The 567886-nt window shown below is 42.1% G+C and overlaps 11 protein-coding genes, 2 long non-coding RNA genes, 1 other non-coding gene and 2 pseudogenes across 64 annotated transcripts; 9 read left to right on the top strand and 7 right to left on the bottom strand.

The window, feature by feature from the left end:
- The first annotated feature begins 18663 nt into the window (after positions 1–18663).
- MORN3 (MORN repeat containing 3) lies at positions 18664–29114 on the top strand. Of its 2 annotated transcripts, XM_057491487.1 has the most exons (7): positions 18664–19020; positions 20238–20393; positions 23625–23782; positions 25244–25403; positions 28062–28246; positions 28480–28566; positions 28980–29114. In XM_057491487.1, the coding sequence occupies exons 1-6, from the start codon at positions 18867–18869 to the stop codon at positions 28558–28560; spliced, it is 894 nt and encodes a 297-aa protein (XP_057347470.1). In that variant the 5' UTR covers positions 18664–18866; the 3' UTR covers positions 28561–28566; positions 28980–29114. The 2 variants fall into 2 exon arrangements, 1 of the variants encoding a protein (XP_057347470.1); XR_005033327.2 differs by having other exon boundaries at positions 28062–28566.
- Positions 29115–33452: 4338 nt separating this feature from the next.
- Positions 33453–45643, bottom strand: ORAI1 (ORAI calcium release-activated calcium modulator 1). 2 transcript variants are annotated; one of them, XR_008993756.1, is made up of 3 exons: positions 45131–45643; positions 33855–34813; positions 33453–33470 (listed from the first exon to the last, which is right to left on the bottom strand). XR_008993756.1 is itself a non-coding variant. In XM_036929297.2 (2 exons), exons 1-2 carry the CDS (start codon positions 45431–45433, stop codon positions 34211–34213), a joined length of 906 nt encoding a protein of 301 aa, XP_036785192.1. In that variant the 5' UTR covers positions 45434–45643; the 3' UTR covers positions 33818–34210. The 2 variants fall into 2 exon arrangements, 1 of the variants encoding a protein (XP_036785192.1); XM_036929297.2 differs by lacking the exon at positions 33453–33470 and having other exon boundaries at positions 33818–34813.
- A 133-nt stretch (positions 45644–45776) lies between these two features.
- On the top strand, positions 45777–48319 carry LOC130680703 (uncharacterized). The gene is made up of 2 exons (XR_008993760.1): positions 45777–46028; positions 47831–48319. It is a non-coding gene; the product is annotated as an uncharacterized LOC130680703 (long non-coding RNA).
- A 7158-nt stretch (positions 48320–55477) lies between these two features.
- On the top strand, positions 55478–55583 carry LOC118934234 (U6 spliceosomal RNA). Its single transcript, XR_005033400.2, has one exon. It is a non-coding gene; the product is annotated as a U6 spliceosomal RNA (small nuclear RNA).
- An 11819-nt stretch (positions 55584–67402) lies between these two features.
- KDM2B (lysine demethylase 2B) lies at positions 67403–176977 on the top strand. Of its 10 annotated transcripts, none has more exons than XM_057491855.1 (23): positions 67403–67625; positions 68682–68826; positions 71782–71860; positions 73102–73148; positions 94567–94745; positions 94949–95055; positions 105014–105107; positions 106117–106270; positions 112488–112603; positions 118131–118257; positions 120269–120750; positions 133369–133455; positions 158266–158490; positions 163719–163862; positions 165001–165088; positions 165253–165521; positions 165706–165819; positions 166438–166476; positions 166597–167276; positions 167908–168071; positions 168158–168319; positions 168994–169212; positions 175682–176977. In XM_057491855.1, the coding sequence occupies exons 1-23, from the start codon at positions 67593–67595 to the stop codon at positions 175861–175863; spliced, it is 3936 nt and encodes a 1311-aa protein (XP_057347838.1). In that variant the 5' UTR covers positions 67403–67592; the 3' UTR covers positions 175864–176977. The 10 variants fall into 10 exon arrangements, with proteins under 10 accessions (XP_057347838.1, XP_036785127.1, XP_057347839.1 ...); XM_036929232.2 differs by having other exon boundaries at positions 67410–67625; positions 165001–165087; positions 165261–165521; XM_057491856.1 differs by lacking the exon at positions 67403–67625 and adding an exon at positions 67985–68022.
- A 3024-nt stretch (positions 176978–180001) lies between these two features.
- RNF34 (ring finger protein 34) lies at positions 180002–212814 on the bottom strand. Of its 2 annotated transcripts, none has more exons than XM_057491868.1 (6): positions 212665–212814; positions 189277–189495; positions 187760–188167; positions 183143–183232; positions 182675–182876; positions 180002–180719 (listed from the first exon to the last, which is right to left on the bottom strand). In XM_057491868.1, the coding sequence occupies exons 1-6, from the start codon at positions 212668–212670 to the stop codon at positions 180529–180531; spliced, it is 1116 nt and encodes a 371-aa protein (XP_057347851.1). In that variant the 5' UTR covers positions 212671–212814; the 3' UTR covers positions 180002–180528. The 2 variants fall into 2 exon arrangements, with proteins under 2 accessions (XP_057347851.1, XP_057347852.1); XM_057491869.1 differs by lacking the exon at positions 212665–212814 and adding an exon at positions 211894–212038.
- Positions 212815–212993: 179 nt separating this feature from the next.
- ANAPC5 (anaphase promoting complex subunit 5) lies at positions 212994–297006 on the top strand. Of its 11 annotated transcripts, none has more exons than XM_036929249.2 (18): positions 212994–213410; positions 261935–262014; positions 262480–262589; positions 266886–267078; positions 273108–273230; positions 273846–273912; positions 275807–275908; positions 276899–277089; positions 279833–279914; positions 280581–280670; positions 283269–283450; positions 284519–284654; positions 288299–288373; positions 290181–290302; positions 290724–290831; positions 290915–291062; positions 296100–296262; positions 296675–297006. In XM_036929249.2, exons 3-18 carry the CDS (start codon positions 262490–262492, stop codon positions 296884–296886), a joined length of 2094 nt encoding a protein of 697 aa, XP_036785144.1. In that variant the 5' UTR covers positions 212994–213410; positions 261935–262014; positions 262480–262489; the 3' UTR covers positions 296887–297006. The 11 variants fall into 11 exon arrangements, with proteins under 11 accessions (XP_036785144.1, XP_036785146.1, XP_057347846.1 ...); XM_057491863.1 differs by having other exon boundaries at positions 213035–213053; XM_036929245.2 differs by lacking the exon at positions 212994–213410 and adding an exon at positions 258859–259187 and having other exon boundaries at positions 296770–297006.
- LOC118934080 (transcription initiation factor TFIID subunit 9-like) lies at positions 257576–258367 on the top strand (annotated as a pseudogene).
- Positions 281216–281879, bottom strand: LOC118934110 (peptidyl-prolyl cis-trans isomerase FKBP3-like; annotated as a pseudogene).
- A 6159-nt stretch (positions 297007–303165) lies between the features above and the next one.
- On the top strand, positions 303166–367809 carry CAMKK2 (calcium/calmodulin dependent protein kinase kinase 2). 17 transcript variants are annotated; one of them, XM_036929272.2, is made up of 18 exons: positions 303186–303282; positions 307500–307559; positions 319551–320046; positions 322730–322777; positions 323474–323527; positions 324248–324299; positions 333907–334040; positions 336172–336340; positions 339013–339034; positions 339158–339246; positions 340398–340597; positions 341165–341218; positions 343229–343302; positions 343388–343475; positions 344616–344744; positions 349143–349243; positions 349771–349813; positions 350604–351467. In XM_036929272.2, exons 3-18 carry the CDS (start codon positions 319615–319617, stop codon positions 350907–350909), a joined length of 1995 nt encoding a protein of 664 aa, XP_036785167.2. In that variant the 5' UTR covers positions 303186–303282; positions 307500–307559; positions 319551–319614; the 3' UTR covers positions 350910–351467. The 17 variants fall into 17 exon arrangements, with proteins under 17 accessions (XP_036785164.2, XP_036785168.2, XP_036785171.2 ...); XM_036929269.2 differs by lacking the exon at positions 307500–307559 and having other exon boundaries at positions 303166–303282; XM_036929273.2 differs by lacking the exons at positions 307500–307559; positions 350604–351467 and adding an exon at positions 367134–367809 and having other exon boundaries at positions 303167–303282.
- On the bottom strand, positions 346995–372322 carry P2RX4 (purinergic receptor P2X 4). 4 transcript variants are annotated; one of them, XM_036929290.2, is made up of 12 exons: positions 372183–372322; positions 368294–368441; positions 365675–365746; positions 365491–365563; positions 364955–365051; positions 361872–361952; positions 361625–361766; positions 361403–361539; positions 359144–359237; positions 358925–358990; positions 358539–358634; positions 346995–347290 (listed from the first exon to the last, which is right to left on the bottom strand). In XM_036929290.2, the coding sequence occupies exons 1-12, from the start codon at positions 372314–372316 to the stop codon at positions 347258–347260; spliced, it is 1173 nt and encodes a 390-aa protein (XP_036785185.1). In that variant the 5' UTR covers positions 372317–372322; the 3' UTR covers positions 346995–347257. The 4 variants fall into 4 exon arrangements, with proteins under 4 accessions (XP_036785185.1, XP_036785184.1, XP_036785189.1 ...); XM_036929289.2 differs by lacking the exon at positions 346995–347290 and adding an exon at positions 352038–352225; XM_036929294.2 differs by lacking the exon at positions 346995–347290 and adding an exon at positions 352038–352225 and having other exon boundaries at positions 372063–372319.
- On the top strand, positions 372322–565249 carry IFT81 (intraflagellar transport 81). Of its 9 annotated transcripts, none has more exons than XM_036929255.2 (21): positions 372350–372508; positions 373275–373363; positions 449641–449758; positions 462064–462228; positions 462733–462836; positions 463343–463523; positions 469240–469329; positions 471676–471741; positions 472906–473016; positions 474018–474102; positions 485485–485648; positions 486960–487055; positions 493905–494051; positions 524913–525062; positions 530141–530269; positions 535713–535802; positions 548291–548377; positions 549383–549454; positions 549539–549624; positions 553312–553357; positions 564461–565249. In XM_036929255.2, exons 3-21 carry the CDS (start codon positions 449717–449719, stop codon positions 564641–564643), a joined length of 2094 nt encoding a protein of 697 aa, XP_036785150.2. In that variant the 5' UTR covers positions 372350–372508; positions 373275–373363; positions 449641–449716; the 3' UTR covers positions 564644–565249. The 9 variants fall into 9 exon arrangements, with proteins under 9 accessions (XP_036785159.2, XP_036785150.2, XP_036785154.2 ...); XM_036929259.2 differs by lacking the exon at positions 449641–449758 and adding an exon at positions 373911–374064 and having other exon boundaries at positions 373275–373367; XM_036929264.2 differs by lacking the exon at positions 449641–449758 and having other exon boundaries at positions 372322–372459.
- On the bottom strand, positions 383449–394473 carry LOC130680704 (uncharacterized). The gene is made up of 3 exons (XR_008993761.1): positions 393470–394473; positions 385682–391648; positions 383449–383811 (listed from the first exon to the last, which is right to left on the bottom strand). It is a non-coding gene; the product is annotated as an uncharacterized LOC130680704 (long non-coding RNA).
- LOC118934109 (60S ribosomal protein L6-like) lies at positions 399418–400341 on the bottom strand. The gene has a single exon (XM_036929298.2). It carries the CDS (start codon positions 400319–400321, stop codon positions 399455–399457), a length of 867 nt encoding a protein of 288 aa, XP_036785193.2. The 5' UTR covers positions 400322–400341; the 3' UTR covers positions 399418–399454.
- On the bottom strand, positions 402277–432356 carry P2RX7 (purinergic receptor P2X 7). Of its 2 annotated transcripts, XM_036929286.2 has the most exons (13): positions 430822–432356; positions 425998–426166; positions 424807–424875; positions 423770–423842; positions 421455–421551; positions 418008–418088; positions 417249–417378; positions 415110–415246; positions 409761–409851; positions 408419–408484; positions 408182–408331; positions 406323–406424; positions 402277–404702 (listed from the first exon to the last, which is right to left on the bottom strand). In XM_036929286.2, the coding sequence occupies exons 1-13, from the start codon at positions 430944–430946 to the stop codon at positions 404205–404207; spliced, it is 1788 nt and encodes a 595-aa protein (XP_036785181.2). In that variant the 5' UTR covers positions 430947–432356; the 3' UTR covers positions 402277–404204. The 2 variants fall into 2 exon arrangements, with proteins under 2 accessions (XP_036785181.2, XP_036785183.2); XM_036929288.2 differs by lacking the exon at positions 425998–426166 and having other exon boundaries at positions 430822–430905.
- Positions 551711–552044, top strand: LOC118934185 (NADH dehydrogenase [ubiquinone] 1 beta subcomplex subunit 1-like). Its single transcript, XM_036929476.2, has one exon. The coding sequence runs from the start codon at positions 551754–551756 to the stop codon at positions 552042–552044; it is 291 nt and encodes a 96-aa protein (XP_036785371.1). The 5' UTR covers positions 551711–551753.
- Positions 565250–567886: the final 2637 nt, after the last annotated feature.

Below are 567886 nucleotides of genomic sequence, written 5' to 3'. Positions count from 1 at the left end.
TTCAGATGGCCAACAGACACATGAAAAGATGCTCCACATCACTAATCATCAGGGAAATGCAAATTAAAACCACAATGAGATATCACCTCACACCAGTAAGGATGGCCAGCATCGAAAAGACTAAGAACAACAAATGCTGGCGAGGATGCGGAGAAAGGGGAACCCTCCTACACTGCTGGTGGGAATGTAAGCTAGTTCAACCACTGTGGAAAGCAATATGGAGGTTCCTCAAAAAACTAAAAATAGAAATACCATTTGACCCGGGAATCTCACTCCTTGGAATTTACCCAAAGAATACAACTTCTCAGATTCAAAAAGACATGTGCACCCCTATGTTTATCACAGCACTTTTTACAATAGCCAAGATATGGAAGCAACCTAAGTGTCCATTAGTAGATGAATGGATAAAGAAGAGGTGGTACATATACACAATGGAATACTATATTCAGCCATAAGAAAGAAACAAATCCTACCATTTGCAACAACGTGGATGGACTAGAGGACATTATGCTCAGTGAAATAAGCCAGGGGGAGAAAGACAAGTACCAAATGATTTCCCTCATTTGTGGAGTATAACAACAAAGCAAAACTGAAGGAACAAAATAGAGCAGACTCAGAGACTCCAAGAAGGAACTAGTAGTTACCAAAGGGGAAGGATGTGGGAGGGCAGGTGGGGAGGGAGGGAGAAAGGGATTGAGGGGTATTATGTTTAGTACACATGGTGTGGGGGATCACGGGGAAAACAGTGTAGCGCAGAGAAGGTAAATAGTGAACCTGTGGCATCTTACTACACCGATGGACAGTGCCTGCATTGGGGTATGGGTGGGGACTTGATAATATAGGTAAATGTAGTAACCACATTGTTTTTTCATGTGAAACCTTCATAAGAGTGTATATCAATCATACCTTAATTTAAAAAAAGATCATCTACTGCAGAGGTTCTCAACTTGGGGAGTTCATAGACCCCTCTGAGAACTCTGAATGGGGAATATGCAAATAAGCACACAGAGAAATAGTTCCAATTCTTAATTGAGGCCTGAAGAACAGTATGATTTACTCAAGATTACCAGCTAATTAATGACCAACTTTTAATTAATGAGCCTCATCTCTAGAGGTTAGGATTTCAACATAATATTTTTGGGAGACACAATTCAACTCATAACCACACTGCTCAAAAGAGATGAAAGGAGGCTTGTTTACATGCCTGGTTATTATGGACTGGATATGTGTGAATTCCACCTTTTTGGTTGGTTCCCTTCCTCGTCCCCCTCCTCTATTCTTCTCCTTGCTCCCCACTCTCTCTCTCCCTTCTCCTCCCCTCTCTTCTTCTTTTACATTTTAGTATTCCTAAAAAATATTCTTGAGCTTTATATTGGATGCATTTAAGTGACTTGGAAGCAATTTGATCCTGTTGAATCTTGCTTTTAACATTTACCTGGGACCAAAACAGGACTCAGTCTAGAGCTGATTTTTCCCCACTGCTGAGGCAAGACTAGTGGCCCATGAACCACAGGGTTTTTCAGTCTGGCTGGTGGAACTGGCACTACTCCTGGTCCTCTGTGCGTGCCATATGCTCTTACCTCCATTATGTTAGGTGCCCTTGTGTACACATGCTGACCAGTGCTCAGTTCACCACTGGAGGATATTCTGCAGGCCTCTGGAGTCACCATGCACAGCTGTGTCATCTCTAGGATCCCAACCTCCTTGGTTCCCCTGGACTCTCAGCTGTCTTCTCAGCCAGAGCATCTGCGAGTCTGTACTGGAGCCCACTGTCCCCACACCATGGCCTACAAACCTCTCAAGACAATAAGCTGGGCAGTTGTAAACTAACTCCATGTTCTTCCTGTCTCTCAGGGATCATTATCCTGTTGACTGATGTCCAGTGTCTTAAATGAAAAACATTTCATAAATATTTTCTCCATTTTCTAGTTTCAGGTGAGAAGGTAAATCTGGTCCAAGTTACTGTATCTTGGCTGGCAGAAATCAACATAATGCACTTGCCATTCAGACGAGTACTGTGGGTGTCAGTAATTCATGCCCTTTCTTTCTTTTTGCTGAGTGTATTGCACTGTATGGATGGATCAGTTTGCTTATCCATTCTTTGTCCATGCACGGCTTGAAGAACCTTTGGCTTGTTTCCAGTTTAGGTTGATTATGAATTAAATCACTATAAACATTTATGTAAATATTTTTAAATAAAGAAAAAGACAATTTTACATAAAAATCCAGACTTTACTTTCTCTTGAAAAATGGAAAGATCTCGTCACACTGGGCTAACATTCTTGCAGGACAATGGGCTGGAACAGAGTAAAAGATGTCCCCTTCCCATGGAGCTTGCCAGTTGACACAGTCCCCACAATGCTCAGATGTACTGCCCCAGGCTTACTTCATGTATTTGCATAACCTGTAACCCTTGGCAACAAATGATTTTGAGACTCAAGATAAAATGTCATCTTTATGCAAACTGTATGTATCACTCAAATGGTGGAAGACAAAGAAAGTGATTTATTTAACTGGGGTTGCAGAATCAAAAAGGAAACACAAAGCCTTGAAGGATGAGTAAAATGTCACCAAGCAGAGGATTTGGGAAGATGTCCCTCACTTCTGCTTGCAGCTGCTCAATTCAAGTGGGTCCTTCCACCCCAGGCTGCCCATGGGCAGAGAGAGAGGCCGGTGCTACCCCTGGGGAAAGCTGGGCAGGTGCACCTTATTGGTAGATGGCTAGAGTCAGGTTGCAAATCTAAGGGCCTGTTCTCTCTGTGGGGGCAGGACTCCATGTGCATTATTTACGAGCCCTTCTGCAGATGGCACAGGCTGGCCACCCCTTTGGTGTAGCCACTCAGGTGCCAGAGCTATCACATCTTACCTGACTGTCACCCTGTCCAGGTTTCTACCCAGAGCACTTTCAGACTACCTTTTGAAGTGAAAATTCCAGGGACTTTTCCTTCATCTGCTTTCCACAAATGCCCTTGCTCAAAGTAGTCCCAAACATTATAACATGCAATCTGTGCAAATATGTTTATAGCAGCATTCTTCAGAACAGCCACACACTGCAAGCATCCCAATGCCCCACAACAGAGAAACTGTTAAGCAAGCTACAGTCTATTTCATGTAATACCGATATGGCTGTTAAAATGATCATGATGGGAATTAACGGATGCTTGTAAACACACTTAATGAATCATGTTAAGTAAAAAACTAGAGCCCAAAATAATGTGTATATACTGATTAAAGTTATATGATAATTCATGTACCCTGAAAAAGATTGGGTGAAATGAGTATAACAGAAATAGTCCATCATGTAAATTGATGGCATTTTTTTTTCCTGAAATGTTCGAGTGTTTGATAGAAATTTAAAATCCTACTCCTGTGAAAGGAAGAAAGGGCAGGGGAGGGGAGGGGAGAGGTGGAGAGATAGGGGAGGGGAGGGAAGGAAAAAGGAAAGGAGAAAGGAAGAAGAAAAAAAGAAAAAAATGAAATTAATTTTAAGCCCCTATCTGTTCACAGGTTCATACTGTAAACAGCAAGTATTATCTATTAAATTTCATTTATTTAATGTTTACTCTTCAAGTATCAAAATGTCCTTTAAATCTTTATTCATTTGCATATCCAGTTATTTGCATTACTGGACCTACCTGGGGCTGTAAAGTACGGGCTGGCTGACTGTATTTTGTCCTAACAGACCTGAGTTCAAATTCCACTTGCTGGGTATGTGACCCTGAGTACTAATGCACCTTCTCCATAAACTGGGACTTGCTCTCATTAGAGTATTGTGAAGATCACATGTTATGATGTAGCTAAAGTGTCTGACACCATGCAAGACTAGAAAGCACTGACTTTATATATTTGGGTTTACAAAAACCAAACATTTTATTTTGGGGTACTTGTAGATTTACAAACAAAACTGCAAACTTAGTTCGGAGAGTTCCCACTCTTCACCCAGTTTCCCCTAATGTTGACAATCTGCATAATTATGGCACCTTTATCAAAACTGAGAAATTAACATAGGATTATTACTAGAAACAAAACCCCAGGCTTTATTTAGATTTCACTAGTTTCTCCACTAATACCCTTTTTTTTGTTCCAGGATTCCATCTGACATTGCATTTAGGCATCATGTCCCCAGTCTCCCTGGTCTGTGATTGTATGTCTTGCCTGTTTTCCATGACCTTAATAGCTTTATTAAGATACTGTGATGAGATGATTTTATGTGTCAACTTGGCTAGGCCACAGGATGCCCAGACATCTGGTTAAACATTATTCTGGGTGTGACTGTGAGGGTGTTTCGAGATGAGATTATTTGAATCATAGATTGAGTAAAGCAGATTGTCTTCCCCAAGCAGTGGGGGCAGCTCATGCAAAAAGTTTGAGGGTCTGAACCGAACAAAAAGATAAAGGAGAAAATTCTCTCTGCCTGACTATAAGCTGGGACATTGGCCTTTTCCTGCCCTCAGACTAGACAGGATTCATACCATCAGCGTGCCTGCTACTCAAGCCTTTGGACTTGGACTAGAGCTCACACCATCAGCTCTCCTGGTTCTCAGGCAGGCCTCAGACTCAGATGGGCACCACATGTTTAACCATTCTTCAGTTGATGGAAATTTGGGTTTTTCCACTTTTTGGCTCTTATAAAATAATGCTATGAATATTCATGTACCAGTTTTTGTGTGGACACAGGTTTCATTTCTCTTGGTATTACACTTAGGAGTGGAATTGCTGTGTCAGACAGTAACTCTGTCTGTAACATTTTGAAGAATTGCCAAACTGTTTTCCAAAGTGGCTACACCATTCTACATCTTCATTAGCAATCTTTGAAGGCTCTGATTTCTCCGCATGCTTATTATTGTCCATGTTTTCCATTTTAGCCATCACTGTGATTTTGTGTGAAGTGTATCTTACTGTGGTTTTGATTTTGCACTTTCCTAATGGCTAAGAATGTTGACTGTCTTTTCATGTGCTTATTGGACCATTTGTATATCTTCTTTTGGAGAAATGTCTATTCGAATCCTTCACTCATTTTTAAATTGGGCCATTTTTCTTTGTTGAGTTGTGGGGTTCTTTATATTTTCCAGATAGAAGTTCCTTATTATAAGATTGGCAAATACTTTCTCCCATTCTGTGAGTTGATTAAATACACACACACACACACACATTTTTAAGCTTATTCAACAATCTCAAACTTAAGGAAAAGATGGAAGTACAGTACAAATAATTTATTTTTGGACCCATTTGAGCATAGACTGCTGGTGTGCTTCACCCCATCATTCCTGAATACATTACCTACAATCAAGAACATTCTCCTGATCAGCCAAAGTACAATCATCAGAATCAAGAAAGTAACAATGATACATAACTGCCCTCAGATCCTCAGACTCCCATTCAAGTTTTCCAGGTGTGCCAATAAGCATCCTTTATAGCAAAAGATCTCATCCAGGATCACCTGCTATGCTGAGCTATCACGTCTTTTAGTCTCTTATGTATGGAATGATTCCTTGATTTTTCCATCTTCCCCATCTTGACATTTCTGAAGACAACATGACAGTTATTTTGTTGAATTTCCCTCAATTAGGGTTTGCCTAATATTATTAGATTAAGATTAGATAATTCTTGTTAAGACTTGCACAGCAATGATGCTGTGCTTCTTATGCAGCTCACCAGGTGGTACAGAATTTCAGTGTGTCTCACTCCCAATGATGTTCACTTGGCTTGATTAAGGTACTGTTTCCCTGGCTTCTCCACTGTAAAGTTGCTCTTATCCCCTTTGTAATTTGTAAGCATTTTATGGGAGGCACTCTGTGTAAATACTCTGCTTTTCATCAAACTTTCCATTTATTTATATTAGTATGAACTCATATTTTCTATTTTAGTCAATTAGTTATAATCTGTAATTATTTTGATGCTCAAGCTGTCACAGACTTGGTCATTGAGGTCCACTTTTAGCTGCCTTCTGTGTCCTTTTGATAGGTCCTCATCATTCTTTGAGCATTTCCTTACTTTTTGACACAAAAAGATGTTTCAAGCACATCCAATACTTTCCCTGCTCCAATTCTGGAGTCAGTTATTTCTCCAAGTATTCCCAGTTCCTTTTAGTGGAGAATGGTATCTGGAAGCCAAGTTCTGGGTACTAGATGAGTGTTCAACAGCACAGGATGCCACTACTGCCAACCCTATCAGGGGACAGCTCTAGGAATTATATTTATGTTTGTCCATGTATATTTGTACACACACCTGAATCTATAACTCCATCTATAACTCCATCTATAAATACTGAAAACCATGACTTCACACCAATATACAATTCCAATCCACAGGTCTTCTGCTTTTTTCCCTTTTCTGTATTTTTAACTCCCTTCTCCAAGAGTGAGAAACCTGGCTCCCACTATCCCTGGTATATTTACTTATCTGATCATTCCTCCTCACATGTAACCAGTCTCCCACCGCCACCACCATCCTCATCCAGTCCTGATGCCATCCTTGCACGCAGATCTATCTTGATTAAAAGGAGGATGAGCATGTTTTTTTTTGGCTTGGTGTCCAGACTGAAATATCTTTTTTTTAAATAATGAAAATGTCTCCAACCCCCAATGGTTGTTATCAACCAGATATGAATGGGAAGAAGTGCTCAATAAAGGTTTAGAAACTGAACACTTTCTAATTCACTCAAAAGCCATCTAAGAATATTTGAGGGATGTGTTTATTCCTAAACACCTTTGCTGTCCTCATTTGTAGCAGACACAAAAAGCCCTATACCTTGGTTCCTGCCAACCCTATTATTTTGAAGGCCCTCTGTGAAACAACAGGGAGGAAAGTCGAGGGTCTGTTTTTCTCTTTGTTCGCTACCATCTGAAGAATTAGGCCTGACAGTTCCCCAGTGAAGCCCTATCTACCAGGTCCTTTTGTATGATGGCAGATACTGGAGGAAGACTGTAGGTAGTGAGAACTGACAAAATTTTTTCCAATGACCAAGTGAAATGTTGGCTGCTTTTTGTTGTTTTGGTTTGCTTTTGGGCCACAAGATTAAATCTTGTTTCACTGCGCCACCTGCCGGCAACTCCTGAAATTTTCTGTTCTTTCCAACAAAAGGCAAAGGCTTGATCAACAGATTTACTCACAAATATTTTTTTTTCTCCTACCTGAAAAACAACCATTCATAGAGCTCGGATGGTAGAAATACGTTAATGCTCTTCATCCTTAATAAGTAAAACAAAACAATGATTTCCAGATTTTCATTACCCACTAATGTAACCTCTATCCTGAGTTTTGAGATGATCATATGAGCATGTACTACTTTTTTTTTTTTTCATTTTGATATCGTTAATGTACAATTACTTGAACAACATTATGGTTACTAGACTCCCCCTATTATCAAGTCCCCCCCACATACCCCATTACAGTCACTGTTCATCAGCGTAGTAAGATGTTATAGAATCATTACTTGTCTTCTCTGTATATGAGCATGTACTACTTTTATAACCAGAAAAAACTGAAGTATTAATTTTAAGATGCACCAACAAAAAAATTTTGGTGTAGCTATTTACTCTGGAAATGTTCATGGCTACTCCCGAATTTAACAAATATATATTGAATTCAATATTATTAATCATTAGGGAATACAAATCAAATCATGGTGAGATACCACTTTAGGTCCACTAGGTTGGCTAAAGTTAAAAAGACAATAAATGTTGATGAAGACTGGGAAAAATTAAAGCCCTCATGCATTACTGGTGGGAATGTAAAATTGTGCAGACACTTTGGAAGAAACAGTTGACAGTTTCTCAAAATTTAAACATAAAGTTACCACCTGACCCAGAAGCTCCACTTCTAGGTATAGTAAAAAGAGAAAAGAAAACCTATGCCTACACACAGGAAATTGGTCTCAGATCTCACAGCAGTATTATTCATACGGCCAAAAAGTGTAAGCAACCCAAGCGTCTGTCAACTGATGAATGCATAAACAAAATATGATATGCCATACATGGAAAATTATTTATGAAATGGAATGAAGCACTGACATGTGCTACCACATCGAAGAACCTTGAAAGCCTGATGCTAAGTGAAAGAAGTCAGTCACAAAAGACCACATATTGTATGATTCCATTTCTATGAAATGGCCCTAATAGTCAAATCCATGGAGACAGGAAGTAGATTAGTGGTTGTCAGGGAACAGTATGAGGGGGAAGGGAGAGTGACCACTAATGGTAGGGAGTTTCTTCTTGGGATGATGAAAATATTCTGGAATTAGATTGTAGTGATGGTTGTACAACTCTGCAAATATACTAAAAAATCAGTGAATTGTATAGTTTAAAAAATGAATTTTAGGGTAGGTGACATATCTTAATAAAGCTGTTATAAATAATATATGTTTCTGAGTGCCTACTATGTGCAAGCACTGTGCAAGGTACTGGGATTACAATGAACAAAGCTAGACAGGGCTCTGATTGGCATGTAGCAAATGTCATGCTAAATATCACATCACACAAACTATATTGAAAGATCTTTCCAAGGGAAGGCAATATCCATTAATAACACAAGACTTCCCAATGATTTCTGCCTAGCAGACTTTTGTTACGATGAAACAATGTGCCAAACCTCATTTCTCAGCAAAAGGAATTAGAGGCTGATGCCTGCCCCCTTGCACCCCACCACAGGGGTAACTAACAAGTGAAATATATAGCATGCAAAAGATGAGAGCATAACATTACTACATATATGCTTAATTTTTTTCTACATTTTATTTTGGGAAATTTCAAAAGAAAGATATAAAGAAGGCAGGAAGGGGAATTTTTATTTGTGAAATATGTACACAGAAAAATGCAAATAACATTATGTACAGCATAACAAAGCTGTCAGGTGAACACCTATGTAGCCACCATCCAGGTCAAAAAATAGACTATTGCCTTCCAGTTACAAAATAAATGAATAATAGTGATGTAATGTACAGCATAGGCAATGGAGTCAGTAATTCTGTAATAGCTTTGATGACAGGTGATAACTAGACATATGGGGGATGATTTTGTAATGTATAAAAATATTGAAATCACTATGATGTACATCTGAAACTAATAGGACATCATGTCAATTATATTTCAATTAAAAAAACAGAACACCACCAACTCACTGAAGCCTTGCATATGCTGATTCCCAATGACAGCCCAGAGGTAACCACAATCCTAGTTAGTAAAATAATTTATTTGCTTTTCCCTGTAGTTTTACTACTTATCTTTTGCATTCCTACATGACATAGATATGTTTTACCTAGTTGGGACTTTAGTGAGATTATACTTTATTTGCTTGTTTATTTTTATACTAATCTTCTTGAGCACAGTATTATTTTTAAGACTCAGGAGTGTTGCATGAAACTATAATCTGCTTTCACTGCTGTGAAATATGTACGCATGTTCTATGGCACGAATAGTATGCAGGTGCTTATCACTAATAAACATCCAGGTCATTTCCCATTGGATTTGAAGAACAATGCCACAGTGGGCATTCATGTACATTTATCCTGGTACATAACCAGGAGTGAATTGCCAGATGTAAGGCTGCTGATATCCTCCCCTTTACCAGATAACGACAAACTGTCCTCCAAAGTGGTATATGTTCCCTAAAAGAGTTCAAACCTCCTACTTTTTCAAATTACCTTCGAAGAGTGTATTTCATATGGCTGGTAGTTCAAAAAGTAAATCTCGGGGTTTTCATGAAAGCTACTATCGGGCTATTTGAAATGGGGAGATAAGTGCCACTTGCTACAAAAAGCACTTGAATTTACCAACTGCTTGGTGTCTGATGATTGACAACAGTACAAACATCACCATTTATACATTTTTTCACACACCTTCAATGTGAACAGTTGTTAACTGTTTACCATATGCTTTTACAAACATTATTTCATTTAATCTTCCTAACAATCCTGCAAGGTAAATGTTATTATGGTGTATTTTAGAGATGAGGAAACTGGGTTTCAGAGAGTCACAACTGTCCAGATTACCCAGTAAAATACAGTGCAGGGGCTCACACCTCACTTTATTCTTTTCATCCACCAAAACTAGGAACCTGAAATGGTATCTTGTGGCATAGGAAATTTTGTTGTAAAGGACTCATTGTTACCATATCAACAGAGCACTGTATATTCCCTAGGCAGAGTGTACTTCCTACTTCTTCATTTAGGATTTGGTCATGTAGCTTGTTTTGGCTACAGTTACCAAAGATCTTAAAAGCACTTGAAGGAATAGACTTGCTCTCTTGTACTTCTGCACCAAGGAGAGTATTCCTGAGTTACCCACTGACCCAAGAAGGAGGCTGAGACCCTTGGTAAGAGCTGTCATAGGCAAGGCCAGCCTAGACCAGCCGACAGCAACTGCATGAGCTACAGGAATGTTTATCGCCATATGGCCCCCAAGAAGAGGCAGCTGTTTTGTTTTACTGCAAAAGCTAACTGATACAGTCTGGGATATGGGAATGGATTTGTCACAAATAACCCTTCTTTGGAATGGTACCTAAGATCACAAGATTTTATTTATATTCAGGGTCTGTTATGTTGCCCCCCAAGATTCACACATGTTGGAATCCTAACCCACCATGTGATGGTATTATGAGGGGGTCATTTGGGAGGTGATTAGGTCATGAGAGGGGAGCCCTTATGAATAGCATTAGTGTTTTTATAAGAGACCCCACAAAGCCCTCTCACTCCTTCTGCTTTGTGAGGATGCAATAAGAAGTCAGCAACCCTGCTGAGGTCCCTCACACAACCACGATGGTACTCCAGCCTCCCAACCGTGAGAAATAAGTGTTGGTGGTTATAAGCCATCCAGTCTGGTATTTTGTTACAGCAGCCTGAATGAACTAAGATAGAGCCTAACATTTTGAGTAATGAATGAGATCCTTATTACTTGCTACACAATTTCAATTTCATTCAACATTTTAGAAGTGCAGTTACTATTGCCAGAAAATATTTACTATCTTTACAGAAAGGTTTGCCCAGTTGTAATTCATCTTTTGGCTCAGGGTGGGGGAGTGGGGGTCACTTTCCCTGGATGAAAAGGAAGCTAACACATTTGGAGATCTGCCATCAAGGAGGCAGGGCAGGGGCTGAATTTCTCTGGCAACCAATAGTGTCCGTGACAGGGGACCAGAGCCACCCACTCTACCTGCCCGAATTACCATGACCCAGGACAAACGTGAGACACAAGACAAAGTCAGTATCAAATACAGTGATTATTTCACAGCAGAAAATGAAAGTAGGTCGGGGAAATGGCCTGTTTTTCAACCATTCACAGTTGAAAGGTTGGCCAAAGTTACTATCTTGGTAAGTCTTTTGTCATCTTCTGAAGAGTCAGAGACAATAAAATTATCCTTTTTCATCCATCCATGTATTCACCAAGTGTTTATTAAGTACCTACTGGGAACTATATTCATTTCCTAGTGCTGCTGTGACAAAGTGCCACAAATTGGGGGGCTTAAACAACAGTCTCAGTTCTCACAATTCTGGAGGCTAGAAATCTGAAAATAAGGTATCAGCAGGGCCGGTTCCTTGTGGAAGATCTGAGGGAGAATCTGCTCCAGGCCTCTCCCAGGTCCTGGTTAACCCACAACAGGAACATATTTTGAGGCTTAACAAGGCCACAGCACACTTAGACTCATCCTCAAAGGAGTGGAAAGAAGCCAAGGAAGGAAAAGAGGAAGAGGGGAAAATAGAAAAGGGGAGGAGGGAGAAAGAGAAGAGTAGGCCTAAGAAAGAAAGAGGGAAGAAAAGTTGGAGGGAGGCAGGACCAACTACATAATCTATGGGGCCCTGCACAAAATGAAAATGTGGGATCCTTTGTTAAAAAGTTAAGTTTCTCAAAATATTGTAACAACTTTGTCTGGTGATAGCTGGTAGCTAGAATTATCATGTATATAAATGTTGAATCACTGTGTTGTACACCTGAAACTAATGTAATACTGTGTGTCAACTACCCTTCAATAAAAAATAATTATCTACAAAAAAAAAAAAATTAAGAATTTCAAAATGGTGACAGCAAAACATTAAGCCAAGCACAAGGCCCTTCTGAGCATCAGGTCCTATGTGACTGCCCTGTGTGGAAGATGTACTAACTGTATTTTTAGTCCATTTAAGATTTCCTTGTTTGCTTTTTTTCTGTATTCTTTGTGAAGTGCCTATGGAGCAGTTTATCTACAGCAGGTCTATTCTTGGCTTAGGACCCTTCTAAGATCCTATCTCTCAAGGAGAAAATAGTTTAGGGAGATGGTGGCTATCCAAAAGGGAAAAGCTCTTCTCCCTAGCCCCACAGAATGTCTGCATAACTCCCTCAGGACATCCCAAAATTACCTTTCCTTTCCTTTCCTTTCAGTTGTTTGGATTCTTAACTAGGATCCATAACGCCAGGCATGGAAGTTTCACTGCCTGCCAGCTTAAGACTTTTTACTTTAGGCAGTTTTATCAGCTTCTCCCTGTTTAACCAGGTCACTGTGGTCCACAAGACACCTGCTTCACCCTGTCACCAAAGCAAGTTCAAGAAAACACAGTGGTTCCAGACCACTGGATTTGGATCCAACTTCCTCAGCTGGGCATCCAGACCTCCTTTACCCCACAATGTTCACAGGACACAAGCTCCCACGTTCTTTGAGGTCATCCTTCCGTTTTTGTCAAGACAGTCTTGAGTCACTTTACACTACCTCCAAGACACCGGCCCAGGCTCTTCCTACACCAGGACCCACACTCCTCCCTCTGTGAGTGTGAACTCTTTGAGGGCAGGGGCTAATTATACTCATCGTTGACTCTCCAATATCCAGCACAAGGCACATATACAAAACATACTGTGCTTTCACAAATGTTTAAGGAATAAAGTTGACGAACTGACACAAGGGATTTCCAAAGCATTTATAATTTAAATGCACATAATCACTTACCTCTAGGCAAACTTGTTTCTTTTCTGGCTCTTGGTTAACATTTCTTTCTAAGGAATTTCAGGACGTAGGTTTATGTGGCCGAGAACCTGTCCTTTTCCTTTTCCTTTTTTAAAAATAGTTATTTTCAAACAGCACATAGGAGGCATCCAAATGTTTCTTTACTGGGTCCTGAAGTCTTCTAGAAATGTAAGAATTCATGGGTAAAAAGAAAACCCAGGGAAAATCCTCCCTCTCCCTACAAATTTTATTTAACACAACACATGTAAACAAGAATAATCTTGTAAAACATTTTTTAAATCGTAAAGTAAGTCCTCTGTGCTCATATTCTGGTCTTTACATTTCTGGGTTCAGAAGTTCCGCAGCAGTGCATCTGAGACAGTCCCCAAACTCAGCCTTCTGTTTAGACTCTCCGCCCTTTGACGCTTTGGAACACGATCCCGCCCCCTTCCGGCCGCGGTGTCCAAAGCGCAGGAGCAACTCCGGGAGCCATTCATCAACAGCCCGGTCTCGTGCTAATGTTTGCGCATGTGCAGAAAAGGACAGGCTGCGCGGGAGACTGCAGGGCTGAGACGACTTCAAGATTCAGTCAGCGCACGCGCACTGAGTGGAGGAACGTGACGGAGGGTGAGCGAGCCTTCACGCATGCTCATTTAAATAAGCCAAGACGTTTTTCACCTCAGCTCCACAGCCCGCCTCCTTTCTCTAGTAACCCTTTCTCTTTTAAAGGGCCAGAGTCCCTTTTCACCAAATTACTTTTGTGAAAACTAAGCGTTTATTGAAAGCCTACTACGTTTCTGAACCCAGAAATGTAAACTTCCCAACTTACATTGCCTCCTGTATGCATATTTCAATTTTTCCGTTTGTAGTAATTGTAATAATTACGTTGATATGGAGGTTTTTGCATAAATTTCTTCGCCCCAATTGCACAATTCCCTTGGAGGCAGTTCTCTGAAAATGGGAGGCGATATGATGTTCTGGGCAGGTCTTCTTAGGTCAAGAGGTCTGAGCTTGAATCCTGGCTTGGCCACCTCTGTCCTCTTTTACTCTGGATATCTTACCTAACTTCTGGAACCTGAGTTTTCTGAGTTTTAAAATGAAGATAAGGATTCCTATTTACTCATAGAATTATTGTGAAAAGTACACTTTTTAAAAAAAGTAAGTCTCACACCAGCTATCCGTTAAATAAATAAATATGTAATAGTCATTAAGTGGCATTACTCAGTCAGAAAATAGTTTTATAGTTTTCTAACATAATTCCAAATGGTTCTTCAGGAGGATTTACATAATTCTAGGATGGCTAGCAGTATATAATGGTGCCTCTTTCCCTACAGCACTACCTATATCACAGTTCATCATTTTTACATATTTTTCCTAGTTGAGACAGTATGTACTGGTATGGCCGGATTATTTTAACTTTCATTTCTTTAATTGCTGGTGAAGCTGTGCATTTTTCTTTGTGATGATTTATTAGCTGTATTTCTTTGCCTGACAACTATTTTCAAACCTTGTAATTTCTACTGGCTTATTCCTGCAGACATTACGTTAGGTTCTGACAGAACATTTTGCTGACCGATTTAAAAAACAAGAAAGAAACAGGGTTGAGGGGAGAGAAAGAAGTAAAAGAAAATTTACCAATGAAGCAATAGAGGGTAGAGGGCAGAGTTCATCCCGAAAGCAACACTGTCTAGCAGAACTTTCTATGATAAAGGAAATGTTTTGCATCTGCACTGTCCCATGTGGTAGCCAGTTGCCACATAGGCCTACTGAATACTTGGAATGTAGCTAGTGTGACTTAGGAACTGAATATTTATTTTTATTTAACTTCAATTTCATTATAAATAACCACCTCATTGATGGCATAATACTAGAGATTAGGAAAGGAAAGGAGGGGAAAAAATGGGCCCTACAGAGTCACTCAGAAGTGGCTTCAGATATATGAAGGGACTCAAATTTAGACTTTTGGCATTGTTCCCAAGAAAGAGTCCTGGAGACAGTCTTAACAAGGTTTGTCTTGACAAATGTTCATTTTGCAGAAAACTATCATGCAGTTCACCGATATTTTCACTTTTCTACATGTATTTTACACGTCAATAAAAAGTTAAACGTTTGCCACACTGTGTGTTACCTTCCTTAGGCATTTCTTTGATTTTTAATCTAGCTAAAATCTTAAAAATATAGAAGTGGCATGTGACTTGTTCTGGACACCTAAGGGCCCCTAGAGGGCACTCACCCTCCATGGGATACGTTTTTTAAACAGCTTTATTGAGAGAATTCACATACCACACAATTCTCTCATTTAATGTGTACAATTCAGTGGTTTTCAGTATGTTCAGAGTTGTGCAGCCATCACCAGTCAGTTTCAGAATATTTTTAACATTGCAAAAGACTCCCCCTTGGCCCTTTATCACCCTCCCATCTCCCCATTCCCCCCACCCCCAAGTAACCACTGATTTACTGCTGTCTAGATTGGCCTATTTTGGACATTTCATATGGGTGGAAATATATAATGTATGATCATTTGTGACTGGCTTTTTTCACTTAGCATCGTGTTTTCATGGCTCATCCTTGTCATAGCATGTCTCATCTCATTCATTTTTCATGGCTGAATAATAGTCTACTATATGGATGGAGCACATTTCATTTATCCATTCATCTTTTAATGCCCATTTGGGTTCTCTCCATCTTTTGTCTATTACGTACGTTGGACACTTTTCCGGTCCTGACAGTTGGGTCCTTCCTGCCACTTCTGGGAAGGGTGAGACTCAGGTTGCTCAGCTCCAGAAGGCCCATTCTCATTTAAGACAGACAGTATTCTCAGGAGTGTGAATGATGCCCCCTGGAGTTGAGACAACTCAGCAATTGTTGGAGGAAATCTGGGGAATCTCTTCCCAGTGGGGAGAATCCAGGCTTCCCACTGAAGCTCTGTGCCCAGGGAAGTGTACATAGGACCATGCTTCCCAAGAAAATGTTTATCTGTGGGTATGTAAAGGAGTCCTTCTCAACCCCAGACTACACAGGAGAACTGCCTTCACCCAAGCTGTAAACAAGGTCCTTGAGAGGAGACCAGCTAAGTGGTAGCTTTCAAGTCTGGTAAGTAAGTATTATAGGGTATTTGGGACAAGAGTCCTCAAGCTTGATGCTCCTGGCACTTCAGTACTGGAGAGTGGCAAGCCCATAATACCTACTCAGGAGTTTGCAAATAATGCAACCAGATTCTAACCCCATACAGAGAATAATCTCATGGATTTGTAACCTTCCCATCCAGCTGGCCTGTGGGTGCAAAAAACCTTAACCTACCCCAGATTCTTCTTTAGGGGACAATCCTAGCTTCTCCTGAGCTAGGGTCTGATTAGGGGCTGTGAAAAGGCTCCTTGTAGGTGAGGACTGAGGCATAGGGCTGTATCTTAGCATGCCATAGGGAGAGAGGAGATTCTAGATCATGGATAGCTCTGGACAAAGCAACAAACCAAAGTACAGTGTGTACCAGGACAAAGCCTGCTGGGACTGCTGGCCAGGCACCTGAGGAGAGGAGAATGTCGTGATGAGTACCACAGTGTCAGCAACATGACTGACCAGAGACAGACTCTGGACTTTAGCTGGGCCAATTATGAATTTAGAATTGGGGTCTGGAAAGGGCCAATTTCTGTGTGTGATTGGAAACAATGTGACATAAGGGACAGCTATTTTCATCATGAGCATGAGAAAGCTGAAGGAGACACACAGAGGGATGTGGAGAGAGTAGCTTTGCAGTTGACAATTTTCCAACACCCTTGTATCCTTGATAAATTTCCTTTATTGGGTAGTACTAGATGGTGTCTCTACTTGCAACCGAAAGAAAGGTGAATAAGGCAAGAAGACACATTGTGCAGATTCTGTGTCTATCAATTACTGTCTACTGAGAGAGAAAGACATACACTCAACAAATTAGATATAAACAATATGTTAAGTGTGGAAATCAGAGCCAAATTCCCATTCCAATGGGAGTGAAGAGCAAAGCAATGAAGGAGAACCCACTGGTAATCAAAGAAAAGCCTATCAAAGCAAGATTTTTTTTTATATGAGATTGGTAAAAAAGCCTTAAAAACAATAATACTCCATGTGGGCAAAGGACAAACATGAGAAAAGCCAGACACTCTATTTTGCAGATGGAACTGGTACAATCATTTTGGAGGGCAATTTGGCACTATATACAAAGAACTCAAAAATGCTCATACCCTTTACCCATAATTCTGCCTCTAGGAATCTGTCCTAAGAAAATAAGCAGTGATGTGCTCCACAGGTATGTGGAAAGACATTCATCAGATCAACATGTATAGAAGTGATCTGGCCAGAGGCCAGACAAACACAGCCAGCAGGAGGCGGCTCCCCTGACAAACAGCACAGCAGGGGAAGGGCAGAGAATGGATCTGAGAAGAAAATGGCTGATGAGCAGCACACTTGCCCTTCTTTCATTCAACAAAATGTGCCAAGTGCATATTATATACCAGGACTGTGTTAGATATTGGGAGTGTGGCCTGGAATAAGTAGCACAGAGAGAGAACAGAATTTGGAACAAGATAGAAGTGCTTCTGTACATCAAAAGGAAGCCTGTGCTCCAAGAAGGCTGCCTGTAGCCCATACTATATTTTTGTGCAAATTAGAAAATTAGTCCCTCCAGGAGGGTACAGACCCTTGGGCACACAGCTTGGCAAGTAGCTGGGCCAAGCTGCATATTCCCAGGCAGGATACTATTTCCACTGACAGGCCTGGAGTCTGCTCAGTCTGTCTTACCCTGAGGACCAAAGACTCTTGAGCAGAAACCCCTGAAAACACATCATTCATTCATTCATTCATTCATATGACAAATATTTATTGAGTGACTATGAAGTGCCAAGCATTTTCTTCAAGATCCTTGGGAGACAGCAATGAAAAAAACATAGAAAATTCTCTGACTTCAAAAATGGTAACATGCCGGTAACAGTTGAATATAGGCAGAGGTTATAACAGGTATTCATTGTCCTTTATTAGTTAGGTTTTTCTGTGTGTTTGAAATTTTTCACTTAAAAGTTGGAAGAAAAAAACCTTTACTTTCAAAGAGACAGAAAATAAGTGTGTGTATATGTATATATGTATATATATAGTATGTGTATATATGTTGATAGATATAGTGATGCTAGGTGCTAAAGACAACATGCAATAAGACTGAGGCTGGGAAAACAGGTTAGGACATACATATGGAAATCACAATTTTAAATAAAGTGATCCAGAAACTCCTTACTAAGAAGGCTATGTTTGAATGAGACCCTGGAGGAGAGGAAGGAATGACCCAGGCTGCTGTCTGGAAGAAGAGATGTCCTGGCACAGAGCACAGAAGAGACAAAGGCCCTGAGCAGGAACATGACTAACTTCTTCCAGGAACAGCAAGGAAGCAAGTGTGTAGCTGGAACAGAGTGACATTGGGTGCTCAGATTAGGGCACAAGGTCAGAAAAGAAAAGGGAAGGAAGTGAGCATATGGCACAGGGCTTTGAAGGCTACTGGAGGGACTGTGGCTTTTTCTCTGAGTGACAAGGGGAGCCACTGTGAGGATGTGAGCTTAGGAGCTAGGACTGACATGGGCCATGGGACAACTCTCTATGTAAAATACATGCATCTTCCAGGGATGGAAGGTCTATGCAGCTTCCCTCAGACTCTCAAAGGAGTCTTGCAGAACTCCACAAGACTAAGAACTGGTGCGATGTTGGTTTCCCTTCAAATTGTGCTGCTTTGTCCTCGCAACTGGCGGAAAAGCCTTTAACCCTTTCCTGTCTGCTTTGGGCGTTGTATTTGCCCGGGGATCCCCAGACCGGAGGAGGGGACATCAGCTCTCTGGGTATACAGTGACCCACGACCCGTGGATACCAGGTCTCCCGGCTCGCCCACCAGCCTTTGGCCACCAGGCCAGGGTACCAGCAGACACTCGACCTCTCCAGACCCAAAGATGTCCTTCCCGGGACGCCGGACCCGCAGGAAGGGGCGGGCACTGCAGAATGGCCTCGCGGGGCCCCGCGTTGTCATAGCAATCCACGCCGGCGCCCGGACGCCGGAGTGCTTGCAGCCCGCGACCCCAAGCCTCTCCCCGCAGGGAAGCAAAGGTTAGCGGGCCCTGTGGGACCCGGTGGAGCTCCAGATGGAACCCCCGACGCCCCAGGCCATCTGGGCCCCGCCCCTCCACCTTCCGTGTTGGTACTGAGTGGTGTTTAGCACCAAAACAACCCGGGCAGAATCCGCGCTGCAAGGCTTTCTTTTCCTATAAGTAGCTTCTGTATTAAGACTGCTACCTCCTCTTGAATAGACCCTATTTTCCCCAAAGTGTTGGACAGAGATGACTTTATATTACAATGATGAGGCATTAAATAACACACAGTGACATCATAAGGAAGCTAGATTAGTTCCTAGGTTCCCTTACAATTCTGAATAAGCCAAGGAGTAAGTGTCAGTTTGGGGCTATAGAGCATTAACACGTTCCTGAACATTTGCTAATCTCAACCGTAAGCCACAATGCGAGCTAAGACTTAGATTGCTTTCTTATGAGTATATTAAATTTTTTACCTTCCCCTTACAGTACCTGATGCTAGCTTTCTACTTATAGTAATGATATGTAAGCTAGGAAACACCTCAGTCCTGGGCAAACTGGGATAGCTGGTCACCCTAGAAGCAGTATCTGTACTTGGTGCGCTCTCCTGACAGTTGGCAAACTGCTGCAAAGCTAGCCCCTGGACTTTTTCACCATCCTATCCACCAGACAGATGAGTTTGGACCAAAGAGCTAAAGTTCTGGGTGTTGGGCAGGGATTGGATTGGGGGTATGGGGGATGTGTCCCTGTGGGCTGTTGTGGAGCAGTAGTCCACCAGTCCAGAGCAACCTGGCTACCCCCACTCCCCTGGAGTGGACCCCAGTGCTCATCACTGGGGGCTCCAGGCCAAGTTCCAGCTTTAGGGCCAGCATCCACTTAGTTGGCCATACTGGTCATTAAATATATGACTGCTACCCCCTGCTCAGAGCAGGTTCATCCTGATGCCATCATAAACCCCCTCCTCAACTGGTTTCCCTGGATTCCCAAGCAATTGTGCCATCAGACATCCCCCAAGGGGGCCCCTGGAGAAGCAAGAGAGGGGAAAGCCAAGGGTCAGTCCAGCACAAGACCCCCTCAAGGGCTGCTCATCTGCCCTGGGGACTCAGAACACACATGACGCACCCAATCTGAGCTTAGGCAGGTGCCTCCCTGGAAGCCCCAGGATCCTGGCATTACTCCAGGTGCACTGAGCCCCTGAGGCCCCTAACCCTTTGCTAGCACTTTCTGGCCCCACAGAGGCAGCCAACATGCCTATCTCCAAGTGCCCACAAAAGTCAGAGCCCCTGTGGAAGGAGTGGGACCAAAAAGCCCAGAAGAATGGTCTGAGGCACCAGGTGTATGCTGTCAATGGTGACTGCTACGTGGGTGAGTGGAAGGACAACATGAAACACGGTGAGTGAGGCCCCTCGGGGCTCAGGCGGTGAGTGTGCGGTCTGGGCCACGGCAGGCTACCAGGTCCAAGGCAGCTTGCAGAACTCACTGGGAACATAAGATGTGTCCTTGAGGCTTCCCCAAGGTGTGAATGCTGACCTGGACAAGCCAGGGGCTTCCATATGCTGGGGCTCTGGAACCCAACTCAGTCCTGACTTCAGCTGAGCAAAGGTCTCAGGGACCAGCAGAGGACAAAGTCGCCTTGAGACAGCAGCCACACCCTGGGTTCTAGGGTCTCCAGATTGGTCCCTTAACTTTGGGACCTGGGATAAGCATGGGGCTGGCAAGCAGGAGGAAAGGGCCGCTCCCAGAAACCAGCTTGCAACTGGGATTCTGGTCTTCAAACCCCCTGACAAGGGGTCTGACCAGCAGGGAGTGAGGGAGGACACCACCCACCTCCAAGAAGTAGCTGGGGCTTCAACTTTAATTGGGATGGGCTCCTATTATACCAGCCTGGGACATGGGGGTCCCTGTGATACAAACTAAGCCCTGAAAGGGAGAAAAAAAAAAGGGTTTTATTAAAAAAATGTGGTATGGTTTCTCACTCCAGTCTTACAATTCCAGATTTTATGCTCTTAACTACAATTCTATCCTGCCTTCCAGCAGTAAGATCTTTGGAGTCCATAACCCTGTGTCAGGATCTCTGCTCCCCCAACTATGACCTTGAGTGATTCACTACAACACTCTGAGCCTCAGTTTCCCATCTTTAAAGTTGGAGTAATACCTGTCTGTAAAGATAAGAGATTATATCTATCAAGCGTTTAGACCAATGTCTGTGCCGAAGAGAACTTCTGGAATGTTCTCTGAGGGCTGAGCATGGCAGGGGTCACTACTCAGAGCCTTCCTTGTCCAAGCTGCCCTCCAAAGCTGACCCCACCCAGTGTGTGACACAGCACCCACCCTCAGCACTGGCTTAAAGGCCAGGCTTTACAAGGCTGCTGGGAGGTCTGTGCATAGTTAAAGATGCTTGAATGTGTGCTTCAGTCCTTGTGCTCAGCATATGGGGGGGACAGAGCCCTGAGCCCTGAAGTTCTGAGACTGGCTCTACCACTGAGTGGCTGTGTGACTTTAGGTAAGTCATTTCCCATTGTCTCAATTGTGGCTGCCCTATGAAATGGTGTTGTGGGCTGATGTGGACCTCTTGAGCCCTCCTTCTGTGAGTCCTGCCTCCCCTCAGACCCTGGAGGCATAGAGCTAATGGGGTTGGGGCTGAAGAAAGCAGACCTGTCAAATAATCCAGGCTTAGCTCCTTCTCTCTTCAAGACATGCCTTTTGACTAAGCTGAAGTGGGTTGCTGTGGTATAAGCAGATTGGAAGTGGTCCAGATAGTGGTTGTGCAGGGCAAGGATAGGGTTGCCTGGTGGTTCCCTGGACTGCTATAAATTCACTCCATTAACGTGTTGCACTCCTGGTCCTGGGCGTCTGGCATAATCCCAACCCTCAGGGTGCTTCTGGTCATAGAGAACCTGCACAAGAAGTAATTTCACAGATGAGGAAGCTGGGGTTCAGAGAGAGGCAATGACTTACTCAAGGTCACACATCTAAAAGGGGGGGGTACCAGAGAGGAGATGTGAAAGGGGCCATGAGAACATAGACAGTCAGAGAGTTAATGTCTCAGCTGAGCCCAGAGGGATGAGAATGATTAGCCAGGCAAGGGAGCACTTCTTCTAGATAGTGGAATCAAACAGAGGGATGCTTTGGCTTATGCCTTGTTTAAGGAACAGACTTGTTCAAGGAATAAGCCAGTGTGGTTAGAGCAGAAAGGGTGAGAGGGCAAGAGAGCTGGAAGTTCTGGAAGGAGGAGTGTCAACCACCCAGCACCTCTTAGGCCAGGGTAAGTTTTGCCTTTATCCCGGAGGCATACAATCTTATTGGACCAGTATGGGCCACATGCCCTTCACTGAACCAATCACAGTGGCCTGGGTGGGTAGAATACACTGATTCGCTAGGCTTACCAGAGGAGGCGTCATCCCGTTACAAACTTCAGAGGTTGAGCGTGCTGGAGGGCTGGTTCCCCAAAGGAAAGAAAAGTAGGAGAAAGATGTATGCAAATAACCCAATGTTCCCTATAATGTGATGGGGCCATAACTCAAGGGCAAAAGTAATTGTTGCCCTCTTTCCTATTTGTAGGCAATGTTATAAATGTTCTGCATATATTAATGAATTTAGTGATTAGAACAACCCCATAACCCCATGAGATATTCTTATCCCCATTTTTCAGGTGAGGAACCTGAGGCCCAGAGAATTTACATTACTTGCCCCAGATCCAAAAAGCTCACAGGGACTATGTTGGATGTGTTCCTGAGCTACCAAGGAGCCAGACATGACTTGGCCCATATTGGTACCCCACAGATATTTTGTTCATCCTTTCATTCAACAGATGTCTTTGTTCAACAAATATTGGTCACCTACAACGTGCCAAGCACATGGTTTTTTCGGTGCTGGGAATGGAGCAATGAACAAGAGCAGACAAAGTCTGTGCCCTCCCAGAATGCACATTCAACTGGAAGAGACAAAAAATAAATAATAAATATGTGAATTCTTTATTATGCTAGGAGTTGATAAGTGATATGGGAGCAGCGAGGGGTAGGACATGCTTGTAAGCTTAAATGGGAGGTCATGGTAGGCCTCCCGAAGAAGATAAAGATTCGAGCAAAGACTTGCAGGAGGCAGGGAGTGAGTGAACAGCTGGTAAAGAGTGTTTGGGTCAAGGGACAAGCAGGTACAAAGGTGGAAGCATATCTGGTGGGTTCCAGGAATGGTGTGAAGGCCAGAGTGGTTGGAGGGCAGATGGAGGACTCAGAAAGAGCTGGAGTAGTAGGAGGTGGGCCTCCATGTATGTTCAGGAGACCTGAAGAAATACACAAAGCTTTCTAGAAACCCTTGTCACCTGGTATATCCATTCAGTATTATTAAGAGATGAAGCTGAAGGGGCAAATTTCTGCTTGGGGTTTGCTATATCAGTCTGGCTTCACAACAAAGGGCTGGAGAGCTACTGCTTGTAGAAATTTAATTTTTTAAAGGGTTTTCCTAGGTGATAGAGGTCCAGAGATGAGGCACAGACCCTGTCCCAGCCCTCAAGAGAACTGTCGAGTCTAGGAGCCCTGAAGCCCAGGCAGACACAGTACCTGGCCCTGCACCCTCACCCCCATGACAGCCATGTCTGTAGTGTTGGCCCATCTATGTCATCAGGAAAAGGAAAACAGATCTGGAAGAAGAACGGAGCCATCTATGAAGGGGACTGGAAGTTTGGGAAGCGAGATGGTTATGGCACGCTCAGCCTTCCTGACCAAGAGATGGGAAAGTACAAGAGAGTATACTTGGGCTGGTGGAAAAAGGATAAAAAAGCCGTAAGTGGCTCCCATGATGCCCTGGGGCTTAGGCCAGGCTTGGGACTGGAGCTGGGGTGGGTATTGAGGGGAGGAGGACAGAGGGACCACATAGGTAGGAGAAGGAAGGGGTGGGGGAGTCCTCAAGGTTTCTCAGAACAAAACCCAGGAAACAGGAAGCTGGAGGAGAGAGCCCAGGGAGGAGCCCATGAAACCCTGTGGCTACAAGAAGCCAGCCAGGCTATGTGGGGGCCAAGTCTCCACCTCCTGCCCCCATTCATTTCCTGGCTTTCTTTTCCCTGGGCAACTCTTTCTCAGAATCCCCCTTCTGTTGGGCAAGGATAAGAGACAAGTAGGAAACGTAGGAGCAAGGAAACAGAGGCCACACCCTTGGCCAAAGGATGAGAGAGGAAGGTCCTGGTGGTAAAAGCCACCCAGACACATGGCCTCAACCCTTAAACACCTGAATCCTAACCATAGACCATGGGGACAGATAACAATACAGTACTGCTATTGAACAACTGCTATTGCAATCCTGGCACAGATATCTGGTACTTCAACTACTCTCACAACGTCATTATTATCGCTATCATTATTATCATTCCCATTTTATTGATGAAGAAGCAAGCTCAGAGAGGTGAACTGTCTTGCCTACCGTCACACTCCAGGCAAGTAGTAGAGCCCAGGATTTCATAATCTCTGCTAGCAAAGTGTTTATTGGCCATTGAGGAGAGAGATCCCAAAGTAAACAATTTATATTTAATATGGTGTTAAGATAGAGGTTTTCACAGGGAGCTCAGAGGAAGATAATTGAGCATTCAGGGCCGGTTTCCTGTAAGAGGTGATACCAAAAGATACAAAGAGTTGACCAGTGAGGGAAAAAGGAGAAGGGGAAGTAGGTAAAGAGGCAGCAGTTGCAAAGGATATGTCAATCAGCAAGGTGTGGAGCTCACAGGGTTGGTGGGGGAGGGGAGGAGGGAACCTTGGAGGTTATGTGGGGAATCAGGATTTTGTGGGGTGGACTTGGGTTTAACCCAACCTCCTAGGTTCGATCTATGCTGAGGCATGAGTCTCTGTGGTTGTACACTAAGTGTGGTGGTGTTCCTTTTTCTGAGAGAAAGTCCAGAGCTTTGATCTGATTCCCAAGGACATGGGCGATGTTTAAATAGGGTCAGATGAGAGTTGTGAAGATGGGGCAAACATGATCAGGTGGGCAATGTAAAGATCCTTCTAGCTGCCGTGTGGAGGACGCATGGGGCAGGGAGAATGGGAGAGTGGAAGAGGCAGATCAGTGAGGAGGGGAGAAACGGTGGGCTGCATGAAGGCGGTGGCAGAGGCTAGAAGGAAATGGACAGCCTGGGGGCTTTTACAATACACGACCATCAGCTTGGAGGTAGGAAGAAGGCCAGGTGTGTGGCTTAGGTGCTGGGGAGGATGGTGGAGCTTTCCTGGTGGTGGACAGGGACACTTTTGTGCTTTTAGGGTTATGGGATCCAGTTTTTCGGACCCAGGAAGTATTACGAGGGTGAGTGGTGTGGCAGCAAGCGCAGCGGGTGGGGCCGCATGTACCACAGCAATGGTGACATCTACGAGGGCCAGTGGCGGAATGACAAGCCTGACGGGAAGGGCATGTTGCGCCTGGGTAAGTGCCCCGCCCCACCCCACAGCCCCGCCCCCAAGGCCCTGCAAAGCCCCGCCCCGCGTGGCCACGCCCCTGCAAAGCCTGCTCCAGCGTGGGTTAAGGTGGATAACATGCCCAGATCGCTGCCCTCAGCGCGCTTATACTCTAACAATAAACATCAACAATCAAGGCATTTTGTTGTGGTCATAATCATCATAGCCCACATTTACACAGCATTAAACTCATTTAATCCTCACTACCATCCTGTAAAATAGGTCCTCTTATCTCCACTTCACAAATGCACTGAACACGAGGAGGTTAAGTCACTCACTCGAGGGCAACACGGCCTGTTAGTTGTAGATTCATAAGTACTACGGAATTCTTGAAAATAGGAAGGTGTGTTGGAGAGTGACAAAGGTGTTGGGGACAGGGACTAGACTGACTTCGAGTCAGAGCGCTTCCCTGAAGGGATGATGTTTGAATGGGGTCCTGAGGTAAGAGAAAGAGCAGATAACCTTTTTGAGCGAGGGAAGAACATTCCTAGGCAGAGGGAAGAGCAGCCAGAAAACCTCATGAAGGTCAGGGCCTAATCCACTCTCTACACAGCAACAAGAGTGAGCTTTTTGTAGTTTGGACCCACCTTCTCACTGCCCTGCCTCCGATCTTTCCATAGCTCCCTATTGCCCTCGTACCCAGTTCAGAGCCTGTCGTTCCTGCAGTCTGTGGGGCCCAGTCCTCGCCCCTCCAGTTCTGCCTCCACCCCTTCCCCTGGGTTCCATGGGTTTTGGTAATACAACTTCCTTTGTTTCTCCCACACTCCCCTTGCGCTGCTGTCCTTCTTCCAGATCTCTGCACTGTGCCCTCCTCAGATAAGCCTTTCCTGTCCACTCCAAGTAAAGCACATCCTCCTCATTCTACTCAGCACCTGCTCCCTTTTGCTTTCAGCACTCGGTATGCAAACTTGGGTGAGGTATTTTGCCACTGTGCCCCAATTTCCTCACTTGTAAAATGGGAATCACAGTAGACCCACTTCATAGGGCTGTGGTGAGGATTAGAGGGTCTGTATAAGGTGCTTGGAAGAGGGCCTGGCCCCATTGCAGGATGTCTATAACGCTGGTATCATTGTCCTTCCAGACAGTGAGCTGTATAAGGACTGGGACTGTGTCTGTTTTATTCCATGGCACTGCTTCCCATTGCCTGGCACATAGTAGGTGCTCTGGGTGAGGACAGAAACCGGAGCCCAGTCTCCTGAAAATCAAGACTCCAACTTCAATGCAGTTTGGCCAAACTAAGGCACTGGGACAGCTGTGGAGTGTTTTGGCTAGCAACTTCTGCCTGTCATTCTCAATCCCTTTTGCACCCAGCTCTGTGTCTGCTCTCAGAGAGCATCTACTGGTAATAGCCTGTATTTAGTGAGCACTTGCTATGGGGCTCTAAGTGTATCATTTTTAATGGCTTGGACTCTGGAACCAGGCTATGTTGGTTTAAATCCTGGTTCATGCTCTTACTAGCTATGTGACCTGGGATGATTTGCTTAAACACTGTGAGTCAATTTTTGCACCTGTTAATTAAGGATTAAAAAACTTAACTAGGGTTATTATGAAGGTGTAATGTTTATATTTGTAAAGTGCTTAGCATGGTGCCTGACACGTGATAGTAAATGTTCAATGATATTACTAGCTCACACTTACATGTAGCAGATGTAAGCAAACTATGGCTCTTGGACCAAATCCAAATCCAGCCCAACATGTACTTTTTATAAATAAAGTTTTATTGACACACTGACTTGCTCTCATTTACATATCATCCATGGCTGCTCTCACGCTGCAGTGGCATTATTGAGAATCTGCAACAGAGATCCTATGGTCCACAAAGCTGAAAATGCTAACTGCCCCTGTACAGGAAAAGTTTGCTGACCTCTGATCTAGACACCCACTACTCTTCTAAGTCCTTTTCACATATGGACTCTTCACAACAATTGTATGAGGTAGATGCTACTCCTATCCCATTTTACAGATGAGGAAACAAGACAAAATGGTTAAGTGACTTACCCAAGGTCACACAGCTAGTAAGTGTCTGAGCTGAAAAGTGTTAGCTTTATTATTATTTTTTTACACCACCATCACCACCAGAGGATAAGCAGAATTGATTTGGGATCAAGAACATGGGCTCCTGGGATGAACAGGCCTTGGTTTCAAATCCTGCCTTTGCCACTTCCTAGCTCTGTGACCTTGAGCATGTCAATCAAACTCCCTGCAAGCTTCATCTGTAAAATGAGTCCATCATCCTTCATAGAACTGTATTTCTGAAGAGTGAGGTCACAAATACAGCAAAGTACCAGGCACAGAGTAAGTGCTGAGAAAACATTGCCTATTCATATTATCAGCTATATTTTTTACAAACAGAAAATAATGTTCATCCAAGTTCAGGTAAGTCATGGAGGCAAAATGTGAACTAGGTCTGATTCTAGAAGTCATGGACACCCAGGAATAGGTCTGTCATCCCAGACCCCACTCCACCCAGCTCAGTGGTGAACCTGGATTCCTTCTGGCTTTCTGGTGGGCAATGATGTCCAGCCTGGAGGTGGTAGAGGGTCCAGCCCATGAGGTGGAGGGACTGGCCTGGTAGTCTGGCCTGGTTTGGTGTACCCCACCAACACCTTCCTGTCCTTCCCCCCAGAGAACGGAAACCGCTACGAAGGCCACTGGCAGAGAGGCATGAAGAATGGGTCTGGGCGTTTCTTCCACCTGGACCATGGTCAGCTATTTGAAGGCTTCTGGGTGGACGACGTGGCCAAGTGTGGCACACTGATTGACTTTGGCCGCGATGAGGCTCCTGAGCCTACCCAGTTCCCCATTCCTGAGGTGGGCAGCTCTTACCAAGGCTCTATGGCCACACCCAGGGAGAGACAGCAAACAGCATCCCCAGCTGCACCCAGCCTGGCCTGGCCCAGCCCAGCCAGGGAACAGACAAGGTTTTGTTTCAGTCAGGGCATCCCCAAGGAAGCAGGCAGTACCCCAAAGCAGGCAGCACCCACCAGGCAGGCAGCCTGCACCTTCCACACTCCCCAGTCCAACCCATTATTGTTTTCCTCCAGGTCAAAATTCTAGACCCTGATGGTGTGCTGGAGGAAGCCTTAGCCTTGTTAAGGAAGTCAGAGGATGAAGAAGGAAACTGATGCCAGGTGAGGGACAGGTACCAATCCACCCTCTGATGTGGCTGAGGCAGCTCCTGGGGTCTCCTGTGGCCACAGGGCTCAGGGACAGGACCAGAAAGGGTAGGCTTCTTGCCTCCTACAGTCCAACTGGTCAGTTTTGGTCCCTCTCCAAAACTCATTTCCTGGAAGACAAGTTCACTCCAGTTCCATCCAGATCCTCCCATTTGCACCCTGGGCTTGCTGGGAGGAACACTGGATTGGAGTTGGGTGGCCTGCTCACCTTGAATGCCCCTGACGGTGGTTTGCCCCAGGCCTCTAACTGCACATCTGTCCAGTAGGCTCTCATCCAGTCCTCACCCCTCCTGCTGTGGGTGCAAGAGGGGTGTAAGAAAGGGGTGCAGCTTTGAAACATCAGCTCCCACCACCCCTTGTTCCTGCAGAGAGAACACCAGAGCTTCAGGGGAAATTCAAACCCATGCCACCCAACTGCTTGGACTGGAGCTGCTTCCACTGAAGGGAAGCATGATGGCTCAGGCACATACTCAGCACCCTCAGAGAGCATCTCAACCTCCCGGCACCAGGCCATCCTTTGCTAGTAGGGGGCCAGTGTTTCTCTCCCCAGCTGGCCTCAGGGACCCTCTTGTTTAAGCCTTCATACTGGGCCCCGACCCCCGAGCCTGTGAGAATGAAGAACCTGTGGGCATTGGTCCAGGACCTATGGTGTATGGTGGGGCGTGGAGGGTGGGGCGGCAGGGGAGCCTCGGGTGGATTTCAGCTAGAGAAGAGGGAAGATGTGCCCATAGGCTGCATGGATTTACTCTGGGAGAGGAAAAGGTGGTGTCTCCAGGTCTTGACCTCTGAGCAACTCCAGAGAGGAGAAAGAGCCTGCATCTGATCACACTGATCACTAAGATACGGGGTTAAAACCTGACGTGGCTTTTCAACGCAGGAGCTCAGCCTTGAAATCCCGTGGGAGATAAAAGCTACGGATGCTCATGTCCCACACTTAAGAGATACTCCTGTCTGGGGTGAGGCCTGGGCCTTCAAAAGTTCCCCAGATGATTCTGTTGTGCAGCTGGGGCAGAGAACCCCGGACTTAACTGGCTTTGTGAACCTAAGCAAGAAAGTTCAGTTGCCCCATCTGCAAAATGGGACTTAAGAGATCTCATAGGGGTGTTTTGAGGATTTGCTTACAGATGTAATAACAACGAATAACATGTATTGAGGTTAATGGTGATGAGGTTAATGGTGAAGCAGGTATCTGGTAAGGGCTTTGCATAATTCTAGACAGCATTCCTGAGGTCAGGACTCTTACATAATGGTTAGGAATAGGAGCTCTGCAGTCAGACCATCTGCCTGCAAGTCCCAGTGGTGATTTATTAGCTGTGTGTTCTTGGGTATGTCACCCACCCTCTCTGTTCTCCAGGTTTCCTCCCCTCTAATATGGGACAGTAACGGTCCTTACCATGCAGGGTTACTGTGGTTACCATGAGGATGAAATGTGGTGTGGTTCTAATCCAAGAGTGATCTTTGTCTCCCTCCCTCCCTGGGGACATTTGGAGCTATCTGGAGATATTGTGGTTGTTACAACTGGCAGTAAAGAGTGCTCCTGGGCCTAGCAGGTAGAGGCTGGAAATACTGCTAAACATGCTATGGCGTAGACACTCTACAAAAGAATTTTTCAGTCCAACTCAGTAATGTAACCCCGATGTTTGTAAAGTGTCCTCATTAAGTGCCTGGCACATAGTAAAGCCTGTATAAATGCTGATACAACAGAGGTTCTCTCTGCTCTCTAAATCATAAGTGGGATGGTCTGACTCCAGGCATACTTCTGTCTGCACCTCTGATACCAGGAAGCTGAGCATGACCAACTTGGGACACAAGAATTAACCAAAAAGATAGCATTCACTCATGCCAGGCCCCTCAGGTGGCCTCTCCCAGGACCCCTCAACAACCTGAGGTGTCTGGCTGTTATTAGTGCCATTGAGAAGAGACTGAGGTTCATGCCACCAAGCTAGAAAGTGATTGTACTCAAATTTAGGTCTATCAGCTCTCATGAGGTAGAAGAGTGGCAGTATGAATACAGGCTACCATTTGTTAGAAAGAGGGTGTGTATGTGCTTGTTTATGTATATCTCTCTCTAGATGGGAACACAATTAACTGGCAAAAATGACTGAGTCTGGGGAGAACTGGGAACCTGGGAACAGGGTGGGAGAGCAACTTTTCACTGTTGTATTTGGAACCTGTGAATGTATTATCTATTCAAAATATAAATAAAACTAAAATGAGAGAAACTGAGTCTTTAACTACCAGTGTTTCCTAAATTGCCTGGATTTGAGAGTACCTAGGGTGCTAGTTAAATATAGATTGCAGAGACATACCCATACTAACTTGAATCTGAAACTCCAGGGGTAGGGCTTGAATACCTGCATTTTTCAAGTCAATCTGGTGATTCTTGAGTTCATGCAAATTTAGGAGGTTCATATCACCAAGCTAGGGATTATTCGTTGGATCCCAGTCTCTGCAGAAGCAGGAGCTATCTTAGGGGGTGCACAAAGACGCCCAGGTCTTCTCTGGGATGCAGTGGGGGGTTTCACACAGGGGCCTGCCCTGTCTTACTTGGTACAGGCAGAGGGCCATCCAGGGAGACAGGAGAGGGGGTTGTCCTGGTGCATGTAATGTGGCTCCAATAGGAAAAAGGAGGGCCCCAGCCCCATTCAGCCCACAAAACTCTGTTAGCATGTCTACGTCTGCAGAGATGGAGAAGAGCTTAAGGCCACGTTTTCCCCCAACCAACTTCCACTTCAGCCAGAGCACTTTGTTTGTAGAAAACCACTTTGTATACTGGATCACTGGGACAGACAGAGGTCTCAAATTCAAAGGCACATGGGGGCCAGGCTAGTAGTATAAAGGAAGCTGGCCTAGCATTGCAAAAGGGAGCAGTGGGGACTGTGGCAAACACATTTCTGAGGAAGAGGGTTGCAGTAACTCAGCCCCTGCTCATTGTTGCTCTGCAAGAAGGGAGGCCCACTGCTCCTGCTGCTGGGTCTTCCAATTTTTAAAAAAACTTTAACTGCTATTTATTTAGGGTCTTCCAATTTTTTAAGCAAAGCCAGAATCAGCCCATGCAAGATTTTTATGAATGCCTACGTTCTGAGCCAGACTTCGCAGGTTTGAGTTCTGGCCAATTACATAACCTGGGCATCAATTCCTGTCATCTGCAAAATGGAGATGAATATTCCTGCCAAAATGTACCATCTGATTGAAATAATGAGCAAATATCAAGGAAACCAGACTTAGGCAGCATTCTACAAAACCAGGGGCCTGAACTCTTCCAAACTGTCAATGTTACAAAGGACAAAAAGAAAGACTGTTCCTAATTAAAGGTGCCTAAAGGGACGATACAACTCAATGCGACACGTGACCCTGGATGGAAAAAACACTGGTAAGGACATGATGGGGACAAGTGGGAAATTGAACATGTTATATTATAGTATTGGCAGCACTTATTAAGCCTGGTTTTCCCTAAAGTTGAGGCCCAGAGCCTCCTTTCTGAAAAGTGTAGGTTATTAATCAAGTAGCATCTTATTTATCTACATCTGTTATTACAGTGAATAGGCAGAGTGCCTCCTTTCACATTCTTCAAAAACCAAACTGAGGTGAGGAGGGAACATGCAAAGCAGTTCCTAAGATACCTAAGAAAACAGGGGGATAAAATCTGCTTTCCAGTGATGAAGTTCTTCCATGTCATGGGAAAGTTTCTGGATAAAGCGAAGAGGAACAGAGGCTATCTGGAGCACCAGCTTGGCTATCAGAAGGAATTAGGAAAGCTGTCCCAGTGAGACCACCTGTTTGAAAAGATAATAATAGTGTACCAGTGTCAAACTTCCTGAATTTGATTATGGAATAAGGTTATGTAGGGGAATGTCCTTTGTTTTAGGAGGAAGTATTTAGGCATAAAGGGTGATATATGCAACTAATGCACAAGTCTAGGGAGAAACATGGTTGAAGCTCATTCACGGTTTTAGTATTTGCAAATTTGCCTACTTGCTGAAGTTGAACGAGGCAACACTCTGCCTTCTTGTTCCATCTCTCATACTGTATAAACAAGTGTCCTCTGCACAGTCTATTTACAGCCACATTTTTCACATTTGGTGCTTTTTGTTGATGATTTTAGTTTACAAAAAAGGGCCTTCCAGAGAAAATACCTATGTTAAATAAGCTTCAAGCAGTCATGAGCTATAGTGCTACTGGCCATGAATCCAATGTTAATGAATCAACAATTTGTATTAAAGGTGTCTTTAAACAGAAACACATAAAACAAGGTTACATACTGACTGACTGGCAAACATATGATCAGAGACTCACAGGAACCAAACCCCGTACTTCTGCTACGAACAATGGTTCAAGTGTTCCACTAATTCAGTGTTCAGTGAGTTATAGAACATGACTGCTGTGAATAGCAAGAATTGAATGTATATGTATTTCAGTTACTACTCTTGGAACTTTTTTGTAGGTTTGAAATTTCTCAAATTAAAGGTCAAAAAAATTTTACTTAGAGGCTCACCTGATTGGGGCACTGGGAGATATACCAGGCAGTCCAGACCAACAAATACAGACACAAGAGGATATGTCCCTTTTGAGTATATTTATGTGTACACACACACACACACACACACACACACACACACACACACACACACACACACACTACTCGATGCTGAATGGGGAGGCGATCACACACACACACACACACACACACACACACACTACTCGATGCTGAATGGGGAGGCGATCACACACACACACACACACACACACTACTCGATGCTGAATGGGGAGGCGATCACACACACACACACACACACACACTACTCGATGCTGAATGGGGAGGCGATCACACACACACACACACACACACACACACACTACTCGATGCTGAATGGGGAGGCGATCAAAATGCAAAGGACAGGAAGCATCCAGGTGGCACTGGGAGATATACCAGGCAGTCCAGACCAACAAATACAGACACAAGAGGATATGTCCCTTTTGAGTATATTTATGTGTACACACACACACACACACACACACACACACACACACACACACACACACACACACACTACTCGATGCTGAATGGGGAGGCGATCAAAATGCAAAGGACAGGAAGCATCCAGGTGGCACTGGGAGATATACCAGGCAGTCCAGACCAACAAATACAGACACAAGAGGATATGTCCCTTTTGAGTATATTTATGTGTACACACACACACACACACACACACACACACACACACACACACACACACACACACACACTACTCGATGCTGAATGGGGAGGCGATCAAAATGCAAAGGACAGGAAGCATCCAGGTGGCACTGGCACAAGGGAGGAGGAAGGACAAAGGGAGCATTTGTCCCTGCTCTGGCTCCCGCTGGTGGCCTCCAAAGAGGAGGTGAACCCAGAGCTGGAAAAACAGGAAGTGCTTATTGTCTTAGGGGAAAGTTTCAAAGTGCAGTAATTTCTCTTTAAAAAAAACATCTTCCCTCCACATTTGGCCCCCTGATGAAAGCCCAGCCCCCTTGGCAGGCTGTCCTTGAGGCCAGGCAGGGCAGAGTCGTGGGGGAGGGGATAAGGCCAAAGCTCTGAGGCGCCCAGGCCTGGGAGGGCTTAGGCATAGTGGCTCCCGGGTGTTGGGGGATGGTCCCCTCTGTGGTCCAGCTGGTCCTGCAAGCGGGCGAACTCAGCCAGCTCGTTGAGCTCCTGGAACTGTCGGTCCGTTTTATGGCTGACCAGTGAGCGATAGAAGTGGACAGCAAAGACGATGAAGACCAGGCCAAAGGGGACCATGATGGTGGTGGAGGCGATGGCAGCAGCTTGGCCTGGGGTGATGGTATCACTGCTGACATTGGCGGCCACACCACCAGCTGGGGGCTTGCTGGTGGGCCGCAGCTGCCCTGGCTGCTTCTTGAGGGGCAAGAACTTGACCCAGCAGAGCAGCACAACCTCGGCCAGGAAAAGCAGTGTACCGATGACAGTGGAGAATGCCCAGGCCAGCTCGATGTGGCGGTGCATGCGCTCGTGGGGCGACTCCTTGACTGAGTTGAGATTGTGCACGTTGCTCACCGCCTCAATGTTGGGCAGGATGCAGGTGCTGATCATGAGCGCAAACAGGTGCACGGCCACCAGCACCGTGGTGCAGGCGCTGAAGGCAATGAGCAGCCCCGGCGGATAGTCGTGGTCAGCGTCCAGCTGTACCTCCACCATGGCCACCTGAGGGGCAGGGGAGAGGTGGGCTGAGTGCCAGGCTGACCACAGCCCAGAGAGCTGCACTGAAATCCTCCTCCAATCAAGCTCTGGGACCCTGGGCAAGTCGTTTTGCCTCTCTGACCCTTGGTTTCTCTATCTGTATAATGGGGATAATAAGACCCACACACTTAGGGTTGAGAAGTGGCAGTAAAGTACTGGTGAAGAAAACAGGTTTGGAGCCCATGTGGCCAGGATTTGAATCCCAGGTCTGGTCTGCTACCCACTAGCTGCATGTCCTTAGTAAGTCATTGAACTTCTCTGAGCTTCAACTTTCCTAGTTGTAAAACAGGGATATCATTATTAGTTCACAGGATTATTTTAACAATGAGAGCCCGTGGTACATGGTAAGAATTCCCAAATACTAACCACTCTCATTACCATCCAGCCAGGTAAAAACCAAACATCACAAATGGTTAAAATGGCAAGTTTTATGTATAGTTTCTATGATAAAGTTTGCATTAAAAAACAAGAATAAAAAAAGCAACTGCCAACAACGTTCCCCGTTGGCCCCACTTGCATTCTGAAGCAGAGGCTTCTCCTTCATGTCCTGTTCTGGGGACATGGAGAGCAATGGGGGTAGAGATGAAGGCCCTCCAGGTCATGCCCATGGCCCCTTGTGAGAATAAAACACACCTTCCCGCTGGGAACCAAGAGACTTCCTAGAAGAGACTGGCTCTAGCCTGGTACTGGGGTGTGGTCAGCAAGCCCCAGGCTGTCCCCTCCGCCAGCCCTGGCTCCAGGCCCCAGGGCTGACACACTAACTGCTCCCCAGTTCCTGGAGACCTGCAGATCTGGGGTCACCACAGGCACACTCCAGTCTGCCCACTGCTGCTTCTCACCTGGGCCTTGCAAATCACCCCCAAGTGAAGGAGCCAGCTCATCAGATCTGGGCCTGGAACAGTGGGCAGTGGGCACACTGCCAGGGCTGAAGGCACTGGGGCAGCAAGTGCCAATGGCAATACCATTAAGGACAGTGACCCTTCATGGAGTGTTCGCTACATATGTGCCAGGATTAGAGAGGGCGAGGTCTTAGACTGAAATGTACCCACGAGCCCCACACCAGTCTGCCCTGATGCCTCCCTACTCCTGGAGAGGAGGGTGGGCTCCTTCCTTCCCCACCAGAAATGCCTGGCCCTGCTGGTTTTCACATCTTGTACCACTGCAACTTTCCTACAGCCGGAAAAGGCAGTCAGTGTGGAACAGTGGTTATGAGCACAGGCTCTGGAGCCAGGCTGCTTGACTTCAAACCCTGACTCATCTGCCCTTTAGTAGGCTGTGTGACTGGCAAGTTCCTTCAACTTTCTGGGCCTCAGTTTCCTTATCTATAAAATGGGAATAATGGTACATGACTCAGAGGGTCATCATGAGGACTGAGTTAATCCCATGTAAAACATTAAGTGCTACCTTCCTGCTGCAGGGGTGGGTACACCTGGGCTGAGCGAACCCTAGGGCCGCACCGGCAGGCCTGGGTCCTGGCTCCAGAAACGGCCCTGCTGCCCTGTGTGACCTTGGTCAAGACCTTCCCTTCTGTATCTATCAAAGGAGGGAACATGACTAAGATCACAGTGTAGCACTGGTTTGGGGTCCACTACAAACTTTGAGAATCTGGTAGAGATCATGGACACCCTCCTTAGAACACCAAGTATATATATTCACAGAACTTTTCAGACAATTTCAATAGAATTCACAGACTTTTGCCATAGAATTCCCACAACTGATAACTAGTATGAACTTTTCAGCCCAGGAGTTTACAAAATGTTTCAAACTCATATAAAACTGGGACAGTGTCATAGAATTTCAGCTGTTTTTAGGATCTTTGGTGGCCTAGTGCCAACCCCAAGAATTCTCAACACATGCAATGTTGAGGGGCATGGCATTAGCCTCAGTCTGTCCCCAGGCCTGCCCACACTGAAAAGGGGGGTACCCCATCAGTGTGTGCCTCCTGCCACCTCCCCACTCCCAGCACTTCCTCTTCCTGTTTTGGCCTACTGCCTCAGAACCTGAAACCAGAGATGGGACAAGCAAGAGAGCCGCGCTACTTGGTTGCCCCAGATCCCCAGGCTATTTATTCATTCACTGGAAATGTCTGGACCCATTAGGTGCATCAGGCCCTGCGCTGGGCACTGGAGGTGTATACAAGGTAGCATACAAAGGTAACCAATCTGTTCCCTTACCTGGTATCTCCCCCTCTGTAGGGCCATTAGGAGTGAACTGGCTCTTCCATTTACAAAGCTGGTGACCTTGGACAAGTATTTCAACCTCTCTGTGACACATCTATAAAATGGGGGCCTACTTCTTATGATTGTTATGGGGATTCAATTATTTAATTAATATAAAGCTCTCAGAACAAGATCTGGCATATAGTAAGCTTCATAAAGTGTCAATGATTATTAGCAACATCAGTTTATTCTTTTACAAATGAGGAAACTGAGGTGCAGAGAGGTGATGTCAGCTGTCCCAAGGGTTATACAGCTATTGAGTGGGGGATCGAGGCTCAAGTCCACTTGGCTCTAAAGGCCATGTGCAAAAGGGGTAACAGTGTTTTCCCACATGGTTACTACTATGGAGGGAACATCTGTGTCTCCTCTGGAATCCTAACCCCTGATGTGATAGTGTTAGGAGGTGGGGCCTCTGGGAAGGGTTTAGGTCATGAGGGGTGGAGCCTCAGGATGGATCAGAGCCCTTATAAAGAGATGCCAGAGACCCCCCCCTCGCTCCTCCTGCCATGGGACAACACAGCGAGTAAATAGCATCTAGGTACCAGGAAGCCAGCCCCTCATCAGACACCCAATCTTCTGGCATCTTGATCTTGGACACCCAGTCTCCAGAACTGTGAGGAAATAACCATCTGCAGTTTAGGAACCACCCAGTCTACGGTATTCTGTTATAGCAGCCCAGATGGACCAAGACAGTTGCTGAGGAGATTAAATGAGGCCTTGACATGTAAGAACTTAACACAGGGCCAGCCCACAGGAGGTGCTCAATAAAGCTTATGCAGAAAAACAAAGGGCTTGGAGTGGAAGCAAAATGGCCCCCGGGTGCCTTCTGCTCAGGCTGGAGGAAGCTGATCCAGTGAGTCAAGGGTTCTACCCTTTGTGGGGGGGTGAGGGGCTTAGACCCACTACTTGACAGCCCTGTCTGCCCCATCTCCAAACCCTGGGCACAAGGAGAGTATGTGTACCCAAACACATCTGGCCAGGTAGTGACCTCAGCAGGACAGAGACCACCCATCCCACACCATTTGTCACATCCACAGGATCCAGGGTCAGAAATTGTGGTTGTTGGGACATACCTGGCCTGGGGACATTAGAACTGGTCAGCCTTCCCTGAGGTGGGTGGCTCAGCCTGTGACAACGGGCCCTCCAAAGAAGAGGAAGGAGCCTGCTGTGGAGCTCCGGAAGAAACCCCATCACCCTGGAGGGACCCTACACTTCCTGGAACTTTGACCACGTGGGCTGGCTGTAGGTACTGTTCCCACATGAGGGACTAAATTCAGTGCCATGGGGTCACGCAAAAAATGATTCAGAGTGAGGAGGGAATGGATGGCACAAATCTTGGATCTTGATGAAAACTGTTCACAGGGATTTAAAAGCCACTACTTTTTTCAGAACGCTGCTTGCTCAGGATGTCTCCCTTCTCAGGGGGGCCTCGTGGAATCTGGCAGGCGACTCCCAGGGCCCCAGCTGAGTCCCAGAGAACAGATCAGATTGCAAGCAGCTTCGCAAGGTAAATATAGACGCAGTGCTAGGCCCTTTAACCTAAAATAAACAGCTCCCAGCCAGCCACGGGCCTGCTTGAACCTGGCCACACTCCTAAAGGGACAGGAGGGGTAAGAGACCGCCAGCCCTACCTCACACTGGTCCGTGGACCCCCGCAGAGGATGTTGGGACACCAATTTCCAATCATGAGCCAAGAGGACCATGTGATTCTGCCAAGTGCAGGGCCTGGCTGCCTTTGTCAGGCTTTTGCCCACTATGTCCAAATGCCAACCACTTCTTCTCACTCCTTCAAGGCTCCATGGGGACCCCGTCACCTGGTAGCCCAGGCCCTTCTGAGGCAGCCCTCCTGGCCTGGCCTGACTCCAGCACTCACAGCCAGGAGATACAACTCTCCTTTCTCAAGCCTGGGCTTCTTCTGTTTCCTCTGTTAGGAGATTGGGTGGCTACAACCTGAAACACGAAGGCTGCCAAGCCACAGTCACCCAGGATCACCCAGAGCTGTCTGAGCCTGAGGGCCCCACCCCAAATGCAAACTATCTGTTAAGATAGGACTGAGGCCTTGTCCAGTGGTTTACAAACTTTTCTGACCACTATGGTCCAGTACTCCAAATATTTCTATAAATAGACACATACATATATATAACAGAGACAAGTTTTCCCAAACAATGGTTATCCCTAGAGTATGCTAATATAGCCTCTTCTTACAACATGCGATGCTTGCTGCTTTCTATTTCATTCTATTCTTATTCCAATAAAAAATAAATTGCTGGTTGCAATTCACTACATCTATGTCATAAGCCACTAACAGGTTGAACCTGCAGATTTGTGGGGACAGAACAGTCATTGGCTTTCTCTTCATCTGGCTAATTTGTAATCCTTTAGGTTTTATCTTCTGAGTTACCTTGTTCATAGCCTCTCAGGTGAGGATGAGTTGTTCATTCATTCATGGAAAATATTTAATGAGAATGTGCTTTATGCCTGGAGGACTGTATGGCTCTACTGGACAGAGAGCAGGAATTAAGATGGCAAACTAAACCCTGTCCCAGGGAGATGATAGGCACTAACTATTTAGGCCAAAGAGTATTTTGAGACTGTGTTTAGTGTCCCTCAGGCAATGCTCCTCCACCTTCATACTTTTCTATTTCTCTTTGTTTCCCCAACATCCAGCCTGGGCCTCATTCCTCCAGGGGCATCAGTAAAAGATCCTTGAAGGAATAAATGAAGGTAAGGCCAGCTCTTGTGCTATTTTAGCCCAATGTCTCTGAAGTGTCTGGTGGAGAATCCTAGGTGATCCATCAGTAATTGGAAGACCATATTAGAACTTCTACTGACATTCATTTAGTATTTAGCTCACCCTTTCAAATTCCCAATTTTGAACTTTTACATATGTTTATAATATAAAAGATGTTTTAGTAAATATACATCTCCTTTGTGAGCATACAAATACTGAGGCTATAGCGCTAACATTTTTTTGTGGGGTAGGCACACAAAAGTTTGGAGACCACTGCTTGGACCAGAGATTGGCAAATTGTGGTCTGTGGGCTGTAGTTTTTGTAAATAAAGTTTTATTGGTGCATAGCTATGCCCATTCATTTATCTATTGTCTAGCTGCTTTTGAACCAGAATGGCAGAACTAAGTAGTTACCACGGAGACCATGTGGCCTGCAAAGTGGAAAATATTCACTATCTAACCCCTGACAGAAAAAGCTGGTTGATTCCCAGGTTAGACCAATGCTCTAACTAAAAGGGCTAACTAAAGAGGGCTGTCAAATCACAGTCTCTCTAGATTCTTTGTTGAAGAAAAGAGTCTGTGGTCCTATCAGTTTGTGACATCCTTCCTGGGGAGCATAATAAAGGCCTCCCAGAAGTCCCATCAGAGAGAACCTGCTGGCTTTTGTTTAAATTTTCTGTTTTATTTCTCCAAGGGAACTTCTCCTCACCAACTCTGATTGCCATGGTGCCACCTTGGGAAGCTTCAGAGTTCTCCTTTTCACCAGCCCTGGACTGGGCAAAGAGCAGAGCTCAATACAGATCCTGGCAGAAAATTCCAGAGAAGTGCCACAGGCACTTGTAAAATTTTACAAAAGGCTTTCTCAGCTGGGAAGGAAATGCCCTCCCCCTGATCATTCAGCAAGATTCCACATCTATACAGCCCACAGTACAGACCACACACTTGGTTACTAACTAGTTACAGAGGATGCAGTGAGAAGGTGGTTGAGTAGAAAAACTCCAAGTTAGACAGATCAGGGCTTGAATTCTACTAGGTGGGTGAGCTTAACCTCTTGGAGCCTTAGTTTTCTCTCTATAGTACATATTTTTAAGAACTATTCTGAGAATTAAGTAAGAATGAAAGAAAAGGGTTCAGGCTCACACCTAGTGTTCATTTAATAATAATATTAGCAACATTATTCTAGAATTCATCATGTCACTCCTCCACTCCAAAACCTTCCCCGTTGCATGTATAAGAATTCACATCTAAACAGCCAGTTGAGGTGCGGCCCCATCTCACCAGCTAGATTCATTACACTACTCCTTACACACCCTCAACTCCAGCAACACCAGCCCCTCTGCCTTTCTCCAAGACTATCATTTCTCATCTTTGTAATTTTGTTCCTGACACTTCTGATCAGAGGGACTCTTCTCCAAGCCGTAATTATCATTCTTCAGGCTTAGGTGAAATCACATTCTTCTAAATCAGCTAACCCTTATATAAAAAGTCCCAATACCAGGGAACAAGGATGAGTGAGATTCCTGGATGCTGGGCCAGGTATATTCTACATGCTTTGCAAATACTAATCAATGAATCCTCATGCCAACCCTGTGAGGTACTACTGTGACCCCCTTTTTACAGATGAGGAACTGAGGCCCAGAGACATTGACTTCCCCAGGATCTCACAATTCTAGTGGCAAGGCTGGGATTTGAATCCAAGTTTTCTGGCTCCAAGTTCCTGTTCTTACTTTGCCCCACCACACTAGAGCCTCCCAGCTCTGTCCTAGGCCACTCATTCTCTCTGATGCTCTCTCTCTCCCATAGCGATGGGGCTATACCATAGTCACAAGGCTCTGTAGCTTACAGGCAGTAACCTTGGACAAGTAATTCATCTGGGATAAGCACTTACCCTCACTAGGTTGCATGGAGATCTCAAGAGATATTACAAGTGGAACCCTTAGCCCGTCTAGCCAATTGCAAGAGCCCAGTCAACAATAGCTAAGGACCATTAGTAATTAGCACTATGAGTAGTAATGGTAATTGCTGATTTATCTCCATGCCCTGAGCTCTGAACACATCACAGCGGCCTAGTAATGTCTTATGATTTCAGCTCTTCCTTCCAACTCATTTTCATAGAAATTCTAAACAACTTCTAAACTTGCCCTGGAACTTAGGAACAAAAGGGTGCTGGTAGGCAGAGAATTTGAGGAGGCAGATAATCCAAAAATAATTGATCCTGGATTGTGGAAAGCATTTTGTTTACGGCAGCAGACTGACTTTCCCAATTATCTTATGCTTAGGCTAACGTTACAGCCTGGCCTCCCACAGACGAAGACTGCCACGTGTGCTCACCACAGTCCTTCAGGGCACAGGGTCAGGCTAAGGCTGGCTGTCTCTCACAAGAGGAAAACTGAGGCAAGGATGGCCTAAATCACAGCCCACAAGGGTACCTTTGGAGTACCTGTAGGATGCTGATAATGTGCTACTTCCAGGGCCCCTGGTTTTGGAGTTTGGATGTTAAGCCCAGACAAGACCTGTTATTTCTAGAAATGCTGTCAGGGCTTTTTGTCTGCAGACTAGAGTGTAGAGCTGAGGTGTACATAATCAGATCCGGAAAATTCCTGAACATTTCATGGGCCAAATCAGGTTTCATAATGCATCCTCATGTAAGTCCACTGGAGAGCAGGATATATTCTCCATTTGAACAAGAGAAAACTGGTAACAAAGAGTAAAGCCACCTGTCTGTGGTCCATGGCATATCTCCCCAGCACATTAGGGTACGTGGCCAGAGGCTTTCCCCCGCGAGGGGGGAGTCTCTCAATCCCCTCCAGGCTCTTGGGAGACCCTTTCTCAATCTCACCTGGTCAGGTGAACCTGGCATTCTCACCAACTCTCCACCCCCTAAGATCAAAGGTCACATATGCCCCTCTGGTTTTCCAGGTTCTAGGAAGGAAGCCCTCCGGGGCAGGAAGTTGGTTGTGCTGACTCACAGGCCAAGGGAGAGTAGTCCAGCAAAACTTGCTCACTCTGTTTCCATGGCACTGGGCACCCCTTTCCCTTGGAGGCACACTTGTAAGGCTGGGTGTCCCTGGTGAGGGTGAGGTGTGGGCAGACCTACCTTGCTGAGCCCCCTCCTCACCTCAACCCCATCTCTCTCCCATAGATTTTAAGACTTGGGCCAAATGCAGTTCTTACCCTCTTGCAACTGCCTCCCTGGAATGGAGGCTGTTGTGAAGTTCAGCCCTTCTCTGTCAGAAGAATTTGGGGGATCCCATCAGCAGAGGCAGGAAGCCTTCTCCACCCCAACTGAGGGGAATAAAAGTCCTCAAGAGATGTCTGGGTGAGCCAAGGCCCACCCACTGCCACCGGCTGCCACTGCCTCCTGACTTCCCTACACTGTTTTTAGCAGGAGGAAGAGGGAGGTAACATTTGATTAGAAGGCCTGGTTTCTTCTCACTTCTCTTGGAATGGGATAAGACCCGGGAAGCAATGAATTTATGACCCCAAGAGAAAGGGGAACAGGTACCCCACCATCTTAAACCCAGAGCACTGCTCTGAAGAGCTTACAATCTCTGGTGTCACTCCCTTCCCCCAAACTGTAACATTTCATCTTGCTTAAAAGAAATTTTGCTATAATATTGTATATCAACTATATTTCAAAAAAAAACCTTTCCTAGTTCTCATTCCCTAGAAGTCCTGGTCCTAAGGTCCTAACATGTGCCCTGTCAGGCACTGATCACAGCTCCATACACCACAAACAGTGAAAGAACCCAGGAAACTTCTGGATACCAGCAGAACTGGGTTCAAATCGCATTCCAGCAGACTAGCTGTGTGGCCTTGGGAAAGTCCCATGACAAAGTTACTTCAAAGGGTGGTTGAGGAGTTGGTATGAGGTTTGGGGAACCTACACAATACCTAGTACATGGTGACTGATTGGTAAATGCCAGCTATTCTTGGAGATTCTTCAGGCAAAGGCAGAGACTGGTCTCCCAGGATTTGAGACTGGTGTACAGAATTCCATCATATCCAACCTAAACTAAAAGCTAATGTGCTCCTCCCTGACACACATACATTCTCTCAATGCCCCTAAATGGCTCCCTCAAATTTATTCTCAAAGTCAGAGGAACTTCTGAGCAGATTCCTCTATTGACTCAATTCAAGGTCCAAAAATGGATTTGTCCCACATCACACAGAAGCAAGTGGCAGAGCTAGAAGAGCTCTTTTTCCAGCGTGGCCCAGTGTGCTTTGGGTCTGCTCAGGGCTTCTAAAAAGTTCAGTTTCCACTTCATCCATCCACTTGTTTGTACAACACAGGGAGAGAATCAGACAGACTCTCTTCCCAAGAAAACAGGGAGGATGCGGCCACTCCCTCCTTCAAGCCCAAGCGCCAAGTTCACTCACTAGGAAGGCAGGCGCCTCTGGGCTAGAACCGTGTGTGCATGTGTGTGTGTCTGGGAAGTGTGTGTGAGGGGGTGACCAGACCCCATTCAAGCAGGCTGATGTCACCTAAATGATAATCCTGAACTATTATGCAGTGCCCTTTCCTGGGAGACTCCCAAGATTCCAGGCTTGAAGGCATCCCCAGGGCAACTTCTTGGCCCAAACAGCAGCCTTCCACCCCTCCAGGCTCTTCTCACTGCAACACCTCCCTGCAAGGGGAGGGGAAACTATGTCTTCCCCCTAAATCAAGAAAGAGGCCACTCAACAGGAACATGTCCCACCCTCCTCCCCCACACCCAGTGACTCAGTGGCAAGTTTTTGGAGAAGAAACTGAGGGTGGGGAGTGGTTGTCAAACCCCTAGGCTGAGTCTCTCGGAAAATGCGGTGGAACAAAGGATGTCAGGAAATCCTCTCTACTAGGTGGTAAAACAACACGGTGACTACCTCTGGCTCCAAGTATGGGGGCGCAGGAGACAGCTCAAGGGTCCATCTCCTCCTCCCCTCCTCCTGACACCTGCTCCCAAGATCAGCCCTTCTATGTCCTTTTCCCCTTAATATATGTGGAACTGTGTTCTTATGGATCTACTTCGAGGATCTAGAGTGTGTTCTACCACTGTTGTTTCCTCTTTGCTGCATCAAGCTAGCCCACCTGAAGGCACCTGAGCCCCCAACACTGGACATTTGTATGAACCTCATCTCCCACATCGGGGTCACTTGTTGTCCATCTCTCCTCACGTCCAGCACTTCTAGCCCCCTCCAGCATCCACGACAGCCTTCTTCCCAGCTCTTTCCTCACCCCCCAACCCCGGGCCGGGCCCCCGCCCAGCCTGCTCCCCTGTGGGCCCCGTAGGGGATGCGGGCGGGAGCCGCCAGGACAGGAGAAGGGGGCAGGGCAGGACGGCCCGAGCTCACCATGGCGAAGCCGGAGAGGAGAGCTGAGGTCCGGCTGGAGGCTTTGAGCTTGGCGCGGCTCAAGTACAGCTTGCGCCAGGACAGCGCCTGCATCGAGTGCTCGTTGAGGCTCATCACCTCGGAGTAACTCTGGCCGATCCAGTCCGGATAGGTAACGGCGGGCGGCGGCAGCGGCGACGACCCTGGGGGCTCCCCGTCCCCGCTGTGGCGGCGACTCCTGCGGCTGCCACTTGTGGTGCTACCGCCGCTGAGGGGAAGCTCGGGGCTGTAGCTGCTTGGGGGCGGGGCGGGCTCCGGATGCATGGAGCACGCTGCGAAGTCGCGGGCCGGCCGGGGCGCTTGCGAAGGCGGCGGCTCTCAGCCTCCGCCGCGCCGCCGGCTCCGCCGGAGGCAGCTGTCGCCTGCCCCCCGCGCGAGCCCGGCCTCACCCGGCCGGCCGCAAAGAACTAGGAGGAAGTCTGGGAAGTGACTATAGTCGCAGCTCGCAGGCCGGCCGCGCCGCTTGCAAAAGCTCGGGCGGCAGCAAAGCGAGCCTGTGCGCGAGCCAGCGTCCCGGATCCCCCGGCAGGACCCTCAGCGCGCGCCGCGATTGGCGTCCGCTGCAAGTTGATTTGCATGCTCCCCACCCGCTCCGACGCCCCGCCCACAACTCGGTGGGCGGTGCCGGCGCGGGTCAGGTGACTTGTCCCCTCGGACGGCTCCGCCCACAGTCCTTGGCGCAGCAGCGCCCCTTCCCGGAAGCGTCCCGGGCCACCGGCCCTCGCCGCACTCCAGCTTCCCGTACTTCCACTCCCGCAGCACCTCCATCTCCCGAGCTCGGACTCTTGGGTCGGGCTGCCTGAGATACCTCTCGACATCTCCTGAGGCCTGTTTCCCTCTTGGAACCAGGTGGCTCAAGGTCAGCAGTAAAAAGAGCAGGCTGAGGTCTAGAGTACATTCAGTCTGTACGCAATGAGCACTTAATGGGTGTCAACAACTGTTCCAGGATCTGAGGGTGGTTGGTGAACAAGATGGGCAAAATCCCCGGCATTCGTGGAGCTTACATTCTAGTAGGGGAGACAACACTGAGGAGAAAATTATAATACTTTAGGTGATAAATTTATAGAAAAACTAAAGGAGGTTTGTAAAAAGGGTGGTTAGTACCGGGGCTGCAATTTTAATTTTAGAATGCTCTGGGCAGAGATTTTTTTTTAGGGCAGGGATTTTTGGTCTGTTTTGTTCAGTTGGTTCACTTACAGTTCCCGGCAAATATTTTATGAGTGAATGAATGAATATTCAAAGCCATTCAGCAAGTTTAATGAGCACCTTATTTAAGTACAAGGCTGAGGGTTTCCAGGAAAATGGTAACCTTCATGGAATCTTACATTTTGGTGGGGAGAATAGGCAATAAATAAGCAAATAAGATAAGTCCACTCCTTTCTGACTTGGTCACATTTGAGCCGAGGCCTGAACCAGCAATGCAAAGAGCCAGGGACGTGCTTCCCATGTCCCCGGCACAGCAAGGGCAAAGATTCCGTAGCAGCAGTATCTGGATGTTGGAGCGTTAGCAGCCCAATTTAGTTGCAGAATAGTGGCGGGCAGAGGTGAGGTCGAGGACTGGGATAGGAACTGTCCCCCTAGGATGTGAGCTCCAGGAAGGCAGGGGGAGCTTTTCCTGTCGGTTTCACAACTCTCACCACAGCATCTACAATATCGCTTGGCACATTTGCGGTGCTTAGTAATGTCTGTTGGATGAGTAAGTGTGGGAGAGACAGGAATGAGTGAAGCTCACAATTAGCCGAGTCAAGTCACAAGCATGTGGCATTCTAGGTCAGCGATGGTGAAATTTAACTCTTCTCACCACTAGAGCGCGCCCCTCCCCTCCTCCACTCTGGGATAAAATTGAAGGCCCCCTCCTCCCCAAAGCCTCGGGATTTCCGAGGCCTTTCTTGTGTTTTTATGAAGGCTAGGGAACTTGGAACTGTCAACTCACTGGGCCCATTTCCTTGGTGGCCTTTGCCCTTGTTAACTCTTTCCACTTACCATCTATGTCTCAGCTCAGATACCACCTCCAAAGCGAGACCTTCTTTCTGGCTAAAGTAGCTCTCGTTTCATATTGTTTCCTCACCCTGTTTTATTTCCTTCATAGTTTTGATCACTACAGTATCTGAAATCACTAGCGTATTTAAATATTGACCTGTCGGGTCCCCATCCTAGCAGATCAGCCTTCTGAGAGCATATTTTGTGTCCTTTTGAATCACCTGGCCATCTTCCTGGTTTAGGCACACCTGAGACCTCCAATAGAAACGTGTCCAATGAATAAGATAATGAAATGTTCCTGGTTCCGAGAAACCCCCCGTTCGGAATTAGGCACACAACACTGGGGCCGGGGAAGGCCAGAAGGTTTGGAAGGGGAAGAGGCTGGAAGCTGGAAGGAGAGTTGCTGATACAGATGGAACAATGGGACCAGGGAGACGCAACTCAGCAGGGGGCCTTGGGGCAGGGATGGGGCGAGGTTTTCTTCTGGTTTACATCTGCCCTTCCCCAACTCTGTAGTTCTCTGGGTTTTCAATCCCACAATCTGCACAGAGCAGAAAAAAATAAAAATACTAACCAGACTTAGATGGGAGGTGTCTGGGCAATCTGTGCTTCCCGTCCTAGGGTCCTAGAGCCCTGAAGGGCCTGTGCTTAGTAACTTTTCCCCACCCTTGTTGGAGCCAGCTGGAACCAAGAGATGCCCCAACCCCACGCCAAATAAATGCCTGCTTAACCGGCGGAGAAACTGAGGTCTCGGAGAGAAAGCACCTTGCCAGAGAACGCCACACAAACCAGTGGAGAATCGGGATTGGAACCCAGGCTGCCCACCGCTGCTGCGCTCCAGGCATGTGTGACGCCCCCTAGTGGCCAGGAAGGTGTGCTCTCAGCCTTTTGGGGTTTACATCCGCAAAAGCCAAATGGAATTTTTTCAGTCAACTCTGTGTCTTAGGGTGTATAGATCCAACTTAGAGTTTCTGTAACCGGCCAATAGGCACAGCCCAGGGATGACCAAAGATAGCAGCAAGCGCTTCATCACATGGGGTGAAAAAAAAGTTAAACTTTAGTACTCAACAAAGACAGGCACTACTCTTAAGTCCTTTATTATTATTTATATATTTATTGTAAATATCTATATAATATAAAATATATAATTTATTAAATATTTGAATTATATACCAATGTTATATTAGTTTCATTGTTTACTATTACTACATATACTATTCTTTTATTACAATGAGTATGTTAAACTCAGGAATTCCTTACAGCAACCTTTGGTATTAAAAGCACTATTTTACAAATGATAAAAATGTCCAGAGAGCTAATAAGTATGTAGAAGTACAGACATTAAATCCAGTTTGTGGGTCTCCAGAGTCTGGAGCTTAACGGTCACTAAAGTCTGCCCTGTCCCTGCATCAGAATCTCCAGAGGAATTTTGCTTAAAAGCAAGTACTAGAAATCACCCAAGCAGTTTAGTTTTACCAAGTTTTTCAGATAAGTTTGAGAACCACTGAACTAGATGAGCTTGAGTATTTAAGTACTTTTTAAATGCTTTTAGGCTTTTATAGTGGCTAATGTTGGCTATCTTGTGCAGGCAAATTTTTAGGAAGGGTAAATCTGATGCCCTGCTGACGAGGAACCCCTTGCCCCTTCCTGACCAAAAAGGCCTCAAAGAATCCCCCACTTTCATTTCAGTTTAAAAATAACTTTATTGGAAATGATTTCCCTCATTTGTGGAGTATAACAATGAGGCAAAACTGAACGAACAAAATGGCAGCAGACTCAGAGACTCCAAGAATGAACTAGTGGTTACCAAAGGGGAGGGGTGTGGGAGGGTGGGTGGGGAGGGAGGGAGAAGGGGACTGAGGAGTATTATGTTTAGTACATATGGTGTGGGGGATCACGGGGAGAACAGTGTATCACAGAGAAGGGACATAGTGGATCTCTGGCAACTTGCTGCACTGATGGACAGTGACTGCATTGGGGTATGGGTGGAGACTTGATAATATGGGTAAATGTAGTAACCACATTGTTTTTTCATGTGAAACCTTCATAAGAGTGTGTATCAATCATACCTTAATAAAAAAAAGACATAATAAATATTGGCAAAGATAAAAGAAAAAAAAAAGAACTTTGTTGGAGCCCATCATCTTGCCTTTGTTTACTTCCTTCACCTCTGACTGCTCTAAAGCCTGAATCCCCTAAATTAATAATAACAGAGCCACTATTTCTTGAGCTTTTGCCTTTACAGAATAATGCTTGTATATCTCTGGTGATGAGAAGCTCACTCCTTCCAGAAGACTTGTGTTTCTGTACCGGTTATTTCTAACAGTTCAAAAGTATTCCTTCTATGGAGCTGGCACAGGCCTCCCTGTGACTCCTTCTTTGTGTCACACAGAATGTGTGAAATACTCTGCTGCCCAGCCCTGGTGCTAACTCTGTAAAGGCCTTGAGAGTCAAAGAAGGGGTGTAGAAAGCTGGAAACAAGTTAGATAATGTAGGGACTGGTTGCAAAATTTAGATTTAGGATTTGTGGACTCTGGTGTTGATCCCCAAATGATTGTTAGGTCTGGAGCTAAGGAATCATATACAGGGAAGCCCCTGCTCAGCTTCCCTGCTGCCCAGTTCCTGGGCCTGTAGGGCTCACTCCTCCCACCACCAGAGGCCATTGCTGGGTCTATCATAAGGATAATGTGCTTATCCTTAAGCCTTTTATGTTTTAGTGCATGTGTCCTGGGTAAGAAACATGGTCAGCTTCAAGGTCATGAAGATATTCACCTGTTTTAAAACCTTAAAACATAGATAAAAAAAAAAATCTTTAGAGCTTTTGTTTTAGTTGTATGTTTCATCTCAAACCAATTTTTTTAGTGAAATTTTCCCTGTTGAAACACGCAGACATTTTTGTCAAAAATCAAATGATGATACATGAGGGTGTTTCTGACCTCTCTTCTATTCCGTTGCTCTACCTGTCTATTCTTATGTCAATACATACTGTCTTGATTACTCTAGTTTAAAATAAGTCTTTAAGTCAAATTAAATCTTTCAATTTTGTTCTCCTTTTTCAAAATTGGTTTGGCTATACGAGTGCTTTACATCTCTATTTTGGAGTAAAACGGGATAAATTTTGTTGATGCACACATGATTTGGGAATCATTGCATCTCTTAAAGGGGTAGGGTATCACCAGGATTAAACATCTTCCTAGAAGATCTAGCATCCTCTATTAGCAACACAGGAGCAACTAAGCCACACTCTAGAGAATGAGCACCTGAGATGAGGGAGGATTGTCATAGGTTGAATTGTGTCCCCCACAAAAGATATGTTGAAGTCCTAACTCCCAGTACTTCCCAATATCATCTTATTTGAAGATAAGGTCTTTATAGAGGCAGTCAAGTTAAAATAGGGTCATTACGGTGGGCCCTAATCCAGTATGACTGGAGTCCTTACAAAAGAGAAATTTGGAGACAGAGACACACCCAGAGGGAAGCTGTGAAGAGACACAGGGAGAAGATGGTCATTACAAGCCAAGGAATGCCTGAGGCTACCAGAAGCTAGGAGAGGCTTGGAACAGAGCCTTCCCTAGAGCATGGCCTGCTGACTCCTTGATCTCAGACTTAAGGCCTTCAACCGTAAAATAATAAATTTCTGTTGTTCTCCGTCACTCACTTTGCAATAGAAGCTGTACCCAAAGTGGGTCTATCTGGTGGGAGGTGGAGAAAGAAAATTCAGCTGCTGCTGAGATATTACCTGAGGCAGAGAGAGGGGGAGAAATACCCTGGCTTCTTTCCTCCTAGCCACCTGGCTCCTGTTACTGCCTCCCATTGGTCAGTCCATACAGGAAGCCAGCTGATTTGGCAGCTTGCTGGAGTTGACCTCCTGTTACAGAGCAAAGTAGAGGACGGGCAAGGAATGGATTTGAGGGCAAACAAGCCCAGGCCCAACACTAAGAAGTTGGGGTTACATTTAACTTCTCTGAGCCTGATTCCCCATCTAGAAAATGGGGACAGTGGTAGTTTCTATGCATAGAATAGTTGCGTGCACAAACCAAGACAACATATATTAAGTTTAACTCAGTGCCTGGTGCACAGTAGGGAGAACCCTGTAAATGTGAGTGACTGATCTAGTTAGTTGTTTTCTGCTCAGTGGATGAAAGGAGGATGCAGGATAGAGACCTGGGAGTAAACTCAAGTACAGAAGCAGAGTACTGGTGCTAGTGGTATTTTTATTTCGTAAACATGCTCATCTGTCCTCTCCATTCTAAGATGGTGACTCTGTCTATCTCCTTTTAGAAATCTTGAGTCAGAGCTGATCACAGCAAGTTCAGGATAGTTGGGAGTTTGGTCTCCACACTCCTTCCAAATAATTTCAAATCCACTTGATTTTTACTTGGTGTTCCTGCCTCCAACTGCTGCCAAATTTTCCTTGCCTCCCCCAGCCTGGGGTTGAGCCGTCTCCAGGATCTCTTTGTATAATTAAAAAGAAAAACAGAACAGCTGATGTTGCCAAACATGTATTTAAAGTGACACTCTAAATTCAGGGAGTGAAAAATAAAAACGTTTAAGGTTTAGATTAAAAGTCTCCATGTTCAGCTGTCTCCTGACCCTGGAATTTCTCCTCAGCCTGGCTGCCTTTAATCCCCAGCTCTGGCTTGTAAAAGCCTTTCAGGCTTGAAGGCATTTTTGTCCCCGAGAACTGCTCCAGCCTAATATAAAAACACACGTGTCCCATGAACAGTCTGTGGAGTGCAGTGTGGTTCTGTGAGCCCCAGGGAAGGTGGGGAAATTGGGTGCTGAGTCCTTGCTTTCCTTACCATGCCCTTCACCTACCACATTTAAACCATCAGAAAACCCAATCAACTATAGCCCTTAAATGTTTTCTTAAAATCGGAGCTCTTCTCTCCCACCTCACAGCTTCCATCGTATCCAGGCCATCATAATTCTGCACTCAGAAGTGTGCAGTAACTGCTCCTCAGGGTCTCTGCTTCTACTCTTGATCCTCCTAAAGCCATTCTGTAGCAGCAACCATGAGTCTTTCTGGAGCAAATTGGATCCTGCCCCTTCTCTGGCTGTATTAGCTTCCCGTTGCTGCTCTAACAGATTACCGCAAATTTAGTAGCTGAAAACAGTACATACTTGTTCTTAAATTCTGGAGATTAGAAGTCCAAAATGAATCACAAGAGGCTAAGATTAAGGTCATGGCAGGGCTGGTTCCTTCCAGAAGCCCAGAGGGGAAATCCATTTCCTTTCCTGTTTCTGCTTTTAGTGGCCACCTATATTCCTTGGCTTGTGGCCCCATTCTCCTTCAAAGCACATCAGTCCGATCTCTGCTTCTGTTCTCACACCTCCTCTCTTTGACCCTCCTGTCTACCCCTTATAATGACCCTTGTGTTTACACTGGGCCCTCCTGGATAATCCAGGATAATCTCCCCAACTCAAGAGCCTTGACTTGATCACATCTGCAAAGCCCCTTCTGCCACATGAGGTCACATATCCACAGATGACAGGGATTAGGACATGGATATCTTTAGGGGCCCAATATTCAGCCCAGCACACTGCTTAAAGACCTCCAGTGGCTTTGCACCTGAATTAGAATGAAACCCAAGCTCCTTATGCATGATGGGAATGCCTTCTCTGATCTAGTGCCTTCCTGTGCTCTGATGCTGTGCTCCCACCCTCCCCTTCACTGACTCGCAGAGGAACCTACTTGATTCTCACTGTTCATTCCGCAGGCCAAGTTCACTCTTACCTCAAGGTCTCTGTACATGCTGTTCTCTGCCTACATGGTTTTCCCCCAGATCTTCCCATGGCTGGCTGCTTCTTCCCTTTTAGATTTTAGCTCAACTGTCACCTTCTCAGAGGTCTACCCTTGATTAATCTCTCACACCCACCACCACTCTCTGCAGCCCCTCACATTACCTGGGCTTACTTATTGTCAACATAAGCACTGGTTATGTGGTTTTTAAAAAAAAAATTGTTTACTTATTTGTTTTCTGTCCCCCTCAGTAGACTATGAACAAATGAGAGAGAAAACCCTTCCTTGATAAATGCCTGTTGAGTGGATGGATGAATGGATGATGGTCTGGATGTGCAATTTGGTGTCTGGCCTTCACTGTCCAGGATTCAGACTCAGTATGGAGGTAGGTCAGAAAGGCAGGAGGGTGGAACATGTAATGAGTACTTCCTGTGTGCCAGGCCCTGTGCTAACCTTTCCTTCACACCAGTCAACATTTGTGAAACACCTGTGTGCCAGGCCTGGTGCAAATTATGTATTCATGCGTTATTTTCTCAATTTAAGGAACATTTTTTGAGTGCCTACTGAATGCCAGGCAATGTCCATTTATCAAGCATCTTCTGTATACCAGCTATCTCAAATCAGTGCCTGGGTACCCAGTAGTTCAGTAAATGCCTGAATCAATGAATGTCCTCAAGGAGCCTCCAGTCTTCCTGCTAAAAAGGCCTGTGAATAAATAACTATAACACACAAAGATAAAGCTATGATGTGGGTGTGTTCAGAGTGCAGAGGGCCCTTTATCACCTTATACTGCCAGGTACCTTTCCCAGAGTCTTATCTTCTCACCTGGAAACTAGCTCTTTGAAGGTCAGGTAGACTTGCCCTCACTTACCTGCCTGTCCATCCCCTGGGCACCCAGGAAGGACCTTGCCTGCAGCATGTGCTCCATTAGTGCCTGTTGTTTGATAGCTGCTGTGTTCCCTACTGGCAGATGTTTGTTCATAAACTGGACAAGGGGGCGGCCACCTGGCCAGCACCCTGGTGCTACTGGTGGTGAGCCAGGAAGCCCCGATAGGCTGTTCACCCTCCCATTCAGCCTGACTTTGCCAGCCATAAATGAAGGCTTCATTTCTCTCTCCTTGGTATAACTCTTGCCTGGACTTCTATATAATTTGTTGTAAAGATTCAGGCAATGCCGAGAAACTGTTAAAGATTCAAATCCTCACCAGTCATGAGGCATTGCCTGGTCTGACACTTTCCTTCCCTTCTACTTTTTTATTTTTAATTGTGGCAAAATACATATAACATAAAATTTACCATTTTAACCATTTAAAAGTGTACAGTTGTGTGGCATTAGGTACACTCACACTATTATGAACCATCAGCACCTTCCTTCCCTTCTTTTTTTAATAATAAAAAAATCATTTACTTATTTTCTTCTATTGGAGTCTTATATTTAATTATCAGGTCATTTAGAATATTTACAATGATAACTTTACTAATGTACTGATCATTTTGGTAAGAAAAATGGCTAATACAGAGTTTGTTAGAGTAAAACTGAGTCATTAAATTTTTGGAGTTACTGTCATGTAAAATAATAAAGAATATTATGCAGTTCTAAGCTTAAAAAGTAGGAAAACATATACATATGTATATGGTTTAAGAAATAATATATATTATTATCACCATCAACATAAGAAAAAAAAGTTCACCAATTTCATAGAAGCATTATTCACAATAGCTAAAAGGTAGAAACAACCCAAATGTCCATTAGCAGATGAATGGAAAAACAAAATGTGCTATTTACATATTATGGATTATGAGTCAGCCTTAAAAAAAGGAAGGAAATTCTGTACATGCTACAATATGGATGAAACTTAAAGACATTATACTAAGTGAAATAGGCCAGACTCAAAAGGACAAAATTTATGATTCCACTTACATGAAATACCTAGAGTAGTCAAATTCATAGAGACAGAAAATAGAAAGGTGCTGCCAGGGGCTGGGGAAGGGGAAGATTGGGGAGTTACTTACTCAGGTGCAGAGTTTCTGTTTGGGATTGTTATGGGCTGAAGGTTTGTGTCTTCCCAAAATGTGGAAGCCCTACCCCTCAGTGTGATAGCATTTGGAGGTACAGCCTTTGGGAGGTGATATGGGTTAGACGAGGTCATGAGAGTGGACTGTATGATGGGGGACGGTCATGATGGGATTAGTGCCCTTGTAAGTAGAGGAGGGGAGAGAGAGCACTGTCTCTCCACACATGCACCAAGGAAAGGCCATGTGAGCACACAGGGAGAAGGAAGTTGTGCATAAACTAAGTGGGCTCTCACCAGGAAATTAATCTGCTGGCACCTTGACCTTGGACTTTCAGTCTGCAGAACTGTGAGAAATAAATGTCTGTTTAAGCCACCCAGTCAGTCTATGGTACTTTATTATAGTAGCCCAAGCTAAAACAGGGATGATGAAAAAGTTCTAGAACTGCATGGTGGTGATGGTTGCACAACACTGTGAATATACTTAACACCACTGACCTGTTACTCTTAAAAATGGTTAAAATTATAACTCCTGCATTTTATGTATTTTGCCACAATTAAAAAATGAAGAATAGTATGCACTTCAGCAATACAATATACTAAAATTGGAACAATACAGTGAAGATTAGCATGACCCCTGCACAAGGACATGTAAATTTGTGAATAATTCCATATTAACAATAACAAAAATTCCAACATTATTAGCATCTTTGAAATTCTGCATGGCCCCATCCAATCTCCCTATCGCGTAACTCCCCAGAAGTAACTAATAGTCTCAGTTTTGGGTTTATCCCTTACGGTTCCATTGCTTTTCTATATATACTGTTTACTATGGCCTGTTTTTGAACTTTATATGAGTGAATTTTATTGTGTGCATACTTCTGCAATGTGCCTTCATCAGAGACATTTTTTGGTCAGAGTCATCCATGTGCATACAGGAACTACAGCCTATTACTTTTCACTTCTGTATAGTACTCTGCCTTACACTGTACATGTCACAGGCCTCCTCCTTTCTGCCTCCTCTTCTCAGGTCACCTCTGTTGGCCACTTGTTCTATCTTGACTGTTGTTTTGGTAACCGATTCTGTGTGCTTTGACCAACTGACCTCTGCCTGCGGGTTCTCTGCGTGGCTGAGGTGTGCAAAACTGAGGGACCTCCCAGGTGCCCACTCAGGGGTAATCCTGCAGTAGAGGGAAGTTTACATCCCATGAGGCAAACCTCTGACCAGGAGCCAGTAGATAATTCATCTTCTTTCTTCCTCCCCCAGAGGTGACCTGAGATGCTGTGGTAAATATGGCCTCTCCTTGGTACCCTCACTGACTTAGACCCTCTTTCCCTGCCTGACCCTCCACCTTTTACTCACTCTTGCTTGCTTGGGATTGCACTCCCCAATAAAGTAGTACCATACGAACTTTCAAGTCAAACTGCTTTGTGAGGAACCCAAGAAAAACATATTCTACAATTTGTCCACTCTCCTGTTGATAAACATTTGGGTTGTTTCAAGTTTCTTGAGACTGCATATAATGAGGCTAGGGCTAACATCTTTGTTCTTGCTTTCTGGTGGACTTTTTTCTGTTTCTCTAGAATGTTCCTAGCAATTGAACTGTGGGATCATAGGCTGAACACTCAGCTTTGCCAGATATTGCCCAATTAATTCCCAAAATGCCTCCTTATTTTTCAGTTCACTTCACCCCCTCTTCGCTCCCCTCAGCTCACTACATTTGGGTCATGTGGGCCTTGTTGCAGTTCCCTTAGTACATGTGCTCCCCCATCACGAGGCCTCTCATCTGCTATGTTTTCTGCTGAGAACACTTCTCCACTCTCAGCCTTGATAAAACCTCCTCTTTCCACAGAGCTCAACTCTATGCCTCACTTCCTTGGAACAGCTCTGACTTCTTCCTCAACCCCAGATCAGGGGAATATTATCTGTCTTCTAGCCTCATATACTTCTGTTGTGATCCACTTATGAATTGCAGTGCTCTGTCTACCTGTGCAACTATTGGAACAAAGTCTATTTACTCTGCTAAGTTTCACTAGCCTGTGAGCACAATGTTTGCATAAGCTTACTCACTGCCTTATCTCCAGTACCCAACACCATGCCTGGCACATAGGAGGCAATTTGTGTTATTAGTCTGATAGCTATTCTATGTTCTCCTCCATATTTGAGTCCACTGTGTAATTTTGCCAGTATGTTTTAGCATTAATTAGCATCCACTAGGGGCCAAGATCATGACAATGTAAACATAATCCTCTTCATTGAGGAACTCACAGATAAAGATCAATACACATTAATTGAGCTTGCTGAACCCTGACCTATTTTAAGTGCTCAGCAGCTCCTTAATTGACTCAGAAGTCATCTCTAGCCTGAATATTACTATGAGTAATGATGGTCATTGTTTATTGGGGACTTGTTATGTGCCAGGAATTCTGTTAAGTGCTTTATATCTACCATCTCATCCTATCTTCCATTTTACAGATGAAAAAACTGAGCCTTAGAAAGGTGAAGTCACTTGTTCCAGACCACACAGCTCATAAATCATGAAGACAGGATTTCTCAGCCAGAACTCCCAACCTATCATAATGCTAAATTTCCTCTGCCCCAATTACACTGCTTTCAGTTAGGTTCCAGAGACTGTGTTCTTAATCACAATGGTAAGTTAATGATAGCTACTATTATGGGGAAAGAATTAATCACTTTACATCCATCCATTCATTTATTCAACAAATACTTAGAATCTCCCATGTGCCAAGCTCTGTTGGAGAGGTGGGGGGTTCAGAGGTATACCAAACAGAATAAAATCCATGCTGTGTGGTTGACATCCTAGTGGGAGGAGTAAAAAAATTAAGCAAAATAAAATATATGATAGATGGAGATCAATACTGCAGAGAAACTGAAAGCAGAAAAGGGAAATACAGAGCGTGAAGACTGAGGTTTCCATGACCTCATTTCATCTAACAATCTATTATTTTTCCCATTTTACAATGATGAGATTCACACTGGTGAAGTCACTTTCCCACCTGCACACAACTCACAGGCTGGGAAGTCAGGACTTTGGAAAGACTGAGCATCCTATCCTGCCAATCATCCTTTGCTGCACCCCTACCGAGTACCTAGGACTGTGGTTTAGACAAAACCTTCTACCAAGAGTTTAAGATTGGGCAGGCAGGACTGTTTGCAATAGGCAAGATACAGAAACAACCTAAGTGTCCATCAACAGATGAATGGATAAAGAAGATATGGTACACATACACAATGGAGTATTATTCAGCCACATACACAACAAAAATCCTGCCACTTGCAGCAGCATGGATGGATTATGCTCAGTGAAATAAGCCAGGTAGAGAAAGACAAATACCATATGATTTCACTTAGTTGTGGAATATAAAAACAAAACAGAAGGAACAAAACAGCACTAGACTCACAGACACTGAGAAGTGACTAGTGGTTACCACGGGGGAGGGGAGGGGGACTGTTGAACCACTGTGATGTACATTTGATAATCATAATAAAAAAATCTGTTAGGCATTTAAGTACCCAGGTGGGAGGAGGACTGACAAAACTGATGTGTCTTTGCTGTGTCCTGGGCAGACATTAAGCGTGATCTCCTATGAGAGATGCAGGCACAGAAGCAGGAGCGCTTAGGCTAACCAATCAATTCCAGAGATGAGGGAAAGAAGACTAAAGCTGCTATGTCAATCTGGGGCTACTGGTGACTCAGAAGCCCACCAATCTCTGCCTGGCCCTGACAGCGGGCTCAAGGCCCACCCCTTTCCGCCCCTGTTCTCCACCCTGCAGGCCATCACACAGGGAGATCAGAAAGTGGCTAGTGACCTATTGATAAGCCCCGCCTTGCCCTGGGGAAGCCACACTCATGCAAATAGCGGCCTCCCCTCCCCTTCACCCAGCATCACTAGTTCGTGGGGCCTCCCAAACAGCAGACTGGAAGGATGACTTGGGGTGCATGCTTGCAGGCCTTAGCAGCAGGAGATGACAGGTGGTCCTCTGCCACCAGGTGGTGGCCCTGCTATTCAGTTTGTGGCCAACAGATCTCATCTGGAATAGAGTGGAGAACCGAGGTTTTGGAGCTAGAAAGGTGTAGAGGACTATCACCCACCAGGCATACCATCTTGTCTGCTGCTCTTAAAGAGGGATCCTTAGACCCTCAGTCATGTTCTTCAAAGAGGTACATTTTAAGGCTTAGTTGATCAAGTTGAAAACAGGCATATTTTGGAGTTCGAGGAATTCATTCAAAAAAAGTTGTTGAGTGTATTTTATGAGCCGGGCCCTAGGGGCTGAAGATAAAGGGTGAACAAGATGAAGGTCAGTCTCCTCGGGGACTGTTCCTTTTAATGAGAAAGACTTTTTAGATAGTTAACACAGGAGTATTTTAATATGATTCCAAGAAGTATTCTGATTAGGTAAGGGTTTTGTGCTGGGGCAAACTCACCTGCTCTCTCTGTGCTAGGGGTGGTCTCAGGGATTTTTATCTTGAGGTTGCGGACAGGAGCCAACTGTTCATCTCTTTTCAGAGCATCTTAGCTTCACTGGATGAAACGTTTTCTCTTTTGCATGAATCAGTTCTTTGGGTTGCAGAGGAGTATTTACTATAAAGGCTGTTCTGCCTATGAATGTAGGAGGCAATAAATAATTGGTGAGTTAATAAATATCATTTCAAGGAGGGTTAAAAAGCCTCTGACTCCATCTGCAAAGGGTGTTATAATAAGGCTAGCTAGGAAAAGAAAATCTCAGTACTGTTATCCTAGATTTCTGGAAGGTTGAGGGATTTGGGGACTAGGGGAGGCATGATAGGGCTACTGGACTTACGAGATTTATATGTTTTCAAGTAGGTATGGGCACTATGCTAGATGGAAGATACATCGATGAATGAGGCAGACAAGGTCCCTGCTGTCCCGGGGCTTACACAATGGTGAGGGCATAGGTAACAATAAGGTAAGGTGACAAGCATTTTGAGGCGGGTAAGAGTGAGCTATGGCAAGGAGGAGGGCTGGCCGGAGACTGCTCTGTGTGGAGGGATCAACCTATGCAAAGGTCTGGAGGAGAGAAAAAAGGTTTACTAGAAGAACTCAAAATAGTTCAGCTTGTTCAAGCTTTGAAGGAGACCTGATGGGGACAGAAAGGCTGTTAGAGAGAAAAGCAGGGCTGCTCCACTCCACCCCTCCCAGACAGCTTTTCCACATTGCCTTCCCCTCAGGGGAAAACTAAATTTCCCCAATCCATAACTAGTTAGGGTCTTGAAGTCCATCCAGGAGGCCGATTTCATTTGAATGAAGTCACGCCATTTACTGCCTACCTTGTTATAGAACATTGATTCAATCCTCATATAACTCATACATTTCATATTACAACCCCCACTTTACAGATGGGATAACTGAGGTTCAGCTTAGCCACCTTGTCTAAAGTTCTGTACATAGTACATTATATTTGGGGATTTAGAATGTTCCTTTATGTAAATTTTTTTTACATTAGGTAATGCATGTAAAAGCTTTTTTGTAACAGAGCCATGTAAACATGAGGCATTATTAGTAGTTTTGCCCGACTTCTGGCTCCATCTACATCAGCCTACAGCACTCGGCAAGCCCAGGAAGGGGCAGTAATGAAAGCCAAAAGGCCCAATGGCCTCTCTTAAAATTCCCCCTGGTCTATTCTGGTTCCCTCTCTGGGGCACCTCCAGATATTATCTTCTGCCAAATAGTTTGTTTCCCAGAAGTTGCAAGATGTGGGAGGTTAAAAAAAATTCAGCAGCATCAACAACTACAAAAACCCCTGCAGCAGCCTAAACACAAAGAATTCGAGTTTTGAACAAAGAGCAGGGTGAGACCCGAAAGTAAATGCTGACACATCCTCTCTCCAGCTGTGAACTGGGGGTTTGAGGGCTGCTGCAAAGGTCATCTGTCTCTACATCTATGGGCAGGAAATGCAATTCAATCCTCTCAGTGACTGATCGCTCTGCAAGATTAATGGAATCGTTCCAACCCTGGTTTCTGTTCTGACAGCACAAAAAGTGAATCAAACTTCTCTCCTCCCCTCTCATCTTACTAAAGCAAGGTCAGCTGATTCCCCGTTTGAAAAGTTCAAAACTTTTCTCCAGCAAATTCTTCCCCGGGTCTTCTTTTTTGGGGCGAAACTGCCTTCTGGGGTGAGACCCAAAGGTGGAACTTGAAAGTCTGGGGAGTTTCTAGGCTTTTCATCCATTCCCTACTTCATATTTCAAAATAAAATTAAAGTGCATCATCGTCAGTGAAAGGGTTAACTGCCAGCCCGGCTACCCGGTACTGTAGGATTGGCAACCAATAACAGTTTGGCACGATGAAGTAATGCTTGTATCTTAATTTTCACTGGCTAACACACTTGTCCATCAGTCCGAAGATGCAAGTTTTGAAAGTATCTTTGAACTTTTATGACTCTCTTCCTGACGTTAACCCCTTAATTAACTCACCTGTTATTTTCAAGATTCCTTCCCATCCGCTTACAGGATGAGAGCGATTAGAAAATGCATGTGAATTTAAATCTTCCAAGGCCTGACATCCAGGCTATATGTATGTAATTCTGCTCTTTCTTACTCTGATGCTACAATCTACAAGGAACTGAGAGGTAAAAAAAACAATAACAAAAGGTCTTGGGAACTCCAGTCACTTTAACAGAAAGTTGGTCTGTTGACACCCAAAGTATTTTTCAAGTGCCAAAGTAACACAAAACATGGCAAAACTCTAGGGTCTGGCAAATCTAACTGCTGGATACAAAAGTCCTTGCTATATTTATTTAGTTTTTTTTTATTAAGGTATTATTGATACACACTCTTATGAAGGTTTCACATGAAAAAACGAAGTGGTTACTACATTTACCCGTATTATCAAGTCCCCATCCATACCCCAATGCAGTCACTGTCCATCAGTGAAGATGCCACAGATTAATTATTTGTCTTCTCTGTGCTATACTGTTCTCCCTGTGATCCCCCACACCATGTGTACTAGACATAATACCCCTCAATCCCCTTCTCCCTCCTTCCCCATCCGCCCTCCCCTTTGGTAACCACTAGTTCCTTCTTGGAGTCTCTGAGTCTGCTGCTATTTTGTTCCTTCAGTTTTGCTTTGTTGTTATACTCCACAAATGAGGGAAATCATTTGGCACTTGTCTTTCTCTGCCTGGCTTATTTCACTGAGCATAATATCCTCCAGCTCCATCCATGTTTTGCAAATGGTAGGATTTGTTTCTTTCTTATGGCTGAATAGTATTCCATTGTGTATATGTACCACATCTTCTTTCTTGCTATATTTATTTGTTATATTTCTTTTCTACGCCTTCCTTTATGTTTGAAATATTTGATAAATTTAAAAGGGCAAAATGGTTGTTTAAAATGCAAATAATATACAAATACAGTCTCTATATAACCCCTCAAATTCTTCTCCCCTCAGAAGTGATCAAACAATGGTTTGCTGCTCTATTCAAGTTTTGGGAAAAAAATAGGGTGGTAACCTACACATTATTCTGTGACTTCTTTGTTTCTAAACTGATCTTGAACTTTTTCTGAATCATGACATTCAGATTTACCTTATCCTTAAGTAATATTTTAGAATGAGGCAGTTCTACAGAAAGTATATGCCAAGATCTCTAAGATCATGTTAAGTAAAGAAGGAAGGAATAGGGCAATGTATGTATTTGTGTGACATAATAATAAAAGAAAATATATGTAGATGTTTGAAAATGCATAAACTGTTTCTGAGAGGAATACCAAGTGCCTTACTAACAAGTTTTTTGGGGATGGCAGTGTGGAGGGAAGAAACTGGGTGGGAGGGGATGGGGGAAGAAAGACCCACCAGCAATTTAAAAGTTGTGGAATATTTCATAAATACAATAGAATTTGTAAAAATTTTAAGTGCATTTTTAAGAATTACACTCAGGTGCCCACCATGTATATTAAGCATCAGAAAGTCACCAGTACCTCTTGCTGTTCATATTCCCTGCCCGAATTCAGTGTTTTCTTACATTTTGTGTTTATGCTGTACCACTTACATATCTATACCTAAACAATATTTGATTTAGGTTTGATTTTGAAACTTGCTCTCAAAAAAGATGATTAAAATGAATTCATGTTTGAGTAGGTAATAGGTGTACACAGGATAAAATTCAAAAGGTACTAAAGCATAAAAAATAAAATTTAAACTATAAGGTCCAAAGTCAGGCAACACCAATGCATTCATGTTGGCAAAAAGTCACACTGTACTGAAGAATGTTTTCTTCTCTTTTCCTAATTTTCCCCATTTTGGTATTGTATTTCTTACCAAAGAAAATTTTGTACATATAAAGGAATATATGTAGAAATAGATATGTCCCCTTTCGTCTATGTAAGCAGTCAGCACAATTTAGTGTAATTCCATACCTTTTCTTTCGATTTAAGGATACCATTAAATCATTCCACATCAGTTTATATAGAATTACCCTATATTTTTTAATGATTTGATAATACTACATTAGGCAGACAAATGGTCTAAGAATTATTTAATCAGTTCCCCAACTTTTAGATTGTTTTCAATTGCAAACAGGGCTTACTTAGCACAAAGGATTGCAGTCTTTGTGTCTGAGGCTATGAGCAGAATATGTATCAGGAAGTGGCCATCCATTTCTAAGGCTTCCTGCCCTACCACCAATTATCTGTCCTTGGGAAGTTCTGTGTCAGATCTGGGCAGGTGGGACAATCTTCTATCCAACTAGTGTATCCAGGTGCCCATGACAGTGCCCCATATTCTTGGCAGGCACTCAAGAGTGAGTGGTTTAAGGGCTAACCCTCTGAATATTCACATTGCACCAGATGGCCCCTTCTAGAACCCCTGCAGGAGACTTGGCCCCCTTCCCCCACTCATCACTACAATGCTTCATTTTCACTGGTACCCTTCAATCATTTCACAGATGTTTCTAGAAGGTTGATTATGAGGACCCAAATCAATGCCAAATCAAACTGTGTGGTATATATAGCCTGGCAGATGAATTAAGACAATTTCTGGAAAACACTAAGGTTGCACTGTCTAATAAGGTAGAAACTAACTACATATAGCTATTTAAATTTAATTAAGATTAAATAAAATTCAACATTCAATTCCTTAATCTCACTACCCACTTATTCAAGTGCTCAACAGTTACACGTGGCTAAAGGCTACTGTATATGCAGTGCACACACTGAACATTTCCATCAAGTTCTGCAGGACAACCCTCCAGGGAGGAATCACGGCACAGCCTGTGAGCTCTGGATTCAAATCCTGTGTTAAAGAACAGCTGTAAAATTTGGGGAAGTAACTTGACCTCTCTTGGAGTATCAGTTTATAAAAGCGGGGAATTACAGATTCTTCCTCTAGCTTTGGTGAGGATTCAAAGAGAGAGCAAATGTGAATGGTTTTGCTCAAAGACCTAGCAAGCTATTAAAAATCAGGAGCTATTGTAATTATAATTATGTATAAATATGAGAACAGCTTCGGTTCCTAACAGTTCGAAAATCGAGGATTCTGGATGCCGAGTGTTCGATGCTGTGTCATCCTAATTTTCTTGGTCCAGTCTGGAGTATGTCTACAATCAGAGCTGGTTCCTCTATCCCTTCTGTCTTAAAGCACGGAGATGCTTAATCAACCTTTGAAGAATGAAGAAATTATTGAATAGGGCCAACACAGCCAGTATTTGACCGGGCATTTTGCAAGAATGAGCAGGAGGATCCAGGAAGTCATTATTATGTTTCAAATATAACTGGCCTGGTCTTTTTTTTTTACCTCAAGAAGTAACTTTGTTGGGGAAGCACCTTAATCTTCCTTGTCAATCTCACCTACTGCCCACTCCTCTGGGATAATTAGTCAACACCAGAAGCACAAGGGTCTTCGCCCTTCCCCCTTTGGCCCAAAGTAGCCTCCTCCCCCACTTGGAGCAAATGCCTGGAATTCTTTCAACTGGAGGACAAAGCCTTTCATCTGCCAATTACTGATAAAGGGAAAATGCAAATATGCTGGGGAAGGTGATCCATCAAGGGCCCAACAGTTACTGAGTGACCACTGAGGATCAGGCCGCAGGGTAGGCATTCTGGGGGAGTCCAAGGGGAACAAACCCTTGGCTGGCCCATTCTTTCTGGTCTGTGGTTTCCTCGTGGTTTGTAAAGGGAGGGGATTAAATTAGGTGACTGTTCAACCCCTTCCCACTCTGACAGGCCAGGAACTCTCCATTGGGGTGATATACGGACTTGTGTTTTTACACTTAAGATAACTGCCATTGGATCTTTTCCTGACACCAGCTTTTGGGGACACCATGAGGCCACAGAGAGAGTCTCTGGAAGGAAAGGAGAATTAGGACCAAGAGTGCTGTTTCATAGTTTTGCTTTATTTCACTCAACTCACATTTCATGACCCTCTAGCCCAGATGCCCCTATTCGAACATGTTTATTTCATTAAGTGGGAGCAGTGAGGACAGTCAATACCCAAAAGCATGTGGGAGCAGTCAGGCTCCAGTTTGAGCCCTAGAAATCCCACTTGCAAGCTGTGTGATCTTGGGTGAGTGGCTTTGCTTTTCTGAGTAGCAGTTTCCTCATTTGCAAAATAAGGAATAACCAGACTATTTCCCTTAAAGGGTTTTTGTGAAAGAAACACATAAAATAGTACCTAGTTACAGAGGCTGACGGCAAAAGTCCTTCTCCCACTAAACTAAGGTGAGCAGTTTCAGTCTGGAAACAAATTCTGATGTTTGCCAGCTAGTAGACTCGATTAAAACAAACATCAAAGAGTAGTGTTTGGAGGGTGGGTGGAAAAGAATGCAGAATGATAGGACAGGAAACTTTACGGTGAGGGAGAAGCTGTCTCTTGGTGTGATCAATACGTGACTGATGGTCCACATTCGATCTCTGATCTGATGTGGAAGCCACTTCCTCCCCACCTATGTTTGGTCCGGATGTTGACATGGGGATCAGATCAGGGCACAGCAATCATCCAGATTCATAACTTCTCCCAGCTTGTTTCCTAATTTGCAAAATTTCCTGCTTAAACTATCCCACAGGGTTAACGGCAGAAATAAAAACATGGTGTTTTTTGGGAAAGCTATGAGCATGTATAACGTTCCTTTATTGTAGCCTTGGTGCGTGACATCTCACCATGATCTTTACCCCTAAGATCAGGCCTAGTTGGGCTGCAGGAAGGGTTAGGGCCAGCTTTTCTCACAACCAAAGTCAACCTGACTTGTTCGTGATGTAATTACAGGACAATACATTTAGAATTCCAGTTTTGGGGGTTGTCACAGCCAACTAGGTATGTGGTCAGGGACGCATAGTCAGATTTAATAATACTTCATATATCTCTACACGGAGTGCCAATACCTCCGCCAAGAAACTCCACAGGATTAACCACTGGGGCGCCCAAAGTTCCCCGCGCTCCATCCCGGAGCTCCTTGTACCTTTCCCCCGACTTTTCTCCTATAAATGGCCAACAAGGGCTTACCCTCCGCCTGTTTGCCAGCTGCGTTAGGAGGCGCCAGATCCAATTTTCTCAGTATTTCACTCCCGAGCTTCTATTTCCTCCTCTTGGTGAGCGCAGGGACCTTTAAAAAGATGTCCAACTTCTATTCCGGAGCTCGTCGCCTAGTAAAGTACTCCACAGACGCGGGCAGAATGAATGAATGAAAGGCAACATCCTCCGGTCAGCTTGGGTCTGCGAAGGCTGTGTGGTCCGGCTTTTTGCCTATACCTGTGTGCGTGTGTGTAGGTCCTTATCTTTGAGTCCTGGAGTTTTAAAGTTATGCAGTCCGTACAGATACGGAGCTGCGCTAATTTATCCCTGAGCTCCAAATGCTCCAAATAGCAAGCAGGTCCGCAAATGGGGGTCTGTAAAGGACTCCTCCCCTACCAAAAAAAAAAAAAAAGGCATGCTTCAGAAAAAAAATTATATGTGCAAAATGATTTGAATTTGGGTCGGCCACGTAGGTAATGGGGTGAGGTGGATGAAGGAAGAGGAAATGGGGGCCGGGGGCAATGGGGGCAGGGATTGAGGTGGGGGGGTTGTTTTTGGGGGTGCCAGGCCCCGGGGGCTTTCATGCCAGCAAGCGCGGCTTGCATTTCCGCGCCTCCCGCTGAGGCCAGCCGTGCAAATCTGCACCTCCCTCCCCACCCCCTCCTTCTTCCCTCCCTCCCTGCCCCGCCATCTCCGGGATGCGCCCGCCGCCAGCAACTCAGCCCTCCAAAAGTCAGCTCTGCATACAACTCCCGGGCGGCGGCGGCGCCTGCGTGCAGAGGCGTACTCGTGACCCAACAACAAAACAGCGATGCCAGGGCGCTAACGGCGCCCGGTGCCTCCCGGGCGCCCTCCCCGCCCTACACCTCCTCGGGCCGCCGCCCCCGCCCTCGCCCAGTCCCGGGCCGAGTGCCCCCTCCACTAGCCGGGCCGCGGGCTCTGAGCGCGATCAGCAACAATGTTTACGTTCCGGGGATTATGACGTCGACGCCTCCCCCCCCACAACTGCTGAAAATGGTTTCCTAGGACTTTGCAAACGGATCTGCTTAAGTGTTGGTGCAAAACTTTGTAGATCTCGGCTCTGGCTTGCTTTATTTATTTATTTTTTGGTTTGTTTTCTTTGGTCTCCCCTCCTTCCCCCCTCCGCCAAAATGCAGGGGGCAGGAGTGTTGACAATTAATTGGTGAACTCTCCTAAAAAAATGGAGGCAGAGAAAGACTCTGGAAGAAGATTGGTGTGTAGCTTTTTTTTTTTTTCCAAATCTGTATCTGGTATATGATAGATTTATTTTTATTTTTTTTTGGTTGTTGTTGTTTCTTGCTGCCTTTTCTTTCCTTTTCTGTATTTTGCGAGAGGACCGGAAAAAAAAATAATAAATTGCATGCAAAAGGAAGCAAGCAGCTTACTCCTTCAGTCCCTTGTGAGGCTCAGAGTCTCAGACACTGAAGTGGGGAGGTGGTAGCGGGGAAAGGCATGGAGAGGGGCTGAGCGGGCTCGGGGTTCGCCTGGAATCTGGGGGGCTGCGGGGCCCGGCGGTGGAGGGAGGAGGCAGGGGATGCGGGGAGTGGTGGGGGAGTCTCCTTAGGAAGTGAGTGTGCGCGCGCGCTTGTGGGGAGATGAGGCAGCTGCTGGTGCGTTTTGGGGTCTCCGATGGGAGCTTTGTGGCGGGCCGTCTGCCTCTACCCCTCCCAAGCCCCGAACCTCCCCCTCCCTTCTTCTTGCACTGGTGGTTGGGCGGCGGGGGCGGCTGGGGTCTCGGCCCTTCCATTTCGCTTTCCAGCTTCCCCGGTAGCTCGGGGGCGGCTCCAGTGTTAGAAACGCCGCCGGCCCCCGGTTCCGGCTTTCCGGCTCTGCCGCCGCGCCGCCTGGGCTGCTGTTAGCGCCGAGCCGGGCGCGGCGGCGGCTTCTCCCGGGGCCTACAAATGCCCCGCCTGCCCGTGCGCGGAGCCCCCTTGGCGGGTTACATAACCCGGCTCCCGGCCGACTCGGCAAAACTAAACACCTCTCGGAGGTGAGGGGTAAGGGAGAGACCCCCCGATGTCCCTTTCACGACCTCCAAAAATGCAGGAGGGAAGCGCCCTGTATAGGGCACAGCCAGACCCGGGGGGTGCGGGCCCCTCTTGATATCCTGATTTTCAGCATCTTTGGCGTTTGCGCAAAGTTGCTCAGGTCGCAGAGGTGGGGTACAGGGGGCGCGCGGCTCCTGCACCTGTTCGAGCTGGGCCCAGAGTGAGAGGTGACCCCAGTTCCCCCAATAATGTCCTGGGCTCTTTGGTTTGGGTCCCCACAGCGCCCGATTGACCGCCAGAGATACGACGAGAACGAGGACTTGTCGGACGTGGAGGAGATTGTCAGCGTCCGCGGCTTCAGCCTGGAGGAGAAGCTGCGCAGCCAGCTATACCAGGGAGACTTTGTGCGCGCCATGGAGGGCAAAGGTGAGGCGCCCCCTCTTCGGGCCGCCTTCTGTGCCGCGGGTCGAGCGCACGTGGGGAGGGAACTGCCAGTGGCTGGGTTTGTATTTCGCGCCCGCGTCCCCCATTCCAGGGGATCCGGTGACGAAACAAGGCTGAGCACTGGGGGTGGGGGGGTGGGGTGGCGATTGAGGAGGGCAGGCGGGAACGGGGGCCGGGCATGGAACTCGACCTGGTCCGCGCCCACCACCAGCCTCAGGGTGGGCAGAGCCAGGGGACCAGCGGCCAGAGGGACCTGGGGACAGACGGGTGGACCAAGGGAGGGCGGGTGCGCTGCATTCTACCCCTCCAGGAGCTGGCCCAGCTCCTTGTGGTGCAGCGGCTGCCTGGAGAGAGAGAGAGACAGAGAGAGACAGAGAGCGGTTGAGGGGGTGGGATGGGCTGTGGTGTCCCTGGGGCATTAGGATGAGGGACCTACCCCCATGCTTGAAACCTTCCAAACCCCGTGCCATTTTGGGTCATGACAGGAGCTGAAACTGAGGATGCCCCTCTCGCTGAGTGACACCTCAGGCCTGGGGTCTTAGGAATCCCAACATCTGGCGGTCTCTGCAAGATTGTAGCAGGGTGGGTGGCTTCTAGTTTGTTGGAGCGAGCCCCTACTTAAGCCTGCGGCCTGTAGCCCTGAAACTTTGACAGCTGAAGTGGGGACAAGGGTAAGGTTTTACCCTCTCTGGCTTAAGGCTGAGATCCCTGTCCCTTGCAGTTTGAAGTGAAAAGTTGGGACACCCTTCTGGGCAATGGTCTCTCCCCAGGCCTGAAACCTTGCCAGCTCTGACTCTTTTGTGGGCCCTGTCATTTTAGAGCAGGAGTTGGGGATGCTTCTGGGGTTTTGGGGTACTGCTCCCCCTGAGGCCTTCAGGGCCTGAGTTTCTTTCTGACCCTGGTACAAGGGAGGGGTCCTCCTCCCCACTTCGGGTGAAGCTCTGATCTGAGGCCTCCAAAGGCCTCGCTGGCCCCTCGTTCCACCTGAGGGGGTTGGGCTTTTGGAGATGCCCTACCTAGCCATATCTCCCTGAGTCCCTCTGGGGTTTGTTAATTTTTTTTTTCTCCTCAGATAGTTTCCTTTATATTACTCCGTTTCCATTTTGTTGACTCCCCACCCCCCTTGGAAAACCCTCCTACCCTCAGTGCACTGATAACAGGAAGCACCTCCCCCTCCAGGTTCTGGTTCAGTGGCTGTGGGGTTTAGCTCCTGGAAGACACTCTCCTGGGCTTTGCATTTTTGAAGTTTCTATTTTGTGCCCACTGCTACCTGGGGCACTCAGCTCCCTCGGTAGTGGATGGTTGTAAGTGGCAGAGGATAGTTGTCAGGGAAGGTAAGAAGAAATTTCTTCCAGCCTGCTAGGTCTTAAGAGTTGGACAGTCCAGGGGGCTGGTCTCAACTGCATTTAATGTCCTTGGCACAAGTGAGATTTTAATTCTTCTCTTTTCTTCCCAGTTAAGAGTTTATTGAGTTGTTTGGTGGATCTTAGGAGAAAACAATATGCAAAGTCTTCCCAGTCATTTGTGAGGAATTCTCAGCCCAGGATCTCCGGGTGTTTTCTCAAGCTCATTTGAGGAAGTCGGAGGCTGACCCGGGGGGTGGGCTTTAAGGGGTGTGTGTGTTAAGGGGGGGAGGAGTGGGATTCCAGCAGAGGAGATTCCTTAAATCTGCTGTCCAGGCTCCTTTCAAAGGAGAGGGCCCTAGGGTTTTGGTAGTTAATTCAGACCTGGCCCCAAAACTCGAGGGAGGAGCTGAGAAACAGAAGGAGCCCTTAGCTTGGATTCAAAATAGAAGCTTCTTAAACTTCTCTGCCTTTAAATCCTTAGGAATCCCCATTCACTGTGAGCCCCTGGGGATCTGAGCTGCTAAGGTCAGGGCTTTCCCCAGTGCTGGTTTTGTTCTCTCACTTTCCTCTGAGAGGAGTTGCTGTGGCTGCCTCCCCCTCAAGCTGCCCTGTTGAGCCGTTCCCCGGGGCAGGGCCTTCGGTGGCTGAGAGCTTTTCCATCTCCCTTCTGACCAGCCAGGGTGGCCTGTGCCCTTGGGGATTGCTTTAGTTCCCTGAGGATTTGGGGATGTGAGGATTTATCTCAGCCCCCCTCCCTCCCACATTTATGGGTGTGGTAGGGTCAAATGCCCTGGTTTTAGAAATGAGGAAGATTGAAACTAAAGCCTCTTCCATTCTCCAGGGTTTCCAGTAAGGATTTTGGAGTCTACAATAGACCAGTCCCAGATGGAATCTACCTTGTGAATTCTTGGGGGTCTCTCTCTGCCCCCTTTGGGCAGCCTCCACCTGGGGAACAGCCCTCTAGGGACTCAGTTCGAGCAAGTATTGTGGTGGCTGCTGCAGAATTTCACTATTAAGACAACAAAGCTGTGCCCAGTTCCCTAGTTATTTTGGCACCAAATACACAGTTTCCAGGGAAACCAGCTTTCCCCCCTCCCCTTCACTATGCAGGATATTACAATAAGATCTTCCCTGATGCTCAGCTACAATGAGAACCCTCCTCCCAGCCTCCTCTCTGGGGCTTCAGATCCTCCCAGGTGGCATTTTTCAATTTTGCAGCCCCTTTACTTTCTGAGCTCAGCTTGGGATGTGATTCTGTCCTTTCTCAATGATAGCTGGAGCTCTTTCTATGTAGGGCTCTTTCAGGCATCTCCCTCCCCAACCCTCTCTGGCCTTGGGCTGTTCAGTGACAAGTTCTGACCCGTGGGGCATGCGGGGAATGACTGAGTAGGCAGAGGAGCTGATAGTTGGCATGGCTTCTCTTGGGCTTTGCCTAATCCATTTCCTTGGCATTTTCCAAGGAGCTTTCCTCTTCGTGTCTGCCTCTAGGGTGATCCCTTTCCCTTCCTCCATCATTTTTCCCCTGATTGATCAATGTTTATTTGCTCCTTCATGACTTAACCAACTTGTTTTAATTCCAATACCCAAACAGATTTCAACTATGAGTATGTGCAGAGAGAAGCTCTCAGGGTTCCCCTGATATTTCGAGAAAAGGATGGACTTGGTATTAAGTAAGTTGTTGAAAGTAATTGTCTCTTCCCTCCTCCCTCCTTAACACAGTTGATAGCTTGGGATGAATTTGCTTTGCCCTTTTTCCACCTCTCATCACAGAGAAGGAGCTTTCTTCATTACCTGGGTATAGTTTCTCCTTGTTCAAGTCTTGACAAAGGGGGAAAACTCTCCAAAGATCTGTCTTTTTCAGAGAATTTAGGCAGAAAGGACATGGGGTACTTAAATTTTTGACTTTTTTCCCTAATCCATCCCAGTTACGTGCAGGGACTTCCTATAGAGAATTGTACTCCCTCCCAAAGTTAAGAAACTGAGGCAGGGCCTGAGCTGTGAAGGGCTTGGCCAGCCTCTGAGTCTAGAGGCAGGGCACCTAAGTACGTATTTCCTACTCAGACTCCCCCTGTGCGGGAGATTGTTCCTTTTCCATGGAGGATGTGTTACCTGAGATGTAGGCCCATGCCTCCCCTCCTCTGCCTGCCCCATCACCTGCTTCTTCACTGTGTCCTTTTTGGTCTACCTTCTCTTAGAGATCTGTCAGAGCTCCAGGTGGGGTTGGGGAGAGATCCGCCAGGCAGGCTGGAATAACAGGTTTCCACCCCTCCGGCAGGGGTGGGAGGAGGCCAGGGTGCCTTCTTCTCCAGTATCTACTAACAGACTTGCTTAAGAATATCATTCCTATGGGTAGAAGTTCAGCCTTTGTCACCATTGTTAATTAATAGCAAGTGTCACCACAGTCCTTCTAGCTAACGTTACCAATCCCTGGAATTGATTTGATGTATGGCTTTTTTGCCTTTGTACTTAAGGGGTCCCTCCCACCCTCAGTACAACTCTTAACGGAGAGTATCTGCTAGAGCAAGAGTCACAGAGAGGGCTACCCACCCTGAAAGGAAACAGGTGTTGGAATGCCCTGGTCCTTACCCTTAATGCCACGTTTCAGTCTATCCTGGGTACTGGGGTGGACGGTGGAGGTTCGATCCTTCTGTAGGAGTGCTGAGTTCTGATGTTGGGGAGAGTGAAAGGGTTTGGTTTGCCTATTGGGGTGAGGAAGGGGCTCAGTGGTTCAGGGATGACCCTCCCTTGAGGTACCAACTGGTCTGTCACCCTCTGGGTCATCTCATTTTGGGTTCTCAAAGTGAGAGTGAGGGAACCTTCTCGGAAAAATGGCTTCCCCTTACCTGCAGAGTTTGGTCTAAGTCAGTTGTTTCTGGATTCTCACCAAATGTCTGTGTTCCTTTTTTCCCAGGATGCCTGACCCTGATTTCACAGTCCGAGATGTCAAACTCCTAGTGGGTAAGTTGCTTGCTGTGTGTGCAGCTCAGAGATGCTGAAGTGGGAGGAGAGGGAGGGGAAGGAAGCCTTCCCCACCTGCCTGTTTGGATTTTTAACTGTCTCTGGAAAGAAAGTCCCTGTGGGAGGTGGCAGGAGCAGGTGTGAGCCTCAACCGTCTCATTCTGGAGAACAGGTCAGGTTGCAAAGTCATACAAGTTGTCCTGGAGGGTGTTTGCCGGTGCACAGTTTTATGATGCCGATTTGAACCCTAGCCTCCAGCTTGGGTGTCAGCCACACAATCTCAGATCTTTCCTTTGAGTTTGTTTGTGGGTTGCTTGGTAAACACTGGGTTCTTTGTGGCCCCTGAAAGATTTACCGATTTTCTAGGGGGCAGGAATCATTCTCCTTGCTTCCTCAGGGTTCTAGACAGGCCCAGGGCAGAACTTAACTCCCTGAGCACCTGCAGAGTGTGGTTGACCACTAGGTGCTCTGGACTCTTGACCGGGTAGCAAGTGGCATTTCCAATTTTATAGGAAGTCTTTCATAAATTGTTCTTTCCTGAAGTGTTTCTCAGGTAGCTCCTACAGGACAGGCAAGTTCAGAGCTGTGAACATGGCAGCTTGTTTGGAGCCACAGGCAACAAGGAAGCAGACCGTATTTAAAAATATGTGTCTTTTTGGAGGGTGATAAAGGCTGTGGAGAAATGAAGCAGGGTGATGGGATGGGGCGTGATTGAGCTGTGTTTTAGGTGGGGTGGTCAGGGAGGGCCTGAGGGTGGCAAGTGAAGACCCTGGTACGGAGACCTGACTGATGAGAAGCCAGCTATGGGAAAGAACATTCCAGACTGAGGGATGAGCCAGGTCAAAGGTGGGGAGGTTTGGGCAGTAGTGGAATGAGTGAGGGGGAAGGTAGGAGAGGGGAGAGGTTGGGGTGAGACCCATGTAGGGCCTTATAGGGCCTGGTAGGGAATTTGGCATTAGTGCAGTGGGAGGCCACTGGAGAGTTTTAAAGTTGGTGAAGGGGTAGCTATGTGATTTGATTATTTTTTTGGAGTGGGGGGTAAACATTTCTTTTTTTATTTGAGATAAAATTCATACTCCATAAAATTCACCACTTAACCATTTTAGAGTGTACAATTCAGTGGTTTTTGGAGTACTCACAATGTTGTGCAACTATCACTGCTAATTCAGAACATGTCTGTCACCTACAGTCAATGCCGTACCTCCCAGTTTTCCTCTCCCTCCTCCTTGGCAACCACTGACCTGCCTTCTGCCTCTGTGGGTTTGTTTGTTCTGGACATTTTATATAAGTGGAATCATAATATGTAGCCCTCTGTGTCTGGCTTCTTTCACGGAGCATCATGTAGTTGGGGGTCATCCGTTTTGGAGCATGTGTCAGTGCTTCATTCCTTTTTATGGCTGATTAAGAGTCCCTGTGTGGATAGACCACAATTTGTTTATCCGTTTGTCAACCGATGACCTTTCGATTGTTTCTACTTTACTTATTGATAATAATGGTGCTATGAATATTCGTGTACAAGGTTTTGTGTGAACATACACATTCATTTCTCTTTGGTCTATACCTAGGTAACTGGGTTTTACGGTAACTATATCTCACCTCCTGAGGAATTGCCAGACTGTTTTTCAAAGCAGCTGTGCCATTTTACATTCCCTTTAGTGATGCGTGAGGTTCCGTTTCCTCCACATTTTCACCAACACTTGTTAGTGTCTTTCTGATGGTAGCCATCTGAGCAGGTGTGAAGTGGTGGGATCTAAGTTTTATAAAGGCCAACTCTGGTGGTTCTGTGGATGAAGACAGCTAGCCAGTGGGTGGGTCTGATAATCCAGTTTAAATAACTGACCCAGAAGTGTGTTAACAGAAGGGAGGACCCACTGGCTGTGAGGAGGTGGTTCTGAATGATGGGTGGAAGGATCTCAGATAACTGGTGAGGGCTTGCTCAGAGGATAGAGTTTTTATTTTTAAGCTGATTCTAGAAATGCTTAAGGAAGGGAATGTTAGAGCAGAAGGAGGCAAACATTCCAAGAGTGGGCAGAAGATGGGACATTGGACCCCATTAGTCAAGTCTTGGCACAGGCCACTCTGATGCCTCAACCAGCCCCTGCCTTTGTTATGCAACAACCCTAGTTGGAGGCCTAATTCTGCTAGTTGACTGAATGCTTTTTGGGCATGCTACTTAACCTGAATGAGCCTCAGTTTTCTCATCTGCAAACTGGAGCTAATAGAAGAATCTGCCTCACAGAAGAATTCTTTAAGAGAACGAATGAGTACTTAGTAACCTGCTGGCCTCCATCATTATTTATTAGAACAGCAGGACATGGGTCTGAAGAGATTCTCCTAATGAGCAAGGATTAAAGTCAGATTCTAAGATCTGGGGTTCAGGCAACTTTCACAGTCTCAATAATGTTGCTTTGTCCCTTTTGGGGAATTTTTTAGCCCTTTGCAATTTTATTGCACCCTGCTTGTGTCCAGGCTGTCCTTTCCTTGAGCCTTATTGTCAAAGCAAGAGGATCCAGTTAGATGGTGCTAGTGTCTTTGCCAGCTCTTGAAAAGTCTAGGATGGCAGAGAAAGTGGAAGAGTAATGCCTGCAGTCTATCTTTCTTGACATTTCTGTGATGATCAAATGGATTGAAGACTAGTGAAGAGTTTTGTAAAGGTGAAGTGTGCACTGATGTTGTGAGGCATGCCTGTGATTGCAGTTAGCATGGGCTATTATGCCTATTTTGGTCTCTTGAGAATGTGCACAGGCTTCCAGAGAGTGGTGATAGGGCACATACTACATAGTGATGTAAGTGACAGGTGTAACTCAAGCTGGCTTCAGCAAAATGGAATTCATTGGCTTACATGATAAGTTTGGGATGTGACCTCCAGGCACACCAGTTTAGGTGCCTCAAGATCTCAAGCAGCTGGTTATTGTTTTTGCTTTCTGCTTCTGCCTATTGCTTCTCCTTTCTGTATCATTCTTGGACGAGCTCCTTCCTATGTGGCAGAAATGGGGCCAGGCCTCCAACTCATCAGCTCAGGGCCCTTCCCATCCCCACAGTTATCCCACCAGATGTCTCTGGATTGGCTCTGAAAGGCTTAGCAAACCCCACCCTCTGCACTGGGCATGATTCTCCAGGGTTGCTGGGTAACATAAATGTATCCCTAACATAAAGGGGAGTGCTGCCTTGTAGTACAGTGTATGGAGAGGCTGGACAACCTTTCTAGTCAAGGTGGGATCCCAGCCTCTGTTTTCCAACCCTTTGCCCCCTCCTCAGGCCCTGTGTCCTGGGAGGCGATTGCTCCAGAAGGGGGTTGGTACATGGCCATCTACCGAGGACACCGCTCACGGCTGCAGCTTCTTCTCTAATCCTGAAATCGGGCCTTTCTTTATCAGCCCTAGGCTGATAAGACAGGCACCTAGCCTCTGTCCCTAGCTCCTCACCTTTAAAAAAAAAAAGGCACTTTCTAATTTAGGATACTTTACACTTAAAATAAAAACTTGTTCTTAAAGTACAATATACATACAGAACAGTCCCTGTGTGGTAATTATATAGCTCGATGGTTTTTAAGAAATTGGACACAGCAGGGTAACTAGCACCCTGGAACTAGCCATCTGTGTCCCCATCTTCTGTCATCCTAACTTCTGGTAACGTGGATGAATTGTGCCTGTGTTCATACTTCGTGTCAGTGGAGTCATGGAATGTGCTCTAGGTTTCAGCTTCTTTCACTCAACTATTTGTTTATGAGTCTCATCCATGTTGTTGCATGTAGTTATAGATGGGTTTTTTCATTGCTGTATAGTTTTCCATTGCACGACAATTTCATTATTTATTTTTTAATTCTACCACTAATGGGTACTTGAGTACCTGCCAGTTTAAGTATGTGCTGTGAACATTCTAGAACATGACTTGTGGTGAACAGGTGGGTCATTTCTATTGGGCATATATGTAAGAGTGGAGTCACTTGTATCATTAGAGGATGTACAATTCAGTCCATAACATAAATGTTCTAGCTATATTCTGGATCCTATGCATACATGTTTGGTTTTAGTAGATGCTGTCAAGTAATTGTCCAGAGGGCTTGTTCTAATTCTGATTGCTCTACATCCTCACCAAGGATTGGTGTTTTCATCCTTTCCATATTACTCTTGCTTTCATGCCGGTGGGAGTGTGGTTATATCTCACTGTGGTTAAGGGTTGCATTTCTCCAATGACTAATGAATTGAGTTCTGTTTCATATGTGTATTTGGTATTTGGGTATCCTCTTCTGTGAAATGTTGGAACAATTCTTTTCTCCATATTTGAAAGAGTTGACATACTACAATTTTACTGACTGTAAGGTGTATTCATTTGCTAGGGCCACCATAACAAAGAACCACAGATGGGGTGAGTTAAATAACAGAAATCTGTTTTCCCATAATTCTGGAGCTAGAAGTTGAAGATCAAGGTGTCTAGAGGTTTTTTTTTTTTTTTTTTTTTTTTTTTTTATGGAATCTCTCTCCTTGGTTTGGAGATGGCTGTCTTCTTGTGTCTTACATGTTCTTCCCTCTGCATGTGTCTGTGTCCTGCTAATCTTGTCATCTTAAAAGGACACCAGTCTTATTAGATAAGGACCACCCTAAAGACTTCATTTTAACTTAAATCTTTATACAGGCTTATCCCCAAATGTGGCTGCATTTTGGGGTTCTGAGGGTAGGACTTCAACATATAAATTTTGGGGATGTACAATTCAATCCATAACATGAATGTTCTAGCTATATTCTGGATATGAGTACATATTCTGTGATCACATTCTACTTTGTGGGCTGCCTTTTCACTCTCAGAGGTATATTTGAATGAACTGATGTTCTTAGTTCCCACATAGACCATTTAGATCTTCTTTGCCCATTACTCCTTTTTGTGTCTAAAGAAATTTTTGCATACTCCAAGGTTGTGAAGATGTCCATACATTTTTCTCAAAAAACTTAATTTTTTTGAACTCTCACATTTAGATCCATAGTTCATCTGGAATTGATTACTCTGTTTGATACAAAGCAGGGGTCCAGATCCTTTCTTTTTCCTGTATGGATATCCATTTGTTCCTGTACCATTATTGAAAAACTCCCTCTCCCCACAGCATTGATGTGTTGTCTTTGTCGTAAATGAGGTGAATGTATTTGTGTGGGTCTGTTTCTGGATGCTTTAATCTGTGTGCCCCCAAGGCCCACGCCCCCAATCAAGGATCTCTATCCCAGACAGTTCATGTAAGAAGACTGTGATATTTTCACAGCTGTGGGGTTGGGAGTTGAGGGGATAGGAGGACTGGGGAAGAGATTATCCTAGTTGCCTCCTAAGATACTTTGAATCCTCTGAGAAACTGTACCCATAGTGCTCGGTCCCTACCCACTCTTATCTACTCCTGTCACAGATTGGGGATGGTCCATGGGGTCCTGCATATTATGTCTTTGTTCTGTTTCTCTCTAGTGAGGATACTCAAGTTAACAATTGCTTTCTTTGGGCCCTTTTCTTGACAAATCTTCATGACAAATCACCTCGATTAGTGTATTTATTCATCTAATTATAGTAATAATCACCTATCTTTTACTGTATGTTTACTGTATGACCTCATTTCAACCTCACCGAAAATCATGTAAATTGTCAGTGTTATTTGGGGGTCTGAAGCTCAGCAGGAACAGGCACATGTCTAGTGGGCAGTGGAGTCAGGACCTGAGCCCCGTCTGGGGCTTTCCCTTGTTTTTGCTTTACGACTTCCTCTCTTTCTGTTCATTCTTCTCTCACCAGTTTACTGGTGTCTGTGTTATGTCTGGGTAAGGAGGCTCATAAGACATGAGCACTGCCCTTGACAGGCTGTGCTTATGGAAAAGACTAGGTTCTTACTCCTTAGAAATCACAGGTAGCTTTCTCCCCAGACCTTTTTCACGTTGCCTTAAAATTGTAGACTTAAAGTATTTTATACTCTGGAAGAGTTGTGTGAACTCTTCTAGTCTTGCTTTCCCATTTCACAGGGGGGGAAAAACTGAGGTTTGGAGAGAAGTGACCTGCAAGTTGCCCAAATAATAGGTGGCACGCCAGATTCAAATGTAGGTTTGAATTTCAATGATTGGGAGAAGATGGTGCTTGTTACAGAACCCAGAGCAAAAGTAGACTTGTGTGTGGGATGTAGATGAGCTAAGTTCTGGCCACAGTGAATTTGAGCTCAGGAGAGAAATGAGGGTTGGACAGACAGGAGGGGGAGGCATGCAGCTGGCAGAATAGGTGGAAGGGCAAGGAGGGAAGTCAGGCGAGCCGGGGACCTGGGCCCTGAGGGAGGAGGGTTTTGGAGGGGTTCTCTTAACATTTTCACGTATGTTTTCTGTTTAAGATGAACATCCACCTCACTGATTTGTTTCCCTTTTCCTGGAAAGCTAGAGTTCTGAAATCAAAACCCAGATCACTCTAGGGGCCTAGGGGAACTGTACTTGCTTCTGCCCACTGTTTACCTAACAGGAATTGCTCCCCTCTGGAGTAACTCCTTAGAATAGAAATAATAGCATTAGCCATTGAGTTTTTATTATAAGCAGGGACCTCTCCTATACTATTTTGTCTGATCCACATAATACTGTATTTTTACTGTCCCTATTTTATAGGTGTCAAAACTGAGACTCAGAGTGACTTGTCCATGGTCAAATAGGTAGGATGTGGAAGAGGTGACATCTCTGCTCATCTCTGTCCAACCACAGGGCTGTTTAACTTCTGTGCATGCAGCGGCTGGGTCTCCTGGCTTGTAATCCAGAGGTCTTTCTTGTCACTGACTTGGGCGTCTTTTTGGATTTTCTTGGCTGATTGGGTTTAGCCCTGTTTTGTAGCCTGGGTTTGTGTCTTATGCCCATGTGTCTGTGAGACTCAGGGTCTTGAGCCCAGGGCACAGGGGACACAGCCTGCCACAGGATCTGTCCTGGGGATAATTTTTAAAAGGTGCAAAGGTGAGGAGCCAGAAGATATTAGTGTTTAGGGAAACCTGGGGACCCTTGTAAGCATCCTCTTAATGCACAGTGAGAAAACTCAGGCCTAGATCTGGGAAGAGGTTTGTCCCAAGTTGTGCTGAGACTCCCAGCCCCATGTCCTTTTCTTTTCTACACCCTGCATCACTTGGGGACAGTGTCCTCAGTAGGACCTCTGTTTCTAAGTTTCAAAGTGCTCTCAATAATTGTGTCAGGTAACCAGGCAGGTCCTATTATCCTAACTTTACGGGTGAGGAAACTGAGGCCCAGAGAGGTTCAGGGGTATACCTGAGGCCTCTCTGCCTGGCAATAGCAGAGTGGGATTTGAAATGTGGCCAGTGCTCTTGCTAATAAATGGTCTCTGTAAGATGGATGAGGAGATACTCCCAAGGAGCAGAATAAAAAGCTAGTCCAGAAAGTTGAGGATGATGGAGAAGGCTCCGGTATGATGGGGCAGGATGGTTGTGTATACTCTCTGAAGAGCGGGCCCAGAGGAAACTTGGGGTCAGTGCCCTTGTATGCTCTATATTAGTGTCCAAGGTGACTTTCAGCAGCCTCTTCCTGGCTCTGAGCCTGTGGAGCTGACTGATGGAACTTCAAAGCAAGGGCCGTGGGGCCATGGATTAATTTCTGCAGCTGGAATTTGCTGGATGTGTGTGTAGCCTGTGAGCCCAGAGAACCATTGAAACTGGGGGTGGGGGTAAGGGGAGGAGAGAGAGGAAGGGAGGGGGCTGAGCTCCTGGCCTACTTAGGAACACCAGGCCCTGGTCCAATGTGGAAAATTTCTCCTGTAACCCATTGACTCCAGGGGCCTGAGAGTTCCAGCCCTGTGTGTCCCTTGCAGGCTCCAAAGGGCAGTTTGTGCCTGAAGCTTGGAGGACCACATTGCATTTGTAGCACTGGTCCCTTCCGTGCCATTGGGCCCTGGCCCCCTCCCCGTGCTGAGCTTCCTGCTCAGGGGCCTGACGCTGGCTCTCCTTTGCCACCAGTGGCAGACCACCTGGGGATCTGGGAAGATGGAGGGTAATTCTTAATCTCCCAGCTTAGGCTGAAAGGGACTGGCAGGCCCCAGAATCCCCAGTGACTCCTCAGGTGGGCCTCTGGGGCTGTCCCCCCTTTTACCCCTCCAGTTAATGTTTAAGGGATTCGATATGAGTATCTATAACAAGTGTATTGTTTTAGATGAGGCTAAAAACAAGTGTATTGATCTTGGAAGAGGACCTAAAAATGACCTAATGCAGTGGTTTTCAAAGGGAATTCCCAGGAATCTGGGTCTGAATTCTGAGCACCCCAACCCTTCCATTTCAGCCTGAGCTGCTTGTTTTTATTTATGCATTTGGCTTTTGTAAAAGCTTCTGTTTGAAGAGAGTTATGTGGCAACGGAAAAAAAAGAGTATAAAGGTCAACTTCCTGTCTTTACCCTGAGGCAGCTGACGCATAGGGCAGGCTTGGTCAGGGCTGCTGGGACCAGAGCTCAGCCCAGGGCCCTTGGGGCCCCTGCCGCTCATCCCATAACCTCCTGGGGCCCTTCCGACTGAGGCGCAAACAAGTCAGGCACCTGTGCCTCCAGTGAGGTTCTTCAAGTGAGAATAAAAGAGCCTGCAGAGGGCTGTGGCTTCAGGGCTAAAATCAGGTGCCTGACAGGTCCACAGAGCTCCCTTTCCCTTTCTGTCTCAAGGGGACACCTCCTCATTTCATGTTCAGAGCCATGTGCCAGACATCATGTTAGGCTCTCTCAGACCAATGGGCCCATTTTACAAATAAAGAGCCTTCCTTAAGCGAGTCCCCTGAAGCCACAGAGGCAGTAACAGAGCTGGGATTTATACAAACACTTTTTATTGGAGAGAATTTTAAAAAGCGAGAGTAGACAGAGTAATGAACTCCCATGTGACTGTTACCCAGTCTGTGGTTCTGCCCCTTCCACCCCTCCATCTGCTCTGTCCTTTTGCCTGTACAGCATTTGAGGCGTATCTGGACATCATTCCACTTCATAAAGCTTTCGGTATAGAGTTTTGAATGAGAAGGGATTAAAAAAAAAAAACAATCACGGTGCATTATCACACCTAATCTTTTAAAAACATTAATTCCTTAAGCTGAGTAAAACCCACGTTCATTGTTCAAATTTCCGGTTGTTTCATTGATAGCATATATGTTACTGTGTTTTTTTGGACAGCTGAATAAATCTGAATGTAAATAAGGTCCTTACATTGTGATTGGTTGAGATGCCTTTTAATTTCTCCAATCTTTGGGCGCTCTCTCCAGTTCCCTCCAGTCTAAAGAAGTTGGAGTGTGTCCCCTGTAGAGTTTTCTGTTATCTGGATTTTGCGATAGCTTCCCCTTGGGGTAATTTAACATGCTTCTCCGTCCTCTGTAGTTCCTGAAAATTGGTAGTCTGTCTCTCCACACAAAAACGAAAACTGATCAATTCATTCATTTTTCCTGGCAAGACTACTTCATAGATGGTGTTCTATTCTTCTACCAGGAGGCCATACTGTCAAGTCACCTCTCTATCTCTCTCTTTATGATGTTAGCAGCCATTGAAGTCTGATGTCAACTCCACTATTTTATTAGATGCTGCAAAGTGGTGATGGACCGATTCTATCATCCTTTGTCATTTATCGGCTGGAATACATCTGTGGAGAGAAATTTCCCCACCTGCTATTTGGGTCAGAGCTGGCATATCTCTGGCATATCTCAGATGCATCAGACTCTTATGCCTACAGCCACTTCTACCAATATCATTCTGCCTCCCCAGGAAGGGTGCTGTCATCTCCCTACTTCTTGCTGCCCACTGGGGACTGGAACCCAGCAGGGCTGAATTTCCCAGTCAGTGGTGCATTTGTGTTTCCCTGAGGGTTTATGATTATGAAGCCCGTGCACCTAGAGAACTGACTTCTCATCCTCCTCCTCTGTTGCCACTCTGGCCCCGCCTGCAGACTGTGGCTTCCAGGACACCTGGGGAGCTGGATGGAGCTTCCTACACATAAGGGGAGCTATTCTTAGAAGCAAGTGTCCCAGCCTTCTGCCCCAGATGACTAGTCATGTGGCTTCTCCCACCCTAGGCCTCTTCCCTGCACACCTCCCTCCTCTCTGAGCCCCAGTTGCTCCGCACCGCCCTGACTACTGCAAGTCCTGACTTCCCTTTTTGTGCAAGAGTGGAGCAGGCTGCCCGAGGGGTCAACCAGGGCCCTGCATCTGGCCAAGAGCTGAGGGAAGTGAGGGTGCATAGGGAGCCCTGGGGATTGTGATGGGCAGGGGCCTGGAGGCCTGATTAGTGCTCAAAAAAGGAAACGCAGGCCTTTCCCATTTATATCCCTCTGTGTTCATTGATGGGTGTCCCAAGGTTGGGCTCCTCATTGCTCAGGACTTATACATGTTTTCCAGGTTGGGGTCACGGTCCTCTTTTCTGGTGTTAGGTAGGGTTATACCTACCCACCTCCCAGAAGTCCTAGGTCATTTCTTCAGCTCTGCTGTCATTTATATGTAAAATCTTGGGTCATGTGCTGGTTAGGACAAAAAAGCAAATAACACCCAGCATTTATTTATTCATCCCACCAGTGTTTATTGAGCTCCTGCTATGTACCAGGTTCTCTATTCTAGATATTTGGGGTAGAATAGTGAGTAAGACAGATAAGACTGGTTCTCATGACACTTGCAGAGTAGTGGGGGAGAAAGACAAGAAGCAAGTGGGCAAAGAAATAATATTTAGGATGAAATGGTAGGATGTCTTCCACAGCTGACATTTTTTGCTTTGCAACTCTATTAATTAAACCACAGTGTAGGTACACAGTGTGCCTGTCCTGTGACACCTTGTACCAGGCAGAAGAGCGCCCCTGCTTCCTTTGTGTTTGATATTTATAGAGCCATGTAGGTTTACCTAGTAATTTTCTCATTGGCTCTTGTATGAGTTTCCTGGGCACAAAAAGTACCACAAACTGGGGAGCTTAAAACCACAGAAGTTTATTATTTCACAGTTCTGGAGGCCAAATGACCAAAATGAAGGTGTTAGCAGAGCTGTGCACTCTTCAAAGGTGTGGAGAATTCTGTGCCCGCTCCACAGAATTCTGGTGGGTGCTGGCTTCCTCGGCTTGTGGCTGCATTACTCCTATCTCTGCCCCCATCTTACACCAATATTGGCTGTGTTCCCTCTGTGAGTCTCTGTCCAATTTCTCTTGTCTTATAGGGATGTCAGTCATAGGCTAAGGCCCCACCCTAATCCAGTATGATTTCATTTTAGTTTGATCATATCTGCAAAGACCCTGTTTCCAAATAAGGTCATATTCACAGGTATCAGGGGTTAGGACTTGATTGTCTCTTTTTTGGGGCATGCAATTCAACTACAGTAACCCTTAAGGTAAGTCTCTTAGCAGGATGGGGGAACTGAAGCTAGGCCCAGGAGAGGAGGGAGCTAACTTCTGGGTCATATGTCTTATATGGGTCATCTCAGTTAATCCCACAACTGTTTTAAAATTTAAATAAAAAATTTTATTTATTTGTTTTTAAAATTGTTCTTACATTTTATTCCCAAGATAGGTTTTATTTTATTAAGTACCTTGAAACATGCAAGGTAAATAACATTTTCAGGGTGTTAAGGTACCATTTTGCAGATTAATGCATCTGACTAATTAAATGACACTATTAAACTAGATTATTATGAAGCAGTGTCTCTTTTTCACAGAATAAGATTTGTCATTCATTCTTGCATTTGCCAAATGATAACGAATCTGAGATGCTCTTTATTTTGTCCACATTTGGACTAAGAATGAAGGTGATGATTGATAGATTAATATATATGAGGCTGTGTGGGTTGGTATATATATAAGGGATTAAACGAGAGTTTACATGTGTTGCATAAAATACCTTACAAGAGGCAAGTATCATGGTATATGCAAGGTATATACATATTTGAAAACATATTTGTATCCAACATATCAGTCATTTGTACATTGCTATGTACCAACCATGAATAATTGGATGTATTACTTTGAATATATTTCAATTTATAAATTAGATTAAACGTAATCTAATTGAAGATATTCTAATTTATTTTAAAGAGTTTTTCTGAATGTGCATATGCACGTACATCTATGTTAATGTTTATGTGATATTTATACACACATACATTATATATCATATGTATATATGTGTAGATATATATCTATTAGATATAGATATTACCCAGTTTTAGGAGGACATTTTAGAATTAGATTTTGGCTGTCATTTTTTTGGAAATATTTTTATTATAGTCTTTGATTTGGGGTGCATGTAAGTTGGCATCATACACTGAAATGATGATGTACCATTTTGGGGTTGGCAGAATTGTATATTTATTATGTATTAGTTTTATTGTGCAAGTTTGGGAAGCAAGTTGGTGAGCCAGAAGTACTGAAAGAAGTACTGAAAGAAGTACAGAAAGTACTGTTTTAGATTAGCAGGGACAGGAAGCTATGGCTTGCATACAAATCTTTAACTTCTATGCAGTGAGATGCTATGGCATGTTTGGTACACTAAAAGGCCTTTCACTTGCCTCCTGTATTAATTATCTGGATTAAAAACGTTTTTTTTCACAACTGTGTTTTGAGGTAGGTGGTCTTTATTTACATGTGGCAGATGCGGTCACTTGGTACCTTGCCAAAAAATTTATGCTGTGAAGACTAGAGCTTGAAACATCTCAGTCCTTGGCCCCATTTTTGGGCCAAGGGGGGAGGGTATATGTGAAATGTATTATATATGCTGAAAATTTTAAGGAGAAGTTATAAAATGAATACCTGCCACCCAGGTGAAGAAGCTCCAAACTTCTTAGAAGCTCTCATGTGACCTTCCCTTGCCCACAGGTGACCACTGTCTGGGAAACATTTCCTGGGGCTGCCATAACAAAGTGCCACAAACTGAGTGCCTCAGAGAAATAAATTCTCTCATAGTTTGGAGGCCAGAAGTCCAAATTCAAGGTGTTGGCAGCACTGGTTCCTTCTGGAGCCTCTGAGGGAGAATCCTTCCTTGCCTCTTCCAGCTGTTGGCAACCCAGAGACATATTCCTTGGCTTGTAGATAGACATGTTGCTCAGATCTCTGCCTCTGTCTTCACATGACCTTCTTATAAGGACACCACTAGTCATTTAATTTAGGGCCCACCCTAAACCCAGGATGATTTCATCCTCCAGGAGCTTTATGCTAATTATCTCTGCAAAAACTCTTTCCAAATAAGGTCCTGTTTGTAGGTTCTGGCCAGATAAATCTTTTGGGAGGTCACCATGCCACACTTCCATTCCACTTTGGTCCTGAACTGTGTTGATCATTTCCTGGCTTTCTTCAGTTTTTCTTACCTGTACCCACATCCCCAAGCCCTAAGGTAAGTTGTAAAAAATGGAGCCCAAGCACATGCTTCCGGGGAGGTGCTGGGGAGGGCACCGCGGCCAGTTTGTGCAGGCTCCGTGAACAGACAGCTGAAGGGTCCCTGGCCCAGGTTCTTGAGCCCCAAGGAGGGGAGAGACTCATAGCAAGAACAACTAGGTAAGATAAGAAATCAGAAGGAAGTTCTTGTTCTTATCATTGTGGAGTGAGATTTAAAATAATTTCTTACATTGCTTTTTTTTGTGTGTTTGTTTATTTTTATTTTTTTATTTTGGTGTCATTAATCTACAATTACATGAAGAACATTATGTTTACTAGGCTACCCCCTTCACCAAGTCCCCCCCACATACCCCTTCACAGTCACTGTCCATCTGTGTAGTAAGATGCTGTAAAATCACTATTTGTCTTCTCTGTGTTGCACAGCCCTCCCCGTGCCCCCCCAACACTATACATGCTAATCGTAATGCCCCCTTTCTTTTTCCCCGCCCTTGTCCCTCCCTTCCCGCCCATCCTCCCCAGTCCCTTTCCCTTTGGTAAACTGTTAGTCCATTCTTGGGTTCTGTGATTCTGCTGCTGTTTTGTTCCTTCAGTTTTCCTTTGTTCTTATACTCCACATATGAGTGAAATCATTTGATACTTGTCTTTCTCTGCCTGGCTTATTTCACTGAGCATAATACCCTCTAGCTCCATCCATGTTGTTGCGAATGGTAGGATGTTTTTTCTTATGGCTGAGTAATATTCCATTGTGTATATGTACCACCTCTTCTTTATCCATTCATCTACTGATGGACATTTAGGTTGCTTCCATATCTTGGCTATTATAAATAGTGCATAGGGGTGCATCTGTCTTTTTCAAAGTGGAGTGCTGCATTCTTAGGGTAAATTCCTAGAAGTGGAATTCCTGGGTCAAATGGTATTTCTATTTTGAGCATTTTGAGGAACCTCCATACTGCTTTCCACAGTGGTTGAACTAATTTACATTCCCACCAGCAGTATAGGAGGGTTCCCCTTTCTCCACAACCTCGCCAACATTTGTTGTTGATTGTCTTTTCAATGATGGTGATCCTTACTGGTGTGAGGTGATATCTCATTGTGGTTTTAATTTGCATTTCTCTGATGACAAGCGATGTGGAGCATCTTTTCATGTGTCTGTTGGCCATCTGGATTTCTTCTTTAGAGAACTGTCTATTCAGCTCCTCTGCCCATTTTTTCATTGGATTATTTGCTTTTTGTTTGTTGAGGTGTGTGAGCTCTTTATATATTTTGGATGTCAGCCCTTTATTGGATCTGTCATTTATGAATATATTTTCCCATACTGTAGGATACCTTTTTGTTCTATTGATGGTGTCCTTTGCTGTAGAGAAGCTTTTTAGCTTGATATAGTCCCACTTGTTCATTTTTGCTTTTGTTTCCCTTGCCCGGGGAGATATGTTCATGAAGAAGTCACTCATGTTTATGTCCATGAGATTTTTGCCTGTGTTTTTTTCTAAGAGTTTTATGATTTCATGACTTACATTCAGGTCTTTAATCCATTTCAAATTTACTTTTGTGTATGGGGTTAGACAGTGATCCAGTTTCATTCTCTTACATGTAGCTGTCCACTTTTGCCAACACCAGCTGTTGAAGAGGCTGTCATTTCCTCATTGTATGACCATGGCTCCTTTATCGTATATTAATTGACCATATATGTTTGGGTTAATGTCTGGAGTCTCTATTCTGTTCCACTGGTCTGTGACTCTGTTCTTGTGCCAGTTCCAAATTGTCTTGATTACTATGGCTTTGTAGTAGAGCTTGAAGTTGGGAAGCGAGATCCCCCCTGCTTTATTCTTCCTTCTCAGGATTGCTGGCTATTTGGGGTCTTCGGTGGTTCCATATGAATTTTAGAACTATTTGTTCCAGTTCATTGAAGAATGCTGTTGGTATTTTAATAGGGATTCCATTGAATCTGTAGATTGCTTTGGGCAGGATGGCCATTTTGACAATATTAATTCTTCCTAGCCAAGAGCATGGGATGAGTTTCCATTTGTTAGTGTCCTCTTTAATTTCTCTTAAGAGCGTCTTGTAGTTTTCAGGGTATAGGTCTTTCACTTCCTTGGTTAAGTTTATTCCTAGGTATTTTATTCTTTTTGATGCAATTGTGAATGGAATTATTTTCCTGATTTTTCTTTCTCCTAGTTCATCATTAGTGTATAGGAAAGCAACAGATTTCTGTGTGTTAATTTTGTACCCTGCAACTTTGCTGAATTCAGATATTTGTTCTAGTAGTTTTGGAGTGGAGTCTTTAAGGTTTTTTATGTACAATATCATGTCATCTGCAAATAATGACAGTTTGACTTCTTCTTTACCTATCTGGATGCCTTGTATTTCTTTGTTTTGTCTGATTGCCATGGCTAGGACCTCCAGTACTATGTTGAATAACAGTGGGGAGAGTGGGCATCCCTGTCTTGTTCCTGATCTTAGAGGAAAAGCTTTCAGCTTCTTCCTGTTAAGTATGGTGTTGGCTGTGGGTTTCTCATATATGGCCTTTATTATGTTGAGGTACTTGCCCGCTATACCCATTTTGTTGAGAGTTTTTATCATGAATGGATGTTGAATTTTGTCGAATGCTTTTTCAGCATCTATGGAGATGATCATGTGGTTTTAGTCCTTCTTTTTGTTGATGTGGATGATGTTGATGGATTTTTGAATGTTGTACCATCCTTGCATCCCTGAGATGAATCCCACTTGATCATGGTGTATGATCCTCTTGATGTATTTTTGAATTCAGTTTGCTAATATTTTGTTGAGTATTTTTGCATCTATGTTCATCAGGGATATTGGTCTGTAATTTTCTTTTTTTGTGGTGTCTTTGCCTGGTTTTGGTATGTCGGTCCCTTCCTTGTCTCTGACCTGCAGATGAGGGAAGAGACCCGATGAGTCGTCGAAGACCTCAAAGGACCAGCCAGGGGATCCAAGGCGTGACAGTGTGAGTGGTGCTGAGAGGGCACCTCTCATATTTATTAATTAAGTGGTTGTTAACAACAATAAGATTCTGTATAGGGGACTCCATGCACAATCACTAATCAAGTCCAACTCTTCAACAGTTTCCAACCTTTAATGAACAAGTTCTCATGGTGAACAAGTTCTTACGTAGGAAACAATGCAAGAGCACTGGTATCACAGAAACTGTTTCTGTTGTGACTACTGTTTCTGTCTTGACTACCAATCATGAACTATAAACAATCAAGGCAAATATGAGTACACATATGATTTTTATACTTTAGATTTTTATACTTTATATGTGAATTCCCACATGGTATTAGAGTGATGCTGGCTTCATAGAATGAGTTTGGAAGTATTCCCTCCTCTTCTATTTTTTGGAATACTTTAAGGAGGATGGGTATTATGTCTCTCTATATGTCTAATAAAATTCAGCAGTGATTCCATGCGGCCCGGCGGTTTTGTTCTTGGGTAGTTTTCTGATTACCGATTCAATTTCATTGCTGGTAATTGGTCTGTCTGGATTTTCTGTTTCTTCCTTGGTTAGCCTTGGAAGGTTGTATTTTTCTAGAAAGTTGTCCATTTCTTCTAGGTTTTCCAGCTTGTTAGCATATAGATTCTCATAGTTGAATAACATTTCTTTTTAAGTGTTTTTTAAGTTTGATAGAAGACTTTGGAAAGAAAAAAATGGTTTTAGGAAAACCAACTTTCTAGTCACTTAGTGCTTGAAGGTTTTTTTAAACACCAGCTTATTGAAATAGAATTCACTCACTGAAGAGTTCCCCCATTTAAAGTGTACAGTTCAGTGCTTTTCTTTTCTGTTCACAGAGGTGTGTAACCATCACCACAGTCATAGAACTTTTTCACCCCTCTGCCCCATAAAAACCCCACACCCAGTAGCTGTCCTGATTACCTTTTAGGATGTTAAAGCTGTCAGACCATTGGACTGACTGGCAGAGATTTAACTGGCTCTGACTTCTACCGCCTCACTTTCTCCATGGATAATTGTAGATGAAATTAATTGCAGATTAAATTAGTTAATCAGGTAACACTACCTACCTGCAGGCATTTTACAGAAGTGTTGCATGTGCATTATCTTAAGTCTCAGGATACCCCATGGGCTGACTACCATTTTTGTCCCCATATTACGGATAGGATACTGATAGAGAAGTTAAGAGGCCTGTGGCCCAGCTGGGATTTGAACCCATGAAGTCTTAGCTTAACCACTAAGTTGTGCTAACGGGCTGCTGTGCTCCAGGCCTTTTCTCCTGACTTGTTCTAGATCTAGGGCTGAGATTCCATCTCGTACCTGCCCAGCAAACCCCCTTCCACAGGTGACTGAGCAGAAGTAACCTTGAGCAAGGGGAGGTAGGAGGTTGGCAGAGAGGGGGCCCTGTTCTCCTCCCATCTTCCCCACTGTAATAGCAGCTTCTCTTACAAATGGGATTCCCAGAAAAGCGTTGCTGAGCCCACCTGTTCCAGGAGCCCTGGTAAGGAAGGAGCCCAGCACTGGTGAGAGGAGGCCAGAATTTCCAGCAAAGTTCAGGGATGCCCCCTGGTGGATCTGCAGTCCTGACGCAAAAACAAGCTGTTTCCCAGGCTCCCCAGGCTCCTTGGGGTTAGGAGCCACCACTGGAGGTGGGCATCATTTCTGAACCTTAGCCTCTGATCCAGATTCAGTGTCACTTCAGGCGGGGGTGTGGGATAAGAGCCTGGGCTCTGTCATTAGACTGAATAGGCTTCATATCCCAGCTCTGGCACTCACTGGGCATTTTGGGGCAGGTTAGTTGTCCAAGTCTTAGTTTCTCATCCATCAACTGGGGATATAATTGAAGTTCTACCACATTGAATTGTTACAATTAATTTAAGATAGCCTGTGTAGAGTGTTTGCTTGTGCTGAAGTGCTTAGTAAATGTTAAGTATTCTGACTCAACAGCATCTTACTACGCTATAGACAGTGATTGCAATGGAGGGGGTGAGGTCTTCATAATATGGGTGAATGTTGAACCACTGTTTTATGTGTGTGAAACCATACGATTGTATTATCAATGATACTTTAGTTAAAACTAAATAAGTAAATAAAATAAATGCCCCCAATAGTAAACACATATCCCTCATCAAAGTGATTTCTAATACAGTATAGAAAGAATGCAAGAATCAAAACTCACTTCTTACACTACAAAGCTCTCCTCAGGCATCCCAGGGCTCGTAGAGTTTAATGCTGCCCTTTTTTTTTTTTTATGAAAGAAAAAATTGTTAAAGTGTATTTCATTAAAATTAAAAACTGCCCTGTGAAAGACACTCTTTTTTTTTACATGAGGAACATTATGTTTATTAGACTCCCCCCATCACTAAGTTCCCCCCCACATACCCCATTACAGTCACTGTCCATCAGCGTAGTAAGATGCTGTAGAGTCACTACTTATCTTCTCTGTGTTGTACAGCCCTCCCCGTGCCCCTCCACATTATACATGCTAATCATAATGCCCCCTTTCTCCCCCCCTTATCTCTCCCTTCCCACCCATCCTCCCTAGTCCCTTTCCCTTTGGTAACTGTTAGTCCATTCTTGGGTTCTGTGAGTGTGCTGTTATTTTGCTCTTTCAGTTTTTTCTTTGTTCTTATACTCCACAGATGAGTGAAATCATTTGGTACTTGTCTTTCTCCGCCTGGCTTATTTCACTGAGCATTATACCCTCTAGCTCCATCCATGTTGTTGCAAATGGTAGGATTTGTTTTCTTCTTATGGCTGAATAATATTCCATTGTGTATATGTACCACATCTTCTTTATCCATTCATCTACTGATGGACATTTAGGTTGCTTCCATTTCTTGGTTACTGTAAACAGTGCTACGATAAACATAGGGGTGCATATGTCTTTTTCAAACTGGGCTGCTGCATTCTAACTCTGCCCTTTTACTGGGACTGGTGAGATGACACCTTTCATGCACATCCTGTCACATCCATCTCAACTAGTTTCTCCTTTGGTTGCATTTCCATTAAAAAGCCAATGCCAGTAAGATAGGAAATTCACCAGCCTATGTAAGACTAGGGGTCTTCTGTAAGACTCCTGGAAAAATTTTTTTTTAAACTATTCTAATTGGCACAGAGTATGTTCTGGAGGACTTGAGCCAATCACATCATCTCTAGATATTGGTCTTCTCCTTTGTAAGATGGGAACAATCTTACCTAGGTTTTGGGGTGGTTGTGGAAATTAAATACTGAACCCCAAAGATTGTGACACCCAAGTCCTTTTGCGCACTTAAGGGATAGCTCTTACTGTTGAGGTCCTACTTTGTGAAAGGCACTCTGTATTTATTCACAGTAATATTTGGCAGGCTCTGTACACAGAGCTGGGCATGCAGCAGCAAATGGAATGGGATTGTCACTCACATCAGGTGTAAGTGCTGTGAGGGTTTGGTGTAGTTCAAGGGACAGCAGACTTTCTCTGTAAAGATCTAGAGAGTAAATATTTCAGGCTTTTCTGGATGTTCAGTCTCTGTGAGCTACTCAGCTTGGCTGTAGGAGCCTGGAAGCAGCCAGAGAGTATATGTGAAGTAGTGAGTGTGGCTGTGTGCTCATAAAACTTCATGGACCTGGAATTTGAGTTTCATGTTATTTTCACATCACAAAATATTTTTCTTTTGATCCTCCCATCCCCGTTTAAAAATATAAAAACCATCCTTGGTTCATGGGCCAGGCAAAGGCAGGCAGTGGGCCTGACGTGGCCCTGGGGCTGCCATCTGCTGGCCTCTGTTCAGTTTCCTCTTCATCTTGGAGTGGCCTTGAACATGATGATCACCTGCTGCTTTCCTTTTTTCTGTTTTACACTTTTCTAAGTCTCCGTGGACCATGTATTTGTCACTGAGCTTATGGGGAATTGGGGTCTTTCCTTAACAGCTGGTGGGCTTCTCGTTCCAGTCATGATGCTTATTTTGAGTCTTAGCAGATGCGGGTAACCAGCTTCCATTGTAAATCCCTGTGAATTTGGCAATATGCTTTGTGACTGGTTTCTTCCCTTTGAAAGTTCTGGTTGCTTTGTCCACCTTGGCTGAACTTCTGGGGCATTGCTATTCCCATTTACAGCCTGATTTCCTTGAGAGCTTGGTAACCATCCCTAGAGGTTCCTGCCTCCCTAACCTCTCTGCATCTTGTCTCTCTGGAAGCTGAGATCCAGGCATTTCTGTAGAGGATTGCTCACTCTCTTTAGTTCAGCAGACATCATATGAGAAGTCACATGTCACATGCTATTGAGGACAGCCAACATTCATCATTTATTTGTTCCATAAATATTTGCTGAGCTCCCACAATGTTCCAGGCTCTGTTCTAGATACTTGGGGTACAAGTAATGGGCAAGACAGACTAGACTTCTGCCCTGGCGGTGATTACAGAGTCTCAGGGAAGAAGGATGACCAAGTAGACAAACATATTTAGAAATAGTGCTTAGTGCCAGGGAGTAGTTGGGGTGGAGGCCTGCATTCATGAACCAGACGCTGTGTCCAGTGCTTCTGTAATCATTGGTTTCAGTCCTTACAACTTGCCTGTGAGAAGGTGACAAGATGAAGACACAGGTTCAGAGATGTCAGGTAACTCTCCTGGCCTCACAGACTAGGGAGGGAGACTGTTAAACAACTAGTCAGATCTATCTATCTATCTATCTATCTATCTATCTATCTATCTATCTATCTATCTATCTATCTATCTATCTATCCAGACTTAATCTATACTAATGCTGTGCATAAACAGAAAGAACTAAGAGGTTCTTCAGTTGGCAGTGGGGAGCCATGGAAGGTTTTAAGCAGAGAGAGGAGTGTCCATGGTCAGGTCTCTATTTTGGAAAGCTTGCACTGGCAGCAGTGTGGAGGGTGGGTAGGGGGCAATCTGGAGACCGCTTAGGAAGCTCTTGAGGTCACCTTGGAGGACAGTAATGGTGGCTGCACTAGAAGCAGGTGGGTTGGAGAGAGATTTGGTAAGAAAAGCCAACAAGTGTGGTAGCTGAGCAGTTGTGGTGTGGGGTTAGGCAGATGGGGAACCCTACAGGTAGGGCGGGTTTTGCTTTGTGGGGGCTCCCAATTAAGATCTGGACCCCGAGCCAGCAAGAGCCACCAGCATGTGGATTCTGCCCCCAGGTAGCCGGCGGCTGGTGGACGTGATGGATGTGAACACCCAGAAGGGCACAGAGATGAGCATGTCCCAGTTTGTGCGGTACTACGAGACGCCTGAGGCTCAGCGGGACAAGCTGTACAATGTCATCAGCCTTGAGTTCAGCCACACCAAGCTGGAGCACTTGGTCAAGCGTCCGACTGTGGTAGGCCCTGGCCTGTCCCTGCCTGACACCTTCCCCCTAGTCTCCTTGCCCTGTCTCCCTTGCTGCCCAGGCTCAAGGCCGGCCTGTGGCAGCCCCAGGGGAGGGCGGGAGGGACACTGGGAACAGGGGAAGGGTGGAGGTAGTGAGGGGCTGGCTTTAGGGCAGCACCGAGGCAGGCGGTGCTGATGGTGGCTGACTTTCAGGTAGACCTGGTGGACTGGGTGGACAACATGTGGCCCCAGCACTTGAAGGAGAAGCAGACGGAAGCGACCAATGCCATTGCAGAGATGAAGTATCCAAAAGTGAAGAAGTAAGACTGCCTGGCTGGTGGGGGGGTTGGGAGGGGGTGTCTCCCAGCCTTGGTGGGGGCTGGGAGTGAGACCACAGCCCCGCAGGGGCCCTGCTGAGATGTTAAGGGGGGCTTGTTACGGGCAGGTTCGTGTCTTGCTTCCCTGGGATGCAGGGGCTCTGCTCTCTCCTCTGGGGCTGCAGTCTCCATCCAGATGGGCCTCTGGCCTCCCTGCCAACCCTCCCTGGGGGACGTGATCTGAGGGAGAAGAAAGAGCAGAGGGAACCATCTTTGTGCATCTGTGTGTGTGTGTGTGTGTGTATGTGTGTGTACTTGTTGAACCTATGTCTGTTTCCTCCAAGTGATGGTGTGTCCTGGGAGCGGGTGTTGTCAGGGAGTCCCTCTCACCACGCACATTTTGCTTTTGCTGAGGGATGGGGAGAGGTTTTGTGTTCATTTGCTCCTTGCTGTTAAGACCCGGGGCCTCTGATCCAGGAGAATCTTTCGTGAACAAAGCCCAGGACTACTTACTCACCAGCTGTTCCTTAGATAGTGACCCTCTAAGCTGGAGGCTGGCACTGGGCTGGGAAGGTGGTCACTTCTAATTGCAGGGACACCACTGCATGCAGTGGGACCAGCATGTCCCAAGACCAATTGTTTAAAACTGGCAGAGGCACCCGTGAGACCATTCTGTTCTAGAATTTGGGTAACAGACCCCTGGGAGGAGGAAGTCAGCTTGGGGCTCTCCCCAGCTCAGGCTATCTATGTTTCCATCTTCCAAATGGGAAGGTATCGCTGGCTGTCCCAGGCAGGACTATTGCTCTGGGCTTCCTAGAAGAGTTTCCGCTGCCAGCTCTGGATCCATTAACATCTCTCTGCTCAGCCCTGCTGCCAGGAGTGCCACCAGGAGCTTAAAGGTCGTGAGCTTTTCATTCACTCAGCTCTTCATTCAGGGTGTAGTGAATGCAGACTCTGCCAAGCTTTGTAAGGGTCGCCAGCACACTGGCCCTAGGCTTCTCAAGGTTTTGCTTTCAAGGTCTTTCTTTCTTTAATTAAACATTTCCCCTGTCTCAAAACTGGAACTCCTTATACCCCTTGGATCTGGGGGCTGCATCAGTGGCAAAGACTGGGGTCAAGGTGGGGAGGGTAGAAGGGTTTTCAATTCAAATCTGTTCTGCCCCTACCCTCTGGAGATCGTGCCATCTGACATGATGCAGAAGGTGCCCCTCTCATCCTGGGCAGAGGGAAACAGGTGTAGGGGAGGGGAGGGGAACAGGGAGGGGAGGAATCCTTGACTGGTGACATCCAGGAAATCCTCTGGAAGAGGACGTTGGACCTGACTTTAAAGACAGAGGAGATGGGCTGGGGATTAGGGAAGGATGGAGGTAGGGAAGTACCAGTGGCTTTGAAGAAATCATGAGGGCAAAGGTCAAGGAAAGAGTGTGGGACACAGAGATTAGTTGGACGAAGACCATGGCTCTCACTGATGGATTGATTGATTGGTTGATGGGTTCAGCATTTGTATTGAACATCTGATTGGTGCTGGGCACTGAAAATACAGTGGGGAGAAAGCCAGTTGAGCTCCTTGCTCTCAGAGCTTACAGTCTGTTTAGGAGACAGATATTAATCCAATAATCAGAGAAACAGATGGAAATTTGCAGCTGTAATGAGGCCACAAGATAGACCCATGTGTTATGGAAGTATGTACCAGGAGACTTGCCAGGTCAGGGAGGGCAGGGCAGGTGTCCCTGAGCTGCGGGGTGAAGGAGAGAGGGTTACTTAGGTGAAGAGGCCTGGGAAGAGGTTTCCTGGCTGTGTGCAGAGGGCAGAGAGCCCGGGATAGTGGGGAGGGGGGCAGGAGGACCTGTGGAAGGAAGGCCAGTGGGCTGGAGCAGAGTCAGGGAGGGGTGGGGTGGGATGGGGGGCCAGGCTAAGCAGGCCTGACGCCATAATGAGGGGTCTATATTTCTCCTAAGGGCAGTCAGAAACCTCTCTAACACTTAATGCAAAAAGGGATGTGTTCAGATTTGCATTCTCCAAATTCTCCTGCTGCCACGTGGACTGAAGGAGATGGGGCATAGTCCCATGAGGGCGAATGATGAGGCAGGGAGGGGAGAGCAGAAGGCAAGTGGACATGGATTTAAGAAGGTAAAACAGCCTTATCTGACACAGATTTCTGTTACTTGAGGTCTACCTTAGATAAATTGAGGTCTACCTTAGATATTCAGTATATTCTTCATTTGATGAAAGGTTCCTCTAAATAGTAAGCTCTATTAATACACTGAGAAACCTCTTTAATTATGAAAAAAAGGCTTGCACACAGCTTTCTGGGACCACATGTCTTTGACATATTGGTTGGATCATGTGGCAGATAGGTTTACACACCCTGCCAGTGGTTGTAAAGACTTGTTTACAGGGTTTGAACTTTGTTAGGAAGGAGACGGTCACCTTGGAAATTGTTGGGCTGAAGAGAATGTTGATTTCAGTTAATAAGCAAGGTAAAAAAATCCCATGATGATGAAATCCTCTGGGACCATTGGCTGGTTTTGTGGAATTTAATTAAAATGACGCTGTTTCTAGAAATCCTGTAGCTTCCATGCTGGAGGTGCCTGGAGAGTGGAGACAGCTAACGGCCCACCTGAACTGAAGGTTTGCCGGAGGGAAGAGGGAAGTGTTACAGACCCATTACTGTCTCCTCCCAGGCTCCAGGAGGTATGGCATTTGGTAATGGTGAGGGAGGTTAGGCATTATGGGTTTTGGCTGAGATGCTTCAGGCAAGGGGTGCTGACAGTTGGCAAGGGGGTAGCCACAAGTTTGTGAGAGACAAAGGATTTATAAAGAGTATGTTGGTGTATTAGTTATTCACTGCTGCATTTACTGAGTGCCTATTATGTACAAGATGCTATTCTAAGTAGTTGGTAGATTACGGTGAATAAAGTAAGTCTACACTCTCTGGTGAGGAGAAGAGGCAGGCAAGCAAACTTGTGAATAATACAGTTTAGGTGGTGGTAAGTGTTGTGAAGAAACAGAAGGCAGGATAGAAGGAAAATGGGATGACAGGGTGGGCTGAGTGATATCAGCCATTCTGTGCATTTCTACCATTGCCTTCCCTTCCATGTTTACCTTGTAGAGATTTTGGCTATACAGAATTTTTGTCTTGGAAAATACTGTATAATCATATAAACAGTGGTAATTATTTGGAGGTATCCCTTTATTAGTTTATTGATATGTAATCTAAAGCTTACCCTAAAATGTCACAACTTAAAAAAAAAAATCTTAGCAACTTAAAACCACAATTACCTCACAGTTCTGTAGCTCAGGAATCTAGGAGTGGCTTAGCTGGGCTGTTCTGGCTTAGGGTCCCTCATGAGCCAGTGTCAAGACAGGACTGGGCTGCAACCATCTGAAGCCTGGAAAGGCACTGGAGGAGCCACTTCTAAGGTGGCACCCTCACACGGCTGGTGACCGGAGGCCCCGTGCTTCACCATGTGGGCCTCTCCACAGGCTGCTTGAGTGTCCTCATGACATGGCAGCCCGTGCCCTTGTGCAAGTGGTTTGAGAAAGAGCAAGGAGGAATCACAGTGCTTTTTATGACCTAATTTTGGAAGTCACATACTGTTCACTTCTGCCATATTCTGTTAAGTAAAAGCGAGTCACTAAGTCTAGCTCATACTGAAGGGGAAGGGAATTTGGCTCTGCTTATGCCTCAAAGACTTTGGACATTCTCAAGCCTCTACAATCTCCTAGGTTTATTACATGGTAGTACCTTTTTCACTTAGAATCATTGGGTATTATAATGCATTCCAGAAAGAAATTAGCTGGTCTTTTCCCTCCTTATGTGCTCCTGTGGCACACAGGGCTTGCAGAAATGAGGTCTGCAGCTTAATAGAGATAGGCTATGTACTGACAAGCAGTGAAAGAGCTCAAAAGCCCAGAAAAAAACATGCTTGGCCTGCATAATTGAGGGTTGATAGCATTTTTCTCCCCATGTATTTTCTGGGGGTGGCAGGAAGAACTGGGGGAGAATTTGGGGGTACAAAACAAACTCAGAGATGATGAAAACGGGCACTGGGATGAGCAAGTTTTGGCAGGCTGCCTCTGTCACTCTAGTGGCCATGGCATATCTTCTCTCTCTGTGACTCAGTTTCCACTTCTACAAAGTGGCGGTCCTGTTATCCCTGCCCTGCCTCCCTCTCATGCTGTGTGGGGAGGATGGAGCCTTTGATGGATTAGAATGTGGATGGGACAAGATGGTTGTCCATGTGGCCTTGGTATACACACAGAGGCTCCAGTTGCAATTGGAACCCTGGCATCCTCTGTTTTTCAGTTTCCTTCACATTGGCACAGGGTTTTTATCTGTACAACCCACATTTACCTTTAAGCTATCATCAACCGTGTTTGCTGGCATCATAAGCGATCATTCCTAGGTACAGTGAACTGACCTAGAGGGGCTTCTAGAGTCACACAGGTAGGAAGCTGTGGACCATGCACCAGGCCCCAGGCCTCTGGATACGTGGCTTTTCCTCTCTACTTTTAAAAGAGGAACAGAGAAAGCCAGACTTTGTATGGAGCTAGGTGCTGTTAGACACTTAAGCACACATATCTCAACACTACTGGAAACAGTGGTTATGTCTCCATTTTACAAACAAGGAAACTAAAGTTCATAGTGCTTCCATGCAGGTAATGGCTGTAGTAGCTGGGTGTAACAGTAGGGGCTGGTGTGGCTTGTGGATAACTGGAGAGGTAGGCCTTCAAAAATTATTTATTTTTTTAAATAGTGCTGGTCAAATTACACACCTTTATTTATCATGAGGGCCACCAGTTAGAGGCCCTGACTAGTTCTACAAATGGGGATATTGAATTCTAGTAGGTAGATTTAGTCCAGGGTCACACAGCTGATGAGAATAATTATAGGCTGTCGCTGGGTGCTTCACTTGCATAGATGAATCTGATGTGGTCCTGCCATCCAGGTGCTGAGGCATTTGTAATAAAAATGTAATAATTCTCCCATGTAGACAGCCTGATTAGGTTCAGGGCCTTTCATCTCTCTTAGATAATTTAACTTAACCTCTGTTTTGTGTGTATCAAAGCCCTTGCTCAAGGACCTCCTGTCAAAGACTTGTGCCCAAATCCAATATTTCTTTTAATATTTTTTCTTGTGAATAAGCAAAACATACATATTGTAACAAATTTAACCAGTTTCGAAGAGTTCACAGTCTACTTCATGACAGAACATTTGGGAAGTACTAATGGTCAGGCCATCCCATTAACCAGACCAAAAAGCAATACCTGGGCCCAAGGCATTGGCCATTTAGAAATGGCTTCATTGTTTTTTTCCCTAAAATGGAGATTATAGGGTTGTTTTATTACTAGCACTTGATAATTAGAACACCTTAGTTAATATTGGTGGTAGTCCCAGTGAATAGGGTTTGGCCAAAGAATGGAGAAGCTTGATTTCTACCCCTGCAGAGGCTATACCACCGTCTCCTGCCCCCTTGTGGTTTGTAGGGAAGGGTATGGGAACGGAATAAGAAGAGGGCGTCGCTCGGCGGAAATTGCCCTGAAGGGTGTTGTACTTCTGATTTGAGCTGGACGGACTCCAGCAGCTGGAAGCTGTTGGTGGAGATTTGACTGTAACCTGTAGACTCTGCTTCTTGAGTCGCAGGATTTTCCAGGTAGACTTGGGAAGAAGGGCTGAGAATCTCCCAGATAGGCTGCTTGGGTGCACATCACCTCTGACTAGGGTAGTGACCAGGGTGAGTCATTACCTCTGAACCACTGCTTTCTCATCTGTAAAATGGGGACAGTCCTGGAAATGACCTCATAGGTTGGTTGTGAAAATTGGATTAAGTAATCGAAGTATCATAGTGTCGGGTACTATGTTAACATGTACTTATCTCAGAGAATTCCCACAATAATTCTGTGTTGTAGGTTACACTGCTACTAAGAGGGACGGAAGGTATAGGGCAGTAAAGGAGCATTGTAGAATGCAGAACTGAAGTTCAGGCCACCCGCCCTGCCAGTAGGACGGGAAAACCGGCTCAGAGAGGGGAAGTAAGTTGCCCAAAGTCACACAGCTAGCCTATTTTAGGGTTGAGCCACAGGCATCCCTGGTCTCTGAGCCGCCATACACCGTATCTGACACTCCCTCTAACCCCTAGCACCCGTCCTTTCTTTAGCTGTACTCCGATGGGCACATTTAAGGAAGGTGGCTTTGCTGGGTCGTCACCTCCAGCAGCAGGACGGCGTGCACGCTCCCTGAAAACAGGGACATGGGGGTAGCTGAGCGCGTGTTCACAGAACGGGGTTGCGGAGGGCAACCCTCGTGCTCCCACCCAGCTGGGGCGAGGGAGAGGCCGTGGGCGGCGGCGGCTTCCTCGGGCGCTGGCGGTTGCTCTACCCTGTCGCTGCCGTGGCCTCCCTCCGCCTCCCTGGCGGCCGCCGCGTCGCGCTGGTGTTCAGTTTCAGCGCGGGGATGAGCGCACGCTGCGCCCGGCTCCCCGAGGAAGGAAGGAAGCGAGCAAGTGCTCCACGGTCCTCGGCTGGGGCCTGGCCGCGCCGTGGAGGGAGCTCGACTCTGGCTGCAGGGGCCGGGAGCGCGTCGAACCTCTGCCGCGCGGAAGGGGACGCCCGGGAGCCGGGCCGCCGCTGAGGGTAACCGCGGGCGCGCCGGGCGGGGCTGGGAGGTGTCCCGGCGCTGCGCTTGCGGCCCGGGGCTGCCCGGTGTCCGTGCTCCTCGGGGCGGGGTGGGAGTCGCCTCACGCCTGCGGGCTACACGGCAGGCGTCGCGGAGCCGCTCTTTGTGTCTCCCGGGGCTGCGTGTAGGTGTGGAGTGTGCGTGCGCGCCCGGCGCCTCCAGCCTCGTCACCGGGTGCCAGTTTTCTGGTCCTCCCGCCAGCCCTTCGCCTGAGGGGACGCCGCCTGGGCTGCTGGGGAGTTTCGCTAAGTTGGAGGGAAAAGGGCGGGGTCGGACCGCCCCGCCTCCCCAGACCCCAGGCAGCGCCCTAAAGTTGGTGCTGCAGGTGCAGCGCCCCTTCCTTCCACGCTCCTCCCCCGCCCGCCCCGGCCTTGGGAGGCGGGAACACCCCACAGGCTCAGCTCTGGGGCTCGGGATTTTCAGCCCCCAACTTGGAGGGTGCCCTCCTGCCCAGAAGCCACCCGGGCCCGTGGGGTGGGGTCGCAGTGCAGCCAGGCTTTCCGGGCAGGGGGCGGCCGTGGCGGAAGCCGGGTGGCTGGCGGGCCGCGGGGAGAGCTTAGCGGCTGTGGCACCGAGCCGGGGTGCCCATGTGACTGCGGTGTGCTTTGGAAGAGGAAGCTGTAGAGGTCAGTGCAAAGGCGTCACGCCAGAGCGAGGGCAGGAGTGAGGGGGGAGACCGGAGCGCGAGCGCAGGGCGGCCGGGAAGGCGGGCAAGGTGGCGGCTGCAAGGGCCCGGACAAAGCTGCTCTGTCACAGGCCCCCAGGCTGCCCCAATACAGTTAATTGCCTGGCCGGACAGGCGGCCAGGCCTGAAGGCCAGGAAATGAGGGACGTGGGAGGAGGGGCCTCTCGGGAGAGGCGGGTCTGGAAGTGGCACCCCCAACCTCCGAGAGGCCTCAGAAGATGCTGGAGGGTGACTGCGAGGGCAGCCGAGACCCAAGTTCAACTTGGAGAACTTTGCTTGCACACAGCAGCCGCAGCTCGCGGGGATGCTGTGTTTCCCACGTGCTGGGGAGGTTGGGCCTGGGGCAGGGAGGTTCAGGGCAGGTGTGGGGGGTAGTTTGCCCAGGGTGGCCTGGGGCCTGGAGCACAAGGGCCAGGCTGGCCTGGCCCTCTTTCCTTCGCCGTGGGCACCTGGGTGGGTGTCTCCTCCCTCCACCCCACAAACACTTAAATTGTTTTCCCTAGAGTGTGTTCTGTCGAGGCCTGGAGGGGGTGGAAGCCAAGGTTAGATTAAAAAAAGAAAAGAAAAAAACCCAGACGAAGAAGTGGTTTTAAGAAAATGAGGACTAATATTTTGAAGTGGCGCTTGGAGAGAAGAGGCCGGTGTGGCCCGTGGGGGTGGGGTGGGTTACGCCTCAGGCTCCCCCCCACCCCGCCCCTCCCAACGCAGTTCCTTGGAGAACGGAGGATAACCCCGGCCTTCGGAGTGGAGACCCTGCTGGGCAGGCGAGCGGAGGCAGAGGCAGAGGCTTAGGCGGTGCGGAGCCAGCGGAGCTGGGACTTCAACCACCCCAGCGCCAGCACCGCAGCCCGCGCCTGTCTTCGTGACAGGGCTCGTCCTGTGCTGTCAACTACACCCCTCCGATGGGGTTGCTAGGCAGCCGGGCTCTGATGTGCGGGAAGGCCTTCTGATTTGTCAGCCTCCTGCAGACACATGGTTAAATCTCCTTCCAGCCTATCCGGAGGAGGGACGCGGGGCACGCTGCCTGCATACTGCCGAGCCCTGGGTCCACCTGAATGTGAGGTGCAAAAAGCAACTAGAGGGAGGGGGCACCTGGAGCCCTCCAGCTTCCTAACCAGCTCAGCCCCACGCCCCCCATTATCTCCACCCGGGCTTGCTGCTGGTTCTTCCCTGCCTGTCCCACCCCATCCCTCCCCTCTTCCCCAAACCAAGGAAAAGCAAAGTGCAGCGGGGAAAAGAGGTCAGTGGGGTAAGCATGTGTGTGCGGGCCGCTGGAGGTGCCAAGGTGCATGAGCATGAGCCGTGGGGTGCCCCCCCCAACACCCGAGCTGCTGTTGGCTCCTCTGGGAAGGGATGTGTCTCGGGGAGGTGTCTCTGGTACTGCTCTCTGCCAGGCCTAGACTTGGAAGCCTGCTCTGTCTCCCCTCCTTAATCTCTGCCCACCCTAGGAGGGCAGGATGTTGAGAAAGGAGGGAGGAGGTTGGTGAGTTCCTGTAAGGAAGGGTGGATTATCTGGCTCTTTCTAGAGGTGTCAGAAGGGGGTGCTGCTGGCTCACTTCTTCTCCCAAATGCACTCCGCTCATCTCTAAGGCCCAGGCTCTCCCTTCCTCCCTCCTTCTGTCCGTCACCCATCCCCAGGGATTTATCTTAATCCCTTAACTGCGCCCCCCTGCCTGCTTTACTGAGATATATTTCACGTATCAGTCATCTGCTTGAAGTGTATAATTCAGTGGCTTTTAGTATGTTTAGAGTTGTGCAACCACAATCAATTTTGGAACATTTTTATCACTCCCAAACAAAACCCTGTACCCATTAGCAGTCACTCCCCGTTTTCTTCCAACCTCCCCCCTAGCTCCTACTAATCCCTTCCCTGTCTGTAGCTTTGCTTACTCGGGTGGTTCACATATGTGGTCTTTTGTGGCTGGTACCCCAGTACTTTCAGCTGTATTGTTTACTTCGCTGACAATTGCAACAATTGCAATAACTTCCTGGGCGGTGCTCCATTAAGAGTGCCCCATCCTTAGGGCAGGGGTCTTAAGTATTCTTATGCATTTCTCTAAGTGCTCTGCCTAGCTCTGGGCTGGACCACTGGTTGGCTCTCAGTAAATGATTTGTTATGAATGAATGAAAGGAGATGAATAGGGACTGGTAATTGGCAAGCTTTGCAGGTGATTTACAACTGAATTACAGGGGACCCAGCTCCTGCAAAGGGGGCTGAGAGCTTGGGAGAGCTGCAGGTATAGGAGCCCTGAAGGGGTAGAAAAGAAACCTCTGACTTGGGTAAGAGCTGGGGTGGGCAAGGGTAAAAACAGTCTGGAGGGAGGAACCAAGTGGCCCGTGGGCAGCGAGCTCTGTCGCAGGAACCTGAAAACAAAAATGCTTCCCCCAGCTGTGGGGGCAGGTGGCCGATTCGTCACCTGATCATAGGGGCTTCCCCCTTGGGGAACTCCGATTTGATTTGAGTTTAAAAGAAAGGAAAATGCCCCAATGTCAGCGTTTTAAAAAGCACAGCAGGTCAAGCATCTCTGAAGCGTTTGCTCACCTCCTGTGATTCAGGCATTTGAACTGTTTTCTGCTTCCCTGCTTCTGTGTGGCAGGTACTGTCTGATGAGCGTGAAGGGTTGTTTCACTGACTTCCACATCGACTTCGGAGGCACTTCCGTTTGGTACCATGTTTTCCGTGGTGGGAAGGTGAGTTGAGTCTTTCAACCTGCTGTAGGTCTCCAGCTGTTGGTGCCTGGAGAGGCCTGCTCACCTTTCCCCTTCCTTCCCCACCTCCTCCAGCCAGACCCTGCCCTGGAGTACTCTCAGGGCCACTTGGTCCCCCTGGGGCCAGCTCCTCACTCTCTGTCTTCTTCTGGAGGGAAAGATCAAGGTCAGCTCTTTTGCATCACACCTGCTCCTCCAGTGCAATGTTCTAAGCACCTTAGGCAAGATTAAAAGTCCAGATTTGGCTCCCAGAACCACTAGCATTCATTTTCCTGGCTGTAGTTTCAGCACCAACCCTGAGACCTTCTAACTTAAAAGTCTAGTTGCCAGCACCACCTGTCTCCAGGAACATTTTACATTAGGAACAGACTTCATCCAGAGGAAGGAGGTGAGGTGTGCATTCAGGATGCCCCTGCTACGTTTGCCTCTGCATGGATGTTCTTGGGGGGTGGAGGGGTCCCCGCACTGTGTGGGTGCCCCTTGACAATACGTGTGTGCCGCCCTGCTCATCTGGATCTGTGTTTGTTTTAACCAAGCGTGTTGGAAGAAATTCTGGGTAAGAGGTCATCCCGCTTGGTTCCAGATGTTTTTCCTCCTTCTCCAGAGTAAGCACAAGCTGGTTTATTTATTGGGCCATTTTATCATACAACTTAGGAAATTCCCCTTCCTCTCCTTCCCCCACCTCCCTGACAAACCCATGGCTCAGGAGAAAGAATGTTTTACCCAGTCCAGGAAGTCTTCCCACCCTCGTGTTTCAGCTGGAATGGAGATACCCTAAAAGCGGGCAGGGGGCATCCCAGAAGGGTGGCATAGCCCTCCCTGGCAGAGTCCCTTTGGGCCCAGTCCTGGAGGGGTTCCCCAGGGATGGCTCCTCCCTCAGACTCCCTGCTCCCAGGCAGGTGGGACTGTCTCCTTGGGTCATCCAGCAGCCTGGAAGAAATTGGAGTCTTTGGCCTGGATCTTCAGTTGATTGTTTCCTTTTCCTCCCCAGATCTTTTGGCTGATTCCTCCAACCCTGCACAATTTGGCACTGTATGAGGAGTGGGTGCTGTCAGGCAAACAGAGTGACATCTTCCTGGGAGACCGTGTGGAGCGATGCCAAAGAATTGAGCTGAAACAGGGGTACACGTTTTTCATCCCTTCTGGTAGGTTTTGGTGGGGCTGCCGCTAGGCTTGCACTCGGCCAGCAGCTCTCCAAGCCCTGGGATCAGTCTCCTGTGTCCCGGTGGCCTCTGCCTGGGTTTTGGCAACGGGACAGGGTCTCCCTGGGTTTCCTGGCCATCGGCAGTCCTTGAGAGGAAGGACCAGGCCTTGAGCTGTAGGGAAGAACAGCCTAGTTTCCCTCTCCCTGCCTGTGGGCAAGAATTCTCTCCTGGGAAAAAGCCTTCCTCAGGGGAAGTTTGAATACCTTTCCAGGACTTCCTGTGGAGATTTGATGGCCTCTTGTGGGGAGGGGTGGGGTAGGTTTATCCGGAGGACTTGGGAGGCAGGTCTATGAGTAGGGAAGACCCCAGGGGCTGGAGTTTTACAAGGGTGCCTGAAAGCCTGGGGCCGGGCAGAGGGCAATGTTGGGGAAGGGCTCAACACGGCAGCTTCCTTCCTTCAGAATGGGCTCATCTTCATCTCATGCACTTGGACTCCCCCTTCCAAAAAACAACAACAAAAATTCACAACTACAGCAGAGAGCAATTAGAAATACTGGCCCCAGAGCCAGACTGTCCTCCCTTAGTTTGAATTCCAGCTCTTCTGTTTATATAAACTGTGACTTCACAGAAGTGACTTAATCGCTCTGTGTCTCAGTGTTCTCATCTGTAAAATGGGAGCAGGACTTCCCAGAGTGTTTGTGAGGACAGAGTGAGCTAAGACCTGCTTGCCTCCAGCACTTTGGTAATGGACTGAGGGTTTTTGGCTGGTTACAGGCTGAGTCACTGGTGGGTATGACAGATGACCCAGAGGTCAGTGAGTATGGTCTTAGGCTGCATTAAAGGCACTATTTCACCTAGGAGTTGACAATCAGTTGGGGGGCTCAGGGGGACAAGCCACATGTACGAAGGAGGTACACTGTGGGTGTGGGAGGATTGGCCCTGGTGGATTCAAAGGAATTCTGGAATGATCTTGGCCTTGCTGCTGACTCTCTTTGTGAGGTGGAGCTGGTTTCTTTCCCTCTCTGTGCCTCAACTATCCCATCGCTGCAATGGGGGTGGCACAAGGGCTGTGGGATCCTCAAGATCTCTCCCAACTGGAGCCCCTAAGCTCAGGCCTCCTAACCTCTCTGGGAGGCTGGGCCTTCTAACGAGGACCTTATGCAGAACCAGGAGTGGCTCATTGCTTTGCCCAACTTGGGCTGGGAGGGGTGTTCATTTTGGTGACTTACGGAAGTTGGAAAAGGTCTTGAGAAGCAGCACCTGAGCTGTAGGGGTGTGACTGTCTGCTGGGGGCAGGGAGAGGATTTGAATTGCAGCAAGCAGTTGAGTTAGACCCCAGCAGCCCAATGGGTCATTGGTGAGATACCAGGATTTTTTTCAGGATTTTTGGGAGGTGAAAAGGAACTGTTAAGATTTGTCACCTTCTCAGAGGCAGGGGGTACATGTAGTTCCCAGGCACTGGTTTCAGGGACCAGTGAAATTTTTTTAAAAGTTGGTGACTGCTACAGGGTTAGTAACTTGTGGTTTTGCTAAAGATGGGGATTAATTTAAAAGAACAACCTGGCATCTCCTATTGCTGATGTTTCATGAAAGATGATTAGACACTAAAAAAGTTGGAAGTACAAATTTCAGATTACAAGATAGTACTTGAAATTTCAAAGTTTTGCATTTCAAAAATCTATACCATTTTCATTTTTCTCACTTTGTTGCCAACCAGCGAAAACTGAAGAGTTTTGGAGTCACTGGGCTAGTTGGCCATCTGGGATCCTCATGCAGGCCTGGGGATTCTTTCCAGCATCCACTCCCAGAGCTGTGGACAGACACAGAGCCCAGATTTTTGGTAGCTGGGGCATGGCTTTGGGTGAAGGGCAAATTTCTTCAAGTTGGGCAACTCCGAGAAATAGTAATCTTGAATATACAGACCCCTGCTTGTGAGTTTTTCTGAGTTGGAGGTGGAAAACCTAATTCTGGAATTTCCCGCCTCCCGACTTGGGTTTTCATCCTCACAGTGTGACCTTAGACATGTGTCCTACCTCATGCTGTCCTCAAGTGTCCCCATGGATCATTTGGCAAGTTATTTTCAGCTCTGAAAGCTCATAAGATGTTAATGGGACAGGAAGGTTTTAAATGTCATAATATCTTGGTGAGATGCAGTTTTTTTCTTCTTGTGTCTGAGGGTGAAGGGGGTGGGTACTGGCTGGGCTTCAGGGATGGTGGTTCTTCAGACCTTCCTGGCAAGTCCAGGAAAGCTGCCTGGAGGAGGAAGACTGTTGAGGGTGACTGAGGAGTGGTATGACCTAGAGAAAGAGCTCAGGTTTGTCTTGCTGAGCCCTCAACAAGGCAGAGGTGGTGGGAATACCGAGGCCTTGCCAGGCCACACAGGCTCCGGAGTAGCCAGGGAGTCACCAAGATTCAGCCTAACCGTGAGGATTAAGGAAAGCTTACTTTCCTTGAAAGTCATCCCCAAGGACTGGGATGTCAGATGGGCCTGGTGACATATGTTTCCTTCACCTGACCTGACCTATGGCCAGTGCCCTGACTGTATTCTTGGGCTCTGCACCAGCCCAGGTGAACTATAGCTAGTAGTAATGACAACTCCCATTACTGAGCAAGGAATGTTTTACGCAATTACTTATCTTCCTTGTGAGCATGTAAGGAAAAACTTACTAAAACTTACTCCCCTACCTTTTCCTGCCTTTTTTTTTTCTTTCTTTTAATAAAGAAGGTTCCCAAGGTCCAGATAGGTAAACAGAGTTGCCCAAGGTCAGAAAGTTAATAAGCAACCGGATGGGGTGAGAACCCAGATGTATCTAGTTTCAGAGCCCACCTCGTTCCCTGTTAGCCTGGGAGTCAGCAGGCTTGGGATCAAGGCCTCCTTCTTGACCATGTGACTTCGAGAGAATTATTTGCTCATTTACCAAACTTTCTTAAGGGTCCATTTCACAGTTTGGAAGGTGCTGGGACGTACGTAAGACTGATTCCCTACATCTTGAATGCATGTCCAGCTAAGTAGTAGCCAGGATGGTGGAGTCAAGTATAGGGATCTGGGAAGGACCTGGGGTCAGTGGCTTGGGCTGACCTGGAAATATTTCCCATCCTTGCCTTGTAGTAAGACTACCCAAGACCCCAAATTCATAGTAGCTCTAGGTATTTCTTCAAGTTGGGGAACTCCAGGAAATAGTAACCTCTAGTTACTTAACAGTGTAATGTGACTTGGACTTCAGACGACACATCTATAAAATGGGTACAGAGCAGGGACAGGGTGGCAGTGAAGCAGGATGGACATGAGGCAGAGGGTGGAGGGGCTTCGGGAAACAGGGCAATTGCTGCTCAGCTCCAACCAGTTAGGGCCAGGCTGGACTGGGCCTGGTGAGTCCATCTTCCCATTTTTCTAGGGAAGGAACAAATTAAGATTGTCTTGTGACATTTCCCCATTTTTCTAACACAGGTGGGTCAAACTAAACATGTTCCTGGGTCCAGTGTAGCCCGTGTCCTGCCACTTTGGGCCCTTAGTACCAGCTCTGCGGTACTAGAGAGAGAGGCCATCCTTGCTGCTGCTTGGCAGCTATAGTGTGGCCCATGAGACACCATCGGGAGGGTGGGTACGGATGGGCCCATGTGAACACTGGTTCCCCTCCCTGGTTCTTCCTGAGGGAAATGTTTAAGTAGTGGAGCAGATGTGAGGAGGGCTGGGGGCAAGGACGCTAAATTCAGGGGAGGCTGCTTGACCCACCTGTGAAACTTTGGCTTGGGGCAGAGAGGACAGTGGGTTAAAGCTTCTAGAACTCCTCGAGTGCCTGGGTGTACAGGTTCTCAGCCCTGCTACTTGCAGCAGCACCTCCCTTGTTTCCTTTGCTCACACATCAGGGTAACAGGTGTTAAGTCAAGTGTGTCTGCATTTCCACTTGTAGGCGAGAAGGGAGAGTACAAGGCTGATAAACGTGGATGTACGTGGGCACCGTTCTCTCCAAAGCCCTCGTGATGGATGAGACCACCACAAGTATCAGTTGCAGTTGCTTATGTGAACTTGAGTTTTTGCTCACCAAGTTCCCCACAAGGGAGGCAGTGGTCTCCCCATTTCACACAGGCAAGTGGAGGCCAGGATGGAGGGTAGTCAAGTGCCCTGTCACATGGTGAGCCAGCACTGTGGGGACCATCTTGGACCCTGGGCCCCAGACTGGGTTTTCTGTTTTTCAGCAGGTGAGCACGCGAGGAACATAGGAACAGGAATCCTTGCCCCGTTAAGGCTTCACCCACCACACACATCTGCCTGCATGGGGTGGGCTAGGTCCCAGTCTTGGGAGATGTTGCTTATGTAACCCTGATGGTGGTAACAGCATAATAACAGGAGGCTTGGTAGAAATACAAAAACGTACAGTTGAGAAATCAGCTGGTACACAGCTGAGGCAGAGAAGCTGAGCAGAGTGGAAACCAAGATTTTAATAGTGCAGCCATCCTTATCCTGCACAGGGCTGCTGAAGTTGGTAGGGGAGGTGCCCAGGTAACTCGGCAAAGGCACACCTGGCCAGCAGAGATGTGGGGGCTAACTCAGAACCAGGTTCCATTAAGCCTTTGTGCCTGTGCTCTTGGCTGGTGGTTTCCCCTTCCCTTTCCTGAGGACTGCCAGCTTGTCCCTCCCACTGTCCCCAGCAGAGGGACAGCCAGCCATCAGAGTGGCACAGATGCCAGCAGTGGCCTCCCAGCCTCCCAGCTTTCTTCCCAGGTGGCTCCTTTGCTCATGGTGCCTGTGGCCTATTGCCCCTCACTGGAGCAAAGAGGCTGTCTCAGGCTGGGGGCAGAGGGCTCTCTGATTTGCTCTGAGTGAACAAATTAGGTGCACAGGAGGGAGAAGAGGGCAGGCCATCACCAAGCTTGGATTTTGGGGTTTAGGTTGCTCCCATCTGTGCCCCCTTTCCCTCTGCTGATGCTCTTTCACTGTGATTCTGTGCCTCCATCTGTCTGTGTCTTTGCCACCAAGGCTCTTGTTTCTCTCTGCATTTCTCTTTTTGCCTCCTTCATGGTTGCAGACCTGTCTCCTGGGACTTGCAGTCCTGTGCTAAGTACGCCTCTGATGCAGTGGCAGTGCAGTGTAGTGATTAACACTGTCACTTATCAGCTGTGGCTTCATTCAGCGAGTGATTTACCATCTCTTAGTCTGGGCTTCAGCATCTGGAAATGGTGGTGGGTCGTGATACCCGTCCCTTAGCTCCACGCTGTCCATTGGGAGCCAGGAGCTGCAGGTAGATTTATCGAGTGTTTGAAGTAGTCAGTCTGAGATGTGCTCGTGACTCATTGAGGAATTTGATGGCTTGATTTGCCTTCATGGACCAAGAGAGGTTAATTCCCCAGGTTCCAATCCTTGTAAGTGACTTCATTTTCCTGGGCCTTAGTCTCCCTATCTGTAAATTGGGGATAAATATAGTATATACCTTTCAGGAGTCTTGTGAGAATTAAATGAGATAAGCCCTTAGATCAGTGCCTGGCACAAGGAAAGCCCTTGATGGTTACTCTGATGATTATTGGGCCAGGTTTGGTGCTGGGAGCTCAGGGAGATGAAAAAGTAGGGCCCTGAGCTGTTGAGAAGCTGCAGTCGGCAAGAGGGAGACTTTTCAGCAGCTGGAGGGCAGAACAGAAGCAGATTAGGGGTTGCAGGTGTTGGGTGGCCATGGAGACCCCCTGGAAATGGGACTTGGAGGATTTTGATGGCAGGAGGTGGCCTCAGGCAGGAAAGCATCTGGGTCCTCAGTTCTGGCAAGATGTCACTCCTTAGCTGTGGCCCTGAGCAATCCTCTGTGCCCCCCTCCTGAGATTAGTGGTTGCTGGGATGATAAGCAAAAGGCTCAAGACATATGAGCAGCCTGAGTGAGGGGCTTCTAGCTCCCTGGCCAGCACGGGATGGGTCAGGGCCTGCCTCTCTGTGGTTTGCTGTAGCCATGTCCTCAGCAACATGAGGCCTTTGTCATCTGAGCCCTCGAGATGGGGCTGGTCTGCTGCTGCCCACGACTCGCGCTACAGGAGTCACTGCCTGCTTCAGTCCACCAGGGCTGCGGGTCGAGTCCTCTAGGCTAACTGGGCCTCAGCCCCCTGTGTAGGGCAGCCTGAGCCTCCTCACTCCCGGCCTGGTGCTCACCTCGGCCTCCCACGCCCTCCTGCACGCCGGCATAGGTGAGGGACCCCAAGGGGCCAGTGGCTCACCTCCCTGTGCCCTCCCCCCCAGGTTGGATCCATGCCGTCTACACCCCGGTAGACTCTCTGGTATTCGGTGGAAACATCCTGCACAGCTTCAACGTGCCCATGCAGCTGCGGATCTACGAGATAGAGGACAGAACTCGGGTAAGGCGGCTTTCTTCTCTCCTCGCCAGCGTGCCGGCCCCTCAGCTCTGCCTGGTGCTACAGGTGCATCATTCCCAAGTCCTACGTGATCCTCCTCCCTCCTGCTCCCTGCCTCAAGCAGGGCCTTGGTCCCGGTTCCACAGGGCAGGGGGTGCCCGCAGAGCCTTACTCAGAGGCCCGGGAGTTTCTCTTCACCTCCAGGCCAGTGGCAGCCAAAACTCCCTTATTGAAGAGGAAGTATCTCTTGAGAAAGCACCGTGAGACGTCAGGAACCCTGGAAAGCCCTGCCTCTTTCTTCTTCTCACATGTGGAAAGGGATTGGAGGGCATGGGGGGAATTCTGTGGCAGCTGTCACTGTGTTTAGGAGGGGTTGGTGCCCTGGAGAGGAGGTCAGTTCTTGGCCATGTGTTCCCCAGGGGCGCCAAGTATGATGTAGGCCCTGAGGGAGTCCGTGTCTGTTGAGTCCCCAGGTATTGGCTCCAAGCTCTGTCTCTGTCTGTTTGGGGGGGCCCTTTTCTCCTTGACTGATGTTAATGGTTTCTCATTGAGTCTGCCCTCCCGCATGCCCCAGGACCCAGGGCCGAGGCTCAGGCACCTGACCTGTGCCCTCTGCTCTGCTCCATGAGATTCCTCTGAAAACCACTGGCTGCTTGGAACTTGCCCCCCTCTTTCCCATGCCAGAACTTGACCAGGGGTCCGCAAGCATTTCAGGTCTGAGGGTGAAAAACTGGGGCCAACAGGGTCCATTTCTTCTTTATTCTTAAGTTACTCTTTTCTTTTTTTTATTGAGATATAATCCACATACCATAAAACTCACCATTTAAGGTGTCCAGTTCAGTGACATTTAGTACATCCACATGCTGTGAAGCCACCGTGTCTAATTCCAGGACATTTTCATCCCCACAAAGGAAACCCTCTACCCCTTAGCAGTCACTCCCCGACCCCCTCTGCCAGTCTTTGGTAACCACTTACCTGGTTTCTGTCTCTGGATTTGCCTATTCTGGATACTTCATATAAGTGCAATCATATAATATATGTCCTTCTGTTTCTGGCTTCTTTCACTTAGCATGATAACTTCAAGGTTCATCCATATTGTGGCATGTGTCAGTGCTTCATTCCTTTTTATGGCTGACTCATATTCCACTGTGTTTGGCCTTTACCTCTGAGGTGACTTTCTTTTCCCTCAGAGAGGTGTTGTCATGCCCAGACCCTAAAGAAGTGCCTCTCTGTGGCAGGTGCCCTGCGCCCGGGGTCCTTGCCTCGCTTGGTCTGGTTTTCAGGCCTTGGTCTGTATGGAACCACACACATGAGTCATAGTCTTAGCCAGCATGTGTCTATCTGACCTTTTTAACAGTCCCGTTATTGAGGGACCTCGCCCAGGAGTTTTCCTGGGCACCAGTTTGAGCCATGTTCAGTGGTCAGGTGTGCTATGAGGGCAAATGGGCATCTTCAGATCAGTGGGATTGCTGCTGGGATGCCCAAATCTGCAGAGACTGGGCCTCATTTTGTGCATTTCGTGCCTGTCTTCTCTGTCACCCATCCACCATCCCTTTCCCTGTCCAGGGAAGCCAGTCCCAGCCCTGGCTTGGCAGACGCTGCCCCATGGTGTTCTGGAGAGAGGCACCATTTGAGTATGAGTGGTCATCTCATAGTCTGGGTCAAGTGCTTTCTGGGGCTCTGGCCAGCTGTTCTTTGGCCAGCCCTGAAGAATGGACCAGTTTGTTTGTGAGCAGACTAGGAGGTGTGGGATAGAGAAGGAGAGATGTTGAAGAAGGCCCATGACTTTCCAGACAATTCCCAAAAGCCAGAGGCAGACTGGGCTTTCTAAAGGCTTCAGCAACTTGCTTGGTAGCCGTTCCCCTCCCCCAGGGCATCTGGACAGGTATCTCAGTGGATTTGGGCCCCATCATTCCATTGGAGCCCAGTTCCTCACCTGCCTCCGTCAGCAGCAGGAAGGAGGTAATGGGTAATGGAGTAGAACTCCAGAGGTGCACGGAGCTCCTGTGGAATATTGCTCTCACATCGAGACAAGCGTGGCAAGGTGCCCTCCCCTAAGGCCCTGTTCCTGCCTTCTGAGTGCACACCCCATCTGGTCTCCATGAAGCAGGTTGATGGGGGAGAGGGTGGCAGGCAGACTCGGCTGGAACTAGCAGCAAAATGTTTAATCTGTTTTGATTTCTGGTCTTTGGAGAGGGCTTGGCTACCAGGCCCAGTTTATGTCTTAGGAGCCACAGCAGACAAAAGATGCCAGAGAAAGAGCATTGGGAGCCTGATAAAATGCCAGGTTCTTGGTCAGCCTGCTACAGCCTCATTCTTTACTTACGTTCCCTTGAGCTTTCTTAAAGAAGGTTATGGCCGTATAAAAATAGTTTTCAGGAATCCTAAAACATGCCTTGGAAACCAAATGCAGGTGGTGGGACAGGGGAAACCGTTATTCTCTAAGCCCCATGGTATGTGTTTGAGAAAAAGAATTTACCTTTGTGGCTCAAGGTGGGGGGCCCCCCCATCCAGACTTAGGGGAGCCCTCAGGCTTTCCTGTGTTAGGTAGTATGTCTTGCTCTGACAGTTTCGACTTTTTGGGGATGGGGTGGTGAGTGACTTGGCCCTGTTTCCTCACATGGCAAGCGCAAGCAGGCGCAAGCGTACTGGGGTGGGTGGGTTTCTATTTCCTGCCCCCTCCTGTAGATGAAATCTTTCCCCTCTAGAAACAGAAGGGTGGAGGAACTCCACCAAAGAGTGGATGGTGTTGCATGTTTATTATTGAAGATAACATCTCAATGGCTATCACTATCTAGTTAGGTTGGTAAGGGCTAGGGAAGGTCCAGTGGATCGTTCATTAAACTGCCGTCTCTCTTACACTTATCTTTTTTTCCCCCTGATGGCTCTAGTGAAAGCAGCCTTCTCAGGAAAGGTAATGCCAGCACGCCCCATCCCCTCTCAGCCAGTGAATCTATTTGGAAATTGCAAATAATTTTCCCTCCCTCTCACTTCCCCTGCCATTGGATTTTTTTTTTTCCAGGAGAAAAACAAATTTTAAGACACTTCCACCCACCCTCATATTTCAGTTTTTCCAAGTCCTTGAGACTCAGAGGGCTAAATGCATCGAAATGGCTTTGGTTCTGATCTCTTGAGGTCACCTAGCTCTAAGAGGTTGGGTTAAGGCCAGGTGCCACTCTAATGGACCTTTGGGAACTCAAACTGACCCCTTGAGACCTGCTGATAGATTGATTATCCCCCCAGACTGGGAGCATTGCATGCTTTCTGACTGCCTTGCCTTTCGGGGAACAACTCAATTTTGGTGAGGCTCCGAATTTGTCAACAAATAATGTTGAGCAATCGTGTGTTTAATGTTCCCAGGCATGTGGCTGAAACCTTTTGAAGGCGAAGGGTGGAAGGCGACAACCTGTTTGTAAGTCAATTCTTTGCAAATTTTGTTTCCTGCTCTCTTGGAAAAAAAAAATAAAAAAAGTAAAAGAAAAAATTTGAATTCCTTCATCAGCATTTGTTCTCACCCAGCTGGTTTCCCTTGGGTTCAGCAACAATTAGGGGAGACTTATCTTCCTCTCCTGAAATACAGCCAAAAAAAATTTTTCCCCTCCAATCTAGAAGGATTCTTGGGTGCCATGGTGCCCATTGATGCAGAGTAGCTTGGACGGTTTCCCAAAATTTAAAAAGTCAAAAGCAACTTCAGAGTTTCACCAATTGAATCTAAAGTCAGGAGATGTGTGTGAGGGTCTGAGGATATCCTGCTCTGTGGGTACTGGCCATTTGTTTCAAAAGCACTCAGCCCTTACTCTGGAGAGGGGGCAGGGCTGAGAGCTCCAAACCCTTCTTCACAGGAGGTCAAGGACTGCCTCTGGCTGAAGTGTCCTCTCTTTAAACTCCAGAGGGCACCAGTCCAGTGACTGTGAAAAAAGATGAACACTATCCCAGTAATAAAAATGGGCTTCTCGGGGAAAGTAGCTGGAGCCAAGGAAACCGCTAGATGATGTTCTCAACTCCATGCATCCTCCCAGGAGCTCAAAAAGCATGTGGCGGCCAGGATTCCATTCCAAAGCACACCATCCACCAGAGGCAGGCAGTCGGATGGATCCAGTATATACAGATAGGGGAAGTGAGGCCCCCAAGGTGGGAAGAGGGCCTTGCAGCTAGAAACTGAGTCAGCAGGGGCTAGAGTGGACGGGGAACTGAGAGCCTGGGCTCTCAAAGGGAGTAGAGTGGGGCTTTCTCCAGGTGGGCTCTGTGTGAGGCATGCAGAATGTTTTAGGGCAAATGGAGGACCTAGGCCTTCGTCCACATGTAGGGCACCTGCTTATTGTCAGCAGTGAGGGAGGGTAGGATAGTGTGCTTGCTTCACATTCAACTCACTGAATTCCTGGAAAATGGGAGAGGTGAAGAGGGGTCTTTAGCCCCTGTAAACATCCCTCAGGGCAGACATACCCTTGGCAAGAGAGCAGGCCAGGTGGGCGTGTGGGTGTGCAAGGTGTGTGTGCAGCCTTGGAGAAGAGGCCTGGCATGGGAAGACGGACCACCCTCATTTTCCCTTGCCCACTTGGGATGGAGTTTCTGGGGGAATCCATCTGTGTCAGGGCCATCAGCAGTATTGCTTCCTTTCCATCTTTCACTGCCATCTCATCTGTATAGACCCCACGCTGCCACCCATTGGAACCCCCACTCTGCCCTCAGCACCCCCCATCCTGGGCCCAAGCCTTTCTGCAATTGTGATACACAACGCTATCTGCACTTATACCTTCTCCCCTATAAGAACAACCAAAAGGGGATCTCCATCTGCCCTGCTCAGACTTGGGCATGTGCCCCCTGTGTTAGGTCGGCCCCAGATCACACATGGGGTACTTGTGTCGGAGGAAGTCCTCTGGGAATACAGAGTGGATTGGACAGTGCAAGGTTGGTAGGAGCAGGAGGTGGGGCCTGTTGAGGCCCCGCCCCTGGAGGCAGGAGAGGCCACACCCCTCCATCCTCATTGGTTCACCTGATGTGGTCTTCCCAGAGCACAGATAGTGTTCGCGTGTCTACATGCGTAAGGTTTGAGGGAGTGATTTCTGCTTCTCAGGGGAAGGGAGGCATAGTGGAGTCTGTGCAAGAATTTTTGAGAACAAGGAGGAGCCGTTGTCTGTTCTAACTAGAATCAGGCAGTGACTCGCATCTGAGGTCCTCCATCAGCAGGTCAGGGGACACCTCTGTTCTTCGCATCTCTTGGAAGCACAAAGCGGACCCCATCTGCCTTCCCCACTGGCCAGCAGCCCAGGGAGCTTTGAAATGATGCTCTCACCTAGGCCTCTTCCTCCTCTCCATTTGTGCATGCTACTGGTATCTTGCCCTTGCAGCGTCTCCCTGCCTTCCAGCCCACCCCTCCCGTCCCCTCATTTTTTCCCTCACACCATTTGTGCTCTTTATAAGATGATGAGAATACCTCCTGCCTCTCCCCCTAATGTCCCCCACCATTCTCTCCTTCCTTTCCCCTTCACCTTCCAGAAATTGACCTCTGCCCCTGGGTCTTTACTTGCAGGTGCAACCCAAATTCCGTTACCCCTTCTACTATGAGATGTGCTGGTATGTCTTGGAGAGATACATGTACTGTGTGACCCAGCGGTCCCACCTCACGCAGGAATACCAGAGAGAATCAATGGTTATTGGTGAGTGAACAGCACTGCCCACCACCTCAGCTACTCAGCTGGGGCAGAAATAATGTTTGCAGTGGGGCCCTCCAGAGTCCCTGGGTTCCCGGACTTCCTTTCAGCTGGAGTATTGGGCAGATTGCTGTAGACCCCCTAGGAGGGGGCGCCATCCGGTCAGCTTCCATTTGGAATGCAGTATCAAGAAAATGAAATCCTGACCCCAACGCAGTGATGTTGGTGGCCTCCAGGTCTTACTGGGGACTATGAGATGTGGGGAGGGGCCAGGCCCTTGTGTGGTTGCTGAAACAGGCTCCCCACGGAACAAAAAATTCTACTTTTCATTCCTCCCTGGTCACCAGCTGATTTTTACCCCTCTGCCCCCTGTGGTTGAGTTTTTATCTATGGAGGAGCTGGCCCATGAGATGCAACCTGTCCCCCAAATCCCAGATTAGCTCTGAGTAAGAGGGAGGGATGACCAGGGCTGGAGGCACAAGCTTGGCAGAGCAGTGGGTGACTCTGACAGAGGTAGGGAGAGCATCTATAGCCGCAGCTGCAGCCATCACTTAAAGGGACCTCATCCCTCCAAAATGGCTCAGCCCTTAATCTTGACTCACAGCTGCCTGCCTAGAAGTTGCCTCTAGCTGTGACAGTGAGTCCTGAGGAGCAGCGGTCTGTAGGAGGGATGCGCTTTCTCCCCTCTTCCTCTGAGCTGTCCCTGCCGAGGGCTTTCCTGGATGCGAGTCCACAGCCCCGGAAAGAAAAACACCACTGGGCTGTCTCCTTTGGGGCCCATCAATTCCTGCTGCAGACTCTAGGATTTTTAGATTTTGTTTTCTGTTGGCCTTCTTCCTTCCCTTGATTCTTATCTTTAGTGGCATGTAGGGGTTTTGAGCCGGACATACAATGGGGATCCAGCGTGTTTGCTGGGGTCTTCACTGGGAGTGCTCATTTGCCTCCTGGGAATTCGATTTTCTGTCATGAGTCTCCTTCCTGTGAGATGTTGGGATATTCAGGTGTTAAAAAATACCAGGACCCCACAACCTGCTCTTTGGAAGCTCCCAGCCTGCAGCGGGTGGGAAGTGGCTCCAAGATAGTGTGATAACCTCCGTGATTGCAGTAGCTACACCTTGTGGGGACCAGAGGCTTGAGTGGGTGGCAGGACCAGGAAATAGAAGGTCATTTCTCTCATTTTGGATATTTAGAGCTGTAGGAGAACATTCGTGATTTTGTTCTCAGGCACGAGAGGAAACCTTGAAGCAGTGTTTGGGGCATTGGCACCCGCTTTCTTTAATTTTCTTGTCTCCATTTATCCCCACCTCTCTGGTCCATTGGTCAAAAACGGGGAGAAGTCAGGGGGATACACCGCATGTTAAATGCTAGTTGTGTACCAGGAACTGTGCTGGGTGAGGCCTTATTTAATCCTTACAACAAGCCGTCTGAGAAAGCAGTTTTTGCCTTACAATTTTTAAGCAGCATTATTGGGAAGTAATCCACATATCACACAATTCACCCATTTAATGTGTAGAGGTCAGTGGTTTCTACTGTATTCCCAGAGTTGTGCAGCCATCAGCACAGTCAACTTTGGAGTCATCTTCTTTCCCCCCAGAAAGAAACCTGTACCCTCAAGCTACCATCTCCTTATGTCCCTACTCCTCCCCCAACACTAATTGAATCTCTATAGATTTCCCCCTGTTCTGGAAATTTCATATGAATGGAATCACACAGGATATATGATCTTTTTGCCTTAGTTTTATACATTGCAAAAATGCCAGGTGTGTTCAGAGAGGTGAAGCAACCTGCCTGGGTATGCACAGTTGGAAAGAAGCAGAGCTGGGATTTAAACCTGTGTCTGCCTGACCCCACTCTTCCTATAGGCTGAGGGAGTCATAGATCATTAAAACTGTCAAAAGTAGCTCCATCTGCAGAGTACAGGGATCACTGGGGCCAGAGAGTGACGGACCCAGGGACATTCCCCCAGGGAATTTGAGTGTTCATCTCAGCCTTTCTTGTGATCCCCTGCCTCCTGTAGATGCCCCAAGAAAGCCCAGCATAGACGGCTTCTCATCTGATTCCTGGCTGGAGATGGAGGAGGAGTCCTGTGAGCAGCAGCCCCAGGAGGAGGAGAAGGAGGAAGAGGAGGAGGAAGAGGAGGAAGGTGTAGATAAGGCACCCAAGCCACTTGCTGATGGCCCTGTCTCACCCACCAGCACCCCCTCTGAGGACCAGGAGGCCTCTGGGAAGAAGCCCAAAGCACCTGCCATGCGGTTCCTCAAAAGGACTTTGTCTAATGAGTCGGAGGACAGCGTGAAGTCTTCGGCCGTGCCCGTAGACTACCCCAAGACGCCCACCGGCTCCCCTGCCACAGAGGTTTCTGCCAAATGGACCCACCTCACTGAGTTTGAACTGAAGGGCCTGAAGGCTCTGGTGGAGAAACTGGAATCCCTCCCGGAAAACAAGAAGTGTGTCCCCGAGGGCATCGAGGACCCCCAGGCACTCCTGGAGGGCGTGAAGGTGGGCAGGGGTCGCGTCTGGGGCTGGGCAGCTGAGGAGAACCAGGCAGGTCTGTTCATTATGCAGGCTTCCCAGGGCAGCTCAGCTCAGGTGACTTGGTGCAGATTGTCCTGGGGGTTCATCCATTTGTGGAGAGGGGGCCTCTGGTCCAAGAAAGCTCATCTGGGGTTTCTGAGCAAAGGCCACCTTTGAGAGCTGCGTGGGATCTCTTGGTGGAAGCTGGCTCTGGTTGACGATGAACTCTTCCTTAGCACTTGTTGAAAATCTGAGGCTTCACTGGCGTTAGGCATTATGGGTGTGCTAACGGTGCCATTGTTGGGTTTGGGGACAGACTCCTCCATCCTGATCAGGAAGACTTGGTGTTCTGGGTTTCCCTGGAGCCTGCATCTGTTTCATATGAGCAGGTTGTACATTTGGACCCTCTGAATTGCAAGCTAAGGTGGGCCCTGTGGTTACCCTGAGGTTCAGAGGTCTCTAAGTAAAACCAATTCATTGAGCACACACTCACCGAGCACCAGCTATGCTGGCCTTTCGGGGAACAGAAGGCAGAGAGGCACAGTTACTGTCCTTGGGTAGCTCAACAGTTAGCAGGAAAGCAGGCAGGTGAAGGTCAGGGGACGGGGAACCAATGCCTAATGTGTAGCGTGCAATAGGGCACATCTTCCCCGGGCATGGAAGTGGGATGAGGGGATGCTCATCAGTCATACCAGGAGCCAGGGCTCTTGAGTTTTGCAAAGGGTATTTGACCCAGGCCTTAGAGGCTGCATAGGAGTTCTCCGGATGGGGGAAGGCTGTTATAGACACAGTGTAAATGTACAGTGTATCTATTTCCCAGGAAATACACTGTGAGGCCTTGTTCTGTAGTGATTGTAATCATAACATCTGTTGAAAATTTACTCCCTGCCAGGTACCAGTGCTAGGGAAGGTGTCCTAATTATCTGCACTTACCTGATAATGAAGTAGGTTCAGAGAGGTTGAAGGGGACAAGCCTGAGGGAACAGAGAAGGTAAATAGAGGGTGCTGGAATGAGGATCTAGGAGTGGCTCCAGAGCTGCCTCTTGTCTCAGCATAGGTAGGCTTTTTGGTGTGAGGCCTCAGAGGTATTTGGGCTTCCTTCTCTAATGTCTGATTACCAGCTATATCCAGTTGCCTGCTGGGGCTGGAAACTGAATTTAAGTCTCTTCTTTGGCTGAAAACTCTACATAGGACTTGTTAATTCATTCGTGTGTTCATTTATTCATTTAGGACACATGGTGTCTGGCCCTTGGGATATAGAAGTGTTAAGAGTGTCCTGCTCTCAAGGTGCTCAGCAAAGGGGCTGAACTTGGGGTCTGTCAGAGGTGAGACCTGGGCCCACATTGGGTAGCCTGACTGCAGAGGGGACCGCAGAGGGAACCAGTGTACAAAATCATTAATCCAGATATATTTCACCTTTCATAGCAGGTGTGTCCCCTCCAGGTGCTGTGAAACAAAAATCTTATAATGGGGAAATTGCCAGATGAAAGAACTCTGTGGTAGATATTCCCATAAAGCAAATCTTTACTTGCTATGAGTCTTTTTCACTGATTCCAGACTTTTTTAGAGGTTGTTGACCTCTTGAGAGTTTTATGAAAACACACTTATACACAAAACGTCTTGTATGCAGTGTTCCTAGACCCCTTAGCCTGTTCCTGGACCCCAGGTTAAAAGCCCCTAATCTTGTGGTATGGATTTTTGTATATTGGGTTTCCTAAAGAAAACCTTAGAATTCTGTCATGTGGCTACTTTTTTCTTCTGAGGTCCTGTAAAATAAAAACAAAGTATTGTCATCAATAATAAAACCATTAATACTATTAGGGTCCCAAAATGATGTAAATGAGTTTAAAGCACATTCAGCTTAAGAGCTTGTTCTGTGCTTGTGGAAAGCCTTTTTTATTTTAAAGTATCTTTGTATCTCTGATCTGTGCATGGGCAGTGTTCCTGGTTCCTGGTTGGCTGGATGTCTTTCTTGGGCTGGGACTTGGTCCCCCCTGTCTCTCACCTGCACCCACTGATAGGCCTCCGAGGCTGCTGTGGGGGAGGCCTTAGGTGGGGGCTTAGACACATTTCAAGGAGCCTGGTTCTCTTGCTCTGTGCCCACCGGGGTTCAGTGGCATCTCATGATAATGTGTAGTAATGCATCTCAGTTACTCTGTGCTGTTGTGTTTTCCACATATAAACTCATTTAAGCCTCTCAACAACCCTCTATGATACTTTTGCTCTCCCATTTTGCAGATGAGAAAATCAGGTACAGATAAGTAACTTGCCCAAGGCCACACATGGTGCTCAGTGGAGGCGTGCCTGTGTGCACCTGCCTTACCGTGCTGCTTCGTTTGGCCTCTGTGGGGAACGTGATTTCTTCCATCCCAGAGGCCATTCCACATTTAGGGGGAAGGTAGTAAGGGGGTTGCTTGGGCTTTCTTCACAGACCAAGCAATGGATTTGGTCCTGGAACAGAGTTGCAAATCAGTGGTCCTGGGCCAAAACCAGCCTGTAGGCATTGTGCTTGGCATGCATGGTATTAAACATATTTTTGTAATCAGTTGCCGTTAAAAAAAAAATTAAAAAATCAGAAGGGTCATAAAAAATATGTTGGTTATCCTGGTCTGTGTTCCTGTTTGGCTATAAGCAGTGGGAGGTGAGTAGCAGCTGACCTCATACACTGCAGTCCCCACCTTTTCCTGCTGTCTCCCTGCATGTGTATTTACCATTAGGTTCACACATCTTTTTTTTTTTTTTTTTTTAAATAATCTGGCCACTTAGGTCATTTACTGAACTTGACTGTCTTTAGAGATATTTATGTTCCTGAGACTCATCTGAGGAGGCCCTTTACAGGTTAAAGAGCTTATAAATTGGATAGGCAGGTCTTAGAGCCCCAGGGAAACTGGGGCCTCTGATAGCATCTCTAACTGCCATGCCGCCAGGAGCCTGTGTGGGGGAAGTGGACCACGTGTCTCTTCTGGAAAAGGGGAGTTCCTGGTTGTCCAGCCAGGCCATCAACCCCCTCAGAGTCCTTGGAGACCCCAAGAAGATTTTGAACCCAGGATTGACTCTCTACTAGAGTGCAGCTACTTCTTGGCTGCACACCTAGGTCCATTTGTTCAGATACTGGGGTTTTGTTTACACTGGCTGAGAAATAAAAAACAGGTTAGGACTATGGGTCTGAGAAAATTTTTAGCCAATGCTCCCTGCTCCCACTGCGACTGAGTGTAATTACTGTTTCTGGCCAGTGATGTTTCCTCCTCCAGTTTAGAATCTTGAAGAGAGAAACATTTTTTAACTATTTAAAAGTGTATAGAGTTCGTTGGCATGAAGTACATTTACAGTGTTGTGCAACCACTCCCTTCTGTCTAGTTTAGAAGTTTTTCATCACACCAAACAGAACCCTGTACCCAACCTGCTTTCTGTGTTTGCGAATTTACCTATGCTGGATTTACCAAGTTTTAAGTGTAATAGTGTTACATAAACAGTGTGAAAGAAATTAAGCATTTATAGGTTAAAATAGAGAATAACATCCCCTCCTCAGTTCTCACAATCTGGAGGTAATGCCTTTTAATCATCTGGTGAGTATACTTCTGGAATTTTCCCCTCACTGTTGTATACTATACATCACTAAAAAAAAAAATTGGATCGCACTGTTCTGCAAGGAACAGTCCTTACAGCTTTCTTTTGTCCTTTAAAGATTACTTTTAAAAAAAACTTATTTTTTTTGTGGGCAGAAGTTGTGAAAGTTGAGTTTGTCCTTCCAGCCTTGCTGACAAGAGTGCCTCTGTAATCCTAAAGTTTCAGCAGGTCTGAGAGCTCATTTGCACCTGAAAACTTGCTTTGAGGAGTGTGAATTTAAAGTCAAACCAAAATGACCACCCTACTTAATTTGTTCTGTGACATGAAAGGAGATACCAGCACCCTATAAAAATCTGAGAAAGCTATTTCCTTCCCCACCTTTGTGAAATCCTTTGTATTTTGGCATTGAGGTGCTTTCAGTGACTCCTGTCTTTGAGGACATTTATTCTGCTGGAAGTGCAGGACACTGGCTTGTATGCAATGGAAAGAACAAGATACTAGGACAGAGACCCTTGAGTTCAGCTACTTGCCGTGTCGCGTTGGGCAAGTCTCTCCCCCTTTCTGTTTACCTGTATGTAAAACAAGGATATTGGACAAGATGTGCTTTGTCCTGCTGAGGACCAGATCCTTTAGTTCCTTGGCCATTCACAAGTGCCTAACGGATTAAAACCTAGTGTCCTCCCTGTGAAATGAGGGTAACAACAGGGACCAATGTCACTGAATTACTTTGAGGCACATGAAGTAATGAACACCTAATGCTCCTAGTGAGCCCATGGAGAAAAATTAGGTATTCTAGGTAACAATCCAAGGAAAGTGTGACTGGCTTTGGCTGGCTAACCATCCCTCTTCAGGTTAATGAGTGCCATCTGGATTAGCTCCCAGCACTGCCATAGCAAAGAACCGCAAACTGGCCTAAAACAACACATTTAGTCTCTCACAGTTCTGGGCGCCAGAAGTCTGAAATCCAGGCCCTGCTCACTCTGACGGCTGTAGTGGAGAGGACCCTTCCTTGCCTCTTCCAGCTCCTCGTGGCAGCCAGCAGTCTTGGACATTCCTTTGATTGTAGCAACATCCCTCCCATTCCGCCCCGATCATCACATGGCTGTCATCTCTGTGTGTCTCTGTGTCCTCTCCTTCTCTGATAAGGACATCAGTCATTGCATTAGGGCCCACCCTGATCCAGTTTGATCTCTTAACATGAGACCATCGGTAGAGACCCCATCTCCCAACAAGGTCACATTCTGAGGTTTTGGATGCAGATGACTTTTGAGGGGCATGCTGTGCAACCTGATACCTCATCTTCTCCCTCTTCCTTGGATTGGCAATCGTTAATCCTGTGGACAGAGCAGTTCACTGTCAGATGGGAGTTGCTCTGTGTGCTGTCTCTCCTAGAAGATCTATACTTTCCACTAGAACTCAAGGAGAGAGCTGTGGCTCCTGATGGGAGGGAAGGAGGACATGTAGCTATTTGGGGGCAGGTCTAGTCCTCAAATCAATTGTAAATAATTGAAAATAACCAGGTGCACTGCAAGGTTGTGAAGGGCTTGGGCCTCAGTAGATACTGAGCACCAAGGTGGGAGATGGGAGGGTCTTTGTCAGATACACCTTTGCAAGATCATTTGGCAGCTGTCATTGTTTAGATAATTCCAGGCTCTCTTCCCCACAATACCATGTTCCCCTGGCTGCCAGAGTGTCAACTGGGGATGGAAATGCCATCTCACTTCAGATAACCAACCACCTTTCTTAGTGCATGAAATTATGGGGCTGCCTGGAATTATGGAGTCATGTGGAATTGTGGGACCTCATTGAATTGTGGGGTTGCATGGAATTATGGTGCCACACAGAATTGTAGGATTGCATGAAATTATGGGATCCTGTGGAATTGTGGGGCCACATGGAATCAAGGGGCTGGAGGAGCCAGTGAGGGTACATTGTTTTCAGGTATTTTTTTTAACACTAAAAAAAGAGGTCAATTGCATTGTTCTTTCATCAAAACTCAAATGTAATATGGAAGAAAATAATCCTAGATTGAGAGTACATTACCCAGACAGGTGTTCTCTTTTAAGACCAGAGGTTCTGGAGTCAGGCTGAATCCCCTGCGCCAACCAGTGGAGTGCTTGCTCTTGGGAAACACAATAGAATAGGGATACAAAGAATCCGTTCCTCATCGAATTCAGCGCAGTGACCCATGCAAAGCCTTAGTACAGGGCCTTTAAGTGCTCAGAAGCTACGGCTGATTATTATTATTATTTCAGGCTCAGTGAAAACAGGCCCATTGAGGGTCAAGTGCAAGAGTCTGTGAAACCCGTGACTGTGGAAGATGTGCACAGCTTTTCTCTCTCAGGGTCATCAGAACCTGACCGGGAACACACCTGCTCCCTTACGCTGACCCTCCTGGGTCTTGCTGTTTTTGTGAGACAGTGAGGTACGGAGCCCAGACCTCTAGCACTCTCGCCTTTCTAAGCCGTCACACCCCTTGCCTGCTTCAGAGGAGCCGCAACGTGGGAAGCCAGTGGGAGGGCTGCAGCCTGGCTTGCTCATACCCCAAAGATGACCTGTGGACAACAGGGCACAGCCAGATTCAGCCCAGTCAGGGGTCAGGCCTCCAGTAGCTGCTGAGGCTGTCCTGCTTGGGGCTGGGTATAAAACAGAGCCTTGTGTTTGGTGTTTCTGTTGGGCAGTGAGGGGATAGAAGGTGGATGCAGGAATGACTGAGCAGGCCTCTCACCTAAGGAGCACCTGTATGACTACGAGCCATGTGTACTCCAAGTTCTCTGCCTGACCCACCTCAGGAGCAGGAAGGAGAGCAGCAAGGGGCCAGAGATCTGTGTCCTGGACATCCCACAAACACTAGACCTGAAAAATAGGCTGATCCATGCCATTTGGGTTTTTTTGGGGGCCTAAAATTAATTTCTGGGCCCCTGAATCACATTATTATCCCTGCTGATTATGCAGCTAAATCAGCTCTTCCTTGTGCTAGAACTTGTTAAGGATGAATTCTGCAAACAGAGGATGGGGCAATGTGTTTCAAGAAGAAATATGGTATAAGCCAAAACGTGTTGAGCCAAGTTACTTCCATGCATTCTGATCGTCACCACAACCTGCCGTGGTGGAGACTGTTATTATCCCATTTCTGAGACAGGAAACTGAGACACAGGAAGATGTGTTGACTCGCCCAAATCATGTGGCTGATAAGCTTTTAACTATGATGTACCTGTGAAGGCAAGTGTGGTGTGTTAGTTTCCTGTGATTCTGTAACAAATGACCACAGACTTGGTGACTTAAAACAACAGAAACTTATTCTCTTATAGTCCCAGAGGCCAGAAGTGTGAAATCCAGGTGTTGGCAAGGCTGTGATTCCTGGGAAGGCCCTAGGGGAGAATCCTCGCTGCTCCACCTTCTGGTGGCTCCGGGTGTTCTTTGGCTTGTCACGCCTCCCTCCCGTCTCTGCCTCTGTCTTCCCATGGACACCTTCCTTGTGTCTCTGTTCAAAGCTTCCTCTCCTTCTATAAAGACACCAAATATTGGATTTAGGACCCATCCTTAAGATGATTATTTCATCTCAATATCCTTAAATGGTGACATCTGCAAGGACCTGGAGAGTTCACTTCCACATTATCCGGGTTAGGACTTGAACCTATCTGTTTGAGTGATACAATTCAACTAAGTACAGATGGGTTTTTACAGGCAGGCCCAAGATGGTTGGGCTGGTGTGGAGAGGAGGGACCTTGGGAGACCCAAGGTGTTTTGATGCCCAGTTGCAGGGGCCCTTACCTGTGGCAAGGGGGCACTGCTGAGGCTGCTGGGCTCCCCGGAGCCAGCAGTCTGGGCTACTCTATTACCAGTTGGTGTGGTTGGTGGCTGGTGACTCTTCCCTGATGCTTGCCTCTGCTTTGTTGTCACAGTGGTGGCATTTTTAGTCACAGTACAGATGGAGTTTCCAGTTATTAATGCCCCACCCCAGGGATCAGGGCCTGTATCCACTGTTAACTAATTAAGCTATTTGAGAAAAGTTGGCAGAAGGGGGGAGCACATGCATTGTCTGTGGTTATCTTAAGTCCAAAGCAGGGCAGTTTCCAGTAGGAAAGGCATGGTGGTCTCAGTCTTTTTTAGAAAGCTTGCCCTAGGCTTCTCTACTCTGAAGACTCAGGGTGTAACCTGAAGGGCACTGGGCTGGTACAGGCTCTCAGGCTGGATAGTCTCTGTGTCTGAGAGCCCCAGGGAGAGTGTAAATTCTGGCAGAGCCTGGGGAAGCCAGTTACATGATTCCCTTCAGCACGGACTATTTCTCAGAGAGAAAATGACCAATTAGAATAGCCTTTTCCTGCAGCCTGTCACATACAAATGAAAGAAAATACTTCCCTCAGGGACAGAACCCAGAACTCCCCCTGGTGGCCACTGAGACCATGTGAAGGGGGACTTGGCTTCCTGCAGGGAGTATGTGGACAAGATCCCCAACTGAAGGGCACTCAGGGAGTCTCTTTATTAATTTTAAATGATCATTTATCACTGTTAATGTATTAATTCTTAATAATACTTACACCTTCTGTAATACCTTTTTGCAACCAGACATTCTCTAAAGAAGCCCTAGGTCATTGCTTGTGAATTACTGACTCCAGCTCTGATATTAAAAGGACAGGAAATCTTGGGACAATTCAGAAGGAAACTGAAAGAAAACCAAGGCAAGTGGGCTTTATTTTCAGTCATATGCAGAGTAGTGTTTATAAATTGGTGGCCCGTGGCCCAAACCAGCCCACATGTTTGGCTCACAGTGTTTTTTTTTTTTTAATAAATTTTTTATATCAGTTGTCAACATTTAAAATTGGAGAGATTCCAGATAAAATCCTGGATCTTTGATTTGTCTGAAAAATCAGAGATTTGGTTGGGCTTTCGTTCCCACCGGAGGTTAGTAAGTTGGAATTGAGTAGCATTTGCCTTTAAAGGGGTCATGTGGCTTCTAGTTTGCCATAGGCTGCACACCCTGGTGTTTTACACTTTTTGCTTTACCTGCCTGGTTCCTGGAGGCATTTGAGTTAAAAATGGAGATAAGGGAGCAGAAAGTCCTGTGGAAGTATTGGGCTCCCTGCCCCAACTACATGGTGAGATACATATGAGTGCTTTAACTAAACTTGGAGCATCTTCCTGGAAAGCCCTTTTTTTTTAACGACTTTTTTGGGGGAGGAACAGGAAACATTATTTTTAGAAAAAACAAACCCTCATGTATTGTGGAGGAGGATGTGAAATTCATATGGATTATTAAGAACCAACGTCAACAAAATTTCGAGTTCACAGAGGCCTGCTTGGGGTGTGGGTGCCTCTTCTGTGACTGGGGAAAGTTTGAGAAATGCTTTATAAAGGCGTTGGTGGTCAAATTAGTTCTCTCTTATGTGCAAGGAATAGGTGATGATGACTTACTTCTGTATTTGTTAATCAAAAGGTGAATATGAGCCCAGAATGTCTCCTAGGTATCAGTATTTTTCAATAATGGGCTATAGATCAGCTCTGGGGGTTACTGAAGTGGTTTACTGAGGCTTTATTACCCTGTGTTACTACTGAGGCTTGGAGTCCGTGCCAGGTTCAATGCCTGGCTCCACCACCTCCCAGTTGTGTGACCTTGGACAAGTTACTTAACCTGTCTAAACTTTCTGCTTTTGTGAAATGGGGAGAATCAGCCTTACCCCACCAATAGGATTATTTTAATGTCCAGAGCAAGCACTCAACAAATGCTCCAAAGAATGGCAGTAAAATCACATCCAGGATTAGTGTAAAATGAAAGTAGAAAGCACTGTTCTACCCCTTGGTGGGGCAATGAGAAACTACGGCTCTCTCAGGGTCACAGTCTGTAAGTTGTAGGATTTGAACTCATATCTTCTAATGCTAGAACTAGTGTTGTCCCAGGCATAGCATAACAGTTTTAACTAGTGAGCTACTCAGTCTCCCACCTGTACTTTGGAGAACCTCTGAATCCACTCCTCAGGGAGGGGCTGCTTTGCCCCACTCTTTCCTCTCTTTTTAAAAAATTGTGGTAAAGTGTATGTAACAAAATTTGCTATTTTTAAAGTGTTCAAGCTCAGTAACATATTCACATTGTTGTGCAACTATCACCACCATCCATCTCCAGGACTTTTTCATCTCCCCAAACTGAGACTCCATACCCATTAAACACTAACTCCCCATGCTCCTTCCCCAGTCCCTGGTACCCGTCACTCTGCTTTCTGCTTGTATATGAATTTGACTGCTTTAGGCACCTCATACAAGCTGGTGTCATGCAGTACTTGTCCTGCTGTGACTGGCTTGTTTCACTCAGTACAACTTCCTCAGGTACATCTGTGATGGGGCATGTGTTGGAATTCCCCTCGTTTTTCAGGTCAATACTCCATTGTATGGACGGACCACCTATTATTTATCCATTCATCTGTTAACAGACACTTGGGTTGTCTCCACATTTTGGCTGTTGTGAGCCATGCTGCTGGGAACGTGGGCGCCCTGAGTGACACCTCGGGTAGAGAGCATAGCTCATGGAGTGGAGGGTCCCTGCCCTGACTGGCTGAGTGGTCTCAGACAGCTCCCTTCACTGCCTAAGCCCTGGCTTTCCTGTCTGCAAGGTGGAAATGATGGTAGTCCATTTCATAGGGTGGTCAGGAGGATTGGGTGAAAGTAGCTATGGAATACTAATACGGTGCCTGCACAGAGCAAGCACATAGAACGTCTTACCCCCTCATACATTCATTCAACAAAATGTGTGGGACCTGCCCTCCTGGCGCTGACATCCTCATCCCTCACCTTGCCAGTCCCGTCTTTCCCGAGCAGTGGACCAAGGTGGGGGGAGAGGGCAGCTGGAACAACCCACTCGGGGGCAGGTACCAAGGCCTACAAAGTCTACATAGCATTTAAATACAGTAATTAAAATGTAACTGAAGGAAAGCTGGTTTGCTTTTTATCATCATCGCAAACATAATTGTAAATATCGGCGATGGAGTGCTCCTCCCTGCAGGCATGGATCGCTCCCGCTGCCCCATGTGAAGTGGTAGCCTCTTCTATGCCCCATGTGAAGTCCACCCCTGAGGTGAATCATGTCTCTGTTCTTGGTTCCTTTTGGTTGGGTTTCTTTTTCTATGTGCTACACACGTGTTAGAAAAATTGGCAGCCTAAAAGAATCCTGTATTCCTTTACTGTAGCTGTTAATACTGTCTGAGTGGCATTAAAAAATTTATTAATAGACTTGCTGTTTTAGAACAGTTTTAGATTTACAGAAAAATCCAGCAGATAGTACAGGGGGTTTCCATGTATGACCCATACCCAGTTCCCCCTATTTAGAACATCTTACATCAGTGTAGCAACGTTTGTTAACAATTAACCAACATTGATATGTGATTATTAGTGAAAGTCTATAGTCACACTTCCTTGGATTTCACCCGCAGTCCCTTGTTTCAGGGTCCCCAGGCCGCACATCACATTCAGTGGTCAAGCCTCCTTAGGCTCCTCCTGGCTGTGATAGTTTCTCAGACTTTGCTTGTTTTTGTTAACCTTGACAGTTTTGAGTACTGGTCAGGGATTTTGTAGAAAGTCCCTCTTTGGGGATTTGTGGCTTTATTATTTTTTTTAAGTTATTTACTGGAGGCCTGCTGCAGGTTAATCATTGTGTGAGCCCAGGGATGTAACTGAACCAAGACACTTTATAAACAGCATTTACAAATCAGTGACATTGACTCTGAGGGTTGAAAAAAGCTGGAGGGCCAAGGGCTGAACCTGAGCCGCCTGGAGCCCAAACCCATAACCACTATGCTGCAACCCCCAAAGAGGAAGGCAGTTTGAGATAATTGGCATGCTTGGAAAAGTCCAGCAACCAAATGATTATCTGAAAAGTAGGACAATAGAGTGAATTAGAAGTGAATTGCAGTCATTTCTGGAGACACAGACCAGAGAAAGTGAGTTAAAATAATCTTCATCTAAATTTACTGCTTGAGCTCTTCTGCTCTGGATGTTAAGGGCTGCCGTGCAGCTTTCTCTGTTCTTAAATGTCCCTGTGGAAATGGTTTTGTAAAATCCAAAAATGAATGGTGTGGTCAGAACGGGCCAGTGACAGATCTGTGCCCATCCCTAATCACCTTTCTCATGGCATGCTGTGGAGGGAGCCCAAAACTCATGTGTGCAGTGGTCATTGCAGGAAGTCTGGGGGCAGAGACTGGGGCTCAGGGCTCTGGCTTCCTGGTCTGGGGCAGCCCCCAAGTCTTTTGAGCCTTTCCTAGCCTTGGTTACCTTACCTAAAAATTAAGGATAATTCAGTGGAATGGGATCTTTCACCTGGATGAGGTTATAAAATCAGCCGCACACAAGATCAAGATCTGATAGAGTCAGAATTGCCCTTGAAAGACCTTCAAACCACCCACAAAGGATTGAATAGTGTGCTGTGTGGGAGACCCTCACGCAGCCTGGCAGGATGCCCATCACAGTCCATTTTTCTGCCAGCATTTGGCTAGATAACTCCATCCTTGGTCAGACCAGATGATCTGCTTGTGTTTAAAGCCCATGTTGCAAAAAACAACGCCATGTCTTTGCACAGCAGGACTAGGAGGCATATGGTTTGCTGACTGGTGGAAGCACAGGGCTCACAGGGGTCACAACCTTGGGGTTGGGTTTGTTTGTTTCTCTGAGTGCATAGTTGAACTTGTACTGTCACTTCCCAGTCCCCTCCCGGGTACTTGGTAAGGATTAAATGAGCTTGTGTGCATAAGGGTCGTTTGGCGCTCTGGACAAATGTTTGATTTCATTAAGTATGATCAGTGAGGGATGCGTGCGTGGAAGTCATAGGGAGGCATGCGGTTTGATTTTCAAACATTTTTTTGGAGAGGGGAATGTTCGTGTTTTGTGGGCCCTGGGGGACCCTGGTGACTTGGCTTTTATTGAGGGGGTGGGTGGTGGTGGTGTTGACTCTGCAGAGAGCTCTCCCTCTTCTGCTGGGTTAGGTCCGGCCTCCGGCCCCTTCGGAGACCACCCCCCTACTCTGGCTAATATGGCTCCTTTTTTTGGCCACAGAATGTGCTGAAGGAGCACGCAGACGACGACCCCAGTCTGGCCATCACTGGGGTCCCCATAGTCACTTGGCCAAAGAAGACTCCAAAGGTAAGATACAGATCGCCTGTAGCTGGGCGACCATTTCCGCAGCCCTTCTCATCTCCTGTAAGAATGTCGACAGCTTTTTTGGGGGCACTCCTGGGAGAGGGCACCGCAGCTAAGATACTCTGTTTTGATGATTTGTTCATTGCAAGTTTTTATTTTATGAAAGGGGTGGGTTTCCCTAGCTGTGGAAACTGTAGGCAGTGTCCCCTGGTGGTCACTCAGAAAACTGCCAGGAAGGAAGCCTCACCTTTTTCCCTCCCTGTCAGGCAAATTTTCTTTCTTGCCTTCCCTCCCTCCTTTCTTCTTTCCTTTCTTCTCTTTTTCTTTCAGCTGCTTCATGGTCGGTTTTACTCCCTTCTGAAAGTACCTTTTTTTCTCTTTGTAATTCTATAAAGCAAGTTTTATAAGCTCCCTGAACCTTACTCTCCTTGTTTATAAAAAGGAGTTATACCAGTCCCTACTTGAATGGCTGTTATGAATACTAAATGAGATAATACATTCTTGAGTTTATCTCTTAAATAAACATGCTTCAGCTCAACCATAAAAAAAATGAAGTAATGCATACAAAAGTCCTTTGGACAAAGATTGACTGGTGGTTAGTACTCCGTAAATGTTAGTTGTAACTTAAGCAGCCTCCTCATTGATGGGTATTTTGCTGATTTCTCATTTTTTTTTTTTGCTATTATAAAAAGCACTCAGAGGAACAGTCTAGATCTGTGCTGTCCGAAATGATAGCCACTAGCTGTAGGTGGCTACTGAGCTCTTGAAATATGGCCCAATTTGAGGTATGCTTTAAGTGTAAAATATACAATGGAATTCAGAGACTTAGTGCAAAAAGAACAATGTAGAATACCTCGTTTTGTATATTAAGTGCATGTTGAAATTAGGATTGCCAGATTTTACAAAGGATGCCTATTTAAGCTTGAATTTCAACAAATAAAACTTTTAGCATAATCATATCCCACACATTACTATAGGATATATTTATGCTAGAAAAGATTATTCATTGTTCATCTGAAGTAATTGGGTATACTGTATTTTTACTTGCTAAATCTGGCTATTCTAGTTGAAATGGTATATTTTGGATATATTGGTTAAACAAAATGGATTATTAATATTAATTCCACCTGTTTCTTTTTACCTTTTTTAACATGGCTACCAAAAAATTTAAAAATATGTTACGTGGCTCCCATTATATTTCTATTGGATAGTGCTATTCTAAGTTACTTTTTTTTGCCTTGGTTTGATCATCTTCTTAGGGTATATTCCTAAATGTGGAATTGCTGGGGGAAAGGGTACTCACTAGTTGGGGATATTGAATTCTCACTTTCTTTGAAGCTTAGGGGAATTAAGGTGGCAACAGAAATGAGAAAAGATTTGCCTCCATATGTTCTGCCTTTAGTTCCCTAATCCGTGCACATGTGTGTGGTTTTAACATTGAGTTTACATGAGCAGTAAATGTAAGTGCCATTTAGCACTTCACAAACAGTGCTCACGGACATAGCACCCAGCCAGGCCCCATGGCTGCTGTGAACCTGAAGGTGAAGAGGAAGCTGTGGCCTTGCTTCACTGCCCGCTTCCCTTCTTGTTGAGGAATTGCTCCAGGGAGGGATTGGGGTTTGCCCAGGGAACATGGGCTTTTAGAAAAACAAACCTGCCACTACCCACTGTAATTTCAGAGTTAATGATGGGATCCAAATGAGCCTCTGGGAGGAAATCACTTTAGGACCACAAATGTGTCCTGTCTTCCTGCCTGAGACTCTCAGCCCACTCCTGAGGGGCTTATAGGTGTTTTTTTTTTTTTTTTTTTTTGTCCTGTAATCAAACCTCTGCCCCCTTTCCTCCTTTTTACTCCCTTGTGGGGAGTAGCCCTTATCTAAGGTTCCTGTGGAAGATCAGTTTATAAGCCCTGGTCTGTACACAGGTTCAGCGTGGCTGATAGTAACACTGGTGGCAGACATTGGAGCCCTTGGGCTGGCGAGAGTGGGTGGGAGGGAGGAGAAAGAACTTTCACTGTTTAACAACTCTTATGGGATACCAGTCTTTTTTTTTTTTTCAAGCACCTTATAATAAAACAGATACAGTTTGCATGCCATATACTTCTCCCCCTTACAGTATACAATTAAGTGTTTTGAGTATATTCAGAATATTCAGAGCTGTGCAACTCTCACAACAATCTAATTTTAGAACATTCTCATACCCCCTGAACAAAACCTCATCAGCGGGCAGCTCCTCCCACCCCCGAATAAATCTTATCCTCCCTGCAACTCCTGGCTACCCTTAATCTCCTTTCTGTCTCTATGGATCTGCCTATTCTGGATGATTCATATAAATGGAGTCATACAGTGTGTGGCCTTTTGTGTCTGGCAGCTTTCACTCATGTTTTTAAGCCTCATCCACATACTGGTGCTGCATTCCTTTTTATGGCTGAATCCTATTTCATTGTGGAATAGACCACATTCTGTTTATCCATTCATCTATTGATGGGCATTTGGACTGTTCCTACCTTTTGGCTATTGTTTCTAGTGCTACTTTGAACATTTGTGTACAGGTTCTTAGGAGGACATATGTTTTCATTTCTCTTGGGTAGTACCTAGGAGTGGAATTGACTGGTCAGATCACCCTTCTATGTTTAATTTTTTGGGGGACCTGCCAGACTGCCAAAGCAGCTGCAGTATTTTCCATTCCCATAGCAGTGGACGAGTGCTCCATGTTCTCCACGTCTTTGTCAACATTTATAATGTCTTTTTGATGAGAGCCATGCATGTACAGTCTTTTTCTTTTCAATTTAGTTTATGTTTTCCATAATTTATTTGAAGTTCATTGTATGAGTGTGCAAGGGCTGCCATAACAAAGTACCACAAACTCTATGGCTTCAGTGACAGAAATTAATCTCAGAGGCCAGAAGTCTGAGATCAAGGTCTTGCTGGGTAGGATGGATTTCTTCTGAGGCCTCTTTCCGTAGCTTGTAGATGACTTATCTCCCTGTGTCCTCACATGGTCTCCCCTCTGTGCGTGTCTGTGTCCTAACCTCCTCATCTTAATAAGGACACCAGTCGCACTGAATTAGAGCCCACCCTAACATTCCCATTTTAACTTACTTCTTGAAAGACTTTATCTCCAGATACAGTCACATTCTGAGGTACTGGCAGTCTGGACTTCAACATACGAATTTTGGGGGACACAATTCAGCCCAGAGCATTAATTATAAATTATTTTGGAGCCAATGAATGCCATGGCCCCCTACTCAGCCCTAGAAATAAATTATTGCCAGTACAACCAAAACCACCTGGCTATTGCTCCTCAGTGTATACACCAGTTTTTAGATGCAGATTTTAGATCTTATTTAGTCCTTACAATGAGGCTAGGAGGTGGATGGTATCTCTGTGGTGCAGCTGAAACTAGGGATTCAGAGAGGTCTGCTAGTCTGCCTTGGGCCACACAGCCTGTGAATAGTCAGGTATGAGTCCCCAGTTCTATCCCTGAGCTGTTAGGAACTCAGTGAAATGTGGCAGAGGGTGGGGGAGAGAAGGCCCAGTAGTATGTTTATGCATTTCCTGGCTGATGGGGTTAAAAAGTTAACAGGAAAAGAAGTAAGTGAACGACTGACTGCCTGGGCTGCCTGGGGTCTCTCAGTTCCCAGGTTTGCAGTCGGCTTCCTCCCAATTTGATGCAGGCTGGGTTGAAAGATCAAGGGTGCTCATTGAGGCTGTCAGGGTGTGGGGCAGGGAGCTGCACGTCTGGGCCAGGTTACTTCACAAGTAATTAATGCTAAATGATGATTAGCAAGAAATGCTTTGATCTCCCACCTTGCCTCCTGGAGAACAAAGTCCTTTTCTGGAAATGATTAGGTAACAGGAGGTCATTTCTGATGTGGTGTCTTTCAAATCAAAGATGCTACTGAATCACCATGTGTCACCATTCACCCGATTGGCAGTTTCCCCCGGTGGTGATGGATTTGTTTTGATCCGTCTACACTCTGGCTGCCTCCTTTGATGACCAGGTCACAGGGTTTGGGCTTCTCTGGGGCCGACCTCTGACCTCAGCCTTATTGGCAAGTTCACCAGCCAGCCTCTTCTAGGCAGCTCACTTACCACAGAAGGAAACTGAGGAAGGTGGGAGGCCTGAGCTGAGGCTCCCTCTGGGAAGGGAACCTGTCAAAGCATTTTGCCTCTCAATCCATTCTCTCTAGCGGTCAAGCAGGCGGCCATTTGAATTTCAGTATTGGTAAGTTTTCTGGAGTGGCAGGAGCAGAGAGGCTGGAGTGGTAGGGACAAGGACCCTGGCAGGGTCATGGGATCGCTGGGGTCAGCTCGCTCACGGGGCTGTTAGGGGCCTCACGGAAGCTGCAGGAAAGTGGTGCACACACCTCATGTTGGTGTCGCCCTGGGGTTGGCTTAGTTTCTCTGCCCCTTCCTCGTAGTTGGTCCTTTAAGTCTGGGGGTTCTGAAAAGCTTGGGGTTCTCAGGGAGAGACACACAACCTCTCCCTGAAGGAGAGGCACGCTGTTCGGCAGGAGGCCCTGCGCACTTCCTGTTCCTGCTCTGCCCTACTCCGATGGCTGTCACCCCTGGTAATTAAGTTGATGATGTACAGTTGGAGGAGGACGATGGCTGCCAGTTATTGTTGCCTGCTCAGGGCCAGCTAGTTTCCTAGAAAGGCAGCATGGTCTAATGAGGACCAGTCGTCAGGCTGGCATTCTCAGCTTTACCCGGGGAATTTGTCTAAAAACATACAGCTTCCTGCCCCCTTGCTACCCCCCTTTCTGAGATGTGGTTCGTTTGGGGGCAGGACCTGAAAATCTGCACTTTCTTAACACTTTGAAGGTATATCTCATGCACGACTAGGGTGAACCTGGGGTCAGATGCACCTAGGGATCAAATCCTGGCTCTGCCACCCACTAGTGCGTGGTCATGGGTGTGTTCCAGTTAGCTCATCTGTAACAAGGGCTGATAGCACCTTTCCAGCAGGGTTGCTGGGAGATGCTGTCTTATACCTCTCTGGCAGGCCACCCATCAGTGGTGCTTTCGTAATTGGTCATAATTATGGCTTATAAGTTTACGGTAACCCTGAATCTGCCTCCCAGAAGGCTGGTGGTGCTGTCAAAAGGAACAGAGGACACGCAGAGACCAGGGGCAGCAGGAGGGGTGAACAGTTCAGAGACATCTCCCTCCTTGGATTATTGCTGGCTGGTGCAAAAAACTCAGTCTCAAGAAAGGGCCCATGTGGTTTAATTTCCCTGAAGTTGTCACCGGTGTGGTGAAATGGTTGGCATTTCCTACAAGGGGGCTGGCTTAAGGCAGTGCTCCTCCTCTGTCCCTTCCTCAGACCCTTAAAGGGAGAAGTCCTGGGCCCTGCAAATCTTAGAAAGTGCTCCTGTGACTTTGAGGCCACTGAGGTCACCGACTCCACCTCTGGATCAGGGTAGGAGGAGAGGGTGTCCAGTCCTTCCAGCCTCCTGAGAGCAGGAAGCGGCCTGGTGGGGGCATCAGGGGAGAGTAACCTCCGAGAGCAGGCATGTGTGATGCTTGGCAAACAGGGAACGGGGTGGGCCATGGGAGCCCCGGGGCCAGGAGAGCAAGGAAAGGCCAGAGAAGCAGGTGGACGGTGGGGAAAAATCAATCTGGGACCCTTGTCTGGGATTCCCAGGGTTTTCCTAGGTGACCACTAAGTCATTTGTGGAGTTGAATCCGGCAGATGCCCCAGGGGTGCAACAAAAGCCTACAATAAAGGAATACCAGGGATGATGGTTGTGCTTATTCTGAACAGGGTCATATTCAAAGATCCAGTTGGAAGAAGATTGTTAGTGGTTAAGGGGAAGCTCAGACCCAGGTCTTTGGCCTGTTCATGTGAAACTGGGCTTTGAATCGTTAGTGGCTGAACCCCTCTGATTCTGTACGTGCTGGTGAGCCAGATGACAAGGTTCCCATAAGAACATCTGATGTTTAGCAGATTGAACTGAAGCCAGGAAGCAGAAATTTCTAGAGTCACACCACAAGTGAAATCAGTAGCTTTCTCCACTAGCTTTTTGCAGGTAAGCCCCTAGCTGTGTTCTCCCCATGTCTTCACATAATCTGTACATGTCTGTGTCCGAATTTCCTGTCTCTAAGGACACCAGCATATGATTAGGGCACTAATTATTTTATTTTAACTTAACCACCTCTGATGTGTCCAAATATGATCACATTCTGAGGTACTGGCAGGTAGAGCATTTTTGGGCAAATACAATTCAGTCTGTAAACTTATCAAGACTTCAGTGACTTTCCACCTTCTTTAAGTCATCTCCCAAGTCCTCAACCTGACCGTAAGTGCCCAAGTCCTTGGTTGTAGCTGTGCTGCAGAATCTAGGACTTCTTCTCATCTTTTCTACATTTCAGGGGAGCTGAATTATTCCATAATTTCCATTTATTTGCCAGCCTTGGCCTTGCTCCTAGTCTTCCCCTTTTGGGAATGCCCGTCTTATTTCCCCCATACAAATTCTCTGCCTCCAGGCCCAACCTAACTCCTTCTTCACCTGGAAGCTTCCTGAGCTGGTTATTTTCTAGTTGTACCTCCGGAGCCCTCTGGAGGTTGTACCAGCCTTTCCCGGCCACTCTGTGGGTGCACCAAAGGGCTTCTTTGCCTCTCTGGCTTCTGGTTGTGCTCAGCCAATGCCAAGTGCCATCTGGAGATGGGAAGTTGGGAGGAGAGACAGGTGGAGATATTTATGCCCCAGCTTCCACCCCATGTGATCAATGCAAGTTAGCTGTTTCCTTCCTTTGAAGACCATGGCTCCTATTTTGTGCCTTCCCCCCAACTTTCCTCACTTTTTGGTAACCATTACCTTCCCTAGCCCATTTGGCCGGAGGGAGGTGATGGGTTATCCCAGTCTGGGCCTGGGGTGTATCACCGTGGCCTGTTGGTTTCCCTAACCCTACTTAGGCTCTGTAAATCTAGTCTCTGTTAAACTCTTCCATGACCTGGTATGAAGGTGCCAGGGTACCGTTCATTTCCTGCCAAGATCCCAATTGATTTCTCCCCTGATTTCTCTTTCCACTGGATGTCCACCGGCTATCCTGCATTTTGTTGCATATCAGTCCTAAGCTTCCAGTAGCTTCTTGAGACTGGAACTCATCTTAACTGATTTCTTCCTTGTCTGTTTTTTTTTTTCTTTCTTGTCCTGCAAGATCACTCCCAGAGAGCAAGGCTCAGAAAATGTTTGTTGAATGATCAGTAGCAAGATTCTCCCAGAGCTTCTAAAAGATGACACTGTATTCCAAAGAGAGTCTCTGCTCTCCAAATGACTCTGAGTCCTCTTTGGTGAGAATGAGGCTTTGTCCTTTAACTTTTGTGTCCAGTTTTGGCCAACTGTTGAAAGAAGGCTAAGTAGAAGAGTACTAAGAAGGGCTCCTTGATACTCCCTCTCCAGACTCTTTTGTCCCTCCAATTTCAGCATTGCACCTTTATCCCACTGGACTTAGAAAGACCTTATCTCACCTAGAATTTTTCAGCCATCATCTGCATCATTTTAGACACTTTGTTGGAGCTTGAAGACAGTATTCAGCTGAAATAACCTCTAATTAAAGTCTGCAACCCAGAATTTCTTTCTTAGACTGATAACCTGCTCAGCTGTCTGTGTTAATAATGCCACAGACAAATTCTTGGAAAGCAATTAAGATATTGCCCGCTCTTGCCTTTGGTAATTGGAGAGCCAGGCAGGCAGTGTAAGTGATTACTTGCCATTATCATGATTTCTGGAACAATGGCCTATCCTTCAGACTTCTCTTTTTGTCAAATGTTATCATATATTTCCCATTTTAAAGAAGGACACTTGATCATTGACATTGCCCCTGTATAATTTGGCTTTGTTAGAAAGATAGATGTGTGTGCAACCAAATGATGTTGTCAGATAATTCTGTTCTTCAAATTTAGGTGATCTAGAGAAAAAAGAGGTATGATGAGGTGCATACAGGTGAAATATTTGCATTGTTTAACTTTGCTTCTTGTTATAAAGGTGGGAAGGACAAGTGTATTTGTTGGGACAAAGGGAACCTTAATTATATACAAGAAAGTAGGTGGGAAGTGAAAGCTATAGTAAAACCTGCTCTAAACCACTGACCTTCTCCACCAGTGAATGTAAATGACCAAAGAGCAAAGCACTTGGCAGGAGTTCAGAGGTAATCTCACTTATGAAGAAAAGTATTATTATTACGATTTTTTTTTTTTGGCTATTTAGATTCATTTTTCTCTTCATTAATGTTTATGGGACAAGATGGCAGGAGGAGGCTGGGTGGGGAAGTGAGGAAACTTGTTGGTTTGAATGTTTCTGATTATTTGATTGATTCTTCTGGGGAAGGGTACTGTTTATTTCTTTATATTTTATTTATTTTCATCACATTTTGTTAAAGTGTGGGAAACATAACACAAAATTGACTACTTCAACTATTTTTAGGTGTACAATTAAGTGGCATTAAGTGCATTGACATTGTTATGCAAACATCATCACCATCCATCTCCAGAACTTTTTAATCATGTGAAACTGAGATTGTGCCCTTTGAACACTAACTCTCCATTGCTCCCTCTCCACCCAGCCCCTGGCAACCACTGTTCTACTTTCTGTCTCTCTGATTCTGACTACTCTAAGTATGTCATATAAGCGGAATCACACAGTATTTGTCTTTTTGTGATGGGCTTATTTCACTTAGCATAATGTCCTTATTTCACTTAGCATAACATCCACATTGTAGCATGTGACAGGATTTCCTTCCTTTTTAAGGCTCAATAATATTTCATTCATTGTATGTGTACACCACATTTTGTTTTTCCATTCATCTGTCAATGGATGCTTGGGTTGCTTCCACCTTTAACTGTTTTGAGTAATGCTGCTGTGAACTTGGATGTGTAAACATCTTTCAAGTCCTTACTTCCTATTCAGTTGTATACTGAGCAATGGAATTGCATATGGTAATTGTATGTTTAATTTTTTGAGGAACTGCCATACTATTTTTCATAGTGGCTGTACCATTTTACATTCCCAGCAGCAGTACACAAGGGCTCCAGTTTCTCCACATCCTTGCCAACACTTGTTATTTTCTGTTTTTTGTTTTTGTTTTTTATCATAGCCATCCTTTTGGGTGTAAAGTGGTGGGTGCTATTCCTTTTTAATTCACTTTATTTTTTATGCTGAAATATTCTTTAGGAAATTATAGACATCGTGATATTCTACCCCTAAATACTTAGGTTTACATCTCTGAAAAAGAAGATTCTTTTTCCACACAACCAAAATAAGTCTTATACCTAACAAAATTTACAATTCCTTAATACCACCTAATGCCTGGTCACATTCAGATTTTCCAAATTATCTGTTATAGCTGCTTTGTCCAAACCAGCCTCCAGGACTACACATTGAATCTGTTATTAATTTTCTCTTTCTCAGGGCATTCTTAGGACATTGATTTGTAGAGAAGGTAGAACTGTGTGTCCTGCAGAATATCCCACTTTATGTATTTGATTGCTTCCTTGTGGTGTCATTCAGCTTTTTCCCCATCTCTCTTATAATTTCTATAATTAGAAATTTGATCTAAAGGCTTGGTTAGATTAGAGTTATATGTTATAGGTTATGGATTCAGGTGACAGTGGTCTGATTCCCCCATTATTCAGTTATGTGCATCTCTCTTTCCTCCAAAGAATAATCTGGAAGGGGATATTTTGGACCCTTGCCTCCTTGCTCCCTTCCACCATTCACTGATGGTTTCAGTACTAGTTGGTCATTCTTTCCTATGTCAATAATTTTATCAGGAGATGAAAATGAGATTTGGAAGTATGTCATCTCTCCCATGTGAATTAGCTAGGATTTCCACCCCTCACCCCTCTGCCCTTTTGTTGAGAAATAGTTGACATACATCACTGAGCTGGTATTATTTTATTTTGCAGAACTTTCGCTCATCAATTGGGGCTACTCTTAAATGCAGTCTCTCCTGAAAAGGCAACATAGGCACTCAACTCTTTCCGTTTAAATACCGATTTTCAAAATGAAGAGTTGGTTTAATGACAGATTCAGATGGTGACAGAGAGTTTTGTCAGGCCTTTTCTGTTTTGAGTGTCATGATAAACGCATGGGTTTTCATAGATCCAGAGGGCTTTTTAGAGGCAAATTGGCCTGCTGGAGAGGAGCCATTTTTACAGAAATGCGAGAATGGTAGATGAAGAGAGGTGCATGGCAGCAGTCAAAGTGTGTATGTGTATGTGTGTGTTTTCCCAGCCCTCCTCCCAGCCACACTGGCTAGTGCACATTTGCATTTGTCACGCATCCCAGAGGGAAAAGCATTAAAGTACTGTCAGAGTCCCTCAGACCTCCGCAGTGACTTAGCAGCTCTTTAAGAGGTGATTCAACTATCTCTTGAGTTTGGTTAGTTTTAACATGCCCTAGAGTTTACATTTCCTAACCAGGTTACCTTTCAAGAATAGTAACTGAGATGAGATCATTTTTAAGTGATGGCCAATGGCTGGAGGGGGTGGGGGTGGGGATATGGGACGGACACACACACACACACACACACACACACACACACTCTCTCTCTCTCTCTCTCTCTCTCTCTCTCTCTCTCTCTCTCTCTCTGGATATGCCACAGTCTGTTTATCCATTCACCAATGCATGGGATTTGGGTTGTTTCCACATTTTGGCTACTATGAACAGAGCTGCTATTAATGGTAAATACAATTTGCTTGTTTTTTGCCTCTTTACTGTCTGCTTTATTATCCCCAATCTTTGGATTTGGTCTTTCCTTTTGATTCTAAGTTCCACAGAAGTTTATGTCCTGTTTCTTTATGTCCGAGGTCTTTCTTGGGAAGGTGGCAGATAGATAATGTGATGGTGCTCTGCTTAGGAAGGAAACCTAGGGGGGAGATTTGGTCTTGTTAAGAAAAATCTTCTTAAATGACAAAAGTCCTGATTGTAGGCTGGAATTTTGCTGGCATTTTATGTATTTTTAGCCCCACATATTTCCTGGAGCTGGGGTGCAGGCTTATAAAGAACCCATTTGCCACCTCTGAATTGTCTGCGTTGCTCAGATTTAGCCTGGATTTTTGTAGGGAAGTGAATAGAGAGGAAAAGTTACTTCCAAGGTCAGCGAATGAGTTGGAAATGGTGTGCATGGTGGGGGAACATTTCTCAGATCAATGCCAGTCAGTCACCTGTTAAATTAGTCAATTAAAAAAAAATCCTGTGCACAGCCACAAATCTTCCAGTGAAGGTACATATTTATTGGTTGATTTTGGTGATGTAAGGAGACAATGTAAGGCAAGGAACCCATTTAGTAGAAAGCTCAGTCTGTTTAAAGGGCCCATATGATGAATATATGTGGTTTTAAATGCCTGTGGAATGACTCCAGGGAGAAAATAAAAAACAATTAAATAACAGCAGTAATTTCCTTAACAGAAATCATTGCAGCCCTTGTCATACAGTCACTCTTTGAACCATAGTTTTATCCAGGCAACCCTGGAATCAGTCCTAAGTTGCTATGTGGCACGATGCAAAAATTCCTCTTATTTACATTTTACTGGAAAAATAACTGCCCCAAAGACCTCCTTTTGCATTAAAGAGGAAAAACCTATTGAAGAACAGAGAGACAAACGGTAAAAGAATCGTACAATAACAGAAGCATGTATTTTCTATTGCTCATTAAGCATAAATTATTACTTGCATTAGGAAGCAGCCCTTTGCATGCCTGCTCTGTCATTTCTGTTCCCTCCATAGGGGCACGTTTACAAATGGTGTCCATTGGCTCAAGAGCATGCCAGCCAGTTACTAGTTTGGACACAGAATCCATTCACTTTCTCTGCCCTGACCCTCTGGAAAATAACACTTCCAAGCTTTAGCCATGCCTTTTGTAATATGGGCACAAGGAAAGGGGCCATATGCGGGAGGGACCTGCACCCTAGGGAAGACTAGAGTTCAGGGGACACTTGCCAGTTGGTCCCCTCCTGTTCCTGGAATTGGGAATAGAGAGAACAGCTTAGCACTCCTTATACCTTAGCTCACTGCCTAACTTGTCCTGGTGCAATTGACAGTACCCTAAGGTGGCTAAGTCTGGGCAGAATCTCTCAGCACATAGGGGTCATCCCTGATGTGTCTCATGATCTGTGATAGGCAGACCAACCAGAAAATCAAATGACACTCAGAAAGCAGGGGAGTGGGTGCCAACTGTGGCCCATGTAGACTTGTCTTCAACTTGTTTTTGTTTTTTTCCAACTTGTTTTTGTCTTTTTCCAACTTGTTTTTGTTTATTTCTTCACCACTTGGTGAAAGTTCTGGATCCTCCTGGCTCAGGGCAAGCACCACCTGTCCTAAGGGCATGAGCTTTGGGGAGCTCTTTCTCAGCATGTAAGCCTTGGGTAGGTGGAACCAAGAGAGTGTTCTGTCCTTAGGATCACTGTAAACACCAAGTGTTAAGGTGGCAGTTCTACTGAGCAAGAGCTGGCATAATATATTTTATATACAGTCCAGCACACTGTTAATAAAAACAAGTGTTGGATAATAGTGTGTATCAGTTAGCTAAAAGAAACTTGATCTAAGGAAGTGGACGAGTAAGAAGTTCTTTGCAAGTGTCAGAAGAGGAATTTTTAAGAGGTGTTAGAAAAGTGGCTGGCAGGCGCCATCTTGGCATTTGGAGAGAACCCGTGGCCACATCATGTCTTGATCCTGGTTTCCTGCATCCACAGTTGGCTCCTGGCAGATCAGTCAGAAAGCAGTTTTGTTACCAAAACCTACCTTGATATTGGATTTGAACCAAGAATACAGAATTTGCAATATTTAGTAAGGGACAGTTTTTTCTCCATAAATCTGAGTTTATCACTTGGATTATTATACCCATATAATTGGCATCCTCCTCTCTTGTTTCTGGCATGAGGCATTGGAGTGATATGATTAATAGCCCAGGCTCTGAGCTCCAACTGTCTATGGGTTCACATCTAGTTCTGTTCATTTCTTAGCTGCTGTGTGCCTTACTCTCCTCATCTGCAAAATGGGTAAACAACAGTGCATATCTCACGGGGCTTCTAGCCCTTCAACCATGCTTAGTAAATATTAGCTGCTCTTATTGCCTGGACCCATAGAGAGGAACTCTGGATGATGTTACATAAGGGACCCTGGGCCTGAGAATTACTTCCTAATTTTCTTGGGGCCTTCATTTCTTCACTTGTTAAGTTAGGGGGTCTGATGAGCTCAAAAATGGTTACAGAAGGAAGGAAGTTTGTGTTAGCAACAGCTTCTTTTTATCTATACTTTCCCTCTCTTCTTAAGCCATATAAATGAGAACTGTGTCTTTTTACTTCCTTAAATACAGAAGTGAGCTTTTGAGAGTTCCCAAAATAAATCAGCCCAAAGACAAGTCTAAATAATCTCCCACCCCTGATATGTAACAGTAGAGACCTTTGAGAAAGAGTGCTGCTTCCATATCTTTAGGGGTTTATTATGTTGTTTGGGTTATCTCTGTACCCTTGCAGTTTTGACCAATTACAATGAGTGAAAGCATGATGAGCATTTTATCAGCCTCTCCTTTCTTTTAAAGGCTTCCTGCTGGGTAGAGTAGCCCCTTAGAAGAGATCAGTAGACATAAATTTCGGTTCATTAAGGTAGCTCTTTAAAAGCTGAGACCTTTGGGGTGGAGTGATGTGGCGGTGGTGATTTATTTTTTGCTTTTTGTTTTGGTTGTTAACTGTGAGTGAATTGTGAAAAACCTAAGAGGGGAAGAAGGAAACTCAGGATAGATATGTTTCAGTAAAGAGCCAATCTGCTAGAACTTTTTCCCATAGTTGTCAGTGGGTGTATAGTTTCAGACAGACTTTATGAGACTGATGTGCTACCTACTGTGGTAACAAGGTACCTTGTTTCAGACAGACTTTAAAATCCACTCAGTTAAACTCACATCCCTGTTTATTCTCACCTGCTGACTTCCTAGTAGAAGTCCTATATACAAGCTGTCTGCCACACATTCTGCCTTCCTTGAAACCCGAGGCCGTGACCTGCCTGTGGGTCCCTTCTGTTCTCACGGTAGATTTTGTGGCTGGTGGCCTGCACATGAACAGTAGTTGGAGAGAATTGCAGAGTTGATCACCAGATTTCACAATTAATGGGCTTTTTCTTGGGAAAGACTCTGATCTCTTTACAGGGGGTTACCCATCCCTCCATTAGGCAAACCTTCCATTTTACAGATGAAGAACCTGAGCAGATACAGGTATGCATGTCTAGGTCCACCTTGGACTCCTAGTCAGATGATAAGTATGCCAGCTGCTCAGCTAAGGTCATCCATCTCATTAGCTTGAGTTTACCTATGGTTTTGATGCTTATACCAGCATTGATCACTCTAGGTAATGGTCAGAACTTCGCCTTCAGAGGAAGGGCTGCTGACATAAATGCCCCAGAGACTTTTTTTTAATGAATCTCAATCTGGATTTCCGGTAACATTTTTCTGCAGGAGAGGGCTGCTTTTGGAGTAAGCACTAGCAACCTTTACAGTTTAAGAATTAAGAAAACCCATACCTGGGCTAGCCTTAGGCGCTGCTAGGTCTCCTAAAAGAACTGGGTTCTGGCCCTCAGCTCCCTCACCCCTTCTAAGACTGGCTCCTGGGCACCGCAGGAAGAGAGGGCTTCCCGTCCAAGAGGGTGGTGCGGGAGCCTGCCTCGGAGCAGAGTGCATTCAGGGCGCCCTCGGGCAGCCTCCAAGTCAGGCGGCTGTATCCGAACACCCGCTTGCACCAGCCTACGTTTCACGCTGACTCTCCCTTCACCTGGGAAGGCAAAGCGCAGGACAAAGAGGGCATCATCAGGGGACCAGCCCTGCGCAAATGCCCGCGTCCGGGGAATTGGGCCCCCAAAACGTATCCAGGCAGCCGGCCTGCAAGCTCCGAGTACTGGACACCCGCGTTCGTGGGCATCAGGTCCTGGTCCTAGAGCGTGTGCAAACCCGAGAGCCCGTGAGCCCGCTGCCGGGGGCTCAGGTACCGCTGTCCGACGTCGCGTTCAGGACCGCCCCTCTTGGACCGTGCGCCCCGGGTCTTCCGCGAGTCGCTCCGCAGGACCACACAAAAGACCCCACCCCAGGTCTGGCGTGCATTTCCTGTTAGAGCGACGGCGGCGTGCAGCCACCCATGTGCATCCCTCGGCTCGCGGGCCGGGCGGGGCGCGGGCACACCCCCACGCAGTCCCAGTCCCCGCGCTCCGGCCGCGAAGGGCCGCCCTTGGCGGGCCCGCCCCCGTGTCACCGCAGGCCCGGCTCCCTTTGTGTGCGGCCGGAGCGCCGCGGCTGCGTCATTGGCCCGCCGGCCCGGGGGGCCAGCCCCTTCCTGGCTTGCCTTATGCATATGCATGAGCACCCTGGCCCTCCCCGCGTCGGCCCCTCCCCGCCCCCTCCCGTGCGGGTGTGCAAGGCGCGCAGCGCGGCGCCCTCCTCGCGGCAGCGGGGCCCGAGCTCTAGCCAGGGAGAGCCGAGCCTGCTCCGGACGGGCGGCGGCGGCGGCGGCGCTGCTCCAGCCATGTCAGCGCGCGCGAGCCTGGGCCCACCATGAGCCATGGCCATGTCCGTGAGCGCCGAGGACGACGACTATGAATCGGAGCCGGACCAGGTCGGTGGCCCGGGGTGGGGCTGAGGGAGGGACCCTCCAGCCCGACCTCCCGGCCGACAGACTGACGCGCCCGGGGCGTCCGCGACGCTGTCGCCGCCGTGATGAGAAAGTTTTGCAGTCGCCGCCGGTGGGGCCGCCAGGGCCGGGCCCGAGCGGGGCGTGGAGGAGCGCTGCAGGCCGGCGGCCGCCGGGAGGCGGCGGGCCCTCAGCCGGCCGTGCAGGGGGCGTGTGCGAGCGGCCGTGCGCGATGGTCGCGGGCCGCGCGCGGGGACAATGTGGGCCTCGCCGTCGGGAGGGCCCTGCCGGGCGCGGGCCACAGCCTGGAGCAAGTTGCGGGCGCCAGAGCAGGCGGTCGGGGCGCGTCTCTCCCTCCCTCGAGCCCTCGCCCGCGGCCCACGCGCGTGCCGGCCGCCCGGGCGCACCCTGACCTGCGGGCGCCGGCGCCTCCCTCCTTTCTGTTTGCAAAGTTGCACCGGGACCGCGGCCTCGGGGCTGGAGGGCGGTGCTGCCCGTGGGCCCGCAGCCCGAGCTTTTGTCTGGGCGCCGTGCACCCGCCGCCTACCGTGGGCACCCGGAGACAGGAAGGGCTCGAGCCCGGCCCGGCAGCGCGGGGAATCCGGAACCCGGCGAGTCCGCGAGCGGCGGGCAGAGGAAGCCGTGACCCCAGATGGCAGTGCTCGGCCTCGCTTGGATTTAGAAGGGAAAGCAACCTCTCTTGGGACCGGGGTGGGTGTTGGAATCTGTATAAAACAAAGCCCAGGGTGTGTTTACGGCGTGAATCTACTCCGGAAGATTCGTGTTTAGGAAGTGGGGCAGAAAGTTGAGATTTTGCGAAGTATAATATTTGAAATAGGACGCAGGCTAGGTAGACTTTTGCCCAAGGAATTAAGCATTGGGGGGGTTGAATTATGTGGGCATTGGACTAGGTGGATAAGATGCTTATTCATAATCCTGGGTGCATTTCATCAGTGTAATAAAGATGTTTTGGAATGTTAAGGCCGAAATGTATGAACGTCTTTTCCTTTCCTTAAGGGGTGATTGAGGAAGCACTGTACGCACTTAAAACCACTTAATATGTGTGATACAATTTATCTAACAGACGAAGTTACTGTCTTCTTTCGCCGGATATTTTTTAGGCACACATGTGAGGTCTTATAAGGTCTTACGGAATGGATTAACTCAGAGACGACCCAGGTGGTTTTGGCTTGGAACTTTTATCAAATCAGTAGCATCTCGGGATTATGGTTCTCAGTTGTTGCTTCTTGATTCACACCTCAACTCTTGGTTTAAAATTTTTCAGTTCAGTTTGGATCTGCCTAACCCCCGCCAACAGTTACCCTTTCTGCAACTGGTCATCTATAAGACACTTGTATTCAGTGCTGACTGTGCTTTGGTGTTTCAGGATTGAGGTTTCTGTTACCTGTTTTGTTTTGGTTTTTTAATTTGGCCACACCTTATGGCCTATGGTCGATATAATCGTTGACAGTGTGTAAGACAAGACTTCTTATGTCCCTGGGCTTAAAAACACATTTTCAGGTCCTGACACTCCTGAGAGAGACTTCCATCAAGAGACTTCCTGTACTCCCGGTGCCTACATGTTTTTCCTCCTCCTCCAGTCAGTGAGCCTGGTTGTGGAACTTCTGAAGTTGTAAGCAACAGAAATTCTCGAGGTCGCAGCTTTCTCTTTAAGATGGTTTTTTTTCCCCCACAGGTGTTTTGAGGGAGAGGACCTCTAAGCCAGGTCAAGGCACAAGTAGGTTTTTCTAATAGTCCCAACAGAGAAGATGGTTGTCAACTAAGGGCCCTACATTTGCAGATACTCCATACTGCAGCTCACTGCTGCTTGAGTCCCTCACCTTCTCCTCACTAGTTTTCTCAGCCTTGGGATTTCTTGGACCTGAGAAGAGTGGCTTCCTCAAGAGACTACAAAGGCATTTGTGTCTTCCAAAAGAGAGCCAGAGTTTCTGAGTCTCCAGCCTGCAGGCTTTAGACCTCACTGTTCTTGAAGTCTTCAAGGAGGGGTGGACGTCTGGAGTGTGGGCATGCAGATATACTCGCCAACCTGTGTGGAAGAACTCAGTGGAGGCCCTGTTGGGAAGTCAGTGTTGCCCAGTCTATCCCTGTGACTGCACTGAACCCCTTACTCCCACCCCATCAGAGTTTCACCCACTGCACCTTAAAAGTCTTGCTGTTACCTCTTCCCTACCCAAGGCTGGTCACCTGTTGTGGTGGCATCAGGCTACCTTAGGCCTGTTCTGCTGGGCTGGCCTGTCTGCCCCATACCTCATACCTTCCCCTGGGTTTCCTCTGATCCTGATGTTGCAGGTTGGAGCGAGGGGGTGATGGTGGATGGGAAGAGACCCCTTGCATGCATTTTGCCAGTGCACACCCTTGGTTGGGCCTTCCCTCATGGGCTTCATTTGCTTCTCCAGTGCAGAATGTGTTGGAAAATTCTTTAGCTGTGCTTTTCAGTTTGAGGAGATGCTCGTTAAAGAAAGGTTGTTAGAATTCTTGTGCCATTTTGGTTATTTTTTTTTAAATCTCTAAAGTGAAAATAGCTTTTCCTTTTTTAAGAAAAACTATAAAATGATTATTTTGTGTTTAAAATAATAAATAATAATAGGAAATTTTGAAGAAGAAAATCTCGCAGAAATGTATGCAGCTGTTAACCACTGTTATAACCACTGTTATTCAGGGGGTCCCTGAATCTTCCTGAAATTATATGCAAAAATTTTGTAACTTGGTGCCTGTGTGCATTTTCCTGGGAAAAGGTCCTTAGCTTTCTTCAGATTCTCCAGAGGTGCTCCCATCCCCTGGGTTTCTGACAGCTCTTGTGTTTTTATTGTTTTGGTTCTTACCCTCAGTTTATAAACAAACCAGAGCCCTCCCTGGAGTCTACAGGTGTGTGTTAAGGAGCCCACAATGCTTTTCCTGGGATGTCCATTATGTGTGAAGATTTGGGAACAGACAACATTGAAATAAATCTGTGTTAGGCAGTAGAAAGCAACTAGCTAGTATGACCAAAGAGTTCTTTGCTGTTTGCGGGGCTATGGCTACTCCTTGTGGGGTTCACTGTCACTGTGCTGCTAATAGGGTTTAGTTTGGTGGAACCCATGGAACTGCCTTAATTATAAAAACGTACAGCCATGTTTTACTATTTTTCTCGCTGACTACTCCTGAGAGTTGAAACCCTGGCCTACTCCCTTCTTGAAACTCTTCCCTGGCTGGGGAAGTCACAACCTCCCACTGCTCTTCTGGCCTTTCTGCCCATTCCACAGCATATTGCTCTTTCTCACCTGGCCCTTGAATGTTTTTAGTCTTGAAGGTACTGTTGGGGACCCTTTTTTCACTCTGCCCCTTTTCCCAGACAGCCTCACAGATTAACTAGTTTAACACTCTGTCATGCTGATTCCTGGATGGGCAACTTTGCTCTGGTCCCTCCTGCCTGCTGGCCACCTGTCTTCCTCGGATGTCCTGTGGGTCACTGATTCCACGTCTCCATGGTGGAGTCACTTTTCTCTCCCCTCTCCTAGGTCCCGTGTTCTCCTGTTGTTCAAGTCAGAAACCTCAGTCTTCCAGGACTCTTCCTTTTTGCCTCTCCCAGGTTCAGTCAGCCTCCTGTGCCTTCCAAAACTGTGTCACCTTCTGAACCATCTGAATCCTCTGTTCCTTGTCATCCCTTCTGTGGCTTCAAGTCTTCATGATCTTCAGCCTGGACTCCTGTAGTATCCTCAGCTCATCTCCTGGCCTTTCACCTTGCTCACTGCCTAAAAGATAATTGTTCCTCACACTGTTGCCAGAATACGATCATGTTGTTCCTGCATATAAAGTCTTTTAACTGCTCTACAGGGGCCACTGTTTCTCTAAGGTGGCACCCAAGGCCCTGCAGGATTAGGCTCGTGCCATCTCAGGGCTGTTCTCCAGCAGCCCTATCGGCTATCCCTTGAATGTGTCGTGTAGTGTATCTCTATCTTACTCTTCCTTCTGCCTAAACATTCACTCCCTAGCTCCACCCCTACTCCTGGCCTGCAGAGTCCTCTATTTTTCCTCTGAGTCTCACCTTAATCACCACCTCCTGTGTCTTTGACACTTTTTCCAACCTCCTTAACCAGTGTGATGAGGCATTTCTCCTGGGTCAGCACACCAGGGTTTCATATCTCAGCTTTTCATTTACTGGCAGTATGACACTGGACAGGTTACTTAACTGCTGTGCCTCTTTCCTCATTTCTAACTGGAGATGATAATTCCTATTTCATACATTATTGATACAAGTATTGAGTGATTAACAAAGGTTAGCTTTTAATATCATCATCACCATCATGTTGCATTGTGCTCAAGTGGTTACATGTCTTTTTTTTCCTAGACTATAGTGCCTTTGAGAGTAGGGAATACATCTTACTCATACCTGTAGTCCCAGCTCTCAGCGTTGAATCTGGTTCATAACTAAAGACCAGAAAACACTTGGGTGGGTGGGTAGGTGGGAATGTGTGAGAGGTTAATGAGACTCCAGTGTAGATTACATACTTTGTTGACTAGTGATGTGGAGGATCTTTTCATGTGCTTATTGCCCATTTGTATATCTTTTTTGGAGAAATGCCTACCCTTTTAAAATTGGGATGTTTGCTTATTTATTGTTGAGTTATTAGAGTTCTTAACATATTCTGGATCCTAGCCCCTTACCAGATGTATGATTTGCAAATACTTTCTCCCATTCTGTGAGCTTTCTCACTTGACAGTGCCCTTTGCAGCACAAAAGTTTTTAATTTTAAAGTCCAGGTTTTTTTTTTCCCTTTGTTGCCTGTGCTTTTGGGGTCCTATCCAAAAAATAATTGCCTAATCCAAGGTCATGAAAATTGTCCCCTATGTTTTATTTTCAGTTTTATAGTTTTAGCTCATATATTTAGGTTTTTAATTCATTTTTGAGTTAATTTTTGTATATAGTGTGAGTTGGAGGATCCAGCTTCATTCTTTTGCATGTGGCTATCCATTTGTCCCTGCACCATTTGTTAAAAAGACTGTTCTTTTCTTCCACTGAATTGTCTTGATACACTTGTTGAAAATCAACTGGTCATAAATATTGTGAGAGTTTGTTTCTGGACTCTAAATTCTATCATATGATCGATAAGTCTGTTTTTGTGCTAGTATCACACTGTCTTGTTTTCTGTAGCTTTGTAGTAAGTTTTGAAGTCAGGAAGTGTGAATCTTCCAACTTTGTTCATTTTCAAGATTGTTTTGGCTTTTACAGGTCCCTAGCATATCCACAAGAATTTTAGGATTAGCTTGTCAATTTCTGCAAAAAAGCCAGCTTGGGGCTTTGATAGGGCCTGCATTGAATCTGTAGATAACTTTGGGGGAGTTTTGCCATCTTAACAGTATTAAGTCTTCCAGTCCATGAACACAAGATGTCATTTCATTAGTTTACGTTAATCCAAGTACTTTTAAACTCAGTATTTTAGGGATGAGGAGTTGAAGAGGTCTGTCCGCGAATATCCTAGGGAAGAGGATGTGATAAGATAGGAGGCACTCAGTAAATATTTGTGGAATGAATGAACTACCCTAACAATATGCCCTTTAAGGAAGATGCTTGGGAGTTGCTGGTGGAGAAAAGGTGTTGGGATACTATAGTTTATGTGTGGGGACATGTAAGATTTTCCTAACCAGATGGAGCTGAGGATATGGATCCTGGGCTGATAAATCCCCCAGTGGCCTTGGGGTTGGGGAGGCTGCTTTTGCACAGGAAAGTCAGCAGATGCCATCATTCCCTTTAGCTGAGAAGAACATTTCATGCTGAAATTAACAAAAAGCATTAGGGAGTTTCTTGAGTACACAGAGGCAAGGGTAGGATAGTGTGGGGTGCAGAGTTTTGAACCTTCAGGTATCACCCAAGAGAGATGAGGACAGAAGTTTCATGCCAGAAAGAGAGGGCTTTGGCTTGTTTACCTTAATAGAGACCCTGGATGTCTTTCTTACCCATTGATTTTCTCAGTGTCCTTTTTTAGGATCCTTCCTTTCAAGTGTTACTCAGTTGACTCCTGACAAGCCAGGTGGCACCCACTTCCTACAAAAGCTGGGCTCTGTGGCTGAAGGCAGCAGCAGCTTTTCTAGCTTGACTTGGCAGCCAGCTAGAGAGGTCTTCGGAAACAGTGGCTCCTTACAGCTCCTTTTGAGGCGTTGTCTGTCATCTGCTTTGTCATTTTCCAGGATGTATCAGTTGCCATCAAGATCCAGGCGAATTTGTTTTTTCCATAGGTTGGAAAAGTACTTTGGAAAGCACCAGAAGGTGGGCTCGTCTCAGTCACATGTGGGCTCTGGGACTCAGGCTGGATCAACCCCACTTTTTTGCTTCTGTGAGGCGCTGTCCCTGTAGCCAGTGAGGCCAGAGGCACCCAGCAGCCATTTATACCCGGCGGTCCTGAGTGGGAGGTGAGAGCCGTCTTTGGACTCCTGGAATTTTTTTTAGTCCTTCACCAAAGAAGCTGGTCCTTAGAATCTCCTGTCCAGAGGTCAGAGTTTGATCCTTTCGCCTCTGGTTTTGACCTTGGATGTTGGACACGTGCTGCCCTTTCTGGCTTAGAGTTGCCCACCTCGTTGCCCATGTTTCAGGGATTTGAAGAGTGAGCTGGTAGCAGGACATGTACTCTTTATGGGGTAGAATCTGATTCTTAACATGCTTTGAAGAGAGAAGCCTTCCTGGTTTCTCTTTCTCTGGAAGTAGATGTATTTCTTCTCTGCATGTCCTATTGGCTTCTACCCTTCCATGGGTGTCCAGGCACCAGCTGTGAACCCCTTCTAGGGCGCCTGCTCAGGCCAGGAGCCTTGGGGGCTCGTGCTGTGCCACCTGCGCATCTGCTGTAGTTCATGGTGCTCAAGAGTGCAGCTTGGGGGTATGCGCAGTCTCTGTCAGCTGGTCACGTTAGGGAAATCACTTCACCTCTAGCTTGTTTCCTCATCTGAGGAATGGCATCCCTCATAGGGTTCTTACTGGGAAAATTAGGTGATGTCCTATGTAAGATGAATGGCAGTAGTCCACTGTCACTGCTGTCAAATCCAAAGGCTCTGAAAACAGGTCTGGTTTTTACTCCTCCGGCAGCAAGACCTGACCTGAATTGTCAGATGCCAGTGGAGACAGATTTATACCTCTTGTGGTGTTATTGCTGTGGAGCTCTTCGTGTGCACAGTGAGTGGGCACACCAGACCTCTCGGGGTGTTATGTAAGGACTGGTGGGAGAGGACAGCAAGACCCTTTGCTGCTGGCAGGAAGAGCAACTTAGTGGGAGCAGCGCGTTCCCCAGGCAGCTGGTTGGTGTGTAAGCTTGCCCACGGGTCTTCCCTGGTGACGGGGCCACTGCTGGGCTGCCCCAGAGCTGAGGGTGGCATGGCTGAGTGAGTCTGGATGGCTTTGTGGGAATGGTGGGGTCGTGAGGACCCAGTGGAGATGAGCCCAGCGCCTCCCTTCGCTTTTTGGGTTCAGAGCAGGCTGAGCCGGATAAGGGTCCAGAGGAGTGGCACATCCAGAGCAGGGAGCTGCAGCCGGCAGACATTTTGTGGTTTTTCTGGAATGCCACAGGCCCTTCGAAAATAAGTCTGAGGGGGGATCACTAAGGTGTCCTTACCAGGAAGCGTGTATATGTGTGTGTGTGTGCGGGGGCAGTTTTCGGCCTTCCTCAGGATCACTCTCCTGCAGATGGCAAGGCTGTATTCACGCTAAAGGGGATTTTACTTTACTTCCTGATGGGGTTGTGCATTTTTAGGCAGCCCCTGCTGTGCTGGGATAGAGGGGGTTCTCTGGAAGGAGGACCCTCTTCACTGTATTGGTACATGAGAACTGCACCTCTGGGCCTGGGAGCTAACAAGAGGATAGGATTTTGCTTAAGGATCCAAGTATGACAAGCAGTAAAATGGAAAGGCTGGAACTGGACTGAAAACTTGTTGGATTGGCCAAGAAGAGGCTGCAGGAAGCATCAGCTGCAGGTAGGTTGGGGGAGAGTAGAGCGTCTCCCTGACAGAGGGATGACGCTTGGAGGAAACTCACACTATACAGAAAGGTGCTTCAGACAGCAAACACTCTGCCACGCTGGTCCTTCCCACTCCTGGTCCTGGGCGCACAAGGGACCTGCAGACTGTTTTCCAGCGGCTGGCCCAGGAGTGCCACCACCTGCTCTGCTTTGCAAGAGGCTTGGGCTGGTGGCCAGGATATAAGGACCCCACAGCAGGGCCTGTGACTGGCTCAATGTTTAGCACTGCTCTCTGGTCATCTGCCTATTTCTTTCTGAGTTGTAGGCGAAGAAGCTTTTGGAGCCTGTTTAAAGGAGGTCTCAGAAGTCAGGTTTCCTTAGGGTTACTGTCCCATTCTCCTCTGGTTGGTTTGGTGTATTGAGCACTTTCTGTGTGCAGACCATCTTGTCCAGGGACGGGACAGTGTTGACCAGGCACCCTTGGTGCTGCCTTCCTGACTGAATGCCCTCTCTCGAAGGCAAGGCCCTGAGAGCGGACAGTCAGGATGATGCGTGCTGGGATGGGAGCCCACAGGGGCATCCTGCAGCTGGAGCAGGGTGGCGGGGGAGGGCTGTGGTGCGGGGGAAGCAGCACGTAAACCAGGGCCTGTGGGATGAGTAGGCATTAGCCAAGTGAACTGGGGACTGGGTTTGTGTTCCTGGCAGAGCAAACAGAGGCTGACTGTGTGGTTCTTCCGGAGAAGCTCAGTTGCAGTCTGGTCTGAGGTGGACAGCCTCCCCTGAGGCCTGGAGACCCTGGGGGCTCTTGAGCCAGGACATGATGCTGTAGGAAGCAGGTGCCCTCTGTTTCTGGGGGCTGCCATAATAAAGTACCCAAAATTGGGGGCTTAAAACAACAGAAGCCTATTCTCACAGTTCTCGGGGCCAGAAGCCTGAAATCAAGCTGTGGGCAGGGCTGCACTCCCTCCCAAGGCTCCAGGGTGGGTCCCTCCTGCCCCCTCCAGCTCCTGGCTTTTGTTGGCTTCCTTGATGCTGGGTGGCTTGTACACACTCCAGTCAAATGTGTTCTGTGTGGGTGTCTGCATGCAAATTTCCCCCTCTTGGGATACCAGTCATAGTGGACTAAGGGCCACCTAATGACTTCATTTTAATCTTACCACCTCTGAAGGATCCAGTAAGGTCAGTGTTTGAGGACTGCACTGGTGAGGTCCTTGCCATGCCTGGCCGCCTTTCATGGTGCTACTGTGTTCTCCTGCAGAACCGGGCAGTTGGCCGGCCCAAGGGCAAGCTGGGCCCAGCCTCCGCCGTGAAGTTGGCCGCCAACCGGACCACGGCGGGAGCTCGCCGGCGCCGGACGCGATGCCGCAAGTGCGAGGCCTGCCTGCGGACCGAGTGTGGAGAGTGCCACTTCTGCAAGGACATGAAGAAGTTTGGGGGCCCTGGGCGGATGAAGCAGAGCTGCATCATGCGGCAGTGCATAGCGGTGAGTGTGTCGGCTCACAGCCCCGTCTCAGGGACCCTGGGCTCCTCTGAGTCCGGGCCCAACCTGCCCCCACAACAGATCATCTGTCCAGTCCCTCTGCTTGACAAGAATGCTCCAGCTACAGGAACCCAACAGGTGCTCCCTGGTGGTAAGGAAGGGGGCTCAGACTCATGCTTTGTTCAAATCCGTGTTACAGGATGTGGGGCCATCCTGCCATGTGCTCAGGCTCCTTTTCTTCATAGTCTGATGGTCTTAGAACTCCCTTCCCCAGATGACTGAGTACTTTGAAGTCTCTGCTATTAAAGATGTCAGCCTGTCCTGTCTGTGACCCTGCTGCCAACATTTATGGTCCAGTTCATGACTGTTCTAGGACCTCCCTTCCTTCCTGTCCTGCCTTCAAAGTCAAAGGTCTGGGTGGAAGGTCAGTGCCTCTCCTAAGGGGGCTGTCCAAGATAAAGAGGACTGATTTATGGCCCCTGGGACCTGGGCTGGCCAGCCTGGCCTCACCTCCAGTCTTGCCCTAGGACGAGGCAGTGGACCTAGATTCTGGCAACTTGGCACCGTCTGGGGTCTGTCCAGGCATCCCCAGCACACAGATCTATACACTCTGCCTTCCCTGGGGCACTGCTCCCAGGGTCCTAGGTACTTCCTGTGGGGATAGTGATGTCTCTGCCCCTGTGGGAAAGCAGGCTCAGCAGCAGTGATGGGATTCCTCGGCTCTGGGCAGGCTCTGCAGCCGGGCCTGGCAGGGTGAGCCTTTCTCCCTGGCTGCTGATGCCCTTCAAGCCTGGGGCGCTTTCCCCTTCTCTCTCTGCACACATATTGCTTGTGTTTTTGTTTTTGTGTTTTCTTTCTTTCTTTTTTTCTAAATTGTGGTAAAAAACACGTAAGATTTACCATCTTAACCATTTTCATGTGTGTGTACAATATCACATCACCTATACGCTCACTGTTGTGCCAAACTCTAGAACTTTTTCATCTTGCCAATGGAAACCCTATATCCGTGAACAATCCTCTTTCCCCTTCCCCCAGTCCATGGCAACCACTTTCCTGCTTTCTCTTTCCAAGTGTAACTACTTTAGACACCTCCTGTAAGTGGAATCACATAGTATTTCTCCTGTGACTGGCTTATTTTGCTTAGCATAATGTTCTCAAGGTTCATCCACATTGTAGCATGTGACAGGATTCCTCCTTTTTAAGGCTGAATGATATTCTAACATATGTACAGTTGACTGTTGAACAACACAGGTTTGAACTGGGTGGATCCACCTGTATGTGGATTTTTATTATAACAAATATATTGGAAAAATTTTTGAAGATTGGTGACAATTTGAGAAAACATTTTTCTAACTTTATTGTAAGACTACAGTACAAAATACATATATAAAATATCGTTGCATTTCCGTTTATGTTATCAGTAAGACTTCTGGGCAACAGTAGAGTATTAGTACTTAAGTTTTGGGGAAGTCGAAGTTTTACATAGATTTTCAACCACGCAGGGATTCGGTGCTCCTAACCCCTGTGTTGTTCAAGAGTGAACTGTATATGCTGCATTTTCTTTATTCATTCACCTGTTAATGGAGATTTAAGTTGCTTCTGCCTCTTGGCTGTTGCAAGTCTGCTCCCGTAAACATGGGTGTGCAGATACCTTCGAGATCCGGTTTTTTATTCTTTTGGGTATAACCCGGACGTGGGCTTGCTGGATCACATGGTAGTCCTATTTTTAATTGTTTGAGGACCCTTCACACTGTTCTCCACTGGGGCTGCTCCATTTTTCATGCCCACCAACAGGGCACAGGGGCTCTAGTTTCTCCACATCCTTGCCAACACACTCTTGACAGTGGCTATCTCATTGTGGCTTTGATTTGCATTTCCGTGATGATAAGTGGTGTTTAGCATCTTTTCATATGTTTGTTGGCCACGTGTAGCTTCTTTGGAGAAATGTCTGTTCGAGTCCTTTGCCCATTTTTTAACTGGATTGTTTGTGTTGTTGAGCTGTAGGAGTTCTTCATATATTCTGGACAGTAATCCCTGTTGACATTAATGAATATTAATCTGTTGATGGTTTCCTTTGCTGTGCAGTTTTTAGGTTCTACTGCATGGGTTTTTGTTATTTGTACCCAGACCATTTGAATGGATTTCAGAGAATTTGAAGAGCCCTCTTGAAACTAAATACAGATTTTTATCTGTGTGCACGTGTGTATGTGTGTTTTTCTGGCATGAGGGTCCATATGACGCATTGCATTCTGTCAGGATTTAAGAGAGGTCGTGTGTATAGGGACTCTTGCTTTTGAGAACAGTGTCACTTAACACTTGGTATATTGGCAGCAACCCAGGACTTCTCTTTAGCCTTACGTGCACACGCTCTCCACCACCTGTCCCAGCCCTGCCAGTGTCATAGGCCCAGTTATAGGAATCCTGTCTCTGACCCGTGCTTTGTAGCTCTGGTGCCTAGCCTGGTGCTGGCACAAGGAGTGTCAGCTGAAGGAAACCCCATGTTTGTGTGTCTTTTCTCTCCAACCTTATGTGGCTTCTGGAACTGATAGCAGATGGAACCTTGTCCTGACCCTCAGGGTCCATCTAACTCTTCAGCCTCTCCACTTTGCTGGGGCACCTCATGCCACACTTCAGCCACCACTAGGCAATCGCAGTTCTGCCTGTCTTCCAGACCCTTCTCAATGTGGCAGTCTCTGACTTCCCACAGCCAGCCTGCCTTTTGCTGCCTCTCCCAGACTTTGTCCCCTCCCCACCCAGCACCATCTCCCATAGAGTCAGGTTGTAGCCTCCACCCTACCCCATCACAGACCAGCTTCTGGCCACCCTGATCCCCACCAAGCTCCCCAAGCTGGGGTCTCACTGCGTTCCCCTGCCTGGGTGGCCTGGCCTGCTCCATGCTGCCCGGCACATCTAGCCTTGCTTCTCTGTCCTCGTTCACGTTGGTCTCTACTGCTCGGCAGTCCCTTTGGCTTTTCCTGCTGCCCACTTCTCTGCTGCCGGTAGGAGCGCAGATTCCCTGTCGGGTCCTCTAGAAACCAGCCTCTGCTGCTTCTGATAACACTCGTGCATGACTTTCTGTGTTTTCTTAGGATTTCTGCGTGTTCTGTCTTTATCACCTCGAGTGAGCAGCTGTCTTCCTTGTTACTGTTCCCCTTTTGGTTGCTTGCTTCAAGCTTTAGCAGATGCTTAATAGGTATTTGTTGAATGAATGATGACTCTTGCCTGCAGTGTTCTGTTTATTTGAACTCAAATGTTTGTGCCTTTGTGTAGACATTTTCACTTATCAGCGAAGTGTATATCCCAGTTTATTTGAAAATCTTCTAATTCAGTTTAATAACAATGGACTGTATTTGCTCTGGATTCTGGGTGCTGGGAGGTGGGCACGTGTGAGGGAGAGGGAAGGCTCTGGCCCCATCCACAAGGAGATACCAGTTCTAGTACATCAGTTCTCAAACCTCGTGGTCTCAGGACCTCCTTTATTACCCTCTTAAAAATTATGAGGACCGTCAAAGAGCTTTCGTTGAGTCACTTATTTATTAATATTACTGCATTCAAAATTAAAACTAGTAAATTTTTAAAATATCTTTGAGTTATTTAAAATTAATAAGAAACCCATAAATAACCTTTTTATGATAAATAACTGCAACTTCCAGGAATGATTAGTAGGAAGAATGGCATTATGTTTGTTTTTGTAAATCTGTTTCATGTCTGCTTCATTAGAAAAGATGTAGGTTTTCATGTATACTTCTATATATTCATTCTGTTGTGGTATGTTGTTTTGGAGGAACTATATGAAGAAAATCTGGCCTCACACAGATGTGTAGTTGGAAAAGGGAGGAGTATTTTAAGTCTTTTCAGATAATGGTGGATATTCTGATACTCCACCAGAACTTAACAACTGTCAGTTTCTTAAAGGTTAGTTGCAATTTGGAATCTAAACTGTTATCAATTAACTTTTCATGCTGTTACATTAAAATCCATTAGTCTTCTTGCCCCTCAAATAGCTCATTTAGAATATACTGGCTTACCGACTTACACAGATTTTCCAAATATTGGCATACAGCATTATACAATGTAAAAAAAAAATGCGTTTATTACCACCACCACCACCTTCATCAGAAAAGTCCTTTAAGTCCTGGGAAGCCGTTCAACTCATGGTGGCTAATATAAGTTTTCCAAAATGCTAATTTTTGTCTGAAAATTTGACTCTTTATCATTTGCAGCAAGTGTCCTCAGGTGTTTTTCTGGAAGTGACAGGCTCACTTGTTTTGTCTTTGAGAAAAAATGCCAATATCCATGTTTTTTTGTTGTGGTTGGTTGGTTGGTTGGTTGATCAGTCATTCAAGTAAAATGATGTTTTGTCGTGAGAGTGGCCAGATCAGCTCACAGCCTAGTCACACGAATGTGTTTCCTTTAGATAAACCATTGTCGTTTGGTCTGCGGCAGTGGTACTTTATGCAGATTATTTTGTCATGAATAATGTTGAAAGGATAGATAATCAAGGGTCAAAATTTCAATAAAATTAATCATTTGTACTGCTTAATCAAAGACATTCTTAAATGAAAGTGGTGATCTTATTAGTGAATGCGGCCAGGACTAGCCAAGTAGCTGCCAGTGCAGTTTGGAGCCCCTGTTCTGACTGGCGCCAGCACCCCACCCACCAGTGCTTTTGTACCATCAGTGCAAATGTCAACATAGGGAAAAGGCAGATAGCTTCTTGGTAGTATTCTGAAGACCTCAACCTCCCTGTAAAGGTCTGGGGACTCTCGAGTCCATGGATTAGGCTTTGCTACCTGCTGGTGAGATGCAATCTCAGCCCCCACAGATCTGGGCTCCATTCACACCGACTTATCCTCTGGGTCTTTCTCAGATGCAAGCCTGTCCCTGACCCCTGTGTTCAAAGTGACCCCCCTTCCACCCGCCCCTGACCTGCCCTCCTCGCTGTACTTGTCTCCATATCCCTCGTCATCATCTAACATACTCTGTTCTTCATCTTGCCTGCCTCCCTCCACTGAAATGTATGCTCAGGATGGAGGAGATTAATTTCTATCTGTCCTGTCCAGTGCTGTCCCCAGCACGTAGACTAGTACCTGGCACATGGAGGTGGAGGCCTGCCAAGTATTTGAAGGAGGGAGGGCAGGGCAGTGCCTGGACCGGTTCTCTGACATCTCCTGGCAGCCTGTGACCTGTGCCCTTCTGACTGACTTGTCTGTGCCCTCCCGGCTCTGCAGCCAGTGCTGCCCCACACCGCCGTGTGCCTAGTGTGTGGCGAGGCGGGGAAGGAAGACACCGTGGAAGAGGAGGACGGCAAGTTTAACCTCATGCTCATGGAGTGCTCCATCTGCAATGAAATCATCCACCCTGGATGCCTTAAGGTGAGTGGCCTCGGGCGGATCTGGCTGTACTGCTTGACATCCCTACCCAGGGTCTCTGGTAGTGCAGATGCGGTGTAGAGGATGAGCTTGGGTTTCTTTCCTGGAGGACTTCCAGGTTTGGAGCATTCTGTGTGTCAGATGATGAGCAGAGAGCAAGAAGGTGTCTGGGATAGCTCAGCTCCTCCCGGGACCTCAGAACAGGATTGCTCCCAGTCTTGCACCTGCCCTAGAGGGAAAGCCTGGGTGGTTGGGCTGCTTGCTGGAATCCTGGCTCAGAGCTTCTGGGAGTTCAAAGCCTATCCCAGGGGAGGGCGCGTCCTGTAACACAGGTGGTTGCATTCCTGCTCTTGTGTGCTGGGAACCTGTTCCTGTTGTGTGCCCAGGGCAGGGCTGCCTTTTTCCAGGGACTGCCATGCTGTGTCTGCCTGTCTTTGGCAGCCAGTTGCACCTTTGAAAAGAAGAGTGCTCTGGGCTGGTGCATACCTTCTGTCACAAAATGCCATACCTGGCACCTCTCTGGGAGCCCAGCTGTCAGCCTGTGTGTATCTGTGTGCTTTAGAGAGATCAGGGTGGGCCTGCCCCAAATGGTACCTCAGCCTGAAGTGTCTTCTCCCCTTTGGTGGTGGTTGTGGGAGTTTGTTTTGACATAACTTCCCCCCATACACACACCTCCCACCCTGAAGGGGATGCTCTGATTTCTCCCTGATTTTGGAAGTCAGATCTCCATGTTTTTAATGGTCTTGTCACTTCTCTCTCAGAAGTTTCAGGACAGGGACAACAGCTAGTACAGTCCTGCTAAATGACAGTTTGTTGCGTCCTTTCTGGGTGCCGGGCCCTGAGTGCATTGCTTTACCTAGGTTATCTCACTGAATTCTTAGAGCTCTGGTGAGGTAGGTATCCTCCATCTCATGGACGAGGGTGCTGGCCTGCAGAGGTGGAGTGATTTGCCCAGGATCACTGAGCTAATAAGTAAGAGGCAAAATCAGGATTTGAACCCTGGCCTGAATCCAAAGCCACTTGTCTTAACTACCCTTGTTTATTGGCCAAAGATGGGATAGATGTGGCATTTGGGAGGTGGGTGTTGGTGTTCCCGGCAGCTCTGCCAGTCCCTGCTTGCTGACTGGCTGTGTCCTTTCAGATTAAGGAATCGGAGGGCGTGGTCAACGATGAGCTTCCAAATTGCTGGGAGTGTCCCAAGTGTAACCACGCCGGCAAGACCGGGAAAGTGAGTGCTGGGCTCCAAGTCCCAGGGGTCAAGTCAGGAGGGGTGGCCCTTGGCCTTGCCAGACCCAGCCTGTCCCCGTGGTTGTCACCTGGTGGGGAGATGTGGGCTCAGGGAGGGGGGCTAGTCCAAAGATATACAGTTTGTTTGTTCCTTCTCTCTTTTTGGCCTACAAGCAAAAGCGTGGCCCTGGCTTCAAGTATGCCTCCAACCTGCCTGGCTCCCTGCTCAAGGAGCAGAAAATGAACCGGGACAACAAGGAAGGGCAGGAGCCTGCCAAGCGGAGGAGCGAGTGTGAGGAGGTGCCCCGGCGCAGGTCAGATGAGCACCCTAAGAAGGTGCCCCCTGACGGCATCCTGCGCCGAAAGTCAGACGACGTGCACCTGAGGAGGAAGAGGAAATACGAGAAGCCCCAGGAGCTGAGTGGCCGCAAGCGAGTACGCGGTTGGGCTGGTGTGTGGGTTGGCTTGGCTGCTCCTGGGTGCAGGTGGGCGGGCTGGGCAGCGGGAGAACTCGGGCCGGCCTCTGGCTGCCTTTAGCAGGTCACAGAAGTCCTGAGAGCTCGGCCCAAAGGAAAGGAGGGGGAAAACCAGCAAGTCACTCCTCTTCCCACCCCTTTAGGCCTCGACGCTTCAAACGTCCCCCGGTTCCTCCTCTCACCTCTCGCCGAGGCCCCCTCTAGGCAGCAGCCTCAGCCCTTGGTGGAGATCCAGTCTCACTTACTTCCAGCAGCAGGTGCTCCCACATTGCCCACCCCCAGGCCCTGGGGACTTGCGAGCCCTGGGCCTCCCCCCACCATCCCTCTGGGCTCATTCCCACCTGCGCTTCTGGCACGTGTTCACCGCAGCTTCCCGGGCCTCAGTCCCGGGTCGCTGGCTCCTGGATCTGGCCTGGGGCCAGGGACACTGAAACTGCCACGGAGAAGTCTGTGGATCTGGGAACCTCAGAGGATCCCCGGGCCTGCTCCTCCTGCTGGCCGTTCCAGCATCGGCCACGAGGTGGCGCCTGGTGCCCTCGCCGGCAGAGCCCTAGCCCTGGGAACCCATGACCCCACCCCCAGGACTGGCTCCCACAGCCCAGTCCCACCAGAGGGGCGAGCCTGTCTCTCTGGGTCTTTCTGGGGTGGGAGGTCAGTTGGGTGGGAACACTTCAATCACAGTCCTCAGTTCTGGCTTATTAAAATCAACAGGCAAGGCCCACCGTTCAGTCAGAGCGGAAGAGAAGGGCCTGGTGGGAAGGCAATCCCCTAGCCCCTCTCCTAGAGACTGACTGGACTTGTGGGGTTGGGAGTAGAGGGGACCACATCCCATGAACCCAAGGAACAAGCTCTGCATCCTTTCTTTCCTGTGACAGCTAAAACCTGGCAAAGAAGATAAGCTTTTCAGGAAAAAGGTATCATCTCCCCGCCCCCCAGGTTCCCTCCTGGGTGATGGTTCCTGGGACAGAGGGTAGGGAGGCCTGGGTGGGTGCTGCAGGAGCCTGGGGGCTTACACCCGACCCTTCCTCCCTCAGCGGCGGTCCTGGAAGAACGCCGAGGACCGGATGGCTCTCACCAACAAGCCTCTTAGGCGCTTCAAGCAGGAACCAGAGGACGATCTGCCTGAGGCGCCCCCCAAGGCCCGGGAGAGCGACCACTCGCGCTCCAGCTCGCCAACAGCGGGGCCCAGCACAGAGGGGCCAGAGGGCCCTGAGGAGAAGAAGAAGGTGAAGATGCGCAGGAAACGGCGGCTCCCCACCAAGGAGCTGAGCAAGGAGCTGAGCAAGGAGCTGAACCAGGAGATCCAGAAGACCGAGAACAGCCTGGCCAATGAGAACCACCAGCCCATCAAGTCGGAGCCTGAGAGTGAGAGTGAGGAGCCCAAGCGGCCCCTGGGGCTTTGTGACCGCCCCCACCGCTTCAGCAAGGGGCTCACTAGCACCCCCCGGGAGCTGCGGCACCAGCTGGGGCCCGGCCTGCGCAGCCCACCCCGTGTCATCTCCCGGCCCCCTCCCTCCGTGTCTCCGCCCAAGTGCATCCAGATGGAGCGACATGTGATCCGGCCACCCCCTATAAGCCCCCCGCCTGACTCACTGCCCCTGGACGATGGTGCAGCCCACGTCATGCACAGGGAGGTGTGGATGGCCGTCTTCAGCTACCTCAGCCACCAAGACCTGTGTGTCTGCATGCAGGTCTGCAGGACCTGGAACCGCTGGTGAGGAGGCGCTGGCTGATCTGGGATGGGAGGCCAGAGGGACTGGCCCTGTGCTCAGGGCTAAGGCTTAGACTAGACCAGGGATGGCATTTGCATAGCATGTGTCCCCACATAGTCATTTATGATGCTCTTTTCTTCTAAGCCCAGTCCAACTTAATCATTCTCAGAATGTTCCAGGTGGCTACAGCAATCTGGTCTTGTCAGAAGAGGGTAACTCTGCTTGTTTGACTGATTTAGCTCCTTGGAAGGAGAACTAAGGATCAGGTGGAGTTCTTGTCCTTACAGAGAGTTAACCCAAATTAAGAATAAGGGTGCCGATTACTGATCTTAATACCAGCTTTGATATTTCCTAGCTTCCTGGTCTTGGCCAAGGTGCTTACCTTCATCTGTGACAATGTTGAGATAAGGCACGTAGAGGGTGTAGGAAAGCGCCTAGCAAACACTTGATGGAGAGTGGGTGCCAGCCCCTTCATTGGGAGCCTGTGGCAGTCAGAGCAGAGCAGCCGAGATGCAGGCAAGACAGGAGCTAAACAGAGAAGGGCACAGAGGGTGGCATTAAGGAGTCTCCTGTGAGCTTCCCCAGCAAGCCCCCAGCTCTGATGATGGTCCCTTTGCTGGGCCTGGCCCCCAGGTGCTGTGATAAGCGGTTATGGACCTGCATCGACCTAAACCACTGCAAGTCCATTACACCTCTGATGCTGAGTGGCATCATCCGGCGGCAGCCTGTCTCCCTGGACCTCAGCTGGACCAATATCTCCAAGAAACAGCTGAGCTGGCTTATCAACCGGTTGCCTGGTGAGCACTGGGCCAGGGACTCCAAATGGGCAGTAGCAGGGGTAGGGTGTGTCATCTGACCTGCCACCCCCTTTCTTACCCTCCAGCGCTCCGAGACTTGGTGCTGTCGGGCTGCTCGTGGATCGCAGTCTCAGCCCTCTGTAGTTCCAGTTGTCCGTTGCTCCGGACCCTGGATGTCCAGTGGGTAGAAGGGCTAAAGGATGCCCAGATGCGGGATCTCCTGTCCCCACCCACAGATAACAGGCCAGGTGAGTGGCCAGGCTCAGGTCATGCCCAGGGGAGTCACATGCAGGTGGTGTGACTAAGTGGTGCTGTTGGATCTGCTCCTCACCACAGACCCCATCTGGTGTGCACAGCCTCAAGCCTTCTCTTGTCCTCAGCCCTTCTCCAGAGGCCACAGAGAGGAGTCCTGAGGGTAGAGCCTCTGCACACCTGAGACTCCACTCCACGGGCTTTGCATGCATCTAACTACTTCTCTTAACTTGTCCTTCATTGGCTTAATCCTCCATGAGTGTGTGGGTCAGTGTGGTTGGACATGGGCTCATAGGATGGAGTCTTCCTAGGTTGGGTTTCAGGGGTCATTGTTCCCCACCAGTAGCTTAAATGAAGAAAACTTGGTGATCCACAGATGCCATGTTGTTGCTCCAATGGGCTGAATACTGCTGGGAATGATGTGGGCTGTTTCTAGATATACTCATTTTTCAAGAATCTAGAAGTATAAAACTTGATGTGGAGTTTTCTGATTTTTAAATGTTGGAACTGATCTTTTTTTGGGGAAACACTCTGGAATGTTTATGAAAATATTTATGTAAATGAAACCCCAGTGTTACATCTAACTGGTAGGCCTTTTAGCGGTATGTCGGTGTGACCAGATCTCCCTAGTCAGGGTGACATGTTGCCTCTCTGCTTCCTGTCCCCTCAGGTCAGATGGACAATCGGAGCAAGCTCCGGAACATTGTGGAGTTGCGTCTAGCGGGCCTGGACATCACAGATGCCTCCCTGCGGCTCATCATTCGCCACATGCCCCTGCTCTCCAAGCTCCACCTTAGTTACTGTAACCATGTTACTGACCAGTCCATCAACTTGCTCACTGCTGTGGGCACCACTACCCGGGACTCCTTAACTGAAATCAACCTGTCAGGTCAGTCAGGTCTAGACACCCATAAGGGTCTGCCCAGGACCCCATGGTCCTGGCTGGAAATTTCACATCTGTGTGCCTGGTATTACAGGGTCCAGGGTTAGGTGGCCAGGACATAACAAGGAACCAGACAGACAGCAGGCCTAGTCTAGAGGGGAAACATACATTAAACAAAGAAGTTATTATTGGATTTATAATCATTGACCCAAAAAATTGTGCTGTAGTGCTGGTAGCAGTGAGAGCATGTAGTAGCACAGAGTGGATCCTGACCCAAAGTGTGGGCTAGACAAGCTTCCCTCAGGTGGTGTGGATGAGCTGGCGCCTGGCAGCAGAGGGTGCGGGAGAGTGAGGGGCAGTAAGGTGGGGGTAGGGTTTAACCAATGGAGCGAGCAGCTTGGTTTCTGCCATTGTTGTCATCACTTCTGTCTACTGTTCCTAACCCTGCTGTCAAGGGGCCTGTTGTTGGAGAGGAGAAAACCTCTAGCTGGTACCATTACTCTTCTGTGTGTGTCACACAGGCTAGGGAATCCTCACTTCCTCCGCAGGCTGATTGGGCTGGACTTGTTCTTAAGGACTGATGGTGAAGTGGACAGAGGTAGTGCCACCTGTTCTCAGCCCAGCTAACCCAGTTCTGGTCTGATCACTTGGAATGGTCAGATTGGGTATGTAGGATTTGGACAAGACAGAAAAACAGAACTATTTTCCTAGATATTATGAACTTGTAAAGGACACTTCCACCTCACTTAAATTACATTTTGACATGATCCAATCAGATGTTTTGCTTCATCAGGATTCACATCTGTTTTTTTGTCACTCTTTCTATCTCATGTTAATTCCTGAAAGATAAACACTTTCCTGTCAACCACGACCCTTTCAAGGGGAAGTGGGGAGGTCTGATGGTACGAGCTAATTCTGCTGTACCTAGGTGCTGAGGAAGCCATCCCTCTTCCTCGAAGTTTCAGTGGCAGAGTCTCTCCCACCCTGTGTAGGTCAAGAACAGAGAGCCATACTGAGGTCAGGTTTCACCAGGACCCCAGCTCAAGGCAGCTCATGGTCTTGAATTGATGCTGGAGCTGTCCTGTGAAGGGCCTGGGCAGCATCTTGTTCTGAGCACTTGGTGTCATAGTAACTCTTTATTCTAATTATTTATCCTGTGTGTGTGTAGTGGCAATATCAGTATTTAAGTTCCCTCCACTGCAGTGCAGCCCATGGTGTGTGTGCATGTGTGTAAATCTCCCAAGCATCTTCTACTCTTTATCTTCATGTTTCCAAACAGCAAGACTGTGTTGCTAGTTCTTGATTTTTTTCCCCCGTGCAGGCCTTCTGTGTTTATTAACATGCTACACAGGACTCTAGGATTACTACTTACATCTTCTTACACACACAGCCCCCGCAAATCCCCCCTGACTTTTCTCCCTCCGTGTTTCCAATTCCTGATTGTCATTATTACTTACCTTACTATGGCCACGTAAGTATTGTCCACTTCTGAGCCAAATAGTGTATTAGGAGTACATTTCCATTTTTGCACAATTTTTTATTCCCTAGGGTTAATAATTGCTTCATTTTCGTTTGCTTAGCCATAAGCATACTCTACAACAGACTTGAACACTGTTCTTTGCACACATCAACTCCTCAGGCCCTGAGGATAAAAATAAGATCCCTCCTGGACTTAATTTCCTCCCCTTCTGTTGTCACCTTAGCACATCTGCCTACTGCATGGCCACCATCTTGGGACTTTCTCCCACCACCACCCTGGGAATTTTGTTGGTCTGTGTCTTGTGTAGGGCCCTTTTTTACCTGGATCCCATATCTTCTTTCTTGGCTCTCTGATTTGGTGGAGGACATCTTCTAGACCATGTGTGTCTAAAAATGGTTTTATTATACCCATACATTTAATTAGTTTAGCTGGATATAGAATCCTAGTTTGGGAACTATGTTGTTTTAGTAAGTGGGAGACATTGCCTCTCTTTCTTCTGCATTTGAGTTGAAGTTTAAAACCATGATTTTCCATCCTTGAGTAAATCTATTTTCTCTCCGTTTGTAGGACATTTTGTCCCTAGTTTTCTGTAATTTTTGATGATGAGCCTTGTTTTGAATCTGTCTCCATCCACCACTCCACCACCACACTCATAAGCCCTTTCAGTAAATTGTCTTGTGAACTTTTATAGAGTGACCTGTTCCTGTTTTTTGGATCCAGATACTGTCCATCCTGAGGATATCAGTATTTTCTTCTCTCTATGTAGACTGTTTCCTTCAAATGTAGTCAATGGTCCTCATACGGGGCCCTCAGATTTAGTGTTGATGTGTGATTGTCCACTTGGCTGCTGGAGGCTCTGGGCATGTGGTTGGAGCTGGTCTGCTGTGGACATCAGTTGTCATGTGGTTGGCATGGGTCGGTTGTTTGGGGAAACCCAGGTATGGAATCTTTCTGTCTTGCCTCTTAAGCTGGTCAGTCTTGACAAAAGGACTCTCGTTGACCCCCCAACTGGAGGGTGAGGCTGGCTGGGCTGCCAGCATTCTAGGGGTTGGCAGGCGATGAAGGCTGGGAATCTCAACAGTCAGCAGGTAAATTTCCCTATAGCCCCCGTTTTTTCTTGGGTGCCCCTACGTTCCGTAATGCCTGGTGGCTCCCCGTGTAGAGATATTCTCTCTTATCTGAGACTAGAACTTCACTCTTCAGCTGGGGAGGGAGTCTGGACTTCTTTTTTTTTTTTTTGTAGATAATTATTTTTTATTGAAGGGTAGTTGACACACAGTATTACATTACATTAGTTTCAGGTGTACAACACAGTGATTCAACATTTATATACATGATAATTCTAGGTACCAGCTATCACCATACCAAGTTGTTAGAATATTTTGACTATATTCCTTATGCTATACATTACATCCCGGTTACTTATTTATTTTACAATTGGAAGTGTGTACTTTTTTTTTTTTTTTTTGTGAGGGCATCTCTCATATTTATTGATCAAATTGTTGTTAACAACAATAAAATTCTGTACAGGGGAGTCAATGCTCAATGCACAATCGTTAATCCACCCCAAGCCTAATTTTCGTCAGTCTCCAATCTTCTGAAGCAGAACGAACAAGTTCTTACATGGAGAACAAATTCTTACATAGTGAATAAATTCTTACATGGTGAACAGTACAAGGGCAGTCATATCACAGCAACTTTTGGTTTGGCTCATGCATTATGAACTATAAACAGTCAGTTCAAATATGAATACTCATTTGATTTTTATACTTGATTTTTATGTGGATACCACATTTCTCTATTATTATTATTTTTAATAAAATGCTGAAGTGGTAGGTAGATACAAGATAAAGGTAGAAAACATAGTTTAGTGTTGTAAGAGAGCAAATGTAGATGATCAGGTGTGTGCCTGTAGACTATGTGTTAATCCAAGCTAGACAAGGGCAATAAAATATCCACGTATGCAGAAGATTTCTCTCAGAACAGGGGGGGAGAGGTTCTAAGCCTCACCTCTGTTGACCCCCAATTTCTCACCTGATGGCCCCCCTGCGACTGTGCCTGTCTTAGGTTGTTCCTCCCTTGAGGAATCTTACCCGTCTCTGGCTAACCAGTCATCTTCCGGGGCCATACAGGGAAATGTAAAGTTGGTAAGTGAGAGAGAAGCCTTATTGTTTGAAATGGTGAGCTTTTTACGTCTTTGCAGATTTATGCCCTGTGGCTTCTATGCCCAGCATTTGTCTTGAGGTGTCTTTACCACTTGGAAGAATTATGATACTCGGTAAATTTGATATGAGGCACGAATTCTATTTAAGGGTTGTAATTAGGAAGGAGAGTCTGGACTTCTTAAACAGATTTTCAACCAGTCCTGTTTCTAACCCCATCTTCAGCCTCACTGCCAATGCTGCTTCCAGTCCCTGAACCTTGGGGTGTTTTGTAGAATAATTCTGTTTCTTTGCTTTCTCTTCAGCCAGTTTAGGGCTAAGTTTTCTGATGACTATTAAATTGTTACCTCTTCTCCAGCTTGTAAAATTAAAAACAAAAATTGGGATAAAGTATACATAAAATTTACCATTTTAACAATTTTTAGGTGTACAGTTCAATATCATTAAATTCATTCACATTGTGTAACCACTACCAACCATCTCTTAAGCTTCTTCACCCCATCAGAAACTCTGTACCCACTAAATAATTCCCCATTCTCTAGGCAGCCACCATTCTGCCTTCTATGAATTTAACTCCTAGGTACCTCATATAAATGGATTCATTCATTAGTTTTCTGTGACTATTTTACTGAGCAGAATGTTTTTAAGGTTCATCCATGTTGTAGCATGTCAGGATCTCCTTTTTAAAGCTGAGCAGTATCTGTTACATATATATAACACATTTGTCCATTCATCTATAAGTGGACACTTGTGTTGCTTTCACCTTTTGGCTATTGCGAATAGTGCTGCTGTGACCAAGGTGTACAAATACCTGTTCAAGTCCCTGCTTTAAGTATATTCCAGAAATCGACTGGTTGGATCTTATGGTTATTCTGTGTTTAATATTTTTGAGGAACTACCATATTGCTCTCCATAGAGGCTGCACAATTTTACATTCCCACTAATAGTGCACAGGGTTCCAATTTCTCCACGTTTGCTAACCCTTGTGATATTTCAGTGTGGTTTTTGACTTGCATTTCCCTTATGATTAGTGATATTGGGTGTCTTTTTATTTTCTTGCCATTTGTATGGAGAATGTTCTCTTTGGGGAAATGTCTATTCATGTCCTTTAGTGCATTTTTAAATTGGGTTGTTTTTCCTTGAGTTGTAGGACTTTAATCAGATATGTGATTTGCAAACAATTTCTCCCATTCTGTGTGTTGTCTTTTCACTCTCTTGATAAAACTAGTTTTTTTTTTTTTGACCTATATTTCCTTTTGTTGTCTGCTTTTGGTGTATGTTTATGAAACCATTGATAAATCAGAGGTCATGAAGATTTCCATTTCTCAAAGAGTTTTACAGTTGAGGTCTTTAAACCATTGAGTTAGTTTTTGTATATGATGTGACATAGGGGCTCCAGCTTCATTCTTTCGCATGTGGATATCCAGTTTTCCCAGCACCATTGTTGAAATTTGTCTTTTCTCTGACTAAATGGTCTTGTGCTCTCAATTCTACTCCATTGGTCTATATGTCTCTCCTTATGCCAGTAACAAACACTGTGGTTTTGTACTAACTTTTGAAATTAGGATGTGTGAGTCCTCCAGTTTCCTTCTGTTTCAAGACTGCTTTGGCAATCCAGGGTTCCTTTCACTTCTGCATGAATTTCAGGATGGGTTTTTTTCTATTTCTGCAAAAGAGACTTGCTATTTTATAGCAATTTCATTTAGATTGGTTTGGGTGGTGTTGACATTTTAACAATATTAAGTCCTGCCACAAACATGGGACATCTTTCCATTTATATCTGTTCTAGCAATTTTTTTAGTTTTCTGTATACAAGTCTGTTTCACATCTTTGGTTACATTTTTTACTAAGTTTTTTTTTGTAAATGGAATTTAAAATTTTCTTCCAATTGTTTGTTGTTAGTGTATAGGAATGTAACTTAACTTTTGTGCTTACTTTGAATCCTTCAACTTTGCTGAATTTGTTTATGCTACCTCCTAACCTTAGACTTTGATAATATGGAACTATGTGGGCCTCTTGTGCATTACTGCAGTTTGTACTGTTTTTATTTCCTATTCAGTTTAATAGAAAAATGAAAGTGCAGATAATAGTGTTGACAAACAAAAGTCTCAAACTTAATACCACCAAGATGAAAGATTCATTCATCTGGCTCAGAGTGGGGACTCTGAGCCTCATTTGGAAGTTAACATTGAAGCCAGTTGACTGGATTCAGCTCTAAAAGAAAAAAAACTATGATAAAAGCAAAGTATGAACTGATAGAAATACATGGTAAGAGTGCAGGTGAAAACATCATGTGGTAAGCACATGATGGGAGGCCTTGGAATTCTGGTTTTGTTCTCTATGCACAAAATTGCTCCAGCCTTTTCTAGCACATTGGTCTTCTGTATAGGTTTCAGGTAGTAAGCCTTCAGTAAAGGGGTAAGCATGTAGTGCTTCTCCCCTGGAATTTATCTGAAGAGAATAAGCAGATGAGTGCCAAGTAATGGGCACAGAGAGGTATTTGTCAATAGTGTTACATGGGAAAAGCAAGCTATCAACATTTGTAAAACAACATAAATAGGAGACTATTTATATGAGAATATATGTACGTAGAATTTGCCATATAGCCACCTCTTCTATAAGAGCTTTCACTTAGAACAGTCTGAATGCTTTTCAAGCATACATTATCCTTTATAACTTGGAGACGAGACTATTCCCCATTTGAAGAGAGCTTTCAGGCAAGTACCATTTAACCCTAGGGCTCAAGGGCTTGGTCCCATTTTTCCATTGCTGGGTGCTTGGGGGGCTTTCAGGCTCTGAGTTTCCACCACTTCATGTTTTCTCTTCCCTGCAGACTGTAATAAGGTTACTGACCTGTGCCTGTCCTTCTTCAAACGCTGTGGAAATATCTGTCACATTGACCTGAGGTACTGCAAGCAAGTTACCAAGGAAGGCTGTGAGCAGTTCATAGCTGAAATGTCTGTGAGTGTCCAGTTCGGGCAAGTGGAAGAAAAACTCCTGCAAAAACTGAGTTAGTCCAAGGACAAGTCTGTAAATATGGGCCGGGCGTGGGGAGGGCTGCGGCAGGGGAGGGCAAGACTACAAAAACTAGGGTTTTATTTTCAATTTGGAACTTGGAACAACAGACCACAGAACGATTCCATTTTCCAAGTCTCGCCAAGGGAGAAGCCGTTCCACCACCTGTTGTGGGGATGAGTGAGCCAGACGCTTTCCTTTGGTCTTTCTGAATTGTAACTGCACTGCTTTCTGGACCATTTCTAAGGTGGCCTTTACCAAGAAGACATTCCTGTCAGAGAGGAGGATGGACTTTAGAGAAATTCTCTTAGCGAAGCATGAGCTTAGGAGTTTTTGTTGGTGGTGGTGTTTTGGACACCTCATTCCTTGCAACTCCAGGGTTTTTGGTGTCAACATAAAGTGGACCACACACATCTGCTGCCCTCTTGACATTTTTTTGTTTGGTTTTGTTACATCTTACATTATGCAGAACTATTTTTGTACAAATTGTTTAAAAGTTATTTATGCAAGGTTTGAATGCATACCAGTGTTTTTATTGTTTTGAGATTGCCAACTTCCCTGGTTTCCTTAAGGTAGGAGAGAACTTAACCTGTACTTCATCGACACAAATCCATCTACACATGTGCCCAGATCTGGCAAATCAGGCCTAAGACCTTCCTGTTAAAAGCATGTTTAACTAGAAGCTGACAGCCTGGTCTGTAGTATGTCAAGAAGTTACATAAGCATGTTGTGGATATATGTAAATTATAGTCAAAGTAAGACACTTTGCCAAGTTTCCTCTGTATAGAATTCACCTTTCTCAGAATTTTAAAATTCAGACTTCAGCCTTTGCACTCAGAAGGGTTTTGCTCCAGCATGAGCTCTTGTACTCTGCATAGATCTAATTTATACATTGAGTCAAGAAGTAGAATAAATGATCCAGCATAGCCTTTCTTTTCCTTTTTTCTCTTTGAAGTGTGTGTTGAGTTCTCATTTGAGGTTTAGAACATGGCTATTTCCTAGTTGCAAAGTTATGCATTCATAAGTGCCATTGTTGTAAGGTGTTGTTTTCTTAGACCTCCCCTGATGCGGTTTCACCTTTGTTGAATTTGTATAAACAATTGTACAAAAAACAGTCTTGGACTTTGAGGGTTTCTGTTCTGGGAGTGGACTAATTTGGGAAGTCTAAGAGGCAGTAGTCTCAATACTATAGCTTGTTTGGCTTAAAAATAATGTATACTAATTTCTTACTCATCTGAGAAATACAGCAGCCTCTGGTACATGGTTTTTCCATCTTCAGAGAAAGCTTACTATTTATGGCTAATAAAAGTAATAGGAAAAAAACCTATACTACACCAATAGTCATATGCAGGAACTCAGTACAGAGGTTCCTTATGGGACAGGGTGGTGTATCTGGGTGTCTCTGACCACACCTATATAAAACAACTTACTAGGCCACCTGGCATTTCCACTGCCGAAGGGGAGGAGGCGTCCATTTCTTCAACCTCCCACTAAAGGCGGCCACATCCTGCACTCAGTAACTTTGGGCCGGAGTGGCTGGAGACAGTTAGGAGGTAGCTTACCCAGGTGGCAGACACAAACCAATGAAGTAAATTTAGATGACTGAAGTTCCTTTAAGGACAGGACCCTGCAACCTCTTACTCATATATAGAAATGACTGCTGTAGTGCATCTGGAAAAGGGGAAGATAACTCAACTTCCTTCCTTAGTAATCAATAGCAGCATAAGGCCTTGGTCTCCTGGGATGGGAATTTCATCCCAACCCCCACCCCCATCTTTTTTTCCCTTTTGCCACAGCAAAATGGCTTTAGATACCACCTAGGTTCCTGCCTCCTGTTAATTTAAATCCAAAGATCCTTTCTGACTCAAACTGAAGACATCTGAAGCCAAGGCACTCTGGAATTTAATTCAGGAAATGCACTTAACAGAGGTAAGATTAGTTGAACAATCTATGGTTTCTTTGTAAAAATGTGGCTTACCTTTGCAAGCCTGGTCATTGTGGAGTGCCCCTACAAGAGGTCAAGTTTTGGTGTTCTTGGCAGCTCAAGTTCTCTGAACCTCCAAGTAACAGTTACCCTGGTGTCCAGTAAAGGCATCCTCTTCTTTGGGAATAGCTTTAAAGGTAACAGTGATTTCCAGTTTCCAGGTGAACAGCCCTTGGAGTTTGCCCTGTTTCTCCTGTAATGTCTCCAGAAGCATGGAAGGCCTGCCAGGACTAGGGAGCCAAAGCTACCACAGGGATGCACCAGAGAGCCATCTCCTGAGGGAGGCTGCTGCAGTACAGTGGCCTCAGATGAGCTCCCTGCAGGCATCCTGAACAGCCCAGTTAAGATTATATCCCAGTACACAATCTCTAGACAGACCTATTTCAAAAGAGCTTTAGATGAAGCCAGTCTAAGCTAGATGCTTGCAAACGGCTGCTCTGAGCCCACACACCATATCTGATGAAGTAATGAAAGGGCCATAAACCAGGGGGGGAGTGCTTCCTGTGTTAGCTGCAGCTTTCTAAATCCAGGAAGGAGGCTCCAACCCTCTTCCCTAGGAAACGATGTTCACCAAGGACTATGTCCATGGCCTGTGCAGAGCATTGAATGACATCTTTCCACAGTTTGAGGATGGGGACAAGAAGACATAATTGTATTCCATTCTGGACCTTATGACTTTTATCCATATACTATCTATTCAAAAAATTAAGGAGGCATGGCATCTCTGCCAAACAAGTTAGTACCTTATTTCACACGTGTCAAGACCATTAATGCTAAAAATTTGCTGGCTACCTACTAAAACAAGGTTACTTTAAAATGCTACCTTAAAAAAAAATCTACCATTGAATTTTTCTAGAAACAAGCACCTACGACTATAAATTCAAGAAGAAACATTAAATAAGCTGTTTGAAGCTGAGACTGTATACAAGTAAATCTCAATTTTCTTATTTTACTTTATACGAACCAGCACCTGCTGCTCAGCTTCAATTTTAGTGTTTTCTATCACCTGCTGGCTGGATTTGAAGACTTTTTCCACCAAATTAGCAATTTGTGGGGAAAGTTGAATTCTTAGCATTCAGTGTGTCATGAGAAGGACAGACAAGGTAAGTGCTCCTAAAGCTTCAAGCAGGGGCTGAGCTTTTACTGCTTCTGTAGGGAGCTAACAGTCAGTTCAGGCTGGTTACTGAAAATAGTGGCCAACACCCACCCTGGGCTCTGCAGGCAAATGGGAAGAAGGGTATTTGAAAATATGAGACCTTGATATACTCGCTCTGACCCTCAAAACCAGAAAAGGTAGAAAGACTTTTTTCCTATAACTAGCCAAACTTTCTGATGTAAGCACAGGGACAGACTATCTGCCTCCCTTGCTGTAATTTTCAGGTTTGTTGATTGACTCATGGATCCTGAGCACCCAAAGATGTTACCCACTACAGAGTCAAAAGATAAAACCCAACAGGACTCTGCTGAGAAGTCTGGCATTTCTTAAAAACATGCCTGCCTGCTATCGGTGGGAATGAATCCAACTGTGGATCCACCCTGATTAGAGTTATACCTAAAGGAGAAAAGATTTCTGATCATTCATGTCCTAAGAACCTTTCTGCATAAGCTAATGTCCTGGGTTTCTCATTTGCTGTATGATATTGGAAGAATTAAGAAAATAAAACATTGGCATCAAAAGTAGGTCAAATTATGTTAACTGAGATTTTAGACGAGTTCTTTAACTTGTCAGAGTTCGGGTTCCCCAATATCTATTTCAGAATGCTGGATATAACTAAGAAGTACCTTGCATAACACCTGGGCACAGTAAACAGCAAATCAGAAGTTAACCTCACTGGTTGGCAAAGGTAGATTGTTACATCTTTGAAGGTGCTCCCATTGCTTGTAGAGCAGGTGCTACACCAGATATGGACATCCATTCATGCCATATCCAAGTGAATTAGGAACTGACCAGAACAATGTAAAAAAAGCATTTTTTTAAATCTAATTTTATTCCTAAAGTTTAAGTTAGCTAGCCAGTAGCACTGAAAAATACATTTTCACTATACAAAAATGGTGTAAACTGATTCCACAGTAACAAAGAATTTAACACACTTACCTAGTTAAAGAAGCTAGATGCAGCCATTGCTATAAAAAGCAGTATAAGAAACGGACATGTTTAGTCTAAGGCCCTGGCAGTTGACTACAGAATGTCAGTTGTTTCCAAATTTGTTTAATGCAGAAATAGCAACAGTGTGGAAACTTACATTCATCAAATAGTAGCATTTAAAATATACATGACTAATAAAGTGGACATTCACTTGTGGACAGTGATCTCATCCAAAGAGAACAGAAGTTTCAAACATCTGAGTAGTTTAAGTTAAAAATAGGATGGAGAAGAAATAAGAGAACAGAATAAACATTCTCCAAAGAGAGCAGTAGCTGATACTGTAAGCAGTCTGACTTCAGCAATTAGTGATCTTGGATGCGTGAAGAAGCCTGACAGAACCTGGGAAACAGCATTGTCCACAGGCTGACAGAACCAATGTTGCCACAACTAAGGGTGACTCTGTCTCCGGTTAGAAGTGAAGATTACTTTAATAATAGTTTAAGCCTTGGAACAGTCAGTTTCCAGTCCCTTCTGTGCACTGACATGTCTGGGCTCAAGCTTGGGGGCAAGTGTCCTGTCAGGGAGAGCCTCAGTTTCAGGACTTGAACACATGCACAGCGCGCACCACATACTGCCGGCAGATGGGACACTCACTCATGCGCTTGCCACACTTGGTACAGGTGACCATGTGCCCACACTCGAGCAGGACACAGTCAATGACGGCGTCCATGCAGATACGGCACAGGCTGTCATCTTCCTCATCCTGCAGCTGCAGCCGCTCACCATCTGAAAAGGAACAGAGAACTGGGGCTGCAGGCATGGCTGCCTGGTGGAGTAGCCATCTGCCGGGTGACCAGGGCAGGCCCGGAATGAACCCAGTGCTTTAAGAGAAATAATCTAACTTCTCTGCACTTAGGTTCCTCCATTAGAAAAAGCAATAATAATGCCTACAACTCAGTTTTGTGAAAAATAAATGAGAAATGTTTAGCTTAGGACCAGTTTATCAAGTACCCAACAAGTGGCAGCTACTTAATATATTTTATATCTATATTGTAATAGAAGGTTTTTGTGATAAGGATGGATTACTAATGTAAATAAAAATGAAGAAACCCTGGGCGGGCCTCACAGACCGTTGCAATCTCCAGCCCAACTGTGTGGCCCTGGGAAAGTTACCACCTCCAGAACCTCCTATCTCAGTAGAAAGAGGAGCTTTATAGCTACACTGAGGGGAAAGTTATGAAGAGCTGTACATCAAGTAACCTATAGCTGGGCAAGGCACCCCCACTAGTCTTAGAAGCATCTTGAGCCACCTGTGTTCCTGGCTCCCCTGGTACTGTTGAAGTTTAACTCAAAGGAAAAAGCCATCCTGGCTCTTGTGGCCCAGATTTAGGTTCTGAGAAAATCAAGAGATTCTTGTAATCTGGGATCTTAATTCACAGCCCATGCCCCTAGTGGGGAGAGTGGATTCATGGTTTAAGATGACAGATGAGCCAAGGGGTAGACACCAGAAGGTTCCTGAGAGCAAATCTGAGTCTGGGCCTTGGTCTCATTTCCTCAAGGAAGGTTCTTTCCAACTCTTACACTTCTGAGCATAAAGCAGACAAGCCAGAGTTTATCAAGGCTATTATATAAGGTTATCGGAGTGAACTGGCATAAGTGGCTGCAGCCAGTAAAACAGGAAAGATTCCAGCTGTCTCAAAACGTGTATTGCACAAGCCTGGAGATTGGACCTGGGATAGATTAAGCAGCAAGTTAACTGAGAAAAGCACTCTGGCAATCACGCATGTGGTGCCTCCTCTACCATATGCTCCCGAGGGGTGGAAATGGCTGAGCACTACTGGTGTGCACTGTACAGTTGGCATTTACATTTACTAAGTAAAAGGATTTCTCCCCTCACTGCCAGAATACCATTTCCCAGCCACAGCCTGGGACCTCTGAAGGATCTAAGGAATAAGATGTGTACCTACCATTGTGGCATTGTCTTAGAAACAGGCAAGCCAAAATACTTCTTGCATATGCTGGGCATAAACCTGTTTTATCAGTAAACACTGCATTTTTATAACTAGCTTAAGAAAACACTCAAGATGATAAAAGTTGATGATGGGAAGACTGTGTAAGTCTAGATAGGAACATACTATTTGTCAGTCTGAACACCACTGAATTCTTTCTTCTTGCTTATAAATGCTCTGTGGTTTGGCCCTGTTACCAGCTGAGGATTTCTGTTCCACACTTCATCAATAAATATTTCAAAAGTTCATAACCTCAGCTTTTCTTGACTTAACGCAGAAAACTACTAATACTTGATGCTAAGAACTACTTAACATCTTGGCTCTAGGGAATTTTTTTCCCCACTGTTAGGATTTAAAAGCCAAAATTGAGATAATCAAAGCATTGGCCTGCCAGAGGGGTTAGTAAGAAAACATTTTTATAGAGACAAGGCATTTCAACAGAGTTCTAACAAATGATACCAAGAAAAAGCAGACTGAACAAATGATTGCCTAACTCACTTGGCAATGGAGGGTGGGAGTCTCCCAGCACCAGGAGACTCACTGGTGGTCTCAGAGTGAAGACCCCCATAAGGAACTTACTACTTAACAGATCTATAACCAGCTGTACGTAACAAATTCACAATAAAAGGATATAGTTTTCTCAAAAAATAAATTTGCCTTGTGACAGAAACAGACCAGTTTTTAAAAGCTTAAGGAAGGATACTACAGATGAAAAAAAAAAAGTGAACCTACATGACTTCTGGTTTTCTTCATTCTCTTTGTATAACCGGTTTACTCTCTCTACAAGCTCCCATTTTTCACAACAACCAGAATAGTTGACAAAATTCCTAGCCAGGATTTCCTTCAGTTGGCGCACACTCATCCCTTCCACATCGTCGAGGCTGGACAGGTCAGACAGTGAAGCTCTCACTCTCTTCTTAGAGAGGCCAGGTGTCTGGAATCACAGAGTGCTGTTATCTCTGAGCAAACCTAGACCCCACACAGCAAGGAAAACGGCATGCTCCCCTCACCCGATAGGCATCACTGGCCCTGCATATTCTTCCCAGGCTTCAACTCAGTCCTTGAAATGTTTTATATGTATTGTGCTACATTCAAACCAGAAGAAACATTCTGTGCTAATCTAGCAAAAGTCCACATGGGCATTTTCCCTGCCTGGCAAGTTGACATGTCAGGGAAACCAAATCTCATAGGAGAACTCACCCGCGCCTCCAAGTGTTCTTCTCCATCATCCTCCTCCTCCTCCTCCTCCTCCTCATCTTCTGTGTTTGCTGAGGCTCTATCACTTTGTTCCTACAAATATAATGATCTGATTAGGTCAGGAATACTATTTTCCTAACAGTATCGACCCACATTTATTACTATAGAGAAAGCCTTTCCACAGTCCCTCTCCAAGGATGATCCCAATACCCAATACATGACCTCTTGGATCCCGAATCCCACTGCCCCTCCTGAAGAGTTGGGCCCTAACTTCATAAACTTACCTTCCTTGATGGTATCCCAAAAGTCAAATTCCTATGTGTGTGTGAATTTGTAGAACCTAACCAGACTATTACCTCCCTGAGGAAGATCCCATCATGGAATGTCAAAGCTGTAAGCATATAGAATTGCACAGCGTTATCAAAAGACCTGCATATGGCTGGTTTAACTGAAGCCTCTAAGATACAGATAGAGACTAAAGTTGTAAGATCAGCCCAGTGTCACAGGCATTCAACTTGAAAGATCTCAGTCCTACTCAGACATGTTTTTTTTTATTTTGGTATCATTAATATACAATCACATGAGCAACACTGTGGTTACTAGGTTCCCCCCATTATCAAGTCTCCACCACATACCCCATTACAGTCACTGTCCATCAGCATAGTAAGATGCTATAGAGCCACTACTTGTCTTCTCTATGCTATAGTGCCTTCCCCATGGCCCCTCCTACGTTATGTGTGCTAACTGTAATGCCCCTTTTTCCCCTTATCCCTCCCTTCCCACCCATCCTCCCCAGTCCCTTTCCCTTTGGTAACTATTAGTCCATTCTTGGGTTCTGTGAGTCTCCTGCTGTTTTGTTCCTGCAGTTTCTTCTTTGCTCTTAAAGTCCACAGATGAGTAAAATCATTTGATACTTGTCTTTCTCCGCCTGGCTTATTTCACTGAGCGTAATACCTTCTAGCTCCATCCATGTTGTTGCAAATGGTAGAGTTTGTTTTCTTCTTATGGCTGAATAATTCCATTGTGTATATGTACCACATCTTCTTTATCCATTCATCTGATGGACACTTAGGTTGCTTCCATTTCTTGGCTATTGTAAATAGTGCTGCGATAAACATAGGAGGGCATATGTCTTTTCTGAAACTGAGAAAACTGTATTCTTAGGGTAAATTCCTAGTAGTGGAATTCCTGGGTCAAGTGGTATTTCTAATTTGAGTTTTTTGAGGAACCTCCATACTGCTTTCCACAATGGTTGAACAGATTTACATTCCCACCAGCACTGTAGGAGGGTTCCCCTTTCTCCACAACCTCCCCAGCATTTGTTGTTCCTAGTCTTTTCTATGTTGGCCATCCTAACTGGTGTGCGGTGATATCTCATTATGGTTTTAACTTGCATTTCCCCGATAATTAGCAATGTGGAGCATCTTTTCATATGCCTGTTGGCCATCTGAATTTCTTCTTTGGAGAATTATCTGTTCATATCCTCCACCCATTTTTTAATAGGGTTATTTGCTTTTTGGGTGTTGAGGCATGTGAGTTCTTTATATATTTTGGATGTTAACCCCTTGTCAGATATGTCATTTACAAATATATTCTCCATACTGTAGGATGCCTTTTTGTTCTGCCAATGGTGTCCCTTGCTGTACAGAAGCTTTTCAGCATAATGTAGTCCCATTTGTTCATTTTTTATTTTGTTTCCCTTGCCTGAGGAGATGCATTCAGGAAAAAGTTGCTCATGTTTATATTCAAGAGATTTTTGCCTATGTTTTCTTCTAAGTTTTATAGTTTCATGACTTCATTTAGGTCTTTGATCCATTTTGAGTTTACTTTTGTGTATGGGGTTAGACAATAATCCAGTTTCATTATCTTACATGTAGTAGTCCAGTTTTGCCAACACCAGCTGTTAAAGAGGCTGTCGTTTCCCCATTGTACATCCATGGCTCCTTTATCATACATTAATTGACCATATATGCTTGGGTTTATATCTGGGCCCTCTAATCTGTTCCATTGGTCTATGGGCCTGTTCTTGGGCCAGTACCAAATTGTCTTGATCACTGTGGCTTTGTAGTAGAGCTTGAAGTTGGGGAACGTAATCCTCCCCACTTAATTTTTCCTTCTCAGAATTGCTTTGGCTATTCGGGGTCTTTTGTGGTTCCATATGAATTTTAGAACTATTTGCTCTAGTTCGTTGAAGAATGCTCTTGATATTTTGATAGGGATTGCACTGAATCTGTACATAGCTTTAGGCAGAGTGGCCATTTTGACAATATTAATTCTTCCTATCCATGAGCATGGGGTGTGTTTCCATTTAATGGTATCTTCTTTAATTTCTCTCATGAGTGTCTTGTAGTTTGCAGAGTATAGGTCTTTCTCTTCCTTGGTTGGGTTTATTCCTAGGTATTTTATTCTTTTTGATGCAACTGTGAATGGAATTGTTTTCTCTTTCTGCTAGTTCATCGTTAGTGTATAGGAATGCAACAGATTTCTGTGTATTAATTTTGTATCCTGCAACTTTGCTGAATTCAGATATTAGATCTAGTAGTTTTAGAATGGAATCTTTAGGGTTTTTTATGTATAGTATCATGTCATCTGCAAACAGGGACAGTTTAACTTCTTCCTTGCCAATCTGGATACCTTTTATTTATTTGTGTTGTCTGATTGCCAAGGCTAGGACCTCAAGAACTTTGTTGAATAATAGTGGGGAGAGTGGGCATCCTTGTCTTGTTCCCGATCTTAAAGAAAAAGCTTTCAGCTTCTCTGTGTTAAGTATAATGTTGGCTGTGGATCTGTCATATATGGCTTTTATTATTTTGACATACTTGCTCTCTGTACCCATTTTGTTGAGAGTTTTTATCATGAATGGATGTTGAATTTTGTTGAATGCTTTTTCGGCATCTATGGAGATGATCATGTGGTTTTTGTCCTTTTTGTTGATGTGGTGGATGATGATGATGGATTTTCAAATATGTTACCATCCTTGCATCCCTGGAATAAATCTTACTTGATCATAATGGATGATCTTTTTTATGTATTTTTGAGTTTGGTTTGCTAATCTTTTGTTGAGTATTTTTGCATCTATGTTCATCAGGGATATGGGTCTGTAATTTTCTTTTTTTGTGATGTCTTTGCCTGGTTTTGGTAATAGAGTGATGCTGGCCTCGTAGAATGAGTTTGGGAGTATTCCCTCCTCTTCTACTTTTTGGAAAACTTTAAGGAGGATGGGCATTAGGTCTTCACTAAATGTTTGATAAAATTCAGCAGTGAAACCATCTTGTCCAGGTGTTTTGCTCTTAGGTAGTTTTTTGATTACCAATTCGATTTCCTTGCTGGTAATTGGTCTATTCAGATTTTTTGTTTCTTCCTGGGAGATTTTTTGTTTCTTCCTGCCTTGGAAGGTTGTATTTTTCTAGAAAGCTGTCCATTTCTTCTAGATTATCCAGTTTGTTAGCATATAATTTTTCATAGTATTCTCTCATAATTCTTTGTATTTCTGTGATGTCCATAGTGATTTTTCCTTTCTCATTTCTGATTCTGTTTATGTGTGTATATACTCAGACATTCTAATTTCAAAGAGTGCTTTCTAGACCTATTCATTGATGGCTGATGCTAGTTCTAGTTTTCAGAAATTCTTTTAACAATCAGAAGTACTGTTCTTTAGGAAGAATAGAATCCCTTCTACTTGAGCTATGTACCTTCTTTCATATTTCTTTCTCTTTTGACTTTATTTTGACTATAGCTCTGTAATAGTCTAGGTCAGTTAAAAATTTCTAATATTCCATCCACTGGTTCACAAACACATTACTGGAGCAACCAAAGACCCACACTTCCCAAGTAGTGACATACCCAAAAGTAACACAAAAGGCAAAATGTGTCTCATGTTTGCATCCTAATTATGCCAGCTCTCATTTCTCATTTGGGGAAATAATAGCTTAGACTTACCTAATTTATGAGTATTATTTAGAAGGCAATTGGACCAAATTTCCCTCTGTTTTTAAACACCTTTCCTTCAAGGAAGAAAATTAAATGTGGAGAGAACTGTTTTAAACAATTATTTTAGTATTTTAGAATCATTCACCTATACAATTTGAATATTAATTACTAGTCCTTGCATGTTATTCAATCAGGATGCCCAAGGACCTTAACTGGGACAATATTCTGTACTGGCATTTCTTTGAAATTAGTAAATAGCCACAGTATTTCACTAACCCAGATAGCTCTTTACCATTATCTAAATCAGAACTATTTTACTGTAGTAAGGCACCTGGCATTAGATTACTTACATTATTGCTTCCATTGTGTGTCACTGACACACAAAGAGTCTTGCAAATATTTGTACACTACTTTTCCGCCATTTCAACAGTTAGTATTTAAACTATATAAGGTAGGGAAACTGAGGTTAACTAAGGTCTAGAGATTAATGAGCTATTTTTAGGCCCTTCAGACAGCTGACTTTGAGGCCACCTAGCACCTAAGCTCAGAGACTCACATCAGGAGAGCCAGCAAGCACAGAATTCAGCAGCATGGGAACCTCTGCTCTTGCAATCATCAAGCCCTAAAGGCCCCACCAGATAAGGCTGAGCACAGATGTGCAAGGCCCTTGAGGTTATGACACCCTCATACCTGTGCCAGTGCTCCAGATCCTAAGGTCCGGTCACCACCCATAAAATCTCCCTGAAACGAAGACAGGGTAGCAGAGGGGGCTGTATAGTTTGAAAAAAAGGAATGTGTAGAAAAGTTAGAAGTCTGGGACCTTGAGGAATTCAGACTGCTTGTGTCCAGGTTATCATCAGAGCCTAGCCCATGATGGCAAAGTACTAGATCAACCAGGTCTTCCTTCTCTCGACAGGTATCAGTAGGTATGTTTCTAAGAATGAGATACTGCCGTAGATCCTTCACCTTCAGTCGCATTAACTGAGGGCGCTGAAAGGCTGTCTCTTGTAATAATTGACAAGTAGAACATCTTCGGAGGTTTTCTTGTAAGACTGAACAAACAGAGCAAAAATCCTTCTTGCAGTCACAACATACATGCTGAAGAAACAGAAAATAAGCATTTAATGAGCACTAGATATAAGCCATTGTGAAAGCACTAGTTTTCTTTTCGCCTTCTATTAAAATTCAATCTTAATTCTTATGAAGTCCCTGGTGGCACCAGACTATTCTCACAGGTGTTTTCATATTCCAAAAGTCATAAAAATTAGAACAGTCACTGCTGAGGCAGTTTGGATTCACATAAGTTCAAATACAGCCCTTTAAGAAAAACATACACTCCTGTGTTAATGAATTAAAACCTTTCCACCCCCTGGTGCAAACATGTAATTAGCAGAACAGAGCTGACTTAAACCATATGGAGCAGAAAGCACAACCACAAATTCTCTTTCTGCTCTTTTCCTATGTGAACAATTTCCCCATTTGAAGAGAAGAGGGTAAAAAACATAAGACAGAGGGAAAGAAAAGGGTAGCTGTCTCTCAAGGTAAACCCAAGCACATAAAGGACCCCATAATACAGTAACCTATACCATGTTGAGCCTTAATCACAATTAAAGCCATTCCACTAGCAAAGCTTAAAGAATACACTGGGATGTGGTCATTTCTGTGTGGTTCCCACAAGCTAACACCTTGTTCCTTAAGTATCTCAAAGGACTGAACTGATGATCAAAGACTGTGATGGCCTAGCAATATGATGGTTCTCAGAAAGAATGACTACCTTACAGAAAATAACTGTTTTAGCCCAAGTGTTTTATATTCCATCTCCAAACAGTAGTTATCCTAATACACTCATTTCTTCATTTGAGTTGAGAAAATGGGCTAGGGATACATTTTTTAAACTCGAGATCAGTTATAGTAAATCATCTCTGAACAAAACTGCAGATTAATTAAATCTGCTGCTTCAGAACATAAGCATCCTAAGGAAGAATCAAAGCATACAGAGTTCAGGACAAAGGCCTAAGCAATATGAGAACACCGTCTAGTCAGAAAACTTGAGCAGCAGTACAGTCCCTTCAACTGAGTACTTTTCTAAGTGTGAAATGGTGAATATGACTTTTTGCCATTTTTATAAAAAGAAATGAAGATTAGTATTCAAAATAACATACAAACAAAAAGTATGATACATGTATGTAACAGTTCATGCAACTCACCTTCTTTCTAAACACTGAAAATGAAAGTCCACAGGCTTTGCAGACTATATTAGGCCCTTCTGTAGGTACTGGTGGGTAAGTGGAAAAATCAGAGTTTGTTGTAAATCTGAATGGACTGGTGCCTCCTGCAAATCCTGACTGCTGGCCCCTGACAGCTCCGGTTCCCATGACTTCATTCAGCAGCCCACAGCATGAAGCCCACATAGAAGTGGCACCCGCCTGAAAAGAAACACATGTAGAGACTACAGTTAAGCCAAGTGGAACCTCTCTGCAAACCGCAGGAAATGCCATTCTCAGAGGTTTATTTGCCTTATATAACTTGGATTTTTTTTAAAGGTAAAATTAGCTTAAATATCGTATGTTTCAGATGTACAATATACATACTTGTATACACTACAAACTGATCACCATAAGCCTAGTTATGATCCATCATTATACAATTGTGATACAACCCTCTTTCCCTCTGGTAACCGCCAATCTGTTCTCTGTATCTATGAGTTTTTGTTTTGTTTGTTTTTTAGATTCCACATATAACTGAAATCATATGGTATTTGTCTTTCTCCTTCTGACTTATTTCATTGAGTGTAATACCCTGAAGGTCCATCCAACTTGTCACAAATGGCAAGATTTCCTTCTTCTTTATGGCTGAGTATTTTATTGTATATAGCTATACATCATCTTTATTCATCCACTGATGGGCATTTAGGTTGTTTCCATATCTTGGCTACTGCAATGAACATGGGGTGCATGTATCTTTTCAAACTGGTATTTCCATATTCTTTGAATATCCAGAAGTGGAATAGCTGGACCATATAGTAGTTCTATTTGTAATTTTTTGAGCAATCTCCATACTATTTTCCATAGTGACTGCACCAGTTTATATTCCCATCAACTGTGTAGAAGGGTTCACTTTTCTCCACATCCTCTCCCATACTTATTGTCTTTTTGATAGCTATTGTAACAGATGGGAGGTGATCTCACTGTAGTTTTGAAAAGATTATTCTTTTAAGCATCAAAATATTAAGCTATTTGGAAAGATAATTTTCTGGTTTTTGCCAAAGAATATATGGCATTGGGATACTCATGATATAGTGTTATACAAAAAGAAAAGATACATCATGAATCCAGTTTTGTTTAAAAAAAAAAGAAACCACCACCACGCACACACATATACACGGAGATACATAGGCACATGCATGGAAAAAGACTCAATAGAAGTACATGCTGTGCAATATTTGGGATATGCTTACACTAAAACAATTGATATTTATCTGAAGTTCAAATTTAACTGAGCGCACTGTATTCTGTCTGGCAACCTTAGACTGGTGTTTACTGTACTAGACAGCACAGGTCTATAGGCTGAGCTAGAATCTCCCAGTTACAATTTAGCAGGAAGAATATAAATTCAAACTATTTAATTTTTACATTTCTGTCATTAATAGCTGGGTGTAATAAACTATGACATAATTTTTTAAAAGTTTAAAAAATGACTGGGAAAATATCAAAATGCCAACTGAAGCACTATCTAGGTTTTTCATGTAACTATTTTCTTGAGTTTTTCTTACTTGCCAAATTCTTTATAAAGAATATATTAATTTAATGTTAAGATATTTTTTTAAAGGCAGTTACCCTACCTTTTCAAACTGAAAATAATAAACACAATTTCTGAAGATAGGATAAACATAATGACCTCCCCCAAGGTGCAGGGCTATTTGCCACTCCACTAAATGGCCTGAAACTAATATATTGCCTTTCATACTTTTCTCTCTTCCCTTCCTGTAAGACACCACTACTTTCACAACACCTACACCTAGAGTACCTGTCCTTTCTCTTTTTCTTTTACACTTAATTTTTTAAAAATTTTGTTATCATTAATATACAATTATATGAGCAACATTGTTTTTACTAGATTCCCCCCATTATCAAGTCCCCACCACATACCCCATTACAGTCATTGTCCATCAGTGTAGTAAGATGCTATAGAGTCACTACTTGTCTTCCCTATGCTATAGTGCCTTCCCCGTGGCCCCCCCTACATTATGTGTGCTAATCGTAATGCCCGTATTCCCCTTCTCCCTCCCTTTCCACCTGCCCCCCACAGTCCCTTTCCCTTTAGTAACTGTTAGTCCATTCTTGGGTTCTGTGAGTCTGCTGCTGTTTTGTTCCTTCAGTTTTTGCTTTGTTCTTATGCTCCACAGATGAATGAAATCATTTAGTACTTGTGTTTTTCCTCCCAGCTTATTTCACTGAGCATAATACCCTCTAGCTCCACCCATGTTGTTGCAAATGGTAGGATTTGTTTTCTTCTTATGACTGAATAATATTCCATTGTGTATATGTACCACCTCTTCTTTATCCATTCATCTACTGATGGACACTTAGGTTGCTTCCATTTCTTGGCTATTGTAAATAGTGCTGCGATAAACATAGGGGTGCATATGTCTTTTTCACACTGGGCTGCTGCATTCTTAGGGTAAATTCCTAGAAGTGGAAATCCTGGGTCAAATGGTATTTCCATTTTGAGTTTTTTGAGGAACCTCCATATTGCTTTCCACAATGGTTGAACTAGTTTACATTCCCATCAGCAGTGTAGGAGGGTACCTCTTTCTCCACATCCTTGCCAGCATTTGTGGTTGTTTGTCTTTTGGATGTTGGCCATCCTAACTGATGTGAGGTGATATCTCATTGTGGTTTTAATTTGCATTTCTCTGATGATTAGCAATGTGGAGCATCTTTTCATGTGCCTGTTGGCTATCTGGATTTCTTCTTTGGAGAACTGTCTGTTCATATCCTCCACCCATTTTTTAATTGGGTTCTTTGCTTTTTGGGTGTTGAGGCGTGTGAGTTCTTTATATATTTTGGGTGTTAACCCCTTGTCAAATAATGTCATTAACAAATATATTCTCCCATACTGTAGGGCACCTTTTTGTTCTGCTGTTGGTTTCTTTTGCTGTACAGAAGCTTTTCAGCACGATGCAGTCCGATTTGTTTATTTTTTATTTTGTTTCCCTTGCCCAAGAGTTGCATTCAGGAAAAAGTTGCTCATGTTTACAGGAAAAAGTTGCTCATGTTTATATTCAAGAGATTTTTGCCTATGTTTTCTTCTAAGTTTTAGAGTTTCATGACTTCATTTAGGTCTTTGATCCATTTTGAGTTTACTTTTGTGTATGGGGTTAAACAATAATCCAGTTTCATTATCTTACATGTAGTAGTCCAATTTTGCCAACACCAGCTGTTGAAGAGGCTGTCGTTTCCCCATTGTATATTCATGGCTCTTTGTCATATATTAATTGACCATAATATGCTTGGGTTTATATCTAGGTTCTCTAGTCTGTTCCATTGGTCTATGGGTCTGTTCTTGTGCCAGTACCAAATTGTCTTGATCACTGTGGCTTTGTAGTAGAGCTTAAAGTTGGGGAACGTAATCCTCCCTGCTTTATTCTTCCTTCTCAGGATTGCTTTGGCTATTTGGGGTCTTTTGTGGTTCCATATGAATTTTAGAACTATTTGCTCTAGTTCGTTGAAGAATGCTCTTGGTATTTTGATAGGGACTGCATTGAACCTGTAGATTGCTTTAGGCAGGATGTCCATTTTGACAATATTAATTCTTCCTATCCATGAGCACGGATGTGTTTCCATTTATTGGTATCTTCTTTAATTTCTCTCATGAGTGTCTTGTAGTTTCCAGAGTATAGGTCTTTCACCTCCTTGGTTATGTTTATTCCTAGGTATTTTACTCTTTTTTGATGCAATTGTGAATGGAATTGTTTTCCTGATTTCTCTTTCTGCTAGTTCATCATTAGTGTATAAGAATGCAACAGATTTCTGTGTATTAGTTTTGTATCCTGCAACTTTGCTAAATTCAGATATTAGATCCAGTAATTTTAGAGTGGATTCTTTAGGGGTTTTTTTATGTACAATATCATGTCATCTGCAAACAGGGACAGTTTAACTTCTTCCTTGCCAATCTGGATGCCTTTTATTTCTTTGTGTTGTCTGACTGCCAAGGCTAGGACCTCAAGAGCTATGTTGAATAAAAGTGAGGAGAGTGGGCATCCTTGTCTTGCTCCCGATCTTAAAGGAAGAACTTTCAGCTTGTCCCTTTTAAGTATAATGTTGACTGTGGGTTTGTCATATATGGCCTTTATTTTTGTTGAGGTACTTGCCCTCTATACCCATTTTGTTGAGAGTTTTTATCATGAATGGATGTTGAATTTTGTTGAATGCTTTTTCAGCATCTAAGGAGATGATCATGTGGTTTTTGTCCTTTTTGTTGATGTGCTTTATGATGATGGATTTTTGAATGTTGTACCATCCTTGCATCCCTGGAATAAATCCCACTTGATCATGATGTATGATCTTTTTGATTTATTTTAGAATTTGGTTTGCTAATATTTTGTTGAGTATTTTTGCATCTATGTTCATCAGGGATATTGGTCTAATTTTCTTTTTTTGTGGTGTCTTTGCCTGGTTTTGGTAGAGTGATGCTGGCCTCATAGAATGAGTTTGAAGTATTCCCTCCTCTTCTACTTTTTGCAAAACTCTAAGGAGGATGGGTATTAGGTCTTCACGAAATGTTTGATAAAATTCAGCAGTGAAACCATCTCATCCAGGGGTTTTGCTCTTAAGTAGTTTTTTGATTACCAATTCAACTTCATTGCTGGTAATTGTCTATTCAGATTTTCTGTTTCTTCCTGGGTCAGCCTTGGAAGGTTGTATTTTCCTAGAAAGTTGTCCATTTCTTCTGTATTATCCAGTTTGTTAGCATATATGTTTTCATAGTATTCTCTTATAATTCTTGGTATTTCTGTGGTATCCATAGTGATTTTTCCTTTCTCATTTCTGATTCTGTTTATGTATGTAGACTCTCTTTTTTTCTTGATAAGTCTGGCTAGGGGTTTATCTAGTTTGCTTATTTTCTCGAAGAACCAGCTCCTGCTTTCATTGATTCTTTCTATTGTTTTATTCTTCTCAGTTTTATTTATTTGTGCTCTAATCTTCATTATTTTCCTCTTTCTACTGACTTTGGGCCTGATTTGTTCTTCTTTTCCTAGTTTCATTAATTGTGAACTTAGGCTGTTCATTTGGGATTGTTCTTCTTTCCTGAGGTAGGCCTGTATTACAATATACATCCCTCTTAGCACGGCCTTTGCTGCATCCCACAGATTTTATGGTGTTGAAATATTGTTGTCATTTGTCTCCATATATTGCTTGATCTCTGTTTTTTTTTTTTTTTTATAATAATAATTTTTTATTGAAGGGTAGTTAACACACAGTATTACATTACATGAGTTTCAAGTGTACAACACAGTGGTAGAACATTTATATACATAATTCTAGGTTCCAGCTATCACCCTACCAGGCTGTTACAATATCTTGACTATATTCCTTATGCTATACATTACATCCCGGTTACTAATTTATTTTACCATTGGAAGTCTGTCCTTCTTTTTTTTTTTTTTTTTTGTGAGGGCATCTCTCATATTTATTGATCAAATGGTTGTTAACGACAATAAAATTCTGTATAGGGGAGTCAATGCTCAATGCACAATCATTATTCCACCCCAAGCCTAATTTTTGTCAATCTCCAATCTTCTGAGGCATAACAAACAAGTTTTTACATGTAGAACAAATTCTTACATAATGAATAAGTTACATAGTGAACAGTACAAGGGCAGTCATCACAGAAACTTTCGGTTTTGCTCATGCATTATGAACTATAAACAGTTCAAATATGAATACTCATTTGGTTTTTATACTTGATTTATATGTGGATACCACATTTCTCTCTTTATTATTATTATTTTTAATAAAATGCTGAAGTGGTAGGTAGATACAAGATAAAGGTAGAAAACATAGTTTAGTGTTGTAAGAGAGCACATGTAGATGATCAGGTGTGTGCCTGTAGACTATGTGTTAATCCAAGCTAGACCAGGGCAATAAAACATCCACGTATGCAGAAGATTTCTCTCAGAACGGGGGGGGGTGAGGTTCTAAGCCTCACCTCTGTTGATCCCCAATTTCTCACCTGATGGCCCCCCTGCGACTGTGCCTGTCTTAGGTTGTTCCTCCCTTGAGGAATCTTACCCGTCTCTGGCTAACCAGTTATCTTCCAGGGCCATACAGGGAAATGTGAAGTTGGTAAGTGAGAGAGAAGCCTTATTGTTTGAAAAAGTTAGCTTTTTACTTCTTTGCATATTTATGCCCTGTGGCTTCTATGCCCAGCATTTGTCTTGAGGTATCTTTACCACTTGGAAGAATTATGATACTCGGTAAATTTGATATGAGGCACGAATTCTATTTAAGGGTTGTAATTAGGAAGGAAGAAGAAAAGCTATAGATGTAGCAGGCGGAAGAAAACATGGGAAGATTGATTATTTCTTTGATATATCTTCTTGTAGAGTAACTTCAGCATGTATAGGTTTTAAGCTACTACTTAAATTGCACACACACATTAACATAATAGGAGTATAGTTACATAACCAAAGCATATCTGTAATTACCAGCCATCTGCAGTGAAACCAAGAAAACCAGTTAGGCACCTTAGGCATTTGTGAAAACTTATCTATGATATGGTGGATATTGTCCAACTGAACTTGAACAGTCTGAGAGAAATCAGACAAATTAAAACAACCCATTCCTGGGGACTGTTCACATGCCATATGTTCTTTTAACAGTAAATAGTTTGTAGTTGTAAGACTTTGGAGCGCTACAATTTGCACTTCTCCAAATTCTTGGTTGAGTTCCAACAGTATAGATCCAGTCCAATTTTGTTGTTTTACTGTATGCACAGGTCAGCTTAGATATCTCCTTCCTCATTCCCATGGCAAGTCCAGGAACTGGTGGGATGAGTGCATCTACAGCTGTAGCAGTGCGTGGATCTTTGTTGGGGTTTTTTGATGATCATCTTCTGGCATGAGTCTTCCAGAGAGTGCAGATGTTGGAAGTTCTTTTTCATATCGTATCTTAGTTCATTTTCGGGGTAGCCCAATTAGGCTTTGATCCTCTGTATAAACACAAACAGACCCTTTGCCTACACTTTTATATGCCCTTTATACCCTTGTGTAGAACTCGTTGGAGGTTACCACACAGGAACTGCCCTTTTTTTTTTTTTTTTTTTTTTTGCTATCACTAATCTACACTTACATGACGAATATTATGCTTACTAGGCTCTCCCCTATACCAGGTCTCCCCTATAAACCCCTTTACAGTCACTGTCCATCAGCATAGCAAAATGTTGTAGAATCACTACTTGCCTTCTCTGTGTTGTACAGCCCTCCCTTTTCTCCTACCCCCCCCATGCATGTTAATCTTAATACCCCCCTACTTCTCCCCCCCTTATCCCTCCCTACCCACCCATCCTCCCCAGTCCCTTTCCCTTTGGTACCTGTTAGTCCATTCTTGAGTTCTGTGATTCTGCTGCTGTTTTGTTCCTTCAGTTTTTCCTTTGTTCTTATATTCCACAGATAAGTGAAATCATTTGGTATTTCTCTTTCTCCGCTTGGCTTGTTTCACTGAGCATAATACCCTCCAGCTCCATCCATGTTGCTGCAAATGATTGGATTTGCCCTTTTCTTATGGCTGAGTAGTATTCCATTGTGTATATGTACCACATCTTCTTTATCCATTCATCTATTGATGGGCATTTAGGTTGTTTCCAATTCTTGGCTATTGTAAATAGTGCTGCAATAAACATAGGGGTGCATCTGTCTTTCTCAAACTTGATTGCTGCGTTCTTAGGGTAAATTCCTAGGAGTGGAATTCCTGGGTCAAATGGTAAGTCTGTTTTGAGCATTTTGATGTACCTCCATACTGCTTTCCACAATGGTTGAACTAACTTACATTCCCACCAGCAGTGTAGGAGGGTTCCCCTTTCTCCACAGCCTCGCCAACATTTGTTGTTGTTTGTCTTTTGGATGGCAGCCATCCTTACTGGTGTGAGGTGATACCTCATTGTAGTTTTAATTTGCATTTCTCTGATAATTAGCGATGTGGAGCATCTTTTCATGTGTCTGTTGGCCATCTGTATTTCTTTTTTGGAGAACTGTCTGTTCAGTTCCTCTGCCCATTTTTTAATTGGGTTATTTGTTTTTGGTTTGTTGAGGCGTGAGAGCTCCTTATATATTCTGGACGTCAAGCCTTTATCGGATGTGTCATTTTCAAATATATTCTCCCATACTGTAGGGATCCTTCTTGTTCTATTGATGGTGTCTTTTGCTGTACAGAAGCTTTTCAGCTTAATATAGTCCCACTTATTCATTTTTGCTGTTGTTTTCCTTGCCCGGGGAGATATGTTCAAGAAGAGGTCACTCATGTTTATGTCTAAGAGGTTTTTGCCTATGTTTTCTTCCAAGAGTTTAATGGTTTCATGGCTTACATTCAGGTCTTTGATCCATTTTGAGTTTACTTTTGTATATGGGGTTAGACAATGGTCCAGTTTCATTCTCCTACATGTAGCTGTCCAGTTTTGCCAGCACCACCTGTTGAAGAGACTGTCATTTCGCCATTGTATGTCCATGGCTCCTTTATCAAATATTAATTGACCATATATGTCTGGGTTAATGTCTGGATTCTCTAGTCTGTTCCATTGGTCTGTGGCTCTGCTCTTGTGCCAGTACCAAATTGTCTTGATTACTATGGCTTTATAGTAGAGCTTGAAGTTGGGGAGTGAGATCCCCCCTACTTTATTCTTCTTTCTCAGGATTGCTTTGGCTATTCGGGGTCTTTTGTGTTTCCATATGAATTTTTGAATTATTTGTTCCAGTTCATTGAAGAATGTTGCTGGTAGTTTCATAGGGATTGCATCAAATCTGTATATTGCTTTGGGCAGGATGGCCATTTTGACGATATTAATTCTTCCTAGCCACGAGCATGGGATGAGTTTCCATCTGTTAGTGTCCCCTTTAATTTCTCTTAAGAGTGACTTGTAGTTTTCAGAGTATAAGTCTTTCACTTCTTTGGTTAGGTTTATTCCTAGGTATTTTATTTTTTTGGATGCAATTGTGAATGGAGTTGTTTTCCTGATTTCTCTTTCTGTTGGTTCATTGTTAGTATATAGGAAAGCCACAGATTTCTGTGTGTTGATTTTGTATCCTGCAACTTTGCTGTATTCCGATATCAGTTCTAGTAGTTTTGGGGTGGAGTCTTTAGGGTTTTTTATGTACAGTATCATGTCATCTGCAAATAGTGACAGTTTAACTTCTTCTTTACCAATCTGGATTCCTTGTATTTCTTTATTTTGTCTGATTGCCGTGGCTAGGACCTCCAGTACTATGTTAAATAACAGTGGAGAGAGTGGGCATCCCTGTCTAGTTCCCGATCTCAGAGGAAATGCTTTCAGCTTCTCGCTGTTCAATATAATGTTGGCTGTGGGTTTATCATAGATGGCCTTTATTATGTTGAGGTACTTGCCCTCTATTCCCATTTTGCTGAGAGTTTTTAACATGAATGGATGTTGAACTTTGTCAAATGCTTTTTCAGCATCTATGGAGATGATCATGTGGTTTTTGTCTTTCTTTTTGTTGATGTGGTGGATGATGTTGATGGACTTTCGAATGTTGTACCATCCTTGCATCCCTGGAATGAATCCCACTTGGTCATGGTGTATGATCCTTTTGATGTATTTTTGAATTCGGTTTGCTAATATTTTGTTGAGTATTTTTGCATCTACGTTCATCAGGGATATTGGTCTGTAGTTTTCTTTTTTGGTGGGGTCTTTGCCTGGTTTTGGTATTAGGGTGATGTTAGCTTCATAGAATGAGTTTGGGAGTATCCCCTCCTCCTCTATTTTTTGGAAAACTTTAAAGAGAATGGGTATTATGTCTTCCCTGTATGTCTGATAAAATTCCGAGGTAAATCCATCTGGCCCGGGGGTTTTGTTCTTTGGTAGTTTTTTGATTACCTCTTCAATTTCGTTGCTGGTAATTGGTCTGTTTAGATTTTCTGTTTCTTCCTGGGTCAATCTTGGAAGGTTATATTTTTCTAGGAAGTTGTCCATTTCTCCTAGGTTTCCCAGCTTGTTAGCATATAGGTTTTCATAGTATTCTCCAATAATTCTTTGCATTTCCGTGGGGTCCGTCGTGATTTTTCCTTTCTCGTTTCTGATACTGTTGATTTGTGTTGACTCTCTTTTCTTCTTAATAAGTCTGGCTAGAGGCTTATCTATTTTGTTTATTTTCTCGAAGATCCAGCTCTTGGTTTCATTGATTTTTGCTATTGTTTTATTCTTCTCAATTTTATTTATTTCTTCTCTGATCTTTATTATGTCCCTCCTTCTGCTGTCCTTAGGCCTCATCTGTTCTTCTTTTTCCAATTTCGATAATTGTGACATTAGACCATTCATTTGGGATTGCTCTTCCTTTTTTAAATATGCTTGGATTGCTATATACTTTCCTCTTAAGACTGCTTTTGCTGTGTCCCACAGAAGTTGGGGCTTAGTGTTGTTGTTGTCATTTGTTTCCATATATTGCTGGATCTCCATTTTGATTTGGTCATTGATCCATTGATTATTTAGGAGCGTGTTGTTAAGCCTCCATGTGTTTGTGAGCCTCTTTGCTTTCTTTGTACAGTTTATTTCTAGTTTTATGCCTTTGTGGTCTGAAAAGTTGGTTGGTAGGATTTCAATCTTTTGGAATTTTCTGAGGCTCTTTTTGTGGCCTAGTATGTGGTCTATTCTGGAGAATGTTCCATGTGCACTTGAGAAGAATGTATATCCCGCTGCTTTTGGATGTAGAGTTCTATAGATGTCTATTAGGTCCATCTGCTCTACTGTGTTGTTCAGTGCTTCCGTGTCCTTACTTATTTTCTGCCCAGTGGATCTATCCTTTGGGGTGAGTGGTGTGTTGAAGTCTCCTAGAATGAATGCATTGCAGTCTATATCCCCCTTTAGTTCTGTTAGTATTTGTTTCACATATGCTGGTGCTCCTGTGTTGGGTGCATATATATTTAGAATGGTTATATCCTCTTGTTTGACTGAGCCCTTTATCATTATGTAGTGTCCTTCTTTATCTCTTGTTACTTTCTTTGTTTTGAAGTCTATTTTGTCTGATATTAGTACTGCAACCCCTGCTTTCTTCTCACTGTTGTTTGCTTGAAATATGTTTTTCCATCCCTTGACTTTTAGTCTGTACATGTCTTTGGGTTTGAGGTGAGTTTCTTGTAAGCAGCATATAGATGGGTCTTGCTTTTTTATCCATTCTGTTACTCTGTGTCTTTTGATTGGTGCATTCAACCCATTAACATTTAGGGTGACTATTGAAAGATATGTACTTATTGCCATTGCAGGCTTTAAATTCGTGGTTACCAAAGGTTCAAGGTTAGCCTCTTTAGTATCTTACTGCCTAACTTAGCTCGCTTATTGAGCTGTTATATACACTGTCTGGAGATTCTTTTCTTCTCTCCCTTCTTGTTCCTCCTCCTCGATTCTTCATATGTTGGGTGTTTTGTGCTGTGCTCCTTCTAGGAGTGCTCCCATCTAGAGCAGTCCATGTAAGATGTTCTGTAGAGGTGGTTTGTGGAAAGCAAATTCCCTCAGCTTTTGTTTGTCTGGGAATTGTTTAATCCCACCGTCATATTTGAATGATAGTCGTGCTGGATACAGTATCCTTGGTTCAAGGCCCTTCTGTTTCATTGTATTAAATATATCATGCCATTCTCTTCTGGCCTGTAGGGTTTCTGTTGAGAAATCTGACGTTAGCCTGATGGGTTTCCCTTTATAGGTGACCTTTTTCTCTCTAGCTGCCTTTAACACTCTTTCCTTGTCCTTGATCTTTGCCATTTTAATTATTATGTGTCTTGGTGTTGCCCTTCTTGGATCCTTTCTGTTGGGGGTTCTGTGTATTTCCGTGGTCTGTTCGATTACTTCCTCCCCCAGTGTGGGGAAGTTTTCAGCAATTATTTCTTCTAAGATACTTTCCATCTCTTTTCCTCTCTCTTCTTCTTCTGGGACCCCTATAATACGGATATTGTTCCTTTTGGATTGGTCACACAGTTCTCTTAATATTGTTTCATTCCTGGAGATCCTTTTGTCTCTCTCTATGTCAGCTTCTATGCGTTCCTGTTCTCTGATTTCAATTCCATCAATGGCCTCTTGCATTCTATCCATTCTGCTTATAAACCCTTCCAGAGTTTGTTTCATTTCTGCGATCTCCTTTTTGGCATCTGTGATCTCTTTCCGGACTTCATCCCATTTTTCTTGCGTATTTCTCTGCATCTCTGTCAGCATGTTTATGATTCTTATTTTGAATTCTTTGTCAGGAAGACTGGTTAGGTCTGTCTCCTTCTCTGGTGTTGTCTCTGTGATCTTTGTCTGCCTGTAGCTTTGCCTTTTCATGGTGATAGGAATAGTCTGCAGAACTGGGACAGTGACGGCTGGAAGGACTTCCTTTCTTGTTGGTTTGTGGCCCTCCTCTCCTGGGAGAACAGCGGCCTCTAGTGGCTTGTGCTGCGCAGCTGCGCGCAGACAGGGCTTCTGCTTCCTGCCCGGCTGCTATGGACTTAATCTCCGCTGTTGCTGTGGGCGTGGCCTGGCTCGGGCAGCTACTCCAAAGTGGTGGAGTCGCGTTGGAGCAGGAGCTGCTGGGAGGCTATTTATCTCTGTAAGGGGCCTCCCTGCTCCCTGCAGCCCAGGGGTTAGGGTGCCCAGAGATCCCGGATTCCCTACCTCTGGATTAAGTGACCCGCCCTGCCCCTTTAAGACTTCCAAAAAGCACCCGCCAAAACAAAACAACAACCACAAAAAAAAACAAGAAAAAAAATTTTTTTTTAATTAAAAAAAAAAAATTTTTTTAATTAAAAAAAAAAAAAGGTGGTCGTTCGTTTTTCTTTATTCTCCGGTGCCAGCCTCAGGCCTCTGCTCACCGGTCTTTCTGCCCTGTTTCCCTAGTATTGGGGTCCCTGTCCCTTTAAGACTTCCAAAAAGCGCTCGCCAAAACAAAGCAGCAAAAAAGCAAAAAAAAAAAAAAAAAAAAATGGTCGCGCGCTTTTCTTATGTCCTCTGTCGCCCAGCCTCCAGTGCCTGCTCACTGTTCTTGCTGCCCTGTTTTCCCAGTATCGAGGGCCCTGCACTCTGGCCCGGATGGCTGGGGCTGGGTGTTCGGCAGCCCTGGGCTCCGTCTCCCTCCCGCTCTGCCTGCTCTTCTCCCGCCGGGAGCTGGGGGGAGGGGCGCTCGGCTCCCGCGGGGCCGGGGCTTGTATCTTACCCCCTTCGCGAGGCGCTGGGTTCTCTCAGGTGCGGATGTGGTCTGGATATTGTCCTGTGTCCTCTGGTCTTTATTCTAGGAAGGGTTGTCTTTGTTATATTTTCATAGATATATGTTGTTTTGGGAGGAGATTTCCGCTGCTCTACTCACGCCGCCATCTTCCGCCCCTCTGATCTCTGTTTTTATTTGGTCATTGATCCATTGATTATTTAGGAGCATGTTATTAAGCCTCTATGTGTTTGTGGGCTTTTTCATTTTCTTTGTATAATTTATTTCTAGTTTCATACCTTTGTGATGTGAGAAGCTGGTTGGTACAATTTCAATATTTTTGAATTTACTGAGGTTCTTTTTGTGGCCTAGTATATGATCTATTCTTGAATATGTTCCATGTACACTTGAGAAGAATGTGTATCCTGTTGCTTTTGGAGTGTTCTGTATATGTCCGTTAGGTCCATCTGTTCTAATACGTTGTTCAGTGCCTCTGTCTCTTTACTTATTTTCTGTTTGGTTGATCTGTCCTTTGGAGTGAGTGGTGTGTTAAGTCTCCTAAAATGAATGCATTGCATTCTATTTCCCCCTTTAATTCTGTTAGTATTTGTTTCACATATGTAGGTGATCTTGTGTTGAGTGCATAGATATTTATAACAGTTATATCCTTTTGTTGGACTGACCCCTTTATCAAAATGTAATGTCCTTCTTTGTCTCTTGTTACTTTCTTTGTTTGGAAGTCTATTTTGTCTGACACAAGTACTGCAACTCCTACTTTTTTCTCCCTATTAGTTGCATGAAATACCTTTTTCTATCCCTTTATTTTCAGTCTGTGTATGTCTTTGGGTTTGAAGTGAGTCTCTTGTAGGCAGTATATAGTTGGGGTCTTGTTTTTTTATCCACTCAGTGACTCTGTCTTTTGACTGGTGCATTCAGACCATTTACATTTAGGGTGATTTTCAATAGCTATGTACTTATTGCCATTGCAGGCTTCAGATTCATGGTTACCAAAGGTTCAAGGGTAATTCTCTTACTATCTATCAGTCTAATTCTCTTACTATAAACAGTCTGAGTCTAATTTAACTCACTTAGTATGCTATTACAAACACAACCTAAAGGTTCTTTTTTTTCCACCTTTTTCTTCCTCCTCCATTCTTTATATATTAGGTCATATTCTGCACTCTGTCTATCCCTTGACTGATTTTGGGGGTAGCTGATTTGATTTTGCATCTGCTTAGTAATTTATTATTCTACTTTGGTGTGGTTTTATTTCCCCTAGTGACAGCTATTTAACCTTAGGAATACTTTCATCTATAGTGGTCCCTCCAAAATACACTGTTGAGGTGTAAATTCTCTCAGCTTTTGCTTATCTGAAAATTGTTTAATCCCTCCTTTAAATTTAAATGACAACCTTGCCAGGTAGAGTATTTTTAGTTTGAGGCCCTTCTGTTTCATTGCATTAAATATATCATGCCACTCCCTTCTGGCCTGTAAGGTTTCTGTTGAGAAATCTGATGATAGCCTGATGGGTTTTCCTTTGTATGTGATCATTTTTCTCTGTCTAGCTGCTTTTAAAAGTCTGTCTTTATCCTTGATCTTTGCCATTTTAATTATGTCTTGGTGTTGTCTTCCTTGGGTCCATGTGTTGGGAGATCTGTGCACCTCCATGGCCTGAGAGACTATCTCCTTCCCCAGATTGGGGAAGTTTTCAGCCATTACCTCCTCAGTGACATTTTCTATCCTTTTCTCTCTCTCTTCTTCTTCTTCTGGAACCCCTATAATGCAAATATTGTTCTGTTTGGATTGGTCACACAGTTCTCTCAATATTCTTTCATTCTTAGAGATCCTCTTTTCTCTCTGTGCCTCAGATTCTTTGTATTCCTCTTCTCTAATTTCTATTCCATTTACCATCTCTTCTACTACATCTAATCTGCTTTTAAATCCCTCCATTGTATGTTTCATTTCAGATATGGAATTTCTTAATGATTGAATCTCCAACTTAAATTTGTTCCTGAGTTCTTGAATATTTTTCTGTACCTCCATGAGCATGTTTATGATTTTTATTTTGAAGTCTCTTTCAGGAAGAGTAATGAGTTTAGTTTCATTTGGCCCTTTTTCTGGGGTTTGTGAGATTTTAGTCTGAACCAGGTTCATTTGACATTTCATATTTCTATGTGGCACCCTCTAGTGCCCAGAAGCTCTAGTCTCTGGAGCTGCTCAGCCCCTGGAGTGAGGTTGGGGGTCACAGGGGAGTAGCACTGATGCCTGGGGGAGGAAAGAGCTGTTTCCTGATTCCCAGCTGCAGTGCCTGTGTCCAGTGTCAGAGCCAGTGGGCAGAGCACACAGGTATAAGCCTCTGTGCTTTGGATCTGAAGCTGTTATAGGTGGGGCCTCCCTCTGGCTGGCCTGATGCCTGCGCAGTGACTGCCAGTTTGCGAGCTGGTGCCAGCAGGCCAGGAGCAAGATGCAGCAGACTGTGTATCACAGTGGGGGGCCTCAGAGCTGAGTAGCCAGCCAGGAGGATGGAGCGCTTGAAGCTCCTGAATGTTCCCAATCTGCTGGGCAGAGCACACCCAGACAACTTTTTCCACCTATCCCTTCTCCCGCACAGCAAGCTCCGTGCAATCTCCGTCCCTTCAACAGCCCTCTCCCTGCTATGAAGCCTCTCCGACCGACCGCCTTTCCTTTTTCTCAGAGCGGCCGGATGTGGATCCCTGTCCTCCACAAACGGTTGGAATCTCAGTCTCAAGTATTCTGCCTGTCTTAGCTTTCCAACCCCACTAATCTCCAGAGCACCATGCAATGTAGGTTTCTGCTCCCAAAGCAGATCTCCAGGGCTGGGTGTTCAGCAGTCCTAGGCTTCCACCACTCTCCACTCTGTTTCTCTTCCTCCAGCCAGTGAGCTGGGGTGGGGGAAGGGCTTGAGCCCCACCAGATCAAGGCTTTGGTACGTTATCCTGTTTCTTGAGGTCTGCTCTGTTCTCCAGGTTTATGCAGTCTGGTGCAGCCTTATTTCCTGTTGCTCTTTTAGGATTAGTCGTATTAACTATATTTTCATAGTATATGTGGTTTTGGGAGGAGTTCTCTGTCTCTCCTCTCATGCTGCCATCTTGAATCTTAGGAATACCTGTCCTTTTTTATTGCATACTCAGAGAAACCTGATAACCAAGTTTGTTAGAAGTATATATAAAAATATTTTTTTTCAGTGAGGGCTCAAGGCAGTCACCCATGCTTAAAGAATGAAAGCTACAGTGTTTGGAACCAATGGGCTTTTGCCCCCTGTCCTGATTCTTAAGCAAATGCTAGACTCTAGATAACGTGGTAGGTAAGGAAGTCCAGGTAGGTGAGGTCTTATTACATAGCAACACATGACAATTTCACAGCTCATTTACTTTGTCTAAGTCTTGCTGTTTGTCCAACATGCTCTTTGAAAAAATTTTTTTAACAACCTTAAAAGGCTTCATGCTATAAAAGATCATGCTCTTCTTGCTACTACCCACAAGTAATATGCTATATTAAATACAGGGAAAGAAGAGGGTAAAGCAGTAAGAAACCATAATACAATGTTCAAACATTCTTTAGTATCAGGGTCACTGACTCAAGTATTATATGGCTTCACATGCTGTAATCCTCAAGAAATAATGATGTGTTTAGAAGCCAATTTAAATTGTAATTAATAGTTCATACCTTTAAATATATACCTCAGATTCTACAGCCATGGTTTCTTTTTTTTTTTTTTTTTTAGCAATCAGCAAAGTTATTTTAATGAGGATTGAAAAGGAAAGGGCTCCTGCTACTCAAAAGGTGTTCCAAGAGAGGATGCTGAGGGCTGTGGTGTCTGGGGGTTTATTTTACCTCCTGAGAGGAGAAAGTCCCACCCCCCACCCCACCCACCCTGAACCTAGAGAACTGAACTAATACAGCCATGGTTTCTTTAAGCATAAGAGCATGAAAACCCAGATTTACTAACAGTTCTTTTAAAATGAGGGTTCTTTCAGCAAAGGGTTCATCCACAGTGCTTTAAACAGTGAGCTCTTAAAACAACTGAAAATGTTGTTTAAAAAGATTCAGTTTACACATAACATTTTTTGGAGGGAATACCTCAAAGCAAATACAGAAAGTACCATCAGCATAAACCTTTCTTCACTGCAGGAGTTGAAAGAAGAAAGGTTTTGAGAAGTTCAGCTTTCTGCTGACTTAGCTACTAAACAATTAAACAGCTGTGTTAGCTTCTCCCCTCCTTCTGATTCCTGGTTATGTCTAGCCAGTTCCTTGTGGACAGGACTTCTTTCTTCCACAGCATCTAGTTCCACCATCATGACTGATAAGTAAATAATGTGCAAAAGGTTTCTTCACATTACCTCTTTAAAAGCACTGTAACATTATTTACATTTTGTATGCTACTTAGAAAGTTCAAATTGTGTCTTGTTGAGAAAGAGTAATAAAGGTAAAAAAGATTGTGACCTAGCAGGCCAAAAGTTTCAAATGATACTTCCTTTTAAAAGAGCCCTGTCACACATTTTGTTATTTCTACCAGAAATCAATCTTACAATGAGAGTAAGGGAAGGATACACATTTTCAAAAAATGTTAATGAGTACGATCACTAAAATTCCCAGCTGCAAGTATTCACAGCTCTGGTGAAGGGAACACAGGTCTTATTTTGGGAAAACAGGTAGAATCTCTGTAGACATCAATATTGGAAGGTAACAATTTTGTTCCATTCCTCATATTTCTATAAAGGGAATTTCCTCTTCATTCCCCAGAAGGGAAAATAATAATAAGAATACTTCTATCTTCTTTCAGGCTTCTCATTAAAAAATAAAAATTAAAAAACAAAGCTGAAGCCAATTCCCAAAGTGTTATCACAGGGAAACATGTTGCTATAATCTATTATTTGGTACAACTCAGCCAAAGACCATAGCAAGAGGGGAAGAGAAAACACTGAAAAATCTAGGTTTTAGCCTCATTAGATTTATGAACTTAAATTTGGATAAAACCTCCCAATAAGAGAATAATCTCCCACTAAAAGACACTCTTAGTATCATACTGAAGAACAAATCTACCTCTGTGTACTATTATCATGACAGTAAAATTTGCAACACTCTATCCTTCTTGACAGTTCAGAAATTTGAAACAGTTGTACATTGGTCACTAGATTTATTTGAAGTACTTTTCTTTCCCATTCAGCATATTTTAAGAACTTAATTTCTAGTTCCCCTTTAAATCCTATGCTCAATGCACCCATTGCTGAAATGAAGATGAACTCTTTAGTGATTTGACCTCTCCAACTACTCTGGAGCAGGTACTTTTAGTCCCAAGGGTGCTGTCACTGTCTTTTGTTAAGCAACTGCCTAGGCCTGTGGAAAGGTCCGTAAGACAGTGGCTGGATTCACCAGGGAAGCCTTAAAAAATACTGATACCTGGGTCCCTACTCCAGAGATTTTGACTTACCCGGCCTGGCTATTAAAATTTTTTTTAAGTTCCCCATGAGATTCAAAAGTATAGCTGAGATTTAAAGGTTAACACCTGCTCAGTCTAGGAGATTTCTTCTTCCTGCTTACATGGTTTCAGATGAATAATCACTCTCAGCGGCTTCCTGAAGGGGCCACAGTTACTCCTGAAGCCTGTGCCTCTAGAGTTCTAGAACTAAGACCTCAATCATGTGCTCCTCATGAATGTCTACATCCCCAACCCCCATCCCCTCAAGCCACAGGCATGAGACATGCCTCTAGGGTTTCCTTTCGCTCTATAGTTTCCGCTAACTCTTTCAGAAAAGCTCAGCTGGGTTTTTAACAATTTAATCTGATTCTTTCATTAGTTCCTTTCCACATATTGGCCTGGAACTTTTGCTGGAATTTGGTGCCTTCATTTTATTTGCTCTTTGCTTTTTGGCCCAATTTTTAATTTCCTAACTTATTCCTTTACATGTTTTCTTGTGTGAAATATCCAATAATGGGAGAAAAACAAAGATTTCTAAGTCCATCAAAAACAGCCATTGTTCAAGCTGTCTTTGTCCTTCTTCACCTCCAAGTTGAACCTTGACATTCACCTAATAATGTTTGAGGTGCCCTATACCCAACTTTCCCCTCCCAAATCTGTTCAAATTTTCTGTTATTACTTGATATAACAATTCCAATTTTCAAGTGACAACATCTATAAAAGCAATTAGTGCACCAAGTTTTCAGGGGGCCAATAACACAACATTTTTCACTCCCAGTTTGGAACTAATTAAGAAATGAGAGACAAATATAAATTTAAATACTTGCTTCTCTACTGATAACACCAGTTGGAGAACATGACTTTAGCTCTGCAGCCACTGGTCTTGATAATATGCCACCCAGTCACCAGCACAACTGACCAACTGCAGCTTACCATCTAGTTGACCAGACTGTCATCCCCAATAGGAAAGCGAAAGTACTGAGCCAAGCGTGTTCAGCAACTTTGCTAAAATTTTACCAACATCAAAGTTCTTCTTTCCCTGGTAGCAGAAGTAGTCAAAGGGTCCCTCCTATTAGAAATTCCCTTCCCACTCTAGAAGTACAAAGGAGGGGAGTGCTATCCACAAGCCTAAACGATCTACATGAGAGTGGGACTGACAGTCTCTAGTGCTGAGCCGCTTATTTCCACAAGAATAATGTATCACCAATTTTATAAGCACTCTCTCAGATCCCTCAGATTTACACACTATAAACCCATTCTGAATCATCATTTCAGTCAACAAAGCAAAAGAAAATGTGTTCAAGAGCAGTAGCCAGTCTTCTTTCTGGCAAAGTGCCAGCGTTTTCATATGGCCTCAAGGTTAAGTTGTCTTTGATTGATTGTGTTTGTGTGTGTGATCTAATGTGCTTTTAGAATCTCTGTGGGTGGAAGATATGTCCAAAACGCTCAGTTTAAAGAATTAACAGATTTTGAATACTAAACTACATCAGGATGTGATCCCCTTTAATGATTCCATCAAATGTAATAGTAACCAGGTAAACAAGAATGAAGAATAAGAAAAACTAAGGCGGTCCCCATATGGTAAAATGACAGACAGAAAGTTGATGGGTTTGAAAATAGCAGAAAACTAAATGATCAGTCTAAATCACTTGCTTTTGATTAAACTTGGTAAACCGCAGTAATAATAATGCCACCTCCCAAGAAATACTTGCCATAACTCTAAATTTAAATATGATAATATTTACAAAGTTATCTTAAAGATAAGGCTGTAAGTTTCAAATTCAAAAGCATCAATTACCTTGGATATTGTAAGAAGCTACAAGGACCAGGAAGGAACTCAGTTCTACCAATGAGAGCTTCTTCAGAGAACTCACTCACCACAGGATTTGTTTTAAATTCCAAACAACTTCATTTTGCTAAAACTCAATGTCCTTGTGCGAAATAAGATGAAATCACCAGTGACATAAAAGAGTAAGTTTATATTTCAATTAGGTTAAACTTTCCTCCAGAACTTAGAACTAGAAGCAAAGCAAAGCAGAAGAAACAGTTCAGGTAATTAGCAAAAATCTTTACCCTCAGCAGAGCCACTTGAGAAACACATGTTCCTTAAAATGTGAAAGGATTTCTATTGAAAGTGTTTCAATTGAAATACAATATGCAGGCAACTGTGCCTTAATGACCAAATATCAGAGCATATATCACAAAGAAGGAAATTCTACATTCTAAATTCTCTCTCTCATATCATCTGGACATTAAGCAGGCTACAAAAACAGATGCTGATCTTAAAACTAACATTTTTTTAGGCAAGACATTTGGTCAAATCGATTGATTTTTACAGTAATATGTGCCAGAGATCATAAATATTACCTTTCTCCTGTTTGGGTTTTGTTTTCCTTTTTTTAAAACAGTATACTTGATCTTTAACACTATTTCCCACCTTTCAGAGAGGGAAAAAAGAAAGGAAATTACATTCAACAGATTACTTCCTCCTTAATAACTCATTCTGACTCGGAAGAATGAACTTGATTAGTACAATTAAGGATGAGAGCAATGTAAATATGGAAAAACAGGAAGGAGGATTAAGTCAAGTTAATACAGGATACCAGTCTGGATTTTTTTAATCCCTTATATACCCTGTAAGTAGCATCCCTTAGATGCTATTCTAAGGTTAAACAGTTGAGTCTTTAGAGATAAAACCTTTTTCAAAACATCAGTTTCTAAACAAATTAAAGGAAAAAAGTAAATATTCATTTCACACATATACTAAAATCAGCTGCTCCTGAGTTTGAGTGAAAATGTGATTTTCTAATCCGATTGCTTAGCTTTTAAAGTAATTTTAATGCCATTAAAAGTTCTTGCTTAGACGAACATTCACGAACATTAGAATCCATGACATCAGGAATCACTGACTGCCCAGAAATCTACAGAAGAGCATACCCCACAATTAAACAATTCCAATATAAAACATAAAGTAATAAAATTAAGTAGCCCAATCCTAAATTCTGCAAATCCACTTCCCATAAAAATAAATGAAAAGCAGTATCTACATAACTGTCATCTTGCACAAACTGATGTCTACTCAAGTCTGCATTTTATTTCATAAAATATCTTCTCTACGTTTTCAACTGCCACCAAATTTTGTTTCAAAGATTTCATCTCAGAAAGCAGTATCTTCCACTTAAATTCAAAAACACTTGTTTCTTAATGAACTTGATTAAAAATTTCAACACTGGACCTATCCCTACTTCTCTTCTTCTATATCTAGTTCCTTGATGGGCTGAGAATTTAATGGCACTAATAAAGATACTGAGATTCTTTGAGGCTATATAGATACACACACACACACACCCCTATGCACATACACATATATATGTATCCCTATTTTGCTTTTGAATCTTAACACGGCAAGATGGTTTTCAGCAAAGAAAGCTAGTTTTAGTTATGTCAGTAGGTATTCTGATTTGCAATATTTTCTAACTAAACTAGGAAGACAGAAATAAGCTCTTACCATATCCTCATACTTTAACACAGTTCAAAAGCCACCTATTCCAAAAATCTTTCTTGCTTCCTGCAGCCAGAAATATCCTTTCTTGCTAAGAATTTTGCATTTTTTTATATCTTACAACACATTCTGCCTTATAATGTGATTATTTTTGAATGTCTCTTCTCTTTTGATTGGCAAACCCCTAAAAGGGGGGGGGGGATTGTATTTTCTGTGACTTCTACTCTCCGAGTCTTACTCAGCTAACACATAGAACGTTCAACAAAATATTTGCTGAGTTTCTCTAGCCACTTGACACTCCCTGTCAATCTTCCTCCACGAACCTTTGAGACTCTGTGAAGGTAGAATTTTAAGATAGCAGTTCACTGTTATTTTCCTTACCCACATCAAGCACCTCTTCATTGAGATTAATGAAATCGCCAGTGTCTGAAAGAGAATCACCTTCTGACTCATTCCACTTGATTTGAGTTCAGCAAATGAATCGATACCTGAATTGATTGTTGTACACTGCTCTTCAGAACTCCCAGAGATCAAGTTGAGAGAATCAACTCCCAAAAGTAGGCCAGAATCTACCTCCTCTCCCTCTTCTTAAACTTCTCACTCAGTGTTGCTCCCACGCTCTCACACCCACCTTGAAGAACTCAAGCTGTCAAATTACTTGCTGCGTACCTAGAGGCGATGGAGACATCTAGTTTGCCAGCGCTCTAGATCACGGCCCTAATGTTAACTAAGCCTCCAAAGAACTTCAGGGTGGGAGCCTTACTCCCAGGCATTTCTAACCTGTTAGTCGGCCCCAGCCTCATGACTCCCTGCACCACTCTTTTCCCCTTATCCTGCAGGTCCCGTCCTGCGACAGTCCCGTGGTGTTCGCGACAGTTGGGTTAGTTCAAGGACTCGGGGCGGGAGAAGCCACGCTGTGGGCAAACGCACGGAGAGCTGAAGCGACACTAGAGGGAGGGTCTGCTCAAGGCCCCAAGGACGCGAACAGATCCCTGCGCAGAGGGGGCCCACAGACGTGAGAGCAGCGGGCTCCAGCCTCTCCCCGCTCCTGGGGCTTGCTGAAGGAGTCGGAAGTGTCTGGGGGCCCAGGGTTTCTGCCCGGGGCTGATGAAGGCCCTGGACGCCGGCCCGGGACGCCCCTCAACGGAGCTCTCCAAGGTGCCGGCGGGGTAACCGCTGAGGCGAAAAGAAGGCACTTAAGGTGCCTGGGCCAGACCGGAGAGGCGAGGAGGAATTGCCCGGCCCCACCGGTCCCTCACCTTCATGGCCGCAACCGGCGCGTCTCGGTCGGCTCTGCCGGGGAGCTCAGCAACATAGCAGCTTCGCGCACAGCCGCCCTCGCTCCTTCTGGGCGGCGATTACGGCACCTCTGGAGGAGACCAAGCGTCCGGACGTGAGGCGTAGCCACGCCCGCCGCACGTCCCCGGAAGAAAGAGTGGCGGCCCAGTCGGCCAATCCGAAGCTGACACTCAGCCGGCGCCGCCGTGTCTACGAAGAAAGACTGTTTCGCTCGGAACCGAGAGGGGCGGGCCTGGGCGTGGCGGAGAGCGCGGGGCACCCTCCGGGGTGTTTTTCCCGGTTGGATCTCTAAAACAGGAGCTGCATTCTCTGAGGAACCGGTTCGGGAGTGAATGTGCTGTAGGACGAGGTGATCAAGTTACCCTGGCGGTGAGGGCGGGAAGGGGCGTGGTCAATTTGAAAACGCCGGTTGAATTGAAGGCTTTTGTCAATAACCGTCAGAGCAGGCAGGGCCTTAGATTTCCTCCATAGACATTCAAGTCTCTCAGACTCGGTGTGGACCTCCGATCTCCTCACAGGAGGATCGGCGGAGCAGCGGCTGGTGCGCACGCAAACACGGGGCTTTAAAACACAAGTTTTTATTGAAAACAGATGAAGAACCAACTGTTCTCAAATTCCAGCTACTCTTTTAAGGAGCAACGTTCAAAATAACCAAGTCCTAGTACAATGAGAGAATTCGGGTGAGCCGTTGGAGTTGACTTCCGAGGTAGTAAATTAAAGTATCGATTTCTTCAGCCTAATTTGGGTGACACTCTGTTTTCCTACACTTCCTCTCCCCGCTAACTGAACCTCCATTTAAATATTTGACATGTCAGTTCACATGAGGACCTAAGACTGTTCTATTCCTTTTTAATAGATTTGCTTATATTGTACTATGTCAGAATAATCCAAGCCATACCATTTCCTTAGGCTGAAATAATACTTGTCTTTTAGCTTCTATTTTAGCTTACCTATTTTTCTTGCTTCAGGCACTGCTCAGATAGTGTAACTTAACTTCTTATTCAGTATAGTCGTGGATTTTCTTTGAAAAAAATGCAAGGAAAGCTTTTCAGTCACCATGTCAGAGTAGCAACTGAGCTTCACTCAAAAAGAACGAATTTACTCTTATAATGATCTAGGGATAAAGAAACTCAATAAAAACTTGCAAATGGTACAATCCTTATTTCTCCCATGTTAGAAAGGAGCTGGCAGGCCTACCTGTTAACAAGTAAGCACGTGAGAGGATGCTCAACATCAGCCATCAGGGAACTGCAAATGAGATACCACTGCACACCCACCACAGTGGCTTAAAAAAACAAACAGAAAATAAGAGTTCAGAATGTGGAGAAAGTGGAACATTAATACATTGCTGGTAGAATGTAAAATGGTGCAGCTGCTTTGGAAAACAGTGGCAGTTCCTCATTTAGTTAACTGTAGCGTCCATATGAACCAACAATTCCAGGCCTAGGTATAAACCCAAGAGAAGTAACATATGTCCACAAAAAAAAAACCCTTATACATGAATATTCATTGTAGCATAATCACAATAGCCAAAAAGTGGAAACAACCGAAATGTCTATCAGTAGATGAATGGATAAACAAAAGGTAGTCTATCCATATGATGGAACATTATTCAGTCATAAAATGGAATGAAGTACTGAGACGTGTAATATACTGTGGATGAACCTTGAAAGCAATATGCTAGGTGAGAGAACCCAGACCCAAAAGGTCATATATTGTGTGATTCCATTTATATAAAATGTCCAGAATAGGGAAATCCTTAGAGACAGGAAGTACAGTAGTAGTTGCCAGGGGCTGAAGGGTTTAGAGAGAACTGGAGTGATTGCTAATGGGCACAGAGTTTCTTTTTGGTGTGATGAGAATGTCCTAAAATTGACTGTGGTGATGGTTGCACAACTCTGTAAATACACTAAAAACTATTGTACAATTTAAATGAGTGAGTTGTTTGGTATATGAACTATATCTCAATAAAGCTGTGATAATAACAGTAATAATAATGATATTGAGAAACAACTCACCTGAAAAAAAAGTTAATATAGATGGACAGTGGCCAGAGAAAGGCAATGAAAACTCTCAAGGGTAGGGAGAGATTTAAGTATTAGAGACCATTTTAAAACTGCAATTCTTGAGGAAGACTTGTCTTATTCTGTGCCTAGCATAAAGCAAGCTCCCAACAAATGTTTGAGTGAATTCTTTTTTCTGAAAGGAAGATGATACTGAAAAAAAATCATACGGGTGTAAATAGGGTACACATGAGTTCACAATCTCTAAATCCTTGGGCTTGAAGTTGGGCTTGAAGCTTGAGAGGCATTTTTTGCTTAAATATCATACTTTTTCAATAAGAGATGCATTATGTGATCAAAAATTTTTTCTTTGTTTCAAACTTTATATAATGACATCTTTCAATTGTATATTAATTGTACCAATTGTGGTTCAGGGAAATGTGATCTGTTTCCTAACGTAATCATAATAGCTTAATACTTTGTATTTCAGAGTCAAAAAGTATTATCAAGACGTGTGAGATAATTTATCACAGCTCAACTACTTGCTTAGGATGTAATGAGCTGTTCTCTGAAGGTTTTCTTTTCACCCCTCAAAAAAAAAATTTTACTGATCTCACCATGTTCTGTATATCAACTTCTAAACTTATCTCAAATTCAAGAAGAAAAGTTTCATTATTTAAATTTTTTAAAGTTACTGAGTTATCTCTTTCAACATCATGTGTACTCATAAGACAATAGGGTAGAAAGCTAGCTATTTTTATTCTAGCAATGGACCCTCTCAAAGATAATAAATCAAAGAAGACCATGTGAGCCTTTTGGAAAGTTGGTTAGCAACTTGCTTATTTTGGAAAAGTTCAAACATATATGAAGTAAATAGTGTAATGAACTCCCATGTATATATCACCAGTTTTAACAATTCTTTACATTCTGCCATTCTTATCTCCAGCACTTGCATCTTGCCACCCACTCCCCACCTACCCCCATCTGAGTTAAGTTGCATCATTAGATTAGAGCCTGACTGGTTGCCTAGATATGAACCAAATGAGAGTATCTGAGAATTGAATCTGGTTTGTTACGTTGTGTTTATCCTTGGTCACCTTCACAAATACACCATTTTACTCAGGTAAGTTACTCCATCCTCTTTGTGGCCATTGCTTAAATTTCATCATGACTTAAAAGACCAAAGGGATTCTCTAACCTCATTTCACCTGAGTTTGAAAATGCCTAAATTGAAGATAGGTCATAAAATCTACTCATAGGTAGAATGAAAAGGCATCTATGGGGAAGTTGGGGTTCCTCTAGCCAGGATCCTCACTGAACTTAAACCACTTGATGATGTAACTGGCCTGTTGCTAGGCTACTGCTTCCACACCCATAGGCAATAAGCTATTATTGCACTATAGAGAGAGTTCGGCCCAGACTGAGCGGAGGCTGCTCGATATACAGCTGGGAGAACAAGCCAGGTAATAAACCCTTTCACCTCAAGAACATTCTAATGTCATTTCCTTGGTCACACTGAATCCATAGTGAACTTGCCTGGGGCTGAAACCCATTGGCAAGACAGGATGTCTTCACTGTAATGCGTAAACGAGGTCTTATCTGTATCCTGGCTGTCTGAGTGACTTCTCCAGTAAAAATGGTTTCAACAATGCTTAACTGCACTTTAGAGAATTATGTCTGCATCTGGAGAACAGATGGTTCCACAGAATCATTTGTTTTGGACTTGTAGAATCTTCTTGGAATTCTACTGGTGAATTACTTTGCCAACTTGAACATATATTCCTCTTCTGCCTTAAGTTTCCCCATCTGTAAAATGGAGATAATTAACTGGCAGCATATGTCTCACAATTTGCTGAACGGTAGAAGAATCCCGATACAGAAAGTGAAACAGAAACAGAATTTAAACAGAGTAAAACAATAATGCGAGGCCATCTTATATTTCCTTTAAGTAAATTGGAGCACTTTACAGTCTTTCCACCCTCTAACCCACTTAGTTGGCAGAAAGGGGATAAGGTTTTTCTTTTTATGGCTTGGGAAACTGAGCCACAGAAATGAGCTCTCTTGCCTGAAGCTTAGGGAGGCAGTGATGAGAAATAGAACAGCTGCCAAGCCGTCTGTTCCCCAGCCCAGTGCTATACTCACCTCTATTGCTATTCTAATAAAGAGATGGACCTTGTAAAACAAATTAATGCTTGTACATTCAGATCTGCATTCACGTATAGCCTCTTTATGGATACTGTAAATATTATACAGTAAGGAGGAAACCATTCACTCACCACTAAAATGGGGAGTCAGTACAGTTTTGCACTGGTATTGATAGCTCATGTAATTTGATATATGTTAAGCACCCACTATGTGCCAAGCACTAAAAAGAGGGATATAACTCTCTCCTTAAATGGCCATGTAAGGGAAAAATGTCAGAAGTGACATATTGGTTTTCAAGGGTTGCCATATCAAAAAGCTAAAAACCTGGTGGCTTAAAACAACAGAAATGTATTCTCTTGAAGCTTTGAAGGCCAAAAGTCCTAAGCTCAGGTTGGTAGGACTGTGCTTCCTCCAAAAGCTCTAGGGAAGAATCCATTCCTGCTTCTTCCAGCCTCTTGTGGCTCCAGGCATTCCTTGGCTGGGTTGCTTCACTCCAGTTTCTGCCTCCTTCATATGGCCTTCTCTGCATCTACTTTTCTTTTTTCTTTTTTCCCCTCTAGTTTTATTGAGATATAATTGACATACAACATTGTATTAGTTTTAGGTACAACATCTTGTAATAAGAGGACACTGGTCATTGTGGTAGGGGATGAAATGGGTGAAAATGGTCAAAGATACAAACTTTCAGTTATAAAATAAATGAGTCAGCTAGATGCATTAATGATAGCTCTCAAAATATATAAACAGATAGCACTACAGTACTGTGCAATTTAAAATATGTAAAGGGACTAGAACTAATGTTAAGAGTTCTTATCTAAAAAAAAAAGCATGTACATGTGCATGCACACACACACACACACACACACAAGAACTAAAGGAAATTTTTGAAGGTGATAGATAGATGATACCTTGGTTCTAGTAATGTTATCACAGATAGTACGGATATGTCCAAGCTCATTAATATGTGTACATTAAATGTACTGAAGTTTTGTATATTAATTATCTGTAATTAAAACTAAGAAAAAAGTTTTATTAAAACAAGACAACTAAAAAAAAAAAAATATATATATATATATATATATATATACATATGTATGTAAACAGAACTTCAGGTTTCTGGTCCTGTAGGTAAAGAGCTTGAAAGTGACAGTCTTGTCCTACATGAAAAAAACCTGAACAGACTGAAAAGATCAACAACTCTTGGATCCATGAGAGAGGAGGATACAGAGCACACCACTGCCCCCCAAGTTTGACAGATCGGCGAATGTAAAGAACTGAGACTCACCAGAGCAGGGAGGCAGGAGAGGAGATGGCCGGTGGGAACCAGTGCCTGAGCAGGAAACCTGAACTACCAATGATTCTGAGAGTTAAAGACATGAGGGGGCCCAGTCATTGGGCAGCCCCTGTGATATTGTGAGATTTACCTCAAGAAGCTTGACCAGATTCCCATAGTAAATACTGAAGTAAAATCTCAGGCTTCAAGCAGGGGGAGAGGGGGAAAGGAACCACTTTGAAAAAGGCCAGAGCACTCATTTCATAACAAGACCTGCCCTCAGGGGAAACCTGTTAACTAGAACCTAACTAGCTGCCTTGCTTATTATCAGAACCCCACTGACCTGGGGAAGGGAAATACCCAGCTGCAGCTCAGTCTAGCCATTCTGTCCCACCTAAGGTGGAGGAAGGAAACAAATACTGTGAAGTTCACAGTCCAGAGCACAGGTTCACTAAAAGACTGAGATTTGCATAGGACTATATACTTCATCTCTCCCCACACCTCACCACCATACAACTAAAGGCCTATTTAGAGTAGTTCCTTTTACCTAGTGCATCATGACTGGCTATCTAGAAAAAATTATAAGGCATAACAAAAGGCAAACGACACAAGTTGAAGACACAAAACAAGCAGAAGAACCAGATATGGCAGAGATGTTGGCATTATCAGATTGGGAATTTAAAACTACTATGATTAATATGTTGGGGGTCTCATGGAGAATGTAGACAGCATAAAAGAACAGATGGGCAATGGAAGCAGAGAGATGGAAATCCTGAGAACCAAAAAATGCTAGAAATAAAAAATACTGTAATAGAAACAAAGAATGCCTTTGATGGGCTTATTAGTAGATTGGACATGGTGGAGGAAAGACTCTGAACTCGAGGCCGTTTTGATAGAATCCTCAAAAAGCAAAGAGAACAAGACTGAAAAAAAACAATAGAATGTAAAGAACTGTGAAAGGTGTGACATACGCATAATGGAACAATAGAGAAAGGAACAGAAGTAATATTTGAAAGGATAATGACTGAGAATTTCCCCAAATGTCAGACAGCAAACCACAAATACAGGAAGCTCAGAGAACACCAAGCAGGATAAATGCAAAAAAACACAAACAAATAAGACTCCTCTGCATATCATTTTTAAATTATAGAAAATCAAAGATAAACAATCCTGAAAGAAGCCTAGCTTGTAGAGGAACAAAGATAAGAACCACATCCAACTTCTAATAAACCATGCAAGCAAGAAGAGAATGAGTGAAATATTTGAAGTGTTAAGAGAAAAAACCCCACCAACCTAGATTCTGTACCATAGGAAATTATCTTTCAAAAGTGAAAGAAATAAAGACTCTCAGAATAACAAAAGTTGAGGGAATTTTTTGCCAATAGAGCTGCCTTACAGAAAAATATTAAAAGAAATTCTTTAGAGAGAAGGAAAATAATATAGGTCAGAAACTCAGGTCTATGTAAAGAAAGGAAGAACATATAAAGAAGAAATATATGAAGGTAAAATAAAATCTTTGGTTTTTCTTATTCTTAAATGATATAACAACAGTTTGTAAAAATAATAACAACAATGTATTTTGATTATTTGATTATAATTCATGTATTTTAGGATATGTATATTTATGTATACTTCTGTTTAACTGAAATTAATGACAGCAATGATACACAAGGGACAGGAGGAAGAATTAAGGGTATTTTATTATTAGAGGGCATTCATACAACCCATCTGTGATATAGTGTTATTTGAAAGTGGACTTGAATTAGTTGTAAATGTAAATTGCAAACTCTGGAGGGACTGCTAAAAATGTGAAAAAGAAGTGTAACTAATATGCTAAGAAAGAATAGAAAATACAATCATATAAAATGCTCAATTAAAACCAAAAAAGGCTGACAAAGAGTGGAAGGCAAATAGGAACAAAGACAAAGGGAATAGAAAACAGCAAGGGGTATGGTAAATATTTGTCTAGCCATATCAATAATCACTTTGGATGTTAATGACCCAAATGCACCAGATCAAAAACAGAGATTGTCAGAGTGCATCAAAAAAATAAAAAATAAAAGACAAACTGTATGTTATCTACAATCAACCCACTTTAAATATAAAGACACATATAGATTAAAAGTAAATAGATAGAGAAAATATACCATGATAACGTTAATCAAAAGAAAGCAGTAGTAGCTCTATTAATTCAGACAGAGCAGACTTCAAAGTAAGGAAAGTTAGGACAGAAAGATCAATGATAAAGGGGTCAATTCCCCTAGAAGACACAAAAATTGTAACATGTATGCCTCTAACAACAGACCACCAAACTACACAAGGCAAAAACTGATGGAACTGCAAGGAGAAAGAGATGAATCCTTTATCATAGTTGGAGGCTTCAAACCCTTCTCTTAGACATGGACAGATCCAGCAGGCAGAATATCAGCAAGGACATAGTCAAACTTAACAACATCATCAATCAACTGGATATAATTGACATCTATAGATTACTTGATCCTACAACAGCAGAACACACATTTTTCTCAAGCTTCCATGGAGCATTCACCAAGACAGACCTTACTCTGGGCCATGAAACACACCTTAACAAATTTAAAGAATAGAAATTATACAATGTCTCTTCTCAGACCACAATGGAATTAAACTAGAGAAAGATACCAGTAAGAGAAAGATAACTGGAAAACCCCAAAATGTGGAAATGTATAGAGTCAATGCTCATATACCACTCAATCACTGATTAAAAGAGATGAACTGAAGTTGATACAGACCTTCTGTACTGATGAGAGGCAATACAGTTCTGTGGTTAAGAGTCCAGAGTCTGAAACCAGAAAGCTCAGATTTGAATTACAGCTCTCCCACTTACGAGGTGTGTGCCCTTGAGCATGTTACTTTAACTGTTTTCTCATCTGTAAAATAGGCACAATAATAGTACCCATTTCATAAGCCTGTGAATATTAAATAAACATACCTAATGGGCTTAGAACAGTGCCTAACACACAGTAAATAGCAAATTATACAAGTTTATTTTTTAAAGTGTTTTAAACAGTACATAATAACATTGATAGCTATTATAATACATGGAAATACAGTTCTGAACTAACTCTACTCATAGCAATTATTAAGTAGGGAAAAATGTGAACATTTAAGTCAGGGTTTCTCAGCTTCAGTGCTCTTGACATTTTGGACCAGGTAACATTTGGACCAAACATTTTGGTGGGGTGGGGGGGAATTTTTTGCTCATAATAGGATAGTTAGCAGCACCCTTGGCCTCTCAAAACTAGATGCCAGTAGTGCTCCCGACCTGTGACCATCACAGGTGCCTGCAGGCATTGCCAAAAGTCCCCCTGGGAGCAAAATCACCTGGTTGAGAACCACGGATGTGAAAGTCACATATGTGAACTATGACTCTCTTCTCTTGGTTATTTTGTCTCCGACTCCTGTGGTTTCCCTTCTGTCTCTCTGAGATCTTCTCAGTCTTCTCTGCCCACCCTCAGACTTTGGTGTTCATAAAAGTATTGTGAGTATTCACTTCTCACTCTACAGATTCTCCATGATGGCCTTGCCCAGCCCTGTTACTCCAGAAACCATAGTCGTTCTAAGGAATTCCAAGACTTGATCTGCTTATCGTTCTCCTGAGCCCCAGACCATGTGCATCTTCACCAATCAGATCTGTGCACTCGTTACCCATCCTCCCACCCCTTTCCTGGGTCTCTGTCTTGCTATGTGGCACCACACCAGAGATCTGGGAGTCATCCTTGATTTTGACCTCTCCTTGAGTCCCATACCAGGCAATTCTGTCTCTTCTTTCCACTCAACTCCATCCACTTCATGTCTCAGCCACAACTGATGTCCAGGCCACATCTTCTCTTACTTTATTGCAGCTCCCTCCTAACTGCCTCCATGCTGTTAGTCTTGCCCACTTCCAGCCCATTTTCTATTCTAAAGAAAAATCACCTTTCTGTATTATAAATTTGACCTTTTCTTTTCTGGTTTAAAATCATTTGTAGCTTCCCAATGGCTTCATGATAACTTTAAACTTGCTAAAATAGCTGCAAAGGGCTTTTCCTGTTCTGTGCCCTGTTTATCCCTTGAACTCGTCTCCCACCAACTTCATCTCACAATTTCAGCTCTAACTATACTGAACTGCTTGCAATGCCCTAAATGGGTCCCACTTTCTCCTGCCTTTGGGCCTTGCACATGCAATTTCTCTATTGGAAGGAGCTCTTCACTGGCTTCTTCATCTTGTTATCTTTTTTTTTAAATTTTATTTTATTATCATTAATCTACAATTACATGAAGAACATTATGTTTACTAGGCTCTCCTCTACCCCAAGTCCCCCCCCACAAACCCCATTACAGTCACTGTCCATCAGTATAGTAAGATGTTGTAGAATCACTACTTGTCTTCTCTGTGTTGCACAGCCCTCCCCTTTCCCCCACCCCCCACATTATACATGCTAATCATAATACCCCCTTTCTTCTTCCCTGCCCTTATCCCTCCCTACCCTCCCATTCTCCCCAGTCCCTTTCCCTTTGGTAACTGTTAGTCCATTCTTGGGTTTTGTGATTCTGCTGCTGTTTTGTTCTTTCAGTTTTTCTTTTGTTCTTATACTCCACAGATGAGTGAAATCATTTGGTATTTGTCTTTCTCCACTTGTCTTATTTCACTGAGCATAATACCCTCTAGCTCCACCCATGTTGTTGCAAATGGTAAGGTTTGTTTTCTTCTTATGGCTGAATAATATTCCATTGTGTATATGTACCACATCTTCTTTATCCATTCATCTACTGATGGACACTTAGGTTGCTTCCATTTCTTGGCTATTGTAAATAGTGCTGCAATAAACATAGGGGTGCATCTGTCTTTTTCAAACTGGAGTGCTGCATCCTTAGGGTAAATTCCTAGAAGTGGAATTCCTGGGTCAAATGGTAAGTCTGTTTTGAGCATTTTGAGGAACCTCCATATTGCTTTCCACAATGGTTGAACTAATTTACATTCCCACCAGCAGTGTAGGAGGGTTCCCCTTTCTCCACAACCTTGCCAACATTTGTTGTTGTTTGTCTTTTGGATGGTAGCTATCCTTACTGGTGTGAGGTGATATCTCATTGTGGTTTTAGTTTGCATTTCTCTGATAACTAGCGATGTGGAGCTTCTTTTTCATGTGTCTGTTGGCCATCTGAATTTCTTCTTTGGAGAACTGTCTGTTCAGCTCCTCTGCCCATTTTTTAATTGGATTATTTGCTTTTTGTTTGTTGAGGTGGGTGAGCTCTTTATATATTTTGGATGTCAAGCCTTTATCGGATCTGTCATTTATGAATATATTCTCCCATACTGTAGGATACCTTTTTGTTCTATTGATGGTGTCCTTTGCTGTACAGAAGCTTTTCAGCTTCATATATATAGTCCCACTCGTTCATTTTTGCTTTTGTTTTTCTTGCCCGGGGAGATACATTCATGAAGAAGTCGCTCATGTTTATGTCCAGGAGATTTTTGCCTATGTTTTTTTCTAAGAGTTTTATGGTTTCATGACTTACATTCAGGTCTTTGATCCATTTCGAATTTACTTTTGTGTATGGGGTTAGACAGTGATCCAGTTTCATTCTCTTACATGTAGCTGTCCACTTTTGCCAGCACCAACTGTTGAAGAGGCTGTCATTTCCCCATTGTATGTCCATGGCTCCTTTATCGAATATTAATTGACCATATATGTTTGGGTTAATGTCTGGAGTCTCTAATCTGTTCCACTGGTCTGTGGCTCTGTTCTTGTGCCAGTACCAAATTGTCTTGATTACTATGACTTTGTAGTAGAGCTTGAAGTTGGGGAGTGAGATCCCCGCCACTTTATTATTCTTTCTCAGGATTGCTTTGGCTATTCGGGGTCTTTGGTGTTTCCATATGAATTTTTGAACTATTTGTTCCAGTTCGTTGAAGAATGTTGTTAGTAATTTGATAGGGATTGCATCAAATCTATATATTGCTTTGGGCAGGATGGCCATTTTGACAATATTAATTCTTCCTATCCAAGAGCATGGGATGAGTTTCCATTTGTTAGTGTCCTCTTTAATTTCTCTTAAGAGGGTCTTGTAGTTTTCAGCATATAGGTCTTTCACTTCTTTGGTTAGGTTTATTCCTAGGTATTTTATTCTTTTTGATGCAATTGTGAATGGAATTGTTTTCCTGATTTCTCTTTCTATTGGCTCATTGTTAGTGTATAGGAAAGCTACAGATTTCTGTGTGTTAATTTTGTATCCTGCAACTTTACTGTATTCCGATATCAGTTCTAGTAGTTTTGGAGTGGAGTCTTTCAGGTTTTTTATGTACAATATCATGTCATCTGCAAATAGTGACAGTTTGACTTCTTCTTTACCTATCTGGATTCCTTGTATTTCTTTGTTTTGTCTGATTGCCATGGCTAGGACCTCCAGTACTATGTTAAATAACAGTGGGGAGAGTGGGCATCTCTGTCTTGTTCCTGATCTCAGAGGAAAAGCTTTCAGCTTCTCGCTGTTCAGTATGATCTTGGCTGTGGGTTTATCATATATGGCCTTTATTATGTTGAGGTACTTGCCCTCTATACCCATTTTACTGAGAGTTTTTATCATGAATGGATGTTGAATTTTGTCAAATGCTTTTTCAGCATCTATGGAGATGATCATGTGGTTTTTGTCCTTCATTTTGTTGATGTGGTGGATGATGTTGATGGACTTTCGAATGTTGTACCATCCTTGCATCCCTGGGATGAATCCCACTTGGTCATGGTGTATGATCCTTTTGATATATTTTTGAATTCGGTTTGCTAATATTTTATTAAGTATTTTTGCATCTACGTTCATCAGGGATATTGGTCTGTAGTTTTCTTTTTTGGTGGGGTCTTTGCCTGGTTTTGGTATTAGGGTGATGTTGGCTTCATAGAATGAGTTTGGGAGTATTCCCTCCTCTTCTATTTTTTGGAAAACTTTAAGGAGAATGGGTATTATATCTTCTCTGTATGTCTGAAAAAATTACAAGGTGAATTCATCTGGCCTGGGTGTTTTTTTCTTGGGTAGTTTTTTGATTACCGCTTCAATTTCTTTGCTGGTAATTGGTTTGTTTAGATTTTGTGTTTCTTCCTTGGTCAGTTTTGGAAGGTTGTATTTTTCTAGGAAGTTGTCCATTTCTTCTAGGTTTTCCAACTTCTTAGCATATAGGTTTTCGTAGTAATCTCTAATAATTCTTTGTATTTCTGTTGGGTCGTTCGGGATGTTTCCTTTCTCATTTCTGATTCTGTTGATGTGTGTTGATTCTCTTTTTCTCTTAATAAGTCTGGCTAGAGGCTTATCTATTTTGTTTATTTTCTCAAAGAACCAGCTCTTGGTTTCATTGATTTTTTCTATTGTTTTATTCTTCTCAATTTTGTTTATTTCTTCTCTGATCTTTATTATGTCCCTCCTTCTGCTGACTTTAGGCCTCATTTGTTCTTCTTTTTCCAATTTTGATAATTGTGACATTAGACTATTCATTTGGGTTTGTTATTCCTTCTTTAAATATGCCTGGATTGCTGTATACTTTCCTCTTAAGACTGCTTTCGCTGCATCCCACAGAAGTTGGGGTTTTGTGTTGTTGTCATTTATTTCCATATATTGCTGGATCTCCATTTTAATTTGGTCATTGATCCATTGACTATTTAGAAGCGTGTTGTTAAGCCTTCATGTGTTTGTGAGCCTTTTTGCTTTCTTGGGGCAATTTATTTCTAGTTTTATACCTTTGTGGTCTGAAAAGTTGGTTGGTAGGATTTCAATCTTTTTGAATTTACTGAGGCTCTTTTTGTGGCCTAGTATGTGATCTATCCTGGAGAATGTACCATGTGCACTTGAGAAGAATGTGTATCCTGTTGCTTTTGGGTGTAGAGTTCTATAGATGTCTATTAGGTCCATCAGTTCTAGTGTGTTGTTCAGTGCCTCTGTGTCCTTACTTATTTTCTGTCTGGTGGATCTGTCCTTTGGAGTGAATGGTGTGTTGAAGTCTCCTAAAATGAATGCATTGCAGTCTATTTCCTCCTTTAGTTCTGTTAGTATTTGTTTCACATATGCTGGTGCTCCTGTGTTGGGTGCATATATATTTATAATGGTTATATCCTCTTGTTGGACTGAGCCCTTCATCATTATGTAATGTCCTTCTTCATCTCTTGTTACTTTCTTTGTTTTGACATCTATTTTGTCTGATACTAGTACTGCAACACCTGCTTTTTTCTCCCTATTGTTTGCATGAAATATCTTTTTCCATCCCTTGACTTTTAGTCTGTGCATGTCTTTGGGTTTGAGGTGAGTCTCTTGTAAGCAGCATATAGATGGGTCTTGTTTTTTTATCCATTCAGTGACTCTATGTCTTTGGATTGGTGCATTCAGTCCATTTACATTTAGGGTAATTATAGATAGGTATGTACTTATTGCCATTTCAGGCTTTAGATTCGTGGTTACCAAAGGTTCCAGGTTACTTTCCTTAGTATCTAAGAGTCTAACTTAACTCACCTAGTATGCTGTTACAAACACAATCTAAAGGTTCTTTTCTGTTTCTCCTCCTTTTTCTTCCTCCTTCATTCTTTATATATTAGGTATCAAATTCTGTACTTTTTGTCTATCCCTTGATTGACTTTGGGGATAGTTAATTTAATTTTTCATTTGCCTTGCAATCAGCTGCTTCACCCTCCCTACCATGATTTTACTACCTCTGGTGACAGCTATCCAACCCTAGGAACACTTCCATCTATAGCAGTCCCTCCAAAATAGATTGCAGAAATGGTTTGTGGGAGGTAAACTCTCTCAGCTTTTGCTTATCTGGAAATTGTTTAATCCCTCCTTCAAATTTAAATGATAATCTTGCTGGATAAAGTAATCTTGGTTCCAGGCCCCTGTGCTTCATGGCATTTAACACATCATGCCACTCCCTTCTGGCCTGTAAGGTTTCTGCTGAGAAGTCTGATGATAGCCTGATGGGCTTTCCTTTGTATGTGATCTTATTTCTGCCTCTGGCTGCTTTTAACAGTCTGTCCTTATCCTTGATCTTTCCCATTTTAATTACTATGTGCCTTGCTGTTGTCTTCCTTGGGTCCCTTGTGTTGGGAGATCTGTGGATCTCCATGGCCTGACAGACTATCTCCTTCCCCAGATTGGGGAAGTTTTCAGCAACTACTTCCTCAAAGACACTTTCTATCCCTTTCTCTCTCTCTTCTTCTTCTGGTATCCCTATAATGCGAATATTGTTCCGCTTGGATTGGTCACACAGTTCTCTCAATATTCTTTCATTTTTAGAGATAGTTTTTTCTCTCTGTGCCTCAGATTCTTTGTATTCCTCTTCTCTAGTTTCTATTTCATTTATTGTCTCCTCCACCATATCCAACCTGCTTTTAATATCCTCCATCGTGTTCTTTAATGATTGGATCTCTGACCTGAATTCATTCCTGAGTTCTTGGATGTCTTTCCGTACCTCCATTAGGATGTTGATGATTTTTATTTTGAACTCCCTTTCAGGAAGAGTCATGAGGTCCATATCATTTAAATCTTTCTCTGGAGTTGTATTAACAATTTTACTCTAGACAAGGTTCCTTTGGTGTTTCATGTTTGTATATGGCGCCCTCTAGTGTCCAGAAGCTCTATTCTGGAGCTGCTGAGCCCCTGAAGCAATGTCGGGGGTCGCAGGGGAGCAGTACTGGGGTAGGAAAGAGCTGTTTCCCGCCTCCTGGCTGCTATGCCTCTCTCCACTGCCTGAGCCAGTGGGCTGGTCACACAGGTATAAGTTTTTGTCCCAGAGCAGCCAGATATGGATTCCTGCTTTCCACAAGCAGCCGGAATCCCAGTCTCCCCAGGAACTCTGCCTGTATTAACTTTCCAACCCAGTAGTCATGTGAGTCTCATGAAAGCACCATGAAATGTAGGTTTGTGCTCCCAGAGCAGATCTCCGGAGCTAGGTATTCAGCAGTCCCAAGTCTTCCACTCCCTCCCTGCTCCGTTTGTCTTCCTCCCGCTGGTGAGCTGGTTTGGGGGGGGGCTCGGGTCCCGCAGAGCCACAGCTCTGGTACGTTACCCCGTTCGCTGAGGTCTGCTCTTTTCTCCAGGTTTGTGCAGTCTGATGCCGTTCTCTTTCCTGTTGCTCTCTCAGGATTAGTTGCGCCAATTAAATTTTCTAATTATATCCAGTTTTAGGAGGAAGCCTCTGTCTCTCCTCTCACGCTGCCATCTTTTTCCATCTTGTTATCTTTAATCAACCTTTAGGTACCAGCTCTGCACAGTCTTTCAGGCAAGCTTTCTTTGACCCCCCAACTCTGGGTCAGGTACCCTGATATATGTGCACATTACATCCTACACACACTCTGTCACAGCATTTGTCACATTGTATTGCAACCAGATTTATTTTTTTGCTTCTGCTTTTTAAAAATTGATATGCAATTAAGATGTAATAAACTACATAGTGTTAAGTGTCCAGTCTAGTGTTTTGTTGACTGAATACGTGTATGTGATCATCACTTAAGTCACCATGATGTAGAACATTTTCATTACTTAAGAAAGTTCCCTTGTGTTCCTCTCTATGCAACATCCATCCCATTAGCCCACTGTACAATTGTTTACTTGTCTGCGTAGACCATAAGCTCTGTGGGGGCAGTGACCATGTTTACTTTCTTTATACATTTCAAATCCTAGCACATAATAGGCACTCAGTAAAAGCATGAATGAATGATGAAACATTGACAGAATGGATTGAAAACTGGAGTGATTACATTAATTTATTGGATATTTTGAGGGTTAACATTGCTAACTTTTAAAACAATAGTAACTGAGACAATGTTTACAAATTTTCTTCAAATACTATTTCCCTCTTATAGCTAGCTTCAGTTATTTATTCTCTTGTTCTAACCATCTATTTTTTACTCCTGCTAAGTCCCCACACACTTAGCAAGAACCTTACTTCCAGTTTACAATTTAGAGGATTTCAAAATCAAGAGTCTCTGACTGCTTTCATGGATTAAAAAAAAACAAAGCAACCAACACATTTTTATTATTAAGCACTTTTGCAGATGTTCACTAAGCCCCAAACAGCAATTGTTATTGTATGTCAGTTGTATATTATTATTGTATATCAAGTATTCAGGCTAAATACAGGAAGACTACACATTATTGTACCAAGTCAGTAACTAACAGAGCAGAAAAAGGAAGTGCCCTGTCTTCTTGGGCCCTTGACCAGGTTCTACACCTCTGCTGGTAATGAAAAGTTTTTCAATAAGTTAAAAGCCAAGGGTTAAGCATTCCATTCCCAATAAGCATTGGTAAAAGTAAAAATAAAGCTTTGTAATTCCCCATTTTTTTAAAGCATTTTGGATTCCAGAGAATCTGAATTTTGCACTAAAGTGAATCAAATTTTGTATTTATTTCAAATCAACTTTCCAAGTATATATAATAATAATCTCACATCAAATAGCTACAGAAATGTGAAAATATAACATTTCAGATGGGAGCATTTTCTAATACCACCAAGCAACTCTCCAGTTATCAATGGATATCAACTGGGTGTCCTACAAATTTAACTCAATTCTGATACAGTCTACCTGGAGATAGAATCAATGTCCACATGTTAAAGGCTCAGACCCACAAGACAAGCCCCACCTCAGATGCCAACCACAAATCCAGGTTATCACTTGTACTTACTTCTGACCAACTGGCTATAATTGGGGGTTCCCATAACCTCCTCTCAGGTTTGATAATATGCAAGAATGGCTAACAAAACTCAGAGAAACATTTATTTATATTAACCAGTTTATTAAAAAGGACAGAGATGAACCACCAGATGAATAGATACATAGGGCAAGGTCAGGACAGGTCCCAAGCACAGGAGCTGTCACACAGCCGGAACCTTGGTGCACCACTTCCCAGCACATGGATGTGTTCACTAACCCCAAAGCTCCTCACATCTTGTTCAAGAATCTTTGTACAGCTCAATCTCTAGCCAAACCCCACTTCCCAGAGGTTGGTAGATATGGCTGAAAATTCCAACTCTCTAATAACTTGGGCTTTCTAGTGACCAGTCCCATCCAGAGCTATCTAGGGGCCCCAACCTATATTAGCATAAACTCAGATGTAGTCAAAAGAAGCTCTTTATGAATAACTAAAGACACTCCTATCACTCAGGAAGTTCCAAGGGTTTTAGGAGCTCTGTGCTGGGGAGTTGAGGGCAAAGACCAAATATATTTCTTTTCGGTTTTTTTTTTTCGGTGGCAACTTTTTTATTTTTTTATTTTTATTTATTTTATTATTTTTTTTTGAGAAGGCATCTCTCATATTTATTGATCAAATAGTTGTTAACAACAATAAAATTCTGTATAGGGTAGGGGACTCAATGCACAATCATTAATCAACCCCAAGCCTAGTTCTCAACAGTCTCCAATCTTCTGAAGCATAACGAACAAGTTCTTACATGGTGAACAAATTCTTACATGGTGAAAAAGTTCTTACATGGTGAACAGTGCAAGGGCAGTCATCACAGAAACTTCCGGTTTTGATCATGCATTATGAACTATAAACAATCAGGTCAAATATGAATATTCATTTGATTTTTATACTTGATTTATATGTGAATCCCACATTTCTCCCTTATTATTATTGTTATTATTATTATTATTTTTTTAAATAAAATGCTGAAGTGGTAGGTAGATGCAAGATAAAGGTAGAAAACATAGTTTAGTGCTGTAAGAGGTCAAATGTAGATGATCAGGTCTGTGCCTATAGACTAAGTATAAATCCAAGCAAGACAAGGGCAACAAAACATCCACGGATGCAGAAGATTTCTCTCAAAACAGGGGGGGTGGGGTTCTAAGCCTCACCTCTGTTGATCCCCAGTTTCTCACCTGATGGCCCCCCCTGCGACTGTGCCTGTCTTAGGTTGTTCCTCCCTTGAGGAATCTTACCCATCTCTGGCTAACCAGTCATCTTCCGGGGCCATACAGGGAAATGTAAAGTTGGTAAGTGAGAGAGAAGCAATATTGTTTGAAAAGGTTAGCTTTTTACTTCTTTGCAGATTTATGCCCTGTGGCTTCTATGCCCAGCATTTGTCTTGAGGTATCTTTACCACTTGGAAGAATTATGGTACTCGGTAATTTTGTTATGAGGCACAAATTCTACTTAAGGGCTGTAATTAGGAAGGAAGAAGAAAAGCTATAGAAGTAGCAGATGGAAGAATACATGGGAAGATTGATTATTTCTTTGACATATCTTCTTGTAGAGTAACATAAGCATCAAATATATTTCTTATTACACAGACATTCGCAATAGTCATCCCTGAGAGTCCAGTCATCACATTCAGCACATGCTCCCAGGCTAACACTGTATGAAATGTAGATAAGTTAACTTTTCCCCACCTCTTGAGAAGTGCTGGTAGGATCAAGAAGGCAATAAATGGGACTCACCTCTTTCCAAAGGACATAATAAACACTTATTAAATCCCTAATTGTGTGTGGTGCTATGCCATGCTAAATGATTCACAGAGAGAATTAGCTAAACCTTGCCTCTTCTAACAGTTTACAGCCCAGGCAGACAGGCTGACGCTCATTCACATTTACAGACAAATTGGACAAAGTGGAATTACAAACATTAAGTTGACTCAGAAATGAGCAGGTAAACATTCAGAAATGGAGATAATTCAGATGGTTGAGAAAAGGAGTGTTGTCTTGAAAAATTCCAGTTTCAGAGTATGCAAGATAAAAGGCTTAGTATTATTCTCTCTTCATCACCATGTTCATTTGCAATCATTTAAGAATATACACATGCCTCATAATTGTTCCCTAAAATGTCAATCTTCTGTCCATCTTCATTCTATAAACCCTTGCACCTTCTTGGGTCACAGCACTTGTAGTAATATTGTATAGATCATGATTTTGAACAATATTCTCAAACACACATCTGTCTTTGCCAAAATAATTTTTTCTTTTGAACTCTTGTTAGAAAGATTTCCAGAACAGAAATCTGTTGATCTTGAGTTAAAGATTTTTTCTTTCAGCTGACTTGATTCTTACCTAGTTCAAAGTAACTCGATTTAGAATGGCCTCTTTTATTTGAATAATTATTTCATTTGACAGTAGAAAAAAATCTTTCTTGTGAAGTAGGGCAAATCCTAGGTTGTTTAGAACATGGTAGAAGGATAGGCTTAAGAGATGGAGGTCATGGTCTTTGAGATACAGCATTTTGTTCAATGAGCCAACTGAAGAAATATGTACATGACCAATGTCCTGAAACAGTTGCGTTTGATCTTAAATTACTCATAATCTCATGTATTTTTAATTAATTATGATTAAAACCTTGGCTATTTTAGCTTTCATATTCTTTATTCCTGTATCAGGAGCCTTTAGTTGTGAATTATTGACTCAAATATGCTTGAGCCAGAGAACAGAATGGAGGGTATTGGCTTGATTAAACAGGCTCATCTAGCAAGACTCCTTCGGGCCAAGTTTAATCAACTGCTTTGACACTGTGACCAGGGCATGATTTATTTCTCAGCTCCACATTCTCTAACTGGGGTCCATTTTCTTTTCTTTTTTTTTTTTTACTTATTTTTATTAAGGTATGATTGATATACACTCTTATGAAGGTTTCACATGAAAAAACAACGTGGTTACTACATTTACCCATATTATCAAGTCCCCACCCATATGCCAATGCAGTCACTGTCCATTAGTGTAGTAAGATGCCCCAGATCCACTGTGTGCCTTCTCTGTGCTACACTGTTCTCCGCGTGATCCCCCACACCACGTGTACTAAACATAATACCCCTTAATCCCCTTCTCCCTCCCTCCCCTCACGCCCTCCCACACCCCTCCCCTTTGGTAACCAATAGTTCATTCTTGGAGTCCCCGAGTCTGCTGCTATTTTGTTCCTTCAGTTTTGCTTCATTGTTATACTCCACAAATGAGGGAAATCATTTGGCATTTGTCTTTCTACGCCTGGCTTATTTCACTGAGCATAATGTCCTCCAGCTCCATCCATGTGGTTTTTTGCAAATGGTAGAATCTGTTTCTTTCTTACTGCTGAATAGTATTCCATTGTGTATATGTACCACCTCTTCTTTATCCATTCATCTACTGATGGGCACTTAGGTTGTTTCCATATCTTGGCTATTGCAAAAAGTGCTGTGATAAACATAGGGGTGCCTATGTCTTTTTGAATCTGAGAAGTTGTATTCTTTGGGTAAATTCCAAGGAGTGGTATTCCTGGGTCAAATGGTATTTCTATTTTTAGTTTTTTGAGGAACCTCCATATTGCTTTCCACAATGGTTGAACTAGCTTACATTCCCACCAGCAGTGTAGGAGGGTTCCCCTTTCTCTGCATCCTCACCAGCATTTGTTGTTCTTAGTCTTTTTGATACTGGCCATCCTTACTGGTGTGAGGTGATATCTCATTTGTGGTTTTAATTTACATTTCCTGATGATTAGTGATGTGGAGCATCTTTTCATGTGTCTGTTGGCCATCTGAATTTCTTCTTTGGAGAACTGTCTCTTCATATCCTCTGCCCATTTGTTAATCGGGTTATTTGCTTTTTGGGTGTTGAGGCATGTAAGTTCTTTATATATTTTAGATGTTAACCCCTTGTCAGATATGTCATTTACAAATATATTCTCCCATACTGTGGGATGCCTTTTTGTTCTGTTGATGGTGTCCTTTGCTGTACAGAAACTTTTTAGTTTGATGTAGTCCCATGAGTTCATTTTTGCTTTTGTTTCCCTTGCTCAAGGAGATGCATTCAGGAAGAAGTTGCTCATGTTTATATTCAGGAGATGTTTGCCTATGTTGTCTTCTAAGAGTTTTATGGTTTCATGACTTACATTCAAGTCTTTGATCCATTTTGAGTTTACTTTTGTGTATGGGCTTAAACAATAATCCAGTTTCATTATCTTGCATGTAGCTGTCCAGTTTTGCCAACACCAGCTGTTGAAGAGGCTGTCATTTCCCCATTGTATATCCATTGCTCCTTTATCATATATTAATTGACCATATATGCTTGGGTTTATATCAGGGCTCTCTAGTCTGTTCCATTGGTCTATGGGTCTGTTCTTGTGCCAGTACCGAATTGTCTTGATTACTGTGGCTTTGTAGTAGAGCTTGAAGTGGGGGAGCATAATGCCCCAAGCTTTATTCTTCCTTCTCAGAATTCCTTTGGCTATTCGAGGTCTTTTGTGGTTCCATATGAATTTTAGAACGATTTTCTCTAGTTCATTGAAGAATGCTTGGTATTTTGATAGGAATTGCATTGAATCTATAGATTGCTTTAGGCAGGATGGCCATTTTGACAATATTAATTCTTCCTATCCATGAGCACGGGATGTGTTTCCATTTATAGGTATCTTCTTTAGTTTCTCTTCAGAGTGTCTTGTAGTTTTCAGGGTATAGGACTTTCACCTCCTTGGTTAGGTTTATTCCTAGGTATTTTATTCTTTTTGATGCAATTGTGAATGGAATTGTTTTCCTGATTTCTCTTTCTGCTAGTTCATTGTTAGTGTATAGGAATGCCACAGATTTCTGTGTATTAACTTTGTATCCTGCAACTTTGCTGAATTCAGTGGGCTCCATTTTCAAGCCAGTTTTTCCACTGAAGTCTCTGAGGCTACATGCTTCTTGTTCTTGTTCTGTGGGAAACAATTTAAACAAATGTCCAGGAACTGAATATGATTGGTTCAACTTGGGTCATGTGCCTATCACTGAACCCCTCACTGTGGCCAGGGAATAGGAGCTGTCCGTTGGCTGAAAGTGGGACCAATCCCACCAAACATATGGCCAAGACTTTCCCACCATATCTAAAGATTGCTAAATAGATTAATCCTTCCCTGAATGCTTCCTGAATTTTCTTTTCAATTACATATATTGTAGTGACACCCAAAGAACAGAGTTCTTGGAATTTGCTCTTGCCACTTTTATCTCAGGGTGGGAACTTCAAGTCCCGAAGCTTTACAGCTGAAAGCTGTAAACTCCAAAATTTAGATTGAGAAAAAAGCCGCTGATGAAGTCACTCTGAAAATTATCTTAGAAATGGCTTCAAATGCCTGGTTGAGTAATGCTTAGTTTCTAAATTAAGCAAATGGGTACTATAAACATGTTACCAGGTAAATAACATAATCCAAAGTTTATCTATTTCTTTATCTAAATCTCTCTATTTATTGTAAATGAGTGACCAATCATGGAGTTGTTCAGTTCCTGGTACTTAATAAGAAAACAAAAACCTCCAGATCTACTGTAATCCCTGGCTTTTAAAATTCTTGCCCAATCTCTAAGGCACTGCTATTCAAATCTTATTTCATTTCTAAGAACAGCAATATCCGGGAGAGCTATCTTGATAGGAAGCATTTTTTAGTTGTCTGATTGTGCTGTGCGCCTTCACTCTTATCAGAAGAGATGGTAGCAAAGATTAGGATACCTTTCTGAAAATACCAAAATGTTTATCCACTATGAAAACACTCAGTCTGGCAGGAGAGTGAGAATTATCTTGCTTGGAAAAAGTCAATGTTTTTTCTTTTAATGTTTTATTTTGATTTTTTTTTCCTGCTTACAAAATAAAAACACACTAATTGTGGAAATGGAAAAGCTAACAGGAAAATTTAAATAACTCACAATTCCATTAACTACTGCTAGCATTTTGATGTATATCCTTTGACAGCTACAATAGCAATAATTAATATTTACTGAGTCCTTTAAATATGCTGGGCACTATGCTAAGCTTTAGAACATAGGTGTTCTCATTAAATTTCATCCTTAGAACCACTCCATGAGGTGCATGCTATTATTACCCCCATTTTAAAGAATAAGGAAACTGACTTTTTTCTGTGCATGTACATCCATTTCTTAAAATTTTGTATTGTAGTATACATATTATTTTCTATTAAAAATATATTATGGACATTATTCCAAGTCATTACATATTTTCTCAAGATAATTTGGCTGCGTCTGTGTTCTTCCTATCTATACATGATCCAAATTTATGTTTAATTCCCTATTTGTGGACTTAAGGTAGTTCTCAATTTTTTGTTATAACAATACTACAATTAACAATATATATAAATAATCATGAATATTCATGGTAATTGTCTAAGGTTAAATACCCAGAAAGAGAATAATGGAGCCAAAAAATATAAACCTTTAAGCTATCTTCTTTTCCCTAACATCAATGCTCTACTCTCAATGGTTATTTAATCACTAGTATTTACATGTAGAAAATTATTGGCATGGTGTTTTCCAACTTAATTTCCTCCTTAATGCTCTGAGAAAAAAAAAAGTAAATTGTGTAATTTATATTCTCAGGGTAATTTGTACTTGGAAAGGAAGAATCAAATCCAGAAGGTTATCATTTTTTCTCTATTACTCTAGAGAGGCTGTAGGAGAGTTAAGAGATTAGTTGAAAATCTTCATTTCCAAAGTGATTCATTATCAACAGGAGGAGAAAAACAAACTATTCAGTCATATCTCCAAGGCTTGGGTTGGCACCTGTTTGCCAAATGTATTTTTCTGTTTTAGTATTTATACTGAGGTTTTTTGTGTTTTTTTTTGGCGTGAGTCAGGAATATTTATCATTTGTGTAAGAGATATTGGGAATCAAGTATGTAATAACCTTAAAAAAAACCTGTCAGTTATTTTACTAGTAAAATGGGTTTATTCAGGAATAACAGAGAATTGCACTTTGGGACCAGCAGGCTTTGGCAAAATCACAGGCAAGTCCAGAGAGCAAAGGAGAGAAAGGCTTTTACAGAGGAAAGAGAGGTAGGATGGGTTGGGGAGGTCCTGTTATAAACAAAACAGTCCATTGGAGGAAACTGGGAGTTTGAAGTGTAGTGGCTTTTCTTTGGCTGAATTGTGACAGTATCTTATTGGCTGGGCTGTTGCTCGGTAAAGAGAAAGTCTTTCTTCTTCCCTCTGGGTAATAAAGTGTAGGCTTCTTCCTGTTGGGAAAGCAAGGTAAGTCTCTTCCTGTTGGTGTCTGCAATTGACCAGAAGTGGTACCATGCGAGAGCTCCCTCTGCTGGCCTCCCAACTCATTTTAAATGAGGTTTCCTTTTATTATAATTTTGAAGATTTTGAAGGCATCCCAAAATCTGTGGGGGAAAAGCTCCTAGTTTTTGTATTAGCCTCCACTTCCTCCTCATCTGCATATCCTCCCCACTCCCTGCCTATTCCTCAAATCCGGATCCACTCCCTTCTCACCGTGAGTGATACTGAACAAAGGACATTCAGAAAATATTTTTGGAATGAATGAGTAAATGAACACAGATGTGCTGGAAATGTTGAAGACTCTTGCTCTATCAGTTCCAAAGAGGAAATCACTCCAGCTGGAGTGGTCAGGCAAGGTTGCAACTTCAGTATGTCTAAACTCCTCAGGGTAAAACCTTACCCATCGAGTGTCCCCAGGCTTGTTTTTACAGTTGTCCTCGTGGCTTCTCCTGCAGACACTGAGATGAAATCATACTTAAGGTAAAACTAAGGAAAGTCACCACCTTATCCTTCAAATTGGCATCCTTCTTGTACATCACAGCGGTAGTGCTGTGATTTGGCAAATGCTCCCTCCTAACCCCTAGGCTTAAGTTCACCAAGTAATTTAACATTATTCTTGATCATCAGTAACTCATTTGTAGTATCTTCCTGCAAAGTATCTCCAGGAGATCCTCTTTTCCTTCCATTTTTGTCTTTTAAAGACAAATCATACAAATAATGCATGCTGTTTGTAGAAACTTGGAAAATACAAAAATATGCATACATGTACTGTGGACTGAATGTACCTCCTCCCCCCCAAATTCATATGTTGAAGTCCTTACCCCCGATATGACTGTATTTGGGATAGGGCTTTTAGGAGGTAATTAAGGTAAAATGAGGTTATAAGGATGAGGTCCCAATCTGATATGATTGGTGGAAGAAGGTGAACATTTGCAACCCAGGAAGAAAGATCTCACCAGAGACTGGGTCAGCTGGTACATTTTGTTAGACAATGTAGATGTCTGTGTTTTTTTTATTGTGGTAAAATTCACATAACATGAAATTCTTCATTATAACCATTTTAAAGCACACAATTCAGTGGCATTTAGTCCCTTCACAGTGTTGAGCAACCATCACCACCACCAGTGATTTCATCTGGATATGGAATATCCAGATAAATCCATACAGATAGAAACCATAAATACAGACAGAAAGTAGATTGGTGGTTGCCAGGGGCTGGGAAGAGGAGGGAAGGGAGACTGACTGCTCAATGGTCACAGGATTTCCTTTTGGGGCAAGGGAAATGTTTTAGAACTAGGTAGAGGTGATGATCATTCAACATTGTGAATGTACTGAATGTCACTGAATTGTTCATTTTAAAATGTTAATTTCATGTGATATGAATTCCACCTCAGTTTTTTAAAAAAAGAGAGAAACTAAAGGTAGCCTTGGCTACTGAGTAGCCAAGTACTTCAAATGTTGACAGAGATGATTTAGATCAGTTAATGGGATAACTCCATATGAGATGCAGCCTAATGCCCCTATTGCATCTACCGCACTGTACCCTGAAGTTTTAATAGTGGGGATCAGGCAGGCTATTCATCAGCTTTCTCTAATAAGCCCTTACTTCTCAAAGTGTGGTCAACATTACCTGGAAGCTTGGTAGTCTTTCACAATCCCAGGCTTCCCCCAGACCATCTGAACCAGAATCTGTGTTGAACAAGCTTTCCAGGTTATTTGTATGCACTTTAAAGTTTGAGAAGCATTGTTATTGGAACACTGAAGCAGTACATGCTATCCCGGTTTCATCAACCCAGGATATATAATTCCTATTTTCGACCAGAGATGCATTGTTGCATAATTACTTACTGCACAAGTTCCAACCAGTCTTTCATTAGTATTCCCCACCAAGTCACTGGAAAACTAAACCACCATCAAAAGGGTAACCCATTACTTTTGAAGAACTTAGCTTTTGGGAAGAATAAGAGTCTTTCCAAACCAAATCACATACCAGATGCTAGGAAAAGTTAATGTAGTTTCCAAATTAGCAAGGGAGATTGCCTTCATATGTGACATATGGCTGAGTAAATTCAAGAAGTGAAATGTTTTAGAGTAGCACTTCTGAAGTGGATTCTCACTGGATGGTTTTAAAGAAGCTGTTCCTTGGCCTGGAGTACCCAACCTCTTCTTTGTGATTTGCATCTGTCTGTAGTATTCCTCAGTATTCCAACCTTGAATATTAAAAGATACAAAATCAGCACAATGATACCCTTATTCTAACAAATTTTATGGTAAAATATGCTTGGTTTAACTTTCTCTCAACAAAGATCCAATCATTATGATATTTAACAAATATTTATCATATGCCAAATGCTGCTATATGTGTGGAGATTCATCAGTGACCAAAGATAAAGGAAATACAACAAAATGACATATAAGTTATCACTAGGTTATGATATGATAGTCAATTTTTCTTTTTTGTTTTATCTTTTCCTATAATTTTCCAATTTTTCTACATTGAGCATGTGTTACTTTTATAATCTGAAAAAATATAATTATATAAACTTTCTTATAAATCCAGTGTCATGTCAATGTTCAGTATCAGTTTAATTTGAAGATAGGATAGTAATTTTTAAAGCTGTTAAGCTATTATGCTTTTATTACAGCTTTTCTACTCAAAAACTACTTAAGTACTATATATCTCAATCAAAATTACAGGGCTAAGTGTTGATATCTCATAAAACCAATTAAAGAGTGGAAGTTGACCTTATGACTCTTCCTTGTGTGTGCAACAAGGACCTAAAAAGATAAAATTCTCACGTATACCCTATGGAACCCACCCTAGTTAATTTACAATAACATTACACATGTATAAATATACAGATATGTAGTCATAATGATTGCAAATGAAATAAAATACACTCATGAAAAATTAAAACTCTTGAGTGATTTTTTAAAACTGCTCAAAAATTAAAGTGTATAATTTTATATGTATAGCTCAATTAATTTTTAATTGAGGAAAAATACACATAACAAAATTCACCACTTTAAATTGTTCAATTCAGTGTCATTTACCACATTCCCAATGTTGTGTAACCACTACCTCCATCAAAATTCCAAAACATTTTCATCACCCCCAAAAAGAAACCAGTCCAGCTGTATTCACTTTTTTCCTCCCCTACCTCCCCAGCCCCTGGAAATGACCAGTCTACTTTGATCTTTGTGGATTTGCCTATTCTGGATATTTCATTAAAACAGAATCATATAATATATGGCCTTTTTGTGTTGGCTTCTTTCAGTTAGCATAATGTTTTCAAGGTTAATCCATGTTGTAACATGTATTAGTGCTTTATTCCTTTTTATGGAATACATTCTTTTGCTGGAACACTACTCCATTATATGGATATACCACACTGTGTTTCTCTGTTCATCAGTTGATGGACATTTAGGGTGTATTCATCTTTTGGCTGTTGTAAATAGTGCTGATGTGAACATTCTTGTAGAAGTTTTGCACAGACATATGTTTTAATTCTCTTGGGCATTTACCGAGGAGTGGAATTGACATGCTATATGGTAATTCTATGTTTAGGTTTTTGAGGAACTGCCAGACCTATCCATTCCTATCAATAAAGCATGAGTGTTTCAATTTCTCCACATCCTTGTCAACATTTGTTATTGTCTGTCTTTTGTTTATAGCCATCCTAGTGAGTGTGAAGTGGAGGCTTGTTGTGGTTGTCCCTGTTTATGGCTTGTCTGTGTATAAATTAGACTGACTTCAGTGAGGGCCCGAGCTGAATTTGTCTCATTCACCATTATTTTACCAGTGTCTAGCTCAGTGCTTAGCATATACTAGATGATAACAAAATGCTTACTAAATAAAAGAACTGATAGTCACTGTTATTTTTGTATAGTCCTCCTAGGTATTTCTTCTGACATACATAAGTTTTGGCAGAGCTGGTCAGAAACCTCTTTAAACATGAGGCCGTTGATAAAAGGAATTAACTTTGGTATTAAAGTCCCCAAATTTAGTTTTTATTTCATAAATTCCTCACACAGTGATATTAATACTGGTTTTAGAAGAATTTAAAAATTTATTTTACTGATTAAAGACTTATCAATTATGTTCTTTGCATGAGACATTGATTAGGTTGAACAACAGCTTTCTTGAATGCCTGTTCCAAGGGCTACACTTCTTCAGGCATGGTGTGGGTATCCAGGCCACACATACATCACAAGTACATCAGCTTATCTTTAACACACTCTCTGGACAAATTAATCTCATCTTTTCTCTGGGATAGTGGTTTTCTTCTCTGGAACTTTTCTCTCATCTTAAAGATATCTGTTATTTTATTCATTAATTGACATAAGTTAAGATCTTGGCAGAAAGATTCCTTCTTTTCTCTCTTATACACACAATGAATAAAACACCTATCCAATGAACTTAAAATGAACAAGATATTAGAGAAGTTGTCTGGCAACTTAAGTGGTTTTGTAGTTCAAGGCCACTTAAAAAAGAGTCTGAAAATAAAGAATGAAATAATTTGCAGTTTTTAAGACTGAATGAGTAATGCTCAGAAGTTTCAGAAGGTTATGGGAAAGATGATCTCTAGTTCTTTGGCTGGAAAGCATGAAACTATTAATTTTTCAATAAATCTGGCTTGACAGGGACTGGTTAGTTATTCCCTCAAGCTTTAGATAAAATATATATTATATCCTAAACTCTAGTATAAATAGACATGTTTTTAAAGACTAAATAAGAAATGCTATGGATATGTTTCCAATTTGTTCCGATCAATCTCTGAGACGCCAAAGTTAAGTTCTGACTCTGATTTCTAATATTAGGAAGTTTTATGCACAGCTGATACCAATATGAAATGAGATATATATGAAGTGAGAATTAAAATGGAATGAAAATACTAAATCCAAAATTATTAAATTTGGTTCATGCTTTGGACTAAATTGGTTATTCCCCACCCCTGATGCTCCACAAACATTCACATGTTGAAGCACTAACCCTCAACATGGTGGTGTTGAGAGATGGGCCTTTGGGAGGTAATTAGGATTAGATGAGGTTATGAAGGTGGGGCTCCCGTGATGGAATTAGTGCCCTCATAAGAAGAGACACCAGAAAGTTCTCTCTCTCTCTGCCAAATGAGGATACAGGAGAAGTCAGCCATCTGCAAATCAAGAAGAGGGCTCTCACCAGAAACTGAATTGGCCTGCACCTTGATCTTGGACTTCCTAGCCTCCACAACTATGGGAAATAAATGTCTGTAGTTTAAGCCCTTCAGGCTGTGATATTTTGTTATGGCAGCCTGAGCAAACTTAGACAGCCTGAACATCTGTTTATATAATTGGTGAGATTAAAAACACAAACTTCAGTCATATCTATTACTCTTGGACCCAATCTTCCTTTTGCTTAGATAAACTGAGGTCTAAGAATAGCCTCATTAGGGGATGAGAAGGGACTGTCCCTAGTACACTGCCCTTGGCTCCAGTTCTTTACTTTTCCCTGTATCCACACTTGTGGATATGTGACTTCCAGCTCCTCTTGCTAAAGAAGAGTATTTCCTGACTCCTGCATCTGGGCTGACCTTCTGCTTTAGCTAACAGATGGTGGTGGAAGTACTGATGTGTGCCACCCCTGAGCTTAGGACTTTAGGGTGTATTTGTTTCCATATTCTTTCTTGTACCTCTGCCTCCACCACAAGAACATTCTCTGGGGTAGCCTGCTAGCGGAGAAGGGATATAGCCACTCCATTTGTCCCTAGCCACATCCATTCTAGATCATCTGGTCAGCCAGTCCTCAGATCTGTGATGAAGCCCCAAGAATGTTAACAGAGTTCCTGAGGCTGCTACCCCAGATACGTGAGCAAACATACCTTTTATTGCACCTTCAAGGTTTTGTAGTTGTTACACAGCATTACATTTGCAATAGAGAACTAGACACTGCTACTACTTGGCACTAGATGTTCATCAAACATTACAGATCCAGAAACTCTTGCAAACTGAAATGACTGCAATTTTTACAAACAAAGAAATTAACATCCTACAAAGAAAAAAAACAATGAGCAAATGTAGTTTCTGCTTCTATTATTTAAAGCAGCCATTACTACTGGAAACTTCCATTAAGTCAAGTATTGAGAGTGAGTCAGGGTATCCACAAAGAAATGAAAATGGTGAGTGTAAAGTGTACTTATATACTTGTGGAAATTATGTAATGTATATTATCTTTTACTTATTAGCACTAAGAGATATCTGAAGTGGGTTCCAGCAAACAAATGATGACAGTTCAACAGTAGAAATATAAGCTCAACCTTGATTAATTAATTAGTTCATTGATCCTTCCAGCTGCAGATAATGGTGTCTACTTTGAATGATACAGAAGGTCCAGAGACAACGAGAGTTTCTTTCCCCAGGGAGTGAGGTCAATTCAGTTTATGAACTTTGAGAAGCTGGAATGTTACCGTGGATCTGGAAATACTAAGTGATGCTTGTCAGGCTAGGGATTAAGTTTCCCCAGCAGCTCAGTTAATTACCCAGAACTTTCTGTATTGATTGCGTCCTGAGTCTCTGCATGACTCTCTCAAACAGGGCTCATTTTATTTAATAGGAGATATTTTCTCCCCTCTCGGTTGGATTTTTTTGGACATCAAAAGAGAGTGTTTATGCATGCACACAGGAGACCTGGTTCACATGTCATATTTGCCTTGTTCAGAGCAATTACTTGTTTCATCTAACAGGATGCACAACTACCACAAGTAGAGTTTTTGTTTTCAGAAGTTTTGGCTCTGATCAGCAGGTAACGCATAGATTCTGTGACACTGCTAGTTTTCCCATCAGTCATGGGAGCTGCAGATGATGCCAGCACTTAGCTGCTGGTGACCTACTGTCTAATGAACAAGGGGTGGGGGCTGACTCTACTTGGCATAATTCTACATGGGGTGTACAGTGTCCAGAGATACATAAAGTTGTGAATATAGTCATAATTACTCAGAATAAAACATCTTTGATAATTATTTAGTTATTACATAATCATGACCTTGCTAATCAGGATTGCTGATTAAACAGTAAGCATGGTTCCTGATCCTCACTGAAATGTAAAGGCATCCTCAGTCACTGCTGGTGGGAATGTGAAATGGTATAGCCATTTTGGGAAAGAGTCTGGCAGTTCCTCATAAAGTTAAACATAGAGTTTCCATATGATCCAGAAATTCCACTCATACGTATATACTCAAGAGAATTGAAAATGTATGTTCGCATAAAATTGTGTACATGAATGTTCATAGCAGTATGGTGCTCTATAGCCAGTAAGTGGAAACAACCCAATTGACAGATAAACAGATAAACAATATGTAGTCTATTCATACAATGGGATATTATTCAGCCATGAAAGGGAATGAAGTACTGACACATGCTACAACATGGATGAACTTCAGAACTTCTTTCATTATGCTAAATGAAAGAAGCCAACACAAAGGTCACATATTGGGTGATTCCATTGATCTGAAATATCCAGAATATGAAAATCTATAGAGACAGAAAGAAGTTTAGTAGTTGCCACGGGCTGGTAGGGAAGAGGAATGGGCAGTGACTGCTAATGGGTAGGAGGGTTCTTTATGGGGTCATTAAAATGTTCTGACATTAGTGTGGATGCTTGAAGGCTTCCTTTCCCAGCTCCTGAGTCAACCGACTGGGTTAAACTGATAGAAGACTATGGAGGGTGACTAGAGGGTGGGAGTGTGGATAAAGTTCCTGTGGCTAGGATTTTCACCTGGCCCTGTTTGGCAAGCTCACTACACATGTGTGGGCAGTACGTTGTTATTGACTCTATATAAAGAGCTTTGCCCAGTGCTCTGGGTGCCACTGTGGCATGGCTGCAAGGCTGCAAAGCTGCAGGAGAGCAGAGATGAGACTGGCGTGGTGGCAGCGCCAAGGACAGAGACTGAGACGCCTGTGGGGGTAGAGAGGACCTGAGGCAGAGACCAGCTTGCTGCATGCAGACTCGCTCTGAGTGGATGGGATTCTAGTGATTGACCTGCCACCGTGGAAATAAAGTTGGGTATAAACGCTTTCACCCCAAGAACGTTCTACTGTCATATTTTTGGGTCCCATTGAATCCATAGTGAACTTGTCTGGGGCTGAAACCCATTGTCAAGACAAGGCTGCACACCATTGTGAATGTATTTAATGCCCCTGAACTCTGTGCTTTAAGTGGTTTAAATGGTCCATTTTATGTTATATATATATTTTTTACCACAATACAGTTTAAAAAATAAAGAGTAACAAATCATAGATTTTAGCACTGTAGAAGACTTAACACATCAGCCAATCTGAACATTTCATTATTAATGTGACTGACCCAAGTTTCAGAGGAGGCTAAGTGGTTGCCTGAATCACAAAGTTGGTTTCAAGGCCAAGAGTAGAACCTAAGGGTTCTGATTCCCAGGCCAACTTTCTTCTTCTTCCATTGAACATGACTATATTTGAATCATGTTTTCTTGGAGAGTACTTGATGACTGAGTACTTTCTAGAGAGCAGTCAATGATTAACACATTGAATGAGATAAAGGCTCATATAGAAACAAATTTAGGAGCCTGAAGGTCTTTCTGGGGACTAAACAATTCTGGTAGGATGAATTGATTCAATAGTTTCAGTTATGTATTAATAAACATGATTTTGGTTGCAAGATCTAAAAACCTTCCTCAACCAAATGAAAGCAAAAAGCTAAAAAGACAAAACAAAAACTAAAACCAAACTAAAAAACACTTGCTAATTTTTGTGGTTGGCAGATTATATGATAGGAAAGCTGATGCTGTTGAAGAGCTGCAGGAGTTATGGTCTCAAGGTAGAAACAGAACTCAATGAACCACAGCTGTCTATTTCTCTCTCCCCTCCCTCCCACCAACTTGATTCTGTTTCTCTTGCAAATTAGCTTTGTTCTCTGTTTCTATAAGTAGCCTTATTTCTGGCAGCAGGAATATGGCATTAACAACCCTGCCTAGCAACCCTAAGAGAAAGAGTCCATATAGCAGTCCCAGAGAAGGATCTGATTGGCTCTGCTAGGGCCATACGCCCAGTTCTATATTCAGAGGGGCATGTTCTATAACTTTGTTCAAATCAAATACAACACATTTGTAGGGAGGATAGTAGGTCATGCTGGATGGACGAAATAAGTAAAACAAAGTCCATTACAAGTTATAAATCCTTGCTTCTTTTATTGGCTTGGAGGGCTGCTTTGAAATGTGAAAGGTGAAGGAGATGAGCATTAAGATTTCACAGCTTAAAGTAAAGGAGGCCAACCACACATCTAGCACAGCAGGTCCTTCTTAGTCTCCTGGAGACAGAGACTGGCTCATCAAAGGGATTTTTGACACCTGCCCATAGCCATTATTTTTTTCTGAGGTCAAATAACTAGTTGTATATTCATCGCTATATATCTCTATGACTTAGCATGGTGCCTAGCACAGTGCTACTTAAAAGTAGTAGGTACACTATTTTGTTAGGAAAGGGAGACTGAACAAGGAGGTAATATAATAATAGAATAAAAAAAGACTATAGTAATATTCTATTTCACTGTAGGTACTCAAAAATGTTTGTGGAGTGAAGTTTAAGGATTTAAAGCACAGCTGACTCAAAGGAATCTTGGCAATAATTAAGCACATACCAGACACAAGGTACCTGTATCAGAAACTGAGGCTGCAAAGATTAAAAAAAACGAAACTGGAAGAGGGGCGGAAGATGGCGGCGTGAGTAGAGCAGCGGAAATCTCCTCCCAAAACCACATATATCTATGAAAATATAACAATGACAACCCTTCCTAGAATAAAGACCAGACGACACAGGACAATATCCAGACCACATCCACACCTGCGAGAACCCAGCGCCTCGCGAAGGGGGTAAGATACAAGCCCCGGCCTGGCGGGAGCCGAGCGCCCATCCCCCCAGATCCTGGCGGGAGAAGAATAGGCAGAGCGGGAGGGAGACGGAGCCCAGGACTGCCGAACACCCAGCCCCAGCCATCCGGGCCAGAGTGCAGACACAGTACGTGCCCAGAGGGCCCTGGATGCTAGGGAAACAGGGCAGCAAGAACAGTGAGTGGGCACTGGAGGCCGGGTGCTGGAGGACATAAGAAAAGCGCGCGACAATTTTTTTTTTTTTTTTTTGGCGAGCGCTTTTTGGAAGTCTTAAAGGGATAGGGCCCCCAATACTAGGGAAACAGGGCAGCAAGACCGGTGAGCAGATGCCTGAGGCTGGCACCAGAGAATAAAGAAAAACGAGCGGCCACTTTGTTTTTTTTTAATTAAAATTTTTTTTTTGTGGTCGTTTTGTTTTGGTGGGTGCTTTTTAGAAGTCTTAAAGGGGCAGGGTGGGACACTTAATCCAGAGGTAGGGAATCCGGGGATCTCTGGGCACCCTAACCCCTGGGCTGCAGGGAGCAGGGAGGCCCCATACGGAGATAAATAGCCTCCAGGCCGCTCCCGCTCCAACGCGACTCCACCACTTTGGAGCAGAGGCCGGAACCAGGCCACACCCACAGCAACAACGGAGGTAAACTCCATAGCAGCCCATCAGGAAGCAGAAACCCTGTCGGCGCGCAGCTGCCCAGCACAAGCCACTAGAGGTCGCTGTTCTCCCAGGAGAGGAGGGCCACAAACCAACAAGAAGGGAAGTTCTTCCAGCCGTCCCTCGTCCCAGCTCTGCAAACTATTCCTATCACCATGAAAAGGCAAAGCTACAGGCAGACAAAGATCACAGAGACAACACCAGAGAAGGAGACAGACCTAACCAGTCTTCCTGACAAAGAATTCAAAATAAGAATCATAAACATGCTGACAGAGATGCAGAGAAATACGCAAGAGAAATGGGATGAAGTCCGGAGGGAGATCACAGATGCCAGAAAGGAGATCGCAGAAATGAAACAAACTCTGGAAGGGTTTATAAGCAGAATGGATAGGATGCAAGAGGCCATTGATGGAATTGAAATCAGAGAACAGGAACGCATAGAAGCTGACATAGAGAGAGATAAAAGGATCTCCAGGAATGAAACAATATTAAGAGAACTGTGTGACCAATCCAAAAGGAACAATATCCGTATTATAGGGGTCCCAGAAGAAGAAGAGAGAGGAAAAGAAATGGAAAGTATCTTAGAAGAAATAATTGCTGAAAACTTCCCCAAACTGGGGGAGGAAATAATCGAACAGACCACGGAAATACACAGAACCCCCAACAGAAAGGATCCAAGGAGGACAACACCAAGACACATAATAATTAAAATGGCAAAGATCAAGGACAAGGAAAGAGTTTTAAAGGCAGCTAGAGAGAAAAAGGTCACATAAAGGAAAACCCATCAGGCTAACATCAGACTTCTCGACAGAAACCCTACAGGCCAGAAGAGAATGGCATGATATATTTAATATAACGAAACAGAAGGGCCTTGAACCAAGGATACTGTATCCAGCACGACTATCATTCAAATATGACGGTGGGATTAAACAATTCCCAGACAAACAAAAGCTGAGGGAATTTGCTTCCCACAAACCACCTCTACAGAACATCTTACAGGGACTACTCTAGATGGGAGCACTCCTAGAAAGAGCACAGCACAAAACACCCAACATATGAAGAATCGAGGAGGAGGAATAAGAAGGGAGAGAAGAAAAGAATCTCCAGACAGTGTATATAACAGCTCAATAAGCGAGCTAAGTTAGGCAGTAAGATACTAAAGAGGCTAACCTTGAACCTTTGGTAACCACGAATTTAAAGCCTGCAATGGCAATAAGTACATATCTTTCAATAGTCACCCTAAATGTTAATGGGCTGAATGCACCAATCAAAAGACATAGAGTAATAGAATGGATAAAAAAGCAAGATCCATCTATATGCTGCTTACAAGAAACTCACCTCAAACCCAAAGACATGTACAGACTAAAAGTCAAGGGATGGAAAAACATATTTCAAGCAAACAACAGCGAGAAGAAAGCAGGGGTTGCAGTACTAATATCAGACAAAATAGACTTCAAAACAAAGAAAGTAACAAGAGATAAAGAAGGACACTACATAATGATAAAGGGCTCAGTTCAACAAGAGGATATAACCATTCTAAATATATATGCACCCAACACAGGAGCCCCAGCATATGTGAAACAAATACTAACAGAACTAAAGGGGGAAATAGACTGCAATGCATTCATTCTAGGAGACTTCAACACACCACTCACCCCAAAGGATAGATCCACTGGGCAGAAAATAAGTAAGGACACGGAAGCACTGAACAACACAGTAGAGCAGATGGACCTAATAGACATCTATAGAACTCTACATCCAAAAGCAACAGGATATACATTCTTCTCAAGTGCACATGGAACATTCTCCAGAATAAACCACATACTAGGCCACAAAAAGAGCCTCAGAAAATTCCAAAAGATTGAAATCCTACCAACCAACTTTTCAGATCACAAAGGCATAAAACTAGAAATAAACATACAAATAAAGCAAAGAGGCTCACAAACTCATGGAGGCTTAACAACATGCTCCTAAATAATCAATGGATCAATGACCAAATCAAAATGGAGATCCAGCAATATATGGAAACAAATGACAACAACAACACTAAGCCCCAACTTCTGTGGGACGCAGCAAAAGCAGTCTTCAGAGGAAAGTATATAGCAATCCAAGCATATTTAAAAAAGGAAGAACAATCCCAAATGAATGATCTAATGTCACAATTATCGAAATTGGAAAAAGAAGAACAAATGAGGCCGAAGGTCAGCAGAAGGAGGGACATAATAAAGATCAGAGAAGAAATAAATAGAATTGAGAAGAATAAAACAATAGCAAAAATCAATGAAACCAAGAGCTGGTTCTTCGAGAAAATAAACAAAATAGATAAGCCTCTAGCCAGACTTATTTGGAAGAAAAGAGAGTCAACACAAATCAACAGTATCAGAAACGAGAAAGGAAAAATCACGACGGACCCCACAGAAATACAAAGATTTATTAGAGAATACTATGAAAACCTATATGCTAACAAGCTGGGAAACCTAGGAGAAATGGACAACTTCCTAGAAAAATACAACCTTCCAAGACTGACCCAGAAAGAAACAAAAAATCTAAACAGACCAGTTACCAGCAACGAAATTGAAGCGGTAATAAAAAAACTACCAAAGAACAGATGAATTTACCTCGGAATTTTATCAGACATACAGGGAAGACATAATACGCATTCTCCTTAGAGTTTTCCAAAAAATAGAGGAGGAGGGGATACTCCCAAACTCATTCTATGAAGCTAACATCACCCTAATACCAAAACCAGGCAAAGACCCCACCAAAAAAGAAAACTACAGACCAATATCCCTGATGAACGTAGATGCAAAAATACTCAACAAAATATTAGCAAACCGAATTCAAAAATACATCAAAAGGATCATACACCATGACCAAGTGGGATTCATCCCAGGGATGCAAGGATGGTACAATATTCGAAAGTCCATCAACATCATCCACCACATCAACAAAAAGAAAGACAAAAACCACATGATCATCTCCATAGATGCTGAAAAAGCATTTGACAAAGTTCAACATCCATTCATGATAAAAACTGTCAGCAAAATGGGAATAGAGGGCAAGTAGCTCAACATAATAAAGGCCATCTATGATAAACCCACAGCCAACATTATATTGAACAGCGAGAAGCTGAAAGCATTTCCTCTGAGATTGGGAACTAGACAGGGATGCCCACTCTCTCCACTGTTATTTAACATAGTACTGGAGGTCCTAGCCATGGCAATCAGACAAAACAAAGAAATACAAGGAATCCAGATTGGTAAAGAAGAAGTTAAACTGTCACTATTTGCAGATGACATGATACTGTACATAAAATACCCTAAAGACTCCACCCCAAAACTACTAGAACTGATATCGGAATACAGCAAAGTTGCAGGATACAAAATCAACACACAGAAATCTGTGGCTTTCCTATACACTAACAATGAACCAACAGAAAGAGAAATAAGGAAAACAACTCCATTCACAATTGCATCAAAAAAAATAAAATACCTAGGAATAAACCTAACCAAAGAAGTGAAAGACTTATACTCTGAAAACTACAAGTCACTCTTAAGAGAAATTAAAGGGGACACTAACAGATGGAAACTCATTCCATGCTCGTGGCTAGGAAGAATTAATATTGTCAAAATGGCCATCCTGCCCAAAGCAATATACAGATTTGATGCAATCCCTATGAAACTACCAGCAACATTCTTCAATGAACTGGAACAAATAATTCAAAAATTCATATGGAAACACCAAAGACCACGAATAGCCAAAGCAATCCTGAGAAAGAAGAATAAAGTAGGGGGGATCTCACTCTCCAACTTCAAGATCTACTATAAAGCCATAGTAATCAAGACAATTTGGTACTGGCACAAGAGCAGAGCCACAGACCAATGGAACAGACTAGAGAATCCAGACATATATGGTCAATTAATATTTGATAAAGGAGCCATGGACATACAATGGCGAAATGACAGTCTCTTCAACAGGTGGTGCTGGCAAAACTGGACAGCTACATGTAGGAGAATGAAACTGGACCATTGTCTAACCCCATATACAAAAGTAAACTCAAAATGGATCAAAGACCTGAATGTAAGCCATGAAACCATTAAACTCTTGGAAGAAAACATAGGCGAAAACCTCTTAGACATAAACATGAGTGACCTCTTCTTGAACATATCTCCCCGGGCAAGGAAAACAACAGCAAAAATGAGTAAGTGGGACTATATTAAGCTGAAAAGCTTCTGTACAGCAAAAGACACCATCAATAGAACAAGAAGGATCCCTACAGTATGGGAGAATATATTTGAAAATGACACATCCGATAAAGGCTTGACGTCCAGAATATATAAAGAGCTCACACGCCTCAACAAACAAAAAACAAATAACCCAATTAAAAAATGGGCAGAGGAACTGAACAGACAGTTCTCCAAAAAAGAAATACAGATGGCCAACAGACACATGAAAAGATGCTCCACATCGCTAATTATCAGAGAAATGCAAATTAAAACTACAATGAGGTATCACCTCACACCAGTAAGGATGGCTGCCATCCAAAAGACAAACAACAATAAATGTTGGCGAGGCTGTGGAGAAAGGGGAACCCTCCTACACTGCTGGTGGGAATGTAAGTTAGTTCAACCATTGTGGAAAGCAGTATGGAGGTACATCAAAATGCTCAAAACAGACCTACCATTTGACCCAGGAATTGCACTCCTAGGAATTTACCCTAAGAATGCAGCAATCAAGTATGAGAAAGATCAGTGCACCCCTATGTTTATCGCAGCACTATTTACAATAGCCAAGAATTGGAAGCAACCTAAATGTCCATCGATAGATGAATGGATAAAGAAGATGTGGTACATATACACAATGGAATACTACTCAGCCATAAGAAAAGGGCAAATCCAACCATTTGCAGCAACATGGATGGAGCTGGAGGGTATTTTGCTCAGTGAAACAAGCCAAGCAGAGAAAGAGAAATACCAAATGATTTCACTCATCTGTGGAATATAAGAACAAAGGAAAAACTGAAGGAACAAAACAGCAGCAGAATCACAGAACTCAAGAATGGACTAACAGGTACCAAAGGGAAAGGGACTGGGGAGGATGGGTGGGTAGGGAGGGATAAGGGGGGGAGAAGTAGGGGGGTATTAAGATTAGCATCCATAGCGGGGTGGGAGAAAGGGGAGGGCTGTACAACACAGAGAAGACAAGTAGTGATTCTACAACAGGTTGCTACGCTGATGGACAGTGACTGTAAAGGAGTATATAGGGGGGACCTGGTATAGGGGAGAGCCTAGTAAACAAAGTATTCGTCATGTAAGGGTAGATTAATGATTAAAAAAAAAATGCAGTTCCTATGTGGTGACCTCTAATGAGTTCTACACAATGATATAAAGGACATATAAAAGTGTAGGCAAAGGGTCTGTTTGTGTTTATACAGAGGATCAAAGCCTAATTGGGCTACCCCGAAAATGAACTAAGATACGATATGAAAAAGAACTTCCAACATCAGCACTCTCTGGAAGACTCATGCCAGAAGATGATCATCAAAAAACCCCAACAAAGATCCACGCACTGCTACAGCTGTAGATGCACTCATCCCACCAGTTCCTGGACTTGGCATGGGAATGAGGAAGGAGATATCTAAGCTGGCCTGTGCATACAGTAAAACAACAAATTTGACTGGATCTATACTGTTGGAACTCAATCAAGAATTAGGAGAAGTGCAAATTGTAGCTCTCCAAAATCGTACAACTACAGACTATTTACTGTTAAAAGAACATAAGGGATGTGAACATTCCCCAGGAATGGGTTGTTTTAATTTGTCTGATTTCTCTCAGACTGTTCAAGTTCAGTTGGACAATATCCACCATATCATAGATAAGTTTTCACAAATGCCTAAGGTGCCTAACTGGTTTTCTTGGTTTCACTGGAGATGGCTGGTAGTTACAGATATGCTTTGGTTATGTAACTATACTCCTATTATGTTAATGTGTGTGCGCAATTTAAGTAGTAGCTTAAAACCTATACATGCTGAAGTTACTCTACAAGAAAATATGTCAAAGAAATAATCAATCTCCCCATGTTTTCTTTCGCCTGCTACTTCTATAGCTTTTCTTCTTCCTTCCTAATTACAACCCTTAAATAGAATTCGTGCTTCATATCAAATTTACCGAGTATCATAATTCTTCCAAGTGGTAAAGATACCTCAAGACAAATGCTGGGCATAGAAGCTACAGCGCATAAATATGCAAAGAAATAAAAAGCTAACCATTTCGAACAATAAGGCTTCTCTCTCCCTTACCAACTTTACATTTCCCTGTGTGGCCCCGGAAGATGACTGGTTAGCCAGAGACGGGTAAGATTCCTCAAGGGAGGAACAACCTAAGACAGGCACAGTCGCAGGGGGGTCATCGGGTGAGAAATTGGGGATCAACAGAGGTGAGGCTTAGAACCTCACCCCCTTGTTCTGAGAGAAATCTTCTGCATACATGGATGTTTTATTGCCCTTGTCTAGCTTGGATTAACACATAGTCTACAGGCACACACCTGATCATCTACATTTGCTCTCTTACAACACTAAACTATGTTTTCTACCTTTATCTTGTATCTACCTACCACTTCAGCACTTTATTAAAAATAATAATAATAAAGAGAGAAATGTGGTATCCACATATAAATCAAGTATAAAAATCAAATGAGTATTCATATTTGAACTGACTGTTTATAGTTCATAATGCTTGAGCAAAACCGAAGGTTTCTGTGATGGCTGCCCTTGTACTGTTCACCATGTAAGAACTTATTCACTATGTAAGAATTTGTTCTCCATGTAAGAACTTGTTTGTTATGCCTCAGAAGATTGGAGACTGACGAAAATTAGGCTTGAGGTGGATTAATGATTGTGCATTGAGCATTGGCTCCCCTATACAGAATTTTATTGTTGTTAACAACCATTTGATCAATAAATATGAGAGATGCCCTCACACACACAAAAAAAAGTATACACTTCCAATGGTAAAATAATAAGTAACCGGGATGTAATGAATATAGTCAAGATATTGTAACAGCTTGGTATGGTGATAGCTGGTACCTAGAATTGTCATGTATATAAATGTTGAATCACTATGTTGTACACCTGAAACTAATGTAATGTAATACCATGTGTCAACTACACTTCAATAAAAAAAATAATTATCTTAAAAAAAAAAAACCGAAACTGATCCCTGCCCTTGAGGCACTCACAGTCCATTAGAGATGGTTGTGTCTTGCCACTGGGTTTCAGCCCTGGGCAAGTTCGCTATGGATTCAGTGTGACCAAACAAATTGATAGCAAAACGTTCTTGGGGTGAAAGGGTTTTACCTAACTTTATTTCTAGGTGGCAGTTCAGTCACTAGAATCCCATTCACTCAGAGCAAGTCTGCTTGTAGCAAGCTGGTCTCTGCCTCTGGGCCCCTCTGTCTGCACAGCCATCCCACACAGCCATCCTCTGGGCCTCTCTGCCTCCACACAGTCGTCTTTCTGCACAACTGTCCTCTGGTCCTCTCTGCACAGTCATCCCGCACAGCTGTCCTTTGGGCCTCTGTCCTTGGTGCTGCCACTACTCCAGCCTCTCCTCTGCTCTCCTGCAGCCTTGCAGCCCTGCCACCGTGTCGCGCCCAGAGCACTGGGCGGAGCTATTTATATAGAGTCAACAGCCATGTATTGCCCACAGGTGTGCAGTGAGCTAGTCAACCAGGGCCAGGTGAGAATCCTGGCCACAGGAACTCTCATTTTATCCTCAGTAGCTACTCATGCAAGTCATTGATATAAAATCATACATGTAATAAATGAGGCTTGAACAAAGTGCTATGAAATTGGTCACATAATCTCTAAGGAGTGAGAGAGATTTAAAATGTTTTCAGGAGTTGATAATAGTTAGCTCTGTTTTTAAAATTAGATATATACAAATGAAGAGTCTCAAACAGGAGTTTCCAACCCAATGCTACAGGTGAAGCTGTGTCAGTGAGCAAGGCAGGACAAATGGGTGACACAAGCTACCTTTCAAGAGACAATAATGAATGGCCAGGACTGTAGTGATTTGGGGACATCATGCACTGAGTAAAGGTAGCTCTTGCTCCTTATATCCAGTCAGTTATTACCATATAGGAATAAATCTGTTGCCACATTTTCTAATTTTTCAGGTAAAGCTGGAAATATCTCCAGCTCCTAGAACAGGGCCTTGATTGAATACAGAAGGAGCTCATCACATATTTATTGAATAATGAATGAATGACTTGAAAGCCTTACCTATTTAGAATAAATTTTTTATTTGGAGTTTTATAAAGATTATTTTCCTCTTTATATTCAGTAAAGTGTTTCTATTCAAGATTTTAAGGTTGGATAGAAGTTTATTCCATAAATATTCTTTGCGAAGCTTTATTGTATGCTATACTCAGCATGCAAAAATATCCTAAGAAAGCTGGGAAATTATAAGTATGCTTTTTCATTAAAAAAGGTGGGGGGCTGTGCAAGAATAAACAGAGGAAAGAAAGATGTTAAGTATTAAATTTACTGCAAAAAGCCAGTTTTCCCTTTACGAATAAATGACAGTTATATGAGAATTTTATGTCATAAAATGTTCTATGTCTAAAATCTATGTAATTGTATTTCTAAAATGTACAGAGTTCTCAACATATGGAACTCTTTTATTCCAAGCTATTAATGGGCTTCTTTTCTGGTACAGTTGTTTAGTCTATGTGTATCTGCCTCCTTTTCTGTTTTTGTGAACTAAAAGCACATATTCATTCATATTCATTAAACAAATAGCAATTAAGGCACAAGGCACAGTGTATAGCCAAAGTTGAATACTATGTTTTTTCTTTCAAGGGCCATATAGAAGAGAAAGGCAAACCATTATTAAGAATAATTCAGGCTGTGTGAAATGTCTTGGGAGAGGTACAGATGAATAGAGGGGACGTTGTGAAAAAGGGAATTGAAAATACTGTCTATGGATTGATCTTGGAGGGCTATGAATGCCAGATTATGGGTTTTGTTAGGTAGGAAAGGGAGACTCAACATGGAAGTGATATAATAATAGAATAAAAAAATAGACAATAATTTTATTCTATTTCTAAGCCAGGCAAAGATAGACAAGTATCAAATGATTTCCCTCATTTGTGGCATATAACAATGAAGCAAAACTGACTGAACAAAACAGCAGCAGACTCAAGACTCCCAAGAAGGGACTAGTGGTTACCAAAGGGGAGGGGTGGGGGAGGGTGTGTGGCGAGGGAGGGAGAAGGGGAAGGAGGGAGAAGGGGATTGAGGGGTATTATGATTAGTACGCATGGTGTGTGCGTGGGGGTCATGGGGAAGACAGTGTAGCAAAGAGAAGACAAGTAAGTGACTCTGTGGCATCTTGCTACACTGATGGACAGTGACTGCACTGGGGTATGGGGGGAGCTTGATAATATGGGTGAATGTAGTAACCACAATGTTTTTCATGTGAAACCTTCATAAGAGCTGGAGGTATATCCAGCTTTACTTGAAAAATTAGAAAATTTGGCAATGGATTTATTCCTATATGGTAATAATTGACTGGATATAAGCAGCAATGATACCTAAATAAAAAAAAAAAAGGAAAAAAAACAGAACTCTCATAAAAAAAAATTCTATTTCACATAGGGATACAAGGCCTCTTGCAACCTGACCAGGCTGTCTCTAAATGACATTTGTAAAATACTAAGAAAAAAATGTTTATTTTCATCTTAAAAGAGTTAAATGAAACTCCCAAACTTTGAGTTTAAAAATTATGTTAAGTGGGTGAGGACCATGTTACTTCCCAACATACTTACTGGTACACCAGGGGCTGAAACAACCACGCTAGGCCAAGAACTTGCATCAAGATCAGAACTGAAATACATTAATGTGGATGACTTAGATGAGAAATCTGATCACCAGACATCATGAGTCCAGCAAGATGGCTTCTCCCAAGAGCATGCTGAAAGATGCACAGATGATGGGATAAATCCTTAAGGATATGGGGATTACAGAATATAAGCTAGGAGTTATAAATCACATGTTGGAGTTTGCCTTCCGATTTGTGACCACAATCTTAGATGATCAAAAAATTCACTCAAGCTATGCTGGGAAAGCTGCTATTGATGCAGACGGTTTGCGATTGGCAGTGCAGTGTCCTGCTGACCAGTCTTTTACTGCTCCTCCTCAGATTTTTTTTTATTAGGTATTGCAAGGCAAAAAACCCAACCCCCTTGCTATTGATCAAGCCATATTCAGGCCCTAGCTTGCCACCTGATACATATATTGTTTGCTCCAAATTATAGACTTAAGTCTTTACAAAAAAAGCGTCTTCTGCGAGAAGAATAACAGTCTCGTGGTTAAGTGTTTGTTCAGTTACTAGCAGACCAAGTACTCCCACACTTGGCACAGCAAGCCCACAAACCATGTCTGTGACAACTAAAGTAGGGGCTCCAATGTCCCTCACAGGGTAAAGGTTTATGGTACAGATGCCCACTTCACAGTCCCCAGATGTAAATGTATCAATTCCTGCATTATCATCAGTTCAGAATGTTTAGATTAATCCATTAATTGGATCCAAAAAACACTTATTATCACTAACATGGCGTCATCACAAAACACTTCCAATGAATCATCAAATGCACTGAAAAGAAAACGTTAAGATAGTGATGACAGTGATGGTGATGAAGACTGATAATTTGTAGTCTAGCCTTGATGCTTGTAACAGGTATACTTGGTGTTGAATCTATTGACTGAGATTAAATATGCATACTGGATGTTTTTAAGTTGTATTTTAGAAAACTTAAATAGTATTTAATGAGTAACTATAGTTGCCACAAACACAAAAATTAAGCTGACATAAAAAAATTTTAAGGTACACAATTTCATTGCTTTTAAACACAATGGTTTTAAAATTTAATTTTAATTGTTTTCAAAGTAAATGAACAAGTGGGCAGTGCTTGGCGGTTCAGCCCCCGACCCCAAGCGCCGTCTGCCTTTCACCCAGTTACACACTACCTCGCCCGGGAACCTGTTCTCCTCAATCAGGAGTTTCTGTAGGGACTCCGTCTTTAGGTGCACCGTCTCTGGCCCACTCGAAACAGCAATCCTGGACATTCTGATTGGTTGTAACTCTCCCATGTGCTCCGGTCTCGTTGTTCTGATTGGTCTTCGGCATGCGTGCGCGAAAATGCCTGTTTCCTGGGATACGGCGGCTGCGGGAGGCGGTGTGGGGCATGTTGAGGTGTCTTCAGCCGGAACCTTGGCGCGGCGGGTAGACGGGCCTGTAGTCTTAGCCGTGGCTTGCCATGGCCAGCGTCCATGAGAGCTTGTACTTCAATCCCATGATGACCAACGGGGTGGTGCACGCCAACGTGTTTGGCATCAAGGACTGGGTGACGCCGTATAAGATCGCGGTGCTTGTGCTGCTGAACGAGATGGGCCGCACGGGCGAGGGCGCGGTCAGCCTCATGGAACGGCGGAGGCTCAACCAGCTACTCCTGCCGCTGCTGCAGGTGAGGGGCCCCCGCCGGCTCCCACTCATCCTGCAAACTTTTACTGAGACCTGCTCTGTGCCGGACACCGTCCTGGGCCTAGGGTCAGGGGGTTCATCAGACAGTCTCTCAACCGTGTGTGTATGTGTGCACGCACGCACGCACACACACACACACACACACACACACACACACACAGTTAATACCACCGGCTTACAGTGAATGCTTCCTATGGGCCTGGCGCTTTATATGCGTTTTTTTTTGCAGGTTCATATCTGGCTCAACCATTTATTAGGTGAGTGACGGGGAAGTTATTTCTTCAGATATTCTAATGGGACTACTTTCAGTCCTGTTCGCTGGCGAAAGAGATCAGTCACACAGACTGCGTATCCTAGAGGAGAGTAATAAGTAGTAATAATGACAAACTAATGGCGAACTGTGATTTAACACTACTGTGTGCTGAGCACTTGACATGTTTTATTTCATTTTGCAGACTCAGGTTGTAGCTCCACCACTTATTAGCTGTGCCACCGGGGCAAGTTCCATAACCTGTTTGGGTCTCTGGTTTCTTTCTGTAAAATGGGAACAATAATAGAAACACTGTCATGGGGTGGCTCTGTTAAATCAGAAGACCCATAGGGAGCACCTCACGTGTGGCAAATAGTAAATGCTAGAATGTTAGCTATTTTCATTTCAGTTGTGGTTTTTCCATTTATTTGAATGATTATATGACTACCTCTCTTCCACTAGAATGTAACCTTTGTGAGGGCAGTGTACCATTTTCCTTTACTCTTGCATCCTCAAAGCTAGTAGAGCACCTAAATAACATGTGAGATGAGTGAAATGTGATATACCCTCTTGCAGTAGATGGGTGTACTCAGGTGGATGGGGAGGACTTCTCAGAGGAAGTGGTGTGTTAAGCCAGAGCTTGAAGGAGGAGCAGTTTTCTGTTGAGGAACAGTGGTGGCAGAAACAAAGATCTGGGGTCTTGGGCCCCTGGATTATCAACATCACTCATAAATGGCTTTTCAAAATCCATCACCTGAATTTGTTGCGGGGAGAAGGGTTACTGAGGACACAGGTTTAAGTGGCTTGTCCAGTTAGTTAAATAAAAGGAATGGGGTCTCTATAACTTGTAGTTCCCATCCCTATCCACATTACTATTATGTGCATTTTCTCCACTATTCAAATAAAAGTCATAGTACTTACTACAATATTAAGTAATTAACAGTAATTTCAGTAAGTAGAGAAAAGAAGCAAAACAGTAGTTCTTTTGTCAACCTACACACCTTTCTGCCATTGCTCATGCTGTTTTTTTCTGTCAGATTCTCCTTTCTGGCCCTTAACCTGGTTAACTACTGCATAGTTTTATTTAATAAAAGTATATATAGAATTCATCTACTAACATTCCAGCCAGACTCCGACTCCTTTATTTATTGTTTGGCTTTAAAAATTAGTTAATTTTTTGGTGAGGATTTAATAATGTGGTTAACTGGTGAACTACTGGATTAGATACTTGAAATTAATATAAGATTATATATCAAACATCCTTCAATTAAAAAAACTAGTTAATTTTTAACTACTCAACTAATACCCAAAGGTTCATTATAAAAATTTCAAATGATACTAAAGTTGATGGGGTGAAAGGTTATGGTTCTGCGTGCCCTCCAATCCTTTTTCCTCTGAGAGATTATCACAGTTAATGTTCATTCATTGAACTATTTATTGAGTAAACAGTTCAGAATGGATCTTTCATTACCTTTTGCTGTATGTATGTGTATATGGATAGGTAGATGCATATGGTTATAAGAATATATACATGTATTCTTTTAATTTAATTTTGCTTCATTTTTTAAAAACATAAATGCTACTTCTGTTCTAGAGCTTGATCTTTCACTTAACCAATCTTGGAGATCTTTCCATATCAGAACATTTGATATGGAAAGATCAATTTACAGATTGATCTCATTCTTTTAATGGCCTATATTGTATTCCACACTAAGAAAAGAAATAATAATTCATAATTTTAATTAATACTAAAAGTCTGTAATTTATTGTAAATTATAAATCAACTTTTTATTGATGGACTTACAGGTTCTTTTCAATTTTTCATTTCAAACAGTGCATGCTGAATATGTCTTCCCTAGAAGAGGAATTGTTGGGTTATCCACATCTAAATTTGGCATATATACTGTCAACTTACTCTCTGAAAAAGATTCAGCATTTAGTTTTAAACCTCACTTAGATTGTAATTTTGATGGTTGATGGTACCTTTTACGGGTCGGGCACATAGTATGTCTGCCTGCCTTACAAGGTTTGAGAAGGCTCAAATAGATTATGTTTATGAAAAGTAGGACACCTGTGTATGTATTATGTTTTCCTGTTTACAAAGCACTTTGTATCATCTTTATCTTTGCCACAGAAAGGGGAAATGGTTATTATTTTCTCCATTTTACTAATGAAGGAAACTAGGGCTCAAGAAAGCTACAACTTTGGCGTGGTTACAAAACTAAGAAGTAATTATGGATCCTTGGACTATAAATTCTATACTTTTTTTCCCCATTTTAAGCCATTTCTCCAATGAAACAAGAATGCTATGCAAACTTTAGCATTTTAGATAGGTTTTTTTTCCCTTCCTGATTTGAGATTTCATGTTTGGCGTAATTGTTAAAGCAGAGGGCTTAAGTGAATATCCATGTTTGTAGCTGTTCGTTCATTCTCAGCTCTTTAAAATTTATCTGTAACCTCCCTTTCTCTCCTTTGCCCAGGGCCCAGATATTACATTGTCTAAACTATACAAGTTAATTGAAGAATCTTGTCCTCAGCTGGCAAATTCAGTACAGATCAGGTAAACTTCATTTTCTTTTGTTTAGATGAAAAGATGTCAAGGTAGATAAAAATTAGAAAAGGGTGCATGGTAATGAATTCTTTAAAAAAGGTACCTTTTTTATTCTCGGTTGTTTTCCTAAGTAATTTTTTCTTTTGGAAAAAAGGTTAACATTAAACATACTGCTTCAAAATTAATTTTTCTCTATATTGATCTACCTTGTTCTTATTAGTTGTTACAGATAATTCCATTTTTACTGGCTGATGTGTTACTCTTGACAAATTTTATGATTAAGAAAACATCAGCAATGGTACTCTTCAGAATGTAAGACTGACATTTTGGACTACCAGGCTTATGTGCCACCATTTTATAAGAATTTCTGAAATAACTTCTAGAATTGATTTATTTTAGATAATTGTGGAATATGCAACATGGGCAGATGTTCAAAGGGCCTTCTAAAATATGCACCTCAATTTTCTCATTCAGAATCAAACTGATGGCTGAAGGCGAATTGAAGGATATGGAACAGTTTTTTGATGACCTTTCAGATTCTTTTTCTGGAACTGAACCAGAGGTTCACAAAACAAGTGTAGTAGGTATGCAGCTCTTCTAAGGAGAGCAGAGAATATTTTCACTGAAGTGAGCAGCTTTCTAAATTACATCTATCATTACTGTGCTACATCTGAACAAACAGTGGGGATGTTGGACATGGTTTAGTTTGTATTTACTGCCTTGCCATTTTCACCTGTGTTGAGATAATTGTCTTGGGGAGAAACATCATCTTTTTTATCTATAATAGTCAAAGTATTAGCCTGGTCATGAGGGCTTTTAGGATTTCCCAGTTCTTTCTCACAGTTCTCTGGATCACTTGTCTGCATTGTCCAACTTTAAGTCAGGGTCACCAAGTAAACTTTTATGAAGAGAGGTAAGTAAGAATATATTATTGATATGGTTTATAAGGCGAGGGCATACTTGAAATTTCCTTTCTATTGGCTTTATTTTCGTGCCCCATGCATCTGGCTTTTTTGTATGGTCCTACATTTTATGTTATTCAGCATTAATTATTATTTACTTATCATTTTTATTTTGGTATCATTAATCTACAATTACATGAGGAACATTATGTTTACTAGACTCCCCCCATCACCAAGTCCCCCCCACAAACCCCATTACAGTCACTGTCTATCAGCATAGTAAGATGCTGTAGAATCACTACTTGTCTTCTCTGTGTTGCACAGCCCTTCCCGTGCCCCCCCCATTATGCATGCTAATCATAATGCCCCCTTCCTTCCCCCCCACACCCCCTTAATCCTCCCTTCCCACCCATCCTCCCCAGTCCCTTTCCCTTTGGTAACTGTTAGTCCATTCTTGGGTTCTGTGAGTCTGTGCTGTTTTGTTTCTTCAGTTTTTGCTTTGTTCTTATACTCCACATATGAGTGAAATCATTTGGTATTTGTCTTTCTCCACCTGGCTTATTTCACTGAGCATAATACCCTCTAGCTCCATCCATGTTGTTGCAAATGGTAGGATTTGTTTTCTTCTTATGGCTGAATAATATTCCATTGTGTATATGTACCACATCTTCTTTATCCATTCATCTACTGATGAACACTTAGGTTGCTTCCATTTCTTGGCTATTGTAAATAGTGCTGCGATAAACATAGGGGTGCATCTGTCTTTTTCAAACTGGGCTCCTGCATTCTTAGGGTAAATTCCTAGAAGTGAAATTCCTGGGTCAAATGGTATTTCTATTTTGAGTTTTTGAGGAACCTCCATACTGCTTTCCACAATGGTTGAACTAATTTGCATTCCCACTAGCAGTGTAGGAGGATTCCCCTTTCTCCACAACCTCGCCAACATTTGTTGTTGTTTGTCTTTTGGATGGTGGCGATCCTTACTGGTGTAAGGTGATATCTCATTGTGGTTTTAATTTGCATTTCTCTGATGACTAGCGATGTGGAGCACCTTTTCATGTGTCTGTTGGCCATCTGAAATTCTTCTTTGGAGAACTGTCTGTTCAGCTCCTCTGCCCATTTTTTAATTGGATTATTTGCTTTTTGTTTGTTGAGGTGGGTGAGCTCTTTATATATTTTGAATGTCAACCCTTTATCGCATCTGTCATTTATGAATATATTCTCTCATACTGTAGGATGCCTTTTTGTTCTATTGATGGTGTCCTTTGCTGTACAGAAGCTTTTCAGCTTGATAGAGTCCCACTTGTTCATTTTTGCTTTTGTTTCCCTTGCCCGGGGAGATACATTCATGAAGAAGTCGCTCATGTTTATGTCCAGGAGATTTTTGCCTATGTTTTTTTCTAAGAGTTTTATGGTTTCATGACTTACATTCAGATCTTTGATCCATTTTGAATTTACTTTTGTGTATGGGGTTTGACAATGATCCAGTGTCATTCTCTTACATGTAGCTGTCCAGTTTTGCCAACACCAGCTGTTGAAGAGGCTGTCATTTCCCCATTGTATGTCCATGGTTCCTTTATCGTATATTACTTAACCATATATGTTTGGGTTAGTATCTGGACTCTCTATCTGTTCCACTGGTCTGTGGCTCTGTTCTTGTGCCAGTACCAAATTATCTTGATTACTGTGGCTTTGTACTAGAGCTTGAAGTTGGGAAGTGAGATCCCTCCCCCACTTAATTTATCCTTCTCAGGATTGCTTTGGCTATTCGGGGTCTTTTGTTGTTCCATATGAATTTTAGAACTATTTGTTCCAGTTCGTTGAAGAATGCTATTGGTATTTTGATAGGGATTGCATTGAATCTGTAGATTGCTTTAGGCAGGATGGCCATTTTGACAATATTAATTCTTCCTAGCCAAGAGCATGGGATGAGTTTCCATTTGTTAGTGTCCTTTTTAATTTTCTTAAGAGTGTCTTGTAGTTTTCAGCATATAGGTCTTTCACTTCCTTGGTAAGGTTTATTCCTAGGTATTTTATTCTTTTTGATGCAATTGTGAATGGAATTGTTTTCCTGATTTCTCTTTCTGCTAGTTCATTGTTAGTGTATAGGAAAGCAACAGATTTCTGTGTGTTAATTTTGTATCCTGCAACTTTGCTGAATTTAGATATTAGTTCTAGTAGTTTTGGAGTGGAGTCTTTCAGGTTTTTTATGTACAATATCATGTCATCTGCAAATAGTGACAGTTTGACTTCTTCTTCACCAATCTGGATTCCTTGTATTTCTTTGTTTTGTCTAATTGCCATGGCTAGGACCTCCAGTACTATGTTGAATAACAGTGGGGAGAGTGGGCATCCCTGTCTTGTTCCCGATCTTAGAGGAAAAGCTTTCAGCTTCTCGCTGTTAAGTATGATGTTGGCTGTGGGTTTTTCATATATGGCCTTTATTATGTTGAGGTACTTGCCCTCTATACCCATTTTGTTGAGAGTTATTATCATAAATGGATGTTGAATTTTGTTGAATGCTTTTTTAGCATCTATAGAGATGATCATGTGGTTTTTGTCCTTCTTTTTGTTGATGTGGTGGATGATGTTGATGGATTTTCGAATGTTGTACCATCCTTGCATCCCTGAGATGAATCCCACTCGGTTATGGTATATGATCCTCTTGATATATTTTTGAATTCGGTTTGCTAATATTTTGTTGTTTGCATGTATGTTCATCATGGATATTGGTCTGTAATTTTCTTTTTTGGTGGAATCTTTGCCTGGTTTTGGTATTAGGGTGATGCTGGCTTCATAGAATGAGTTTGGAAGTATTCCCTCCTCTTCTATTTTTTGGAAAACTTTTAGGAGAATGGGTATTATGTCTTCTCTGTATATCTGATAAAATTCTGCGGTAAATCCATCTGGCCCAGGGGTTTTGCTCTTGGGTAGTTTTTTGATTACCGATTTAATTTCGTTGCTGGTAATTGGTCTGTTTAGATTTTCTGTTTCTACCTTGGTCAGTCTTGGAAGGTTGTATTTTTCTAGGAAGTTGTCCATTTCTTGTAGGTTTTCCAGCTTGTTAGCATATAGATTCTCTTAGTATTCTCTAATTATTCTTTGTATTTCTGTGGGGTCCGTCATGATTTTTTCTTTCTAGTTTCTGATTCTGTTGATATGTATAGATCTCTTTTTCTCTTAATAAGTCTGGCTAGGGGCTTATCTGTTTTGTTTATTTTCTCAAAGAACCAGCTCTTGGTTTCATTGGTTTTTTCTATTGTTTTATTCTTCTCAATTTTATTTATTTCTTCTCTGATCTTTATTATGTCCCTCCTTCTGCTGATTTTGGGCCTCATTTGTTCTTCTTTTTCCAATTTCAATAATTGTGACATTAGACTATTTGTTTGGGATTGTTCTTCCTTCTTTAAATAGGCCTGGATTGCTGTATACTTTCCTCTTAGAACTGCCTTTGCTGTGTCCCACAGAAGTTGGGGCTTTGTGCTGTTGTTGTCATTTGTTTCCATATATTGCTTGATCTCTATTTTAATTTGGTCATTGATCCATTGATTATTTAGGAGCATGTTGTTAAGCCTCCATGTGTTTATAACATTAATTATTTATTGATCTCTTGTGTGCCAGTCTCTTGACTTACAGTACAAACATAGACCTTCCTCTTACAGAGATTACATTCTGGTAGAGTGGAGCCAGATTGTAAAAACTAAACAAATAAGATAATTTCAGATAGTTAAAATAGCCACAAAAAATATATTGGATGGATAAAGATGGTGGAGTACAGGTTAGAAGACTGAGCCCTGAGTAAGAAGAAAACAGCTCTTTGTAAGGGGTGGGGCAAGAACATTCTAGGTGGAGGGAACAACACCTGCCAAGTGTCTCTTTTTGATTCTTCTGAAGAAAGAATTGCAACAAATAGCAACAACTTTGTGTAGCCTGGATTTCAGTTAATACTGTCACCTTGTTTCTGTCTCTATTTTTCAGGTTTGTTTCTGCGTCACATGATCTTGGCATACAGTAAGCTTTCTTTCAGTCAGGTGTTTAAACTGTACACTGCCCTTCAACAGTACTTCCAGAATGGTGAGAAAAAGACTGTGGAGGACACTGATATGGAACTGACCAGCAGAGAGGAGGCTGAAAGGAAAATGGAGAAAGAAGAACTTGATGTATCTATAAGGTAACTTGCATTTTTCTGACCGGGATCCCTTTCCTGCAAAATAGCATAATTACAGGTGCAGTAAATCCTCATTCATTCAGAGCCCATGTGCTGGCCTTTATCTTTTTACCCTTTTAGACCGAGGAAGTTGACCTATACTGGCTGCATCAGTTGGCTCTTTGCCCTCTAGCTTCCGATTGGGAGGCCCTGGTGGGATATCCAAAGGGCCAAGGAGAGTGAGGTTCAGAGTTGAGTCATTGGCTTTCTTCCTTCTGGGTCAGGGTGTGCTGGCTGTCAGGTCATAGCTTCTGTCAGGTGGCCCACTCTGCATTCCTCTGGGGTTCTGTAATTGGGACTGTTCCCCAGGCCTAGTATGTCGGGTGCCCTACTGTTACCAGCCCTGGGGACTGTATTGTTCCTTATGACTTCTCTATTCCCTGCCCCTATTTTTATAAGTGGTTCTTTACTAAAATCTTCTCAAATTTACCCATTTGAATGTGCCACCTGTTTTCTGCTGGGACCCTAACCCAGCAGATGGGGTGATGTCATTACATCAGAGTGAATTAATGATTGATTTAGTGACAATTTATTGAATACCTACCAAAGTTTAAGCCTTGGGGATGCAGTGCCACTGCTTATCTAGTTGTTCAAGCACAAAACCTAGGAGTGTCCTTGGTTCCTCCCTCTCCTTCACCCCAACAGCCAGTGTTTCCTCCACCTTGTGTTTGGAAGTAGTTCACTTCTATCCATTGCCAGCCACTGTTACCCCATAGTGAAGCCCTGAATATTTTGGATGACTGGCTGGCTGGTTTTTCTAGCCTCCTCACTGCTCTCCTTGCCTCCACTCTTGTCCCCTACAATCAGTTTTTCATGCAGCACCAGGGAAACCATTAGGAATGTAAATCACACCAGAGCACTCTTCTGCCCCAAACACTCAGTGACAGTCCCTGGAATTTGGACAGAAATCCAAGCCTCAGTGCCTGCCTGGTCTGGCCCCCGCTGTCCTCCCTCTCTGTCCCCTTCTCAGCAGTCGAACCACCTGGACTTGCTTTCAGTGTCATGAAAGCACTCCAGACTGCCCTCTGCCTCAGGTGGCCAGGGGTGCTCTTCCCTGGATTTTCACCTCACTGTCTCCATTTCGTCATTAGATTTTTAGCTCCAGTGTCACCAGACAGACTTCCCTGACCATATACCTGAGGTGGCCTCCATCCCAAGTACTTCCAGCTTTATTTCCTTCAGAGCTCTCTTCACAAAGTTACTTAAAAATTTTTTTTGCCTCCTCATTTGTATCTGTTTCCTCTGCCTTCACACCCCTGCAGAGCATAGACCCTTCTGTCTTGGTGTAGTGCATTTCTGCCAGTGCTAGTGCAGTGCCTGACTGCTAGAAAGTGTGAGTATGTGTTGGATGAACGAATGCAGAGAATCAAAATGCTTCATCCATTGCCCTCACTGGTAACTGGCCCCATAACATAATTTTTATTAACTTCCTTCCTTTTGCTGTCTCACTTCCCCTGTTCCCAACTGTTTCTAGGGATCATCTTCCCAGAAAACTAGTACTAGGAGGGAAAAACACATGGGTGTGTGTGTATGTGTGTATTTCATATTCCCTGATCTCCAGGGGCCCACTGGGGTGAGGAAGACTGACACCTAAAGATCATTACAATATAATGTGTTCAGAGCTGATTTAAGTAAACCCCTTGTGCTCTAAGTGGGCTGGCTAGCCCCCTTGGTGGGGTAAGTGGTGACTATGTATGTGGATAGAGAATGCTTCCCTGCAGTTCCTGTGAGTAGCCTTTGTATGGTTCCATGATTTGTTCAGAACATACTGGGAGCAAGAAGATTTTACCATTGAATACTTACCAAAACTCACTTGCTTAGAGTTGCTTACAAATGCTTCTCATCTAGTGAAAAGGCAGTGTAGTGTAGGGTTAAGCATCTGGCTGTGGAGTCACTGGGTTTAAATTCTGGCTTCTCCACTTATACCCTGTGAGACCTTGGGCCAGTTGCTCACCCTCTCTGTGCTTCCATTTCCTCATCTGCAAAACGGGGATTATCTCACCTCCTCAGAGGGCTGTTGTGAGATGATAAATGCATGAAAAGTGTTTAGAACTGTACCTGGCATGTAGTAAATGTTCAAGGAGTGTTCATTCTCTAGTTTCTCTTTTAGTTAAGGCCCTAGGGAATGCTTCCAGGCTACAGTGTAATCTTGTTCTGGCTACTTAATATGCTTAAAGTAGCAGAATGTCACTTCTTGAGAAATGTTGTAATTTAGACTTTTCTTAATACAGTTTGGCTTTTTCCTATATCTGATTTAACTAGGTCTAACTGTATCTTTTATTTATTTATTTATTTATTTTTATTGTGGTATCATTAATCTACAATTACATGAACAACATTACAGTTACTAGACTCCCCCCATCATCAAGTCCCCACCACATACCCCATTACAGTCAGTGTCCATCAGCGTAGTGTCTAACTGTATCTTATTTTTATCCTGTTCTAAGAATTAATTTGTGTGTGATCCAGTGCATTTACTAGTAAGGTGTACAGTTTCAGAAAATAATGTACACATAGTAAACTGAATTTCATAACTGAAATTAAAGAAATAGATTCTTTAAATGTTTTTCTAATAAAGTATTATAATTCTTTGTCCAAAAAGGAATGATTTTACTTTTTGTAAGATTTTTTACTTTATTTTATAGGATATAGTTATATGCATTTCTTGGTTCTTTTAAAAAGGAAAATTTCATTTTTTCTTTCTGTGATCTTTTTTAATATTGCATTATGAGAAGCTTCTCATTCTTGCCCTTTCTTTTGTTTTTAGGTCTCTTTTCTTCCAGGAAATTATTTTTCTTGCCCTAAAAGTTTGTATTAAAATTAGAAAGGGGAAAGTAACATTGCATAGCTTGTGAATCTCCCATCTTACAATGCAATTATTCCCATTTGAAAATTGTCCCTGATTGTTAAATTTGGAGGGAGGGAATAAATACTCAGTCAAGAAATGTTTATCAGGTGTTTTTTGAAACGCCAGTTACAGAAGCAAGCTCCCTTGGAAACTTAGCTTCAGTGTTCATCCACTCGTTGTTGCCGAGCAGTAGTGTTTGTGTCCTGCAGTAGGCGGGCAGGCTTGAGTATGCAGTGGAGGCCGCCAGCCTGCAAATGGCTGGAACTACATCTTCTCTGTGCTTCTAAAAGGACCTAGCAAGAGTAGAAGTATTTCTTCACTTGCCATTGATTTAATATAAATCTCCCAAATTCATTAATTTATTAAACACTAAGTGCTTCTGGTGTATCAGGCACTGTGTTAGATGCTGTGCTGTCAGCAAAGGGGAGAAAGTCCCTGTTCTTGTGCAGTCATGTGAGGAGGGACAGATAATAGAGAGGTAACTAGATTAGTAAGTTATGTAATTTTGAGTGTCGGTGCAGTGAAGAGCTATACCCAGACACACAATTAGAGAACTGTTGGGTGATTTTTTTCCCCATTTCCTTCTAGGTCACTGTTGTGTCACTATACAACCTAATAGTAAGTAGTGAGGGCCCTGTGAGTCTGGGGTCAAGGTGATGAAGGAGACAGCCGGGAGCTGTGCCAGTGCATATGGCAGACACACGGCCTCAGACAGGACAAGCTGGCATATGGGAGAGATGGAAGGAAGGGTGGTGTGGCCTGAGCACCACTGGGGAGGAGGTGCCTGATCAGCTCTGGTCACACAACTCAGAGGGCTCAGGTCCTCACAGCCTCCTTGGATATTTGGAAACTGTGCCCTGTCTCAGTCCCTGCCTCCCCTGCTTTTGTCTTCTCACTACCCTTCTCAGAAATCTCCAGACTCCAGAGACTCCTGGCCTGATGTTTGAGGCCTTCTGTGGTTGACCTTTCTGACCTTACTTTCTGTTTCTCAACTCGATCCTTTACTCCAGCCAGCAGGTCTGCTGTGTCCCTCCAATGCCAGGCCTTTTCCCAGCCTGTGTCTTTTATTTTCCTTTCCTGGAATGCCTTCTTCCTGAATACTTTCTCCACTCCTTCCCAACTTTCAAGTTCCTCACTACCCCAGCAGGAGTGACTTCCCCTTTGCTAAGCACAAAGTTCATATTCAGATTCATACCTGGCATTGGTTATTTACTGCTGTCGTTTCACTGGGCTGGTCTTAGCCTTCTCCATGGCTCTGAGCCCATTAAGGCATTATGTTTCTCCTCCAGGACCAGAACTGGTGTTTTATGCATTGCAAGTGCTCACAAATAAAAACTCTTTGTTGATTGATTTGGCCTGTATTTTTTAAATTTCACTTACAGTGGTAGATATAAGCCCTTCAGAGGAGTTTCCAGATTCCTTCTGAGAATCTCATGAATTCCAGATACTGCCTCCACATTAAAGATACACATCTTGCAAACTTCTGCATGCAGTTTTACTAGGTTCATGGACTCCTAGAAGCCCATCCATGGACCCAGGTGAAGTGCCCTTGATTTATAGCACTAATAAGTCTAAAATTCTCTCTCAGCTGATAATTGGATTTATAAACAAGGTATACTTGAACGCTTTTCCTAAATGGGTAGTCCTTTTCCTAAATTGAATGTCTCTCTGGCTTCTTAAGAGTCATTTTCTCCAGCATGTATTTGTGAGGCTCTGAGGAAGCAGAGGAGGAGTCAGTAAAGGATGGCTTGGGCCATGGTACTTCTCCTTGCTCTTCCCAAGCTTGTTCCTGTTGGCCACAGTCTCTGTGGTGGAAGCCAGAGCCAAATTTGATCTTTATTTATAGCAACTGTGTTTCCCTTCATTTGTAGCAATTTCACTTTGTGTGATTCTGATTTTCTCTTTTTCTGTTTTATTAACTGTATCACTCCTGTATCCTTTATTATATACTACCCGCAGTCTCTTTTGGGAAAGGATTTAAGTAAATAAAGCATTTATTATCAGTGAGCATCATGAACTTCAGAGGATGGGACCCATAGTGTTCTGTCTGCTTTCATTCAGATTCTCATCTGTCTCTAGCCCTTTTGTTACAGCCATGTTTATTTGTTACAGCCATTCCTTCATTTAAGAGAAAAGGATTTCTTTTATTTTTATTTTTATTTTTTATTTTATTTTGGTATCATTAATCTACAATTACATGAGGAACATTATGTTTACTAGACTCCCCCCATCACCAAGTTCCCCCCACATACCCCATTGCAGTCACTGTCCATCAGCATAGTAAGATGCTGTAGAATCACTACCTGTCCTCTCCGTGCTGTATAGCCTTCCCTGTGTCCCTTCCCCCACATTATGCATGTTAATCGTAATGCCCCGAGAAAAGGGTTTCTTATTGCTTAGACACTTAACTATTTCCATTTGAGAACTTTTTCCCATTTCCCTCTAGGTCACTATTGTATCACTGATCGTTATGAGACCTGGTTGGGGCTGGTTCTCGGTAGCCCTGATAGTTGCAAAATCTGATATACTGCCTTGGGATTATTAGGTAATATTTACTAGAAATGAAACCAAGAGAATATTAGAGCAGCTCTTCTCCGAGTGTTTTCTATGGAACACTAGTGCTTCTTGAGAGCTGTGAGGAAAGGATTCTTTGTTCAAATGAGTTTGGTAAATGGTACATTAAACAGAAGTAAATAGTTTCTTTTTATTGGATTTCTCTAGTGCACATCAGGATATAACTTTCTCAAAATTATTTAGAGTATACAAGCATGATAGAGTATACAACTTTCCCAAAATTATTTAACCTCAGAAACATGGTTTTGCTTTGAATACCTATTTATTGTTTGCATGAAGCAGTTTGAGAACTGTTATATTAGACACAATGCTTATAAAAATATTATTTATGAATAAACAGCTTTTTGTATACGTGTTGTAATCCTATATAGAAAAGCCATTTCTTCAGAGTCATGTTGCAAAAGAGTATTATTCATACTTTGCTTTTAAAATAAAACCTTTATATTGTACATGTATAGATTTCTCAAATATATACCAACACATATTTAGTTTATTGGTTCTGGGTAATCTAAACTTCTAGGCAAATGGTTATTTCTTAGGAAAAGCCACTTTTTCCAGTTCTTGAATACAGCACTTCTTGTATCCATACCAAGGAGTCAGAAACCCTTCCTGCCTTCATTTCCCAAACTCTGAGTGCCTGTTCTGTGTCTAAATCTGGCCTTGGGTATTCCCATACAAATGTGAGTAAGAACAGGTAAGTGCAGCAAAGCATAGTCGCTGTGACAAGCATCTCCAGGAGATAGTGGGAGCTCAAATGAGAGATGCCAGGAGAGATTTTTGGAGGACATGGCACTTGAGTTAGTCTTGAATGATGAATGGTGTACAACAGTCCAAAGGTAGGTGAGACAATGGGCCCTGTACACTGAGGAAGCAGTGGGGCATCTTGGCATGAGAGGAGACCAGTAAGGAGTTCATCAGTGCTGGTATAGGTGAGCAAGAGAAGGCAAAGGAAAGAGGTAGGAGGTAAAATCACTCTTGAAGCATTACACTTGCCCTGCTAAGCAGTGTAGACTTTATTCTAGAAGGTGATGACATACCACTGAAGGGCTTTAAATCAGGGCTGGCATGATAGATTTACCTTTTAGAAAGATCACGCTGGAAGCTGTGTAGAATTTAGATCTGTATCTGTCCATAATTATATTGTGTGAACTTTGGCAGGTCATTCAATATCACTTTTAAGTATGTCTTTTCTATTCCTGAGAAGGGAGAATTAATTTAAAAAGTTTTTTAACTCTTCTGATGAAACTATTTGACTTTGTAAGCATTTGTAAACTATTGTGTAATTCTTTATTATTACTATTTTTTCCAGAGAAGAGGAAGTATCTTGCAGTGGGCCTCTGTCACAAAAACAAGCAGAATTTTTTCTTTCTCAACAGGTATGTAACTTCTGTATTTATCACAAATTTTTTTTTAATCCTGTGACATTGTATATCATGACATATGCCTGTTATGTTAGTAGGTTTATGAATGAATCTGCATTAGCCGTTAACTCTTAATCTCCTTTTCTTCACTAACAATGCAGTTATAGCCGTATGTTCCTTCTTATTTCGTGTGTGATTTTATTTTTCTATTAAAGTTATGATGCAAGTTAATTTAATAATGGTGTGCAACTAATAGTCCACAAACATGATTTAGAAGACTTATTTCCCTTCCTCCAACATTTTACCACGGACGTTTTCAAACAAAGAAAAGTTGAAAAACATTGTACAGTGAAAACCTATTTACCTTTACCTAGATCTTGCAGTTAATATTTTTCTCTGTTTTTATCATCTATTTATCCATCCTTTATCCAACCACCATTTCATCTGATTTTTTGGTGCATTTCAATTTGCAGACATCAGTACATTTCACCCAAAACATGTCTTGCTGGTGCTTTTGATCCATACTTTTTCATTTTCTTATTAACGTAAGCTGAACATTTTTCTCCCATGTTATTTTCAGCCTAGAATTTTTATTTTTGCTTTTCTAGTTTTCTGTAGAAAACTAACTTTCTGCAGAAGGATGTCTTGTTTAGATCTAGATGAAAACAATAGAATCAAACAGATTAGAAAAACCCATTGAGACAATTGATTAAATATAAAGGAGAAAAGACAGCTGGATCCTCACCTCATCCTCATACCTCAGTATTACAGATGGATTAAAGGGTTAAATGTAAATATTGAAAGCTGTAATTAGACTAGAAGGAACTACATATTAAGTTTTAACTTATCTACTAGGTGGAGAAAGACTTTCTAAACATAAAAGCTGTGGAAGAAAACATATAGGAGAAGATTATTTGATTTTTGAGTATAAAAATTAAAAATGTCTATATGCCAGAACATATTCTAACAAAATTAACAGGCAAATAACAAAATGGGAAACAGTATTTGCAATAAATGTGACAAAGGGTTAATACTTGTGCTTTAAAAACTATTTTCAAAGACTGATGAGACAAAGTTTATGATGTATTATTAAATGAAAAGAATAGAAAGTAAACGATATATTCTCTTTTGTTAAATATATGGGATATATGTATATATACATATATGTACAGATCTACACATATTTTAACATACACAGATAGAAGACTGGAATAAAATATCCTGATGTATTTAATAGTGTTATTTCTGGATGGAGGGATTACAGATGCTTTTTGCTTTCTTTATACTGTTCTGTACTTTTGGAATCTTCTATAATATGAATTAAAATGGAATTAGAAATTATTACTACTTACAAAGAAAATTTGTCAAGGTAAAAATTGAAGTGTCTATAACCTAGTTAAGTACTAATTAACTTAGAATGACATTTTCTACATACTTTATATAGTCATTGCTGGTACCATCCATATGAAACAAATAACCAGGGCAGCCAGTGCCATAGGTCTTTGCAGTGTTGGAGATATGCACAATCTGCCTGCCATCTGGAAGTGGGGTCAGACTGGCACTTTTAGTGTAGTTTGATAAGTACTCCAGGAAGGGTTAATGCAGGGGGCTTATGGGGGCACATAGGGGCTTATGGGGCCTTACTTAATCTGGAAGGTGATAGAAGGAGGTGACCAGAGTCTGAATTGGGACCTGGAGAATGAGCAGGAATTTGGTAGGCATGGGAGGAGTGTGATAGGGAGTGTGGTTGGGAGGCTTAGTGCTTCAGGAAGAGCAAACAGTGTCTATCCAGTCAAGAGTTGAGAGTAGCTTCAGAAAAGAAAATAATCAGGTGGTGCAAGTAGTATACATTCCCATATGTGTATTGGCTATTTCTCATTACTACTCGGTTGTTGTCTTTAAATTTCAGGCTTCTTTGTTAAAGAATGATGAGACTAAAGCCCTCACACCAGCTTCTTTACAGAAAGAATTGAACAACTTGTTGAAATTTAATCCTGACTTTGCTGAAGCGGTGAGTTTCAGCATTTGTTGACTTTGCGGCTGGATTGGAAAGAAATGACAAGGCTACTCTTTATATGTAGCACATGAGGATTGGTCCCCTGGCCCAGGTTCTTGTAAAGAAATTGTGCTGTTGGCAAGTAAACAGCTCAGCATAAGTTGCAAAGCTTTCCCTCCCACTCTCCTATGCCTGGGCCAGTAGGGATTTCGTCAGTCTATTTATGTTCCCTTTCATTTATCATCTCTCCAATGTTGTGAATTATGAACAGGAAATGACAGAGTGGACTGATTTTTTTAAAAAGTTATGGGGCTAAAATTCTTTTCCTTTTCTTTTGTCAGTGTTTGTTTTTTTATTATATGTTCACATAATTCTGTTCCTTATTGGATTTTTCCCGAAAAACTTTCTTAATAGTACTGGGGTTTGACATCTGACTTTATCCACTTAAAGAAATGTATCTAAGTAACTGGAATCTATCTGTTTGGAGGGAAGTTTAATTCAACGAATCAAACAAATGAAAATAGTCTCAAAATAGAAGATACTTAACTTAGTAAAACTAGTAAAAGTCTGTGTTTTAACTTGGACATTTAAGAAAATTATTTTACAATTTTGATATGAATTCATGTTTTGAAGTCTTTATTTTTGAACATGCAGTATTCCTTAATACTTGAGCTAGGTGAGTCCCTCCTCCCCTTCCCGTATCTCCCATGGGTCCTACTGTAACCAGTGGCACGGTGGAAGTATATTGAGGATAAACACTTGACACACATAGTAATGGAACTCCTGGTTTCGTCTGGGGATTCCTGGGGGATGGGATGGGGGAGAAACAAACCAGTGTATCTTGAGCCTTTTTATCTGTCTGTGGGAAAAATATTAAGCTAAACTATGATGATATTGTTAGAAGGGTGGGGGATAGTATCTGGGATACACTGGGGTATACGCTCTGAATTAGTCTTAAGCAAGAGTAAACAACATTTGAAATATGTTGCTTGCTTCTTGTTTCAGCATTATCTCAGCTACTTAAACAACCTCCGGGTCCAAGATGTTTTCAGTTCAACACATAGCCTCCTTCATTATTTTGACCGCCTAATTCTTACTGGAGCTGAAAGCAAAAGTAATGGGGAAGAGGGCTATGGACGCAGCTTGAGATATGCTGCCCTGAACCTGGCTGCCCTGCACTGCCGCTTTGGTCACTAGTAAGTTTACAGATTTTTATCCATGCAGAAATCGAAGAAATTAACTCTCAAGTGCTAACAGAGATTTTTTTTTAATGCTGTATTTAAAAAAAGGAGAAGAAAAGAAAGAAACTATTCAACCTGAACTTTTCAATAACTTCCAAGGAGGAAAGCCTCCTCATTGGACAGAAGTTAATGAAAACCTCCCACTGAGGTAGTCTGCCCCCATGTGTCACTGTTGAGCATTACTGCTTTAGTATGTGGCCTCTTTGATGACTTCTAAGAACAGCCATTGAATTAAAAGGAAATTAGGTCATTAGGCTGGAGATTCCCAAAAGGATTTTTCAGAGGTAATAATGGGGATGCAAGAGCTATTTTCAGGATTTCAGAAAGCCAAAAGGAAGTTATCCCTTTCGTGGATGAAAGACTGTACAGTTTACTTAAAATTCATGTTGTGCTTTTGGATGGGATTCGGGCAGCTCAGGGAGGTGACATTGGATTATGCCATTGCTAAAATATGTCTATGATTTCAATGAATAAAGGTAGGAAAGTTGATCAGTTATTATTTACTAAATAGAGTTAAGTGGGTAAAAACTTTTCAAGCCTGCAGGCTGTTTTGGAAACAGTGAACTAATGTGAGTAATGATGAAAAGGTAGGAAATCACTGATTGAAAGGGCCTCCCCACCCCACCCTGTGACTTTTTCCCATTTGAGAGAAATGTGCTCTTTGCTGTAGGCAAAGTGTTGAGGATAAACACTTGACACACATAGTAATGGAACTCCTGGCTTCGTCTGGGGATTCCTAGGGGATGGGATGGGGGAGAAACAAACCAGTGTATCTTGAACCTTTTTATCTGTCTGTGGGAAAAATATTAAGCTAAACTATGATGATATTGTTAGAAGGGTGGGGGATAGTATCTGGGATACACTGGGGTATACGCTCTGAATTAGTCTTATGCAAGAGTAAACAACATTTAAAATATGTTGAATAGAGACTCTAGAGTGTATTAATGGAAATAGTGTCCAAAATTCAAGAATTGAAACTTTTATGCCTTGCTGTATGGGTCAAGTAACACTCAGGAAATTTTAATTTCTGGTTTTATATAGTTTTTTAATAGTTAAATTTTAAAAAGGACACAGACACAAGCTTGTGTGGGGGACAGTCTCATTGGAGGCATTCAAAGCCATGTCATATAAATAATGTGGAAAGGATGTGAGAATGTTTAGCTTGGCATGATTTAGCCAAGCATGTGTTTGACATCTTCATGTAACAAAAGGTCAGGTGAAGGGCTTAGGCTGATGGAGAGTATGACCGTAAAAGAAGAGTGAGAGCTGGTCAGTGCAAATTGAAGGGCAAAACGTTTTCACTCATCAGATGGAAGAAGTTCCCTGTATAAACCCTCTGAGAAGGGTATCACCAGATTACTCAGTTCTAGACCAAGCATGTCATTAAGGGAATTCACGCATCAGATTGATAGTTGTACGCAAAATGTTTAAGGCTACTCTAAACTCCATGATTTTGTGAGATTCCATTATCACCTTTTAGTAATCAAATTCTTTTTGTCTGCCTAGCTTTAATAATCTCTTGATCAGGGCCCTTCTTTTTTTTTATGTACTCTTAATCAATGGGAACACCATTTGAGGTATATACCATTAACCTATTTCTGTTCTGTGTTCAAAACAGCTTCCCCTGGGATTTGGAAATTTGTATAGAGCCTTATAGAAACAATCTGATGCACAGAATTTCTTCATATATATAATATTCTTTATATTTATGGTATTATAATATTCTCAATGGTAGGTGGCTAGTTGCCTGAAATTAACTGCTAGTTAATTCCTGATTTACTCAGGTCTAGGCTTCTTTGTTGCTAGTTTTAAAGCTATAGGCCTATGTAAATCTTTGTCATTTAGCTAACAGAATTGTGGAGATTTCTTGAAAATCTTTATTGTTGTTTATTGAGCATCTACTCTGTATGAGGCGCTATTTTAGGTGCTGAGGATACAACAATGAAAAGAAAGATAACCTCTGTTCTCATGGAGCTTACAGTAGGGGAGGTAAATAATAAACAATAAATGTTAAGCCCATGCCCTCTGCAGGTTTTATAAACTAGTTGAAGAAATAAAATTAACAGAGATTAAATAAATAGAAGGTGATACACAGTAGTATTTAATTAAGCCCTGCACAGATAGCATTTCTGCGGGTGTTTTCAGAAGTGAGGAAGTTCGTGGGGCCAAGAATAATTGACTGAATTTCCACAGAAGTTGAAAGACTGGGGTAGACATCCCAGATGGAGGGAACCACATGAGGAGAAAAAAAAATCTCAGAAATGGGTATCCGCAAAATACTTTTTAGAAGTAGTTTTGAGAAAATTATATAAATGTAAGTATCAAAAGCCATAGTAAGAAAAAAAAATTCAAACAATGCAGAAGGGAATACAGTGAAAAGTAAGATATGTATCCTTTCCTTGCACCTCCCCTCAGCAGCAAACAGGTGAAATAAAAACCCTAGGAGCTGAGATCTAGAAAAGACATTCCTTATTTCTCCTTTTAGTAGAAATCCACTTTTTAAAGGACAGGATTCTCCACTGTTAATGTTTCTTGCTGCTGGGGGAGGGGAGGGCCTCTGAGGGATTAAGCCCCTCTTTGCATCTTGCAGCCCAGCAGCCTGCACTCAGGTGAATTACTGTACAGATGCCTTCCTGTTACTGCTGCCTGTGCATGTTTGTGATTGTTAATAAGATATTAATGTTCAGTCTGTCATTAGTCAACAGGCAGAGCTGGCCCTGCAGGAGGCAATTAGGATTGCCCAGGAGTCCAACGATCACGTGTGTCTCCAGCATTGCTTGGTGAGTCCACCCTCCTGCCTTGGGAGTTCTGCTTGTGGATTGAGTTGGCTTTCAGAAAGCCCCATTTGAATTGCGTTGTTTTGCAGTTGGAAGGTCCTTAGCAGTGAAGGGAAACTAGTTAGGTGGTCGTGGGAATTCAGGAAAGGCAACCCATAGTTCCTTAATTCCTGACCTCTGTATTGCTTTGGGTGTATTTTTTGTCTACAGATTTTAATGCAACTTGCCATGCAAAACTACCATATTGAACATTGGCATTGACAAGAAGGTGTATGTAGCACTGATTAACTGGATGAGACCATTGTCCATTACTGCCAAGCACAAGTAGAACATTGTATTCATTTAACAGTCACCTGAGAATCTCACTTTTTCAATTAAAGCCCATATGGGGCCTTCATGCTTTTTTTCTGGAACACTTACTACTGACTGCTTTTAGAGATGAAGAAGATCAATGGCTTGTTTATTTCAGTCTGACAGTTTGAATGTGTTCAACGAGTTTCATGTTGGTTCATAATCATGGAAGAGTATTTTAGAGGATTTATTTTGTACCTTGTTAATTCTTCCTTATAACCATGCTGTTATTTTAATAGAACATTAGCCATTATCATTGTTAGGCTATACTTTTATCATTATCATGTTTGGGTATATTTTGATGATTTCTTTTACCAGAGCTGGCTTTATGTGTTGGGGCAGAAGAGATCTGATAGCTATGTTCTGCTAGAGCATTCTGTGAAGAAAGCAGTACACTTTGGGTTACCGGTAAGGCTCATCTTTCTGTGAGATTATTTAAATACATAAATGGTGTGGTTCCATTCTTGGTTGTTTCATGTGACCTTAATTAATCCAAATCACTGAATTCTATTTGATAGATTTCTCCCTACTCCCTATATCCTAATAACATTTGTGAAAGTTGCATTTATCAATTTGATGAGATCTTTGTTTAGTTTATTGATCAACATTGACTTGCACAAATTTGCTTAGAAAAGCTTCAGAGAAGGCTTATTTTTATTTTTTCAAGATACTGGGTACATTTTTATTGACCCTATTAGTTTACAACATGAGGTAAAAGGAAAATGAGTTCTCCTTAACCAAAATTTTAACAGTTTCAGTAAAGTATTTTAAACTTCAGGGATTTATGACAGATTACATTTCTTAATAGTGCAGGATCAAGTAAACAAATTTTAACTCCTTGAATTTTCTAGTTGATTCTTCCCTTATAATAATAACCAGCTTTAATTTAGTTACATAAGTTTCTTCAAAGCCTGTTTTATTGTTGCTATCGTTATATCTAAAGCATTGCTGTTTCAATCAATGTCCACTAATTCCCCTTCAAAAATGAGTTTTGCATTTGGTGGAATTTTGGCATCAGGCTGTCCTTTCCATAAGCCCATTCTGGTTCAATCTCCAGTCGATCCTTTTCTCCTTTACTCAGAGTCAAGAGTGCTTCATCCCATCCTCTGATAACTTTGCCTATTCCAATTGTAAAACTTAAAGGCTTGGCATTTTTCTTCTTTGACCTTGTTTGAATATTAGTACCAAAAACAGTCCCATCCTGTAGTGTTCCTGTATACCAGCAGTGAACAACATCTCCCTTTTGGAGAAAGTTGGTTTTATCTCCTTTTTTAAGAACAGATTTTGTGTATTTTGGTGGACTCTCATCCAGAGTCTTTTCGGACTTGGTCTCTTTGGGTTTATCCTCATTAAGCTTCACATTTTTTACCTGCTCATCCACTTTACTTACACTTTCAGTACCCTTGAAACGCTTGCTTTAAAAAAGATGGTTATAGGCTGTAACCAAATGGTCCTTATTAACTGTCTTGGCCACGTTTTTAATGTTTCCTGCTAACTTATGTTCTGCAAGAAATGAATCTGAACCGTGGTCCTGAATAAACTTGATAATGTCCTTGTTGGGTAGCTGCTCGCTGCGCAACAAACGGTCCAGGCCCGCTGTGGAACGGCCGCTGCCATCTCCCCTACCCCCTCTACTGAGCCAGTCCGCCTCAGTCGGCATCGCTCCATCTGTGGGGCGGGGCTGGACTCCGCACAGAGCCCGAGGGCAGAAGGATTTTTTTTTAAATTAAGGTATGATTGATATACACTCTTATGAAGGTTTCACATGAAAAAACAATGTGGTTACTACATTTACCTGTATTATCAAGTCCCCACCCATACCCCAGTGCAGTCACTGTCCATCAGTGCAGCAAGATGCAGAAGGCTTATTTTTAAATGAGGTTTTGGCAAACTCCACAGCCCCTGGGTCAAATCTGGCTTGCGTAGGTATGGCCTTTAAGCTAAGAATGGGTTGTATATTTTTAAATAGTTGGGGGAAAAAAGCAACAAAAAATATGCAACACAGACCAAATGTGGCCTGCAAAACCTAAATTATTTACTCTCTGACCCTTTATAGGACAAGTTTGCTGATCCTTGTTTTAAACAATAAACAAAGACAGGAACCAGTAAACCTGATAGGCAGACTTGTCCTTTGTCATTTTGAGTGACAGGGAAGGACCTGAATTAAGTCCTCAGTGACAAATACTGAAGGACACTGAAAGGACATAGTCTCCGTATATGAAGTAGTGTTGACTGCTAGACTCTAGACTACTTTGGTGCAAAGAACCTTGTTCTGTCTCAAAAACATCTACTGAAAACTGGACCATAGGCAGTGGGGCGGCTTCATCATTCTGTCTCATGAAGTTTCAGCAAAGTTCAGTAAAACTGAAAGTAATGTAATAATTTGGTATATGTGCTTTTAAATTTGTAAATTGTCCATTCGACTCATTTTTTGGGAAAGGAAACTTAAACATAAGGAATTGATTATAATAACAAAAGTAAGTAGCTCTTTAAAATAAATGATATATATATATACTTCTAAAGAACAATTTCTGTTATGGATTTAAGCTGTCCTTTTTATTAGTTGAGCTTTCATCCCTGAAAACTGCCAGAAATTAATGAGAAAAGTAATTAATGCTCATAATAAGCATCGTTTCTAAAATCTACTCCATAATGTTTGACACATACTATTTCACTTTAATCCTTTCAATAATTATTTGTGGTAGCTTGAGGCCCATTTTATAGATGAGAAAGCTGAGGCTTGGCTAGGAAGCTAAGTGACTGGCCCCAGGTCACACAGTAAATGACAGAGGCAGTGTTTTTACATCAAAGCCCTGGGTCTTCCCAGTGTACCATCTGCCTCTCTTCGAGCCCCAGCTTTCATATGGGTCAGTGTCAGTCTCTAAGTACTTATCTTTTAAATAGTGGTGTTGCTGTGCATGTGTGAATATGCCAAATTTCTGAAGAACAAAACAAATTCTGTTATGTAATCTCTGTCTTGAGTCATGGGTCTGTCTGTGCGTTTAGTACCTTGCCTCCCTGGGAATCCAGTCCCTGGTGCAGCAGAGGGCTTTTGCTGGGAAGACGGCAAACAAACTGATGGATGCCCTGAAGGACTCCGACCTCCTACACTGGAAGCACAGCCTGTCAGAGCTTATTGATATCAGCATCGCACAGAAAACGGCCATCTGGAGACTCTACGGCCGCAGGTGGGTCTTCAAGCGGACTCTTCAAGGCCATGGAGGTGTGAGTCCTTTCAGAGATAAGCAGAAGCTAGTGAACTGGGTTTCTGAAAGGCCAAACAAGTCTTTCCCCCTTTGATGAAAGTTGCCCATGTGGGGGATTAAAGAAAATCCTTAGAGTTTGAAAACATTTTGTGCTTTGCACAGGCTTTGCAAGTTTCTTTCTTTTCCACGTTCTTATTTACACTTCCCAACTGCTCTGAGGGGTAACTGGTGGGTGATCTCCACTCCAGGATGTGGAATCCAAGGTTCACACATCTCATCTGCCCAAGGTCATGAATGTAGTTAACAAATCGAACCCAGGCCTCTGACTCTAAGCACTGTACCACTGTGCTCTGAGACAGGAACCTCTGCCTGTTTGTAGGAGGCATGGGCCACAGCACTTAAGTCGAGCACTGAACCCCAAAGCTAAGCTAAAGAAAGTCTTCCCTGTTAGCCAGGGAGTGGTCTCGGAACATCTCCAATCTTGTGTTTGATTTTCCATTTAGCCTCTGTTAGCTTGGAAGTGAACTTCTGGACCAGATCTTTAATCCTGGAGCCTGTAACCTCTCCCCTAGATAATCTGCTGCTTCTAGGAATTCAGTAATGAAAAGAAGTGCCGATTTTAACAGTCTTGTTTTTGCACTTGGGATAATTTTTTGGCATGATGTGGTCTGAAACAGTTTCAGACACTGGCCACTAAGCGTTGCCTGTGCAGCTGGTGCCAGGATGGCATCAGGTCTGAATTTACCCGTGAAAACTAATTAACATACTGTGACCACAGGGAAGTTAGAGGTAGTGGTGGGGGTTGGTAGTTGTCTGGATCTTGGACCTGTAACAACTCCATATTTCCTTTGGGGCTGCACATTCAGAATGCTTCTCTGCTCTCCTTGTCCTGAGAGTGGGAGAGCTGGCATTCGAGGCAGCTGCCCCCAAAAAGCCAGAGCCTGCAGAGGGGCTTAACTTCCTTCCCTTTCCACACAAGATAACTGTAGGGTGTGGCTGATAGGCAACTGGAGTCTCTTGACTGTAGGGAATTCCTGTTCTTGTCACCAGCACCATGGCACTGCAGCAAGCCCAGATGTTGCTGAGTATGAACAGCCTGGAGTCAGTAAATGCGGGCGTACAGCAGAACAACACGGAGTCGTTTGCCGTTGCGCTGTGCCATCTCGCAGAGCTGCACGCGGAGCAGGTAGGCAGGTGGCTGGGCCAGTGTGCTTCTGGAACAGTGGAGGTTCTGCCATTCCCTCCAGAGCTTGAGAAAAGCACTGGACATGTCTTGATGGGTCTGGTTGGATGCAGGTGGCTGAAAGGGTGAAATCCCATGAGTGGAAATGGACTGGGTTTGGAGTCGGCAAAGTTTGTTGAACTTGGGGTCCCTTTTGACACCAGATAGAAGGGAATTAGAGGCCAGCTATTTCCATGTAACAAATGGAATAAAAAAGAGTCTGAAATGTAAGATAGTAGAGCTGTGTATGTTTATAGGAGAGGGGAGAGCATAATAAAAGTATAGCTAAAATGATATACATGTATAGCTGTAAAAATATAGCTAATGTTCATTGTACATTTTTTCTGTGCTTGGTGTTTTACATATATTATCTTACTGAATCCTTATAGCAGCTCCATGAGGTCAACTTTTTATTATACCTATTTCACAGAACAAGGAATTGAGTTCCAGGGAGCTAATTCCTATACCCACACCACTAAATGCAGAGTCAGTTCTCCAACCCAAGTTGAACCAACTCCAAAGTAGGACAGTGGGAACTGGACATAACCTTGACTTAAAGGCCAAGGAATTTTACATGATTCTCTTTATAGGGGATTGATCAAAGTGTCTCTCATGCTGCCTAAGCTTTCTCTCTCCTTTGTGTAAAACGTCTTCTTTCTTGGGGAAGAGGGCAGGGAAACCTTTCTAAAGCCCACATTCTCACTGAACACTACCTTGGCTGTAAGTGCATTTCCTCGACCACATTGTTTTTCTCCACTTCTTTGTGGTATCCATTATTGTTAGGTTACATCATACCACTCAATACTCCCTAATTGCAGCCTGAGGATCTTTGGGTAGTTTCTATCCCATCAGAAGTCTATAAATACCTTCTCTACTAAAGGGATTTAGCATGTTTCAGTCCGTGAGGTAGCTGTGTAGACAGCGGAGTTGGATGGGCTCTGGCTGCTGGGTCCTGTGTGTACCCCCAGCAGTTGCCCCCCTCCTGGGCCTGGGAAGCGCTGCCCAGGCTTTCTGACACCAGAGAGCAGTCAGCCGCTCTGCTGTTGGCTTTTCTCCGGAGAAGTTGCACATTCACCATGCTTTTGTTTTTTTCCCCCTCTTAATGGCACCAGAACCTCCTTAAGTTTCTTCTTTTCCTCTTCTGGTGCTCTGTTTAGTTGGTAATGAATGAGTCAATGAACCTTCAGTGAAGGATTTGCTGTGACTTTTATTTTCTAACAACTTTACTGAGATATAATTCACACCCCATAGAATTCACCCACTTAACGTGTGCCTGTAGCTTGCATTCTGTAGATCTATTTGCTCTTTACAGGCAGAAAAGGGAGAATCCTTATTCCTGGGTAATCACTATGTACCTATGAAATAAAAGAAAGTGTAAACATTTGCATTTTTAGTTTTTCAAAGAGTCATTTCTGAAAAGCAGTTACTTTAAGTCAATACCATAAAAAGCAAGTCTACCAAAATAAACTTTAAGACTCTATATAAAATAATCAATTAATTAATTAATAATTAAGTGTCCCATGTGACTTTTTAAGTTGGATTCTCCCCACTGACCCCAACCTTAAACAGTGGAATAGCTTCCCTTCAATTGTCTTTGAGTTACACAGGATAGAAATTATTTTATTTTTCTAATGGAATGGAAAATTACTTTACTGAAATCTTGGTTTTGGCACAATTCTTTAGCCTCAAAACTTTCTCCAAGGTAAAATATTACAGTTTCATGATTTTTCCTAGGGGGGTGAAACCCTGGAAAGTGACCATGGTCTTTGGACCTATGTGTGAATTTCCATCTTCATCCCTCTTTCACCTCTGGGCTTATGTGAAAAACCTGCTGACCCTATCATTGTCTGGATATGTTAGGAAGCCTTTAATGCACAGCTAGCTGATAGTCAGTGGCCTCTTTATTTCATTTCAATCTCTTTTCCCCTTTCTTCAACCTGCCTTCAAAACACCGTATTAGTTGTAAAGCATCTACCACTTAGGTATGCTTGCTGGGCTGATGACTGTCACATTTTTAATTATATAGGTTAGACTCCCATCTGTTGAAATTAAAGTTTGACCATCTATGGAGAAGGTAGCTTGATCATGAGTTTCCATTCACTCTTTTTTTACTTTGTGTGTGCTTCCACTTGTGTTCTGAAATTGATCTCAATAAACTGGCTGCTGCACTTTGATATTGCAGTGATTGGAGTTTGGGTGAACCTATAAAGAAGCTGTAGGTGGAGTCTGAACTTCTGTTTCCAAGCTTTCTTCTGTGATCCAGGGAAGTGCCAAGATAACCACCCTCCTTTGTTCTTTCTGTGCAATTCTGTTACTCCTTTCCCAGCCTCAGGAATGGCAGGTCACAGCAGGAATGTTTTGGGGGCTGTTACAGCATGTGTACTGTTCTCTCTACTTGGCCTGAAGGCTTGACAGTCCATCTAGATCCACATGCCTGCACCATGTGGCATTCAGGAAAATAACTGGCAAGATCTTGTTAAAATCACAAGAATAAAAAGATAAATGATCCTTTATTATAATTCAATGTAATTTTCACTTACTTTAAATAAAGTTCACTTGTGGTCTAACTGAGCTTCTATACAGACAGAAGGTATATTACCTAATCAAAGAATTGGGACAAATTGAAAAGCATTTGGGTTCAATAAGATAAACATTCCAATAATATAAGAGTATAAAAAACACAGAAAAAACATAAATGACCAAAAAACATGAAAAAATTTCAGTCTAGTCATTAAAGAAATCCAAATTAATACAGTAAAATACCAGTTTCACCAATAAAATAGGCAAAGATGCTTAAATATTGGGAGAGGAGAAAGGCATAGAGTGCTGGTATGAAAGTACCTAGCATAGTTCTGGTGGGTAATTTAGTAATATATGTATATATCAAAGGGCTTAAAAGTACCTACCATTTGACCCAGTAGTTCGACTTCTGTTTCATCCTAAGGAACTAATTGGACAAGTATGCAAATATCTATGTACCAAGATACCACAGCATTTTAAAAGTGGAATCAATTAGAAACAACCAAAATATCCTAAAATAGGAGATTTTTTGATATAATTTATTTACCTAATAAGTAAATTTATGTAATAAAATACTTTGATGATATAGATTTGTATTTGTTGACACTGGAGAGATTAATTCATTCAAAAAATATTTATTGAGTGCCTACCATGTGGTAAACAGTGTTATAGGGCATTTAAAAAATAGTATATATACCTATTTCCAGAATATTTATGTTTTCATGTGCATAAGAGAAATTTAGAAAGATATGTGCCAGAACATTACTATGATTATCTTTGGTGAGATTAAAAGTAATTTTTTTCTTATTGTTTGCATGTATTTTGTAAGTTTCTAGAGTGAACATGTATGTGTAATTAAAAAATATATATTTTAAATGAACAAATAAAATATATCAAAACCTAAAAAAAATAGCCCTTTGATACCTGACTGGCTCAGCCAGCGTCTTCCAGGTTTTTGCAGCAAGAACAGGGGAATCCTATTGACATCCTGTGAGGTGTGGTTTCAACATAGGTGTGTTAATCAGATTGTATTCTGGAAGTCAGCTATGCTAACCACTATACCATCAACACTGTGTCTTTCTGTTTAGGGCTGTTTCTCTGCGGCTTCAGAAGTGTTAAAGCACTTGAAGGAACGATTCCCACCTAATAGTCAGCATGCCCAGGTAACCTGTCTTTTGTGTGGCACTGGATCGATTTCTGAAAGAACTGTTTTACTATATTGTTGTCAAAGCAGAACATTTTAGGGTTTCTTCTCAGTTTCTTGTGTCTTGGTTTCTTTCTGTGTCATCTGTGTGTAGAGGTCAGCACAGGTATGTAGGAAACTGTAAGCTCTGTTCAAGAAGGCTGAGAAGTAAATTCTGATAAAAGATTTAAAGCTGGGTACTTTTTCTCTTCCTGGCTTCATGGTTTTAAATTAGTATTCCTTAAATCTCTAGCTGAATGAGATTAAGAAAAGAAATCAGTGTCCTTGGATACATCAAGAATTAGGTCTGTTTTGTTGTTGTGTCTCTTGACAACTCTAATCTTTTCTTAGAATTAAATAACCTTTTGGGAAGAGGTTGTACCCAGAAGGAATGAACTTTATAAAGCAGTCCTAAGCCATCTGTTCCTTACTGCACTGGAAAAGCTGTTACAAGGGGCCACTACCATATTCTTCCCTTACCAAGTTTAGTCTTCAGTGGACTGGGGAATTTGAAATCATAAGACACTGTGGTCTGGGAATCTCCTTCTACTTTTGCCCAAAGCTGCCATTCACATGGTTGTTGAATCCATTTCATTAGATGTGGTGTGAGTGCCCATCTGCATGTGAGCCATCCTGGGATCTCATTTGCTGCTTTCAGTAAGCTGTGGTCTGAATTCAAAGTACCCAGACAGAAAGGTGATAAGCAAATGAAATAGAAGATAGGTAGCACCCAAGATGCTGCAGGGAAGAAAGACTTAAGTGCGGTTCAGTGGCAGTGCTAATGTAGTAGAGCAGTTTTGCTTACAGTTCTGGCCACTTTTAAAAAAGGTACACAGTAAAAAATAAGACACACAGTTTAATTCACAGTTCACAGAAAAAACATGTATGGCCAGTAGATATGACAAGACGCTTAGCCTGACTGGTGATCAGGGAAATAACAAATTAAATAATGCAATATTTCAGACCCATCAGATTGGACAGAGATAAAATATCTGACAACGCAAGTACTGGTGAGTATGTTGAGCAACAAGTAATGTCATGTTCTGCTGGTGCGGAGTGTAAATTGGTATAGCCCATTTGAAAATCAAATTGGCTCTATATTAAGGTGAAGGTCCGTATGTCCTACAACCCGCATTTCTCCTGCTTGCTGTGCACAAGGAGAGATGAGTAAGAATGTTTATTGTAGCATTGTTCAAAAACAAAAAATTGGTACTAAGAAAATACTTAACATGAGAATAAATAGGTGGTTGAATATTCGTGTAACTGAAAACTATTAGTGAAAAAGAATGAGCTAGAATCACTTGTATTAACGTGTAAGTTCCAGAAAATAATGTTGAGCTTAAAAGCAAGTTGTCAAAAGATGCATACAGTATGATAGTACTTATTTATGCAAAGTTTAAAAACATACAAGATCATACTCTATATTGTTTAGGGATAAGAATATATTTTGTAAATGTATAAAAATGTGAATGGGAATGATAAACATCAAATCAAATGCTTACTTTGGGAAAAGGGGAATGGAATTTGCAAAGATCTTCTAATAGGTAATAGAATCTGAAGCAAATAAAGCAAATACTGTGATTTGACAAAGTTGTTGATTGGTACACATTTTTGTTACTCAGTGCTTTTTCACATACTTGAAATATTTCAAAAAATTTTTTGAATCTCAAAGTGTGTGAATTGTTGCAAGCATATTTGCTCATTAGCAAGCCAAAATACTTTTATATCTCTGTTGGATGAGATGAACACTTGCCATGTTGTCCTTAATTGTTTTTATTTTTCATTAGTTATGGATGCTGTGTGATCAAAAAATACAGTTTGACAGAGCGATGAATGATGGCAAATATCATTTGGCTGATTTGCTTGTTACAGGGATCACAGCTCTTAATAGCATAGAGGGTGTATATAGGTAAGAAGTTTTGGAAACTCCAATCCCAGAATGAATTCTCAAATAACTTTATTCTTATGTGTTTTGTTTGTGGATTAATTTATTAACTTTAGCTTAGGACAAAACCTTTTTTCTATCACCTCTTTATTATAGGAAATTTGAAAATACAGATAAGCAAAATGGAGAAAATAAGTATCATTCAGAGATAATCACTAACATTCTGATATCTACAATTTCAGACTTTTTCCTTGTTTGTATGTGTGAGCATGTACACATATGTGCTCGCACACACACACTTTTTTTCTCTTTTAACAAAAATTATAACAGGCACAGTTCTTCCCCTTGGGAGGTTTATGCAGTCTAATTGAGGAAATATATTGTGACTATACTTATAACCCTTGCAAAACATCAATGAAGCCGTTTGTGTTTGTTTCTGTGTCAGAAAAGCAATTGTACTACAAGCTCAGAACCAGATGTCAGAGGCACACAAGCTTTTACAAAAATTGTTGATTCATTGTCAGAAAATCAGGAATACAGAAATGGTGATCAGGTAAGGGAGGTCTCTTGTGCATCTCATGGAAGTGCTACTTTGTGTGTGGGATTTACATCCCCTGTCTTCCTCTTTGTGGGCAGTGTCCTGCTGTCTATGGCACAGCTGTACTGGCGGTCTTCCTCCTCTACCATCGCCCTGCCTGTGCTCCTGCAGGCTCTGGCCCTCTCCAAGGAGTACCGGCTACAGTACTTGGCCTCTGAAACAGTGCTCAACTTGGCTTTTGCTCAGGTAATTCGATCTCTGTTTTTATAGTACATGTTTGTGCTCGAGAACTAGTGAGTCTATTACTACTTTTTGGTTTTAGAAGGGATAGCAGTGAGCTTTCACTTAATATTGAAGTCTGGGAATGTAGTCTCAATGAGCTAGCCCTCCACGGAAGTTTGGAGGCATGAACTTGGTGACAAGCTGACACCTCCCAGTGGCCATCTTTCTGAGCTGTATGTTTCGTAAGGGGTTGCCCCTGTTCATTGAAGACACTTGCATCCCATTAATGATTTAGGTGGCCCAGAGCTGTGCTAATATAACAGGGAGATGAATAAAGAAATGAGGAAGTCACTCTTCCTCATTTATTCCTGTTTATTGAAAACTTTTGGAAACTAAGTTGTATTTTATGTTCATTTTCTAATTCCCCCTGTAGAATGTAAAGCCTATGGGAGAAGAGACCCTGTTTTTTCCCCCCTTGTATCCTCTGATACCTACTAGGCACCTACACATGATAGGCTTTTAATAAATATTTATTGAATGAATGAATTTTGAACTGGAAAATATACTAACTACAGCAGATTCCCCAAACTGATGATGTGTTAGAATTATCAGGGAAATTTAAAAAAAAAACACTACATATCTGGTCTTGCCTCAAACCTTATGGAGTCAGAATCTCTGGGGGAGGAGTCTAGGAATTTATTTTTCTTAACAGCTTCCCCAGTGACTTTTATCTTAAGGTTCACATAACATAAAATTTACCATTTTTACCATTTTAAATTGCACAATTCAGTGGCTTTTATAATACTTACAGTGTTTTGCTACCATCACCACCATCTAATTCCAGAATATTTTTATCACACCAAAAAGAAGCCTCATACCCACTAACAGTTGCTCCCATTTCCCTCTCCCTCCAGCCCCCTGGCAGCCACTAATCAACCTGCTGTCTCTATGGGTTTACCTATTCTGGACATTTCATAATATTTGGTCTTATGTGTCCAGCTTCTTCACTTAACATAATGTTTTCAAGGTTCATTCATGTTGTAGCATGTGTCAAAGCTCCATTCCTTTTAATGGCTGAATCATATACCATTGTATGGTTAGACTACACTTTGTTCATCCATTCATCAGTTGGTGGGCATTTGGGTTGTTCCCACCTTCGGCTCTTATGAATAGCTGCTCTTAACATTCATGTACAAGTTTTCGTGTGGATGTTTTCACTTCTCTTGAATAAACCTAGAAGTAGAATTGCTAGATCATACAATAATTCTGTGTTTAACTTTTCGTGGAACTGCCAAACTGTTCTCTACTCTGGCTATACCATCTTACAGTCTCACCAGCAATGTATGAAGGTTCCAATTTCTCTAGATCCATGCTATTTTCCATTTTTAAAAATTATACCCATCCTAATGTGAAGTTATATCCCATTGTGGTTTGGATTTGCATTTCCCTAATGACTAATGATACTGAGCATCTTTTCACATGCTTATTGGCCATTTGTGTATATTCTTTGGAGAAATGTCTAAGTCCTTTACCCATTTTTTAATTGGGCTATTTGTTTTTTTGATATTTAGTTGTCAGAGTTCGTTATATATTCTGAATACTAGATCCTTATCAGATATGATTTGCAAATATTTCTTCCCATTCTGTGGATTCTTTTCACTTTTTTGATAGTGTTCTTTGATGCACAAAAATGTTTAATTTTGATGAAGTCTAATTTATCCTTTTTTTCTTTTGTGGCTTGTACTTCTGGTATCCTACTTAAGAGGGTGTTTCCTATCTGAGGTCATAAAGATTTACACATATGTCTCCTTATGAGGGTTTTATAGATTTAGCTCTTATATTTAGGTCTTTGATCCATTTTGAATTAATACTTGTATATGGTATGAGGTAGGAGTCTGACTTCATTCTTTCACATATGAAAATCCAGCTGTCCTAGCACTGTTTGTTGAAAAGACTACTCTATTTTGAATGGTCCTCGCACCCTTGTTGGAAACCACTGGTCATGAATGTATGTGTTTATTTTTGGACTCTCAGTTTGAATCCATTGATCTATGTATCTGTCCTTATGCTAGTACCATACTGTTTTGATTACTATAGCTTCGTAATATGTTTGAAACAGGAAGTAAGAATCTTCCAACTTTATTCTTTTTAAGATTGTTTTGGCTATTGGTGTTCCCTTGCAATTCCATATGAATTTTAGAATCAACTTGTCCATTTCAGCAAAAATGGTATTTAGAATTTTGATACAGATTTTGAATCTGTAGATCAGTTTGGAGAGTATTGCCATCTTAATATTAAGTCTTCCAGTCTGTTAACAGAGGATGTCTTTATTTTGGTCTTATTTAATTTCTTTCAACAATGTTTCAGTATGTAATTTTTAGTTTCTTGATTAAGTTACTACTAAGTATTTTATTCTTTTTGATGCTATTGTAAATGGAGTTTTAAAAATTAATTTCAATTTTGGATTGTTCATTGCTAGTGTATATTAATTTTACATCTGCACCTTTGCTGAACTTGTTTATTACCTGTTACAGGTTTTCGAGGATTACTCAAAGTTTTCTTTATGTTAAGATCATGTCATCTGCAAATAGAGTTGTACTTCTTCCATTCCAGTTTGAATACCCTTTATTTCTTTCTCTTGCCTATTTGGCCTGAAAGTGTAGAACTTCCAATATAGTGTTGAATAGAAGTGGCAAGAGGTTTTATATCCTTATTGCTGCTTCTGATCTTAGGGAGAAAGTTTTCAGTCTTTCATCATTAATAACATTAGCTGTGAATTTTTTCATAGGTGCACCATTATTAGGTCAAGGAAGTTCCCTTCTACTCCTAGTTTATTGAGTGTTTTTGTCAGGAAAGGATGTTGGATTTTTGTCAAATGCTTTTTATATGTCAATTGAGACAATCATGTGGCTTTTCCCATTCATTTTATTAATATAGTTATGGTAGATTGATTTTTGTATGTTGAACTACTGTAGCATTCCTAGTCACCAAACCTACTGGGTCACATGTATGATCCTTTTAATATACTGCTGGATTTGGTTTGCTACTATTTGCAAAGGATTTTTGCATCTGTGTTCATAAGGGATATTGATTTGTAGTTTTCTTGTGATATCTTTTTTTTTCTTTGGTATCAGGATAATAGTGGCCTCACAATTGAATTAAGAAATGTTCCCTCCTCTTCTATTTTTTGGGAGAATTTGAGAAGGGTTGGTGTTAATTCTTCTTTAAACATTTGGTAAAGTTCACCAGTGAAGCTGTTTGGTCCTGGAATTTTCTTTGTTGCAAGTTTTTTTTGTTATTGGTTCAGTCTCTTGTTGTTATAGGTGTATTCAGATTTTCTATTTCTTCTTGAATCAGTTTTGGTGTTTGTATCTTTCTCTAGAAATTTGTTCATTGCATCTAATTTATTTAATTTGTTGGCATACAACTGTTCATAGTATTCTTGTGTGTCTTTATTTCCTTGAGGTTGTTAGTTAAGTCCCTGCTTTCATTCTTTATTTTGTCATTTGAGTCTTCTCTCTTTTTCTCCTTGGTCAGTCTGGCTAATAATTTGTTAATTTCCTTGATCTTCTCAAACCAACTTTTAGTTTCGTTGATTCTATTGTTTTCCTGTTCTCTGGTTTGTTTATCTTCACTCTTTATTATCTCCTTGCCTCTATTAGCTCTAGGTTACATATACTCTTTTTTTTAGTTTCTTGAGGCATAAGTTCATTTATTGATTTGAGATTTTGTTAATGTATGTCTTTACAGCTTAAATTTCCTCTGAGCCCTGCATCCCAGAGGTTTTCCATTTCACTGCATCCCATAAGTTTTAGTGTGCTAAGTTTTTGTTCATCTCCAAGTATTTTCTAATTTTCCTTGTGATTTATTCTTTGATGCATCAGTTATTTAAGTGTGTTAATTTCCATGTATTTGTGAATTTTCCAGACTTCCTTCTATTGTTGATTTTTTATTTTATTCCATGTGGTCAGAGAAGATACTTGTATGATTTCAATCATTTAAAATTTGTTGAGTGTTATTCTGTGGTCTAACATAGGATCTGTCCTGGAAGATGTTCCATGTGCACTTGAGAGCATATGTATTCTGCTATAGATGACTATTAGGGCTGGTTGGTTTATAGTTTTGTTCAAGTCTTCTATTTCTTTGCTGATCTTCTGTTTAGTTTACCCATTATTGAAAGTATCGAACTTTGAAATGGTTATTGTTGAGCTATTTCTGTTCTCAATTCTGTCAGTTTTTGCTTCAGATACTTTGGGGTTCTACATTTATAATGTTGTATCTTCTTGCTGAATTTACCCTTTTATCAGTATATAATGTCCTTCTTTGTGTCTTGTAACAGTTTTTGACTTAAAGTCTATTTTGTCTGATGACTAGTATAGTCATTCCAGATCACTTTTGATTACTGTTTGCATGTAATGTCTTTTTTCTATACTTTTACTTTCAACCTACTTGCGTGTTCAATCTAAATTAAGTCTCTTGAAGATAGCGTACAGCTGGATCATGTGTTTTTGAAAATCTATTCTGCCAATTTCTGCCTTTCAATTGAAGAGCTTAATCCTTTTATCTTTAATATAATTATGGATTAGAAAGGATTTACTTCTATTTTGCTATTTTTTTCTACGTCTTACATCTTTTCGTTCTTCAGTTCCTCCATTACTGTTTCTTTTGTGTTAATTACATATTTTCTAGTATACCCTTGTTTATTTCACTATGTATTTTTGAGTTATTTTCTTCGTGGTTCCCCTTCTCCCAGTGATTCTTACACAGCTAGTTCAACCCTTTGGAATCACCAACTAAAGGCTATTGATTTTGAATCTTTTTGTAAAGATGAAAACCTTTCTACAGTGTGAGTAACTACTATCTACTGTAGCTATTGTAGTCTGAAATTAGTTTGTCATAGATTATTTTTTCTAGGAGTGTGGTACACACTACATGTAGTACACGTCAGGGAGAAGATAAGCCAGGATATGGCCATTCAGGAAAGAAGAGCCAGAAATGAAGCCCTTCCTGTAGTGGGCAGTGGGTGTGGGTGTGTACAGTACCATGGTGTGTCTTTTTCAGCTCATCCTTGGGATCCCAGAACAGGCCTTAAGTCTTCTCCACATGGCCATTGAGCCCATCTTGGCTGATGGGGCTGTCCTGGACAAAGGCCGCGCCATGTTCTTGGTGGCAAAGTGCCAGGTGGCTTCAGCAGCTTCTTATGATCCACCAAAGAAAGCGGAAGGTAGGAAGCCATACAAAGATTGTTAGGCAATTCTATTGTAGAAAACTTCGAAAATTTAGGATGCAGAAGAAGCAAAGACATTAAATTTGGGACAGTATTTAAGTTCTGAGTGTTCACAAATATATGTTAAAATTTTATGCAGCATTTAAAGTGCTTTCCCATCTGTGCTTGGCATGAAGGTTGAGGGAAAGTGAATTGTTATTTTGACCCTATAGAACCAGGCACCAGGCTGGATACCAGGACTAAAGACTTTTTTAAAAACCTCACCCTAGTGGGGTTTTTTTTAGTCTCAAAGAGTAGAATATAAAAGTATCTGGTACATGTTAAATCAGTAAAAGAAGATATTAAGTTTTGAAAACTATATATGAAGTATTTAGTTAAACATGTGTGGTATTTCCCTACTTTCCATCAGCTCTGGAGGCCGCCATTGAGAACCTCAATGAAGCCAAGAACTATTTTGCAAAAGTTGACTGTAAAGAGCAAATCAGAGACGTCGTTTACTTTCAGGCCAGACTCTACCACACCTTGGGGAAGACCCAGGAGAGGAACCAGTGTGCAATGCTCTTCCGGCAGCTGCATCAGGAGCTGCCCTCTCATGGGGTGCCCTTGATAAATCACCTCTAGTGAGAACCTCCCTGCTGGGCCACTGTGCAGAATATAAGTTCTGGGGGCTTGTTTGCACCCCCTCCTCCACATAAATTATGTATTTGATGTCTGTCATATCAATAAACTGCATTCTGATTAGTTTGTCTTATTTTGTTGGAATATACATATTTATTTTGTTCTTTTCTTTTGATAGCAAAGGACATCAAATTTTTGTTAATAAATGGCTATTTTATTAATAAATTAGTGCAAGTGTTAAAAATATATGTTCTCCCTGGTAAAATTGCCAATATCTTACTAAAATTTGCATACACTCTCCATCATTGTGTGAATTTATTTAACACCTAATGCTCAGACAAGAGCTTTTTGGGTATCAGTGGATCTCTCTAGGGGATCAGTGCTTGTTTTTCTGAGGCTTAGATTTTTCCTTCTAAAGCTGCCCTGCTTTGTTGGACTGAATTGGTGCTGTGGTGGGTCTGTGTGTGTTTGTAAGCATATGTTGGTCCCCAACTGGAGATTAAGAAGTAAAAGATCTTTCTATGGTTTTTGAACCAATGACAAGAAGCGTATTTCAATCACATTCTGGGTGTTGGCTTTCTTATATCTTCCACATGGGTATACATTTTTTCTATATTTAACTATATAAATGATGGATGATAATTTAAGTCTAGGAATTTATCATGAATAAGGTGATTATAAGAAGGAGTCTGAAGCTCAGAGATGTGTGGATGCTATAACTCAAACAGTGTATCTAATTTACATATCTTAACCCTGCAATTAAGAAGAACCAGTTACTGCTTTTTCTGTTCATGAATGTATCTTACCCTTGAGTGTTGAAAAAGCATCATGTTTCAAGTTCAAAACAGCAAGAAGGAACCAACCAAATCTTGCAGCCTCTGTCATTGGCCCTTTCTCCATTAAATTTAAACCTTCTGATGGGAATTCATTTATCTCCAGAGCTCTCTGAAACAGTGTAAAACAACTCCCACTCATAGGGTGCACTTGCTGGCCAAAGACAGCTGCTTTGGAAATAAGAGACTCAGTGTAGAGATAGAGATACTAGTTGGTATGCTGATATTTACAAATCTTTCCTTAAATATATTTGAAAGGTTATATGTATAGACGGCAAAAATTAAATAGCTGTATAGTAAAAAGTATAGTATCTTACATAAAAGCTATATATTAAAAGCAATTCTTCCAGGAAGTAACCACTATTACCAGTTTCTTTTTATTCCAAATAAATTCTCTTATCTGATGTCATTTTTGTTCAATGTTTTTAAACTAACATTATTCCAATCTAGGAAGTGATCTTAATCACTCTGCCTCAGCATAAGGTCCAAGAGATGAGGCAAGATGCTCAGCTGCCCACCCTGCCCCGGTATCCACATTAAAGACCAGAAATCATCAAACCTGACCAGGATGGTACATCATATGTCAGGCCCCGTGCAAAGTAAAAATATGAGACCTGTATTAAGTGGAGCATTAAACCAGGGAGGGGGCCGTTCTTAAGCACAGAGCCCTGTGGAACTTGACAGTTGGCCTGCCTGTGAAGCCAGCCTGCCCCACCCTACAGGACCAAGTCCACAGCTAATAGAGTCTGGGACCCCCTGCCATTTGTGACTTAGATTTGTTGCCTGGAACCCAATTCCTCCAGGAAGGAATAGTGGGTTACGTGAAAAGTTTAAACTATCAGACTGACCCCCAAACTCAGAACTTTTGAGGTTACAGCTAATTGGCTTTTTCCCTGGAGGAGCATTTGGTGGGGAGGGAAGAGCTAGACATGTAATTATGAGTGGTTTAACATAGGGGTGTAACAACTGATGATTTGGTAAAACGGGGAAGGGTTTGGTAAGGAGGGAATTGCAGCTAAGTAGCCAATGGGCAGTCAGATCTAAACCAGAGACTTTAGGATATATCCTTAAAGGGGAAGAGAAGAAAGGTGTGACTGAGCCAGTGGGTTGGCATGGTGGGAACTACCTAGCAGGTTTGGTATTATTTCCAGCCCCAAGGCAGCTGTGAATGAAAAGCTTAACACAAACTGCCTTGTAAATTATTTACGTATTATCAACACATTTAATCCTCACAACAATCCTAAGAGGTAGGCAATAGCATCAGTTCCACTTAACAGATGTAGAAACTGAGGCCCAGGAGGTTAAATCATTCGCTCACCCAAGGGCACACAGCTGGTATATTGCAGAGCCAGGAATCCAACCGGGTTGTTGCATTAACCTAGAGCTGTCTGCTCCCAGAGTTTTGAAAAACTCTGTAGGGTTTTTGTGAACATTAATTTTTCAGTTTGTTCAACACATAATTGATAATCAGTTGTCATTTATCTAGTGCCCAACATAGACCAGGCACTGCTTATACTGTCACACATGCCATCTCTAATGCTTATAAGCCAAATATAATTTTATGGGTGAGGAAACAGCCCCAGAGATTTGGCCTGACCCAGCCCCTCACTAGTAAGGATCAGTCAGGATTCAGTCCAGGTGTGATAGGCTCCTCAACCCTTCTCTTTCATCCACTGCACTGCCTTTGTGTTTGTCTACACACCTTGACTACTTCTGCCTCTGCTTGCTCAGAGTGTTTTAAATTTTGTCCTGATGTTTTTGGGTGGTTGCACTGGTTTTTATCTTTCCCGTAGTACATCTAAGATAAATGAACTTTTTTTTCTGAGAAAAAAAACATTGGAGAAAATAGTAAAATATAGAAAAATACAGAACTATGCATCCAACATTCAGAACTGACTTAACATTTTGCCATTTGCTTCAAGTCCATTTATGAGTAAAAGGCTTATAAAACTTAACAACACGGTGAACTAGCAAAGAGAGAAATCAGGAAAACAATTCCATTCACAATTGCATCAAAAAGAATAAAATACCTAGGAATAAACTTAACCAAGGAAGTGAAAGACCTATACCCTGAAAACTACAAGACACTCTTAAGAGACATTAAAGAGGACACTAATAAATGGAAATTTGTCCCATGCTCTTGGGTAGGAAGAATTAATATTGTCAAAATGGACATCCTGCCTAAAGCTATCTACAGATTCAATGCAATCCCTATCAAAATACTGACAGAATTCTTCAACGAACTAGAGCAAATAGTTCTAAAATTCATATGGAACCACAAAAGACCCGAAATAGCCAAAGCAATCCTGAGAAGGAAGAATAAAGCAGGGGGATCTCACTTCCCAACTTCAAGTTCTACTGCAAAGCCACAGTAATCAAGACAATTTGGTACTGGCACAAGAACAGACCCATAAACCAGTGGAACAGAATAGAGACTCCAGCCATTAACCCAAACATATATGGTCAATTAATATACAATAAAGGAGCCATGGACATACATGGGGAAATGACAGCCTCTTCAACAGCTGGTGTTGGCAAAACTGGATAGCTACATGTAAGAAAATGAAACTGGATTACTGTCTAACTCCATACACAAAAATAAACTCAAAATGGATCAAAGACCTGAATGTTAAGTCATGAAACCATAAAACTCTTAGAAAAAAACATAGGCAAAATGCTCTTGAATATAAACATGAACAACTTCATGAACGTATCTCCATGGGCAAGGGAAACAAAAGCAAAAATGAACAAGTGGGACTATATCAAACTGAAAAGCTGTACAGCAAAGGACACCATCAGTAGAACAAAAAGGCATCCTACAGTATGGGAGAATATATTAATAAATGACATATCTGATAAGGGGTTGACATCCAAAATATACAAAGAGCTCACGCACCTCAACAACCAAAAAGCAAATAACCTGATTAAAAAATGGGCAGATGATCTGAGCAAACACTTCTCCAAAGAAGAAATTCAGATGGCCAACAGGCACATGAAAAGATGCTCCACATTGCTAATCATCAGAGAAATGCAAATTAAAACCACAATGAGATATCACCTCACACCACACCTTACCACTTCACAAAAGACAAACAACAAATGTTGGCAAGGATGTGGAGAATGGGGAACCATCCTACACTGTTGGTGGGAATGTAAATTAGTTCAACCATTGTGGAAAGCAGTATGGAAGTTCCTCAAAAACTCAAAATAGAAATACCATTTGACTCAAGAATTCCACTCTTAGTAATTTGCCTGAAGAAAACAAGATCACAGATTCAAAAAGACATATGCACCCTTACGTTTATTGCAGCACTATTTACAATAGCCAAGAAATGGAAGCAACCTAAGTGTCCATCAGTAGATGAATGGATGAAGAAGATGTGGTACATATACACAGTGGAATGTTATTCAGCCATAAGAAGAAAACAAATTCTACCATTTGCAGCAACATGGATGGAGTTAGAGGGTATTAATGCTCAGTGAAATAAACCAGGTGGAGAAAGACAAGTATCAAATGATTTCAATCATCTGTGGAGTATAAGAACAAAGCACAAACTGAAGGACCAAAACAGCAGCAGACTCACAGAACCCAAGAATGGACTAACAGTTACCAAAGGGAAAGGGACTGGGGAGGATGGGTGGGAAGGGAGGGATAAGGGGGAAAAAGGGGCATACAATTAGCACACATAATGTGTGTGTGGGGGCACGGGGAAGGCAGTACAACACAGAGAAGACAAGTAGTGATTCTATAGCATCTTACTATGCTAATGGACAGTGACTGTAATGAGGTATGTGATGGGGAGTTGATAATGGGGGGAATCTAGTAACCACAATGTTCATGTAACTGTATATTAATGATACCAAAAAAGATTAAAATGATAAATTAAAAAAAAACAGAAACTTAACAACATTCCTTATGCTCGCCATCTTACCCTCTGTCCCTACTTCCTTCTTTATGGTGGACTGTCAGGAATTTAACTTGCACTCATCCTTTCTGACTTTTAAAACATTTATGTGTAAGTATGTGTCCATGAATAATATAGAATGTGTGGGGTTTTACAATACACATAAATTGTGCATCATGCTGTATTCTGTGTTGCTCTTTTACTCAGCATGTTTTTGGGATCTCTACCCAAGTAGAGATCCCTTGGGTAGAGATCTCTACAAGTAGATCTAATGCACGCCTTTGAATTATTGCATAGTATTCCATCAAGTGACTGTAACACATTTCATTTATCCATACTCCTGGTGTTCCCAGGTTTTTACTATTACTAACAAATGCGTGCATGTTGAATATCCACCGAAGGAGTGGTCATATTGGAATGCTCTGAATTGTTCGTGCACGCCCCTGCAGCATGGAAATACCAGAAGAGCTAAATAGTAGGGGACTGGAATCCCTCCCAGTTGACAAGAAGACTCTGAACCTTTAATTAATTTGGCCTTTGACTCCCCTCTCAACTTCTGATTCCCCTTTAGTTGCTTGGCAAGGTACTTTGGTTCGGGACTGGGTTTCGCAACCACCCAAGGACCGCGAATCAGGCAGCCATTAAGGCGCTCCCGCCCCCCACCTCGCCCAGTGCAGTTACTCAGCTGGCAGACAACACACTCTTAAGGCTCCAGCAAAGAAGGGCGCCTTTTAAAAGGGCAGGATGTTTCAGAAGAATGTTTTTCTTCACAAAAACATCTAAGTAGTCTTCGGGTAAAGCCAGAACTTCATTGGGTTTGTGTAGTTCGGTACATCCGGGTGGAGAGGAGGTGGGAAAGGAACCCCGTCTCCCTTCCTTTAGGGCGGGCTCTTATCTGCGGTCAGTGGGGAGGCGGCGGCGGAAGGGGGTTTCCCCGAATGGGGAATGACCCGAAATCCAGGCCGCTTCCACCTCCGGGGGCCCGGGCTGGGGCGGGAGCGGGGCCGGGACTCCGGGTGTCCCGCGGGTATGGGAAACTTCCCGCCCCTCAGCCGCCACCCTAGTCCCCGCGTTTGGCTAAACAAAGGGAGCGCTGCCAGCGCGTCCGGCCTGCGGGGGGTAGGGTGGCGTGGAGGGGGTGGCGAGGTGCCGCGGCCGCTGCGGGGAGAACCGAGGCAGGTACGCACCGCGGGGCGGGGGCAAAGTTGCAGAGCAGCCTTCCGCGCTCGCGCGCGCGCTTTTAGTCGCTCGCCTCGTTGCGGGTCCGCAGCCTCCTCCGACCCCCTCCGGGCCAGGCCTCATTTCCCCTCCCCGCCGCCTCCTCCCCTCTCTTCCCTTCCCCTCCTCCTCGCCGCTACCAGGGTCCCCGCCGGCTGCAGCCTATCTCCGATTTCCCCGTGCGCGGCCGAGCCGGCGGGGGCGAGCCGCGAACAGCCCGCCGGCGACTCAGCGCCGGGTCTCAGGGCCGCGGCCAATCTGCGCGCAGCCCGCGGCCGCGTAGCGCCGGAGCTAAGCTGGGCGGCTCCTCCCGCCCCGCCCCGCCCCGCCCCCGCCCCCGTGCGCCCGCCGGGGCCGCGGACAGGAGCGCGCGGCCGCGACAAGCCTAGCGAAGCCGAGCCGGGGGCGCAGAGCGCGGGAGGCTGCGGCGGCGCGGAGCTCAGGTGAGCTGCAGGGAGCCGGGCCGCGGGTGGAGACGCAGCCTCGGCGCCCTCGCCCTCTCGGGGCGGGCACCGCTAACGGGACTGCAGACAAAGCCCTGAGGCCGGCCCCAGGCTCCCTCTACTGAGGGGTCCCCACGTGCGCCTCCCCACGCCCCGCCACGTGGGGGGCCCGGTCCCCTGCTCCTCTGTCCCCGCGGCCTCAGCTCCCGCAGCCTCGGGGGATGAGGAGGGGTGTTCCTCGGCTGGGCCGCTCCCGCTCCGGGGCGGCAAGGGCGGACCCGGAGTTTGGAGCCGTTGTCACCGGATCCGGGGCAGTCAGGGGTCTTGGACGCGGCCTAGGCCCACCCCCTCGCATTTGACAGGTGAGGAAGCTGGAGAGCGCAGGGGAGGAGAGGACAACGGACTTTGAGAGGCCAACCCCACCCCCGCAGCCCGCCTGTCTTGGGGGCAAACCCAGGCCCTGGTGGGTGGCGGCAGGGCTCTGGAGCAGCAGTTGTGGGGCTGGGGGCCTTTGCTTCTCCGCAGAGGGCCCTTTGCCCCTGCCCCCCGTCTCGCAGCCGGAACTCACAGGCTTGGTCGTTTTGACCTAAATTCACCTGGGGCCGCAGCACGCTACGAATGCAAAGAAGTGCCTTCCCCAGCACCCTCTCTGCCTGACTCTTGGGGACGCGGGGATTCTGGGCCCAGCCCCGCTCTCCATTGGGACTGGTGCCTGAGGTGCCACAAGTTCCAGCCTCGAGCTTTTCCTGGCCTTCCCCACCCTCCGCACTGCCCAGTTTGTGAAGCGGGTGTTTTCACAGTTCTGCTAGCCACCCTGATGCTCTCACTTGGCGCTGAGGAGGTTGCACCTCAGCCCCTCCTGTGTCCCTCTGAAGATTGGGGCAGAGGGATGGCGTTTGCGGGGCGGCGAACTCAGTGCCTTCAGCAAGATGGGGAGCTGGCTGGCCTGGGGAGGGACATTCAGTGTCCACCACCTTGGAGGCAACTTTTACCTTGCTCAGTCTGGAAGTCCTCACAGTCCTAGAGACAGAAACTTCATGTGTCCTGGAGCTGAGTTGTCATTTGCCACTCCCTCTTCCCTAGCTCTGCCTTCAGGGGAGAGAGGATAGCTTTGTGTCCCCTTAGGCTCTATTGTTCCTCTGGGGAGACAGGGGCAGCAGCAGGGGCAGGACTTTGGGGGTAGTTAGCCCCCTGTTTCCTAAAACACCCCACAAAAACATGCAATTTAAGAATAAACTGTGTATATTATGCAAGTGTAGCTTCACGGTGAGCCCCAGGCCTTCCAGATTGCAGATCATAGATAATAAACCCTTCCTATATAGAAAGCAGATATTCATAGAGCATACAACATATTTTTGTAATAGAAAGTAATAGCTATCATTTGATGAGCCCCTAAATACTGAGCTATATGTTGTGTGCATCATCTCATTTAATGCCTACTAAAATCCTATGAGGCATAGATTTTTGTCCCCACTGTAGAGATGAAGAGACTGAGGCTAGAAGCAATCCTGCAGTGTTGCTGGGAGTTGGCCCCATTTTATAGAGGGGCTCAGAGAGGTTAAGTAACTTGCCCAGGGTCACAAGCCTATCCAGGCATGTCAGAGCCTGTGACTTCACCCTTACAAGGCTGACTTCATTTTCTACAGGAGCCTAGAATTGTTTACTAAACCAGCCTACGAGGATACAGATCTAAGCAGGCATGGGGGGATGCTGATTGAGTTGGCTTGTCTTTGCTCCCAGGTTGTCAGTGGGTAGCCAAATGTATTCACTAATGACTATGCAGCTTTTATCAGGGATGGTTCCATTTCCCTGGTGACCATTTGGGAAAGTGTGGGGGTGACTTGGTTGTCAAAATGATGTTGAGCACTCCTGATTTTTGGTGGGCAGGAGCCATGCATGCCAAATATCCTGCAGGCAGGCCAGATCTATGGCAATCACGAAGAACTGCCCTGCCTTAAATGCTAGGACAGCTCTGTTGAGAAATACCAGGTGAAATGTTTGGTGGTAATGAAGAAGCAGGTGGCAGTGGAGATTCTGGAGAAATCCCTTCTGACTGGTGTGAATCCAGGAGGTGCCTAAAGGAGGTGTCATTTATGTTGAGCCTCGAAGGATGGACTAAAAACAGTGGAAATTAGATGGGAGTAGGAGGCGAGGGGGATAGGACAGGATGACCAGGCAAGGGAATCTTTCGGTAGTAACTTGGGAGTTCCCTCATGAGAGCCTTAACCTGGATCCAAGATGCGCTGGTAGAGGAAGGGATGGATGGGCTGGTGGGGCAGACCAAGCCTGTTTTCAAGGCACTTTGGCTCAGATTTTAACGTGGGCCACAGAGTCCTCCTTACCCCACCATGAACCCATTTTATGGAAGTGTTGCCAGAGGCTAAGTAACTTGCTCATGGTCACTTAGGACCTTCCTGGCATGCCTTCTTTTGGTAGCTGTGGGAAGCATATGGTTCCCATTTCTTTTCCCGGTCCTGGAGTTTTGGAGCAAATGCTATTTCAGATTTTCCTTTGGGTCAGAGGGCCTTGTATTGCTATTTTTTGCAGAATGTTTTGCTTTCCCAATAGCTCCTCCCCTTTGGGGTAGAGAACCCAGATGTGGGGTTCAGGCAGGCCTGTCTCCATGACATTGCACTGGTCTTCACCCTCACTTCTGTGCCTTTCCTGGAATTTGAGAAAATTACATTTCCCTTTTGGACTTTTCTTCTTTCAGGCTATGCTGCTACCTTACTGACCTGTTAATGATATGTGACCTTTTGTGTCTTGCTGCTTGCATTGAACATGTATTTTCGAAGTTCACCATGTTGTAGATTATACCAGTGCTTCCTTTCTATGGCTGAGTAATATTCCCTTGTATGGATGGGCCACATTTTGTTTATCCATTCATCTGTTGGTGGACATTTGGGTTATTTTCACCATAAGGGCTTCATAAGGCCACTTTGTTCATTCCTGTGCACCCGCAGTCCCCTATGGGGATTAGAAATTGTTGTCACTCCATTTGCTGGAGAGAGTGAGGAAAGGAAGGCTCTTTGAAATAAATTTGGGACCTGCTTCTGGGAACAAGGGACTTGCTTAATTTCATCCCCATCAGCTCCTCCACAAGAATTCTAGCTCCAATTGTCTCCAGGGTCACTCTGCACGATTTTCAGGAAGAGTATGGATTTCATTCAGTTCCATTCTTTTCAGTCATGATGATTTGTTAAATGTAGTCCCTGTGTGATTTTATTGTTATACATGTCGTGAGACTTTTTCCAGGTAGGTTAACCCACAAAGTAGACAAAGCCAGACAGCTTGCACCCTTACGCCATGGCCAGGCATGGAGTCAGCACAGTCTCTTGACAGCCTTTCCAGGAAAGCCTGCCAGGGACATAGAAATCAAGCAGCTTGAAAACTGGCCTGGGAGGAAGCCCAGAAAAAAATAGCCCCTTAACCCCTATGTCCCCCTTGTGGGGAAGATGGAGGGCAGAGAGGAAGGGAGAGCATCGTCTTTTTGGAGCATTAACTATAAGCCAGGCTGTGTGCTGGGCACTCTCACAGAGAAGATCAACTCTACAGCCCTGTAGAGCAGCTGTGGTGGCTCCATTTTACAGATGAGAAAATCAAGGCTTAGGTCCCCTGGTCTGCATAGTTTCCTGACCTACCTTCTAATCCTGAGCTCTCCTGTCTCCCTCGGCTTTCTCCTGCTGACAAATGATGCCCATTTTCTCATGGAGTGGAATCCACATTCTCTAGGAGGTTATGGCATAGGATGATTTCTGAATGGTTTTGTTCTCTGAAAAATAAGAGTTCAAATTATTACTTTTTCTTTCTTCTCTGATTGGATCCTTTCCTCAACAAAACCAAAAAAAGGGCATATTTAAAAGGAGGTGAGTGGTGGTAGATTCCTTCTGGAAGACCTTGACTCCAACATTCCCTGCTGGAGGGTGTCAATGACCAAAATGGGGAAGAGATTATTTTAGATGCCACTGTTTTCAGTTTCCATCGTGTTTGTAGTGGTGCTGCTGAGATTTTTTTCTTCAATTATGAAACATTTTAGGCCTAAAGAAAAGCCAAAGTTTTGTTTTGTTTTTCTGATTGGCTTGTGTTTCTGGGAGGCTGGAAGGAGGCCCAGGAGGTGATGGAGATAGAGCAGAGCAGGGCGCTGTGTGTTACTTAGTGCTGGATCTGGAAGTCTGAGGATCTTTCACTGAACCCACACTTTTTTCGGGGGGTGACAGACCCTGCCCTGGGAACTGAGGAATGCTGAGACTTGGTCCCTGTCTCCAAGGAGCTCCCAGGTGAGTGGCCTGTGAAGTACTGGGGAGCACTTTGGAAGAGATAAACAATTACAGCATTTGTCCCTTTTGAAAAGGAAGGGAAGAAAATTTCAAGAGTCTGTTTTACCCCTACTCCCACCCCATCCAAAAGCTGCTGAGCAACTATTTTTATGTTGTCTCTTTTTATCCCATTGGCTTCTGTAAATAGCCATGAGGGATGGCAGTTGCAGAGATAAAATACTCATTCCAACCTGAAGAGGAGAGCAGGATAGTCTTTAAGGAAACGTTAGGGTCTTGCCCCTTTGCCCATATGCTTGGGTAGGAGGTAGAGAGTGAGTGGGTGGGGGAGGGGTTGGTGCCCTAGATAAGCCTCTGTTGGAGAAGTTTAAATGGGGAACCAGTGGTTTGGGTGGGGTGCAGGGTGTGGAGAGGAGGGCTCGTCCCTTATGGGTTTTTAATGGTGCATTGGGATTTTGTGTTTGAGGCCTCTGGTAAGAAGAGATTTTATATTCATCCCAAATAGTCCTGCCTTATGGGTCCAGGTGTAGGGAACAGGGTTGGATCTGAAGAGGTGGCTGCCAGCCCCTCTATGCCCCTGGCTCGGGTTTCTTTCTGCCGGAGACTGGGGGCCGGGAGCTAGATTTAGCATCACCTCCAAAGGCAGGGAAGAGGGACGGAGGAAGGCCGTGGGTGGGCTAGGCATGGATGCCTGTGGATTCTGAGGTGGCCTCCTCTATCTCTGATTTGCCAAGCTGCGGTATGTTGAAGTCAAAGTCCTTGTCTTTTCATTACAAACTGAAATTCCTGTTGTTTCTCTGTCTCTTCCTTCAGTTCAGTGACAGACTGGGAGGTATTCAGTGGGAGAAGAGGAAGGAAGTTGGTTCCTAACTCTCTGTTCCAAGCCCCCTGCACTCCCCCAGCACCCACTCCACACCCACCCACATTCACACATCTCTTCAGGGCTGGGCCACCAGTGCACACCTGGCTTTTGATACCGGGCTGCATGATTGGGGCGGCTGTCTTTGTGACACCTCACTTTTGTCCGAAAGACAGCTGCCTAGGAACTCTTAAGACAGTTGAGCTTCCTGCTCTGTGAGTGTCCAGGGCCACAGGGGACATGTGGCTGCAGGGGTCAGGACCCCTTGTTCTTGCCCTGGCCTAGCCTCAAAGCTGCTGGGCTGCCTTGGAGAGGCCATCTCACCTCCCTGGGCTCAGTGTGCTGATTGTGAAAACTGTGTGAGAGTGTATACAAGTTCATGACACAAGTAAGCCAGTATGTGAAATTCTGTGCACACTGTTTATCATGAAAAGTGATGCATAGGAACAAGTTAGAGGGGAAGATTTAATTTAGCATGGTGGGATTAGAGATAAACAGTTTTTGTTTGAATATAAATTAAAGCCAATTGAGGGGCTTGAACCTGATAGCCACTAAAGTGTTTTCTTGGCAAAAGCTTCTGTTTAGGGAGCACTTCCTGTGTGCAGGGGCCTGTAGGTGAGGAGGTGAGGTAGGTATTGTCCCCAAGGTCACATGGCTAAGGGGAAGGGATGTGTGCCTCATCACCGTGTCACACCTCTCTGCAAGCCTTTGATTTCATACCTGTGCCTCTCCCAAAGCACAGTGTGATTGTGGGCAAGTCACTCAGACTCTCTGTGCCTCGGTTTTCTCACCAGTGGAATGAACATATGAAAACACTACCTGATGCATAAACTTGTTGTGACAGTTAAATGAGATGATATGTGCAAAGTGCTTAGAATATTGTCTGGCACTTGTCAAGCACTAAAGAATGCTAGCTATGACTATTACTGCATCTACAGCTACCATGGCTGCTGCTGCAATGGTGCGATTCTTGTGTTGAAAGTGCTAGTGATTTCTTCCCTTCAGTCTGTCCTGTTCATCAGCCCTTCCCTATTCCATCCTTGATTTTTATCCAAAAAAAACCAAAACCAAAACAAACAAACAAAAAACCCAGCCAAACTATTGGAAGTTCTGGTTTCTCCCCTACTGTCAAGGTGAAGGCTGCCCCGGTTGACAGGAGGCTGTCAACTGCCTGGCAGTTTGGCCTGGTTTTGAGGTTTAAGGTGTAGGGAACTAATGTGGAAGGGGGCTTAGTAGAGAAGCTTTTCTGTCAACCAGCCTTGTGTCATCTCTAAGTCAAGACCGTTGTTTATAAGTGACAGAAAACCAATCACAAACTAACTTAAGCAAAACGGGGAATTTATTGTCGCATGTAATTAAAAACTCCTAGAGTATTGAGCTTCAGGCATGGCTGGATCCAGATGCCCAAATACTACAACCTCAGTTCTTCTCTATCTGTTGCCTTTCTTCTCTCTCTGTCAACTTCATTCTAAGTCAAGATTCTCCCTAGTCCCTGAAAACTCTAGAAGTACATCCTCATTGCTCTAAGTTTCACAGAAAGAAACATACTTTCTTCTTAATACTTCCACAAAATCCTAGAATAAGACTTGGTAAACTGATTTGGGTCACACATCTACTCTTAAATCAGTCACTTGACAAGCACAATTGATGCCCAGTTGACCAGGCTTGAGTGGTTAGGAACCCCTGAAGCTGTTGGTGCAGGCAGCTCCATTGAGTCACCATTCACAAGGAAGGATGGGTCCCAGACGTAAATCAGGCTGTTGTTATTAGACTAAAGAAACATAGATTCTAGGCCAGCTAATGAAAGCTTCTGACCTCCTGAGAGGCCTTGGGATGAATGAAATAAACAGCCAGTATTTATTGAATGCAGCAGCATTCTAGAAAGTTCTAGGTCCTGGAATTCAGTATTAAACAAAAAAGGCAAAGCCATGGCTCTTATAAGGTAAGTCAAAGTGATACATCTGTGCCCAAATCCTATCCGTTTCTCTTCTAAGTACTGCAAGACACTGGGTTTTCACACTTTGTCTCTCACACAGGTTGAGGTCTCAGGAAGGTGGAGGAATAGGCTATATGCTTCCCTTTTTTAGAGATTTTTGGCCCAGCCTAGACTTTATTCAGGACACAAGGTGGGCAATGAAAGGCTGCACCTGTAATTTTTAGCCCCTTCCTAAAACACTGAGACCAATTTTAGTTCTGCCTGGAACCACTGTGTAACTGGGAAAATCAGTAAATCTTTCTGAGCCTTCATTTCATCATTGGTGAAATGAAATGGTTGCAGCAGGTGACCACCAATGTGTGCCTTAAAAAAAAATAATAATTTGTAACATTTTTAAAAATTTTGGTATCGTTAGTGAACAATTACTTGAACAACATTATGGTTACAAGACTCCCCCTATTATTAAGTCCCCCCCACATACCCCATTACAGTCACTGTCCGTCAGTGTAGTAAGATGTTGTAGAATCACTACTTGTCTTCTCTGTGTTGTGCTGCCTTCCCCGTGCCCCCCCCATTATGTGTGCTAATTGTAATGCCCCTTTTCCCCCTTATCCCTCCCTTCCCACCCATCCTCCCCAGTCCCTTTCCCTTTGGTCAGGGACCAACATTTGTTGTTGTTTGTCTTTTTGATGTTGGCCATCCTAATCGGTGTGATATGATATCTCATTGTGGTTTTAATTTGCATTTCTGTGATGACAATGTGTGCCTTTTTTAGCACTACATCTGTTGCATGTCAAAGCAGGCCATGTAGGGGTGAGATGGGTCATGAATTGTGGGAAAAGGGGAGGGCATGTAAGGTTGTACTCAGCCCATCCTTGGCACTGGAGAGGCAAGGGGGAGCGGTGAAGACTGTGGCATGCTGGAGAGTATATCTCCTGTCCAGAGCTGCAGTGAGTTGTTGCCGGGAGAGAATACAGGCCCAGTGCTATTGGAGTGTCCAGTTCTTCAAGAGACTCTGGAAATTTTTATTTTTATCTGAAATCTCCCAACTCTGCAATGTTGGTATCTCATTCAAATAGTTTTAAACATAGTGTAGGCCAAGCAAAATACGTCAGTGGCCAGATGTCACCTGAGAGTTGCCATTTGCTACCTTTTTACCCTTAGGGACTGTGATGGGGACAGGGTCTGTGCACTCTAAAGTCAGCACTATCCCTCTTGCTCTCTGCCGAGGGAGGACCTTTGTCCCTGGAGACGCAGTTTCATTGCCTCCAAACGAAAGAGTGTTCAAGGAGAGAGGCAGTTGTGAGAGTTGGTGTCACCGAATCTGGTAAGACTGGCGGGGCCAATGCCCTGAATCTGGAATATTCCAGTTGGCATCATACCGCAGCACTGCACTGCCTGGCACAGCCAAACCTCCCAGGTTTCCGCTTAAACACTGGGAAACACCTCTGAATCTGGGGCCCCTGAGTTAGCCAGCTTCTCTGGCTGGGTGGGGACCTGTGTGAATGTGCTAAGGCTGCTGTGACAGAGTACCACACTATGGGGGCTTAAACAACAGGAATGTGTCGTCTTAGTTCTGGAGGCCAGAAGTCTGAGATCAAGGTGTCAGGAGGGGTGACTCCTTCTGAGGGAGGTCCTGTCCAGGCCTCCTTTCCAGCTTCTGGAGGCTGCTGGCCGTCCATGGCCTTGCTTGCCTGTGTGTGCAGCACCCTGCTCTCTGCCTTTGTGTTTTCATGGCATCTCCTTTCATGTGTTCTCCCTGTGTGTGGGTCTGTCTCTGTGCCTGTTTCCCATTTTTCATAAGGACACCAGTTCTGTTGGATTAGGACCCACTCTAATGGCTGCATTTTAGCTTGGTTACTCCTGTAAAGGCCCCAGCTCCAAGTCAGGTAATGTTCTGAGGTCTTGGGGTTATGGTTCCAACATCTTTTTTGGCGGGGGCACAATTCAACCCATAACAGGCTTCAAGTAGGGGAGCCTTTGTGGTTTTGCCCTGAGCCACCCCTTCTGTCGTCACTTCCTGTCATCAGGCCCCAGCCTCTTGTTCACAAGCATGGGGCCAGTCCCAGAGGCTTTCTTCCTATTCCCTCCACTCGTACCTCTTCCCTGCCTGGAGTCTTCTCAGAAGCTATTTCTTCTTCCTGGAACAAGTTCTTGCCCCTCAGCATACTCACACTGTAGGTCTAGGTCTCAGCCTAAATATAATGTCCCCACTCAAGGTCTTCCTTAACTGCCGCCCCCCATTCTGATCTAAAATGGGTGCCTCTGTTCTCTTTTATCTCAGCATGGTTTTCTCCCCAGTTTGTGCTTACAGCAGTCACTTGGGGGCCTACTTCTAAGAAAGCTGTTTTGCTTATCTGGCACATAGTAGGCCCTCAGTAATCACTTGTTGAAAGAACAAACGGGTGAATTTCCTTTAGGACCTCTTTGAGGCTTGGTTTCCCCATGTGAGAGAGGATGTGGCCGGCCAAGCCAGGAAGAACATCGTCCCTGGCCTTGGCAGGACCCTCACAGCTATTTTGGGCCCCTTTGTTATCCCATGGTGCCCAGGACCTCAGGGGACCCTGCACAGGGTGTGTTGTGTCCGGCATGTCTCAGCTTGGGCTACTTGCTGCTGCGGCCTCGCTCTCTGCATTTGGTGGGCAGGCACAGGTTGGAAGTGGCACCCAGGAGACAGAATGCATTTCCTAGAGGCCAGGGACACTTGACTTCCTGGCAGAGGAAGGAGCTTCCTTCCATCCTGGCCCTGAGCCTGTGTCCATCTGCTCCGGGAAGGATCTGGCTGCTCCTGTTGAGCTGCCCTGTGAGAGGGGAGGGGGATGCAGGGCTGCCAGCCCCAGGTGGTGGGGGAGGCCTTGGGTGTGGGGCAAGTACTTGGGGTTGGCCCCTGAGGCTCAGGGGCAGGGCTGTGGCATTTTGTCAAACCCAAACAGCTTTGCAAAAAGGTCCTCTTTCTCTAGCTCCACTCCCTGCCCCCGAAATCAAATGCTTAACATTCCCTCCCCTTGCAGAGGGTTGTGAGAATTATAGGACCCAGGCAGAGCAGTTAGCCACGCTGAGATAAGTACTCAGTTGGTTGTTCTCTATTGCTGTTATTATGGAAACCTTTGTCTTTTTTATGATTTTTTTTTTCTCCTGGGGCAAGTGTTGAAAGATTTCATCAGATCCTTATTTCATTTGACCTTGTAGGGTCTGTGACACCCAAACTGGTCAGAACACTGACCTGGACTCAGTAGGGGTCAATAGTAGAAGATCTTCCTTCTCAGGCTGAGTGGCTGAGCCCTTGGCTGCCATGTGCACTGCAGAACAGCAGCCTCCTGGTGGCCTTGAGGCACTGAGGTGGGGCTCTTTCCTGGAACCCAGGCACACCTGCTCCAGCACAGAGGCCTCCTCTCCAGACTGCTCCAGACCCAAGGCCCTGGCCAGATGCCAGCCTGTCAAGGAGATGTATTAAAAGCAGCTTTGCCGGGGGGTGGATGGCTTGGTGTCCTTGGCCTGAAGAGATCGATAAGCAATTGTTTTTCTGTTGGCAAGAAAAAAAATTCTCCATTACTCTCTTGGATGCTGCCAGACTAGTTTTCTTTTCAGGAACTCTGCAGTCCTGTCAGAGGTGGCACTGGGAGGGAGGGGTGCTGCTGGAGCTGCTCGCCTCTCCTGAGGGAGGCAGGCCCACATGGTCAGGGCTGTGGTGCCCACACAAGAGCAGGATGACTGGCTTGGACATCAGTACTTCGTAGGAATATTCTGGAACGCAGCCTAGCAGGTTGTAGGCATTCAGTAGGTATTTGTAAAAGAATAGCTTTTTGAGCACATGTACAAGACATGATATTGATGCGTAGCTCATTTAATCCTCATGACTATTGGGTGAGTACCAATTTTACAGAAAAGGAAACTGAGGCTGAGAAGGTTAAGGTTCTCGTCCTTGGCCAGCCCAAGCAGTTGTGCTTCAGGGGCCCTGCTTTTCCCCTCCTGAGAGACAAGGATCATAAAAGGAAAATGTAAAGTAACAGCAGCTGAGGCCATAGAAAACATGAACTTGGGTTATATTCTTTCACTGATAGGGAAGGAATCCATAGGCAGGAATGCAGTTAACGATTTCTTTCTCAGATACAGTTAGGGCGTGACTGAGAAATAGGAGATGGACTAACTGGTCTCTCCCCATACGTAGCCGTCCAGGCCATCACATCCTGACTCTTCTCATGGTTACTGTTACCTTCTTTCTTTTAAAAATTCATTTCTGAATAGTTACTATTTGCACATGGTACAAAAGTAAAAGAAAATATGATGAAAAGTAAGTCCCTCCCATCCTGTTGCCCCACTTGTTCAAACTGATTGTTTTCTCTGGAGGCTACTGTTAACCAATTTCTTGTGTACCTTTCTAGAAATATGCTATACATATGCAATTATGTATGCATGTATGGGCTTTTTTCCCCTACGCTGACAGCAGTTTTCAAATACTTAGGTTTTTTCCATGTGTCTGGGAGCTAATTCTCATTAAGATGTTTGGAGCAACTGCTTTTAAAATAAATGCATGGTTTTCTCTTGGGATACATGTACCTCATTTTACTTACTCAGTCCTCCGTGGATGGTCATTTCAAACCACACTACCAAAATAATCTTGTGCCATAAATCAATTTTTACATGTGTGAGGTTGTCCAAAGGATAAATACTCAGGTGCAGAATTGTTAAGTTAAAGGGTTTATGAATTTAGAATTTTGTTAGGTATTAGAGAATTTCCCCTTGTAAAGATAGTACCAATTCATACTCTGCATAGTGTCACCAAAATAGTGCTATTATTTCATTATTTTGTCTTTGCCAATCTGAGAGCTGAAAAAGGTGATACTTCATTTTGGATTATTATTATTATTTCCCTAATTTTGGTAAAATATACATAACATAAAACTTACCATTTTGGCAATTTTAGGTGTACAATTTAGTGGCACTAATTATGTTCACAATGTTGTGCAACCATCACCACTGTCTATTTCCAGAACTTTTTTGTCACCCCAAACAGAAACTCTGTACCCCTTAAGCAATGACTCCCTGTTCCCTTTCCCCCAGACCCTGGTAACCCCTCTTTTACTGTCTGTCTATGTGAATTTTCCTATTCTAGATACCTCATATAAGTGAAATCATGTGGCATTTGTCTATTAATATCTGCCTTTTTCACCTAGCATGTTTCCAGGGTTTTTCCATGTTGTAGTACATATCAGAACCTTACTCCTTTCTATGGCCAAGCAATCCATTGCATGGATAGACCACATTTTGTTCACCCATTCCTCAGTTGATGGACACTTGGGTTGTTTCCACTTTTTTGCTATTATGAATAATGCTTCTATAAACACAGGTGTATATGTTATCTGTTTGAATCTCTGCTTTCAGTTTCTTTGGGTTTATTCCAAGGAGAGGGATTGCTGGGTCATATGGTAATTCTCTATTTAGCTTTATGACCACCTACCACACCATTTCATTATAGTCTGTATTTGCACTTCTCTTACTATAACTGAGTTTGAACATCTTGTCACATGATTGGCTTCTTTGTCATCCTTTACCATGAACTCTGTTTGTCGACTGTGCTCATGTCTGAGCTGGGACACTCCTTATTTCCTTAATACCTTCCCTTTGGTCTTTCCCTGCTCCACAAGAGCAGGGACCCCATCTGTCAACATCACTGTCCAGATTGCATGACATAGAAGCTGTTCCATAAATACTTCTTGCAAAACTGTCCCAAGAGGGTAAGTGGCATTTCTCTGTCCCTCATCCAGTTCCTCAGGGGCCACTGGCTTTCTGCTCCCATCTACACCTTCCTCTCTGTCCCCTCACTGCCACCCAGTGTTACCAAAAGATATTTTATTCATTCATAAAATCTCTCTACCCGCTGTTTTCCTAGCACCTCTGTGATATGGGTGATCAGCACAGAGTCATCACCATCCTTATCTGCAGATCTACTCTGTATTCCACTGGTACCTGTGACATTTGTTTAGCAGAATTTGTCAAACACATGAACCAAAGGTTAATATTCTATCCCAGAGACAGAAGGAATTGACAGGCAGAGTGAGTCAATCTTTTTTTAATTAATATAACATAACCATTTAAAAATGTACACTTTAGTGGCATTTAGTACATTCACAGTGTCGTGCAACCACCACCTCTATCTAGTTCCAGAACATTTCCATCCCCCCAATTAGGTGTACAATTTAGTGGCACTAATTATGTTCAATGTTGTGCAACCATCACCACTGTCTATTTCCAGAACTTTTTTGTCACCCCAAACAGGTGTCACCCCAAAAGGAAACCCTGTCTCATTAACAGTCACTCCACTTTCCCCACCATGACCTCTCCAGTCCTAGGCAATACTAATCTACTTTCTGTCTCTAGAGATTTGCCTATTCTAGAAATTTCATATAAATGGAATCATACATATGTAACCTTTTGGGCCTAGCTTCCCTTCATTTAGGATGATGTATTTGAAGTTCATCCAGACTGTAACATGTACCAGTACTTCATTCCTTTTTATGGCTGAATCATATTCCATTGTGTAGCAAGACTACATTTTGTTTATCCATTCATCTGTTGATGGACATGTAGGTTTTTTCCCCCTCTTTGGCTACTGTGAATAGTGTATTTGGGTATAAACCTAAGAACGGAATTGCTGGGTCATATGGTAATTCTGTTAAATTTTTTGAGGAACCATCAAGCTATTTGACCTCATGTTTGCCTTACATTGGCAAGCACCAGCTGAGGGCTGAACCAGGCAAACATTAGATAATAGAAACGTTGAGCCTGTATCCTCAGACAATACAGAATGCTGTGGCTCACCCTTTCTGGGTGCCTGTCCTTTGATGAGACCTGTAGCCCCCACTCCTCAGTGGAGAATCATTGGCCTGAGGCTAGGCTTAAAGACTGGACTGCTGTGCACCTGGGATTTGCATGAAGACACCTTGGACAAACCCTTTTTCTTCTCTCAAGCCTCAGTTTCCCTGTTTACAGAACAGGGGTATGAGAAACAAACAACCTTGGGTTGCTTGGGATTATGCTGATGTGTGAAGATGTTTTGTAAACTATAAAGTGCTATCTGAATCATTGCCTTTGAGAAGTGAATCAGCCCAAAGGTTGCCATGGAGAAGCATTTCATTTGGCCTGTCCAGGACTTAAAAATATTTGAAATAATTACTGGTATTAAAAAGAAAAAAAGAGATCTCACCTAACATTCTGAGTTTAGGGTTCCTCTTAGAAAAAGAAAGGAAAAAACAAACAGAACAAAATGGGAAAACCAGGCAATACCAGGCCCAAATCCCTGCTTAGCAACAATTGGCTTGAGCAGGAAATAGCTGCCAATCTCTGTAGGGGTGAAGGTGCTGTATTTTGGGGTTTTTTCTTATTTGGTTCCTACCAAGTAATTGAATTTGGAATTCTTGTTAATAAGTGTGGGAGGGGCTTTTAAAATAAGGGCATGTGCACAGTAATTAAGACAATTTGGTACTGGTACAAGAACAGACCCACAGACCAGTGGAACAGAATAAGAGAGTCCAGATATTAACCCAAACATATATGGTCAATTAATATACGATAAAGGAGCCATGGACATACAGTGGGGAAATGACAGCCTCTTCAACAGCTGGTGTTGGCAAAACTGGACAGCTACATTTAAGAGAATGAAACTGGATCATTGTCTAACCCCATACATAAATTAAAAATGGATTAAAGACCTGAATGTAAGTCATGAAACCATAAAACTCTTAGGAAAAAAACATAAGCAAAAGTCTCTTTGACATAAACATTAGCAACTTCTTCATGAACATATCTCCCCAGGCAAGGGAAACAAAAGCAAAAATGAACAAGTGGGACTCTATCAAGCTGAAAAGCTTCTGTACAGCAAAGGATATCATCAGTAGAACAAAAAGGCATCCTACAGTATGGGAGAATATATTCATAAATGACAGATCTGATAAAGGGTTGACATCCAAAATATATAAAGAGCTCACGTACCTCAACAAACAAAAAGCAAATAATCCAATTAAAAAATGGGCAGAGGAGCTGAACAGACAGTTCTCCAAAGAAGAAATTCAGATGGCCAACAGACACATGAAAAAAGATGCTCCACATCGCTAGTCATCAGAGAAATGCAAATTAAAACCACAATGAGATATCACCTCACACCAGTAAGGATTGCCACCATTCAAAAGACAAACAACAACAAATATTGGCGAGGTTGTCAAGAAAGGGGAACCCTCTTACACTGCTGGTGGGAATGTAAATTAGTTCAACCATTGTGGAAAGCAGTATGGAGGTTCTTCAAAAAACTCAAAATAGAAATACGATTTGACCCAGGAATTCCACTCCGTGGAATTTACCCTAAGAATGCAGCAGCCCAGTTTGAAAAAGACATATGTACTCCTATGTTTATTGCAGCAGTATTTACAATAGCCAAGAAATGGAAGCAACCTAAGTGTCCATCAGTAGATGAATGGATAAAGATGTGGTACATATACACAATGGAATATTATTCAGCCATAAGAAGAAAACAAATCCTACCATTTGCAACAACATGGATGGAGCTAGAGGATATTATGCTCGGTGAAATAAGCCAGGCGGAGAAAGACAAGTATCAAATGATTTCACTCATCTGTGGAGTATAAGAAAATAGGAGAACTGAAGGAACAAAACAGCAGCAGAATCACAGAACCCAAGAATGGACTAACAGTTACCAAAGGGAAAGGGATTGGGGAGGATGGGTGGGAAGGGAAGGATAAGGTGGGGGGGAAGAAAGGGGGCATTATGATTAGCATGTATAATAATTTGGGGGGGAGGGCACGGGGAGGGCTGTACAACACAGAGAAGACAAGTAGTGATTCTATAGCATTACTATGCTGATGGACAGTGACTGTAATGGGGTATGTGGGGGGGACTTGGTGATGGGGGGAGTCTAGTAAACATAATGTTGCTCATGTAATTATAGATTAATGATACCAAAAAAATCAATGTAAGCATTGATAAATGAACGAAAAAAAAATTTAAGGAAAAAAAAAATAAGGGCATGTGAAGTATGCTCTTCTGTATAGACTGAGATTGTATCACCTCATGTTTTGCAAGATTTTTTTTAGGGTATCAACTGGAGGCAGGAATGAGGCACTGGTAGAAGAGGGCTACATCCCTGGTCCTGCCCACAGGCTGGGGCTGACCCCTCCTCTCTCTGCAGGTGTCGCCCCTGCCGGATGGGAGTGACCCCGCGTGTCCGTGCTGGTTGAGGTGGCACACACACCATGTCATCATGTGTCTCTAGCCAGCCCAGCAGCGACCGGGGCGCCCCCCAGGATGACCTGGGAGGAGGGGGCCGCAGCAGTGAAGGCCAGAAGCCCTGTGAGGCCCTGCAGGGCCTCTCGTCCCTGAGCATCCGGCTGGGCATGGAGTCCTTTATCGTGGTCACTGAGTGTGAGTCGGGCTGTGCTGTGGCCCGGGACCGGCCCCTGGAGGCTGAAGGCCGAGAGGTCTCTCTCACTGCCTCTGGGTCCCAGGTCCGGCCCCAGCTCTGCAGTCGCAAGCTCTCTCTGCAGGAGCGGTCGCTGCTGGATGCGGACGGGCGCTGCGTCTGCCCGGCGCTACCCGCCTCACCCGTGGGCTCCCCGCAGTCCTCGCCGCGCCTGCCCCGGCGGCCCACGGTGGAGTCCCACCACGTCTCCATCACTGGTATGCAGGTGCGTGAAGACACATAGCCCCACCGGCCACCCGGGTAGGTTGGGCTCCCCCAGAAGGAATCCAGGGCAATGGATTGATTCAGGAGGTGACCTCAGGAAGCCCAGGTAGCAGTGGGAAGAGAAGGGCATCAAAGCGGACCTGACGGTCAACTAGGGTTCCTTCTCTGGGGAACCGTGTTTGTCAGTGCAGAACACCAGCCTGAGTTATCCCACTTGGGGGCCTGAGGGAACTGGGCCTTTTCCACCAACTCCCACAGACACTAGTGACCTGCCCTGAGCGGGAGCAGAGCAGCTCTGGGGTCAGAGAGCCTCTGGCCGAGATGCAGGTGCTGGCAGACGGACTTTGTGCCTGGAGCTCTGAAACGGGGATGGTGGGGCAGAGAGAGGCCTCCCTGCCAACAGCATGCCCGTGCTCCTGAGTGTTTGCCTGTACCAGGCACTGTGCTTAGTGCTGTGGTGCATTTCTCATTTGCTCCTGACCACCAACTTCTGGGAGGTAGGTGAGAACTCAGATCCCACCAGGTTCACAGGCCCTCTTGAGTCTGCCCTTCTCCTGCCTTTCTGCAGTCGACTCACAGAGCTCCATCCATCCTGTCTTCTTCACATCCCTCCGATAGCCAAGCTTCTTCCCTTCATTAGGCCTTTACCTTGCTGTCCCCTCTGCTTGGAACCTAGCAGTCTCTGCAAGACTATCTCCATCTGATGTCCAAGTCTCAACTCAAATGTCACCTCCTTTGAAAAGCCTCTCAAACCACCTTCTCTCAGCAGCCTACAGCTCCTCTCTCTGTTGCCCTGTAGATTTACCTTCACTGCACTCATCACCATCTGATGTCTGTTGTTTATTGCCTGTCTCCCACAGCTAGAATGCATGCTCCATAGGAACAATCCTGTCTACCGTTGTGACCCCTAGCATGGTACCTGGCACATAGTAGGAGCTTGAAAATATCTGTTGAAGGGATGAATGAATTTAATTGGGAGAAGCCTGGACATCAGGAATGGCTTTCTAAAGGGACTGGCATTTAACTACAGTTTGAGGGCTAGGTAGAATTTCACAATTGGAGATGGGGACACACAGAAAAATGTGGAACTATGTTTGGTGACATTATTGAGTGAGAAGTAGAAGCTGAGAAATGATTTAGCATGACATCATTTTTTGCCTCTCCAAACCCCATCCCAAAACAATATTCTGTATTTTCAACAGGTGCATGTATGTTTGCATTTACATAAAAAAGGCCTAGAAGTTTATATACCAAACTGATATTAAGGTTTGGGGAGAGGATTAGAAATGTGGCAGGAGATTTCAAGGGTAATAATGGTGGGCTTATCTCTAACACTTGAAGTGTTGTTTTCTATCATGTTTCTTTTCCCAGTTTTACTTCTGTATCACCTAACATTTCCCCCCTAACTATATTGAGATATAATTGAAGTAAAATAAACTGCATATATTCCAAATGTACAATATGGTCAGTTAAACCATCACCCAAATCAAGATCATAGATGCTTCCAGCATCCTTCCTGTCACTTCCCCTTTCCCAGGCAACTGCTGAGCTGCTTTTTATCATTACAGATTAGTTTGCAAGGTCAAGACTTTTTTGTAAGTGGACTCATTTAGTATGTACCATTTTTTAGCTTGGCTTGTTTTAGAGCATGATGATTTTGAGATTTGTCCATGGTGTTGCATGTAGTTTGTTTATCTACTTACCGGTGATGGACATTTAGGTTGTTTCTGTTTTTAACTATTACAAATCAAGATGTAAACGTTTGCATACAAATCTTTGCATGGACACAGGTTTTCATCTCTCTTGAGTAAACACCTAGAAATAGAATGGGGTCCTATGGAAGGTGTTTAAGAAACTGCCAAACTGTTTTCCAAAGAGCTTGCATCATTTAAAATTCCCACCAGCAGTGTATGAAGTTTCATTCTGACAACACTTGGTTTGGTCAGACTTTTTGATTTTAGCCAATCTAATGGGTGTGGTTTTAATTTATATTTCCCCCTCATTAATCATATTGGACTTCTTTTCATGTGCTTATTGATCTGTGTATCTTCTTTGGAGAAAGTCTTTTCAGATCTTTTGCCCATTTTTTAATTGGATTGTCTTCTTATTAGTGAGTTACAAGAGTTCTTTATGTATTCTGGATATGAGCCTGATATGTGTGTTACAAATAGTTTCTCTCAATCTGTGGCTTGCCTTTTGTTTTCTTAGTGTTTCAGAGAGCAAACGTTTTATTTTGCTGAAATCCAATTTATCATGTTTCCTTTTATATTTTGTACTTTTTGTACAAAAAACCTTTTAGAAACAATTAAGAAATCTTTGTCCCAAGGTCAGTCAGATTTTCTCTTCTTTTATCATTTTATGTTTTTTATAGGATTAGTTTTTTATGGATTACTTGTTTAATTAAAAATTAACTTTTTAAAAGTGGTAAGAACCTTTAAGAAATTGATATTTAAAGACTACATATTTTATGATAATGTTTTTACACTGTACAAAAACTGTGCTGTAAGAAGTCAGGAAAGTGGTCACCCTAGAGAGGGGCCAGTGACTGGGAGATGCTTCTGGGGACTTGGGCATATTCTCCTTCTTGATTTGAGTCATGGTTCATGTGTTTGTTTAACTTGTAAAAAATGTATCTAGTTGCAAACTTGACAATTCATATTCTGTGTGTTTTACTTATTTTCTAGGATTGTGTACAGCTGAATCAATATACACTGAAGGATGAAATCGGAAAGGTAAATATCCCAGAAGTCAGGTTGGTTTTCCACATCTACTAAGGATGTCTCAGATACCGTGGAGAGAACCCTTACTGGAACTGGGAATGGGAGAAGTGTCCTTGGAGGCAAAGCTTGGGGGAAAGGGTCTTGTCATTAATGGTCCATTTGTTTTATTTTATTTTGTTTTGTTTTCACACCATAATATTAATGTGTTTCTACAAAAACCTAGAAAGCTTCCAAGGAATCCCACATCACCAACATCAGTGTTGGTTTTTTCCTCACTAATGTATTCTCACATCTATTTTTGCTTCTTTTCAGCCAATGGGGAGTATTATTGCAGGGGTCAAAAAACTCAAATGCCAATAGAGAGCAAGTGAATAATATAAATGAGCAGAGTATGCTAGGTATAAACAGTAGGGAATGGTGAGGATTGTGGAAAACTGTTAACATATGGAAATGATATGGCTCCATTTTTTTGCAAGATTAGGTCTTCCAATTTTTTCAAAAGAAGCTGAGAACCTGGATTTTTATATCTGATCTTTTTGTTTTTAAATGTCAACTAACTGGAACTTTCTAAAAACTGCAGATCCAACAAAATACAATTGCAGGGCAGATTTGGCCAGTAGCCTGCCAGTTTGCAACCTCTGTATTAGGGCCCTCATTTTGTAGATCATAACTTTTGGATAGTAGTCATGGGCATCTTTCTTCATCCAGGGCTCCTATGGCGTGGTCAAGTTGGCCTACAATGAAAATGACAATACCTACTATGTGAGTATCCACATCCCCTTCATGCCCTTGCCCTTGTCCAAAGAGAAAGCCTCCTTTTAAGTACTTGGTTTCCTGGAAGGTGTTCTGAGCTATTGTCTCATTTTATTCTTAGGTCATGTTTATTTTGTGCATTAGGAAGGAAGGGGAGAAATGTGGAGGTGAACTGACTCAGGAAGAATGAATGAATAAATTTCAGTAAACATCTCATATCCTTACTTTGGGCTGCCATTTCTACATCCTCCATAGCTCTGAGCATCAGTGGTAGTGAGACAAATTGCCCTTGTACCTGCAGCTTTGGAGCTCAATGTGGGTTCAAATCATGGCTCAACCATGTGCCCCCTGTGTGTCCTTGGGCAAGTGACATAACTGCTGAACCTCAGTTTCCCCATGTGTAAAACAGCCAGTCATATTCCCCTCCCTTGCCCATCACTCCAGCTCACTCTTGTCTTGATTCAGTGCTAGTGAGTTCCAAGGCTTGTGGTCTCCCAGCTGGGAAAGCTGACCTGGGGCCTCAGAAGTACCCTCAGGGCTAGAGAGACCCTGGAAGTCCAGCCTCCACGCAACCCGTAGCTGTTTGACCCAGTCCACTGGTGAGGCACTTGTTGCATTGTCTTGAGGCTGCCAGGGTGTTGAGAGCTTAGGCAGACCTGTGAGTGGAGGGTACTTTCCCTCCATCCCACTCTCCATTTTAACCAGGACATGGGGTCTTTTCTCCCACAGGCAATGAAAGTGCTGTCCAAAAAGAAGCTGATCCGGCAGGCGGGCTTTCCACGTAAGTTTGGTTGTCTAGGACCTTTGTTCTTAAGTGCAGGGGCTGGGGCAAGACAGAGATGGTCCCATTGAATGGTGTCCCCTGCAGAGAGTGCTGTAGGTGGATGCCCCAAAGACAGAGCTGGGCCTCCTGCTGAGGTTTTTATATTCATTTTCATTTAAGATATTTATAAAGTAATATAAATATCAAGTCAAAAAATCCATTAGAGGAAAACAGTTTTGCAGTTCATCAAAAAGTTAAATGTGGTGTTACCATATGACCCAGCAATTCTACTCCTAGGTATATATACCTGAGAGAATTGAAAACACATGTTCACATAAAAGCTTATATGTGAATATTCATAGCAGCACTATTCATAATAGTCAAGAAGTGGAAAAAACCCAAATGTATGTCAGTGGATGAATACCAAAGGTGGTCTATCTATCCAATGGAATATTATCCAGCCATAAAAAAGAATGAAGCACTGACACATGCTACAACACAGATGACCTTGAAAATATTATGCTAAGTTAAAGAAGACACAAAAGGTCACCTATTGTATGATTCCACTTATATGAAAAGAAGAGAATAGATAAGTGGTTTCTAGGGGCTGATGGTAAGAGGGAGTTGGGTGTGACTGCCAATAGTGCTAGTTTTTTGGGGGAAAGCCATGAAAATATTCTGGAATTAGATAGTGGTGATGGTTGCACAGCCTTGTGAATGTACTAAAAACTATTGAATTTGAGAATGATGAATTAAAATAATTTAAGTGCAGTAAGACATTTCAATTATATCTACAAAGAAATGCAAAAGTACAGGAGGGTTTATAATGGAGAACTTGCTGTACTCCTCCCTCTCCTACAAGCAGCCCCCACTTTTAGCTCTTTAAGGAGCTGGTAATTACTGCATGTAGTCGGTGAGTGTATCTGTATCAGAGGCTGCTTGTACATAAGCTCCCTGAGAGCAGTGCTGGCTAAAATATAGGGTTGGGCCAAAAAGAGAAAATAGACAAGAAAAAACATATATCCTATCCAAACACCAGGACTCTGGTTTATCCTGCTTAGCTGAACTCCGAGCCAGATAATATCCTTGTACCATTATTTCTTGACTTGCTAATTTTTTTTTTTGAGAGGGCATCTCTCATATTTATTGATCAAATGGTTGTTAACAACAATAAAATTCTGTATAGGGGACTCAATGCACAATCATTAATCAACCCCAAGCCTAATTCTCAACAGTCTCCAATCTTCTGAAGCATAATGAACAAGTTCTTACATGGTGAACAGTACAAGGGCAGTCATCACAGAAACTTTCAGTTTTGATCATGCATCATGAACTATAAACAATCAAGTCAGATATGATTATTCGTTTGATTTTTTTACTTGATTTATATGTGAATCCCACATTTCTCCCTTATTATTATTATTATTTTTTTTAAATAAAATGCTGAAGGGGTAGGTAGATGCAAGATTAAGGTAGAAAACATAATTTAGTGCTGTAAGAGGGCAAATGTAGATGATCAGGTCTGTGCCTATAGACTAAGTATTAATCCAAGCTAGACAAGGGCAACAAAACATCCACGGATGCAGAAGATTTCTCTCAAAACAGGGGGGTGAGGTTCTAAGCCTCACCTCTGTTGATCCCCAATTTCTCACCTGATGGTCCCCCTGCGACTGTGCCTGTCTTAGGTTGTTCCTCCCTTGAGGAATCTTACCCGTCTCTGGCTAACCATTGACTTGCTAATTTTTGATATTTACTTCTGACTTCCTCTGAGGACAGCTTAAATGACTTCTTAACTCCCTTTCCTCAACCAGGCAATGAAATGATACCATGATGTTTAGCTCCTTTGTGGGTACTGCGCTTGCCACTTTCCTCCTTGTTTCAGCAGGTGTATCAAGTGCCTTTCCTTTGAGCTTGTCTTCCCTCCCTTTATATCCCACTTCTGACACTTGCACCTTTGTTTTTACTTTTCCAAGCATGACATGTCTACATTAGTTTCTGTTAATCACACTTAGATCCTTATTTACATGTAGTGTGTGACATAAGTGTTTTGACTGTGGGCCTTTCCATCATTGTGACCTTTTGACTATCAGTCACTGAAGCCGATTGCCTCTCCCTTTTTTAAAATTTTTTTTTATTTTTTATTTTTTATTATTTTATTTATTTATTATTATTATTATTTTAAATAATTATTTTTTATTGAAGGGTAGTTGACGCACAGTATTACATTACATTAGTTTCAAGTGTACAACACAGTGGTAGAACATTTATATACATAATTCTAGGTTCCAGCTATCACCCTACCAAGCTGTTACAATATCTTGACTATATTCCTTATGCTATACATTACATCCCGGTTACTTATTTATTTTACCATTGGAAGTCTGTCCTTTTTTTTTTTTTTTTTTGTGAGGGCATCTCTCATATTTATTGATCAAATGGTTGTTAACGACAATAAAATTCTGTATAGGGGAGTCAATGCTCAATGTACAATCATTAATCCACCCCAAGCCTAATTTTCGTCAGTCTCCAATCTTCTGAGGCATAACAAACAAGTTCTTACATGTAGAACAAATTCTTACATAATGAATAAGTTACATAGTGAACAGTACAAGGGCAGTCATCACAGAAACTTTCGGTTTTGCTCATGCATTATGAACTCTAAACAGTTCAAATATGAATACTCATTTGGTTTTTATACTTGATTTATATGTGGATACCACATTTCTCTCTTTATTATTATTATTTTTAATAAAATGCTGAAGTGGTAGGTAGATACAAGATAAAGGTAGAAAACATAGTTTAGTGTTGTAAGAGAGCAAATGTAGATGATCAGGTGTGTGCCGGTAGACTATGTGTTAATCCAAGCTAGACCAGGGCAATAAAACATCCACGTATGCAGAAGATTTCTCTCAGAACAGGGGGGGTGAGGTTCTAAGCCTCACCTCTGTTGATCCCCAATTTCTCACCTGATGGCCCCCCTGCGACTGTGCCTGTCTTAGGTTGTTCCTCCCTTGAGGAATCTTACCCGTCTCTGGCTAACCAGTCATCTTCCGGGGCCATACAGGGAAATGTGAAGTTGGTAAGTGAGAGGGAAGCCTTATTGTTTGAAAAGGTTAGCTTTTTACTTCTTTGCATATTTATGCCCTGTGGCTTCTATGCCCAGCATTTGTCTTGAGGTATCTTTACCACTTGGAGGAGTTATGATACTCGGTAAATTTGATATGAGGCACGAATTCTATTTAAGGGTTGTAATTAGGAAGGAAGAAGAAAAGCTATAGAAGTAGCAGATGGAAGAAAACATGGGAAGATTGATTATTTCTTTGACATATCTTCTTGTAGTGTAACTTCAGCATATATAGGTTTTAAGCTACTACTTAAATTGCGCACACACATTAACATAATAGGAGTATAGTTACATAACCAAAGCATATCTGTAATTACCAGCCATCTCCAGTGAAACCAAGAAAACCATTAAGGCACCTTAGGCATTTGTGAAAACTTATCTATGATATGGTGGATATTGTCCAACTGAACTTGAACAGTCTGAGAGAAATCAGACAAATTAAAACAACCCATTCCTGGGGACTGTTCACATGCCATATGTTCTTTTAACAGTAAATAGTCTGTAGTTGTAAGATTTTGGAGCGCTACAATTTGCACTTCTCCAAATTCTTGGTTGAGTTCCAACAGTATAGATCCAGTCAAATTTGTTGTTTTACTGTATGCACAGGCCAGCTTAGATATCTCCTTCCTCATTCCCATGGCAAGTCCAGGAACTGGTGGGATGAGTGCATCTACAGCTGTAGCAGTGTGTGGATCTTTGTTGGGGTTTTTTGATGATCATCTTCTGGCATGAGTCTTCCAGAGAGTGCAGATGTTGGAAGTTCTTTTTCATATCGTATCTTAGTTCATTTTCGGGGTAGCCCAATTAGGCTTTGATCCTCTGTATAAACACAAACAGACCCTTTGCCTACACTTTTATATGCCCTTTATACCCTTGTGTAGAACTCGTTGGAGGTTACCACACAGGAACTGCCCTTTTTTTTTTGCTTTGTTTTTGGTATCACTAATCTACACTTACATGACGAATATTATGTTTACTAGGCTCTCCCCTATACCAGGTCTCCCCTATAAACCCCTTTACAGTCACTGTCCATCAGCATAGCAAAATGTTGTAGAATCACTACTTGCCTTCTCTGTGTTGTACAGCCCTCCCTTTTCTCCTACCCCCCCATGTATGTTAATTTTAATACCCACCTACTTCTCCCCCCCTTATCCCTCCCTACCCACCCATCCTCCCCAGTCCCTTTCCCTTTGGTACCTGTTAGTCCATTCTTGAGTTCTGTGATTCTGCTGCTGTTTTGTTCCTTCAGTTTTTCCTTTGTTCTTATATTCCACAGATAAGTGAAATCATTTGGTATTTCTCTTTCTCCGCTTGGCTTGTTTCACTGAGCATAATACCCTCCAGCTCCATCCATGTTGCTGCAAATGATTGGATTTGCCCTTTTCTTATGGCTGAGTAGTATTCCATTGTGTATATGTACCACATCTTCTTTATCCATTCATCTATTGATGGACATTTAGGTTGCTTCCAATTCTTGGCTATTGTAAATAGTGCTGCAATAAACATAGGGGTGCATCTGTCTTTCTCAAACTTGATTGCTGCGTTCTTAGGGTAAATTCCTAGGAGTGCAATTCCTGGGTCAAATGGTAAGTCTGTTTTGAGCATTTTGATGTACCTCCATACTGCTTTCCACAATGGTTGAACAAGTTTACATTCCCACCAGCAGTGTAGGAGGGTTCCCCTTTCTCCACAGCCTCGCCAACATTTGTTGTTGTTTGTCTTTTGGATGGCAGCCATCCTTACTGGTGTGAGGTGATACCTCATTGTAGTTTTAATTTGCATTTCTCTGATAATTAGCGATGTGGAGCATCTTTTCATGTGTCTGTTGGCCATCTGTATTTCTTTTTTGGAGAACTGTCTGTTCAGTTCCTCTGCCCATTTTTTAATTGGGTTATTTGTTTTTTGTTTGTTGAGGCGTGTGAGCTCTTTATATATTCTGGACGTCAAGCCTTTATCGGATGTGTCATTTTCAAATATATTCTCCCATACTGTAGGGATCCTTCTTGTTCTATTGATGGTGTCTTTTGCTGTACAGAAGCTTTTCAGCTTAATATAGTCCCACTTACTCATTTTTGCTGTTGTTTTCCTTGCCCGGGGAGATATGTTCAAGAAGAGGTCACTCATGTTTATGTCTAAGAGGTTTTCGCCTATGTTTTCTTCCAAGAGTTTAATGGTTTCATGGCTTACATTCAGGTCTTTGATCCATTTTGAGTTTACTTTTGTATATGGGGTTAGACAATGGTCCAGTTTCATTCTCCTACATGTAGCTGTCCAGTTTTGTCAGCACCACCTGTTGAAGAGACTGTCATTTCGCCATTGTATGTCCATGGCTCCTTTATCAAATATTAATTGACCATATATGTCTGGGTTAATGTCTGGATTCTCTAGTCTGTTCCATTGGTCTGTGGCTCTGCTCTTGTGCCAGTACCAAATTGTCTTGATTACTATGGCTTTATAGTAGAGCTTGAAGTTGGGGAGTGAGATCCCACTACTTTATTCTTCTTTCTCAGGATTGCTTTGGCTATTCGTGGTCTTTGGTGTTTCCATATGAATTTTTGAATTATTTGTTCCAGTTCATTGAAGAATGTTGCTGGTAGTTTCATAGGGATTGCATCAAATCTGTATATTGCTTTGGGCAGGATGGCCATTTTGACGATATTAATTCTTCCTAGCCACGAGCATGGGATGAGTTTCCATCTGTTAGTGTCCCCTTTAATTTCTCTTAAGAGTGACTTGTAGTTTTCAGAGTATAAGTCTTTCACTTCTTTGGTTAGGTTTATTCCTAGGTATTTTATTTTTTTTGATGCAATTGTGAATGGAGTTGTTTTCCTGATTTCTCTCTCTGTTGGTTCATTGTTAGTATATAGGAAAGCCACAGATTTCTGTGTGTTGATTTTGTATCCTGCAACTTTGCTGTATTCCGATATCAGTTCTAGTAGTTTTGGGGTGGAGTCTTTAGGGTTTTTTATGTACAGTATCATGTCATCTGCAAATAGTGACAGTTTAACTTCTTCTTTACCAATCTGGATTCCTTGTATTTCTTTATTTTGTCTGATTGCCGTGGCTAGGACCTCCAGTACTATGTTAAATAACAGTGGAGAGAGTGGGCATCCCTGTCTAGTTCCCGATCTCAGAGGAAATGCTTTCAGCTTCTCGCTGTTCAATATAATGTTGGCTGTGGGTTTATCAAAGATGGCCTTTATTATGTTGAGGTACTTGCCCTCTATTCCCATTTTGCTGAGAGTTTTTAACATGAATGGATGTTGAACTTTGTCAAATGCTTTTTCAGCATCTATGGAGATGATCATGTGGTTTTTGTCTTTCTTTTTGTTGATGTGGTGGATGATGTTGATGGACTTTCGAATGTTGTACCATCCTTGCATCCCTGGGATGAATCCCACTTGGTCATGGTGTATGATCCTTTTGATGTATTTTTGAATTCGGTTTGCTAATATTTTGTTGAGTATTTTTGCATCTACGTTCATCAGGGATATTGGTCTGTAGTTTTCTTTTTTGGTGGGGTCTTTGCCTGGTTTTGGTATTAGGGTGATGTTAGCTTCATAGAATGAGTTTGGGAGTATCTCCTCCTCCTCTATTTTTTGGAAAACTTTAAGGAGAATGGGTATTATGTCTTCCCTGTGTGTCTGATAAAATTCCGAGGTAAATCCATCTGGCCTGGGGTTTTTTTTTCTTTGGTAGTTTTTTGATTACCACTTCAATTTCGTTGCTGGTAATTGGTCTGTTTAGATTTTCTGTTTCTTTCTGGGTCATATTTTTCTAGGAAGTTGTCCATTTCTCCTAGGTTTCCCAGCTTGTTAGCATATAGGTTTTCATAGTATTCTCTAATAATTCTTTGTATTTCTGTGGGGTCCATCGTGATTTTTCCTTTCTCGTTTCTGATACTGTTGATTTGTGTTGACTCTCTTTTCCTCTTAATAAGTCTGGCTAGAGGCTTATCTATTTTGTTTATTTTCTCGAAGAACCAGCTCTTGGTTTCATTGATTTTTGCTGTTGTTTTATTCTTCTCAATTTTATTTATTTCTTCTCTGATCTTTATTATGTCCCTCCTTCTGCTGACCTTAGGCCTCATCTGTTCTTCTTTTTCCAATTTCGATAATTGTGACATTAGACCATTCATTTGGGATTGCTCTTCCTTTTTTAAATATGCTTGGATTGCTATATACTTTCCTCTTAAGACTGCTTTTGCTGTGTCCCACAGAAGTTGGGGCTTAGTGTTGTTGTTGTCATTTGTTTCCATATATTGCTGGATCTCCATTTTGATTTGGTCATTGATCCATTGATTATTTAGGAGCGTGTTGTTAAGCCTCCATGTGTTCGTGAGCCTCTTTGCTTTCTTTGTACAGTTTATTTCTAGTTTTATGCCTTTGTGGTCTGAAAAGTTGGTTGGTAGGATTTCAATCTTTTGGAATTTACTGAGGCTCTTTTTGTGGCCTAGTATGTGGTCTATTCTGGAGAATGTTCCATGTGCACTTGAGAAGAATGTATATCCCGCTGCTTTTGGATGTAGAGTTCTATAGATGTCTATTAGGTCCATCTGCTCTACTGTGTTGTTCAGTGCTTCCGTGTCCTTACTTATTTTCTGCCCAGTGGATCTATCCTTTGGGGTGAGTGGTGTGTTGAAGTCTCCTAGAATGAATGCATTGCAGTCTATATCCCCCTTTAGTTCTGTTAGTATTTGTTTCACATATGCTGGTGCTCCTGTGTTGGGTGCATATATATTTAGAATGGTTATATCCTCTTGTTTGACTGAGCCCTTTATCATTATGTAGTGTCCTTCTTTATCTCTTGTTACTTTCTTTGTTTTGAAGTCTATTTTGTCTGATATTAGTACTGCAACCCCTGCTTTCTTCTCGCTGTTGTTTGCTTGAAATATGTTTTTCCATCCCTTGACTTTTAGTCTGTACATGTCTTTGGGTTTGAGGTGAGTTTCTTGTAAGTAGCATATAGATGGGTCTTGCTTTTTTATCCATTCTGTTACTCTGTGTCTTTTGATTGGTGCATTCAACCCATTAACATTTAGGGTGACTATTGAAAGATATGTACTTATTGCCATTGCAGGCTTTAAATTCGTGGTTACCAAAGGTTCAAGGTTAGCCTCTTTAGTATCTTACTGCCTAACTTAGCTCGCTTATTGAGCTGTTATATACACTGTCTGGAGATTCTTTTCTTCTCTCCCTTCTTGTTCCTCCTCCTCGATTCTTCATATGTTGGGTGTTTTGTGCTGTGCTCTTTCTAGGAGTGCTCCCATCTAGAGCAGTCCCTGTAAGATGTTCTGTAGAGGTGGTTTGTGGAAAGCAAATTCCCTCAGCTTTTGTTTGTCTGGGAATTGTTTAATCCCACCATCATATTTGAATGATAGTCGTGCTGGATACAGTATCCTTGGTTCAAGGCCCTTCTGTTTCATTGTATTAAATATATCATGCCATTCTCTTCTGGCCTGTAGGGTTTCTGTTGAGAAATCTGACGTTAGCCTGATGGGTTTCCCTTTATAGGTGACCTTTTTCTCTCTAGCTGCCTTTAACACTCTTTCCTTGTCCTTGATCTTTGCCATTTTAATTATTATGTGTCTTGGTGTTGCCCTTCTTGGATCCTTTCTGTTGGGGGTTCTGTGTATTTCCGTGGTCTGTTCGATTACTTCCTCCCCCAGTGTGGGGAAGTTTTCAGCAATTATTTCTTCTAAGATACTTTCCATCTCTTTTCCTCTCTCTTCTTCTTCTGGGACCCCTATAATACGGATATTGTTCCTTTTGGATTGGTCACACAGTTCTCTTAATATTGTTTCATTCCTGGAGATCCTTTTGTCTCTCTCTATGTCAGCTTCTATGCGTTCCTGTTCTCTGATTTCAATTCCATCAATGGCCTCTTGCATTCTATCCATTCTGCTTATAAACCCTTCCAGAGTTTGTTTCATTTCTGCGATCTCCTTTCTGGCATCTGTGATCTTCCGGACTTCATCCCATTTCTCTTGCGTATTTCTCTGCATCTCTGTCAGCATGCCTCTCCCTTTTGACATTTTTCTCTCATTGGCTCTTAATTCTTTCCTTATGGCTGACTTTATTTTATATCTCTGCTATTCATGAGTTAAAGAGATAAGGGAAATGTTTTTGTCTGTTTTATGGAGTGGAAAAACTTAGCTCCAGAGAGGGGAAGTGATTGACTTGCCCTGAGATATTGAGATTGCCACATTAGACCCCACACCTCTTTTCTCCATACCTTGCTAAAGTCCCAATTTACTGTGGCTTGAGACATGGGATGGGAAGAAAGGGCTTAACAGTAGGCTGAGGAAGGGGCTAGATCTCTGATATCACTGATTTTCAGCAGCAGAGGACGCATATGAGGAGAAGGCTATATAAACCTCCTGGTGGCATCAGCCATTTCAGCCTCATTGAGACCCCCCCCTTCAATTGTCCCACCTGCAGCTGCCATCTTCACGGGGAAGTCTCTTTGCCCTGACCCCGGTACGGTTCATGTCTCCTTCAGGTCGTCCCCCACCCCGGGGCACCCGGCCAGTTCCAGGGGGCTGCATCCAGCCCAGGGGCCCCATTGAGCAGGTGTACCAGGAAATCGCCATCCTCAAGAAGCTAGACCACCCCAATGTGGTGAAGCTGGTGGAGGTGAGGTCGGGGGACATGGAGGAGGGAGGGGGGAGGGATGGTGGTTATCCAGCCCCAGCTCTGTTATTACCCAAGTGCCACACCACTAGTTTCCAGGGAGATCTACATCACATCGTCAGCTTACTGCAGGGCGGAGTAGTAGCTGTTGCTCCAGTCTCCTTCACCCTTGTTATTTCATATAATCCTCACCCTTCCCTAAGACTATTTTTTAGTCCCATTTTACAGATGAAGAAATTGAGGGTCAGAAGGATGCTAAAGCTTTTACCCTTCACCCATTTTTGTCTTTTTGGAGCTGATTCTCTTTCTACTACATGTATGTGTAATTGTAGCACAAAAGTAGCCATACATATGTAAATAAACGGGCATGGCTGTGTTCCGATAACATTTTATTTACAAAACAGGTGGAGGGCCAGATTTGGTTTGCACACTGTAGTTTGCCAACTCATGCTCATCTAGATCAGCCGTTCTCATACTTGGTCTCAGGACTCTTGTATGTTCTTAAAAATTATTAAAGACTCCTAAAAGTATTTGCAAATACTAACATTTGTTAGTATTTACCACATTAGAATTTAAAACCGAGAGATTTTACAATGATTTATTCATTTAAAAACAACAGTAATCTTACCATATTTTTATGAAAGATAACTATTTCTGAAAAGAAAATAGCAGTATAGTTTTGCATTTTTGCAAATTTGTTGTTGTTTATGTCTGGCTTAAAAGAAGGCAGCTGGATTCTCATACCTGCCCCTGCTTTCAGCCTATTGTGACATCGTATGTCATGTGGTTTCTGGAAAACTCCTATATATTACTAGACAAGAAGAGTGGAAAGGAGAAACATTGCCTTTGTTTTAGAGTGAAAATAGTTTTGACCCTGTGGACTCCCTGAAAGCATCCCGGGGATCCTTTGAAGTCCCCAGGTCATATTTGGAACACCTCTAGTCTACATGACAAGGACTTGGAAACAGGGTGTGACGAAGTACTTTATTGGATGCATGTTCAAAGTGCTGTGGGAGTAGGAATGGGAGTAGCCAGCCCAGTCTAAGGGGCTGAGGAAGACTTCTCAGCAATGTTGATGGCCCGGGTTGTTCCATGGATAGAGAAGACAGGGAAGGGCATCTCAAGGGAAGGAACAGCATGTACAAAGGGCTGGAGGTCTCTATTTGGAGGGGGTACCTCCCTGCCTTTGGTAGATGTGAAGGTTGGCAGCCATGCCTTGCCTGGGGCCATCCGAAGCAGAACTCTGGGTGGGCCAGGCCCTAGGTCTCACTCCCAGCTGCCGGGCAGGGCATAGGGCTCTGGGTTGGCTGCCCTGGGCTGCTGCCTTGGGTGTATCCCTTTTTCAGGGCTCTTAGCCTGTGGATCTTGGGTGTCTGGGGAAGTCAGATGTGGGAAGAGGCAGGAGGACCAGTCTAGCCAAGGATCCGGTCTTTGTTTCTTCTCAAAGAAGAGAAATGGTGGCCACAGGCCCTCTCCACCTGTCAAACCGAGTTTCTCAATCTCAACTCACTGATCTTGACTTGGCCATTTTAAAGGAAGCCTAAGGGCACTTGGTTAAGTGAGTGGCTCTGGGTCCTAGCAGAATCTGCCTTCTCCCCGCTGCCCTGTGGCATCTGACCTATTCACCCAACAAGACTGTCTGCCAGCCTGCCTGTTTGTTCATTCATCAGACCTTTCCTGAGCACCTACTATGTGCCTCGTCCTGTACAGGGCACCACGGAGGCAACTTAAGTGGATACAGCCTTGTGCATGCCCTTTGCAGAGAGGGAGGAAGATACAAATAGTGATAAAATGAAAGCAGAAGGCCATGAGAGGAGGAGAGAGGAAGTGCTGTGACATTTTGAGGGAAGGAGACATCATTTCCTGCTGGGGTGGAAGTTATTGGAGTTACTTTCCTTTATAGAGGAGTCAAAGAGCACAGGCAGGATTTGAATTTTCACCCTGAGTATCAATCTGTTTCCTAGGATACAGTGGGATTCCTACTCAAGCTGAGACATTTCTTGGGGAAGAATTTGCCTTTCCCTTTGTAGCCTCCTTTCTGGGTGTTTTGGACCCTTGAGGACTGGGCATATTTTCCAGATGGCCATTTGGATCTCGCACTCTGGGTTTTTCATGCGCCTGTCATTCTTACTAGGAAAAGCAGTGGACTGCAGCTCTCCCGCTGGCAAACACAGTCATGTGGATGCTGCCTCCTGCTCATGACTTTTCTTCCTCTTCCTTCCTCTGCTTCTCGTCTCCGGTCTGTTCCATGTGTCTGTGCCAACAGGTCCTGGATGACCCCAACGAGGACCATCTGTACATGGGTAAGAGAGCCCTTGCCTTCTGCCACCCAGGCCCCAGGGTCCTCTCAAGGCATCTCCTGGACTGGCCCCTCCCACCAAGGGCAGCTTCCCCTTTCCCATTCCAGCTGGGCTCCACAGTGGGCCACACATAAAGCAGCAGCCCTGGTTTGAAGCAGGAGGTGGAAGGGAGTTCTTGCTGGGAACTTTATCTGGATGCCCTTTTCATTCACTTGCATATATTTATTGAGCACATACTATATGCTGGGTGCCATTTTAGGCACTAAGGATGCAGTGATGAGTAATAAAGATGAGGTACCAGCTCTTATGAAGCTGACATTCTAGTCAGGGAAGACAGTCAACAACTAAATAAACCTAGATAACTTCAGATAGCTCCTCAAGAAGGTTAAACAAGGTGATGTAAGAGGGAGAGATGGAGGGGGTCACATACAGCACCTGAATGTCAAGGGCACAGCTCTGTTACATCTGAGGAACAGCATTCCAGGCAAAATAAATAGCACTTGCAAAGGTCCTGAGGCTGGTGAGAGCTTAACATGTTTGAGAAAAATGTGGCTGTGTGGATGGAGATGGATGGTCTGGGAGGGCATGTTGGGGCATTTGGAGACCTGAGGGCTCTTGAAGGTCTGGGCACTGCACATGGAAATGGGAGGATTCAAGGGCATCCTCAGAGACCTCTTTTTTAAATGATGAGGACATGGGACAGCCCTCAGTCACCTTTCAGTGTAAGCACTGATGAGAGAAGAAAGGGAAGGACTAATTCAAAACTGGACAGCAAACTCTCGGGCCCAAGATCAACAGGTCATGTGTCCTGGTAATGTCTGGCTTGGGTGGGGATTCAGATGAGCCTGTGCATTTTTAGTGGGTATCAAGATTCTAGGAGGGGTATCAAGTAGATGAGGGGAGTCGGCATGACTAGGCCCAGCCTGGAATCCAGAAGTCTCCTGGATGAGCACAGGGATGATCCTTTGCTGCACGAGGAGTAGTTGATCAATGTAATGGGTATGGTTTGAAAATAGAGCTCAGAGCTCAGTTTTCCTAAAGTAGTTGCTGTGGTTCAGTTCCTGGATACTGCTGTTGCTCAGGATATTTTTCAATTTTCCCCTTAGGTTTTTATTATGACAAATATTAAGCCTACAGAAAAGTTGAAAGAATAGTACAGTGAATACTTGTATACCTACCACCCAGATGCAACAGTAAATTTTTGTTGTATTTACTTTATCAGTCTAGCTACCTACCTGTTTTCTGCATTTTTTTTTTGCTAAGCCATACAGAAGTAGCATACATCTTGACACTTCAGCCCTTAAATACTTAAGTGTGCATCACATAAATAGGATATTCTCTTAGATGAATACAACACTATTATCATATCTGAAAAAAATGAATTCCTCTTCCTTGAGAGCATCTAATGCGCAGTTCACATTCAAATTTTAGAACTTCAAAGCCTTCCTGTAGAAGTGAAAAAGCCAGTCACAAAATGTCACGTGTTGTATAATTCCTTATATATGAAATGTCCTGAATAGGCAAATCCACAAGAGAAAGCAGATTAGTGGCTGCAAGGGGCTGGGGGCAGGGCCATGGGGAGCGACTTAAATGGCCGAGGCCAGAGGGTAAGGTTGGAGGGGTTGGGACTAGAACTAGGTAGAGGCCGATTCAGTATTCATAAAGTTTAGTATTCACAATTTTGTGAATACTAAATACCTCTGTGTTACACACTTTTAAATAATTAATTTTGTATTATGAATATTTCATCTCAGTTTTTAAAAGTGCAAAACCCCCTGACACCAACAAAAACACTGTTGTGTTCCCTGAATATACTTTTTCTAGTGCTTGGTGACTGGGGAGCTTCCATACATACATGGGGCTGGGAAGAACTTGGTGTGGTGTGAGGCATTAGTGTGTCGTATGTGAATGTGGGACAAGGGCCCTGTTTAGGAGGAATGGGATGGGTTGGCCTTGGAGACAGTGAGGAACTCTCCATCCCATCTCTAGCTCCAAGCCTTGGTCTGGATTGAGTCACAGGAAAGAGGCTGAGGACCAGCTGACCACGGAGCATTGAGGAGTTGGCATAATATTATTCAGCCATTCTTGGTCTGTAGCCTGACACAGCCTGGCAGCTGGAAGAACATAGGAGGGGTTGTTGAAACCTGCTTTTGCTGTTTCTTAAATTGAAACTTTTGTACGGTTCTCAAGACCTCCAGGGTTAGTTCTTTGTGCCTAAGGAAATTGACATTTGGGCCATGTCCCCTTAGACCTGTTCTTTGGCACAAGGTGGCTCAGGACCTGGGTGTGTGTGACTAGGAGGATGCAGTGTAACATCAGTCATAGCCCTAGAACTTCCAAGGCATGAATGGAGAGGTGAAAGAAGCTCATGGGCTGCTCCCACCTGTCTCCTGTCTCCCTGTTTTGTTTGCTCTGGCAGAAAGTCTTCAGCTATTTTGAGAACTGGAAGAACAGCCAGACTGGGTCCCAGGGACAGCATAAATCTCTACCCTGCATCCTCCTGATGGAACTTAGAAAAGCAGACCTTGAGCAGCTTTGTTTTGGGGGGCTGTTCCTCTCCCCAGCCCCAGTATTAGTTTCTGTGCTTCTTGGTGTTTCTAGGGAGGTGGGGAGTTGGGGAGGAAGACGGATCTCCAATTTCCCAATGTAATAATTCACCCCTTCTCTTCCTACAGTCTTTGAACTGGTCAACCAAGGGTGAGTGTCCCCACTTCCTCTGGGTGTGATGCCTGAAGCTGCTTGAGCTGCAAAGCTGAGCGGGGCAGGGCTGGGCTCTGCTGTGTGTCTGGTTTGCTTTTCATGCATGTGTCCACCTTTCAGGCCTGTGATGGAAGTGCCAACTCTCAAACCGCTCTCTGAAGACCGGGCCCGTTTCTACTTCCAGGATCTGATCAAAGGCATTGAGTACTGTAAGTGGGGCCTGCAGGAGGACTCTCACCTGGGGCAGGAGGGGTGGGAGGATGGTTAGCATTGCCAGGTAGTAGATGGAAAGTGGAAAGTTTCTTGCTTCCCTCCTGGAGTGTAAGGAAGTGGGTAGGAAACAGAATTGTCTGAGATGCAGGATCACAGACATTTGCAGAGAGCCCTTCTGAGGCCATGCCCCTGGTGAGCAGAAATCCTTCTTCCTGCCATACAGAAAAATTAAGAGCAACAGTGATAATTTATCCATGGTCAATGACCATTTATCCAGCACTTTCTATGTGTGCCAGACATTTAGGGGCTCCATTTGCATTGTCCCTTATTCCTAACAACCTTGGGACAGGGATCCTGTTAACCTCCTGGAGGCTTAGTTTCCTCATCTGTAAAATGGGAATGAAGTATCTCACTGGGGCTGAAATCAGCCAATAGTTCTGATTGGCACGAGCAGTTCTGACTGGCAAGTGTCCTTTCTGCTTCCAGTTGTTAAAAATGTTGATGTTACCACATCAAATTGTTGTGAGATTTAAGTGGGATAAATGGGAATCACACAGAGTGAGGCCCCAAACTGGGTGCTCAACAGAGCTGCTGCTCCTGTTACTGATGTAATCCTATCAGCAGCAGTGCCCCAGCAATGCAGTGGGATCTTCTAGGCCATAGGACTGTCCTCTCCCATGGGCTGATAGGCAGGAACAGTTAGCTCAGTCCCTAAATCCTGCTTTGCGGTTCATACTTCAAGTCCACCTGCTCTAGTCATTGTTGGGCTGGTGAACAGGTTGAGCGTTGGCATTAGTAAATGAAAATATGTTTTACTGTCACAAGTCTTGAGGCTTTTAGCTGGGCACCAAGCTCAACAAAAACTGTGCATGCACTGTCCACCTGGCTTAAACTGGTAGGAGGTTATAATTGCTATTGGCAGTTGGTGTTTTTCTCCACATTTTTGAGGACCAAGGACCAAGAACTCCCTTAATGACACACTTTTTGTCTAATCTTCAGAGCTGCGGGTGTCAAGTAGGTTTGGGAGGGGAAGGCTGAGACAGGCTTGGGGCTGTGGGAGAACAGAGGGGGCTATGCCTGTATCTGGGCTATGTGGGCCACATGGAGCTCCTCACATGCTTTTCCTGGCCTCTCTCTCCCATCCCAGTACACTACCAGAAGATCATACACCGGGATATCAAACCCTCCAACTTGCTGGTCGGAGAAGATGGGCACATCAAGATCGCAGACTTTGGCGTGAGCAATGAGTTCAAGGGCAGTGATGCACTACTCTCTAACACTGTGGGAACGCCTGCCTTCATGGCACCTGAGTCGCTCTCAGAGACCCGGAAGATCTTTTCTGGGAAGGTAGGGTCCTACCTGAGATGCTGAGTTCTACCACGTTAAGGTCCATTCCGTTATAAGTGGCAAAAATCCAACTCAAACTGGCTTAAACAAAGGCTCCATTGGATTGTGTAAATGAGAAGGGGGTACATTTGGCTTTAGGCTTGGCTAGATAGAGGGATTCAGATAGGAATCCATCTCTCCATATCTCAGCTGTTTTCTGAATTGGCTTTTCCCCAGGTGGGTTGGCACCAGGATACTTCCCATCAGTTTACGACCTCAATGGATAGGATATCTTTTGTCCAAAGAGTGAACCCTAGATTGGCTCTGATTGGTCCCACAAGGGATATGTGCCCATCCTTGGACCAATCACTGTGATTGGAGGAAGTGGTGCTCTCATTGGCCAGACCTGGGTCATGTGCCTACCCAGAGGCCAGGAGGCAGGTTAGATCCATTCCAAATCCATGGACTGAGTAGGGAAGAAGTGGTTCTCCAAAGGAAAGCTGTAGGATTGGATGCTGGACCCACAAATGCAGTAGACAACTTTCCCTACCCCTTGTTGCCTCACATGTAGCTCTCTTTTTCTTACAGGCCTTGGATGTTTGGGCCATGGGTGTGACACTGTACTGCTTTGTGTTTGGCCAGGTAACAGGGTGGGGTGTCCTGTCTCCTGAGTGTTGCTAGGTGGCCCCCTTAGATTAATAGTTACCCTTGCAGGGAGAGAGTATTTATTCATTGAAAAGTTATATTATTTTATTTCCACAGTTAGGCCTGGGTATGGAAAGGATGCCTTTCGAAATGTACATATCTGTATATAATAGTCACACCTGTGAAAAAATGATATGTTAAAACAAGGATTGGCAGAGGCTATAAATAGTTGTAAATAGAGGCTGTAAACAGAGGTTGTAAATAGTTGATGAATTTAGGGCAAGGACAGCAAATGTGCCACCTCTCCCCACTCTTAAACCAGAGGAAGACATCAGTAATCAATCACTGCACACTTTCCTCCTGAGCCCGGTACTGCTTTGATGTTCTTCTCAGGAGAATGTTCCTAAAAGCTGTTGTTGGAGGGATAGGATTGGAATGGAAGTTAAAGTCCATTTGGCATTATTTTGGTTTAGTGGGTGCCATTTTGTCTGTCTTGTTATTGTTTCTTTGTTGTTATTTTTTATATTATTGATATTTAGGGGCTGTGTTTTTAACTTTGAAGTTCAGATTGATTGTGTAATGAAAGTGTGGATTTTTCCTTTTCATGAGCTTGTACTCCTATTGAAGAAAGCTTAAGAAATTGGTACCAGGAGGAAGTAAAAGATTTTATAATCTGCACCCCCCCCAACATTTGATTAGAAAAATTTCAGCCATATAGCAAAGTTGAAAGAACTGTACAGTGAACACCCATGTAGCCATCACTTGGATTTCACCATAATTGTTTTACAGTACTTGCTGTAAATCACATCTGTCCATCCTCAACATGTCTCAATTTTTTATACATTTCAGAGTAAAGGCATCTTTATACTTCCTTCCAAGTGTAGTCATTAAATAGAGCTTACTATTTGTTCATGGCTCTGTTTTTTCTTTTAGGGTAAAATTTACATGTGATGAAATATACAGATCTTAAATGTACTATATAATGAGTTCTGTCAAATGGGTACACCTGTGCAGTCCAAACTATCTCAAGTCACTGCTCTTAATGAAATCATTTTCCTTGGATAAGAGTGGACCAGGTCACATTCTGTGACCTTTTCCAACCTCATGAGCACCCTGCATAAAGGTTCCTTTTTTCCAGAATAATACCTGAGCTCCTCCTGGGTTAGGCCCTCTATTGGTGTAAGCACTGATCTGAGCTTCTCTAAAATAAGAGGAATATTTCTTATGGCTTCTGAGAGGATCAGAAATAATTCAAGCATTCATTAATTCAACAGTTTATTGAGCCCCTACTTTGTGCCAGGGATGTTCCTGGGCACAGAGGAGTCAGCAGTGAGCAAGACAGACAAAAGTCCCTGCTCTGCTGGAGCTGATGTCCTGATGCAGTAGTTAAACAATGAGCAAATATATGTGTAATATAATATCAGAGATAAGGGCTATGATGAGAAATCACATGGTGATGGGGCGGGGTGTCTGTTTGAGACAGGAGCTCAGGAAGGCCTCCCTGGGAAAGTGAGCTTTCATCAGACACCTGGACGATAGGGAAAAACAAGCTATGCATATGTTTGTGGGTAGAACATTCCAGGCAGAGGGAACAGCCAATGAAATGTTGCTCCGAAGAAACCTCAGTACAGGGCCTGGCCCAGGCTAAGCTCTCACAAATCTGTTTTGTGATTTGTGTTCCCTCTTTTGTATTGTTCTTAGTATTATTATCCTTCACTTGGCAGGTGGGTGAAGAAGAGTGTTTGCTTCTAAATAAGTAGGTAAATTAAAGCCCAGTTAGAGAGGAAAGCCACAGTGTAGTTGGGGAAGGGCTGTAGCCCTTCTAGAAGGATATTCCTGGTCCTTATTCAACTCCAGCAGATGGGAACTGCTTCCTCCGTAAACCAGGTCACTGGGCTGTTTATTTCTCTTCTGTAACCCCTGTGGCTTAAATGCCAGAGCAGGGAAGCACTTGCAGGACAGTGTGTCAGCCATTGACAGCTGCTCTGTCCCTGACCCTCTTCACAGTGCCCGTTCATGGATGAGCGAATCATGTGCTTACACAGTAAGATCAAGAGTCAGGCCCTGGAATTCCCAGATCAGTGAGTAGCATCTGTCTGCCACCTCCCTCTCTGAGCCCTTGGTCATGGTGTTTGTTTCCCACCCTGATGTGTCTCCTGTCCCCAGGCCTGATGTAGCTGAGGACCTGAAGGATCTGATCACCTGCATGCTGGATAAGAGCCCTGAGACAAGGATTGTGGTGCCAGAGATCAAGGTACCTGGGGGCTGCTGCTGCCTTGGGGTAGCACTGGGGGCTTGGCCTGTCTCTGCTTGGAGGTGTTTGGCTTAATGCTCCCTTGGCCCGACCCCACACCCCTCCATCTGTGGCACTGCACAGTCCTTAGCACTGCTGCCCTCCTAAGCCCTGGGGCTTCTGGGGACTGGTGTGGGGGCAGAGGAAGTGGGGACAAGACTTGGGATTTGTGTTCACTCGGTTGTCAAAGTAGGATCTGCTGCCAGCCAGGCAGCTAGTGCTATCTCTGGTTGGCTTGGGCTGATGGCAGCCACCCTCCCTGGGCCAGACCAGGCCAGATGAGAGCCTCTGTGTGGTTCACATTCTTGCTGCTGAAGTCCTAGGATTAGCTCTGCCCATCCCTTTGAGGAATTGCAATGAGGGTAGGAGGAAGTTAGTGAGAAGTCCCACTCCACTCCCACCCCAGCCTGCTGAATTCCACCCAGTTGCAGAAGGCACTGTTAGAAGAGGGACCCCCATCTGTCCTAACACCCCTGCCAGTGCCACATACACACTACGTCTGGCCTTTAAGAAATCTAGAGTTTGCTTTGGGAACTGCTAGGATCCTGGCTGGCTAGCATTTGAGGAGGGGACAGCCCAAAAGGTTATAGATAAAGGCTTGGACCCAGTAGTGGCCACTGCGGGACAGACACCTGCTTGGGTCCTCTTCTGATTGTGTCCATCTAGCCACACTGCCTCCCTGAGCCTCTGTCTCCTCTTGTATGACTGGGGAGGGTGCTGCATGCTCTGAGCTGAGCCTATGGGAATTAAGGAGATTGCTGAGGAATGACGGGCCATCGTTGGGCAGCCATGAATGGCAGATGCCAGAGTCCAGTCACTTCTGCCAAGACCTAGAGCCAAGTGGAGAATCTGGCCAGGCACATATCCGGCCTTGGCCTCATATCTCCCTCCCATTCTCTGTCTCATCTTTTCCACGTTTCCTGCCATCTCACTCACCCCCTACCCTCTGCCTGGCTCTGAAGCATGCCCGATATCAGGCCACTACCTCTCCCCACTCACATTCCCTCCCTGACTCTGCTTGCTGCCAGGGCCTCAGTGTTACTCTCTGGCCCCTGTCAGCCAGCTGTGGCCATCCCTCACCCTTCCTGTCATTCCTTGAAGGTGCACCCCTGGGTCACAAGGCATGGGGCGGAGCCGTTGCCATCGGAGGATGAGAACTGCACACTGGTGGAGGTGACCGAAGAGGAGGTCGAGAATTCGGTCAAACACATTCCCAGCCTGGCGACCGTGGTAAGGCAGGATGACCCACTGACTGAGACCAGGGACAGCACCTGAGGCAGGCTCAGCAAGGATGAGTCAGGACGCAGGGACATCTGAGAAGTAGACATTGGGCCCGAGAGTCGGGGGATGGCAGGTCTGCCCCTAACCCACAGGCACCAGCCCCTGACCATGGTTACACATCAAGCCAGGTGAGCCCTGCATCTTCTAGCTTTAATTATGTCTGCAGCCAGGTCCTGTGTTACTGTGGAGAGGGCTAGCTTCTCCAAGGATCCTCCTGTACCCTCTATGATTTCCTGCTTTCAGAGCACATCAGAGGGAGCAGGAGAAGGACCAGGGTGGTGCTAGGTCGGGGTGGGTGCTGGAGCTGAGGTTGCTAAGATGGGGTTCCTATCCAGCTGGGTCTTCAGTCTCAGGAGTGGGTGGCCTGGCTTATCTCATGTCTGCCATGTGGATGGCTACCAGTTCTGGGGTGGGGGTCCCAGTTCACATGCCTCAGAAAGTTCTTCCTGACTCCTGAGGTGGGGAGTTTGCTCAGGAGCTGCTGGGCCTCTTTTTGTGGCCTTACGTTTGGGTCCTGACCCCGGAAGAAGAAACCAGAATGAGGAGTCCTCAGGCCTAACCTTGGAGACTCTGGGAATCAGCCACATGCCAAGCCTCTGCCCAGGGTGGTGTCTGGCTCTAGGAGGGAGACCAGGACCCTCAGGGGCCCAGGCTCCAGGCAGCAATCTTAGGGACAGAATCCAGCTGGTCGCCCCACCGTGGCCACCTTGAAAGCCCTGGTAGGCATCAGGACAGCAGTGGCCCCAGGTGGCTGTGGGGACGTCTGCAAAGGCACAGTGTCCACCCCTTTTGGAGCCCAAGTGCTGGCTCCTCCTCCCCAGCATTGCTCCTCTCCCTGCTGCTTCCACACACTCTTCTATCCTCCCAAAACCTGAGCCTGCGGATGGGGCATCCTTTCACATCCCCCCACCCCAGGGGCTTGTGCATTACCTTCACTGTGAAAAACTCACACCCACTCTCTCTTTCTCATCCACCCACTGCACCTGTGTCCTGTGCCTACAGCGAGGGAGGCAGCCAGCTTCAGACCCAGTGCCCACAGCAGGCTGTTCTCTGCCAGGCTTGGGATAATCTTGGGGGAAAGCATCTCACCCTAGAGGTCTGAATGGTCATTGATTATTCAGGAAACACTTCCAAAACACTGAGTGGTTTCTCAGGCCTGTGCAGGGAGCAAGGGTCCAGCACTGAGCAAATCAGACACAGCAGCTGTGGGGCAAACAACAAATAACCCAGCAATGTAACGGGCAGCCAGGTGTACCCCTAAGGGGGAATGCGGCCAGGGGAAGGGTGGGAGAAGCTCCTTGGAAGTAGCAGATGTGCTCTGAAGGGATGGCAGGGTGTTAGCCCAGCTAAGAAGGAAGAGAGGGCGAAGGGTGTTTCTAGTAGAGGGACCAGAAGACGCAGGATCCTCTGGTTGGAGGGAGGGAGGCCTGAGAGAAGCTTCAAGAAAGCCAGGGCCATGAAGCAGAGCACAGAAGGTGGGGGAGGGTGGCATGAGTCTGGGTGCTGGGGTGGGGGTGTGGGGCAGACCACATAAGTCCTGAGGCCATGGCAGAGATTTAAATCTTGGTCCCATGAGGTTTGAGAAGCACCTGCAGGATTTGAATTGGGAGAAGCACGGTGTTGGCCTTGGAAAGATCCCACGTGGGTAACGGACTGTGGGCTCCAGGGAGGCAGTGGGGGCTGCAGCAGCCGCCAGAGCTGGGGGGCTGGCACAGGCACATCCAGGCCCCCTCCTGGTACACAGTGTGTGCCGGGCACTAGGCCACAGAGGTGAACACAGCACAGCTGCTCCTTCCACTGCATCCTGAGGGCTGCAAGGGCTGGCTGGTTTGGCTAGGGATGCAGCAGGGCAGGACAGTCTCACCAGGAGGAGGGACCTCTGCAAAGGCCCAGAGGAAAGGGCCTGGGGTGTTCCAGGAAACACAGAGCACCCACCCTGGCAAGGGAGGCACCGTGAGTGCTTTGCCAAGGGGGCATGGCCCCTTCATTCTCTTGAGTCAGTGTTTTCCTTTTTTTATTGGGATAGAATTCATGTTACATAAAATTAACTATTTTAAAGTGAGCAATACAGGGGCATCTATTCCATTTACAGTATTGTGCAATAAGCATTTCTGTGGTCTTGAAACATTTTGATCATCCTCAGAAGAAGCCCCACACCCATCAGCAGTCACTCCGCATCCCCCTTACCCCCGCCCCTGTCTGTGGCAACCACCAGTCTGTTTTCTGTCTCTGTAGATATACTTGCTCTGGACATTTCCTATATATGGACTCATACACTGTGTGGCCTTTTGTGTCTGTCTTCTTTCATTTAGCATCATGTTTTAGAGAGTCATCCACATTGTAGCATGTTGTTCCTTTTTATGGCAGACTCATATACCATTGTATGGATAGACCACACTGTTTATCCATTCTTCAACTGATGGAATTTGGGTGTTTCTGCCTTTCAGTTAATCAGTGTTTCTTCAAACACTTACGTTTCTTCTTAGCAGCAAACCCTTAAAAAAAATTCAGAAGCTAAGTCAATATATGAAACAGCTTGAAGAGGCACCAGGCCCTGTTTGAAGGGGGCTGGGGACCAGAGCCTCTTCTCAGGGGGCTGCATTACAGAGTGTTGAGGCTACTTCCCTGAAAATTTCTGCACAGGATACAGCAGCCCAAAGCATCACCAAAGGTGACTGGGTCACTCCCTTGCTGCAGAGCCTTCCATGGCTCCGTGGCAGGCAATGGGATAAGTTCCAAACTCCTTTGGGTGAGCCATTTAAAGTCAGGGAGTGAGGGAATCAGATCCGGGTTTCAGAGGCTGGAGGCAGATTGATGGGGGTGAGGTGGAACACTGGGAGACAGAGGCGGGAGACTGACCAGTGGCCAAGGGAGGTGATGAGGGATAGTTCCTTCTCCCAAAGGATCCGCTCCTCAGGCCAGTGTTTCCCAACCAAGCTTCAGACCTAGTCTGTGTTAAAGTGGGTGGTGGGGTGGGAATGTCAGGCACCAAAGAGTTCCTGTTCCCAGCAATGGATAAGCCAACCCTCAGTGCCTCTCAGACTCAGGACGTTCAGGATCTCTAAGCTCTCCACACCAGCCTATGGACTGGTCATCCTCAGTGTCCAGGGATGTTTTCTCCTTAGACCTGGACAGGTGTTTCCCATCCTTGACTAAAATGCAGCCCCCTGAGAAATCAGTATGCATGTATGATGTTGGTGGGAGTGTCAAATGTTACAGCCACTGTAGAAAACAGCCTGGCAATTCTTTGAAATGTTGAACACAGTTATCATATGATCCAATAATTCCACTCCTGGGTGTACATCCAAGGGAAATGAAAACATTTTGTGAGGAAAACATGTCCACACAAAAACTTGTACACAAATGTTCATGGCAGCATTATTCATAAGAGGCAGAAAGTGGAAACAACCCAGATGTCCACCAGTGGATGAATGGATAACAAAATGTGGCATAGCCATACAAAAGATATGGTCATGAAAAGGAATGAAGTACTGATACAACATGGATGAATCTTGAAAACATGATGCTGAGTGGAAGGAGCTAGCTGTAAAAATGTCACATACTATATGATTCCATTTATATGAAATGTCCAGAATAGACAACTCCACAGAGACAGAAAGCAGATTGGTGGTGGTCAGGAGCAAGGGGGACTTGGAAATGGGGAGTGACAGCTGATGGGTACGGGGTTTCTTTTTGGGATGATGCAAATGTTCTGAAATTACATAGGAAATACAGTAACAACCATTGAATTGTACAGTTTAAAATGGTGAATTTTATGTTGTGTAAATTAGGTTTAAAAGCAATCTCAGCTCCCCCTTCCCCTGATTTATATCTGGGAAGCAACAGTTCTTTTCTTGTTGGGGTGGTCACAGATGGTTTTCTCCAAAAATAAAGGCTTGACCTTGAAGGTGAGAGAGGTTGATGGACCAGGCGGGGAATGTCCAGCGATGGCTCAGGTGAAACAGGTGGTACCAAGTGTGCTGGAGGGACAGTGCAGGCCCGCTTTCCTGGAGCATATGGTCCTCTGTGGATAGGGGGTGGCCAAGACTAGGTGATGACAGGCCTTGAACATTAGACCAGGAGTTTGGATCTTATCCTTTCAGCCGCCAGGGAGCTGTGGAAGGTTTGGGAACAGATGGGTCGGACTTGGTGATGGCTTTGGCGGCTGTGTCCCAGGCAGGAGGGATGCTACTCAGTGTCTCTCACAGTCCTGCTGTCACCAGGAGCCCTGGGAGATGGCAGAAAGCTGAGAGTGAAGGAGGAGGGAGGTGGCACTTGTGGAGTGGCATGGGAGGATACTGCCTGAAGTCTCCCCCAGGTGGCTGAGACCCCTGCTCTCTTCTTCAGATCCTGGTGAAGACCATGATTCGGAAACGCTCCTTTGGGAACCCGTTTGAGGGCAGCCGACGGGATGAGCGCTCCTTGTCAGCGCCTGGAAACCTGCTCACGTGAGTGTCCCCCTGCCCACCTGGCTGAGGAGCTGGAGGCTGAATGCAGCACAGCCCTGCTCTGCCTATGCTGCCTGGGCCTGTCCTTGGAGCAGAGACTGTCCAGAAAGACTGAGGCCACACCCACCAGGCACACTAGGGAAATGGAGCAGTTGCTGGTCTTGGTTTCACCCCAGCCTGGGCTGAGCCTGCCTCCTTTTGCTGAAAACTAATTCACACTGGCAGTTTACCTCTCTCATGGGGACTTGCACATTAACTGGGTGGGGGGCCTCTTGACAGCGTTTTTGTGGCCCAGAAGCATGGGTGTTTGACTGTGGGATTTTCAGTCCTGTGATGGGTAAGCAAGGCTAGTCTCACCCATGGGACCTTGCACATCACAGCAGAGACGTTCTACTCATAATCTTCCTGGCAACAGCTCTGTGAAGCTGGTGTCTGGGGTGTGAGTATCTCTGGGATGGGGGACGGGCATCTCGTGGATCCCTTGTCCCTCGCTCACTTCCCTTTTCCCTCCCCTCTGGCCATTCCAGCAAAAAACCAACCAGGGAGTGTGAGCCCCTGTCTGGGCCCAAGGTAATGCCTGCCTGCCTGCCTGCCTGTGCTGTAGCCTCTGCAGGGGCCTGGGGGTGGGGGCAGCTGCAGAGCACGGGCATCCCCCAACCAGGCCGGAGATTACTGCCAGCCCCGTTGCTGTGGCCAGGCCCACTTAGGCCTCTAGACCCAGGATAAAAACGTGGGGCATCCAGGGGCTAGGACCTGCCGGCAGGTCATGCATGTGGGCTGGGGCTGCAGGTGCATGGCGCTCCACCCGGAATGCCTGTGAATTCACCCAGGTCTTACGACCCAGTCTGGCACCCACATATGCTCAGTGCACGCTGATGGCATTGAAGCTGTGTCACAGGACCCCAAGGCTGCCCCTGCTCTGGGCCTGTGTGGTCAGAGCATAGGTCAGGCATGTTGTGCTCTGGGGTTCCCCTGAGGGGCTCTTCAGCAACCGCTCTTTCTTCTCTGATGGGTTAAGACCTAGAAAGTCCGTGCCCTTCAGCCTGCTGCAAACGAGTGTGAGTTCTCTGCCCCTAGGGCAGACCCGAACATTTTCCCATAGACCATGCCTCCTCCAAACACATCCAGGTCGGTGTTACCAGCACCTCTCCAGACAGATGAGGATTTTTGTCATTGAAGGACTGAGATGACAAATACTTGGCATCCCTGTTGCCACTCGTACCCCCAGTGCCTGTGGCAGGGTAGACATCCCAGTGCTTGGCTAGAGCCTGACTCACCACCTCACCTCAGCTGGGAGCTGTAGACAGCCATTTCTGTACTTTAAGAGCAGCTTTGTTAATTCACATATTATATATTTCAGCCTTTGGAGTATATGATTGAGTGGTTTTTGGTTTACTCACAGAGTTGTGCAACCATCACCACAGGCAATTTTAGAGCATTTTCATCTGTCCAGGAAGAAGCCTTGAATGCTCAGCTATCACTCCCAACTCCCCCATTCCCAGTAACGACCGATGTAGTTTCTGTCTCTGTTGGTTTGCCCATTCTGGACATTCCATATAAATGCAAATCACATATGGCCTTTTGTGACTTCTCTCACTCAGCATCATGTCTTCAAAGTTCATCCATGTATAGCATGTGTCAGAGCTTCATTCCTTTTTGTGGCTGAACTATATTCCATTGTATGGATAGACCACGTTTTATCATCCATTCATCAGGTGATGATGGACATTATTTCCGTGTTTTGGCTCTCACAAATGATTAATGCTGCTGTGAACAGTTCCTGTACAAGGGGCAGCCATTTCCATTTCTTAGGAGTTGGTTTATGAGATGAAATTTATGGGCCACCCATTCCACAGGAGTTAGGGGCTTACAAGGTAATATAGAAGGAACACTTGTTTGGGGATTATTTACTCTTTTCTGGAGCAGGCACAGCAGCAATTAGCAATCAGAGCCAGTGGTGGACTGCCTGAGAAGGTTGCCTTACCCTGCCAGGTTCTGTGTTGATTTGCTGCAGCCCTGCTGGCCTATAGTTTGAGCCTCACAGGGTGATGGAGAGTGGAAGCCTAATGCGCTGGCCCTGGCCTTTCTCTTCTCAACATCAGGTTTTAGGGTTTGTCTCTCATCTGTGTGCAAGTATGTCATTTGTTTCTTATTTTCAGTAAGATCAAAATCGCCCAACATGAGATTGGCCTGAAGGGCTTTCCTTGCCCCTCTTTTCCCTCACCTACAGTCCCAGCAGCACCTGGGGACTGCTCTCACTGTGGGTCCCAAATGGTCAGCACTCTGGAACCTGTAGGGCTTATTCAGTCGTTGGAGGCCTTGGGCCAGAGGTGGGCAAGAGGTCTGCCAGCTGTCTGCAGCCGGAGCCAACAGGTATGAGCCAGAAGCTAGGCCAGAAATTGAGGGCCTGATTTGACACCTCATTACAGCTCTCCTTCCCAGGACATTTGACCTCTATTCTTTGGTAGAAACATAAAAAGCCAATGAGTGTGATTTTTAAACAAAGAGTTTCTTCCTAGGAATATACAGATATCCCACTTTCCCATCCTGTACAGGGCAGAGCTTCTGGCCGGGGCATGTGGACATTAGTCCTGTGGCAAGCCCAACTACTTCCTGTAGAAGGGGTGATCTTGGTTTGGTGGTGGCTGGGGACCTCCACCTCTTGGACCTCTTCTCAGGGGCTTACCCTCACATCTCTGTCACTTGCCCGCGTCTCGTCCTGGGCAGCTCTAGCTGGCGGGGGCTTCTGGAATGGCCTCTGAGGGCACAAGGACACTTTTCCTCCCATCGACTTGGTCTCTTCTGCTTTGATCACTCACATCGCCAAGAGGAGGGCTCTTCTCTCTTGTCTGAGGTGTCCCTTGTGCCTGTCTGCTGGGGCATTTCTGTTGACAACCATTTCGGAAAGCTGGCCATGTGTGGGTCCTGCTCACTGCCCCAAGAAGCTCACCTTCTGGTGACTGAAAACTCTTCAGTCTTAGCCTAAAGGGTGGTGGGGAGTAGAAACACGTAAAGAACCTCAGTGAACAGGCCCCAAAGCCGGCTGCATGCTACTTATGTGGGATGATTTTACCCAGATAAGTTTGCATCTATTTTTATAGTTCCTTTCTATTTTTGGCAAATGATACTGGTTTTCCATTTACAGAAGGGACACAAAGTCTCCTTTAAAACTTTTATGGAAGCAGGAAAAACGGGGGAGAGCATCTGAAGAGGAAAGTCAAGCATAAAACATCCCAGGTGGTGCGGGAATGTGGGAGACACAGGTTCAGGGCTGTGCCAGCCTTGCCCCGGCTCTTAACATGGTTTTCTGTTCGGTGAGCAGGAAGCAAGGCAGCGAAGACAGCCTCCGGGGCCCCAACCCGGCCCCCGTGGGGGAGGAGGAAGTGCGCTTGTGAAAGGCGGTCCCCGCGTGGAGAGCTGGGGGACCCCGGGCGCCGGCCCCCGCGCACGCATGCATCCTCTGCGGCCTGACCAGGCGACGGAGTAGCTGCCGGGATCGCGCAGCCTCGCGTGCAGGCGGCACACCTTCCCGGGCTGCCCCCGCGTTGCCATAGCAGCATGTCCTCGGAAACCCAGCAAGTGTGTAGAGCCTTGACCGTCATCTCTGGTTTGTTTTTTTTCTTTGTTGTTTTAAAGGGAACAAAAAAAAAAAGACTTGACTCCATGACATCGACCTTGGCCACTGGCTGGCTGAACGGGCAGGTGTGAGGAGTTGCAGACCCAAAGCCACGTGCATTTTGGGACAATTGCTTTTTAAAACGTTTTTATGCCAAAAATCCTTCATTGTGAACTCGGAACCACATCAGATACACCAAGTGAATGTGTGTGGGGGTTTGAAAATCATGAAAAACTGGTAGAAAACTCTGGCAGCAGGGGTCTGAGACCGCAGAGTTAGTCCTTGCATTTGAAAGGGAGAGGAAGAGTGGGGGTGACTCCCCCTGCCAGCCCTGAACCCAAACCCCAAACCGTGGCACCTTCCAGGGCCGAGAGACTCCAGGGCTCAGGGCAGGGCAGGGCTCGCCCTCAGTAGCTGCAGGGAGCTTTAATGCAACTTATTTATAAGAAGGACTTTTACATTTTTTTATGGATAGAGTTTTAGTCAGGACAACGGAAAGGGCTTGAAGTTTAATTGCTTCTCAAAGGAGATTTTCCAACCCTAGAAGGGCATTTGGTGGTTGTGGGAGACCTTTCACCTAAAGGACTGAAGGCATTTCTTTATGACAGCCACTCAAAAGCAGGTTTCTGAATTAGTTGACTGGAGCTCTAGTGAATCGCAAAAACTTCAGGGTGAAATCCTACACTTCCATGTACATTACATGGCTTAAGAATAAACAACAACAAAAAATATTTTCAATTCTCAAAGTAGACTGAACTCTAGGGTAGTTCAGAAATCCTTTAGAGCTTCCAGGATATATTCCATGGCATCAGGCATGTGATCGAAGTTAGAGCCAATAAAATCTATGCCTGTATATTAGCAGCTTAGTTTGCTTATAACCTACATATTTTAGAGACTGCTAAGGTTCTGTTTTTTTTCTCCTAAACACTAGCTGATTGTTGTAGTCAGTGAAGCACTTACTCAGTTTCTGGAGGACCAGTTAGAAAGTACTTTCATTCAGCTGAAACACAAAATCATCCTTATTGGCAAAGCTCTGTGAGGATCTACACAGTAAATTTGGGGGTGCCTTTTTAGAGAAGATTGTTGAAACCCAGAGCACTCCTCAGGGGCCAATCGCCCAGAAAGAAAAGGTTTACCTTTTTGACTTCCAAATAATATTGGGAAGTTTGGTTGCAACTCAAGTGTGACTTCTTCCAGAGTCACATGTGGGTGAGTTAAAGTTCAAGGGGTAGAAAACTGGAAGACTTTGCCCAGGAGTCCTCTGTGGACTTTGTTGGTTACTGGGCTCAGAAGGACATGTTTTCCTGTAGTTTTTATCGATCAGCATTGTCATGAGGACTCTGTGCAGAGTGACGGAGAAGCAAGGCCTTGTGCCCCCTGCCCAGCACATTCAGAGCCTGGGCATTCCTGGCTTCTATAGGCTTCGTAAGCTCTTGATCATTGTTTAGTCAGACTTTTCTTGCTAACTTACAAACAGTACAGTATTAGGAAATGCTGGTTTTCAAGAGCAAAAGACACCATCTGATGGAGTGTCTGTCATCTCACCTCCTTGCTTTCTTTTTGTAACCTAGTACTTCCTCTTGCCCTCCTGTGCTTGTTTAAATGTATGGGCTCCACCCCTTCTGGGAGCAGATGGGGTCTGGTTAGTTTGCAGTAAGCACGTTGTAGTGGTTAAAGTCAACAGGTCCTTAGTCTTAGTCCCAGCCTGTGTGTATGGACTCTGGCCTGGCCAAGTGGCTTGCCTAGAGCGGCCGGGCAGCATGCAGGGCTTCTGCAGACCTCCTCCTGTGTTTACACAGCTGCATCGGGCAACACCATTTCTCCCATCACAAAACTCGTGTGTAAAATTTCCTGTGTGGCATGCTAGCAAGCAGGCAGCACCCAGCTGTTTAGGCAGGTCGGTTGGGGGGAGGCCCAAGTTCATAACTTCTTTTTTTTTAAACAAAGGAACACCAAAGAAAGCTGTAGAACGAATTACCACCCCTGAAAAGTATAAGCAGAGAGAGCTGTTATATAAAGTGTTTAGAGCTACCCCTTTCTTGGAGCACAGTTAATTTTCAAAAGCCAGCTCTATCAGGAAAGGGGAGGAGCTGTTATGAGCAGCTTTTCTAGGTGAGCGAAAGGCTTCCCATCAGTTTCTTCCATTGCTGGCTCATCTGAGGAACCAATTTGGTAAAAGCAACAAGTGGCTTGTATCTGTGGCCTAGATGGAAGCACAAGTTCTCTGCCCACCTTCTTTTGCCCTGTACCACTTCCCCCATCTAGTCGTAGGCTTACCAGTGGCTCCTGTAAAGCCTTATCTAGCTCCTTGTTGACACTGGGGCTGGAGAGTCTGTCTTCCCTGCTGGTCTTGCCCTTCCCATGAGTTCAGGCTCCCATCCGCAAAGTCTTTCTGGAATAAGGAGGCTTACACCTGTGCATTTAAACACAGAGGCTCAGCCTATTGCTCCTACCCATCTTCCAAAGTGGAGCTTCATTTTGGGTGGGGGGGGAGAGCTGTGACTTCCACTTGCTTCCAAGGTGCTAGGGAAGGTTTCAAGGTCATCGGTTCCCTTCTTCTCTAGCTTTACCATCTGAGTTTCATGAGACTGCTGACTTTTCTATTCTGTGATTGATTTAATGCCCGATGCTTCTATTTTATTCCTGATCCTTTCTACTATGCATTTTCCTTTTATCAGGTGTACAAAGTTAAATACTGTGTATTTATCACTTAAATGTACATGAACTTAAGAGAAACATAAGCCTTTGGTGTTTTTCCACAGATTAAGCTTCTCTGTAAACTTGAAATAAACAGACAGCAAAATAATGCAAAGCCTGCTCCTCTTTGGGATGTTTTTGTTGGTTGGTTATTTAAGTTAGCACTGTCTAGGTATCTGTCCTTATGTCTGTTTTCTTTCCTTAGGCTGACGGCAAGATCAGATGCCCAAGTCAGGGCTAATGTATTCAGCATTACACTTTTCATCTCTAATTTTAAGCATGTCCTAGAAACTCACTACTCAAAGTGTGGTCTCCAAACCAGCATCATCAATGCTACCTACCTGGAGGTGGGTTAGAAATGCAGATTCCCAGGCCTTGTGTAAACAAACTCCCCAGTTGACCCACCTTCTTTCTGGGTTGAGCTCTGCTCTGGCAGGAAGCAACTGCTAGATTCTCCTGGTGGAGACCAAATGGGTGACCAGCTTCGGGAGCATTTTAACCACGCATTGACCATGTTCTGTGGGCAGGCATGCTACATGACACTTCACCCCACAAGGTAGGTATTAACCCCATTTATGGAGCAGCACCTGTAAACTGAGGCTCAGGAAAGTTAAGTCACTTGTCCAAGGGCTCTGAATTTGTCAGCAAATTGTGTTCTACACAGCCCTGGTGGTTGTGGTTTTCATGTGTGTGTGCAGACTGTGTTAGAACTGATGCTTTCTCCAGACTAAGGGCTGAGGGTTCCCCGCATTCTAAATGTGAGTCTAGCCCATGGCATTGCTTTACTGGCTTTGAACAGCAGTTTTCTGTTATCAAGGGACAGCAGATGAAGTCAGAAAGAGAGATTCCTATTCCATCACTGCAGAAACATAACTTTGAAATACTGTCCTTTAAGAGTCAAAAGCAGGTGTTCCTATTCAGACTTCATGGAGAATCTGATGAAAGTTGAAAGAAATGTCCATGGGTGCATCACTTTCAGAATTTTAGGGGTTTCAGAGACTCCTGGGAGGCCAACCATGGATGCAAGATCAAAGGAGCCCCATTTGAAGCAGCACCAAGGAGTGCTGGGCCTGTGGAGGTGTAGCTGAATAACAATGCCACTCCCATGCCTCACCCCAGCTGGCCCCAGAATTCCATTAGAAAAAGAGAGGCCAAAAGAAGTCCCTTATTCCACCAATTGTCCCTCTTTAGCCTGGAAGATAATCAACCATTGATAAAAACCCTAGCTCCATCTGACCCACGTGTTCAGGCACTTTTCAAAAAGGCAATGTGAATCAGAGCTTTTTCACAGGGGTTCAGTAAATTATTTTCCCCTCAAAAGCAAGGAAAGCCCAGGTTGGTCATTCATCCAGCAGAAGCAGTGCACTTCTGAAATAGATGTTCTCTTCACTATTTGGAAATGAAGTCGTGATAAGGGGGAGGGATGAGCTGCTTTCTTTAGGGAGACCCTGAACACTTGATGCAGAATTAAGTTGGTGTGAAGGGGAAGCTAGAAATAGCTCCATTAACATTTCAAATCAGTGGCAAGGTGGGTGTAGGTGGTGCTGCATTTGGTAGGAGACTTCTGGAAAGCAAGGGGAGTGAGGAGGATGAGCCATTTTCGTGTGGCCTAAAATTGTGTGCCCTATAGTATAGTACCACAATTTTATGTAAAAATGTATACAGGTAAGACAAGACGCCACTACAGAAAAAACATCTTGTAAACTCTATAGGAACACAACCTAATGGAGATCAAAATTCTTAGGCCTTTAAGAGAAGGTTAAGGTAGGGGAAAAAATGCCTAAGCTCCAGCAACAGACTGCTTCAGGAACCTTTTCTCAGCACAGTGACTGGGACAACAAATGGATTTACTGGTGAAGTAAAAAGGAAGGGAGGAAAGTTGTAGCTCATGCTAAGAAACCACAGAAAGATTATGAAAATAATGTGCTTTAATGTTTGGTCCTCAATCATCTTGGTACCTCTTCTCAAAGCAGAAACACTGAATCTGCCTTGTGATTACATGGAAGAAGTCTCTGGTCATGGGAAGAGGAACAGCAGCCCAGGCCTGCTAAAGGTCTAACAACCACACCCCGGCGTCCTTCTTTTCCTTATAAAGTGCTTGAACAGAGCTGCCAGGCCTAAGAGGACTGGACTGTCTCAGAGGGGGCTGGAGATGGGAGCTTCTGAGGACAGCTGGCCCTGAAGAAGGCCCCAGATCACTGCCCCTGGGCCAACAATCCCCATTTGAAGGAACAGCAGAGGTGACCCAGCCAAGAACAGAGGGTAACCCACTGTGTAGAGTGCTACACTATGGAAACCCTACACACAAAAACACGGGAGCAGCTGAGAAACCCTGAAATTCTTGTGAATTGGAGACAGACTCAGCCTGGAACTTTCTCTGGGGTGACAGGCAGCCTTTTCTTCCTCCTTGCTATGCTCTGATGAGGGCTGTGGGGTAGGCATCACTGGTCTATCTCACCACCAAGGCCCTGCAAAGAATGATTTGCTCATGGTTAATTGACATGCTTACAGATAAATGTATACCCACCATGTGCTGCCCACAGGCAAATCGGGGCAAATAGCCACTGGACCACTTGGGACAGGCAAGAGGCAGGCTTTCCCTGAGGACTTTTGGGCAGCCCTTCACACCGAGTATACTTGAGTTGGTCCTAGTGCAGGGGTCTCAAAGCATGGTACCCAACCCTTCTTGCTGTGCAAGGTGTATTTTAGTAGTGTATGGACATAGCTTTTGTCCTAGTAACCATTATCATAACTAAAGAGTAAGACCTGAAAGAAAGCATGAGGTAAATACTAGTACAGGTGGTCTAGGGACAGATGATGAGAGTGGCCTGTGACTACGTGGTTTGTGACACCAAATAGCACCAACTTTGTATTGGGGCCTCCCCTGGACAAGCCCAGCACTCTGGGTTTTTACTGCAACAAGAGGCAGGTGAGGTAAGGTGCTTGGACTCTCCTGTCTGCTGGAGTTCAGCAGAGGCCTACCTGCTCATAATCTTCCACATATTTGTATTTCTTCTCCCGATAGTAGTATCTTTTCTTCATGCAATAGAGGACGATGACATCGCATAGCACTGTTGCCTGCATGTGGCGCAGGGTGAGAAAGAATGAACCAGGTGTGTTAGCCCGTTGTGCTGTGTGTGTCCCTTCCCTCGAAGCCTGGAACCTTTCAAAGAAAGGAAAGGCTCCTCATCTCTTGGGAGAAGCACAGTCTTGGAGAAGGGAGGGTAGAGGTGGGGGCAAGAGGAACAAGCCCAGAGAACTGAGTCTAGAGGCAAGTCTGGTGTCAAGCGGAAGAACCAGGGCACCAGCTGTGCTGACTACTGCTGAGGAGGCCCAGTCCCAGGGGTGAACAGAGAGGCCAAACTCACCACCCCAAAGAGTGCCAAGCCAGAGCCAATGTTGATCATGGTAGGGATGATGTCAAATTTCCCAGCCTGCAAATGACAGGAGAAAAGGAAAACAAGTTGCTACAGGGTGACAGGAGCTGATGGAGGGTAGGGAGAGGCCTCTGTCCCTGGCCAACCTAGGAGAAGACTAGCAGGGTCTGAACGAGGGCCCAGAGAGGAGCTGGTGGCCAGGTCAGGTACCTTTCCGAACACGATGATGTCGAAACGGATGCCATAGGCCTTGATGAGTGTGCGACGCTCAGGGCCTGTCAGGTCACTGTAGTACTTGGCAAACCTGGGGAAGGCAGAGGGCAGCGTGAGACAGGCAGTCGCACTTTCCCTCCCAGTCCTGAGCTAGGGGTGCTAAAGTAGGATTCCCCAGGCCCTCGTGGAGCTGCTGCTGGCTGAGGATTTGCTCTGCCTGCTGGCAATGACACAAGAGTTCCTGAGGGCCTCTCCTGGCTAAACATGTGCCGTGCAGCAGGAGGGCACTGAGGCCCATGGGGCATATGGAGCACTGCGTACCACCCCCAGCACCACCACTGCCCTATGGCTAAGCTGGAACCTTGTGCTCTGAACGTCCTTCCTGATATAGTTGAGCCACCTGACTTACTCAAGGAGACCTTGGCCACTAACAGAGTGCGGCCAGCCAGAAGCAATCTCTAAGACTGCTCTGTTGTTTTGTGGGTGGGGGGCCCTGAGCTGGCCACAAAACTCAGCATCAGCCCTGGACATTTTTTTTTTTTTTTAAGAACCACTGACCCATTGATGGATGAATGGATAAATGAAATGTCTAGCCACACAACATATTATTTGTTCATAAAAAAGAGATGAAGTACTGAAATATGCTATAAAATGGATGAACCATGAAAAACAAACATACTGCTAAGTGAAAGATGCCAGTCACAGGGGCCACATGTTGTATGGTCCCATTTATATGGAAGTCCAGAAGAGGCAAATCCAGAGAGACAGGAAGTAGCCCAGTGATGGCCGGGCGCTGAGGTGGCTGCGGGACAGAGGTGATGGCTGAAGGGTACAGGGTGACACCTCATGTCATTTGCTCCCCTGGGTTATACAAGAGGCCCACCAGCAGACTACGCCCTCAGCCTGGGATCTGTGGCTCACAGCTGCTGTGTGGTAGGCCTGGTCTGGGGAACTCAGGTGGGGCTGATGCTGGTGGAGCTCAGGGGGATGGGTGTCCTCATGAGGGTCCCATCAGCTTCTCTCTGTTCTGGGGTTCTGACCCGAGCATGAGGTTTTCCAGTGCTTTCTACAAGAACTGTGTGACAACAGACAAAGAGCAGTACAAATCTAACTCCCTTACCAGGAAAATTAAATATCTGCCCTATTATCTGTGTACCATATGGTTCAAAAGGACAGCAGATCCTGCAATTAGACATTTCTTGATCCTCTGTTTGATTCCACATATCACCACTAGAGGGAGACAAGTGCTACACAAAAGCACTACTGACCTGCTCATGGGGCCCCATTGGGCCTAGTTTTAAGAGGGACAAAATGGATAAAAGATGTAACAAAGATGTACGTGGCTGTGGATTTAGCTTCCTTGAAGTGGCATACATGACCCTGGTGCTTCCCATCAGATTACAGGCTGTCCTGGGTTGAACACTGTCCCCCAAATTCGAATGTCCAAGCTGAACCTGTGGATGTGACCTTCCTTGGAAAGAGGGACTTTGCAGGTGTGATTAGTTAAGATAAGGTCATGCTGGAGAGGGAGGACCCTGAATCCAGTAAGAAAAGAAGAGACACAAGATGCACACAGAGGGAAGAAGGCCACGTGACAACACAGGCAGAAGCAGGAGTGATGTATTTACAAGCCAAGGGACACCAAGCATGGCCAGGAGCCACCAGAACCTGGAAGAGGCAGGGAAAGAGCCTGGACTTGCTGACACCTTGATTTCGGGCTTCTGGCTTCTAGAACTTAGAGAATAAATTCCTGTTGTTTCGAGCCCCCCAGATAGTGGTGATTTGTCATAGCCCCCTAGGGAGTTAATATACAGCATGTTCAGCGGGGACGTACCAGCGGGGGCCTTTCCTGACCCCAAACCTGATCACCTGTACCCTGGAGATTCTGGGGACAGACTCAGTCTTTGAGAACAAAATTCCTGGTTCAGGCTCCGAAGGCCCATAAGCTTATCTGCTCCGTAAAATTCGTGAGCAGAGGTCCTGGCTGAGGCTGCCCTAAGGAAGCTAAAGCAGCCAGCCCCTTTGGCTGCTCCGTAATGAAACTGTTTCGACATGTTTCTCGAGGCAAGAATAGGCAAGGAGCACTCCCATGGGCCAGAATGCTACAGGCATGAGGCCCTGCCTGGAACCCTCTCCCACCTGCCCCTGGGGGGCTGCCTGAGTGCTGGGCTTTGGTGGGCCCACTGGGGAGGGATCCAGCCACTGTCACCCTCTAACACATGTGAAATGGGTCCAGGCTTGTGCCATTTTCAATACCTGAAATTGTAGCCTGGGGACACATTATGGTCTGTGTCTCGGGTGTCCAGGCGGCGGAAGGAATACTTGGGCAGGCAGTGGGTGGCAGCCCTGTCCAGGTTGCAGTCCCAGTTGATCTGGATGCCCATGATGCCTCCCTGGAGGTTGAGAGCAGAGAGAGCAAGCTTTCCTCAAAGCCCATTCTAGAACAAGATTGTTAGAAGAGCCAGTACACAGGCCTACCTCAACTGCCATGTCCTGGAAGCTGTGCCCTGCATTTTCCACAATTTTGCCAAGACGGAATATGGGGCAGAAGGGATCTGTTATAGCGTCATAAACACAAGATTTGAGGTAGGTGGTGGTGATGTTGGGAAGGATATTCCTCCTAAAGTTGGAAGGAAGCAGAAAAAAGAAGCAAGGAAAACCTCAAAGAAGAGTCAGAAGTTTCTCCCAAGACATTGGTGAACTCACAGAGCTGGCCACCACTTACTTGCTGAAATTAAATTTGGGGTACCAGATGTTGTTCTTAACCAAAAGAGTGAAGTTTTCTGCAGCCTTTAAAAAAGCAGGTCTGGAAAAAATCATAACATACTGTTAATAAAAGTACAAATCTATGTACACTTATGTACATAAATTTTTAAAAAGCATATGTATACACGTCTTAAAATATCATTTTGTCAAGAACAAAGTGAAACATCTCCAGCATTTTGTACTCTCCCCTTCAAAATTACTAGGTTGAGAAACGAGTCTGTAAACCAGGGCTTCTGGTTTCTTCTTCTCATGGCCTCTTGCCCAAGGCAGTGGGAATTTATGAGCCTGAGGCATACCTAAGGAAAAGATGTGCCTAGAGGCTCACTGGAAATCATTCCCAGCTTGCCTCTCTCAGGTGTTCTCAAAGGAACGCCCAATGGATCTGGTTTTACAAGTCAAAGCAAAGGTAGTTTCACCAACAGGTGGATCCTGACCTCTTCTCAAAAGTTCCCCAAAAGTGTGTGTCTTCCTCTTAAGTGCCCAGGAGTTCCTAGCTGACAATATGAGTTGAATCTGCCCCCAAGAGGACTCCACCTCTTGGTCGACTTCTACGGGAGAATCCAGCCCTGTAGGCCCACCTCTTGGTATAGGAGGCCTCCCCTGATCCAGGTGGAAGCTTTGCAGTTATAAACAACATCAGTGGTCTTCCCAACTCAGACACAGGAGCAAGGTCAATGGCAAGCCCACACAATGAGGAGCGCTTAGCCTGTCATCACTGCTGACACATAAAGCCCACTTCTCAGGGCTTCAAATTTCCTCATCCCTGTACCAGGAGGGATGGATTATATCAGAGTTTTTCCAACTTCTGTCATTCTCTGAACCATAACCTTTCCCCCACAACTGTGGACCTCATATACAATACTTGGCTTGAAGATTAACTCACCTTTTAAAAAAATCTGAGGTGAAATTCACACAAAATTAACCATCTTAAGGTGTACAATTCAATGGCATTAAGCACGTTCACGTGTCAGACAACCATCACCACTATCTAGTTCGAACATTTTCATCACCTTGAAGGGAAACTCCATACCCATTAAGCAGTTACTATCTATTCTTCTTCCCCCCCGGCTCTTGGGAACCACCAATCTACTTTTTGTCTTCCTGGGATTTGTTGACCTGGACATTTCAAATGAATGGAGTCATCATACACTATGTGACACTTTGTGTCTGGTTTCTTTCACTCGGCATCATGTTTGCCTGGTCCATCCATGGCATAGCCTGTATCAGGACCTGATTCCTTTTTATGGCTGACTTATATTTCATTGTCTGAAGGCACCATGGTCTATTTATCTCTTTATCTGTTGATGGACATTTGGCTTTTTTTCCTTTAGGATCAACTCACTTTTTTGACATTCATTTTGAAATGAAACTTTCCATCATGACTGTACAAAATGTCATTTGCTACAAGTCAGAGGTCTTTGTTCAAATAAATATAACAAAATCAAAACAATGTTACCAGAAGTTGTAGTTAACATTGTCTGCCCAAGGTGTTGAAGCTGGGGCTTGTTCTTTGTAAAAAATGGAAACCAGTAAATGACAGAAAGGTATTAAAGGCACCCAAGACCAGGATGTCCTCCTTGAAAGAAGATAAGGGGCTGAATGAGAACGTTAGTGGGAATGTGCCTCAATGTTACTTCATGCATCAATGTACACTTAAAAGTCACACCCTGGGTCAGACCAGTAACAGCACTGTCCAGTGAAAATGTACTGAGACACAGACACATGCCACATTGTAATTCAGTTTCCTAGTAGCCACAATAAAAAGTGAAAAGTGGAATTAACTTTTCAATAACCCAATACATCTGAAATATTACTTCAACATGTAAACAACATACAATATTAATGAGATATTACATATTCTTTTTTTTTAAATAAATGTCTTTGGAATCTGGAGTACCTTTTGCCTGACACACATCTCATTTTGGGCCCAGCCACATTCCCAGTGCTCAGTGGCCACACGTGGCCAGTGTCTCCTACACTGGACAGCATAGATCATTAAGATCCTTTCCAGCTCTGAAATGCTAGGATTCCTTTTCTCTTAGTATTTTCCCTTGCCTGAGCTGCCGCTCTCGACAATCTCAAAATCAGCAGTTCTGAACGTTCTTTTTTTCTGTTGCAAAAAACCTGATTCACATGGCTACCTGCTCTCCAGGGCTTATCTGGGCCTCAGTCTGAACTCTGGGTAAGAAGGCCGGGATTGTATGCAATTCTGAGAGCATTGTCTCTAACTCCACTAGCTCAAAGCAGAGCAAATTATGATTGTGAAGAATGTTATTCTTGGGCAACCTCAAACCTGCTCTAGTTGATAAAACATGCTTCAGTGGACATTATTTTCCTGCCCAGCATCTGTTTCCTTTTTTTTCTGGTAGTATAGTCCCCAGTTTTCTCTGGAAGCCGCCCCCCCCTCCAACTCTCAGCCTGTGTCATTTAGTTGGGGCTGACTGCACCGGGCTCCAGAGGTGGGCAGATGGCCCAGGCCAGAGCCGATAAGCAAAATCCATCCCTCAGCTGTGGCAATGGCTTGAGGGCTGTGGTTGAACATGTGATGATGGAGAGGTCTAGAATCTATGGACAACTGGATAGAGCGATTTGGCCCTGTGGGGACATAAGCCCAGAGCTGCCTCCTGGGAAAATGACACCAACGTGGAGGGAAGCAGAGTCAAGGAGTGGAGAGTCTGAAGCTGTCCTTTGAGTCCCAGATCTAACCACACTGGGCTCCTGTGGTGAGCTGAGCAATAAGCTGCCCACTGTGTTTGTATTTGCACATGTGAACTCTGAAGCACTGAGAACGGTTTCCTGTTGGTCACTTGCAACTGACAGAGTCTGATAAGGATGAAGTCATTTGTGCCCTTACTATGAGTGACAAACTGCAGCCCACTTTGCCACTGACGGTTGCTGTCTTGTGGTTGAGAACCCCTAGGGAAGACCTACTACATACACATGGCCACCGAGAGGACAATGTCACCACACATACCACACACTACTGCCTTAAACTCCCTGAGAACCACAGTTAGGGCACTTCCTTCCCTCGGCAGGACTTACTTTGGCACGAGTGTGTCATCCTCCACCGGGCACCAGGCTGCAACCTCACATGTCTTCACAGTCTCATTGAACAGCATGCATCTTCCTGTTGCGACTCCTACAGGGTTGAGGGGAACCCAGGTCCACAGGGGTCTCCTATTTTCTACCTTTGTGAGGTTGAGAATGGAAGCTCCTCATAGCATCCTATGCAACCAATCTTGAGCTATTCCAATTCTGGGATGTTTCCAGTAATTGGAGGTCTGAGTCCTAGCCACCTCTCTGCCAGGCTTGGGCAGGGCTACGGTGATGCCCAGCCACGGCACAAGGCAAGATCTGGGATGGCTTCTGGGATATGGTGACAGAGGTGACTGTCAAGAGGATCCTGGAATCCCAGTCTGGACATGAGGCTCACCCAGGGTCTTCTGAAAGAACTGGGGAATGTGGGGCTTTCTTTACCCCAGAGATTTCTCTGAGAGAAGCCCCACAGGGAGGCAGTCTGGTTGGGCGCTACCCTCCCCAGGCTGTGTCTACTGTGGGGTCACGGCCACATGTCGTACCACTGCTGTGGGTGCCTGAAGAGCCAGAAGCACAGTCGGCATCTGATTTACACACAGTGTTCTTATCTGGAACCTGGAAAAAGAGAATGCTGAGTGAAAACAAGTTCTGCATAAAGCACAGCAGGACAGGCAGATGGCCCAGGGGAGAGTGAGGCCCGTGGCTCTTCCCCAGGAAGCAACCTACCTCAGGACAGAAGCCCTGGGTCTGGTTCATGGTGGTAATTATGTTGGTCATGATGAAGAGGGAGTTTTCTTCCTGCAGAGCGGGCCGAGGGGAGGGAATGCCACGTTACCTTCAGAGGAGTGAAGCAGAGCCCCAAAGAAAGCCACCTGTTCACTATAGGACAGTCCCTTTCACTTCTCCCACATGCCACGCAGAAAACAAAAACTGATGTTTAGGTCTCTTGTTCTCTCCTATGAGAGCTTGTAGCCCAACTGAAAACAGGGACACAAATACTTGTACAGTAATCTCTCCTTATCCATGGAGGAACATTCCAGACCCCCCATGGATGTCTGAAACCACAGGTAAGCTGAACCCTATACATACCATGTTTTTTCCATACTTATGGTAAAGTGTAATTTATAAATTAGGCACAGTGAGAGACTGACAATAATAAAATAGAACAATTACAATAATATACTGTAATAAAGGTTATATGCATGTAAGCTCTCTCAAAATATCTTACTGTACTGTATTCACACTTCCTGTGAAGATATGAGATGATAAAACACCTGCATGATGAGATGAAGTGAGGTGAATGACTACTATTGACCTTTTGACTATACATCAGGAGGATCATCTGCTTGTGGACTCTGACTATGCGTAACTGAAACCATGGAAATTGAAACTACAGATAAGGGGGGACTGGTGTATATGCATGTTCATAGCAGCATTACTTACAATATTGACAATAGCCCAAAGGTGGACCCAACCCAAGTGTCTGTCAACAGATGAATGGATAAACAAATTGTGGTCTATCCTATAATGGAATATGATGCAGCCATAAAAAAGGATGAGTATACTGACACAAGCAACAATGTGGATGAACCTTAAGAACATGATGCTAAGTCAAAGAGCACAGAAGGCCACAGGTTGTATGATTCTACTGATTTGAAATGTCTAGAATAGGCAAATCCATAGACACAGAAAGTTGATCGGTGATTGCCTGGGTCGGGGACAGGGCGAGAGCAGAATGATTGCTTAATGAGTATGTAGTTTCCTTTCAGGATGATAAAAATGTTCTGGAACTAGATGAGGTGATGGTTATGCAACATTGTGAATGTACTAAATGCCACTGAACTTTTCATTTTCAAATGGCTAATATTATGGTTTATAAGTTTTCCCTCAGTTAAAAGGGTCTGTAGACATTTCCACCCCCAGGTCTGACAAGGTGGTAGAAGCTCTAGGAATAGGTGACATCTTCCAAAGAAAGGCCTACAACAAACCATGTTGGGAGACAGGGAAATGGGCCACGAGAGAAGGTATGAGGATGTGGCATCTCTGTCAGGTTCCCAGGTGTCCCATAAACAAACATACCACTCACATGGTATTTACAGAAGGTTGTTTCTATGACTCTCCTGAGTTAGACAAGAATAATTCAGTATCATTTACTTTGTGCTTCCCATTTCTTATCTATTTTAAGTTTAGGGAAGTTTTCAGTCTGGAGATGAGCCAAGTAGGTGTGGTGCAAAGAGATGTTTGTGTTCCATCTTTGGAGAAGCAGGACACCATGAAAGCTGGTGAAGAGAGCTCTGTGGAACTCACACGGCCCCCAGCCCAGATCAGACAGAGCCAGGGTTGCTGCATGTTCCTTTCAGCTGAGAGCAGAAGCATTGAGCCTGTATCCTTCCTTGGTTCCAGTTAAGAGACTGACTGTGATATTCCCAGAGCTAGCCAGGGTGAGGCCAGGCCTTCATGGGCAGCAGAGGTCTCTTGGTTGACACAGGTACATGCCAACAGGACCTCCCACCTTCATCAAACTACAACCCCCTGTTCCATTTGACCTTATTGTTCATTACCTCTGTCTTCTCTCTGTGCATCCCACAAGACCCTTCTCTTGAGAAGGCAGGGGAAAAATGAACAGACTTGAAGACAGAGTCTGAAGTCCTTGCTTTCCCTCCCAAAGCTGTGAGCCAGGAGCTGGCAGCTTATCTGCACTTGGTCATCTTAGTCATCCTAGCAGGTAAACCATCTGGAGGGATATGCCAGGTCTGGCTGTGGACCACAGCCATTGCCATGGCTAAAGAGAGTCAATATTTAACTTGGAGCTTTGTAGATTTACATACTGGATACTAGGACACTGTATCAAACACTTTGTTTCCTTACCTTTGTTCCTGATGAAATCCTAGGCAGGTATGTCTGTTTTCTTCTGATTTGGCTTTTGGTTTCTAATTGCTGTTAAAGTTTTTACATTGTCTGAAAATATTTACTTTATGTGATTTACAACAATAAAGCAAATACGAAATGTGGAAAGGTGATATTTCCACCTGAATTTTTCCTAGGATTTAAAACAGTTGCTTTTTCATCCTTCAGAGTTTGACAGACCATGACATCCATATGGAAAACTTCCTGTGATTGAGCCAGCCATTTTTTAGTGCTGAAGAAACATAGGTGATTGAATATTACCTGTTAGAACTTGAGCCAAAAAGATTGTCTGTATTGCTTTCTTGGACTAAGCTGATAAGTATGGTGGTATCAGAACTCCAGCCGTGCCAATTATTAATCCAGTGTGCAAAGACAGTAATGTGAATGGAGCTAACTAGAAACTTTAGTGTTAGACAGAAGTCATAGTGGGAAGCATACCTGAGCTGGAATCACATAATCGGCGACATCCCAGACCCGGAACCCAAGTTTAGAAGTGTTGGTCACAGTCACGCCCTTGGCTTTGGTAGTAACTGAACTGACCACAGAGTCCATTTCCTGGTAGCCTTTTTCCCACACAAACACCCACCTACAAAATAAAACAGGTTTCTTACATGGACATTAAGATTTGGTAAATCTGAATTGACACTGGAGAGCCTCTGATAGCCAGAGTCGTACGTTTACTAATAATGTGACTTTGCAAAAGCTGCTTAACTTCTGGGGGCTCCATTTTCACTTCTGCAAAATGGGCATAATAGCCCCTAAACCACAGGGCAATTTGTGGGAAGTAAACGAGGTGATGCAGGTAAAGCACTTAGCACAGTGATCAGCATAAAGACAATGCACAATGTATGCTGTCTTTATTAGATATTTGAGCACCTTTAATGTGCTATGACCTGCAGAATCACCAAGATAATAAAAATTATAAGTTATCACTGGAGAGCTTTTAGGTGCCAGATACTGATCTAAGCTCTTTATATGTATTAACTAACTTAATCCTGATGACTTTATAAGGCAGATGTGATCATCATTCTCCACTTTACAGAGGAAGAAACCAAGACACAGAAAGGTTAAGTCACATGCCCAAGATCACACAGCTAAGATTTGAATTCAAGCCTTTTACCTCTGAAGCTTCTTCTCTTGCCCCATGCTATACTCCCTCTAAAAAGGAGAATTTCACCATTCAAGTGACTTTTTAAAATTAAATTGACATATAGTTGATATATAATATATTGGTTTCAGGTGTACAGCATAGTGATTGGACAGTTATATACATTATTAAATGCTCACCAGGATAAGTGTAGTTACTATCTGCCATCAAAGATATTAAATTATTATTGACTATATGCTCTATGCTGTACTTTATCCCATCAATTAATTTGTTCTGTTATCAGAAGTTTGTATGTCTTTATGCCCTTCAACTAATTCACCCACCTCACCTTCAAGTAACTTTTTATAGTAGTTTCTTACTTTTTTCCCAAGAATTCAGGTCATGTGTATGCTTCTCTCCTCTGAAGTGTGGGCATTACTACCAGTCTGAATAATTAAAAATCTAAAGGTATTATTCCTTAGTGGTTAGGACCCTGGAACACAGACCGAAGCCAATCTTAGTTCATATCTCAGCTCCACCACTTACGAGGCATAATGACAGCCACGTTGCTTAACTTCTGTTTCAGTTTCTCAGTTTTTCCCATCCTGAAGATGGGAATGATAACAGGACTTCACAGGGTTGTTGTGAGGCTAAATGAGTTAATGCATGTCAAATGCTTAGAACAATGTTTCTGAGTCACCATGAGTAGGCTGAAATTGGCCATGATGGGAGTATTTACACCACAGAAATTGGCCGTACTACAAATCAGAACTCTTCCCCACCAGAGCTGTCATTTAACATCTACCAGTGTGTATTACTGTTGGCATTATACCTAGCATCAAGAACTGTTAACATCCCTCTCCCCTCCTCATAAGCCCTAGATGCTGAGAATTCAGAAAACCACTGGTTTGGGTTACTTATTGATGGGTTTGGTCAGAGCAGTCTCCAAATTCATTATCCATCCTAGAGGAGGGGTTTTCCCCTAACAAGTCCTCTTCTTCAGGGGTTCTAGGAATTCACCTGCAATGTAAACTTCCATTTAATTTTAGTTGGACACACAGAAGCTCGGAGCAGGAAGGTCACCGTTATTTTACCACAGAGTACAGTGACTGCCAAACAGCAGACTCGTAGTTTCACACTTATCACTATGGATTAACTATTTCCTCATCACGTGACTTAGAAGTAGATAACAGAAATGCATTTTCAGTGTCTTTTTTAGGAAAGATTGGTATAGGTCACTACGAGAAAAGAGACCATAATTTCACCAAGATGAACTGGATCAGGAAGTTAAGAGAAAAGTTTAAAAAAAAAGTATTTAATTCATATCCTGAGTCAGTTTTGTTCATTGCAAGATGGATAAAAGCATTTAATACTTTAAAAATCTTCATGATCAAAATAGAGAACACTCCGTAGGAACCCTAGAAAGCTACAGCGCCCAACAAAAATACAACATGAGCCATATATGTAATTCAAATATTCCCAGTAGCCATGTTAAAAAGTAAAAAAAAAAAAGGTAAAATTAATTTTAACAATATATTTTATATAACTCAATATATCCAAAATATTTTAACATGTTATCAATATATCAATATATTTAACATGTTATCAATATAATGTTAACAATAAAATTAGCATGTATTAATGTATAATGTGTATTGATTTTTACTTTTTTTGTTTTTTGTCTTGGACTTGGAAAGCTGGTGTATTTTATAGTGATAGCACATCTCAGTTTGGGGTAGGTACATGTCAAATGTTCAATAGCCTCATGGGACTAGTGCAGATACTGATACTTTCTGCAGTACAGATACCCTAACGTAGATGTAAACTGATCCTCCCATGAGCATAAAAGCCAAAAGGAAAAGTTGTGTGGGAGCTCCTGATTCCAAATGCTTCCAGTCCAAACCAGCAATGTGAGTTGAGTTAACCAGCTAGAGAGGGGCTCAAAATTTAAGGGTGCATCACAATCACTGGTGGACAAGGAATTGGTGGTGGTGGTACATAATGTAACTTAATGAGTCCAAACCTGGCCATAGGCCAGATGGTTCTGATGTAGCATTCATGCCTGGGAAGCCCTATTATTGAAAACTGTCTTGTGCCTACCACTACTGGGCTGATAGATATTAGAAGGCAAACCTGTTGGATTGTGCAAATTTCCTTGGAAGTGTTAACAGCTTCTAAGATCCACCTCAGAATAGGGGAGCTGTCATTTTAAAACAATTCTTCAGGAGAGTTTTGCATGATCAGGTAGGTTTGGGAAACAGTACATTGGTCCCCAAATCTTGCTGCACATCAGTATCGGTCCCCAAATCTTGCTGCACATCAGAATCACCTGGGGAGTTGATCGTACTCCATAATAATCAAAGGTCCAGGGATGGGAGCCAGCAGTCAGTATTTTTTTTAAATTCCCAAATGGTTCTAATGTTGGAGACTACAGCAATAGGCCTTTGACGAAAATAAAGCATGGCCCAGATAACATCTGTTAGCTCAGCGGCTGTTAGACACTGTACAACCCCAGCGGCACCTTGAAAGTGGTTCCAGTTGGTAAGTTAATTTCAACCTCTCTCCAGTGTTGTTAAATTGTAACAGGTACACGCTATTAAAATTAAGCCCTTGGTGAGGACTGAGCATGGCAGGGTATGGATAAGCCTAAGAGGACAGCATGGGGGTGACAGTAGGTATCTGTGCCAAAAAGTCCCAACGACCCCACAGAGCAAAGGAAGTGAACTTTAAATGCCTTTTGGAAGTGTGATCTCTCTGTTATCTTGGGTTACCACATGCTGCTCAAAGGAAAGGCCCAGAAGCCACAGAGCCAAAAGAAACTAGGCAGAAATTCCAAACCTTGGTTTCCGTCAGCAGATCTTTAGAATGAGAAGTGAAGAGCAAAGATTGAGACATTAGGGCAAAGCCGCCCACAGCCAAAGAACATGATGGAAAGAGTCAGAAGCACAAGCAGCAGGCATGGCGAAGATGAAGGTCTAGCCAGGCTTTGCCCTTAAACACGACATCAAAGCAGTCTCCTGACCTGGAGACGCAAACGGAGCCCGTCCCCGGGGGTACGGTCCGGGAAGGGGTGGGTCCCGGCCTCGGGTTGCCGCCCCCGAGGGTGCCCACGGGGCTCACCCAATGACTGTGGCCAGGAGGAGCAGCAACACGGCTGGGACCCACAGCAGGGGGCTTCGGGCTGTCGGGTCATCCCAGTCCCCGGACCCCCACGGGGGCAGCGCCCGCGGCCGCGCTCACCCGATGACGTAGGCCAGGATGAGCAGCTGCACCGCCCGGTTCATGAGCCCCACTTTACGGCTGCGGATGAGCACGATGCGCGGCGTGTCGTACTGGAACAGGAAGCCCGCCAGCACCGCGCAGCAGCCCGCCATGGCCCGCACCCGCCGCCGCCTTGCCGCCGGGCTCTGAGCTCAGGGCTGGCTGCCCGCCCGGCCGCCCCCTCCGGGCCCGGGAGCCCCGCCCAGGCGGCCTGGCGGCTCGAGCTCCACCTATTGCGGGGCGGGCCCGGAAGGAGGTGCTGCGTCTCGCGGGTGGCTCGGGCAGAGGCGTGGCCTCCCCGACGGGTACGAGTGACGCCTTTGGAGGGGTGGTGGTCACGCCCCAGCCTCTTAGGGGCTTGTGGAGTTGGGGAATGACCTCCCTTTTGGGGACCAGTGGCCGCCTCGAGAGGGCTGGGCAAAACGAGAGAGACTCCGTCCGAGGGGTGACCTCCCCTTCGGGAAGGAATGATCCCTTTGTGGGACTGGGAGCCGGGGAGGACAAGCGACCCCCAACCCCACTTAAGAGGGGCCGGAGCCAGGGGTTGTGAGGTCTGACTCCCTCAGGAGCCGAAGGGTGGGTGAATGGCCCCTCAGGAGGGCCGGGGTCTGGGGGAGCGTGTGACCCTCTTAGGGGAGAAAGCCCTGGAGGAGTGACCTCTCCCTTGGGAATGGGTTACCCCTCTGCAGGGCCAAGGTGAGGGGGTTTATGAGCGACCGCCTTAGGGGTCTAGGAAATAGGAGTGACCTGGGGAGGAAGGGGGGCAGTATAGGAGAAAGAGGAGGTCCTCCGGTGACCCAAATTTGTGCAGGCTATAATGGAGGAGATCCGGGGTGTTGTGCTGCCTTCTCAACCTTTGGGGTAAAAGCCTAAATATCACGATGGTGCCCAATGAACCCTGCTGGAGCCACACACCCTATAAAATGCCCTTCCTGGAATTGAAGCCAGGCCCTGTCCTTACTCCAGTTCAGATGCTTCCTTACTTGCAGGACGGGGGGAGGAAGCAGCCAGAGCCAGGTGATGAGTTTCTGTGTCTGTCTTTTAACTGAAAAAGTTTAATCCCAACTTTAGGGGGAATTGGAAAATAGAGGGAAAGTGGAGGAAACACCTACAGTTCTACTTCTTGAACATAATTTTCCACGTTTGTTCATTACCTTCAGGTATGTTTTATATTTAGTTTCATTAATTCATTCAACAAGTAATAATAAACACCTTCCATATGACAAAGACTGTCCAGTGAACAGAACATCCTGCCTTCATGGAGTATAAATTCTAGCAGATCATTACCTATAAAAATTTTAGTTTAATCAGTCAATGATGGTGCTTTTCATTTCCTGATTCACATTACTGGTTTTCCATGTTACTGTGGGCTTGTAATGATCATTTTTAATCTATGCACTCTTCCTGGAGGATGTGCCATGATTTCCTTAACTGCTGTCATCTGATTGCTTCTAGTTTGTGGGTTTTATGCATAATCTGTGATATATTTCAGTTCATTTCCTGGATGTGATATTACTAAGCTACACCACCTTGTTTTTTCAAATCTAAAAAGGTGAATAGTAAGCAAATTTGAAGAAAGCAGACAGTATCTCCTTGAGAGAATTGTTGAATTAGAGGGTAAAACAGAGCTGCTGTCTACCTCAGCCCAAAATGGTCCTGGGAAAGGTGGTGACAGGTTGACTGGGATTTTATTAATTCATTTCACAGATACTGAGTGCCTGTTGTGTGCTTGGCAATGTTCCTGATGCTAGAGATATGAAGGTGACCAGACAGATGAAGTCTGCCAAAATGGAGTTTGGGGCAGTTGGCTGGGCTTAAATTCCGTGTATAAAAGGAAAACCCAGTTGCTAAATTCTCATTGGTAAGGGACTTAAAAATGCTTTTCCTTAAGAATCAGAACACATTACCAGCTCTCATTATTACTTATCCCATAGTAATAAGTTGGTCCCAGCCTTACAAATCTTGAATTTAAATGGTTTGCTTGCATCTTGAAATAAAGTCAGTTAAGGGAAGTGAGGAAATGCAAGTTTTCCTAAATCACTACTTGATGACATATCCTAAGGCCCATGGGGAGAAGCTGATCCTGAAACATGATTAGGAAAAGAAAGTTAATTTCATTTGCACTCTTGCTCTTAGTTTATCTCTTTTTAAAAACAGCTTTCTTGAGGTATAATTGGCATACAATAAACTGCTCATATTTAAACTGTACAGTCTTATGAGTTTGGCATTTGTATATACCGTGAAACCATCACCACAGTCAAGACAGTGAATGTATCCAAAGTGTTAGCCAGAGTAATCTTAAGTTTATATAAAGTAAAAGGAACTGCTGATTACAGTTGGGACTTGTTGCATGGGTACATTGTAATCACATTCAGTTGTGTGTTTGTTGTATGTCTGAGTGTAGTCAGTTATTGAGCGACCTTGGGATTTTAGTTTAAAAAAGATTTTCAGTAAAGGTGCCAAGATAATTCGATGAAGAAAGATTAGTCTTTTAAACAAACTGTGCTGGAACAACTGGATATCCACATGCAAATGATGAAGTTAAACCCCCTACCTCTTACTATATATAGAAAATTAACTCAAAGTAGATCAAAGACCTAAATGTTTAAACAAAGAGCTTTAATTGCAGGATTTTGGATTAGGCAAGGTTTAAAGACATGACGCCTAAAGCGCAGGCTACAAAAGAAAGAAATGGATAAGCTGGGCTTTGTCAAAACTTAAAACTTTTGTGCTTCAAAGGATACTATCAGGAAAGTGAAAAGACAATATACTGAATGGGAAAAATATTTACAAATTATATATGATAAGGGTCTAGGATCTTAAATATCTTAAGAGTTCTTTATAGAAAATACAGGTAAAAAACAGACACACACACACACAATTGATTTTCAAGCAAAGCATCAAAATAATTCAATGCAGAAAGAACACACTTTTCACTATATAGTGTTAGAACAACTGGATATATCTATGCAGTTAAGAATTCATCTTGATCCCTTCCTTACACCAAATATAAAAGTTATCTTGAGATGGATCATAGATCTAAAAGTAAAATGGAAAATCATACAGTTGATAGAAGAAGATATAGAAGACTATTTTTTGCAACCTTAGGATAGGCAAAAATTTCTTAGAACACAAAATATACTAATCATAAAAGAAAAACTTGATAAACTGGACTTCATCAAAAAATCCTCTGCTCATCAAAAAAATGAAAAGGCAATCTTGAGGAGAAAATGTTCACAATACATACATAAGACAAAGTACTTATGTTCAGATTACATTTTTTTAAAAAAACTCCAGCTCAATAATTTAAAAAAGACAATCCAATTTATAAAAATGGGCAAAAGACTTGGACACTTCACAAATGAAGGTATACAAATGGCCAATAAGCACTTTAAAAGATACTCACCATTGTAATGGAAATGCAAATTAAAACCATTATGAGATTCCACTATATTCCAGTTGAATGGCCAAAAAAGATTGACAAGACCCAAGTATATGTCAAGGACAGGGCAACAGGAGCTCTCACCCATGCTGGTGGCGATGTAAAATGGTATAACCAGTTTGGCAGTTTCTTAAAAAGCTAAAAATGCCCTTAACTTATCACTCAGAAATCTCACTTTTATATATTTACCCAAGGGAAAGAAAAACCCATGTCCACATAAGCCTTCGTGTGGAATTGAAAAGGTGATAGCTTTATTTATACCAGCCAAACCGTGGAAAGAGCCCAACAAGTGATGAATATATAACCGATGTGTGCTGCAGCCACACAGAACATCAGCACTAAGCAATCAAAAGGAATAAACTACTGAGAGCCATGATATGGATGGATCTCAGCAGGGTTATGCTAAGTGAAAGAAGCCAGATGCAAAGACTCTATACTGCACCAAATTCTAGAAAAGACTATAACATAGTTACAGAAAGGAGACTGGTGGTTTCCCGGGGGAAATGGCTGGGAAAGGGTAAGAGGTACAAAGGAGATTTTTTGTGATGGACATGATTCTAGTGTGGTTACACAACTGTACATATTTGTCAAAACTCATCAAATTATAGATTTTTAAGTGGGTAAAAAAAAGTTCTTTAACTTTTATAACTCATCTATAAAATGACATCCCAATTAAAAATGGGCAAAAGATTTAAATAGACATTCCTACAGAGAAGACACACAGTGGTCAGTAGGACATGAAAAGATGTTCAATATCATGAGTCACTGGGGAAATGCAAATCAAAGTCACAGTGAGATACCACTTCATCCCATTATCATGGCAACATTCAAAATGATGAACAATCAAAAAGAAGGCAAGGCCATGGAGAAATTAGAAAACTCATACACTGCTGGTGGTTAAGTGACATGGTTTCTGCTTCAGAAAACAGTTTGACAATTCTAATGATCTAGCAATTTCACTCCTGGAAATATTCCCAAGAGAATTGAAGATATGTTCATACAAAATCTTGTGCATGAATGTTTAGAGCATTATTCATAATAGACAAAAAGTGGAAATAACCTAAATGTCCATCAACTGATGGTAAATAAAATGTGATCTGTAAGGTGGAATATTATTCAGCCATAGGAATTAAACACTGATAGATGTTATAATGTGCATGAACTTTGAAAACATTATGGTAAGTGAAAGAAGCCAGGTACAAAAGGCCACATATTGTATGATTGTATTTATAGGAAATGCCTAGAATAGGCAAATCCATACAGTCAGAACATACGTTAATGAGCAGTTGCCTAGGCCTGGAGGTAGGAGGAATGGAGAGTGATTGCTAATGAGTATGAGGTTTCTATTTGGGGTGATAAAGATGTTCTGGAAATTAGATAATGGTGATAATTGCAGAATCCCTGTGAATATACTAAAAATCGTAACTGTACATTTTTAAAGGGTGAAGTTCATGATATGTGAATTATATCAAATTTTTAAAAATGGAGTAGACAACCCAAGGCCTTAGAAAAAAACAAAGCACACACCACACAAAAATGGGGTCATACCTCATGTCCTTTCTTCATAGGGGAGCACCTTAGGCCCTCATATAGAACTTTTTTTTTAAGTATCATTGATATACAATAAGCTTATTTTTATTTTAAATGAAGTTCTCTAACAGTCTGGATTATCTGGTTCCATTGTTGCATTTTAAGCTGTTTACTACAGTGTTCTTCCTCTGAAAACTGCCCTTCCTCACAGTGGTGGCCCCAGCAGCCATTTTTATACTGTGTGACCTTATTGGTTGGACCACAGGGGGTACCTGATCCCAAAGGGCCAAGCTGATTCTGCACTCTGGGCTGTGGCCCTGGGAGAGAGGCAGCTCTTTTTTCTCTGTAAATGACTAGAACTGAATTGATGTAACCTCAGGGTTTGTGGCAGCTTCTCCTGTTCTTGGAGAAGCTGAGAAGGGGAGTCTGCAGAAACAAAAGAATGAAACAGATGGGGTAAGGGGCACACAGGCGAGAGAGACAAGAAAATGGCCTCTTTGGTTTCTCTGAGTTTCTACTTCCTGGTTCTGTCCTGTTGGTTCACTTTTGCCCTTAAGATACTTCCATAACCTTATAATAAATGTTCATTTTCCCCCTTAAACTAGCAGACTTTTGAAACTTGAAATTGAGAAGACTTCAGCTACGGTGCTAGGTTCCAAGATATGCAAAACGTACTGTCACCAGTAATGTGGGTGTTAAAACAAATGTTTGTATAAATGCAGCACATTAGAGGTGGGAGGCACTGTCTGAGGCCACCACCACTAAGAGCAGCAACAAATAAATTAATAGTCCATAAAAAGAAACAAGTTCCTATAAAAAACAGCCAAACACTTCAACAGCTCCTCAGTTTGGGACTGTTGAGAAGCCAGCAGTGCTGACTTGGGTGCACCTCAAGGCATCATTTGGTTATAACATGGTAAGAATGTTTATTGCAATCGCCTTAAGCCACAGAAGGCCAATCAGATGAAACTGTATCCTTTGTTCAGGAGTATCGTCAAGGAAAAATGTTTAAGTTAAATGTTCAGGTATTTAAAGATCTAAGATTCACTCTTCTGGCACATAGACATGGTGAAATACGTCATTGTATAACATAACAGATACATGTAGTCCAAGTGTATAATTATATATACCTCCAGAAACAGCACATCCTCTAAATAAAGAATAAGATGGTAGCAAAAGTGAGGAATAAATTATAATTTGTGGCTGCTCTCCCCATTACTGAAGCTGTTGTGAAACATAGAAGAAAAAGACCTGATTCTTATCAAATAGGCTGTGTGCTGCTCACAGATAATCCTCTTTGCTATCTGCTAGATCAGTGGATCTCAACCCTGTCAGACCCCATGTCCCTTAAAAAAAGAAATATTCTCTAGTATCTTGTTAGGAGCCCTGGAAGAAATTAATATTCAATACAATTTACCTACACTCAACTATGTGTGTGTGTGTGTGTGTGTGTGTGTGTGTATGTATATATATGTAAGTGTGTGTATACATATATTGGTTTGCATTTTTGTAATGATAAATGATGTTGAGCTTTTCATGTGCTTATTAGCGATTTATACATTTTTAGAGAAATGTCTGTTTAGGTCCTTTGCCCATTTTTTAATTGAGTTATTTGTCTCTAAGTTGTAAGAGTTCCTTACATATTCTAGATACAATTCCTTACCAGATACATGATCTGCAAATGTTTTCTCCCATTCAGTGGGTGGGATTTACAGATTACTGAAATGGAGAAAATGGGAAGTATGATGTTCTTGCAGAAGAACTGGACCTGTATCTGTGAATGTGTCTCAAAGTCCCAGCACATTTGACATTTGGTCTCTAGGATGTAAAAAGACATTGAAGACCATATTCTCTGGTAGGCAACAGAGAGTAGAGGATGGATGAAAATCAAAGCTATGAACACAAGAAGTGGTGCAGCAGCTGTGAGGTCAAACTGCAGGGATTGTGTCTGATTTTACTGAAACAGGTATTTAGGAGTGGATACTGTGTGTCCCAGACACTAGGATATATATAAAATCATTTACTAGTTGTGCATCCTTAGAAGAGTTATTTACTTCCCGGGAGTCTGTTTCTTTGTATAAGCATAAATGTAAGTATATATACCTATATATATATATATGTATATATATATATATAAAATGGGGATCAGTGTTATTGTATCAAGTATGATATCATGTTTTGATAGTAATAACAACAGCTAAGATACTGCTAAATGCTTGAAAGGCTTCATCTCATTCAGTCTCACATGACCCATGAGGTAGGCACTGAGGAGTCAAACTGAGATCCTACAAGTGGTTGAATCAGGTTTTGAGTCTGTGCCTGTCTGATTCCAGAATCTTTGCTCTTAACTATTTCATTATATAGCCTTAAAATGCTGTGAAATCCTTTCGTCCATTCTAAATCATTGTGTAATATTGTGTGGGACTATTTTTATGGTTCTGTTGCTTGATGTGTACCAAGATGAAGGGATAATGAGGATTGTGGGTGGGCACCTTGAAATGGGGGAACTTTGGCTTGTGGGGATACTGGTTATTGGAACTCCCATCCATTTCGTTATGTTCCCTGGCATTAGCATACAGCATAATAAAATATCTTTTCCAATTTACAGAACCTATTAGGTACCTAAATATTTGGAAGGATTACCCAACAGATTCAGGAAAATAAGACCCAAAGATCCAGTCCCATAGTGTCTGATAACTAAGATGGCCCCTTAATTACTGTGGGAAGCAAATAATGACACCCCACTTTCCAGGATGTTCATATCCTGATCCCCAGAACCTGTAAATATGTTACCTTACATGGCCAAAGGGATTTTGCAGGTGTGTTTAAGTTATAGATTTTGAGTTGGGGAGTGTGGCCTAGAAGGGGCTAAAGAATCAGGAATACAGGCCTAACAACACCTTGATTTTAGCCCAGAAGACCCATTTTGGATTTCTGAACTCCACAACTGTAAGATAGTGTATTTGTGTTGTCTTAAACCACAAAATTTGTGGTAGTTACAGCATAAATAGGAAACAAATACAGTTAACTCTATAGAAATATTATAAATTTAGGATTCTTAATTTGGATTAAGCTACAAAGAATTTCACTCACTATCTTTAGTCTTTAATCTTGGGACAGCTTGATTTGTTTTCTTCTGGGACGATTTTGGTGTACATTTCTCTATGTACCTTCAGATACATGGCAAAAGGACCAGGACTTGAGGGAGGAGTACAAAGCTAGCTCAGCTGGGTAAATGATATTCCCTCACAAAATAATTTTTATAAGCACAGAAAATAAGTCTCTTACTCAAAGCAAGAACTTTAAAATGTGAATTTAGATATTTTTCCTTTAAAAAATAAGTAAAAAAATGAAAGGTTTTTAACAGAGTAGAAACATTTGCCTCATAATGTTCCTAATGACGTTTTTGGGGTAACTAGGTAGGAATCCTGTTTAATGGTAGAAAAAGATGCTGTGATAGGTAATGCTGAGACAGAGGCTGCAAAGTACATAGGTAGATTTAACTTGAAAAGTTTCTGGCAGTTTGAATTCCACTTAGGATGTCTTGTTTGTACACAGTGTGGCTTCAGGCAAGGGAGATAAATCCTTAGGTGATAAACAAGGAGGCAAACCCCTAGATGAGAATCCTTAGGTTTGCCTGGGACTGAAAAGTCCTACAATGTGGGACTTTCAGGGCTAAAACTAGGAAGGTCCCTGCAAACAGGATGAGTTGGTAACCCTCAGAAGGATGATGCTGACCAGCTTCAGGAAGGCTCATGATAAAATGAATTCTGAGACGGGACCCCACAGGCCATTGATACTGCTCACTCCACTCCCCTTGTCCACCCTGGGTTTCACTCTCTGGAGACTTGAACTGGTTAAACTTGAACTAGATCTGTAAAAAAAGAAGAGGCTATTGCAAGAAGCAGGGAGGCTTTCTAAGAAATGTAGCCTCCAAAATGCACTTCTGATTTTACATCAAACAACTTTAAGTTTACTTGGAAATCTGAAAGAAAATGAAACAAACAACAAAAAGCCTCAAAGGATACCTCTTACGTGACTTGTTTCATAATGAAAACCCATCTGCTTTGTTCTGTACTGAAGGCAGTTTTCTGGAATACACAGACTGTTTGTTAATCCATCCCCCAACAGAATTATTGGATTATTAGCCAAATAAACAGTCTCTGCAGATCTAAATCCAACATAACAAGAATCCAGGTTTCTTTGGCTCTGCAGAGCAGTTTCTATTTTGAAAACCACCTTCACGTGAGTGACACTCAAAAATCCCAGTTTACAGTTGCCTAAAAGTTCAGTCCCATTAATGTTTGATAAAACATTCTGGAGATGTTGCTATTTCTAGTTATTATGCCTCCCTCTGCCTGTCACAGAGATTTTGCTTGATAATAATTGGTGGCTAAGAGAGAACAAAAGCAGAAAGGAAAGACTAATCAGGCTCCAAAACCATCAACCTAATGTGTGATGTGCACTTAAAAGCACAACCAAGAGGAAGTGTTTTCAGAAAGGAGAATCCTGTCTCTTCAGTTGCTTCCCTTTCCCTGGTTTTTCCATTTCTCTCTCAGGAGGAAATTCCATGGGAAGTGGGGTGACAAATGCAGTCACTTTCTTTGGGTCAGCTGAGGGTAAATATTGGCTCTTTCCTGCCCTGAGAATTATCCAGAACAAATGTGCATCTCCTCCAGCTCCCTGCATCTAGCTTCCTTACTAGGTATGAAACACCATCTTCAGCCTTCTCTTTGGCCCAGCTCTGCCACTTAGCCTTTGGAAGACCAAGTAGTCAAATGACCACTACAGCATCATTTCTGGCCTTTCTGACTTGTATGTGATCAATGAATGTGGGGTCATGTAAGGAACCATTATCTCTAGTCAGAATATCAATGTCAGTGATGTGAATGAGGCCTGTCAATGGTTTATGTTCTTAATATGTGAATATTCATTTTCAAATGTAGGTGAGCATTCTAGTTGTAACTGGAGTGAAAAAGTCTCTTTGGGTAATTTATATGTTGAAATTTTATCAGTAGTTTAAGTATACATTTAAGTTTATTGTTGCTAAAATAAAGTAATGAGTGGAGACTTATTTTCAAAAATAACAACTAAGAACTTTCAAATAGTAATAGAAAACATCAATAGGCAGACTATTAGGAGAAATTTTGGAGGCTATAATACTTTGAATAATAATAAATGCCTAAAGGTATTAGAAATTTAAAATATGAGTGAAGTAATATTTAACTTGTTCTTAGAGATATTCAAGAAGTATCTGAATATTTTCAGATACTGAATAAATAGTATAAAACATGTGTCAGTACTTCATTCCTTTTTATGGCTGAATAATATTCCATTGTATGAATATATCACATTTGTTTATCCACTCATCAGTTGATGGGCATTTGGGTTACTTCCACTTTTGGCTGCTGTGAATAGTGCTGCTGTGAACATGCATGTACAATTTTAGTTTGAGTCCATGTTTTCAATCCTTTGAGATATATATCAAAGACTGGAATTGCTGGGTCATGTTTAATTTTTTTGAGGGACCACAAAACTGTTTTCTCCCTTTATTGTCTGTACGCAGGATGTGGGCACAGTTGTGGCCTACTGAGCCAGAAATTCAGTTTCTTTGAGTGGCTCCAGAAATTTCCATTGTTGAGTACACTGTGACTTTGGTATGATCAGATCCCAGACATCTTTACTGGGATTCCGTTGCAGCTGTCCTTGTAACTGGGCAAATCTGCTGAAGACAAACCAAAATATCTGTCTTGGGAAAAACTTATCTGCCCTCACTATGTCAGCTTATTGGGGACATTCATCTGTGCATTCATCAAATAGTTATTCAGTGTGTGGTGTTTATCTGGAACCAAACAGACAAAAATATCTGCCTCAAGGAGCTTATATTCCAGTGCCAGGAGACAGACAATAGACAAAAATAATAAGTAGGGGCAGTCAGGGAAAGCCACACAAATTGTTAGCACATGATTTTTTACAATTTTCTTATATTTTAAAAAATCTTTGTTGTGACTGTCATTATGTTTTCCTTTTTATTCTGTGGCTAATTTGTTTTGTTTCCTTTTTCTTAGACACAGACCTCTGGTAATCTTATTAATCTTTTCATAGAACCAGATTTTACTTTTGTTAATTGTCTCAGTTGATCTGTATTTCATTGATTTCTGCACTAATAGTTATTTCCTTCTTATTTCTTTCAGTTGCTTCTGCTATTCTTTTTTCAATGCTTTGAAAATGCTTTGAGATGAATCCTTAGCTCATGTCTTTGCTAACCTTTTTTGTTTCCTGTCAAATGCGTATAAAGCTATAAATTTCCTTTTAAAGTGGTGCTTTCACTGTGACCCACACCAGTTTTATGTGGTGTTTTCATTATCCAGTTTTAGACACTGTCAAGAGTCATTTAGCAATACTTTATTTGGTTTCTAAATATTTTTAAAATTTATATTTTTAATATTAATTTCTAGTTTCATTGAAATGCAGTTGGAGAACCTAATCTGTAACATATTGATTATTGGGAATGTATTAAAGGAAATACATGCTCTATTGTATGTCTTTTTGTATATGTTCCAAGTGCACCCTAAAAGAAGATGCATTTTCAGTTGGGTGTTAAATTCTCTCTGTATATTAATAGAAATAGGGAGGCTAGGGAGGCCCTTTCTAAGGAGGGACATTTGCGCTGAGATCTGAATGTCAGGAAGGAGCCAACTCTCTGAAAATCTGTGGGAAAAGGATTCTAGGCAGAAGGAACAGCAAGTGTGAAGGCCCTGAGTCGAATGAGTTTGGTGTGTTTTGGGAACAGAAAGAAGGCTAGTATGCATAGAGCATAGTGGGTAAGGAGGAGAATGAGGAGAGCTAAGGTCCTGAGAAGTAGTCAGGGGCTAGACCAAGTAGGGCCTCAAAGGCCATGGTATATAGACTTGATTGTAACTAACACAGTACATTTATTGACTACTTACCAGGTAATGTCTAGGCACTATATATAAGCTTAATGTCAGGTACAGGTAAGTCCCATTTTATACAATGGAGGGAACATTTTGAGATTAAAAGTATTCCAGAGACCATATTTAGCCTGGTCTTTTCCTTCTGGAAATAAGAAAAACAGGAATATAAAAACAAAGCAAAACAGGATTCAGTCCAACAAGAGGATATAACCATTATAAATATCTTTTCACCCAACATAGGAGCATGCAAATATGTGCAACAAATACTAACCGAATTAAAGGGGGAAATAGAATACAGTGCATTCATTTTAGGAGACTTCAACACACCACTCACTCCTAGAAAATAAGTAAGGCAACAGAGGCACAGAACAACACATTAGAACAGATGGACCTAACAGTCATCTACAGAACACTCCCCTCAAAAGCAGCAGGATACACATTCTCCCCAGGTGCACATGGAACATTTTCCAGAATAGATCACATACTAGGCCACAAAAAGAGCATCAGTAAATTTAAAAAGATGGAAATTGTACCAACCAACGTCTCAGATCACAAAGGAATGTATGAAACTGGAAATAAATTGTGCAAAGAAAACAAAAAAGCCCACAAACACACGGAGGCTTCATAACATGCTCCTAAATAATCAATGGATCAATGACCAAATACAAACAGAGGTCAAGCAATATATCGAGACAAATGAAAACATCAGCTCCATACCCCAACTTCTGTGGGACGCAGTGAAGGCAGTTATAACAGTAAAGTACATAGCAATACAGGCTTTCTCAAGAAAGAACAATTCCAAATGAACAGTGTAAACTCACAATAAGTGAAACCAAAAAAAGAAGAACAAACAAGGCCCAAAGTCAGTAGAAGGACATAGTAAAGATTAGAGCAGAAATAAATAAAATTGAGAAGAATAAAACAATAGAATTAATGAAACCAAGAGCTGATTCTTCGAGAAAATAAACAAAATAAATAAACCCCTAGCCAGACTTATCAAGAAAAAAAGAGAATCTACACACATAAACAGAATCAGAAATGAGAAAGGAAAAATCACTGCGGACACACAGAAACACAAAGAATTTTGAGAGAATACTATGAAAAATTATATGCTAACAAACTGGATAACCTAGGCGAGATAGACAACTTTCTAGAAAAATACAGCCTTCCAAGACTGACCCAGGAAGAAAGAGAAAATCTGAACAGACCAATTACCAGCAATGAAATTGAATTGGTAATCAAAAACTACCCAAGAACAACTCCTGGACCAGAAGGCTTCACAGCTGAATTGTATCAAACATTTAGAGAAGACTTAATACCCATCCTCCTTAAAGTTTTCTAAAAAGTAGAAGAGTAGGGAATACTTCCAAACTCATTCTATGAAGCCAGCATCACTCTAATACTAAAACCAGGCAAAGAAACCACAAAAAAAAGAGAATTACAGACCAATATCCCTGATGAATGATGCAAAAATACTCAACAACATATTAGCAAACCGAATTCAAAAATACATCAAAAAGATCATCCATCATGATCAAGTGGGATTCATCCCAGGGATTCAAGGATGGAACAATATTCAAAATCCATCAACATTATCCATTACATCAACAAAAAGGACAAAAATCACATGATCACTTCCATAGATGCTGAAGAAGCATTCAACAAAATTCAACATCCATTAATGATAAAAAATCTCAATAAAATGGGTATAGCGGGCAAGTGCCTCAACATAATAAAGGCCATATATCACAAAACCACAGCCAACATTATATGTAACACCGAGAAGCTGAAAGCTTTTCCTCTAAGATTGGGAACAAGACAAGGATGCCCACTCTCCCCACTTTTATTCAACATAGTTCTGGAGGTCCTAGCCAAAGAAATCAGACAACACAAAGAAATAAAAGGCATCCAGATCGATAAGGAAGAAGTCAAACTGTCCCTGTTTGCAGATGACATGATATTGTACATAGAAAACCCTAAGGAATCCACTCCAAAACTACTAGAACTAATAACTGAATTCAGCAAAGTTGCAGGCTACAAAATTAATACACAGAAATCGGTTGCATTCCTATATACTAGTGATGAACTAGCAGAAAAATCAGGAAAATAATTCCATTTGCAGTTGCATGGAGAATACAGTCTCTGATTCTGTAACATCTTTCTGTGTTGACAGATAGTAGCTGTACTGGTGAGAGTGAAGATTCATAATATGGGTAACTGTTGAACTACTGTGTTGTATACTTGAAACTAAAATAAGACTGTATATCAATAAAAAAGAAAAAGAAATAAAATAAAACCAGGATGAGGTCTAGAGAGGTCTCACAACAGTCAATTCAAGCCCAGGCTCTGGACGTCCCCCTATCTCTTGGATAGATAAGCTCTTAAAAAGGAGGACTTGATTTTTATGTAATTTCATCCAAATGTCATTGAAAGGACTCTTTTTCAAAAATGCCTCTCACCCATCCCATTTACTTATTTTGTAAATCTATATTTTTACAGATTGGGTTTATTTAGAGTGAGTTTCCCGCACAGACTCCTTCCTTTCCTAAAATGTTCTGCTCTCTCTAATTTTACCCCTCTGCTTCTCTTTGACATTTGGATCTGCTTCTGTGAGGCAGCAGCTTCAGCCTGCCCTCTGTTCTCCTGGGTGCCACCTTCATCTCCAGGAACGACCTGTCCCAGCCCTTTTTTGATGACGCCTCTGCAACACATTCAGAAACCTCCACATGGCAAAGACACTCACAATAATTACCCATTGGCACTGCCTGGCTGCTTGAAGGTTTTCCCATCTCAGTCTCCTTGGAGGCTGAGCTGCTTTGTTCTCCCAGTGACACAGGGGAAAATGTGGATGTACCCTGAGCAAGCAGAAGCTGTTTCCAGGTGCTGCACCAGGCAGTCCTCAAACTGAATGGGCACCGTGCACATTCGATGGCTACCTGCATAGGGGCCTGGCTCAACACAGGGATCAGCAAGTGCCTTGGTGAACCTGGTCCTTTAGTACTTTATGTGAAGTTGAAGGTAGATTCGTTCCCATCAGAAAAGTAGAAATTTCATTCCTGAAGGTGGATGAAAAGTCAGTGCCTCAGGTGAGGTCAGTGTTTGGAATTCCATCTTAAGAAAGCCAAAGGTAAGATTTATATCCACCAACCACTGGATTATCCCTTTTTCTTTGCAAATCCTCATGGATACTGTTCTCCTGGCTTGCTGGCCACACTGGGGATCTCCATTGGAATTTTTTTACAAGACACACTTATATGCCTTTGGAGGACATGAGAAAATATGAACAGCAAACTGACCAAGCCTCCGAATGAGACTTGGGCTAAAAGAATGTCTAGATGCTGCAAAAAAAAGTACAAATTTTTTAGTAATATAAAGAAATTTCCACAAGATAAAAAAAATCCCAGTTATCTAAGCAATCATTTTTTTGTTTTGGCAATTTAAAAAACTATGGTAAATATACATAAGAAATTTAAGACTTTAACTTTTGAAGTGTACAGTTCAGCAACATAAGTAAATTTACAACATTGTGCAACCATTACCATCCATCTCCTGAATTTTTCCATCATCCAAAACAGAAGCTCTGTACCTGTTAAACACTAACTTCCCATTCCTCTCTTCCCCAGCCTCTGATAACCTTTATTTTACTTTGTGTCTCTATGAATTTGCATATTCTGGATATTTCATATAAAAGGAGTTAGAGAGTATATGGCCTTTTGTGTCTGGCTTATTTCACTTAGGATCATGTTTGAAAGGTTCATCCATGCTATAGCATGTGTCAGAACTTCATTCCTTTTTATGGCTGAGTAATATTCCATTGTGTTGATTTGTCACATTTTGTTTATTCATTCATCTGTTGATGGACACTTGGGTTATTTTCATTTTTTGGCTGTTGTCAGTGTGAACATTTGTGTACAAGTATCTAATCTGCATCCTTGCTTTCAATTGTTTTGGGTTTTTGCCTAGGAGTAGAATAGCTGAATCATATGGAAATTGTACAATTAAGTATTTGAGGAACTTTCAGGCCCATGCTTTAGATTTTGTATTTAAAATTACTTATCGCAATTAAAAAGAAAGAAGAGAGGTGTATCAGTAGGGTTGTCATAGCAAAGCATTGCACATAGGGTGGTTTAAATAACAGAATTTTGTTTTCTAACAATTCTGGAGGCTGGAAGTCCAAGACCAGTGTGTCAGCAGGGTTGGTTTCTTCTAAGGCTTCTCTCCTTTTCTTACAGATAGCCATTTTTCCCTGTATGGTCACATGATAGCCCCTCTGCACCTGTGTCCTAATCTCTTTTTATGACGCTAGTCAGATTGGATTAAGGCCTATTTGTATAATCTCATTTTACCTTAATTACCTTATTACAAACTACATCCTCAAATACAGTCATATTCTGAGAAAACAGAGGTTAGGACTTTAAGCTCTGCATCTGGGAGGAGAGGGGCAGAATTTAGCTCATAGCAAAGTATAGAGCCAGCCATATGCCAACTCAACTGACTTACTCAAAACAAACCATTATCGAGGAAAACCCTAAAGATGGTTTTTAAACTTGATTTCTGGATTTCAAGAAATGCCATTGACCTTCTCTGATATCTCTGAATGATTGTATTTGTTATTATCCATGCATATTCTAATGAGGAATGAGGTGGTTCTTCTTTGTCTCATTAAATTTGCATTCAGGGTTAAAGGTTTTTAATAAATAATATATTTGCAGAAAGAAAATATGAGCTCTAATTAAAGGCTCACATTCACCTTAAGAAAGAAATGTTATCCAGGTTGTGTTCTGCTTTGAACGTCTTTCAGTGTCATTTGCTATCCTATGGCATCATTTTAAATAGCTGCATACTACTCTGTTATATGAGTGTGTCATACCTTATTTAAATAATCCTTTATTGTTGGACTTAAAAGAATTTTTTAAAGTTCTCAGATTCTTCCTTTTTTATTACCACCACTAAGTTAGTAGTCCAGATTGCTTACTGAGTCACTCCTGTATGAACCCAGCTGACGTCTAAGTAATCTCCTTTCCCAGAGTTTCCCCCTCCACCAACGTGCTCATGACTGTCTGAAGGATGTTCTTAAGTCACTGCCTTCCTCATGTTCCCTGTCAGCCCAACAATGGCTCCATTTTGACTTTGCAATTGGTTCAAACACCTCAACCTTTTTTTTTTAAAGGTTTCCCCAAATCAGTCTTTGTTTAATGTTCTTTCCAATCGGAGGAGTGATCCAAGTCTCGTTATAATCTTAGCATATATCATACTAACTTCTTTCTGGACCTTGCTCATGCTGCTGGTCCTGTTGGGATGCCTCTTCTTATCCCAACAGATGTTCTAGTCTCTTCATCTAGTGAGGGTCAGCTCACAACCCATGAGCTTCATAAATTTCCCCTTATTTTTCTTGCCTGTATGGATTTTGCCTTTCTTTGAGCTATCGTTTCACTGAAATGGCACCACAAAGTTTGCAAAGCAGTAAGAAAACAAGCCTGTGTCCCTTTCTAGATAGAGTTAAAATGTAGGGACCATGTCATAAATGTCTCAGTCACACTGGCCATCTGACACTTCTTGGAACACACTCATTTCTTTCCTGCTTCAGTGCCTTGTGCTTGCTGTCCCTCTGTCTGGAATGCCTTCCTCCAACTCATCACAGCCAACTTCTTCTTGACATTCAGATATAGTTTGAATGTCTCTTCCTTGAAGAGCCATCCCTGACCCCTATCAGAACTAAGTCCATTGTCTCTATCATGGCATGCTGTTTTTTTCTTTTATATTCTTTATCCCAAGCTATTTTCATCTCATTTCTTTACATGTTGCCTGCCTATCTCCCACACTACACCTAACCTCCAGAGGAACCTGTCTCATTCACTTGTTTGTGCCTGGCACCTGCCTAGTGCAAGCATGCCCAATAAATGGTTGCTGGAGGAGTTAATGAGATTGGATGGAATGAGGAAGGAGAAGAGAGACAGGGGATCTGGGAACTGGCCCTTGGATTTCTGGCTTGGGAAACTGAGCTGATGGCAGGTGGTTGGGAGTTCTGGAGGAGCACCTGTGGGTGGGGTGGAGTGAGCAGAGAGAGTGATTTCTCCTTTGTTCCAGTTTGCTTTTCCTCTGAACTATTTAGGCAGAATATCCAGAGGGGTTAAATTATGGGCTTGGAGTTTAGGAATGATGCCTGGGCACCCTCCAAATAACAATAACACCTAACATAGTTAGACATATGTTTAGCACTTTAAATTATATTAATAGCTAACATTTATTCAGTGATTACTCTGTAGCAGGCAGGGACTAAGAGCTTTATATACATTTACACTTTTAACATTTAAGACTTAAAACAGCCCTTGGACACAAAGATACAACTGAGGTTTCCAAGGATTGGAGAAGCTGCCTGAAGCCACTCATCTGATTAGTGGGTGAACTAGGATTTGAGCCCAGGTGGTCGATTTCCAGGGTCTCTTCCCCACTGCACCAGTGTGCTAGAATAGGCATCTAAGAGACGCAAATCCAAGGTGGGCCCTTTGCCTTTGAGGATCTTATTGTTTTCTTGGGGAAGTACAATATGACTCAACTCCCTGGACTCAACAGGGTTGCATAGGCTCTTCCCCAAGCCTGTCAAATATGGCAGTTATTTGGTTAAAGTTGGCCATCTCCCGATTCCTGAAGATTCAGGCTTATGGGACCTTGATAATTAAAAGAACCTAAGGATATTGGAAATGCAATATCCTCTCCATAGATCATCATTTACTTTTGAAACATGATTCATGATCCTTCTGGGACTGGAAAAGAGGAAACAGAGATCATAGTAAAAGCAGAAAAAGATAGTGGTGTCTAGATCTCTTGAAGAGAGCAGAAGGAGGTGAGTCAGGGGACACGAAGAAGTTCCGAGAATGATGACTGCTCAGGATTAGAATATAGGTTGAGAAATATCCAAGAAGCCAAAAGCGAGACCACACCCAGTGCATGCATGTAGCTGATTTGAATAAATGGGGATGGTGGTCCCAGTTCCATGGCTGTAGGAGGCAGGGCTTTGTGCAGACAATGACTCTGCAGAAACCAAGCAAAGCCTCCAATTTTTAAGGGTGATTGGCTGGCCTGGAATTAGGGGTGCTTTAATTACTTCTTCTCTCCCCTGTTGGTGAGGGAGGGATTCCCACCCTATGGTTATGGAGATGGCCAAACACATGGGTCTTTGCCAATGGGTTTCAGCCCCAGGCAAGTTTGCTATGGATTCAGTGTGACCAAAGAAAATGACAGCAAAATGTTCTTGGGGTGAAAGAGTTATACCCAACTTTATTTCCAGGTCAGTCACTAAAATCCTGTTCACTAAGAGCGAGTCTGTATGCAGCAAGCCAGTCTCTGCCTCTGGACCCCTCTGTCTGCACAGCCGTCCTCTGGGCCCCTCTGTCTGCACAGCCATCCCGCTGGCCTCTCTGCACAGTCGTCCTGCACAGCCGTCCTCTGGGCCTCTGTCCTCGGTGCTGCCACCACTCCAGCCTCTGCTCTGCTCTCCTGCAGCCTTACAGCCCTGCCACCATGTCCTGCCCAGAGCACTGGGTGGAGCTCTTTTTATAGAGTCAACAGCCACGTATTGCCCACAGGTGTGCAGTGAGCTAGTCAACCACAGCCAGGTGAGACTCCTGGCCACAGGAACTCTCATTTTATCCACACTCCACCCCTTCAGGATTCTCTCCTCTCAATCTATGTGCCCTTAGTCCTCTGCAATGGTCCCTGTGTGAGGAAGCTCGAACATTGTTCTCCAGCCTCTCCAGCAAAAAGTCTTGCAGACACACAGGCCGGATTCGTGGCTCTGTCTGACCTCTGCCTCTTTGGTCTTAATGGCTGGAACTGCCGCTCCGGTTTCAGTCATTGCCATAGCTCCAGTAAGATCCTATTTGGCTTCCTGTCTAATTTCCTTCCATCTACTCCTGCCCGTATCAAATCAAACCACATCTGGGTCCTCATAACCCCCACGAGGCCCCTCAAATTCCTCCTGTAAGTAACAGGTCTTATTTCTTTCCGGGTTCTTGTTGCTTCAGCTACTGTACGTGCCACCTCACATTTTGTAATCGCTGCCTCAAGGCGGGCTGCACTGTCAGGGAAGTCAGCTTTCCCATCTCTGGTCCCGACAGAACAATTCCATCCACCCCTAAGTCCCACAGCCACTGGCTCAGCCTGAGTATAAGGGTGGACCATAGAGTGCTCCACGACCTGGGGAGGGGGCTGCTGGGTCTTTATTTTCTTTACAACCACTGGGCCTGCTTTCAGTACAGGAGGCGCCAGTGCCTCTGGCACCACCCCTTCATCCTTCTCTAGCTCCTCCATTTCTGGGACTGATGGCACCTTTCTCTCACTCCAAGTGCCTCCTCTGCGACAGTGCCTTGCAACAATGCTAGCTTGGTCTTCAGAAGGTCTCTTACCTTAAGCTCAATGCTTCGCAGCTGATGTTCTCATGCCACTTCCGCTTGTGCTTCTCTCAGGAGTTCATCTTTTTCCTTGATGGCCTCTTCCTCCTTCAGAACACCTGGCTGCGCTACCGTCTCATCTCTAATGGCACCTTGCTGCCGGTGCTCTCTTGCTTCCTCCTCTCATATCAACGCCATCTCCTTCCTCAGGGAATCCACAGATGTTTGCAGCTCACGTTCTCGTGCTGCCATTTCTTGGGTCTCCTCTGTAGACCTTTTTAATACTGTGAGAAGCAGCCAACCCACAGCCCCCGCTGCCTCCCGGGCACTCTGCTTCTCAAAGGATCTGCTTACTATACCAAGGGCCACCCCTACTGCCTCAGGTGTCACCTCCACTTCCCTCCAGTCCTGGGGTGGGGCCCAGTCCTCTAGGAGGCAAGCCACCTCAGACCACATACCCATTGGGGGACGATTCACTGTCTCCCCATTCACAGGGGCAGCCCGCTGAAGCACCCCTCCCATAAGGGCAGCTTGTCTTTTTCCTTGGTCAACAGTGAACGCTGCCGACTTTCGCCAATTGTCTTGCCAATGGGTTTCAGCCCCAGGCAAGTTCACTATGGATTCAGTGTGACCAAAGAAAATGACAGCAAAACGTTCTTGGGGGAAAATGACAAAAAACCCTGAAAGGGTTATACCCAACTTTATTTCCAGGTGGCAGGTCAGTCACTAAAATCCCGTTCACTCAAAGCGAGTCTGCATGCAGCAAGCCAGTCTCTACCTCTGGGCCCCTCTGTCTGCACAGCTGTCCTCTGGGACCCTCTGTCCACACAGCTGTCCTCTGGGCCTCTCTGCACAGTCGTCCCGCACAGCCATCCTCTGGGCCTCTGTCCTCGGCACTGCCACCACTCCAGCCTCTGCTCTGCTTTCCTGCAGCCTTGCAGCCCTGCCACTGTGTCATGCCCAGAGCACTGGGTAGAGCTCTTTTTATAGAGTCAACAGCCATGTATTGCCCACAGGTGTGCAGTGAGCTAGTCAACCACAGCCAGGTGAGAATCCTGGCCACAGGAACTCTCATTTTATCCACAACATGACACCCAACACTGGACAGATATTGGCAGCAATTTATTAGTCACATATACTTACAGCTTGGGAGGATACCACATGCCTTGCAGGGACACGTGGGGGTTGTATTTGGAAACAGAGTGGACAGCCAAAGGCAGTGGGAGGCAGGCTTGCTTTGTAGGATCAAGAGGGTGAGGTGCTCTCTGGTTCCCACAGGAGAATGTAATTGACTTTTGGGTAATTCCATGGGCTGGCGGGGAACTGAAACCCACTACTCGGAGGTTGGCAGGAACTGCATCTGTTCTGTTTGATAAGGAAAGTTGTTTGACTAGCTGACCTTTTCCACAGTAGCATACTGGGGAGAGAAACTTGCAATTGAGTCATTCTAGGTTCTTGGGATTTCATCAGATATCCAGCCAGCATGTAATATTAGACACCAGTTTTAGGCCTTATGCTACAGGATGAAATACTTCTGCAGGCTGTGTTGACTGCTCTGTGTCTCTAGATTTGGCACATTCTTGCCCTTGGCCCAGAGCTCAACAAGTAGTCTCATGTCCACCAACTTGGGGCAGGAGATATTCTAAAAATCAAGGCACACTAGAACTTTTCCTTTTTTTTTCTTGATGCCAATTTTTTAGTGACTTCTTAAGATAAAAAGGAGAGGAAAAAGGATCAATCCATTTTGCTGCATACTTGGGTCAGATGTTTCACAAAGCAGGGAAAGACTGAAATGAAAATTAAAACTATTATCTACCACCACTCCTAGTTCATTCTCCACACAGTCAACAGAATTAGCTTTTTTGTTGTTGATATCATTAATGTACAATTACTTGCGCAACATTATGGTTACTAGACTCCCCCTATTATCAAGTTCCCACCACATACCCCATTACAGTCATTGTCCATCACCATAGTAAGATGCTATAGAATCATTACTTGTCTTCTCTGTATATACTGCCTTTCCCATGTCCCCCCCACCACTAAATTATGTGTGCTAATCGTAATGTCCCATTTTCCCCCTTATCCCTCCCTTCCCACCCATCCTCCCCAGTCCCTTTCCCTTTGGTAACTGTTAGTCTATTCTTGGGTTCTGTGAGTCTGCTGCCGTTTTGTTCCTTCAGTTTGTGCTTTGTTCTTATATTACACAGATGAGTGAAATAATTTGATACTTGTCTTTCTCCACCTGGCTTACTTCACTGAGCATAATACCCTCTAGCTCCATCCATGTTGTTGCAAATGGTAGGATTTGTTTTCTTCTTATGACTGAATAATATTCCACTGTGTATATGTACCACATCTTCTTTATCCATTCATCTACTGATGGACACTTAGGTTGCTTCCATTTCTTGGCTATTGTAAATAGTGCTGCGATAAACATAGGGGTGCATATGTCTTTTTCAAACTGGGCTGCTGCATTCTTAGGGTAAATTCCTAGAAGTGGAAATCCTGGGTCAAATGGTATTTCTATTTTGAGTTTTTTGAGGAACCTCCATACTGCTTTCCACAATGGTTGAACTAGTTTACATTCCCACCAGCAGTGTAGGAGGGTACCCCTTTCTCCACATCCTTGCCAGCATTTGTGGTTGTTTGTCTTTTGGATGTTGGCCATCCTAACTGGTGTGAGGTGATATCTCATTGTGGTTTTAATTTGCATTTCTCTGACAATTAGCAATGTGGAGCATCTTTTCATGTGCCTGTTGGACATCTGAATTTCTTCTTTGGAGAAGTGTCTGTTCGGCTCCTCTTCCCATTTTTTAATTGGATTATTTGCTTTTTGTTTGTTGAGGTGCGTGAGCTCTATTTATAATTTGGATGTCAACCCCTTATTAGATATGTCATTTATGAATATATTTTGCCATACTGTAGGATGTCTTTTTGTTCTACTGATGGTGTCCTTTGCTGTACAGAAGCTTTTTAGTTTGATATAGTCCCACTTCTTCATTTTTGCTTTTGTTTCCCTTGCCCAGGGAGATATGTTCATGAAGAAGTTGCTCATGTTTATGTCTCTTGCCTATATTTTTTTCTAAGAGTTTTATGGTTTCATGACTTACATTCAAGTCTTTGATCCATTTTGAATTTACTTTTGTGTATGGGGTTAGACAATAATCCACTTTCATTCTCTTACATGTAGCTGTCCAGTTTTGCCAACACCAGCTGTTGATGAAGCTGTCATTTCCTCATTGTATATCCATGGCTCCTTTATTGTATATTAATTGACCACTTGTGCTTGGGTTTATATCTGGGCTCTCTATTCTGTTCCACTGGTCTATGGGTCTGTTCTTGTGCCAGTACCAAATTGTCTTGATTACTGTGGCTTTGTAGTAGAGCTTGAAGTCAGGGAGCATAATTCCTCCTGCTTTATATTTCCTTCTCAGGATTGCTTTGGCTATTTGGGGTCTTTTGTCATTCCATATGCATTTTAGAACTATTTGCTCTAGTTCATTGAAGAATGCTGTAGGTATTTTGATAGGGATTGCATTGAATCTGTATATTGCTTTAGGCAGGATGGCCATTTTGACAATACTAATTCTTCGTAGCCAAGAGCATGAGATGAATTTCCATTTTTTAGTGTTATCTTTAATTTCTCTTAAGAGTGTCTTGTAGTTTTCAGGGTATAGGTCTTTCACCTCCTTGGTTAGGTTAGGTATTTTATTCTTTTTGTTGCAATTGTGAATGGAATTGTTTTCCTGATTCTCTTTCTGCTAGTTCATCATTAGTGTATAGGAATGCAACAGATTTCTGTGTATTAATTTTGTAACCTGCAATTTGCTGAATTCAGTTATTAGTTCTAGTAGTTTTGGAGTGGATTCCTTAGGGTTTTTTAATGTACAATATCATGTCATCTGCAAACAGTGACAGTTTGACTTCTTCCTTGCCAATCTGGATGCCTTTTATTTCTTTGTGTTGTCTGATTTCTTTGGCCAGGACCTCCAGAACTATGTTGAATAAAAGTGGGGAGAGTGGGCATCTTTGTCTTGTTCCCAATCTTAAAGGAAAAGCTCTCATTTTCTTGGTGTTAAGTATAACGTTGGCTGTGGGTTTGTCATATATAGACTTTATTATGTTGAGGTACTTGCCCTCTATACCCATTTTGTTGAGAGTTTTTATCATGAATGGATGTTGAATTTTATCTAATGCTTCTTCAGCATCTATGGATATGATCATATGTTTTTCATCCTTTTTGTTGATGTAGTGGATGCTGTTGATGGATTTTCGAATGTTGTACCATCCTTGCATCCCTGGGATGAATCCCACTTGATCATGATGTATTTGATGTATTTTTTAATTCGGTTTGCTAATATTTTGTTGAGTATTTTTGCATCTATGTTCATGAGGGATATTGGTCTGTAATTTTCTTTTTTTGTGGTGTCTTTGCCTGGTTTTGGTATTAGAGTGATGTTGGCCTCGTAGAATGAGTTTGGGAATATTCACTCCTCTTCTACTTTTTGGAAAACTTCAAGGAGGATTGGTATTAGGACTTCACTAAATGTTTGATAAAACTCAGCAGTGAAACCATCTCATCCAGAAGTTTTGTTCTTAGGTATTTTTTTATTACTAATTCAATTTCTTTGCTGGTAATTGGTCTATTCAGATTTTCTGTTTCTTCCTGGGTCAGCCTTGGAAGGTTGTATTTTTCTAGAAAGTTGTCCATTTCTTCTAGGTCATCCAGTTTGTTAGCATATAAGTTTTCATAGTATTCTCTCACAATTCTTTGTATTTCTGTGGTGTCTGTAGTGATTTTTCCTTTCTCATTTCTGGTTCTGTTTTTGTGTGTAGACTCTCTTTTTTTCTTGATAAGTCTGGCTAGGGGTTTATCTATGTTGTTAATTTTTTCAAAGAACCAGCTGTTGCTTTCATTGATTCTTTCTAGTTTTATTCTTCTCAATTTAATTTATTTCTGTTTTAATCTTTATTATTTCCCTCCTTCTACTGACTTTGGGCCTCATTTGTTCTTCCTCTTTTTGTTTCATTAATTGTGAGTTTAGACTGTTCATTTGAGATTGTTCTTCTTTCCTGAGGTAGGCCTGTATTGCAATATATTTCCCTCTTAGCACGGCCTTCTTTGTGTCCCACAGATTTTGTGTTGTTGAAATATTGTCGTCATTTGTCTCCATATATTGCTTAATCTCTGTTTTTATTTGGTCATTGATCCATTGATTATTTAGGAGCATGTTATTAAGCCTCTGTGTGTTTGTGGGCTTTTTCACTTTCTTTGTGTAGTTTATTCCTACTTTCATACCTTTGTGATGTGAGAAGCTTGTTGGTATAATTTCAATCTTTTTAAATTTACTGAGGCTCTTTTTGTGGCCTACTATATGATCTATTCTTGAAAATGTTCCATGTGCACTTGAGAAGAATGTGTATCCTGTTGCTTTTGGATGGAGTGTTCTGTAGATGTCCTTTAGGTCCATCTGTTCTAATATGTTGTTCAGTGCCTCTGTCTCTTTACTTATTTTCTGTCTGGTTGATCTGCCCTTTGGAATGAGTGGTGTGTTGAAGTCTCCTAAAATGAATGAATGCATTGCATTCTATTTCCCCCTTTAATTCTGTTAGTATTTGTTTCACATATGTAGGTGATCCTATGTTGGGTGCATAGATATTTATAATAGTTATATCCTCTTGTTGGACTGACCCTTTTATCATTATGTAATATCCTTTTTTGTCTCTTGTTACTTTCTTTGTTTTGAAGTCTATTTTGTCTGATACAAGTACTGCAACTCCTGTTTTTTTCTCACCGTTAGTTGCATGAAATATCTTTTTCCATCTCTTCACTTTCAGTCTGTGTATGTCCTTGGGTTTGAAATGAGTCTGTTGTAGGCAGCATATAGATGGGTCTTGTATTTTTATCTATTCATTAACTCTATGTCTTTTGATTGGTGCATTCAGACAACTTTCTGTTAGGGTGATTATGGATAAGTATGTACTTATTGTCATTGCAGGCTTTAGATTCATGGTTACCAAAGGTTCAAGGGTTATTCCCTTACTATCTAACAGTCTAATTTAGCTCAGTTAATATGCTATTACAAACACAACCTAAAGTTTCTTTTTTTTTCCTTTTTCTTCCTCCTCCATTCTTTGTATGTTATGAATTATGTTCTGTACTCTTTGTCTATCCCTTGGGTGACATCTATTTAGCCTTAGGAATACTTCCATCTATAGGAGTCCCTCCAAAATGCACTGTAGAGGTGGTTTGTGGGAGGTAAATTCTCTCAGCTTTTGCTTATCTGAAAATTGTTTAATCCTTCCTTCAAATTTAAATGATAACCTTGCCAGGTAGAGTATTCTTGGTTCAAGGCCCTTCTGCTTCATTGCATTAAATATATCATGCCACTCCCTTCTGGCCTGTAAGGTTTCTATTGAGATGTCTGATATCCTGATGGGTTTTCCTTTGTATGTGATCTTTTTTCTCTCTCTATCTGCTTTTAAAAGTCTGTCTTTATCCTTGATCTTTGCCATTTTAATTATTATATGTCTTGATGTTATCTTCCTTGGGTCCCTTGTGTTGGGAGATCTGTGCATCTCCATGGCCCGAGAGACTATTGCCTTCCCCAGATTGGGGAAGTTTTCAGCAATTACCTCCTCAGTGACACTTTCTATCCCTTTTTCTCTCTCTTCTTCTTCTGGTACCCCTATAATGCGAATATTGTTCCATTTGGATTGGTCACACAGTTCTGTCAATATTCTTTCATTCTTAAAGATTCTTTTTTCTCTCTGCCTCAGCTTCTTTGTATTCCTCTTCTCTAATTTCTATTCCATTTACCATCTCTTCTACTACATCTAATCTGCTTTTCAGTCCCTCCATTGTATGTTTCATTTTAGATATGGAATTTCTTTTTTTTTTTTTTTTTTTTGAAATGGATCAGTTATTTAATCAGGTTCTTTGTAAGAAATTTAGAACACCAATTTGTGAGGATAAACTCCATTTGTGAGAGCAAACACAGAGCGGAGGTAGCCCTGGAGCTGAGGAACAGCTTTAATTTTTGGCAGAATTTGTGAGTCCACAGCTTTCTGATCAACCTTGCGCTGTTCTGTAAGCTTGTATTTCTCTTTCTCGGTGTCAAAGATCTCACCCTCCTGATGCCTGGGCTTACGCAGCTTCTTCTTCTTGAAGTAGGTGTCAGTGAGGTGTTTGGGGATTTTCACACCACTGATATCAATTTTGGTGGAGGTGGCGATGACAAATTTCTGATGTGTTCTACGCAGAGGAACTCGATTGAGGATCAGAGGTCTAGTCACAAGTAGCAAGCCACTGCTCAACTGTTTCAGGAAAACAACCCTCTTGCCTCTGTGGCGCCCAGTAAGGATGATCAGAATGGTCCCAAGAGTGATGCTGGCTCGCAGTTTTCTCACATGCTGACTGAAGGGTTTTTTTCCATGGCTCAACAGTTTCCGAGGCACATCTTCAGTAGGATAATATCTAGGCATTTTGCAAAGTTTAACCACTCGGGTACCACCATTCTTGTCACCACCAACTGGTTTTGTGACAGTAGCAAGAACCTTCTCCTTCTTTTTCTTTTCAATCCTGGATTTAGCTGCTGAATACTTCCTCTTGTACATAGCTTTTCTCGAGTACATAGCGGATCGGGAATACCTGCCAATTCCTCTGACTAGGACAGGGTTTCGGCTACAGTGGGGCTTCCCCTTCTTAGGCGTCTTGGCCTTGAGGTTACCCTTCTTAACCTTGCTACCAGCATGAGCCTTCTTGGCTTCAGGTTTCTTCTCCTTGGCATTAGGCTTCTCAGCTTTTTCACCCACCATCTTGCAAGATGGGAAAGAGCAGATATGGAATTTCTTAATGATTGAATCTCCGACTTAAATTTGTTCCTGAGTTCTTGAATAAATTTTCTGTACCTCCATAAGCATGTTTATAATTTTTATTTTGAACTCTCTTTCAGGAAGATTGGTGAGTTCAGTTTCACTTGGCCCTTTTTCTGGGGTTTGTGAGATTTTGGTCTGAACCATGTTCTTTTGGCATTTCATATTTCTGTGTGGTGCCCACTAGTGCCCAGAAGCTCCAGTCTCTGGAGCTGCTCAGCCCCCAGAGTGAGGTTGGGGGTCATAGGGGAGTGGAGCTGGTGCCTGGGGGGAGGAAAGATCTGTTTCCTGATTCCCTTCTGCATTGCCTGTCTCCAGTCAGAGCCAGTGGGCCGAGCACACAGGTGTTAGCCTCTGTGCTTGGTGTCTCTAGCTGTTGTAGGTGGGGCCTCCCCCTGGCTGACCTGACGCCAGTGCAGTGACTGCCTGTTTGCAGACCAGTGCTGTCAGGCCAGGAGGAAGGCGCAGCAGGCTGCGTGTCACAGTAGGGGGCCTTGGAGCTGAGTAGGCAGCCAGGGGTATGGTGCGCCTGAAGCTCCTGAAAGTTCCCAACCAGCTGGGCAGAGCGCACCCAGACAACCTTGTCCAGCTCTCCCCTCCCCCGTGCAGCAAGCTCCGTGCAAACCCCACCCCTTCAGCAGCCCTGTCGCTGCTAGGAAGCCTCTCAGACCACCTGCCTTTCCTCTGACACAGCGCAGCCGGGTGCGGATCCCCTCCTCCACAAATGGCTGGAGTCTCAGTCTCTCAGGCACTCCGCCTCTCCCAGCTCCCTGACGTCCAGAGCACCACACAGTGTAGGTTTCTGCTCCCAAAGCAGACCTCCAGGGCTGGGTGTTCAGCAGCTCTAGGCTTCCAATCTCTCCCCGCTCCATTTCCCTTCCTCCCGCCAGTGAGCTGGGGTGGGGGAAGGGCTTGGGTCCCGCCGGATTAAGGCTTTTATACGTTACCCTGTTTTGTGAGGTCTGCTCTGTTCATGATGTCTGTATGGAGTCTGGTTCAGCCTTCTTTCTTGTTGCTGTTTTAGGGTTAGTTGTATTAATTAAATATATTTTGTACTATTTGTGGTTTTGGGAGGAGTTCTCCATCTCACCTCTCATGCCACCATCTTGAATCTGTTTATCCAGAATGATTTTTTTAAAATCAAATATAATCTTACCAGCCTCCTACTTAAAACCCTTCATGGCTCTCTACTGGTCTTTCTTAGACAGAGACAAAACTCCTTGCCATGGCATGCAAGACTCTGTGCAGTCCAGCCCCTGCTTGCCTGCCCAGTCTTGTCTCATTCCCTACTTCCCTTTCCTACTTATGCAGCAGGCATACAGGTCTCCATTAAGTTCTATAAACTGGCTTTGCTTTTTCTGCCTCAAGGCCTTTTCACATGCTAGCATCACTGCCTAGAATGCTCTTTCCTACCCTATTCAGCTAGTTATCTACTACATATCCTTTGGATTTCAACTAAAAGGCTCCTTTCTCAGGAAAGATTTCTCTGATCTCCCCAAAGAGGTCAAATTCCCTTATAACAATCTCAGAGCATCATTTATCTTCATCATGATACTTGCCACAAGATGCAAGTTTACATTTGTTTGATTTGATTAATGTCCATCTCTTCATATCTCCATGACAGCAGCAGCCTTTTCTACCATTGGTCTCTACTGAATGCCTAACAGAAAACCTGTTTTTCTACTCATCACACTTCAGACACCAAATGTGTGTGGGTTTTTCCCCATACTGACCAATTCAAAAATGAAGTAATGAATACTGTGCAGTTACCATAATAGATGAATGCATTTAAGTACAAGAAAACAGATCCTACAAAACGTGATTCTCCTTGAGATGTCTTTGGTGATGACATTATTTTATGCAGTAGACTAAAAATAAGAATACAAACATGATGCACGTTATTATAGGAAGTGTCAGACATTTTACTCACAGCTGACATAAGACATCACCCTCTCACCTAAAGCATCTGTGGGGAAGGTGAGGGAAAACAGGAGCTGGATCCAGTGATTATTTGCCATTCTAAATTTTGACCCCATCTGGGACCTCCACGAGGTAATTAAAAAAACATGCTAGGAATAAGGTACCAAAAAAGTAAGGTATAGGACTCAGGTCATTAGGATGGAACTCTGTAGCTGTGATGTAGAATTCTCAGAGTAAAACTTGAAATTCTGAAGAAATCATACATAATCCACCTTTCAAAAATAATCTCTGAAAGGTAGTAAAAATGAAAGATCAGTCTGTCCTACTTAATTCCTGATTTTAAGAGCCCAGATAAAATCCTGGGTCCAAAAAGAAGCATTTTGTTCATATTTACATTAATGTAATAGAAAGCTGCTGGTTTTAAAAAAGTATCAAAATGGTAGATCTAAGGTATGTATAAAAAAACTCATAGATCCTTCATCAGTCACAGTATTGAATGGTGGTCTCTATGTAGTCTTTACACAGTTGTTTAGAAATAGTCAGTTCCAGTACCAAAACCATGAAAAGAAAATCCTGCAGGAGGATCCTGAAACATGTGACTACCCATTTTCATATTCTTAGCAGTTGATGTATAAAAATTGTAAAGGTTTGGGTGTGGGTTGCTTTTTAAGTAGCATCCAGACTGCATCCATTCCAACTGGCTGCGAAGTACAGGATGTTAAAGGTATAAAGGCAGCCATTTCCAGTTTTTAATAGTACTAGTTACTTTGACTCATAGAAATATGCTAAGGATTGGAATGTATCGGGTAGCTGGGCAGTTAGATTTGATGAACTCCAGGGCTGGTCTGGTGGGTTACCTGATTTGGTCTGTAGCCCTCCTAGAACTGCCAAATAGAAACCTAAGCCCCGAGGGGCTCCAAGGGTGGTCCAGGCTCCCTAAGAACCTTGGAACCAAGGGATGGATGGGCAGCATCTATGTTCCCATGAGTCAGGCTTGTTCTCTGTCCCAGTATCAGTTGCTGTGTAACAACCCAAAATTTAGTGGTTCAAAACAACCACTTTGTTCACTGGCAGCTCTCACTTGGGGTCCCTGATGCAGTGGTAGTCATATGTTAGCAGGGTCTGCAATCATCTGAAGGCTTCTTCTCTTCCAGGTCAAGACTGGGCTTGGATTTCCTGAAAGCTGAGAGCTGGTCAGGTATCTCTCTAGGAGGCTGCTTGGGCTTCCTCACAGAAGGATGGTCTTGGGATAATCAGGCTTTTACTTGGGGACTGGCTTGTCAAAGGACAGGAAGTGGAAACTGCCAGCTTCTTGAGACCAAGACCCTGAGGCTGACACGGTGTCACTTCCACTATTGAATAAAGCAATCAGAATTATCCAAAGGCAAGGGTAGGAAACATAATTCTCAGGTTCTGGGGGAGAAGTGCCAAAGAATATTTGGCCACTTTTAATGCTCTACATTCTTTAACCAGGACCAAGCTGTTTGTTCATATTTGGACATTATTCTAGTCTGGCCTCATAATGAGCTGTTTACATTCATGTAGCTCTTTATGCATTAACAAGGAAGCTCATGTATGCTGTCTCAATTTGTCCTCCCAGCATCTCTGTGAAATAGTAGGTTGGGTAATAATAATAAGGTAGCTGAGGTACAGAGGTTAAAAGCCTAGGATCTTGTACACAGCTTCTCAGGGACAGAACTGATAAATACATCCAAATATCGTGACTCTTGGTCCATGCTGAGGCATTCCGGTTTGTTTGTGCACTTTGCTCCCAGACACATACAGAAGTCTAGGAGAGGAAAACACATTTCTCTTTAGTTGAAAATTTGACTACAGATCTTTGCAGGTGAAGTTCAACCTTGATCAAGCAAAGGTAATGTTAATATGACTGTTCACCCTCATGCCATCAGTAAGGATGCTTGAAGCCACTGTACTGGCCTTCACTTTTGGGAAACTCTCTCCGGATCCTCCAACGGCAGCAGCTAGGGAGGATAGCAAAGTCAGCCAGGTCCTGTTTGCTGAAGCGCCAGGTGTTGTAGCACCTGTAGGCACAATGCCGCAGCTGGCTGTTGGTGGAATCTGCATCCAGTACCAGCAAGGGCTCCTGGTAGAGCAGGAGGAACTTTAGAACCTGTCTGGACAGGACAAGCTTTTTGAATGGCTCCGAGGTGGTGATGCAGGCACCTGCCTTTTTCCGACAGCACAGCTCCTCCAGGCATCTGTGGCTCTCGGGAAGTTGAGATGGAAGGCAATTTCCACACTGGCACCAGTCTGGCATGTTGCCTGATCTAGGAGTCCCCTGTTCATTCAATAGCTGTATGTCCTCTTGTTGTCCAGGAATAGGAGGTAGGTTGTGAAGAGATAGGGGCAGCCTGGACAATTCTGTGAAGTCCATCAGGGGTCTCTGAAAAAGTTGTTTCCAAACCCATTAGCAATTACAACCCCTAAGGTTCTGAGTGCTTTAATTTTGTTATTAACTTTTATTAATAAGTTTAATATTAGCAAATTTAATCTAGCAATAAATACAAAGAATACTCATCACAGTCAAACTGATTTTCTTACAAGAATGCAAGATTGCCTTAATATTTGAAAATCAATCAATGTAGTTCACCACATAACAAAATGAAGAGAAAATTCATCGATCATTTCAGAAGCAGAAAAAATCAATTTTTAAAAAATTAAATATCCATTCATGATAAAAAATTCTTGGCAAACTAGGAACAGAGGGGAATTTTCTTAATCTGACAGAACATTCTCTTTTTTTATTAAAGTATCATTGATATACAATCTTACGATGTTTCACATAAACAACACAGTGGTTTCAACATTCACCCATATTGTCAAGTCCTCACCCCTTCTGTTGTGGTCCCTGACAGAGCATCTTTAAAAACCTGTAGTAAATACTGTAGTGAAATATAAAAAGCTTTCTTTCTGAGAAGGGAATGAGATGAAGATGCTTGCTATTACCACTTGTATTCATTGTTGCACTGGAGGTCCTGGCAGGTGCAATAAACACCGGGAGCTGGAACAGGCAAGGAAGGATCCTTCCCTAGAGCCTTCAGAGGGAGCACAGCCCTGCTGACACTTTGGCTCCCAGAGTTGTCAGAGAATAAGTTTCTGTTGTTAAGCTACTTAAGCTTGTGGTAATTTATAATGGCAGCCCTAGAAAACTAACACAGATAGCGAAGATGTCCAGCAACCAGAACAGCTGGCAAGAGTGCAAATTAGAACCCCCACTTCAGGGAGCTGTTTGGTAGTACTACTAAAGCTGAACATATGCCTGCCTTGTGACTCAGCAGTTCACTTTTAGGTGCCATATGTTTACCATAGCATCACTGGCATGAGCCCCAAACTGGAAGCCACCCAAATGTCCAACAACAGAAGGGATGAATAAATTGGATGTTTATAATTATAATTATACAACAATGAAAATGAACTATTGCTGTATGCAATGTCATGGATGACTCTCACAAAAATAATGTAGAGTGAAAGAAACCAGACACTCAACAGAGTATATATTGAGTACATATTTGGATTCAAATTTTAAAAAATTCTAGAAGACATAGAACTAACCTTTGAATATAGGATAATGATGACTTTTAAGGGATGGTAGTGATCAGGTGGAGGCATGAAAGGGACTTCTGTAATAATACTGGCTTTTTAAATCTGGATGCTGGGTACATGTGTTTACTTTATTAGAATTCATCCATTGTGATTTATACAAATTCCAGACATAATTACATTTAACTGTAAGTTTTCTTTAACTAAGTCATGGGAACAAAAAGTACAGCATAGGAAATATAGTCAACGATATTGTAATAACTTTGTGTGCTGACAGATGGTGTCACATTTACTATGGTGAGCATTTAATGTATAAAATTGTGGAATCACTATGTTGTATGCTTGAAACCAATATAATATTGTTTATCAGCTATATATTTTTTGAAAGTTAAACAAAGAGTTACCACATTAAAAAAATTAGTAAGTTTTCTTAAAAAGCAAAAGACTAAATGTTTTTACTTACTGGAACCTCTTCGCCTATGACATATTGCAAACTTCTCCCAAGTAGCTGCTCATCCACCATCCTAATGTGGGATTCATCCACAAAGGACACATATTTTAATACCTAGGTAAAGAAGGTTAAAAAATTTACCTATTTTTGTATGAAACTATCAAGAATTAAATACATGGATATATCTAAAGCAAGTGTTTCCCACTTACCAAGTTACAAACTGTTAAACAAGCTAACCCAAAACTGCACTTGGCCAAGAGTGAATGATTTCCAATTTAAAGGGAAATCACATCTGGAAGCCCAAGCACCTGAATTTGTAGCCTCTGAGTATCTACAACTTAACTGCCTAATGTTTTTCAGTCTTCCAAGTGCTATGTAAAATTCCTTTGTTGTGTTCCCTCAATTTCAGTTACTCTTGATTAAGTATCTTCAGAAAGTTATACTATTGCAACTTAAATTACTTATATTTTCTTAAATTTCATCCCCTCTTGGGCCATGAAATGGTAATTGTTTTTAGTTGCAAACATGAACATTTACTTCAGATTGTTTATACATGTACAATAGACAATGAGTTATGCATACAGCTGCTGGAAAAGGGCAGTGATGTTCTCAGACAGGGGAAAGACAAAGAAACCCTCTTTGTTGTTTTTAAGTACCAGAGATTTCTCTTTCATTGGGGGAAATCATGGAGTCAAGTGTAGAGGACCTGCTTAGTAAAGTCTAAATTAAACAGATGAGCTATAATTTCCTTTGACTAGTCCCCCCATTCCAGTCTCTTTTTTCTCCAGAAGGAATCATTGCCACCACTTTCGTGTGTTTCCAATACCCTCTTCTATACATATATTACCCCCAACACACATATGTGTATGTATAATTCATGTAAAAAACATACAAAACATAAAAACACACAGAGTATATGTGTTTGTATTTATATGTACATATATAATATACATGTAGAAATACATAGAATTAATTTACATGTGAAGTTGTTCTTTAACCTATATATTATACCATGTATAACAATTGTTCTATACTTTGCCTTTTTCCTCTCAAGAAAATGTCTTGGATATTTGCTCATGCCAGTACCTGTAACATAATGGTTGTGGATTCTGACTAAGTTGAAGTTTCAGCTCTGCCACTTACTAGCTGTATGACTTTGGGCAAAGTATTTTACCTTCCTGTGTGTCAATCTCCTCATCTAAAGAAAGAGAGAACAGTAGTATCTATCTCTAGGGTTGTTGTGAAAAGTTAATGAGTTAATATATGTAAAGCACTTCAAAGTGCTATATAAAGTGTTTGCTATATTAAGCCTTATTATTGTCTCACTCATTCTTTTAAACTGGTGCCTGACATTCCTTGCTATGAATTGATCATCTTTTATATCACCATTTACCTGTTGGGCTGTTGGGTAGATGCTCTTTCCTCACTGTTGCAAAAGTGCTGCAATGGGCATCTTGTACACCTGTACTACTTGTGTACTCATGTGTTTCTCTAGAGCAGGTATGGAGAAGTGGAAAATGCTAGGCTGTAAAGTATGGCCTGTTTAAATGTGAGGAGATACTGTCAGATTGTTCTCCAAGGTCATTATACTGTTTTGTTTTGGCTTTCTTGTGGTTGTACCGATTTAATAAATCTGAGAAAACTGACATGTTCTGGAATATCAAAATTTGTTCTCCCTATAATCTGCCTTTCCATTTTTGTTTCTATTCTTCCCTAAGACCATAGGGTCCATCTGGGAGATGGTGGATTGGGGGAGAATCCAGAGATTTGTCCACCTGGACAAAACCTGTGATTTGGGCTGTATTTTTGTATATTTCTCAGTGAGCTAACCGACTCTTGGGTGTTTTGGCATCCTGTAGACACAACCTTACCGGCTTTGGCTCCACAATGGACTCACACTTCTTCTCATAGTAGTATTCATTGACTGCACAGCATTCGCAGCACTTGCAACAGGGATATATCTGGGATCGGCAGCATTTACTAGAGTAAGTGTCGATGAGAAAGTCAATGAACAGACTGGCCTGGGAAAAACCCAGACAAGTGCCATGTTAGTGAAATTTCTTTTTGACAAATCATTTTCATCAAGCATGAGAAAGAGAATCTCTTACCAAACCAAAGTAGGAAAGGGTTGAGCCGATGTACACGACCAGCTGGATAATGTCAAATTTTCCTCCCTGGAAACAGTGGGAAAGGTTACTCAGTTTAAATTCAGAGCAGTGCTTTTTTGCTCTAACATGTAATTGTCAGTTCTCGCAGAGGAGGGAGTCTAATGCTGTGACTTTGATAGATGCATCTAAGGTGTTCACAACAACAGAGACTGTGGAGGCTGAAAATATGACTCTCATTTGTCCATGCCTTCCAGGATGTGCTGGAAAACATGAATGTTTTAAACAAGATACACTGGATCCCACACATTGAGAGGAACCATTTTAAGTTTGTTGTTTTTCCATACAAGGTGAGGGTTTCAGACAAACTTTCCCTAAAAGTGTTTTGCGATTACTTTGGAAGCAGAGGGAAGGAATGTCTGCACAAACTCTCCCCTTAGATGTCCCTGTGGTTTTTTTCCTCAGTGGCCTATCTATCCTCTCAACTTATATCTCATTGACTCTTGTGCAGCTTATCACCATGTTACAAAAATAGTATGCTGTCGGACAAGGTGTTGTGGGCATCTGTTGATTTTTGCATGCCCAGTATCCCCTTCTTCCTTTTTCTGTAACAAAATAGCACCCCAGTTTTCCTTTGGAAGAACCATCTCTGTCCTTGTGGTTTGGGGGAAAGAGGCTAGTCTCAGGGCTGGTCCAAGACCAGTCATTGAGAGTATGGCATGACCTTGGTGACAGTGATTAGTTCAGCAGTGGGCATGTGGCCTATATAGGGCCAAACAGGGCCAATGGCATCTGCCTGAGGCCCTTGCTGAAACTTCTGGTAGAAAGATGTTCTCTTTTCATGAAGGTTGCTAAACTGGTAAGATGTAAGGAACTACCTGAAATCTTCACATACAGATGGTCAGCTGAGGACAGTGCTAAAACAGAGAACAGATGTAAAGAGATGGAGGGAGGCAGATTACTGATGTTGTTTGAACATCTGGATCCAGCCATGTCCATGCTGAAGCCTGAAATTGCCCCTGAATTTTTCAGTTATGTAAGCAAAAAAAAAAAATAAAAGACTTTCCCCCCAAGTCAATTTGAGTTGGATTCTATTACTTACAGCTACTTTACAGAGGCATTTCTTTCTCCTTTTTCTTAAGCATCAGAGTATTATAAAAGTCAAATATTAGATTTTCCTCCCCAGTCCTACTCTTGTACTCATCAGATGACTTGTTCATGGACAGGACATTTCTTTTCCCTCTCTTATCCCACATGTGAGGTATAAAGTGCCGGCTAGTGACTGTGACCAAAACAAAACAGCAAAATGGAATGGAGGTGCTGGCGGCTGGGAGCAGAGACTTACGGTGCCAAAAACCAGGATGTCAAAACGGATCCCAAAGACTTTTATCAGAGTCCGTTTTTCAACACTGTTCTCCTTATAGTACTTGGCGTATCTGTAGGAGGAAAAGGACCCATATTTATAAAGATCTACCTTAAAATGTTAGTATTACATGAAAAGAGAAACCAGAACAACAGCCCGTCTAGTCTTCCCTGTCCATCTTCTAGCCCTGCTGTGGCTGGCAGAGGGAAGAACACAGTCCAAACCCACCAATGACTTTCTGACCACCTGGAACCGAAGTACCACTTCCCCACATCACCAACTCTACTTTTCCATCACAAGGTGATGGAAAAATCTGCTTTTCATTTAAGATTAAAATGAACAACTTTTAACCAATACAGGATTAACAATAAGCAGATAAAATTTTAAAAATAGCTGCAAGCGATGGGATTATTCCTTAAAAGGGAAAAAGTAGGTTGGCTTCTAGAACATGGCGGATGGTGAATCTTAGATACTAATCACTGGATTGGGGACAGTTGCACTGCAGCAGTCCATTGTAACTGAATTTTCTCAGATTCTGTGTTTATCTATTTGGCATCCATGATCACAGGGCCAAACTAACAGCCAAAGTTACTTAGATCTCCCCTATTATCCAGCTTTTGCAAGTATGTGAAAATCATTTTACAAACCCTCTGACCAATCCTGGGATCATATCCCCAACCGCCCCCTTTATCTAACTCTCACACATCCAGCCAATATTTCCCTTGTGCTAAATCACCCAGGGCCAGGTACCAGACAACTAGGAACTACCCTGTATCCCAAAACCCACTGATATCATTCAAACTAGCCAATCCTAAGCTGTTCCCCCTGCCCTGCCTTGTCTTTCCCATGGAAAACACAATGAAGTCTCAGCCATGCTCTCCCCTGATCCTTCTACCTCCTGACCAAATCTGGTGTTTCCCTCTGTTGCCCTGTGTGACATTGTGTGCCCTCTCCTTTTGGGAAATGTAAGAAAATTTTTTCAATAGCATTGATCTCTCTGTGTCCTCCGTCAGCCACCTTTAAAAACTAAGGCTTGGGCACAAATCACAGTCACCCCAAATATGCCACTCTCACCAGTGCTATAGTTAGGGAAAGGGGAATGAATGTTTTCTTTTTCATGAATAGTTAGGAAGGCTTAAACCACATGCCTCACAAAACTTTTAAATCTGTTCTTCCTTCTTACTACCTTTTGATGGTTGTTTTTATGTGAAGGTATATATTTTCTCTCTGAGTTATTAATTCACAATCTATTTACAGGTGTGGGAGAGAAAAAAACACAGAAGACAGATGCTCTGCCAGAATATAGTAGGAAACATCTGAAACTCTTCGTTTTTTTAGACTCAAAATTTGACATTGATATCAGTTAGATATTCTCAGGCACAACAGCGCCTGTTTCCAGCCAGAGGGGTTTTGATTTCTTTGCTTCTGGTTGTTCTCATTCCATGACAGTTCTTTCATCTGCTGCTCTACTGAGTGATTTATTTTTTAATTCAAAAAGCAAGCACACATCACCACTCCATGCCCTGGGGTTGGTATTATCTTTCTACGCAAGGTGGCTTGCCTGGGAAGCTCAACATTGTACAGTAAATACTTGTATATCTGCTTTCGGGGTCTTGATACAGTGGTTCTCAAACTGAAGACAAGAATCACTTGGGAAGTGTGTTCAAAAAGTGAGGTGATTCCCGGGCCTCACTCCCAGAGGGTGGTTTCAGAAGGTCTGAGGTGTTTCCAGCAAGGTACCTGATAGTTCTTGTGCACATGGTTGGTGAGCCACACTGAGAAACATTAGGTCCTGGGCAAGGATGTTTTTTGTGCATTGTAATGAGTTGAGTAGAGACCCCCTGGCAAAAAGATACATCCAAGTGCCTGAATGCTGTTACCTGTCAGTGTAACCTTATTTGGAAATAGGGTCTTTGGAGATGTAAAGAATCTCAAGATGAGATCATCCTGGATTTAGGGTTGGCCCTAAATCTAATGACTGGTGTCTTTATAAGAGAAGTAAGAGGAGAGTTGAAACAGAAACACAGAGAAGAAGCCATGTAAAGATGGAGACAGACCTGGAGTGATGCAGCCACAACTTAAGGAATGCCTGGAGCCTCCAGGAGCTGGTAGAGGCCAGAAAGGAATCTCCCCTCGAGACTCTGCAGGGATGTGACCCTGCTGATGCCTTGCTTTAAGCCACCAAGTTTGAGGAACTTGTTACAGCAGCAATAGGAAACTAATATACATACCCATCCTGAATCAGAGAAATCCAGCAGGCATTCATGTGGGTGTACCCTACTTCATACATGCTATAAATAAACTGAACCACATGTTCAGGGAATAAGGACCTTTTGGTAAAGGACAAAATCCTGTAATTTGGTCTTCTTCACCTTCGTATGTTTTAGAAAGTTACATTTTCTCATATACACCTCATATAACTGGTAAGTTCCTTCTCTTTTGTGTGGCTATTTGAAAATAACTTGTCCAGTTATTCATCAGATCTTGACAACTTATTTTTGACCAAAGATTTCTTCTGATGCTAATTCCAGACAGCAAGTACACTTTTGTTCTAAAAGAGTATTGAACATCATAACCACCTCAGTTCTTCAGAAAACTCAGATCTCTCCAGGCTTAGCTCAACGATTCTAAGGGCATTTGCTAACATCTAATTAGTACATTGCCCTCGATGCTTCTGCAAACTCCAAAAAAAATAATAAAACTGCCAGCAAGGGCACTCACAAGATCACTGATGTAATTGTCTCTTCTTGCTTATGGCCATAAACCTATTCAGTAGAACAGCAGGGGGTGATCAAAATGTTACCTAAATCAGAAGCTGGTTTTAGGTCCTTGGATGAAACTCCATTGACCCAGAGGAGTCAAAAAGCCTATCGTGTTGATCTCAGCTCACCTTTAACTCAAGGATCTCAAACTCAAAAGCCAGGTGAATAACAGAAATGAGCGATGCAGGCCAGATATAAGACAATAAGGAGCAGTGGGGACAGTGGCAAACCAAAAAACACATGTTCTTTGTAAAAGGAACCACTAAAACTCACCTCTAACTGAGTCCTGTACTGTGGGATATGAACCCAGAGTGGCCAATTGACTTAATCTTTTTTTCAAATAGCTTAATTTTTCAAGAAGAGTAGGAAGTCTTCATTTTTATGTAGACTATTTCAACTTTCAAAACATTAAGATTCCCCTAACATGGGTTCCTATCTGTGCAGTTTCATTTCTTCCTAACTAGGACAATCCTTAGGAAAGCACCAGTACCTGCAGGGGTCCAACCTGTGCTTGGAGAGGACTTGCAGGGATGTACTTAGGACATCTTTCTGAAAAGGGAACAGTAGTAAGCCTACTTTGTGTCTGTTACCAGGTTACAAAATGATCAGCCAAAATCACAGTTACAGAAACCTGTCTGGCACCCACAGACAGTGATAGGTCATAGAGACTGTTGTTAGCCTCAAACTTAAGGAACAAATTAGTGCTGGGCAGAGTTGTAGGTAAAGGCTGAAAAACTGATCCAGGCATAGAGAGGTAATGTGGAAACTAAGGATGGCACAGGATCACCACTGGGCAAAAGTCAGGAGCAGAGGAGTGAACTGCGTAGAGAGTCAAAAGAAGAATAGATTAGTACCAAACCAGCACTGGCTAGCTTAAGAGTGAAAATAAACCAGGGTTCTAATGAATTCATGGGGTTGAGCCCAGAAGCCAGAAGCATACACAATGAGCTACAACGAACCTTAAAAGTCAGACAAGACTGCAGGTGAGGAAGCAATGTGGCCCAAAGTATCAGGAGTCCTTAAAATGTTCTTGCCAAAAGGACTTCCAGTCAAGGTGGCAGCCTAGCCTAGTACAGGAAGCCTACCACCTTCCACCCCATATACACAGAAGTGCAAGATAAAATATTTTTTAAGTCATATCCATAAATTAATGAGCTCAAAATAAGGAAAGACATTTTCTAGGTGCTAGAAATGAGTGGAGAGTGGGGACTGAAGCCATGTGACCCCTAGGAGTACCCACCCAGGTCTGTATCTTAGGAACCTAGAATCTTACATTTCTGGGGAAGGGAGCAGAGGCTGCAGAAGCTCTACACCACAAGAGAGTAGACATGGGACACTTTTAGGAGAGTAAGACATCCAGTGCCCAGAAATTAAAAAGTGGTCCATAATTGATAGATGCCATACAGTTCTGGCAGGCTAGAAGATTACATAACCACCCCAGAGGAGTGGTTATATCCATATCCACCTCACACACAGAACTTTGCACAAGGCCTTTCCTGCTGAAGCTCACCAACACATACTCCAAAGCCCCACAGAGAGAAATCCCATGCAAGTCATAACAGACAATGGGTCACTGTGAAAGGGGCTACAGAGTAGGATGGACAAAAGGAGAACACATAAAGTGAGAACAGACCTCACTGAAATAATACTAGATGGCTTTGAAAAAGACCTGAATATAAATCTAGGAAATGAAAAATACAGTCATAGGAAAAGTATTTAAAACCTGAAAGCATATGGGTAAAATGTTAATAACCTTTGATCTAATCATTCTACTTCTAGAAATTTATCCTAAGGAAACAATCTATTATTCAAACAAAGATTTATATACCAAGATGTACACTGAAGAGTTACTTAAAATAGAAAAACTGAGAACTCCCCAAATGTCCAATCATGGAGGAATGGATGAAAAAATCATGAGATGGAAGGGGAAGGGTATGAATTTTGGGGTCAGAGGACCTAGGTTAGTATTATGGAGCTTTTGCTATTAGCTGTGGGTCTTGAGCAAATCATTCACCCTCCTCGGCTTTACCTGGGAACGCTAATGTCCACCTTCCAAGCTGTCATGAGGTTTAGAGATGATGATTAGAGTGTGTGGTGTACAGAAGATCCTCCCTATGTTGGAGCTATGTTATCATTGAACTCACACAATAGGATCATTAATGTGACGGTCTCAAAGAATTTTGAGTGACCCAGAGTATGAAAAAAAAGAGCAGCAGCCCAGAATTCCAATTATAAGTGTGATATGGTCTCATATAAGCCTCATAAAGGAATTGGTTAGAGGAAGGAAAATTCACCAGAGGGCCATCCTGGATTATCTCAAGGAAGAGGAGTTATGGGTGATGCTAACCTCTTCTCTTTTTTTTTTTTTTTTCTGTTTCCCAAGTTTTTGTTTCACAAAGAGTGTATATCACTTTAACAATGAAAAAGAAAAAACTCATACAAAAATCCAGTTACTGCCTACCTCTTAGAAGAAGTCTTTTACATTCATCTGGTTGCCTTGGAAACTAAAACTAGTCTTACTGACTGCTGAGCATGCAATGGTGGCCAGTCTGACCTGGAGCACTATTACCTGAAATTGTAGCCAGGGTACAAAGATTCATTGGTGGTCTTGTCATCAAGGCGACGGAAACTGTATTTTGGCCGGCAGTGATGGAACCACGTGTCCAAGTTGCAGTCCCAGTAGATCTCAATACCCATGATTCCTCCCTGGGGAAGACAACAAGAGACAATCTCCAAGCCTTGCTTGGCAAGGGACGAAGCCACTAGATGTTGCTCTGCATGGCGATGATCACCAAAGGAAAGGTTTTCTTTTTAAAGGAAAAGTACTGATTAAAGGTTTCAAAGGTTTCAAAGCCATGAGTGCAATCCTAGCTAACTCACACAAGTATTACTGTGGTAGTAGCAAATTTGTCTCCCTGCTCCTCCTGTCTGGGATACCTGTTAGATTTATTTTCCTAAAATACAACCCTCAACAAACCACTCCAGTAATCAAACACCTTTAATGGCTCCCCCAAGTAAAGATTAAATTGAAACTTGTTAGACTGGAATCCAGGGCAGTCCATTGCATGTCATTTCTGTTTGATCTCTTAATACTGTCCTAGAGAAAACTGCTATTCCAAATTGTCTACTTTTTCTAAAACACACTATATTTTCATTTCTTTTTCAAAACGAATTTATTGAGATATGCTCACATACAATTTGCCCACTTACAGCATATAATTTAACAGTTTTTAGTATATTCACACATATGTGCAACTGTCACCATAATCGATTTTATAACATTTTCATTACCTCTAAAAGAACCCAGTGAACTTCAGTCACTACCCTTTAATCCCCTCTCTCAGCCCTAAGCAACCACTCATCTACTTTCTGTCAGTGTAGAATTCCTTATTCTGAACTTTCATATGAGTAAAACCATAGCATATGTGATCTTTTGTGTCTGGCTTCTTTCATTTAGCATAATGTTTACTTAAAGTTCATCCACGTTGTAGCATGTCTTCGAACTTCATTCCTGTTTGTGGTGGAAGAATATTCCATTGTATGGATATACTGCATTTTGTTTATCCCTTCATCCTTTGATGGACATTTGTGTTGTTTCTACATTTTGGCTATTGAATAATGCTTTTCTGAACACATACACAAGCTTTTGTGTGGACATGTGTTGTCATTTCTCTTCGGTATATACCTAGGAGTGGACATGCTGGGGACATTTTGAATTTTTAAATCTTGGCCTTTGCTTTTTTCTCCCAATATAGTATTTCTCCCACTATCTCTGTAGCTAAATCCTTCTCATCTTCCAAGACCAAGCTCACTTCCATCTTCATTCAGTCAGCCATCCCTAACCTTCTCAGTTCAAGGTGGCCTTTCTCTTCTCTGAACTGCAAAGGAATCTCTTAATCTCTTACATTTGGTATTTGGTATTTTTTTCTTCCCACATTTTTTGAGCATTGACTAACATATTTCATTGACTCAGACACCACTGCTTGTAAGATACATAATTTTCTCTTTATGTTCCTCAAGAAAAAGATGCTGTCAATTGAACTGGGAAACTCCAATTGAAAGCCCTTCCTGATTTCAGAACTATTAGAATGTGAAAAATGTATGTCTTTGAATTGATGAAATATGGTATTTCAAGACAGTATGCTAGATGCTGGGAATAAAGAGATGAGTAATATGCAGGCTCTGACTTAGAGAAAGGGGAAATAATATGGAACAATCCCATTTATTGTCAGGCACTAAGCCAAGCTCTCTACATACTACTGTGAATATCAGATGTTTCTGTCACTCAGCATCCAATTCTCTTTCTGGCAAAATTACCTGGAATTTCCTTTGGGAAACACCTCTCCCAACTTCCAGTGGTTTGAGTAGGGCTGTCGTGTCTCCCAAGCTCCAGGAGTAGGGACATGACCTAGTGAAATGGATTTTGGATTTCTGACTTCCAGACATGTTAGAAAGTGTGTATTGTTTTAAGCCACCATGTTTGTGGTAATTGGTTATAGTAGCCACAGGAAACTAATACACCAAGTTTGGGATTAGATGAGGTAATAAAGGTAAAGTTGTTGGCACTGTGTAGCACGCATGGATTTACTATATGCTCAGTAAGTGGAGCCACATAATTGAGACCCAGTGGGTCAGCCTCTTGGCCATTTGACATCTTCCATCCCCTGACATACACCCCTGCACCTCACTGTACAAAGGCACCACCAACCTGAATTGCCACATCTGAAAAATTATCTCCTGTGTCTTGGAAGATATTTCCTAGTCGGAAAATGGGACACTGTGGATTCTTGGTCTTGTGAAAGGTGCAAGTGATGTTTAAATCTTGCAAGATGTTCCTCCTGCATGTAGTGAAAAGCAAACAAACAAACATTTCTATTGAAAATTTGGATCCATTCCCTTTCATAGGAGTGAGACAGTGTGATAGCTGGGCTCCAAGAGGGCCCCTGAAATCCCTACCTCCTGGAATTCACACCTGTGTAGCCCCGACCCATACTGCACAGGGGGTAGTCTGTGTGACCAATAGCATATGGCAGCAGTGATGGTGTGCCACTCTGAGATTAGGTTTTAAAAGACCCATCTTGATTCCATCCTGATTACTATCTCGCTTGCTTGCTCTGTGTCTCTCTTGGATCATGCGCTCTGGGGGAATCCAGACACCATGTCCTAAGGACACTCAAGCAGCCCTGAGAGAGGTCCATGTGGTGAGGAGCTGAGCTCTCCTGCCAAGAGTCACATGAGTGAGATTGGAAGAAGATTCTCCAGCCCCAGTCAACCCCAGAGATGATGAGAGCCCCACTGCCACCTTGACTACAACTTGAGAGATACTGAGCCAGAATCACCCAGCAAAGTCATTCTCAGATTCCTGACCCACAGAAACTGCATGAGGCAATGGATGTGTTTAAGCTTCTAAGTTTTAGTGTAATCTGTTACATAGCAGTAGATATGGCCAGACATCCCGGGCACTTACGTGGTATAGTTGTGGCCAGGGAAGTGGACATTATTCTTGATGAGCACAGTGAAGTTTTCAGCACTGTTCAAGAGTGCAGGCCTGCAGAGAAAAATGTCACATGAGGGTCAGTGAGCACAGAGACCAAGGGAGTCAGTGGGCCAATGGGAGCAGGCTTCTGGCTTCTTGCTTGGGTCACTGTGATGAGTGAAGAGAAATGTAATCTAGTAGGCAAAACCTTCTAAAATTCTCCAGCTTTTCCAGGAAGAATTTCTCTCTTCTTGAGATCCCATGGCATTTACTAGGACACTTCTCCCATTCTGATACATGTTTAGGTATGTGCAGTGATGTGCTGATATATGTTTAACAAACAGCTCTCCAGGAAAAAAAACCCTGATATGTAGCATTTACTGATTATTGTGGAATCAATACTCCCACCACGGCTGTTTTCAAGATACCAATGAGACATCAGTCATCATTGAACTTGGAGTTGGGAAGGGATGACCATAATTGGCTCAGAGCCGGTGCAAGCCAACTCTAGGACACCACTGTTTGTATCTTTGCCAATAGGCTTGATGTTCCTGCAGAGCTGGGACAATAATTTTCTTATCTTGGCATCCCATTAGTACAAGGCTAGTTGATTCTATCAGTCATTTTCTAGAGGCTCTGAGTAGCATAAAATTAGAGGAGCCCAAATTCTAGACTGCAGGAAGGTCTGCCCACTATCTATTCATCCATTCATTCAACAAGAATTTATTGTGCTGGGCATGGGACTCGGCCTTGAGGATATAGTGATGGACAAGACGAGGTTTTTGTTCTTATGTAGGTGATAGTGTGTTAAAGATGGAGAGAACTGCCTGTGGATAAAATAATACAGCTCGTACCCAACTGCCTGGCATGCCTGATAGGCATATGTATTTGGGAATGGCACCAGGAAAGGGCAGAAGCCATTTGGAAGGGGGCACCAAGAATGATCTACTTTTTATTCCAGAACTTTCAGAGCCTGGCTGTGGCTCTATTTGTAATACAGCCATAGAGAAAACTGTAGTTTTTGCTGTGCGGCATCCATCCCCGCCGGTGGTAGCACCTTAGTTTTTTGCCTTTGGGGAAGCCAAGTCTCCTCTATGCTCAGCCCAGAGGGTTGGTGGGGACAAGTCCTTCTCCTGCCTAGCCCTACAGCTCCCAGGGTGGGCAAGTAACTCAGAGCTAGCTAAAGTGTAGATGCCAATCCCCTTGGCCACAGTTATTTGTAGATTGTTACATGACTTTTGGCCAGTGAGAACATTCAAGGGCTTTTGTAGGAAATTTGGGAAAGAAAAAATTTTCTCTACAGGATTATTGGTAGTAAGAACAGTGTAAATCTGCAGTTCCCTTTACTACAATATGAGGAAAGCCAAATTGAAAGAATAAGTGAGGGTGGGAGGGTGGGAAGGAGTAAAAGATTGAGGATTGAGGTGGGGAAGGAATGAGAATCTAAATGACATCATTTGAATTTGAAGCCTGGATTAAGCCTCACCTGACTAGATTCTGGACTCCTCATTTACAGAAGTCAAAAAATAACACCCCCCTTTTTCCCCAAAGGCAGTTTATGTTGTATTTCTGTCATTTGCATTAAAAAATTCTTATTTATGACAATTGTCTGCTATGTGCCAGACCCTTTGCCTTTAGAACATTCTAAATCTCGCACTTCCTAGACAATATTCTAAGAATCAGAGGGTTACAGGATCCTGAAGCTTTAAGAATCAAAGCCCTTCATTCCCTTCTCATGACAAAAATTCCTGTCTTGAATTAAAGCTCTCTGTGCAATTGTCTTTTTAGAAGATTGCAGGAGCCTTGGGACCTGCTCCATATCTGGGCCATCTTGTATTTTTTATTACAATTTCTTGTGCAAAGTTACATACAAATAAGTATGTAATGCCTACTACATGGTAATGCATGTGTTGACTGAATGATTAAATGAATCATTTTAGTAGTCCTTTGTATAAGGTCTGAGGAAACTGAAGTTCAGGGAGTTGCTTGCCCAAGGTCATATAAAACTTCAGTCCAGGGATGGGCATACTGGAGATGCACAGTATTTACCTGATGAATGAGTTGCTGGGAGAGCAGGGACTGAACACCATAGGCAATCTAGTCTTGAACCCAGAACTTCTAGAGTGTAGGCTGATGTCCCCCCACCCAGGCTCTAAGCAATTCCTTCTGTGCCAAAGAGACTTCTCTAACCAAAATGAGCCTGGGTGGTACCATTAGCGATTGATGGGCAGATGGGCTGACAGTGCCCCGTGCTTCTAGTGCTTCCCACCCTGGTGTGGGAAACCTTTGCATAAACCTTCTAAAAAGTCAGTTTGGGGCAGTCTTCTCTGCCCCACAGATGCTGGTGATGTGGGCTGGAGTCACATTGTCTAGAACTGTGCTCTTCAGTGTAGTATCCCTTAGGCAGATGTGCCTATTAAAATTAAAAGCAAATTAAATTACATTAAAAGTTTAGTACCTCAGTTGCCATAGCTGCATTTCAAGTGCTCAATAGCCACATGTACCTCATGGCTACCATTTTGGACAGTGAAGGTACAGAATATTTCCATCATTGCAGAAAGTTCTGTTGGACAATGCTCATCTAGAACCACCACCCTTGTAAAGGCAGAACATTTGTCTGTGTGTGTGTGTGTGTGTGTGTGTGTGTGTGTGTGTGTGTGTGTTGAGTACTTACTTTAAGCCAGGCATAGGGCTCCCTTTGCAATCACCATACAAATATCATTTCATTTAATTCTCTTTAACATCTCAGTGAGGTAAGTGCAATTATTATTCTCATTTTACAAATAAGGAAACTGAAGCTCAGAGAGGGTAAGCCACTTGCTCAAGGTTACACAGGCAGTGTTAGGGACAGGATTTAAATCCAGCTCTCTCTGTTCTCTGCAGAAATTCACCAGTCCCTGTAGTTTAATAGATTTAACATTAAGTTCTGCTTTTTGGGACTGACCTTGTGTGTTAAAGAGAAGAATCAATACAGGGGATTGCCAAATCTGTGTGTCACTGACCGTTTAATTTAGGAAAACTTCCCTCCCTCTTTCCCTCCTTTCCCTTCCTTTCTCTTTTCCTCCCTCGTCCCTGCCACCTTCACATTCTTAATCACTCTGTACGGACACTGAGCGTCAGAATGGAGCCCACTGTAGCACCAGAGCAGGGGCCAAGGGTGGTGCCCCAGAAGGTGCTAGGACAGCTAGTGGAGGGGCTGGGGCACCCAAGGGTGCTCATGGTAGTAGCTATTACCAGTGAGTACAGAACTATTTCAGTATTTTAATAATTAGCATGGCCCTCCCAGAGACCATTAGTGTGTCTGGCACAGAGTCATCAAGCCTGGAGGACCCAAGGTTTTCAGAACTGCCCTTAGAAGAGTAGCTGGAGCAGTGCCTGACAAGGCCTCATCTGCTCACTGCTGAGGGCCACCATGTCTGTCACCACCCTGCAACTCACCGGGGGGCGTCTTCCACTTCTTCAATGGGACACCAGGCAGAGACTTCACAGGTCTTCACATCCCCTTTATACACTACACACCTTCCAGTCTGGATGCCTGTGGGTCAAGGGGTCATGGAAGTACAGGCATGAAAACCATGCATCGTTACCTCAACCCAAGCAAGAGACCATTTATGCATATATATATATATATATATATATATATATATATATATATATATATATAATGCTTTTCAACCCCATCAGTTTGTTTCTATGAAACCCCATCTGAACCACAAACTTATATAAGGCAAACCAAGCAAGCAACACATCAAATGTAGACTTTTTTAAAAAAAAAAACATCAGATAAAACAGAAAAATTGTGGGTGCTGTTGGCTCTTTGGTTTCTTCGCAAGGAAAGATGCCTGGGACAGGAGCTAAACAGGGTGTATTCTCTTGCCCGGTATAAATGGACTAGAACTTGGCCTCTGAATGGGCACCTGAGTCCCTCTCGGGGTATACAGCATGTGCTGGGGATGTGCAAAGCCAGAGAGTAAGCATAGCACATCTTCCCAGAGCATCAGTGTCACTGTTGCCAGGCAGCTGTGTCTGGGGAGGTCCCTCCCTGTGCACTAGGTGAAGCATGAGGAGAAACCTCAACCTGGACGGGAGAGAGTTCTTCCCTCTGGGCGAGAAAGAATACTCAAACAGGTCAGATGAGTGTAGATAAGGAAGGAATTCATTAAAACAAGTGCAGCAGGGGATGGCAGCTGCCCTGCAGGCCGCAGAGAACAGGAAAGTGCAGAGGGATAGGTCTCGGCCTAGGGCAGAGTCCCTTGCCAACTCCTGAAGCCAGGGTCACCTGGCATCCTATGTTTGCTTGAATCTGCACAGCATGGGGACTAACCCCTACCACTCCAGGATTTGGGGGAGCCATGGAGCACAGGGTGGAGTGAGATTATGTTCTGAGAACTTCCCAAAGAAAGGTTTTCAGGTAGGCTACTAAGAGCAGCTTGCACAGCGGCAGTTCCGTCTAGGTCACCCAGGTGATGGGAACATGCAGGCCCAAATCTGAGCTCTTAGCACCCCTTCCTATTCATTAGGAGTAAAGCGGAGATAAAGTAAAGACTTGGAAATAAAAAGAAATAGCAAAAAGACAAACTGTAATAATCTGAACAGTGAGAAAGCTTTATTTGAAAGTACGCACCTAAAGAAAGGGAAGTGTGGGAGTCCTCAGAATGGAGGAGGCGCACTGCAAGTTTGGGGATTCGGTCTTTTAAGGCTTTCAAGAATGGACAAAGGGCAAAGGAGAGGTTGTTGGGCGTAGGCTTGACTTGTGGTCTCAAGGTGCTTATCTCTGGTGAGAGACATCAAGTCTCCTTTCCTTTATTATCAGCCCTCCAGCTAATTCCGCTAAATAAACCCAACACAAGGAATTTATTTATCTTGTTCTTCTCCAAGATAGTGCCCTCAAGTAGCAGGGACATATCAGTTAAGACGTCTGCCCTGCCTTAAGATAGGCTGTTGGGCTATTGTCTGATTACCAGAGAATATGTTAGGAATCTTACTTCTCAACTCTCTGCTTTTTAAAATGGAATCTTAGCCTTAAAATGGAGTCCATCCTGTTCTTACTATACTGTTTATACTCATCATTTTTCATCATAGGCAGGAAAAGTTAATCATGATGCTTGTCCCATGCCTCTGCCCCACCTCATCAGTAACAGAATTCCCAGGGGAAAGGTAAATAATAAGTAATGTTAAAATGGTCTCTATACCAACTCTGTCACATGTTTTACGGAATAGAATGTAACATTCATATGCTTTTTTGGGTATATGTGTGTCATAACCACTTTTTTTTTTCCTTTTTCTGGTCATTTAAAAAATTTCAATATGCCTCTTTAAGTTAAAACAAGATATATGGAAATTCTGCAGGTGTCCTTGGGGTACAATTCATGCCCCCCAATCTTTGGAGGAAGTTCAAAGGGAAAAGTTTAGAATACTAGGTGATGCCATGGGCCATTTGGTTTTTCTATCAATGAGAACCCAGAAGGTGCCAATTCTGAAGCTGTCCGGGAGACCAGCTGTTTCCAGGAGCTGTCTTCATGGGGAGTTAGAGTCACCTTCATAGTGAGCAGCTGGTACGCTGGGGACAGAGCCTAGGCACAGGGCAAACACAGGCTTTCCCATGGCCTAATGCGTGTAGAAGGAGGCAGCTGAGAGCCAAAGGCTTAATAAAATCTGAACTTCAGGGCATTGTGAATGCCATTCATTGTGAATGAATGTCACCAGGATGCCAGAAATTCACCCCTGGGTCCCAGAAAAGAAATAGAACATACCTTTGCCCTGTGGGTCCATCCTTCCCTTTTTACAGCCCTTGTCAGAGGAACAGCGTGTCGTGCGGGTAGGATACTGCAGGGAGAAGGACAGGATAGTGGGGAGAAAGCAATGTGTCTCCCTAAGATACAGAAAAGTGGATGTTTATGTCCATAGAAAAACTTGTACACACATGTTCACAGCAGCACTATTCAAAATAGCCAAAAAGTGGAAACAGCCCCAATATCCATCAACAGATGAATAGTGGCCATGATCTGGCTATAAGAAGGAATGAGGCAGTGACACATGCTACCACATGGCCGAACCTTAAAAACATGGTGCTGAATAAAGGAAGCCAGACACAAGAGTTCACACAGAGTCTGATTCCATTCATAGGAAATGTCCAGAATAAGCAAATCCACAGAAACAGAAAGTAGATAAGTGGTTTTCAGGAGGTGAGGGAAAGGAGGAATGGATGGTGACTTCTAATGGGTACAATTTTTTTTCTGGGAGAGGGGGGTGTTGAAAATGTTCTAGAATTAGATAGTGATGATAGTTGCACAACATTGTGAATATACTAAAATCCACTGAATTGTACACTTTAAAATGGTAGATTTTATGGTATATGAATTATATCTCAAAAAAAATTAAAGTAAACATCAAAAGTGGATCTCAGGGCAGCCAGGGACCATTTTCAGGGACAGCCCTTGGGGTAGAAAGCAGGTGGGCCCAGCAGTCCCATGACTGCAGAGAAGTGGACAAGCACAAAGGCTCAACAGGAAGTGTGGAAATAAGGGACACCAGCCAGCAATCCCTCCTAGCCTAAGGTCAGGGTCAGGCAGGCCTCAGGGCTGCAGACAGGATAAGGAAAAGAGGAATGGGATGACTTGGTTTATACATATTCCACCTCCCATTTACCGGGGAACTGGGTTAATGGCCAGTCTTAGGGGAAGCAGAATCTGAGCAGGGGCGAAAACAGCCTCCGCTCTTTATCTCCTCTAACTTGCCTCCCCCAGGAGCTGATATCACCGGTCCAACCACTCCAGGTTCCCTTCCTTACCTCGGGACACAAACCCCGCTCTTGGCCTTCTGTCTTAAGAAAGTTGGTCATCACAAAGAAGGAGTTCCCCTGCAGAGAAAGAGAAGAGAAGGCAAACGCAAGGCCTCTGAGAACAGAACTACTTATCATGACCCCGCTGGGTAAGAGCCTGGGGGTGAACCTTCCCACTCTTCTAAACGTCAGTGTAGCAATCAAGGTTGGGGGCCACTAGGACTATGCCAATGGCTTAACTTGAAAGCTGGAAGAGTGGCCCTGCTGAGCCGAGGGAGAGCAAAGGAACGTTCACACTGATCGAGTGCTCATTTTCCATTCCAGCCTCAAAAGCGGCAGCCTCGTTTTTTGGACACGCTAAAATCCCTTAAATTGAAACTCAACAGATCTGGGGAGGTGGGTGTGGGAGTATTGCTTTTGTCAGAACGCTGTTCAGATTACCCAGGGTTTTAATTAAAGGGCAAGAGGGCACCCCACCACCTGGGAAATAGCTGGAGATTTTAAATGACCCACTCTTAGAAACAAAGAGATAGCAGCTTGGGCCTTACTGTTTTGCAAAGCTTCCAGCTTCCAGGGGCTGCACATGTGCCCTTCAGTCCCTTCCGCCCCCATCTGTCCTTGGGTGTTCTCAATCTCACTTTGACTTCTCCTTTTGGACAATTCTACTTTCATTTTCTTTTATGGCAAATTCAGACAGTTCTGTGCCCCCTTTCTGCGACTCATGCCCTACTTTTATCATCTGTATCCTTTCTTTGAGCAAAAACATGCCCAGGAATACTTTCCTGGACACATATTTGTTAATAAAATGTCACCCAAACACTACAGAAGGGCTGGTCCTCCCTAGGCAGACCGTTCTTTGCCCATCTGAATTTAGGCAGACCTTACTGACATGATGGCCCTACTTCTAAAAAGCTGTGTATAAATCAAGTGTGAGTGAATCAAATCAAGTTTTAAAAGCACCAGGACACACTTGCTATTTTGAGAAACCCTGTAGGATTTGATAAAGCAAAGAATCATCTCCTTTGAGCTGCTAGATCTGACCCAATTTTGCAATTTTTAGGTTTTCTCAGCTGGGATTTTCACAGAGCTTTTAAAATAGGGCCAAATATTTTTCTGGAGTGAGGCTCTAGATCCCAGGGTAGGGGGGTGAGGCCCAGGTGACCAGGGACAGGTTCTGGGAAGATGCTGACAAATGCACACCTGCAAAGGGAAGGTGTAATCTGCGGAATCGAAGATGCTTGGCACCACCTTCTTCACTCCATTCTCCATAATCTCCTCCTTCACCTCTGCTATCCCTTTCACCTTGGTGTGCACCGAACTGATAACAGGCTCTTTCTGTTGATACAGCTTGTCAAACACCAAAGCAAAGCTAATGGAAGACACAGAAAAAGCATCAGTGGTTTTCTTGAGAGAGGCACAGTACAGGCCTTGGATGTCATTCCAAAGGTTGCCTCCATTCAAATCCTAGTTTTGCTGGGTGACTTTGGGCAAGCAACTTGCTTTCTCTGTGGCTCATTTTCCTTATGTGTAAAATGGGAAGAGCAGTCATGCCTGCCTCGTGGGGACATTGCAAGGATGAAATGGGATATATATGCAAACTCCTCAGTAACATTTCTGTCACAGAGCGAGGGCTCGTAACATGGATCCGATTGCCCCCAGTGCCAGTCTCCATCACTGCCTTGTACAGACCCTAATTTACAGGGTACTTTCTCAAATACCAAAGTCCAGCCCCAGGTTGGTCCACCAGATTTCTGCTGGGCTCAGGGGCACATCATCTATTCAACAGTATGTCCAGCAGGTCAGCCATCTGTTTTCCAGAAACACTCATCTGGTTCATGAATAATATTGGTAATAGCAGCTACCCTTTATCAAGCACTTAGTATGTGCCAGGGGCTTTCCATGCCTCATCTTCTTTAGTCCTCTCAACTGCAATAGGAGATAGTGTAATCATCACCCTTTTGTAGACAAGAGAATGGGCCCAGAGAGGTGAAGGAACTTGCCCAAGTTTACACAGATAGTCAGTGACTGAACTGAGGTTCTCAACTGGTTTGCCTGATAGCCCAGAGCCATGTGATTAAACATATGCTATACCATTCATGCATGATGGGGCTGTGCCTCTGGTTTCCTGCCTTTTGGTCAGTTTATTAGCTGTTAATACCTTCTTAAGGATATGAATCTAAATTATTATGGTGTGGGAAGAGAGGGGAGAGAGTGGAATTAATAACTAAACATGGTAGATTCTATTCCCCATTCATCTGTTTTCCCTGTTCCCCATTGCCCTTAATTATTAAGAGTTTATCTTAAATACTTTGTTTATTCATTTACCATGTATTTATTTGGCTTCTTCCCTCTGCCCAGTCTCTATTATCTAAGTAATATTAGGAAGTCTAAGCCAGTGGCTCTCTGCAAGAGCTGACCTTGGGAAAACAATACAGAGTAGGCCAACACTTGGTCCCAGCTGTTCTCAACCTTGGCTCTGAAATAAATCACCCACGGAGCTTTAAAAATTGCACTTCTCCAGTCCCATCCCTGGAAACTCTGATTCAGTAAGTCTGGGGAGTTATCCAGATCTATCTATCTATCTATCTGGTTTTTTTTTTAATTCCCTGTGTGGTGATTCTAATGCACAGCCAGAGTTGATAACCCCTAGGAGACTCACAAAAAGACAACTCACATTTGGCAACATGAAGTACATTTGAAGAAGTGCATTCCCTATGACCCAGCAATTCCACTCTTATGTATATTCCGTAGAGAAACGTTCATACATATGCCCAAGGAGTTAAATATCAGAAGGTTTATAGCACCATTATTTCTAAAAGGGAAAATGGGAGATAACCTAAATGTCTTCATACATTGAATGGGTAAATAAATTATTGGATTCATACATTGGAATACTCTACGACAGGGAAAATGAATGGAGAAAGTTCCTATTATCAATGTGGAAATAACATAATGTTGAGCAAATAAAGCATGCCATGCATAATATAAAATTTAGAGAAATCCAGAATAACATTATATACTCAAATACCTGTCCATACATGTTCATAGCAGCACTATTCACAATAGCCAAAAGGTGGAAACAACCCAAATGTTCATCAGTAGATGAATGGATAAACAAAATCTATCCATATGGTAGAATATTACTCAGCCATAAAAAGGAATGAAATCCTGATACATACTACACTGTAGATGAACTTTGAAAACAGTATGCTATGAGAAAGAAGCCAGACGTAAAAGATTGCAAATTATATGATTCCATTTATATGAAATATCCAGAATAGGTAAATCCATAGAGGTAGAAAGTAGATTGATGGTTACCAGGGATTGAGGAAGGGGGAATTGGGAAGGAAGTGCATACTGAGTGTGGGGTTTCCTTTTGAGATGATGAAATGTTTTGGAACTAAATAGTGGTGATGGTTGCACAACATTGTGAAGTCTCTAGATGCCACTGACTTGTTCACTTTAAAATGGTTAATTTTATGTTACATAAATTTCAACTAAATAAAAAGAGAAAAATATTTTTACAGATATAAGCATATATAAATTCCTGTTGTTTATAAGCCACTCAGTCTGTAGCATTTTGTTATAGTGGCCCAACAGACTAAGACACATAATAAGTAGTAATACTGGCTCATGCTCTTTTGGATACTATTATAAATGCAATTGTTTTCTTCATTTCCTTTTTGTATTGCTCATTACTGGTGTATAGAAACACAACGGATTTTTTTGTGTTGCATTTATACCTTAAGGGAAACTTCACTGAACTGGTTTATTAACTTAAACAGTTTTTTTGTGAATTCTTTGGGATTCTCTCTATATAGGATATCATCTGAATATAGTGTTACTTCTTCCTTTCCAACTTGGATGCCTTTTATTTCTTTTTCTTGCCTGATTGCTCTGGCTAGAACTTCCAGTACAATATTGAATAGTAGCAGTGAAAATAGGCATCTTTGTCTTTTTCCTTATCTTCTGGGGGGGGGGGAGTGTTCAGTCTTTCACCACTGAGGCTCAGTCTGTTCTCTCAAGCACTATGCTTCATTGCATCTCCATGTCACCAGATGTGTACTTGTACAAGAATCTTTTCACACCTAAGATAAATTTCACCCCTTAAGATAAATTTCTAGGCCAAAGGATGCATGCATTTTATATTTGTTCATTTTGCCAAACCACATAACATTTACTGAATTAGTTTATTAACCACAAAAGGTTGAACTGTGGTTCCACCTACAAAGTAAGAGTGCATGCACCACCTTTTAAGAGGGCGATGATGAACAAGGGGTGTGGCTGTGTGGGCTTGGCTGAGGTTGGAAAGGGTCCTGGCACTGTGGGAGGGTGCACATGGCCGAAGAGATTGTTTTGAAGAAGAGAAGAAATAAAGTAGTACAGTGAAGCCATTTGATGAGTGTCAAGTAGAAGAAGGACCACAGGGTAGAACTTTAATCAAAGGGGGAAATTACAGGCAGATAGATTTTGGCTCAATATAAGGAAGAAAAGTAACAATTAGAGCAGTGCCAGAACAGAGCGAGCTTTCCTTGTAGTTTCTAATTGGCGATGATGATGATGATGATAATTTTCATTTATCTCATCATCTCTCTTGCCAGTCTCTTCTCCATCTGTATCTCAACATCATTTCCCATCTTAAAAATCAACTCTCCCTCTACCCCACATTCTTCTTCTGTCACCGCTTGATGCCTCTCTTTTTCTTTCTAGCCAGCTCCCTTGAAAGAGTGAGTCACCGCATCCATTTCCGCATCCATTCACTCCTCCGCCCACTCCAGTCTGGCTGCTGCCCCCACCACTTCTCTTGCCAAGTAAATAACAAAATCCAATAGACACAATATAGATTTGATCTTCCTGGAACTCACAGCAGCATTTGACACCAATGACCGTGTATCACATTCTTCTTCTTCTTCCCTTAGCTTCCCAGAATCCTTATTCTCCTGACTTTGTTTGGATCTCTATGGCCCTCCATTCTGAGAATCCTTCGAAGACTTATGTGCTCGCCATCTGAAAGGCGAGTATTCCTCAGAAGGTCTGTTCTAAGTCCTTTTGCCTTCTGATCTACATCTTCTCTTGCTGGTCAGTTGCAGCTACTTCCATGGTTTTAGTTACCATCTATATGCTGGTGATATAAAATCTGTATCTTCAGCTCCAGATTCATATATCCAACTACCCACTAAGCATCTGTATTTGTATGTCCCATAGACATGTTAAACTTAGTACCTTCAGTTCTGAATTCATCTTCTACCCCAAGTGGGCTTTCCCCCCAACATTTCCTATCTCAATGAGTTCTTCCACCACCCATCAGTTGCCCAAGCCAGAGACATGGTGCACTCCTTAAATCCTCCTTTCCCCTCATTTCCCCTCATCCATTCAATTATCAAATCCTGTTGCTTTATCTTCTTGATGTTACTCAAATCCATCTACTTCTCTCCTCTACCACTGTCACTTCCTCAATCCAGGTCACCATCAGATCTCACCTGGATAACCCAGTAGCCTCCTACATGGTCTCTCTCCCTCCACTCGTATTTCTGTCTCCTCCATTTTCTATATCACTTTAGTAAGAGCTTGGACTCTCAATAAGCTGTTAAAAAGAGAGAAAAGAGCAGGGTGGGGGGCAGCCTTCCTGACACTGGAGAGGATCTGAAGTTACATTTTCAAGTCTGATTCTATTCCTCCTGCTAAGTTGGTGATGACTCAGATGCCAGCATTATCACTCCAGGGAATCTGGGGTGTTGCCCTGCATTTCCCACCTTCTCAGGCATGCCCTGCCCAACTTGCCCGGGCAGGCCTCGGGTAGAACCCAACGTGTGACACTAGCCCCTTACGGCTTTTCTACAGCAAACTGGCACTGCTTCCTCCACCATCCTCACCCCCACCCCTGCCCCCCAGCTTGATGTGAGATGCAAGTCTCAGATTTTAAAGCCACCCGGAACTCAGGATATGCACCAAAAGCTGCAGCTGGGGGCTTACTGTGCTGTCAACCACTGCAGAGATGTAGGATCATCCCCACACCCCACTTACCTGATGTAGGAAAAGACCAACACGTGGAAGATCCACTTAATGGTGCCATAACTCATGCTGTAGATCTGGGTGACTCTGTTTGTCTTATACTGGAAAACATCTTTCCAGCTGCAGCAGGCTGACATGGTGAGAGGCTCACTGTCTGCTCAGGGCTGGACCAGGGCTCAAGCCTCGCAGAAGAGCCACAGCAGGCCCACCAGGAAGAGGAAAAATGAAACTTTCTGATCCTTAGCGGGAGCCTTTAAGTTTGAGTTCCTCCAATGACGGCAGAGTGGGGGCGGACCCTGGCAGCTGCCCCAGATGTGGCTGGGAATAAACAAGAGAAGCAAAGTCTTACAGGCTTGGCTGGCAGATGACCCCAGCCCAGCAGACCTCCTCCAGATGCCTGCACAAAGATGGTGTTCAAAAGAAGGGCATTTTTAGAATTCTGCCTTATCCCCTTTTTCCTTTCATTTTTTTCTTTTACTAATTTCAGCTGGGGGAAAGGGGCAGCCCTTCAAATGTCAGAAGATCTAGTGCTTCCAGTGTACCTTAGTATAAAGCTCCTAGATCTTTCCATTGCCTCAAGCTACACACAGAGACTGATAGATTCGTTTCTACAACCTTTATTCATGCCCAAATGTATATGATCACGGTAAATGAAAGTCTCTCCCTTTCCTCCTTGCCCCACTTCCTTACAACATTCTGGTCTGTAGGTGGTGGAGGGAATCAGATTTCTTGCAGGCTGGGGGTATGGAGGATGACTTTATTTCTAGGCTGGATACTTCCCGTGTGACCCTCTAGATCCACTCTCCTCCCAGATCTGTTCCCTGGGAGGTCCACCTGTAACCTAGGCCAGTCAGCCTAAGGCCACTAGAAACAAACTTGCTGTCCAACAAAAGTAGGTGTATTAACCCATTCAATGAGGGAGAACATGTGCCTGAAGTTCAGGGGCATCATCAAAGAAAGGGACAGAATTACCATAGGATTCTGAGGGATGGTGGAGTTTAGATGAAATTTAAAGGAAAGCTGGTTTTGATAAGCCCAAAGCAAAAAGCAGGTTTGCATAAAATAGTCAACTTCAGATCTGGATTGCAAAGTGGACCCAGGGCCCTGTTTGCTTGGAAGCAATAAAAGCTAAGAAAAATGTTGAATGCTGTGTCCAGAAACCCTTTACACGAACCTCTGCCCCTGGGGTGCAAATCAAGGCTGGTAATCTGTAGCAAGGTGACTTAAACCCTCCAGCAAAAGTGGAGTATTTTGTTCTTACTAATACAATTCCAAATAGCAAAGTTTCTAATGGTCTATGATTTTAGAGAATGACATTTCTCAGTAAGAAAGCAGCAGTTACTCAAAAAAGATTAAGTCGGGGGAGGGGAATTTATGATCACTATAGCTACTAAGAAATATTGTTTCTTGTTCCTTTTACAGCTGACTTAACCCATTTCTGCTCTTCCAGCAACTAAGTGGCTAGGCTGAGTTTTGCTTTTTCAGACTGAGCTAAATTTTACTTTTTAACCTGTGTGAGCTGCACCAAGGGCTCCCTTGCCTTCTGGCTCCCAATTACAGAGACTGGAGTGCAAGACAATGGTGAGGTTGAATGTGAATCTTCTGGGCTCTGCTCCTCCGAGTTTCACATAGCAGGGCTTCTGGGCACCATGCCCTCCTTTCCCCTTTGGGCCTAGGGGTGGTAAGGGCTTCGCACTGTTGCCAGACCCAGGTAGCCCACCATCACTTTTGCTTTCACTTAACATGGCTGACACCTTTGTATATGGTACAACCACTAGTCACCCCACGGGAATATGCCCTCATTTCCTTCCAGGACTCTGAAGATACAGAAATCTGCATCTGTGAAAAAAGAACTCCTGTTAGGGCATTAAAATCAGATAGTTAAAGCATAGGCAATGAGGGACTATCTGCCTGGCTTCCAATCTTGGTGTCACATCTTAGCACCTTTGTGACCTTGGGCAGCATTGTTTATACTATTCATTCATTCATTCATTCCTAAGAGCACCAGCCACTGGCAGATATAGCAGTAGACAGGCCAATAACCTGAATGCCCATCAACAGATGAATGGATAAACGTAATGTTGTCCACCCAAATAATGGAATATGATTCAGCTACAAAAAGAAATGAAGTACTATTACATGCTACATCATAGCTGAACCATGAAAACATGATGCCAAGTGAAAGAAGCTAAACACAAAAGACCACCTGTTGTATAATTTCATTTATAGGAAACATTCAGAATAAGCAACTCACTTCAGTATTGGCCTTACCACCACCCAAAGACATATACTTTCTCTCAGGCTTTTATGAACTTATAAAATGATCCCTTAGGCTCTTCCCTCTCTGCTTCCTCAGCCCTCTGTTCTTTATTTCCCAACCATTGTCACTCCAGGGATACTGCACTCAGTAAGCTTACCAATGAATTCCCATTTGCCAGATTTAATGGATATGCTGTATTCCTTATTTTACTTGACCTCTTGGATGCATCCAATACCATCAACTACTCTCTTCCTCTTAGAGCACTTTCTTCCTTTGATTTTCATGACTCCCTTAGGTCCTGTCTTCTCCTGGTTTCTCATTTTTATCTCATAAGTCTTTGTCTTATCTTTCTATGGCTCTCTCTTCCCCTTAAATGTCAGTTCCAGCAAGTTCTGTCCCAGCATTTTTTAATATTTCTATCAGGCAGGATAGGACAGGTTACACTGCAATAACAAATAACTCCCCAAATCTCATGGCTTAAAAACAATGTCAACTTATTTCTCAACTGAATGTACATCATGGCCTACACAGGAGGGTCTGCCTATCATAGTCACTCTGAGACCAAGACTAATGGAACAGCACTATCTTGAACTCCTGAATGAGAAATCTGGCAGAGCTTACAGCACTATTTAAGTGCTCTGACCTGGAAGTGATGCACTCCCTCCTGCTCCTAATTCATTGATCAAAACTGGTTACTTGGCCCCATCTAACCAGTAGGGAGCCAGGAAATGCAACCCCAGCATATATCCCCCGTGTACACAGAAACAGAAAAAGCCGAAATATTTGGTGAACAGCAGTAATGATTTTTGTACCTTCTCCCTGGGAAATTTCATCCTGTTTCATAATGTTCTTTTAAGAATCACCAAAATGCTGGAAGAAAACGGGGTGGGAACAGGGGTATATGTGTTTATTATGTGTTCTATACATGAAATACAACTGAAATAGGACCTACTACATAATTTCTGAATAATGAAAATTTGGGGTCCTTCATTCCTAATTAGGAATTGCAAGATGGTGACAGCAGAGCATTAAATCGAGCTTAGGTCCCTCCTCAGGATGTGTCTCTACGTACCTGCACAGGTCCTATGTTCATGAAGTTGGCCATGTCTGGATGGATACACAAGATGGCCTCTGGGGAGGAAACTGGGGGATTAGTCAGTGCTTGTCAAGACACTTATTTATCACCTTCCTGTGCAGATAATTCTTAAAAAAAATTCCTGATTGATTTTTAAAATCTATATCTCCAGACCAAACCTGCCTTCTGAATTCTACACCTGTACAGTCTATGAACCTTCAGAATTAAATATCCCATAAACACTTCAAATCACATCTTCAGAATGGAACACCTTCCCACAAAATAATTGTGCAAGTAAGGACTAAGAGAGGGGGAGAGTGGAGACACCAGATGTGAACTACTTTTCCTGTAAGGTTGGCTATGAGGGGAGAGAGGTAAGGGTGGGTTTTCAAGGTGAAATAGAGTCGAAGGAAGATGGGGGTGGGGATGGGGGAGGGTTGTTAAGATGGAAATGTTGGAACCATTAAAAAATAGTCCAAGTGGAATGTCAATAATAGTGGTTTCTGTTTCTTTGTGAGGTAGGAAGCCAGATCATGAATGGTGATTGGGGAGCTTGGGGGAATTTTTCTTAGTCAAGGTTGGGTGTGGGTGTTTCTAGTTACAGGTCAGAAAATCAAAAGGAAACACAGAAAATACAGGTTAACATCTCTCTGCAGCAGATAGGAAGCACTGTTGTCTCACAGAACTCAAGTTCAGGGAATGTGGCTCAACCCCAGGAAAACTTATGAAGAGAATCAGAAACTAAAATGTCCTATGCTGAGCTTGCTTTCGATGTGTCTGAAGCTGTGTGCCTCTCTCTGTGCACCCACTGTGTGTCTCTCTCTAAACACTGCCTACCCCCACCATCTCTGCTTCTCTATGGCCGAACAAGGCAGTCATGGTTAGGGTCTAGGGTTCAAGTGAAGGAGCAGATGACTGCCCAATTCAGAATCCCAGGGGAGTGAATCTGATCGATTCAGCTGTTCATCTCTAGTTCAAGCAGCTACGGGTGTGGGCATCCCCCTACCCCCACTCCACACCCTCTTTGTGAGGAGAGAGAGAAAGGAGAGATGGGAGGAAGGAAAGGAGGGAGAAAGGGAGGTGTGGCTCTCAGAGAATGGGGGCTCCTGGGCTGGGGGACTCTGGTTAAACACCCCAGCTCCACTCTCTGAGGAGAGACAACTCTGATTCAGTCTAGGCAGTCTCCCCGGTCCTTAGTGGGACTGAACCTAAGGCAGAGGAACCTAGAGTGCTTCCTCTATTGGCTGCCTTCCTTCCCTGTCCCACCTCCCCACCGCCCTTCCTGGCCTCATCTCCTAAATAAACCACTTTTGCTGGGATCCTTATCTCAGGGTCTGCTTTAGGGAAACTCTATCTATTGCGGCCTCCTGTGCTGTTGTTACAGAGTCAGGAATTTATCTTGAGAGCAATAGGTGGATTTATAAGCAGAGTTGTGGCATGATCTTACTTGTACTTTAGTAAAAATCACTCTGTCTGCACAGTGAAAAGTGGACAGAAGGGGTAAGAGTGGAGGCAGGGGGTCTGCCCCAGGAGAGGGTTTAGTGACACAGTGGGGCTGAGAGCAGATCCCTGAAGGATCCAACATGGAGTCTAAGCAGAGGCATCAGGGAAGGCAAAGAAAACCAGGAGGGAGTGTGTACCCAGATGCTAACCGAAGAGCAGGTTGCGAATAAGCCAGTGGCCACAGGAGGTATTAAGAGCGATTATAAAGCTATATACTTAAAGGGCACCAGAGAAGAAACAGGTAAATTAATGGAACAAGACAGTGTCTAATACTGAACCCAAAGGTAAGTGGGAACTTAGCCTATATTTAAAGCACTTAAAATTAGGGAAGGAAGAAATTACTTAAAATATGATCTCAGAGCAATTGGCTAGCCACTTAGAGGAGGTTGGTAGAGGGAGGGGGATATTCTAACTTTTCTTATTTAGAAAGATGTGTAACTGTTTGAAATGTAATAGAATCATCAAAAGTGAACAAAATCAGCTACACAAGAGGGACATTCAAGTCACTGGTTCTATTTGTGTTGCGGATACTTGGCATTATGGTAGAATATGCAAAGCTGACTGGGTGTCCTTTGAAATAACAATGCCTTCCTCTCACCTGGCTTGTGTTTGGTTCTTCCTCACACTTAAAACTCCGTGTTGGTGTCACTACTAGCATGGATTTGCAGTGATGATACGGTGATAGGAGCCTTTTACTCTCCCTCAGGAGTGCAGTGTTTCAGCCAGGATTCACTGTGGTTTCTTTCTCGGGAACTGGAGCTACTGAAAAAGCACATTAAAATGATGGTTTTTTTCCTCTGTGTTTCTCCATGGCAATTTCTCATGAATGTGCCTGTCTAACCCTCTCTTCCTTCTTTCTCATCACCTATTTCAGGGTTCTAAGCTGGTCAAGAATTTACTGCTTTGGGATGGATGTCACAGAGTTACGAGAAATTCCAGTGCCATGGTATCAAAAATATTTTTGAGTTACACTAAACCAGTGCTGTCTAATGCAGTGGCCACTAGCCTCATGTGGCTATTTAAGTTTAAATTAATAAAATTAAATGAAATTTAAAATTCAGTTCTTCAGTTGCGTTTGCCATATTTCAAGTTCTCAATAGCCACATTGGCTAATGCTATATTGGACAGTGAAGATACAGAACATTTCCACCATTGTAGAAGGGTCAGCTGGACAGCACTGCTGACTAAATCTGTGAGACAGAGGTTACAGGTAAGTGAGGAAGGTGAGGGTAGGCCCAGCCAGAGGGCAGCATTCTATGTATGAAATAGGAGGCAGATTGGCCTGATGACAGAGAAAGAGAAGGCAGAGGGGTAGGAGGTCTGATGAGAGTGAGGAAGATTCAAAACAGTTGCTATGGTGAACAAAAAAAGAGAGCCAAGAGGAAAAACAGGAATCCTAGGCTGGTGTTGAGAATTAAAGACTATGGGTTTGTTATGCAACAGTCTACATGACTGAGATTATGATAAGGGCCTGGGACCTTCCCACCTACAGGATCCACCTCCTACCTCCACACCCAGAGACCCACCAGGTCTTGCCAAGTGGTTCACACAGTTTTAGGATTTGTAAGCATTCGTATCTGCTGTGCTTATTGTGGTCTTTTACATTTGTTCTTGAAAGTGTATGTAAAGTTCCATCTCTGCCCCTCCGGCCCCCTAAGTCACCCTTCCCTGGGGCTTGTATCCTTTGCCAGGCCCACAACACAGGGCAGGAAGCTTCTCTTTGGCCCTTAACTGGGAATGACAAGGTTCATTCAATTTATTCTTGGTATAATAATTGCTCTATCCTCCCTATGGATGTTGGATTTCTTTTAATCCCAGGCTCTCCCCTCTACAACACTCCTTCCAAGCCCAGTACACATGCTCTCCTTGGGAACTTCTCAAATCTATTTCCTAGTCAAGACAGCTGGCCAAGTCAGATAACTGGGGTCTTCTGAAATCCTAAACACAGAGGCTGGGGGTGGGTGGGAAAAACTGGTATTCTCCTTTTAATGGCAGGTGGTAGGGTAGTATCTGAGGTTTCTAGAGGACTAGGGACCTGTTGTTTTCCCCATCAGTTTTAGCAGGACAGATATGAAAACAGAATAGAAGGAAATTTGTGTTGATCCAAGACTGAACTTTTGTTGTGAGTTGAGAATTATGTTACTTAGGAAGCTTTTGTCTGAAAATAACAGAATGCCTGACTCAAATTGGCTTAAATATGAAAGACATTATCTCATTTATAGGATATCCAGAGGGAAGACAAACTTTGAAGGGGGTTGATTTCATGACTTGAAAACATCAAGGATGTTTTTTCTGTCTCTGCAATGCCACCCTCGTTGGGTTCATCCTCAGAAAGAAAGATCATCAGTTATTTTGTCTCTTTCATGGGAAAATCTTCCCCAGAGCCTTCCTGTCCCCACCTCACCCTATCCTCTAGTGCTAGAAGTGAGTTACATTCCTGTTCCTCCCACAGGAATCAACGGATGGAATTGATGTTGGGGAGTCATCCACAATGTCTACTATTCAGGCACTGGAAAGAAAGTGGCTAAAATGAGGACCAGGGAAACTTCTCTGGATAGGGAAGGAAATAGAGGAAGGAGGGTCCTGAGAGGGAGAGAGTAAAAGGGTCAAGGAATCCTGGAGTTCAAAGAACTACTAAGCCTGTAACAACTGAAAGAACAAGGATACACAACCTGTGGTCAGAGGAATGTAAGAGTTTAGAGGAAGATTAGTTCCAGGAAAAATTGAGGTCCAGGACATGGTCAAGGGATATGGTGGCTCAAGTAGAGTGGAGGTGAAGATCCCTGGGATGAGGGGTGATAGGAGGCAAGGGGCCATGAGGTTGGCTGGGTCTTGGATCACTCTCATAGTCATTAAAGTCATAGTGTGATGGCAGGAGCTGGGGTAGGGAGGAAGGATGAGCCAGATGACAACGTCTTCTAAGAATAAGAGTTGAATGATTGATTGACTAATTAGTAGACATAGCATGGAGAAGGCATAGAAGGTGGCACAGCTAGGTGCCATGAAACTAGGAATTTATTTAAGGTGGAGGACCATTGATCTGGAAATACAGTTGGGGAGCATGGAGGACACCAGGAGAGTAGAAAGGTCAGCATTCTCGGGGGAAGGCTTCAGTGAAATTGTTTAATGTTTTGAGGGACCAAGTTTGTTTTTGTTTGTTTTACCTACCAGTATATATCCATATGTGTTTGACAGCTTCTCCTTTTTAGCCCCCAAACTGAATACATAACCCTTGGAAGGGGACCTATCTTCCTTTTGTTAGTGAGTCACCGTATCTCATTAAAGCAGAGATAAAAACCATTAGTTTAATTCCAACAGGACATTCTGCTACAGATAATAGAGGGGGAAAGAGAATAGGGTTTATGTTGAATGGATGGAAATGTAGGGCATGAAACAGAAAAGAGAAACAGGGAGACAGGGAGGAGCTGAGAGTGGGGCTGTGGCAAGAAGGCACACCAGCTTCTCAGGTCCCTGGATAATCCTGAATACAGAATTCCTCCCTGGTTCTTGACTCTAAGAAGCCTGATCCAATTACTATTTCTCTTGTTTATTTTTTTTTCCCATGAAATCCCATCTCCCAAATTGTATTCAGAGCATGTGCATAATAAGTCTCTGTGTGTGACTAAAAAGAAAAATCTCTGTCTCTATAGTCACACCACTTCTGACACCAAATGTGTGGGTTTGCTACACCAACCAGTTCTCCAGCTCTCTGGGTGCCGACTGGGTGTCCTACAATCCAATTCTGACATTAACTGCCCAGAGTTAGAGCAGACCCCACAAGCTAAACGCTCAGTCCCACAAGACTGCTCCCCTCTTCAGACACTGATCACAAGCAGCGGTCCCCAGGTGACTGACTTGGCACAAATTGAGAGTTCCTACAACTTCTTCCTTAGGTTTGATAATTTGCTATAATGGCTCACAGAACTCAGGGAAACTCACTTATTGGCTTATTTTAAAGGATATAATAAATGATACAGACAAACAGCCAGATGAAGAGGGACATCTGGGTGGAAGGGTTCTGAGCACAGGAGCTTCTGTCTCCATGAAATTGAGGTGGATGTGTTTCCAACCTGGCAGCTCTCCAAACTAGGTAGTTTAGGGATTTTTATGGAGGCTTCATTATGTAGGCATGACTAACCTAATTTCTAGACCCTCTTCTCCCCAGAGGATGGGGGTGGGGCTGAAAGTTCCAAGCTTCTACTCAAGACTTGGTCTTTCTGGTGAACATCCCCCATCCTGAAGCTATCCAGGAGCTCACCAAGAGTCGCCTCACTAGAACAAATGATGCTCCTATCACCCAGGAGATTCCAAGGGATTTTAGGAGCTCTGTGTCAGGAACCAGGGTCAAAGAACACATATTAGAACAAAAGACACTTCTAGCACCCCTATCACTCAGGCAATTACAAGGGTTTTAGGAGATCTGTGTCAGGAACTGGGGGCAGAGACCAAGTATCTGTTTCTTATTGTGTCACAGTCACATGATGTGACTGAATATTTATTCCTCACAATCAAACAAACTTTACTAAAATACAGCCTTGTTCTCTTGGCCCCATCAAGCTGACAGCATCTTCATGTCAAAGATGTTGACTTGCTATACTTACTGTGGTGAACATTTAGTAATGTATATAATTGTCAGGTCACTATGTTGTGTACCTGAAACCAACATAATACTGTATATCAACTATATTTCAATTTTTAAAAATTTGTTGATTTGCTTCAGCCTATTTTGTTGAGCCAGTGACATGGCATTCATCAGGGCTCTCTCAATACAGCTCAAGAGCTCCATGACAAAGGAGAAGCCAATGGAATGGGTAGGAACTGGGATCAGGTTGCCAGGCTGAGGCGAGAAGCATGGAGAGGTGACATGGCATAGAGCGAGAATAGCAAACAAGAAGAGCAGGCCAGGCCAGGAGGCTGAGCTCAGGGTTTCTGGAAGCCCCAGGAAGGAGTAGGGAGAGCACCTAATTCTGTTTAACTGCTGAAAGAGAGGGGATGGGGGTGGAGTCCATTATTTGAAGATCTCTATACTTCTTGCTGCCCATTTCATTGCTCTTATCAAAACTCACTATCCTTTTATCCAGTCAAACCTAATTTCCCTTGGCTTTCTCTCTTGCTTTTTTCCACACCCACACCCATTTCCCTTATGCCTGGTACAGTCTCCCACTTAGCATCTGCCTGCCCTGTGCCTCGCCTTCCTTTACAACTCCACCTACCACTTAGTTTCTCTGATTAAATGAAAGTTAAATAATTATACTCCTTTCTCCAAAGCACAGCTCTTAAATCCCAAATATCCCTAGGGTTGCCATACCTGATGAAAAGTCTCTGACTGACTATCTCTGAGGGCCTTAAGTGACATTACTCATTAGAAGCACTATGCCCTGTACATAATAATATTCATCAAACTGCAGCTATTAATTATTAATGATATGTTATTAATAACAGTAGCAATAAGCTCTTGGAAGACAAGTAAGTGGTTACTCTATGCCCAGATGAACAGATTTGTTTGTTGTTTGTTTTTTTCCACACCTAACATTTCCTTGCAGCTCAGCCTGAAATATCAACCTAACCATACCTGATTGGACCAAGAGAAAGAATAGATAGATAGATAGACAGATAGACAGAAAGAGAGAGACTGAGACACAGAGAAAGACACACAGAAACAGAGAGAAACAGAGAAGAAAGATCAAACAACAAAAATAATTAAAACAATTTTTTTTCCTTCTCTGATAATTGTGGTTCTATCTGGGTTTGGGGAAAATACTTGTCTAGATCAGTGGTTCACAACAGGGGTGATTGTACCCCTGGGGACATTTGATGAAGTCTGGAGACATTTTAAGTTGTCATGATTGAGGGAGTATGACTGGCATCTAATGGCCAGGGATCCTTAATGGCCAAACATCCTATGATACACAGATCAAGCTCCCAACCCCCATCCAAAATGTCAATAGTGTCAAGCTGAGAAACCCCAATCTATACAATGTTGGCATCTAAGTTGTAAATTCAACTGTAAATGTGAAACTAAGGGCCACAGTGCGAGGTACATAGTAGGTGCTCAATGAATGTTTGATAACCACATGAATGAATGAACAAATGGTTAATCAATGATCATTCATCAAGTGATCAGTGATCAAATAACAATGAATGATTGTATCTTTCATGTGTAATTTGGCTGACTGCCTGTGTCAGAGTGGCTGTTCATTAAGTGGTTACTGATTTGGTCCCATAAATGGCCAAGAGCCACCTGTGCAGCACCTGGGCATAGGTCCTCCTGGCTGGAGCACAGGATGGGGTTTGGGGTTCTGATCAATTGCTGTGGGAAACCCCAGAATGGAGGAGCAGAGAGCGTTTCTCCACATTGTCATTTGTTGTCTCCTCTCCTTCCCCTCTTCTGTCAGACTCTCCACAGGGAAGGTGTTAAAGGGCAGAACTGAGTGAGAGCCTATGGCTTCAGCACTTCAGGAAAGGATAGGAAAAATGAGTCCTGAACGAGGTCATTGTGAATATGCTTGAGGATCAAGAGCCCCTTAGAACTGAGAAGGTGGGGGGCGGGGGCGGGGGCAGGCTCTGCTTCATCACCGCACTCTCTAATTCATTTGCTCAGCAAACATCCACTGAGTGCCGGGCCCTCTTTGGGGATATGTGCGTTAATGAAAGAGACCAACATCACTGCCCTCCTGGAGCTTGTATTCTAAAGAAACAGGGTTTACAATAGATAAGCCAAACATATAGTAAGTGGGAGGGCCATGTGCCCTATGGACAAAAGTCAAGCAGAGAAGAAAGATAAAATGTGTTTGGGGTTGAACTCAGGGGTTAAATTGAGGTGAAATTCACACAACATAAAATTAACCATTTTAAAGTGAAAAATTCAGTGGCCTTTAGTTCATTCACAATGTTGTGCTACCAGCGCCTAATGTTCTAGTTCCAGAACACTTCCCTCACCCCAAAAGGAAGCCCCATGCCTATTAGCAGTCACTCCACATTCCCTCCTCCTCCAGCCCTTGGCAACGCTCAATCTGCTTTCTGTCTCTATGGAATTACTAGCCTATGGTAACCACCAATTTTCTTTCTGTCTTTGAGCTAGAACAGGGACATGGGATAAGCATCATGAATAATTTTTCCTGCTGTGATGAAAAGTGTCAATATATAAATAGTAAGAACAGGAGGGACTCCATCTTAAGACTAAGATTCCATTTTTAAAACCAGGGAGTTACGAGGTAAGATTCCTAACATACTTTAAGGTAGTTGGCTGGCAACTGACCCTATCTTAATGCAGTGCAAGCAATTCTAAATGGTGTGTTCCCACTGCTTGAGGGTAACCACTGTCTTGGTGAAGAACAGGATCAATAAATCCCTTGTGTTAAGTTTATCTTGCAGAATATCTAGAGGACTGACTATGGTGACATGCTGTCTCTCACTGGAGACAGACATCGTGAGACCACAGGTCAAGCCTATGCCCCCCTGGCCCTTTGCTCCATTCTTGAAATCCTTAAAAGACACAAATCCTAAGCCTTTGAGAGAACCTCCTCTGTGAGGTTGCCCACACTCTCCTTTCTTTAAGTGTGTACTTTGCCTTAAATAAAGCCTTCTTGCTGCTCAACTTACTGCATTTTTTCTCTCCACTCTTCCAAGACTCTTGGGAGGTTAATAAGAGACCCCTTTTCCTTTTGGTAAGCATCTTTGTTACTTCATTATTTCACTCAATTTTCTAGACTTAAGCACAAGTCTTCTGTCTCTCTGTTTTCCATTTTGTAAATAATAGCTGTCCTCACGTGGTTTTGATTTGCATTTCACAAATGCCAATTATTAGGTAGTGAGCATTTTTTCATGTGCTCACTGACCATTGTATGTATACCTTCTTGGAGAAATTTCTAAGTCCTTTGCCCACTTTTTAATTGGGTTGCTTGTCTATTTTTTATCGAAATGTGAGAGTGGAGGTTGAACTTCTACATACGTGGTAAGAATAGGTCTCCCTGGGAAGATGGCTTTTAAGTGAAAATCTTCAGAGGGTGAGGGAGTGAGCCACCAACATGTCTGAAAATAGCATCACAAGAAGAGGGAACCGCAAGTGCAAAGGAGGTCATTTTCATTTGTCTATAACTGTTTCCCTGTCTGCAAATGGGGAAGAATAAGACCATCAAGACAATATCATATAGAATGTTAGCAAATTGTCAACACCTGGGCTCACCCACAAACTTGTGCAGATACTCAACTTCTCAAAGTGTCTATTACTTCATCTGTGAAATGGGGGCAATAATCATTATCTACCTCACAGTGGTCTCACAAGAATTAAATGAAATAATATACCCAGCCAGGGCCTGACACTTAATTAGTGCTCAGAAATGTGGGGTTTGAACCCAGATTAGGACTTGAAATCCAGAGGCCTCCAGGAAGGTAGTGGTTTACAGGAGAGTCTGAGGGATTTCATGGCTCAGAGGTTTGTGGGCCAGCCTGACCACAGACACTGTAGGCTTTCCTCTCTGTTTTTAAGAGCATAGTTTATTTATATACTAACCCTAAGCAGGGGGATTAGAGACTGAATACCAGCTTTCATCACATGACCAGCAAGTTTCTTAACCTCTTTGACTCAGTTGCCTCATTTGTGCCTTAATATTGTGGACAGGATTCAAGATCATATATGTGTCAATAGGAGAACTAACAGTTAATGTATATGAATGGCACTGGTATGCGGTAACTGCTCAAAAAATTTCCCTCCGTCACTGCTTTGTCATGGTCTGCCCAGCGAATACCATTTGGGGCATTCAAAAAACACAAAAGGGCCTTTAATCATGTCTTCAACACAAGTTGCTTTATGTTTTTTTGTGTGTGTTTTGATTTTTTTTGTGGGTGGTAGGTATAAAATGGGCTTTGGAGTCTTAGGTGAAATTTCAGCTCTCAGCTGCTGTGCTGGTAAAGGCTGTTGCACTTTGGGCACATGTCTTAACCTTTCTAAGCTTTAGTTTCCTAGTCTGCCTTACAAAACAATTATAAAAACCCAAGATCATTTTTGTAAAGCACCCAGCGTCCATCAGGACTCTTAGCCTTAGGGCCAACAGTGGCTATCTTGGTGTGAAGGAAAGGGTGAGAAGTCCAGGCAATTTGGGTGGGGAGGGAATAAGAAGAGAGAAAAATCCCTATCAAACTAGGGAAGCTCCTGACCAACTAGCAAGAGTGAAACCGAAATGTGTGTTTGTAGTTCTCATTTTTCTCTCTCAGGAAAGAGCTGAGATTCAGGAACCCCAGTTGCTCTGTCCAAGGCTAGTTCCATGCGGTCCGGCAAATCCCCTTCCCTCTCTGCCCTTAGATTACCCCCAGGGTCCCTCTCGGAGGACGCTCTCCCCTATGTAAACATCTGTGGTCTCACTACTGACCAGCAGAGGGCAGCGATGCACCAACATTCGCTATGGAATTTGCGCCCCCAAGTCTAGTTTGGTTTGCTCTGTTGCTATTGTCTGGCCCCAACAAGGAAATTGTGGTGAAATAATACTAGTAGTATGTTCCACTTTTTCAAAGAGCCTTGTTTTATCCTCCGTGCACAGTCAAAATGAAGTCTTGCCACCATATACGGATGAGGAAGCAGAGCCGCAGAAACATAAAAAGTTTAACAAGGCCACATATAAACAATTGACTAACGATTTTGGTCACACCACATCGTACATTTAGACCATTCCAGTGCTAAGAACTCATTGCAGTATGTCTGGTCTGCTTAGTACCAATAACCCGTTACTTAATTTATGGTTCATGAAGTATTTTCTGTTCCTCAATATCGGAAGATTCTCCTCCCTAGCTTACTGAGGCTTCTGGAACTTTTTCTTAATCAACTGCGTTTTAGAGGCTGTCTGGTAGACTTCCAAAAATATTAGATTAAAAACTCCAGAACTTGGTGTTTTGCCGCAGTTCTCATATGATAGGACAGAGTGGGTTCTAGTCCAAATACTGCTCCTTGTTTTGCAAAAGGAATTAAGCCCCTCACTCTGTCTCAGCACCTTCATGGATTATTTTAATTCCATGTGGTACTGGAATAGCTTTAGATCAATAGTGGTACTTGAAACAGACTGCCAAATGCTACACCTGTCCCCAAATCCAGATTCTGATAGCAACCCCCAACCATCCAGAGAGTCGTTTTTGATAGACATTTTATTTGTATGTATGTGCAACAGACAGACCCCTGGGTTGATTAAGATGCTATAACAGAATGACACAACTCAAATTAGATTAAATATTTAAACATTAAGGAAAACTTTACTTAATTTAACAGTAAATTCCAAGGTGGCTCATGAATCAACTCAACAACATCAGGATTCCTGCCCGAAAAGTCAACAGTGCTGATATTGAGAAACCCCAGGCTACACTGATCAGGATCCACCCTGTAGGTCAGGGGTTGGGGCTGGGGTCTGTTCAATGAAGCACATAGTGGTGAGGAAGAGGCTGGAGGACTCCACACAAAACTGGGTTTTAGAGAGTCTGAAGGAGAAAAGGGAGACTGGTTTTTGGGAGGGGAATCAGCAGTCTCCATTATAAGCCCAGGTAACTTATTTTTTAGCTCCCAGTGTGAGCTCTAACGAGCTCCTACACTGTGTGTGCCCCACTGCTGGGAGGTTTGGGGGTATAACAGAATCAACACTTGGTCCTTGCCCTCATCTTGCTTATATTCTAGGTGTTTAAACCAGACTTGCATTATATCCTTTTTATTATTATCATTTGCTGTCTTTTAATTGTAGAAAATACTGAAAGGAATAAGGAAAACCCAGAATCACTCATAACCCATCGAGACAGCTACCACTAACATTTTTGTTTATTTCCTTCTAATCTTGGCCCTGTTTTCTAATTATTGTAATTTATACAAATTACCTCCACATTCATTCATTCAACAGCTATGGAGCTGAGTGCTGGTGTGTGTGGTTTAGATTCTTACTGTTCTAGGAGTTCCCCGAAGAACAATTTCATTGTAGTCCTGCATCACATCATTGGACAGGGGAGGCTTGCCCTGGGTCTTGAAATAAATTTGAACAAGGAAAGAGGGTATAAGGAATACCCAGTGAGAGGAAGGGAATGTCCTAGGAGCAAAGGCAAGGCAGGTGGGGTTAAGGGAGAAGACTGGCACCTGTTGGAAGGCTAGAGGGGAGGAATCAGGGAGGAATCAGTGGTAGGGAAGATTTTAGATATAATGGAAGTCTGTTTTTTTTGGCCTGTCCAGCATTCATCCTCCCTTCTGATAACAGCGTCCAATTTTCCTTTGGGGAATCACTCCTTAACCACCTTCCACCCCACCTTCAGCTTCTGTTTGGACATAGCAAACCCCATCCTCTGGTTTAGAGATGGTCATGTGGTTGTAGTTGACAATCAGAACACCACATCCCTCTGGCCAGTGATTGGCTCATAGGTGGACACATGACTAGATCACACCAATCAGGACCAATGAGCCTCAATTCCATTTGTTGGGACTATCTGGAAGGAGAAACTCTTTCCATTGCAATCGAGGCTAATAAGATGAAGCTTAGAGCTGGTAGCTGTCTTGCCATAATGAATGGAGAGTTTGCCTGAGAATAACTTCAACAAAATAAAGATTAGGACCCAGGGTTGAGAAGGATTGACAGAGTCCTAAGAACAGCGTTTGAGCGCCTAGGTCCAGTTGAGCCTAAAGTTCATGGCTCCTTTGGGTTGCCCAGCTACATGAGCTAATAAATTGCCTTTCTTGCTTAAGCCAGTTTTAGTTAACCTTCTGTCTTTTGAAACTAGAAGTTTTAACACACTCTGCATTCTAGAGTATGGAAAAAGTGTGAGACTTAGAGTCAGAAGGACTTTGCTTTGCCACCAGCTGTGTCCTTGGGCAAAAAAACCACTTCTCCAGGACTCAACTCCTCTCTAAAATGGAGAAAATAATATGTGCTTCTATATTATTGAAGGAAATGAATGACTAGGTTTTGTGAACTGAAGAGAAAGAAAAATGTAAAAGATTTTCATGAAATCACAGGGATAGTTTTAGGAAGATTATTCTAAAAGGGCTTAAAAGGATAGCAAGCTTAAAGGTAAACTTGGATGTTGCAGGTGTTAGGTGGTGATCTGAGTGAAGTGGCAGCAGGTGCAAGAAGGATCATAGGCTACCATTTTCCCTTTGATAAATACATGTGACAAAGGAATATTAATCCAAGAAAAGTGGCAGCACAAATGTGATGATAATCAGCTATTGACACTGGCTTCAGGATCACAGATGATAGGGAATGGTGGGAATTGTGGAAAACTGGACAGTGTATGTCCCATCTGAAGCAGGCAGCCTCCTCTCAGCTTCAGTCTGCCACACTCTATATCCAAATTTCCTAAATATTCAAGGGAAGCCAGAAATCCAGACACTCCCAACAAATGGAATTGAGTCTCAGTGGTTTTGATTGGCCTCATCTTGAAATATCTAAATTTTCAGATGTTGGTTCATTCTTTTTTTTTTTTTTAGCACGTGAACTCAACACAACTTGTCTGTCACAGCCCCAGGAATGCTAGTTTATTCTCCCTTGTATAAATACCATGATGAATCTTAGTTGCAAGGATGAGAAGGCAGCTAACAGGGAGATGTCCATATGAAACCAAGGATGGGCAGAAAATTCATGCAGGGGTATCTCCATTTTCTCCTGAAAATCAATTCTATAAACATTTGTTCAATCCGCACATCAACTCTATGAGGTAAGGCAGGTTAATTCCATTATGCAGATGGGGAAACTGAGGCTCAGAGAATGCCCACATCCACAAGCTACAAAGTAGCCCCTCAAAACTGCACTCCTTACTTCCTCCCTGGTGGTACCCAAGTTGGAGCCAACTTTGAAGATCACTAAGATGAAGACATATTAAGGAGAAAGAACCCTTTTGCTTAAAGGATGCCAGCCTGCCTCTATTACCCACTTAATCTCTGGTGCCTTTTAAATCCCCTGGCTTCAAGGTGAATGTAACTACTGGGCAGCACTTCTCTGATGATATGGCAGTCACAGAGTGCATGGCTCAGAATTCCTCCAAGAGTGTCTGCTGTGAAGAGCATGGTTCACTCACAGCCCTAAGTCCCATTCCTCTGAGTCCACCAGCAAGTTCACACGAAGGCCCTACTTCCCCAGGCTGCTCCCAGCCAATGACTGGGCATAGTAGGAGTGCTAGTGCAGCCCCACTGCTGCCAACCTGGAGTTCTTCTTACAGCTGCCTTTGGCTTTGGAACTCCACATCAGCCTGCGTGAAACTTTCTTGGAACTGCCCTGCTGTCTGAAGCTCTTCCTTCACCTCTCCTTTTGCATGTGTTGGACTAGCATCACAGTCTGAAGAGGCCCCTGCCTGTTCTCCCTTCCCCTTTGTTCTTCAGGGGCATAAATAAATAAACCAGTAACTCTTTTCCAGGTCTAAGCCAGTCTTGGCATGTGCTTCTTAGATGATCATAACTAACACAGATGACTTCCATTTTGTGGAGTGAGCTAATGAAGTCTACAACCACCCAAACCCACAGTCATCTGTTGTCAAGGAAACAGTTTCACACTGTAATGGTTATACCCATGGGCCTTAGAATCAGAATGACCAAGGTGTGAGCCCCACTTGTTAGTGGTATGACTTATAGGAAGCTTCTTAACCCGCCTATAGGCTCTACTTCCTCATGTATTGAATCAATGATTCTTCACCAGGAGTGATTTTGTCCCCCAGGGGACATTTGGCAATGTCTGGAGATATTTTTCGGTTGTCATAACTGGAGGAACTGGAGGGAGGGAAATTATTGCTACTGATACCTAGTGGGTAGAGACCAGGGATGTTGCAAAGTATCCTGCAGTGAACAGAGCAGTCCCCATCCCTGCACACACACACACACCCCAAAAAGAACCATCCAGCCCAAAATGTTTGTAGTGCTAAGGCTGAAATCCCTGTGTTAAATGGAGACAGCGATGGTAGCTAATTCAAAATTCTGTTGTGAGGATCAAGGGGGATCAGTTGTTCAATATCTGTCATTTCTGTTTTCCCCCACCCACCTCCACAGGTCAGGGGCCAGGTGATTCTCGATCCATGTTCTTTATCACCAATGACTAGAACATGAAGATGCTGAGTAAATTATTATGAATTTCAATATTTATCAGATGAGTGCAAATCAACAAATGGTAACTATTATTATTATTATTATTAGTAGTAGTAGTAGTAGTAGTAGTATTACCAACACTGTCTTCCCAGCCCCTGGCTCAGAGCCTGGGGCATAACTGGTCCTCTATATTTGTTGAATGAATGAATGAGAAATGGAGGAGTATTTACTCATTAACCACTAATTTATGTACTTTGGAGAGATATTGGAGACTCTTGGGAAATAAGCCCAGTCTTTTCCTTTTTATTTGCAAAGAGGAGTTTTGCTCATCAAAGAAATGACCTTAAAGGATTGAGACCTCTGCTAAGCCAGGGTCAGGGTCCTGACTCAAAGTCATGTAGAGTTTAGGACACACACCTTGCTCAGCTTAGGCAAAAACAGAAAACGGGCCAGGCTTTGTGCAAACTCGCTGTGAAACAAGAGCTGTTTTCAGGGCCCAGGAACACGCTCTGTCCCATGTTTAATTTCTTCCATCTGTCTGGTATCTGCCCTCTGCTGCCCTCTAAGCCATTGCCACACATTGTCTGCATGCGTTCCCATATAAGGTGATCTCGCTCTCCCTTTCTCTCCCTCTCTTCCCCTCTCCCTCTCTTTCTCAGGGTTGGACGGCAGCAGCACTTGCTTCCTCCACCCTGCTCTCCCTCTCTCAGCCTTCCCTGGCAGCCTCTGCTGTGAGAATGGATGGCTGGAGAGCGGGAAGGGGCAGGGGGCTGCCAAGGAATGTGGCAGGGTTATTTTTGTTCAGGCTGCATTCTTTGCCAGGCCTGCAGGCCCCAGGCACTTGGGGATGTCACATGCCGATAAGACAGTGGGGGTGACTGAGACCTGTGGCTCAAATCTGCAACACCCCAGGTGTGAGCCGTCGTCACGGAGCTGGGAGACTGAGGGGGCAGGGAGGGAAGGGACTCTAAGGTCATGGAACTCACCTCTCCCCCTGTCCTGTGTCTGATTCACATAAAGACAGGTTTGATCCTTCAGAGAAGCAACTGCAGGAACTGAGATCTATAACCATCTCTGGGCAAAACCCAACATTTGCTGCAGAGTGGAGAAGAGCCAGTTATCATGGTGAAATTATTAGCTGTGTGACCTTGGGCAAGTTGCCTGACCTCTCTGACTCTATTTCCTTATCTGTCATAATAGTATCAACAAATCTACTTGATACTGTTCTAGTATCCCAGTGAAATGTAAACCCTTGAAGGCAGAGATTATTGTCTATTCCGTTCACTATTGTTTCACCAGCACCTCGAGAATAGTGCCTGGCACACAGTAGGAGCTCGAATATGTATTGAATGAATTAAATGAGATGCTTTTTAAGTGCAAAGCACCCAAAACATAATAGCTATTACTACCTATTTAACAACAGGTGTTCATTTAGCACTATTAAGTGTCAGGCCCTGTTAGGAGCTGAGGGTATAGCAGTGATCACAACAGACAAGGTCCCTACACTCAGAGAGCTGATATTCTAATAGGAGATATAGACAATCAGGTAAATTAAGTTCAGAGAGTACCAAGTGCTATGGAAGAAATTTAAAATGGGCTGTGGAAGAAGTATGTTTTTCAAACCTTGTGACTGTGACTCACAGCAGGAAATATGTTTATTGTGTGACCCAATGAACATATATGCATGTTTATTAAATTGAAATAAAACCTTCACAAAACATTTGTGGTAGATTGTCTGCAAAGATGTCTGCCAACAAAATTAGCAAACATCATTCCTGGTATGCACATGCCAAGAAGTAGAATCTATTTCTCCTTTCCTTGAATCTGGGCAGGTCTTACTACTTGCTTTGACTAATAGAATGCAGTGGACTTGACACTGATTGTTCTGGGCCTCAGCTTTAAGAAACCTGGGGCTTTCACTATTACACTCTTAGTTCCCAGCTGCCATGGAAGGAAGCTCAGGTTAGACCTCTGAATGGAAGCAATCTTGGATGTTCCAGGCCCAGAGCAGCTCCCAGCTGAATTCAACTGCATGGTAACCCAGCAGATACACATGGAGCAGAAGATCTGCCTTGCAGAGCCCAGCTAACCCACAGACTTGTGGGAAGAAAAGATGTTGTTTTTAAGCCAATAAACTTGGAGTGGTTTGTCATGCCGCAAAAAATTATTCTGACACAGAAAAAATTGCCCTTATTCTGTGTGTTATTTTCTATTCCATTTCATTTCAGTTATTAAAAATATTAATCAAGACCCACTACATTGATTTTTGTATCCACAAAATGGGCCATACCTGACAGTCTGAAAAACATGGAGAATGACTCGTATGTGGGTTATTTTAAGAAAAGGGGTCATAAAAGGCCTCCCTGAGAAGTAATGTGAGCTGACACCTGGAGGAGGAGAAGGAGCCAGGCTGGGCTAGATCGGGAAAATAGCCAGGCAGAAGAGAGAGCAGTACAAGGGTCTTGAGGCTAGGATGGGTGTGGTGTGTTTGAGCAGCAGAAAGGAAGCCAGTGGTTGGGGAATAAGGAGAGAAGGGAAGCCTCAAATGAAATTAGGCGTTCTGCTCTGCAGCTTCTGGGTCTTCAGCTCTAGGGAACAAAGACAAAGTCTTGGAAGACTTCAAGTGGACAGTTGACCTCCCAAGGCCCTGACTGCCTTTTTTATTTTTAAATGAGGTAAGATTCATGTAATATAAAGTTAACCTTTTTAAAGGGAAGCATTTAGTACATTCATAATATTGTGCAACCACTCTTTCTCTCTCCAGAAGATTTCCATCACCCCAAAAGGAAGCCCTGTACCCATTACACAGTTGCTCCACATTTTCCCTCCCCCCAGCCCCTGGCAATCACTAATCTGCATTCTGTTTTTAATGGCTTTGCCTTCTCTAGATAATTCATATAAGGGGAATTATACAATATGTGGCCTTTTGGGTCTGGCTTCTTTCACTTAACAAAATGTTTTCGAAGTTCATCCCTGTTGTAACCTATTGTACTTCATTTCTTTTTACGGCTGAAAAATATTCTGTTGTAGGATTATACCACAACTTGGTGAGCCATTCATCTCTTTGCCCATCGTTTTGATCCTATAATTCATCTACAGCACTCTTATAAACTTTGCATTGATTTTATCAGCTGAGGAGGGAGCAGAGGTCTTAAAGACATGAAAGAGAAGGCCAGTTTGTGTCCTGCCGCTCTTGGCCTTTGCTTGTCCCCTCCCATAAACCTTTTCCTGCATGATTTGGAGCTTCCTCGTGGCCCAAAATGCGGTTCCACTGCTGGTTACCCTTAAACACTCCCCCTTAATTCTAAAAATACACCAACACTCAGCTGGGAAAAAAAGAACTTGAAAAGCATCTGAAATGAAAATATACTTTTTTCCCATCATCAGCCAAGTGTTTTCTATCTTCCCCCTCTTTGATTCCAGGGTAGGTGCCTGGGTTTCAAACCATTAGCTCTCCCTGGAGAAGAGAAGAGTTTCTTTGGCAAAGCCTTTATAGGCCCTGGGTAGGTCCTCCCACACAGAAAATCACTTTGCCTCCTGCCTTGGTGGCCAGATTTGTGGTCCTTCCCGATTCTGCTGAGCTGGTCTTGAGTCAGTTTAATAGGTTGGTGAAAATGGCTTTGGGATCAGGCAGACCATGTTTGAATCTTGGTTCAGGCAGCTACTAGCTATATGACCTTGAGCCCTCTATTAATTCTCCAGGCCTCAATTTCCTCAATTATAAAATGGAAAACACAATACTGCCCTTGCAGACTTGTGAAAGAAGATTAAATGAGACGATGTGAGTGTGGGCAGTGTGCTGCAGGGAAATGAGGCCTAACTCCGGGCGGTGCCTGGTTCTTCAGCTAGGGGGCCAAGCACCTTGGAGATGTGGGGGTGGTTCAGTTGACCTCACAAGGCCTTTCTGCCCATCATTTTGACAGCATAATTCAACATATAATTCAATTTGTAATTCATTCAGCCTGCCTTCCAGATTCCCCCTCTGCCATTTTCTTCCTTGATTTATGTCTTGAGATCCCAATCTGTGCAGTAACCTCAAAGCAGCCGCCTGCCCCAGGCACCCTGTTGGGTTTAGCCGGTGGGAGGCCAGGCAGGGTATCAGAGGGTGTGAAGAGAGTGAGGGCAAGACTGGCTGAATCTCAAGGCTCCTGTCAGGCAGCTTTCCCTGAACAGATGCTCTGCCAGGAGTCCGGTGCCTCTTCCCTTCTCTTGCTGCTTTAGGCTTAGGGCAGCAATGGCTTCCTTGGCTGGTGGCCCTTTGCTGGGTTCCCTAAACCTTGCCCATGCATTTATAAGTAGTCCTGTATTAAGTTCTCCTCAATTGCCCAAACTGTGCCATCTTTATCCTGCCAGGGAGCTGACTGATACCAAGGTTATCCATTCTAGTCAACTCAGATATGCAAAAGGAAGGACATTATTTTATAATCAACTCAAGTACAACCTCCTGTCATTATTGGGCATCTCCCCCTCACACACATCCTGGGCTCTTTTGCAGTGACAAAGCTTTGGAAAACCACTTGCCATCTTCTGACAAGGGCCCACTCTGGTGACTGCTTGGCCACCCACCACCCATCATCCCAGGCTGCCTGGTCCAGTGGCATTGACACTTTCATGTCAGGCCTAGGACAAGGTAAGCTTTGGCCATGTTGGAAGCCACTGGACTCATGATGGGGCCTCCTTAGGGTAGCCCCCCTTTTTGGGAGCTGCCCTGGAGTTATCAACCTGTGACCTTTTCTCAGTCTTCCCTAGCATCTCTCTTTTATCTTCTCACTTTGAAGGAACTTTTCTCTCTGCTCCTGCCTTGAAGACAGCCAGCCAGCCTACTCTTCCCGGAAGACTTCAGACCTGCACAAAAGACAGGAAGTACAGCTTCTGATTTCAATCTGCAAAATTCAAGGCAGTGCAAATTGTTTCAAGCATAGGGGAAACAGACAGAGAACACACATAAATTAATATTTTAATAAATTCTGACACATATGTGAAGCATTTAACAGAGTTTCTGACATACAGCAAGCACTCAATGAGTGATGACATGATTATTATTTGAACCCAGTTTTCAATAAGTATTTTCAATCCATACTTATAACCAAGAAATTAATATGAAGTACATATTAATTTTACTCCTTTATGTTGCTGATTAATCTCACAAAACCCACGAAGAAAACTATTTTACACCAATGTACTAAATGGCACACATTCCAGAGACCTCTGGAATCTCATCCATTCAGTTGAATATTTCACAGGTTATTTATCTTTTTCCTTTTAGGAAAGCACATTCTGCCACTAAACATACCCACAAGATTAAATTGCCAGAGCAGAGACAATTTAGGATATCTGCAAAACTCAATTGAGGTTTCCATTTAAATTTAATTTCTTTCATTTCCAAGTAACCTAGATGGCAAAGGCATTAAATGACAATTAATGGATAACAGAATAACCCACTTCCGAATTTGTTCCTGTGTCTGGGTCATTTTTCCCAGTTTTGAAAGAATGAGATAAAGTGGGCAGTGTGCAGAGTAAGCCCCAGATGGGATAGCATCTTGAAAACTGGCATTCATTGAATACTCGAGCAGAATCCAGAAATATCTCATGGTCAGGATGAAAGGTCTAAATTTAATACTAAAAACAGAAAATTGGCTTGGCTTCTCTGTACTCTGCACAGGAAAGTTCTTGTTTGGAATTTCTGAAATGAGAAGGGGCTGGAGATGTTATGTTCACAGCATCCTAGGATTTTTGTGGGGACCTAGCAGGTCTGCTGTTATTTCAAGACTTCATTTGGTCCACAGTGGAAACCTACATTGAAGAAAGATAATCCACTGGAAGGAAATCAGGGAGAAGATTCATACTGATACAAATACTCCTCACAAGAAGTACAGGTTCATTTCTTCCTCTTCCAGTTTTGCTTATCTAGCTTTTAAGATTTAACTACCTTCCCTGACCACCTGTATGGGACATTTGTTGTTCCTGATTTCACTGCACTTCTGCCTCTGGTAACAGAATCCAGCTCTTCCTTTTAGAGAGCCACCCTCACCCGGTCTATTACTATGTCCATCAGAGTCATAGGAATTGATTCAAGAATGGTTTAACACACTTCAGACCAATGAGAGTTGGCCCTGGGAATTTTTTTGCTTGAACTCTCGGAGAAAAGATTCTACTTTTACTGAAGTTAGTAGGCTGGAAGAATGTAAGCCTCTTGCTACTAGCAGCCCATCCAGAGGAAATTGGGGGTGAGAGGCAAAGAGGTGGAGGGAGAAGAGTGTCAAGAATGACATCTCTGAGCTCCTAGATCAAGCCATAACTGAAGGTAGTTATATCCTTGGAGTTCACAATTGCTTGAAATAATGACCTGTCTCCTTATTCTTTATCTTGTACTAAAATGAACCCTTAAAAATACACTTGACCAGGAGTGATTTTTTCCCCCTCCCAATAACTACAGTAGAAATTCACAACTGTGTATGGTCCTTGCAGTATATACAAGGTTAAATAAGGGGTTTGGAAAGGGCAGCTTCCAGTTTCTCTCTCACCTCCTTCATACCTCTTCTCATCCTCTGCTTTACTGGAGGCTGGTGAACATTGAAAGCACACTTCCATATAGCAGCATCTTCTTATCAGAGGGCTTTGGGTGAGAAGCAGATTGGGAATTTTAGTACTTTGGTAGCAAGGGATGTGTAGATTCCAACAACAGTATGTTGTTGGAACCAAAAACTGCTAAAGAATCCACATCTTGGATCCTGTAGCCTACAACCTGTGCACCTAAGGTGCTAAAATTAACAAGAATTGAAAGGAAAAGACAAATCCAGGAATGAATGGCCATCCCCCACTACTCACCCATATCCCTGAAGTACATACCCTGCTCACCTGACTTAGCCAATCAAAATGCTTTATCCATAAGAGAGTGGAGGTTTGTACACAAATGTTCATAGCACTGTTCATTATAGCCAAAAACTGGAAACAATCCAAATGTCCATCAATGGATAAATGGATGAACAAAAATCTGTACAATGGAATATAATTCTGCCATAAAACAAAATGAAGTACTACAATATGGATAAACCTTGAAAACATACTAAGTGAAAGAAGCCAGACATAAAGAACCACACATTATTCCATTTATATGAAATGTCTAGAAAAGTCAAATCCACAGAGAAGGAAAGCAGTTTATGGTTGCCAGGGGCTGGGAAAAAATTGAGTTTTTAAATTGCAAGCTGAGAGATGATGGCTAAAGGATACAGGATTTCTTTTTGGGGTAATGAAAATGTTCTGAAAATTAAGATGATGATGACAGTTGCACAACTTTGTGAATACGCTAAAAACCATTGAATAGCACCCTTTAAATGGTGTATTATAATATGTATGTGAATTATACTTTATAAAGCTACTTTTAAAAAGAGAGTTAGGGTAGGAGTGAGAACCTTTTAGAAAGGCTGTCTCATGTACCTAGGACTTCCCTTCACCTATTAAAAATGTCAAATATAGTTCAGCCAAGAGGCATCTTTATGGGTTTACAAAGAAGACTCAATATAGCATTTAAGGGGAAAAAGTCTTCGTGTGACTTGGGACGTAATCAGCAATGCCTTCACTGCTGTGAAATTGTTGCTGAGAGGTTCCTCTTGGGCCCCTCAATAAATCTATCCAAAGTTTTATCTTAAACGAATCAGGGAGTGGTAGCAAGTCTTCCTTTGGCCTGTGTCTGGGCCCTATAGCTAGGCAGGGACCCAATATGTGCAGGCCTCTCTGTGTCTCTTTTTTGCTTCAACTTGGAACATAAACTTCTCAGTGTATGAATCCCAGGTGGTCTCAGGTTCTTCCCTGTGTTCCAGAGCAACCACACTAAGCATAAAATCCATTCAAGTTTGAGTGAAAAGAGTGAATTCCACTTCTTATTTGAATTTATACAGGCTTGCTTTCTCATAATGAAAAGTATAGTGTTTCTGTAACAGTTGCAACAGGCAGAAGAGGAACTAAAAACTACTAGATAAGCCACTCCTTCTCTAGCCTTTTCTGTAGACTCAATAGAAGGAGCAAGTCTAATGTCTCATTTTTTAAAAAGAAGAAAAATAAAAGGAAAAGTGTTCTTAGCTCTTCCAGTGTCAGGAATTGTTCTAGTTGCTTTACCTGTTATCACTTTGCTTAATCGTCATGTTAACCAGTCGAGGAAAATATTATTTTAGCCATTTTATAGATGAGGAGGACATGAAAGCTTAGAGACGTGAGGCCACAAAATGGCAGACCTTTGATTCAAATTCAGGCAATCCAGAGAATCTAACACACCCAAACAGGATCAATAAATTATGTAATCCCTTGTACAAATTTTTTATTGTATTTCTCAAAGTTATTTCAATTATTCAGCTTTTCCGGTTTTAAGTGTTGCCTCCTTTAACTGGTTGTGAGCATCCGTGAGCTGGGAAGGGTCTTAGTTTCTTTCCAAGTACCCTCAGGGTGTCTTCACATGGTAGTTCAATAGTCAGAAGGCAGCCAGCAATGGACTCCTCTTGGAATGTCCTGTTTCCTCTGCCTGAAAAAATCTCCCCTTTCCTGTTTGGCTAATTTTTACTGATCCTTAAACATCACTTTGTCCAACTCAACCTCTCCTGATAGTATGGTCCCTTCAGCCCCAAATAAACTTGGGACCCTTCATCTAGGTTCCTCCATCACTGGGTACTTTATGAAAGCATTTATCATAGCTGTATTGGTGTTGCTTAGTCAATTGTCTCTTTTCCCACACTAGACTGTCAGCTCCATGAGGACAGGGGCTACATAATTCCCACGTGCCATTGCATATAGGAGATGCCTAACATAGAATTTGGTGGGATTTTTTTTGTTGCTGTTCTAACTCTGATGCTAAATCTGCAGTTGGATTCTTCCAAGATGTTTGAATAGGAAAAGCTTAGTTTTCAGGGTATGAGGAATTTCATTTTTTTTCTTTTCAGTGCCATCAGGAAGTGCACTGGTTTCTAGTCTAATATGGGTGGATTCAAAATACCATTCAGCAACCAAGGTCTCCCCCAGGCCATCTAGTACAATCCTGGGGTCTCTGTTTCAGTAGATTTCTGAGCCTCCTTTGTGATCTGGCATGGAGATCTTCCTCCTGCCTAACCCACTGGATGTGAACTCTGTGAAGGACCTCATTCATTTCTGCAGGTACCTAAAAAGGGGCTCTCAGAAGCCACAAGGAGCTTTTTTTTCTTCAAGGTCTTAGCATATTAAAAAAATTACTGGATTTAAACAAATTTAATTCTCAGTACAGACAATGTGGCCCAATAATGTGACACAGAAGCTGAAATCTCAATGATGAATGGGACTGCTTTTAATTCTGCCAGCGACTCTCTTGAACTGTATAACCTAATTTGGAGAAACATTTGTCAAAAACCTAAATCTGAAGCCCAAGTCAAAAGCTTTACCAACCCAAATCTCACTGGCCTTGCTTCAGAGAAATCATCACCCCTTTGGTGAATAAATGAATGGATGAAAGGACACACACTTAACTTGTGGCAAAAATTAGAGTATTTGTAAACTGCAAACTGCAGCACGTTGGAGAAAGCTTATTGCCATGGTAACGACCCCAAATTCTCTAGGCTCTTAGCAGTGGCTCAGAGGTTACGCACCCACCGCGTATTTCGCCCGCCACTCCCTGCTCCCAGGCCGAGGGACCCCGCGGAAACGCGCTGGCTCCCGCCGGAAGTGACGAGAAGCCACGGCGTAGCAACCGTTGCCAGGGAGCTCGTCTCTAGGAACCCACCAGAGCCTGTATACCTCCTGCGGGGGGAAAAGTGGTTTCTTGAGGAGAATTTGAGGTAACCTCGCTAACCCGCCGGTCAGAAACCTCCAGAATCCCCAGAGTAGGAGGGAACTCCCTCTTCCTTCCCTTCTCAGTGCAGCACCTCGTAAGTTGTAAGGTCGTAGCAGTTAAGCCCTCAAATGAGGGGTCGGCCCCTACCGGGCCTCCGGGTGATCCAGGCCCCTCCCCCCGCGGGATGAACAGGCTCCTGGGGCCCAGAGCTGCGTCTGCGAGGTGTCTGGGCCGGATGTGGGATCCCCTGTCCCATATCCCGAGCCTCGGGGGCAGGGAGGACACTATTTTGGGGAATCCTGTGAGGCTGCTGGTCCCGCGCTCTTGCCAGCCTGGGACCAGCAAAGTCATTTCTGTCCCAAGTTGTGCCAGATAAACGCACGTCCTGGTTTTAATTCTTACCCCGACCCTCTCGGGTTCTTCTGTGGGTGCTTGTGAATTAGTGTGGCAGCTTTCCGCTGAAGAAGGAGAATAATAGCTTTTGCTAATTTTAGAGCGCAGAGCCCACTGCGCATGGCTGACCTGTTCATTACATCTTTGTCCTTGGCCGGTGACTATCTGAAGGCTGGGGGCTAACTAGGGGGGGAACCCAACTAGTTTCATTTCCTCTTGGTAACGCGTTTACTTAGTGTTTTGTTTTTGTTTTATTTGAAAGGGAAAAAAATGTGTGTGTGTGTGGTATATGTATACATCATATAATTTGTAAATCATTTTACATCATCTAAAAATTAAATATGTGCAAGTGATGATGTGGACTTTTTACTTAAAATATTTCTAACAATGGAAAACTTGCATCTGCAATGTGGATTTTTATTTATGTAAAGGTTTACTTTTATAGCTTACAAGGAATTTCATATTTTTAAACTTGGTTAACCTTTCTGATGTCTTTTTGGCTTATTTTTAACAATATTTACTCATAATTTTGTCATAATTATGGAGAAAGTATAATATCTTTACTGTACTTTAAAGTACTAATTACATCAAATATCTTTGATGTTTTCTAAGCATCCAGCTCCACCCACCCAATTAAAAAAACCTATTTCAGAGCAAGATGCATGCAACTTCAATCAGTCTTAGGTAAAATAGCATCTATCTATTTCATGGTTAAAAACAGGGAGAAATGAAGTAATTTTTGTTTCTTTTTTACCAGCTCATTAAAAAAAATTTTTTTTAATTGCTAGTTTAAAAAATTGATGCCTACAAAATTTCTACCACTTCCCATACTAGACAAGTGATACCTGCATGCAGGAAACACCAGGAACCTAGGTAAAGCTGTTTCAGCAATTAAATAATCAGATACTCAACTTTTAAATAAGCTATGATCTTTCTCACTGTCAGCCGATTTCAGCTTATGTTTTGCCTGGCCTTGGGCCTGTGAACAATTCATTCAGTCTAGTGGAAGAAGTCACTGTTTTAGATGTAGTGGGTCTTCAAAGATGTAATTAGGCATGGATATGTCCTCATGGAATTTACAGTTGAATAGAGAAGAAAAAATGTACATAAGTAACTAGTACAAAATAGAAAAGTAACTCTAGGAGAGCAGGGCAGGTAAAATGTGGTCAGCTTGGAAGGCGCTTGTTATCCTGATGCAGAATTTGGGGATTAACTTGAGAAAAAATTCCTGGAGGAACTTAAATTTGGAGGGCAGAGCTCGAAAAGCTGTTAGAATTTGCATCTCTGGAGATGGGGGAAAGGAAGGAAGGTCTTAAGGTGGAGAAAAATTAACTGAAGGCAGAGGTGGAAAAACTATTTAGGGAGTAGTACTAGTAAAGTTGACTGAAATTTGGAAAGGGGTGAAAGGTAACAATTCGGAAATAAAGTTAGGAAAGGTTAAATTGAACTGGATCTTAAAATATCTCAAAATATAAGAAGTTTGGACTTTATTTCATAAGCAATAAAGATTCCTACAAATGATTTGGATTGGGAAAGGCAGAGACAGGAAAATTTGAGACTGTTACCTTACTGAAGGGAAAGGAAGTATAGGCCTGAATTACTCCAGGGTGGCAAAGTTGATGTCTGCAGGGCCAAGCCCGTAACATCAATGGGTGAAGAATGCTGGTTGAGGAAACCAAAATAAAACTGAAGACGCTAAAGCTGACAGCCTTTTTTCAGCTTCAATTGGGTATGGCCATGGTTGAGCCCAGGGTTGCCAGATACAGATTTTCAAGAGCAACTGGACATCTGGATTTTAATGTAAAAAATGTCCTAGTTTTTACATACGGGCTGCTAATAAAAAATAATTAGAAGCATGCTTGCAGCCTAACAAATTTTTACTCTTGGGTAAAAGTTGGGGAGCTGAATGGGAAAGATGTAGGTAGGATTTATTGTTCATTTGTCCACCTTGATTCAGATGGTTTTTATCCCACCAGCTGCATATACAGAAACATTTGGCATTAAATATTAACAGTATATACTGTAGCATTCATAATAAAGTCTTTGTACTCTGATTTCTTTCAACAAAATAACTAGTTTTCACAGCATTTTGTATGCCATGTAGAATTATACTTTTCATGCCTACTTCCTATAAATATTGCTAATTTTTTCCAGAACTTTGTTATCAATATTGAGGATTTTTTTTCTGTATTTTTACTCCTTAGTTTAAGTTACAAGACCTAATTATGAGTGATCAAATCAAATTCATAGTGGACAATCTCAATAAGGAGCCTTTTAGGAAGAACTATAATTTAATCACATTTGATTCCCTGGAGTCAATGCAACTACTACAAGTTCTCAATGATGTTCTGGCTGAGATTGACCCAAAGGTAAGAGTTTTCTCTTTCTCTGTAATGAAAAGGGTGGCAGGAAAGCAAGTTTCTACCTTTACTTATCTTTAAGTTGTACAAATTATTTAACCTCTCTAGGCCTTATTTTCCATGCCTGTAAAGTAATAGCAATAGTACTAGCTCAAAAATTAAATTATCTGCTTGTACCTTATTTAACAATTATTTCTCTACTTCCAAACAAATAGATTTGGTCCTGGAGTGAAAATGCTTTTACAGAAAGTTTTATTGTATTGCAAGTTAGCTCATGTCTCTCTTGTACACTGGTCTTTTCCACGGGAGACTTTTTTAAGCTTGACATTTTTAGTATGAATCCTGATCTGACTTGTATGTACGTTCACCTGGGATCTGGGGGCCTCCATACTTAATCTTATGAAGAGACCACAGTGCCTGTTATGCTCTAGCAGAACAATTTTGTCAGTGAGTATAAATATTATTCTTTGTTAGATATACAGCAATGATGTATTTTTTCAATTTCTTTGTTAGCAAATTGTTGATATCAGAGAGGAGATGCCAGAGCAGACAGCCAAACGGATGTTGAGCCTTCTTGGTATCCTTAAATACAAACCTCCAGGAAATGCCACAGACATGTAAGACTCTGATCACATGTTGCTTTCTTAAAGCTATGCTTTACTATTCCAAATTTTCATAGGCTATGATCTGTCTTCCTAAGCAATATTTAGTCTCTCTACTAGTCTCAGAACATTACTGAATGTCATGCACAAGGCTTAAGTGGGCCAGTTCTTTCTCCTAATCAAAAAAAGTCAGGCAAATCCACTATTCCATTTCATCATTTATTTGCCATCCTAGATAAAATGCAATAACTTAAATCCACCCAGTCAATGAAGTGAAGCAGGAAGGCTGATTGTACCAATTTATGTTCCAACACAATCTCCCCAAATATTCTAGTGACATATTGAGGGCCTAATTTTATGTTTATTGTTAATGTACAGACTGACTTTAGAATAGCTTTGGTTTTATCTTAAAGTAGTCATGGAAAACAGTCAGGAAACTGTAAATCTGGTTTGGCGAATGTGATCGCTTTCAAGGTTTACTTATATGCCTGAGTATGTGTGTGTGTATTTTCTTTTTCTAGGAGTACTTTTCGTCAAGGTCTAGTGATTGGAAGTAAACCTGTAATTTACCCAGTGCTCCACTGGCTTCTTCAGAGGATTAATCAACTGAAGAAAAGAGCATATTTAGCTCATTTTTTAATAAAACTTGAGGTACCAAGTGAGTTTCTTCAGGATGAAACTGTGGCTGATACCAATAAACAGGTATACAATACATAAATGGTATTTAAAAACTATATGTAATACATATCAATGTGCACATTATTTCAAACACATGTCAATCTCTCTTCAGTTTATTTGCTGTCTCTGTATTTCCAGGTGGCACCAAAAGGTGCAATAGTTATCAGTTATTGTTCAACTATAATCATGTATGAAAGTACTGACTTTTGTATGCAAATACTATTTCAGGGATAGAGTTATGTGGATAGAAAAAAAAACCCTGAAATTTGGATTTTAGAATAATTTATTACTTAAGAATTGTGGGTAGATAGGATCTTGGACTTGGGACTACAGAGTACTTTGCCAATCAGTTAGGTGACTATACAATTTGGCATCTAAATCAGAGACAACTGTAATAAATTGACAGTATCCCAAGCAATTTTGGACATGTGAGCCTCTGAGATTGTGTATAGGCAAGGAAGCTAGGCTTGCACTCTCAAAAAACTACCATTCACGCAGTAGGTAGAGAAAGGGCCAGGAATTTGAAATTCCAGTGTACTTTCATCATCAGAATTTTGGGGTGACATGAGGTTCTGGCCTTGAAGTCTTAAAGCTCTTGACTACTAAGGATGTTGGCTGATCTGGCTCCTGGTCCTTGGATTTCCAAACACACTGATGATCAAAGCCAATGGAAAGAGAAGATTCAGCCTTAAGATTTCAAAGGACTTTGATTTTTTTTTTAAAAGTGCCTCTGTTTAGCACTTTGTGCTTTTATTCCGTAGTATGTACACAGACTGATTCATACCAATTTGTTGTAAATAATTTGTCAGTCTATCTCTCTCAACGACTGTGAGGTCTTTGAAGAAAGGTATCATATCTTATCCATCTTTGTTTTCCTCCAGGGTTTTGTAGAGTTGCTTCTATAAGGTATGTGCTCAAAATTTGAATTGGAGTAAAATAATTCAGCTAAGGGATAACTTCCTCACCCCTACCCTGGATAATTCCTATTCATCCTGCACATCTCAGCATAGACACCACTGTCCTTGGAATAGCCGTATCTGGCCCTATACCTTTCATATATCAGAATAATACAACATAAAATTAATTAGTTGTCTGTCCACGTGTCCATGTGTTTTGTTTTTCATGTATTTTGTTTTTTCATCCATGTATTTGGGGTAGCTATGGCAGTCACTCAAAATGGAGTCAATATTGATATCTTTCTTTTTCTTTTCTTTTTATATATTTATTTTTCTTTAATTATGGTAACATTACATACAATCACATGAGCAACATTGTGGTTACTAGATTCCCCCCATTATCAAGTCCCCACCACATACCCCATTGCAGTCACTATCCATTAGTGTAGTAAGATGCTATAGAGTCACTACTTCTCTTCTCTGTACTATACTGCCTTCCCCGTGCCCCACCCCCATGTTATGTGTGCTAATCACAATGTACCTTATTCCCTTAATCCCTCCCTTCCCACCCATCCTCCCTAGTCCCTTTCCCTTTGGTAACTGTTAGTCCATTCTTGGGTTCTGTGAGTCTGCTGCTGTTTTGTTCCTTCAGTTTTTCTTTACTCTTATACTCCACATATGAGTGAAATCATTTGGTACTTGTCTTTCTCTGCCTGGCTTATTTCACTGAGCATAATACCCTCTAGCTCCATCCATGTTGTTGCAAATGGTAGGATTTGTTTTCTTCTTATGGCTGAATAATATTCCATTGTGTAGATGTACCACATCTTCTTTATCCATTCATCTACTGATGGACATTAGGTTGCTTCCATTTCTTGGCTATTGTAAATAGTGCTGCAATAAACATAGGGGTGCATCTGTCTTTTTCAAACTGGGCTGCTGCATTCTTAGGGTAAATTCCTAGGTGTGGAATTCCTGGGTCAAATGGTATTTCTATTTTGAGTTTTTTGAGGAACCTCCATACTGCTTTCCACAATGGTTGAGTTAGTTTAAATTCCCACCAGCAGTGTAGGAGGGTTACCCTTTCTCCACATCCTTGCCAGCATTTGTTGTTGTCTTTTGGATGTTGGCCATCCTAACTGGTGTGAGGTGATATCTTATTGTGGTTTTAATTTGCATTTCTCTGATGATTAGCGATGTGGAGCATCTTTTCATGTGCCTATTGGCCATCTGAATTTCTTCTTTGGAGAGGTAAGTGTCTGTTCATTTTTTAATCGGGTTATTTTTTTTTGGCGTGTTGAGGCACATGAGCTCTTTATATATTTTGGATGTCAGCCCTTATTGGATACGTCATTTATAAATATATTCTCCCATAGTGTAGGATGCCTTTTTGTTCTACTGATGGTGTCCTTTGCTGTACAGAAGCTTTTAGTTTGATATAGTCCCACTTGTTCATTCTTGCTTTTGTTTCCCTTGCCCAGGGAGATATGTTCATGAAGTCACTCATGTTTATGTCCAAGAGATTTTTGCCTATGTTTTTTTCTAAGAGTTTTATGGTTTCATGACTTACATTCAGGTCTTTGATCCATTTCTAGTTTACTTTCGTGTATGGAATTAGACAGTAATCCAGTTTCATTCTATTACATGTAACTATCCAGTTTTCCCAACACTGGTTGTTGAAGAGACTGTCATTTCCCCATTGTATGTCTATGGCTTCTTTATCATATATTAATTGAGTTTATATCTGGGCTCTGTATTCTGTTCTGTTGATCTAGGGGTCTGTTCTTGTGTCAGTACCAAATTGTCCTGATTACTGTGGCTTTATAATAGAGCTTGAATTTGGGGAGTGTAATCCCCCCTGATTTATTCTTCCTTCTCAGAATTGCTTTGGCTATTTGGAGTCTTTTGTGGTTCCATATGAATTTAGAACTACTTGTTCCAGTTCGATGAAGAATGCTGTCGGTATTTTGATAGGGATTGCATTGAATCTGTAGATTGCTTTTGGCAGGATGGCCATTTTGACAATATTACTTCTTCCTACCCAAGAGCATAGGATGAATTTCTATTTGTTAGTGTTCTCTTTAATTTCTCTCAAGATTGTCTTGTAGTTTTCAGAGTAGAGGTCTTTCACTTCCTTGGTTAGGTTTATTCCTATGTATTTTATGCTTTTTGATACAATTGTGAATGGAATTGTTTTCCTGATTTCTCTTTCTGCTAGTTCATCATTAGTGTATAGGAATGCAACAGATTTCTTTGTATTAGTTTTGTATCCTGCAACTTTGCTGAATTCAGTTATTAGTTCTAGTAGTTTTAAAGTGGATTCTTTAGGGTTTTTTATGTACAATATCATGTCATCTGCAAACAGTGACAGTTTAACTTCTTCCTTACCAATCTGGATGCCTTTTATTTCTTTGTGTTGTCTGATTGCAATGGCTAGGACCTCCAGTACTATATTGAATAAAAGTGGGGAGAGTGGGTATTCTTGTGTTGTTCCCGATCTTAGAGGAAAAGCTTTCAGGTTTTCACTGTTAAGTATGATGTTGGCTGTGGGTTTGTCGTATATGACCTTTATTATGTTGAGGTACTTGCCCTCTATACCCATTTTGTGGAGAGTTTTTATCATGAATGGGTATTGAATTTTGTCAAATGGTTTTTCATCATCTATGGAGATGATCCTGTGATTTTTGTTCTTTTTACTGATATAGTAGATGATGTCGATGGGTTTTCGAATATTGTACCATCCTTGCATCCCTGGGATGAATCCACTTGATCGTGATGTATGACCCTCTTGATGTATTTTTGCAATATTGATATCTTAAGACATTTCTAGGGTTGAAACGTTTATGCAGATATTTATGTCAAACATTATAGTAGATGTCATGGGAGAAATACAACAGAATGAGCCCACTCCAGCTGCTACACTTGGAAGGCTTTACATAATATAGGACATACAGAAGTGTAAATGTGAAATGTTCCTCCTTCTTACCCTCTCCCATCAGTAAATTTGAAAGAAACTAATTCTTCCAGAGGAAACTTATTAATAGTTTTTATTAAACATGCCCAACTAATTAACAGAAGAATTAACAGTAATTAAGACATGTTTATTCTTGAAGCATATTTGAGGTAAATATATAAAATAACTTAAATATTTAGCCAGTCTTTTAGCAGAGACTATAATAAAAAATGTACATTGTCTTTTTGAATTAAGAGTTTTTGAATGAATGACTTACAGGTTTGTAGAAATAATTAGTCATGGAAAATATTATTAATTACCTGTCACCACCCTCAAAAAATAATGTTATAAAAAATTTTTGGATAAGAGTTGTGATTTTTTCCATTAATTCCGCTACTTTTTATCCAGCACCTATATCAGTTATTCACTATGCTAGACCATAGGGATGCAAAAGTATATACAATCAATATGATTCTTGTCCTTCTGACTCTCACTATTTAATGGAGGGAGACAGACAAGTTCTTAATTTTATATGATACTTACTCTACTATCATGATACTCTGATATAGGATAGGTACAGGACCGGATAAGGCTTTTCTAAGGCTAGTGATGTCTTTGCCAAGACCTGCAGGATGATTAGGAATTATCCACATTAGGGGTGAGGAAGTCATGGAGTACTCTCAGAGGGTACAGAGTGTGTAGACTTGAGATGAGAGCATGGACTATTCCAGAGATTGAAAGAAGATTAACATAGCTAGAGTATAGAGTGTGAGTTAGGAAAGTACCCAGAGAGGAAGTTAGAGAAGTATTTAGTGACTGGATTAAGCACCCCTACTTTTTTGTGCCCTATATAAATATTTAAGGATGTATTTTTTAAAATTTTGTTATCATTAATCTACAATTACATGCAGAACATTATGTTTACTAGGATCCCCCCTTCACCAAGTCCCCCCCACAATCCCCATTACAGTCACTGTCCATCAGCGTAGTAAGATGCTGTAGAATCACTACTTGTCTTCTCTGTGTTGTACAGCCCTCCCCATGCCCCCTCCCACATTATACATGCTAATCATAATGCCCCCTTTTTCCCTGCCCTTATCCCTCCCTTCCCACCTATCCTCCCCAGTCCCTTTCCCTTTGGTAACTGTTAGTCCATTCCTGGGTTCTGTGAGTCCGTGAGTTCTGCCATTTTGTTCCTTCAGTTTTTCTTTGTTCTTATACTCCACATATGAGTGAAATCATTTGGTACTTGTCTTTCTCTGCCTGGCTTATTTCACTGAGCATAATACCCTCTAGCTCCATCCATGTTGTTGAAAATGGTAGGATTCGTTTTCTTCTTATGGCTGAATAATATTCCATTGTGTATATGTACCACATCTTCTTTATCTGTTCATCTACTGATGGACACTTAGGTTGCTTCCATTTCTTGGCTATTGTAAATAGTGCTGCGATAAACACAGGGGTGCATCTGTCTTTTTCAAACTGGGCTGCTGCATTCTTAGGCTAAATTCCTAGAAGTAGAATTACTGGGTCAAATGGTATTTCTATTTTGAGCTTTTTGAAGAACCTCCATACTGCTTTCCACAATGGTTGAATTAGTTTAAATTCCCACCAGCAGTGTAGGAGGGTTCCCCTTTCTCCACAACCTCACCAACATTTGTTGTTGTCTGTCTTTTAGATGGTGGCGATCCTTACTGGTGTGCAGCGATATCTCATTGTGGTTTTAATTTGCATTTCTCTGATGACTAGTGATGTGGAGCATCTTAAGGATGTATTTTTAATGCTCCTCTATAATGACTGAAGTAATTACTTTAAGTTAATAGATAACCTGATTAAGAAAAGCCTACTGTGTTTAGCCATTAGTGTATAATTTTTTAACTTGTTCTTTTAGTATGAAGAGTTGATGGAAGCCTTTAAAACTTTGCATAAAGAATGTGAGCAACTCAAGACATCTAGATTTTCTACAGCAGAAATAAGAAGGGTAAAGAAAATAACACATAAATAATATTTTTTTGGATTTGAATAATATTAGATTTAACACTTTTATTTTTACTTAATTCAGTATGAGTCCTAAGACTATATGGAAACTAGTGATAACAAATAGCAGATTTTCTTTTATAGGACCTTTGCTAGTTCTTTACTAAAGAAATTAATGAGGCCAAGGTAACTTCATAATGAGTTTCTACATACTATATAGACCACTACCATAGATTAGAAAGGTTTATATTCTGGGTCTTTATCTACTATATATACATTAACTAATATATATTACAGAAAATAGAGAAAACAAATGAGAAAAAGTTATCCAATTGTTACATTTTGTCATATACCTTTTCAGGCTCTTGTGTGTGTGTATATATATATATTTGGAATCACACTGTACATAGTTATTTTTATATTTTTAAATCATTTACATTGTGAATATATTTCCATTTTTATCTTTCTGCAACATGATTTAGGTGACTAAATAATATTCCACAATGTGGACATTTTAACATTTTTGTGGTTTTTTTTGTTTTCATTTTTTCCTATTATAGTTAATGCTATAATTATCTTATATATAAATTTATTTTTGGCTATCTGTGATTCTTTCCTAAGAATAAATTTCTAGAAATGGAATTGCTTATTAAAGGATATGAAAAAAATTTTAGGGCTGTTGATGCATGTTACTTAATGTTCTCCAAAAAATATTTTTATGTTCTCACCAGGCATATAAATTCTTTTCTAAATACTTCTAGTTCTCACATTCATAAATTTCTGTATTTTAGAATTCCTGAGTTGTTAATGCCATCTTTATCTTCTTATTCAATCAGGAAACAGAAGTTGCTTCCTCAGGGAGGCCTTCCCTGATTCCCTAGATAGATTAGTTCTCCCAATTCTTTTTGTTTTTATAACACTCATTATATTTATAATTAATGTGTCTTCCCAATTATCATTAAGCTCTATGAGGGCAAGTGTCTATTTATCTTGTTCACCACTATATCCCTAGCTCCTGTCACAGTGCCCCTCTTCAGTAAGAATTTGTTGAATATATTAGGAGTGAAAGATGAACTCACATCTAGTAGAGAAGAAAGACCCACAGATAGATACTTAAAACAGTGTAAAAGAAGAGTGATAGATGTCCACCTTCCATTCCTCCATTATGTCACATGAGTAATAACCAAAATGATAAAATAATGTAGTCTGTAATTTTATTTCATTATTACCAAAGTATTTCTGAAGATAATCTTTATAGAAAACATGATTAAGCAATAAATAGAAAATAGAAAATAATACATTTATGATCCCATGCTCTAGATATAACTACTATTGACATTTTAGTGAATATATTTAAATATTTTTCTTGGTATTATATTATGCATAAATGTTGTAATCTGCTTTCAAGTAATGTCATATCATGATTTTTCTCATGTCATGAAACATTCTGCATAATTTTTAATAATTTTCATTGTATCGTGCTACAGTTTAATAATCTAGATATTTGGGTCATTTCCAAATTTAGATATAATTAGCATCTATGAGAATCCTTACAGAGAAATCTGTGACCTTTCATGAATATCTTATTAGGATAAATTCCCAGATATGCAATTACTGGGCTATAGGGTATATGCATTTTTTTAAAGACTTTTGATACTGATCTTCAATGTAATACCACCACTAGTAATAGTGCCTATTTCCCTCAATCCTATATTGACTACCATATATATTTTTCCTTTTAGTATTACTGTGGTAGTTAAGCTATTAGTTTTTCAGGTTTAGGAAGGATTTTTGTTTTCACTAGAAAATATTATAGAGCTAGTTGGAAGAAAGATAATTTATTTTTGAAGTCTTTATTTTTAGGAAGGGACTGGTTAATCGATTAAACCAGATACAAATTTATGTCTTGAAAACACCATAGCCTTAAAAATAATTTTGATGGAAAATTAGCAGGATATATAGTTTGGTATTTAACTGAGCAGATGGGATGTCAGCAGCTGTTGTTCATGTTTTTAGACCTGCCGACTTTCCATTACAGGAGATTTTTGAAAAATCATGTGCCCATATTTGGAATCAAAGTACAAATGTGCTGTTTGGCAGCTTTACCTTGCTATGTTATAACCTGTTTTAGTTGCTTTTCTAAATGAACACCAAGCTGCCAAATAAATTACCCTGCATAAAGAACCTTTGTGGGGAAATAGAAATGCCTTTCATCCAAAAGAGGATATTTGTCCTTAATGCTCTGGTTTTAAGTGATGAAAATGGTGATGCATAATCATGTAAAAACCTTATCTGAATTCTACAGACAAAGATAACTTTTTCTAACAATGTTTTCCTGACTACTTTTTAGGATATCAGTGCAATGGAGGAAGAAAAGGATCAGCTTATTAAGAGAGTTGAACATTTGAAGAAAAGGGTAAGGCAAGAATTAGCACTGTAAGACTTTGGCTGCAAGTCCCAAGGACTTGCAAAGATTTGGGGATGCAGATAAAGATTAAGCAAGGCAGGGTATTATGCTCAGTGAAATAAGCCAGGTGGAGAAAGACAAATACCATGTGATTTCACTTATTTGTGGAGTATAAAAACAAAGCAAAACAAAAGGAACAAAATAGCAGTAGATTCATAGACACTGAGAAGGGACCAAGGGGGTGTTGGAGTGGGTGGGAGGGGAGGGTGAAGGGGATAAAGGGACACAATTCACTATCACAATATAAGTTGGTCACAGGGAGAATACAGTCAATGATTCTGTAACATCTTACTATATTGATAGATAGTAACCGCACTAGAGTGGGTGAGGATTTAATAATATGGGTAACTGTAAGTCCAGGGAGAGGAAATCCCAGGGCAAAATACCTCTAAAAACCGAAATCAGTCAAAGGGAGAAATAAAGTTTAAAATCTGTTTATTGCTTACAAACTGCAGTGTGGGGCCGTTTCTTTCTTTCCTGCTCCAGCAAAAGCAAAACAGGCACTTCTCTCTCCTCTCGGGTACAGATAAGCCCTCCTTGCCCAGGTAATTATTCATTGATACGGAGATGAACTTCTCTCCACCCCTGAGGAATGATGCAAATGCACTAAAGCCATACTTCTTTCCACCTCCAAATGCCTATTGATATGCAGATATACTAAAGCCAGGCGAGATATTCTGGAAATATTACAATTTCACCCACACTGTTGAATATCTGTGTTGTATATTTGAAGCCAACATAAGATTCTATATCAATGATAAGGGTTAATGTAGTAACCACATTGTTTTTCATGTGAAACCTTCATAAGAGCATGTATCAATAATACCTTAATTAAAAAAAAGATTGTATATCAATAATACTTTAATTTAAAAAAAAGATTAAATAAGGCATAGGTGTACATCTGAAGACAGACTCAAATAACACTGATGGAAAGTGACTCTCCCTTGACAGTAGCCCAAAACTTTTAAGAACCTGGAGTCTGGAGCTTTACTGTCATCTCTAGGGAGTACTGTTTACCAAAAGAAAATGGTAAGTGAATGTCTGAGTCATGTGACATGCTAATTTCTTTCTTAACCTTGACAGTAACATGTACTACTTATTCCCTTACTGTAGGTGGAGACAGTTCAGAATCATCAACAGATGCTTAAAATAGCAAGGCAACTTCGAGTTGAAGAAGAGAGAGAAGAACTTCTTGCACAACAGAAACAGGAACAAAAGAATCAGGTATCCATATAAAAGTTTATATTCTCATGATGAAAGAAATAGTTCCTTCTTTAAAGAAAAAATAATTTTTTTAAATTATAGAAGTTAATGCTGTCCTTTGCTGACATGGTGCAGCACACTTTGTGGCACCAGCAGCAACAATACTGCTTTTGGGGTTCTGTGCGTCAGGTATCTACACACTGTCTTTTGGCCAATGCTTGACTCATGGTGTTCCAATGTTATAGAACATTCATTAAGCAGTAGGATTAACAGCTGATAAACTAGAATCTGAGGTATCCTGAGGTTCTGGGGCTCTGAGAACATCCATTTTATTCCATTGATCGCAGTATCTTCTACACTTTACTCCAGTGGCAAATAAACAAATCATGAAAAAGCTCAAAATCACCCATACCACATTTGTAGACTTTAAAGAAAAAAATAACTTGGCCAGAAAGTATCACTTTTATTTTATTAAAAATCTTTCTTAAAGCTAAGTAGACTTATACATCAAAAATATATTCAAATCAGCTCCATTTCCTACTGACTGGGCAGTTAGATATTTGGTTCTTTTGGAACTTGATGTAGCATTATAATACTTTCACTGCAGCAGTAAGCTGCATTGCTCTAATTGCTGCAAGCTGAATGGTAACTTGGCATCATTTCTGATTCTGAGACACTTGTGAAAATGATAACTTTCCTTAGAATTAAGAAAACCGTGTTATAGTTAAGCAAATCCTGGTGCATGTATTTCTTTAATGAGCTTTTTTCCTTGACTACCAAGTTCAACAAATAACTAAAAGAGAAAAATTTCTGAAAGCTCTTTTAAAAAAAAAGTTTTACATGAAAATAAATGGACAGAACCAGTTACATTTTGGGATATAACATAGTAATTTCCTACTTGTTATTATTTATTCCTTTTACATCACAAGAATCATGTGGAACTTGTCTTTTTCATAGGTTGTCTATGTGAATGATAGTACCCAATACACTTAGCAAGTAATGGGTCTAATTGTATTTTCAAGCTCTTTCATGCAGTGCAGAGATTGCAGAGAGTACAAAATCAGCTGAACAGTATGCGCCATGCAGCGGCAGATGCAAGCCCTGAAAGTAAGTGGAAATTATTATATGTTAGAGGTGACCAGAGAATATTAGTTTAAATCAGTAGTCTTCCTTGAAGCAATCAACTAATGGGAATTAATTAACATCAAATGATATCTCAGCATTTTGGAGTGTCATTTCCTAGCTAGTAAATGACATCACTGATGAAGACATCCTTAAGTTTTTACCTGGGATTTAAAATTCCCATTCAGTGTTTTGTCAGAGGGTGAAAGCAATGAAAACCATTGTGGAGGAAGGCTCTCTGATATGTGAGTATATAAAGTACTTAGGATGGATATTATGAAAAAGATGGATGCAAAAATGTGAATGATTTAGAGTCTGGACTATAAAGAAAAAGAGTAAAATGGTGGACCCTTGAACTGAGCTTTTTTTTCATGTTTTGGTTTGTGCTGATGACATAGATATTCCTGGTTGTCACATTAGCTTTCATAGAGGATAAATTGTTCTCATATCTCAGATTATACTACCAAACTCATCCGAGGCATATTTGAAGTGTTTTTGTTCATCAGAAGGGGGAAACCATACAAACTAGAAGAGTAGTGCACAGCTCTCACTGCTAGTGGAGAAATATTCCACTGTAAATATTAACTGTTAAAGGGTTAATTCATCTTTCTGTAGTATTCTATCAAATGTTGTACTGTAAGATATAATACATAGGATGAGTATTTTAAAAAAGACAATAAGTAGTGTGGATAAGAATGTGGAGAAACTGGAATCTTTATATGTTGCTGATGAGCATATAAAATGGTACAAACTGTGCTGGAAAACAGTTTGGCAGTTCCTCAAAATTTTAAATATTGAGTTACCATATGACCAAACCAGGAATGTCATTCCTAGGTGTTTATCCTGGAGACCTGAAACATATCCATATAGAAACTTATATACAAATGTTCATAACAGCATTATTTATAATAGCCAAATAGTGGAAACAACCAAATGACCCTAAACTGTTGAATGAATAAACAAAGTGTGGCACATCTATGGAGCATTTATTCAACAATAAAAGGAATGAAGTATTGACATATGCTACAACATGTATGAACCTCAAAAACACGTTACATGATAGAAACTAGTCACAAAAGACCATAAATTACATGATGCATGAAATGTGCAGAACAAGCTAATCCACAGAGATAGAAACCAAACCAGTGATTGCCTAGGTTTGCGCTTGTAGGGGAGGAAAGAGATGAGGTTGGAGGGGAGGGAGTGACTGCTAGTGGGTATAGAGGCTTCTTTTGGAGCTGATAAAACTGTTCTACAATATATTATAAGGGTTGCACAGCTCTGAACATACTAAGGACTATTCAATTAAACACGAAATGGATGAATTTTATGGCATGTAAATTATATCTCAATAAAGCTGTTAAAAGATATAATACTATATTCTAGATACATATTCTTAACCACTTTTAATTGCTTTTGCAGTTGGGATATATCTTACATTTTACATGTTCACTTAACATGGTTTATGTAATTTAGTTGATGGTCTCCTATAATTAATAGCATCTTAAAATCAAGGAAATATGATATATTTTATTGATATTTAAGAAACCAGTATTGTACTCCCTGTAAGATATATGGTTAATGCATGTTAATTAGTGGCTTTCCACAGACTGTCATTCTCCTCACTCATTATAAATCCAGATGCCAGCAATACCTGGGATGTGCCATGCATTTAGTTGTTGTTGTCATTGGATACTTTTATTCACTGAGTTTTCACTTTTTAGGAGAATGTTTATTTTCAGGACAAAAGAAAAATTCTTAATTATTTTCTTAATATATTTTCAGCATATGTTCTTTGGATTTGATATAGGTGCCTTCACATCTTTACTATAAAAAATTAAGACGTGTCTTCAAAAATCCATTATATTCTAGCCATTTAAAAATTACTGTCAAATAATTTGTGTAGGCCTACTCTTCACATTGATAGTGAATTTTTGGGAATGAAGATAATCTATAAAAGAATTGAAAGATTTGGTATGCAAAAACAATTGTTGGCTTGGTACAGTTTAATACAATTTAAAGTGTTAGCCTGAGCTTGTATTTCTGCAATATCTGTTATCTCCAGTTTTTTTAGGTTAAATGTTTCTTGCTTTTACATTTTAATTCTGGCAACTAAACAGAATATACAAAGTTACTTATAAGGTTAGTAATATTTTATTTTTTATTTGAGTTGATAGTCTTTATTTTGCTTTGGTTTTCTAGCCTAAAGAGAATCTTTTTGGGTCAGTAAATATATAATTATTCATTTAGTAGTAAAATGGACAAAATTCTGCTTGGGGCATCTCTTGAGATGTTGGTTTAAAATCTTAATAAAAGTAATATGTTAGTAGATGCTGTTAAACAATAAAATCAGGTACATTTAAAAAATTTTCATTGAAGTGTAGTTGATATACAATCTTATATTCATTCCAAGTATATAACACAGTGGTTCAAGTTACCCATATTATTAAATCCTTACTCCAACTTGTATAGTTACTATTTGTTAACATACGAAGATGTTACAGAATCATTGGCTATATTCTGCATGCTGTACTACCATCCCTATGACCAACTTACGTTATGATTGAGAATCTTTTTGCCCCTTTATCCTCCTCACCCATCTACCCCACCCCTCCCCCATGGTAACCACCAGTCACTTCTCAGTGTCTGTGAATATATCACTATTTTGATCATTTTGTTTTGTTTTGTTTTTAGATTCCACAAATAAGTGAAATCATATGGTATTTGATTTTCTCCTCCTGGCTTATTTCACTTAGCATAATACCATATAGGTCCATCCATGTTGTCACAAATGATAGGATTTCTTTCTTTTTCATGTCTGAGTAATATCCCGTGATGTATATGTACTACATACATCTTGTTTATCCATTCATCTATTGATAGGCATTTTGGTTGCTTTCATATCTTGGCTATTGGAAATAATGCAGCAATAAACATAGGGGGATATCTGTCTTTTCAAATCAGCGATTTTGTTTTCTTCAGGTAAATTCTTAGCAGTGGAATTACTGGATTGTATGGTATTTCTATTTTTAGTTTTTTGAGGCACCCCCATGCTGCTTTCCAGAGTGGCTGCACCAATTTACATTCCCACCAACAGTGTAGGAGCGTTCCCTTTTTCCCACATCCTTGCCAACACTTGTTATTTCTTGTCTTTTGTATGGTGGCCATTTTAACTGGTATGAAGTGATATCTCATTGTGATTTTTTATTTGCATTTCCTTGATAACTAGCAATGTGGAACATTTTTTCATGTGCCTTTTGGTCATCTGTATTTCTTCTTTGGAGAAATGTCTGTTCAAGACCTGTGCCCATTTTTTAGTCAGGTTATTACTATTTTTTTTATGTTAAATCCTATTAATTTTTTATATATATTGGATGTTAACCCCTTATCAGATAAATTGTTTATGAATATATTCTCCTATACTGTAGTTTGCCTCTTTGTTCTATTGAAGGTGTCCTTTGCTATACAGAAGCTTTTTAGTTTGATGTAGTTCCACTTGTTCATTTTGTGTTTCCCTTGCCCAAAGAGATGTGTCCCCCACCAAATTGCTCATGCTTATGTTCAAGAAGATTTTTGCCTATGTTTTCTTTGAATTTTATGACTTCATGTCTTACAGTTAGGTCTTTAATCCATTTTGAGTTTACTTTTGTGTGTGGAATTAGACAATAATCCAGTTTCATTCTCTTGCATGTAGCTGTCCAGTTTTCTCAATGCCAGTTGTTGAAGAGGCTGTCTTTTCCCCACTGTATATTCATGGCTCCTTTATCGTATATTAATTGACCATATATGTGTGGGTTTGTATCTGGGCTCTCTATTCTGTTCCCTTGATCTATCTATTCTTGTGCCAGTACTGTACTGTACTGTTTTGATTACTGTAGCTTTGTAGTATAGCTTGGAGTCAGGGAGCATAGTACTACCAGCTTTGTTCTTCTTTCTCAGTATTGCTTTGGCTACTTGGGTTCTTTGTGGTTCCATATGAATTTTGGGATTATTTTTTCTAGTTCATTGAAAAATGCCATTGGTATTTTGATAGAGATTGTATTAAATCTATAAATTGCTTTGGGCAGGATGGCCATTTTGACAATATTAATTCTTCCTATCCATGAACATGGGGTAGATTTCCATTTATTTGTGTGTTCTTTAAGTCCTCTTATCAGTGTCTTATAGTTTTCAGACTATGGTTCTTTCACCTCCTTGGTTAGGTTTATTTCTAGGCATTTTATTCTTCTTGATGCAATTGTAAATGAAATTATTTTCCTGATTTCTCTTTCTGCTAGTTCATTGCTACTATATAGTAATGCAACAGATTTCTGTGTATTAATTTTGTATCCTGCAACTATGCTGAATACAGTTATTCTAATAGTTTTTTGGTGGAGTTTCTAGGGTTTTCTATATACAGTATCATGTTATCTGCAAATAGTGACAGTTTAACTTCTTCTTTACCAATTTGGATGCTTTTTTATCTCTTTATCTTGCCTGATTGCTGTGGCTAGGACTTACAGTACTATGTCAAATAAAAGTAGTTGGAGTGGATCACTATTTGCAGAAGACATGATATTGTACATAAAAAACCCTAAAGACTCCACTCCACAACTACTAGAACTAATATCAGAATTCAGCAAAGTTGCAGGATACAAAATTAACACACAGACATCTGTGGCTTTCCTATACACTAACAATGAACTAATAGAAAGAGAAATCAGGAAAACAATTCCATTCACAATAGCATCAAAAAGAATAAAATACCTAGGAATAAACCTCACCAAGGAAGTGAAAGACCTATACCCTGAAAACTAAAAGACACTCTTAAGAGAAATTAAAGAGGACACTAACAAATGGAAACTCATCCCATGCTCCTGGCCAGGAAGAATTAATATTGTCAAAATGGCCATCCTGCCCAAAGCAATATACAGATTTGATGCAATCCCTATCAAATTACCAACAGCATTCTTCAATGAACTGGAACAAATAGTTCAAAAATTCATGTGGAAACACCAAATACCCTGAATAGCCAAAGTAATCCTGAGAAGGAAGAATAAAGTGGAGGGGATCTCACTCCCCAACTTCAAGCTCTACTACAAAGCCACAGTAATCAAGACAATTTGGTACTGGAACAAGAACAGAGCCACAGACCAGTGGAACAGAATAGAGACTCCAAACATTAACCCAAACATATATGGTCAATTAATATACGATAAAGGAGCCATGGACATACAATGGGGAAATGACAGTCTCTTCAACAGATGGTGCTGGCAAAACTGGACAGCTACATGTAAGAGAATGAAACTGGATCACTGTCTAACCCCATACACAAAAGTAAATTCAGAATGGATCAAAAACCTGAATGTAAGTCATGAAACCATAAAACTCTTAGAAAAAAACATAGGCAAAAATCTCTTAGACATAAACATGAGTGACTTCTTCATGAACATATCTCCCCGGGCAAGGGAAACAAAAGCAAAAATGAACAGGTGGAACTATATCAAGCTGAAAAGCTTCTGTATAGCAAAGGACACCATCAATAGAACAAAAAGGTACCCTACAGTATGGGAGAATATATTCATAAATGACAGATCTGATAAAGGGTTGACATCTAAAATGTACAAAGAGCTCACAGCTCACACACCTCAACAAGCAAAAAGCAAATAATCCAATTAAAAAATGGGCAGAGGAGCTGAATAGACAGTTCTCTAAAGAAGAAATTCAGATGGCCAACAGACACATGAAAAGATGCTCCACATTGCTTGTCATCAGAGAAATGCAAATTAAAACCACAATGAGATATCACCTCACACCAGTAAGGATCGCCACCATCCAAAAGACAAACAACAACAAATGCTGGTGAGGCTGTGGAGAAAGAGGAACCCTCCTACACTGTTGGTGGAAATGTAAATTAGTTCTACTATTGTGGAAAGCAGTATGGAGGTTCCTCAAAATGCTTAAAATAGAAATACCATTTGACCCAGGAATTCCACTTCTAGGAATTTAGCCTAAGAATGCAGCAGCCCAGTTTGAAAAAGACATAAGCACCCCTGTGTTTATTGCAGCACTGTTTACAATAGCCAAGACATGGAAGCAACCTAAGTGTCCATCAGTAGATGAATGGATAAAGAAGATGTGGTACATATACACAATGGAATATTATTCAGCCATAAGAAGAAAACAAATCCTACCATTTGCAACAACATGGATGGAGCTAGATATGCTCAGTGAAATAAGCCAGACAGAGAAAGACAAGTACCAAATGATTTCACTCATATGTGGAGTATAAGAGCAAAGAAAAACTGAAGGAAAAAAACAGCAGCAGAATCACAGAACCCACGAATGGACTAACAGTTACCAAAGGGAAAGGGACTGTGGAGGATGGGTGGGAAGGGAGGGATAAGGGTGGGATAAAGAAAGGGGGCATTACAATTAGCATGTATAATTTGGGGGTGGGGGTACGGGGCAGGTTCTACAACACAGAGAAGAAAGGTAGTGATTTTACAGCATCTTACTACGCTGATGGACAGTGACTGTGAAGGGGTACATGGGGGGAGGACTTGGTTAAGCGGGGAGCCTAGTAAACATAATGTTCTTCATGTAATTGTAGATTAATGATACCCCCAAAAAAATCGTCATATAATACCTTAAAAAAAAGTAGTTGGAGTGGACATCTTGTCTTGTTCCTGATCTTAGAGGAAAAGCTGTCAGCCTTTCACCATTGAGTGTGATGTTAGCTGTGGGTTTGTCATATATGGCCTTTATTATGTTGAGCTCCATTCTCTCTAAACCCATTTTGTTGAGAGTCTTCACCATGAATGGATGTTGAATTTTGTCAAATGCTTTTTTAGCGTCAGGTACATTGTTAAATAATGATAGAAATAATCTTCTTAAACCAATAGTCCATTAATTCAATTTTTTCAGGTTCTTTTATTTATTTATTTTGGTATCATTAATATAAAATCACATGGGCAATATTGTGGTTACTAGATTCCCCCCACTGACAACTCCCCACCACATACCCCATTACCCATTGATTCAATATTTATTGAACATCTGCTAGATCTTGGGCACTAAGCTAAGTCTAGGAACAGTAAGCAAACATATTTCTATTAAAGAGCTCACAGTCTAAGAGGTATGACAAGCAGTGGTCAATTAAAATGAGGCATGATGAATATGCTGATGGAGCTTACATTAGGGTTCTGTAGAAATAAAGAGGCAAAACACTGAACCTTAACAGAATCAAATGGCTTTCTGGATGTGGTGGCCACTGAGTTAAGTTAAAGTTGAGAAGGTGAGGGGGTGTAAGACATTCTATGCCAAGGCTCAGTGACCTGAAAGAATATAAATATAGTGGGCATATGATAGATGAATTGGAAATAAAAGGGTAAGTTTCTTCTGACTCTTGTTTCTAAAAAGAAGGCAAGAGAGAGAGAGTGTTGGAATGTATGAGATAGTGCTGTGCCTTGATTGAGGGAGGGCAGTAGTATAGTGATGTTCATATGCTGGAGCAAAGAGTTAGTCAGACAAATGGAGATTTGAAGATTCAGAAGCAAAAAGTGAGAACTGGTAACAAACCTCTCCTGTGTGCTCCATGCATTGCATTGAATGCTCTACAGCAATGTATGTTAATTATTGGCATCTCTGACTCAACTAAACTCCAGGTTAGTCACCAAGTCATAATTGGTCTTTCTATTTCCAGGCCCTGTTACACATAGCAGACATTCAGTAATTGTTAAGTAGTTGAGAGGTGAGAGTAGAGACCTTAATCGTGGAAAGGAAGAAAATTATCTTTTCCACAGATAAGAGGGGTATCAAGTAAGAAAAAATGGCTGAATATAAAAGTAAGATATTGTGTGTGCAAAATATGTGTCTTTTTTTTTCTTTTTAACTAAATATTCTTAAATTTTGGTATCATACAATCACATGAGCAACATTTTGGTTACTAGATTCCCCTCATTATCAAGTCCCCACCGCATACCCCATTACAGTCACTGTTCATTAGTGTAGTAACATGCTATAGAGTCACTACTTGCCTTCTCTGTACTATACTGCCTTCCCTATGCCCCACCCCATGTTATGTGTGCTAATCATAATGCCCCTTACTCCCCTTATCCCTCCATTCCCACCCACCCTCCCTAGTCCCTTCCCCTTTGGTAACTGTTAGTCACTTCTTGCATTCTGTGAGTCTGCTGCTGTTTTGTTCCTTCAGTTTGTGCTTTGTTCTTATACTCCACAGATGAGTGAAGTCATTTGGTACTTGTCTTTCTCCGCCTGGCTTATTTCACTGAGCATAATACCCTCTAGCTCCATCCATGTTGTTGCAAATGGTCGGATTTGTTTTCTTCTTATGACTGAATAATGTTCCATTTTGTATATGTACCACATCTTCTTTATCCATTCATCTACTGATGGACACTTAGGTTACTTCCATTTCTTGGCCATTGTAAATAGTACTGTGATAAACATAGGGGTGCATATGTCTTTTTCAAACTGGGCTCCTGCATTCTTTGGGTAAGTTCCTAGGAGTGGAATTCCTGGGTCAAATGGTATTTCTATTTTGAGTTTTTTGTGGAACTTCCATACTGCTTTCCACAATAGTTGAACTAATTTACATTCCCACCAGCAGTGTAGGAGGGTTCCTCTTTCTCCACATCCTTGCCAACATTTGTTGTTGTTTGTCTTTTGGATGTTGGCCATCCTAACTGGTGTAAGGTGATATCTCATTGTAGTTTTAATTTGCATTTCTACGATGATTAGTGATGTGGAGCATCTTTTCATGTGCATGTTGGCCATCTGAATTTCTTCTTTGGAGAAGTGTCTGTTCAGATCCTCTGCCTATTTTTAATTGGATTATTTGCTTTTTGTTTGTTGAGGTACATGAGCTCTTTATATATTTTGGATGTTAGCCCCTTATCAGATATGTCATTTATGAATATAGTCTCCCATACTGTAGGATGCCTTTTGTTCTACTGCTGGTGTCCTTTGCTGTCCAGAAGCTTACTAGTTTGATATAGTCCCACTTGTTCATTTTTGCTTTTGCTTCCCTTGCCTGGGGAGGTATTTTCATGAAAAAGTTGCTCATGTTTATATTCAAGGGAGTTTTGCTTGTGTTTTCTTCTAAGAGTTTTACAGTTTCATGACTTACATTTAGGTCTTTGATCCATTTCGAGTTTACTTTTGTGTATGGAGTTAGACAGTAATCCAGTTTCATTCTCTTACATGTGGCTGTCCAGTTTTGCCAACACCAGCTGTTGAAAAGGCTGTCATTTCCCCATTGTATATCCATGGCTCCTTTATCATACATCAATTGACCATATATGTTTGGGTTAATATCTGGACTCTCTGTTCTGTTCCACTGGTCTGTAGGTCGGTTCTTGTGCCAGTACCAAAATATGTGTTTTTTGTGGGTGGACAGGGAGTGAGGAGCAGGAAGTTAAGGAGTTTCTTGCTTTGACAACATCTTTCTGAGAAACAGAGTCTTTACGAGTTGTATTCAGCAGCCTAGGAAATGAGTAGATTAAACAAACTTTTCATTGTGCCAGCTATTTTGATTAATAGGTCTATCTAAATTTTTAGTAACAAAAAATGGCTTACAAAAAGTTTCTATTAACGTAAAAAGTATTTTTAGTGTAATTTGTATTTTTTCAAAGTAATAGCCATATTATAAAACATTCATGGAAGGTGACTCATCTTTATATTTTACACATTTGTGAGATTTATTATATAAAAGAAACTTCATTAAATTATAGTAAGATCAGTGAAATGTTTTCAGAGGATTATTAATCAAAAAGTTTGCTGAGATTTTAGTGACCTTGTATTTAATTTCTTCAGGATTTCAAAAGATAATTTTAAAAAACTGCATAGAAACAGACCACTCCTTCTCAAGTCTGAGTTAAAATTTTTAGAGAATATTTTAAATGTGATGAAAGTCTGTTTTCATGTTTTAAAAAAACACTTTTATTGAAGTAAAATGGGCATATAATAAACTTCACATATTTAAAGTATACACTTCATAAATTTTCACACACATAGACACTGGTGAAATTGGCCATCAACCTTAATCAAGATACCCATCACCTGCAAACATTTCCTTGTGCCCCTTTGTAATATTGCCTGCCTCTCTCTGCCCTCTTCCAATCCCCAGAAAACCAATGATCTGTTTTCTTTCCTTTAGATTAGTTTGTATTTTCTAGAATTCGAAACTTTTTTTTAATAGGGAACATAATATTTAAGTTACATCTCTGATTACATGGAGTATGTTTAAGAACTTAAGAATGGAGAAACTAGTCATTTTATAGCCAAAGAAGCCAGGATGTAGATTTAATTAGAAACCACATAGACGGGACTGCCTAAGTACAGTGTGATTCATGAAACACTTTCTCTTCCCTCCCTTTCCCCCAGTTTCTAAAAAGGGAGGAAAATTGTAGGGATGAATGGAAAACTTGTGAAGTTGCCATTAATAAATTTTTACATGTTAATATATGGTTAGCACAACAAAACTAAAAATAATTTTAAGGCTTTGGGCCAGATTTATTGTGCAGTCTACGTACGTAGATTACTTAAACCGGAAATTCAGTGTTTTAAAAAGTCAAGCCAGTATTTGTAAATGTGTAATGGAAAGATGTGAAATAAACTTTTTAAAGCTCTCTAGTCTGGGAATTTATAACAAAACCATTATTCACTAAAAATCTGTGTGTGTGTGTGTGTGTGTGTGTGTATTTTCTCCAAATAAGAAAACTATTAAATCTTAAAAATATAATTTGAATTTCCACTTAACTGCAAGCTAATACTTAATAAAATCAAAACTACCAAACAGGAAAACCAAAAACATTTATGAAAAAGATAATTTTTCTTTTTTGGATTTTAATCTGTACATTTAGTAATGTCTGCACTGGTTTGAGGCTGATAAATTATACTGTATTACCATTTATGAAGTATTAGAATAGAAATAAAATTGCATCAGGACTATTGCAAAAGCAAAAGAATAAATGACTGCTTATAGAAGAACTGCGTAGATCTCATTTGTGTTGTCTTTTGGTTCATGGATTTCTTAAATATTTAGAAGGTACAATATGACCTGAAAATATGGCTCTGCAAATGTTATTTTTGCATATTGTGAAGCATAAAAGAATTAGGTGGTAATTTAGAAAGACCATAATATTTTTTTCTATAATTATTATTCTATTTAAATTGTCCTTCATTATCATTCTAGTTAAATATCAAAATATTTTAATGGTTAATATCTTATTATACTAGATAATTAAACAGAATGCTTTCAACAGATATGCCTTACTACCAGGTCTTGTATTTTAAAAAAAAAGTGTACAAAGTATCTTTATACCTATTCTCTTGGGCTGAATATTCATTTATTTTGTTTTAAAGGTTTAATGAAGAGGCTAGAGGAGGAGATAAAGTTTAATTCATATATGGTAACTGAAAAATTTCCGAAAGAATTAGAAAACAAGAAAAAAGAATTGCATTTTTTACAAAAAGTGGTTTCAGATTTTGCTATGGGCCATTCTGATCTTCTTGAACTTGAATCTAAAGTAAGTGACAATCACCTTCTTTTTATAGCTCCCAATTTTATCTCATTCCCAGTCCTGTGAAAATTATGTGAACTATGTTCTATGATGCCCTACTCTTGACTCTTGACTTAACCTGTGCTATGAGTTATGGCTCTTAAGAGGAGTTCTTCTTTTTAAGGAATTATAACATTTAATGCTGTTACTTAATCCACATGATCTTATAAAAACTTAGTCAAATGATTAGGAAAATAACTAACTTGGATATATAAATTAATACATATGGTTGACGCATAGGTTTATGTAGTCATAATATCATTTAGCTTATAAATTTCAAATATTTTATGTATCATTAATTCTTATTTCCAAATAATGTTACAGCAATTTTATATTTAAAGGTAATTTTTTATTATTGTGACTGTTTTAGATTTACTAACCTTTCTTGTAATTCTCATGGAAACCTGATATCATAACATTTTTGTTCCCTAGAAATAAAACACTAAATCAGATGTACATTTTTAAAACATAATAATTAAATATCATGAAGGTTGATTAAAAGGGTTTGACTTAATCCTTTTTAATGTGCTTAATATGTGATTAATAGCCATTATTAAATATATCATTGTGACCATTTTATTCTTTTAATTACTTACAGAAATTAGGTGTCCAAGTGAGATTTGGATCAAATTTAATGTCATAAAATTAACAGGAAAACTCTATCCTTTTCAAAGGATAGATATACTGAAAGCCATGTGACTTTTTTATTTGTTGAGGACTGTGTGCTTCTGTTGGCTTTATTTAGTTTATTTACATTTGAGAAAGGCTTAGATTAACGAGTAGGATAAATGACAGCTATCACAGAATCACAGATCATTAGAACAGGAAGGGTTTTAGATGTCATCCATGTCAGCTCACAGCTGAGTTCATGAATTCCTTGTACTAAATCCCTAGGAATGTTAGTCTGGATTTGCTTTTATCACTTGCAGCAAATTGAAAGTCACAACCTAGGTGAAGGGATAACTTCAGGTCTTTAGAAATCTTTTTGATAATAACTTACAAATATTTCAGGTAGAATTCTTTAGGATAATTGATAATTTAGACATGGATGATTAAATCCATATAAGTAATCAAATTGTGTAAATATATTTCATGACCCATGAAATGTAAATTGTTTCTAAAAACAGTCATAACCACTTATAACAAAGTGGAACTGTTCCTTCAGTCAAATCATTGATGATAAGAACTATAAAATCAAAGCTTGGTTTGGCCAGATGTCTCTTAGTTTGTATAATCATAGGGAGCGTTTTAACTTTTCTTACTTTCATACTGTTTTAGATAAGTGAAATAAACACACAGATCAATCAGCTGATTGAAAAGAAAATGATGAGAAATGAGCCAATTAAAGGCAAACTCTCACTATATAGGCAGCAGGTAAGACCATTCTTTTGGCTCACATATTTAGATCTGTCATCTTATTCATGAACATCTTATAAATACCACAGGCTATGTTATTGATAGTGTTAAAGTGAGAAGGAAATAAAGAATAAATGTTCCCTGTCATTGCTAATCTCCAGATTATAACAAAGAATTTTTGGGAAAGCCACAGAAGACGTCTGTTCAAGTTTGAAATTCAGTATGCCTGGTATTGCTTAGTTCCCTTAGTAAGTGCCAACTGTGGTGATAGAACTATTTGTGTTTAAATGTGTGAATGTGAAATTTGATTTTTTTTAAATGAAAGTTTACCTTTAGTGATATAAATAAAAATATAATATTTAATGAACTGAAAGCAATATGCTTTTTCAGCTTTAAAGTTAGCTTACAAGTGTAGAATAAATTATATTTTAGTGCTAAGGCATTATCATTCTATCCACAGCTATTAGATTGAGTGTATATAAGTTGTTATGTATTTCTAGACAAAAGATTTAAATGAAAGCCTTGGATTGTCAGAAAAGAACCAGGTAGGAGGAGTTTAGTGTGAAGAGCATTCTATCACTTCAGAAAATGCTGACCTACATAACAAAGCATTATTCATGGATACTAGAATTTTTTAAACCCTTTTTATAATGGAACATTTCAACCATATGCAAAGGTAGAGAAAATAGTTCAGTAAACCGTCATGTGTCCCAAAGCTAGAGCAATTGTGGCCATTCTTGTTTCATCTCTACCCCCAGCTTCAACTGGATTATTTTGAAGCAAAGCTTAGACTTCATATGATTTCACCTATAAATACTTCAGAATATATCTCTAAAAGGTTTTTTAAAAGCCTAATAATAATATAACATATTTGAAAAATCTAATCCCAAATATTGGCAAATATCCAGTCAATGTTCAGATTTCCTTGATGGTCTCCTTACCTTCCTTCTTCTCTCCCTCCCTTTCTTCTCTTCTCCTCTCCTCTATTTCCTTTCCTTTCTTTGTTTCTCTCTCTCTTTCCCTTTTAGTTGCTTTGTTGTAATTAGGATCCGTACCAGATGCATACATTGCATTTGGTTAGTATGCTTAAGTCTCTTTTAATCTATAGGTTCTCTTTCTTGCTTATTTATTTATTTAATAGTTTTATTGCAATTTGTTTATTGAAGAAACTTATTTATTTATTCTGTAGCATTTTCCATAGTTTGTATTTTGCTGATTATGACCCTATAGTGTCCTTTTAACATGTTCCTCTATTTCCTGGATTTCCCATATATTAGAACTAGAAATCTGAACAGATTCTGGTTTGATAATTTTGAGGGAAGACTACTTTCTAGATGGCATTGTGTACTTTCATTTGGAGGGATTGTGTCTGGCTGTTTCCTTTTTTATGATGTTGGCAGCCATTGATTATCATTGCCTATCCATTAATTTCATGAGGGTTTACAAAATGTTAATACTATGATTCCTTCATTTGTTAGCTGTACTACTTCTATAAAGAGAAATGTCCTCTCATCAACCATTTGGTTATCCTGAGCTATATATCCCTGTAGGAAAGGCAGGGTACATGCTTGATTAATATCTTTATCAGTTTTCAAAATGAATTGGTTTCTTCCCAACTCATTTTCATCCTCCAGCAGTAAAAGTGATCAATTAGGATTAGTTTTTTTTCTTGGTTGCTTGTTAATCTAATGTCATTATGAATCATAAATATAATCATATTTGATAAGTTTCAAACATTTTCCTTAATAATGCTCAAATTGTCCCAATTTTGGCTTTTCAAGTTAACTTCCAAGTCCTTTTAAGATTCACATTGTCTTTGATAATGCTCTTGCTTTCTGGTATGATTAAGATATCTCTAGGCTCATCTTTTACGTTTCCTACCCTAGACCTGAAGTTAGACTTTCCTCTGAATCTTATTATTTTAGCAGGAAATGATACTTAGAGACCACTATTTGGGTATTAGGACTTCTCATTGCTGCTGGGGTAGCCATTGTTTTAAGGTCTTTTCAGTGGACAAAGCTAGGAATTAGTTTTTCTTTGTCCTGACGTGCACCATGAGTTAGTCCTAATCCTTGTTCAGATTGAGGACTACTGTTGTTGTTTTTTTTGTCTTGTCTTTTCCATTTTATTAAGGTATCATTGATATACACTCTTATGAAGGCTTCACAAGAAAAACAATCTGGTTATTGCATTCACCCTTATTATCAAGTCCCCTGCCATACCCCATTGCAGTCACTGTCATCAGTGTAGTAAGATGCCACAGAATCCCTTTTTGGAGGACTACTGGGTTTTTACTTAACCTCATCAATCTCACATCTTTCTCCTTATCCCACACTGAAAATTTTGGTTCTCGGTGACACCAACATAATTTAATTCATTATTTGCTTTGTTCTATTAGCACCAATGTAATTCATCATTTTCTGTAATCCACACTTTACACACAACAGTTTCAAAATAAAAGTACCAATACTATCACCAAAAATATGATTACTGCTGAAAATGGTTTTTAGTTTGGTTTGTCCTTAGGATCCCAGTAGGGAAATACAGCCAAATTACTCTTTTAAAGTCACCTAGAATATACCATATGATTTCACTTATATGTGGAATCTAAAAACCAAAACAAACAAAGCAGAAATACACTCATAGACACAGAAAACAGACTGTTGGTTGCCCTAGGAAAGGGGGAAATGGGGATGAGTGATAGATGAAGGGGAAAAAAAATTAGTGAGAATGTTTGATATCTTGATCCAGGTGATGGCTACATGAGTACATACACAAGCCAAAACTCTTGAGCTGTATACTAAGATTTGTGTATTTTGTATGTACCTCAATAAAAAAATAATAATTTTAAAATAAATTAAAATAAAGTCACTTAGAATAATAATTCATCTGCATGATAATATCACAAATTAAACTACATATGCTACATACACATGTATATGTTCATTTCAGTTTTTAGGGATTACTTTTTGGGGATTAACTTGTTTTATAATTATAATATTTACATGATTCTAAATCAAATCTGAAAAACAAGAAATATTCAAGGGTGTTTCTAACATCTTCTCCTGTACTATCCACCCTAGTAATTGTTTTTTTAATTTTATAATTTCTTACATTAAAAAGTAATATATATATTTTCATGTATCTCCCTTTGTACAGAAAGAACATTATCACACTTTCATTCTCTATGCTTTTTTAATTCTTAACAATATATGTTAGTGAATAGTAGAATAATCTTTATTTCTTTTTTTTATATTTTTATTGAGATACAACTCACATACCACATAGTATTCACCCATTTAAAGTACAATTCAATGGTACATTCACAGAGTTGAGCAACCATCACCACAATCAATTTTAGAACATTTTTATCACTCCAGAAAGAAACCCTGACTCCATTAGCAGTCACTTTTCTTGCCACCTCCAAAACCCTAGCCCCAGGCAGCTACCAGAGACCAAACTGTCTTTATAGATTTGCCTGTCATGGACATTCTATATAAATGGAATCATACCATAGGTAGTCCATTGTGAATAGCTTTTTTCCTTAGCATGCTATTTTCAAGTCCATCAATGTTGTAGCATGTATCAGTACTTCATTCCTTTTTATAAGTGAATACTATTCCTTTGTCTGGATATATCACATTTTTTTAATACATTCATGAGTTGATGGTATTTGGGTTGTTCCTACTTTTTGGCTATTATGAATAATGCTTCTGTGAACATTCTTGTACAAGATTTTATGTAGAAATATGTTGTCATTTCTCTTAAGTGTGTTCCCAGGAGTAAAATTGCTGATTCATGTGTTAATTCTGTATTTAGCATTTTGAGGAAATGCCAGACTGCTTTCCAAAGCAGCTGTCACATTTTATGGTTCTACCAACAGTTTATGAATGTCCTGATTTCTCCACATTCTCATCAATATTTATGTCTTGCCAATGGGTTCCAGCCCTGGACAAGTTCACTATGGATTCAGTGAGGCCAAAGAATGACAATGGAACGTTCTTGGGGTAAAAGAGTTTATTATCCAGCTTTGTTCTCCTGGTGATAGGTCAAGCACTAGAATTATGTCTGCATCCAACAGTCTTCAGGTCTATGATCCCCCTTCATCTCTGCCTGGGCAGAACTCTTTATATAGTGACTCAGTCAATCATAGCTTACTGCCTACAGGTATGGAAGCAGTAGCCTAGCAGTAGGCCAATTACATCATCAAGTAGTTTAGGTTCACGTGAGGATCCTGGCCTTAGGAACTTCAATTTTCCCCACAACTGATTAGCTGTCTTTTTTTATTATAGCCCTCCTAATGGCTATGCTTGTTCCTGCTTACAGTCACATAGTACTCCATTGAGTGGATATATCACAATTCATTCAATCAATCCCCACTTGATGGACATTTGGGTTGTAGCTATTCTTTTGCTATTATAAATCATGCTTTAATGAATAGCTTTTTGTTTATGACTTTGCATATTTTTTGCCAGTGTATCTTTAGGATATAGTCCCAGAAGTGAGATTTACATCAAAGGATAGGTTTGCTGGATGTTGCAAATTCCACTCCATAGGGATTGTAGCATTTCATGTTCTCATCTGCAATGTATGAGAGTGCTTATTTCCTCATGATCTCACCAAGAGTTGTTGAACTTTCAGATTTTTTCCATTCTTGTAAATGAGAAATGGCATCCTATGATAGTTTAGTTTTCATGTATCTTATTATATACAAGGTTGAGCATCTTTTCACATTTTTCTTTTTTGTGAATTGCCCCTTCATATCTATACCCATTTTTCTGTAGAGTTATTGGCTTGTTTTCTTTATATACTAGGAATATTCTTTGTCTAGCTTTTAAGTGTAACATTTTCCCCTAGTTTGGTATTTGCCTTTTTAATTTGCCTATGGGAAAGTTCCTTATTTTTGTGGAATCAAATTAATCAATAATTTATCTTCTTATTTCAGATTTTAAGTCATAGTTAGGAACATTTTTCCCCCTTGAAGTTACAGAGAAATTTATTCAAATTATCTTTTTTGGAATAATGTGATTTAATTTTTATATTTAAATCTTTGATCAATTTAAGATTTTTTATGGTGTATGGTATTTACTGTATGTGGCTATCCAATTATCCAGTTGCCCCAGTACAGGTTAGTGAAAAGTTCATTTTTCCAAAATGGATATGTTCCCAGAAGTGAAATCTACATCAAAGGGTAATGCTTTCTTTTACCCTTTGTTTTATTTTAAATTTTAAAATGCTGTTTGATTTATTTATAGATTTTCTATTGTTCTATTGGTCTGTCTGTTCATGTACTCTTACTAACTTTTATCTATCGAAGTTTTATAATCAAGTTCTTATATCTAATAAAAGTAGCCTTCATCCCCAATTGCTTTACCTTTACAGCATTTTCTTTACAATTCTTGTCTATATATTCTTCCAAATAAGCTTCATTATCAACTTTTGTCTAATTCTAGGAAAAAAAGTACAATTTTTAAAATTATTTGGGTTGCTTTGTATTTACCAATTACCTCAGAATTTACTTCTTTGTGATATTGTCTTCCTAAAAATATGGTATGTCTTTTCATTTGCTCTAGTTTATTTCTTTGTCTTTCAAGAGTGTTTAATAGTTTTCCTCATAATAGTTCTCTCAAAAATATTTTTATTTCTTGCTGTTCTAATACAGAGCTTTTCTTTCCTTATGTCTTCTGACTGATTTGTTAATCTATGAAAGCTATTGTTTTGTTTACTATAGTTATCACAGAGATTCTTTTTTTTTTAAGTACATAATCATATAGCATGAAAATTGTAATTTTTCCTTTCAAATTCTATGCTTCTAGTTGCTTTTTCTTATCTAATGTTATGAGCAGATACCTTCAACACAATATTAAGTTGTACTGGAAGTAGTGGGCATTTTTATCTTATTCTAGATTTTAATGGGAGATACCCTTCTGTTTCCCTTTTAAGTAAAACCCTAGTTTGAACCAAGGCTTATATTATGTTAAGGAAATATACCATCAATTCCTACACAGTTCTGGTACTCTCATCATTCCTTCTCTCTTTTTATGGCTGGAATAATTCTATAGAGAGAAACATTCCTTCATCACCTATCTTTTCATTTTTTAAACAGGTAGGACAATAGAATTTTTAAACAGTTTGCACTAACAATTTTCCCTTTCTTTCAAATTTGTTTGAAGAAAATATTAAGTGAAAGTATTATTTCACTTAAGAAGACAGTTTGGCCAATGTTTTTCTTAAACTAGCACAGCCATGGTTCATTTAAGGAAATCCCTTAGGAGTTGGTAACTAGTATTCACTTGTATTGTGTAAACATTTGCATAATTCTGCTGAGTCAGATGTTTGATTTTGAACCTGCATTTTAATTAATAGAATGCCCCAATATAATAGATGCTATCATATTTCATTTCAAAAATAAATTTATGTAAGATAAGATGATCTGTATTGTAGTTTTGAGAATAAAACATTCTTGTTTTCTTCCAGTGAAAGGATACCCACCATGCAGAAAAACAATAGACTTAGTGTTATCTTCTGTTTACCTACCTAGAATGTATTTTCATTATTAGTATTTAAGTATTACTTGACAATGTTATATTTTTATTATAATTGCATTTTTGTTTCTCTACTGATATGTCCTATATTTTCAGAACTTTTGTCTTCCAGAATGTTCTTAGGTTGATATTCAATATACATTGCATACTTACACTAAATATTTAACTGGTGATCACGGGCAGTAGGGCAAGGAGTATTGGTCAGGAGTAGCCAGATATTAAAAACTGAGCTTGATAAAATGTAAAAAATAGATAATTTCACAACATGAAGAAAGCTGATTATATGTCTTGTTTTGTGTTAATATTTTTAATGCTTAATTAGGCATCCATCACCTCTCGTAAAAAAGAAGCCAAAGCGGAGGAACTTCAGGAAGCAAAGGAGAAATTAGCCAGCTTAGAGAGAGAGGTGTCAGTGAAGACAAATCAGACCCGTGAATTTGATGGCACTGAAGTTTTGAAGGGAGATGAAGTAAGTTGAGATATCTAATGGGATAAGAATATGAGTGTTGTTTTTCTTTTTTATTAATTTTTTTAATTTTTTAGTTTGAGTGTCAATAATGGGAAGGGAACCTTATTTATAAACCTGTTTATTTAAAACTGAAAACTCATCACCTCACACCAGTTAGGATGGCCAACATCCAAAAGACAAACAACAACAAATGTTGGCGAGGATGTGGAGAAAGGGGAACCCTCCTACACTGCTGGTGGGAATGTAAACTAGTTCAACCATTGTGGAAAGCAGTATGGAGGTTCCTCAAAAAACTCAAAATAGAAATACTGTTTGACCCAGGAATTCCACTCCTAGGAATTTACCCTAAGAATGCAGGAGCCCACTTTGAAAAAGACATAAGCACCCCTATGTTTATCACAGCACTATTTACAATAGCCAAGAAATGGAAGCAACCTAAGTGTCCATCAGTAGATGAATGGATAAAGAAGATTTGGTACATATACACAATGGAATATTATTCAGCCATAAGAAGAAAACAAATCCTATCATTTGCAACAACATGGGTGGAGCTAGAGGGTATTATGCTCAGTGAAATAAGCCTGGCAGAGAAAGACAGGTATCTAATGATTTCACTCATCTATGGAGTATAAGAACAAAGAAAAACTCAAGGAACAAAACAGCAGCAGAATCACAGAACCCAAGAATGGACTGACAGTTACCAAAGGGAAAGGGACTGGGGAGTATGGGTGGGAAGGAAGGAATGAGGAAGAAAAAGGGGCATTACAATTAGCACACATAATGTAGCGGGGGGACACGGGGAAGGCAGTACAACACAGAGAAGGCAAGTAGTGATTCTATAGCATCTTACTGTGCTGATGGACAGTGACTGTAATGGGGTATGTGGTGGGGTCTTGATGATGGGGGGAGTCTAGTAACCATAATGCTGCTCATGTAATTGTACATTAATGATACCAAAATTAAAACAAAAAAAACATCAAAATACATAAATGTCAAATTTCAGGGAAAAAAACCAAACTGAAAACTCTTTGCAATAATATTGAAATATTATTGATGTGTAATGACAAAGATCTTAGTGATTTTACAGGATAATGTTCCCAATTTTCAAATTCAGCTGTCAGATGACATTTCACAAATGTAGTTTTTCCAGTACCACCATCACCAACCAATACAAATATGAACTGGATGTGGGGTTCTCCTTGGGCAGCCATCATGGTATTCCTTCCAGAAGCATCTCCAGGCCCTTCTGACTCTTGAACAATGTTTTAACAGGTGTTATTTCATTTATCCTGTCAGATTCATGAGAGTAGTAGAACAAGTAATATTGTCGTTAAGATGGCTAAACTTACTCACCAAAAGTATAATTCCCCTCACCTCTTTATAAAGTTAGCTCAGGAAAGACTGAATAAATGAAGCAAAATATCTTGTCTTCAGCTCAATGTGTTTTTTAGCAAATCAAATGATAGGTCAAATTTTTATTCCTAGGCATTGCCTCTACTTCACCACCTCCTCAGCATATTTATATTAGTTATTAGACCTCAGCAAAAGCTACTTTGAAAAGCTGCTCCTGTCCAAACCTCATTTTTGGCTTTGAAAAGGTAATGAATTCATACTGTTGGAAATTGGCAGTGAACCTTCATTCTGCCAGGCACATGGTACCACTTTTCTCTGTGGTACTTTTTTGATTGTGGCCTCCCATTATGCCCTTTAGCTTATTGGGGAAGTGGTAGATTTCAGAAGTCAACATTTGATTGAAAAGTTCCTTTGGCTTTTAACATCTACTTTAAGACATAAGAGTATTTTAAATGATATGTGGAAGCCAAGAGGATATGCTTCATGATATCCTTGCTATCCCCGAAAAAAAGGATTATTCAGCAGTTTTGCTTCATAAGACACCATGCTACCTCCTACCATTTTTATCTTTTTGTAAGAAAATGCCGCCCAGTTGACAAGAAATGCTAATTGCTTTGGCCACATTTGACATGAATAGTGCTTATGATTCAGTATCAGATATTCCTTCTATGCAAATGTGAGAGAAAAGAACCTATTAGCTTTTATTTTTGACATATTATGGTGAATAGAAGAAGTATGTGATGACCCAAAAAGGCATACTTTTTTTTAAGGGGAAAAAGATGACTTTGGAAACGATGAGATCAATTTTTAAGTAATACCTGGTCAAAAACTACAACAACCAGTCAAATAACTCATTTTGCAGTTACCTAAAAGAACAGAAGGTATTGGGGAACATTAAGCATAATTTTATGAAGAACAAATGTTGGTAGACCAGTTTTATTTTCTACTTTGATAAAGTGATAGACCATATGGACAAAAGGGAGGAGGTTTGTTATACTTAAAATTATATAATATAACTGGACTTCACTGAGGTTTCACTTGTATCACATGGTAATCACCAAAAAATCATGTTCTTTGCCATCCATCTGTTAACACAGTTGGTGAGAGAGTATTTAGAAGTAATAGCGTGGTGTTTGGAAAGAATACTGTGTCAGGAGGCACAAATAGGAGAAGGAAGAAAGGCAGAAGCTAACATTTACTGAGCACTTAAAAAAATTTTTTTTCTGTAATTTTGGTATCATTAATGTACAATTACATGAGCAACATTATGGTTACTAGACTCCCCCCATCATCAAGACCCCACCACATACCCCATTACAGTCACTGTCCATCAGCACAGTAAGATGCTATAGAATCACTACTTGCCTTCTCTGTGTTGTACTGCCTTCCCCGTGTCCCCCCGCTACATTATGTGTGCTAATTGTAATGCCCCTTTTTCCCTCTCACTCCTTCCTTCCCACCCATACTCCCCAGTCCCTTTCCCTTTGGTAACTGTCAGTCCATTCTTGGGTTCTGTGATTCTGCTGCTGTTTTGTTCCTTCAGTTTGTGCTTTGTTCTTATAGTCCACAGATGAGTGAAATCATCTGATACTTGTCCTTCTCCACCTGGCTTATTTCACTGAGCATAATACCCTCTAACTCCAGCCATTTTGTTGCAAATGGTAGGATTTGTTTTCTTCTTATGGCTGAATAATATTCCATTGTGTATATTTACCACATCTTCTTTATCCATTCATCTACTAATGGACACTTAGGTTGCTTCCATTTCTTGGCTATTGTAAATAGTGCTGTGATAAGCATAGGGGTGCATATGTCTTTTTCAAACTGGGCTCCTGCATTCTTAGGGTAAATTTCTATGAGTGGAATTCCTGGGTCAAACAGTATTTCTATTTTGAGTTTTTTGAGGAACCTCCATACTGCTTTCCACAATGGTTGAACTAGTTTACATTCCCACCAGCAGTGTAGGAGGGTTCCCCTTTCTCCATATCCTCGCCAACACTTGTTAATGTTTGTCTTTTGGATGGTGGCCATCCTAATTGGTGGGAGGTGATACCTCATTGTGGTTTTAATTTGCATTTCTCTGATGATTAGTGATGTGGAGCATCTTTTCATGTACCAGTTGGCCATCCGAATTTCTTCCTTGGAGAAGTGTCTGTTCAGATCCTCTGCACATTTTTTAATTGAATTAGTTGCTTTTTTGTTTGTTGAGATGGGTGAGCTCTTTATATATTTTGGATGTCAACCCTTTATCGGGTATGTCATTTATGGATATATTCTCCCATACTGTAGGATGACTTTTTGTTCTATTGATGGTGTCCTTTGCTGTACAGAAGCTTTTTAGCTTGATATAGTCCCACTTGTTCATTTTTGCTTTTGTTTCCCTTTCCCGAGGAGATATGTTCATGAAGAAGTTGCTAATGTTTATGTCCAAGAGATTTTTGCCTATATTTTTTCCAAGAAGATATGTTCATGAAGAAGTTGCTAATGTTTATATCCAAGAGATTTTTGCCTATGTTTTATTCTAGGTTTCATGACTTACTTTCAGGTCTTTGATCCATTTTGAATTTACTTTTGTGTATGGGGTTAGACAATGATGCAGTTTCATTCTCTTACATGTAGCTGTCCAGGTTTGCCAGCACCAGCTGTTGAAGAGGCTGTCATTTCCCCATTGTATATCCATGGCTCCTTTATCGTATATTAATTGACCATATATGTTTGGGTTAATATCTGGACTCTCTATTCTGTTCCACTGGTCTGTGGGTCTGTTCTTGTGCCAATACCAAATTGTCTTGATTAATGTGGCTTTGTAGTAGAGCTTGAAGTTGGGAATTGGGAAGTGAGATCCCCCCTGCTTTATTCTTCCTTCTCAGGATTACTTTGGCTATTTGGAGTCTTTTGTGGTTCCATATGAATTTTAGAACTATTTGTTCCAGTTTGTTGAAGAATTCTGTCTGTATTTTGATAAGGATTGCATTGAATCTGTAGATTGCTTTAGGCAGGATAGCCATTTTGACGATATTAATTCTTCCTAGCCGAGAGCATGGGATGAATTTCCATTTATTAGTGTCCTCTTTAATTTCTCTTAAGAGTGTCTTGTAGTTTTCAGAGTATAGGTCTTTCACTTCCTTGGTTAGGTTTATTCCTAGGCATTTTATTCTTTTTGATACTATTGTGAATGGAATTGTTTTCCTGATTTCTCTGTCTGCTAGTTCATCATTGGTGTATATGAGAGCAACAGATTTCAGTGTATCAATTTTGTATCCTGCAACTTTGCTGAATTCAGATATTAGATCTAGTAGTTTTGGAGTGGATTCTTTAGGGTTTTTTATGTATAATATCATGTCATCTGTAAATAGTGAGTTTGACATCTTCCTTACCAATCTGGATGCCTTTTATTTCTTTGTGTTGTCTGACTGCCATGGCTAGGACCTCCAGCACCTTGTTGAATAAAAGTGGGGAGAGTGGGCCTTCCTGTCTTTTTCCTGATCTTAGGTGAAAAGCTTTCAACTTCTCACTGTTAAGTATGATGTTGGCTGTGGTTTTATCATATATGGCCTTAATTATGTTGAGGTACTTGCCCTCTATATGCATTTTGTTGAGAGTTTTTATCATGAATGGATGTTGAATTTTGTCAAATGCTTTTTCAGCATCTATGGAGATGATGATGTGGTTTTTATCCTTCTTTTTATACAAGTGGTGGGTGATGTTGATGGATTTTCAAATGTTGTACCATCCTTGCATCCCTGAGATGAATCCCACTTGATCACGGTGTATGATCTTTTTGATGTACTTTTGAATTCGGTTTGCTAATACACTTTGTTGAGTATTTTTTGCATCTATGGTCATGAGGGATATTGGTCTGTAATTTTCTTTTTTTGTGGTGTCTTTGCCTGGTTATGGTATTAGAGTGATGCTGGCTTCCTAGAATGAATTTGGAGGTATTCCCTCCTCTTCTATTTTTTGGAAAACTTTAAAGAGATTGGGTATTATGTCTTCTCTATATGTCTGATAAAATTCAGTGGTGTATCCATCTGTTCCGGGGCTTTTGTTCTTTGGTAGTTTTTTGATTCCCGATTTAATTTCATTGCTGGTAATTGGTCTGTTTAGATTTTCTGTTTCTTCCTTGGTTAGTCTTGGAAGGTTGTATTTTTCATGATAGTTGTCCATTTCTTCTAGGTTATCCAGCTTGTTAGCATATAGATTTTCATAGTGTTCTCTAATAATTCTTTGTATTTCTGTGGTGTCCATTGTGATTTTTCCTTTCTCATTTCTGATTCAGTTTATGTGTGTAGATTCTCTTTTTCTCTTAATAAGTCTGGCTAGGGGTTTATGTATTTTGTTTATTTTCTCAAAGAACCAGCTCTTGGTTTCATTGATTTTTTCTATTGTTTTATTCTTCTCAATTTTATTTATTTCTTCTCGGATCTTTATTATGACCCTCCTTCTGCTGACTTTGGACCTCATTTGTTCTTCTTTTTCAAGTTTCAATAATTGTAACTTAGACTATTCATTTGGTATTGCTCTTCCTTCTTTATATAGGCCTGGATTGCTATATACTTTCTTCTTAGAACTGCCTTCGCTGCATCCCACAGAAGTTGGGGCTTTGTGCTGTTGTCATTTGTTCCAATATATTGCTTGATCTCTGTTTGAATTTGGTCATTGATCCATTGATTATTTAGGAGCATGTTGTTAAGCCTCCATGTGTTTGTGAGCCTTTTTGTTTTCTTTGTACAATTTATTTCTATTTTTATACCTTTGTGATCTGACAAGTTGGTTGGTAGAATTTCAATCTTTTTGAATTTACTGAGGCTCTCTTTGTGCCCTAGTATGTGGTCTCTTCTTGAAAATGTTCCATGTGCACTTGAGAAGAATGTGCATCCTTCTGCTTTTGGGTGTAGAGTTCTGTAGATGTCTGTTAGGTCCATCTGTTCTAGTGTGTTGTTCAGTGTCTCTGTGTCCTTACTTATTTTCTGTCTGGTTAATTTGTCCTTTGGAGTGAGTGGTGTGTTGAAGTCTCCCAAAATGAATGCATTGCATTCTATTTCCTCCTTTAATTCTGTTAGTATTTGTTTCACATATATTGGTGCTCCTGTATTGGGTGCATATATGTTTATAATGGTTATATCCTCTTGTTGGACTGAGCCCTTTATCATTATGTAATGTCCTTCTTTGTCTCTTGTTACTTTCTTTGTTTTGAAGTCTTTTTTGTCTGATACAAGTACTGCAACACCTGCTTTTTTCTCCCTATTGTTTGCATGAAATATCTTTTTCCATCCCTTCACTTTTAGTCTTTTTATGTCTTTGGGTTTGAGGTGAGTCTCTTGTAAACAGCATATAAATGGGTCTTGCTTTTTTATCCATTCTATTGCTCTGTGTCTTTTGATTGGTGCACTCAGTCCTTTTACCTTTAGGGTGATTATCGATAGATATGTACTTATTGCCATTGCAGGCTTTGGATTCATGGTTACCAAAGGTTCAAGGGTAGCTTCTTTACTATCTAACCATCTAACTTTAACTCATTTATTATGCTATTATAAACACAATATGATGAATCTTTATTTCTCTTTCTTCTTATTCTTTGTCCTCCACTCTTTATGTGTTAGGTGTTTTATTCTGTACTCTTCTGTGGATAGATGATTTTATTTTTTGCCTTTAGTTAGTATTTGGTTGGTCTGCTTTCTTTGCTGTGATTTCATTTTCTCTTGTGACATCTGTTTAGTCTTAGGAGTACTTCCATCTGGAGCAGTCCCTTTAAAATACTCTGTAGAAGTGGTTTGTGGGAGGCAAATTCCCTCAACTTTTGCTTATTTGGAAATTGTTTGATTCCTCCTTCAAGTTTAAATGATAATCTTGCTGGATACAGTATTCTTGGTTCAAGGCCCTTCTGTTTCATTGCTTTAAATATATCATGCCATTCTCTTCTGGCCTGTAAGGTTTCTATTGAGAAGTCTGATGATAGTCTGGTGGGTTTTCCTTTGTAGGTGATCTTTTTTCTCTCTCTGGCTTGGCTGCCTTTAGTACCCTGTCCTTGTCTTTCACCTTTGCCATTTTAATTATCATATGTCTTGGTGTTGTCCTCCTTGGGTCCCTTGTGTTGGGAGAGCTGTGCGCTTCCATGTTCTGAGAGACTATTTCCTTCCCCAGCTTGGGGAAGATTTTAGCAATTATTTCTTCAAAGACACTTTCTATTCCTTTTTGTCTCTCTTCTTCTTCTGGTATCCCTATTATGTGAATAGTGTTCCGTTTGGATTGGTCACACAGTTCTCTTAATATTCTTTCATTCCTAGAGGTACTTTTATCTCTCTCTGCCTCAGCTTGTCTGTATTCCTGTTCTCTGATTCTATTCCCTTAACAGTCTCTTGCACCTCATCCAGTCTGATCTTAAGTCCTTCCATTGATTGTTTCATTTCTTTTATCTCCCTCCATACTTCATCCCTTAGCCCTTGCATATTTCTCTGCAGCTCCATCAGCATGTTTATGACTTTTATTTTTGAATTGTTTTTCAGGAATATTGATTATATCTATCTTGCCAGGCCCTCTCTCTGGCGTTGTTTGAGTGATTTTGGACTGGACCTTATTCTTCTGCCTTTTCATGGCAATAGAAGTGATCGCCAGCAAGTGGCATGTGTGTCAGCTGGGAGAACAAAGTCCCTTCCTGCTTGCTGGTCACTTTGCCCTTCTCGGCTGCTTGTATCAGTTACCTGCACACAGGGAGCAGTCTCTGGATTAATTCCCTGAACTGCCATGGGCAGGGCGGCCCTCGGGATGGCCTAGGGCTCTGCCGTGGGTCACAGGCACATGGCATGTGTTCTCCTGTAAGAACAGCGCCCCTTTGTGCCTTCCGGACTTTGCGCCAGCTTCATCTGTCTGTGCCGGGCAGCTGCATGCTGGTGGCAGCCTCTGGGTCTGGTTCAGTTAGCTGTACACTGGGAGAAGACTCTGTGTGGTTGCTGTGCACGAGGCTGCTTCTGACTGGTCCGCAGCAATGGCAGGTCTGCCAGTTTGCTTGCAGTGCCAGTTGGGGGAAATGAACAGTAGTCTGCTTATTGCTGTGAGGGGCTTTGGAGCTTTATTGCCACCCAGAGAGTTAGAACACCTGATGTTCCTTACGATTCCCAGCCTGCTGGGCTGAGTGCGCCATGACGATTTTGTCCACCTGTTAAACCCTTGTCCCTTTAAGACTTTTAAAGTGCCTGCTTTTCTTTTGTCCCAGGGGAGCCGGCTGTGGGGACCCACTTGCAGTCTCTATCTCAGATTTTACTTTTCCATTTCTTTAATATCCAGTACACCGTGCAATGTGTGTCTGTGCTCCTGGTGCAGATTACTAGGGCTGGTTATTTAGCAGTCCTGTGCTTCTACTCCCCACCCCCGACTCTGATTCTTTTCCACCCACTGGTGGGCTGGGGATGGGGGAGTGCTTAGGTCCCGACAGGTCACGGCTTTGTATCTTACCCTTTTCGTGAGATGCTGAGTTCTCGCAGATGTAGATGTAGCCTGGCTGTTGTACTGTATCTTCTGGTTTCTCTTTTAGGAATAGTTGTATTTGCTGTATTTTCAAAATATATGTGGTTGGGGGAGGAGATTTCCACCACCTTACTCACATCGCCATCTTGATCACCTCTTTACTGAGCACTTTTTATCCAAATTTTTGTTAGATGCTTTCCAAACATATATTTCTTTACTTCTTCTAAGAGATGTTACTGTTACTTATATTTTACAATCAAGTGAAGCTCAGGGAGATTATAGATTCACAGAGCTATTAAGTAGTCAAGCTGAAATCCAGTTCTCTTTCACATGTTCCTATTGACCTTGAGCAAATCACTTCTCCACCTGTAGAACTGGGATGATTGCTCTTCATTGTTTTTAAGAAGAACATATGAAAATAATGGATGTCTAAGCTTCCAAGAAACACAGTCAACATACAACATCTGGCATCTGAAAGGAATCATTCCTGTGAGCCACATGTTACCACATGCTGAGAGGCAGTATATAGTGGAATGGGTAAGAATACAGGCTCTGGAAGTTGTTTTGAGTGCAAATCCTACCAGACATCATATTAGGCTTATCATATGCCTTATCTCATTTATTTCATTGAACAACTCTATGAGATAGATAGGATTATTATTCCTAGTTTTTACAAATAAGGTTACTGAGACACACAGATTTATGCTAACTTACCCAAGATCACATTACTAGTAAGTAGTAGTACTATGATTTGAATTGAGATAGTTTGGCTCCAGAACTCTTGTTAATCATTTTCACATGACAGGAAGCTAGAAGGAATAGTCAACCTGTGACAGAAGATAAAATTACAACTCAAAATCATTTTGATAGATAGGAGCATTGTGCTTAAACTAAAATGTGTTAATGGGATTATAAATATAATGTCAGAGAATTCAAGTTTTGTATGTCAGCTTAAAACATGAGCCATTAGTAATGCAGTTTTAAAAAAACATTTTATTGTATTAATACAAATGTAATGTCCTGCTTCTGGTGAAATTATGCCTGAAATATTATTTTACATTTTTGGTGTCTTGTTTTAAGAGGAAAATAATCAAGCCAGAGTCCAAATGAGGGTGACCAAGATGAAAAGTGAAAATTTTCATAGAAATAATTGATAATATTTTAACTGAGAACAAACAAACTAAATAAAGCAAGGCATAATAGAATTGCATTTAAATATCAAAAGGATTATGGAAAGATGGTGTGCAGAAAAAGAGTTAACATAGCAGGCCTAAAACTGCTATTCTTAGAAAAGCTTGCTTGCAAGATTGGCCCTTGGCTGGCATATGGGGACTTGGATTTTAGGATTCCCACCATTCTCTAGAAAGAATGACTCACCATGCCCAAAATGTATATACAAAGAGTGTGGCTTATGTTGAAGATTTGCTTTCCTGCTGGAGTCTGGAATTTTGGTATGGGCTGGGCAGAGGATGCCTACGTGACCAGTCCCCAGTAAAAACCTTGGGTCCTGAGTCTCTAATGAGCTTCCTTGGTTGGCAACATTTCACACATATTGTTACAACTCATTGCTAGGGGAGTTAAGGAAGAAGATTCTTGGAAGCTTGCCCCTGGTTTCCTCTGGACTTCACCTCATGTTCATGTGCCTTTTCCCTTTGCTGGTTTTGCATTGTATCTTTGCTTGGCAAAGCATAGCCAAGAGTATGAATATATATGCTGAGTCCTAATCCTCCTAGCAAATTATTGAACCTGGGGATGGTCTTGGGGACCCTGTTACAGATGGATTAGTAGTATTGTTTATTTGGTAGAAGGCCAAATTAGAACCAATGGACTGTGGTTAGAGAGAAATATTTACTTGGCCATAAGGAAAAATATCTACCACTTAAGTTTTCTTCAGTAATGAAACAAGCTGCTTTGGTGAAGGAGAGTGCTCCACCATTTAAAATATCCTAACAGAGCTGGATGAGGGGACATTTAGAAGTAACGTGTGCACTGAGTAGAAAAAAAGATTAGATTGGATCAATGTTTTGTGTTTTTTAATGTTAAAAAATATGGTTATATGAGTAATACCTAAATACATTCTCATGGTATAAAATGCAAGCAATACACATAAAACAAATCTCCCTTAACTACCTCCTATCCCCAATCCCAGTCCCTCAGTCCCTTTTCCAAAGAGAAACCACTATTACCAGTTTTGTACATCCTTTTAGTCCCTTCTCTGAAGATACAGATAATATTGTTCTGTGGGTTTTTTTTAATGAATGGTATTATATTGCATAATATTGTGCAACCTACTTTTAATAAAATGTCCTGAAGATTTTTCCATGTCAGTAAATGAAGAGGCTATTCTGTAGAGGTTAACAGAATCAGCTCTGGAACCACAACTCCTGTGTGCAGATCACTGCTGTGTCACCTATTAGCTGTTCAACTGTAACATGTTACTTAACTCCTCTTTACCTCAGTTTCCTTGTCTATAAAATGGGTGCAGCTACTGAAAACAGTATAGCAATTCCTCAAAAAGTTGAACACAGAATTACCATATGACCAAATAATTACCCTCCTAAGTTAGAATCCTATGTGATTTTCTCTTAGGACTTTCTAAGTGCAAATTATTGCTTTATTCCAAGTTAGGATAATTTCAAATATTGGGTAAGGATTTTAATAATACAGAAACTTTCTTTGCTGTATTTAATGTGAGAGGAGATAGAAAACCTAATATTATAGCATAGTATAATAATTAATGGTCATTATTGCGATTCTGAGCTGTTAATAAAATGTTGCTATGATCAGTATGATTTTTTGAGATAACATAAAGAGATTAAGTACCACGTCTTCCAGGAAGCATACCCTGTTATTGTTTTCCCAACTCACACTCCACGACCCTGAAGTGTACTTCCATGGGACTCTGTATGTCTTGTAATATACAGCTCACTTAAGGTCACTTGTTCAATTTCTGTTTCCCCAAAGAAACCAGTAAGCTCCACAGTGGCAGGGACATATCTCTTCTTCACCATCATTTACTTGATATCTGGCATGTATTCGACACTTGGCAAGTGTGTGGAAAACCTGAATGAAAGTGTATTATCTAATCTAAGTATATATATGTTTTCATCAGAAAGACGATAACATTAAATATATCTTGGTGCTTTTTAGTAGGCTTCAGTTGATAGGAAAAATTATTAATATGTAACTCTGCATCCTAACCATAATTGTTTATTTCATTATATAGGTAGATTATTTTTAAATACCTGACCACAAACCTAAATTTGTCATTTAATTTGGTAACCTCCCATCAGTTCTTTTGGTAAGTACAATTTTTGCCATTTCACAGGCAGCAATCTGAGCTTAATGACTTTGTCTCACTTAATGGAAGAGCAGAGAATAGAGCCTGTGCATCTTTTAGTGCTACCTACCTACTGATCTTTACTCTCTTTATCACCTTGATATCTCTGAACCTCTGCTCTGATTATTTGGAAAAGCAAACAAAAATCAGCCCCAGTTGACACACTATCAGTAACCTTCTCAAAGCTGTCATTCAAATGAATGCATGCCTTTTGGTTCTGAACTTTTTATGGCAACAAATGAATTTGTGGCTAAGGTCCCATTGGCATTTCACGCATTGAAAGGTCACTCCTGGTTTATGGTGTATGAGTATAGAGTCCATGTGGTTTCTCTCCTAACCATTACAGCAGTTATGGCTACTTGAGAAATGTGCTTGGTCAAATAATATTTTTTTTTTTTTTTTTTTTTTTTTTTTTTAATAATTATTTTTTATTGAAGGGTAGTTGACATACAGTATTACATTACATGAGTTTCAAGTGTACAACACAGTGGTAGAACATTTATATACATAATTCTAGGTTCCAGCTATCACCCTACCAAGCTGTTACAATATCTTGACTATATTCCCTATGCTATACATTACATCCCGGTTACTAATTTATTTTACCATTGGAAGTCTGTCCCTTTTTTTTTTTTTTTTTTTTTTTGTGAGGGCATCTCTCATATTTATTGATCAAATGGTTGTTAACGACAATAAAATTCTGTATAGGGGAGTCAATGCTCAATGCACAATCATTATTCCACCCCAAGCCTAATTTTTGTCAGTCTCCAATCTTCTGAGGCATAACAAACAAGTTTTTACATGGAGAACAAATTCTTACATAATGAATAAGTTACATAGTGAACAGTACAAGGGCAGTCATCACAGAAACTTTCGGTTTTGCTCATGCATTATGAACTATAAACAGTCAGTTCAAATATGAATACTCATTTGGTTTTTATACTTCATTTATATGTGGATACCACATTTCTCTCTTTATTATTATGATTTTTAATAAAATGCTGAAGTGGTAGGTAGATACAAGATAAAGGTAGAAAACATAGTTTAGTGTTGTAAGAGAGCACATGTAGATGATCAGGTGTGTGCCTATAGACTATGTGTTAATCCAAGCTAGACAAGGGCAATAAAACATCCACGTATGCAGAAGATTTCTCTCAGAGCGGGGGGGTGAGGTTCTAAGCCTCACCTCTGTTGACCCCCAATTTCTCACCTGATGGCCCCCCTGCGACTGTGCCTGTCTTAGGTTGTTCCTCCCTTGAGGAATCTTACCCGTCTCTGGCTAACCAGTCATCTTCCGGGGCCATACAGGGAAATGTGAAGTTGGTAAGTGAGAGAGAAGCCTTATTGTTTGAAAAAGTTAGCTTTTTACTTCTTTGCATATTTATGCCCTGTGGCTTCTATGCCCAGCATTTGTCTTGAGGTGTCTTTACCACTTGGAAGAATTATGATACTCGGTAAATTTGATATGAGGCACGAATTCTATTTGAGGGTTGTAATTAGGAAGGAAGAAGAAAACCTATAGAAGTAGCAGGTGGAAGAAAACATGGGAAGATTGATTATTTCTTTGATATATCTTCTTGTAGAGTAACTTCAGCATGTATAGGTTTTAAGCTACTACTTAAATTGCACACACACATTAACATAATAGGAGTATAGTTACATAACCAAAGCATACCTGTAATTACCAGCCATCTGCAGTGAAACCAAGAAAACCAGTTAGGCACCTTAGGCATTTGTGAAAACTTATCTATGATATGGTGGATATTGTCCAAATGAACTTGAACAGTCTGAGAGAAATCAGACAAATTAAAACAACCCATTCCTGGGGACTGTTCACATGCCATATGTTCTTTTAACAATAAATAGTTTGTAGTTGTAAGACTTTGGAGCGCTACAATTTGCACTTCTCCAAATTCTTGGTTGAGTTCCAACAGTATAGATCCAGTCCAATTTTGTTGTTTTACTGTATGCACAGGCCAGCTTAGATATCTCCTTCCTCATTCCCATGGCAAGTCCAGGAACTGGTGGGATGAGTGCATCTACAGCTGTAGCAGTGCGTGGATCTTTGTTGGGGTTTTTTGATGATCATCTTCTGGCATGAGTCTTCCCGAGAGTGCAGATGTTGGAAGTTCTTTTTCATATCGTATCTTAGTTCATTTTCGGGGTAGCCCAATTAGGCTTTGATCCTCTGTATAAACACAAACAGACCCTTTGCCTACACTTTTATATGCCCTTTATACCCTTGTGTAGAACTCGTTGGAGGTTACCACACAGGAACTGCCCTTTTTTTTTTTTTTTTTTTGCTATCACTAATCTACACTTACATGACGAATATTATGTTTACTAGGCTCTCCCCTGTACCAGGTGTCCCCTATAAACCCCTTTACAGTCACTGTCCATCAGCATAGCAAAATGTTGTAGAATCACTACTTGCCTTCTCTGTGTTGTACAGCCCTCCCTTTTCTCCTACCCCCCCATGCATGTTAATCTTAATACCCCCCTACTTCTCCCCCCCTTATCCCTCCCTACCCACCCATCCTCCCCAGTCCCTTTCCCTTTGGTACCTGTTAGTCCATTCTTGAGTTCTGTGATTCTGCTGCTGTTTTGTTCCTTCAGTTTTTCCTTTGTTCTTATATTTCACAGATAAGTGAAATCATTTGGTATTTCTCTTTCTCCGCTTGGCTTGTTTCACTGAGCATAATACCCTCCAGCTCCATCCATGTTGCTGCAAATGATTGGATTTGCCCTTTTCTTATAGCTGAGTAGTATTCCATTGTGTATATGTACCACATCTTCTTTATCCATTCATCTATTGATGGACATTTAGGTTGCTTCCAATTCTTGGCTATTGTAAATAGTGCTGCAATAAACATAGGGGTGCATCTGTCTTTCTCAAACTTGATTGCTGCATTCTTAGGGTAAATTCCTAGGAGTGGAATTCCTGGGTCAAATGGTAAGTCTGTTTTGAGCATTTTGATGTACCTCCATACTGCTTTCCACAATGGTTGAACTAACTTACATTCCCACCAGCAGTGTAGGAGGGTTCCCCTTTCTCCACAGCCTCGCCAACATTTGTTGTTGTTTGTCTTTTGGATGGCAGCCATCCTTACTGGTGTGAGGTGATACCTCATTGTAGTTTTAATTTGCATTTCTCTGATAATTAGCGATGTGGAGCATCTTTTCATGTGTCTGTTGGCCATCTGTATTTCCTTTTTGGAGAACTGTCTGTTCAGTTCCTCTGCCCATTTTTTAATTGGGTTATTTGTTTTTTGTTTGTTGAGGCGTGAGAGCTCCTTATATATTCTGGACGTCAAGCCTTTATCGGATGTGTCATTTTCAAATATATTCTCCCATACTGTAGGGATCCTTCTTGTTCTATTGATGGTGTCTTTTGCTGTACAGAAGCTTTTCAGCTTAATATAGTCCCACTTACTCATTTTTGCTGTTGTTTTCCTTGCCCGGGGAGATATGTTCAAGAAGAGGTCACTCATGTTTATGTCTAAGAGGTTTTCGCCTATGTTTTCTTCCAAGAGTTTAATGGTTTCATGGCTTATATTCAGGTCTTTGATCCATTTTGAGTTTACTTTTGTATATGGGGTTAGACAATGGTCCAGTTTCATTCTCCTACATGTAGCTGTCCAGTTTTGCCAGCACCACCTGTTGAAGAGACTGTCATTTCGCCATTGTATGTCCATGGCTCCTTTATCAAATATTAATTGACCATATATGTCTGGGTTAATGTCTGGATTCTCTAGTCTGTTCCATTGGTCTGTGGCTCTGTTCTTGTGCCAGTACCAAATTGTCTTGATTACTATGGCTTTATAGTAGAGCTTGAAGTTGGGGAGTGAGATCCCCCCTACTTTATTCTTCTTTCTCAGGATTGCTTTGGCTATTCGGGGTCTTTGGTGTTTCCATATGAATTTTTGAATTATTTGTTCCAGTTCATTGAAGAATGTTGCTGGTAGTTTCATAGGGATTGCATCAAATCTGTATATTGCTTTGGGCAGGATGGCCATTTTGACGATATTAATTCTTCCTAGCCACGAGCATGGGATGAGTTTCCATCTGTTAGTGTCCCCTTTAATTTCTCTTAAGAGTGACTTGTAGTTTTCAGAGTATAAGTCTTTCACTTCTTTGGTTAGGTTTATTCCTAGGTATTTTATTTTTTTTTGATGCAATTGTGAATGGAGTTGTTTTCCTGATTTCTCTTTCTGTTGGTTCATTGTTAGTATATAGGAAAGCCACAGATTTCTGTGTGTTGATTTTGTATCCTGCAACTTTGCTGTATTCCGATATCAGTTCTAGTAGTTTTGGGGTGGAGTCTTTAGGGTTTTTTATGTACAGTATCATGTCATCTGCAAATAGTGACAGTTTAACTTCTTCTTTACCAATCTGGATTCCTTGTATTTCTTTATTTTGTCTGATTGCCGTGGCTAGGACCTCCAGTACTATGTTAAATAACAGTGGAGAGAGTGGGCATCCCTGTCTAGTTCCCGATCTCAGAGGAAATGCTTTCAGCTTCTCGCTGTTCAATATAATGTTGGCTGTGGGTTTATCATAGATGGCCTTTATTATGTTGAGGTACTTGCCCTCTATTCCCATTTTGCTGAGAGTTTTTAACATGAATGGATGTTGAACTTTGTCAAATGCTTTTTCAGCATCTATGGAGATGATCATGTGGTTTTTGTCTTTCTTTTTGTTGATGTGGTGGATGATGTTGATGGACTTTCGAATGTTGTACCATCCTTGCATCCCTGGAATGAATCCCACTTGGTCATGGTGTATGATCCTTTTGATGTATTTTTGAATTCGGTTTGCTAATATTTTGTTGAGTATTTTTGCATCTACGTTCATCAGGGATATTGGTCTGTAGTTTTCTTTTTTGGTGGGGTCTTTGCCTGGTTTGGGTATTAGGGTTATGTTAGCTTCATAGAATGAGTTTGGGAGTATCCCCTCCTCCTCTATTTTTTGGAAAACTTTAAGGAGAATGGGTATTATGTCTTCCCTGTATGTCTGATAAAATTCCGAGGTAAATCCATCTGGCCCGGGGGTTTTGTTCTTTGGTAGTTTTTTGATTACCTCTTCAATTTCGTTGCTGGTAATTGGTCTGTTTAGATTTTCTGTTTCTTCCTGGGTCAATCTTGGAAGGTTATATTTTTCTAGGAAGTTGTCCATTTCTCCTAGGTTTCCCAGCTTGTTAGCATATAGGTTTTCATAGTATTCTCCAATAATTCTTTGCATTTCCGTGGGGTCCGTTGTGATTTTTCCTTTCTCGTTTCTGATACTGTTGATTTGTGTTGATTCTCTTTTCTTCTTAATAAGTCTGGCTAGAGGCTTATCTATTTTGTTTATTTTCTCGAAGAACCAGCTCTTGGTTTCATTGATTTTTGCTATTGTTTTATTCTTCTCAATTTTATTTATTTCTTCTCTGATCTTTATTATGTCCCTCCTTCTGCTGACCTTAGGCCTCATCTGTTCTTCTTTTTCCAATTTCGATAATTGTGACATTAGACCATTCATTTGGGATTGCTCTTCCTTTTTTAAATATGCTTGGATTGCTATATACTTTCCTCTTAAGACTGCTTTTGCTGTGTCCCACAGAAGTTGGGGCTTAGTGTTGTTGTTGTCATTTGTTTCCATATATTGCTGGATCTCCATTTTGATTTGGTCATTGATCCATTGATTATTTAGGAGCGTGTTGTTTAGCCTCCATGTGTTTGTGAGCCTCTTTGCTTTCTTTGTACAGTTTATTTCTAGTTTTATGCCTTTGTGGTCTGAAAAGTTGGTTGGTAGGATTTCAATCTTTTGGAATTTTCTGAGGCTCTTTTTGTGGCCTAGTATGTGGTCTATTCTGGAGAATGTTCCATGTGCACTTGAGAAGAATGTATAACCCGCTGCTTTTGGATGTAGAGTTCTATAGATGTCTATTAGGTCCATCTGCTCTACTGTGTTGTTCAGTGCTTCCGTGTCCTTACTTATTTTCTGCCCAGTGGATCTATCCTTTGGGGTGAGTGGTGTGTTGAAGTCTCCTAGAATGAATGCATTGCAGTCTATATCCCCCTTTAGTTCTGTTAGTATTTGTTTCACATATGCTGGTGCTCCTGTGTTGGGTGCATATATATTTAGAATGGTTATATCCTCTTGTTTGACTGAGCCCTTTATCATTATGTAGTGTCCTTCTTTATCTCTTGTTACTTTCTTTGTTTTGAAGTCTATTTTGTCTGATATTAGTACTGCAACCCCTGCTTTCTTCTCACTGTTGTTTGCTTGAAATATGTTTTTCCATCCCTTGACTTTTAGTCTGTACCTGTCTTTGGGTTTGAGGTGAGTTTCTTGTAAGCAGCATATAGATGGGTCTTGCTTTTTTATCCATTCTGTTACTCTGTGTCTTTTGATTGGTGCATTCAACCCATTAACATTTAGGGTGACTATTGAAAGATATGTACTTATTGCCATTGCAGACTTTAAATTCGTGGTTACCAAAGGTTCAGGGTTAGCCTCTTTAGTATCTTACTGCCTAACTTAGCTCGCTTATTGAGCTGTTATATACACTGTCTGGAGATTCTTTTCTTCTCTCCCTTCTTGTTCCTCCTCCTCAATTCTTCATATGTTGGGTGTTTTGTGCTGTGCTCTTTCTAGGAGTGCTCCCATCTAGAGCAGTCCCTGTAAGATGTTCTGTAGAGGTGGTTTGTGGAAAGCAAATTCCCTCAGCTTTTGTTTGTCTGGGAATTGTTTAATCCCACCGTCATATTTGAATGATAGTCGTGCTGGATACAGTATCCTTGGTTCAAGGCCCTTCTGTTTCATTGTATTAAATATATCATGCCATTCTCTTCTGGCCTGTAGGGTTTCTGTTGAGAAATCTGACGTTAGCCTGATGGGTTTCCCTTTATAGGTGACCTTTTTCTCTCTAGCTGCCTTTAACACTCTTTCCTTGTCCTTGATCTTTGCCATTTTAATTATTATGTGTCTTGGTGTTGCCCTTCTTGGATCCTTTCTGTTGGGGGTTCTGTGTATTTCCGTGGTCTGTTTGATTACTTCCTCCCCCAGTGTGGGGAAGTTTTCAGCAATTATTTCTTCTAAGATACTTTCCATCTCTTTGCCTCTCTCTTCTTCTTCTGGGACCCCTATAATACGGATATTGCTCCTTTTAGATTGGTCACACAGTTCTCTTAATATTGTTTCATTCCTGGAGATCCTTTTGTCTCTCTCTACGTCAGCTTCTATGCGTTCCTGTTCTCTGATTTCAATTCCATCAATGGCCTCTTGCATTCTATCCATTCTGCTTATAAACCCTTCCAGAGTTTGTTTCATTTCTGCGATCTCCTTTCTGGCATCTGTGATCTCTTTCCGGACTTCATCCCATTTCTCTTGCGTATTTCTCTGCATCTCTGTCAGCATGTTTATGATTCTTATTTTGAATTCTTTGTCAGGAAGACTGGTTAGGTCTGTCTCCTTCTCTGGTGTTGTCTCTGTGATCTTTGTCTGCCTGTAGCTTTGCCTTTTCATGGTGATAGGAATAGTCTGCAGAACTGGGACGAGTGACGGCTGGAAGGACTTCCTTTCTTGTTGGTTTGTGGCCCTCCTCTCCTGGGAGAACAGCGGCCTCTAGTGGCTTGTGCTGCGCAGCTGCGCGCAGACAGGGTTTCTGCTTCCTGCCCGGCTGCTATGGAGTTAATCTCCGCTGTTGCTGTGGGCGTGGCCTGGCTCGGGCAGCTACTCCAAAATGGTGGAGTCGCGTTGGAGCAGGAGCTGCTGGGAGGCTATTTATCTCCGTAAGGGGCCTCCCTGCTCCCTGCAGCCCAGGGGTTAGGGTGCCCAGAGATCCCGGATTCCCTACCTCTGGATTAAGTGACCCGCCCTGCCCCTTTAAGACTTCCAAAAAGCACCCGCCAAAACAAAACAACGACCACAAAAAAAAACAAGAAAAAAAAATTTTTTTAATTAAAAATAAAGGTGGTCGTTCGTTTTTCTTTATTCTCCGGTGCCAGCCTCAGGCCTCTGCTCACCGGTCTTTCTGCCCTGTTTCCCTAATATTGGGGTCCCTGTCCCTTTAAGACTTCCAAAAAGCGCTCGCCAAAACAAAGCAGCAAAAAAGCAAAAAAAAAAAAATGGTCGCGCGCTTTTCTTATGTCCTCTGTCGCCCAGCCTCCAGTGCCTGCTCACTGTTCTTGCTGCCCTGTTTTCCCAGAATCGAGGGCCCTGCACTCTGGCCCGGATGGCTGGGGCTGGGTGCTCGGCAGCCCTGGGCTCCGTCTCCCTCCCGCTCTGCCTGCTCTTCTCCCGCCGGGAGCTGGGGGGAGGGGCGCTCGGCTCCCGCGGGGCCGGGGCTTGTATCTTACCCCCTTCGCGAGGCGCTGGGTTCTCTCAGGTGTGGATGTGGTCTGGATATTGTCCTGTGTCCTCTGGTCTTTATTCTAGGAAGGGTTGTCTTTGTTATATTTTCATAGATATATGTTGTTTTGGGAGGAGATTTCCGCTGCTCTACTCACGCCGCCATCTTCCGACCCCTCTCCTCAAATAATATTTATAAGTAACTTTAGAAAATTCCAACCAATTCATTCTACAGCTACTAACAGAAATCCTAGAGCTAAATTGCAAAGATTATGAAATAATACTTCAAAGGGAGGTACAATGAATATAAGGGAATCCTGGCAAGATTTGCTGCAGCTGTCAGATCCCGAAAAATTAGGAATCAAATTTTGACACTTGTAATTGAATCATCCACCCTTCTAAGTGAGCCCAGGCAAACCTGTGATATTTTTAGAACCTTTCAAATCACATTACACTCTTTAGAGTTCATAGCAGGACCTGAGGCCCCTAAAATTTCCCAAGAGAGGGAGCAAAACAGAATCAAATAAATTTGGCTCAGTTCACTGTAATAGAAGTAGTGTATCATGCATGCAGTCTAGGTAATGACACAGTTTTAACCCAAGATTTGAAAACTTTTCATAGAAAAAATTTTTGAGAGTTAACTGCTTGGACAGCAATTGAAAAACCGATTAGACTTATAGTAACAGCTGTGTGGTAGTGATTTGATTTATAATAGAAACACAGAGACCTTGGATGGTGTGATTAACTGTGTTTCACAGATGGATGTTTCTGTGCCACAAGTTTCATTTAAGGCAGATTTCTATGAGCATATACCATATTGCTTATTATAAACTATCTCAAAAGAATTAGCAGTTAACTATCCACTACCATATGTAGGTAATTGCATTGTTTATGCTTGGCTTGGTGACATTTTCTAATTTAAAGATAAAAATTTAATACTAACAGGTTGGAAAAGGTTATAAATGTATTTGTATGTGTATTTATATATAGCACTAGTTACGGTGGGTGATTTGAAAAGACTGTTATTTTAGCAGAAAACAAAAGTTGCTTTGAAATATTTATAAGAAATTTTTAAGGCAAGACCTTAAAACAAATAATAGCAACTCTGAGATCAGACTTCAGGGAGTACAGATGATGTACTGGAGCAGGACACGAAAAGATGGCCTTTTCAGATGCTCTTCAAGTGTGAATTCAGACAGTACAAGACAAATGGGAGAAAAAAATGTGGCCACGGCATATTCATGCTGCTTTTGAATAGTTGATGTTATCTCATGTGACATCTAACTATCTCGGGCCTATTTCTCTAGTTTTCTATGCTTAAAAATCATTGATGATATAAATCAAGTATAAAAATCAAATGAATAATCATAATTGACCTGATTGTTTATAGTTCATGATGCGTGATCAAAACCAAAAGTTTCTGTGATGACTGCCCTTGCACTGTTCACCATGTAAGAACTTATTCACTATGTAAGAACTTGTTCACCATGTAAGAACTTGTTCATTATGCTTCAGAAGATTGGAGACTGTTGAGAATTAGGCTTGGGGTTGATTAATGATTGTGCATTGAGTCCCCTGTACAGAATTTTATTGTTGTTAACAACCATTTGATCAATAAATATGAGAGATGCCCTCTCAAAAAAAAAAAAATTGAAATGTGCTCTAGGTATCCAAATGGAAAGAGCGCCAAGATACAGCATTAGGTGGAAAGAAAAAAGTCAAGGGCAATAAAGTGTTCTTTTTGTTGTCTGGGGTGTTTTATGAGAGGAAGGGATGGTTTTCTTCCCCCTCTCATTTCACCATTTCAAATCAGAAGTCTCCTTCCTTACTGTAGACAATCTCTCTGAAATCCTCAATTGCTTTGATGTAATATCTCCATTCATCTGCAGTAAAAACTTTAGGAAGGTCTGGGAGCCTTCCTCATTTCCCATATTCTGACCTGCTCAAAACGATCGTTTATTGTCATTGGGTTGTTTGACTAGATAGGAAGTTTTAGGATCACATTTTATTTTCTCATGGTTGTGACAGGCATCGCTCCATGGCCTTCTTGAAATAACCTTTGCTCTGTAAATGTCTGAAGCCACACTTGTTTTAGTTCTCCTGGTAAAAAAAGCAACAGAAAAACTTAAACATTTTGGTTGGCTACTAAGAGGATGCTTTGTTTATCTTTAAAGTCCATAGATACAGCTTGATGCCGAGGGTTCTGTATCAACAACCTCTCCCCCTCCCAGGTTTCTATATCAATCTCCCCTTCAGGCTGTATCCTTTTAATATGGAGATTTAGGTGTTTTTATTTTCTGAAAAGCTTTATTGACCTACATATTTTAATTATAGCAGCCAAGCATGAATTATACCCAATCTGTAAAATAGGGATATAATGTTGCTTTTGTTTCTTAGAGTTTTTGTGAGAGCGTAATAATACTTTAAAAGAACTTAGTATAGTCCCCGGTGCAACAGTTAATATCTAATAAATATCACCTATGATCTGTCTATTAAAAAAAAAGAATTGATGAAATAATTGACAAAGATGTGATTTAATTAAAAATGGAAAGTAGTAAGGATATTGGACTCACAGGATTTGAATATGAGAGTACTCATTCTAGTCTAGTTTTTCTAACTTGCTGAACTTTGATGAGTTGTATTCAAACAAGTATTCATTCCTTTCTCTAAAAAGGAACTAGTGCCCCCCAACCCACTTTTTTAAATAGTTCTCTGTGGTGCTTGAGAATATAAAGTGTTTATTGTGTGGTTGCCTTGTAAAGTCCTCATAGCTAATTACTGTGGAAATAGTTTTCAAGCCAGATATTGAGGTGAAAAATTTGCAGCCGGAGCAGAGATTCTCATTTCCACATAAATATCCAGAATGATATCTGGAATCTAATAATACTTTTGAGTTTCAGAAAAGCTTGAAAAGCACTTGTAAATGGTTATATACTTAGGGAAATAAGCTGCCTTGTCCATTTAAAAAGCTAGCCCAGATTATGATCATTACTATTAAAGTTTCTAGAACATTAAACAGATAAGAAGAGAAAGACTATCTAGCAAATTCTATTTTGATCAGAGAGGAGCTGAGTCTGTAATACTGGTCTTGAAGCCAAAATCTAGCACTATAAGTCTTGATCTTATTGCTCTCAGCATCTAAAATGATGGCTGCTCTTTCATAAATGACAAATTTAGATAACAAAAATATATTGGTCCAAAACAGCAGCAGAATCACAGAACCCACGAATGGACTAACAGTTACCAAAGGGAAAGGGACTGGGGAGGATGGGTGGGAAGGGAGGGATAAGGGCGGGAAAAAGAAAGGGGAGATTACAATTAGCATGTATAATTTGGGGGCAGTACGGGGCGGGCTCTACAACACAGAGAAGACAAGTAGTGATTTTACAGCATCTTACTACACTGATGGACAGTGACTGTGAAGGGGTATGTGGGGGGGACTTGGTGAAGGGGGGAGCCTAGTAAACATAATGTTCTTCATGTAACTGTAGATTAATGATACCAAAATATATATTGGTCCAAATGATTAATAATAGCTGCTATGCTATGTAATGGGCCTTCCTGCACAGTGGCAAGCTTTGTAATCCATGTTAATGATAAATTTGCTTGATTGACCTGCTGTGGTGCACTTAACATTCCAAGGATTTGTTGCTTATCTTCTATGCCAGAGTTCTTTTACAAATTATTTTTTAATATTTAATAATTAAAAATTAAAATTTTTTTAAATATTTAAGAAATAAATCTCAGAGTATTCACTCATAACCCTACCTTCCCAACACAACAACTATTTTTATTTCTTAATTCTCTCCCAGTCTTGGTTTGAAGACACAGATAAAATTGTTCACATAGTTGTACTCAAGAGTATGTAGATTTGTAATTGCTCACAGTAGTGATTATTCTACTTTAGTTCTAAAGAGCATCCATCACACCTAGAACTTTACTTTGTTACTCATTCTAAATACTTGACATTTTAAAAATTTCTTTAGTATTTAAAAGGAACAGTAATCATCTCTTATTTTCTAGGTATTCTTTAACTGAATCTAAACAAGAGTGACAGACATTATTAATCATTATCCATTATCCGATGTCTTAGAGAATTTTAGTACATTTTATAGATCTTATTTTAAAACTACCTTGTATTTTAGACAAAGAATTGTTCATTTTATAATGTTTAACATTATGTTTTCCTCCTCAAAGGTTATAAAAATCCTTTACACAGTTATAAAGTATATTCAAGAATTGGCTTCTAAATGGTAGCAATTTTGATTATTAATAATTGCAAATATTTAGGTCAAGAATTTGTTTTTTTATTAACTCATTATAGCATAATTAATCATAACAATGATAGTTCCTATTTATTGAATGTTATACTAGGTATTAAGCTGACTGACTTACATTTTCATATCACTCTGAGATAAATATTATCTCCTTTATTATTTTTTTAGTTGAAGAAATTGATATATAAAGACAAAAATTTACTTGCGCAAGGTCACTAGGTGGTGGAGCCAGGATTTGAAATTACATTTCTCTGACACCAAAGCTGAAGATTTTAACTCTGAACTGCTTCTGTAGCCCTGTTATACTGGTCCTAGGACCTTTCATGACTAAGTTCTAAATGAAATTATTTGTGCATTTTTGCTCATATAAATTATAATAACACAGAATTCTAAGTAAATTTAATCTTTATTACTCAGTTTATTCAAAATAAAATATATCAGCTGTTAGGTTTTTGTTTGTGATGGGCTTTTTTGGGGTGGGCTGTTTTTTAATTTAATTATAATTTTTTAGATCTACAGACTTCGTAATGAAAATAATGATCCTCCTCCACACTCCCAAGTTATGCTTCCTTGAGGTAACCACTCTTAATGCTTTCAGTTGTTTCTTCTGGTATTTACCTCTGTATTCCTAAGTAACATGTTTATGATTAAATTTCTTGATTTTTTTTTCAATTTTGGACATACTATCATAGAAAATGAGGATTTAACACTACACTCCCCATTCCCTATCTGTCCCCCTTGCCCATCCTTTCTTTTTTTATAGCCTCCCAATATAATTACAATTTTTGTAAAATCATTGTTTAGTATATTCATGATGATGATTGTATAAACATTTTGCTTACAGTTGAGCCACATAGTATATGATGATTACAGATCTTTTCTTGTACACTTTTGTTGTTTGTTTGTTTTAATTAAAAGTGACCTCATTTTTTTGTTTGCTTTTGTTTGGTTAGTTTTTTCTGTACCTGTCACTCATTCAGTTTCAGATCTTCCTATAGAACTGTACAATTTCTCTTAATATGGTATATGTTCATACACAGTAATCTGTTAATTACATTTTTTAAAGCTTGGGTTCATTCTTTCTGGAGCTCTTTTCATTCTTCTGCCCTAGTATGGGAAGATTAATTTCTAAGCTTGCTGTACAATTGTAATTATAGTCATCATCCTGGAAATTTCTCTTACCACTCTTCTGTTTTGGATGCCCTGTTTTCTACATCACAAGTCTCTTTCTTGGTTTATTCCTTGTTGTAATAGGGAGTGTTTCTGAAAAGGGAGATTTGGCAGATAATTTATGAGAATCTTGCTGGCTTGAAACTGTCTTTATTCCATTCTCATATAAAATTGTTTGATAATTTGGATAATGAATTATGGTTGAAAATCTTTTTCCCTGATAATTTTGAGGGCATTGTTCTGTTTTTTTCTAGCATCTGTTGTTGCTGTCTGAGGCTGTTCTGATTCCTTGTCCTTTGATGTGACTTTTCATCGTTATTATTGTGGTTATATTACCTTTTGAAATTTGGGGGATCCTTTCTTTACCTCTGATTTTCTAAAATTTTAAGATTATGGGTTTAATATAACTACTTTTTGCTTTCATTGGGATCTCATGTCCTTCAGTTCAGGGAAATTTTCTTGTGTTATTTCTACTCTTTTTTAAAAATTATGTTCTTTTCTTCTGGAATTCATTTGTTAGATTTGAGGCCTTCTAGATTGATCCTTTAATATTTAAGTACTTTTCAAAATATTTGATTTTTTTAAATGTGTCAAATAAGAGTAGGTGAAAATGTTTATGTATATATGAGGTAGATATATATGTATGTTATGTAATATGCGAGGAATAAAGAATAGTGAGATCTTGAACATATATATACTTATCACTCAGCTTTTTAAAAAAATAGCCTTTGAAGTTCCTTGTGTCCCTTCCCTTATCCCATCCAGTTTCCACCCTCTCTGAGGTAACTACCATCTTAAGTTAGGTATTTATAACTCTCTGACTTTTATTTACTGTTTGATCATACATTTGTATCCCTAAACAATATTCCTTAGTTTTCCTAAGCAAAACTAATGGGAGCATGTTATGTATATTCTGTAACTTGCTTCTTTTGCTCTGTATTATTTCTTGAACCTGTTAATTGTTTATTATCACTGTATATATGTATTATATGAATATACAACAATTTATTGTGGCTTGTTTTCCAGTTTTTGCCATTGCAGTGTTTCTGTCAACATTCTTTTGCATGTCTCTCATTGATCATGAACAAGAGTTTCTCCAGGGCAGTGTTTCCTAACTTTTTCCACATATGACACTTAAAGAAAACGATCCTTGTTTATCTTACTGAGGTAAAAAGACAAGGCTGCTTAGAACTGGCCTGGAAGTTCTTTATGATATCTTGCCCAGCCACTGAAAATCTGAGTGGATTAATACATTGGCATGCCCATAATATTTGTGCCACATGAGCACTGGAGCATGCCCCATTTAGGAAGCTCAGCTCTGGAACAGTACTGCTCAGTGTGGTCTGGAGACCAGCTCCAGTCCATAAATTATTAGTTACTAATCCAGGACCTTGTAAAGTTGAGAGGAATCATTTAGAAACATTTATAGTAATTTGATATTCCCTAAACATTTTATTACTTTATAAAAGTATCTAGTCTACAGCGATTAGAAATTTTAAAAACAGGTCCATCACCATAAATAAATTTGAGAAGCCCTCCTCTTCATGGGAATGGAGTTGGTGGGGAATAGGGTGATGGCATAAATACTAGGTAAGCCAATTTGTTTTCCAAACTATTGTTCTAAGTTATGTATTCCCCACTCCCAGTGGTGTTAAGTGTTCCACTTCCACCACTTCTTTACCAGCACTTAGTATTGAAGGAATTTTTATTTTTGCTAATTGGGTGGGTATTAAAATGGTATCTTACTGTAGTTTTAACTTGCATTACTAATTTGACTTCTAATAGAGGTTGAACATCTTTTAATATGTTTATTGACCATTTTGGGTTTTCTTTTTTATGAATTATTTAAGTATTTTATCCATTTTTCTATCAAATTATTTGCCTTTCTCTTATTTCTTTATTGGTTTCATGTGTTGTAAATGTGTTTCTCCCAACTTGTGATTTATATTCTTAATACATATTTTGATGAACAAAAGTTCTTAATTTTAGCAAAGTTAAGTTTCCCAATCATGTATTTTCGGTTTGTGCTTTTTTTGTGGGTCTTGTTTAACAAATCCTTTCCTATCTCAAAATCATAGTGATATAGACCTATATTCTAAAAGATTTTTAGTTCTTTTACATTTATGTCAATAATCCAGTTGGAATTGATTTTTGTATGTTAGGAAGTAAGGGGTCCGTTAATAATAAGAAGAAAGAATTCTTTCCTTTTCCCTCAAGTTTGCCATGCCAGCAGTCCACATAAGCAAAATCCTTTTGAGGTCTACAATAATTTTAAAAGTATATAAAGGATTCCTGAGACCAGAAAGTTCGAGAGTCACTCTTACAGAACCACAAGAAAAAGTTAAAGGCTCCAATAAAAAAACGGGCCAAACACAGCAAGTCATTAAAAAAAAAAACCCAGATGCACAATGAACATGTCAAAAAGTAAAGTTCCCTAAAAAAGAAATGCAAATAAAAGGTCAAATACTATTTTGCTTTTCAAATTGGCAATTATAAAAAGTACTATAAATAGCCTTTGAAGGTCAATTTGGCAGAATGTATAAAAACTCTGTTACCTTCTGGCCATTTCTAGAAATATGTCCTATACAAACTATTAAGAATATGTCTGAAGATTTAGCTTCAGTATATTCATCATGATTTTTTTTATATATGTAATTTGAAAATTCAGAAACAACCTAAAATCCAAATGATTGGATAAATTTCCAATGGAAAAAAAACATTGATAACATGTTTTCTTTCCTCTAATTCATTTGGGGTAGAGCCCTTGGAGTGCCTTAATGGCCACCTATTGCTTAATTTTGTATGGAATTGTCATTGAGCTGACCCTGACTACCCTTCCCCTAGGTGTTTTGTCCAATGCAAGTCAAATAATAACCAATCAGCATAGACCACATTGTAATTGGTGGGTTTGTTCTTTCACCAAAAACATTTATAGCTTTGAGCTTTTAAAAATAGTTCTGGAGCACAGCAAGATATGGAAGGGGAAAATTGGCCTAGATAATACAGAGGATAGCAGATGAACAGGGTTGGTTTCATTTTGGGCACTTTGCCCAGGACACTTTTAATGGAACATATACTTACTCTAGGGATTCTGAGTCTATGGTTATGTCAGGCTTCACACTTATTCTTTAAAAGGAAAAATTGCAAGTTATTAGACTCTAGGTATACTCATTTGACTTAAAATTTTAAACTGTTTCTGTAATCCAGCCATTGATAATTTGCTGTGTGTGGGCTGGATTCCTTAATATTAAAACTAAGTTAATCATGGGTAGAAAAATATTTTGAACTTCCTTCCTCTAAAACACAATGTGCTCTTCATTTCTTTCAAAATTTGAGTCATTTTAAAAGATGTCTAAACTAGGAAATAGAAGATTATTTTTATGTGAAGAAGTTTTAATCTTACTTTTTTAAGGATTGTGTATATTAAGGAATGAACCAAGTACTTCAGAAGAAAAACACCTCTGTTGAACCACTGTGTAGTATATTTGAAACCAATATAAGATTTTTTCTTTGTCATGTAGTTAATAAAAGAGTAGAGCAAAAAAAACCACTTAGTAAAAAATCTGAAAATTATTACTAACAGTACATAAGAGGAAATTTCTTTTTCAATATTATGTTCTGTTTCAGAAATGCCAGAAATTTCTTCTGGCATTTGCTTTTCATTTCAAGCAATACTTTAAATGAGACAGTGCCTCAGGATCTTTACACCTACTATCTCTTTCTGGAATGGTCTCTGCCTCTTCCTCCTTCCTCTAACTCACTCCTACATCTTCAGTCTTGGCTTAAATATAATATTTTTGAGAAGTTTGCCATAATCCACCTCCCCTAAATCCCAATTCCCACCTTTCCTACTTTCATCCCAATCCAGGTTAATTTAAACTCACAGCCCCTTTCCTTCTTCATAATGTTCACAATGGTTGTAAACATAAATTCAGTGTTTGTTTTCCCCACTATTCCTTAAGCTTGATGAAGGCAGGATCTGTGGGTATCTTGTTTAGAGTTATATTCTCAGTGTCTGGCACAGTACGTAATAGTTAGTAATAGTCACATATAGTACATAATGTTAATAAATAGTACTAACCAAATGAATTCTTTTAAGTACTATTTATTTCATTTGCTTTTTCAAACTCTAGTTGGTATTAATAATGGGTCTTTTCATTAGAGAGGTTATAATATTAATTAGTAGGTAAATAGCTGAATTAGGCAACTGTGACTTTCCACTAACTTGGAATATTCTTAACTTTTTTATATTTGGGATAAGTTTCATCCCAATGTCTCAAATGCTTCTTGGGGTATATGGTCACAGTACATTTCTTAACTGATAAATAGTAGGTACAATTGTTGCCTTTTCTGGTTGGCTATATTAATCCCAGTAGATCCAACACTACCAAAATAGTACAATACATAGTTTGTAGGTATTATGTATATTTTGTATGTATATTATAGTAAGACCACAGCAGAATTGGCCTCCTACCTTTTTTTTATGGTATCATTAATATACAATCACATGAGCAAAATTGTGGTTACTGGATTCCCCCATAATCAAGTCCCCACCACATACCCCATTATAGTCACTGTCCATCAGCATAGTAAGATGCTATAGAGCCACTACTTGTCCTACTTTTTTTTAACCTTCTTAGTTTTATAGGGTTGAGTTTCTGCTTTCCTAATCCTTATTTGTAAGCCCAAATGAACAGCTTTTACAGAAAGATTTACAATACTTAGATGGGTCCCAAAAATAAAAACACACACAAAGTATTTTAATTGAGCAATTAGTCTTTCCAAGTTTTCTAATAAAACAAAGTTTTTCTTATATCCTTTTGACACACATATTGGACAGTAGGGACTAAAATTTTTCTAATACACTGACATATATTTAGCAAATTTTCTACTAACTATATTCCATATTGTGTTCTTTCACAGTTCAAACGATATGTCAGTAAACTTCGAAGCAAGAGTACAGTTTTCAAAAAGAAGCATCAGATAATAGCTGAATTTAAAGCTGAATTTGGTGTCTTGCAGAGGACAGAAGAACTTCTTAAGCAACGTCATGAGAATATTCAACATCAACTGGTAATACAATATTATCTTGGAGTGCTAGAAATACAAATGCCAGATTTATGGGTTATAACTTTATACTGAGGTCATTGTTTTTACTGGAAAAACTATAAAATTAATAATTTTCTCTGGTAAATTAGAGAGATGTCATATAAGCTGATTCATTTATTTTTAATATAGCAGTAAGCACTAACATGTGGTGATTTGGGGGTAATTAATAGAATATGAATTCCATGTAGGTTTTTGTTTGGGTTAGCTGGTTAATATGAGCAAAATTACCACACCAAAAGAATGACTAAAATACTTATTTATCATTGCTTGTTGGGCATAAATTTCTAAGCAGCTACTTTTGTGGAGTTTGGAAAGAAATATCCAGGGAAGGTGTTATATGGAAGTTTGCCTGCAGGCTTGTTCCTTACATATGTGTGTCTTGGTTATCAGAAAAGAGTTAAACCCAGAGCAGTCCCTCTAATAGGAAAGCTATTCTCATTGTGGGTGCCAGTTCCTCTGACTTTTCTTAGTTTGGCTTTTTTTTTTTCACCCATGGGAAATTATTTACCAGCTAGCAATAATCTGGTGGAGATAAATGAAGTTTCAACCAATTGTGGTTAACTGGCACTATGAACTTTTCTAACTCATGTTGTTGAATATTGTTTTCTTCTAGAGAACTTAAGATTCAAAATTTACTCTGCATCAAACACAGATTCCAATGGTGCTACTTTAAAAATTGATATGTAGTAACTGCATTATTGTTCACTTCAAAATATTTTCCAATTTCCATTGTGATTTCTTTGACCCATGGATTATTACATAAAACCAAACATTTGGGGATTTTCTAGTTACCTTTCTGTTACTGTTTTCTAGCTTATTTCTGCTGTGACCAGAGATCATACTCTGATTTCAGTCCTTTGAAACTTGTTGAGTGTTGCATTATGGCCCAGCAAATGGTCTATTTTGACAATTGTTCCATTCACATTTGAGAAGAATGTATATTCTGCAGTTGGGGATGGTGTTCTATATATTTCAATTCAGTCAAGTATGTTAACCATGATATTCAAATCTTCTATATTCCTATTGATATTCTTGTTGGCTTGTTGCATCAGTTATTGAGAGAAGTATATTAAAATCTCTGACTCTGATTATTAATTTGTTTCTCCATTTAGTTCCATCAGTTTTTTCTTCGTATTTTTCTCAAGTTAGAGTCCCTAGAAGCAGAGCATGAGAAGGGAATACTTTGTACAAGTGATTTATTAAGAGAGGAAGTACCTTCAGAGGAAGAGTGAGGGAAGTAGAGAGGGCAGCAGAAAAAGGCTAAGCAAGGACATAGAAACAGCTTCATTTTGATCTCATGAGGAACTTGGGAGCACAAGTTGCACCATGTTGTTGATTCAGCCTTGAGGCAAAGAGTCTGGCTTTTTATACTCCCATATCAGTCAGCCATTGGCTGTGGTGAAATGTAACCTCCTATAAGGCAGCTCCCATTGGGCTAAGGGCATTCTCTAAAGAAGGGGGCAACTATGAGCCATTAGCAGTTAACACTTACAGTAGAAGCTTGCAGATAAGGTCTGAGTGGGACACATACAACATATACTACAATCCACCTCTTGCACTGCTGAGATCCACTTGTTTTTCTTATGTAAATTCAACATCCAGGTATAGCTTCTACATGGTTCTGGTTGGTTACTGTTTCTCGGAAAACTTATAGGAGGAGGGTTAGTGGGACAAATTAAAATTCTCATTACTACATTTGGTCCCAAGGACAGAAGTGATATTCAGCTTCTCCTTTCTTTACTATCCATTTGAGATTTCCCTCACCGGTGGCTAGTACCTCCACTGGTCTAGATGACTTACTCAGTGGGATGACCCAGTTCCTTCTCTTTGAGAGGTATGAGACTCTAGTAACCATGCCCTCAGAAGGCTATGGTTGTTGCTGTACTTACCCATTTACTGTTAAAACTGGGCATGGGAGTACCAAGATAATGCCCTAATAGATCACCTGAGTGCCAGACATACACCTGTTTGCCCCCATTATATAGCAGCACCTGTACAGCCTTATGATGTCCTGCCAATATAATAATTCTTTTCTTTGCTTCCTGGTCTATGAGCATGAGGAGCCCAAGTGATGGTAGTCAGAGCATTAAGTTCAGACGCCTCTTAAAGTGCCTCTGATGGAAGCGTACCCACTCTAGAACCCAGAATATCTGTACCTACAGAGCCTAAAGTTGTCAAGAAGGGAAGAATAATTCCCTAAGTGTATAAATGGGAATTCTGATGAATGATGTATTCTGTCTGTCTGGAACACAGCACTATATAGTGGGCATTGGTTTAAGATGTACACTCCATCCTGAAGAATAGAACTCATCCTCACAGGCTATCAATTCCAAGCTGGCACCTTAGCTGTACCTTCTTGAGGCCCTTCTACTATTCTGTCAGGCCATTAGCTTTCTGGGTGGTGTGGTGTGTGATACCATGACTGAATCCTATATTCATGTGCCACCACCATACCTTTGCCATAAAGTAGATCCCTTGGTCTGATATGATATTATGTGGAATTCCAGACACTCCAAGCCCTTGGACAGTAGTACTGGCTGAAGCACTGTGGGTAAGAAAAGCAAACCCTTACCCAGAACATGGGTCAGTCTGTTAGGATGAAATGTTGCCCTCTTCAGGGAGGAAAGATGATTGGCTTCTTCAAGGTATGATTCCATACCCAGAGCTCAGGATTGGCTTCTGATGCTGCCACGTCAGACCTTTGGCAATGGGCAGTAGCTAGATGAACATTAGTAAGAGAGATCCCATGCTATTTTTTTTCTTGTAGACCACCTTGTTCCTGTTTATTAGAGTGGTTATTTTTCCAGGTTTCTCTTACTCCTAAGATGCAGCCCTTATACCTATAGCAGACTTTACTCCTAGGAAGTAGTCCTTATTCCTAGGGCCTAGCTTTTACTCCTAGGTTATAGCCCTTACTCCCAAGGAGCTGCCCTTCTGGGTTTCAGCTGATAACCTGGGGCATTGGGACATACCAATATACTTTGACAAGTCTTGAATTTATATCTCCCTAGATATAAATCCTTGAAATCCTTGCTCACCTCTTCAGTATCTGCTGATTTCCACCTGGTTTCTGGGAGTCTTACTCTGCTTGTGCACAGCTTAGGATTTGGTAATGCCTGAAGAGGAAATTGCATACAGAATTTTTGGCTAATACTCTGTTGTTCCCTCTACTCCTTTCTTAGGAGTCCCAGTCTTATTGGCAGCCCCAAATTCCAACTCTTCTTTCATTCTCTCTCTCCTTGTCTTTCTTTCCTTTTGGTTCTTCCTTCCTCTTTTGAACCCTCTCCAGTCAGGTTTTCATACCTACCATTTCACAGAAAGTTCTCTTGTCAAAGTCATTCATATTGCTAAATTCAGTGGTCAATTCTGAAGTCTTTGTCCTATTTGACCTACTAGCAGTGTTTGACATAGTAGATCACAGCCTCTTGCTGTAAAATTTTTACAGTCTCCTGGTTCTTCTCCCTTAAGTACACTTGTGTTATTACTCCATGGCTGACTTCTTCTCATTTCTCCAAGGTCTAAATGTTGGAATTCCCCAGGTTTAGCCCTTGGATCTGTTCTCTACCCTTATTCCCTTGGTGATCTTATCCTGTTTTGTGGCTTTAAAGACATTCTTTTTGCAGACAACTCACAAATTTTTATATCCAGCCTAGATTTCTCCTCAAATTCCAATCTTATACACATAACATCTTTACCTCTCTATTGGATATCTATTAGACATTTCAAATTTCATGTCCAAAACTAAATTTCTAATCTTCACCACTCCCTCAAACTTGGTCTTCCTGAGTCTTCTTCATCTCAACAAATGGCAGCTCTATCCTCTCAGTACTTCAAAGCAGAAACCTTAGAGTCACATTTTATGTCTCACATTCCCTCACACCCCACATCTAATCTGTCATAGTATCTTGTTGAAGCTATATGCAAAATATACAGAGAACCACTTCTCATTACCTTTACCACCACCACTTGATTCACTCTACCCTCATCTCTAACTTGAATTATTGGAATAGTCTTCTAACTGGCTTCCCTAATGCCAGCCACTATTTCCCTCTATAGTTTGATCTCAGCACAGATGTTAAAGGGATCATTTAAAAAAAAATTCCTTTACTGTGAACCATCCAACAAGCCTCCCATCTCATTTTTAAAAGTCCAAGCTCTTTCATTGGCCTAAATATAGGGTAACAATATATTTTATCATCTAAACTAGGACATTTCTGAGAATGCAAAGGACAGTAAATATAAACTGAGACTGTCCCAGCAAACCAGCTGAGTGCTGTATGATCCCTCCTTACCCCCACCTCGTTCTCACCCCGTTTTCAGCTACACTGGTTTGCTAGTTATTTCTTGAAAAGGCCACATATGCTTCCTGCCTCATGTCTTTTGTACTTGCTGATCCCCTGGGTGTCTGTATGGTTTCTCCTTTACTTCCTTCAGGTCTTTGCTCAGATGTCATCCTCTCAGGAAGACCATCTCTAACCACCCTGTTATTTAAGATTTCAACCCCACTCTCTCCTTACACCATATATATTTTACTTGTCTATATATTACTTGTTTACTCTCACTAGAAGTCAGCGCTGTGGGGGTATGGGGTGGGGGGGATTTTTGTTCCTCTTTTGTTCACTGCTGTATATCTATTATCTAAAGTTGTGGTGTCCATTTAGGTATATAATAAATATTAGATGAGTGAGTGAATGCAAGTATAATAGATCACTTGAGAATCCATTTATTCACCAAATACTGAGTGCATCTTGGTTTATATTCTGTACCAAGTACAGTATTTAGCATTATTCTAAAGTCTAAAATAGAAATACTTCCTATGCACTAGAAGATACTATAGTAAAATTTAGTGTAAGTTTATAACATATAAAGGTATGTAATTTTTGTTGAAGTCAATAAAAATTATCCTTTAGGATTCCAAACTAATTTATTTATAACTTAATTGGTATGTATTAAGTCTGTATGCTTCTTAAGGAATCACTGAGGTTTTGACATTCATTTCATTAACCTTATTTTTGGTACCTATTTTTATTCTTTACTTTTAGCAAACTATTGAGGATAAAAAGGGTATATCTGGATATAGTTACACCCAGGAAGAGCTAGAAAGGGTATCTGCATTGAAGACCGAAGTCGATGAAATGAAACGACAAACATTGGATGACATGTCTGAAATGGTGATTACACATTTTTTTAAGTTTTGTCTTACTGTGCAGCTAGAAGGCAGCTGTTCTCGTGTTTGTTCTGTTTTCAGTGTAACATCCACATTTTCATTTCTGCATACTGTTTACTTTATATTCTTTCCTCTATCTATCCATTCTAGTGAAGATGTTCAACTTGTAATAGTTTATGCGTTCTGTGGTTTTGAAACTGTGTAAAAGTTAAGTAACATTGAGAGAGGATTAAAGGTGGTGGCGTGAGAGGTGAGACAGAAACCTCCTCCCAAAATCACATATAAATGAAAATATGGCAAATACATCAAATCCTGAAAGAGCAACAGGTAAGGGATAGACAAAGAGTACAGAATATGATACCTAATATATAAAGAATGGAGAAGGAAAACAAGGGAGGACCAAAAAAAAGAACATTTAGATTGTGTTTGCAATAGCGTATTAAGTGAGTTAAATTAGACTGTTAGATAGTAAGGAAGTTACCCCTGAACGTTTGGTAACCATGAATCTAAAGCCTGCAATGGCAGTAAGTAAATACCTATCGATAATCACCCTAAATGTAAATGGACTGAATGCACCAACCAAAAGACATAAAGTGGCAGAATGGATGAAAAAAGAAGACCCATCTATATGCTGCCCACAAGACACTCACTTCAAACCCAAAGACATACACAGTCTAAAAGTAATTGGTAATCAATAGAAAAAGATATTTCATACAAATAATAGGGAGAAAAAAGCAGGAGTTGCTCTACTTTTATCAGACAAAATAGACTTCAGAACAAAGAAATTAACAAGAGACAAAGAAGGACATTACATAATGATAAAGGGGTCAGACCAACAGGAGGATATAACCATTATAAATATATATGCACCTAACACAGGATCACATACATATGTGAAACAAATATTAAACATATGTGAAACAGAATTAAAGGGGGAAACATATGTGAAATAGAATTAAAGGGGGAAATAGAATGCAATGCATTCATTTTAGGAAACCAACACACTACTCACTCCAAAGGACAGATCAACCAGACAGAAAATAAGTAAGGACACAGAGGCACTCAACAACACGTTAGAACAGCTGGACCTAACAGACATCTACAGAACACTCCACCCAAAAGCAGCAGGATACACATTCTTCTCAAGTGCACATGGAACGTTTTCCAGAATAGATCACATATGAGGCCACAAAAAGAGCCTCAGTAAATTCAGAAAGATTGGAATTGTACCAACCAGCTTCTCAGATCACAAAAGTATGAAACTAGAAATAAATATTGCAAAGAAAACAAAAAAGCCCACAAATACCTGGAGGCTTAACAACATGCTCCTAAATAATCAATGGATCAATGACCAAATAAAAACAGAGATCAAACAATATATGGAGACAAATGATAACAATAACTCAACTCTGCAAAATCTGTGGGACACAGTGAAGGCTGTGCTAAGAGAGAAGTATATTGTAATACAGGTCTACCTCAGGAAAGAAGAACAATCCCATATGAAAAGTCTAAACTTGCAATTAACAAAACTAGAAAAAGAAGAACAAATGAAGCCCAAAGTCATTAGAAGGGACACAAAAAATAAAGATCAGAGCAGAAATAAATGAAATCGAGAAGAATAAAACTAGAGAAAGAATCAATGAAACCAGGAGCTGGTTCTTCAAGAAAATAAACAGAATAGATAAATCCCTAGCCAGACTTATCAAGAAAAAAGTAGAGTCTACACACATACAGAGAATCAGAAACGAGAAAGGAAAAATCACTATGGATACCACAGAAATACAAAGAATGATGAGAGAATACTATGAAAAACTATATGGAACAAATTGGATAACCTAGAAGAAATAGACAACTTTCTACAAAAATACAACCTTCCGAGGCTGACCCAGAAAGAAACAGAAAATATGAACAGACCAGTTACCAGCAACAAAATTAAATTGGTAATCAAAGAACTACCTAAGAACAAAACGCCTGGACCAGATGGCTTCACTGCTAAATTTTATCAAACATTTAGTGAAGACCTAATACCCATCCTCCTTAAAGTTTTCCAAAAAGTAGAAGGGAGAGAACACTTCCAAACTCCTTCTATGAGGCCAGCATCACTCTAATACCAAAACCAGGCAAAGACACCACAAAAAAAGAAAATTACAGACCAATATCCGTCATGAACATAGATGCAAAAATACTCAACAAAAAATTAGCAAACCAAATTCAAAAATACATCAAAAAGACCATCCATCATGATCAAGTAGGATTTATTCCAGGGATGATACAATATTAGAAAATCCATCAACATCATCACATCAACAAAAAGGACAAAAACCACATGATCATCTCCATAGATGATGAAGCAGCATTTGCACAAAATTCAACATCCATTCATGATAAAAACTCTCAACAAAATGGGTATAGAGGGCAAGTACCTCAACATAATAAAGGCTATATATGACAAACCCACAGCCAACATTATACTTAACAGTGAGAAACTGAAAGCTTTTTCTTTAAGATCGGGAACAAGAAAAGATGCCCACTCTCTGAACTTTTATTCAACATAGTTCTGGAGGTCCTTGCCATGGCAATCAGACAATACAAAGAAATAAAAGGCATCCAGATTTGTAAAGAAGAAGTTAAATTTTCACTCTTTGCAGATGACAAGATATTGTTCCCAAAAAACCCTAAAGAATCCACTCCAAAAGTACTAGATCTAATATCTGAATTCAGCAAAGTTGCAGGATACAAAATTAATACACAGAAATCTGTTGCATTCCTATATACTAACGATGAACTAGCAGAAAGAGAAATTAGGAAGACAATTCCATTCACAATTGCATCAAAAAGAATAAAATACCTAAGAATAAACCTAACAAAGGAAATCAAAAACCTAAACTCTGAAAACTACAAGACACTCATGAGAGAAATTAAAGAAGATACCAATAAATGGAAACACATCCTGTGATCATGGATAGGAAGAATTAATATTGTCAAAATGGCCATCCTGCCTGAAGCTATCTACAGATTCAATGCAATCCTTATAAAAATACCAACAGCTTTCTTCAACGAACTAGAGCAAACCACAAAAGACCCCAAATAGCCAAAGCAATCCTGAGAAGGAAGAATAAAGCTGGGGAGATTATCCTCCCTGACTTCAAGCTTTACTACAAAGCCACAGTAATCAAGACAATTTGGTACTGGCACAAGAACAGACCCATAGATCAATGGAACAGAATAGAGAGTCCAGATATAAACCCACACATATATGGTCAATTAATATAGGATAAAGGAGCCATGGATATACAATGGGGAAATAATAGCCTCTTCAACAACTAACTGGTATTGGCAAAACTGGACAGCTACATGTAAGAGAATGAAACTGGATTACTTTTTAACTCCATACACAAAAGTAAACTCGAAATGGATAAAATACCTGAAACCATAAAACTTTTAAAAGAAAACATAGGCAAAACTCTCTTGAATATAAACATGAGCAACAGTTTCCTGAACGCATCTCCTTGGGCAAGGGAAACAAAAGCAAAAATGAACTAATGGGACTACATCAAACTAAGAAGTTTCTATACAGCAAAGAACACCATCAGTAAAATGAAAAGGCATCCTACAGTATGGGAGAATATATTTGTAAATGACATATTCAATAAGGGGTTAACATCCAAAATATATAAAGAACTCACATGCCTCAACACCCAAAAAGCAAATAACCAGATTAAAAAATGGGCAGAGGAACTGAACAGACACTTCTCCAAAGAAGAAATTCAGATGGCCAACAGGCACATGAAAAGATGCTCCACACTGCTAATCATCAGGGAAATGCAAATTAAAGCCACAATGAGATATTACTTCACACCAGTTAGGATGGTCACCATCCAAACGACAAACAACAACAAATGTTGGCGAGGATGTGGAGAAAGGAAAACCCTCCTACACTGTTGGTGGGAATGTAAATTAGTTCAACCATTGTGGAAAGCAATATGGAGGTTCCCCAAAAAACTAAAAACAGAAATACCATTTGATCTAGGAACTCCACTCCTAGGAATTTACCTGAAGAAAACAAGATCACAGATTCAAAAAGACATACGCACCCCTATGTTTATCGCAGCACTATTTACAATAGCCAAGACATGGAAGCAACCTAAGTGTCCATCAGTAGATGAATGGGTAAAGAAGATGTGGTACATATACACAATGTAATGCTATTCTGCCATAAGAAGAAAACAAATCCTACCATTTGCAACAACATGGATGGAGCTAGAGGGTATTATGCTCAATGAAATAAGCCAGGCAGAGAAAGACAAGTATCAAATGATTTCCCTCATTTGTGGAGGGACAAAGTAACACTGAAGTAAAACTGAAGGAACAAAACAGTAGCAGACTCACAGACTCCAAGAAGGGACTAGCAGTTACCAAAGGGGAGGGGGTGGGGGGTGGAGAGGGAGGGAGAAGGAGATTGAGAGGTACTATGATTAGTACACATGATGTGTGGAGGGTTATGGGGAAGACAGTGTAGCACAGAAAAGACAAGTAGTGACTCTGGCATATTACTACGCTGATGGACAGGGACTTCAGTGGGGTATGGGGGGTCTTGATAATATGGGTGAATGTAGTAACCACAATGTTTTTTATGTGAATCCTTCATAAGTGTGTATATCAATGATACCTTAATTTTTAAAAAGTTAAGTAACATTAAAGAAATATGTAAAAAAAAAAGTTTTCATAGATCATATCACCCTAACAAAATTATTTTGTGTATATCCTTAGTAACTTTCCATATTCAGAGCTGCTATTCAGCTAGAATGCACTGGTAAGCTTCATCAGGCATTAAAATATTGAAATATTTCCGTACTTACTGATAAATAGCTGCTGCCCCAAACTCTCAGAGTACCTACCTCTGCATGTCTTGCCCGCACTGATTACTTGCTCAGAGCCCTCTGGATCTCACCACAGTCTAACTGCTAAACAAATTAACTTCTGGCACTGCAGAGGCCTCTAAGACCCTGTCTTGTTCAGCTCTATGGCTGGTGTCCATTCTGATTGGTCATTACTTATGCCATGCAGGTTATTATTTTGAATATCATTTCATCCATGTTTATGTATATATAACCTACATAATTATACACTTTTTACATAATACAACATCATTGTAGTTGTATATAGGCAATTTTATAATTTATTTTAATCATTCAATGTTAGATTATAAATATTTTCTCATAATGGCTTGCAGTCTTAATAACTGACATTTTGAATAGTTAAGTGGTATTTATCTTACTGAGAAATCAACATTTTATAAACCACTTCCCCAATGTTTGGCATTGAAGTAATTTATAGTTTTTTTTTTACTCTTGTATATAACACTGTAATAAATATCTTTATGTATATAGTATTTTTGTTCCTTTGAATTCTTTTTTTAGATGTCATGTATTTTGTTTAAATGACAGGTAAAAAAACTGAATTCACTGGTTTCTGAAAAGAAGTCAGCTCTAGCCCCAGTTATAAAAGAACTACGACAGTTGCGTCAGAAATGTCAAGTAAGTGAACTTGGTTTTGCTTTTAATGTTCTGTCTTGTTCAGACATACCAATTAGAATCCTGAATATTTTATTTGGTTATTTGTAGAAAACATGATGATGATGATATTAATATGATTCTGCAAAAGAAATTAATAATGTGACCTGCAAAGGTTTTTGTTTAATTTATGCTCTTTGTTTGTCATAAATTTTTGGAGGAATAAAAGAAAGAAAAGGAGTTTTAAGCTGAAATCACAAGTGAAACCAGATGAAATTTTTGCTTTAAATCATATGCATGTCAGAGCTATAAATATAAAGCCACGTTCTTCTGTGGCCAGGTAAAAGCTCAGTCTGCCAACAAGTTGTGATGAGTCACTTGAGATTAATGGACTTACTTTGCTGGGGAGCATGGTGGGGGACAGACTATGATATTTATGATAAATGATGAAATACATTATTTGGTAGCTAATTCTAACCACTGCTTTAGAGATAAACTGTTAGAAGGTAAATGCCCTCCACAAATCCAGATCACATGGCCACCACCATTTGATGTTAGCAGTTGTTATTTTATCACTCTCCATGTGGTGAATTTGGGTTTGAATGTGAGCTGTAATGCATGTGCCTGACGATAGAACTATAAAATTCTTAATGAATGCCATCCATCAGAGTCAGAGAAGCAGAGTGAAAAATCACATGGACTTTGAAATCAGATAAATATCATCTCCTTTTTATAGAAAAATTACATGGAGTCTGAGACAGGTTTAGTGACCTATCCAAATAGACATATAGGAAGTGAGAGAGTTGGGGCCTGACCCTGGCATCTATATCATCTTACTTGAAATCTCCTGCTTTGAATACCACAGCCATCACAAAAGAAATGGAAGAGACAAGCCCCTGTTCTCTGGAGTTCATCTTCTAATAGTTGAGATGGGACAAACATATGAAGAAATTCAAGAAAAACAAAAGATAACCCAACTTACGAACAATATGGAAAAAAACAGAATCATATACTTAACTGATAAAGAGAAAGCCAGTAAAGTGATTGTCAGGAAGGAGTTTTTTGGGCATTGTTTTCAGATTGAGGACATCAAGAATTGTTTTCATGGACACATTCTAATTCATTGATTTTCTTACTGTTTTTCTTGAGTAAGTAACTTGGAATTGGGTTATATGTATTTCTAGCAATGATAAAATTTTTCTCTAATAGTAAGCTAATCTGTCAATGTTCTTTTATTAAATCAATTTACACTTTAAATAATAGTATTATTGAAAGGATACTTAGGACAATAAAGAAAATGTCCTGTAATGGAACTCCAAAGATCAGGACCATAATCCATCTGGAACAGGTAGAGAGGTACTGTAACCAGAGAGCATTTTGGTTCAAGGAAGTTTCAGGAACCTTAGCAGCAGGAGCTTGTGGATAATGATGATGAATATGATAATAATAAGATGTCTAAAGTGTTTTCTATGTGCCCAGCACTGTTAATTTATTCATTTAGGCCTTACAAACACCCAGTAAGTTAGGGCTTCCCTTTAGACAGATGAGCCAATAAAGGCACAAAGAGGTAAGGGACTTACCCAAGGTTACAGCTGCTAAATGGCAGAGCCAAGTTCTAATACTGCACCGATAATACATGACTCAGTGAATCTCTTTTTATTGGCTTCTCACTCTGTTCCAGACATCAGCCAGATTTTTTACCTCTTTTTCTTTTCTCTAGCTTATAGTTTCTCCTTACTCTTTGGATTGGTGAACTTGTAACCGCAGCTTGCTTATGGCTCCTCATCTCTTCATTGTTCATATCTCACACTATGGCCTTTCTTTCTACATATTTTGTGTTGAAGTTTTCATTACTAAGTGCCCTGTTTTCTCTGAAATTTTTTAATTCAAATTCCTGGTGCAACATCTCTCTTTTTGGGCAGGTTTTTCATGCCAAACTACCTCATGGACTATTGACTACCCTCAGGTCAGATCAGGGGGTCTATCCTTAGTCTAAGCAGCTATGCTTGTGAGTAAAGGTGGGTTGAGAAGAAAGGAGGGTGATATGGTACCAACAATGACTGCTTAGAGAATTTTCCCTTTGAAGAGCCTATAGGCATGTTGGGTACTTTGACATCTTTAGTACCCCACCCATTATCCTATTACTAACATCTGAACAATGTTCACCTTTTATTGTTGTCCTCTCATATATACTTTTTCACATGGTCAGAATTGTAGTACACATTGCATTTAGTTACTTTAATGTTTAAATATCACATTTCCCTTGTTTGCCATGATATTTTTTTTCTTTTTAAAGTATAATTTTTATTGAAATATGTACAAAGAGAAAAGCAAACAAATCCTATAGCTTGTTCAGCTTGATGAATTTGCTTTAAAGGGGACATACCTAGGTAACTTGTGCCCTCTGAACAAACAGCACATTACCAGCATTCCAGAAGCCCACCGTACGCCCCTTCCCAGTCTCTACGTGTCCAAAGACTAACTACGATGCTGACTTCAATAACATAGATGAAGTTTATCTATTTCTGAACTTCAAATAAACAAAATTATACATCTTTTATGTCTGATTTCTTTTGCTCAGTATTTGTGAGATTTGTACATGTTACAAATGTAGTTGAGTTCTTTAACTCTCATTGTTATATAATTATCCATTTTGTGAATTACCACAATTTGCTTAATTCTACTGCTTGTGGACATTTTGGGTCATTTCTAGTTTCTAGTTTTGGCTATTAAAAATAGTGCTGCCATGTGAAGTCTTATACATGCCTTTTGTTGAAAATGTGTCCACATTTCTGTTGGATATATAGGAGTAGAATTGCTGGATATGTATATGTTCAGTTTTGGTAAATATTGTCAAACGGTTTCCCAAAGCGATAGTACTAGTTCTCACTCCTGTTTGCAAGTGTTTCACATCCTCACCAACACTCAATACCCTTTTCATTCCAGCCATGCTAGTGGGTAATGTAGTAATCTCTCACTGTTATTTTAATTTGCTTTTCCCTGGTGATTAACGAAGTTGAGCACCTTTTGTAACATAGTAAGTGATCATTTGTCTATTCTTTTATATGAAGTGTGTTCAAGTCTTTTGCCCATTTTTCAATTGGGTTGTCTGCCCTTTTGTCTAACAGAAACATTTGTTTTCCCCGCCCTGTCCCCCTTTGCTGAGGCAAGAACTTTTGACTTCTACCTTTTTACTCCAGTGTTTACATATGTTCTTACTTCTAAATAATATGAATATACCACTGCATTTTTTTCATCAGATTTAGAGCTTTTTCTTGATTTTCTATTATGGTGGATGAGGATTTAGCCATCATAGTCATCTCAGTTCCTCACTATGGTTACATACTTTTTTGAAATCAGTATTTAATATTTATACTATTGTGTCTATAGTGGGCATGGTTGAATATCATTAGTATGCCATGGTATTTTTAATTACACTTTTCAAGTGTCTTTTGATAGTCTAGATTAGAGGTAATGAGGACGTGAACTAAAGTGTTGGTAGAAAAAATGGATGAGAAGAATAGGTCTGAATAATATATGGAAAAACAGTAATTTTGGACAAAGGAACAAAGTACAGCAAAAATAATTTTGAAGTTTGAAGCCAGTGACAATGCAGGTTGGAGTTAAGGAAAAGCTAGTTTTGCCGGTAGCAGAGGACGAAGAAGAGGGAAATTATTAACTCATTATAGAAACGTCAAAGTTAATGTCCAGCAAGAGTTCAGGAGAAGATATTGGGGCTTGGGTTGAAGTGTGTTATCATCTGCTTAGATGTGATGTTGATCACAGCATGGGAAAAGGTGCATGGAATAAGACTAGATGAAGTTTGAGGAGAAGACTTGTGGAAAAACCTTCAAGCCTATGTAATGCAAATGAAATTACTTTGTGTACTTAATTAGAGTTCGTTTTGGAATTCTAAAAAAATTGCTATGTCCCTTTTAAGATCCTTACCATAATCTATACAAGAGTTATGCCTAGTTTATAGAACAAGTTTAGAACACTGTAGGTGCTTAATAAATATTTGTTGAATTAACAGAACATTTATAAAAATATTTTAAAAATCAAATCAAGTATACATATAAGTGACAAGAGTCCTCTAGAGCTAGAAGCAGACCTGCATAGAATTTAATAAATAATTCTTGAGCTCTTACAGTGTTGTGTTGGTGGTTTCTCATTCATATGTTTAGTACTCACAATGACCATAAAATAGGTATTTCATGTTTTCTACAGATGAGGAAATTGAGGCTTAGACAAGTCAAATAACTTGCTTAAGGTGAACAAAAGTGTTGGCACAGAGACTCAAACTGCAGTGTATATGAGTTCAAGCCCTTTTTCTTTACACCAAGGCATTCTGTTCCACATTTGTTAATTCTTTTTGCTATATTGCTAATTTATTAGTTCAGTAGAAGAACCGTTTGGTGTACGTGACTAAACTGTGCCATCTGTGAATATAGGACCAGTAAGGGCATAGGTAGCATAGATTTAGGACAAGCTTACAACATGCCACGACTAGGAAACAATTCAATAGATGAAAGGCAAATGATACCAGATGCACTAATTAGTCATAGGGAAACAATCTGGATAGAGTGATTAAGAGCATGGGCTACTGAATTAGGCAGACTTTAGATAACCTTGGGTAAATGACTTTAACTCTATAAACTTCAATTTCTTCATCCATAAACTAGACCCTTCTTAATAGGGTGTTCATAAAGATTAAATGAAATACCACATATAAGGCATTGTGCAACAATGACCAATACATAAGAACGTTTTTAGAAAGGTATTTATCAGTATAATTAAAAATAGTTTTAAAAGAAGGAATATTACTGCTTTTCAACCAAATTGTCTTCTAAGTAAACCATATGCCAAGATCTTAAATTCTATTATAATAATTTAACCAAAATCTGAAGTTCATTTTCATTTGATTTAACTGATTTCTCAGTATGTAAAGCACTGTCTACCTATTCTCTTATTACAAAGAAATGTAGTTTTCTCAGCAGCATTCCAAATAATACAACTCCCTAGTTCTTTCCATATTCATCAAGTCAGAGAGGTGCCCAAGCCATTTAAGCTTTTCATCTCTGCTTCCTGCCTTGTTGAAAAGTCAAACTGCTGAAGACAAATACTGTACAACTGCATTTACACAAGTCCCTAGAGTAGTTGTATTCGTAGAGACAGAAAGTAGTATGATGGGTGCCAGGAGAGAGGGGAGGGGCACGCAGGAAGTTAGTATTTATTTAATGGGGACAGCTTCCAGTATAGGAAGATGAAGAGAGTTTGGAGATGGATGGTGGTGATAGATGCACAACAGTGTGAACATACTTAGAGCCACTGAACCATACATTCAAAATGGTTTAAATGGTAATTTTTAATTTATGTATATTTTACCACAATTAAAATATATATATTTAAAAAGAGCACAGGACTTGCCTACATTTGCATTAACTGATTTTTTTTTAATGTTTGAGTTCATTGCAGTTGGTGAGTATCTGATGCTCATTTTGCTTATCTCCATATGTCAATCCTATATCCATGCTTAATTTTATTTTTACCCAGAAACCTTTTTTTCTTTCTTAAAGTATTGTTGATATACAATCTTATATTGTAGCCAGAAACTTTTTGTAATAAAAAAGTATACTGCAAAGAAAATCCAGCTGCATCACTGACTTTAATATTAACTGAAATTCTTAATCTCTACTTTTTAATTTATTTTTAACTTGTTTAAATATATTTAACACTTGAAATTACATCGATTTATTACCGTGGAGTTAAGTGCAGTAGTACTTAAAAACACTTTATACTTCTTGCTTTAATGGGCAACTCTCAAATATTTTGGAACTTTTATAGTGACATGTTAATAAATTTCCTTTTATTGCACTTGCACGTTGTTCTAAATTTGAATATTAACAACTTAGAACATTAGAGCATCACAACTCAAGATACATAATTTATATTTATTTAAATCTTTTATAATTATCTAGAATTAGAACAGCATCTTGAAAAGTTTCATATTTTCTTAGGAGCAGTTCTATAAATTATATGTAATTAAATGGCATAATCCATATAATTGCTTGTGTTTGGGGAAAAGCTAAGGCACTCATGTTAGAGAAATAATCTGATAATTATTGATTTCACTGAACTATTTCATATTGATTACTTCTTATAAAACCAGGCTCTTGGCAAGAATTCAAACTGTAAAGAATTGTTCAGGGGAAAGAATAGAAATTATTTCTGTCTCAGTACTGCCCAGCACATTCCCTAGAAGTCATAATTATTAGCAGTATCTTACTTATTCTCCAGAAATTTTCTGAGGATTAATGAGTGGATAATTATTTATTGGCTACCTAAAGTTTGTTCTCCACAACTTTGTTCTACTCTCTAAAAGAACAAAAGGCTCATTTTTGGCCAGAATTCAACTCTGACTGATATTAAGATTGAATGTTATTTCCTTTCCTTTGCATTTGCCTGCTGTACTTCTGCTCAGTTTTTGCTTTGAATTTCTAAAAAATTACCTTTTTTAGATGTGTCTTTGAATATATCTTGAATTGGGTTTTGTTTTGTGATATAATCTGAAGGGCTTATTTTAATAGATTAGTTTAACCTATTTCTATTTATTGATATGTGGACATATTTAATCTTAGTGCATTCTATGTTTTGCTTCCAGTTTTAAAGCCTGGAAAAAATCATCTGTTCATTTTCTCCCTCTCTCTCTCTCTGTCTCTCTTTCTGTCTTTGTATGTGTATATGTGCATGAGCTTTCTGCCTTGTGATTTTGCTCGAGGGGTTATTATATTTGTAACTCCACCATTAATCATGCATTTCAGTAAATAGTATCTTTTAATGCCCACTGTGAGCAGTGATGAAATTAGTATACTTCCTCTTCCTTCCCTTTCCCTTCTCGCTCCTCTAGCACCTGATATTAAATACAATGATTTGTATTGTCTTCCTTACTGTTATACTTTGTATATGCTTATACTATGACTTGATAGTCATATCAAGTCAGCTTTAAGTTATATCTTTTGATGCTCCCCCACCCATCCCCAGCAATTAAAAATTGATGAAACCAACTTACTTGTTCTGCCTTCCACCTTCTTTTCCCTTCCCCTTCCCCTCCCTGCAGGTTTGGTTGTATCATTTCTGCTCTGTCAGGGCATGTAACATTTACCTTCTGTTGTATTAGCCTACCTCCCAATTTGGTTTTTAGTATTACAACTGTAATCATTAGATTCAGTGCTCATTACCAATCCTTTCCCTGCCCTTTTCCTACTTTTTCTTGCCTATGATTTGTCCTCTAGTAGAATTCTCAAAAAAAAGGCTCTTTACAGTCACTGTCCATCAACATAGTAAGATGCTATAGAATCACTACTTGTCTTCTCTGTATATACTGCCTTCCCCATGTCCCCCCCAACCCCTACATTATGTGTGTTAATAGTAATGTCCCATTTTTCCCCTTATGCCTCCCTTCCCACCCATCCTCCCCAGTCCGTTTCCCTTTGGTAACTGTCAGTCCATTCTTGGGTTCTGTGAGTCTGCTGCTATTTTGTTCCTTCAGTTTTTTTTTTTGTTATATTCCATAAATGAGTGAAATCATTTGATACTTGTCTTTCTCCGCCTGGTTTATTTCACTGAGCATAATACCCTCTAGTTCCATCCATGTTGTTGAAAATGGTAGGATTTGTTTTCTTCTTATGGATGAATAGTATTCCATTGTGTATATGTACCACATCTTCTTTATCCATTCATCTACTGATGGACACTTAGGTTGCTTCCATTTCTTGGCTATTGTAAATAGTGCTGTGATAAACATAGGGGTGCATCTGTCTTTTTCAAACTGGGCTCCTGCATTCTTCGGGTAAATTCCTAGGAGTGGAATTCCTGGGTCAAATGGTATTTCTATTTTGAGTTTTTTGAGGAGCCTCCATACTGCTTTCCACAATGGTTGAACTAGTTTACATTCCCACCAGCAGTGTAGGAGGGCTCCCCTTTCTCCACATCCTCGCCAGCATTTGTTGTTATTTGTCTTTTGGATGGTGGCCGTCCTAACTGGTGTGAGGTGATATCTCATTGTGGTTTTAATTTGCATTTCTCTGATGATTAGCGATGTGGAGCATCTTTTCATGTGCCTGTTGGTCATCTGAATTTCTTCTTTGGAGAAGTGTCTGTTCAGATCCTCTGCCCATTTTTTAATTGGCTTATTTGCTTTTTGATTGTTGAGGTGCGTGAGCTCTTTATATAATTTGGAAGTCAACCCCTTATCAGATATGTCATTTATGAATATATTCTCCCATACTGTAGGATGTCTTTTTGTTCTACTGATGATATCCTTTGCTGTACAGAAGCTTTTCAGCTTGATATAGTCCCACTTGTTCATTTTTGCTTTTGTTTCCCTTGCCTGGGGAGATATGTTCATGAAGAAGTCGCTCATGTTTATGTCCAAGAGATTTTTGCCTGTATTTTTTTCTAAGAGTTTTATGGTTTCATGACTTACATTCAACTCTTTGATCCATTTTGAGTTTACTATTGTGTACGGGGTTAGACAATAATCCACTTTCATTCTCTTACATGTAGCTGTCCAGTTTTGCCAACACCAGCTGTTGAAGAGGCTGTCATTTCCCCATTGTATATATCCATGACTCCTTTATCATATATTAACTGACCATATATGCTTGGGTTTGTATCTGGACTCTCTATTCTATTCCACTGGTCTATGGGTCTGCCTTACATCATACTTTATTTCCTTGAGATTTTAAAAATAAAGCTCCACAGTCCTCTGGGGTTAAGTATGGCCATGGAGAGAACAGAGGCCAACCTAATTTTTTTAGTGACTTGATCTTAGAAAGAATGTATTTTCCAGTTGTTGAGTATTGGGTTGCCCATGTGTTCAGCAGATCAAACTTCTTAAATGTATAGTTCAAAACTTCCTGGTGAATGGGAAGTTGTTTAATGTATAGAGTTTTGGTTTTGCAAGAAGAAAAGTGTTCTGGTGGTTGATTGCTCAACAGTGTGAATGTACTTAAGACTACTGAAGTGAACACTTAAAAATAGTTAAGATGGCAAATTTTATGATGTTTTACCACAATTTTAAAAAGATACCTTATTTTTTAAAAAACTTCCTGATGAATTATTTATCATTACTTTTTACTCTTTTCATTTCTGGCAATGCCTTTTATTTAGGAGTCTTATTTTGTCTGCTATTAATATAAACATTCCAGCTTTCTTATAATTAGTATTACTTGGTATATCTTCCATTTGTTTACTTTCAGCTTTCTCTGTCCTTATTTTTGTCCTGTATATGTCTCATGGATAGCATACAGCTGAGTTTTGTGTGGGTATAGTTTCTTACATCTAGTTTGGGAATCTGTCTTTTAATTGGTGAGTTTAGTGCCATTTACATTTGCTCTCGCCATTGATACACTGGGGTTTATTTCTGTGATGTACATCCCAATTGCTGTGTTTTTTCTTTGCTGGTTCTTTCCTACCTTCCAATGTACCAATTCTGTTTTCTTTTATCTTCTTTTTCCCTTTATTTCCTTTTCTACCTTTTTCTATTCTCATATTGTTTACTCTTAAAATTTTGAATGTATTTTCCTGACTTAATAAAGTCTAAATTAATCAGCATCTCCCTGAATAATATAGGTACCTTACAATAATTTATCACCTCCTATTTTACATATATGTTGTTATTGTCTGGTATTTTATTTCCATTTTATTCCTTCATCTCTAAAAGCAGTTGTCAGGGTGGTCTTTACTGTTATAATTACTACTTTATGCAGTTGTTTCCTCTTTATATTTACCCACATATTTAGCAGTTCTCATCATTGCTTCTTATATCTTAATCCTTCCTTCTGGATTCAGCTTCCTTCTTCCTGAAATTATATTTCCTTGTTTTTGTTTTCTCTTAGTAGTCCTCTTAGTAAAAAGTCATTACTATAACTAAACTCTTTTTTTTTTCTTATTAAAGTATCATTGGTATACAATCTTATGAAGGTTTCACAGTAACAACATTGTGGCTTCAACATTCACCCATATTATCAAGTCTTTATCAACCCCCTCCCCAACTTTTTGTTCTTCTTAAACAATGGTTTTGTCAGAAAAAAATATATTTTCATTGCTTTCTGGTTTCTCTTGTATTGAAAGATCTGCGGTCAGTTTCTCATTGCTTTTTAGGCAATGTCTTCCTTATAGTTGGATTTAATATTCTTATCTTTATCTCTAGTGTTATCTAGTATTACTACCATGATCTTAAGTATAGATTTAGTCTTATTTGCTCTGCTGGAATTTGTGCTTTTTGTCTTCCATTAATTCTGGGAAATTTCTACATAATATCTTCATGTTTTCTCTTGCCTATTCTTTCTAGTCTGCTCTCCAGCAACTCCTATGATACAGATGTTAGGCATATAGGGAATGGGAAAACCTGCTCTGTATTATATAACCTCACTTTCTTATTTCCATGTTTTTATCTCTCTCTGATGATTTTAAAATAATTTCTTTAGCTCTATATTCTCATTCATGCTTTTCTTTTCCTGAGTTGTGTGTAATTTTATTGTATGCCATCTACTTGGTTTTTAATTTCAGTGACTATTTTTTTCATTTCTATTTTTACTTACTATGCTTTTTTTAATCTTTTCTTTTCAGTTCCTCCTTTGTAACTTCAATGATTTTAAGCATATTAATAGGCTTATTTCTAGTATCCAAAGTTCTTGGAGCTATAGTCTTGCTGTTTTTTAATATCTCCTGATTCTCACTCATGATAGATTGTTTCCTTATATGTTTATACTTTTGGATTATGAGCTTATCTTAGTATGGTTTTGCCACTTGAATCCTGGAAGCCACAATGTAGGGTATGTCCCTCCAGAGTAGTTTTGCAGTTCTGCCAGGTGTTTAATTTTGAGTTAATGTATTAGCTTGGGAGTTCTTATACTATATAGGTAATGTCAAACCCCAAATCTGCTTGAGGACAGGTCCCTTTTTTCTATCCATCTCTGCCTCAGCAAAGCTGCATTAACTGATGAGTTTGGTCATCATACTCACAGACCAAAATCAAAAAAGCTTTCACCTACAACAGTATCTTCATCTCATTGAGAGGCCCAGCAGCTACCTAAGTACTCAGTTTCTGTTGCCCCTTCTCCCACTTAGGGTGTGTATGACTGTCACCAGGAGAGCCCTAGGTGTAGGCAGGTCACTTTGATAATAAAAGCCAGAGCTCTTTTTTTCCACTGATCTTTTATACTGTGCTAGTCAACCCAAACCAGATGCAGTCCCGCATAATGAAGGAAACACACACATTACCCATTCATATTAACTCTCAGTTCCCAAGGGAACTGTGCTGTGAAACCAAAAGTCATTCTGAGGCTGGCCTGCATCTGTCCAGGCCTGGTGTTAACCCTTTACTCGCAGGTTGAAAATAGCTTGGATGCTATGGGGTTCTCAGTTCTAACTTCCACCCTGTCTTCTGCCCTGTCTGGATATAATAATCACTCTGTTATAGAGATTGACAGCTCCCAGTACCCTTCAGTAAGGATAGTAGCCACAGGATGTCTTTCTTTCTTTCTGACCCTGGTAATTCCTCTCACTTTCTTTAAAGTTCAGTTCAGCTCTGAATTTGAAAGATGTTTTCTCTACTTTATCAAGCACTTGTTTTCTCTACTTCATCAAGCATTTATAGCAGAGGATTTTCAGATCATCTAATTTAAAATACTACATTAGAAAAAGTTTTAAACTACTCAAATTGCTTGAATTCGAATTCTGACACCCCTTTCAAGCAGTATACTCTTTGGCAAGATATTTGACCTGCCTGAACTTTCTCCAAGCATGATGTGGGGATATTAATACCTACCTCAAGGGGTTGCTGTGAGATTTAGTTATTGTCAAGAATAAAGCTCAAACAATCTAACATAGTTTACAAAGTTCTAATCAGGCCAAAGCTTTCAGCCTCTTCTCTCACTTCTCTGACATACTCCAGTATAATAAACTACTTGTACATCCTAAATTGTTCTTCTCTCTGGCTTCCAAGCCTTTATACATAGTGTTCCTTTTTCTGAACATTCTCCTCCCCTTGTCCACCTTCCCCGTAACTATTCTTACTAATCCTTTGTACCTCAACTTAGATATCAGTTTCTCCAGGAAGTTGTCCTTGCTGATCCCCATGCCTGGGTTATGCCCTGTGAGAGTCCCATGTGCTCCTGTAATACTTGTATTTGCCCATCACAGCACTCAGCAGTCTGTTTAGTTGTCTTACCATTATTTGAGGGGAAGGGATTTTGGCTGTTTTGTTCACTGTTGTATCCCTAGCTCCTAATAAAAAGCCTAGCACACAGCTAATACATGCTAGCTATTATTTTTATCAGCACCTTCATCTGTCATAATTCTCAAATGTCTTATTATTGTATAAATAACTCCTAAGTATGCCAAGAAGCTTAGAGTTAAGTTACAAGACTGACAAGGGCATGCATTGTTTCAGAGCCACATTTTTGGCCTTTGTTTTTCATTTATTCAATCATTTATCTTTTTCATAGGAGCTAACCCAGGAGTGTGATGAAAAGAAATCCCAGTATGATAGCTGTGCAGCAGGCCTTGAAAGCAATCGGTCCAAATTAGAACAGGTAAGACAGTGTTTATCTTAACAATTTAGCAGAAACTACCTGTGTATGCATTTTCACTACATCAATATTAAAAAATCCCCAAATCCCTCATCCTCTGAGTACGTCTCCTAAGTCCAGAGATCTTTATTCCTTCAAACTTGATGTGTACACACTAAATTCTCCATCTGTACCACTACTGCCAAAGCCCAGGCCCCCATGATGTCTTTCCTAGACTCCAGCAGGAACTGCTCTGCCACCTCCACTCTTGACTGCCTCAGGTTTTTTTCTCCATAGAGTGGCCAAAGAAACCTGTATAAAACTTAAGTCACCCTTGTGGCTTTCCATAGCACTTAAAACCTAACTTCCAAACTATGGTTCACAGGCCCCGCTGACTGCCTCATGAACTCCTTATCCATGTGCTCTATTCCTCATCCCTGGGGCTCCAGCCACACTGGCCTTCTTCTCATACTTCAGACAGGCCAAGCGTGTTTTCACTTTGGAGCATTTACCTGTGCTTTTATCTCTGGGGCATTGTCCCCACAGCTCTTTGCCTTGATCTCTTCATCTATCAGGTCTCAGCCTAAATGTCACCTCCTCCTAGAGGTCTTCTCTCATCACCCTATCTAACATTGCGCACTCAGTTACCCTGTCACATTCTACTCTACTGCTGAATTTTCTTCATAGGACTATCCCTACCTGAAACAAACTTCATTATGTCTTTCCATACTTAACGCCTGTTTCCTCTACTTGAATGAGAGCAGGACCTTTCTGTCTTGTTCACTGATGTGTCCACTCTAGCCAGAACTGGGTACAGAGTAAGTACTTAATAAATGAGTAACTGAACCTGTAGGTTTTAGAGTGATATGAGTAATCTCGAAGACTGCAACCTGGTCTATTACAGTAAAAAGTTACAATCACCGAAAAAGAAATTACTCTGATGGTATTTCTTTTGTTGTACATCTAAAGTCATCTTTGCATCTGATTATTCTTTCAATAATGTTGTCCATTTAAAATTATATATTGTAGGAAGTCAGAGGACTCCGTGAAGAATGCCTTCAAGAAGAAAGTAGATATCATTATACAAATTGTATGATTAAGGTAAGACAAAGAAAGTGGATCAAAAACTTTTCTGAGGTTTTTCTATATCAAGAACTTAACCTAAAATTTAGTCTTCCCACTTAGAACCTAGAAGTACAACTTTGTCGCGCTACTGATGAGATGAAGGCATATGTCTCTTCTGATCAACAAGAGAAAAGAAAGGCAATTAGGCAAGTAATTTTGTAGTTTTTATACTGAGTTATTTATTATTTTTACCTGTAGAAGTTTTATAACTAAAATGGAATTATAATGCTAAGATATTATTTAGGATTAAATCTTATTAAACATCTGGATAGTCCAGACCTGCAAAGTAGAAATACATGTAATTTTATTTCTTGCTTGCTAACTTTTTTTATTGTGACAAAAGATATGTAACATAAAATTTTTCCATTTTAATCACTTTTAAGTGTACAATTTAGTTACATTGATTATATTCACAATATCATGCAACCATCACTACTATATATAACCAAAACTTTTTCATTACCCCAAACAGAAACTCTTATAACCATTAAGCAATAACTCCCTATTCCCTCCTCCCCAGAAATACATACAATTTCATAGTTGCTTTTTATAAGCACTAAGGTTGGTCTGTGTTTAAAGTTTCACATGGTTTGGACTTTAGTTATCTGTCTGCTCATTGTGCAGTATTAGTGACTGCATTTCAGCTAGAAACTGTATGATTGCAATGTGCCAGCCTTCAAAATAAGGAAGGTTGGATAAATACTACCAGTCCTCATGCGGTGATTTTTTTTTTTTTTTTTGCTAATCCTAGCTTGTAGCATACTGTAATAAATGCTGCCTTAAAAAATACATTTATAGTTGAATTGTTAGCTATGATAAAATGCAGTAATTAAACAACATAAGCTTTCTTTGTCCCTTACCGCAATTCAAATATTTTGCTTTTACCACCCAGTAAGAATTCAAAGTGCAGGATTCACATTTATTCTAGATTAAAGTTGAGATATTTAGTGGCATTAATACTTTAAAAAGAAATCAAAGAAATAGAATGTCTTACAAAGTCTAAATTTTTTTATATAATGCAGTGAAATGCAGTCCCCACTGAAAATATCCTATAAATAGAACAATATTTTTTCTAATATTTTTAACATATTAAGTGTACTTATTCAGATTCTTTCATTGAATATAAACTTTGCTCAAATAATCTATATGGTTAACACTAATATTTCACAAATGTGAGAAGTTTTGTTCTTGAAATGTAAAAAGTTTTAGAAATTAAGTTCCATTTCTTCCTAAGTTATTAATATAAACAGTAAAGAAGGAAATATTGTTCTTGAGCTATTGGTTTTTCTGATCAGTTTTCCAGCCAGATATTATTCTTCATCATTTAAAAAATCATTATAAACCTTTACCATTCCATAAGTTTTTCTATAGGAAAATATTGTGCCTTGACTAGAGAAGTACATAGAATATTATGAATAAAATGGAGTAGTTATACTCTAAACTAACTGATACATGTTTAAAATATTATTATAGAAATAACATTTTTACTGTTAACTCATTTTCTACTTTTATAATACTTTCTCGTAAGGCCAAAGGCCTAAGAAGTTAGTCTGATTTTGAAAGATTGTCTGCAAATTTTAATTATATTTAAAGAGACATCATGTCTTATTTCAAACTACTAGAGAAGGCCTCATAAAATTTTGTTTTTAACCTGGTTTTTCCAGTCCCCAGTTTTGTGACCTTGGGCAGATCACTTCATCTATAAAATAAGAACAATGTATACCACAGAAGATTAAGTTAAATATAATATATATAGCAGTGTTTTGGAAATTATATAGTTTTTGAGTCCCTGCAAGGCAGGGAGGGACCCTGTCTATCTTGTTTTCTTACTCTTAAAGCCCCAGAGCATGCTTGGTATATAACAGGTGCTCCAGAGTTACTTCTTGAATAAATTAACATTACACATTAGTGTTATATGGTAAAAAAGCATGAGCCTGTTGACTTTTTGACAAAATATAAATGGAAATTCTAAACAGCTTGGACATTTTTCAGGCCCAGAGTAATAAATGATTTATTTATTCATACAGTCTTCTTTGGTGATAGACAATTACATGGTGATAGGTCAATTACATCCTCCTGTTAGAAAGGCAAACAGTTTGACTTAGTGTCTCATAAATTTTGAGGGTAAAATGAAAGTTGATCAAGATTATTGAACTTTATTCATTATTCCTTTCCACCCTCATTCCTATGCACAAATCTACCTTCACTTCAGCTCTGTAAGGAGTTCAGGTATTTTGATTGGGTCGTGGTTGGTGCCGAGGCCGTAGCACTAAAGATGAACTTAATTCAGATTGTGCGTGACCACTGGATACATATACTTGTTCCTATGGGATTTGTTGTTGGATGTTATCTAGACAGAAAGAATTATGAAAAGCTAACTGCCTTCCGAAACAGGAGTGTATTATTTAAAAGGGAATTGAGACCCAATGAAGAAGTCACCAGGATAAACTATTCTAATCACGTTTACCTCCCTTCTTGCATAAGTACAAGTCATCCCTCACTTAGGCTACTTGAGTTTCTCTCGGTGGCTTATGGTTTCTTAGATTCCCAACTCTGTACTGTTTAATTTCTTCTTAAATACTGCTATGTAGCTTTAACAGAAACAGGCTTTTTCTATCCAAATTTGAGGTCCAGAGTCTCCTACCTTCTTTGTCATTGGTTCCTTTGTCTTCATTCTTCAATCCTTGTCCTTAAAGCTTTAAACCTCACTTTTTGCCTTATGTAGTATTAAAATATAATTATACTTTGTTTAAAAATACAATACAATGTTATTTGTATTTTTTATTTTTACATTAAAAATTGGCAGGTGTTTTAGCTTATAAAAGAAATACTTATAAAAACAAAATGTAACCATTATGAAGTATAGTACAGAAAAACTGAATATTGGCCACATTGCCATGCCTCAGAAATAACTACTGTTGATATTTTCCTCTACATTATTCCATGTTCTTTTCCCATTCATTTGCTAGTATGTCCGTATGTGTGTGTGTGTGTGTTTGCAAATGTATGGGAAAATTTTATATGTGTATGTATACAAAATTAGATTAAATTATATATACAGTTTTCCTCTTAATAATTTACATGGAATTCTTTCTGCTAAATTATTTATAGATCGATCTCATTCTTTTTTACAACTCTATATCATTCTTTTGGATGGATATGCCACATTTTATTTAAAAATTTCCCCATCTATTGACATTTAGTTTGCTTGAAAATTTTCACTATTTTAGGCAATGGTGAAGTAAACAGTCTTTGCTTTTATGCTCATTAAGTTACGAAAATTTCTCTGTGGAATGACTTCCTAGAAATGGAATTGCAAGGTTAGATGCTATTTAATCTTTATTTAAAATGTATATCTTTCTCCTTTTTGTAAACCTCTTCAAAAATAAAGTATAATTTAAGCCTCTGGCTCAGACTGTTGTATTTCAGCATCAGCCAATTGTCACTGGAGTTGTTTCACAACTACCTAATAACATATTTCTTGTTAATATATCATTCTAACATACGTGTTTTGAAAAAAAAAGAAGTATAATTTAAGTGAATGGGTTGCCATTGTTTAAAGGCTTAATCAACCAGAAATAGTACTTAACATTTTAATTCTCTTAATTTATTATGTAATGTTTTATGTGTTTTTTTCCCTTTAAATTACTATTTACTAGAAGAACTGACTAGATGGGAGGAGAGTATTTGATAATGGGTTTCATTCTGACTCCAACACTCTAAACTATATTATCTAATGTATTTAGATAGATATGTTAACTTATAATTTAGTTATATGATCAAATCAATTGAAGTAATATAAATTGAAACTAAATCATTATGTTGACCCTTAGGGAACAGTATACCAAAAATATTGCTGAACAAGAAAACCTTGGGAAGGTAAGAATGTATTATTTATTTTGTAAAATATGTGTAACTCAGGCTTTCAGTACATGGTTGTGACACTGTCACTCTTTTTAAAAGGTTACAGTACAGTTTTCAAGGGGAGATTGGATCCTTCTTAACTCCTGTCAAAGGTGATTCCTTAGGAGTTTAGTTTTATCAAAGTGAAAGCACATGGATTTTTGGAGAAAAAAATCTAGTTTTAAATAACAAAGAGTTCATGAGAAGGTTCTGCATAACAAACAATACCACATTTGTGATGAACTATAAGTTTTCAAATTCTCAGGTATCTCTGCTATAAGTATAAACTTATTCATTTATTTTATTTAATAAACACAAAACTCTTACTACAAGCCAGGCACTGGGCTAAGTGCTTTACAAACATTGATTCATTTAATACAAATAATTGAAAAACCTTACTTGAGATATTCAGCTCTCTCCCTTCTAGTCTTGTATGAAGGCTACTGAAAATAGGAGTGTGTGATTGAGTCTTGTTTTCTCGGTTCTCTAAACCACTCCTACTACACTATAAGTAAGTAATAGATAGTAAAGGAGGGCCTTCACAGTCAGCTTAAATAAACAATGATTTGATTGTTCTAGTTAACTTAAAGCAACACATTTTGATAGTCATTTTAAAGATACCAACTTTGTCATTTTCTTTTTTTTAGAAAGACCTGTATTTATTAAAACTCAGGACCAGTCATCAAGTAGGCAGGTTTCAGCCCTAAGTTTGTGGTTCCAGACAAACCCTTAACCACTTGGGAGTTTGCTTCCTCATATTTAAACCAAAATTGGTAGATTGTAAATTTAAAAATTAAACTATCTACGTGAGTTTTAAGATCATCTTCAATGACATTAAGTCCATGTTGCATAGTGAACACTAACCATGTTTCCCTACCCCATCATTTTATCTGTTTCTTATTTAATTCACTATTAAAAATTGAGGTTTCTTTTTTTTAAAGGTATAATTGATACACAATCTTATGAAGGTTTCACATAAGCAACATTGTAGTTACTACATTCACCCATATTATCAAGTCCCCCCAACATACCCCACTGAAGTCACTATCCATCAGCATATTAAGATGCTGTAGAGGCACTACTTGTCTTCTCTGTGCTATACTGCCTTCCCCATGCCCCCACTACATTATGTGTGCTGATCACAATACCCCTTAATCCCCTCCTCCCTCCCTCCCACACGCCATCCCTAACCCCTTTCCCTTTGGTAACCACTAGTCCCTTTTTGGAGTCTGTGAGTCTACTACTGCTTTTTTCCTTCAGTTTTGCTGTGTTGTTATACTTTACAAATGAGTGAAATCATTTGGTACTTGTCTTTCTCTGCCTAGCTTATTTCACTGAGCACAATACCCTCTAGCTCCATCCATGTTGTTGAAAATGGTAGGATTTGTTTTCTTCTTATGGCTGAATAGCATTCCATTGTGTATATGTACCACATCTTCTTTATCCATTCATCTACTAATGGACACTTAGGTTGCTTCCATTTCTTGGCTATTGTAAATAGTGCTGCGATAAACATAGGGGTGCATCTGTCTTTTTGAATCTGTGATCTTGTTTTCTTCAGGTAATTTCCTAGGAATGGAATTCCTGGGTCAAATGGTATTTCTGTTTTTAGTTTTTTGAGGAACCTCCATATTGCCTTCCACAATGGTTGAACTAATTTACATTCCCACTAACAGTGTAGGAGGGTTCCCCTTTCTCCACATTCTGGCCAGGATTTGTTGTTCCTTTTCTTTTGAATGTTGGCCTTCCTAACTGGTGTGAGGTGATAACTCATTGTGGTTTTAGTTTGCATTTCCATGATGATAAGCAGTATGGAGCATCTTTTCATGTGCCTGTTGGTCATCTGAATTTCTTCTTTGGAGAAGTGTCTGCTCAGTTCCTCTGCCCATTTTTTAATTGGGTTATTTGTCTTTTGGGTGTTGAGGCACCGGAGTTCTTTATATATTTTGGATGTCAACCCTTTATCGAATATGTCATTTACAAATATATTCTCCCATACTGTAGGATGCTTTTACGTTCTACTGATGGTGTCCTTTCTTGTACAGAAACTTTTTAGTTTGATGTAGTCCCATTTGTTCATTTTTGCTTTTGTTTCCCTTGCCCAAGGAGATGCATTCAGGAAAAAGTTGCTCATGTTTATATTCAAGAGAGTTTTGCCTGTTTCATGACTTATATTCAGGTCTTTTATTCATTTCGAGTTTACTTTTGTGTATGGAGTTAGACAGTAATCCAGTTTCATTCTCTTACATGTAGCTGTCCAGTTTTGCCAACACCAGTTGTTGAAGAGGCTGTCATTTCCCCATGGTATATCCATGGCTCCTTTATTGTATATTAATTGACCATATATGCTTGGGTTTATATCTGGGCTCTCTAGTCTGTTCCATTGGTCTATGGGTCTATTCTTGTGTCAGTGCCAGTACAAAATTGTCCTGATTACTGTGGCTTTGTAGTAGAGCTTGAAGTCAGGGAGCATAATTCCTCCTGCTTTATTCTTCCTTCTCAGGATTGCTTTGGCTATTTGGGGTCTTTTGTGGTTCCATATGAATTTTAGAAGTATTTGCTCTAGTTTGTTGAAGAATGCTGGTATTTTTATAGGGATTGCATTGAATCTGTAGACTGCTTTAGGCAGGATGGCCATTTTGACAATATTAATTCTTCCTATCCATGAGTGTGGGATGTGTTTCCATTTATTGGTATCTTCTTTAATTTCTCTCATGATTGTCTTGTAGTTTTCAGAGTATAGGTCTTTCACTTCCTTGGTTAGGTTTATTCCTAGGTATTTTATTCTTTTTGATGCAATTGTGAATGAAATTGTTTTCCTGATTCCTCTTTCTGCTAGTTCATTGTTAGTATATAGGAGTGCAACAGATTTCTGTGTATTAATTTTGTATCCCGCAACATTACTGAATTCAGATATTAGTTCTAGTAGTTTTAGAGTGGATTCTTTAGGGTTTTTTATATACAATATCATGTCATCTGCAAACTGTGACAGTTTAACTTCTTCCTTACCGATCTGGATGCCTTTATTTCTTTGTGTTCTCTGATTGCTATGGCTAGGACCTCCAGTACTATGTTGAATTAAAGTGGGGAGAGTGGGCATCCTTGTCCTGTTCCCGATTTTAAAGGAAAAGCTTTCAGCTTCTCACTGTTAAGTGTAATGTTGGCTGTGGGTTTGTCATATATGGCCTTAATTATGTTGAGGTACTTGCCCTCTATACCCATTTTGTTGAGAGTTTTTATCATGAATGGATGTTGAATTTTGTCAAATGGTTTTTCATCATCTATGGAGATGATCATGTGGTTTTTGTCCTTCTTTTTGTTCATGTGGTGGATGATGTTGATGGATTTTCAAGTATTATACCATCCTTGCATCCCTGGAATAAATCCCACTTGATCAGGATGGATGATCTTTTTGATGTATTTTTTAATTCAGTTTGCAAATATTTTGTTGACTATTTTTGCATCTATGTTCATCAGGGATATTGGTCTAAAATATTCTTTTTTTGTGGTGTCTTTGCCTGGTTTTGGTATTAGAGTTATGCTGGCTTCAGAGAATGAGTTTGGAAATATTCCCTCCTCTTCTACTTTTTGGGAAACTTTAAGGAGAATGGGTATTAGGTCTTCACTAAATGTTTCATAAAATTCAGAGGTGAAGCCATCTGGTCTGGGAGTTTTGTTTTTAGGTAGTTTTTTGATTACCAATTCAATTTCATTGCTGGTAATTGGTCTGTTCAGATTTTCTGTTTCTTTCTAGGTCAGCCTTGGAAGATTGTATTATTCTAGAAAGTTGTCCATCTCTTCTAGATTATCCAATTTGTTAGCATATAATTTTTCATGGTACTCTCTAATAATTCTTTGTATTTCTGTGGTATCCATAGTGATTTTTCCTTTTTCATTTCTGATTCTGTTTATGTGTAGGGACTCTCTTTTTTTTTTGATCATTCTGGCTAGAGATTTATCTTTTTTGTTTATTTTGTCAAAGAACCAGCTCCTGGTTTCATTAATTATTTTTATTGTTTTATTCTTCTCAATTTTATTTATTTATTCTCTGATCTTAATTATGTCCCTCCTTCTACTGACTTGGGCCTCATTTGTTCTTCTTTTTCTAGTTTCATTAATTGTGAGTTTAGACTGTTCATTTGGGATTGTTCTTCTTTCTTGAGATAAGCCTATATTGCTATGTACTTTCCTGTTACAGTTGCCTTCACTGCGTCCTACAGAAGTTGGGGTATCAGGCTGCTCTTTTCATTTGTCTCCATATGTTGCTTGATCTCTGTTTTTATTTTGTCATTGATCCATTGATTATTTAGGAGCATGTTGTTAAGCCTCCATGTGTTTGTGAGCCTTTTTGTTTTCTTTGTACAATTTATTTATATTTTTATACCTTTGTGATCTGAGAAGTTGGTTGGTAGAATTTCAATCTTTTTGAATTTACTGAGGCTCTTTTTGTGCCCTAGTATGTGGTCTCTTCTTGAAAATGTTCTATGTGCACTTGAGAAGAATGTATATCCTGCTGCTTTGGGGTGTAGAGTTCTGTAGATGTCTGTTAGGTCCATCTGTTCTAGTGTGCTGTTCAGTGTCTCTGTGTCCTTACTTATTTTCTGTCTGGTTGATCTGTCCTTTGGAGTGAGTGGTGTGTTGAAGTCTCCAAGAATGAATGCATCGCATTCTATTTCTTCCTTTAATTGTGTTAGTATTTGTTTCTCATATGTCAGTGCTCCTGTATTGGGTGCATATGTATTTATAATTGTTATATCCTCTTGTTGAACTGCCCCCTTTATCATTTTGTAATGTCCTTCTTTATCTCTTGTTACTTTCTTTGTTTTGAAGTCTATTTTGTCTGGTACAAGTACTGCAACACCTGCTTTTTTCTCCCTATTGTTTGCATGAAATATCTTTTTCCATCCCTTCACTTTTAGTTTCTGTATGTCTTTGGGTTTGAGGTGAGTCTCTTGTAAGCAACATATAGATGGGTCTTGCTTTTTTATCCATTCTATTACTCTGTCTTTTGATAGGTACATTCAGTCCGTTTACCTTTAGGGTGATTATCGGTAGATATGTACTTATTGCCATTGCAGGCTTTGGATTCGTGGTTACCAAAGGTTCAAGGGTAGCTTCTTTACTATCAACCATCTAACTTACCTCTCTTATTAAGCTATTATAAACACAGTCTGATGATTCTTTATATCTCTCCCTTCTTATTCCTCCTTCATTCTTCATATGTTAGGTGTTTTATTCTGTCCTCTTTTGTGTTTCCTTTGACTACTTTTGTGGATAGTTGATTTTATTTTTTGCCTTTAGTTAGTATTTGGTTGGTCTGCTTTCTTTGCTGTGATTTTATTTTCTCTGGTGACATCTATTTAGTCTTAGGAGTGCTTCCATCTAGAGCAGTTGCTTTAAAATACCCTGTAGAGGTGGTTTGTGGGAGGCAAATTCCCACAACTTTTGCTTGTCTGGAAATTGTTTAATCCCTCCTTCAAATTTGAATGATAATCGTGTGGATATATTCTTGGTTCAAGGCCCTGCTGTTTCATTGCATTAAATATATCATGCCATTCTCTTCTGGCCTGTAAAGTTTCTGTTGAGAAGTCTGATGATAGCCTGGTGGGTTTTCCTTTGTAGATGATCTTTTTTCTCTCTCTGGCTGCCTTTAATACCCTGTCCTTGTCTTTGACCTTTCCATTTTAATTATTATATGTCTTGGTGTTGTCCTCCTTGGGTCTCTTGTGTTGGGAGATCTGTTGGCTTCCATGATCTGAGAGACTATTTCCTTCCCCAGCTTGGGGAAGTTTTCAGCAATTATTTCTTCAAAGACACTTTCTATCCCTTTTTCTCTCTTCTTCTTCTTCTGGTACCCCTATAATGCAAATATTGTTCCATTTGGATTGGTCACACAGTTCTCTTAATATTCTTTCATTCCTAGAGGTACTTTTATCTCTCTCTGCCTCAGCTTCCCTGTATTCCTGTTCTCTGATTTCTATTCCATTAATAGTCTCTTGCCCCTCATCCAGTCTGCTTTTAAGACCTTCTATTGATTGTTTCATTTCTGTTATCTCCCTCCGAATTTCATCCCTTAGCTCTTGCATATTTCTCTGCAGGTCCATCAGCATGGTTATGACTTTTATTTTGAATTCTTTTTCAGGAAGATTGGTTACATCTATCTCACCAGGCCCTCTCTCTGGGGTTGTCTGAGTGAGTTTTGACTGGACCTGGTTCTGCCTTTTCATGGCGATAGAAGTGGTCACAGGCAATAGAAGTGGTTGCAGGCGATAGAAGTCATCACAGGCAATAGAAGTGTGTCATCTGGGAGAACAAAGTCCCTTCCTGCTTGTTGGTCACCTTGCTCTTCTCTGCTGTCTGTGCCAGTTACCCGCACACTGGAGGGCTGTCTCTGAGACAATCTCCTGAGCTGCTGGAGGCAGGGCTGCCCTCAGGCTAGCCTTAGGCACTGCGGGGGTCGCAGCTGCGCCGGGTGTATTCTCCTGCGAGAACAGTGCCCCTTCATGCCTTCTGGACCTTGCTCCTTCTTCCACTGCCTTTGCCGGTTACCTGCACACTGGAAGCAGACTCTGGGACAATCTCCTGAGCTGCCATGGGCAGGACCACCCTCGGGATAGCCCAGCGCACTGCGGGGTTGGCAGACACATCCGGTGTGTTCTCCTGCAAGAACAGTGCCCCTTCGTACCTTCCAGACCTTGCTCTGGCTTCTTCCATCTGTCCCAGTTAGCTGCGTGCTGCGAGGAGACTCTGTGTGGTTGCTGTGGGTGGGGCTGTTCCCCAGCTGCTCCGCAGCTGTGGCAGGTCAGCCCGTCTGCTTGCAGCACCAGCGGGGGGTGGGAGGGAATGAATGGCAGGCTGCTTATTGCCATGAGGGGCTTCGGGGCTACTTTACCCCCAGGGGGTTAGGAGGCCCGAAGTTCCTCAAGATTCCCAGCCTGCTGGGCTGAGTGTGCTGGGATGATTTTGTCCAGCTGCTGAGCCCTTGTCCCTCCAAGACTTCCAAAAAGCGCCTGCTTTTCTTTTGTCCCAGGGGAGCTGCCTGTGGGGACCTGCTTGCAGTCTCCATCTCGGATTTTACTTTTACTTTTCTCTAATATCCAGTACACCATGCAATGTGTGTCTGTGCTCCTGGTGCAGATTACTAGGGCTGGTTATTTAGTAGTCCTGTGCTTCCTCTCCCTCCCTACTCTGACTCTTTTCCTCCCGCCAGTGAGCTGGGGTGGGGGGAGTGCCTGGGTCGCACCGGTCACAGCTTTGTATCTTACCCCCTTTGTGAGATGCTGAGTTCTCGCAGATGTAGATGTAGTCTGGCTGTTTTACTGTATCTTCCAGTCTCTCTTTTGGGAATAGTTATATTTGTTGTATTTTCAAAAATATATAGGGTTTTGGAAGGAGATTTCCACTGCCCTACTCACGCCACCATCTTGAGCCCCTCTCTGGAAGAGGAAGCCCCACCCATACTTTTTATGATGGAAAATTTCAAGCTTGTATAAAAACTAGAGGAAATACATAATGAACTCATATGTATCCATCACCCAGCTTCAATAATTAAACTCATGATCAGTCTTGTTTTATCTATAGTCCTACTCATTTCCCACCCTAAGTCATTTTGAGGCAAATCTCAGAGATCTTATTACTTTATCTGGTTGTGTTTCAGTTTGTATCATGAAGACTCTTTTTGAACGTAACTATATTACCATTATAATGCCAAAATAATTTAACAATAATGGCATAAAACCCACTACCCAGTCAGTGTTCAAACTCACCACTTGTCTCATAATTTTTAATGGTTTATTTGTTCAAATCAAGATCCTAACAAGAGTCCATACATTGCTATTAGTTAATATATCTCTTAAGTCTCTTTTTCTCTAGGTTATGCCTCCATCTTTTTTCCTTAAAATTTATGCACTTGTCCTGATGGATTTCCAATATCATGAACTTTGCTGATGGCATCCCTGTGGTGTCAGCATGTTCTTCTATCCCCAATATGTTCTATGGATTGGTAGTTAGATCTAGAGTTAACTACCTTAGTTAAATACAAATTGATATTGAGGAAGCATACATCATAGGTAGTAGTATGTACTTCTGTCAAGAGACTCTCTGTAGTATAAGCAGCCATTGAAAATCACTTCCTAGAGCCATTAATTCATTAGAGATTGCAAAATGGTGACATTCTAGTTTTGTTCTTTCTTTTTCATTTCTTGGCTGGAATAATTCTATAAACAGCAACTTCTTAACAACTGTTTAAATACCCTAAGGTACAGTTCATATAAGAAAGGCAGAGTAACCGCTTGATTGTCAAAATGATGACTTAGTTCTTTATCATCCTTCAGAAACATCTTTATGACTCCTAGATTTAACATATTTTATGTGTTTCAATTTATTGCAATTATTATTCCTATCAGTGCTCAAATTGCCCCATGTTTGGCCAGTGGAAACTTCTTCAAGTCAGCTCCTGAAACCTTTTGAAACAATCCTGCTAGACTTTGATGGCTTATTTTTTGGTATGACAAAATGTTCCAGGCACATCCTCTATGCTTACTGTTTCAAATCTGGAATGAGCCATTCCTGTAAAACTGTTCACCTTTCTTTCAGTATGATTTGTAAATAAATGTCTTTTATATTAATGTGAGTAAGTAAGAAATAAAGGGAAACCTTAAAGCCGATTCTTCCATTTCATCAGAGAAATAGGGAGTTCTAGGCACCTTATTCCATTTATGGGATAACATACCATACTCAAAAGGAAAAAAAGGAAATAATTTCATGTTTGAAAACATGTATTGAAATTAACTTGTAAACATTCATATATAAAGTATATTTTAACTAAAGATTTTTGGGGGTTAGAATTTAATATGATTGTCACTAATTGGCTTTCATCCAGACATTTCATACATTAAGTGACATACTTTTTCATATGAAAACAGTCCTCTATTTCTTTTGTTTTGCAAAGTATATGGATGGATGCTGTGTAGAGAAATATTTCTTGAACTTAGAATCCTTTTAAAGACCCAAACTTATTTGCTAAATCTGACTAATGATTATTCTTTCTCCTTCTAGTATAGTTAAGTTTTACTGCAGGATCTTTGGGAAAAGTGGTAGCAGCAGTCTGACATCAAGTATATTTCAGCAAGATGAGCTCATTCCCAATTGTCATGCTATGTCATTTCAGAAAGAAAGCTCCTCAATCCTCTTCACTCCTAGAGTAGATTTAAAGTTCCAAAGCAAACACAGAACAAATCTAGCCTTCCAAAGTAATGGTAGCCTAAGCCTTCCAAACCAGCATAAACTGGATAGCCACAGATCTCCTCAAGCCAACTGAGCTTCTGAAATTAGACCTATCTATAGCGCCACAATTCACACTATCATATATTGATGTATTGTACTGAAAGTTGCAATTTGCCCTCTACCATATCACCTCCCTATTTAAAGAACAATGAAATCTGTGACAAGTGTATTTTGTACATTGCAGCTGTCAACAAAATAAATCTGTATTAAGCAATGGTAACATTAAAAATATATACTAAAGTTACTTGTATTCATAAAGTTAAGGTTTCAAACACACATAGTTATGAAGCAAATTAAATTTAATATTTCTCACACAGACAGTGCCCACATCCTGTCTTTGGTTCTTTAAATAACTTTTATAGGTTGTTAGGATTTTTGACAAGGAAATTATTCTAATAATATAAGAAAAGTTACAGTTTAAGTAGTACCTTAATCTTAAAGTCATGCCCAGAACTCTTAAAATTCTTGATCTGACTTACTACTTTTGCTTTAGTTTGTGAGGATAAAAATATTTGTTGTAGGATATTTTATTTGTAACATAAACTTAAATAGATGTTTTTGCATGCCAGGTATTGTGTCAAAGATTTACAGATTATATTTAAATTATATTTTCTTAATTCTGTTTTGTTTCCCATTACTGTTTGCTATTAACTTTGCTTCATTAGCCATAGTTTAAGAGGGCAGTCTTTAGTAAGTAGTTTGAACCTGATTCTCAGCTTAGTTTAGCCTCTTATTTGGGCAAGTATCACCAACCATCCTTCTCCTTTGTGTCCTCATATCAACTATTAGATCAGCCATATGCTAAAAGAGGAAAAGATGGGAATGCTATGTAATCTGTTTGTGTCTTTGCTTGTTTTTCTGTCCTTGGTGATTTCTCACACTTGTGTCAGTGTCTGTGTTTCTGTCATGCTGTGTTTCCTTATGTGTGCACTGTCATCTTCCCTGTTACTCTTCATTTCCTTCCCTCCTGCCTTCCCACCTTTCCTCTCATTGTCTCTAAGTGCTTCCCCTCCTTTCAGTCGCCCTTCCTCAATTTGCTATAATGTAAAACCAAAGTATATTTTTGCAATTTATTGAAAATTGTTCTTATTCTGTGTATAATTTTAGAGTCTGAGTAGAACAGTTTTTGGCAGGTGGAACTATATAGGCTATTAGTAACAAAAACAATTCTGATAAGGATTTGGGCCTATTTAATAGTGTACTTAAAAAAAAATTGCCAGACTTTCTCCCTGAGGAATATATGCATACAATTGATTTATTTAGGGATATGTAGAGCATACACTGATTAAAGAAAGAATATAGTATTAAATAACATATAACACATGATAGTTTATCAAGTATTTCCATATCTATTATGCTGTGTGAAAAAATCATTTTATAAAGCAAACACTTTTGCAGTTAGGCCCTGTTATTAGCCTTAATTGACAATTAAGAAAACTGAGGCCCAGAGAAATTGTCTTATTGAAAGCTGGTGACAAAGCCAAAATTGAAACTCAAGTCTTCTGACCTCCAAAATCTGCATTCCTTTTTCTACACCATGATATTTTTCACTTTCCTGATTCCCTTTATTTTTTACCCTCCCTTTCTTTACAATTTTCTGTTCCTTTTAATTTCAGGTTTCCTATCATAAACTTAATAAACTTTTATATTCTTAATTTTCACACATCATAGGAGAACCTGGTTTAGTAAACTATTATTCATCAAATGTACAAAGCATACCATATTCTTCTGATTATAGCAATAGAAATAAGTCCCTGTAACTGAGATTTAATTATTCTTTTCATTTTATGATAGAAACTCCGCGAAGAACAAAAAGCTGTCCGAGAAAGTCATGGTCCAAAAATGAAACAAGTAAAAATGTGGCGTGATTTTGAGCAATTGATGGAATGTAAGAAACAGGGCTTTCTGAAACAACAAAGCCAAACTTCCATTGGTCAGGTAATTCAGGAGGGAGGAGAGGACCGGCTGATACTCTGAATTCTTGTGTCATCATTGGATTTAAGTTGATACTACTAGCTATAAGCGTAATCCTATGATGTATTTCTTTTCTTGAAAGTGATTTATACAAAATTTTGTGTTCTGATAGTCATTCCCTGTTAAGTTTTCTTGGGAATGTTAAGGTAGATTTAGATTTTAAACTTTTTAATATGAAAATGAGGCTTCTACTGTCTTGCTTAGTTTAGACATCAGTGGTGGTGTCTGAGTTTTATGAGACAGGAGACTTAAGTTTATTATCTGTAAATGTAAACATATGTCCATTAAGAAATATGTAGTTTTTAAAAACTATAATAACCCAATCGCTTAATGTTTTTCTTAATCTTTTTTTAACTTTAGAGGAATCTTTTACGAACTAATATCTCTTGTTTTGAAGAAACATTTATCTGAAGTTCAGCAATTCCTACAGTTTCACTTCAATTTCTTTTTCTTCTGTAAAATTCAAGAAAACATAATATTTTGAGTAACATACTTGTTCTATTTGTGCTATTTAAAGGCAAATAAAACTTGGTGCACATATCATGGCTATTTATTAATTATAAAGTTGTGTCAGATTTATTCTTTTTTAAGTAAGTATTCATAGTACAGTATTGTATTAAATTTAAGGATTATTAAATATTTTCACCAAAAATCTAATACAGTACTTAGGTCTTAGGTCTAGCTGCCCTTCACAAAAACAGCATTTTATTCCCCAAAGGGAAGTCTACTTGAAAGATTATTAGGCCTAGTGATTAGTATTTTTAGCCTTCACTATTTTTTAATACTCTTCTCTTAATTTTAAAAATTGTTAACAGATACTCCAAGGAATGCTTATAGTTGTGATTTGATTATTGTTTGCCATCTTTATTCCACACAGAAAGAGTATATGGTTTAAACAGTAGGGCAGTTCCAAAATTACTTTATTAACTGAACCAGAACATCATTATTACTTCAAGAAAAGCAAATTGAAAAAATAAAAACCCTAAAAGTACAAAGTTATTTATAGTTTTTATGTAACATTGGACATTTAGTAATATAGCTTAATGGGTTTTGTACAGTGACTTTCCACTCATATCATGATTTGATTGGAACATTAAAAAGCTTTGACTACCCCTGACAGCTTTTGACAGCTGGTACTTACAGAAGAAGAGCTTGTTACATTTTTCCTTCAGGAGTGATACACTAGCTGGCTAATTGATGAGAGTACTTAATCATTTTGGAAAATAATCTGTCTTCCACGTAATGGCCCAAATAAAGGAGAAAAATGTAGTCTGTGAAATCTGCTTCTGCGTTCAAAGATTTCCTCCTCCTAGGACTCGGTATTGCCAACTGTTTACATGACTGACTGTATAAGCTGTAAATTTCAAAAGACCACTTGCTTTCTGTATTAGTTCAGGAAAGAATCCAAATTTAAAGGTTGTCCCTTAAGAAGAACCTTATTTTAGGATAATGTCTTTTCATCATAAATCTATTAACAATTGAATCCAAAATCATGTGTTTTCTAGGTCTGCAGAGTGTACCAGAAGGGTCTTAGAACATTGTTCAAAGGAATGTGTAAATCAAACCAGATCTCAGAAAATTGCAGAACACTTAACTTTCTTCTTTAAATTAATATTTTCTATCATTTTGTTTGAATTGAGCAGGCAGCAGTAATAAAAGAAGCCATTTTATTAAACTATCAAATAAATACAAATGTATTATTCTGCCTAATTAACTTACATAATATATATGAATTTTTTGGAAAACGTTAAGCTCTGTGCATTTTCCAAATATGTTTGTTTCTTAAGTTTTAGGCTAACGTGATACAGAGCACTTTTTGGTAATTTGTGTAAAATAAAAAACTGAATATGTTGCTCAAACTAAAAATATATAAATTTTCAGAATTCTTCTGAATTGAATTTGAAAATATATACAAATAGATGGCTTGCCAAAGCTGCCTTTACAAAGACCAAATTAAGTCTGTATTGAAAAATGACTTCATATGGAGATGTGTGTCTTATAGAAACTTCCCTGTTTTATACAGGCATTAACCCGGTGTTAGTCACTAATGAGTGTAAATCAAAGACTTGTTTCTACAAAGGGTTCTAGGTGCTTCCGTCATTCTTCTTGCTTGGCATATAGGAGTGTCTAGCCCTAGGGAATGGGTGGATTAGTTAGCAATCTGCTGATTAACCTTCATTAAACTTGGTTATATCAGTAGCTTCTCCATGGTTGTAGTGAAGGCGATATCTCGATTATTTTTACAAAGAATCCTTTTTTAAACAATCCATGGCAGCCAGAGAAATAAAATTGCACTTGCATTAACTATTTAATTGTTCCTCTACCCAGGAGGAGCCACTGGCTTAGCTCCTTTTCCCTTTCCTTTTAATGAGAACAGTTTAATTAGAGCATTTGGTGTGTGGCAGCCAGGCATAAGGTGAGCGTTTAGTGTGGGGGGATACGGGGCGACCCTTCGAAGTTATGTTTTCAATCTTTGACCCTCCTGTCTTAAGACAGCCTTAAAAAGAAAAAGTTGGCTGTAACTGTTAAGTCCAACCTATCCTTGCAAAAGAAATAAAAACTAAAATGTGAAATCCAAACAAGTATTTTTTAAAAGCCTTGGACAAAAATGCTTTCTGCTCCCAGGCTCCCTCTTTTGGCAAACTGGAAGTACTTTATAAGCAAACACCGATAGTTTCACAATTTCCTTTCTAGAATTGCAGAGAGACTTGAGTCACTCACCAAACTTGGTTTACTACTATGGAAATTCACTGTTCAGAACACAGGAGGAAATTAAAGATTTCTGTTTTTCAGTGAAAGTATTAGTTTCCACCTCAGATCAGATTGTAACAGCAGGTTCCTGGCAAGGCTGCTGCTTAACACTGCACGCGATAACCAAGTAAATAATCACAGAATCTTGGAGTTTGAAAGGAACTTCAGAATGATCCATGTGATTGTTTTTAGATTGGGACCTTTCAGCCTCTTTCACGCTCCCTCCAGTGCAGAAATCAGCACTGTATCTCTTACAGCAAATCACTTTCCAACCTTGGTAGAGTAACCACAATGCGGCTCACTCCTCACGAGGGAGCCTGTTCCATTGTTAAAGAACACAGCCTGATTAGTTTCCTGGTTCTAAAAGCAAAGCAAACTAACAGAGGAAGAGCATTTTTTTAAAACAGCAATTAGGCAAAGCAAGATTGAACAAATTTTACTCCCTAAAACTCTATTCATAATGATCAGAATCCTGATGATGGCGATGATGATACT

The sequence above is a fragment of the Manis pentadactyla genome, chromosome 14 (genome assembly GCF_030020395.1).
Source record: "Manis pentadactyla isolate mManPen7 chromosome 14, mManPen7.hap1, whole genome shotgun sequence".
Taxonomy (NCBI): domain Eukaryota; kingdom Metazoa; phylum Chordata; class Mammalia; order Pholidota; family Manidae; genus Manis; species Manis pentadactyla.
The sequence above is the reverse complement of the archived record's forward strand: the minus strand, read 5'-3'. Positions and strand labels throughout refer to the sequence as shown.

What these genes read in the sequence shown, in the direction of transcription:
- P2RX7 (XM_036929286.2), bottom strand. Translation starts at nt 430,946, where the DNA reads ATGTCAGCCTGCTGCAGCTGGAAAGATGTTTTCCAGTATAAGACAAAC. An exon ending in ACATCCTGGTTTTTGGCACC is followed by an intron (nt 408,485 to 409,760) that starts GTAAGTCTCTGC and finishes CACTGTTTCCAG; the next exon opens with GGAGGAAAATTTGACATTAT. An exon ending in CCCTTTCCTACTTTGGTTTG is followed by an intron (nt 408,332 to 408,418) that starts GTAAGAGATTCT and finishes GGTTTTTCCCAG; the next exon opens with GCCAGTCTGTTCATTGACTT.
- CAMKK2 (XM_036929269.2), top strand. Translation starts at nt 319,615, where the DNA reads ATGTCATCATGTGTCTCTAGCCAGCCCAGCAGCGACCGGGGCGCCCCC. An exon ending in GCCCTGGAATTCCCAGATCA is followed by an intron (nt 343,303 to 343,387) that starts GTGAGTAGCATC and finishes TCCTGTCCCCAG; the next exon opens with GCCTGATGTAGCTGAGGACC. An exon ending in GCGCCTGGAAACCTGCTCAC is followed by an intron (nt 349,244 to 349,770) that starts GTGAGTGTCCCC and finishes TGGCCATTCCAG; the next exon opens with CAAAAAACCAACCAGGGAGT.
- KDM2B (XM_057491855.1), top strand. Translation starts at nt 67,593, where the DNA reads ATGGAGGCAGAGAAAGACTCTGGAAGAAGATTG. An exon ending in GAGAGAATCAATGGTTATTG is followed by an intron (nt 118,258 to 120,268) that starts GTGAGTGAACAG and finishes TGCCTCCTGTAG; the next exon opens with ATGCCCCAAGAAAGCCCAGC. An exon ending in ACCCACAGATAACAGGCCAG is followed by an intron (nt 168,320 to 168,993) that starts GTGAGTGGCCAG and finishes CTGTCCCCTCAG; the next exon opens with GTCAGATGGACAATCGGAGC.
- ANAPC5 (XM_036929244.2), top strand. Translation starts at nt 258,981, where the DNA reads ATGGCCAGCGTCCATGAGAGCTTGTACTTCAATCCCATGATGACCAAC. An exon ending in AGCATAGAGGGTGTATATAG is followed by an intron (nt 290,303 to 290,723) that starts GTAAGAAGTTTT and finishes TTTCTGTGTCAG; the next exon opens with AAAAGCAATTGTACTACAAG. An exon ending in TCCACCAAAGAAAGCGGAAG is followed by an intron (nt 296,263 to 296,674) that starts GTAGGAAGCCAT and finishes ACTTTCCATCAG; the next exon opens with CTCTGGAGGCCGCCATTGAG.
- ORAI1 (XM_036929297.2), bottom strand. Translation starts at nt 45,433, where the DNA reads ATGCATCCGGAGCCCGCCCCGCCCCCAAGCAGCTACAGCCCCGAGCTT. An exon ending in TCCTCTCCGGCTTCGCCATG is followed by an intron (nt 34,814 to 45,130) that starts GTGAGCTCGGGC and finishes CCTGCCCCTCAG; the next exon opens with GTGGCCATGGTGGAGGTACA.
- P2RX4 (XM_036929289.2), bottom strand. Translation starts at nt 372,316, where the DNA reads ATGGCGGGCTGCTGCGCGGTGCTGGCGGGCTTCCTGTTCCAGTACGAC. An exon ending in TCCCCAGGCTACAATTTCAG is followed by an intron (nt 359,238 to 361,402) that starts GTATTGAAAATG and finishes TGCCTTCCCCAG; the next exon opens with GTTTGCCAAGTACTACAGTG. An exon ending in ACATCATCGTGTTCGGAAAG is followed by an intron (nt 358,991 to 359,143) that starts GTACCTGACCTG and finishes TGTCATTTGCAG; the next exon opens with GCTGGGAAATTTGACATCAT.
- LOC118934185 (XM_036929476.2), top strand. Translation starts at nt 551,754, where the DNA reads ATGAACTTAATTCAGATTGTGCGTGACCACTGGATACATATACTTGTT.
- RNF34 (XM_057491868.1), bottom strand. An exon ending in TTTCAGTGTTTAGAAAGAAG is followed by an intron (nt 188,168 to 189,276) that starts GTGAGTTGCATG and finishes CTGTTTCTTCAG; the next exon opens with CATGTATGTTGTGACTGCAA. An exon ending in TGAAGAAAACCAGAAGTCAT is followed by an intron (nt 180,720 to 182,674) that starts GTAGGTTCACTT and finishes GTTCCTTTTCAG; the next exon opens with ATGGTGAGCGGCTGCAGCTG.
- LOC118934109 (XM_036929298.2), bottom strand. Translation starts at nt 400,321, where the DNA reads ATGGTGGGTGAAAAAGCTGAGAAGCCTAATGCCAAGGAGAAGAAACCT.
- IFT81 (XM_036929255.2), top strand. Translation starts at nt 449,717, where the DNA reads ATGAATTTCAATATTTATCAGATGAGTGCAAATCAACAAATG. An exon ending in TGGCTGATACCAATAAACAG is followed by an intron (nt 463,524 to 469,239) that starts GTATACAATACA and finishes TTGTTCTTTTAG; the next exon opens with TATGAAGAGTTGATGGAAGC. An exon ending in TGGATGACATGTCTGAAATG is followed by an intron (nt 530,270 to 535,712) that starts GTGATTACACAT and finishes TTTAAATGACAG; the next exon opens with GTAAAAAAACTGAATTCACT.
- MORN3 (XM_057491487.1), top strand. Translation starts at nt 18,867, where the DNA reads ATGTCCTTCCCGGGACGCCGGACCCGCAGGAAGGGGCGGGCACTGCAG. An exon ending in CTCCCCGCAGGGAAGCAAAG is followed by an intron (nt 19,021 to 20,237) that starts GTTAGCGGGCCC and finishes CTGGCCCCACAG; the next exon opens with AGGCAGCCAACATGCCTATC. An exon ending in GAAGGACAACATGAAACACG is followed by an intron (nt 20,394 to 23,624) that starts GTGAGTGAGGCC and finishes CTATGTCATCAG; the next exon opens with GAAAAGGAAAACAGATCTGG.